This window comes from Tachypleus tridentatus, chromosome 6 (assembly GCF_004210375.1).
Source record: "Tachypleus tridentatus isolate NWPU-2018 chromosome 6, ASM421037v1, whole genome shotgun sequence".
In the NCBI taxonomy this organism is placed as follows: domain Eukaryota; kingdom Metazoa; phylum Arthropoda; class Merostomata; order Xiphosura; family Limulidae; genus Tachypleus; species Tachypleus tridentatus.
The window spans coordinates 93,050,875-93,599,808 of NC_134830.1; the positions used below are offsets into that span (position 1 = coordinate 93,050,875).

The 548,934-nt window shown below is 33.6% G+C and overlaps 3 protein-coding genes across 10 annotated transcripts; 2 read left to right on the plus strand and 1 right to left on the minus strand.

Moving 5' to 3' along the window:
* Positions 1 to 6,700: 6,700 nt before the first annotated feature.
* On the plus strand, positions 6,701 to 105,009 carry LOC143253057 (uncharacterized). Of its 3 annotated transcripts, XM_076506217.1 has the most exons (20): positions 6,701 to 7,051; positions 15,860 to 15,938; positions 26,396 to 27,246; positions 46,645 to 46,760; positions 55,419 to 55,583; positions 56,323 to 56,493; positions 59,022 to 59,091; positions 60,978 to 61,070; positions 61,713 to 61,805; positions 62,558 to 62,722; positions 64,330 to 64,467; positions 65,591 to 65,756; positions 66,491 to 66,768; positions 71,674 to 71,742; positions 78,161 to 78,397; positions 81,973 to 82,144; positions 82,828 to 83,003; positions 87,009 to 87,099; positions 100,631 to 100,809; positions 104,872 to 105,009. In XM_076506217.1, the coding sequence occupies exons 2-13, from the start codon at positions 15,887 to 15,889 to the stop codon at positions 66,679 to 66,681; spliced, it is 2,271 nt and encodes a 756-aa protein (XP_076362332.1). In that variant the 5' UTR covers positions 6,701 to 7,051; positions 15,860 to 15,886; the 3' UTR covers positions 66,682 to 66,768; positions 71,674 to 71,742; positions 78,161 to 78,397; positions 81,973 to 82,144; positions 82,828 to 83,003; positions 87,009 to 87,099; positions 100,631 to 100,809; positions 104,872 to 105,009. The 3 variants fall into 3 exon arrangements, with proteins under 3 accessions (XP_076362332.1, XP_076362330.1, XP_076362331.1); XM_076506215.1 differs by lacking the exons at positions 6,701 to 7,051; positions 15,860 to 15,938; positions 26,396 to 27,246 and adding an exon at positions 34,293 to 37,036 and having other exon boundaries at positions 104,872 to 105,007; XM_076506216.1 differs by lacking the exons at positions 6,701 to 7,051; positions 15,860 to 15,938; positions 26,396 to 27,246; ... (4 more) ...; positions 100,631 to 100,809; positions 104,872 to 105,009 and adding an exon at positions 34,293 to 37,036 and having other exon boundaries at positions 71,629 to 71,742.
* A 1,068-nt stretch (positions 105,010 to 106,077) lies between these two features.
* LOC143253056 (protein Obscurin-like) lies at positions 106,078 to 360,026 on the plus strand. 2 transcript variants are annotated; one of them, XM_076506213.1, is made up of 81 exons: positions 106,078 to 106,246; positions 106,470 to 106,575; positions 118,393 to 118,568; positions 125,367 to 125,472; positions 126,822 to 126,997; positions 127,178 to 127,286; positions 135,655 to 135,833; positions 146,085 to 146,190; positions 146,398 to 146,576; positions 151,006 to 151,111; positions 151,320 to 151,498; positions 155,948 to 156,053; positions 156,261 to 156,439; positions 167,850 to 167,955; positions 172,134 to 172,312; positions 177,824 to 177,929; positions 178,164 to 178,342; positions 179,536 to 179,644; positions 185,945 to 186,123; positions 195,796 to 195,901; positions 200,514 to 200,689; positions 201,621 to 201,726; positions 202,952 to 203,124; positions 203,462 to 203,582; positions 213,364 to 213,542; positions 216,654 to 216,762; positions 217,168 to 217,346; positions 217,792 to 217,900; positions 219,638 to 219,813; positions 219,906 to 220,017; positions 220,634 to 220,809; positions 221,933 to 222,050; positions 222,371 to 222,546; positions 232,367 to 232,484; positions 233,693 to 233,862; positions 237,419 to 237,551; positions 237,675 to 237,844; positions 239,192 to 239,336; positions 248,797 to 248,966; positions 250,259 to 250,403; positions 251,798 to 251,967; positions 252,329 to 252,467; positions 253,591 to 253,766; positions 257,096 to 257,213; positions 259,479 to 259,654; positions 261,377 to 261,482; positions 261,780 to 261,958; positions 263,917 to 264,113; positions 268,725 to 268,877; positions 270,944 to 271,182; positions 271,343 to 271,468; positions 272,065 to 272,240; positions 280,269 to 280,340; positions 280,465 to 280,629; positions 285,468 to 285,668; positions 290,868 to 290,998; positions 291,408 to 291,567; positions 298,964 to 299,245; positions 303,976 to 304,081; positions 304,793 to 304,993; positions 314,021 to 314,159; positions 315,472 to 315,644; positions 316,034 to 316,060; positions 316,433 to 316,585; positions 317,236 to 317,281; positions 317,489 to 317,572; positions 318,132 to 318,349; positions 318,649 to 318,793; positions 319,022 to 319,220; positions 319,362 to 319,513; positions 321,346 to 321,478; positions 322,545 to 322,676; positions 323,480 to 323,644; positions 331,139 to 331,322; positions 331,590 to 331,872; positions 332,266 to 332,446; positions 332,793 to 332,868; positions 350,541 to 350,690; positions 350,909 to 351,096; positions 356,777 to 356,834; positions 359,463 to 360,026. In XM_076506213.1, the coding sequence occupies exons 1-79, from the start codon at positions 106,162 to 106,164 to the stop codon at positions 351,069 to 351,071; spliced, it is 11,793 nt and encodes a 3,930-aa protein (XP_076362328.1). In that variant the 5' UTR covers positions 106,078 to 106,161; the 3' UTR covers positions 351,072 to 351,096; positions 356,777 to 356,834; positions 359,463 to 360,026. The 2 variants fall into 2 exon arrangements, with proteins under 2 accessions (XP_076362328.1, XP_076362329.1); XM_076506214.1 differs by having other exon boundaries at positions 303,982 to 304,081.
* A 30,804-nt stretch (positions 360,027 to 390,830) lies between these two features.
* Positions 390,831 to 479,713, minus strand: LOC143253059 (N-acetylneuraminate (7)9-O-acetyltransferase). 5 transcript variants are annotated; one of them, XM_076506218.1, is made up of 19 exons: positions 479,426 to 479,713; positions 478,868 to 479,017; positions 461,464 to 461,560; positions 458,338 to 458,527; positions 443,031 to 443,356; positions 440,693 to 440,798; positions 440,177 to 440,301; positions 431,313 to 431,401; positions 430,951 to 431,047; positions 420,408 to 420,516; positions 417,935 to 418,024; positions 410,285 to 410,404; positions 403,120 to 403,276; positions 400,862 to 400,941; positions 397,845 to 397,949; positions 393,587 to 393,727; positions 392,736 to 392,813; positions 391,468 to 391,560; positions 390,831 to 391,273 (listed from the first exon to the last, which is right to left on the minus strand). In XM_076506218.1, the coding sequence occupies exons 2-19, from the start codon at positions 479,001 to 479,003 to the stop codon at positions 391,022 to 391,024; spliced, it is 2,391 nt and encodes a 796-aa protein (XP_076362333.1). In that variant the 5' UTR covers positions 479,004 to 479,017; positions 479,426 to 479,713; the 3' UTR covers positions 390,831 to 391,021. The 5 variants fall into 5 exon arrangements, with proteins under 5 accessions (XP_076362333.1, XP_076362334.1, XP_076362336.1 ...); XM_076506219.1 differs by lacking the exon at positions 479,426 to 479,713 and adding an exon at positions 479,163 to 479,401; XM_076506221.1 differs by lacking the exon at positions 479,426 to 479,713 and adding an exon at positions 479,264 to 479,351.
* Between the last annotated feature and the right edge of the window lie 69,221 nt (positions 479,714 to 548,934).

Genomic DNA, 548,934 nt, shown 5'->3' on the forward strand with positions numbered 1-548,934 from the left:
ATGAAAGTAAAAGTAGCACATACTACCAACTTGGCTACTGTCACAGTCACTGCACCTCATCTAAGAATGAATAAACAGTTTCTCAAGCATGTAAGATCTCTACTTTAAGACTATATTTACAATTATAAATAAATATAACACAGGTATTTGTGGGAGCAGATGAACAAATGAGTTGGATAAGAACAACATGTAATTACACAGATACAGATGATGTGTGTTCAATGAATGAGCCACCCTGTTGAATCCTTGAAACGTCAGTGGTATTACAAGAACTGAAAATAGGTAGATGTTCAAAGTCAGGATAACACACCATTTACACAGTATATGGATGTACCAAGTGTTTTTTAACTTAATGAAAGTAGAGCTAAAAAGGAAGAAACTATATGAATCCTGTCTTAAGTTATTTGGTTTGTGATAAACTTACCACTTATTAGAGGCTTACAGAGCTTATACCTAGAAGATTACAATGGGAAAGGTGTCTCATTTATGTGGTCGACATATTGACCTTTGGTTGCACATTTCAGACTGAAGTTGATAAACTAAGAATGTTATTCCAGTACATCAGTGATGCAGATTTGAAACTACAATTTGAATTTTTTTTTAAGGTAAAGCTACACAAAAGACTGTCTGTGCTCTGCCCATTACAGGCATTAAAACCCGCTTTCTAGCATTGCAAGTCCACAGACATAGTGCTGTTCCACTGGGGAGCTTACATACATGGAGTGAAGTAAATTTCTTAGCCACATTGCAAAGGTTAATGAGTATAGCTTTCTAGGCCTTATGTTGTAGTATGACATACTGTACTAGTTTTATTTCTTTTCTAATTTAGCTACTTAAAATACAATTTTTGGCTTCACTTTCATTTTTCCCCCCGCTGGTACAGTGGTAAGTCTACGGATTTACAATGCCGAAATCACGGGTTCGATTCTCCTCGGTGAATACAGCAGATAGAGCGAAGTGGCTTTACTAAAAATAAAAACACACACTCTTTTATTTTGAAACTTTGATGTTTTAGTTTAATATTCAGGAAAGACACAAATCGATAAGAGCTTATGAATAAAACTTTACGTTACACTTCTCAGTTCGACATGCATCATTAAACCTTTGCCCTTTTTTCATATTCATATATCTATCAACACGAGTTATTTTTTATAGACAATCTTAATTAATGGGTGCCATAACCAAGTACATTGGTATTGCAGAGTACTGAATTCTCTCCGAAAGAAATTGACATTCGGATACCTAAACATTAAAGAGAAAGTGCAATCATCTACGTTTAAATGAGGTGTCATTCTCTATAGTTAGATAAGTGTACGGGGGAATGAATATGTTGCTGGGACTTAAAGTCTGCGGGAATGTGGTAAGATCTGGGAAAGGCCTATAATAAATCTTGTACATTTAGTTATTCTTCAAAATTTCCTAATGAGCATCATCCTGAAGGTTAAAACTCAAGATAAATAATACAGATTATTTGTTTTACCAGAAAGCCTTTTGAACGCTCCTTTCCCCCGCAGTTAATCTCAGGTAGCATGGAAACTAAAGTAACTGAGGATTGTCGAGGTAACTTGAGACAGAATAGGGCGCTCGCTCCATGATCCCAACTTTGGTTGAGGATGGCTAGAGAGTAGCATGCAATGTCATTAGTATATAAATACCACCAGCGCTAGTTATTTTGCCACTACTTATGATCAGTAGTAAGAGAAGAATGACTTTCATTCAATATCTCAATAAGCAGCAACTTCAGGATTTAAAGTCAGTGTACATCTGAGAATAGAGGGTTTTTTTTAATGATGATTTTCTCATCATATTGAGGTGAACCATGGGTCTGTGAGGGTGATCTATTGGTCAAAGCAAATGCTACAGAGGTAGTGTCAATGAGATCTATCCCCTAACAAACAAGGTGATAGCCAAGAAAGACCAGGACCACTTTCTTCAAGAGTTCTGGAAAGTGATTACCTGAAACAATTGATTTTGGAACAGACAATGCAATACGTAATCCTGAATCTTGATGATCCAACATGTGCACAGTCGAGTACATAACAGAGGCACAGACGTTTGTGGTAAGGTTTCGCAAAGTTTCAATATTGTGGATAACTTATCTGTATAACAGGCTGAATGTACGGCTCATAAAACGTCAACTTGAAAAATTGGGAAGTATACCTTAAAATTGTGGCTGCAGATTGCAAGGACATGCTAGTCAATAAGTTTATTAAGGGTTTTCCAAGTGAGGCAGTAAAAACATCACCTGAGTATGTGAGAAATTTGACCCCTAATAGAAACAGTATTTGAAACAAAGATGTTAGAGATGGTAATCTTGGATCATTTTCAGGAAATAAAGAGGCTATCACTGCTAGCTATCATGGCCCCAAACTTCATGACTATTCTATCCAATTAGAAGTTATTTGTCATAAGTGAACTCTAACAATATTAGTTACAGCCAATTCATAAAATTCCTGTGATACAACTGAGTTGGAAAAAGCTATTAAGAATGGTATTTGTGGCAAAGCCACTGCCTCCATCCAGTGTTTGTTCTAGGAATGAGGGTCAGAGTCAGTGGTGTGGTTTTGTCTGACAGGATATTTTGGTGTGAACTGTTTAAATCTTACCACGTTTCACTGCTGACAGAACTAGTCATCTTTCTCCAACTGCTTAGCAGGTGTAGGATGGTCAACATTAAACAGTTACTGGTGCTGCTCATTCTCCGGGAAATAAATAGAGCCCAAGTCTGGTCACAGACTTAGAAGTAATAAAGTAATGATTAGCTCAGCTCTGAATGGACTAAATGAAGCTTGGTACGCGACATTTAGAACACAAAACAGGATCTTGGAGTTTTTTTGTTTTGTTTTTCCAGGAGCTGTACAGACCAGGATGGATACACTCCAGACACTAAACAATAACTGTCTTGGCAAAAGGTGAACACTTGTATATAGATGGAAATGCATATCTCCTGCTTTGCTTGGGTCACATAAGCCATAAGACAAAAACAGTGGTTGCTGATATTGTTCCAGTATTATCATACCGGATATGAATATATTGCATAAGCCTTCACTCATCAACTGAATTTGTATTTGAAAAGGCCATTAAGTGTGGACTGCTTGCATATAGTCACTGAGGAGAATTACAGTATCTCCATTCACACAAGCGTCGTGGTGTATACTAAATAAAAAATGAAAAATTTCTTCCATTTTAAGCAGTAGTAGAATCAACATGATACAAACCTACTATTTCGTTATCTATAAAGCAGGCGACAGTCGCATTAATTAACAGAAGCAGTTCCAATACTGCTCTGTAAATAAGGACCATCAGATTTTCAAGTTCAAGTGTTAAGCAATATAAATATAAATGATACTAGCTATACAGTTGGTGTTAAAAATAAAACCCAGTTTGCAGCACATCTGAGCATCTCAGTTAATGATTACAAGATTACACTGAACTATGTGATCGTATCACAATACTTTGCTGGCTAAGTATACTGATGTGTTTGATAGATCAGACAAAACTAATATCATACATCACCATATAGAAACTAGCAACTCAGGTGTGATAAAAAACCATTTGAGCATGCTTCCATAGAGTAGTAGAAACACAGCCAATGATATGTTAACTTAGATGTTGAATGATTGTGTCTCTTAACTTTCAAAGAGCGTATGATTATTTCCAGCTGTGACTGTTAAAAATAGAGATTGCAGTAACAGGTTACAGATTCTAGGTCAATTCATGCAGAAGGATTGTCATAACACATTGATTCTTTTCACTGGCCATAAACAGATGAATGTACTGATGTTTTTAAACATTCCCTGTGGTTTACTATGCTAGAACTGGTCTCCAGGTATTGAGATTAGAACTAGATAATGGAAGCAGTGTGAAAAACTGTTTTTAGCACTTGGGAAGATCTACTTGAATTTACTATTATGTAATTTGACCCGTGTGATGCCAGGCCACTTTTGAGATGCTGATGGATCTTATGCTCTAAAAGCTACAATGGGATATATACCTTTTATATGCGGATGATGTATAGGTATTTGAGTGAACATTTGTGCATGTTGTAATGATCCTATTTACGTAATTACAGTGTAAATGCAATACGGGATAAAAGATAAAATTCAGAAAGTGTATACTATCAGTAGAATTTCTTTGTATCTTATAAGTTGAGTAGGCACCTCAATGGCCCCTGCAGAGATTGTGATATTCTAAGACCGGTCCCAGAGGGTAACAATAAAAGAAGTTAGGAGGATCATTTGATTATCAATGTTTTTTCCAAGATGGCTTCACCTACATCAACTCTTAATAAAGTTTATATATACAGGGAGGAATGTTAGAATGATGGCCTGGAGGTGAAAGAGAAGAAAACGATGTACCACAGGACGGTACTATGTGCCTTAGTTCAGTTTGAATGTTTTCAAAATTATTTTGTTTTTCAAATGTGTCAAATTGAATACAGAGAACCATTTAAGCAAAACTTACTTTTCTAGTCTTAAGAGTACACTAGATTCGCTAATTGGGAATTAGCTGACCATCAGCATATAAAATCCAGATATTATATATAAGCTATCTTTCCTATCGACAAAACGAACAAGGATTAGGAGCAGAACATTAAAAAAAGATTAACTCTCAGCAGACACAGATTTTTAATGTAAATGTTTTATGTGCAAGCATAGCATTTTTAGTGTATTTTGATTTTCTATACAAAATTAGGTTTGCCCCTGTAAGACAAAATATTTAGGATAATTAAAAACGTTTCATTTTAGACGAAGGATTAGACGATTTAATAAACTATGATCTCTGTTTTTGACACACAACAGTAAAATCCGTAAATGTGACGTTTAGAATCTTTTACTAAATGTGTTTTACACTAGTAATTTCAGCATTAGATTTACTCGAGGTAATTAGTGAAATTGAGTTATGTTTAACTGTTATTAAATAAATTTTAGCTTATAATCCTTCAAGCTTACCACTGTGCAACCGGAAGGTTTGCAGTGTTTGGAAGAGACGTTAAAAACAGCTTTCTCTTTAATGTTTATTGATTTCATGTTGATATTTGGCAAACTAGCAATATGTAGTAACAACTTATTACTAAAAACGGATATATGAAATCAAACATATCACACATTACGTAACAATTTTATTATGGACCTTTATATATATATATGTACCTAAAGAAGGAAAAAGAAAGTCACGTGATACAATTGTTCTGGAAGTCCGTCACATATTTTTCTCACTACTTCTCACATCCGTTGAAGTTGAGATACAACTACTCCTCCCTAAGGTGTCTGAAGAATCTATTTATGCTAGCACGGACATTTCAGCTATTTTTGAACGGGCATGTGCAGTATACAATTCGGTGTCAAAATGCAGAAGGGAAGAACCGCCTTGCATGCAAACCTTGCCTTATTCGTACAGGCCTAATGGGCAAAGACGTCTATTCAGAGAGCCTATGAAAAGTAAACATTGTATGAGCAGTTGAGGATAGCAAAAATAACTTAAGTGTCTTGGAGTATGCACCTTGGCACTGTCAAACTCAGCTTTGAAACGAAGATGCACAATGGACAACATATTATTTTTTTAAGTTTACCGCGTAAGAGTAAAACCGATTTCTTCTATTTCCACATATTCTAACAAAAAATTTTTTATCAAATCGGTTTTCATTAAACTATTTAAACGAGAACTCACTTATACCTCGATATCATGTTGGTTTAACTAGTTTCTGGTTGGCTTTGCGTGTGAACAAAATTCAGAGTTTGAGGAATTTGTTTTGATATTCTTAAATTATTTTCGCAGTTACAGCGTATTTAAAGCTAATTTTAAAACATACGAGAAAATGATACATTTAATTAATAAACTATAATTAATTACAAATATATTGAAATGTGAAGCGATTATACAAAGTTTTCGCTGATTTGTATATCCTTTATAACGTTTGGCTACAATGAATTTGCAGTGCTAACTACTGTGATATTTATTTATTGTTATCGCATCCGGCATGCGTTTTCTATACTGAGACGAGGCCCGGCATGGCCAAGTGGTTAAGGTACTCGACTCGTAATCCGAGGGTTGCGGGTTCAAATCCTTATCATATTAAACATGCTAGCCTTTTCAGCCGTGGGAGCATTATAATGGTACGGTCAATCCCACTATTCGTTGGTAAAAGAGTAGCCCAAGAGTTGGTGGTGGGTGATGATGACTAGCTGCCTTCCTTCTAGTCTTACACTGCAAAATCAGGGACGGCTAGCGCAGATAGCCCTCGAGTAGCTTTGCGCGAAATTCAAAACAAACCAAATATTGACACGAGACTACAAGCTTTAATTGTATTCCCTGAATATGTTTTTCTGACTTTAAATGATTACCATTTAGTGTGTAAACAAGAACAGTAAACACCTAACAGAGTTTTTAATTTGTTTATACGAACACAAATATCCTTCACTATTCAGTGTATTATTTTTTTTATCAATTCTCAGTGATGATATGTTTCTATATATGGAATCTATGAAATGTTTAGGCTTAGTCACAACTTTAATGATTAACTTTTCCAATCGTTGAATTACTCACAGAAGAACATCGTGATGTAAGCTTCCTGGAAAAGTAGGCAAATCAGTTTCCTGGCCTGTTCCTAAAGAAATACTCAGCAGAAAGAGATGCTGACATGTCTTTTTTATATTTATACCGTCTTGAAACGATAATTCAGCGTTGAACACTAACATTTGGGGTTTGCTTAAAAATAGCCTATGCGGTGGCGGGTCGCGGTAAACCAGAAAGCTTGCCTATTAAGAGGGGTGACAGAAGACAACACGTCGGATTTTACTGCGTCCGTTAAATATTTGAGCTTTTTCTCCCCCCCTCTAAATTATTTACTTTCATTATAAGCATTTTACGTTTTAATTTAATCGATAATTGAAGAAAATATTTTTATTGTGTACACGTTTTCTCAATTTGTATTAAGTGGGCGAATCAGAGTAGTCCATTATTAATGAAAGTGAGAACCTAACCAGAAGCCTTATAGCCTGCGTAGTTTAGAATTTGTAGTGGATTACATTGCAAGTACTTTTCTTCATAGGTAAGGTCTTTTTAAGAAGGATCCTCAATGCACTTTAGAGATACTTAACTAATATAATTCAGTAATCTTCATTATATATGACTAACATTCTGAACACACACAAATCCTATTTCATATCGATGCCTTGAATGTAAGATAAAGAAAGTTATTTCGCTCGCAGGTTTTAAGTCTGAAACTGGGTACTATCTTGGTTGACTGTACGTTATGTTTAATACGTGATGTTATACATAAGCGTTAGGAAATATATGTATATATTTTAAGTAATATACATGTATCTATTTAAGTATATATATATAGACCTTATAATTTTTATTGTAACATTTACGTGAATGTACAACACTAAAAATACAAGTTTCAGGCACTAAAGAATTTCAATCGAAATATTGAGGTACGAAATATTTGGTAAAACCGACATAATTTAATAATTAGCTTAAAGTGCATTAAGCAAGCACATTTAGATGTTTGACGTTTGCTTAATACTGTAATGAAAAATACTTCTGTTTGGTGAAGAGTGAAATAGTTATTTGTGTGACCTTTTTTATAATTTATGATGTATAACAATTAGGACTTCATTAACCAAATGATAAATACAATGGACCAGTGTTTAAATTATAGGTGACAATAGTAGATAACTAGTATTTGTATATTTTCACTTTGTATGGATACAGGGGCATCACAAGTTACCGGCTTGTTTTAAAACGTGTTCTTTCTGTTACTTGAGTAATTTTGTGATGGAACATTTCTAAGTTTTGAAATCTATATACAGTGGAGCGCCGTTAAGCCGCGGTATTTGGGGGGTCAACCTGCTTAACCACGGCTTAAGTGGTCCGCGGCTTAAACCTTTGTGACTGAAAAGCCGAAGTCGCCAACAGCTCCACCGAGGATCCTCATCCGGGCCATTGCATGATCATTATAATATTAATGTATAAACTATTCAGATACAATTGACAAGTGCCGTTTTAACACAAACGACCAATGCATTGCGATGGTTCGCTTTTCCCTGTAAAATTTCATCTTCCCGTGTTACATGCGAGCCGCCATGTCAATATGATATGCTCACTATTAATTCAGAAACTGAAGTGATTTCTATTGGATTTGTGGCCAATATTTATACAATTCCATAAAAATATCGGATTATCGAATTAAAAATAATGCTTTAATTATTGATCACTTTTTTCACGGATTTACCGCGGATTAACTTTAATGTATGGAGAGGTGTGATTCGGTAACAATGGCGGCCTCCATAAAGCTGACTTAGAGAGCAGATAAGGTAGATTAACGGTCGATTTCTATTGTAATATATTTTATTTATTTCCCAAATTAAAGTAAATCCTTTTTAAATATCCCCTTGAAGTTATAAAGACAAGGAGAGTGTGAGAAACTTTAAAAAGCCAGGTAGTAGATTTAATACATCAAAAATTTTGGGACACGACTTGCTACAGCGGCTTAAGCGATTTCGCGGTTTACTGGTCCGCGGCTTAATGGCGCTCCACTGTATTTAGAATCTTTATTTCTGTTCAAGTCGGTATGCAAATTGTTCTGCTTTTAAGTATGGTTTGATGTCTGTAAGTAACATACTGTGATGTTATTGTAAGATATAGTACAAACTGGTTATAGAATCCAAGTCGGACGAAGTATCATATTTAGGTTGTGCCTCAACTGAAAGACCATTGGCCTGGTTTAAACTACCAACATAGGAGCAGTTAAAAGGCAAATCCCTTTCTCTTCCTATTTAACATAGGGTTCTTCATTATATCCAGATAATGGCGGGGATTATAATGCATATTTGAATTTGATATGTTTCCTTACATATGTGACAATCGGTAGTAAAGTTTACTGCAAGAAACTCGTAGTGTCAAAAACGTGTAAAATCCTTAAAAAGTCTGGAAGATTAGGAAGTTCACAATTTTAAGGTAACCTGTATTTCAGTACATGACATTTGTATATGCTCACTCTATAAGCATGACACATGTTCCGAGTTTTATAATCATCAACCTGTTTTGGAATGTTTCCTCAAGGAATTAACCTCTGATTGGCCTATTTATAACTTTCCCTTATGCAACCAAGTTGTAACAACTTAAACCTAATTTATGAGAAGCCACATATCTATGTATTTCCTATTATTAAGACCGTGTTTTCGAATAGGTTAGTTATCTTAATATTTACAGTTGCTGGCTTGCTGCTTAAGTTTCAAAATAAACCGAATAGAAGATCACTATGTTACAAGTTCAAAAATATTCTAAAACCTCAGGCATAGCATTATGACATATAGAGAAGAAAGTGCTGACAATGGACCTATCAGCTGCTGTTGCAACAGAAACAGCTGTCAAAAAAGTCCGTTATCGGGTAGGGGATTCTATTCTCTTTGTATTAATTATGGAACCAAAAGCTTGAGCAGAAAGTCATCTATGAGAATGGCAACATTCACCAAAACATACATGTGTAGTATTCAAGTGCAGTAATTTCTAACAAAATTGTATCAGTTAGTCACAATACACAACAAATTCTAGGTTAATCAGATAATAAAACGAACATGGACTGCAAAGGAAATAAATTAGTCAGAAGTTAAAAAACAAAAAAATGTTTATCTGTACAAACAAAACGTACGTTGTTGTATCTTTATACAGACTTGCAGACTTCTGTATTCTGTATTCAAAACTGCAGCTGGTTGGTGGAGCAGATCAGAAGCATGTTTAAAAAGAAAGAGAAGACAATAACTATGATGATCACGTAATTTAATTAAAAGGCCTAGTATTCAACAGAATTTCATAATACTAGATTACAAAAATCAATGATCCTTATCTTTATACATTTAAGGAAGATAAACCTACTAATTCTTAGTACGTATAACTTGTACAAGTCTCGGTACCACCTCTCAATGTACCCCGTTGGTACAGCGGTAAGTCTTCAGATTTCAGGGGTTCGATTACCCTTGGTGGACTCAGCAGATAGCTTAATGTGGCTTTGCTATACGAAAACACACACACACACACTTATACCATCTTTCAAAATGAGTACGACTGCATTTCAGGTAAGTGTGACGCAGAAACGAGGTCAAGCAAATATAAGACTTATTGAACGATTGTTATTGTACGTAACAATTACCTCAGGTACAGAATTAGTAGAAGTTTACGACTTTCTCCATTTTCTTTACAGGTATGGCATAAGTAAAGGTAGATCACCTGCATGAAAGTTAAAAAAGCTTGCAAAAATATACCTTCTTAGAAATATATATTATTATTCATAGAAAAGTTAAATATATCAGTTCTGTCAATTATGGTATGTATTCCTCTCCAGCAGGATCGAATCCGTGATCCTCAGATTACGAGTTGAGGGCCATAACCACTGTTTTCCGTGCCACCTATTCATTACGCAGAAAATGCACTTAACAGTTGACGCTTTTTGTGGTTAGAATGTTGAAGTTTTAACGCTGCTGATAGAAATGGAAACAATTCCAAAACGTCCGTGATTAAAACAAAAATAACACTTATAATTCTGTAAAACTGTTCGGAAATGTACAATAGTAGCTCTGTAAAAGTGTATAATCAATAATATTAGAAAGGGATAATATATGTATTTTCACTCCGTATCTATTTACTTTCTATTTATCTGTCCTCGGTGGGACAGCGAAAAATTTTCAAACTTACAACGATGAAATCAGAAGTGAGTTCCCCTTCGCTGGACACAACAGATTGTCCGAACTGTATTTGTTCTCAAACAAACAAGCATTTTATTTGTATTTTATTCTGTACTCATATAAGATGATGGGTGGTATTACCTTTAACAAAACTATTTCTTGTCATCTACTTAAAGAATCTTGATACTCTCTCTCGACTTTCTCACCAAAGAAATGGATACTGAGGAATAAAGTAATGAGATGCGTAATGTGTTGTGTTGGACTTGTTTTGGAGTTTAAGATTGGTCAAGAATGTCCCGAGATAAAAAGGTTATGGACGTGTTAACTAATGTCAACATTAACGAGTTTTCATATTTGACTAATTTGAATATGTCTCTCCCAATATTTACATCCAGAAACATTTTCGAAAGCCTAAAGTTCTTTTCTTTCTGTGCTATTTTGTAAAAGATTTGTGAACTTTATGAACTTTAATCCTATGTTTATGTAATATATAGTGAAGAGGTTACTTATATTTTTCGGCTTCAGTCTGTCTTCTTATTATGTTAAGAGTACATAAAAATAAGGTAAAAATAAAACGTGCAAAGAAAACAAAACCAACTAGTGATATTAATATATTCTGAGTTTGTCTCCTATATAAACAGCCAACTCTTCTGAAGATTGTAAATCGAGTTGCAGATCAAGATTTACAACACAGGCGTTATCCTAAGTATTCCAATACAATTAGCTAGAAAGTCATTCATTTCCTACGGAGAAACGGAAAGGTGTAAGACCAATTTTTAATCACTTAAATTATACTCTACGTATTTAAGAAACAAAACTGAATGATTGAATGCATTAAAAATTCAGCATTTGTTTTCGGATGTTTGATTGCTGGAACTCTCCCACTCTTAAGATTTAAATTTCAGTTAATTTTTCATTCTAATTCTTCAGTTTATTATTGGATGAAAAAGAGTCACTTTCTGGATATACCGGTTTCATTTGACTCTGAATTTTTAATGAATTCAAACTTATACGACTTAAACAGAAATTCCTATCAAATTAAATAAATAAGAAAACACTTTTTGGTGTAAAATTCTTGTACTGCAAGATAAACACCTTTAGCCTTCCACACCTTTGGTATATAAAATCTTATATATCACCAGGCAGACATTTTCAATATATTATTTCGAAAGAATATCCTGATACATAGTATTCATATATCTAAATCTAGTTATAATTAGTCATCCATTTTAAGAATAAATATTTTATGTTGTAGCTTTCTTTATTACAAAGAGAATACAATAAAGCCTATTACTATGCATACAAAATTGTTCTACTGGAACATTTATCAATTCTTAAACCAAGTCAGTATATTTCTTTGGGCTGCCACAAACTCAGTAATAATTTTCTCAAAATTCCATACGTGTGTCTTAAATAATTTTATTTTCTTTAATTTGTAATTTAATTTTAGACAAAAATTCCTTCAAAAATGTTTTTGAAATTTTGAAAATTTCATTACGTTTTTCGTTTTTGGTATTCACATAGCGGCTTAACAACATCATAACAGTAAACAATCAAAAACTAAATTTTTAAAATATACATAATTTAACTAGTTAGAAGAATGCATTATATTACACTATGTAGCACAAATTTTGTTCCTGGATAGTATGCGTTATTTCTTAATTGCTTATGCTGTAAAAGTACAGAAAATGGCCATTATTTCCTTCAAACTTTGCTTTTGTGACATGGATAAAAATATTTAGAAATTAACCTATTTTCTATGTAAAAACGAGCAAATTTGCACATTTTCATTTACATAAGGTCTGGCTAAAACAACATATGAATCAAGATTTACATATATTTGTACTAAAGTTATAGAAAAATGTTTAGAAGTGAGTAGTTTTTTCTTGAGATTTGCGACTCTAATGTAAATCACTTTCACGTATCAGCCCCCAAATATGGTCGCACATCATGTCTTGGTATACGCTTCTTGGTAGCGGCGTTCAAAGTCCAGTATATCTTGGTGGAAGCGCTCGCCTTGCTCCTCTGAGTATGCTCTCATGCTCTCCTACCACATAAAACTGGATTTAATTTAGGGAATACATCTTTCTAGTGAGAACGGGGTAGGGGTCATTTCCACCTGATTCTATTCCTATGTGACTAAAACAAAGGTTAAACAACTGCAGCAAAATTTATAATGAATTAATTTTAAAACATATACCTGACCATGAATGCGTTTAACTTTTTACTATTTCCTGAAGTTAGTAAGTCTTTAAAAGTTTTGAGTGTCTTTATTTGCGAGTATTTCCTTAAAAGCAAGTTAAATCCTAAATATGGTTTTTCTGGTTCGCAAAATTTGCTTTTGCAGGAAGATTCGGTCGAGTGTTGTTCAAATGTGGGTAAAAACATGTCATTAATATAAGACTTTTAACATTCAGTTGCTCCTGTCACAATGCCTTATCCATAAGTCTCTGGAAGGTGGGAGGTGTATTTTTAAGACCAAAAACTACTGGAGAAGCCCAAAAGAAATAGATGGTTTAATTAACCCATGACGGAGTATTTCATCCATTTGAGTATGCAGCACTTCTAATTTAGCGGGAGAATAAAGATAGGGTTTACTGAACACCATATTTTCATCAGTGGTTATAATACCATGTTCAGATAAATCTACGAGTCCAAGTTTATTGTTAAAAATTATATTTATATTTTAATATAAGTTGCTTAAATTATTCACAGTTTTTATTCTTTAAGTGAATATTGTACTTTTTCAATCAGTAATTTTTCAGCCCTGGAATTATGCCAAAGAGATGGCACATTTAATTCAAGAACATTTGTGAAGAAGTTTAGGGTTGCTTAATTTTGCTGAATAAAGTATAATCCAATAAAACAAGATACAACTAACGATAACAGAACATTTGTTTACAATACTGTTTGTGTTTTTTAATTTGTTGGCTTCAAAATACCGCAGCAGTTCACAGTTAGTCATTCCATCTGCAAGATGCATGTTATCTTTACACCAAGTTTTTAATTGAAGTGTTGGATGTTTCTTCTGCTTTGCTGCCATATACTCGTATTTTCATTTATTACTAAATAATTCGACCAATTATCAATATTATCTAATATTTTCACGCCTTTAATTTTTAATGTTAGATGTAGAAAATCCATTTTACTTGTTGTTAAACAGTTAATGGAGGGTTTTACTTTCAATGGACTAAAAACCTCATTTTTGGATCCACGCTCTTGTTTTCCAATAACGGATCTTCGTGTTTTTTAATTACAAGCATTATACCGCACAAATTTATAGTGGTGTTAGTTACGTTAATTACTTCGCTATTAATAGTTTATTGCTTGTTATTCTAGCAATGCTCATATCGTTTTGTAAATTTTAGCACATCAGCAAAGATACAACAAAATGGCATTCCAAGTATTCTCATAAGAAATTTCTCTTTCTGCTGCTTCAGGGTTACATAATTTACAAATTTTCAAAATAAATTTGTCAGCTGATTCTCTTTCATTAGTATAGTAATTTCTACTAAAGAGTTCCTTAGCGAATTTAATATTATCTAACAAATTAATCAAGCTTTATTTAAATTCTTTACAGTGTTCGAAAGCCATTTCTGACACGAAAGTCTTCCACCATTTTAATGGCCCTTCCCTCGGACAAGAAACTGCAGTTTACTCCCATTTATTCTCAGATACTTGACGTATATTAAAAATGGAATGGCTTTCAGAACTAGTAAGAAACTTAAGACATTAAAATTCGATTTACTGTCGAACTTATCAAGAAGCATGGGTGGTGAGTTAACTGCAGGGATATAAATCGATGAATTTTCCTCAGATCTGTAGGTGGGTTAAACTCTTCAAGGTTGAGGTTGATGGATACCGTGACCTCTTTCCTCTCGCTAGTAGATCGGTCACGATCTGTATTAGCATTTCTACTTGTTCTGTCAAAATTGAAATAGACTGCTTCAAACCTGCCACATAAGATTCGCTAATTCCTGTAGTAATACAGTTATTTTCCATCACTTACATTTAGCCAATCTTAAATCATTGCCGAATTTCTCACTCGATAATGACTTAAAAAGTAAACAATCCAAAGTTGCAACTGAACCTTTGTAAAAAAGATCCCTGTTCGGGTGCCAATGTAAGACTGAAATAACGTGCTACTACAACAACGATTTAACAAAAAAAAAAAAGTTTATTAAAATGTAATAATACTTGGAATAACATTTAGCACATGCCAAAAGCACTGTTACTAAACATGTACCTGTCCAGGACTTAATGTTAATGAGCAAGAAAAATAGAAATTTCACTTCAATACTAATTATTTCGAATAATAGAATTAGGGAAAAGAACCCATAGAAGAAAAACCTAATTCCGAAATTACCTTTCAATATTAATAACAAATGATAAACAGCAGCAATTCATTTTCACACAATTTTCTACCACGACATATCCCTTTAATCATCAAATACATCAAGCAGATTGAGCATTTAACTGGTATTTATACTATTACAGATGAAGATGTATCAGTCAGGAAGTAGCACCTACGAATTTTTATATGCTTATACTGTTGAAATATTGAAATAGGTGCTAGAAAACCACCATTTTCGTATACTAGATTCTTATGGAATACAGAGGAACGATGATATGCTTAGGACGTTACAGTACTGCACTGTATCCTTTTCTAATGAAAACTACACCCCGGAGCTATTGTCAGTGTGCACAGTTGTCAGACATTGTGTGACAGGACATAGCGTCATGGACTATGGCGGTATGATGAAGATTCAAAATTGTTTTAAAATAACAATATACCCAGTGCCTGCAACAACTAATCTGTTGTGATAGAAATAAAACAAACTTAATGGTGGGTGCTGGAGTAGAAGCAAGATGTCAGTGATTTCCAACTATGTGCAATTTTAATCCTTATAAATATGGTTATGTCACTTTTGGAATTAAGTGTCCGAAAATACAACAGATGAAATTCAAATGCTGGCAAAATTATCATGGTTTAATATATAAATAAATAAATAAATATATATTATAAATTTTCTGTCATCTGCTAAATTAATATTTTTAATAATTACTACAAAATATTAGTATATGAACCCTATGTAGATAAGGTGAAATATATTTATTTTTTTATTACATTTCATTTTTCTCATGAAAAAATAACTTTTATATTTTTGTAGGTATTTGCAGGCAGTGAAGAAATCGCTATGTCTTATTCTAGATCGTCTTATCGCTCTTCTTCCTACCGGTATAGTGAAGGTAAGTCAGACTAAAAATCAGTAACACAAGTTTTGCGAAGGAAATACGTACATTAACATATTCTAAGCCTGAACTTGCCTTTTACTGTACAATGAATACGACTGTTTATTCACACTTAAAGACAACAAACTTTCAACTAAGATTAATGGTCTGTTTATTCACGCCAAAAATGTATTCTGAGATTGTTCATTTATGTTTAGATTCAAGTTACAATGATGATAAATGAATAAAATATTGAAAGTACCAGGTGGTGAAAAAAAGTTGAGATGTTTGTTTGTTTTTTGAATTTCGCACAAAGCTACTCGAGGGCTATCTGTGCTAGCCGTCCCTAATTTAGCAGTGTAAGACTAGAGGGAAGGCAGCTAGTCATCATACTCTTTTACCAACAAATATAGGGATTGATCGTCACATTATAACTCCCCCACGGCTGAAAGGGCGAGCATGTTTTGGTGTGACCGGGATTCGAACCAGCGACCCTCGGATTACGAGTCGAACGCCTTAACACGCTTGGTCATGCCGGGCCAAAAGTTGATATGACATGCAATGTTTCATCAGTGGCACACTGGCGTCATCAGGATACAAACGTATTAGAAGTTTGTAAAGTGGAGAAAATCTAAAATTTTGAAAATTGTAAGAAGCGTTGGATAAGATATTCAATTAAAAGTACGTATCGGATGAACTGCGACAAGAGTCATATACTTGATGTCAGAGAGAATAACTTTGTCGTTTTAATTAATAACTCGAAGTGTAAAGGAGAAGAATTAAAATTAGTTGGGAAATAAGAGTGCATCACCTGGGTTCGTTTTAACACGTTGTCTCCCACACAACGCACCAGTGGGTCGTGACAGTCTTCCGCTAAGACCCACACAACCCACAGGTGAGTTGTGCTCGATTTTCTTTTCAAACGGACACACTTATTGGATGGGACACAACAACGATTACATATACACTCTTCCTAAACAAAAGTTATTGTAAAATGACTAGTGGGATCCTGGAAAGTATTGTCAAAATTTGCTTGGGAGTCAACGTGTTAAGAGTGATTATTTTCTGATAAATGTATTTTATATTTTTTAATGCATGGCATGTTTCACGGATTACAATTTTTTGGACGATTTGTATTAATTACTTGTTATGCAATAATAGAATGCTAATGAAAGTACGAGGAACTACTTGACGGAACTGACAACGTTTATATTGTAATTAAAAGAGTGATTTTCTTCGAGTTTCTCCTAGTAATTTGCTTGGTAGTCCAAACATGTGATTTTGTGTACGAAATTATATGGCCCTCTTTCGTTCTTTTTTTTAGTGCACAAACTATTGTTTATCTTGATTCCCGTTGGGGTGAGCAACTTCACGTTAATGTTAAGTTTCAACTTGTCAATTATTTCCCAAATGGTGTTGGTATTATTTTTACGGCCCGGCATGGCCTAGTGCGTAAGGCGTGCGACTCGTAATCCGAGGGTCGCGGGTTCGCGCCCGCGTCGCGCTAAACATGCTCGCCCTCCCAGCCGTGGGGGTGTATAATGTGACGGTCAATCCCACTATTCGTTGGTAAAAGAGTAGCCCAAGAGTTGGCGGTGGGTGGTGATGACTAGCTGCCTTCCCTCTAGTCTTACACTGCTAAATTAGGGACGACTAGCACAGATAGCCCTCGAGTAGCTTTGTGCGAAATTCCCAAACAAACAAAAAAATTATTTTTACAGTTTTTTTCAGCAGGTTAAAATGCCGTTAGGTTTTTCTCAGTTCTTTTCTCCAATACAGAATTGTTTGAAAACACGTCGTTAGTTATATAAATTTTGCTTCGTCTACGTAGTATTTCGGATTTTTTCATTAATATTAAAGTTTGTATCAGGTTCTAATTTCAATTATTATTAAAAGAAAGCAACTATTTACAGATTATTGTACTTAAACAGTACTCCGTCTTTGTTTTACCCACAAATACATTAATAACGAGTCAACCTGTCTAATATGTAGCAATCGCAGAACATCACTTACACCACATTTCAATTTCCTGGTGGCTCAGTGACAAGCTTGGGTATTTATACTTCTAAAATTTGGGTTCGATCCTGCAAGGAACACAACATAGCCCATTGTGCAGTTTTGCACAGATACAAATAAGCATTAATATAGCTTAAGAGTTACATTTTTCGAACTGTGTGTGTGTGTTCTTTTAGCAAAATCACGTTGAGCTATCTGCTGAGTTCATCTAGGGGAATCGAACCCCTGATTTTAGCGTCGTAAATCCCTAGACTTACCACTGTACTAGCAGGGGACGTTTTCGAACTAAAATGCATTAGTATCTCAGATATAAAACTTGATACTTACAATAAAGTTTGTGGTCGCGTGGATGTTTAATGAGACAGAAGGAACGGTGTGAAGTTGAACAAAAATTAACGCTATTTACAAGTAGAAAAATATATAAAAAGTTTATCCTCTCTTTAGATTATTGTTACGATAAAGTTAACATAACACTATGTAACACAAACTTTGTTCTTGGATAATATGTGTTATTTCTTAATTGCTTATGTTGTAAAAGTACAGAAAATAGCCATTATTCCCTTCAAACTTTGCTTTTGTGACCTGGATAAAGAAATTTAGAAATTAACCCATTTTCTTTTACATAAGGTCTGAATAAAACAACATATGAATCAAGATTTACAGTTATTTATACTAAAGTTATACAAAAATGTTTAGAAGTGAGTAGTTTTTCGAGATTTGCGACTGTAATGTAAATCACTTTCACGTATCAGCCCCCTAATACTCTGATTAATAACTTAGCATAGACATCCGACCATAGGTCGACATTTCTACTAGTATGTATAAGTTGTCTCTTTATTTGCGAATTTTCCCTACTTATTTAAAGTAATTCATATGTATAAAAGTCGAAACAAAATTATTTAGAAAAAATCATCGTTCTCGATGTTACCTGTTTTAAAAATAACCACGATTTCGATGAAACTTAGATTGAAAAACATTTACTCGTTTGAACTCAATTTGATTTTAAGAGAAATATAAATATTAAACTGGCTTTATTATATTTTGCTCTAAAATTTATAAATCATTAGACAATAGTAAAGAAACTTTTCAAATATTTGCCACATATTATCAAAAAGATAAAAGTAAAGGAATTGAAGGTTCAGTTTTAAAAAGGTTTAAATATAATTAGAATTTATGTAAAAAACAGATATAGTAATCCTCCACAAATTATTTATGATATTCCACGATATGTGCTATCGAACACAATGTTTATAATATGTTTTTATAAGGTAAAATCACGTGAAAATATCATAACATTAGCTGATGACGCTGCTGTAAGGAAGGATACAAATACGAAAGAAAGTAATGATATATTTGTAAGGATATGGAATAATATGCGTTTTATATACGTAAATCAAGCCTTAAAATTGTTTTTATTTTAAAATTTCATTTCCAATTATTTTCAGTCATAACGGAAATTGCCTGCAGTGGCAGTACCCAAAACAAAAACGATGAAGATATCCCATCTATAAGACAAAATCCAAACGCAGATGAAAAACTGATTAATAGTCGTGTAAAATCAAATAAGGGTTCGAAGTTGAGTGCTTATACCCACAACATTTAACCTCCTACTGCAGTTAGCCTTGAACGTTCTTCTAATATTAGAAACAGAAAAAAAAAATCACCCTAAAAATGTCTCTACTAAAAGTTCCTTCCAACTTCCTCTCTTAAAATTTCTAATGGCTCCTAAAGTAGAACAATAAACGTACCTTAAAAATTGTACAATAAATTACAGGCAACTATAAAAGATCTTAAAATGAACGACATACTTTCTTTTTATTTCTTATTCCTGTTATAAAAATATTCAAGTGTAGCGCAGCTACTTGATATAAATCTTTTCTGTCCCTAATATATTGAATAAATTTCAATTTTAGTATTAACTAATTAGATGAAAGTAGCAGCATCTAGTGACAAAAAATTCATTTTCCTTATTGAAAATTTATTTATTAAAATATTTTAATATTTATTATTAAACTGCAAGAAACTTTCTCAGTCGCCAGTATTCATAAATAATTGCCTGGCATGGCCGAGCGCGTAAGGCGTGCGACTCGTAATCCGCGGGTTCGCGCCCACGTCGCGCTAAACATGCTCGCCCTCCAAGTCGTGGGGGTGTATAATGTGACGGTCAATCCCACTATTCGTTGGTAAGAGAGTAGCTTAAGAGTTGGCGGTGGGTGGTGATGGCCTTCCCTCTAGTCTTACACTACTAAATTAGGGACGGCTAGCACAGATAGCCCTCGAGTAGCTTTGTGCGAAATTCCAAAACAACCAACCATAAATAATTATTTTCTAGTTTATTTATGAAAAGTATAACACTATGCATAAAAGAGTTACTATTGTTACAAAGAGTTAATAATATTTTTATTATGATACAATGATGTCCTAAGCATCATACGTGGCAGTATATTTTTTTGAGGGGGGAATAAACTAATAATGTAAAAATTGAATACTCTTATCTTATTATCTTGTTTCAGTTTGATGCATGTGACGTATACTGTTGGATGTGTATTATGTAATTTCATTATCATAAGGTTATTTGTATTAATTGTGTTATAAATTGTCAACACTTTTGAAATTGTATAATTCTTGGCAATGTATTGTGTTTAATGTATCGTTCGCAATTTATGTGTATATGTATGTGGAACATCTTAGTTAGAAATTGTCTGACGCCAATTTTTATTTCTCTAAAGAGAGAGATGTAATTGACCTTTGTACAATTATTGTAACACCTACGTTTGTTTCAGTTTGATACATGTGACTTATATTGTTGGATGTGTATTGCGCAAGTCATGCCTGTTATCAAAATTTGTAAAACGTCCTCTAGAGTAAGAACCAACAATATATATGTGTGTGCGTGCGTGTGTGTGTTACACGAAAACACTAGCGTATCGTTGAATAACGTTGAACGTTCAAGACTCTTGATACAAAAGGTAGCCGCAAGACAGTAATGGAATATATTGTTGGTGCGCTAGAGTCAGTGTACTGCAATGCCTCGGAAGCTATTATTGTGAGTAACGCTTATTAATTGTAAAACCACAGTGACCAGGAATGTTTATAGATGTCGAATATTACTAACTGTATAACCAGAGAGATTCCGCGTTAGAGCAAACAAGAATAGAACTATCTAGCATTCCCGTCAAGTATATCTGTGTATCAACATGAATGGCCCAGCATGGTCAGGGGAAGTAAGGCGTCCGATTCGTAATCTGAGTGTCGCGGGTTCGACTCCCCGTCGCACCAAACATGCTCGCCCTTTCAGCCGTGGGGGCGTTATAAGTGATGGTCAATCCTACTATTCGTTGGTAAAAGAATAGCCCAAGAGTTGGCGGTGGGTAGTAATAACTAGCTGCCTTCCCTCAAGTCTTACAGTGCTAAATTAGGGACGGCTAGCACAGATAGCCTTCGTGTAGCTTTATGCGAACTTCAAAACAAACAAACAAACAAATCAACATTGGAGTAATTTGCTTGAATCGTTGATAAAATAGTCAGTTCTACACCAGATAGAAGACTGAATATTACTTGTGAATTTGTATACTAATTATTTCTAATAACCGTTATTATTAATTGTGTTGTGTTTGTTTTTGTTGTTTTTTATGTTAAAATATATTTATGTTAAGAAATAAAGTTGTGTGCATTAGTGATGACGAGAAAACCCACTTGCAGAGAAAAATATATAAGTAAAAATGGCTGGTTTGGGTTGAGAAAGTTCTCAACCCAAACCAGCCATTTTTACTTATATATTTGTGTGTATCACTCTTCTTGGCAATAATTTTAAATTTAATACATATCAACATTTAATTAACTTCTAAATTCAAATTAAATTTTCCAGTTATTTGAAGTCATAATACTTAACATCTGTCAGTCAGTTAGTACACTTTAAAATGACGTCACATAAATAACGTTTAGCGTTGTAATTTGTAGTATCGTAACATAATGAATCACGAAAAGAATTACGTACTTTATAGGCTATAACACAGCATGACATAACTTCAACAACAACAACAACAACAAAAAATCTGGCACTCTTAATTTTGGTTTTACTTACTCTTGAAATAAAGTACTTACAGTGTGGAACTTGAAAGTGAATCCTTTTTACCACGATTTTTAAAAGAACTTGTGAAACACTTTTCCAACCATAACTTATGCACATATGCAAAAAGTTTTTTACAAATAGTGTATACACACACACACACGCACGCACGCACACACGCACACACACACACTGCTGGTCAAAATCTTAAGGCCAATGAACAATAAGAAAAAATATGCATTTTGCGTTGTTAGACTCAACCACTTATTTGAGTTGAGCTTCTAAAGATGAAAATTAGAAAAGGGAAAATAAAAATAAAACACTTTTTTATCATTTAGTAGAAAAAATGTGAACACTATTAAATTAGCCTAAATATTAGCTGGTCAAAGGTTTAAGATTATACCAAAAAAGAAGTCCGAAACAGAGTAGGAAATGCCCAATAAGAGGTCTCAGTAGTGAGTTGCAAGGCCGTCATTGCGAATAACTTCAAACATTCGCTTTGACATGGTCGATATAAGTGTTTGCAGAAGGCTGGCTGGAATGTTATTCCACGTGGTGGAGATGGCTTCACGAAGATCACGCACTGTTTGTAATTGACGTCCATTTCTATAGACTTCCCTTGCCATCCACCCCCAAACATTTTCAATGGGATTCAGTTTGGATAAACACGCTGGATGGTACAAAAGAATCACGTACCTTTAAAAAGCCCTTTAACCTGAGGGCATTGTGGATTGCAGCGTTGTCCAGCTGAAAGATCCAGTCATTTCCACACAAGTGAGGGCCTTCAGTCAATAAAAGTACTCTCTCCAACACGCCAATGCAGCCAGCTGCTGTTTGACGCCCCTGTATAACTTGAAGCTCCATTGTTCTATGGAAGGAGAAAGCACCCCAGATCATGATGGAACCTCCTCCACTGTGTTGTGTAGAAAATGTCTCCTGGGGATATCCTTATCGTGCCAGTAACGTTGGAAACCATCTGGACCATCCAGGTTAATTTTTTCTCATCAGAGAACAAAACCTTCGTTCACTTTTCTATGTCCCATGTTTGGTGCTTCTCAGCAAAGTTTAACCGAGCTGCTTTGTGGTGTGGCCTTTGAAGACGTTTACGGTTTTTAAAGCCTTTCTCTCGTAGATTCCGTCTTATTGTTCTTGAGTTGCATTCTGCGTCATTAAGGGCCTTTATCTGGTTCGACGATCGGCTGGTATCTTGCCGGACAATCCATCGAATCCTCCTGCTCAACGCCGGTGAAATTGTCGTGGGCTGACCACTTGAAATTCTCGTTCCGTATTCCTCAGGGTCCTTTAAGAAATTTTCAACAGCAGTTTTACTACGCCCAATCTCACCAGAGATGGCACGTTGAGAGAGACCTTGCTTCTTTTCAGCTCGACAATTCTGCCACGTTCAAACTCTGAAAAAAGTTGATAGAGTGTGAACACTCTGAAATTAACCTAAATATTAGCTGGTCAAAACTTTAAGACCATACTGAAACGAAGCGTTAATCGGTAAACACATAACGAAATTCAGTCATTTGTGTTTACCGATTAACGCTTCGTTTCAGTATGGTCTTAAAGTTTTGACCAGCTAATATTTAGGCTAATTTCATAGTGTTCACATTTTCCCTATTAAATGCTAAAAAGTTTTTTATTTTTATTTTCCCTTTCCTTATTTTCATCTTTCGAAACTCTACTCAAATAAGTGGTTATTTCTAACAACGCAAAATGCATATTTTTTTCTTTATGCTCATTGGCCTTAAGATTTTGGCCAGCAGTGTACACACACACACACACACACACACACAATATGTCTATATAAATTACATTTACATGCTGTTATTATTGTAACATCTAAGAGAAGATTTTATTGTATATGTCTAGATTACCACTTTCAGCTCTTTTTCCCTGCTTAAACTTCCAGACTATCTAAGAACAATTTGACAGAAATTTTCAATATGTACTTTTTTATATTAGGCCAAATTCTCAGTTATTTTGGTTTCCAATTTTTCTTTAAATACCTCACTTTTCATTAAGTTAATTACAAGATATGACGGAAGGAACTAGCTTAGAAAACAGTCCTAACGTCGTGTAGCACCTCCCAGATTAATAAACATACTTCTTGCCACATCAGAGTAACAAAAGACGTACCACTCTCTTAGAAATTCCACGGGAAGATACTTTAAGTGAAGGAGGAACCATAACATCTATCAGAACCACAGTATACTAAATTTGAAAAAAAAGTAAAGTGTTCCTCTAACTCAGTGGTTCCCAACTATTTTTATGCCCCGCACACCTAAAAAAAATTAATATGTTCTCGCACCCCTCACAGTAATTATTTATTTAAGGATGAAGGTGAAGGTGGCCAAAACAAATGTTATTTCACACCCCCTGGAACGCTATCTCTCATCCCCAAGGGGTGCGAGCACCCCTGGTTGGGAACCACTGCTCTAACTAAAATACAACAATACACGAAAGAAGCTCTAAGAACATTGGATATCTAACATCAAAGAAGATGATGCTAAAGCATCTACATCAACTTTAGCAAAGTTTCAGGCTTAGTCATCAGTCCTATTAAGATCTTGTCATCATCTAGAGCTTATGAGAGTTTCTACACTTCGATCCTAACTCACACACTTCAATAGATCAATGTGATTAAGAAAACTGTTACCAAGCTTTGGCTGTTAAGTGAACCAGACCTTAGACGTTTACAAGATTAATGGGGATAAATAGAGGGAATTGGAACAAAGATAGCCTGGAAGCTTTCTCTTGTCCGTGCAGACACAGCCAGGACCAAGCTGTACTAGCAGCTCCTAGAAAGGACTACATATATTAATAAGAAGTCCACAGCTATTTGAAAAGCTTGTTGCTGGACATAGAATAGGAAAGTAGTTCTGAGGTCCTTCTTTTCTATATGAATAAGCATGAGAGGTAGAATATTAGTACTATCAGTTTACTTACTCTGTAAAAGATACTCTCATTAAAGTGTAAACGTAACCATATATTTATTTATTCTACTGCAGATGTACAACTGGTTTGAGATTTATAGTTTTGTTGTTAACGTTTCATTGAAATTAAAATTATAGACGCTATAAAGTAAAAGAAAAGATGTATATGGTATATGAAAAATACCGGATATATCATTGCCTTTCACCTTTAAAAGGTTAATATTTACATAATCGCCAAGAAAAAATGCTTTGCACTTAAACGTGCTAGTGCATGCGTTTATTTATGGTATCTAGATATCATCCTTATTATTAGATGGTTTTACTTTTGTGCCACCATGCATCCTCCGTTGAAGTTTCTATATTTTTTCGTTGCTAGTGTTGGACAATTCCTTTGATATGTCCCAATGTTGTTGTTTTTTGGGTCTTAGCAGTCTTCCAGTTTCTTTGTTTTTTTAATAATAACTATCCATGAAAAGAGTGGCAACACACTCCGATATAACTAGTGATATCAGAATTTCAATAAACGTGTCTTCATAATACTGAATAAGATCATTTTGAAGGTTTATTTCGTCTTTGTAAATGTTTATAAAATCAGCATATTTGACTCTCAATAGTATCTAATTTTATAACGTTTTTGTATAGCCAATTTTTATTGATTCGGTTACGTTAAATTGAATTACGCCATCCAAAAAATCTTTTGACGATTTTCTGTTTTTTTTTCTTCTTTATTGGTTGGTTGTTGTTAAAAACAAACCTACACGGTGAGCTATCTGTGCTCTGTTCACCGCTCATATCGAAGGCAAAAGTAGAAGATTGATAAGCTTGGTAAAATATTTGATATCATTCGTAATATCTTAGTTAATATTCTTTTAGGCCCGGCATGGTCAGGTGGGTTAAGGCGTGCGACTCGTAATCTGAGGGTCGCAGGTTCGCATCCCCGTCGCCCCAAACATGCTCGCCTTTTCAGCCGTGGGGGCGTTATAATGTTACGGTCAATCCCACTATTCGTTGGTAAGAGAGTAGCTTAAGAGTTGGCGGTGGGTGGTGATGGCCTTCCCTCTAGTCCACTGCTAAATTAGGGACAGCTAACGTAGATAGCCCTCGAGTAGCTTTGTGCGAAATTCAAAAACAAACAATGTTCTCCTACTAGCAGAATAGAACGACAAACCATCTGGTTTAAATAATATATATTTTTCCTTTGTTCTATCTTTACAGTCAGTATTAAGTTTTTATTATTTTCATTACACTAAAAATACTTTTGTAATCAATAAGTGAATAAATATTCAACGCAATTAAAATTAGTAATCGAGATTTCTTTGGAAATTTCCTCAAACCACCAAATTTCCTTTCGTTGTAAAATCTAAAATAAACCACATTTACAAGTAATGTATATAAAATCATTTATCAGCTTTTTCATACACTAAGAGGATTTTTTTTTACACAATCTTTAGGCTTGTCAGACGAACCTGCTGGTCGTTCTTCACTGTCTTCGTTAAAGGGCACGTCTCCTTTCACATCGTCATCCTTTCAGGACAGTGAGAAAACCCGTTCCCCAATTAGACGGTCAAGCCGTACCAGCGTGGAGGGTGACTATGAAAGAGAACCTTCTGGGTTTCGGAGACCTTCCCGAACACCTGCGACCCTTGCAGATGCTGATATAACAACCAATGTTCGTCGCTCTTACCGGTCATCACTACTAGATAATGATGATGACAACGGTCTGTATACTTATCCGCGCACTTCTCGCACACGTGATGAAGACGATGTTTTGTCACACATCCGTCATTCTTCTCGACTTACCTCTCGTGATGATAAGGATGACTCCTTGTCCTTCAGTCGAACCATCTGCTCTCGATACGAGGATGACGAAGTTTCTGGATCTTTACGTCGCTCCCCAGGTTTTTCTACCAGTAAAGATTATGATAACATTCACTCTTCTTCACGCCGGCGATCCTCCCGTATTTCTGATTTACGTGATGATGAAAGTGACACCATTACTTCTTCACGGATCCGCTCTGATCGATCCAGTACCCTAAAAGATGATAACGATATTTTGCCTTCTTCTCTTCGCCGTTCTTCTAAATCAGCAGCCTTGAACAAAGACAATGAAGACGAAAGCTTGTTATATAAAAAAAAAAGCATTCTGTCCTCATATGATGTAGATGACACAAGCAGACTGATAGTCAAGAAAAATTCGCAAACAACCATTTCATATGATATTGGAGAAATCGATAGTGAAACCTTCCTGAAAACTTCAAAAACCTCGTTTTCTTATAGTGAATCATACCCGACCGAAACACAGGTAAGGAAGATATGGCCTTTAATTTCAATTCTTATATGGGTTTGTTTTCTCCAAGTCGAGCTACAGTGTATACATGTACGCGGGTGCGCATATTGAAATACATCACTTAAACCTCTATTTTTCACAAGGTTGTATTCTTAATATATTTTAGTGAATTAAAGCGCCTCTAAAAGTAGGCAAAAGTACAAATGAAAATATTTTATGTCAAATTAAAACATGCAGAAATTGCAAACATTTCATTAAATTAATTGTTTGTTTGTTTAGGATTAAGCATAAAGCTACACAATAGGCTATCTGTGTTCTGCTCACCACGGGTATTGAAACCCGGTTTCTAGCGGTGCGAGTCCGCAGACATATCGCTGTGCCACTGGGGGAAAGGCGGCATTAGATTAGACCAAAGCATTTAGAAATGGTAAAAGGTTCATTAGATTACATGTAGAGATTTTTAAAAAGTTTCACATGTTAATTAAACTAAATATGAGAACTTCTTAAAACTTTAATAAATTAATCCAAATAACGTAGAAAGCGTAAAAACTTATATGTTAAAGCCAACCAAAGCATTATAGGTAACCACATAGCTACCAATGTAGCTTTAAAAATTCAGAATAAGTTTATATAAAGATAAACAAATTTAATTGTAGTTATTAAACTGTAATAGTAAAAACTGGAGCATATTTTATATATATTTAAAATATTAATATTGGGAAATGAAATTTGTAAATTAAAATTTAAGATTTATTGACAATTTTAAACTTGAGCATTCTGTTGATAACAATGTTTTGTAGTGAAGAAGTATTTGTTGTTTCTCTTTACCAAAGTGAATTGTGCTAATTAGGTAAAGAATATCACTAGCATTTTTACAAGCGCTAGTAAAGTACAGATCTTTGTAATATTATTTCTTTGAAAATCTTTTTATTAAAGAAAACTGAAGTTTGAGTAAATATAAATATACAACTTATAGCCTAGGTACTTCCTATATTTGTTGAAAGACGTTGCCGAAACCGCAAACGTCCGTTGTCAATGAAAATATAAAGACTGTACAAGCCTTGATCTTAAAATTCACAGTAAAATACTTTTATTTTATCAATACAAAAAAAAAAACTAGTGTTAATATTACTAAAACAAGTTTCTGTATTACTTTTGCCTCCAAGTATTACATTTTCTCTGTGCATTTAATGACGTTACTGTGATAATACACGTATTCAAACAAGCTCTGTCTTTCACAATACTAAATTATTTTGCTGTTTATCGACTAGAATACAAAAATCCACAGTAACAGTCATTTTAATACAGTAAATAAATCTAAATTGTTACGATGATTTATGTAGTTCGAAATCCAAAACAATTATTATTTTATAAGATTTTTGGATTGTTTGCTTCTGTATTAATGCAAAGCTACAAAATATGCAATGTGCAATCTGTATACGACTGGGATCGAAACCCAGACTTTAACGTTATTAGTTCTTAGACCTTCCTCTAATCCAATGAAGATTTTCATAATGGACATCAGTATCTGATAAAAAGTGTAATACTCACTTTAGCTGATTTTAATGTGATTTATACCTCATTACCTGAAGGCTTTAGTGTTACACTTTATATGAAGTTGTAGTATGTATAATATATATGTAATAATGCCAAATGAAAATGAAATACTTGATAGCTATATTAGCGGGAATAATAACCTATGTATATTATTTGAAAGACGAAAGGCGAAAGACTTTCGAAACGTCGTACTCTACACTTGTGTCTATACAACAGACGGTTACCGTCCATTCTACAAAGTTTCAGCACTTGTGTATTATTTAAATAATCTAAATATTTAATAATTTCCATTTTATTCATATAACGTTGATATTTATATAACAATATTCAATGTCTACTTTTAAATGGTAACAAACGCATCATCAGCCGAAAACACTTTTACAGGGATTCTCCGAAAACGGACTCCAAATTCGATATTCATTTACATTAGAGCACTTACCCTTCATAACTTGGTTAAAGACATTAACTTTGAATTATAGTGGCAATGGCCATTAAAGTGAAAAAAATGTAAAATAGTAGTTGAAGCATCAAGTTTGCGTTACAGTGCCGCCTAAATGTAGGCCATAGGTACATGAGTTTGATACTTTATTGATAGCGAATGTTTTTTGTTGGGTTTTTTTCAGTAAGATGTAACTGTAATTCCGTTCAATGTTTATGTGGGATGCAACTGAATAAGATGTAGTTATAACTAATATTCTGTTTGATGTAAAATAATCTGTCTTGAATTTGAGCACGGTATAAATGAAAATCTAAAACTTGTCACTCTTGTTCATTTTTTTTGTATAAATTATAAATCTTTTCAACAGATTACTGAAGAATATGAGAACATCCATTGTTTTGTTTTGTTTTCGTATTTGTATGGTATTTGTGTTTTTCTTTATGTTTTGCTTTAATTTCCAAACTGTAGTTCATCAAGTTAATTTTTAATGGATTAAAATAACAATGAAAAACTTGTGAAATTCATTTATTGAGCGAATTTTATGTTTTAAATTATTTTGTCTCAAGTAATCGTTGAAGCCATTCTTATGTAATGCACACTTTTAAAATGCTTTTTCTTTGCACATTTTCCCTGAATAACTTCATAAAATTTCATTATTAGATCAAACTGTTGTTTTATTCGTTTCCAAGCTTGGAAACCATAATTTAATTAGCTGTTGTAAAAATCGATAAGAAAACAAAAACGTAAAAGCATTTATTTATCTCCAGTCTTCATCTTATGTGGGATTACGGAATTTTATCTTTTCATACAGAAGTAGTTTTATATATTTATAAACTTTTTCCAGCCCGAGTAACTATTATAGTTTCCCTGACAAATATTCTTTTCTCTCCTCTGTTTTATACATGATGATTACAAAGAAAACCTCACATTTAAAATGATTAATTTCAAACACATTCGGAATAGTAAATTTAATTCAGTAAAAGTTACATGGTAAAAGGTGTTTCAAACTCCTACTGTACTTCCTACTTAAATCTTTTCCCTTGGTGTGGGTGCTAGTTTATCCTCTCCAGGATATGTACGTCCACTCACGTGTTTGCCGTGCGTAGCGACCTCTGAAGGAGAGGAATGGATCCTGATGAGTGGGGGATCCAAAGTCAGTATACCATTTTAGCCTTTAATTCCTATAGACGAGTGCCCCCCTACAGTTAATCTGCTGGTCCTGTATGGGCTTTCATAACGGGTGTTGTGGATATTGTGTTTGATGGTGGTATTTGGGTATATTGCTTACGAAACCCTGGGATTGTTGCAATGTCTTTGTTTGGCATTGAGGTGCGTTCTCTCATAGGATTCCATTTCTCCTTTCATTATGGATCCCCCAAATCCTTCAAAATCTAAAATCGTAAAAAAACCAGCTAACTGGTAAATGGTCATATCTTTAAGACTGAACAGTAATCTCCACCCCCATACTGCCCCTCTTCTTCATTTTCTTATCCTGCATTCTATGTCAGACAAACTCTTAGGGTAAATGTCTCCTTTTTTTGTCCAGAAGGAATTAGAGGGGTTTGCTGGTTCTCCAGAGTCAGTCAAGAAGCTAGATTCTGGAGACATCTTGTTCGAAACATCTACCCGAAAATATAGTGAACTTCTCTTGAAATTGAAAACCTTTTCAGATATACACATTTAGGCTACTCTCCAAACTGTTCCTTATGAGTAATTATTTTTGAAACAGATTTGAAGAACACCCACGAAACGGAAATTCTCACTGGTGTTTCCAAATAAGGAGTTTTCATGATACAACGTATCTATACTCATAAAGAAGGAATTATGCTACCTAGCAATTTTCTTATTTTAATGTTTACATCGCTACGTCCACCTGCTGCTGTCAAAGCAGGTCATATAAACTTTAAGGTAAGACCATATTCTTCCAACTTTTTCCAGTGTCAGCAGTTCGGTCATTCAAAGACGTCTTGTCGTGGTTCTATGACGTGTGCTCGTTGTGGTGGCAAATCAAAGATCATAATCCTACGAGTGCGAATTGGATCCTTACTGTGTTAATTGTAATGGTTCCTATCCCTCTTACTATCACTCTTGCCCTAAGTTAGTGGAGGAGAAAGAGGTACATTGATAAAAATATTTAACATTTGTTTTCTGGAGGCTCGAAAGTTATTGTCTCCAAGTTTGTCACAATGTATGCAGCTGCACTACGTTCCATTACTACAGTGACTGTACAGACAGTGCTTCCTGTACTTCTGTCAGAGTCTTTTTATTATGATGTGGAGACTCCTTTTGACTTCAATGGATAATCGAGTTAACAAGTCCATGCCTACTCCTATCTCTGTTCCGACCATTCTTTTCATTGACTGGCTGGGTTCACTTCCTTCAGCCCTAGCTTCTGGTGGCTGTTATGTTCCATCTTCTTTAGTCCCGAGATGCAAAATAATTATTCGTTTGCACCCTCAGTAACTGGAACCTATGTTTCCTGACAGACCTGCCTACTCAATCTAGGGCATTATCTCTAGAGAATGACAGACCCCTTTTTAATAAAGAAAAATGGCGTGATCATAAACAGAAGAATTCTTCATTCAGTTACCTTCCACCTAGGTGAAGATTTCTACTTTGATACACTTGAACCGTCGAGGTTCCTGTTCTTATCTGGATGGTATTAAGGCCTTGATTGATTCCTATCAACCCATTTTTCTTTTCTTACAAAAAACATATCGGAAACCTGCCAGTATAATTACCTTTTGGTAGTTTATATCAGAATGACAGGTTGTTTGATGGGCGAGTGCATAAAGGAGTAGTGCTGCTGGTTTACCAGCGTCTGCTAACCTTGTCTGTGTAACTCAATACACCCTTGGAAGCTATAGCCATCCGTGTTTCCATGGGTTGTACCATCACTACTTGTTCCCTCTACCAAAAACTAACCTAGCAACTTAAATCTCTTTTTTTCACTAATTAGTTCTTATTAACCTCTCGTTTAACAATACTAGATTGCAGGAGTAAATGAACACTATCCAGAACAGGTGATTCTTGTAAGAAATTCGTTGATGGGTAAGCTTGATATGCTGATTGAGAATAATAGCAGACACACTGAATACCTTCTGTGATAATTATACAGAGAATTATACCGCATTTAAACTTTCCGGCATAAAAGTTACAATTTTAAATGTGTCTCTGACGAAATTTAATATTCCTAGAAAAAATATTAAAATATAAAGTTGCTTTTTATAAGGACCATGTAAATAAAGCTACGCAGTTTATTTGATCTAAAGTTGAAAGACATGTTGCTATGTTTTGTGTTACACTTTGTGCTTACCATAGGAATCGAAACCAGAATTTTCACGTAATAAGTCATCATATTTATCGCTGAACCACGAGGAGTGAGGGTCAAAGTGGCAAATTTAATTATTGTATTTTCACAAGAAGTGAAACATTACACAGAAAGTAGCTAGTTCACACCATCTACTTCAAACTCTTGAGCTGCTCTTTATCAACGAAAAGTGGGATTAACTGTCTCTTTATAACACTTCCACGGCGGAAATAATGAGCATGATCGGCAAAGTGTTGCAATTACACGAACTGTAGCTTACGAGTCAAGTACCCTAACTACTAAACTGGATTAGGCAAAGTCAAAATGGAGGCTAAATTAAACATTTGTATCTCTTTGAATAAGTTTGAATTTGCCTGAATTTCTTCCTGCATGTATTTACAATGCTGCTAAAGTACATTATTGTATAGCAATATTTTTCTTCTTTTTTTTTTAATTTCGCGCTAGCTGTCCCTAAATTTTCCCAGTGTAAGACTAGAGGGAAGGCAGCTAGTCATCACCCCCATCAGTAACTCTTGCGCTACTCTTTTACCAACGAATAGTGGGATTGACCGTCACATTATAACGCCCACACGGCTAAAAGGGCGAGCATGTTTGATGTGATGGGGATTCGAACCTGTGACCCCATTACCTGTGACCCTTGGCATTACGAACACCAAATATACGACCACGTAAATAGAAGAATAAAACTACACTGAGACTCATGTTCTTCCTAAGTACGTTTTCTCATAAACAACTGTCATGGACTTCTACGTGTCCTTAATTTGTATATGTTTTCAGACATTTAACGTTGGAGATGTATTTATTAACCCATTCATAAAAAAATGAAACAGAAGATGATCGTCTCATAAGGCTCTGTTTAGCTCAAAAACATCATGGCCTTTTTAGTTTCTATGTTTAGAGTGTGACTAGCACCTAACAATTTAAAGTTCTGCGCATCTCCCAAAGAAAATATAACACACAGTATGTAGCTTCCCGCTGGGAAACACCTGCGCACGAGGTACTTAATGGTTTGTGAAGGCGGAAAAATGTGTTATTCTGGTAAGATCGTTTATACTGTTATATATTATATTTTTGTAACTTTTCCTTAAGGACCATCATTAATAAAATCTTCCCACGGGGCCTGTAGTTGTTCAAACTTGGCAGCTAAGCCTTGTTCTATTACAATTTATAACATTAAGCATCATAAGAACAAGAATTCCAGCAGGTTTCTTAAATACCTGGTAAGAACTATGAGTTACACCTGGAGTAGTTTTGTGTGCCCTCTATGCTTGAATCAAAATTTATTGAAATTCCTTATCTGTTTATTGGAAGCAGTCGACAAAATATTGGTCATGTAATTTTCGACTATCACTCACTAAGGAAGCTGACTGTCGTCGAAAAAATATTACCTAGCTGAAGATAAATTTGTCTATTTTTGTATTTTTCATCTGTTAAATAATCTTACATCTTAAATTTGTGCATGATGGATACTTTTATCGACAAGACACAATAAATTAAATGAAACTTCTAATCTCTCATGCGTCATCCGCAACTTATTATAATGAAAAGTGTGAAAGAATTTCCGAAAACTGATTTTAACATGAAATTGCAGAATTTTTTTTTAAAATAACAACAACATCCGAAATGTTGAAAGATTACATAACGGGTAAATGGCTTCTAATTTAAGCGATCTGGTTTTATTGTAACTGTTAGAATTGAAGATATCTGTAAACTTTCGTATGTATTGTATTTCAGAACCATTTTGCATAAAACGTGACATATGATGGTAACAATATGTCATCCGGTACTGACAGAATACCATTGGTTAGTGGCAGAGGATCGTTTTGCCGAATCACTCAAAAAAGCGTTTCCATGGAAGAATATAAATACGTTCCTTACTTTAAATACTTGCGACCCGACCAAACTACTGGCTGTCGAATAACCCAAAAAAGTCTAGGTATGGGTGATTATAAGTACATATATCCTATAATTGATCAAACTGGAAAAACAAAATGATTAGTGAGCATGAATTTCACTGCAGAATAACAGCAAAGTATCATGCTATGGCAGGTCATAAATATATTTACCCAGTGTTAGCTAGGAACCATGAGGAAATAAGTCGTGGGGACCTTATTCCTGTTACTACAGATGATGATATGATTCAAGATGTGTTGGTTCCAGATGAACTGCATATTATAATAAATGGCAGTATTCATGAAGTACTAAAAATTAAAAATGGAACTGACTTGTATATATCTGGTAAAGAAGGCGATATATTTCCAGCAGGTATAAAGACGATAATCATATGTGAAAAAAAGGTGGAAGGTAAAGTAAAAAGAAACAGAACAGCACCGTTGTGTTTGAATAGAAAAAATGACAGTATATGTATAACAGATTTACATTCTTCTGAAAATCCTCGAATAAAAACACTGAAAGATGTTTTAAAGAGAACAAAAGATGAAGGACTTATGCAAACCTCCTGGAAGCCTGAGATAGAAAACGTTGGTAATTTACAAAGAAAGAAAGAACCCAAAAATGTAATTATTTCAAAATTCAAAAATAAATACACAAGTACAAAATCGAATCATAATTTTCAAGGGAATGAAAAAACAGAAAATGAAATGCCTCCAAGTTTTGAAAGTAAAACCACAGAGAAAACACGAATCGAAAACTTACAAAATGTATCTCTTTCTGAAGTTGAAACTGAAGCTAAAGATAATCAATCACTTGACAAGTTTCAAGAAATGGAAAAATCAAAAGACAAGTTGGATTCAAATAGCGAAATTAAACTTTTTAGGCAGAAGTCTGTTGACGATTTAAAATATAAGGAAAAGTCACAAAATGAACTATTTGCAAAATCTCAAACAAAAGAAACGAATAAATTTTCAACTGAAAATGTTCAAGAAAATAAACATATTAAATTAACTTCTTTTGAGTTCAAGAATAAAAAAAGAATTATCCAAGAAGAACAAAATATAATAGATAAAAACGTAATCTCTAAAGTCTCACGGATGACTGTAACAAAACATTTGACTCTTTTTCTTCTACTCGTTATGAAACTAGCCAAAGTAAAGGAAATTTAAACTTATGTGATGGTTTAGAAAGTAAAGTAGATGACATGTGCGATTCTTTTTCATTTACTGGTTATGAAACTAGTCACAGTAAAGGAAACTCGATTTTGTGTGATGATTCAGAAGCAAAATTACTAAATGATTTCAATGAGTTTGAAGTAAGAGGAACTGAATGGTGTTCAGAAAAAGATAAGAGAAGTTCTGTAGTTGGGGCTCAATCATGTTCATTATTTGAAAACAATATGACTATCTCAAGAGTAAATATGTATGATCAATTCGAAGAAACTAATTGCACGAGAAACTGTGAATATATGTCTGAAACAGATATGGAAAATGTCATCCAAAAGAAACAAGATGTCAAAAACGTATCTTTCTTACATTCAAGAGATTTTCGCTCCAACGATTTATTAGAATTAAAAGTGAGAACGAAAAGAACAATTTGTGCCTAAACCAATCGAATCGGAATATTCTATGGAACTCTTACCTATAGTCATTGAATTTGAAAAAGAAGGAAATAATAGTAAAAACTTGGCGGAAGAAAATCAATTTAAGTTAGAATCGGTTCACTCCAAGTATTCTTCTTGCCACGCGTTACTTGAAGGTCATAAAATTGCGAAAGAGAATCATAAAAGTATCAGCTTAACTGCGAAAGATCAAACTAACTCTGAAGTCACTGATTCAAAAGACTCTTTTGTCCAGGCTGTACATGAAGTTAGTGAACTTAACAAAGAAAACTCTCAAGATGTTAGCTCAGCAGAAATAATGCTAGCCAAGGAATCTTCTCGACGTCACGTGACAATGGATGCACACAACATACTTTCCGCTCAGTCAAAAGAAACTTATTTCGCTCCTTTCGTAGGCCTCCTAGTAAATGCTGACTCCAAAGACCAAAACTGTGTTATATGCACAAGTAATGGTCGTTATACTGTATCACATGAAGTAGTTGAGTCTAAATCTAGTTCAGGCACTTTAGTTTCGAGAGCTAGCAGTTTCATTGCCAGAAAAGAACATACTGAAGAACAAAGTGAATTTATTAACGTTGAGAAAGGCAACATATTACATGACTGCGATCATAATACAGTTTTGAAAACTGTTGTTGAACCAAAAGGTGAAAAACGAATTTTTAGCACAAGGAATCACGATAATTCAGGTTTTGAAGATAAATTCAAAGAAGTGATTCAACACAAGCACTCTAAAGATATTGTTCATACGTCAGACTTAACATTTACATCAGGAGAACGTAAACTGCAAGAAAGTGGAAATGCCAAAAGTGATGATTATTACCTGCAAAGAACGAATGTACAAGTAGCACAATGTTTTAAGAGAGGTGAAACAGCCCTAACGAGTACAAAACCTATTGTTGTTGGTTCATCACATGAAGCTATGTCATCTCGCCCCAAAGGAAAGTTTCGTCATGTGCCAAAAAAGGTGAATAGCTCTTAACGTTTGTTTAAAATTTGCTTTAATTTACTTATGCTTGTTTTAACGGAAATCTTTTTATTGTAAGTTTTTACTCCAAATTTGACAACACAAAAAGGACAACACAATTTATATAAAAATGTTTCCTTGTTGGTCTTATATAAAGTCTGACTAGTCCTTTAATGCATATACTACCTAGAGGCGCCATGATTATACTCTCATGTATGTAATTTTATGTCAATAAAGTGTGCTTAGTGTTGATAGCTCATTGTATAGATTTGAGCTTCAGAAATAAACAACATACTTTTATCGTTATTGGTGTTTATTTAACTATTGCAGTATACTATTCGTTGTTATTAAATCTTCTTATTTCATTATGTAAATTTGTATTGTTGTTTTCATGCTGAACGACCAGGATATATCTTTGTCGTTACTGTCAGTTTGTCCTTTAGAGATGTACACTAAGATTTGTTTTCGTTATCATATTATCTTTAGTGGCTACTTTACCTTCTTTGTAATATTTAAGCTTGGTACCATTAAATATAATATTTTCTGTTAACTGTTGATATATTTAATTCCACATTTATTTAAAAATCGTTACTTATTAAGGTAATACGTTTACTTTTTGTGCATTTCTTTCGTTACTGACAATTCCAGGGGTGTCGTTAGATACTACACACGTAGCCCGTGCTCTGAATCCACAGTTGATGCCTTGAAAAATCAAATAGAAAACCATGATCGATATCATACTGAAAAGCCGAATCTTTTAAGCGCCTAGAGACGCTTCTGGGTTGTTCTTATAATCCTTAGTTCCTATTATTGAACTTGTATAGCAATTATTAACGTTAACCTATAAAACTGTGTTTTTAAATTGGTACAGTTACTGATACTCGTGTAGCCACTGCATAAGTTACTGATACTTTGTATCCTCTGTATGTTTATTCTTATCATTTGGCATATCTATATGATGACAAATATTTACATATCTGTCATACTCTCGTTACTCAATTCACTTTATACGCGTAAGAATATAATGTACTGATAAAATATGTAAGATATAACGTACGAATAAATTGCAGAGGAGTAAGAGCCAAATTACAAGTGAGCAAGGAGATTTAAGCTCAGGTTTATTTTATTAAGCAAAGCGAGGGGAATGTGCGGGTCCAAAGCTCACTTCAGAGCCCTAGAGGGTCTCCTTGGATTCTGGGTTAAAGCTTCTTCTGCTTTTCCTGAGAGTAATCTTCCCAATTTTGATGCATTTTTACTGGGACAGGTTGAAAAAGTTGCAGCCCCCTGCTTCCTACGCCACTGATAACATACGTATTGATAAAAGATGTAAAAATAAAACATAGAATATATTATTCTATGATATAACGTATCATAGAACCAATCTGTATTTCAAATCTAAAGACATTTTAAAAAATATGGTTATATATTAAATAAATGGTTAACTTTATAATAATTACAGCATATTAACATAAAATACAAAAAGTTAATATATACTTCTTCTAATGCCATGAATATTTTCAAAAGATAAGATACGTGTCCAATATTAATTATAAATGTACTAATTATTTTCTAGGTAATCACCGGTTGTTCACAACTTATATTTTATGTATAAAGTAAACGAGAAAAGAATTAGCTCGAAAACCTTGTCAATTACCTAAGATAATGATGCATTCTTGCATTAGGTTCATGTTTCACTTATATTTTCTTATAAATGTAAGTAAACTCTCTTGACAATAACTTTTGCATTTAACTGATTGCGCCAAACATCACGTGCTTTTAACATATAATTATTTACATGCATATTATTGTGGTTGCCAGTTCATGTGTATTATATGGAAAGTTTAAAATTTGAAGACTTGGTTCTGCAACTTTTTTTTTCCCAGGATCTTAATGATTTCGTTGAGTGAGGCTCAAATATTCACTTAGCGTATATTTCAATCTTGTTTTTTTTTAAACAAATTCCGATCATATATATTTATCGCATCCCAACGGGCACACGAGCTCTGCTAGTGAGGGAAACGCGTTATCGATGTGATTGAAATATTATTATACATTCTTTTCATTGGAAAGAAAAAAGAATAACTTAATGGACTGAATAAAATATGCCGTGTTTAAAAAACAAAATACAATAAATCTAATACTGTTGTATTATGGCAAATATAACTTGGTCTATGCATGGCTGCTGTATCTCGCTGTAAGTTAACTTTTGATACTTGGCCCAGTGTCTACAAAACCAATACAACGTATTAAGCAAAGTCTGAGAATAGAAACAACAGAAAAAATTCTTTTAATGAAAAGACATTCTAAATCTGTTAGAAAAATCTGCTTGCACGTTGTTGGCTAGATCTTTCGCTGGAACACCTAAATATAGGTGAGGTATATCCTTGAGACGTGGTAGAAAAAGAGTCGTTGAGCTCGTGCTCTATTTTAAACAGCAATATTAAGCTTTATGATACACTTTGATGCAGGATCCCAGTAGATATTTAATTTTCCTTTAAAAGAATCCGTCGTATCTAAAGCACTACTTGACAAAGTAAATGTGCATGCGCACGTGCTTATAACTGGCAATCTCTAAACCAGGCACGAACCCTTGGGACCCCCCCCCCTCCCTCGGCAGAGTAATAAAGGGATCGGCATAGGGATTTAATCCCCGTATGTTATCTCAACAGACCCATATATTTTACTCGTGCGTTAAACGGGTAAAACTGTAAATCAGCCAGAATATAAATGATCGGAGCTTTATAAACTTGCTTGAAATCACTAAATTAAAAGCTAATTCATAATATAAATGTTGGCATTTGTGAAGTGAAACGAAGATTTTAGCGCTTAGTATTGTTTTATGATATATCGGCAATTATAGAGCTAAGAATAATTTAAAAATTTAGGATATTATTTATAAAGACGATCATGGTATAAAGCGAAAAAAAAAAGATATACATGGGCCGCAAATGGAAAAAGAGGGAATTTATCCATCAATATTTGCCTACATAATCTTATAATAAGCTTGATTTATGTATGTTGGTTTAACATGATAAACAATTTCAAATAATGTCTTCTATTACGAAAAAATTCTGGTCAGTCATCTAACACTTTTCAGTTTTTAAAATCAGACGTGGTTGAACAAATTTTATTAGTTATTAAAGCACGTTTATTGCTTTAATCCGTTTTCATAATTTTATTTACTTAGCTGATATATGGAGATGTTTAAAGCAGTGAATATTTCGAAATCCCCAAATTCTAATAAAAATCATTACATTGTTTTTAATTTTGCGCAAAGCTACATGAGGATTATCTGTTCTAGCGGTCCCTAATTTAGCAGCGTAAGACTAGAGGGATGGCAGCTAATCATCACCACCCACCGTCAACTCTTGGGCTACTCTTTTACAAACGAATAGTGGGATTGACCATAATTTTATAATGCCCCTACGGCTGAAAGAGCGAGCATGTTTGGTGTGATGGAGATTCGAACGAGCGACCTTCGGGTTATGGGTCGAGCTCCTTAATCATCTAGCCATCCCGGGTCAAATCACTACATACAAATAATGAGTAAAACGCTCAGATACAATTGTTATGACATGTAAAAAAGTTCTCATTTTCTAAGAAAGCTACTTTATTTTTCAAAACCAGATTATTAATAGATGTTTGAGAAAGTATGCAAGGTTTCACCAGTAACTTGTAATTTAAAAGACAAAAAAAATACATCAGTTACATGGATTGAATATGAACGTATATTACTACCATTCTCATACGTATCTTATTGGTCGCCCTTCAGCCGTGGGGGAGTTATAATGTGACGGTCAGCCCCAGTATTTGTTGGTAAAAGAGTAGCCCAAGTGTTGGCGGTGGGTGGTGATGACTAGCTTGTTTGTTTGTTTGTTTTTAATTTCGCGCAAAGCTACACGCGGGCTATCTGCGCTAGCCGTCCCTAATTTTGCAGTGTATTGTTTGTTGTTTGTTTGCTTTTTAAATTTTGCACAAAGCTACTCAAGGGCTACCTGCGCTAGCCGTCCCTAATTTAGCAGTGTAAGACTAGAGGGTAGGCAGCTAGTCATCACCACCCACCGCCAACTCTTGGGCTACTCTTTTACCAACGAATAGTGGGATTGACTGTAACATTATAACGCCCCCACGGCTGAAAAGGCGAGCATGTTTGGCGCGACGAGGATGCGAACGCGCGACCCTCAGATTACGAGTCGCACGCCTTAACACGCTTGGCCATGCCGGGCCCTTTACAGTGTAAGACTAGAGGAAAGGCAGCTAGGCATCAACACCAACCGCCAACTCTTGGGCTACTCTGTTACCAACGAATAGTGGGACTGATCGTAACATTATAACGTCCCCACGGCTGAAAGGGTGAACATGTTTGGTGCGACGGGGATTCGAACCCGCGACATTCGGATTACGAGTCGAACGCCTTAACCCACCTGTCCAAACGGGGCCGATGACTAGCTGCCTTCCCTCTAGTCTTACACTGCGAAATTAGGGACGGGCTAGCGCAGATAGCCTTCGTGTAGCTTTGAACGAAATTCCAAAATAAACAAACGTATTTTATTTTTTTATTTTTATATTTATAAGATTATCAGTAAATATAAGAGCTTCTTATTTTCATATATGTTAATCTAAAGATGGAAGCTGTGTTTCAGAAGCAAAGCCGTCATTTGCCATTCATCTTTTACGCGAAACAATGATAAAGAAAATGGAAAATTTATAAACATGTTAAGAAATAATTTTTGAACATTTTGAAGATTACTCAGTATCAAAATATAAAAAATACAAATACGTATAGAGTAATATTACATATTTTTTTACAGCTTAACTGTTCTTTTTTTTTATCTTAAGCTTCCATTCGTTTATATCCCGATTTACTGCTATGAAACGTTCTACATATTTACAATGCAAAAGCAAATTAGAGCAGATTTGGCATTTGTTTTTTATGCATACCTCTAGTGGCACAGCAGTAAGTCTGTTGACTCACAATACTAGAAAGCGGGTTTTGAATCCGTGGTGGGCACAGAACAAATTACCCTGTAACGAATTTACTTATGTTTATTTCTTTTAATATTGATGTTTGTCATAGTTTAATATGTTTAGAAATTCATATAACTTATGCTGTTAAATGTGTATCTCGAAAGTCACGCGTATTCTCTAAATGTGTAAAAGATTCTCAAGTGTAAGGATCAACAATATATGTATTAGGAAAGGATTAGCATATATTTGAATATTGTTGCCATCTGAACTTTCGAGACAGTTTAATGTTTTTGTTGGTTTGCTATACTTAGTATACAAAAGACCTCGGAAACTCGTCCGAGATAAATTACAATAGTAGCAGCCCAATTGTGTAGCTATGTGCTTTACTAAAACAAAACAAACAAAAAACAAGCTTTCACGTAAGTTGTTTTTTTCATTTATTGAACACCGTGTGAAATGATTAAAATCTAGCACTGTATCTACGAAAAAAGTTTTAATCATAAGTTAATAGGTATAACGCAGTGGTTCCCAAACTTTTTCAGCTTGTTACCCAATTTAACATGCCACATTAAGCATGTTACCCCTTTCACAAAATGTTTTCAACATTGATATATATGGCTAAATTAAACTAAAGATATATTGCACTTTATTTATTTACAATTTATTTATATAATTTATTTACACTGAATTACACTTTTAATTATTGTATTTGATCATTGTGCATTTCTAATGAATATTGCCAAAGATGTCAAGAACATCAGTGGGATGGATGGAGTTGCATACTTGAAGCTAGTTTAGGAATTCTTGGCTTTGTGGTTGAAAGTGCCAGCCTGGCATCGTTTGCAACATTCAAGCGAGTCCTCTTTTTTGTTTTCATTCCCAGCACGGTTGAGAACCCCTTCTCGCACAGATACGTTGTTGAGAATGATTCCAACAACTTCAAGGCTCTCTTGGACAGAGTTGGCGAGTCAGCTAGTTGTGAAATCAAAAGGAATCTGCATTTTGGTTTTGGAATTTGACTTTCAAGGCTTCAATTGCTCGCATTGTGATCCACTCCCCCTTTGCAGGGAAATCATCATCATGAATGGCCTCATCAGGTACAGAAAATGGATGAATGATCCACTGAAGACTGGCTGTTTTTAGGTCACTCTCTGGAAAGTAGTGCTGCATGCTTGTTTCAAGCCCCTTCAAATGGTCACTCATCTCTTTGTTGATGGTCTGTAAAAGTGATCCAGTATCATAACTATTCTCCTCAACAAACTGGTCTAGGATGGGAAACTGAGCGATCACTCCTTTCTCCAAGCGTCGAATCCAGAGTCTCAGTTTTCCCAGAAATGCAGTCACAGTGTGATGGGCATCAATGACAGTCGTGTTTTGGCCCTGGGTTGCAGATTATCACTGTTCAGCTCCGCAAATATGTCAGCCAAGTAACAAAGTCGAGCAAGCCACTCCTTATCAGTGAACTTGGTAGCAAAAGGAGATTCTTCTTGTTTCAGAAATTCCTGAAGAGCCGTTCGGAGCTCAATGACTCGACGTACAACCTTGCCTCGTGACAACCAGCGAACATCGGTGTGGTAGAGCAGAACTTGATACTGCTCTCCCATTTCCTTGCACAGCTCCCTGAATATGCGCGAATTCACATCCCTGGACTTGATGAAATTGACGATTTTCAACACATCTTCAAACACTAATTTCAGATTACCAGGCAGGCTTTTGATCAAAGAGAGTACCGATGAATGATGCAATGATCTACAGAAATTTCTGGATTCACAACTTGTATGAGGCCCTGTAATCCACGATTATGACCCATCATCGACGGTGCTCCATCGACGGAGACCTAGATTAAAAAGAAAAACTATTATAGATTGCTTCAGTTAGTCATTCTTACTTATCTTTTGCGTTATAATTATATGGTTTTAATTTAATTTAATTTATTTTGGTACTTTAGTATTTCAGTACGACAGGCACGATACTTTTTGTGAATTATGTATAAAATATTAGCTACACTACAGCTACTTGCACAATAAATAAAACTATATGACTATATGTCATGTAATTCATTGTATTTATACTAATCTAGACTTTATATAAACATCTCTCCCTACCTGTTGAACGCTGTTCCAATCCAATCCATTCGTGGTAAAGAAACTGTTGATGATATTGAAGATATCTTTTCCCTTCGTGGTTGTCAGCAGATCTTCGCATAATAGGAACTCTTCTTTGATCTTGTCCTGGTGGACGTAACGAACGAACCCAAGGAGAACAGCACAACTGGCTACGTCACACGATTCATCAAATTGCAAGGAGAATTTGTTATATTAGCTTTCCTTGATCTCTGTTGTAACTTGGGACAGAATATCTGATGCCATGTCATCGACTCGTCGGCGGATTGTGTTGTTTGATAGAGATATGACACTCAGTTTCTTCTCTTGATCCTTCCCACATACCTTGCTTACCATCTCGTATGCACAAGGCTTAATCAGATTCTCTGCAATGGTGTGGCATTTTGTTGTTCGGCAACTTTATATGCAACAAAGTAAAATGCTTCGACCGCAGCTTGAAGCTTTTGGGCTTGAATTCCAGATGAACCGAACTGGATATTCTTCAGTGCTACAGCCCGGCGCTGAAAATGAGCCTGATCCTCATTTTGAAGATTTGGATGGCACTTCTGGAGGTGAGCTGAGAGTTTTGATGGCTTGAGGCTTTCATTTGTCAACACTTTGTGACATACTACACATTGTGGCCGATCCTCTCCACCAGAAGGTAAATTCACAAAGCCATAGCGAAGAAAGGCGTCAGAGTAGGTGCGCTTTTTAGACATTTTATTGTTTAATCTGCAGAAAAAGAAAATAAAAACTGCATAAAAAAGTGTGAACAATGTGAACTTATTATTTATTTTTTCATGGCATTCTAGATAGCATTAAAAGAGCTTATTCAGCATAGGAATGATGTAATAGTAGGTAAATACTAACTATACTACACAGGATACATACATACCAGGTTTTGTCTACCTCGGCTGATGCTCACATAGAAACTGACAGTGTGAAATAGAGGCAACCTCAGGCAGTGAGTGACGCGTACTGGACACGTCGATGAGTCATCAGGGTTACTGAGTGACTTGTGTTCTGAAGCATACTTGTCAAAATACTTTTAGGTTACCACACACTTAGATACATATTTTTTTCTTTTCTACTACTGTATATTAGTTTTTGATGTTTATTGTTATTTGGTTTAACTTTATTACATACTTAAAATAGGTTTAATTTACAACTTTACATACTAAGGCTAAGTTAACATTAATCCTAATACCAGCTACCTCAATGTTTTCTTGATTTTCAGAATTTTAACTTTTTTTCTGTCACCCCTCCATTACCCCCGATAAATTGTTAAATTACCCCCAGTTTGGGAACCACTGGTATAAGGCTAAACCACCAACTATAGTGAATACACGACAAAATTCAAAGAAACTGTAGTGTATTTATGGAGCTTAACAGTCAAGTTAATCTTTATCATTAGATTCTGAATACTTGATTCCTATTATTTTGTATATCATTGTTATAATAAATACAAAACGTTTTTATTTCTAGCTTCTTTTGAGTTTATTTACCTTATTAAGTATTATTTTATTAAAAGTTATAGCTTTTACAATAAGAAAGATTATTTCTTTAGAACAGGTAAGACGTTTCGATAATTGTTGTGATATTTTTCAAGTACACAATTTTTAAAGAAGGCTATTGTATTTAAATCAACATTCAACAATATAACAATTAATTTAATTTGTATTTACTTTTTTGCTCGTTTTTTCTGTTCATCCATAAATAAATATGTCAAGTCACATATTTGTAATATAAGTAACCACTACCAATCCTCAAGTTTAAATACCTTGTTAAATTAAATACCTTAAATACTGGAACTTTGCAGTTAAAACTTACGTATTTCAGAATGATCGCACTAGTTGATCGCACGTTGTACCTGTTTTAAAGAATAATATTCTTTCCAGCGATTCTGTAACTTATAATAAAATAATTCTAAGTAATTCTGTAACTTATAATAAAATAATTCCAAGTGATTCTGTAACTTATAATAAAATAATTCCAAGTAATTCTGTAACTTATAATAAAATAATTCCAAGGTACGATATCGTTACGTCCTTGTTTTTTGAAATTAACACGACTGAAAATTATCTGACTTATTCGTATAAAACTCTTTTGCCTTACCTACTTCAGTGTGCATGAAATCAACTAATCATTCAGCGTTAATTCTATATTCACATTATTAAATTTCATGTGTGTGCACGTCACTAACCAATACTTCATTCACTAAAAGTATATAACAATATTTAGCTTGTTTACTTAATCAATTGAAATTTCTTTTATTACATTTACCTATGAATTCGTGTTTAAGAACATTTAGAAATTTCTTTACTGAGATTTTTGTTAACAACGGAGGTGTTTTTTTTTTCTGGTTAACAAGAATATAAATTTGATGTTATACGTTTAATTACAAATTTGAAACGGGTATGTTATCACAAATGTATTATTTAACGCATTTTTTTAGAAAGTAGCTGGTATTGCCTAAAAGCTACTGTAACCGTTATTAAATGTTTCATCACATTCGTTGTTTTTTGTGTATTTATTCAGACAACGCAAGTTTATGTTGCTCTGTTGAATTATACGCCAGTTGAATGTGATCCTGAAGCTATCCCTCTAAAGGAAGGTCAGGAGGTAGAGGTGCTTGACTCCACAAAGCCCCACAAGTAAGAGTTGAATTAATATTATCTATTACCAAATACAGTATTTCTGTAAAATAGAAATAATATTAATATATTCATTTGAGTATGCACTTAATTTCGTATCGTAAATTACTACGTTGAAATATCAGAAAGATGTTAATACTTACTTGCAATTTAAAAACTAAAATTGTCATATTGATACCAAATTCCTATTATTATAATGTTGTATTTGGTTTATATGCTACTTAAACGTTTAAAACGCACAATATTCTGGATTTACGTTACAAATAACTCATAAATACTTCCATAAGAGCACCATCAGCTATTTAGTAAGTGAAACAACTTTAAATTAAACGTTTCAAGGTGAGATATGAGAACTCAAAACTAAAAATATTTACATGCCTTGTGGTTAGAAGTAAAGAAAAAATTAAAATTGTCAACCTTACTCGCTGATAAATGAAACTTAAATTCATTTTCGTTTTCAACATAATAACACTAATTGTGGATACGAAAATTGTTCTCCTTCACTAAAAATACTTTATTCGTACTATTATACTAGTTACTGATTCAACTACATTGTACCGAATTATATTATTTAGACTTGACAGTAGTTTTGGTTTTAAAGACCTTAGGGGGGCCCTAAGGCAAACCAGGGGCGCTCAGAAACTTTTGTTTCTCTTCAACCCCACGCATGATTGAGGGTTCAAGACCTCTCGATGAGGAACCTGGATCATTGGGTAATTTCTAGAGCCTGTTGGATATGGTAGTGCAGGAGACAAACGAAGTCGGAGGAGAAAGGGAGGGGCGGTACATAAAGTGGAGGAGTGTAGAAAGATACAGGAGAAGTTCTGGATAGGACGACGTACCTCTTTTCAGGGCCTGGGTATAGGCATACCCAAAAATTTTGCTGTGGGGGGAGACGGGAGTGCCCCGAGAAAACCCACTTTCACGGTCAGGGCGCCGAATAGTCTACCCTAATCGTGCCTTAAATAGCAAGGAAATTTGTAACGAAGGTTTAACGAGGGATAGGTAATGTTCTTTGATTAGTAGGCGATGCTTTTCCAGAGCATATCGGAATTTAGACACACTGGGTCGCTACGGTGTAGTCCAAACGGAGACCTTATAAAACTTAACTTGGGGATAGAATCTAGGTCAGTATCTTGGTCGTCATCATCGGTCTGAGTTGGGCTTGATTGCGGTAAACTATGAGTTTGAGCTTTCAAAGATGGGTTTTTAGGAAATTCCTCTATTGTTTGGGAAGATTTATGCTTCCTGGACAATTGGGCTTGGCTGGCTTTCGAGATGGTGGAGATCTTGTCAGTAGAAGTTGATTTATCCTCCAGGGTGACTTGAAGAGGTTTAGACTCAGGCACTGTTTTCAGATTGATTGGACTGGGCACAGTCTGGGTAAATTTGCTACAATATTGTGGTTTGATCGATGCTTGGCCGGCGGAGGTGTCATCAGTTGTCTGAGTGAAGTTGTGGGTCATATTGATGGGGATATGGGTTGAGTGGGAGGGCGGTTGTACGGGTAATGGGCTAACAGTGGGTTCCGGGGGGTGTATGCGTAGTTTAGGTGAAACCATGGGGGGCAAAACAGGTACTGGTTGTTTGGGAAGTCTCGGGTTATATGAGCGTCGATGGGGACGTTCAGCACTGAAATGGAAAATATGGTAATAGCACCCGTTACGCAGGATGGAGTCGGCATACTGTTTGGTGGTTGTAACAATTTTCATGTAGCGGGTCGGATGCTTGGTGGTTTTCGAGAATATTCGGTGCACGGCGTGAATCACAGATTGTGTTTGGCTCTCAATGGCTTGTTTAATTTCACTTGGTAGGATTGACTGGTGAACTCCACTCAGGAAAACGGTGAAAAGGTTCGTAGGGCTCTTGGTGGGTGCACATTTAATATTATACTGTGAATTCCAGGGCTCGCAGAAATAAGATAGATCAGCAGGCGTCGATGGTTGGAGGAGAATTCCCCCGCGGCGAAGAATTCTTGTTTTGGACGGGTCAAGGGAGGCGCCAGGCTTGGCTTGCGCCAGGAACGTGGAGATTTGGAGGGGCGAGAGGTTGGGTGGCAGGCCGTCGACGATTACCGGTGAGACCGTAGGCGGGATCGGCACAGCAGGACCGGGCAATGAGAACGTCATTCTGGTTTAGCAGCCGGAGAAAAACACGTCAGACTAGCTCGGAGTCAAGGCTGGGAGTAAAACACGTCAGGCTAGCTCGGAGTCAAGGCTGGGACGATATAAACTTGGGCATTTATTTATTTATTTAGACTTGACAGTAGTTTTGGTTTTAAAGACCTTAGGGGGGCCCTAAGGCAAACCAGGGGCGCTCAGAAACTTTTGTTTCTCTTCAACCCCACGCATGATTGAGGGTTCAAGACCTCTCGATGAGGAACCTGGATCATTGGGTAATTTCTAGAGCCTGTTGGATATGGTAGTGCAGGAGACAAACGAAGTCGGAGGAGAAAGGGAGGGGCGGTACATAAAGTGGAGGAGTGTAGAAAGATACAGGAGAAGTTCTGGATAGGACGACGTACCTCTTTTCAGGGCCTGGGTATAGGCATACCCAAAAATTTTGCTGTGGGGGAAAACGGGAGTGCCCCGAGAAAACCCACTTTCACGGTCAGGGCGCCAAATAGTCTACCCTAATCGTGCCTTAAATAGCAGGGAAATTTGTAACGAAGGTTTAACGAGGGGATAGGTATTGTTCTTTGATACGTAGGCGATGCTTTTTTCCAGAGCATATCGGAATTTAGACGCACTGGGTCGCTACGGTGTATTCTAAACAGAAAACTTAACTTGGGGATAGAATCTAGGTCAGTATCTTGGTCGTCATCATCGGTCTGAGTTGGGCTTGATTGCGATAAACTATGAGTTTGAACTTTCAATTGTACCTAATGTATCTATGAATTTTTATGTATGTGTATATATATATATAAGCCGGATTATTTACATTAAGTGTATCTGACTTGATGGTGGTACATCCTAAGAATATAAAAAAACAGCACCCAGTCCACTTGTTTTAAAATAATATATTAAAATAGGTCCAACGTATACACAGATACTCTTTACACTCTTGGTTATCACAATTGTATCCAGAACTTTAAATAATTATCTCCTTTTGGAAATGCCGGTTCAGTTCCTATAGAATCCAACTGACAACACAGATTATTTCTTCTTGTTACATATTATAATTTATCTCGGAGGAATTTCCGATTTATTATGTTATCGTGTTATATATACTACATATTAAGATTTCAAGTAGCCCGAAATTTTGATTTTAATTTAGAAATTAATTGAATGTCAATATGTATCAAATTTATAATATTTATTAACAAGGTTGATGTATACAGTTTTATTTCTCAACACAAATATATTTTAATATACAAAAAAGCAATACAATTTATAATAACGGTTATTACAAATAATTATTTATGCACAAAAATCTTCAAAACTTACAAACAATAATCCGTCTTCTACCTCATCTGGAACTGAATATTTTATCGGTTGTCCAGGTCCGTGAAGAGGAAATTAATTTTATGTTGATACATCGATACATTTCACTTAACGGGAATGCTAGCTAGTTCTAGTATTCACACGTGAATTTTTTCTGACGACAATATTTAATGTTCTTTAGAAATACTAACGTCTAAAGTTAATTCATTGAAGTTGAACGGTTTGTAATGTTCGACGTCTGTACACGCTCCTTGTCAAATTCTGTTGTGTTCTGATTAATAAGCATTAATGACAGTTATAGCTTCATAGTCTTGTATTATACTGATTACAGCTGACCAACAATATTCTAATACTGTCTCTCGGCGTCTTTCGATGACTTGCTTATACATACTAGTTAGGCGAGTTCATCAATGCTCGAAGATACGCTGTTGTTTTCGTAAAACACATACTGGTGATCATTACTCTCGAGGATCTTCTACAAAGTTAGAGAATAGGAGGGACTTGCGCTATATACATCCAATAATATACCCTCACATGCATCAAGCTGAAACAAACACTGATATTAAAATAAATGTATAAGAGTAAATTCGTTACATTACATACTCTGTTATTACAATACAATATGTGAGAATTTCACTTTAAAAATCGCAACTATATGCGCTTTATGGCTAATCTGATAACCATGCAGTCTAACTATCTCTCGAACTACATTTTAAACGCGTATTTATACATAATAGAGGCTTAAAACGTTTCACACACTAATATATAGTTTGATGTAACAATACCTAATTAAAATGATGATATGATGCAATAATACGATAGTCGCCAAGTCACAACTGAACTATACAACATAAGATTGGAAAACAGTTATGTGAACAAATATGCGATAAACTATCATTTCTAAAAATATTTTAACACTCGCACTATACTTAAACCTTCTAAATCATAATGAAAGCATAAAACGTAAATTGTCGTGTAAATCTAGCAGCATTCAGTATGCAGGTATCATAAATTCTTCTGTGAGTAACATAGATTGTGAAAATATTTTCATTTATAAACCCTTTCAAAATTTTATATTGTTGAAGTATTCAAGTTTCATTTATGTGACCAGTTTTGAGCTGAGTTGATCTTGCCTTTAGAACTACCACCGTGAATTTAGTTCAAGTCTTATCTGTTTTTATATTTGATGGATAATTCATTATTGGGTCTTGTCGAGTTTTTTATATGTTGGTTATACTGAGGCTTACCTGATAGCATGGCATTCTGTGGAGTCCAAGTGAACTTGTAAAATACATAGCTCTAAGTGTTGTTTCTTTTGTAAAAATCTTTTGGTTTATGTTAAATATAACTCACCATGCTATTGTCTCCTAGTATCCATATAACAGAAAGCAAACGTTGCAAGTCAAAAGTTCCCCAGTGGTACAGCTGTATGTCTTCGGTATTACAGTGCTAGAAAGTGAGTTTCGATACCCGTGGTTGGCAGAGCACAGATAGCCCATTATATAGCTTTGTGCTTAATTACAGGCAAACAAAGCAAGTGGAACATAAACTGTTGATATTCTTTGCCACCAAATTACGTATTTGTTTTACTTGTTTAATAGATTGTTTTCCATCGTGAAAGAAGTATTTTATTGCTTTTATTTTACTTATTATTATTTTATTTACTTATTAAGTAAGTATTGCTTTTATTTTGAGTTCAAGTCATGCTTATTTTGTCTTTGGATTTCATATCTTTGAACCTCATGTTTTTGGTTTTGGTAACGTACCTGTTTAGCCCACTTTACTTGAAAATTTACTGCAAACTAAATAATTAAATATATTTTTATGTTGTTGCTAGAATTTGTTATCATCGATTTTAAATGTGATATCTTTCTCTGTGCACTGTTGCACTCTCTTAAATACAAAGTTTTATATCACTTTATATCAGTGACCAAAATAACAACATCAGGTGATCTGGTGAAACTAGGCCCACATGTGGACATGAAGACACTGGATGTTGCCTCGTTTTCTTTTTCATTTTTCAAACACCAAAATCGAACATAATATGACCAGTTTGTTTTATAAAAATAGCGGACAGGTCTTGATGATTTTAATGAAGTTTTATCCTGACCATATGAAGATTTCGAACCAGAGGAGCTGGATTTATAGATGAATTCTCACCTACATGTATTGAACAGATACAGGATTTTGCTGAGATGGCAGGAATTTATTTTTTATGAAAAAAACAGCTGCTTTCTGTAATATTTTGGCTTTTTTGTCCAAGTAAGTTTGAGGTCGTCACGTGCCCAACAGTTAAACTCCTCAATTAGAAATAATTGTCTCAGTTTGTCGAAACTGTTGTTAATATGTATAGGATTACACCATCGATCAAAATAGACCTTTTTTGTGCACAAATTCCATATAAGTTTGATAATCTATCTTGTAATAACCTCAAAACTTTTGGTACTAACTTGTATGCTTTGAGAATAGGTGTTTTAACCTTATCATAATTCGTAAAATATTCTAGAGAGAGAAAGAACGACATAAGTTTATTGTGCTTTACCAGTTAAAACATTTTGTAATAATAATGACCATTTCTCATTTGGCTATTCTAAAGTTTTGGCAAAATGTTGGAAATATTTATAAATTACATTTTCATTGAATGTACTTTAATATATTGATAAAGTTCAAAGTTGTCATTTTGCCTTGGTCAATTGGAGTTAAGTCTAAGTTCCATTTCTTTCAGCTTAATTTATTTCCTGCTTCAGTGAGAGCTTTTTCGGCCTCAAACGTTCATCTTCTTTCTCAGCTTCGATACGAGCTTGTTCATTCTCGGCTTCGATATGAACTTGTTCGAACTAGATTTGTTTGACTTTTAGCTGGATCTTTAACTTATCGTTATCACTCATACCCGATTGGCCAGTGAGGACACTTAAATGTTCCACTAATACTTCCTCAGGCAATATATATTTCTCTACAAGTGGGTTTTCTCGACATCACTGATTATTATTTCCTCAGGCAACAAATCATCGTCGACTGTTATTTCAATAATACGTTTTTTAGTTCATATTTTCTCATTGATTTCTGAACCTCTGATTCTAATCTTTGGGAATTTTGAGCAATTCACATTTGTTATGTCTTTCTAGTTGTTTGAGGGAGGGTGATTCAAGAAATCTTGATAATCAGACACGATCAAATTAGTTGGCATTGATACATATAAATTGCATTATGATTTGAGTTTTAATTTACATCAATTTTGTTTTTGATTCAGATTCGGGACTAGCCCCTAATTTATTACGTTACGTTCTACAATTTCGAATGGCTTGAAACTGAGTTAAATAAATGTCAATATATATCAAATTTATGATACTTGCCAATCAAAATTGGTATGCAGTTTCCTTTTTTAATACAAATATATTTTAATATGCAAATAATAACACAGTTTACAAAGCGATTATTACAAATAATGATCTATGCACAAAAGTTTTACAACAAACAAAATTGAATTTTCTGTGTGGTTTGGAACTTCCTTGATATCTTATTCGAAGGTTCATAATAAACGAATTAATTTTGAGTTTATGTAAATACAATTCACTTAACAGGGAGCTAGCTAACTCTGTATTCTTCTCTCTTTGGTAGCCACACACCGAGTTATTCCACTGCTGAAGTTATATAATGTGTACATAAGAGTTCTAATGTTTGATATGAATCTGCTGAAGTTAAATGGTTTGTAACGTTCGAAATCTATAAAGTTGCTGGTCAAATATTTGAAGTTCCAGATTAATAAGCATTAATCAAAGTTATATCTTCTGGAGTTTATAACGCCCCAACTATAGCAGACCAAGAATATATACGATTTTTCGGCGTATTCCATTGATTTTATATATAGTTGTGACGAAAGTTTCTCGAAACTTCAGCATGTTCATGTACACACGTAGATTGTTGATTCTTACACTCGAGAATCTTCTACAGTTTTAGTGAATAGGTGGGAATTTTGCGATACAGATTTAATAGTATAACTTTATTTAATTTTAAAAAAAATCGATATTAAAATAGTCATATAATAGTAAAAAGTTCGAGACAATAAAACCATGGTAAACCCGTGTAATCTTTACTTAGCTGAATTATATATGTTTTTACCTTGAATGCTTTTTATTTCTATGAAATTGAATGTGAATACATTTTCATTCATACATTTCTTTTGATTTTCTTTACTGTTTTATAATGTGTTTAAAAATATATTCTGCTTTTACTGATATGACTTATCTGTGAAATGTACAAATCTTACCCACAAAGATTTAGACCAAGACTTCGTTCCTTACGTTGTTTTGAATATACTCTTTTTATAGTGATTATGTGCATTCATAAAAAAATCAAAACCTCATGCCCTCCAGTAGCACAGCGATATGTCTGCGGACTTACAACGCTAGAATCCGAGTTTCGATACTCGTGATGGGCAGAGCACAGATAGCCCATTGTGTAGCTTTGTGTTTAATTTGAACAACTACATCAAAATCTAATTTTCATTTTATATTTAAAGGGGCTCACTTAATGATGTGTATGCCATGACATTCAGGAATCCAGTAGGAGCATTTAAACATTTCTAACCAAAGTTTGTTCAAAATTTTTCTGCTTTTAATAAGTGCAACTTGTCTTGTTTTTGTATTATTTTCTACTATTATAACAGAAGACCAGCTCTGCAAGGTAGAGGGAAGTACTTTATAGCATTGGTCTTCACAAATGAAATTTCATATTTGTTTCATTTGTTCAATAAAGTGTCGTTGTGTTTTTAAATAGCTCTGTAGGTCTCCCTTATTTACTATTCAGATTAATTTAACATTTCATATTTTGAATCCTCGATCCCTCTATTTTTATCTGTTGGGTTCAGTTTAAGGTGTAAGTTACATATCTAATTTATTACATTTAAACAAATATCGATAACAGAAACTGTGTATTTAGTATTAGGAGTGATCACCTAAGATTTAATTATATTCACGTTGTCGCGTCGTAACATCCACGTTAAATCTCTTATATTCATATCTAAGTATTTGAAGCACTAGTCATATCTTTTTAAAATATATGTTTATATTTCATGCTGCTCTAAAGTTTGAAGAATGTTCATTTATTCCCACGCTTGTCCGCAAAACAAGACGGTAGTATGTCACATATATTTATGTTTAATAAATCTTTTTCTTCCCACAGCTATAGTTTCATTCATTTAACTTTCCTCCACTAGATGGCTTGTTCGCTCCAGACCTACTAAGGGAGCGGAAATTATACATGAAGGATGGGTTCCTTCTTGTTATTTAGAAAAGAAAATAGGTGAAAGTTTTACAAAGTCGGAAACAATCACGGAAATAAACCCAGACCCAAAAGAAAAAGAAATAATCGCCAGAAGAGAGTAAGTGTCCATACTGCATGCTACATTATTTAAGTTTATGGTTAATTTCATTATTGTGGTTTTGTTTTAAAAATGCATCTTAATTGTGTTTTCAATGACTTAAATCACAAAAAAGGCCCAAGTTCATACACTTTGGCTCATTTAAACCATAAGTTGTTAAATCAGTAAGGGAAAGCTTAATCTTCTAAATAGAGGAGGTTAGTCACGCTCATGTTAAACACTTCACTGATCACGAGATATTGTCCAGCTGACAGTATAAGACTTTACTTAGAGTTAGTAACGACCTATAGGAAACATGTTAATATATTTATATTCAAAAGGTTCACTTTGAATGGAAAGGATAAGAATGATTTATGTTTAGTTATAAAATAATTATATTTATTAAATGCTCTTTATTTTCAAAATACTTAATTTTATGTTTGCAGACATCATTCTTCCACCGTATATAAATGAAAATGTTCTTGATACTAATGTACTAACAACAGAGCTTCAGTGTCTTGCAGTAAAAGTCATACATCTGTTATCAGCTAACACTGGTGAAATTACTTTAAATTACATAAGCTTTCTAACTGTCCACCTTCTTCAGTATCTAGCTTTTGCCACGAAATATCTTGAATAATGATTTTTTTCTAAAAGTATATTTATAACATTTTAACGAAATTACATGGTTCACCAACCTTAAGTTTTGGCTAATATTACATTGTTTATCTGAAGTAATACACTTTTGTTTTTATTACAGAGCTGTAGTTAAGGAACTCGTTGAAACAGAAGAAGATTTTGCTCGAGATATGCAGTTCGTTGTCAATAACTATATGAAAGAAATGGATAATGTCAAGATGCCATTAGAACTTCGAGACTACAAAGACACAGTGTTTTCTAACTTCAAAGATATTTGCGAATTCCATAACAAGTTAGTAACATATTCGAGTATTTTGTGATTTCAAATAAATTGTTCAATAGCCCTCTGAATATGAAGTACAAAGTGACTCGTAATTTGATTATACAGTTATTATTTAACCTATACTTTATTATAAAGGATCATTCTTACAGAGCGTCCATCATTGTAATCCTTTACTTCCATATGCTTGTAGGCAGTTGTGCTTGTCACCCGTGTATTAACATAACTCAACGTTTAGGGACAATAAAGGACATATTGGCCCATATCGGATGCCCCATCCTCTAAAATAAACTAAAACTATTAAATAAATGAATTAACAAAAAAAATAAAAATCTTAAAACCAGCCCTTATCATTCATATAGTTATCAAGCTTTCTCTTAAACTCATGGCCAAGCGCGTTAAGGCGTGCGACTCGTAATCTGAGGGTCGCGGGTTCGCATTCCCGTCGCGCTAAACATGCTCGCCCTTTCAGCCGTGGGGGGCGTTATAATGTGACGGTCAATCCCACTATTCGTTGGTAAAAGAGTAGTCCAAGAGTTGGCGGTGGGTGGTGATGACTAGCTGCCTTCCCTCTAGTCTTACACTGCTAAATTAGGGACGGCTAGCACAGATAGCCCTCGAGTAGCTTTGTGCGAAATTAAAAAAAAACAAACAAAAAACAAACATTCTCTTAAACTCAAATTTACTGCCTCCACAATATCCGAAGGCAAATTATTCGAAGGATCAACTACCCTGATAGAAAAATAAACTTTTATAAACTAAAGATGACTCCTACCCTGCCAGAATTTATACTTGTTTCCCCTAGTCCGACTATACTCTCGGTTAAGTATGAAAAATTTGGTACGTCAACACAACCACAATCTCAAACAAATCTTCTCTAACTTTTCTTTTTTTCAAGTGAAACAAACTTCAGATATCTTAATTCTCTTCCTATGGCATACCATCCATTCCACGCACTATTCTAGTAACCCTTCTCTGATTCCTTTCCAACAATTCAATGTCTTTCCTAAGTTAAGAAGCCTAAGAATAAACATATTACTCCAAATGTAGCCTAACCAGTGATCTATACAGGGTGGCCCGTAAGTCTCTATCCATCCATATATCTTATGTATCCAGTGTATCTGTGTGCTGCCCCTCATTCTCGCTGCATAATATTATGCGACGCCATGTTCTGTGAGACATTTTCCTCAACATAGCAGGGGTTATTGTTCCAAATGCCGCGGTAACAGCTGCCTTCAACTCATCATTAGTATTATAACGTTATTTAGATACAATGCCCTTTATGTATTCTCAAAGAGAGTTATCACATGTTGTCAAGTCCGGACTTCTTGCAGGCCATTTCATAGGTGCAGGGGATGGTACAGAACCACGACCTATCCATTTGTCTGGAAAAATGTCATTAAAATAATCTCGCACAGAGATGGCATAATGAGCTGGAGCTCCATCTTGTTGATACCAAACCTCCTCTCTAATTCCAATTTCATCGAGTTTCGCTATAAACCATTGTTGTAACATGTTTAGATATGAGCTATGGTTTACTGGCCCGTCAAAGAAGTATGGTCGAATAACATGACGCGCAATAAGTGCTGCCCACATCATGACATGCGGAGTATTGTATTTAATTTCTTCATAATAATGAGGATTCTCCTTTGCCCAGAAGTAAACATTTCGTGCTCGACTCGAACGGTAGATTGCGCACTCGTCCGTAAACATCACCTTTCCTCGAGAAGGGATCGTATTGAAGATTCGCAGTAACTCATCACACGCCAGTTTCCTGTTTTCTCTATCAGCATCACTTAGTTCATTCACAAATGTGGGTCGCCATGCTTTAACTCCAAACAAACAAGGTTATTGCTATCTAAATTATACTTATAATTCAAATTACGATAATCCATATGTATCATCTTAGAAGGTAAGAGACATAGGCAAAATATATATTTTAATGTTTTTTCAAAGTAATTGTTTTTCGAACTTCTAACATTTACATGAACATTTTTATGCATAACAGTTATGACAATTGATAAGAAAAAACAAGTATGATTCATCTTAGGAAAACGTTCCCCCCCTTCCCATCCAGTAATACAACGATAAGTCTGTAGATTTATAAAGCTAGAAGCCGGTTTTCGATATCCGTGATTGAGACAGGTCAGATTGGCCATTGTGTATATTTGTGCTTAGCTACAAAGAAACAAGTTTTAGGAAAACGTTTAACGTTAGGAAACAAGAAGCGAAATTGATGTAAAGACTGTTTTTCCTATAAACATTAAAATATGGAATGGTGAAGTTGTAGTTTCTGTGAAGTAAACAAATTATCGTTTATAAAAAAGGTATCCATTTTTAATTCATCTTGGATTTTTCATGTCAGGTTTTAGGTTATTATGAATATACTTTTAAAGCGTTATAGAGATCCTTACGAAGCAACATTTTTCCGTAAAAATCCAATCAATAAATGGTTTTTATAGTAGTTTAATATGTGGTTAAATATTTTGCATTTTTATCATAAGTGATCTTTTTTTAGTGCTTTTTTATTGTTATTTTAGTGTACTCATTAAAGGCGTTCAGTACTACGCAAGTGAACCACAGAAACTTGGAATTACGTTTCTTCGATTGGTAAGAAGGTTTGATTTTTGTAAATGAAGTTTATGGTGATAACAAAGAGATAAATTTCACGTATTAATTAATCTACTGTACTACAGAGATAACGTTGCAGCTTGGTATTTGCTATAACTTTAGAAAAACAAATGAACATCTATTTGCCACTCGATGTACAAAACGAACATACAATACTGTTCAAAAATATTAGGACAAGAGAATATTTTATCACCCTTCCATTTTTATAGGATTAATACTTCCATGCTATTATAGAATGTAAATTTCAACACTGGTAATACTTCATTGATCCCTGTTGACAGTTGAATGAGCCAGGCTGATAATACTTATTTTTTTTTAGAAATCCCATATACTTGTATCAAGGGCGTGTCATAATTTTTCTGCCTGAATGAGCATTCTGATCAAATTTAGGGTAAGATATAACTGTCATGGTATCTCAGGCAGTGTATTAACTATATAGAAAGAAGCTAGCATGTGGTACCAGTATATGCTAGAATAAATCATTTGAACAGCACTCTACAAATATATCTTGATGAAAACAGAAATTACGTTGCTGAGAAAGAAGCTACTGGAGTCATTCAAATGGTGCAATGGCCCCCACAGAACCCCAGTCTCAACCTAATTGAACAAATCCAGGATTTGATAGATCAAAAATTTGACAAAATCAAAAGTTACTTTCAAAGAAGTTTTATGAGAGTGTATTAGAGACATTTGGAGTAAAATCCCAAAAATGTTGCAGTAATACCTGAAAGAATGTCTGCAGTTATTTAAACAAAACGGAACACACAAAATATTAACTGAAGATAACCTAAAACAGTCGAAACGTTCTTCTCTACTTTATTTTAATTAAAGTTTTAATACCCATACCAGCCGTCTTGAGAATAAATGCTCTAGAAAGTTTTATTTAAAATGTGTTGTCATGAAAAATCTTTAATTATGCTAGAACATTTAAAGTGTTTTGGTTTTACGTGCACGAATAGTTTTAAATAAACTAATTGGTAACATAGGTTTTCAAAGAACTGCGGATTACCCTATGGTAGTGCGCTGTTTTCGAGCTAGCGAGCCGGGTATGAATCCATAAGCTGCTACAAAATATTTCCCGCATTTGTAAGCTGCAGGTGCGTTGTGAGAGTGAGAATTAGTTCTTCCATGTGGATGGTGGGTAGTAGGGATCTGCTGCGTGCTTTCCATGTGGTAAGTAGCTCAAAATTAACGACGACGTCAGATAGCCTTAATAAGTTTTCCATAAATACAAATACATGTATTCGACGCGATACACATTTACATTTAGGCATACGTAGAATATAATTTGGTTGAACTTTAATAAACAGTGAATAGTTCAACCGCATTAGTCGATTTTTATTGTAAACTCAAACATAAAGTTAATTGTAAACGCATTTCAGTATGAAGTTCATTGTTACAGGTTAATTGTAGATTGTGGTACAAGTTGCTCATCTTTTGTTTTATAGCATGTAATGATTTATTTTTGTTATTATATCTATTATGGTAACATAAACAAAGTGAGCTGTGGGATCCTGCATCAAGCTACTTTCCAATTCCCCGTGATTTTATCTGTTAGTGGCACAGCGGCATGTTTGCAGACTTGTACTCCTATAAACCGTGTTTCAAAACCCGTGGTTGGCAAAACATAAGTAACCCTTTGTATAGTTGTTATTGTTGTTTTTAATTAAGCACAAAGCTACACAATGGTCTATCTGTGCTCTGCCCAATACGGGTATCGAAACCCGGATTTTAGCGTTGTAAGTCCGTAGAAATACGCTGAGCCACTTGGGGTCCCTTTGTGTAACTTTGTGTAATAACAAATAACAGCAACAAAGCTGTTATAAAATCGTTTTGATGTCTGACTTTTTGTGTGATGTTCTCAGGAGAGAGATTTCGACAAGCATGTGAAGTACTGCCGGGATGAACCACAAGCTCAAGCAGCGCTGTCGTCTGGCTCCCTGAAGAACTATTTTGATGTAAAATACTTTTATAAAATTTCGTAATTTAGTTGAAATTAAACAATAAAATTTAAATATTTGTAATTCAAACGTATTTTATTGACCTCCAGTTTCACGTATAAAGAAGCGTGGCATAGAAGTTATTTGTTAATATTATACCATATCAACCTTTAAACGGTTGCCATCATCAATAGATGATACAACATTCCCGCTGTTTAAGGGTTAAACAATAATTACCTGAGAGTTTAATGATATAATTTTTTAAAATACTGAGAAAAATAAGTTAGTAAAACGTCACACTCATGTAATTAAAAAAACTATTTTTCCTGTTATCGATTGATTTCCGAGAAATAGTTTTTCATCTAAGAGAGACTAAATGAAGTGACAATTAAGAATATATTTCTTCAAGGTTCAAATAAAGAATGACATATTTTTTATTTTAAAATTTTAGTACTGTCATGGCTGGAATAATGTATCAACATGATATTTATAATAATTTTACACTTATTTTTCCATAGTACACTTTAATATTTCTTTGAGATATATGATAGTAAGTGTCTTTATTTGTTTTAATTCTCTCACAATGATACTAAGAAAAGTTAGTGTTGTTAAAGGTCTTTGAAATCGCAGCCCTACCAGTTTTGCTTTCCTTTTACACAGGACTTCAGCAGGAAAATTGACGACGACAAATCTTTGGCAGAACATTTGAAGCTTCCGATTCAAAGGATAAATGACTATGTATTATTAATAAAGGTAGATCTTCATATATATAAATAAACGGAGATGTGTGTGTACAACAAGTTATCTGAATTGAAAAATATTCTACACGTAAGAAACAAACAAAAAACGACTGCTCTCAATCTTGTTTATTTCTTTTTATTGATACTTCTCTTTACACTTCATAAATAAAACAGCTAGTCTGTTAAGGTACACATGCGTATATAAGGATTATCTTTCCATAATATACTTAGAGCTAATACCATTTATGTGTTTATTAAAATTATTCTTTAATTTCGTGAGTGTTGAATTTACGAAAATGCAATGCTAAAATCCAAGGTTCCTTACCCTTGATGGACAAAATGCAGTTAGCCTATTGTTTAGTTTCATTTTAAAAGCACAAACAAAAATAACAATGCTAATTTTGTACTGAATACTTTTCTAAATATTATCCAAAAGTTTATTTTTATCTTTCATCTTGATTTAAAATATATTGGTAAAATAAAGTTATTTGTTATCAAATATATCAGAACTAAAAATAATTATGTGACATTTTCAGAAATAACTAGTGACTTTTAGGTGAATTTAAATTTGGAATATTTTGTTAAAATTATTGTAGTTAATAAGCATGTATTGAAATATAAGCGATTTTTGTTTTAACATCAAAATTATTTTTAAATTAAAATTTTTAGTAATAAATCGCTTTGGTAAAACTAAGTGTGAAGCCCAGTGTATCATTCGGATCACCATTTGTCACTTTATTTTAAAGCGTTCCTTTTTTCCAATAGGAACTGATTAAATATACTAATCGCTTGAGAGAAGACACCACTGATTTACAGAGGGCTCTAGACTTTATGATGTGTGTTCCACAACGAGCTATTGATCTCACGTATATCAATGCACTGGAAGGTTGCTGTGGTAACGTTCACAAATTGGGTCGTTTGATAAAACATGTAAGTAGTATAATGAAAACAAAATAATACGCAAATACTAATTGAATGAATAGTGTATACAAAATGTTCTTTGAAAAACTTTTATTGAGTGTATGAAAAAATAACTGACGTTTCTTAGTTTATAAATATATTTGTTTCATCAAATTTGACTTTCTTCACATACAAAGAAAAAATGTGATTTTATTCATAATAATAGTTTGTTAACTATAGAGCTTGGAAGTCAAAGCTCCAATCAGACATCATAAATGATATTAAGAAAATGGAATATTTATTGGTGCAATAAAGTGAACTACTTGAAGCTTTATGAAACTGATTAACCAAAGATTTGACCGAGTGCAATTTAACAAATTGTCAGTTCGTGCTAGCAACATTACAAAATTGAATTGTTGGTTATGTGTCGAGGTATAAGAAAGACGATATGGCTTAATATTTATTCTCGCTGTAAATTTAATCATCGTTCTGTTTGTATTGTTGAAACTAATAATTATAAGAGCCACGTATGAACATAACGAAAGTAATAAGTGAGTCGAGAAAGGACATACAGCTGGACAACAATAACAATATGTTATATTAATTTAGTGATAAGTTCGAAGATTATAATGTCTTTAATTGGACACTCAACGTTTCGCTTTACAGCTTTTTTTAGGAGTGTTTTACTATAACACAAACCGTAAATGGCGGTACAAAGCTTTGAGATGTGTCTGAAACACTGTCATACGGATATTTGCTGCGAGATTGATTTCATTCAGTGAATCATATCATACCACAAAAATAAATACAAATTTGTAGCTCGGCGTCTTGATAGAGATTGCTTTGCATTTGAGTGCAATTTTGTGCTACTAGATTCTGTGAGGGTATTGTCTTCTGCAGAACGTCATAGGACTCTCAAAAATTGTATCAGATGCTATATCAATTATATTTTCTGAGAGCGTGTTAGTCAAGTGCTTATCCATTAAATGGGGAACTTGTAACAATGTTTCCTAGGATAAGTAAAAACAGTAAAGTATACGAATGTGTTTTGAATCAAGTTGAAAAAATCACTGTGCTGGTGTAATAGGTAAATTTATCATTCAATATAAGATTTGGAGAGTGTGCATTGTATTATTAATCACTTTGACTACGTGGTCATATTAATGACCTTGTAAATTTTCCCAAGGTCATTTCAATTTCTTTAAACTTTCTCAGAACATTCATTTGTGTATTTTAGCGACACCAATAATATGGTGAGAATAACGCCGTATTTTTCTATACATACCTGTCAGGAGAGTTTTTGCGTCACATGTTCAGTTTTTTGGTTTTATGTATAGAGTGACACTGTTGTCAACTGCATGAAATGCTGCCGTATTGTACTGTTTTTCCTATATTAAAAAATCCAAGAAAGTATGCTCCTGGATATCCAAGGAAAGCTTTGAGTTTTCTGCAATCACATCTGTGACTTTGCGCAGAAAAATATTACCCTATACCAGCTCTCTAACGTGGGTGATCTGCGAACTATATCTGAAATATTTTTTTGGTTCAAAAATAAAGAAAGTTACTGACTCTTAAGAACTTAATGGTCTTCTTAGAATAGGAAATTTAATAAGTTTTTTAAAATTTGTTTTTTTCAGGATTGGTTTGAAGTAATAGAGCTGTCTGGTTTAGTTCGCGAACGATACGTTTTTTTGTTCAAGGGCAGAATGCTCATAACGGAAGTTATCCGAGTTGGCTTAGACAGACAGAAGTATCTGGTCAAGAATATAATTAAGGTAAAGAACTATCGGACTAATAAGCATCTTAACTTTTTACGACACTTTCAAGAAAGGAAGAACATAAAAATAATCGCACAAAAGTTTGTTTCAAAAGCTTTTCAGGCATAGTATCTGTTACTGGTAAATACAATATGGATTCCTGCTCCAAGATAAATAAACATTTGAAATATGTTTCAATTTTCACAAGAAGGATACTATCTAAAACTTTTTAAATACAAGTGTTATACAACAAATTCAGTCAGGAAGCTTAACCAAATTACTCAAAACACGTAGCATATTAAATTACTTATACTTGTCTAATATATAACCGCTCCACTACAAAATTAAGCTTTTCAGAAAAGTGGATATAGTGCTGAACGCTGCACAAGATTGTCAACAGCTAATGTCCTCCGATGGTAACCCAGATGTACTTCGAGGTTACTGTCTTACCTATGTTTGAATGAAAATAATCGGAACATGTGTAGCGTTAGCCACTATGGCAGCCTTCTAACATTTCTGGTTAAGTAGGAAGCATCAGATGTAAACATTCAAGGATCGGATCTTCAGAGAAATGGTTAGAGGAAATAAATCTCGAGGGACTAAAACTAGTTTAATCGATTCACGAGGTAAGTGTAAAGCAACCACGCGCCATACAAAAGCAAATACACACAGGTGCTTTTTGTTTTACTTTAAATACATTTATCATTTTCATTGTGTGTTACTCATCGTGTCCAGTCCATTTATTTCGTTATTCAAACTTAGATAGCTTTAGCTAAATTCGGTATAATTCGTAAACAGCTTGATAATCTTCCACTCATATAGCATAGCTATCTAATTTATTACACTGGGAAATCTGGTTCAGTGAAAACATAGTTTTTTGTGTTTTTTTGTTTTTTTTGCAGATTTGGTTAAAAAGTGTATTTCCTGTAACCAATAGTATTTTTTTAAATTTATTCTTCTCTGTTTTGTTGCTGCAAACAATTTGATTAACTATCTTAATGTGATATACATCCATGTACTGCTTATTTGTTTTTCATATTGTTCATTTTACATTGTACATTAGTTCATTTTCATAATCATATTCTTACCTTATATGAAATGGATTTTGAGGAATTAAAATGTCATTGTTTGTCTCTTACAGTTACAAGACATTGAGATTGTTAATCAAGTGGACGGTGAAGATCGGGCTTTACAACTTATTCCTAAAACACCAGAACAAAAAGGACTTCCCATAAAACTTATAGCGAAATCAGTAGAACAGAAACAAGAATGGAGTGAAGCATTGAATGTTACGGCAGTTCCTCATGGTGCGTTCAAAACAATAATCTTCTTTATGTTGTACACTATAGGTCATAGAGTTAGTGAGTTGGGAAAGAAAAATTGTTATATGTCCATATTTTTAGCTTTATTCACTTATATTGTGTTCATCAGCAGAATAGTTTTTGTAAATAGTTATATGTGTGAATATTTTCCCTTTGCTTGGATGTTTTTATAGAGTTTATCTCTTGAGATCAACAGAAATTTGTAGTAAAATCGAACACATCCTGATAGATTTTAATCATAATTGATAATGAAAACTTAAAACGTTCAAGTTTTTTTTTAAATATTAATGCTTACTTTCTAGGTCTCAACTGATAATTTCTCATTACATTTGGTAAGGGACGTTTTGGGTAATTAAGTTCCATTGAATTATAAATATTTATAGAGTGATCACTTCTTCTTGAGCTCGTAAGTAAATTGAAATCTATTTAACTCTTGTAGACATATTATTTGTCTACATCACAGCCCTCTATTTTGTGACAATTTTAAATGCAAACATGTTATGACAACAGAAAATAACATAAAACATTGTGTACAATTTATCTTATACAAATAAAAGTCTGAGGGCTTATAACGCTAAAAATTCCTTTTCGATATTTTCGGTTGGCGGGACAGAGATAGTCTGTTGTGTAGCTTTGTGCTCAATAATAAGCAAACAAAAATCAATTAAAATAATTGTATTTTTTGCTTGAATGTGTTTTACAATTTAGCTTTGTTTCAGTTATTGAAGACTTGGGGGATGAAGAGCCAGTTCTTGTAAGTCAAGAGCCGCACAAAGCCGTGGAAGTTGAACAAAAAATTAAACGATCAACTACCCAACCGAAGCATGAAGCAGAACCCGAACGAAAAGCGGCAAAATTAGACGAAGAAAACCGAAATCAAAGGAACAGACTGAAACTGACGCGAAAGTAGAAATTTTGGAAGACTTTGACGCTTATGAAGAAATGAATACAGTTATGACAGAGAGTTTACGTTCGGGATCAGTAACTTCATTAGATGGTAAGAAAATCGGTATGGCCTAATCTCACTTTATTGTATTGTTGATAGCAAAAATGTTTTATGAATATCTATTCAACAAATACACTCTTCAAAAAAAGAAACGAAAAAGGCAAAATATGAGACACATTGTTAACAAGTTTATTCCGGGTATTTCTGTATGACATGTGTGAAACTTTGCACATTCACTGCTGAACATCCAAAGTCTGCAAAGGCGAAGTCCACGCTCACTAGGTGAAGTTTAACGTCACTCAACGTCAATAACGAGTATGCCTCCCGTGAGCATCAATAACTGCTTGGCATCTCCTGCCCATGGAAGCGATGAGATGAAGAATCACATCTTGTGGAATGGCTGTCCACTCAGGCTGCAAAGCTGCTGCAAGCTGAGGTAGAGTCTGCGGTTGAGGTTGTCGCCGTCGCAGACGTCGGTCCAACTCGTCCCAAAGATGTTCGATGGGGTTTAAATCTGGTGATCTGGAGGGCCAGGGAAGAACGCTGATGTTGTGGTGTCTCAAGAAGACAGTGGTGAGTCGGGCTGTGTGAGGACGGGCGTTGTCATGTTGAAAAACGTCCTTGACGTTCACCATGATGGGTTGCACGTGGGGCCTAAGAATCTCGTAGACGGTTGCGTACGGTCTGATCGGAAATCCTACGCAGCCCAGGTATGGTTGAGGCAGTATACGTTGCAGTGGTGGTTCTATCCCGAAGGTGACGTAACCGGATGTTGCGATCTTGTGCGGGCGTGGTCACACGAGGTCTGCCAGATCGTGGACGGTCACGAGTTGATCCATGTTGTTGGTGACGATTCCATAGTCTTGGTGCTTGGGTGGACATTCACAGCTCTGGCAACATCTGATCGAGATTCGCCTGCTTCCAAGCGACCAATGGCGTTGTTGCGTTGTGCTTCAGTCAGTCTTGGCGTAACTGTATTGCATGTCGGTGGCTTAACACTGAGCTATGGAAACCGAGAACCCGTCACTTTTATAGGATTTTGCACATGTTGCACTTGCAGAACATGCAGATCTCTCAAACAAATTTATTGGACACGCGTGCGTTTTGGCGAAAAATCCGATATTTTCCTCCGTTTTCAAAGTGCACAACTTTTATTGTCATTTTGGTCTGACAATCAGTGTCTTAACACGTGTAACATCACATACTCTGAGCTTGTAACGTTATTACATATATTTCTCTTTAAAGTAACAAAATATCCCTTTTGCGTTTCTTTTTTTGAAGAGTATATAATTAACTTTTAGTATTACTTCACTGTTCATTGCCAACTTTATTATGTTATTTGAAATTCGTTTATTAATATGTTGCTGTAATAAAGTATTTGGTGAAAATAATAGTAAGTTTAGCCCACCTAACGATTACACATTAGTTTGTTTGTTTCTTAATATTTCTACAAGCTCCTATGCTGTTGTAGCTTGTAGGTCTAATTTGACAAATATCATTCAAACCCGAATGTCTTGCTGAAGTAAAAATAAACTTATTTGTACAATTTCACAGCTAATTGATCGAGTAACTGAATATATACGATAACTAACAGCAATAGATATACTTCACTGAGGCCCGGCATGGCCAGATGGGTTAAGGCGTTCGACTCGTACTCTGAGGGTTGCGGGTTCGAATCCCCGTAGCACCAAACATCCTCGCCCTTTCAGCCGTGGGGGCGTTATAATGTACGGTAAATCACACTATTCATTGGTTAAAGAGTAGCCTAAGAGTTGGCGATGGGTGGTGATGACTAGCTGACTTCCCTTTAGTCTTACACTGCAAAATTAGGGACAGCTAGCTTTGCGCGAAATTTCAAATCAAATGAATGACTGGTACTACCAATCGAAAACTAAACACTGACGTATTCGCTACTAACTTCAAGTGATTAGTTCCCTTGTATTTATATCTGATATCTCACTGCTAAATATTAGCCTTAGTTACTAGACTCTTGACATAAAATTTAAAACTTTTAAAATATTCTAAGCTTACAGTAACGTCACATTCTCTAGCCAATATCCAAACTGAAACTTTGAAAGTATAACTTATAATAAACAAACCCATTTCTTTTTTATTAATAACATTAAAAATTGACTTCCACATATATCTTTATATTTTTTATTCCTTAAACTGTTCGCAAAAGATGTGATAGCTGTTATTATCACCATAGTAAAGAGGCTAGTTTCTTTTACTATTTTAAGCAACAAAGCCGATTTACTTGTTTTCCTCACTTTTTCCAAAAATATATAGTAATGTTTTATTCTTTGGTTTCAACACATGAATATAAACAGTATTAAATTTTTGTAAATTAACACCTTACACAAACAAAACAAATACAAATTTTCACACTTGTAGGTTCTTAAAACTTTCAATGATAGAGATAAAAATTTGATATTTTTTAATTTAATAGATGTTGACGTTTTCCTTTATTATAACAGGTATTCATGTCGTACAAGAAAAACCATGCAGTCTATAGTTTTCAATTAAACATATCTAAATTGATATATATATTTTTAAACTATGATATGTTTTTTTTTTTCTGTACGGTACTCTCAGTATATTCTGTAACTGCCATACATATAATTAACATTGTTACTCTGTTGCATAATACATCTGTTATTAAAGTTACTTAGGGGTATATAAACTAGCCCTTGTTCTTTTTTTTTCTAGGATTTTGATAAATTTTGTCTCGAGTTTTATCTTTGTTACCAGTTGTTTTTTAACTAACAATATACTTTTTTAAAACCATCCTTAACTGAGTACAATATGTTAACAACCATTTTTCTGTGTCATTTTTGTTGGGAAATTTGATGTAGAATCGATATGTTCTAAATATATAATAAGAGCGTAGAATTAACAGAATGTTTATAATGAGTTAAATATATATTTTTAAATAACCAACGCTTCAAGATATGGGTTAAGAATTATTATATTTACAAAAGCATTGTTCAATAAAAGTATAGAGTAATTATTTTATATCAAAACGATTTTGAATATAAAATTCAGTAAGTCACGTGGCAAATAGAAAGTCATGGGGGAAATGGTGTATCAGAACTATGTACTAACATTGCTTGGTATTACGTAGATAATGTGGTGACATAGAAAACTGATCGCTTTTGTGAAGGGTATGTAACAGCCTTTTCCGAGGCAAAACATTCGCATTTTCGGATGATGAATATGTTTTCACATCGAGGATTTAGAATTTCCAAAATTCGGATATTTCTTTTAGTCAATTACATTGGAAAACGAAAGAACATGGGTCAGTTTAGAGCATTAGAACAACCCAGAAAGAAGGCAGCAACAAGTCGTACCTCAGCTGTAATAAGTATATTGTGTTTTCTTGTAACAAAAGCCGTCCACATACCCTAGGCAACAGTACGCAATTTAAGCAAGAATATTTTATTGTTTGTTTGTTCGGAAAAGTGGCAAAAGTCACATGCATATACGATACATGCACTTCCACGACTAAGCCGTTCAACATCACATACCTTTCAGCTATTCCATACAAAGGTCTACTGGTCAAACGGTGAAACGGTCGCTGGGAAGCAATCTCCATCATAGACTTGATAATTTATGGAAAGCTTTTATGAAAGAGCAGTGTACCTGGAATATAACAGTCTTACAACAAAGACTTTTACAATAGAAACTAGATTGTAGGGTTATTCTAAGAACTTATTGGTGACAGTCAAGAAAAATGTTTAATAATATGTTAACCACACTATGCATATGCTCTATCCGGTGCCAACTAGGCCTTTCGCCTAATAACAGGGCTCGTCAGGCCAGTCGGTATACAACAGACATAGCAGTTGTCGAGGCCTCATTCATATTATCAAATTACATATACAAGGATTATTATGGCGTAAAATAGTGAAAGCTAAATTAATGAACTGCAATTGCCTTCCAGTAACACAGCGGTAAGCCTGTAGAGTTATAAAGTTAAAAGCTCGATTTCGATCTACACAACCGACTGTGTAGCTTTGTGCTTAACATGAAAAAGATGTGTAATTTTTAACAATTTTATTTAAAGTCATTTACAAATCAGAAATATTGTAACGAATATTAACACATTATTTATTTTAAGGTCAGTTATTATTTTTTGTTTTACTTTAATTAATTTTACTCGTTATTAAGAAGAATTGGCAAACAAGCAAATTAATCTATCTTTTGTCAAGATGCACAACCATCAGGTATTACATAACTGGACGTAATAACATTCAGATCGTTTGAATATAACGTACTGACGCTTTGTGATAATATATATGAACAATACCTATTACTATCGTTAACAAGAGCATTATTTTACTTTTTATTGCCGTCTTGACTGGATACCGGATAACAAGCCATTAGTTCCGAATCCCACAGATGAAACTTCATCGCTCAAAAATTATCCTTAAAATTATATTCAAATATATAAAACTAATAGATATCTTTACATTTTTGTACAATTTATAGCAAAATCGAAATTGTGTTTCGGTTACAATGAATTAAACTTGAAAATTTTTGCAAAATGATTTTTCAAGATATTATCTTTAAATTAATAAGTATAAAACTTTGTGTATATTTCGCTCATTTGGCTCACATGTATACTTGTATAAAATTAAATGGAAATAAATAGTTTATGAGTTTCATATTTAAAAGGCAATAAATTTTATGTCATACGCTGCTTCCCGTGGTTGTCAAATTGGCATATATATTCAGAATATCATAAAAAGAGAGAGAGCGATGGTTGTTCAAAACTTACTCAGAAGTAATCAATCAATTATGCTTGTTTTCGGGTTTCAATTTTCACTCTACAAATATGGTCAAACTCGATTTCTCATACGGCGGTACGTGGGATGATGGAAGTGGCCTTGTTGTCTGGTCTTTTTACAGACTTCCATTCTGCTCTAGAAGATGATGGTTCTCTGTATTTAACAGCATCCGAAATGGAACCTTCACAGACCAAGCCCCAGTTTAAGAAGACCCTTCGCGGAGTTGTATGTGGACGTAAGTGTAAAGTTTTGTTTTCATCAGCAACGAACTGAGCATAGGTGGCGAACATATATTAACTGGGAGAGAGTGTATTTGCTATATTAATAGTGATCAATGAATTCGAAACAAAAACAGTGAGTTTTCGTGGCGGTTACACACAAGTCTTTATTTCTCATTCAAAAGTGTCAGAACTGGGGAGGGAACGTGCTCCCAAAGCACCACGGTTCAGCCACTTATGCTGAGCATTTATAAAATGATTTGATATTGAAAGTTCTTGTATGGAGTGTAGAGTATTATTATCATTATTAAATTATATATACAGAGTGCTCATGTGTGTTGTATTTAATAAAACAAAAGAAAAAATATTAAAACAAATACAATTTAGCAATTTATATTGTTTATAACAGTTATTTCTAGGAAGGCAACAAGGTTAGACATTTTATGCACATTATAAAACCTCAACAAAATTTTTTATTGAAGTTTTTTATGTTTTTGCACACGTCACTTTTGTAACAAATAAGGACGTTTCGCGTTGTATTCGTATTCCCTATATATATGTGTATGTATATATAATTTGTTATTTTAACTCAAAAATATGCCGAAACAAAGTAAAACAAAATACGCTACATCAACTGAAAAGATCCCAGAGTACAAGCTACAATGTGGGATTAATTTTAACGCAGTCCTTCCTTATTGTTTTTCTATTTAACTTCCTTAAATGGCCCAGCATGGTCAGATGGTTATGGCACTCGACTTGTAATCTGAGGATAGCTCGTTTGAATCACCGTCGTACCAAACATGCTCGCTCTTTCAGCCGTGGGAGTGTTATAATGTAACGGTCAATCCCACTATTCGTTGGTAAAAGAGTAGTCCAAGAGCTAGTGGTGGGCGGTGATGACTATGTGCCTTTCCTCTAGTCTTACACTGCTAAATGAGAGACGGCTAGTGCATAGCCCTCGTGTAGCTTTGCGCGAACTTCAAGAACAAACAAACATCATTAAAATGTAATTATTTTCACTAAAATATATATACATATAAATTGTTTGGTTCAAACGAGACTTGCCTATATCTGTTTTTTGTTTTTGTTTTTGTTTTTATTTATTCGTCTTGATACAAAACATAAATAATTACTGCTTTTTAAACACTGCTCATTCTTTAGTTTTTTAGTTGATATTGTTTTCATTGTATTTATCGTGTTTATTGTCTTACAAGGAATAAAAACGTTTAAGATTTTTATACTGTTACATAGGAACGAGTAATGTTATTTTGCTTAAATAGCAAACAAATTCCATGAGACACATTAAAAGATGATTTAAAATAAAATTGTTGAAATTAACTTTGAAAATTTCATAATATAAAAATTATTATATTTTGAAGCTACTCCTATTATTATTGTTAATCAATCTGTATTGACATTATTTGCCTTCCTTTTGCTTATCTTGTATATATATATATGTGTAAAACTGCCCAACACGTACGTCTTTATTCATTCAATTCTTGAAAATTATTTACTTTTAATGGAATATTCCATTCGCAATAATGTGTTTAAAGCTAGATTTTTTTTAAGATAGAGAATACTTTACAGTAGAATGCTCAAATAAGGAGTATTTACCTAGTGAATTCTAAACCACATGTCGCCTCTTCAATATACCTACAGAAGTTTTAGAAAATAGAAAATTGAAATTCTTTAATCAAATATAGAGGAGAAAATAGCCAATTCATCATAGAATAATACCATTAATAATTTATTACGTTAACAATTTTAAAATTTACTCATCCAGTTAGAGTTTCATAAAAACTTATTTATTTATTTATATTCTTCTAGAGATTTATGTTTAATACCCTGAAGATCAGCACTAACTAGAGAGCTGTAGTTGTAGTCTAAGAGAGAGAATGTATTTCTTCTGATGTGTGATTTGTGATTGCTTTTTTTTAATCACGTTATTTTGTCTAATTTTTATTAATGGGTTTGATTTTATAAACTATCTTTATGAATTCCTTCAAACCCGGATATTTGCTTAAATTATATTGAATCCATAATTCTGGTTGGTTGATTGGTGGTAAATCTCACACTTGAAGATTGGAAGTTTTTTTTCTTTCTGTTGGTTTTTTTTATAAACGGAAATCAAATTGCATCTGCTTTATTTCTGATGAATTCATGGTAGTTTCTTTTCATCTTTTTTGCATGATCAACGATCAGGAGCTCCCCTGTACAACCACATAAACTACTTTACTCAATAACCCTAAAAAACAAAATTGTTCATTTCTTAGAAAAATATCGGGAACAAGAACGTCTTTATTTATGATCATCAAAACATCTTTCAGTTAATAGATCGCTAATGTTGAACGTACGTATTACAGCCGATTTTGTTTTTCTTTGCTGTCAACATTACATGGAAATAAAAGTATGACAAGCCGCGGTATGACGAAACCTCGTGATGCGAGAGACAGCAGGATATCGTGAAACACGACTGAGAAAATCATCATATTTGGGTGGGTGGGAGAGAGTTCAAGAGTGAGATTTCACTGACTTACCTAGACTCGTTGTATGTATAGTTATTGTCATACGGATATTACATCCATTAAGTTCAACTATTACTAATACTGGATTTAGTATGCTTTTAATGTTATTTTTAGCATCAAGTGCGTCCTAATGGATAGCAAGCCCGGACTGAAAATTCAATAGTTATGGCTCGCATCCCCTTGTTGCAATAAACAAGAACAAGAAAACACCATACCTTTCAGAGCCATAGGTAACCTATAAGAGCTAGGATTAAATACAATTATTCAGTCAGACAAAAGTAGAACTAGAGTTGGCGGTGATGCTACTCACCTTCCTTCAGTCACCAAAGAAACGGCCTCGTGTTACCAGGTGGTTAGGGCGCTCAACTCGCAATATAGGGGTCGCGGGTTCGATCGATATTATAATGTACAATCAATCTTACTCTACGTTGGTAACAGAGTAGCCCAAGAGTTGGTGATGAGTAGCTGCCTTCCATGTTTTCAATGATAAATAAAGGAAGGCTAGCGCAGGTAATACTCGTTTAGCTTTAGAGTGAAATTTAAAGCAAATCAAACTAAAACTAGTCAGATAAAAAAAAGGTGATAACTTGGAAACATCCCTTTATATTCAACCATCTGCTGTTGTCATGCCGCAACACCAGGACTCATATAAATATGCAAAAAAATATTTATATTTTATACATATGATTACAGAGCTTTAAAATGTGTTTAAGACAGGAGATTTTAAGTCACGAAACGTTACTAATTAAGCATGTAGCCGTTGAAAGAGGATTTGAACTAAATATAGTAGAGAGAGCATCTAAGAAATTTATCAGATGTTCAGTGTCAGTTAAAAACACTAGGTTAAGATATATTTATCAAATACCAAAAAAGAAGCATTAAGTTAACTTGTATTCTATGATAACAACAACATTTTTATTCCATCTTGATGGTAATCAAAACTTAAATTCTAAGTATAATTTGAATAGGAATAACCTTCACGGTATCATAAAAGAAATGAATCTTGGTGCAATGGTAGATCAGTCTTTTAAGCCATCCAAGCAGTGTGCTGTTGCTGGTAGTAAGGTAAATACGATTTAGGTTGTATTTACAGAAATACTGAATTGAATATAAGTCTAAATAGGTTATAAGTTTATTGTATAGGTCACAGGTTAGACCACATTTGGAGTATTGTATTTAGTTTTGTGGCTCCTTACTTTAGGAAAGACATTCAATTTTCTGGAAAGGATCCAGAAGATAGTTACTAGAATGGTGCTTGAGATAGAGGGATTTTCATTAGGAGAGGTTAAGATCTCTGAACTTATTTTATCTCGAAAAAAAACAACAAAAGGTAGAGGGGATCTTTTTGCGGTGTTTATGATTGTAAAAGAAAGTGTTTGTGTTGATGAATTCGGATGTTGTGGAGGCAGTAAATTTAAATGAGTTTAAAAGAAAACTTGATAATTATGTGAATGACAAGAGCCGACTTTAAGATTTTTATTTATTTATTTAATAGCTTTAGTTTATTTTAGAGGTTGGGACATTGGAGATGGGCTAATATGTTATGTTGGCCTGGCATCGCCAAGCGCGTAAGGCGTGCGACTCGTAATCCGAGGGTCGCGGCTTCGCGTCCGTGTCGCGCCAAACATGCTCGCCCTCCCAGCCGTGGGGGCGTTATAATGTGAAGGTCAATCCCACTATTCGTTTGTACAAGAGTAGCCCAAGAGTTGGCGGTGGGTGGTGATGACTAGCTGCCTTCCCTCTAGTCTTACACTGCTAAATTAGGAACGGCTAGCACAGATAGCCCTCGAGTAGCTTTGTGCGAAATTCCAAAACAAGAATAGAAAAGTTGGCTAGAGCAGAACACGTAAAAAACACAACACGTAATGTTATGGGAAAAAACTATAATTGGAGCTCAACCTCGCAATATTATAGTTTTAAATGTCAAAGAATTACTAGAAATAATAAAAGGTAAAAAAAATAACAATTGAACAGAGATCAAGGACCATCAAATCAGTAGGTTGATATTTGGCGTGATGTATTATAAAGGTTGGCCAAGAAATCATGTAAATAACAATGCTATGTAACATCACACGACAGGAGAAAAAGTATGAATTATTGTGTATGGTAAGTAACTCTTGAAGATAACGTTGAAACAATGTGCAAATAATGTGCTTTTAAAGTGGAAGCCGTTTACAGCTTCAGTAAAGTTTTCAAAATTGTGTAAATATAAAGCGTTTGTTTTAATCATTTATTGAATTTTAAATAATACATAAGTGCCAAGTTCATGGCCTGGCATGGCCGAGCGCGTAAGGCGTGCGACTCGTAATCCGAGGGTCGCGGGTTCGCGCCCGCGTCGCGCTAAACATGCTCGCCCTCCCAGCCGTGGGGGCGTATAATGTGACGGTCAATCCCACTATTCGTTGGTAAAAGAGTAGCCCAAGAGTTGGCGGTGGGTGGTGATGACTAGCTGCCTTCCCTCTAGTCTTACACTGCTAAATTAGGGACGGCTAGCACAGATAGCCCTCGAGTAGCTTTGTGCGAAATTCCAAAACAAACAAACAAGCCAAGTTCACAGTAACAGTTTATTATACATTTCTTTAATTATGTTTAAAGTTACAGTACCGGAGTTCAAAATATTAAGAAGTAGTTACAGATTACAGTGCTGGCTTATTCACTAAACCAACTTTGCTGTCAATAGTTGACGTCCGTGATATATCTTGCAATATTCATTGATCACAATGTTTATTTACGTTTGAATGACAATTATTAGTTTTTCATCTTCGATTTAATTTTCAGAGATCACACGCATACATTATTAAATTTTACACATTTTAATGTAAAACTTATTCTTTACTTAAACTTTATGATTTTCAAAGCCACAGGGTGAAATCATACTCAGGGAAATGGTTTTATGTAATAGCATCATGTTTCCGAGTAGTAGACAGCAAATGTTATGTCGTATTCAGAATGTCTGGACGAGCAGTGACGTCAGCTGTTAATATCATCCTGCCAGTATGTGAAGAGAAAAAGAGTTCCAAAAATATACTAGGTCTTTTTTTTTTTTTCAGCAAAACAACTTGTAAAAACACAATTGGAAATATAAGTGTAGAGTAAAGTACTATCACAGAAATGTAAAAATTCGGAATTAATTAATAAAATATTTATACCAGTTTGAATATGTTTTACATGAGAATTGATTACAAATAAGATTCCGAAATATTACACCATCAGCGTTCTTGGTAATTCAGGTATGTGCTCTAGGTTTTTGAACTTCCATTTCTAAGTTTTTCATCATTTAAATCGAACGCGTTTTGAGAATTATTGGTAAAATAATACAGTGCCTTTGTTTTCTAGTTTTTGCCAGTTTCTATTTCAAAAGCGTGTATGAAATTTTAATCTGACGAAAATTTGTAAATTTCGTAAATAGAATACTATTCAAAACAAAAAATTGTAAACTAAAACCTATAAAAAATATTCAGTAGAATATTCTGGTTTGTGAAATTAATAAATTCAAGAAATGTATTAGCTCTTTATAAAAATAACTTTCCCGTAATCTAAATATTTTTAAGTATTGCTTTTGTGAATTATTTTGTTGACAGTTGTTGCTTAACAAATACAACGATGAAAAGACGTGCATTTGGCGCTTCCTCAAACAGTGAGATTCAGACACTAGTCGTTTGAGTCTATACTCGAAATAGCTAAACTTTTAAACGCGTATAGGAAAGACTGACGTAACGTTCAGTACAGCAAAAGTGTGAGGACAACTCTTTATAATATAAATGTGGGCGTCTTGTTTGTTGATGTTATACTCCTTCTTTAGTTTACTTTGCTAAATTATTAGGTTTAGAGAGAGCACATATAACAGGATGTCGAGTCTGAGAGATCTAGAATGTTTGCCCATTTTGGAGTTATAATTTTTCTATATTAGAGGGTGAGTCGGCAGTCTTTGAGTGTGAGGTGAAATCCCAGTCTTCCCCGTCGATCAAGTGGTTGAAGAACAACCAACCAGTTAGCCCTACCAATCGCCTAGAGGTAATGTCTTTGGGAAGTAAATATAGTTTGGTTATCAAAGATACAACCCAGGACGATGCCGGTCTCTATACAGTCATGGCAACCAACTCCCAGGGAGTTTCATCTTGCAGTGCTCCACTGAACGTCAGACCATGTGAGATACTCAAATTTTTCTTTCTTTTCCTGTCAAAAGATCGATACTTAGTATTTTGCCAATTATCGTACATCCTATTTATTATATTAAATTTTAAAATAATCTCATTGATTGATCCAGAAATAGGAAAATTCTATGGAAATGCATTAAGTATGACAATTCTTATTGATTGAATGAAATACTTAAGATTCTCTTAACTGTACTAAATGCCATGGAATATCGTTGACTATATTAAATATTGGGATCTTGTTAAATGCACTAATTCTCAAGAATCTTATAGATCATAAGAAATATCAAGAGTTCTGTTAGCTGTAATAAATGTAACGAATCCGAGCATTTCTATATTCAAAAGAACTTCTTGAAAATAGAAAAACCTGCAATTATAATTCAAGTGGTATTCCTTTAATTTTTTATAGTTATTATCACGTTTGTATTTTGTGTTCTTTTTCGTCAAACTTTTAGTTGTGTTGTGAGTTTGTTTATGTATGATGCCAGTTCACGCCCAGATACAATTAATTGTAGCATAATTCTCATAATTAGAATTAGGTTAATGTCGTTTCGTCTATTATGACAAGGTATGAATGATTTAACTTTAAGCACACTTTGCCTTACATTCAAAACCTATTTTAGAGGCAATTGTTTTACACCAATCGAAAGGACTGCCACCCGGAAAGGTGGTGGTTATATATATCCATCTACTTTTCAATTTAATACAAGCAATCTTTTTGTGTAATCTTTATGAACTCAAAATGAATTCTGACTTACCATGAAAAGTTTCCATTTTGGCAATAGCCATGGGTCAGTTGTAGTAATTCATGTTTGTGACTATTTTATACATTAGAGCCCCCCCCTTCAGTGGCACAGCGGTATGTCTGCGGACTCACACTGCTATAAACCGGGTTTTGAATTCCCCATGATGGGCAGAGCACAGATGGCCCCTTGTGCAGCTTTATGCTGAATTGCAAAAACAAACAAACAAACCATACGTTATTTGTTGACATTTGTACCACAATGGATATCGTTGGTGCATTATTTGCATGGTTTATCAGTTTCAACTTCTATATAAAATTATAGTAAAATTAAAGAATCTATTTGCATCAACTTACACCAACATTCACTCAACCGATGACACTACTTTGACATCAGAAACCTCAGGACAGACAATTTCACCAGATTATACAAAAATACCTCTTATCACGGTAAATCAAATGACAGATTGTATTTCACGTTTGTTTTGTAGCATTCTTAACATCTTACAGGATGAATAATAATTAGTAGCATTATTTGTAAATTACTGAATAATTAAGTTTGGCGGAGTGCCAGGTATTATTCAAACATTTAGATCGATTTAGATTATAACATGGTGAGTTTCGGAGGATTAAAAAAGGTCAAAGTACATACAGTATTATAACAGACCTTACTAGATTTATTTGGTTTTCTGACCCAAGGAATGTTGATGAGCCTAGAATAGATGAAACTGTAGTCTACAGCAGAGGGTACATTGAATCAAAGATTATATTAGGCTTCTACGTCACGTCATAGAATATGTTCTTAATTTCACCTCTCGGAAAATGAAGTAAATTTGTGATCATTATTAAACAATTTGTTTACTACATAATACCAAATAGCTAAATCTGGTTTTATACCAATTATTATTCAAACACCTAAATTAATTTAAGAAAGAACATGGTGAATGTCAACGACTTTGTTACAGTATACATGCTGTATATTCTTGAAATTCCTGTATAAATGTAGAATCACTGTGAAAGTAAAAGACACCTCGAAATACTATAAGTTATATATACTTTACCACTGCATGAAAGCTATCGTTATTCATTTGAATTGCTCTTGTCCATGGTACTGGTGAATAGTGGAATTGCTCGAAGTCGATATAATACATTGACAAGTAATAAACTGAAGATAAAATGAGACTTAGATTTATTTTTATTTTGTACTTAAAGTTCGCTGAATAATTTATGAAAATAAGTTTGTAGCGCTTCAGATATCTCAACAGTCTTAAAGCTTTCAACGCTAAAAATCGAGTTTTGAGGCACTCGATGGATAGAGCACTGTATAGCATTTGCTTAAAAAAAACAACTTTAGTATAATTAATATTGAATATTCTTGAAATTCCTATATGAATATAGGATCGCAGTGTGAGTAAAGAACACTTCAAGACGTCATACATATAAGGCTTTATTAACCTAAAAGCTTTCAGAGTGTTATATTTTTCGCGATACTTCTTTTTACACCTGTTCAACATAATAACATAGAAAGACAGACTGATTTACATCGAACCATAGTTATAAATGACAAAACCTTTAAGTTTAACGCCATGAAGTGTCAGTCATTTTGTATCAATATGTAATAATTAGTTTTAGTAGGGTGGGACCTGGTGTCATAACATAAAGAAATATTTAGTGACAACAAGAGATCCTGCATCTATGTCATTGATACAACTCGAGAGGAGCAAAGGCCCTAAGATTTAACCCTGAGGTACCCTGATATCCATTTATAATAATTCTCTTCTTTTTTTCCATCCATCCACTTTCTAACCCAATTATCCAACATATCACCCAAACCTCTAAATGTAAGGTTTTTACAAGCCTTTTATATGGCACCTTTTATATAAATATATAAATTTATAAAAATCCAGACATATCAAATCTACGTAATTATCCTCACCAATATAAGCAGTTACCTTTTCAAAGAATGTCGAAATGTTTGTAAGGCAAGATTTTTCATTAATGAAATCATGTTGCCTATTCAATAAAATTTCAAATTTTGTTAAATGACTTTGCAAATAATGTGTTATCAGACTTTCTCAAACTTTTCTCACAAATGATGTAAGGCTAATAGATCTATACTTACTGGGACAATTTTTATCATCTCATTCGAAAAAGAGGAGTAACATTAGTCATCTTTCAATCCCCTGACACATGCATAAACTAACTCAAGATAAAATTAAACTGAACTACAGAGGAAAAGGTTCTTAAATTGTAAACATAATAATAATTAATAGTAAATTAAGGAGTAACAACACACTTAGTGTTCATTTATGTTCTATGTCACATAATGACAAAGGAACAAAGTTGCCTGTTTAAGTAAATAGGCTTTATGAAAAATAGAATTTATCATTGCTGCTTATTATATAAAACCTGACTCTGCAATCGAGATCGTAAAATGTTTGGAACGGCTTTTATAGAAATCTTTACCTTACATATAAAAAACAAACGACTCTATTGAATTATAATGAAAACCAGATTGTTATCTTGAATACAAACTTTAATGACAATAAAGTTTAAATACTAAAGAGTTGAATTTGTTTCTAACATAAATTATGAGTTGTCAGTATTAATAAAGTAGAAATTTTCCAATATTTGAAAATTTATGAAATTGAAAAGGTTTATGTAATTTTACTGCAAATAGCAGTAAACTTTTTGAAGTTCAACGTTTAACTACTTTTCATGGTTTGAACATTTGATCTACATGTTTCTAATTAATAATAAAAATATTTTTAGCAAACTATATTTCAACAGTAAAATATTTAAATTTTAACTTAATGTTGTTTCCAGTGTCAGGGCTGGAGGCAAAGAAGGAAGATTCCCGTCCAACGAGTCCTGGTGGTACTATACTTCCTCATGAACCAGTCTTTAAAGTAAAGTTAAAAGACACAGAACTTTTAGAAGGAACTTGTGTTCGTTTTGAACTTGTCGTGAGAGGCAATCCTGTTCCTGACGTTACGTTGTGAGTAAAAATCATAAGTAGCTTTTGGTATTAAGAAATCCATCTTTGCAGTATTTACTGTGAGTTTTTAAAGCAATGAATGGATTTCTAAAGATCATATTTAATGTTGTAATTTAATTCATTGGTGATTTGATTTTGAAACTGAAAATTCTCAGATATCTTTTGTAATTATTTATTGTCTAAGCGTTAATTCTCAGATTTCATATTGATTTATTAAACAAAATATTGTATACTGTTGTATAACTAATTTTAAAGTAAAATAATTGAAAATTTACTAGTTACAAAACTGTGATTAAGATTTGGTATAATTTAATTCTTTATTCAGATATGTTTCATTTTGTGTGAAATGACTGCAATTTATATCATGACCTGGTGGTTAGGGCATTCGTATCGCTGTCAGGGAATTGCGAGTTGAAATCCCTTCAACAGAAGATGCTCGCTCCCTCGACCCTATGGGTGTTACAGTGTGATAATTAATCCCAGTTAGTTGAATTTAAATATTTAAAATTAAGGATGGTCAGTGCAGATAGCCTTCGTGTAGCTTTGCACGAAACTTAACAAAGACACAAAAAATGATTGTTTCAAAAGTAAATGAAATGTCGTATAAATATATTTTTGGCCGTTTTACGATTTGAGTTGATGTGAATGAAGCTTTTGTAGTTTATAATCATTATTTTCTTCAGTTACAAGGATGGTCAAGAACTGAACGAAGATGATAGAGTACGAGTTGTTTTTGAAAGTAAAGAGGTTTTTGAGCTTATCATCGACCATGTAGCCTCAGAGGATGTGGGTCTTTACTCGTGCGTAGCTGTTAACAGCGAAGGACGAGCAGAGACGACAGGCCATATCAGTATCACAAGTAAGCCTATTTTGGGGTATAAACTAAGAGAAGTTTATTTACAGTAACTGTTGCGGAATGAGAGTTTGTGATTTCGTGAGTTTGTAGGTGACTATTTCGTATCCGAGTCTTTCGTTCAACTTTAGTTATTTCAAGTTTTCTAGGAAACTTTAGAGAATAAATATCAAGTTTTCTCACGCTTTCTTCGGAAGTTTTCAAAGCAAATTAATGATTAAGATGTTTATGTTGTCAATTTAGTATTTTTTCGTTGTATGTAAAGATTTACGTGTTACCCTATCGACTTTCATTGCCCACAACAATTTTTAGATTAAAAAAAGTTCCACATTTGTAGAGTAAAAAACAACATTTTAAGTGTTTAGTGAATATATAAATTCTGTACTGTATTACTTTAAGAGTATTTCTTCATTATATTGTAAATTTATTGTACTGTTTAATTAGAATTTCGTTAAATTATATACATATTTTTAAAAATTTTCTATTGAATTTATACAACTTTTAGTAACATTTTTTACGCTTGTAAAATGTATAAATGGCGACATTTAAGAACTTTATAAGGTTTTAATGATTGATTTTTTAACGTGTGGAGTATGCATGTGTTTTTAAATAGCTTGTTTGTTTTTGTTTTTTGTTTTTTTGGAATTTCGCACAAAGCTACTCGAGGGCTATCTGTGCTAGCCGTCCCTAATTTAGCAGTGTAAGACTAGAGGGAAGGCAGCTAGTCATCACCACCCACCGCCAACTCTTGGGCTACTCTTTTACCAACGAATAGTGGGATTGACCGTCACATTATACGCCCCCACGGCTGGGAGGGCGAGCATGTTTAGCGCGACGCGGGCGCGAACCCGCGAATTACGAGTCGCACGCCTTACGCGCTTGGCCATGCCAGGCCATTTTAATTAGCAATACCACATTAGACTATTTATTGTGTCCGACGAGTGATGAGCCGGCATGGCCAGGTGGTTAAGGCGCTCGAGTCGTAATCTGTGGGTCGCGGATTCGAATCCAAACATGCTCGCCCTTTCAACCGTGGGGGCGTTATAATGTAATGGTCAATCCAACTAATCATTGGTAAAAACAAAAGTAGCCCAAGATTTGGCAGTGGATGGTGATGACTGGCTGCCTTCCCTCTAGTCTTACATTGCTAAATTAGCGACGGCTGGCTCAGATAGCTTTTGTATCTTTTTTAAACTTAGGCAAATGTAGAAGTATATTTGTTTACTGAATGATGATGTTGATAAACATTTAACTTTTATTTCAAATTTTGACAGGACCTTTAAAATAGCATTTAAATATCTGTCATTTGTTTCGTAGTTTTTTTCCCTTTTTCATAGCGGTATTTATATTTCAATTTCATAAGGTACAGTGTGAGAATTATTCATTTTTGCTACCTTAAATTCAAAATTTATCTATATATGTTTTTATAGATTAACAATATGGAAAAAAGTGATTACAAATATAGGATGCCAACAAATGTTTCAAAAGATAAACTATATACACAGTTACCACAAAAAGTGATGGTTTAATCTATACAGATGATATTTTTAAAAATTCACAGTTTTTTTCTCATATAAGCTACTTCTATAAATACAAATTGCTGCTGGAAAGAAAATGACTTTTCTTTGATAAATATCAAGCAAAACATTGATGAAAAACTAAGACTAATTTTGCTTAACATTGTATTTAATCCTAATCTAGACAAGACTAGACTTAAAACTATAAATATGTAAGACAGCTACAAAGGACAAGATTAGTGAGGTCAAAGTTTGAGATATTTTATTTCTCTTTATCAGAACTTGTGATGAAAATGGAAATGTATTATAATTCTCAAAAAAAAATCAGTAATGTATATTCATATATCATAGAATTAGAAAGGTTTACCCTATGATATATACATAGCAAAACTTTTCTGTTTTCCATGTGTCATCTCACCCTCAACTTTAATAACCAAATTGAACTGCAAATCAACTTGGTGCAACAGAATGATAACCCAAAGTCTAAACAGGCAGTGTAAAATATTAAAATTATTTTGAACATCAAAAATTACTTCAAAAGCAGAAAATAAACATTAATACAGCAGAATAAATATTGTATAATGAATATCGAGAATACTTTTACATGTTATAGTATCTTTCACTATAGATTTTACTGCTATGTCTTTGTTTGTAATAGTAACTTATGTTTTGTTTGTCCAGTTTAAAATATCATTGAGCATAACATAGGGATGTGTAAAAAAACTGAAAATTCTGCCATAGCAAAGCATGCACAAAAGACATAAGATATTATGGAAAAAACAAAACAGTAACATTATCTCAACCAATTAGAGCCAATAATATTTGTGAATTTTTAGAAATATTGTTCTTGAATTATAAAATAGAGATGAAGATCTAAAAAATATGAGTATAAGAATATGGTGAGACTTCCTCTGAGATTTAAAGAAATAGTAAACCTATGCACATCACATAACCTAACTAAGAAGGAAAAAAAATTACATTTAGGGCTTTCAAGATCACTTCTGATGAAGCAATAAAAATAATTTAAATAGAGGCATCATTTTAAAGGCCATAGTTTACCTAAATTTTAAAATGTTTTTAATTGTGTAGCTAATTGCAAGTTGTGTGTTGTTTATTTATTGTTTAACATTATTCACAAGTGCTAATAAAATAATATCTATGAGATGAAAACCTGTCTTCCAGTAAATGACTTATCTAAGCCTGTTGTGGGTTTTCCAGTAAGATAATATTCCAGTAATACCGTGTTTCTCCGAAAATAAGACAGGGCTTATATTAATTTTCACTCCAAAATATGACACTAGGGCTTATTTTCGGGGGATGTCTTATTTTGATATATTAAAAAAATGAAGTTACAAAGTAAAACTATTAAACTAACCATTTAAAATAAACTATTATTAAACTATTAAACTAACTGATTAATACTTAAACAAACTAATTAACTAACTATTAAACTAATTAATAAATTAATTTTTTTTTATTTCTTTCCTCTTCCTGCCACTCTTAACTAGGGCTTATTTTAAGGGTAGGGCTTATATTAAAACTATCCCCAAAAATCACACTAGGTCTTATTTTATGGGTAGGTCTTATTATCGGAGAAACAATGTATATGTTCTAAGAAATACAGAAAGCTCATCAGATTTAGTCTCCATAGACAGGACTGTCTTGTGGCATCAGAGCTGTCTTAATAACTGATCTGTATTGTTTTAAAGTATACTTAAATCCAACCTCTAAGCTGCTATACTATAAGTATGAAAGGTTTAGAAAATATGTTTTACAGAGTTATAATTAAATTTGAACAATCATCAGTAAATGAGGCTGACACAGTTTTTCACTGCATTACTTTCACATTGAAATAAAACAATACAAGTTTATAATTTTTGTATGATGTTTGAAATGTAGCATACTGACAGCTCAATATTGTTTAAACAGAAATAACTTCATTACAAATTACAGTTTCTAGAGTAAAGAAGAATATTTTAAAAATAAGTATGATGTTTTGTTCACTGATGTAATCATTATCAGATACACAGTTTGTGAATCACTCATTACAAGTGTTAAACACTACCAGTGGAAACTGTGGTTATAGTAGCTGTATAAGTATGCTGAGGTTTGCTAGTAAATTTTAAGCATCTGCAATGCAGTAGATTCCAAAAAGTATAAGTAGAGATTTATTTAAAACATGGACATTGTATACTTGTTTATTCGAGAATGATTGCACCAGTGATCAAAATGTTGTTACTTTAATAAAAACATTTTTCATTACTGTAAATGTTGTAACTTCTTGTAAAGAACAGAGCTATAATCAATAAGGAAACTCAAAACTATTGAAAACAACTTTGCATTAAATACTATGTTTTCTTATTTATAAAGTTAATTACATTAAATACTAAGGGTTTGATAACAAATTTATTATAAACTGTTTTTGTATTGTGTCATCATGAAATTGATCTAAGCATGCTAGTTAACAAATGTGTAATTTTTCCTGTTTGTATAGAGGATAAAGTTTTGTTTCAAGGGCTTGAAGATGAATTATTGGGAAGTAAAACACCGAGTCCTGAACCAGGAAAACAGCCTGCCTTTAAATGGTAAGGAAAAAGTTTGATATACAGAATGAGCTTTACACAATAAAATGTGAAATGTCACTTGTTAAGAGTGGCATTATGCCACTTTAACTCTATACTTAAAAATTGATTGATATGGAAAAAGTATTTGTAAAATTTGCATGAAATCTTAGTTTCAAGAAAATTATTCTCTTTGTGTGTTAGTTCTATGGGCTTAGCGAAAGACATTCAGATTTGCTGTGTTCTAAACTCAGTACCATATAGTCTCTTACTTAAGCTAGATCAGATCTCTAAATTTCTGTGTAGAAAATTCTCTACACTTTTTAGAACAAATGTTGATGCTAATTCTTCTTTGTTCCCTAATCCTCTGATCTGAATAAGACTAATGAGGCTCATAGATAGTAATAAGAAATAAATATTTAGTTTTATAAAATGTGTCTCTTGTTTAAATGATAATATATTACTATATAAATAAAGTTTCAACTGAAGCATGTAGCTTTAAAATCACTGCCATATACTATTATTATGTTGCTTATCTGGGATACAATAAATGTTTAAAACCAAAATCATTCTTTGTGATCTTCCAAAGTTTTGTCCTTGCATAAACATCTCTATTTTTAGCCAGAAACTTTTCTGAGATACAAGAGTTTTTTTTTTGTTTTTTTTTTTTTTACAATCACGTTAAATGTTATAAAAACAACTTTGGTTTTAAACAAATCTTCCCAGAAATTTGTTTGCCGTCCCTTTTTCCTCCCTAAAATGTTCATTAAAGAAATTTAATAAAAGCTTCATCTTCAAACCTACAATGTTACATTATATTTCAGATTATTTGAACCACAGAAAAAAAAATGTATGATCTAGTATACAGTTTCAATACTTAGTATACCCTAGATAGTATAACCAAAACATTTTATCTTCACATCAATTCTGTTTGAAAAAAACACTCTTGTAATTAATATTATATTTCATATTGATATCAAAGATTAAAAATAAAAAAACAAATTTATTGTTTTCATTTGAGCTACCTATAATAAGAAAGCTTTCTTTAAAATGGCAAAATTGAATAAAATCAAATCTTAAAGGTTTTTCTTTACTAAAAGTAGCATAGCTTCTGCATGATCCAGGACAAGAGAAATGGCATACAATTTGGTAGTGAACACAGAAACTGTAGAACAAATCCTGAGTGCAACCACCAAACCATTACAGAACCCACAGAGTCACATGATTTTGAACCATTCATATAAAGGGAAATGGAAGGATGGTTTGAAAGATATTCAGCAAATAGAAGATGGTACTTCCCATAGGAAGTATCTGACTTCCTCAGATGACTCGAATAAAGGTTGCATTTGGGGCTGACCAGTGGAGAGAGAAACATCATCCAAGGACAAACCCATTTCAGCCAGCAGTACTTGGACATAAAAATCAAAAGGAGTAATGGCAGATTTATTCTAAAGAAGCATAGCCCACTGAGGAAGGAAGATACAACCCCTGGTGAGATGCTGTGGTAAGGATTGAAGTTTTGAAGTGAAAAGTACAGAAAGTTGCAAACAGTGGAGGTGTAGAGGAGGTTCATGAAACTCGGTGTACAAACTTGGGACTGGAGAAGTGTGAAAAGCCCCCATGCAGAGCCAAAGCCCGAGATGGTCAATGGGGTCCAACATCTTCTAGGTTGAGGTCATGGCAGAACTATAGACCCATATTCCAGTTTCAGTCAGCTGAGGGCATGATAGATTTTTAGCATAAAATATTGTTCTGTTCCCCAAGAGGTGAAAGAAAAGACACAGAGGATGCTCAGTCCTTTTGTAAACTTGACACATAGCTGCTTGATGTGTGGAATGAAGGTCATTTTACGGTCAAAGGTAAGTCCTAAAAGCTTTGCCTCAGGGACCACAGGAAGAAAAGCATCACTGACACAAAGGGATCAGAGGTGAATACCTTGTTGGTAGCAAAAAGTGCATGCAAATGGTTTTAGACAAAGAAAAGGTAAAAACTATATTCTATGGCCCACTTAAATAAACAGTTGAGGGCAGTCTGAAGCTGGCACTCAATAAACCTCATGCTTGATGGCTAACACAAGATGTGGATGTTGTCAACATAGAGTCCGTTTGCAATGGTAGGAAGACATTCTCAGTTAATGGTGTCAATCATCACACTGAAAAGTGTGACACCCAGGACACAGCCCTGAGGAACTCCAAGTTTCTGTGGGAAAAAACGGGAAAGCATTGCACCCACACAGACTTGGAATCACTGGTTTGTTAAAGAATTCTGTAGAAAGTAGGTAAATGACCACATAACCCACATGAGTGGAGGTCTCACAAAATGCCATACCTCCATGTAGTATCATAAGCATTCTCAAAGTCAAAGAATACAGACACAATATGTTGTTGCTTGAGAAAGACTTCTCTGATTGATGTTTCAAGTCAAATCAGGTGGCCCATGGTGCAGTGCTGTCATCAGAACCCACACTAAGTTGGCGAGAGGAGGTTGTTTGGTTTGAGGAACCAATCAAGATCTTACAGAAACAGCTCATCAAAGCAACTGAATGATAGTTTGAAGAAAAGGATGGACTATAGCCTAGCACTGTGATGGTGACAGGTGGATTGGTGATGTAAACATCAAGGTCAGAACATTGTTAGGCAGCATTATTCAGTACTTACGGGTTGAGATGTGGCACATTGCAGAAATGACTTAGCTGGAGAAAGCAGCAAGGATCTTCAACTCTGGAATGTTCTATAGATTCCTCTCAACGGTAACTTCTCTTGATGAATTCAAAGTTGCACGAGGAGTAACGTTGATGGGTATATATCCTCAATGGTCTTTGAATTTAGGAGTAGTTTGGTGCATTGTGATGTTCATGCTTCTGCAAAAATGTCTCCAGGGCACAACTTCCTTGCTGACTTGAGAGAACCAGCAAGTCCCTCTAATCCCTTTTGAATGAAAAAGGGAGGCATCTGCCCTAAGGATTTGTCAGATAATGAATGCATAGTGAGAAATCAAGATGTTGAGTCTGACTGTGATGGTGACTATGTAACAGAGTGGTCAGTGTGGAATCATTTACCAATTATAGTTTTATTTCTGTTTTTTTATTTTACAAAGATATTCATAGTTACAAAAATACATTTCTGTGCCCAATGTCCTTGCCTGCCAAGGATTTCTACAAGGGAACACACAACAATGCCAAACAAGGACACTGCAGCAATACCATGGTTTCATAAGCACTATACCCAAACATTAGCATCAGACACAATGTCCACAACACCTGTTGACAACATTCAACACTGGTACTTGGTTGACTCTAGCCCAAGTGGACCAACCAGTGCCAGGCTGATCATGAAGGAGCTGGTGTGAATAAGCAACAAATATTGGACATAAGGTCCTTCAGGGTAATGGGGATCTATAAATCTTATGCCAAGAGAATGGTGTGGGGGAAAACAGGAGTACTCCAAGAAAACCCACTTTCACTGGTAAAGCACCAATCAATTACCAGTGTCCAGTTAGCAAAAGGAAGAAAGTTGGAGAAGTAAAGTGAAGGCTGGTGCTGGGTGTTACTTACTGTTTTGTGAGTCTCTGATTCTTTGGATGATTGTGAGGAATTTACTAGGGTTTGAATTCAGATAAGATTTTGAAAATGTGGAATCCATGGTGTATTTGGTATGTGGGTGGAAAACAGGAAGGATTTGTTGGTTATATCGTGATCAGTGGTGGTGTCAATAACTAGAGCATTGGGTGAATTTAATGAGGAGGGGGAAGAATGAGACTTTGAGCATGAGAAGGGTATAGGTTCAGGGATGTTACTCATTTGTTGTGACGTTTCTATGGTCGTGGGTTGAACTGATGGCTAGGTCTGAGTACCTTTTTCCTTTTTCATTGTAGTTGTTTGAGTGATCTGATCTTGTAGTTTTGTTTTCAGTATGGACTTAGTCTGAGTTTTTATCTTTTGTGTTTGGGTGGTTTGCACTGTGGCTTTTGAAATTCTGGTAGGCAGCAGGTGCTGTTCAAAGGTTGTGAAGAATGGGCTTGATACTGGTAATGGTGAGGTGTGGACAATACTTCTGACATGGTTTTTCTGCTTTGAAATGGGGTCTGATTCTTTCAAGCTTGCTCCAGTCTTTTATGCTCCATTCAATTACAATTGGCAACATTTGTCTTGTGATACTCTCTACCTATGTCAGTGTTTCTTCTATCCTGATACTGTATATAAACACCTCATTCACGTAGTTTTATCACTTTTTCTTGACAAAAGTTATACAGTGTTCAATCATTTGAAGATACTTTAAACATTATTGCATTATGTAGTTGATTTCATAACAACAACAATAATAACAATTCAATTTTTTTCTTTCTTCTGATTGACAAACCACTCTATTATGGTATGAATTCCTGAATTATTATTTTCAACATGGAGGCTAACTGGGTCTCTCCTCTCCCACTTCTGATATCTAACACTGCATAACAGTTGGTGGAGTCACTTTTGGTTGAGAATGTTAGTGATATTATTGACAGTGAAATGGAGATATATATTTGGATCTGTGATGGTCTTACAATGTTCTGAGATTTGAGGGCACTCCTTAAAATTTTGAAGATAATTTAGATTCGTTTTTTCCTGTCCTATTTTTAAGTCTGTTGGACTCATGGCAGATGGCATGAAGTTATTTTGCTTTGTCAAAACAACTTAATTTAACCATGTTCTCTAAATGTCCTATGAAAAACAGAAAGAAGCTAATCTGGGATAACCTGCCTTTGATTTATATTTCGTTTGTTGGTCCTTAGTGTCTGATGTTTTTGGCTTTTTCCTGGTTGACCATACAACTTAATTAATGACTGAAAGGTCTGGAAGTAATTTTGTTTACACGGAAATTATGGTTCATGCTGCAAGGTTTAATTTTTAGTTACATGAAGGGACAGACAGTTGACCTTTATTTGACACATTTTCATAACTTCGTGATTTTGCCTACTATCACCAGATGAAGCCATTTTTTCTGACACACATATAATATCTGCTCCTCAAATTTCATGGCTTTAAGGCACAGTTTGCAGTCTACCTGTATAGGTCTATGTCTTCTGGTGGGACAGAGTAAGTCTATGAACATAAAATTCAACTTCATTATTTTATTATCTTTCACTTCACATTGTTAGAAGCCTTTCAAGATCACAGTTTCATTGAGGACAAGCTGGATCCATTGTAAATGTGCATGTTTGTTCAGTTTTTGGCTTCTACGTTATTCATTTTTGTTGTTGGAATCCCAAATTTCATCAGCTCATACAGAAGGATCATTTCTGCTCCTATTTGTTAGTACTGATCTCTTGACATTAGATCAGGGACTATTGAAACTGAGAATAGATTCTGTCTATATCTGAAGTTTCTACTGCTTAGTTGGATCACCAACAGTGTCAGTGACTATTATATACCTTCAGAAGATGGTGGGACTCAATCCAAAGAATTTCTGGATGTTTGGTAATCTTAAACAATATCTAGCAGCTCTGCAGGTCCTTGGATTACAATTGGTCATTCATTTCTCATCTTCCACAGTATTATCCAATGAACTTGAGTCTGATTGGTTTGGTGCTAGTAGTGGAGTCATGCTAGTTCTTCAAAGCTTTTATTCCTGTTAATTTTTGGACCTATGTGACAATCTTTCTTATCTTTATAAATGCCTAGATTCTCCAATGTTTTCAAGTTAATCATTCCTCAATCTGTGTTGATTTTGTTTATTGGGATTGTAGATACCCAACTTGGTTGTAGTCTGCACTTTACCTTAATAGTGAAGTCTCACCACTGTTGGCTTTTGTGATACAAAAAGATACAACAATTCTAGGTTTTTCCTTCCATCTTGCATAGACTTAACATGGATTCTTCTGTATTGTACAAGTTTTCCCCTCTGTTCGCTCCATCACACTTTGTACACAACATTCCCTGAATAGTCATTCAGGTGAGACTCCACTATTAAGGCAAAGTGCAGACTACAATGAAGATGGGCATCTACAATCCCAATAAAAACCAAAAAAAATCAACTGGCAACATCTGGTCAATTGTTGGACCATCACATCCTGCTTTTACTTTCAGATACAACCCATACAGACTCCTCTTTCAGGATTGTGACACTTATTCTGGTTACACTTCTCCTTTTATTACTGGAATAATGACTATTTCTCTTCTGGTTATATGGGCATCACTCACATACTTTGTGCCTTTGGAACGAGAACACAAGCAATCCTTTTACTGATCTTTATGTGACCAAGGATCATACATGTTTATTTCCTAGTTCCCAGTTTTCTTAGTTGGGATCATTCTTTGATACCAAAGGGTTAACTTTCTTAATGGAGGCTCAGTTAATTTTACCAACCACATGACTTCCTTGTTCTTGTTTTAAAGTTTAATACTTCTAACTTTCAATATAGTTTATTATATATATCTTCACAATATTTGACAGTCTTTAGTTAACATTATAATTATTTCACATACACAAGATTTCTATTTTTTACATTTTAGTTACTTTTGAATAAAGATGATAAATAAGAAATGAATTACTTACGCAATCTTCTTTTATCTTGTTTTTGGTTGTCTAGGACATTTAAGCCTGCATGTTGTATACTAATAAAAGTAGTGCATTAAATAATTTTTATCTAATTAAATAATGTTCCAAAGAACATAGACTAATAACATGCAAAACCAGGCAATTTCCCATAACCCTCAAAAATTTTCTGGCTATCTAATTATGTGACAAGAACTGTTACAATTTCATCCAAGCTAGTCTTTGTGATTCCTATGAGAATGAAAGTTGTATTTTAAGTGAAATTGATGTTTATCTATTCAGAACACAATGTAATACAATAAGTCATTTGATAGGTGAAAACTTTGACTTTCTATTGGTTATAGTTACTATATAATTAAATTTAAAAGAGGCCTATTAACAAAGCCTGAAAGAGAGAATATGACTGGTTGGTGTTGCAGGAGGGGTGTGATTCCTATTTACATCTCTGTAACCAAACAAAATTGATGGATTTTTGGGTCTTGGCAATAGATGATTTTAATTTGGATAGGATAGGATCACCACTGTTAAGTTCCTTTCCACTTCAAATGTTACTCAAGGTACAAAATATTATTTGTTTCAATCCATTGTCAGATCCTGTTAATCACACCAGATTGGTTACTACATTTAGGTTTTTGCTTCTGTGGCCCCTTTCAGTGTGTCCAATTCTTCCACTTCTTTTTAGGCTCTCTCTGTACAGGTAGTCATGATTGAATAATGGTACACCTGACTTTCCAGTAGCTCAAGCTTCTGACAGAAGGATTTTGCTGTTTTTCACACAGTATTGCAGTTTCATATCTAAGGTTGACATGTATCTGGATCAATTTCTGCTTAGTCCAAAACTTGCACTTCTCAAAGGTAATGACATGCATATTATCAATGTTGCATAGCAAGTAGGTTGAACCCTTCTTACTCAGAAGTGTCGACCATAACATATTTTTTTACTTTGTTCTTTGACAGATGTTTTTGCATCTTCAACAATCACCATTGTTTATGATAGTTTTATCAACTACCATTCAATTATAACAACTACATACTTTTGACAAAGCCCCTTGTGCTCTCCAGGCTCTTTAAATGATTTTGAGTAATTGGTCCAAAGGACAATTCTAATTACTTAACAAATAGATTCAGGTTACATGTTATTTTTCTACACCTGTTTGTGACCTGATTCATCTATGCCATGTGTACTCTTTATTAGCAGGTTTATTTTTTTTGGTGACTGCTAACCTATGGACATCTCTAGTCAGAGTGATTTGCACTGCTTGTCCACAGGCCATTTCTCATTCTCTCTATGTTCTCACACCAGTTCTTTCTACCCTACACCCTGTCAGACAGGAAAAGGGTTCAGTCCTTTTCTCTAACTTGTCTGCTCACTTTTTCTGTCTACATATAATCAAATTTCAGTATTAGTCATGTTCAGTGAGAGACTTAAGCTTTGTTGCTGGCAGTATACTTTTATTCTGGGCCCTCTTTGAAGTCAAGTTATCTTCTGTGAGTCACATCTAATCAACTTTCTTTTTTCTATGTCCTTAGCAGTTTGGTCAAATTGCCTGCTGGAGTTCACCATTTGTATTGGTATGTGGACCCCTCCAATATCTTTATCTCACGTTATTTACCTGACCTGGCAGTCTCTTAATGTAAGAAATTTTGTTTACCCTTGTAGTTATCTTAACTATTTATGCTAGATTATCCAGAGGGTTGAATATTTTTATTTCTATCTTTTAGGGTTTGTTACCTTATTTTCACAGGATTCCATTCTATGGAAAGTGTTGCCCAGACAACTGTGCTTTTGTCAAACTAATTCAGCTTTAACAACTACTATTTCACTATAATTACTATTGGCTGCAACAGGCTATGTAAAAATCTGGTGTTCCATAAGACCATCTTGTAGTTTACCAGGTTATGTTACCATACTATGCTGGGTTGCCCCTCATTGACATGTTATGAGTAAAGATAAAGGGGAATCCTACCATCCCTACTGATTATCAGATTGAATTAATCAGGGTCAGTTTGCTTTTAAAAATTTAGGGAACTCTGTTCACCTATTGCACTGTTCCTCAGGACTCAGTAGTACTTTTATTCCCTAAATTATACAAGTGAAACTACAGAGTCCTTACAACATCCAGTTTCTAGCCACTGGGAGATGGACAGAGGATTTTTCTCCTGAAGAGGGCAAAGTTTGGAGCCCTCCTACCTTGGTCCTTGGATGTTTTTCCCAGATGTTGGTAGAAGTGGTGTCAGCCTATCTGATATACTCCTGATAATACAAATTCAGATATGATGCTTGGCTATTAGGATGGAGTGTGCATGGTTCATTTTTATCAATATCAGTTCAGCATATTGTTCATGAAAGAAGGTCTACTGTCTCTTCATAATTTTGAACATGGAGTGGTCCCATCTTATGCCCTTGGTTGAGCACGGTTGTTCCACCTCCTTCTCATAATTCTAGCCTGCTTGGTTTGGGAATGAAGGTGAAACTTTATACTTCCAGAACAGATGAGTTCTGTTCCTTTGTTTGAGTACAGTATACAGGATCCTGTCAATCCAAGTTTGGGGTGTTATCTTTCAGGCTTCTTCAGGTTGAGGAAAAGTTTTGTCCTCTGTCCTCTTAGGTGTTGGTTATCTTATTTTGATTACAGTGGTTTGGAATGCATCGCTCTATGGCCATAGATTGTAATTCATTCAAAAGTATATCTGTATATAGCATTACCGTAGTCACCAATGTGGGATACAGGGACAAAAACCCCTTAATTTTTCCAACCTCAAATAGTGGGACTTTGGTTACCTGGTTTGGATCAGTTTATGATAGAAGAACTAAGTTAAATATTAAGAGTGTACCTGTGCAATTCCCTCACTCAGGTGTCACTTTTATCTTGTTACACTGTGATATATGCAGACACTTTCTCTATGGGTAATGTCCATATTCCCACCTTTTTATTGCCCCCAAGATAACTAGAGACTGGCAGCTGGTAACCAATTCCTTTCATCTCAATCACTTTGTTTCTCTTCCCAGGTTCACCACAGTTTTTTCTTATCTTGAGATGACCATTTTTCACAGGGGTTGTGAATGACTGAAATTGATGTCTCCTATGCTTACTTATACATACCATTACTACCTGAGTCTCATCATTTTCACTTTGTCCATCTCAGAGTGGTTTCTCAGTTTTGCCAGTTAAGTGAAATATGGGAGTCCTTACTACTTTTCAGTTTTAAGCCACTGGTGTGATTGACTATGGAGGCACTCTGCTGAATCAGTTCCTCACAATAACCATTTAGTTACAGAGTAAGGTGGTGATGGTCTGTGGGTGTAGATGACACAGTGTCCTCCTATATTTAATGACCAATAACATTGGAGTGAGAAATCAAAATGCAGTTCACACCCCTTCAACTGGGAGTCCTTATTTTACCCCCACATAGATGTCAGTAGGCTGCAGGCAGGTTTGGGATTTAGTGAATATTATGTATTAAGGTTTATTCCAGATGAATCTCTGATTTATTATGTTACATATTACAATTTCAAATAGCCTGAAATTTGAATTTGAATTTAGAAGTTAATTGAACGTTGTTGTGTATCAAATTTGTGATATTTACTAACAAGATTGATATACACCTTTTTTTCTTAACACAACTATATTTCAATATATGATACAAATAATAATACAATTTATAACAGTTGTTATTACAAATAATGATTTATATACAAAAGCTGTACAAACTTATACAAAATATTGAATCTCTATCTGGTCTGGAACTGAATATTTTATTGGTGGTTTATGATGAGCAAATTGATTTCAAGTTGATGGCAGTACAGTTCATTTAACAGGTAAGCTAGTTAGCTCTTCATATGTGAGTTTTTTTCTGCTGAAATTATACAGTGTCTTCTTGAAGTACTAATGTCTAAAGTTAAACAGTAATATCTGTAATTTCCCAATTAATAAGCATTTAACACAATTATAACTTCCAAGGTTTATAGAACTAATTGTAGGAAACCAACAAAGTGGAACTGTTTCTCCATGTGTTGGTTTATAAATGTTAAGATGAGGTCTTAGAAATTTCAAATGGCAGCAACGTAAAACATATATTGTTGATTCTTAGACTTGGGAATCTTCTACAGATTTAGAGAAGAGGTGGGAATTTTGCAACACATTTAACACTAGATTGCATGCACTTCTAAATATATATTTAATTGAAACAAACATCAATATTAAGATAAATACATAACAATAAATCTGTTATATGAACCAATCAATGTAAATCCTCACACAGGTTTCAGGCTGTCAATCTTTCTCCCCTAGTTTCTTCTGTCTGTGTTGTGGGTCACAATAAAGATTTATGTGATTGTTCCAGTTCTGTCTTTGGCTGCCCCACTCCTCTCTTACAAGAATATTATTGCCATTTGGATGGTCCTGGCCTGTTTCATGATTGAGGGAATTGAATGCATGTGATAGACATTTTTTTTATAGTGGGTATCAAATTCCTGTATTGATAACTTATCTGTCATGCCTGGCAGAGTGAGTTTCAGTCCCTCAGTTCTTGGGTTTGAGGTGAAGATGGTATGAACCTCATCCTACTCTCACCTAGATATCAGTAACCCATGTTGTCTTAGCCAGTACAGTTGGCTTCACCTTAGCATTCATTTTTTACCCACCTTTCTCATTGTGGGATTAAGTTACAGTGTATTTCTATGGTTAGAATCACTTTTCTGAAACATTCTCTCCCACTCAGGTGTGTGCCTCTCATTTTCTGTCCTTATATCTCATACACTTTTCAGTTTGACAAAGAGTATACCTAGCCTCAGAAGTGATGCCATTCCCTTCTTTGGATCTGATTTTCTCATTTCCAGAGGTTATCCTTCAGACACTTTTGGGGAGTACTTCTATTGCTATTGTTCCCTCACACCAGTCCCTCCTCCCAATAAATATGGGATTCTAGTTACTTTTGTGAGAGGAAGTAAGTATAATATCAACAGTTATAATATTCTTATACTGAAAATGCATTTCCAAAAGTTACTTTCCTCCACTTACACTTCCTACATTTCTCTTGTGCTGACATCTTCTTCCAGACTTCAAATTGATAGCTCGGTAGAGGGAGTCAGTTACATCACTTGAGCATGACATGTTTGTATTAGTTAGGAAGTGATGCAAGATGATTTACATGAAAGAACATTGGCATCTTTCAACTCCAATAAGGGGGAGGAGAAGGCTTGTGGCATGTGTATAGAAAACATTCACATATAGAGGGCAGCACTGAAAGAGGATAGCTTATCTTATGAGATAAGGTATATACCTATTGGAAATGCATCTTAAATATAGGAAAATTATAACTTTAATGCTAACATTAAACTTGAATTGAAACTGTCATGTTTGTCTAACACAATGCCTTATCTGAGTCAGATTGATGCCATTAGTTTACAGGCATATACTGAGCACCAATATATTTTTAACACATCTGATTTTTATGTAAAATAGACATTTTACTAAAACTTGTAACATTTTGTGTAGGTACACAGTAAATTTAGAATTATTGTCAACATTTCTTCTATATGGGATTGGTGTAATGGATGAAACCCATACATATTTGGTTAATGATCATTTATTTTGTGCAGTTGTAACGATGATCATATGACAGTTTTATTAAAAAAGTATGTTGATGTACTAGTCCAGGTTTAACATTTTTACTGTATTTAATTATTCAGCAGTTTTAATTAAATATATTAGGTATTAATGTATGTTTTGCCAATTCAAATATAAAATTACAGACCCATAAACTCAAGAGTCAATGCCTGATATATTAATTATAGCTATTCTCACTTATACTAATAAAACATAAGGTTATAGATCAGTTAAGATATGATGGTTCATCATACATGAAGAAGACAGACAAATGTTGTGTTGGAATGTTGTATGCCATTTTTGAAAATAAATTTTGTTATTCTTATAAATGGTTGGGTATCAACTTATTATTATATGATGTTGATAACTGGGAACTGGTAGCTCAAGATTGTAAGTTGTGGCTTAAACTAGTTTACAGTGGAGCATCTGGCTTTGAATTTTGCCACATCAGGAATGCAGAAATCAAGTGTGCCTTTGCAAGTCTTCTAAACAAGATCTACAGTCAGTTGTACCAAACATTGAATTTTACTTGCACAGTGCAAAAGAAGGTTTCATGTAAGAATTAGTCTTATCAGCCACTCACATGTAAGTAAACAATCCTGAGATGTAAAATGGCTGTCATCTTCACATGAAGTGGTTAAACGTGTGAAAATAATGTGCTTTCATGTCCAAATGTATGTTTCAAGCCTCTAGGTTTTTCCTTTTAATGTGGTAAACTGTGTTTAAATGATGTGATAGGAATATTCGTGGTTTGTAACAATGTATAATGATCAGTTTTGAAATAAAAATGAACAAAAATTATTGTCTAGTGTTGCATACTTCTTTCTGAAAGAGGGAAACCAGTACCAAAAGGAAATATGTAGAATAGATATGTAGATCGTTTTAGATATATCACTTTTTACTTGATTTAACCTTTTTAAGCTAATTGGGTCCAATTATTGGAAAGATTAGTATCAAAAATTAAGTTATTATCTTGTTTAACATTTGTAAAAAACTTCATGTTAAATTAATTGTTCTTGATTTATATATTTTTTTAATCTTCTGAAGCAAATAAATGTTTGATATAGCTACTGTTCAGATGAATCTAAAGACATTTCAGAAATATAGAAACTTTTGCATAATTATAAATTTGATATTTCTTTTTATTGCCCTCTTTTATTCATGCAACATAATAAAGTATCCAGTTGATGGATAAAGTAATTACAGCCACCTTTAACTGATATATTATTTTGTTAATACTTAGTTAACCTAATCTTGACATTCTGTAACAGGTTGATGATAACTACAAAAACCAGATTATGTGTCAAAGAAATATACACAATCATGAAAATAATGTTCATTAGAACATTAGTTATAGACAGTAAATGTAAGGAGGTATAATGAGGAATACATGAATATTTTTATCCTTTCTAGGTTTAGAGATGGAAAGGACTTTGAAGTCAGTGATAGATTCAAAGTGTCTTTTAACAATGAAGAAGATACTTTAGCTCTTGTTTTCCAGCATGTTACTCCAGATGATGCTGGCTTATATACCTGTGTTGCCAGTACATCTGGGGGCAAGATTTCATGCAGTGCTGAGTTAACAGTCCAAGGTAGTAAGAAAATTGTTACTTAATCTAATCATGTTTCTCTGTTTGTTTTTGCCTTCTGCATTATGTTTCATTTAATATGTTATACACTTTTGTGCAAATTTTCACACATACTGTACATAAACGTATTATTTTACAAATTTCATTATTTCAAATTTCTGTGTTCAATATGATGATAATTCTATGCATGCAATTTAAGATTTGATTCTGGTTCACGAGTAATCTTGATTAAACAAATAATATTTTTTTTGGAATTGATAAACTCATGTTTTAACTTGCATGAAACTTAAGTGACTGTTCTAAAGTGTAATATTTTAGAATAATCCATTTCAGTTCTTTAGTTTCTACTTAATACTCTTTAAATACCAGTGGTCACTGTAAACTATTTTTCTTTAAAATTAAAAAGTATAGTTAGGACTTCTCTCTTTTATATTTCATAGAAACAAGAACAGTGCTTTAAAACCAAATCTATGGGTGTTATTTTAATTATGTCTTTTTTTGTATATTTTAAATGTTTGGTTTTATAAATCATCTTGTATTAAATAGTGTTAATAGTGTCTAAAATTACATAACCAATTAGAATTCAGTGTTTTTATTAGATCTATGCCTGAGAATATCTGTTTTTAAATATTTTATCATGTTGAATAATAACTGTTTTAAATATATTGAAGTATATAACCATTAGCCAATAGTTTCAACTTGATAAATGTCACAGCAACTTTTTTGAATTTTAAGTATTATACACGTGCAGATGATGATTATGGAATTTCTTGTTTTACACTGCTCTGTATTAACAAGCTATCTACTTTTAAGTGAACTTTTACAAATTAAATGCTTTTCTTTCTATTTTTGTTACAAGGAATGAGAAGTTAATTAATGAATAGGTGCATTTAGTAGCATTTTATTCTAATTTGATATCTTACCTCTCATACAAAAACTTTCTTAACTTCTACTTCCCTCTTTTGGTGCAAATATTCACTCACTCTTAGTCTTACTTCTACCAATTACTGCTTACTGACATGCAAATTATCATGAAGCAACCATCCTCCAATAAAGGTGCAACACTACCCCTATCATAAATTGTGCCTTCTGTAATCATGCACATGTTATTAACTCAACCATTGAGTTAATGTGTTTTCCTCTCAAGGTTTAATTAATCTATCCACATGTTTTTACTTTCATGAATTTCTCCTTAAGTTAATTTGTTACTGTAGGTTTTTCTTACCTGTTTTTAGGAGAGTAATAATTTATCTTCTCTCTTCTTTTAATTTTGGGAGTTATAAAATACAAGGTTATGGGTTGTCCTGACTACGATCGCTTTTACTGTGGTAGCATAATTTCCAATCTTATCTGATGGGTTGATGCTGTGATTCTTGGGCCATATTGCAATAGTTCTGGTTTGTTGAGAGTTTACTACTTTTATTTTACAATTAGAACATGCTGATGATTGTCCGAACAAAGTTTTTGGTGATCATTTACTTTTGGATTTGGACATACTAATATGCCTCTTAGTCATATGTCCATTTGGGAGACTTGTTCAGATATTTTTTCCCTTTGGTTGATTTGTTATTCAGGCAGGTTATGTTCTGTACTTTGTCAGTTCAAGGCTTTCCAAGGGTATATGACATTTAATAGTCCCTTGTGTGTTTCACAAGTCTGTTTATTTCTTCTGTGAAATCCTAACCTCTTCTATGATGTTTTTCCATCACCCTTCTGACTTAAATTCACTAGTCCATTCACCTGGTGTTTTCTTCCCTTTCTTGTAATGATTATCACCTTTTCATGTCTTCTTCCCATCAAATTCATTACCTTACCATGTCCCAAGCTGCAAATTTCCATCTTTCCTTTTTTGGACATTGTCAGTTCTGTAACTGTTTATCTGTGGTGGTAAGTATTCTGCTGATTTTTATTTTTTCTTTCCAGTGGCCTTTATTGCATATTTGGATCCAACTTTGTGGCAAATGTTGCCTGATCAAATATATTTAGACTTAAATCTGCACTGTATGACCTGAATATGCTAAGATGACTTTGAGACTATTTCTACCACAGACCTGATGTGCCATTCCAGATGGTGCCAGGTATTGATTGATCAACTCTGTCCAATATGTTCTCTATGCATGGATATAAAATGTAGAAAATGAAACAAAATAATATGTCAAAAGGTCATTTCCATTGTTGAGATGGTGCATTACCCTATATTGCTCTCAGGTATACATTGTGATGTTATGCTTCATAAATATGTTTGTTTCAGACCATACACTCATGGACTACTATGAGTAAAGCAGACAAAGATTGCTGCCCATTTCTGATGATTCTTCACATTTGATACTCTTCTTATAATGGACCTTCAATGTGCTTCAAGGTGTTGGATGATGTGCTCTCTCAATGTGATAATTTTGCTTTTCAATATTGCAGCCATCATTTGCACTGTCTTTGATGCTGTGATCCTCCAGTTTATTCAGTGCATTATTTCCTTCCTTAGAGTGGAATATGAAAGTCCTTGCCACTTATTTGTTCCTGACTGTTGAAGTGGTGGACCTTGGTGGCCTCTTCTCCTAAGTGTGCACAATACTACTTAGTTTGAGAGTAAGGTGGTGGCATTCTGCAGGTGTGAATAGCATGATTCCTTTCTAACATGGACTTGATGTACATCCTTGTGCAAATTAATTGAAACAAATGGTCATTTTACAATATTTTCAGCATGGCGGCTGGTGCAGGCTTGTTGGATCCGCTGATTTCCTTTAATAGTCATTTTTTCACACAGATGGCGTCATTAACTGTGTTTTGCAATGCGGTCGATCTATTTTTGGGTTATATGACGAAATTTTGAGGAATATTACGTCATTTGAAATTGTGTTAGAAGGGCAAGGAGACCAGTCAAAAAACAACTTCTTTCCAACTCAATGAAGAAAAAACGGTATTAATGGGGTCTGAAATACAAGAACTGGATACAAGAACAATGGAGGAAGGTGTTATTCAGTAACGAGACTTATTCCTTCATACAGGGTCAAAGAAGTCTGCATGTTCGAAGATCTCCAGGTAAGAAACTTCGAAAATCTCACATCAATCAGTTTGTAAAACATCCCTTGAAGAAGATGTTTTGGGGCTTTTTCATCTACTATGGCATCAGAGGCTTACATATCATAGAAAGTATGATGCGAGAACCATAATACATCGAAGTTTTACAGAGAAGAGTCGTTCCAGAATTGAAAAAGAGATTTCCATATGGATCTGGCATTTTTCAGCAAGATTTGGCTCCGTGTCACACATCAAAACTTATGAAGAATTTTATGACTACAACACAAATAAAGGTGCTGGACTAGCCTGGAAACTCTCTGGACTTGTGAATTGGTTTGGTTTGTCATAACCAATCTTGAAGTAATTAACATGTGAATGATTAGAGAGGGTGCTAGTTACAATTGGAATAGTGTCTCACTTCTGTTGGTGGAGGGTTGTTGCATGAACATTTGCATGCTAGTTATGCTGTAATAAGTAACAAGGCTGATAAAGGACAGTACGAGTCAAGAAAGCTTTCTGTAAGAGAGGTAACTATGTACTAGAAATAGTTTTCAATTTAGAAAAATACTTTTATGAAAAGACAAGAATGCTATTGGCTACTTACAAGTTTCATTTTCATTTAACTATTTTATGTTTCTTAGTCACTTTTATATTTTCTTTCACTTTTCAATCTGTATATAAATAACATAATTGAGAAACATGTTAAGAATATAATACATTTTTGACAATGAAACATTTTGCTGATAAATAAATAAGTGTGAGGTTAATATGGTGAAACATGAAGGTTAAGGGGTTTGAAATAAATGGACTGGTAGTTAAAAATGCAATTGCAAATAAATTTTTGACAAAGTAAATTTTTATGTATGGATCTTTGTGAACACATAGTGTTTAATCACCTTTATGCACTTTTTATTACAAACAAAAATAGAACCATTAAATAATGAATTATCTTCCTGTTTCTCATTGTGATAAGCTTAAATCAATATGACTAAACTTATTATTTTCTTAAATCTTGCATTCAAATATGATCTTTATCTTATTTGGTAGGTGTTGTTCATAAGCTTTTGAAGGACCCAGAGCCTCCAACAATTAAGGCAAGCTTGACTGATGTTGATGTCAGTGAAGGAGGCTCAGCAATGTTGGAGTTAAAAGTTACTGGTTACCCAGTTCCCAAGATTACATGGTATATTACTTTGTAGTCATACAGGCTATTAATATGATGCTTATTAGCTCTTAAATATATACCAGTCTTTTGGTTCAATTCAAGACCATGGTTTAAAAAGGGGTGAATGTTGTGTTAAAGGACTGTTTGATAAAAATTGTATTTTTATTTTTAATAACTTTTTAGCATTGCAAAGTTCATATAATTTGAAAGCTTAATTGTAAAAAAAAATTAACTGCAGATTTTTTTTATTTCCCTCATTAATCTCAATTTATCCATTATAGCTGGAAACCAGAGGTATGTGGAAAAGCATACTAGATCTGTCTTTCATCTCTCACAAGTTACTGTTTAATAAACGTTATGTTCTTTACTGGAACTCATTTGCTGAGTTGGACAAAGTGAGACAAAAGATTCTATGAAATGATATTTATATATACAGTATAATACTTTAAAAGTTATGTTCTAAATGCTCAATCAGCCTTAGTTATAACTAATAGCTTGAAGGTCAGGGTATTGACATTTTCTCTGCTAAGCAGACAAATCACTAAATTTAGACCTGTTCAACTTGTGTAACCTATAACACATCTTTGATTATTTCCTGTCAAACATTTCAATTTAAACAACTCAAATTTTAGGGACACTCTCATCCAAGATCTTCACCAGCTGTGGGATCCATTCCTTCAGGCTTAAGTTTCGTATCTTATAAATATGATGTGTAACAATGTTTATTCTTTCTTAAGTATTGCAAAGGTACCAAATGCTGATATTAATTTTGTACTCTTTCTTTCATATCTGTTTATGTAATAAATTTATAGTGTTTCTGGAGTGGATATCTATTTACTTATTGTTAGGCTGTATCTAAGGTAAAGTGTCATACAATATGGTTGTTCTATGAGACAGTAGATATCTTGATACAGAAAATAACAATAGAGCTGAATTTAAAACATTTTCTAGGCCAGATTTAGGATGTTTTAAATTATAACTAAAAATAATTTTTAAAATTTTGTAGAAATTTTAAAAAATACCAACAGAGTGTGAGATGTGTAGTACTTGCTTACTAAACTTTCATTTATTTTTTTTTGTAGGTTTTTGACAGTGAAGAAATAACAGCAGGAGAACGTTATCGTTTTTTGTTTGAAGATGAAGAAAGTTATGCTCTCATTATTAAAAATGTAATGAAAAAAGATGCAGGGAAATACTTTGTAGTGGCAAAAAATGACATTGGAGAAGCACAAACATCATGTCAGTTGAATGTCACTTGTAAGTAGTACCAGGTTAATGATGCTGTGCATTGCATAACTATTGAATATTAAAATGTGCAACCCAAAGTCATAAAATATTTTCTCTTATTCAGAAATAATATGTAATACCAGATTTAAATAATGAGATGTTTTCCAATGTACTTAAAATAACTGCTAATATTAGTGTGATTCCTGAAAATTCATTTACTATTTTCGTGATATTTTATTGATTTCTTATTTAGGTCCTCCATGTTTTCGTAAGCAGATGAAAGACATGGTAGTAATGACAGATGAAACTGTAAAGTTTGAAGTTGAAGCTGAAGGGAAACCTACACCAGAAATCAAATGGTAAGGACTGAAGAGTTGTTGTACATTATACTAAAGCTACTTTGGAGCCTCACCACTTTATTACAGTTTGAAAGTACTTAAAAGTTTTTTTACCACTGTGACCTATTGTTTTGTGTATATTGAGGATTCTATGTATAAGCTATGTTTTTAAATGGCACATTGAAACAGTTTGTAGATCAGTCTCAGTTACATGTGAAAACTTCTAACCATTTCATAGGTGAACAACAATAGCTTCTAGGTTCTGAACATGAAGATATAATTAGTTTCTTTATGTTTATTTCCATTCAGGTAACATTAGATATTGTTGTTTGGTTGACATAGATACTAGTTTATTGTTACTCACTTCTTTAACAGCTTTGAAGTTATGAAAGATAATTTTATTTTGAAGCTACTATTTTATTTTAAGTTGTTTTTATGCATAACTCTGTGGTACTGCTATCTGATCTCCAATTCAAATTTTGGTAGCAAACATTGTTATAGGATGCATTTAAAATGCTCCTATAACCTGTTTTCTAAATTCAGAAAAGTATTGGCAAAGATATATTGATAACATTTTCTGCTATTTGTACATTTAAATGCACAAAATGATTGCTAAATTTACAACAGAGAAGGAAAATGACAATTCTTCTCCTTTCTCTATTTGCACAGAATCTTCAGGAAAAATAAAGAACTATATTTTATTCAAGATATTCTGAAATAAAATAGTTGTTCAAAAGCCTTTCAAAAAATACCCTTTTACTGAGAAAACAAAAAAGTCTTGAAATTCTGAATACTAAGATTATGTTTCTTTATATTCAAGATTTGAATGAAAACACTATCCAGATTTTTTCTTATGTGGGTATTGGTGTTTCTTTTAAGCCATTTTCTTCACTTATAAATGTTTTAGTATGCCATGAGGATCAGAGATTTTTATTAGAAAAGACTGGATACTGTTTATCAAACACTGTAAAGATTATAACATTAAATTCACAGGGAAAACTAGACAATAATGAGATTAGAATGGTGGAAACACAAGTGTGCCACAAAAAAGGGAAATATTTAAATGTCTTCTTCAGCTAAACATGTTTCTTTAATAGATGAAATCATTTGTGGAAGAATTTGAAAATTATGTCTGGAGGGGAGATTTAGAAAGATGGCATATAGCAAGTTTGGGTTCAACTCTTATTAACAAAGATATTTCTTGACACTATTTTGCTTAACTGTACAATTGTTTACTACTATTTAAGGGCCAGCTAATAGATGAAGCTATTTGAAGTTGAGTCAGACACTTGAGAATGACTGCTGGTGGTAATCAGAGTCAGTAAATCAGACAGTTGTTATTCTTTTAGCTGTTGTAATTTTAGATTTATATTCAACTGATATTGTATATGTTAATTTGATTCTTGTTATTTATTGACTTAATTTGTTCAATCAGGAACTTTGGTATTTTATAATCTGAATTATTATATTATAGCTCTGGAAATAAAACAGTCAACTTGTTTAATAAAAAAAGGTTACAATGTATACGAGAAATTTGAATTGTGTTTATTTAAGGCATTAAAAATCAATAGAGTTACGTTGGCAATTAGTTGTTGAAGTTTTCAGAAAATATAAAGTATTGGTTTATAGAGGTGTGGTGACTGAAAATACCTTACATCTACCCTTGCATAACTATTGAAAAACTATTTTTATGTTGGTCATGTGTAAAAAATTTTGTGCAGGTTTTCTGCATATACCTACATATCTTTATAAGCCAGGTTATCTACTTGGACAAATACTTTACCTTAAACAAAGAATATGTACTACAATGATTGTTTTATAGGAATTATACTTTAACTGTCTAACTCTGTGCTGGTTTCGAGTGAGGTACATACTCATTTCAAAAGATATAGAAACTTGTCCATGCTAGTATGAAATAGGGCTTTATTTGCCTTGAATATGTTTAACTGTAATGATAATTAGCATAAAAGAGTTAGAGGAAATCTGATTGAGATGTTTAAGATTGTTCAGATTCAAGAAATTGCTAATGTTGATGCATCATCTTTTTCCTTTAATAGTGAGGATACAAATATATATTTTGGCAGGGTAAGAGTCACTGTTAGCTAAGATTAGTTATATTTTCTAATGGGGTAGTTACCTTTTGGAATTAACTTCTTTCAGATGTGGTAGATGAAGTAAATCTGAAGTTTAACCTCATCAACACAGGTAGCTAGGGGTCAGAAAGCATGTCATTATATTTGCACACTTACTTTCAAAATGTTATTGAACTTGTATTTTATAAATGTGTGCCCGTACACTTGGTATCAAACTGTAAATTTTAATTCAAATTGTAATATTATACACTTAAATTAAAGAGTAAATATATATGTATATATAAAGCTAAATATCGAATTTTGTGTTTGACACTGGTATGTTATTGTCATATTACATTTTATGAAACCCACAATACAACATTTATAGTTTCATATGAATTATAAACTCAAATTTTCAATATTTACAAGTTAGAATATAAAATAAGAACCTCATACCTTTTCTGTTTGGTCAGATATCATAATATTTGTCAAATCTACCATATTGGCTCAGCCCACCACTTCATCATTTGAGCAGACTGGTTTATCTCTTTTACACCCATATGTTTATAAGAAATTGAAAGCTCTACATTTCCTCCACATAATTCTGCTAGTACTTCTAAGTTATTCATGAGAGTAAAGCTCTTATGTTGTTGAAGAGTTTGAAGTATTATAACACTATGTAACACATATTTTGTTATATATATGCTGTTTCTTAATTGCTTATGTTGTAAAAGTACAGAAAATGGCCATTATTCCCTTCAAACTTTGCTTTTGTGACCTAAATAATGAAATTTAAAAATTAACCTATTTTCTATGTAAAAATGGGCAAATTTGCACATTTTCATTTACACAAAGTCTGAACAAAACAACATATGATTCAAGATTTACATGTATTTATACTAAAGTTATACAAAAATGTTTAGAAGTGAATAGTTTCTCAAGATTTGCGACTGTACCATAAATCACTTTCATGTATCAGCCCCCAAATATAGTCTCCCATCATGTTTTTATTATATACTCCTTGGTAGCAGCATTCAAAGTCCCATATATCTAGGTGGAAGTGCTCACCTTGCTCCTCTGAGTATGCTCCCATGTTCTCCTTAAATTTATCAAGATGCGCATCAAGGATATAGACTTTCAGGGACTTCCTGCAGCCCATTTTGCCATAGTTCTTTACCAGAGCCTCAACCAGTTCCACATAACTTTTGGCCTTGTGATTGCCCAAGAAGCCCCAAACCACTGCAACAAAGCTGCTCCAAGCTTTCTTTTTTTTCCTTCCTACTGAGCTTCTTGGGGAATTCTGTGCACTCTTCTTTATTTGTTGTCCAACAAGAACACCAGCTTTGACCTTTGCCTCAGACAGCTCAGGGAAGAAGTCTCGAGGGTACTTGGAGGCTGCAGACTCCTTATCAAGAACTATGACAAATTGTTTCATAAGACCCAATTTTATGTACAAGTGTGGGAACAACACCTCCTGTAGGTCCACTAATGGCTCACACTTGACATTATGCCTCCCCACAGAGAACTCGGTCCACTGTGGCCAGTGCTTCCTGTTGTAGTGCACTGCAGTGTCCCTGCTGCCCCAAAGTCAAAAATAACAGGGAAACTTGGTAAAGCCTCCTTAGAGACTCCGACAACCTACCAGCCATACTCATTGTACTTCAAGGCTTCTAACAGGGTCTTGACGCTGTTATATTCCTCTTTGAGGTGCACTGAATTAGCCAGGAGAAGAAATGGATTCTTATTCCTGTTATGGAGCAGCACAACTTTGAGGCTTCTACAACATTCTGGAAAGTTCGAGAAAATTCTCTATCAGCTACTCAGCATTGAATCTACCAGGAATGTTCTGGAAAATGGGTAAATTTGAAAATTTTATTATCCAGGTCACAAAAGTGAAGTTTGAAGAGAAAAATAGGTCTTTTCCATTTACTTTAGGCATAACCAATTGGGAAGTAACACTTTCTGCCCAGAAACAAGAAAAAGTAAAGCTTTTGTTACATAGTGTAATTGATGCTGTTTTACAAACATAAATTAGAATTTTTTACACCAAAATACAGCATAGCTAGGAAGTCTGGTAAATTACAAAAGATTTTTGTAGTATCAGTGAAGTCATTTATAAATTTTTGGTGTTTAAAAATGCAAATATGAAGTCTACAAAAAAACAGTTTTTTACATTGACATGTGAATCTGGACAAAGCTTACAATGAGGGGTTGGCATGTATGATTCACAAGTGAAAATAAAAGAATCTAGAAACATCTTAAGTAGTGAAGATCATTGTTTTTATTTACTGTCCTATGTTTTAAGAAGAATAAATGAAATAAAAATATTTATTTCTAAATAGGAATTACATATATACTCTTCAAAAAAAGAAACACAAAAGGCAAAATTTGAGACAAATTGTTAACAAGTTTATTCCGGGTAGTTCTGTATGACATGTGTGAAACTTTGCACATTCACTGCTGAACATCCAAAGTCTGCAAAGGCGAAGTCCACGCTCACTAGGTGAAGTTTAACGTCACTCAACGTCAATAACGAGTATGCCCCCCGTGATCATCAATAACTGCTTGGCATCTCCTGCCCATGGAAGCGATGAGATGACGAATCACATCCTGTGGAATGGCTGTCCACTCAGCCTGCAAAGCTGCTGCAAGCTGAGGTAGAGTCTGCAGTTGAGGTTGTTGCCGTCGCAGACGTCGGTCCAACTCGTCCAAAAGATGTTCGATGGGGTTTAAATCTGGTGATCTGGAGGGCCAGGGAAGAACGTTGATGTTGTGGTGTCTCAAGAAGACAGTGGTGAGTCGGGCTGTGTGAGGACGGGCGTTGTCATGTTGAAAAACGTCCTTGACGTTCACCATGATGGGTTGCACATGGGGCCTAAGAATCTCGTCGACGTATCGTTGAGCTGTAAGATTCCCTCGAATGTGCAAAAGGTCTGTTCTGGCATTGTAGGCGATGGAAGCTCACATCATAACGCTGCCACCATCAAATCTGTCAACTTCCTGCACACAGTTTGCTGCAAAATGTTCACCTCGGTGATGATAAACACGGGTTCTTCCATCCTGCCTATGAAGCATAAAACATGATTCATCGCTGAACCAAACATGCCTCCATCGTCGATGAGGCCATACCCGATGTGCCCGAGTCCACTGCAGCCGTGTTTGACGATGTTGCTGGGTGAGGATGACCCCTCTGACTGGACGTCGAGGTCGGATTCCTGCATCTCGTAGATGGTTGTGTACAGTCTGATCGGAAATCCTACGCAGCCCTGGTATAGGTTGAGGCAGTAGACGTCGCAGTGGTGGTCCTATCTCGAAGGTGACGTAACCGGATGTAGCGATCTTGTGTGGATGTGGTCACACGAGGTCTGCCAGATCGTGGACAGTCACGAGTTGATCCATGTTGTTGGTGACAATTCCATAGCCTTGTGATGGTGCTTGGGTGGACATTCACAGCTCTGGCAACATATGATCGAGATTCGCCTGCTTCCAAGCGACCAGTGGCGTTGTTGCATTGTGCTTCAGTCAGTCTTGGCGTAACTGTATTGCATGTCGGTGGCTTAACACTGAGCAATGGAAACCGAGAACCTGTCACTTTTATAGGGATTTTGCACATGTTGCACTTGCAGAACATGCAGATCTCTCAAACAAACTTATTGGACACGAATGCGAAAAATCCAATGTTTTCCTCCGTTTTCAAATTGCACAACGTTTATTGTCATTTTGGTCTGACAGTCAGTGCCTTAACACGTGTAATATTACATACTCTGAGCTTGTAACGTTATTACATATATTTCTCTTTAAAATAAAAAAAATATCCCTTTTGCGTTTCTTGTTTTGAAGAGTATATATATTTATTACAGTGTGGTTTCAGTTACCAAAGATTATGTTCATGTGTGTATGTGTATTTATGTAATCTTTGGTAATCAAAACCTCACTGTACCTTATAAAACTATGCATTTATTGGTTTGTATGTCAGCATAGTAGAATAGGAAACAGGATGTTTATAGGCATTTTGGTTCCTATTTTACCACTAAACCCTGACCATCCATGTTTTTAGATGGGATGAAACTTTGAACAGAACCAGATCATGAGTATTTTCTATCATTTATTTACTACTTTAGACAATTCTTGTTGCAATTACTTTGGGAAAGTTGAAGTATACTTGGGGAATGTAAATAACATATCATTTGTCATTTCTTTTAACAGCTTGTTCCTTTATGTTGTTTTTTTTGAGTAAATGTTTTTTGTAGCTTATTAAATATTCCATGCAAATGAATATTCAATTTATCTGTTGACACTTACACTAACTGGCCACTAGACTATCTAGACAATATTTACCACCTATGTTACAAAGTATGCACAAAATAATTTGATATTGGAAACATGAGCAAATTAGTTCTTAAGTTGCATGAAATCTGTCAACTGTAAAAAAAAAACTTTAAGATAATTAGCAACTTTTTTTTTCATGAGTGATTTTTAGAAACTATAAACATCACCACCTTCCAGATAGTACCATTGTAGCACTCAACATGACCATTATCTTGTGTGCTATACAAAGTGGTATGACTAGTAGCAATTCCTTTTTCATGAAGGAAGTTCATAAGCTCAGATGACATAAAAGATAATCCACAGTCACTATATATATGTATGAAGGCATATCAAAAATCAAGAAGAGCTGACATAAAGATCTGACCACTGAAGCATATGAAATGTTAGGACAAGGATGTTGTTGTTTTTTTTAATTAAGCACAAAGCTAACAATGGGCTATCTGTGCTTTGCCCACCACAGGTATCGAAACCTGATTTTTAGCATTGTAAGTCTGCAGACATACCACTGAGCCACTGGGGTGCTAGGACAAGGAAGTTGTGCAGTCTCATCAATGATTATGAGTAGATATCTGTTTCTAGTTGCAAGTGGTACAGGACCTTCAAAATTTATATTAAGTTCTTCAAAGAGCTGAGTAGCTTTAATCAGCTGAATTTATGGAAGCTTGATCATTCTCCTGATATCACCTACAAAATACAAAAATTCCTGCAGTGGATGAAGTGGGCCATTCTTGTTCTGCCAGGATGAAACAGAAAATCATGAAGTACATACAGTGAGTCATTATTAATAATCTGAGCAACAACTTCATGAATCTGTATCAGCAGCCACATGGTGCTTGCCAGGTCCATAGATGATGATGTATCTGTATGATGATAGTTCAAGATGCCATCTCTTGGTCTTCTCATTCTTTACCTTTCCAACCTCTATATTGCTAAATATGAATGCTACTTATCTTTGGTCTGTGATGAGCTGAAAATGGTATCAAAGTAGGTAATTCTTCCATTTATGTAGTACCTTCACTATATAATAAGCTTCTTTCCCTATTGCAGCAGGGAAGTATTCAGATGCTGACAATGTTCTTGAGAAAAATGCCACTGGACAACCCACTTGATTAAGCATAGCAGTGATTACATGATCAGATGCATCTATTTTAACAGTAAAAGGAAATTTGTGATCTTTAGCTATCACTGCTGCTTTTTCCATGTCTACTTTTTAAGAGATTCAAAAGTCTTTTCAGTCGAAGATGGAAATGGAAATTGACTGCATTGAGTAAGCTGATGACTTTTCCAGAGAATTGGGAGAGTAATAGGAGAGTATCCCAAGTGTATGATGAAATGATGGAAGATCCATTGGAAGTAGTAACTCCAGCAGTGAATGAAGTCATTCAAGATCTGACTTTATCACTCTATCAGTAATGCCACAGTAAAGCCACAAAGGCTTATTGATTTGACTAATAATTGCATTTCTCATTACTGAATGTAAGCTGGTACATATGAGTGTCTTGAAGGAATTTCTTTAAATTTCTCATGTGCTTCTTGAGTGGCATCAAAATTTGTGACATTGTCAACATAGCCAAAAGAGGCTTTAAGGTTTTCCTTAGCGATGATATCATTTATGACATTTTGAAAATTAGCTGGGCCTTTTGACACACTTAAAGGAATCTGTCAGAACTGATATCGTATTTGATTCACCTCAGAAGCAGTGTATACCTTCTCTTCCTCTTTGTAGATCCAAAGTAATACAGATATTATAAGGTAAGATCTCCTTAATTATATCATCTATATGTGATAATGGGTAAGCATCAAGAAGTGTGAAATTATCTATGAGTAGATGACAAACATTTTTTTGTTTTGGTATTTATTGGGTGTAACAAGTACTTGAACTCGCTGCAAAGAATTGCAAGGTTCAATAATATCCTCTTTCAAAGGTCTTCTGACCTCAGAGTCAATAAATTCCATATCTGGTTCAGATTATTACCTAGATTTATCTGCAATAGGTTGGCATTCAGGAGTCACATGAGAATAATAATAATGGTGGTGATATTAAAGAAGTCATTAGTTCACATAATTCAAGTGACATGGCTGCTCTCCATTTGTTCATGCTTGCTCAAGATGTCATGGCCAAGTATCACATCTGCACACAAGTCCATCAAAGTGATGCATTTGACATTCTGAAAACCACAGTTATCATATTCTAGTTGAATATAACAAATTCTGACAACCTTTGCAGAAAAAGATGTAAAGACTATGCAGATCATACTAGAGTGTGGAATATGATTTATATTATTCTGCAAACAGAAATTACCACTGATGATGCTTTCAGAACTATCGGTATCAATAATAGTATTAGTTGTAACACCATTAACATGGACTTATAGAAGAACTCTAGGCAAACTAGTTGTAAGCTGCAGTCAGAAATGATGTGGCAGCTAAGTTGGGTCTAGAGGCATATGATCTACATACTTTAACAAAGTGTCCCTTTTTATCACAGTGATTGCAAACAGCATCTTTAGCTGAGCACTTACACTGAGGTTGTCGAGCTAGTCCACATAAATAGTATTTAGTGATTAATGCAGTGAACACTTTGAGTTTTCTGAAGGGATTGTATCTGTGGTTTGGCTTAAACCTTGTTTGTTTGACAATGGAAAATCCTGTACTATTTTTGGTTTCATAGCAGCAACCACTGGAGATGGATTAAATTGATATAATTTTATCTGTTCTTGTGCAGATTCTCAATTGCCTGATCATATGCAATTTGAAAGTCTAATCTCCTGTTTTTTAATAGTCACAGGCAAATCATTGAAGTCCACTAATAAAAGAATCCCGAATTGAATTCTCACAATATTTTGCAGTTAAATAATCACATAAGTTATAATCCTCACTGAGCTGCTTCAGTGCCTGTATAATAAATATACCAGTAGACTCTCTTGGCTTCTGTAGGTGTGTAACAAAGATAAGTCTGGTGTATATATATATCAGTCTTAGGTTTTATGTATAAGTCTCAAACTGTTGATGTAGCATCCCCATAAGTATCACAATCACCTATGTATTCATATACAGCTGGTGCAACATACTTCAATAAGACTGCTATTTTGTCTGGAGAGAGTTCAGCTGTTGAATGCAAAAAAAAGTTGTAAAATGTCTGCCACCAGTGATTCCAATCTTTAGCAGCTATTGCATCAATATCAAATCTCTCAGACTTCAAATATTTGTCCATGGGAAAGATTAGTCTGGACTGTATAATTTTGTTGAATAAATTAAACTGATTTAGGCCATGAGGATGCTAATAAAATCAGAGCAGAATATGTCTTTATTTAACTCAGTCAAATACATAAGGAAAGATGACATCAAGTAACGTTCATGTGCTTGGTTAATTCAAGCACCATCTGCTGTTTTGGAGTGTGTAAGGCAACAGTATATAATTAACTTAAACATAAAATAATAATTATGAAGCATTTGTAACAGGTCTTCAATAAACCTGATGTTAGTTCTGTAACATGGTAAGGTCACCATAGAAAGAGATTTTACAAGAGGATATCTCAATTTCACACACAGAATAGCTTCATTCTTCATATGTATGCCTATGAAATATCCACGTAACTAGTCTTGAATTAACTACCACTTAAAATTATGTATTGTTAACATGAAGTGTGTTAGTTTATAATAATGTTATCATGCAGTAATAGCCCTCCATCGACAGAAGGGTGATACAACCTCCTTGCATAGTAACTTCCTTTAAGAATTTGAGTTTGAACTAACTTCATTCTTTTTCTTATCACTATCTAGAAGAGATGAGGCATATTTTTAAACTTACTAACCAATTGCTTAAGGTTTGCAGTAGTGTACAGAACATAAAATGTGTTCAAATTTAAATGATTTTGTTTATTACTACTGAAATATGTAATGGAAAAACATTTTCTTCCCTTCTTACCTCTTATTTCTTCTTAAGTGATGATGATTTCTGCTTTGTCCCATGTTGGGAATGTTGTTCCTCACATGAAACCTGTGTCTATAGGAACTAAAGGCTTGTTGTATGTGATGGATGTATTAGCCATTGTTCTATATGCTGTGGATTCTTTCAAGTACACCAAACCTCCTCATATCATCTGTTTGCCATAGTTCCTTTTGCCCAGATTGAACGTAATCATAATGAAGATGATATGACTTGCTATTTCCCACACTACAGCTTTACAGTAGAAAATTCTCATCCTTGAAGTCTCATCCATGATTTCATAGATATGTTCTTTTTTTTTCTCTTTCCCCCTTTGTCTTCTGCTTCTTCCTATATTTTTCTATAGGAGACTACTTTGTTTTCCCTTCTTCAACTGATATGGATTGCCTGTTTCTCCTGTTGCTGATTTTTAGTGAGCTTTACCTCTTACATTTTACCTTTCCTGATACTGCCTGATTTTTCTTCTCCTGACCTCTCCACTTAGTTCCATTCCCACATTCTTCAGTGACCCTCTCATCATACTCCTATGCTTCATTGGGACATTAATGGGGTTTTACATCTTTTTACAAGCTCAGTTCAAGCCATTGACTTCATGTCATTATTCCATTTTTTCTCTGCAAACATTTTCTTCTCCTTTACTGTAGTTGTCATCATTAAAATTTATATGCTATCTTTGCTTTCTTCATTTTCTGTTACTATATTTGCTTTCTCCTCTATTTAGACTTGGTGCTTAACTTGGAATCTGAGTATGGCAGGTTTGAATCGTCATCCCACCAAACATTCTGACCTTTTCAACCATAGCAACATTATTATGTGATGATCAGTCCTACTATTCCTTGGTAAAAGAGTTGCCCAAGAGTTGGTGGTGAATGATTAGCTGCTTTCTCTCTTGTCTTTCATTGCTAATTTAGGGATGGCTAGTGGAAATAGCTCTTGTGTATCTTTGCATGAAATTCAAAACAAAATAGACCTTCATATAGATTCACATTTATGGATAATTAATGAATATTATCCTAGAAATTTAATCATGGTTGTGATAGTCTAACAAGTATGTAGTAACTAAAAATTATATTCAAACTGCATAGCTTAGTTTTGGTAATTAAGATTCTGATAAAATTGTTCAAGTGACAACTAATAGTTAATATGATAATTCAGTTAGTGAAAACACCTATTTAACTTTTACATGGTCTAAAGCCTTGTTCAGTCTTTTTTTCCTTTTATTAACATTGTAATGACATTTTAGTTCCTTATGATCATAATAACAGTGATATAGCTCATTTTGAACTAAATGTCATAAGAAGTTTGAAAAACATTATATGAGTGGAAAGTTGAAGTGTCACTTACTTAATATGTTAGAAATTTTTGTATATTAAGAATCTGCAACACTGTAAACTGTCCTTTTTAATTATTATATTTTCTATTTTGATTTCACTGTACACCATGCCTTTTTTAATTATTATATTTTCTTTATTGATTTATGCTACACAGGTATAAGGATGGGCAGCTAATTGTTGAGGATGAAAGAATTAAATTGATTTGTAAGGATGAAGAAGTCTTTACTCTTGTGATAAAAAAAGCAAAGTATGAGGATTCTGGAAGCTATTCTTGTCACATCAAAAATGAAAGTGGTAGTCAGACTGGATTTGGAACTTTAACTGTTAATGGTTAGTATAATCCAGCATAATGTTTGTTGTCAGTTGCATTATTCCATACTGAAACAGCATTCAATAAATTTTTCATAAGATTAACAAAATGTGTTATTTAAACTTTGATAGTGGATTATGTTGTAACTAATATATGAACTATTTTTCCATATAATTATGTATATATTTTTATATATTATATAAATATATATAATAATATTGTATTACATATAGAGCTGAGTGATTCAATCAGTTAATCAATATAATTAGTAGCCTACAAATAGTAGTTACATCAGTTTGTATATCATAAGCTAATTTATTTATGTCAAGAAAATAATTACCTAATCAAAATTAGTGTTTTCCATTATTACTGTTTTTGATTATTTCAATAACCTTTCAGTTGAAGTTAGGACAAAGTTAGTAAAAGTTATTAATTTAAAAAGGGGAGTAGGAATTGTCAAAACAGTACAGAAACTAATTGAATCAAAAGGCAAATATTATATTTTTAAGCCTACAACTAGAGACTGTAGAAGAAAAAAAATAAACAAACAATGCTGGAAATATTGTTTACATTATTTTTCTAAGCTGCAAATCCCTATTTTGACTACATGTATACAGTGGTTATCAATTTTAGTGGAGTCAAGTGTCAATCTTATAGTATAATATAACAAAATACAAGCAGCAACAAAACAATCTCATCAGAATGTAATAATGTTTTTTCGAAGATAATACAACACAGGATAATACAGTGTAAGCAGATTCTGTAACGTGCTAACCTTGTTAGGGCTACATGGCACATATACTGCTAGCCAAAATCTTAAGACCAATGAACATAAAGAAAAAATATGCATTATGCATTGTTAGACTCAACCACTTATTTGAGTATTAAGCCCATACTGAAACGAAGTGTTAATTGGTAAACACATAATGAAATTTAGTCATTTGTGTTCAAGCATTAGTGTTGTCAACATCTCCCACTGACATCTCCTGTGTTACATTGGTTAGAAACATGGCAAAGGCTAAAAAGTTGATAGAATTTGAACATGGCAGAATTGTCAAGCTGCAAAAAAAGTCTCTCTCAACGTACTATTGCTGGTGAGATTGGGTGCAGTAAAATTGCTGTTACAAATTTCTTAAAAGACCCTGAGGGATATGGAATGAGAATTTCAAGTGGTCGGTCCAAGAAAATTTCGCCGGTGCTGAGCAAGAGAATTTTACAGGTTGTCTGGCAAGACACCAGCTGATCATCAAACATTAATACCCTTACAGAAGCAGAATGCAGCTCAAGAACAATAAGACAGCATCTACGAGAGAAAGGCTTTAAAAACCATAAACTTTTTTCAAAGGCCACACCTTCTTCCAGACCATGAAACAGCTTGGTTAAATTTTGCTGAGTAAAAAAGTGGATGATGGTCCAGATGGCTTCCAACGTTACTGGCATGATAAGGATATCCCACAGGAGACATTTTCTACACGACACAGTGAAGGAGGTTCCATCATGATTTGGGGTGCTTTCTCCTTCCATGGAACAATGGAGCTTCAGGTTATACAGGAGCATCAAACAGCAGCTGGTTACATTGGTATGTTGGAGAGAGTATTTTTATTGACTGAAAGCCCTCACTTATGTGGAAATGACTGGATCTTTCAGTAGGACAACGTTGCAATCCACAATACCCGCAGGACAAAGGACTTTTTCATGGCGAATAACGTGATTCTTTTGTACCATCCAGCGTGTTCGCCTGAACTGAACCCATTGAAAATGTTTGGGGGTGGATGGTAAGGGAAATCTGTAGAAATGGACGTCAATTTCAAACAGTGCATGATCTTCATGAAGCCATCTTCACCACTTGGAATACCATTCCAGCCAGCCTTCTGCAAACGCTTATATCAACCATGCCAAAAGTGAATGTTTGAAGTTATTCGCAATGACAACTGTGCAACTCACTACTGAGGCCTCTTGTTGGGCATTTCCTTCCCTGTTTAGGACTTCTTTTTAGTATGGTCTTAAACTTTTGACCAGCTAATATTTTGGCTAATTTCATGGTATTCACATTTTCCCTATTAAATGCTAAAACGTTTTTTATTTTCCCTTTTCTTATTTTCATCTGTCGAAGCTCTACTCAAATATGTGGTTGAGTCTAGTAATGCAAAATGCATATATTTCTTAAGATTTTGGCCAGCAGTTTCTGTTCTTCAACAGCCTGCTGTGTGTAAGTGTTTGCTAGAATTAGGTGGCACAAATAATGTATGCAAAACAATGGTCTCACACTCAGCATATTCACCAATTATTGACAGTATTTGCAACTGCTATATTAACACCAGCTGTTTAAAAATAGCAGAAACTGTGTGAAATAGTGCTATATGCAGTCATAATAGGTATTGAATATGGACTCACAACATAAGCTAAGTGTAAAAAACAGTAGAAAGAATCACCACCATTTCTGAGAAAGGAAATCTATTATGGTAATTGTCCACTTTTAAAAATTTGCTGAAATATAGTCACACAAATCAGCATACAGACAGCAAACTTGAGTGAGTAATGATATACAATTTCAAAATTGAGAACCTTTCATGTCACACTTAATGTGCTATAAAATGCACAAATTGTAGTTTCCAACTAACATGTATGCTAGGAAAATACCAGACTTTTTGTTGCAAAAAGTGAAGGACTTGTAAAAGTTTCAACACTACAAAATTAAAGCAGTCATATTAAGTTTAAAACTATTTCAGTATTTTGCAAAAATTCTCCACAATATAGTAAATATTATTTTCCTATAAATTTATAGTGCAGTCAAAATACAGATTTATATCTTAAAAGCACTGTCAGTAGTAGACCTTCAGTTTTTTTTAATTATCTTATTTGTTGACTTTTTAATGCATTGTAGTGGGCAAATATATATTTAAATTGAGACACCACTTTTATACATATAAATTTTTTCCAGTAGAAAATTGTTATTTTTAAAGAATATGAATATGTCTAAAACAAAGCTATAAATAACACTTCATGCCTTTTAAAGTAATTATTTACAGTTCCAGGCATTTTTGTGGCTGAGGTTTCATGTAAACATGCATTGAATACAAAAGAACAACCTCACATCTGTTATGTATTTATAATAAATAGATCATGGACAGTTGCAACATTACACTTGACATAGCTGTGTATGATTTGGTGCAAAATACCCAATAAAATGAACAAATGAGCAGAATTTTGGTCTCATATGAAGCAGTTTTGATTCATCAATATTCTAGAACTCTTCCTGGTTTGTTGGGCACGTTCCTATTTCAACTTGCTGGACAATTCTACAGTCACTTCCATATCAGTCATAAGGATAGGACCCACTCTAGGAACTTTAGCTTTTGCACATTGGACTTCCTGTTTAGGTCCCCTCACATTCAGTTCATCCTTCTGTCTGTCATGTTCAGAAGGCTTGGAACCTGGTAGTGGGTCATATATCCAGATGAGACAAGATTCCCCCAATGGAATGGTCGCTCTATCTTCAGGTCTTTCATTGGATTTATTCTCAGTTGGCCATATGAATTATTAAAACTTTCACCACTCCTAACAGTATAAAACTTTCCCTCTTCAGGCTCTCAGGACCTCATCCAGTTGACTGTGGATACCTTTAGTCAGGATTGATCTCATCTCTTTCTGTGTATGTACTCTTTACTTTTTGTTTAACCTTCTTCCGTGTGTCTTGACTTTGATTAGTAACACTTGTGTTGAATCCTGTTGTTAGCCCTTTTTTGGCTGGTTCCGTCTTCGTTTCCTTTTTGTTTTGTCTTGTTACCAGAACACCCCTTTTTTTGCCTCAGTCCTGACTATGAAAATCTATTTCCTTCTTCTTCTTGTTTATGGTCACAACAAGGCTTATGTTTAAGCATTGGATACTTCCCATACCATGTTTCCCAGATATTCCTTGACCACTTATTTCATCCTAAGGCTTTGAAGGAAGAATATTCCTTTTTTTTTTTCATTTCTCTGGAAATATTTTCTGTCCAATTTAACCAGTCAGGTGTTACTTAGCATGCACAGCTCTATTTTGGCTTTTCTGTAATAGTTTATTTTTGCCATGGGACCTCTCTTCTTCCAAGGATCTCTTGCCTACTATAGTTGTCAAATTTATTCATCAACTCATATATGTCATATATTCGTTTCTGGATGGAGGTGGTAATGTCTCATCATACCACCTCTTCCATTTAATTCACTTTTTGTCCTCAGACTTTTGAACTCTTGAATGAAATCCTCTAGGCTGGAATACAGATCACACCCAACATCTTTATCTCCAAATATCTTCCTCAGTGTAGCAGTTTCATCATCCTAAGAATGTTGCCTTCATCCAGTTGCTATTCTCCAGTCTGGTCACTTTCTTTGATGGGAAAAAGCTTTTTTTACCTTCTTACTGATTTCTACTTTATATGATTCACTTATTGGAATCTATCAAATGGCAGATGTTGCCTCACAGGGTATACTTACTTACTAAATCCTCACTAAGTCAGGGTTAATGAAACTACCAAACCCACCTGTTCTGGCTCCAAAGATGCCCACTGTTGAGATGGGGCTTTGTGCAAGACAACAACAGTGTTTTATATGTATATATCTTTTATCGTCTATTTCAAACCATAACTTCTATGGGCTAACATGTACAAAGCCACCACCAAGAGAGTGTGTGCCCACTTTGATTTGTGCACGTTGGCTTTTCAAATTAGGTTTTTGCAGGTACCCATTACATTTTCTCCAATAACAGACTTTTGTGATGATTAGGTCTGATAATTTTTGTGCCCATATTTTGGGCTCCCTCAGTGTGAATTCCTACTCTCTGCTCATTGAGTAGAGCATGGGAGACCCTTGCAACTATTACCAGTTCTAACCTCTGGGGTGATCAACACTGAGAGTTCATCATTGATCACAGGAGAGAGTCTGACTGGATAACACAGTACTGTAATAGGGGTATCCATATCAGAGTATTGCAGGTCACCATCTCTTACATAATATGCCTATTTCCTAGTTGTCTGGGAAGCCACATGGGGCAAAGTGTTCTCTTGTGACAAGAAGGGACATTTACGCCATGACTGCTGGGTCTCTACATTGCAGGGTCCTAATGATCCTAACATTGTATTTCATTTCATAAATACAAATATTGGATGAAATTGTTTGAAATTTGACAAAAACATTTAATTTTGCATTTTTCTATTGTTTCTGATACAACTTTGTTATTCAGTGTAGCTATTTGCACCCAGACAATGAATATATATCATTTACTTGTAAGGTAATTTTTCATTTTCAATATAGAATTACTATTTACTGTCTTAAAGTTTTCACATTTCATGTGCATCATCTCTAGATACTCCTAAATTAATATCAAAAGTTTTTTAAAATTAAATGCTAATTATTATTTTTTTTTCATTTTCTCTGCTATTTTACTAACTTACTTTACATCAATGTACAGTGCAATGAAGTGTTGAAAATGGAAATATGTACTTACCTTCATAGAATAGTCTGAAATTTTTTCTTTTGATCATATCATAATTTCACGTCTTTACTTCTTCACTAACAGTTTAATTTTACTTTCTTGTTCTTTACTATATATCATTTATGTTGGCACACATCATTCAGGTGCCCAAGGGTAATAGAACAGTATGAACAGTAGAGATACTTAAACCTATAATAAAATCTTTTTGTACTTACTTGGTAATGTAAGCCTTATGGAGTGAGGTAAAGCTTTGGGGATTTTATAAAAATGATTAAACCTTTCTATTATTAATTTTAAAACACAAATAACTTATAATTAACTAAAATATAAAGGTAAAATCTAAATACAATACCACTGTTTCTCTAGCTATTATATATTCAGTTAGGAAACAACTGAAGTGCTATCGTGAACAAAGCAGCAAGCAGTAATACAAGTAGTTACAACTACTTAATGAAAAAACATGGCACCAATTTTAAAATAGCCATTGCTGTATTACAATGTAAAATGAGCTTTTTCTAATGACTGTACATGTGTGTGAAGTAACTTTTTGTGAGTTGTCAAACAGGGTAAGTATAGAAGGTGGGCATGACACTTGTCAGGGGGTTGACAAAATTTATTATTTATTCTACTGCATTCAGAGAGAGAATTTTCGAATATATGTACCAGTAGAAAAATTAACTTGCTTACTGTATAGGTATACACCTATAGGACTGGAAAATGTTATGACGACTCAAATATTTATTGAATATTATTTTTCTGTTTATGCTAATCAAGCAATATACAAAACAAATTGTATAATTAGCTACTTAATTATATATAGTTGCAAATACAATTTATTTTAAATAAAACTATTATTACCTTTGTTGTTGATGTTAAAACATACTTTCAATATTTAATTATCAATTTATTTTACTTGTAAAATATCAGTGTGTGATTACTACACACATTTGGAAAGTGAATGTTATGGTATTTAATTAATATTAGGAATTTATTTGTAAAGTAGGAAATGTCCAAATTATTTCAAAAAGTTATAACAAACTATTTTTGCAAAAAGAGTAATACCATAATAGAATAAAGTACTGTTTGAAATATTTTTAATGTAATTAATTAAAAATCTCATTATTTAATCAATTAGCAAATACCACTAATTGGTTAGCTTAAACTTCAGTGAAAACATACTAATTTTTTTAGATTTTACACATTTTTAATGCTATTGAGAATTTAATTTTTTTGTTGCTTAATATCATTAATTTCTCAATACTGGACAAGTAAATTTACATTAATTATGTGCACTTACTTTTTATGAATATTTAATATACTTATATGAATTAACATCAATTTTGCTTAGCTCCTCCAGTGTTTATTCGTAAAATGAAATGTATTGAGTCAGAAGAAGATGAAACTGCTATCTTCAACGTGAAAATCTCTGGAAATCCCAAACCAAAAGCTAAATGGTATGTTTCTTTGTTTTTGGTATTAATTTGTAGAGTTGTCATAAAGGTGTTATAAAAAATGTATTTTTGCAGTAGATAGCATGGATTTGCCCATGACCCACCATTAACATAACACAGCACTGTGTGCAGGTAGAGTGGAAACTGTAAATTTTAGCTAGATCTGTGTGGTATACTTAAGTGAATATAAAAGTAAACTTATAACTTTCAGAACAGATAAAATACAGACCAATTAGAATGCAATAACAATGCTTCATCAAAGAATAATAATTTCAAGTGAATACTTGTAGTTTGCTCTGTCTTATGTCTACAACTGATAATAATATTTTTCTATGTAGAGAAAAGAATTTCATGAACTGTTTATATTGTCCAGACAATATCAGACAGCTCATAAAATTCTTAAAATTAAAAAATTCTAAGTTAGTTACTCTTGACAACTGTTTCATAAGTGTATATTAATATAAAAACAATGTCTTATGTTGAAATTTTGAAATTAATATTATGTTTTTTTTAAAAAAACACTGAGGATTAATTCATTACTAAAATACATTGGAATAACTGATTTAGACTGAAAAATGCAAAGATGAACTGTTACAATTGGTAAACTTGAGAGGCAACTGCTGCTAGCTTTGGCATGATATTGGTGCTAGTACATGCTATCATCTAATAGACATTAAACAACTCATTTCTTACATTTCTTTAGCTAAACTGAGATTTTAAAATTATTTTGGTCTGAACTAATATTCATGCTGTCACTAAAGTAATATTTATCAATTCAGCTTAGAAAGTAAGGGTCACAATTCTCTTTCATCTAATATTTTGAATTCCTAACAATCCTCTTCAGTTGTACAAACTCATTATATGCCATGCATAGTATCTAATAAAACCAGTTATCTTAACTTTATGACAGTGAAACAGCTATTACTAAACATTGTGTAGATATCCCTTCATGAAACTGTTTGTGTTAGTGTGGAGAGTAAGGATCACAATGCCCTTTCTGTCTTGTTAATTTTACAATGAATAGACTATCCTAACTTTGTGACAGTGAAGTGGCTTCACCAGATACTTTATGGACACCTCTATGTGAATATCTTTTATTCAAACTTTGCTCACAAGCTTGTAAATTAAAGGTCACATTATTTTTTTGATACCATTAATCTTGTGATTAACACATCGTCTTGACTTTACAAGTTAAACAGCAGTCACAGAATTTAATGTTTAATTTCATCCTGCAGTATCACTTCATATTTCAGAAAATAAGGAATGGTACTTTCTTTAAGTCACTGATCTTACAGTTAGTGACTACAATATGACAATACACTACAGTTTGCTTGTATATTTTGTTCTTGCAGGTTGAAGGATGAAGTTGAAATAAAAGCAAATGACAAACACTGGAAAGTGGAGGAAGATGGAAACTCTTACACACTTATTATTGATCGGGTTAAAAAGGAAGATGTTGGAAATTATACTTGTTATATTACAAATGAATATGGATCACTTTCTGATAGTGGTTCTTTAACTGTCAAAAGTAGGTGTTCAGTTTTATAAATAATGAATTGAATATAGTTAAGACCTATTTCACTTAAACAGTCTTTCAGGAACATACCACAGTATCTGTATTTTTTTTGCATCTTTTTAATGAACATTTTTATTTATGCAACTATAAAAGAAATTGAATAACAATAATTAAAACTGGAAATTCTCTTAGGTATGCCTAACTTTGAACAAAGATTGACAGATTTAGAAGCTTTGGAAGAAGATACGAATGTTGAGCTTCATGTCAAGGCAGAAGGAACACCCCAGCCAAAGATTACATGGTAAGAGCTACTGAAAGCATTATGACTGATATAAATATAAAATTAGCTTTGACTGTTTTGAGAAAGAATAAAAGTATTTTTGTATTTTTCTAAGATCTTGAAAATGGTTTTATTTCTTTTAGCAGTTACAATATATTCTAAAATGGTAAAAGTATTAGTTTCATTTGAATATATATCACTGAGTTGGTAGATTATATATATAGGGATAGCTAAGGTATTTAATAGGCATAATACAAATACACATGCTAAACATTAACAGTGACAAAGAATTTTATTTTAAAAGATGATGCCACTCACTTTCATTTGTTTCTTTGCCCAACAAGCCTAAAAACAACGTAAGAAACCATCACTAAGGTACCACACCAGGAAATGACCAACCCACCATATTTTTCATCTTCCTTGTTTCAGTCGAGATAACTCTATAACCATTTTATCACTAACATCAGTTTACACCTAAGTCAAGTCTGTGCATTTATTAGGTATTTGATGTTCCTTTAAAATGATTAATTACAGGGTGAAACAGGAAGGAATTACCAGCCAATAATAAATGAATATACAGTCAGTGTCTTTAGGGAGCCAATCCTGTACTGCATATGAAGTGAAGGAGTAAAGAAAAAATTAATACACATAATATTAAATTCTGATAAGGTATATTACCTACATTCACACAAATAGCTATTCTCATTCAGTACTTCCCTCTTTATGCAAATACTTTTTTACTATATGCCACAAGTTTTTTATCTCTCCTTAAATGGAGTTGATTGATTCCAGCGCATCTCTCATGCAAAGTATCATGCAACAACTCTTGCCCAATGAGAGTTCAACATACTCTCATGATTCATGTGATTCCATTTACTCAATTCTACTGAACTGTGACTTCATGTTTAACAGTACTTGTGTTAAAACATTTTTTTTATTTGGCACTCTTCATGTGACTTACATTTGGGACTTTAATTGTTTATTTTTCAAAGTGAGTTTTCTTCATTAAATTTTACATCATTTCCCATTCTTTATTCTCCTTCTCACATTCACATTTTTCATATCAAACAAATTTGTTTCATATATATATTTCTGCAGTAAATTTTGAGGTTAATGTTACATCTTCGAGTATCATACATCTTACTAGCACTGTCTTACATGCTGCAGGAGGTGGAGATCTGTGTTTATCCACCATGAGGTTGATTGTTGTGAGCAAGCTAAATCTGTTTGCAGTAAAGACAATTTTGATAGCCTTTTTCCACCACCAGATTTTGTTGTGTTTTGCTGTGCCTCAACTCTGGGATTAGCTAGACTTAATACTACATTTTTAGACATAATTTGTCAGGTATGTGAAGTTTTATCCATTTCTACAATTTTCTTATGACCCCCATTTTTCTTTGTTGCATGATAGTTCTTCCTCTCCATATTTAGTTTTTCATTCTCCCTGGATATTAAGATTCATATTAATCAATTGCTTCACAATTGGTTGAGGAGGGTGCCAGCATATCTCATCCTCAACAGGCTTCAAATCAGTTTGCATTAGCTTACCATCAGGCTGAATCGACATTTCTTGACTCTCAACAGTTGGCTTGATTTTTACCTTTGTGGGGCAGCCCTTGATTTTCCTGTGCATTTTGACCCATTCTCAGTTTAATGCCTTCTACAGTATTTATCTACAGTCCATCTTCTATATAACAGATCCACTGAAACCCTGAGGGTTTTTGAGGAAACGTGTATCCTTTATTACCTTCACATTAGCTAGATTATCATCTTTAGCTCTTGCTTTACACACATTGTTTCTCTGTTGTTGGGATCTTCTGCATCAAGATGCAGCCTTGTCTCAGTTTCATTTGCTGCTTTATTACCTTAGGAGTTTACATATAGCCCATTTTCTTAGGCAGTATGTTTTTTATCATGCACCTAAGACTTTAGAACAGGGGTTCCCAACCTTTTGGCACTCGCGACCCGTTACCTAAAAGTTTGAAACCCATGTGACCTCCTACTTAAAATTACTATCAGCAGCTTAATTTTTATTTTATTTTCTGTGAAGGAGAGGGAAAGAAACATTTAAAAAAATATTAAACAATTCTGTAATTATTTATTAGCAAATTAAATCACATTGGTCCAACCTGAATTCACAAAAAGAACATATATTTCTTAAAATAATATTAACATAGGTTTGAACAGCTATCCAACCCAGCTAGTGAGATGCCTGATGTTGCATTTCAGCAGCAAGCTTTGAAATTTGTGGCCGAGCGTTTGTTAGAGCCAGTCTCATGTCATCTCCAACATTCAATCTGTTCCTATTCTTTGTTTTTATATTGACAAGAGTGGAAAATCCTGCCTCACACAAGTAGGTAGAAGCAAATGGAACAAGGACACGTAAAGCTATCATGCTGACTTTGGAGTATGACTGATACATAGTGCACCAAAACTGAGTCATGGATTTCCCCTCAAAGAGATCACGAGCTGCAGAGTCGTTCCTTAGATCCAGAAATTCATCTTGGATATCATCTGGGATGCTGGATACATCAAGTTCAGTACAAAGTGGGTTCCTTACCAGGGCCTCCTGTTCCTGTTTCCTAGCTCAGAAAAGTAACACTCGACTTCCTTTTCTAGAGACTAAAGATGTTCGGTAATCTCATCCTTGAGGAACTGATCCAGTTGGATCTGAGACTCATCCATCACTCCACAAAGTTTTTCAAACATAGCGATGTTTCCAAGATTGGTTTTCCGACGCCAGTTCTGCAGTTTGGAAACAAAGGCTCGAAGACTATCTTGAAAAAGGAGAACATGTGTTTCCCTTCCTTGAAGCTTCAAATTGAGCTTGTTCAGCTGGTCAAAAATGTCGGCTAGGTACGCAACCCTTTTATTCCATGCTTCATCTTCGAAGTGAGCTACAAGATCTTTCCTTTCTTGAGTCTCCAGGAATAGCTTTATTTCATCTTTCATTTCAAAGACACGATTAATAACGTTTTCTTTCGACAACCAACGTACTGCTGTGTAGAAGAGAAGGACTTCGTGGTCAGCATTCATGTCTTTGCATAGTTCTTTGAATAAGCGAGTGTTGAGTGCTTGAGTCTTCACATAATTTACAATTTTAATTACAGATTCAAGCACTTCCTGCAGAGAGGCAGGGAGAGTCTTACTGGCGAGAGCATATCGGTGAATCATGCAGTGGATGCCCTATGCTTGAGGTGCTAGCTTCTTCACTCTCGACTGGAATCCTGATTTCGATCCCAGCATAGCCGGTGCCCCATCCATACAAACCCCACACACGTTTTCCCATTGAAGATCTTCGTCTTGAAAAAAAGTTGAAACTTTTTCCATGACATCATCAGCTTTTGTTGTGGTTTCAAGTGCACTGCAGAATAAGAATTTGTCTTTGATGTCACCTGAATTAATGTATCTCACGAAGACAAGCAACTGAGAACATGAACTTACATCTGTTGACTCGTCGAGCTGAAAGGAGAACAAAGGGAAACCCTTGATTTCAGTCAAAACCTGTTCCTTCTCATCCATAGACATTTTAGAAATGCGCCTCTGTATAGTATTATTTGACAGGGATACTTGCTGCATCTTCTTTGCACTGGCTTCTCCAAGAATAAGATTTACTGCTTTCATCATGCAGGGTTTAAGAAGTGTTTCTCCAATCGTTTGAGGCTTTTTTTGTTTAGCAATTTTGAATGCAATCTCATATGAAGCTTCCACTACGGCTGCACTCTGCTGCTGAAACGACCCACTTCTATCTATTCTTTGGCTTTTAAGACACCGTTCATGCCGTTTGAAGAAATCCAAACCCTTCTTTGCGTGTTCTGGATGTTTTGTCTCGAGATGACGCTTGAGTTTTGATGGTTTCATTGACTCTGCACTCAGGACAGCATGGCACAAAACACACTGTGGTTTCTCGATGCCGTCGTTGGCGAGCACAGTGGTGAAGCCAATGTTGAGGTAGCATTCTGAGTATCTGCGCCGTTTAGCCATGGACACAACTCACCTCTACTGCTTACTTATCTCCTTGTTAAAATAAAATAAAAATGTTGAATAATGAACGCTTTGGCAACTGTAGATCTTACACTGACTACTTGTGGGGGGTGCAGGTAGAGTAATGATGGGGCAAGTATTGGGAGGGAAGGGAGCGTGGCCAGTCGCACGATTCGTCATCCACCAATCAGCAACGGACATGTGACTCACGTGTCGACAGCGAGCACACACACACTTAATCACAGCTAAACAGACACACAAGCATACGTACATGCGCGTGCACTCACATACTCGCTACTCACTAGTACACACATACATACAGTTGCAGACACATACACATTCACACAGGCACATTCACTCACAGGCACGCATACATACACCCATAATATCACCTAATGACATTGAACTAACGTAGCACATGTTTTGCTTTGCACCGAAACAAAAAAAATGTAAGAACATGAAAATGTAATTGATGAAATAAAATTAATGTTATCCCAAGCTACTTCTAACAAGGCTACGCGACTCCCCTGCCAAGGCTTTGCGACCCCCCTGCCAAGGCTTCACGACCCCAAGGGGGTTGCGACCCACCGGTTGGGAACCCCTGCTTTAGAATATGGAGTCTGTGAATCATCATGCTACTCTTTTCTCTTTGGTAGCATGTTTCTCACAGTCAGAACCAAGATAAGCCTCTATTCTTGGTTCCCATCCTACTTCTTTACAACATTTACTTGTTTCTTATTTCATAGGTTTCTCATTTTATCATATTATTCAACATGGATGGGCATGTTGTCAGTAGTACTAGTGAGTATCCAGCAGATTCCTTTTTATTGGGAGCTCAACTGCATGAATTTCTTCCTTTTTGGCAGTCTTTCACTGCAGATTCATGGGTTATTTGAATTTTGTCAGACTACAATTTCTCTCATCTTTTCTTAGTCACCCCCAGCAGCACAGGGTTTTCCTGTGGACTCACACCTCCAGAAGACATGTTTCGATACTGGTGAACAGAGCACAAACAGCCCTTTGTGTAGCTTTGTGCTTAATTCCAAAACAATCACTTAATCAACTTCCTTAATCTCAGATATCTATTTACTTCTTCAAGCCTTAGGATTCTGCTGCCAACTAGCATCTGTCAGAGGTGGTACAAGACCTCTGTTTTAACCCTTAAACAGCAAGAATGTTGTTGGTAGCAGCATCAAATGATGATGGCTATCATTAAAGGGTTAACAGGCCATCGAACTTATTCATCATCTTTCTTCAGCCTTTTATTCCAGGTTGTTTGTTGTTGTCAAGAAAATTAGATACTGGCAACATGTAATTGATTTCTCCCACCTCAATCAATTTCTCAGTGGAATTATTTCTCACCTTCAGATGGGATTTTTTTCTAGATTTATGGATGATCATGATAGATGTTGTGATTGCTTATTTGCATATCCTGATACCTCATCACTCACAATCTTATCTTTATTTTGTTCACTAAAGGGTGATTTATCACTTTTTATACTGCCCATGAGACATGCTTTGTCCCTGTATATTTATTGGTGGTCTGTATTTTCGTTATTATATTAATGACTAGCTATTGTTACTTCATTCTGAAAAGAAGACCCCATCAATTGTTACCAGAGTCAGCTCAAGTGGGCAAGTTAATTGAGATTGAGAATTTATTCCTACAGCCTGTCCAAGATTTGTCATTTGGGTGTTGTTTTTTTTGACAGCAGCCTTAGTTTGGCCCAACTTTCTTTTCAGTTTTGTTTTATGGAGCCTTCAGTTCTCCACACTCTTACTGCTTCCTCTGTTACAGCTCATGAGGCTCTATCACTCTTGGAAATAAAATTTTCCATGGCAGCCCTTATTGACTTAGGTCAGGTTCTTCCCAACCAGTGGAATGTCATAAGGGATCCTTTGACTGTTTTTATTAACTTTCCACCTGCCTAAGTCATTGATATGCATTGGTGGTTGGACAAGATCCGCACATCAGCAGGTGTTCTTTTACTTTCTCCTCATCCAGATTTACACATTTTCACAGATGTATAACTTCAGGGATGGGGCATGAGTAAATCACCAGGAAACTTCAAGATATTTGTCTGTGGCTGAGAAATCTTATACAATCAACATCCTGGAGCTTCTCACTATACATTGTATTTAGTTTGTTTCCTTTAACTGGCCAGAAATTATCTGGTAATGACCCAGTCTAACAATGCTACAGTGTTTGCTTATCTCAGTCCCAAGAGGGGCACACATTCTTATTCTCTCTGTCTTTATATATTAAAATTTAATTTTGAAGTTGATATACAAGATATTGATATCATTGCATGTCATGTTCTAGGTGATTTCAATTTTATTAAGGATTCAGTTTTCTGACTGTCCCATTGACTGCTCTCTCAATCCTCTTGTTTTTTCAGGGTCTTTGCTTTCAGTGTGGTACTCCTCAAACTGATACTTTTGACACATTAATCAACCACAAGTTGCCTCTGATTTGGTTTCTGGTCCCACATACTCTTGCTCTGGCTGTCAATGCTTTCAGCAAGGACTAGACCAACAAATATCTACTCTTCTATCCTGCCAGTCAACTTCTTCATTGTATTATTTCAATGATCCATGCCACTCTGTGCCAAGTCCTTCTGACTGCTTCTTATGGGCCAGCTCAGCCATCATTTTCATGGATTCTTAGTTGTGCCAGCTCCAACTTATTCCTTCATTACCTCTTTCTTTGAATCCATCTCTTCTTTTTCAACCTTGGGGATTGGTACTCCATCCAGCCCTTCCTGTCCTCCATCTTCTGAATTTTGTTGAACCACTTTCCACGTGCTTCTTGTTGAACCTTTCCTTTAAAACTTATTTCCTCCTTCTCTTAGTCTGTGGAAGTAGATGGTCTGATTTATTTGCTGTTGATGCTTAATTTACTTTTTATCATTCTACATATCTTCTCCTTTATCTGGATTGTTCTTTTCCTCCCCAATATTTCTGTGGCTCATGAGAGTAATTCCTCCTTTTCTCTGATTTCCCTTCCTTTCTTTTCCCATTTTCATATTTGGTCTGATCCAGATATGCTTCTATGCTTTGTATGTGGTTTTTGCTGTAATGTGGCTCATATGGCTTCCTTCCATCGTGCTGTTCATTCCTCTTTATTCTTTGGTAGCCATCTTCTGTTTGTGATCTTTCTCCTTCCACCCTCACCAGATTGGTTTGGCTTTTAATTTGATTGGCTTATTCTTCTTTATTGTCTTCTTCCTATTATTTGTTGCAGGTATCTTCTCATCATATTTTACACCGTTTATTTTCATTAGTGTCTCATTTGTATCATCCTTTTGAATAAATCTTCAATCAGTCATGTTGACTACTACTAATACATTCACCTCCCACTAGTTTCATAAGTTTGTGGTTTCTTTCTCTTCAGGCTATTGTCTCTTACCTGTATCCATTTTTTATATTTGCTCTTTTGTGAGTGATTCCTGACCTGGTATTTACATTACATATCTTGTTGATACTGAATGTTGTGCTCCATACATCATTTTACATTTGCAAAATTTTTTTTTTTTATTACTTGTTAATTGAAGGAGAATATCAGATTTATCTTATGGAGTCACCCTATATATATATATATATACACACACACACACATCCCAGACCCAACAATATGAAATGTGCAAATTAATATATTAATTTAATATAAATTAAATATGTGAAGTAAGTGTCAAATAAAGATTGGATATACACTTTTACATAGAATTAGTAACTTACGTAGGTGCCAAATGCTACAGACAGTTACATGTGGACATCAGACTTAAACTGTTTGATTGACACTTGTGAGTCTATATTTGAATGTTTTACACAATCTTCCTTAGTTATAAGTTGTGCCAGACTACTAAGAAACAGATCTTTGATATAGTTGTAATACTAAATAATTTAACTAGAGTTTGTACCTTTCCAAAGCTTTAAAAAAAGTAGAATATTCAAAGTACAGAAGAAAACTAAATACTGATGCTCACACACAAATTTCATCTGTTGTTGTAATTGAATTTAACCGTGTTGAAGCAGAAACTTTTTTTTTATGCAGATACAGCACTCTTAAAAACTTTTGCTTTCTAACAACATAATATGTTGGGATATTCCATTACATCAATCATATTGTCTGCAATGTAGATTTTTAAAAATCAACAGCTTTGTATAGGTAGGGAAAAGAGAATTGTTAGTTGTAAATTTAAGTATATACATGTTACAAAAACATCTTGCATTTCTGAGGAACATTATAATATTCAATAGGATTGCAGTTATTTGCTAACTTATTACTTGTGTATAAAATGTGAAACTAATTTTTGTTTAGATTTTTTAAGAATATTTGTTAATGTCATGTTTCTTCTGTGGTATCACTTTCACACATTTTCCGTGTTTTTGTATTGTAATTCAGGTACTTTGAGAATATGGAGATTACAGAAAACGAAAATTATAAAATAACATATGATAAGGAAAACGGGATTTACAAGCTGATTCTCAAGAAAGTTACCTCAGAATTATCTGGCAAATATTCTTGTGAAGCTGTAAATTCCATTGGCAAAGCAAAAACTAGTGGCATTATTTCAGTAAATGGTAAGTGTATATATATATACATATGTATGTATGTGTGTGATTTTGTTATAATGACACAGTCAAGACTGTGACACATATTTGTAGATAAAAAATACCACAAATTTCTTGAAATATTATTGGATATGTGTTGCCACAATGTTCAATCATTTTACCATACAACTTTCTATTTTTGTTTTTCTCACAAGCAAAATGCTACTTCAGAAATAAGAATGGGGGAAAAAAATAAGATTATTATTTTAACCAGAAACCCAATATTCTGTATCAAAAATAAAAAAGATGGAAATGCAAGTTTGTTTTTTTTCAGAAATCAAAATTTTAAAGCGAGTGAAGGATGTAGCAGTTATTGGTCAACAATTTGTGGGTTTCCTCATGTATCCAAATGTTCTCCTTCAGTCTATGTGGATTCATTTCTTTAACAACTATGCATCCATACTCACATGCCAAGTTCTTCTTAGATAATTTACTTTTTTTTTATTTCTGGCTTACAAGCATTCTTCACTTCCAGTCATTGGAATCTCTTTAATCTGCTTGAAGACAGACTTGTTTACTCCTATTTCACTTTTTAGTGACTGATTTTTTTTTTACGACACTGACATTATCTCTTGTCCCTTCACTTTATTTCTGATGGTCATGGACATCACTGAGCTTATTTTCTTCACCAGGAGATCTTTGGTGGTCATTATCCTCTTTGGTTTCTAATCATTTTCAACTCTCACCTTTCTGATCCTGTTCCTAGGCCTGCTCAATCCTTGCCTCCCACTTCATGATCTCAATCATAGTTAATCTAGCCAGTTACAATTCTGTCAAGTCTACTGTCATGGGGGATTCATTTATATTTACTTTGCCAGTCTTTTATCTCCAGTTTTGACTAACAGATAGATTCTTCAGATTCTCTCCCATGGCCTATCATTCCACTTCTCTTTCTCCCTTTTCTCATTTTCCTGTTTCCTTACCTCCCCCATCTGACCCTTTTTATCAGGAATTTCTTGGTTAAGAATGTCATCAAGAAAGTATTAACCTCTATTTTAGGATATTTCTTTTGTGTCTTTATTATCCCTAAGCATAGAAGACTGGTTATCAACCTATTATCTTTCAACCAGTTTCTAGTTGTCCCATGGTTTCAAATTGAGGGTTTCTTTTCTCTCCATTAGTCCTTTTCATCTGGTTTGTGGATGACCAAGGTCAACATGTTATACAATTTTTTTCAAACACCATTTGCCCCATCCTACAGATATTTTTTTTCCATTTTTTCCATTGGAATTTAGTTTTCAAGTTCCATGCTCTTCCCTTTGGCATTACAACTGCTTCTTAAGTCTTCATAGGACAACTGCCAGCCATGTTCACAGTTCCATTATTATGCAGACAGTTGGCTGCTCCTCACTTCTTCTTCTAAGAAAGACTTCTTTCAAACCAGAGGCTGCTTGGTTGGGGTGCTACTTTTCAACTGTCATCTTACATAAGCTCAGCCTTCATCTTTTCACCTTTGAGCAATGAAATGTCTTGTCACCAAGAATTGTACTTCTCATTTACATGTTGTGTATTAGTTTTGAATTTGAGGAATGTGGCTTCACTAGAACCACTCATTCATTTAGGTTGCACACACATATATCTTCTCTGGTAGACATTGTGAGGCCAGTGGAACCTTTCTCATGATCCAGTAGTGTGCCTTCCCTTTCATCCTCTTGATGGCTCAACCATACTAATACCATAGTGGGCATCCTCTTGCTGCTCCATTGACTGGATCTCTATCTTTTCACAGATGTTTAATGTTCAGCTGGAGCACATCTCTTAAATGTGTGGATTATGGAGGAGTGTTCACACCAATGGACTCAAACTTCTCACTATTCATTGGCCATGTTCTCATTTTCTCCCTCTTCTTGTAGACTGGCTGATCATATATACTCCAACTATTACACAGTCATTTTTTATATCAATCATCACAGGGGTATACGTTCGTGAATTCTGCTTTTGTGCTTCAGATCTGCTGTTTTGGACTCATTTACATCAGGTATGTTTTATAGCTTGTCATGTGCCATGGGAACTGAACCTGGTGCCTGATCACTACTTTCAATCAGAGCATATTATATGCACCATCAGGTTTGTCAGTTGGTATTTTATCTGTATTGAGCATGTCCCTCATCAACACATTTGCCATTCCTCTCAATAGCCAGCTTCCACTCTTCTGGTCCTCAGTTCTTCATTCTTTGGTCCTGGTAGTCAGTTCTTTCAGCCAGCACTGGTCTCTTCTTTATCTGTATGCTTATCTTCCTCTTCAAATGCTCCTTCATGTCTTTGCCTTGATGTGCAACACTTATTGTTGATAACATTTTTATGGCCTATACAACACTAGTTTTTTGTTTTTTTTGTCAGATGGTTTCCAGACCCCCTCTTTCTCTGCACCTTTCACCTCTCTCTTGCTCTAACATCACATGTCTCTTTCACAACAAGGGGTTATATCCCTGTATTTCATGTGTGTGATTTATCTGGTCCATGAACACTGTGCTATCTGATTATGTAGCTTTCTTCTCATTCTATTCCTGTCGTCCTTCAATTTTGTCTATCACCAGAAGTGGTAAGTTTTCAATGTTGTCCATGTGCCACTCTCTTCTTGTGGACCCTCATACTGTGGTCTGTCTTAAAGCTTTTTTTACATGGAATGTCATTCTCCACATGGCTGGTTATTAGGCAGATTTGTTAACTACATTTTGCCTTTCCTATTACCACCAACTGTTTTATTTCCATATCTTTTTATTTTGTTTTAATCCTTCTTTTCTTACTGACACCCTCATCCAACTCCCATGTGTTTCTAGGACCTAAATGTGGTTTTTGACATTCTTCTTTTGAGCTGTTGATTTCCTGTTCTTTATCCCATCCTTCATTCAAGACACACTTCCTTCTTCTTCTTCTTGTATGTGGTCACTGTTATTCAGATATATATGCTATTAATGCTTTTCATAAACTCTTTCATTGTGTTTATTTACTTTCTACCTGTATTGGACTTTTTTCTTGAAGACTTCAGCTGCTTGGGAAGTTGACCATCTTTTTTCTCTTACTTCCGTCCTTTTCACCTCTCATCTCTTTGCTCATTCAGTTCTCTATTATGTCCTGTGTCTTGTTTCAGCTATGCAGCATTATGTGACATGAATGTCTTTTTTTCTACAGTTCCCATCATTGTTTCTGCCTTGAGACCCATCTCTATTCAGGGATATGTTATCTCTTATCTATACAGCTGGGTCTGCCAACTCTTTCAGTTTGTATATTGTTACATATATATTGATGCTTACAGAATTTTTTACATTTTGCCTCATCATATTCATCACTGTTTTGCATCTCAGTTTTGCTGATCCTTGGATGATATACTTCAGGCTGGCATGTGTAGAAGTTCACACACATTTATCTCCCATTATTTTCTTCTTCCAGCTGTTGTTTTTTTAGGGGGGAAGATTTCAGTTCTTTCTGGTTATTCCTCTTCTGTCTACACACCATCTTTGAGAAGAGAAAGTACATTTTTTCTTTCCTCTTCCCTTGTATAGAATTCTGCTTGATTGTTGGTGTTGCCTCCCATGATATGCTTATTTCCCAAAATCTGAATTGGACCAGAGGTCATGGAAAACAATCATCCTTTTACCATGTCTCTACTAGTATCCACTGTTGAGATGGGAAGTTCTACAAGATAATAACAAGTATTCTCATATTAAACTTACTATGTTTCTGTATCAAAACCATACTATTCTGTGGACTGTCATGGAGATATGTGGCACTAGGGAAGTGACTATCCACTCGTATGGTTCATACTTGTCATTTTTTTCAAAATGGTGTTTTGTGATCACCATCTGTAATGTCTTCAGTAATAGATCTTTCAGTTAAGGTGTTGGATGGGGTTCTGGGCACATCTCTGAGTCTCTCCATTGTAAATTCTCTTCCCCTTCTTTAAGTGGAGCATGGGATACCCTTGCCATTTAACAGTTCGTAATTCATAGGGTGGTTGAACTTGGAGAGTTTTTTACTGATTAAGTGCAGCACAATTTTGTGAGGAGTAGGGCAGTGATGGCACTGTCTATATAATGCAGGTCACCCCTCAAACAGCAAGTTTGCCTTTCTTCTGCAACAAGATAGGTTCATCATACCCATCTCAATCTATCCAGATGAGTGGAGTTGAGACACACACATCATACCATAACCATGCTACACTTCTTAATTTGCTGACCACTTGTGTGCAAGTGCTCTGTTAGCCATGCAAAAATTTTACCAATTCCCTGCAACACTTAGGGGTTATTGTCTTTTTTTTTATTCCATCCATGTAAAACGTATACCCTCATTGAGATAAGACTCAGTTTCCCATGGATGTACCATATGGGTCCCCTGCCATCAGGTGTCACCTTCTGAGGGTTTTCCCATTGGGTACTTTGTAAAGGGAGCACATTTATATTTAATTTCTACAGCAGCCACTCCACCATTTTAACCTGAGATTCTATATATTTTGGGTTTGTAGATGAGATATCATCTTGGAAGTTAACATTTTCCTTTCCTGAATATGTGTTTCCAATAAATAGTCACTTTTTCACATGTTCCCACCTGTCCTTACCTTTGCCAGTGCACTTTCTTCTTGCCTCATCTAAGAAGGAAGTTATTTTTAGCACAATGAAGCTGTCATCATCCTGTTGGGAGAGGGCTATTGTTGTATGATGATCATGTGTGAAGAAGTGAGTATGTCAGAAATACATTTTCAGGTAAATAAAATGTAACTTCCAGATCTAAAATGAATAACATTTTTATAAAACCTTGTTCATGATTGTAGTTGTAATCATCTTAATTTATCATGGTTGATACACAAAACAGCACCCAAAACAACAAATAAAAATATCAGTGGTATGTAATATTCTTTTATTTCGGATGAGTTTCTGATTTATTACATTATGTATATTACGTGTTACTATCACAAATAACTGGAATTTTAAATTTGAGCTTAATAGTTAATTAAATATTAATATATATTAAATTTATGTTATTTGTCAACAAGATTGAGACATACAATTTCATTTTTTAATACAAATATATTTCAATATATAAACATAAAAACACAATACAATGTAAAATAACAGTTATTACTAATAGTTATTACAACTATTAAGTTTTACAACTTACAAGCAGTACTGGTTCTTGTATTCATCCAGTCTAGAACTAAATATTTTATCAAGGATCCAGGTCCATAATGAACAAATTAATTCTGATTTGATTGACCTCACACTGGGTATATGCTGACTCTTTCCAGCAAAGATATTTAACGTTCTCATAGAAATAATAACGTCTGAAGTTATTCACTGAAGTTGAACAGTTGGTAACGTTTAATATCAATAAATGTTCCTGGTCTAATTCTGTAGTTTTCCAATTAATGCATGTAAATCACAGTTATAGCTTTCTAGGCCTATAGCATACTGATTATAGCAGTCCAACAAATATATTTTCTCTTCTTGTCTTGGAGCATTACTTTTATACAAATCACACGAGTCTCTAAGATTTTCATGAATGTTCCAGCACACAATACTGTCAATCACTAATACTACATACACGTACACAGATAATATATTGTTGATCATAATGCAAGAATTCTCTCCCCGCCTGTTCTCGAAACAGACAGGACTTGTGCAATACATAGTTAACAACACATGACACATACAAAAAAGAAAACTATACAGAAAGAATCATTATAATAAACTTATAATGATAAATCTATTACAGTTAAGAACAATTACTGTTGGAATTTAAATAGCTGTTATTGTTAAAGAAAACACACAAGATCAGAACTTACAATGAAATATAAAAGTTTTATTGACCCAAAACATGCAACATTGGTAATGCAGGCAACAGTACAAGAGTGGTATTATTAACAATATAATTGTGAATCTTTGTCTTGTTGGAATGGTTAAGTGTTTTGATGTATTCTCAGTAACATTCAGCTATTAGGTTGTCCAGAAATAAATGTTGTTTTTGAACTGCAAAGTTTGTAAAAGTATAAACTACTGTTGTAAATCATGCTTTAATCAAAGTAAGCATCATTTACTTCATCACACTTTTGCCAACATGTAACGATGGTGTTTATTTGCCTGCTGTAGAAATCAGAGTTTCTATGGCCAATGAACTTCTTGAAAGCTCTTCTGCAGCTGTCTGGTTTTGAAAGCATTTACGATTTAAAAAGTTGTCAAAATGCTTGAAAAAATTAAAATCTGCGGGGGAAAGGTCTGGAGAATAATGTAGATGAGGCAGAACCTCAACTCCTAATTTGTTCAATTTTTGGAGCGTCATCCATCCTTGATGGGTCTCATAATGCCAATTTTGTTGATCTTCAGTCAGCTCATGCGGAACCCACTTATCCAACATTTCATCTTTCCAATCGCAAGCAGGTGGTTGACAATGCATGGTTTGCTTGTGCCTAGCCTTTCTACAAGCTATTGTTGTGCAAGGGTCTATCTCAACTGCTTTCCTTACTGTGTTTTCATCTAAAGATGGCTTCCTTCCACAACCTTTGTTGTTTCAAGACTTTCATCTCCATGTTGAAACATTTGGACAACCTAATACAAATTGACTTGTTCTATTGATAGTTTGAATTTGGTCACATCCTAAAAAATTGTTTTTGGTCCAGCCAAAGCACAGAACTTGGAAGAAAAATGCAAGACTTAGTCACTTGTTATTAAATTAAAATTGGGAAAGTTTATGTATAATTTCATAAATTTTGCTTTAATTTGGTAAGTATTTTTATTATAGCTCAGATGTTACTGATATTGTTAAATCATTTTGTACGGTTTAATAATATGTTAGTTGTTTAATTTTTTTGGAGTTCATATTCTTTTAAAATCAATGAATTATGTCTTTCATAATGACAATTTAAAATTGGAGAGTCCTGAATTTTTTAATTAGCCTATGCAAACCATACAACCAACACTACAATAAATGTAGAAGCATTGACAACAGAATATATCTGTAGCTACTTTAGTGAGGTGTAATTAGTGGGCCCTGAGTGAAATGTGGTTACTTACTTTGATAAGCAAAGCAGCAGCTTGCACAAAGGTTTGGTGCCTGGTTTAATTAACACTGTGTAAAATGTACCTCAAACTATATATGGATATGAGGTTGATCTTTAAATATAAGAGCAGTTCGGACTTTAAATGATTGCTGTGTATGAAGCATTCCAAGGGAAGCCACCATTTTAACTACTTAACACCATTTGTTTTTTCTCAAAACTGGTGTCCAGTTAAACATGAGTGAAGAGGTTCATCTCAGACTTTAATTTTACTATTTTGTTCACTGAATGTATGAAATTCAATCTTGGTTTTCAGGCATTGGTATCTTAGGAATTTATTTACTACAGATACTGTTTGTTGAATGTACTTATGTAACACTCAGCTGCAGTTTGGGAAAAAAATATCAAATGTATTCCATCCAGATTAGGCTCAAGTAAATCATGCAATGATATATCTAAGTTTGCAAATGCTATTCCACAATTTCCTGTAGATGTATTCCAGTACATTATTGACAGAATATATAGCATAAAGTTTTAGAACAACATGGGACCTGTGGTCCATTTCAGCTTTCCCATCTAAAATAAACTAAAACTATTAGTATCTCAATTTTTAAAAAAAATCTTAAAGTCAGCCCTTATACTTATCAAATTTGATCTTATTCTCACATTTACTGCATCCTCTACATTTGGAGGTAACCCATTCTAAAGACCAGCTGCCATGTTAGCTGAAGATGACCCCTTAATAAAATTCATATTTGTGTTCTCTAGTCCAATTCTTCTTACTGCTAAGTATGAAAAAAGACTGAATCAGCACTCTTAATCCCCTTTACAATCTTAACACCTCAATTAGATCCCCTGTAACCTTTCTTTTTTCAAAAGAAAAGAATTTGAGATATCTCAATCTTTTTACATCTGACAACCCCTCCATTCCAATACCATTCCAGTAAACCTCTTTTAAACTCTTCCCCACAATTTAGTCCTGTATTTGAGGTAAAGAGCCAAAACTGAACACAATACTTCAGATATGATCTAACCACTAACAATAAAATTATAACTTTTCCAGACTCTTATTCATTATTTCTGTAGATGTAACCTAAAATCCTATTTGTTGTACCACTAACAACAGCACACTGCTTGAATGGCTTAAGAGACTGATGAACTACTACACCAAGATCCATTTCTTTCTTGACACTCTTAAAGTTATTTCCATTCAAATTATATTTATAACTCAAAATACGATAACCTATATGCATTATCTTGCTTTTATTATAATTTAAATGCATTTCCCATTTATTTGCTCAACTCAATAAATGATTTAAATCCTTTTGCAAATCAGCATCATGACCTTAGTACCATCAGCAAATTTAAGTAATTTATTGTCCATTCCTTCATCTATGTCATTGATGTAAATCAAAAGAGCAGTGGACCCAAAACTGAGCCTTTAATAATCACTTGCCACATTAATCCAGTTTGACTGAACTGAGTTTGTCACAACCCTCTACTTTTTTCCAACCAGCCACTCTTCTATCCAATTTACTAACTTATTCCCCACACCTATATAGAGACAATTCTCTTACAGGTCTTTTACAATGGTTTACCTTTAAATTATTTTGTAAAACATATTTTATCAGACTCTATAAGACTAATGGATCCCTATTTATTGGGATAATTTTTATAACTTCCCTTGAAAAGAGGAGTTACATTAGTTAACTTCCATCCCTTTGGTACCTGCCTAGGTTTAACAACTTACAACAACTTATATCAAATGATTCACATATCAATTCTTTAACCTTCTTTCAAAACTCTTAATAGTTGACTAGTCATTAAAAGAATCAGGTGATCTGCCATGTACAATCTAATTGCCCAGTCTATAACTCCAAGAAAACCACCTCTCTGTCACTAAAAAAATAATAATTCAACTTAAATTGGGAATTAATACCATATCAGGTGACATAAGAGCATTAGTAATGAAGAAACCTGTTGACCTATCTGTTTGTGAGTGGTATTTTACCATTATGTTTAGTTTTGTGTTAATTTTAGTTACATTTATTTGATTAAATATTATTTTGAATTAATATTGGACATGGATTATTTTATATAATTTTTTTTGTTGTTTCTATGGTGTTTTGACTTTTTACGTAATTATCATCTTTAATTTGACATTATTGGGTTTAAGTGTTGCATTTCTCAGTCTATTTTGTAGTTTGCTCAGTTTTATTCTAATTTTGTGAATAATTTCATTCAGTTGTATACTGTTAGCTTCTAACATCTGATATCAATCACTATATTAAAATATTTATAAGATATTTAAGAAGGTGAAAAGTGAAATATACCTTGTCCTTTAGAATTTTCTCATATTATAAAGGTTCAGTAAGTCAGGATATATTTATTACAAGTCAAAAATGGTTCTCCATTAAGTTTGTATAAATCACTCGTTAGAACTCGTACGTAAAAAGGTAGTGTGTGTAGTTTTTTTGTCTTATCTGAGAAACTATTTTTATGTACTGGAAAGGATTCAAAGGAGGTGTGTTAGGATGATTGTGGAGATGGAAGAATTATCTTGTGGTGGTAGGTTAGTTTATTTATGTAACTTATTTTGTCTTGGAAAGAAAAGAGTGATCTTATTGAAAAACTTACAAGATTACTTGAGAATTGATATGATGAAGGCCTTTGATTTCTTTGTGCATCATTCTGAAAACATGAAAGAAAGGACACCAGTTTAATATCTGAAAATGGCTATGCTACAGTTAAGACGGAAAGTTGGTTAGCTTATGGAATAAGCTTCTGATGACGTAGTGGAAGACAACATCTTATGAGTGCAAGAAAAAAGTAGATGATTTTCTGAAAAGTAGATTTAAATCTTTACATTTTTTCAGAGATGGGTGTGCAGGGCTAGTCCTGAAAGATCAAATCCAAATTTTTTTTATGGTCCCTAATATTAAGTAACCGTCTTAATGTTCATAATGATAAATTAGCTCAATGCCTTGTATGCCTGGATATCAAATATTATATCACATATATATATTCTGAATTCAGCTTAAATTAAGCCATTGGTTATTTGTTGGCTAAAACAGGTATGTGGTAGAATTTAAAGGTTCTTCACTAGGAACTTGAATGTGTAATCTTTGAATATTTTATTAATGGACGTATTTTATGTAGAAATAATATTTCAAATGTGAATTTTTGCTATTTGTCCTTATGTTGGTATTTTTTGATTTTTTAATGTTTGTTAGCCCATCCAAAGTTTGTTCAAGGTTTGAAAGATATAGAAGGTATAGAAGAACAGGAAGTTTTGCTTACAGTGAAGGTAGCAGGTGAACCTAAACCAAACGTTACATGGTAAGAAAAAAAAGTTGCATGGTGCAGTAATAGATAACTTAATGAGACAATATGTTTTATTATTGCATTTTAAAGGTATACTGTCAGTTGTGGCTGTGGAAAATAAGTTTTATGTTATTTTTATTACTTTTTCCTGTCTGTCTGTATTTTTATTTTTCTGTAGATGTCATTATATAGAAATAAGTAAAAGATAACTTTAATATGCAGGATAAAAGATGGCACAGAGCTTACAATTGATGGAAAATGCATGATGGTAAAAGAAGACGCATCAGATTCATTTACCCTGGTATTGAATAGGGTAACTAAAGAAGATGCTGGAGAATATAAGTGTAGGATCACAAACAAATATGGTGAAGAATCTACCGGCTGCAAGCTAACTGTTAAAGGTACATCTTCCATAAGTACTTGTTTATATAAATAAAACACATTTTTTTCAACTTTCAGGATAGAAATGCAAAATACTACTTGTGAAAAAGATTGGTAAAGTTCCCTTTTCTATGATTAAGTGTAATAAATTCTTATCACTGGACAGCAGGTTTTGATGCTTTACTTGTGTGATGCTCTGTAAGAACATTGCTTTTAAAGGTGCCTTTGAGCAGGCAATTCAGAATTCTGATATGATACTTCACCTCCTCTTACATAATGATTTGTGCTGCTCTCTATATGCACAATTTTTTGCTTGCCACTAGCCTTAGAGTTCTCACCTTCCCTTATGGGTTACACATGGAATAGTTGCACTGTAGCATACAAATGAGCTTGCAACAACTATTTACCAGTAGGTGTGTGAAACATCTTTTTAGTGCAGTTCACTCTCTCTGTACTGTATGCTGTACAGTGCTATCATCACTTCAAGGTTAGGCATACACAAGTGCAGTTGTACAAAATTTTTGCTCTGTACGTTGTGTTTTTGTGTTCACTTTAACTTCATGTTACCATTTTTTGGCAATTTCTATTTTGTTATCATTTATTTTCATGTAGAAAGTTTTTCCTTCTTTTTCTAAGAGATTAAATCTAAGTTTCTTATTATGACTATGATTTCTGGTATGGATCCTACCTCATTTAACATTGCTGTGGCTTCAGACTCCATATTTTTGGTGAAAGAAGTCTGAGGATGAAGACTTGGACGGCCTTTGTTCACTTTTTGCTTTTGTGGTTCCTTCCCAGTGTACCCCATTGGATCACTCTTGTCCTTTCTCAACCTTCCTGGACATAATATCTCTGGTTTGTTTTACTTTGTCTCATATCTCTTTTTTATATGATTCTTTCCCCTCCCACATTCATTCAGGGCTAACATATGGTAATTTGTCCCCCCCCTTCTCAGATATTTGTGTCCATGCTGAACAATACTCCTCACCCAACTGCATATTGGTTCCAGCATGCCTAAACCCCATATTTGGCTTTCTCACTTGCTTTTGCTAATCATAACATATAACATTTTGGGACAGCAGGAGAACTATGGGCCCATCTTGGTTGTCCTACACTCTAAATTAAAATAATTAAAAAAAAACAAATTTGAAGCTAGCCATGATAATTCATATACATATCAAGCATTTTCTTAAACTAGTTTAAATTTAATGCCTCTACAACATCTAAAGGCAATTCTTTTCAAAGGATAGCCATCCTGTTAAAAATAAAACGAAGTTGAAGATGATTTTTACCCTGCCAAAGTTTATACTTGTGTCCCCTTGTCCTACTATTATCGCTGTTAAATATGAAAAAAGATGGTGCATCAACATTATAAATTCCTTTTACAACCTTAAATACCTCAACCAGATTGCCCCTAATTCTTTTTTATCAAGATAAAACAGTTTTAATGGTTGTAATCCTCCTCATATGACAGTCCATCTATCCCAGTACCATTCTAGTAACTCTTTTTTTGAACTCTTTCCAACAATTCGTTTGTTCCTAAGGTAAGGACCTTAAGACTAAACACAGTTTTCCAAATGTTGTCTAACCAATGATCTGTACAATGAAATTATAACCTATTTAGACTTGTATTCAATATTTCTGTAGATACAACCTAAAATCCTATTTGTTTTACTGCTAGCAACAGCACATTGCTTGAATGATTAACTACTACACCAAGATCCATTTCTTTCTTGACAATCTTAAAGTTATTTCCATCCAAATTATATTTATAACTCAAATTATGATAACCCACATGCATTGTCTTGCTTTTATTATAATTTAAATACATTTGCCATTTATTTGCTCAACTCAGTGAATGATTTAAATCCTTTTGTAAATCAGCATCATCCTCTTCACAGCATGCAACACTCAAGACCTTAGTACCATCAGCAAATTTAAGTAATTTATTGTCCATTCCTTCATCTATGTCATTGATGTAAATCAAAAGAGCAGTGGTCACAAAACTGAGCCCTTAATAATCACTTGCAACATTAATCCAGTTTGACTGAACTGAGTTTGCCACAACTCTCTACTTTCTTCCATCCAGCCACTCTTCTATCCAATTTACTAATTTATCCCCCTCACCTATATAGAGATAATTTTCTTACAGGTCTTTTACGTGGTACCTTGTCAAATGCTTTCTGAGAATCCATATACGGCAAGTCTACATATTATATAGTTTCGAATAATAGTAGGGTCCTGATTTACAGTACAGGGTGGGAAATTGCAAATTATAATAATAGTACAGTCCTGAATGATGGTACAGAGTGGAAAATGGAGGATTTTGTTTTCCTCCATACTTCTTGTGCATCATTGTTTATGTTCTTTTGTGTGTGGTAACACTGATTGTATTATTGAAACTATTACTTTTATTTGTATATAGTACAAAAGGAAAGAGAAGTGACACTTTTCTTTAAACAATTTTATTTAGAGCATTTTTGACTAAAATTAAATCTTCTGAATCTTTAGTGAGAAGAAAATAAGCATGCTGTAATGTTAATTTTACCAACCACATAAGCAAACTGGCTAGCTATGGATTAACCTGTCAATTTCCCTTACAGTCAATAGAAATGCTTCTACTTTAAATTTTGAATAAGCCAAAGCCAGGGAAGCAAGATGCCCAAGATTTCTCTCAAATAAATGATACTGGCAATTTCTCTGCCTTGTCAGCCAAAATTTAATAACCCTAAATAAGTATTGTACAAAGTGTAAAAGTGATTGAAAATAAATAATCATACATGTATGACTATTTGTAACTTTATAGTAATCAGTAACCTTTAAATGGTTTTGTAAAACATCTTTTATCAGACTCTATAAGTCTAATGGATCCCTAGTTATTGGGATAATTTTTATAACTTCCCTTGAAAAGAGGAGTTACATTAGTTAACTTCCATCCCTTTGGTACCTGCCTAGGTTTAACGACTTACAACGACTTGTAGCAAATGATTCACATATCAATTCTTTAACCTTCTTTCAAAACTCTTAATAGTTGACTAGTCATTAAAAGAATCAGGTGATCTGCCATGTACAATCTAATTGCACAGTCTATAACTCCAAGAAAACCACCTCTCTGTCACTAAAAAAATAATAATTCAACTTAAATTGGGAATTAATACCATATCAGGTGACATAAGAGCATTAGTAATGAAGACACCTGTTGACCTATCTGTTAGTGAGTGGTATTTTACCATTTTGTTTAGTTTTGTGTTAATTTTAGTTACATTTATTTGATTAAATATTATTTTGAATTAATATTGGACATGGATTATTTTATAAAATTTTTTCTGTTGTTTCTGTGGTGTTTTGACTTTTTATGTAATTATCATCTTTAATTTGACATTATTGGGTTTAAGTGTTGCATTTCTCAGTCTATTTTGTAGTTTGCTCAGTTTTATTCTAATTTTGTGAATAATATCATTCAGTTGTATACTGTTAGCTTCTAACATCTGATATCAATCACTATATTAAAATATTTATAAGATATTTAAGGTGAAAAGTGAAATATACCTAGTCCTTTAGAATTTTCTCATATTATAAAGGTTCAGTAAGTCAGGATATATTTATTACAAGTCAAAAATGGTTCTCCATTACGTTTGTATAAATCACTCGTTAGAACTCGTACGTAAAAAGGTAGTGTGTGTAGTTTTTTTGTCTTATCTGAAAAACTATTTTTATGTACTGGAAAGGATTCAAAGGAGGTGTGTTAGGATGATTATGGAGATGGAAGAATTATCTTGTGGTAGTAGGTTAGTTTATTTATGTAACTTATTTTGTCTTGGAAAGAAAAGAGTGGTCTTATTGAAAAACTTACAAGATTACTTGAGAATTGATATGATGAAGGCCTTTGATTTCTTTGTGCATCATTCTGAAAACATGAAAGAAAGGACACCAGTTTAATATCTGAAAATGGCTATGTTACAGTTAAGACGGAAAGTTGGTTAGCTTATGGAATAAGCTTCTGATGACGTAGTGGAAGACAACATCTTATGAGTGCAAGAAAAAAGTAGATGATTTTCTGAAAAGTAGATTTAAATCTTTACATTTTTTCAGAGATGGGTGTGCATGGCTAGTCCTGAAAGATCAAATTCAAATTTTTTTTATGGTCCCTAATATTAAGTAACAGTCTTAATGTTCATAATGATAAATTAGCTCAATGCCTTGTATGCCTGGATATCAAATATTATATCACATATATATATTCTGAATTCAGCTTAAATTAAGCCATTGGTTATTTGTTGGCTAAAACAGGTATGTGGTAGAATTTAAAGGTTCTTCACTAGGAACTTGAATATGTAATCTTTGAATATTTTATTAATGGACGTATTTTATGTAGAAATAATATTTCAAATGTGAATTTTTGCTATTTGACCTTATGTTGGTATTTTTTGATTTTTTAATGTTTGTTAGCCCATCCAAAGTTTGTTCAAGGTTTGAAAGATATAGAAGGTATAGAAGAACAGGAAGTTTTGCTTACAGTGAAGGTAGCAGGTGAACCTAAACCAAACGTTACATGGTAAGAAAAAAAAGTTGCATGGTGCAGTAATAGATAACTTAATGAGACAGTATGTTTTATTATTGCATTTTAAAGGTATACTGTCAGTTGTGGCTGTGGAAAATAAGTTTTATGTTATTTTTATTACTTTTTTCCTGTCTGTCTGTATTTTTATTTTTCTGTAGATGTCATTATATAGAAATAAGTAAAAGATAACTTTAATATGCAGGATAAAAGATGGCACAGAGCTTACAATTGATGGAAAATGCATGACGGTAAAAGAAGACGCATCAGATTCATTTACCCTGGTATTGAATAGGGTAACTAAAGAAGATGCTGGAGAATATAAGTGTAGGATCACAAACAAATATGGTGAAGAATCTACCAGCTGCAAGCTAACTGTTAAAGGTACATCTTCCATAAGTACTTGTTTATATAAATAAAACACATTTTTTTTCAACTTTCAGGATAGAAATGCAAAATACTACTTGTGAAAAAGATTGGTAAAGTTCCCTTTTCTATGTTTATTACAAAGATTAAGTGTAATAAATTCTTATCACTGGACAGCAGGTTTTGATGCTTTACTTGTGTGATGCTCTGTAAGAACATTGCTTTTAAAGGTGCCTTTGAGCAGGCAATTCAGAATTCTGATATGATACTTCACCTCCTCTTACATAATGATTTGTGCTGCTCTCTATATGCACAATTTTTGCTTGCCACTAGCCTTAGAGTTCTCACCTTCCCTTATGGGTTACACGTGGAATAGTTGCACTAAAGCATACAAATGAGCTTGCAACAACTATTTACCAGTAGGTGTGTGAAACATTTTTTAGTGCAGTTGACTCTCTATGTACTGTATGCTGTACAGCGCTATCATCACTTCAAGGTTAGGCATACACAAGTGCAGTTGTACAAAATTTTTGCTCTGTACGTTGTGTTTTTGTGTTCACTTTAACTTCATGTTACCATTTTTTGGCAATTTCTATTTTGTTATCATTTATTTTCTTGTAGAAAGTTTTTCCTTCTTTTTCTAAGAGATTAAATCTAAGTTTCTTATTATGACTATGATTTCTGGTATGGATCCTACCTCATTTAACATTGCTGTGGCTTCAGACTCCATATTTTTTGGTGAAAGAAGTCTGAGGATGAAGACTTGGACTGCCTTTGTTCACTTCTTGCTTTTGTGGTTCCTTCCCAGTGTACCCCATTGGATCACTCTTGTCCTTTCTCAACCTTCCTGGACATAATATCTCTGGTTTGTTTTACTTTGTCTCATATCTCTTTTTTATATGATTCTTTCCCCTCCCACATTCATTCAGGGCTAATATATGGTAATTTGTCCCCCCCTTCTCAGATATTTGTGTCCATGCTGAACAATACTCCTCACCCAACTGCATATTGGTTCCAGCATGCCTAAACCCCATATTTGGCTTTCTCACTTGCTTTTGCTAATCATAACATATAACATTTTGGGACAGCAGGAGAACTATGGGCCCATCTTGGTTGTCCTACACTCTAAATCAAAATAATTAAAAAAAAAACAAATTTGAAGCTAGCCATGATAATTCATATACATATGAAGCATTTTCTTAAACTAGTTTAAATTTAATGCCTCTACAACATCTAAAGGCAATTCTTTTCAAAGGATAGCCATCCTGTTAAAAATAAAACGAAGTTGAAGATGATTTTTACCCTGCCAAAGTTTATACTTGTGTCCCCTTGTTCTACTATTATCGCTGTTAAATATGAAAAAAGATGGTGCACCAACATTATAAATTCCTGTTACAATCTTAAATACCTCAACCAGATTGCCCCTAATTCTTTTTTATCAAGATAAAACATTTTATTTGATGGTTGTAATCCTCCTCATATGACAGTCCATCTATCCCAGTACCATTCTTGTAACTCTTTTTTTGAACTCTTTCCAACAATTCGTTTGTTCCTAAGGTAAGGACCTTAAGACTAAACACAGTTTTCCAAATGTTGTCTAACCAATGATCTGTACAATGAAATTATAACCTATTTAGACTTGTATTCAATATTTCTGTAGATACAACCTAAAATCCTATTTGTTTTACTGCTAGCAACAGCACATTGCTTGAATGATTAACTACTACACCAAGATCCATTTCTTTCTTGACAATCTTAAAGTTATTTCCATCCAAATTATATTTATAACTCAAATTATGATAACCCACATGCATTGTCTTGCTTTTATTATAATTTAAATACATTTGCCATTTATTTGCTCAACTCAGTGAATGATTTAAATCCTTTTGTAAATCAGCATCATCCTCTTCACAGCATGCAACACTCAAGACCTTAGTACCATCAGCAAATTTAAGTAATTTATTGTCCATTCCTTCATCTATGTCATTGATGTAAATCAAAAGAGCAGTGGTCACAAAACTGAGCCCTTAATAATCACTTGCAACATTAATCCAGTTTGACTGAACTGAGTTTGTCACAACTCTCTACTTTCTTCCATCCAGCCACTCTTCTATCCAATTTACTAATTTATCCCCCACACCTATATAGAGATAATTTTCTTACAGGTCTTTTACGTGGTACCTTGTCAAATGCTTTCTGAGAATCCATATACGGCAAGTCTACATATTATATAGTTTCGAATAATAGTAGGGTCCTGATTTACAGTACAGGGTGGGAAATTGCAAATTATAATAATAGTACAGTCCTGAATAATGGTACAGGGTGGAAAATGGAGGATTTTGTTTTCCTCCATACTTCTTGTGCATCATTGTTTATGTTCTTTTGTGTGTGGTAACACTGATTGTATTATTGAAACTATTACTTTTATTTGTATATAGTACAAAAGGAAAGAGAAGTGACACTTTTCTTTAAACAATTTTATTTAGAGCATTTTTGACTAAAATTAAATCTTCTGAATCTTTAGTGAGAAGAAAATAAGCATGCTGTAATGTTAATATTACCAACCACATAAGCAAACTGGCTAGCTATGGATTAACCTGTCAATTTCCCTTACAGTCAATAGAAATGCTTCTACTTTAAATTTTGAATAAGCCAAAGCCAGGGAAGCAAGATGCCCAAGATTTTTTCTCAAATAAATGATACTGGCAATTTCTCTGCCTTGTCAGCCAAAATTTAATAACCCTAAATAAGTATTGTACAAAGTGTAAAAGTGATTGAAAATAAATAATCATACATGTATGACTATTTGTAACTTTATAGTAATCAGTAACCTTTAAATGGTTTTGTAAAACATCTTTTATCAGACTCTATAAGTCTAATGGATCCCTAGTTATTGGGATAATTTTTATAACTTCCCTTGAAAAGAGGAGTTACATTAGTTAACTTCCATCCCTTTGGTACCTGCCTAGGTTTAACGACTTACAACGACTTGTAGCAAATGATTCACATATCAATTCTTTAACCTTCTTTCAAAACTCTTAATAGTTGACTAGTCATTAAAAGAATCAGGTGATCTCCCATGTACAATCTAATTGCACAGTCTATAACTCCAAGAAAACCACCTCTCTGTCACTAAAAAAATAATAATTCAACTTAAATTGGGAATTAATACCATATCAGGTGACATAAGAGCATTAGTAATGAAGACACCTGTTGACCTATCTGTTAGTGAGTGGTATTTTACCATTTTGTTTAGTTTTGTGTTAATTTTAGTTACATTTATTTGATTAAATATTATTTTGAATTAATATTGGACATGGATTATTTTATAAAATTTTTTCTGTTGTTTCTGTGATGTTTTGACTTTTTATGTAATTATCATCTTTAATTTGACATTATTGGGTTTAAGTGTTGCATTTCTCAGTCTATTTTGTAGTTTGCTCAGTTTTATTCTAATTTTGTGAATAATATCATTCAGTTGTATACTGTTAGCTTCTAACATCTGATATCAATCACTATATTAAAATATTTATAAGATATTTAAAAAAGGTGAAAAGTGAAATATACCTAGTCCTTTAGAATTTTCTCATATTATAAAGGTTCAGTAAGTCAGGATATATTTATTACAAGTCAAAAATGGTTCTCCATTACGTTTGTATAAATCACTCGTTAGAACTCGTACGTAAAAAGGTAGTGTGTGTAGTTTTTTGTCTTATCTGAAAAACTATTTTTATGTACTGGAAAGGATTCAAAGGAGGTGTGTTAGGATGATTATGGAGATGGAAGAATTATCTTGTGGTAGTAGGTTAGTTTATTTATGTAACTTATTTTGTCTTGGAAAGAAAAGAGTGGTCTTATTGAAAAACATACAAGATTACTTGAGAATTGATATGATGAAGGCCTTTGATTTCTTTGTGCATCATTCTGAAAACATGAAAGAAAGGACACCAGTTTAATATCTGAAAATGGCTATGTTACAGTTAAGACGGAAAGTTGGTTAGCTTATGGAATAAGCTTCTGATGACGTAGTGGAAGACAACATCTTATGAGTGCAAGAAAAAAGTAGATGATTTTCTGAAAAGTAGATTTAAATCTTTACATTTTTTCAGAGATGGATGTGCAGGGCTAGTCTTGAAAGATCAAATTCAAATTTTTTTTTATGGTCCCTAATATTAAGTAACAGTCTTAATGTTCATAATGATAAATTAGCTCAATGCCTTGTATGCCTGGATATCAAATATTATATCACATATATATATTCTGAATTCAGCTTAAATTAAACCATTGGTTATTTGTTGGCTAAAACAGGTATGTGGTAGAATTTAAAGGTTCTTCACTAGGAACTTGAATATGTAATCTTTGAATATTTTATTAATGGACGTATTTTATGTAGAAATAATATTTCAAATGTGAATTTTTGCTATTTGACCTTATGTTGGTATTTTTTGATTTTTTAATGTTTGTTAGCCCATCCAAAGTTTGTTCAAGGTTTGAAAGATATAGAAGGTATAGAAGAACAGGAAGTTTTGCTTACAGTGAAGGTAGCAAGTGAACCTAAACCAAACGTTACATGGTAAGAAAAAAAAGTTGCATGGTGCAGTAATAGATAACTTAATGAGACAGTATGTTTTATTACTGCATTTTAAAGGTATACTGTCAGTTGTGGCTGTGGAAAATAAGTTTTATGTTATTTTTATTACTTTTTCCTGTCTGTCTGTATTTTTATTTTTCTGTAGATGTCATTATATAGAAATAAGTAAAAGATAACTTTAATATGCAGGATAAAAGATGGCACAGAGCTTACAATTGATGGAAAATGCATGACGGTAAAAGAAGACGCATCAGATTCATTTACCCTGGTATTGAATAGGGTAACTAAAGAAGATGCTGGAGAATATAAGTGTAGGATCACAAACAAATATGGTGAAGAATCTACCAGCTGCAAGCTAACTGTTAAAGGTACATTTTCCATAAGTACTTGTTTATATAAATAAAACACATTTTTTTCAACTTTCAGGATAGAAATGCAAAATACTACTTGTGAAAAAGATTGGTAAAGTTCCTTTTCTATGTTTATTACAAAGATTAAGTGTAATAAATTCTTATCACTGGACAGCAGGTTTTGATGCTTTACTTGTGTGATGCTCTGTAAGAACATTGCTTTTAAAGGTGCCTTTGAGCAGGCAATTCAGAATTCTGATATGATACTTCACCTCCTCTTACATAATGATTTGTTCTGCTCTCTATATGCACAATTTTTGCTTGCCACTAGCCTTAGAGTTCTCACCTTCCCTTATGGGTTACACATGGAATAGTTGCACTAAAGCATACAAATGAGCTTGCAACAACTATTTACCAGTAGGTGTGTGAAACATCTTTTTAGTGCAGTTGACTCTCTATGTACTGTATGCTGTACAGCGCTATCATCACTTCAAGGTTAGGCATACACAAGTGCAGTTGTACAAAATTTTTGCTCTGTACGTTGTGTTTTTGTGTTCACTTTAACTTCATGTTACCATTTTTTGGCAATTTCTATTTTGTTATCATTTATTTTCTTGTAGAAAGTTTTTCCTTCTTTTTCTAAGAGATTAAATCTAAGTTTCTTATTATGACTATGATTTCTGGTATGGATCCTACCTCATTTAACATTGCTGTGGCTTCAGACTCCATATTTTTGGTGAAAGAAGTCTGAGGATGAAGACTTGGACTGCCTTTGTTCACTTCTTGCTTTTGTGGTTCCTTCCCAGTGTACCCCATTGGATCACTCTTGTCCTTTCTCAACCTTCCTGGACATAATATCTCTGGTTTGTTTTACTTTGTCTCATATCTCTTTTTTATATGATTCTTTCCCCTCCCACATTCATTCAGGGCTAACATTTGGTAATTTGTCCCCCCCCTTCTCAGATATTTGTGTCCATGCTGAACAATACTCCTCACCCAACTGCATATTGGTTCCAGCATGCCTAAACCCCATATTTGGCTTCCTCACTTGCTTTTGCTAATCATAACATATAACATTTTGGGACAGCAGGAGAACTATGGGCCCATCTTGGTTGTTCTACACTCTATATTAAAATAATTAAAAAAAAACAAATTTGAAGCTAGCCATGATAATTCATATACATATGAAGCATTTTCTTAAACTTGTGTAAATTTAATGCCTCTACAACATCTAAAGGCAATCCTTTTCAAAGGATAGCCTTCCTGTTAAAAATAAAACGAAGTTGAAGATGATTTTTACCCTGCCAAAGTTTTTCTTGTGTCCCCTTGTCCTACTATTCTCGCTGTTAAATATGAAAAAAGATGGTGCACCAACATTATAAATTCCTTTTACAATCTTAAATACCTCAACCAGATTGCCCCTAATTCTTTTTTATCAAGATAAAACATTTTATTTGATGGTTGTAATCCTCCTCATATGACAGTCCATCTATCCCAGTACCATTCTAGTAACTCTTTTTTTGAACTCTTTCCAACAATTCGTTTGTTCCTAAGGTAAGGACCTTAAGACTAAACACAGTTTTCAAATGTTGTCTAACCAATGATCTGTACAATGAAATTATAACCTATTTAGACTTGTATTCAATATTTCTGTAAATACAACCTAAAATCCTATTTGTTTTACTGCTAGCAACAGCACATTGCTTGAATGATTAACTACTACACCAAGATCCATTTCTTTCTTGACAATCTTAAAGTTATTTCCATCCAAATTATATTTATAACTCAAATTATGATAACCCACATGCATTGTCTTGCTTTTATTATAATTTAAATACATTTGCCATTTATTTGCTCAACTCAGTGAATGATTTAAATCCTTTTGTAAATCAGCATCATCCTCTTCACAGCATGCAACACTCAAGACCTTAGTACCATCAGCAAATTTAAGTAAGTTATTGTCCATTCATTCATCTATGTCATTGATGTAGATCAAAAGAGCAGTTGCCCTAAAACTGAGCCCTGAATAATCTCTTACAACATTAATCCGGTTTGACTGAACTGAGTTTGTCACTGAGTTTGTTTCTTCCATCCAACCTCTCTTATATCCAATTTACTAATTTATCTCCCACACCTATATAAAGATAATTTTCTTGCAGACTTTTTACGTAGTACCTTGTCTAATGCTTTTGAACATTCCTATACACCTTTCCCTCATCTACATAATCAGTGATTTTTTCAAAGAACATCAAAAAGATTTGTAAGGCAAGATTTTCCTTAGTGAAACCAATTTGACTATCCAATAAAATTCTAAATTTCGTTAAATTACTTTGTTAAGCATCTTTTATCAGCCATTGTAAGACTAATGCATCCAGAGTTACTGGGACAATTTTTATCATATCCCTAGTAGAGTGGGATTACATTAACTAACTTCCAGTTCTTTGGTACCTGCCTACTGTTTTAGGACTTGTAACAACTAGTAGCAAATGGCTTGAGCATCTGTAGTGTCCTTTTGCTTCAGATTCTTGCACTCTCTCAAGTGCTAACAGAAGGAATTTTTCTTGTCTTTCTCTCTCTCCTCCATTATATCCATTTCTCATTTCTTTCCCTTCTTATGAAGATCCACTTTCTTTCCAGAGGTGATCCTGGATCTCACGCAGAAAGACTCTTTGAAACAGGTGTTTTTCTTTTTTCAGAGTCCAATTCTCATCTGTTCATTGTTCCTAAGATAACAGGGAATAAGTAGCCTTTTATGAATCTATCAAACTTTAATTGCTTCCTTGGTCTCTTGTGTTTTACCCACTTGAGACAGTTGATCACTCAAGAACTTTTTATGACCAAGGTTGACATTTTAGATGCTTACCTCCATATTTTTATTTCTTTTGCATCCCAGTGTTGCTTTCATTTTGTTCATGTTATATAAGTATTTTATTTCCTTGCTTTCCCATTAGTTTGGTATTTGCTTCTTATGTCTTCTGTTACATAACCAGAGCTTTTGCCCTTCATATTTTGACCTGGGACTGCAGCTTCACTATTACATGGATGACTAGTTCCCAGCGAACCTCTTATACCCAAACCATCTTCGTCCTCTCTCAGTTTCTTAAACTGTTGTTAAACTCCCACCTCAGCAGAGCCCAGCCTTCACTTCTGCATTTGAAGGATATGGAGCACTTGATATCCAAAGCCAGGATTTCTCCTTCTTTTCCTGTGTGTGAGATTTTTCCATGGAATCCTTTATCCCTTGGAGTTGTGCACATGTGTTGTCTTCAATAGGTATTGCACAATCAATGGAACATTGTTTGGGATCCCTTGGACTCCTCCATTTTTCATTTTTTACACCCCCTTTAAGTTGACAATATCTTGGCTGGTTTTACTTATTCTTATCCTCATTTTCATCTTCATGGGGTCATAGTTGGATTCTCAGGAGACAGTTGGTCATTGGTTGATGGTCAAATTTACCCAACACATCAACCTTTTGGAGCTACTGGGTGCTCAATGGATCACTTCTCGCCTGCTTTACAGGGGTTTCTGGTCATGATCCATTCCAGCAATTACACTTCTGTTTCTTATATTAACCATCAAAGGGAGCACTTGGTCTCATTTGTATCATTTTCAAACACTTGATCTCCTTTTATGGGCCTAATCTCAACAAGTCTAACTTCATGCTTTTCACATCCTAAGTGTTCTGAACCTTGAAGTAGATTGGTTCCATCCTCCAGACAAGAGTATACCAATGGAGTGATCTCTTGCTGCTTAGGTGTTCTGGTAGTTATGCTTCCAGCTGGATACTGCGTTTCTGGGTGCATTTGCCACACAATTCAATACCAAACTCCCTCTTTACTTCTGAATCCTTCAGCTCTATCTGTGGTCGCTTTCATTTCAGACTAGTCCATTCTATTTCTATGTCTACCCTCCAATTCATCATCTTTCCTGCATCTTCTCTGTTATTCAAACCATTCAGTGTTGTGTCCTTCTTATTGCTCAATTATGGTTAGCACAGCCATTTTCTTCTCTCTTATATATCCTTCATTCATCTCCTCTTATGCCACTTCAACTTTTCCACAACTTCATTCTTCCATCATTCATTCTGCCTTAGCTACACCCTATTATTATTTATGGGGTTTTTGTCTGGTTCTTTACAAGGTGGCCTGGAATCTCAGTGGAATTAACCTTCCTCATTTTTCATTCTTTCCACTCTTCTTCTCTGCTACTATACCAGCATAAACAATGCATTTTCTATCAAAAGTCTTTGCATCACAGTTTCTCAACTTCCCATCCAAATATTTTCCAACTTTCTGACTTGGCTATTTTTCAGTGGTTTTTTTAATCCATTTCTACCACTGTGAGCTATGGTGTGGAATTATTCAATACATTTCATTTTTCATGTTTTGTCTGTATTTTTTCTTCTCCTGTTTTATTCCTTTTGCCTTCATTATTCTCCACCTTCAAATGCCATACCATGGCCTTATCTTTTCCACCTTTGAGTCTTTAACCTTATTTCTCTTTTACTGTCTCTACCTCAAGACTTATTTTTCACTCCTCTTTCTGTGTGGAAGTTGTAGGTCAAATCTCTTTGCTATTGATACGTCCCTCATTTTCTAATCATTCTTCATATGTTGTTATTAATCCTGATGTAATTTTATTTTTTCTAAAAATGACAGCAGCACATGAAGGGGACAGTATTTTCTTCCATTTATTGCTCAATTTTCTTTATCCTGCAAGTGCTCTTCATTGTTATTTTACCTGTACTGTTTCTCTTCATATTTCCCATTCTAATCTTTTTTTATCCTCATGAACTACTTCTGTACCCAAGATTGATTGACTTCATCAGCTTATTCATCTGGCTTATGAATCAATTGACTGAAGTTTCTATTTACATTTTCTAAGTTTCTTCTCACCAGGTCCTTCAAGTCATCCTTTCTCTATCTCTTCATTTCCCTAATCCTTTATAGGAAATTGTGCAGGCTAGCATATAGAATACACGTCACACATTTGTCTCATATTGCCTGCATACTTTGGCTATATCTTCTAAATCCAACCCCCTCAGTGTGGTTTCCTATACGTGGTGACGGGATCTCCCAGGGAAGGTTCTGTTCTTTCAGTTTACCTCCTCTGAGATCTAAACATCCATCCACGTGTTTGCCATGCATGACAACCCAAGAAGGGGAGGAGAGGATCCTGGTTTTTGAGGTGTGCAACCCTAACACACCACTTTGGCCTTAAATTCCTATAGATGGGCAGCCTTGGGGTGGCCCCTTGGGTCAGTTGGCTGGTCCACTCAAGCTAGGATCAACCAAGTACCAGTGTTGGATGATCTCAACAGGTGTTGTGGACATTGTATCAAATGCTGGTGTTTGGGTATAGTGCTCATGAACCCTGGCATTGCTACAGTGTCCTTATTTGACATTGTAGTGCATTCCTTCATAGGGTTCCATGGTGGGTTGGGTCAATGGGCACCGAAATTTCCCTTTCTTTATTATGGATACTCCAATTAAAAACCTTAATTAAATAATGAAAAATAGTCTATAGGTAAACAACTATGTCTTGAAGATTCTGAGCAGCAATCCTCACTATCTGTACCACCTGTTGTACCTCATTTTCTTATATTGCATTCACTTTCAGACACACCTTTAGAGCAAATGTCTCCATTTTTCATTCAGAAGGGACTTGCTGGTTCTCCAAAGTCAGTAAAGAAGCTTTGATCTGGTGACAACTTGGTGTAAACATTCACATCTCAACACGGTGAACTCTTCTTGCATTCAAAGGCAATTGGGGATATACCTATTGAGGTTACATCTCATGCTTCTTTGAATTCATCACGAGGGGTTATTGTTAAGAGGGATTTGAAGAACATCCTAAAGTCTGAGATTCTTGCTGGTTTATCCACCCAAGGAGTTTCTGCAGTGAGGCGTATATTCACTTGCAAAGATTAAATTATGATGCTGACCATTGCCCTCATTCTCACATTTACGTCACCACATCCATCTGCCACCATCAAGGCAGGTTATCTTAATTGCAGAGAATAGCCATACATTTCAAACCCTCTCCGATGTATCCTGTGTCAGCTGTTCAGTCACTCAAAGATGTCATTTCTTGGTTCTTTGACATGTGCTCATTGCAGTGGCAAGGACCATGATACCTATGAGTGTGAAATGGAATTCTCATTGCATCAGTTGCAATGGCTATTACCCATCCTACTTTCGTTCTTGCCCTAAACGGTTGGAAGAAAAAGAGGTGCAGTGTTTGAAAACGATTCATAACATTACTTATCCTGAGGCTTGAAAATTGCTGTCCACTACCTCATCTCGGACGTATGCTGCTGCACTTTATTCCACAACTGCAGTGGGAGTGCAGACAGATCTCTGTGTGCCTCCAATAGAATTGTTCTCCAAACAAATGAAAAGTCTTTTGACCTCGATGGCTAAAAAAGTTGATGAATCAACTTCAGTACCTTTCTTTGTTCCTTACATACATTCCAATAAACCCCAAGATCCACATCCTTTGGTTCCAGCTACAGGTATTTCCTTGGATACATCTTCTCCCACCCCAAGATGCAAAACAATCATTTGTTCACGTCCTCAATCACTAGAATCCCCTTCCAACAGCATTCGACCTAGGGCAGGATCCATGGAGGTTGGTATACCTCCTTTGAATAAGGAAAGTAAGGAAAAAAAGACGTGATCGTAAACAGAAGGGTTCTCTACCCAATTTGCCAACACGTAGATGAAAATGGCCACCATAATACAATGGAGCTGTCAAGGTTTAGTTCTAATCTGAATGACATCAAAACACTGATTGCTTCATACCATCCTGTTTGTCTTTTCTTGCAGGAAACATTTCTGAAACCTGCCAATACAGTCACTTTTTGGCAGTTTTCTTTGTACAGAAATGACAGGCTGTGTGATGGGCGAGTGCATGGAGGGGTGACGCTGTTGGTTGATCAACATGTGCCCACCCTGTCTTTGCCACTCGACACACCCTTGGAGGCCATAGCCATCCGTGTTTTCTTGGGTCATACCATCACTGTTTGTTCTCTTTATCTGTCACCTGGAGAGACATATGATCAATCAGACCTTCATGCTCTCATTGAACAGTTGCAGTCTCCCTTCTTCATCCTGGGGGATTTTAATGGCCATCATTCCCTCTGGGGAAGTGCTGATATTGATAGGAGGGGTCGCTTCATAGAGCATATGCTCTCTGATCACAACCTTTCTCTTTTCAATACTGGTTCTTCTACATATTTCCATGCACTTAGTCGGTCCTTTACTGATATTGATCTCTCAATTTGCTTCCCTTTATTATTCTCCCATTTTTCATGGAGGGTTGACAATAATCCATGAGGCAGTGGTCATTTTCCTATAATCTTGAGAGAGACTGGCTGTGATCCATGCCACTCGACCCACTTGCCCCGGTGGAAGCTGGATCAGGCAAACTGGCCCTCTTTCACTGCTCTCTCAGAACTTGATTGTGCCATTGTTTGTAAGCTATCAACAGACGACTGTGTTGTTGCAGTAACTGACTGTATTATACAAGCAGCTGTTCAGTGTTTTCCTAAAACCTCAACACATTTACCACTATATTCTCATCCGTGGTGGAATCCTGCCTGCCACATGGCACAGAACGCTCAAAAAATGGGCCTGGGATGCTTTCCATAGATATCCCACACTCTCAAATCACATCGCTTTCCAGCAGGTCCATGCACATGCTCAGTGGGTAAGATGTCAAAGCCAGAAAGAATCTTGGATTAATTTCACAACCAACATATCTTCTACCACCAGTTACAAAGTTATATGGGACAAGATTCGAAAGGTCAGTGGGCTATATAATTCTGTTTCCCTCTCGATTTTTCTCTATCAGGAAGTAGCTTATACCTGGAGCATTGCCGATACTCTAGGTGAAAGCTTTTGCCAGGTATCTAGCACTTCTGCTTCTTCTTCCACCTTCTTAACCATCAAGACTGGAGCAGAGCAATCACCTCTTTCCTTTCGAGCTGATTGTCTCTATGACTATAATCGTCCCTTTACACTAGTGGAACTCAAACTGGCCCTTCATCAGTCTGGCAGTACATCGGTTGGACCTGATGATGTACACTATGACATGTTGTGCCAACTATCTCCTGCTTCTCTTTCTATTTTTCTGATTGTTTTAACCAGATCTGGTAGGAGAATGTTTTTCATGATGCCTGGTGCCAGGCTATTGTCCTAAGTCCAAGATTCCTTCAAACCACCATCCAATTGCTTTGATGAGCTGTCTTTGTAAGACCTCAGAGAGGATGGTTAATGCTCATTTTGTTTGGTTCCTTGAATCAAACAACCTCCTCTCGCTCACCCAGTGTGGGTACCGATGACAGAGCTCCACCATGAAACCTCCTGATTCGACTTGAAATGTCAATCAGAGAAACCTTTCTCAAACATCTTGTATCAATATTCTTTGACATTGAGAAGGCTTATGATACAACATGGAGGTATGGCGTTTTGCAAGACCTTTATATATGTGGGTTACATGGCTATTTGCTCATTTTTATTAAAAAAATTTTAATGGACAGGAGATTCCAAGTTCGTGTGGGTTTGACACTTTTCCGTTCTTTTCTACAAGAACTTGTACTCCTTCAGGGCTGTGTTCTGAGTGTCACCCTTTTCAGTATAAAAATTAATGCCATCACTGAACAACTCCTCCTCACTGTTGCAAGCGGACTCTATGTCGACGACTTTCACATTTCAAGTCAGTTGTCGAATATAAGGTATATTGAGCGACAGCTACAGACTGCTCTCAATCATTTACAGAAGTGGACTACAGCAAACTGCTTTAACTTCTCTCTCTTTAAAACTGTTTGCCTGCATTTTTGCCAACTGGGTATTCACGCTAATCCTGAACTCCGTATTGGTGAAGTTGTGCTGCCTGTGGTCTCTGCAACAAAGTTCTTGGAGTTTAACTTTGACTGTAAGCTGACCTTTATACCACACATCAAGCAGCCACGGGTCACATATACAAAAGCACTAAACATCCTTCATGTTCTCTTTTCCACTACTTTTCTACAACTCTGGATCCCACTTCTTGGTGAATGATGCCTGTTCAGGTATACTTAACAGTCCTGTAACACTGACTGATGAGATAGTGTGCTTTACAAGACCACTAGAGGTTTCCTTGTGACATTTTGCTCCATAAATAATGCTCACAGTAGACTGTATCAACTCATGGACTATCATTAATAAAGCAGTGCCAGGATTACTGCCCAAGTGTTGTGTTCCTCTTGACTTCCCTCCAAGTTATTCTCCCCTTTTCTAATATAAGTATAGGAGTCCTTACCACTTACCAGTTCATAGTTACTGGTGTAGTAGACCATGGAATTTTCTCTTGAGTGTGCCTACTTTCACTTATTCTAGAGTAGGGAAGTTATGTTCTATTAGTGTAGATAATGAGCATTCTTCTCCTCCTGCAAACTAGAAAACAAATTCTCAATGCTACCATGTTTTAGACTGATTGAATCTACCACATGCAATTCACCCCCTCTAGTTGGCTTTCCCTCAACCTGCTGCCACCTGAATGTCAGTTTTCAAGCAGTATGGTGTTGCATCAATGTTGGACAGGTCAACATATATCCTCACACACGTGGTTTTTATGGATCTTCCCTCTACTGTGAACTAGATGAAAAATTCCAGAATGCCTGGCTTTGGTCTGGAATTGACACACGTTTATATTCACCCCTTTCTACTGCTGCCCATATGTCGAGTTTCTGGATAGCCTGGTGTTTATTGTGTCTAGGTTCTGCACATGCACTCTACCTGTATTGTTAGAATGAAAGCAGCTTTTCTCTTCTGTTTTCTGGACTTGAGGTTAAGACAGTTGTGATCCTCCTTCTACTGCAGATTGGACAACAAATACCTGATGCCACCTGGTTTACGACAGGATTTGACCCACTGAATATAATGTGACCACCCTAGAAACTCTCTGGCATGTTGCACACTCAGTTATATATTGGATGAGTATCTTTTCTGCCCAAGTTAGCAAATGTATCTTTACAATGACTAAAGAATATACCTGGTACAGATGGGGTGTGATTTCCCATGAATGTGACCCAGTATATATTAGGATATCAGGGAATCACACTCCATGGATTATCTTGAGGCATCTTCTGATGGTTGTTCATCTATGTAATTTTTTTGCAGCTGTCCATCCACTATTTTAGTTTGTGATTCTAGCTATTACGTAAAAAGAAATAAAGTAATATGTCAAAAGTTAATATTTTCCTACACTGAAAATGTATTTCTAATAAATACTTACCTTATTTCACACTTCCCACCCATTTTTCGCACTTCTGGTGTACAATTTCAAAGTGATAATAGTGCTCAATATTATACAGAAAGTCAGCTGCACTATGAGATATGTTGCACTCCTATTAGTGGAGGGTTATTGCATGGTACAATGTTGCTTATACCATATGTAAACACCTGAGGGTACATGGGAGCATCAAGTGAAAATTGCAAATACAGAAAGCAGCACAAATCAAAAAAGCTGGAGGTAAGTATCTATAGAAAATACATTTTAAGTGTAGTAAAATGTTAACATTTATTTTGTTCTGAGTTGTGTTTTGTTGTAGCATAAATACTCTGATATACACATAAAACTGAGAGATGTGTATGATATGTATGAACTGTAGTGTACCACCTGTATTAGTCATAACATTTTGATTATCTTTTTAAGTAATTTTGTGTCGATGACATTTATTTTAATTTTCACTTTATATCAGAGTTGTATTGCACCAAAGAATTTATTAATAACATTGTTTTTGTTGAAAAAGAATATCTGTTTTACACCATTGTTAGTAGATTATCCATTGCTGAAAACTGTGCATTGTATCTTTGGGCAATGGATACGTTATGAGTGATGGTTAAATTCCAGTCTTATATTAGAGCAGCTCATTAATTGGCAGTGAATGCTGTTGAATAGCTGCCTGAACTCTTGTCTGTCAGTCCCAAATTAGGGATGACTAGTGAAAATATCCACTGTGTAGCCTTGTGCAAATATTTGAACAAACAATTAAAGAAACTCTTACATATCCATATCAGTTTTCTTGAAGATCAATAGAGCCAGTCCTGAGAAGCTCTAAAACCCCTTGTTTGTACCATAAAGATACTCAAATTTGAAAATTTCCAAAATCTGAATTTAGATTATTGTTTTGAATAGCTCCTTTTATATTAATATCAGTTTTTGAAGTAATTGAGTTCAGTGAATTATGAGAACCCAAAAACCTCCTTAACTTCACATCCATATTTTTCTTATTTATATTCTATGACTTGCATGCAAGACTTTGAGTAAACATTAGAAATACATACATGTATAAATAGTCACAATTGAAAATTACAAAACAGATATTGGAGTGTTAGTTAATTGTTGTTGTTTTTTCTTATTTTACATTTTATGTTTCTAGCCAAACCAAAATTTATACGTCAGCTATCAGACAAAGAATCAAAGGAGGGAGATAATGTAGAATTTACTTGTCAGCTCGATTCTGATCCCATTCCAGAAATCAAATGGTATGGTTTTAAAAAAGCTATTAATTATAAAGATTATCATATCAGGGATTTTTTTTTTTAGTTTCTAGGGTTTATGTTACTGTGTGCTACTAATTACTGAAAAGTGAAAATTTAAAGTCAAATCTGTCAATGAAAGTACTAATTTTTGTCATATACATACTGCTATTAGGGCTGAATTCACAATAATTGGATGATGAGGGCCAAGAATAGGTATATGAAAATGTATCTTTTGTTTCTTGTTACATACTGTAGTAATGAATGTTTCATACAGTTTTCAAGTACTTGTTTTTTTTTTTAATGCAAGTAACATCTTAGATTCATACAAAATATGAATTGCAAATGGTTCTTTTGACTGATGTCTGTTTTATATAAAGTCAGCTGTAAGTCACTTATGGTGCTAAAATAAATCAGGTATCAATATTTATGATGGGCAAAACATGGCAAATTTTGTTAGTTTGTGCTTAGCAACAGTCAAACCAAACTATTATGTAAAGAACCATGAAGAAAAATGATTTTCTTTTTCTTAATCTGTCTATCCTGCTTGGCACATGCAAACTGTACCTTGAAGGTCTTAATTTGTAAAACCAGTGAATACGTTTATAGATTGTAAATGGCAATGATCATTTCTAACTACACTTCAGTGACATGTTCATTAGAAATTGGTATGCATCGATGAAAGGACAGCATGATGAGATGTGGCTAGCTTTAGATTGATCTTAGTTAACATATCACCCTTCTTTATGTTGATAAAGGCTATCACAAGAAAGAATAACAACCAACAAAAATATACTGCATCCATTGAAACTAAAATTTCCATTTCTTTCAGTGACTCTTGTTGGTAATGGACTACTTTTTCTTTTTTTTTAACACTGTCTTTGGATATCTTCTTCTTTGAGATCATTCATTGTTCAAGCAAGTCTCTCTCATAAATAAGTGTATGCTGAGATATTTGATCAATCACGAAATAATTTGAGAGCAAATACATGTCTTGAAGGCTGAAAATCTGCTCTTGCTGTGGTTCACTATACAGAGCTTTCAGTAGTATTTATAAGTCTTGTTGCACTTTTCACCAAACTTCTCTTTCTTTTCTAAGCTTTATGATTTGAGATATGACTCTTTTACTCTGTTGAAGAATAGTGTTGATAAAATATCAGCAATGTAATATAGTAAATTGAAGTCGCTACTTTCAGTCAAACAATAAACACAATTTTCCATTTTTTAATGAGGCATTAAATTAATATGAAACATTATCAGTATTGCTTCCAACTAAACATAGAGGCTTGTTAAATAGAAAAGTCCATCAGCTTTAGCAAACAATTGAGAATCAGTATTTGAAACAAGACCTTCCTAAGATAGCATGACAAGTAAGAGCACTTTGTAAAAGATAATAACAGATTTGTTGAAATTTTATTCATCTGGTCTCTCAAAGAGGTTTCAGTTATTTTACCTTTCTTTTCAGTCAAGATTTATCAAGATAATATTTCAAAAAGTGGTCTTGCTTTGCACTCTCATACAAGAGAGAATGCATCAGAAATCATACTAAGCTTATGCATTTTTGTCTTGAAAATAACTAGGTTTGAGGGAAACAAGATTATGTGATTACTTACACAAATGGTTGTGAAATGCAAGATACTGCATTTCTTTAATTAGAACTTAATCTTCATAATATATATTGGCACCTCCATTGTAAATTCATTACGGCAAATTTGAAAGAGCATCAATACTGGCAAAAGATGGAGAGTATATTGTATTGACATCTTATCGTACATTTCAGATTAACTGTTCATATGTCAGATATACTTTTGTTACAACTTTATAAAACTGTAAAATCTTCTATTTTTCACCTTCTACATTTCATTTTATATCGTAATATCTTCACAATACTAAATTATATTGCTTTGGATAACATTCTGTAGAAGTTTTTATAAGTTATTTTCAGACACCTTATCACTAACATCATTATGGTCACTTAGACCTATATTTATAGCAACATTTTGTCACCCTAGTTCTGTCGCAGGTTTATAATGCCTACATGCTGCAGTATTTTGTCAGTCACAAAATAATATGGTTTTCACAATATTAACATTGGGCATTTTGATGAATTGTGTTTTTTACTTTATCATTATTTTAAACTGAAACAATATCATTGTTGCTCTCAGATACTGTTTTAAAACTCTTCTGATTTTCAGTAGTGATCATGATTAGTATCCTATATGATCACCATAATTAAATTAATAAATAATTGTATTATTATCATCAGTTATATGTTATATTCTAATTATAAATTCATTTTATCTGATATTTAACTATTAATCTACTACAATTTCAAGGAAATTTTGAGAAGGAATATTTTTAATATTTTTAGGATTATTAGTAACAGCCAGGATTCAGTCTCCAGCATTATTGATGGAAGTTTTGTATGTTATCTTATCTCATTTTAAGTGACAGTATTTTCTATGATGAATGTCAAACTCTTACACTGTATTCATATTTTTCTTAAATTTTTATGCACAAATGTCATCCACAGTCACATTCTCTTAGGCCTAGGTAATTTCTTCTTGTCAGGTGAAACATTAGTTAGCTGATAAAGTCTGAAGTTGCATATCTTGTTTTGCATTTCTTATCATCTGCTATATGTTGTTGCTTTCACAAACATTTTGTCATCAGATTTTCTAATTATTACACTCTCAATTAAAGTTGAATTTTTAGGCACAGATATCTTCAATATTTTGTTGGTTTTTGTCAGACAAAATCATAAGTATATTCATCTCAGTAATATTATACATGGGTTTTAGAAACAAAAGTAAAGAGTATGTTAAGTCTTGGGCTGGTCTCTTAATTAGATATGACCGTCTTGGACAAAAATCACTAATTATCTTCTTGGCTGCTGCATGGTGTGCTCACTTGCCATGTGTGCCAGTATCTCATATGGGTATATATATACTTTTCATTATTAGTACTCCCACTGACAGGCCTATCCCAAAGTGAAATACATATTTAACAAGCTTATTAACTTTGAATAATTTTGCTTTCACTTGTTAAATTTTAGGACTTTTTGTTTCATTATGTGACAATGTAGTATGCAAGTCATATACGTCTGACTCTTCCATGCTATATTTTTCATCAACATTTCTGGATTGTGACTTGGAATATCTTAAATCAGATCAAGGTGTTACTTTCTATAGCAGCAACCAACTTTGCAAAATGTCTACTGTTTTATAGGATAATTGCACTGCATTCTTCTTTTGGCTCTATGTAGAGCACTATCTTTCAGCTGTTATATGGACCATTCTAGTACCTGCTTTTTGATTGGTCAGAGGGTATGTGAATTATCAATGCAGTTTAGAGGAACATTTTTTTCTGACTTTATAGTGAGCAGATTTGCTTTTTTTGTGTGAAAAAACAAAGACTTGCTCTGGAAGTTTCATTCTTGTTTGAAATTCTTCAGTTTGTTAATCTCATTTGTTTTGATTCTATTTTCATTTATTATTTTTAATCAAAAATGTCTTTATTAATTATATTCAGTTTAATACAATAATTGATTTACTTTATGTAATTCCCACTTTAAAACCTAATAGTTTTACTACTGGATGATTGACTGGCTTTTTATCTTGAGTACTTTAAGATAAAATTGTTTTATTTTCTGTCTCTCTTTATTTCACCACTACAAATCACTAAAGTTGTCTTCAAGATATGAGCTCATTATATCTGTAGTTGTTGTGAATGACAGATAACTGTTTGCTGGGTTTGTTGTTGAAATTGAAAAATGCAAAGGAGAGCACTACTCTTCCAATGTCTTATCCATCAGTGTTGATGATTATTGGAAGATTTATGTCACATTTCAGGGACTATATTTCAATGTCACTGATGTCAATAAGGCAGTTTCTGGTAGGATGTTTATTATAATTTGTTTGCTTATCTGTCCATGTAACATTTAATAAGCTAGTTATTGGAGAGTTGGATCACTAAGCCTGATACATAAAGACTTTGTTGTATTGTTAGGTAAAGCCTGTACAAGCTCTTTCATACTTTTATACAGGTTAAGTTATTTCTGCTCTTGTGAAATTTCAACTGAATAGTTAATTATGGAATAGTAAATAATTTTTTATTTTAAAGTTAAATCAGCCATTTTCTATAGAAATATTAAAGATATTCATCTGATATTTGTTGTTTTCTAGGATGTTCAACGATAAAGGACTTGTAGACTGTGAAAACTACAAAATTGTATCTGATGAGGCCTTACTTATATATACACTGAAAATCAAGAGGGCTACTGCTGAAACAGAAGGAGTATATTCTTGTGAAGCTTCAAACAAATTTGGCAAAGTCAGTAGTTATGGTGTGCTCTCTGTTAATGGTTAGTGAGATTTTTTTATGTTAGATTTACCCTGAAAAACGTTTCTTAAAAGATTTACTTCTGTTATTTGATGATTTGATTAGTATTTATATTCTTGTAGTACATGTTTCATTAATGTTTAATTTTTTATAGTTACAATAAGAGTGAAAGTTTGCGGGTTTGGATTATACTGTGTCGACATTAGTAGGTCATTTTCAAACAGTCTCAAATAGGTGGATGAAGCTTGTTGAACTTTCATAAATAAAATATTAAAAACTATTATTTAGTTAAGTGTATATAAGATTAAGTAAATCAATAAACATTACTGCTCTGTTGCTGTATTTATTAACCCTACAAAATAGTTATCTGTATTGGTGTTGAATAATATTAAAATAGGTTGTTGTAAGTAACAGGTACACTTTTGTCTGTAAGATTCCTGTGAAATAATCTTCATCAGTCTTTGAATAAGTAATGTAAGCTTCTTTAAAACCACAAATGTAAAAGTATTATCACAGAAACATACCTTTTGGTAAAGTGATAAATTATCTTTTATAGTTCAAACATACAAGATTGAATGAAAAGTGTTTAAGTCTCTAAGATACTTCAGATATACCATTTTATTTTTCAAAAACTAAGCTACCCATTTAAACCATATGTGTGTGGCTGGGTCAAAGTAAGCATGTCACAACCATATTTAGAGTTACATTCAAAATTTATTAACCAAGTTCGTTATCAATGTATATGAAGAAACATGGTATCAAAACATAGATTATAATTCAGCTTTTAATCTTATGTAAATTAGATTTTTAATTTGAAACTAAAATATTTAAATAAATTGTCAATTTTCACTTTTCTCTATTATGCAATATTTCTTTACTCTGAATTGTCCATTTTAGTTTTTCTTTATATTTCTATATAATATACAGTTTGCCACCAATGTATATTGTATATGTTGCTAAGTCATAATATAAATTTATAACCCCAATAAAAACAAAAAAATTAAACCAACATACCAAGCCCCTTCTATTCCATCCTGTCATTCAGTAAATGTTAATAATTTTCCCTGAGATTTACTGTTTTAGATTGTGTTTTACATGATTCAGTATAAAGTTAGTTTTTGTAGGTGACAGGTCAGGAAGTTTTTTGTCTCAATTTCTTTGATTAACTTTGAGGTATTTTGCTTGACAGCCTAACAGAATATTTTTAACTTATTTGTTGTTTAGTTAGAAAGTTAGTTAATTTATAGAAGTTTTAAGACATAGTATTTTTAGTTTGTGATAATGTCTTCTGCTCTAAAATATATATTTGAAATAAAAATAATAATGTTTTAACTCACCAAAGTTATTATTGTAAAGTAGGGTTAGAATGCTTCATCTGTCAATAGCAAAAGGCTTGAGTACCAACATGTGGGCCTGGCATGGCCTAGCGCGTTAAGGCGTGCGCATCGTAATCTAAGGGTCGCGTCAAACATGCTCACCCTCCCAGCCATGGGGGTGTTATAATGTGACGGTCAACCCCACTTTTCGTTGGTAAAAGAATAGCCCAAGAGTTGGCGGTGGGTGGTGATGACTAGCTGCCTTCCCTCTAGTCTTACACTGCTAAATTAGGGACGGCTAGCACAGATAGCCCTCGAGTAGCTTTGTGCGAAATTCCAAAACAAACAAAGAGTACCAACATAGGTACTAAATTGTTTATTTTTTCTGCATACGTTTTATTTATTATTATGATATTAATTAAAAGGAAAAATTAGAAACATCTTAGATTAGATTAGGAAACTTTGAAAAATTCCAATAGCCTTATTTTTATGATACTTAGTAACCTGTCACTTCATGTAGCATAATTGTAAGTTGATTGTGAGGTCTTTGTAACTTGATTATTCACACAAAGCTGTCTGCTACAATAGATGGCTTTCAGCGTACTCTGAAAGGATTTTTGTACAGCTGTAAGGTAAAAAAAATTAACCATGAAGTATTTTCTCCAGATCTTTGGACAATAAAGGTCAGCGTATCAGATGCATAACTTCGTATCCCCATTTCCCTTACATCCCACTGGTACTTTTGATTTGTTTATGAATTGTCTCTGTCAATTCAGGACCCTTGTGTTTGGTTTGGCCTTATCTTTTTTCATTTTTTGTTGGGTGATAAGGTTCATCCTTGTCTGCTACACTCTCAAGAGATACATTTCCATTATTATATGGATGATTGGCTCCTTTTGGCATTCTCTCTTCCAGCATTTTTTGTCCACACTCAGTTTCTTCATTTCTTCTCAGAAATGCCTCCCTTGTGGGTTGGCTAATCAAGTTGACATAGTCCATTTTTATCCTGACACAGTACCTTGTCCACTTGCTGTCTTCTTCAACTCGCATCTCAGTAGGACCCAACCTTTCTCCTCTTTGAAGGAGGTCTATGAAGCTCTTGTTTCAGAAGGCTTTATTCTCTTCTTCTCTATCATTGCTGGTGGTTCTAACTCTTTTGGGGAGTTGGCTTCCTTGGAAACTCCAATTTTCCTTAGATTCTCCTGAGGTCCAGATTAAAGCTTTTATGTAAGTTTGACATGATCAGTGGCCTCTCCATCTGCACCTCTTTCCATCTCGTTCCTCATATTTTTGGTATCTTCACTTGACTATTTGAAATTGGTCTTTCTATGTAGATCCTTGCTGTTTTTTTCCTCTCCAGTTTTCTCCCTTGTGCCTTCTTTGTCTTCCCTAAATTACTCCCTTGCTGAATTGTAATGTTCATATTGCCTTACATGTTTTTCTCTCCTGCCACTTCAGCCTATTCCCTTTATCTCATTTCCTTGAAGATCTGTTGCCTCCTTTTCTTAACCTACAGACATCATCAGTCATTGTGTTCACCCTCAATGTAATTTGTATTCTTTACCACATCACTTATGTTATTCATTATTCAAATTCTTCCTTTCTTTCCAAGATATCTGCTGCTTGGAAGGGTAATTCTGTCTTTTTTCACATTTGTATTCCCATTCCCATCGATATCATCTCCTGTTTCCAGTCAGAACTCTTTGATGTAACATTATGCACATGGCTTACTTCCATAGTTTCCATTTCTGTCTTTTTTTTCCATTAGAATCATTCTTTATCCAGAGTTATTTGCCAGTTATTCTTATTGGTTGGATTCACCAAGTTATTCATTTGGCTTATTCTTCTTTATCTCCTTTTCTGAATTTTGTCTTACCAGATACACAATCTCACTCTGTCCCTAACTTTTTGTTTTCATCATGGAGCAGACAACCTAATCTGGCATATGGGCCATTCTTCACATTTGCATTATCTTTACCAGTCAATTCAGAGTGGGTAGGTTTCCATGTCTTATTTGTTTTCCATTACAGTGACCTGTTTTTGCTTCTTGCTAGATCGTGCTCTGTGATGAATGGTGCATGTCCAAGTATATTAATACTTACATCCATACTATACATCCTTAATAGTTTATAGTGCTCACTGTTGAGATATGCTGTTCTACAAAACTGCTTGTAGGTGCATCCTTTAGGTATGTTGCATCATAATATGCCCATCTCAGACTGTACACTGATTGTCTAGCATGAGGAATGCAAAGAAGGGATTGCTACCTATCCCTCCTTTCCTGGCTTGATCCTTCAAGTGTAGCCTGCTTTTAAAAATAAGGTTTAGTAGTCACCCATTGTATTTTCTCCAGTGTTGTGACTTCTACACTATCCAACATCCCCCCTCTTCCAGTGGAGTAAGGGAGTCCTTGCCACGTACAAGCTCCTATTCACTGGTGTAGTGGACCATGGAGGTTTCCTTTTGAGTGTGCTGCATCCCACTTATTTAGGAATAGCAAAGTAGTGTAGATGGTGTGTACTCTCCTCTTACCAAGGGTCTGATTTACAATTGCAGATGCCAGTTTGATTTGTGCTGGATAAATATACCACATGTTTTTGACACTTCTTGCCAGAAACATTTCTTCTTATTGCTGATTGAGTGTGCTTGTGGAGCAGGATCAACTGACATAAGTCTTCACATATATGGTTAGGATGGGTTCCTTATCCTATCATGGAGTAGATGATACATTTCCAATGTCACATGGTTTTGGACTGGAGTCCACTCTCCACATTGCATTACATCTTCCTACTATCATTTGGTTGTCAAGTTCCTGGGTAGCTGATGTTGGTTGTATAACAGGTGTGCACACATTTGCCAGTTTATGTTCTTGCAATGGATGTGTTCTTTCCATTCTATTTCCTGGGTCTGAGGTGAAGCGATTGGGACTCTCCTCGTACTGTGGTCAAGATAATCTATTCCCAGTACCACTGGTTTCAGACTGGAGTTAACCCACCAATTATAGTATAATGTGCCCTAGCCATTTTACACTACTGGCATGTCCTTGTGATTATTGGATGTGCATCCATTTAGCAACAGGATCATTCCTAAAGGGTGAAGACTGTACCTAGTTCAGATGAGGTGCAGTCTCCAATGTCTGTGTGTTCTCTTCATCAAGTTGTCACACTCCATCGGTTTTCTTCAGGCATTTTTTGAAGGCTGCTTTTCTTGATACTTTTGCTGTACTCCCTCTGACAGATCAATGTGGGATCCTAGCTAATATGTGAGAGCAGCTGAGGTATTGTATCAGAAGGTATAATATTTCAACACTCCAAGAGTATTTCCAATAGATACTTAACTCTATTCACAGTTCCCACCCTTTCTTCAAACTTCTTGTGCTTCTTTGGTGCCTGATCTTGAACTGAAAATTGGGTTTTACAGCATAGAGGGATTCACCTGCACTAGGAGGATGTGTCACACTTCTGTTAGTAGAAGGTTGTCTCTTGTATCTATGGGAAGAGCATTTTCAGTGTTGGAAAATTATAACTTTAGAAGGTTCTAGAAATGTGAAATCTGTAAGATGAAAAAACATTTTTTTCTTACATGAAGATCATTTTACACTCAGTATAATCAGAGTCAGACTATCTCATTAAACACTGAAAATCTGTAGGAAAAATAACTTATTAAAAATTCTGGTCTTTTGTGTATTAGTACTAGTAATGTTGATTAAAAGCTTAACAATTTTGTTAAGGTATACTTAGAAAATTTGGAGTTGTAGTAAACATTCCTATATGAATTCAGTATAGCTTCACAAAAACGTGGTTAGCACAGTAAATGTTCCAGAGTTCTGTGTAGTTAAATGCTTTATTAATGTGAAACCACTTTCAATTCATTATGAGAATTGAATAGCAATATATAAAAAACTGTTTAACAGAGCAACTTGAAAGGTTATTAATATGGGGCTAATAAGCCCCATTTAAATTGAAATTTATTTCATTTGATTAATAAATTTGTATTTATATGAAATTTCCATTTCATTTGATTTCATTTCATTAAATTTGTATTTAAATGAAATTTCCATTAAATTTGATTTCATTAGGAGTGTTAAAGGTGCTTCTGAGCATTATATTGGTATGCAGTTTCAAGTTAAGTTGGATATATTGTTTCTTAATATTTTTTAAAGAGTGTATACTTGTTATATATTATACTAAAAGTGAATAATTTATACATTATTGCAGCACCCCCTGTTTTTATTCAGAAGCTTGAAGATGTGCAAATCAATGAAGGAGAAGCTGTATCTTTCAGAGTAAAAGTCATGGGCAAGCCAAAACCTTCCTTGAAATGGTGAGTAGCTCTTAGCTTTCAATCTTAATCTGTGATTCAACTGTTAATCACCCTTACTAATTTAATTCAGTTGAACTACTCTTTGTGGATTTCCAAAGAAAATGGCAAGTTACCCTATTTCAACCATAAGGATATTTTCCAAGTGTTGATTCTGTGAGCATTATTATTTTGGAAATGTACATATTTATGCTTTTTTTTCAACTTGAAACATGATATTTTTTCTGTTCTGTATAGGTTTCATAATGATACTGAAGTTACTATTGATGGAAAGCATTATAAAACAAAAGAAGAAGCTTCTGACACATTCACGTTAATAATTGATAAATCTACAAGAAATGATATTGGACAATTCTCTTGTGAAGCTAGCAATACATATGGGAAAGATACTTCCTGTGGAAAACTGTGCATCAAAAGTTTGTATCTTTCAGTTACAGAAAAATAGTGGAAGACATTACAAACAATATACATAATTTATAAAAATAAAAAAAAACAATAAATATGCATTATATTAAAATGAAAAGCTATTAATAGCTTGTTAGTTACTGTCAGTACGTAGCTGAGGATGAACCACATTATATCAGGTACATAACTTGAAATTACAAAAGATAATAATAACCACTTTTTTGTACTACTCATTTCAGTGGAATTTGTTTATAGATTTTTTTTAAATATATCTCATTGATTACTTGTAAATTTCAATTAAAGCTATGCATTCTACAAAGGCCTAAAAATAAAAGTTTAATGAAAATAAGGAATGGCCTTATTCTGTGACAAATTAATAAAAACTTTTAAATTGTATTCATGGATTTAGAGCATAAAAACAGTATATCATTCATTTTATGTAAGAATAACTTTGTCTTTATGTTCTACAAAGCATCAGAATAAGAAATTACATAAAATAATAAACAATAAGTCCATATGTTTTTAGACCTACAGTGAAACTGTCATTGTTTCTGTATTAGTTTGTAATCTTTTTGAACAAAGTCTTCTGAAATCAAATCAATATAGTAAATGTATTATGGTTGTCAATATGATTACAAAGAAATGTTTTAGGAATATGTTCACAAATGATAAAAAACCCTATATACATACGTTGTTAAATGAAAGTTTTAAATGTACTAGCTCATCTCTATATTACTTTCCAGTCATTTATCATGTGCATAATATTTGATAAAATCATCTTTAGGTATAAATTGTTTATCTGCATGAAAGGAAAGGTAATACATGTAAGAAACTTACTATTAAACGTTAATACCTTGAAGTTTAAAAAATTGGTGAAGTATTTTGAATTATGCTTACATAGCTTATAATAAGTTATAAACAATTGAATTTTTGTTATTGTTAAATATAAGCATCACATATATCACACTGCAGCAAAGTTTGTTTTTTTTTAATTTTTGCACAAAGTCACACAAGGTCTTTCTGTGTACAGCATTCCTCATTTTGAATTGACAGACTATAGAAGATGTCTGACTGCATAATTGATCTGCTTTTGAAAAACCTATCTTTTGTTAACAGTGAATGCAAATATATATTTTGAATTTATGTTTTCAAAAAGTTGGTGCAATATCCTTTTTTTTTTTCATTATATATTTTTTCTGTAAAGGTAAGCCTATATTTCGGAAGAAATTGGAAGATCTGGAAGCTCGAGAGGGTGACACCAATGTTCAGTTTGTGGTTGAAGTAGAAGGAACACCAAAACCAACTTTAAGTTGGTAAGTTTTTACTTTTTTCTCACATACACTAGGAAAAGAATAATCAAATGTTGATTAATTTGAAAGTTTAAAGCATTTATCTGCTAACTATGCAGATCAGAACTGAAATTAATTATATATTAATGTGAACATTATAGTACAATGGTTTTCAAACAATTCAACTCCTGTATTGAAAGTCCTGGTTCTCGTTATTGCAAACAGCAACTCATTTCATAAGTCAGTCACCTGTTAGAAAAATAAAACTCTTAATTTTGTCTTTTCAAAATTTTAAACTTGTGTCTGTCATTCCATTACCCAAGGCCATTTTATTATTGATCCCCAAGATAATTCTGCAAATTTTAATAAGCTTATTTCTTACACTTCTTTTCTCAACTGAAAATAAATTAAATAGATATTAACCTGTCTGTGTAAGATAACCCACTCCAGGAATTATCTCAGTAGCCCATCTCTGAAATAGGTACACATATATTAACTTTTTTTTATTTCTGTTGCCAGCTGCCATTTAGTTGATCAGATCTGATAATTTGAGAAAGTATTGCAAAATGTAAGGTACTTCAATAAGACAATTTCAGTAATACAGATAATAAATTACAGACACGACAGCCCAAAAAAACATTGTAAAAATTTTGTATTATAGCATCAATATATCTAAATTCATATTATATTGACTACTAGGATAAGATACATATTCCTAGTTCTAACCTATGGCTGAAGCAGTGCACATTCATTAGCCATGGGATTTTATACCTTATTAGGGCAGCTAAACCCATTTTCTGTCCTAGATTAACGTTTTCCACATCTGCAGCTATTCCTACCAAGTGTTTTTTGTAATGTTTCATGTTCATACTTGAAAAAAGAGCTTTAAATAGCTTCAATAAATTCTCTGCAGTTCCATTTGAAGCATTTTTCAGAAACAAAATAATTATTTACAAATATAATATACATAAGCTCAGTACTAGTATTAATTCAAAATGAATAAAACTATGCATTATTGATCAGTTCTTTCAAATCTTGGACCACAGTATCATCAGTAAAATGTGATGTTAATTCCTTGTAACTCATTTCATTATAGTATGTTTCCCAAGATCCATACTTTGTTTTTTTTTCCACTGCTACAAGTGTAAGAATCTTTTTGAAAGCTATTTGTTTTATTTTTGATGCCCAGCATGGCCAGTTGGTTAGGGTGCTTGAGTTACAGTCTGAGTTTTAATCCCTGTCCCACCAAACCTACTTGTCCTTTCACCCATGGGGGCATTATAAAGTTATAGTCAATTCCACTGTTTGTTAGTTAAAGAGCAGCCCAAGAGTTGGCATGGGTAGTGATAACAAGCTGCCTTCCTTCTAGTCCACTCGGTGTGGATTCCTGTACGTGGTGAGGGGACCACCAAGAGAAGGCCCTGTTTTTTCATTTTACCTACTCTGGGATCTAAACATCTGCCCGCATGTTTGCTGTGCATGGCAACGTGTGACAGGGAGGAGAGGATCCTGGTGGTTGAGGGTCCAATTGTAATACACTTTGGCCTTGAATTCCTGTAGATGGGCAGCTTAGTACCAATGTTGGATGTTCTCAATGGGTGTTGTGGACAATGTCTCTGATGCTGATGTTTGAGTACAGTGCTCATGAAACACTGGCATTGCTGCAGTGTCCTTGCTTGGCACTGTAGTGCCCCTCGTAGGGATCCATGGTGGGTGGGATCAGTGAGCACCAAAATATTATTTCTTTATTATGGATCTCCCAAATATAAAGTTAAATAAAATAGTGAAAAAACAGTTCATAGGTAAATGACCACCTCTTGAAGATTCTGAGAAGCAATCTTCAACCTCTGTAACACCTATACCTCATTTTCTTATACTACATTCTCTATCAGGCATTTTTTTAACTTTTAGGGCAATTGTCTCCTTTTTTATTCAGAATGGACTTGAGGGACTTGCTAGCTTTCCAAAGTCAGTCAAAAAGCTTTGTTCTGGTGAACTCCTCTTGCATTCAAAGGCCATTGTGGGTATACCCATGTTACTTTGAATTCACCACGAGGAGTTAGTGTTGATAGGGATTTGAAGAATAATCCCTGAATCAGAGATCCTCTTTGGTTTCTGCACCCAGGGAGTTTCTGCAATGAGGCATATCTCCACTTGCAAGGATGGAATTATGATGTCGACCAGTGTCTTAATTTTGACGTTTACATCACCACATCCACTTGCCACAGTCAAGGCAGGTTATTTTGATTGCAAGATATGGCCATAAATTCCAAACCATCTCAGCAGTTTCCAATGTCAGCAGTTCAGTCACTTGAAGACATCATATTGTGGCTACTTCACATGTACTTGTTGTGGTGGTAATTGCCACGATGCCTATCAATGTGAAACAGACCCTTATTGCATTAATTGTAGTGGCTTTCACCCATCCTACTTTCGTTTTTGCCCTTAGTGGATGAGAGAAAAAGAAGTACAGCATTTGAAAACGATTCAAAAATTTTTTTACCCTTAGACCTGAAAGTTACTGTCCACCACTTTACCTCAGATGTATGCTGCTGCACTTTATTCCAGTGAGAGTGCAGATGGATCTCTCTGTGCCTCTGAAAGAATTGTCCTCAAACCATATGGAAATTCTTTTGATCTCCATGGTCAATAAAGTTGATAAATCAACATCAACGCCCATCTCTGTCTCTACCATTCATTCCAACAAACCCTGAGATCCACTTCCTTTGGTTCCAGATATGGACATTTCTTCAGGTACATCCCCTTTGCTGATCTTGAGATGCAAAACAATCATTTGTTCACACCCTCAGTTGCTGGAATCTACTTCTAATGACAGAGACCTAGGCAGAATCCATGGAGGTTGATAGACCTCCCTCAAATGAAGAAATTAAAGAAAAAATATGTGATCAAAAACAGAAGGGCTCTCCACCCAGTTCATCTACATGTAAATAAAAATGGCCACTTTGATACAGTGTAACTGTCGAGGTCTACTTTCTAATGTAGATGACATAAAAGCACTGATTGATTCTTACCATCCCGTATATCTTTCCCTACAAGAAACATTTCAGAAACCTGCCAATACAGACACCTTTCAACAGTTTTCTTTGTACAGAAATGACAGGTTATGTGATGGACAAGTGCATGGAGGGATGGAACTGTTGGTCGGTCAACATGTGCCCACCCTGTCTTTGTCTCTCAACACACCCCTAGAGGCTGTAGCCATCCATGTTTCTTTGGGTTATACCAAACTGTTTTTTTCTCTACCTGTTGCCTGGAGAGACATATGATCAATCAGATCTTGATGCTCCCGTTGAACAATTGCCATTTCCCTTTTTATTCCTGGGGGACTTTAATGGACATAATCTCCTCTGGGGAGGTGCTGATATTGATGGGAGGGGTCGCTCCATAGAGACTGTGCTCTCAGATCACAATTTTATTCCCTTCAGTGCTGGTTCTCATTCTTATTTTCATGCACCTAGTCAGTCTTTTACTACTATTGATCTCTCAGTTTGCTTCTCTTTACTATTCTCACACTTTTCATGGAGGATTGACAGTAACCCGTGAGGCAGTAATCATTTTCCTATAATTTTGAGAGAGACTAGCCGTGGCTTATGCCACCTGACCTACGTGTCCTGGTGGAAGTTAGATCAAGCCAATTAGCCCTCTTTCACTGCTCTTGTGGAACTTGATCTTGCCATCGTCTGTAAGCCATCAATAGATGGCTGCGTGGCAGTAGTGACTGACTGTATTATCCAGTATTCCTAAAAGCTCGACACATTTGATACCAACAGGCATTCACCCCAATCCCATGTAAGTTTGTGCTTCCTGTGGTCCCCAAGGCAAAGTTCTTGAGGCTTATATTTGACCATAAGCTTTTATTTTACACATCAATTTTTACAAGAGCACTGAACATCCTTTGTGTCCTCTCTTCTACCACTTGGAGAGCAGATTGATGTTCTGTGCCCAAGATCTATCATACCCTAATTTGATTGAAACTGGACTATGCGTCTCTGGTCTATGGCTCTGCCAGAGCTTCAACCTTGAAAATGTTGGACCCTGTTCACCATCAGGAGCATCAGCTCTGCACGTGGGCTTTCCGCACTTCTCCGATCCAGAGTTTGTACACTAAGTCTCCTGAACCTCCTCTACACCTCTGCCATTTGCAACTTCTCATACTGTATGCTTCAAAACTTCAATCCTTACCACAGCATCCCACCTGGAGTTATATTTTCATTCCTCAATGGGCCATGCTTTTTCAGAACAGACGATCTGCCATTGTTCCTTTTGGCCTTTGTATCTAGGTGCAGTTGAATGAATTGAGTCTGTCCTTGGATGGCATTGCTGTATCTACAGGTCAGCCCATTCTACCATGCTTATTACCATCCCCAAATGTAACCCTTCTTTGAGCCATCTGAATATCTGCCAAACATCTTTCGAACCATTCTTCCATTCCATTTACGTAGATTGTTCGAAGTCAGGTGACTCTGTGAGCTCTGCAATAGTTGGTTGCATACAGGATCCACTTTACATTTTCCATGTTCACTGCCAAATTATACACCATTTCTCTTGCCCTGGATCATGTAGAAGCTATACAGTATGTGAACTGCACTATTTATACTGACTCACTTAGCTTTCAACTGGCTGTGGAATCGCTTCACATTAGTTATCACCCTATTTTCATCGAGATTGAAAATTGACTGGCACATTTCTCTTTATCTTCTGCTTCTATTCACTTTTTCTGGATACCAGGCCACACTGGTACTCATTGGAAAATGTTTGCTGACACTGCAGCTAAGTCTGTCCACTCTGGTGCTGTCATTGCCATGCCTTTTCCATACATGTACTACAGTCCTATATTCAAGAATTGGCACTGCACCAGTTGGCAGTCAATTTGGAATGAGCAACGTGATAACAAGCTTTTCAAGGTAAATCCTTCTATTGAACTTTGACCATCTTATTTCTGTAAGGATCAGAAGGAAGAAGTTGTCCTAACTATACTGCACATTGGTCACAGTTTTTTAACTCATCATTTTCTTTTATCTAGGACTGATGCACCAATGTGTGGTCAATGTGACACTCAAGACACAATAGCCCCTATGGATTTTTCCCTGACGTTGGACAGTGTCATTGGCGATGGTGACACTGTCCACCTGCAAATGTTTTTAATTTTTTTAAGGACCATTGACCTTTTTAATTTTGGGTTTTTTGTTTGGTGCAGATAGCCCAGTTACTTTATGCCATAAAATGCCAAGTAACAACAACGATGATAACTACTTCTGTTTTGCACAGATGGGAAGTAAGTATCCTTAGTATTGTTTTCTTTGTCTGTGGCATTAATTTGTATCTTTTTTTTTTTTTAGTTATTAGTGATGAGACTGGAAGGATACCCATTCTGTTTAAAACTGTAAGATGAATAGGTATTTGGATTTTATGGAGTATTTGTAGTACATATTTTTTGCTGTGTTATTCAAGCATTTAATAAGAATGTGTTACACAGTAGATTAATGGTAAGACAAGAAATTTTAGTGTCTGTCAATATGAGTAGGTTTCTGGTACACTGTTGTAGTGAATTTCTCATTCTATAGTGGTGATAGGGTAGGTATAAAAAATGTAGCTATGTGATGGCAAGGCGAATTTATTGAACTGATGATTGGTTTGAGAAAGAATGTATGTAAATTTTTATCTCACTCTTAGTTCTCAAAACTGTGCTTTGCTCATTAATCCTATACTACGTTATTATTGTTGTTCTTGTTTCACACAACTTTGAACATTTATGTGCTCAAATTTGTTTGAAATGTTAGTCTCCAAGTCTATTGGGTCAGCCTGGCATGGCCAGGTGGTTAAGGCACTCAACTCATAATTCAAAGGTCGCAGGTTCAAATCCCTATCGCACCAAACATGCTTGCCTTTTCAGCTGTGGAGGCTTTATAATGTGATGGTCAATCCCACCATAAGTTGGTAAAAGAGTAGTTCAAGAGGTGGCAGTGGGTGGTGATGACTAGCTGCCTTCCTTTTAGTCTTACACTGCTAAATTAGGGATGGCTAGCACAGATAGCCCATGAGTAGCTTTGCACGAAATTCAAAACAAACCAAACTAAGTTTATTGGTGACAAAAAGATAATGGTTGAAGCATTGCTTTCGGTATTAAATATTTGCATTTAATAAATGTTAATAATAATTACTCATTTAAAAAAAAGGTGTTTTATTATGATGCATTTTAACTAAGTTAACAAAATAAATAAGCTATTTAAAAAGTTGAAGATGTATTAATTTTGACATACATTTATTATTTTCCTTTTAGTCATGAGTATTATAATTTGTTAGGTTTATTGATGAACTGGACATAACCTCAAGTGAAAATTACAAAACTGTTGCTGATGAGCAGACAGGGGTGTACAAACTTATTATTAGAAATATTTCAACAGACTTTGCAGGGAAATACACTTGTGAGGCTGCTAATTCATGTGGAAAAACAGATTGTACTGCTATTTTCATTGTTTCATGTGAGTATGCCAGTTATTTTGTATTGTCTTTGATAAAATAATAAATGTAAATTTAAGATTTGGTAAAAATAAAAAATAGTATTAATTGGAAGTCCTAATTTTTATTAGCTGATTATTTTTATGTGTTGTGACACTAGTCAATTCAAATGAACAAACTTGAATTTATCAAGATAATGAAATATTGTAATGGCAGTATTTCAATTACTGGATAGTTGGAATAATCAAAAACACTAATTCCTGAGACGATACACACCCTTCACACAAAAAGTATTATTCTCGTGCATCTTTTCTAGAGATTTATATGTCACTGTCTTTTAGACAATTCCCACCTAAATTCATCAGGTTTTTTCTCTGTGTTCTGAGAGAAGTGTGAAGAGGATGATGCCTTTGACCATTTGTTTCCAACTCCTGGTTATTCCTGGCCTGGGATGGCCAGATGGTTAAAGTGCAGTTATCTCTTGTGTAGTGTTGTACAAAATTCAAAACAAACAAGGAAATATCTGGTTATGCCTTAAGAGCCTGTCTTCCTATTGAAGAAAATTTTGAAGTCTCCTCCCATTAGTGGGACTTTATTATTCAGATATGTTTTGTTCTCTTTCTATCTTGTTCCTTTCATATAACATTTCACATCCTTCCCTTCATAACCTTAACAGACATGAGTTTTAAATACCCCCTTATTCCAACATGAGTATTCATACTTCTTTTTTAAACCAGTTTGTTTCCATGATGTTATGCTTCATTCTCCTTTGGGTTTGGTTTCACTCTCCATTGCTAAATTCTCTTCACTTTGTTTAATCCTTCTCTCTCTGTTTCGTTATCTTTCCTCTCTAAACATCACGTTGCCATACTTCACAAAGCACCAGATGGTTTACTGATGCTCCCCATTCCCTTTTTTCTACCATGATATCCATATTACTTTGGCCTCTTCCTTGCTCACATGGATCAGTTATTGTAGAAACTTGTTGGATAGAAATACCATGCTTTCCTGTGTTCAACTGACTTCTTCCTTTTTACAAGATCTACACTTTGACCCTTTTCCTCAGTCATAAGTTTTTTTGTAAGTATTTCACATTTAACTGAATCACAGGCAGAATTTGCTTGTCATCAATTTTCATTAACTTTCATGGTTTCCTGGCTGCCCACACATCCATATCTCACCCCTTTCTCTCGTTCTAGTTATCATGTTTCCTATATTTTGTTCCTTTTTTTAATCCTTCACCTTCTGTTTAACCATATTTGACCCAATATCAGTTTTGACAAGCCTTTCGGTGTCTACTTAATAGATTTGAATCTGGTGGGGGCTTGTCATTTGTGGTATGTCCATCTTTATGAACAACTCTCTGCAGACTGATGGGTTACTGTTATTCTCACTCATGGACTCTACCTCTAATTCTCTGTGTCTCTCTCTCTCTCAGTCTTTACCCAGTTCACTTCCCTCTTCTTTTGGATCCCATTTGTCTTCAACATCTCAAAGATACATTGTTGGAGGTTTGGCACAAACAGGCCATAGAGAGTGTATACATTTCTTCTCCAGGGTTTTGCTCCCACCCCTTTGTAGTTCCCAAAAAGACATAGGACTGGCAGCTGATTCAATTCATGATCATCCTCATTTCTGTATGGAAACCTTCTCTTCCCTAACCCCTCGGTGTGGATTCCTATACGTGGTGAGGGGACCTCCCAGGGAAGGTTCTGTTCTATCTGGTTACCTTCTCTGGGATCTAAACATCCACCCACGTGTTTGCCGTGCGTGGCGACCCGTGAAGGGGAGGAGAGGATCCTCGTGGTTGAGGGGTCCGACCCTAACACACCACTTTGGCCTCGAATTCCTGTAGACGACGGCCTTTGGGTAGCCCCCTTGGGTCAATCGGCTGGTCCACTTGGGCTAGAGTCAACCAAGTACCAGTGTTGGAAGTTCTCAACGGGTGTTGTGGACATTGTGCCTGATGCTGGTGTTTGGGTATAGTACTCACGAAACCCAGGCGTTGCTGCATTGTCCTTGCGTGACTTTGTAGTACGTCCCCTTGTAGGGCTCCATGGTGGGTGGGGTCAGTGGGTACCGAAATTTTTCCTTTTTCCTATGGATCCTCTAAAAAATTTAAATAAAATTGTAAAAAAACAGTCAATGGGTAAGCGACCACGTCTTGAATACTCAGAACAGCAATCTTCAACATCAGTAACACACGTACCTCATTTTCTCATATTACATTCTCTTTTGGAAAAACCTTTAGGGCAAATGTCCCCTTTTTTTATTCAAAAGGGACTAGAGGGACTTGCTGGCTCTCCAAAGTTAGTAAAGAAACTTCAATCTGGAGACAAATTGGTTGAAACATCCACATCCCAACACAGTGAACTCCTCTTGAATTCAAAGGCAATTGGGCATATACCTATTGAGGTTACACCCCATGCTACCTTGAATTCTTCACGAGGAGTTATTGTTGAAAGGGATTTGAAGAACGTTCCCGAGTCAGAGATTCTCGCTGGTCTCTCCACTCAAGGGGTTTCTGCAGTGAGGCGCATCTCCACTCGCAAAGATGGAGTTACACTGCCAACAAATACCCTCGTTTTAACATTTACTTCACCACGTGCACCTGCCACCATCAAGGCAGGTTATCTCATTTGCAGGGTTCGGCCATACATACCAAACCCTCTTCGATGTTTCCAATGTCAGAGATTCGGCCACTCAAAGACATCTCGTTGTGGTTCCCTGACATGTGCTCGTTGTGGAGGCAAGGATCACGATGCCTATGACTGTGACATGAACCCTCATTGCGTAAACTGCAATGGTTCTCACCCCTCTTACTTTCATTCTTGCCCAAAATGGTTGGAGGAAAAAAGAGGTGCAGCGTTTGAAAACGACACATAACATTAGTTATCCTGAGGCTCGGAAATTGTTGTCCACAACTCCATCTCGGACATATGCTGCTGCACTTCATTCCACAACTACAGTGGGAGTGCAGCCAGATCTCTCTGTGCCTCCAAGAGAATCGTTTTCAAAACAAATGAAAAGCCTTTTGACCTCCGTGGTTAAAAAGGTTGATGAATCGACTTCCACACCCATCTCTGTTCCTCCCATACCTTCCAACAAACCTCAAGATCCACGTCCTTCAGTTTCAAATACAGGCATTTCTTCTGATACATCTTTTTCTCCCACCACAAGAGACAAAACAATTATTCGTTCGCGTCCTCAGTCACTGGATTCCCCTTCCAATAACAAAAACCTGCCCACCCGACCCAGAGCATGGAGTTTGATAGACCTCCTCCGACTAAAGACAGTAAAGAAAAAAGACGTGGTCGTAAACCGAAGGGTTCTCCAGCCACTTCACCTACCCGTTCTTAAAAATGGCCACCTTGATACAATGGAACTGTCGAGGTTTACGTTCTAATCTGGATGATATCAAAATGCTGATTGCTTCCTACCATCCTGTTTGTCTTTCTTTACAAGAAACATTTCTCAAAACTGCTGATACTGTCTCCATTCGGCAGTTTTCTCTGTACAGAAATGACAGGTTGTGTGATGGTCGAGTACATGGAGGGGTGGCACTGTTGGTTGATCAACACGTGCCCACCCTGTCTTTGTCTCTCAACACACCCTTGGAGGCTGTAGCCATCTATGTTTCCTTGGGTCATACCATCACTGTTTGTTCTCTGTACCTGTCCCCTGGAGAGACATATGATCAATCAGATCTTGATGCTCTCGTTGAACAATTGCCATCTCCATTTCTAATCCTAGGGGATTTTAATGGACATCATCCCCTCTGGGGAAGTGCTATTATTGATGGGAGGGGCCGATCTGTAGAGCGGATGCTCTCTGATCACAATCTTTCTCTTTTCAATACTGGTTCTTCCACTTACTTTCATGCACCTAGTCAGTCCTTTACCGCTATTGATCTCTCAGTTTGCTCCCCTTCATTATTCTCCCATTTTTCATGGAGGGTTGACAGTAATCCACTAGGCAGTGATCATTTTCCGATCCTTTTGAGAGAGACTGGCCGTGGTCGATGCCACCCTACCAGCGTGCCCCGGTGGAAGCTGGATCAGGCAGACTGGTCCACTTTCACTGCTCTCGCAGAACTTGATCCTGCCATCGTAAATCAGCCATCAATAGACGACCGTGTAGCAGCGGTAACTGACTGTATTACACATGCAGCTGCTCAGTGTATTCCTAAAACCTCGACACATTTTCCACGATATCCTCGTCTGTGGTGGAATACTGCTTGCCACTTAGCACGGAAGACTCAAAAGTGGGCCTGGGATACTTTTCGTAGATATCCCACACTTTCAAACCGGGTTGCTTTACAACGGGCCCGTGCACATGCTAGGTGGGTAAGACATCAAAGCCAGAAGGAATCTTGGATTAAGTTCACAACCAGCATATCTTCTATCACCAGTTCCAAGATCATATGGGACAGGATTCGAAAGGTTAATGGGCACTACAATTCTGTCCCCCCTCACGATCTTACTCTCTGATGGTCAGGAGGTGACTGATGTTCGGAACATCGCTAACACTCTAGGTGAAAGCCTTTGCCGGGTATCTAGCACTTCTGCTTGTTCCTCCACCTTCCTGGCCATCAAGACTCGGGCAGAGCGATCACCTCTTTCCTTTCGAACTGACTGTTTCTTTGACTATAATTGTCCCTTTACCCTGGTGGAACTAAAAATGGCCCTTCATCGGTCTGCCAGTACGTCTGTTGGACCTGATGATATTCATTATGACATGCTGCACCATCTATCTCCTGCTTCTCTTGATGTCCTTCTGATTGTTTTCAACTGGATCTGGCAGGAGAATGTTTTTCCTGATGCCTGGCGCCAGGCTATTCTTCTACCTTTCTCTAAGCCAGGGAAAGATCCCAAGATTCTTTCAAACTACCGTCCAATTGCTTTGACGAGCTGTCTCTGTAAGACATTAGAAAGGATGGTTAATGCTCGTCTTGTTTGGTTCCTTGAATCAAACAACCTCCTCTCGCCCACCCAGTGTGGGTTCCGTCGACAGCACTCCACCACAGACCACCTAATTCGTCTTGAACCATCTATCAGAGAAGCCTTTCTCAACCGCTAACATCTTGTATCAATATTCTTTGACATAGAGAAGGCTAAGGACACAACATGGAGGTATGGAGTTTTGCGAGACCTCCATACATATGGGTTACGTGGCCATCTAACCATGTTTATTAAACATTTTTTAATGGACAGGAGATTCCAAGTTCGTGTGGGTTCGACACTTTCCTGTTCTTTTGTACAGGAACTTGGAGTCCCTCAAGGCTGTGTATTGAGTGTTACACTCTTCAGTATAAAGATAAATGCCATCACTGAACAACTCCCTCTCACTGTTGCGAATGGGCTGTATGTCGACGACTTTCACATCTCATGTCAGTCGTCAAACATGAGATATATTGAGCGGCAACTACAAACTGCCCTCAATTGTGTATAGAAGTGGACTCTGGCGAACGGCTTTAATTTCTCTCTCTCCAAAACTGTATGCATGCACTTTTGCCATCGACGGGGTATTCACCCTGATCCTGAACTTCATATCGGTGAAGTTTTGCTGCCAGTGGTCCCGGAGACCAAGTTCTTGGGGCTTATCTTTGATCGTAAACTGACCTTTATACCACACTTAAAGCAGTTTTGGGTCAAATGCACAAGAGCACTGAACATCCTCCGTGTTCTCTCTTCTACCAGTTGGGGGGCAGATCGCTGTTCAATGTTAAAGGTATATCGTGCTCTTATTAGATCGAAACTCGATTATGGATCAATGGTCTATGACTCTGCCAGACCCTCGGCCTTAAAGATGCTGGACCCCATTCATCACCAAGGACTTTGACTCTGCACTGGGGCTTTCCGTACCTCTCCAGTTCAAAGTATATACATTGAATCTCATGAACCTTCTCTACACCTTCGCTGTTTGCAACTACCTTTACAATATACTTCGAAACTTCATTCCTTACTAAAGCATCTCACCTAGAAATGTGTTTTCCTTCCTCGGTGTGCAGTACTTTTTCAGAACAGACGATCTGTCATTGCTCCGTTTGGCCTTCGCATCCGGGCACAATTAGATGAATTGGGTCTGTCCTTGGATAACATTGCAGATTCCACAGGGTGGCCCATCCCACCATGGCTTATTACAGCCCCCAAATGTGACCTTTCTTTCAGTCACCTAAAAAAGGCAGATACTCCAGATTGGAAGTACCGTCTTTTATTCAATGAATATCTTTCAAACAATCATTCAGTTCCCATTTATACAGATGGTTCCAAATCAGGTAATTCAGTGGGCTCTGCTATGGTTTGCTATGGGTCAGTAGTTGCGTGCAGAATCCCTTCTACAGCTTCTGTGTTCACTGCTGAACTGTATGCCATATTTCTTGCCCTGGATCATATTGCAGCTGAGCAGTACTCCAACTGCACTATTTATACTGATTCGCTTAGTTCTATACTTGCCTTGGAATCGCTACACGTTAGCTCACGTCCTATTCTCGCTGATCTTCGAAACCGACTGGCCCATTTCTCAATAGCAGCTACTTTAATCCAGTTTTTCTGGATACCAGGCCATGTTGGTATTTGCGGGAACGAGCTTGCAGACATGGCAGCTAAATATGTCTGCTTCAGCACCATCACTCCTATGCCTATTCCATACATGGACTATGGTGTTGTGTTCAAGGCTTGGCTCCATGCCAGCTGTAGGAAGTTGTTCTCACTAGGCTACGCATTGGTCACCGTTTTTTAACTCATCATTTTCTTTTATCTGGAACTGATGCACCAATGTGTAGTTTGTGTAACACTCAAATCACTATCAGCCACGTTTTACTTTCTTGCCATCGTTACAATTCTCGACGACGGCAATATTTTAAACATATTTTTTCCCAGGGTCAGTCTGTAACATTGGACAGAGTTATTGGTGATGGTGACTCTGTCCACCTTGATAATGTTTTTAATTTTTTAATGGCCATTAATCTTTTTTAATCTCATTTAAGTGTTGCATATTTATTCATTACACCTTTTTAATTGTGGTTCCTTTTTTACAGTTTTAATCTCTCTCCTTCAATTTGACATTGGACAATGGCCATAACATTAAATAACTTGACACCAGGACTGGAAAGGCCAACTTCAGGTGACTAACGCTACTGTTTGAACTATTCGTTTGAACTACTCGTTAGTCGTCCTGGCGAGTTGTTATTATACTTTTGCTGTATATCATTTCACACTTTTACTACTTAACATTTTAGTACTGGCCATATTGACTCATAACCCGGAACCAGGACTGGAAAGACCAACTTCAGGTGACTGACGGTGGTTTTTATACTTACCTGTTAGTCTTCCTGGCAGGTTATGATCATTACCTTTTTTGCTAGAGTAAGTACCTTACAACTTCTTATACTCTGCCTTCTATCTTAACATTGTAGACTAGGTGTCAACATTGGTTTTATACTTTTTTGTTTTACCTTTATTTCCATTTATGTTTATTACTACATTTATTTATTTATCTTTTTATTTTGTTTTACATTTTTACCGAATGTCTGGCGCAGATAGCCTCGCTGCTTTGTGCCATAAAACACTAAATCAATCAATCAATCAAACTCTTCCCTGAGGTGGGTATTTTTAGTGTGGTTATAGATAATCAAATTTCACATCTTGGATGCATTTCTATGTTCTCATCACAGAGTATTCCTAATGTTTCCTTTAATTCACTCATCGAGATCAACTTTTTCAGTTTTGTGCTTTCCCATTTGACATTACATCAGCCTTCTACATCTTTAACAGAGTGATCTGGGCCTTTTCTCATCACCTGCATGGACAATTGGCTTCTCCTGTTTCACTCACAAGTGGAGTTTTCTCTTTAAACCTCTGTTTTTTTGTGAAAAGCTATCTGTTCAGGTTTACTTGTCAAGATCTCCACACCCTTTCTAACTTCCTCCTAATATTTCATTCATGTGGGAAGGGGGTGTTTTCAGCACCCTTCTTAGGCAGGCCTAATATTCTCCTCTCCACCTGCCTCTGGAGCTTTCTGGGACCAGGATGTAAGCCTCTTCTACTCGTTCTGCATGAGAGATACTATCACTTTTGAGAACCATGGCTTTACTGAAGTTGCTTATTCTTTAGAATTGTGCTCATACTCACTTCCTACAATGGTCCTTGTGTGACCAGTGGGAACGTTTTGACTCATTGGTTTTTCTCCCTGTCTTGTCCTTTTCTCAAAAATCTTTCATGATGGCTGGACTGCTCTAATATCACTATCAGCATACATCTACTTCCACCAAAACCTGGACTTGCACTTTTTCACTAATGCTTTCCTCTTGAACTTTTGGCAGGATGCCAAGCATTCTCCTGTTTTATATTGCTCATGGTGAATGATTTAGTTATGATTCACTCCATCTTTTTGATGTTTGTTTCCTTCATCAGGGTGGCACCAGATCCAGGACACTTTCTTTTCAAACCCTGAACTTTCTTTATTGATTCCACTATTCATGGGTATGCCTCATTGTTTATCATGTTCCAGGTGCTGTGAACCTAATAGCAGACTAGTTCTGTCACCTGGACCATGTACTGCCCATGAAATGGTCTATTCACACACAGATATTTTGCTACAATTTTTCTATTGTGGGGCTTCTCTTATCAGTGTTTTTGCCACATCTTCCAATTCCAAGCTTCCCTTCTTTGGTATTGCATTTTCCATTTTTTAATCTTGGCTGTTGATACTTTCAGCTAGGATTGGTCACAGCTTTTCCTGTATGCTTACCCATGTTTCTGTCTTTTACCTAACTCCTGTCCTAATTCATAATGCTCTATGTTGAGTCCCATTGGTAGCATCTATGTGGTAGACTCAAATCTGGTTCCTGATTCTGTGCCATCTGTTCATCCATCCTCCTCTTCCCCTACTACTCTATCTCTTGCTACAGCCTCACACAGCTGTGTTACATCAAGGAATCTCATTCCCTCACCTTCATGTTTGGGATTTCTCTAATCCATTGCCCATAGAACTGAACTTTTTAGAGAGTAACCTTTCTCTTTTCTAAGACTTCTACAACCAGGGATAGAGACCATTCTTTCTCTCTTATCTCCTTCTATCTCCTTTCTGTATTATTGATCTGATCTGGGCCATCTACTGTGTTCAGTTCAAGCTATCTACTGTTATTTAGCCTGCACAATTTTCTGGCTCTTGTCTTTGCCTTTTTCTTCTCTGGGACTCTTCTTCCAGGGACCTATCCCCATCTACTTTTACAGGCTGAATCAGTCCACAGCTTATGTTGGTTTACATCTTGAGTATCAATAATCACCAACTCTTCTATATTTCTTCACATCAGATCCACCACCTCAACCATTCTCTTGCCTCTTATTTTAAATGGCTGCTCAGTGAGATCATCCAGACTAGCATATGAACTACATCTCACACCTGTGTTCACTATCCTTTAGTTTGTGGCATGTGAAAAAATTTGGAAATAGTTTGGGCATTCTTTCTTACTAAATTGTTGAAGGTTATAATTTTTGGTGCTGGAAATGATTTGGTGAAATTTTACTTCAAGCAGATAAAATTCTCATATAAAAGTGAATTGTATATTTGATGTAGAAAAACATAAACAAGCCTTTCTTTTAAAAAGTAATAGTTTATGTAACTATCAGTGATTTGCAATGATTTTTGTATTTCATATTAAACTTTGTTTTTCATATAATACTATCAAATAGCCAAACCAAAGCTGCTGAAAGGACTGAATGACATTGATGTTCAAGAGGGAGAAACTGTGCACCTCACAGTGAAAATAAATGGATCTCCAACTCCTAATATCAAATGGTACATTATTATTAAAACATCAATGAATTAGTACAAATTGTTTAGATTTAGACTTTTATATATATGTTTTTATAGATATTTTATCATATAAAGTCATTTTTGGTATAACTTTTATGCACAACCTTCTAACTGTTATGAAAAGTTGCTGAAAGGTGTTCAGCAGTTTAGATAATTCTTCTGTTTTATTGTTGTGATATATAACACCTGTATAGTTTTATTTGGCAAAAGACAATTTCATGACCAGCTGATTGTTGCAGTTTTCTCAACTGTCATCCGTTTAGTAAGGTTGGCAGTAGAAAAGTTCATCCAGCAGAACTTTACATTGTTTATGAAATTTAGTGTATGCAGTTAGTGGAATTTGCTATCTGATTAATTATTATGCTTATTAATCAATTATACCCAACTATCCATTATTCTCACTTGAGACTTGAACTAAACTGAACAACCTTGAATTAATTAAAAATCGTAATGGCAATATTTTGATTATCTGACTAACTGGAATAATTTAAATTGATAATTGGAAGCACTAATTTCAATTACAGTAGTCCCTCTTAGATACTACCAACTTATCTACCATGATAAAACTGTTGCATCTGATAGGAAGTCATTATTCAAAGAATCAATAACCAAATAACTAACAACTGCATTCAAACTATGGCAGATGCATTTCCCAAGGGGTTGAGCATAATGGTTTACACATTGCATAGGTAGTCACATAACATAGCAAATTGGTATATCGTATAATAATAGTTATGATGCATAATAATTCAATAAAGATAACTTAAAACTGTTTTGTGTAAAATAATTTATTCATTCATCACATTTATTTTACAAACATCTATGTATCACATTTTTATTACATGTATGTAAAATATTAGAAACTGACACAAGATTTATTTCATAAAAAATCTTCCATCTTTATTTGTCTTGCACATTTAACAGAGTCTTCAGCTCATGATTTTAGTATTAATTCATAAAATAATGTGCAACAAATGTCCAAAATTCTACAATAAAATGCAAAAGTGTTTAGAAAAGAGAATCATTTCTAATTTTTTCAATTTTCTGGGCCTAATTTGTTCATGCTATTACAGAATATAAGTTTCCACACTATAGTAATGCTTCACTGAATGAACCAGGGTGAGGATACTTATCATTATTTTGAATTCTCATATACTTGCATAAAGGGTATTTCACAAGAGTTCTGCTTGAATGAACATAATGGTCAAACTTAGGGTCTGAAATCACTGTCATAGCTCCCATGCAGAGTCTTAACTATATAGGAAGAAGCTAGCAAAGAACTAGCATATGGTACCAGTATTTACTAGAAGAAATCAATTAATATCAGTCCACAAATAAATCTTGATAAAAAAGGGTGTTTAACACTATATATTAAGTTTTTTTTGCATGTCACAGACCAAAAAATAGAGAGAATTGTTAGGAGAGCAGAGAGTTTATATGAAAGCTATAGGTAATGATTGTTGGACTGTTCAGCAGACATTACATTCTCCCCAAACACTGTTAGGTACACCCTAGATTGTGAGACTGAAACAAATAGATTTTAAAATAGGAAAGGAAGAGACTGAACACTTAAGCTCAATTATACTAATGTTAAGTATATTTGCTTATGCAGCCTTCAGGACTGAAGAAAAACTGATCTCAAGCATGAAATAAGTGACCATGTACCAAATAACAGAAAAGTATTCACATCTACAGTATCAAGATAACTCAATGGGAATGGAATATGTGGTCATGATGCAATAGCCCCACAGAACTCCAATCTCAACCCAATTATGCAGATTTAGGATTTGATTGACCAAAAACTTGACAAATCAAAAGTTACTTCCAAAAATACTTTATGAGAATGTATTATAGACATTTAGATTAAACTTTCAAAGAATACTTTGATTAAATATGTTGCAACAATGCCTGAAAGACTTTCTGCAGTTATTAAAGCAAAAAGAGGACACGCAAAATTTTAACTGTTTGTTAAACTCAAGCCTTTCCACTAATTTTCTGTTGTACTAAATATGAATATTAATACAGTTTTGATATTTTAGAAGCTGTGATTTCCCTTCATTGTTCTTTGAAAGTAGTCTCAACTCTTATCTTTGACTTTGTCCTAACACTTGCACAATACTGTACATTAGAGAAACCAGAAGAAAATTAGAAATCAGATTCATGTTACATAATAAAAACCTTTCCATATTTACAGTCATTACAACACAAAATATCCAAAGTATATCTATACAGAATTCTATAATTTTAAACAAAGAACCAAACTTCATAAGCTGTGTATCTTACATGAAAAAAGCAGTCCAGCCCTAAACCAAAATTTCACCTTCAAACTTGGTTTCTTTGATCTCACCTCCAAAAAGGACCATTCCACAAATTTAAATGAACCAGTAAAAAAATGAGAATAAATATCTGAAGGAAATTACTACTAGACCATAGCCAATACCTATTAAGGTAATACTCTCCTAGTTCAAATATTGTATAAAATGTAACATGTTGCATTAAAACAATTTCAAGTCAACTAAAAATTCTGTAATTTCATGTTATGGTTATTTTGTCACTTTTGTCTTAACTTTGGTCCATATCGTTGTTCCCTTCGTGTTTCTATACCAACAGTATGAAACATAATCTTTACAGCAGTTTCCTATTCTAAACTTGAGACATATGTACCTTTTCAAGATGTCTTGAGGCATTTCATTAGTCATGCTTACCACACGCATTAGTTGCATCTGTTGCTCAACAAACCACAATTTTATAATCTTCACACTTCACCAATAAATCCTAATCAAGTTATTTAATACCTAAGCCACTATCTCAAAATCTACTACATTCACTTAAAAGCTTTAAAAAACCTTAGTTATGTGAGCAGGGTGAAGCCAAACAGGAGCTTCTGATGGCCCTTGATTGTCTTTCTGGACCTAAAGGTTTTTAAACCAAAATACCTTTGTGTATCTACTAAGGAGTTTGACTTGAACACCTTGTGGTATGAGTTACATATTCTAAGCTGTGAAGCAATTTCTGGTCATGTAACCTCCTTGTTCCATATTGTATACACTATATTCATGTGTCTCTGTAAATCACATTACTGATATGAAGAAGAGTCATTACAGAGAGGTTTTTATTCAACTTAATATCCAAAACTTATAGCTTGATGTTGCATCTATCAGGAAGTCATTCATGAGAGGTCAGATCAATGTAAAATTGTTCCATGCACAGAAAAAAGTCGTATTTAAAAGGAAGTCGTTAATAGGAGGAATCATATCCTCCAGAGACTACTGTAGTTGATTATTTTTTAACAGTAAAGTATTTTACTATAATTTTGATTAGTCGGTTATTTTGTTATATTTATCAGAGTCATCAATGCTCACAAGTAATTCATAACTGAGTTAATTGTCCAACTCTGGTGAAGTTTCTGTACCTACAGATACATAAAACTTGATAATGACATTAATTAATAAGAGCTGATAAGACCTCGAGTTTCTATAATCAGTTTGTTGACAATGGTTTGGTTGTCTACTGTAATACATATACTAAGAATATGTACCCATTTTTATCAGTATGAATCCTTAGGCTCTCAAGAGTAATGAGGTTTTATTTTAAATAAATTCAAGTAACTTTTATTTTTTTATTTGAAAATATTATTTTTGTTATTTGGTCAGAGCATGTTAATACCTAACTTAGTATATTATACCTAGAGCAGTGGTTCCCAACCTTTTTTATGCCCCACACCCCCTAAAAATTTTAATATGTTCTCACACCCCTTACAGTAATTATTTATTTAAGAATAAAGGTGAAGGTGGCCAAAACAAATGTTACCTCGCACCCCCAATGGTGTGCTAGCACCCCTGGTTGGGAACCACTGACCTAGAGAAAAAAAGACTGGTATTAGAAAAATAAATATGTAATAGCATACTATTTTCAAACTCTACACAGCACACTTATTAATAAGAAAAAAAAAGATAGTATATAATTATCACACATATTATGTAGATAACTATTTTCTGTTTTATTTTAGTTGTTTTTGATCTAGATTATTTCTTAGAGGAATTAGTAATGTATTTTCATAGATATTGTTTCCATTTTCATTAGTTTTTATTCATGGTTGTTACTATGGAAATTTTATTTTGATATCTATCTTTAGTATGAATATGTATTTTTTGCCTTGTAACATTTGATGTCTTTTGTCATGTATTTACATAATTTATATTGAACTGACACTCACTTTTACATAGGTATTGAGCTAAATTTCTTATTAGAAGATTAGATCCATGTTTTAGTAAAGCATTAACGACGTCAGTAACTAAGAACTCTGAGTTTGATAATGATATCATTAAAGACAATTGATCAGATCATAAAATAATTTACTTAGTTTTTTTCTGTATTATAAATGTAAAACAGGCCTTACATTTAGAGATGATGTCACGCACATATGCACACACAGATATCTATATATGAATATATAAGGATTAATGTATTCGTTAAAAAATAACAGAAGCCATCAATACAACATTTTATACAACTATTTAATTTTTTTTATAAAGACGTGTACTTAAAGAAATAATTTTTAGTTGATTAGGCAGATGTTTTTTTAATTGTTAAGGACAAAAGATGGTGAAGAACTAAATGTAGAGGCAGGTATTAAAATTGAAGAGAAACAAGCAAATACATACGTTCTTGAGATTGAAAAGACCACTGTTAACTCCAGTGGAGAGTATACATGTAGAGGTTCTAATAAACTTGGTGAAGTCTCTACCACAGCAAAAGTAAATGTGTTGGGTAAGTTTGTCTTAAATACTTTGCCAATATGTAATTTGATATTCCATATTTATTTAATATATATGTCAGTATGCTTAGAAAGTTACACATAAACACTTTGAATATGTTTTTGTATTTCATTTTAATAGAAAAATAAAATCTTAATAAAAACTAATAGAAACCATAGTAGGTGATTGCATTATGCAGCATCTGGGATGTGACAAGAATAATTTATTATCAATAAAAGGTATTTTATGACGTTTTTAATACTTTTTTGTTTTTTTAACTACTGGTATTTGATATGCAATGTTGTTTTTGTTGATTAAAATATGGAATATAGTGTAAGAACTGTTGCAGATTATTAATGCATGTGAACACTTGGTATTATGTATATAACACTGGTAATCCCAAACTTGTCTATTACAAGATAATATGTAAAGTTTATAACTTACCTAAGTTTTGTTGTATTCATAATTTTTCTTTATTTTTTCAATTTGCTACTTACAGTTTTTAAATATGTATCTTCTGATTTCATGCTTTTTTCACTTTTATTCATAGAATCCTCACTTACCTGTATCTAACCTCACAGTTCTTGCCTTTATACATTTTAACCTCACAACCATTTCTGCAGTTACCTTAGCATTCTTAGTCCGGTTTGTGATAATCTACAAATTATTCTAGCAATAACTCCACTTTTGTCTTGTGATATGGACAAAGCTGTTTTTAGTGCAAGATTAAAAATTCCATTTCTCATTATCAGTGTGAAAGGGTACTTATATAATATTATTTGTATTTATGAATAGTATTCCAATAATAGGGAAGTATGATCAAAGAATGTGATGTAACTTTTAATACTTATATAAGTGTGATCAACATTAGTACCTGTAGTTTAATTAATATCAGTTCTGTCATTTTATATATACATATAAAGCTCTCATTTTCTTCATTATAGCAAAACCCAAATTTGTGAAAGGAATGGAAGACAAAGAAGTGTGGGCTGGTGAAAAGAGCTACTTTGAAGTGAAGGTTCTAGGCCATCCTGAACCAACTGTTAAATGGTAAGAACATTATTGTTTTACTCTAAAACAAATAAATATTATTTTTAACCTTACATTTAATAAGGGGGGCTTTTCTGACATTTATTTTTGGTTAGTTACAGTGTCTTTAATAACATATGACAGGGTTCATCTAGTTATTGAATATCCCAAATAGTTAAAAAAAAATGTGTAAAACCAAATTTCAGTTCTGGAAACTCCTAGACAACTTATGGTTTTTTGATGTTTCTAGTAGATAGAGGTATATAGTTCAAATTCCACTAATGATCAACACTGCCGAGTTGGTGTATTTCTCATGATATAAATTACACTTTCTCGACACTGTTTTTTTATGAAGCTGAGGTAAATACAAAGGCACAGATTGCTGTCTGTACAATTGGCAGATATGGAAGTGATGGGGCTAAACTTTCAATAATTTTTTTCAGAACTTCCTTATAGTTGTTGTGTGATCATTGTCGGAGTGATATTGTTAAAATAAAATAAGCATTAAACATATTTAATGGACATTTAAAATCATAAAAGTTTTATTTTCTCTAGCCAAAGCATAATGTTTTGGAAATACAAGGGCTTAGCACTTGTTATTAAATTTAATTTGGGAAATGTTGGCATAGAAAGGATGCACAAAGAATTTGGTACTTTTGTTCTGTAAGAGAAATGCAACTTTTGATAACTGTAAATTCAACTACAACCCATTTGTTTATTATCCACAATTAATAGTGGGTTAACCCTTTAACTGAACTTATAGAGCACTCACTTGGAATCTGGGAGATCTTGAGTCCAATTCTAAGCCATAGGATATAACCCACTTACATTATATTAAAACAAAATCAACTTGAGAATCTAATATAAATGCTGTTGGAAAGATTATGATTTTTTTTATATATAATTGTATTTGAATATTATTTTAACTTTCCCAAATTAAAGGAAAACGTAAAATTGTATAACAATTAGTGTAGTATAAAAATTTAATTTTTTAATTGATGCTTATTTCAAAACTAAAATATTTTAAATAACCAATTAGAAATAATTAGCATTATTAGATAAGATTTTAGTTGATGTTCATCAACAATATTTGACCTAATTTACAATGTTTAAGTATTGTATTGATAATGACTTACATATTCTTAACTTTTTCAAGTGATTAATTTGTATCTTCCACTTTAATCTCAAAATTCATTTACATTGTACATTTTTTGTTTAAATGCTTATAAAAGCTTACTTTTAACAGGCTGAAAGAAGGAGAAGAACTAAAGGCATCAGATTATATTAAAATAACATCTGAACATGAAACCCATAAGCTAATCATCCAAAATACACACTTGGAAGACAGTGGAGTGTATTCCTGCCATGTCAAGAATAAGGCTGGAGAATGCTGCCAGGATGCCATGTTATCAGTTAAAAGTAAGTTTAAAGTACTCTATATATACTGATTTTTATAACTATTTTCTGTTTTGTGACCCAAATTTATGTTTCTGATTCATTTTTCAATTTTATACAAACCCTTATATTCCCATCTATATCAGGGTTAATATTCTGGAGGCATAAATTAATTAATAGGCTTAATTTTTGGAATGGAAGTAAAGTAATATAACAGTATTAAGAAGTAAATGTTTATGCTTTGGCTGTGACAATAAGTTGTAGGTAGGGAATCTTATGTGTGTCTTTTAACAACAAAGCAATATGTCCTTCCTTGTGTCATATTTTGTCTCCAGGTTTTTTTTATTTTCTTATTATATAGGTGCAGATGATTCTGAAGAACCCATATTCATTCGTTGTATGGTTGACACCTTTGCTGTTATTGGTGATACAACAAGATTCGAAGTTAAAGTCATAGGCAAACCAAAACCAGAAGTTTTGTGGTGGGTCTAACAAATGCATTATATGAAAAAAATAAAATTATGTTTACAGTGCTGTATCTTTTATATTGCATAGATTGAGACTTAGCTAGAAATCAAGTTGTTGGTTACCTATCTTATCTAATAAGATTAGCCACAGTCCACTAGTTCAGTTGTTTTTTTCCAATACTGTTTAGTTCAAGTTTAAAAAAAATCAAATTTTAAAATTTCTATTTATCTCTCTCACCATGGACTCAATTAAATTAACCAAGTTCATGACTCCAAATTGACCTTTATTGTTCTAAAACATGCATACCTTTGCTGCCTGACCTCTGCTGGTACAGCAGTAAGTCTACAGATTTACAATGCTAAAATCAGGGGTTTGATTTCCCTCAGTGGACTCAGCAGATAGTCCAATGTTGCCTTACTATAAGAAAACACACACCTTTGCTGTCATTTATAGCCATTACTCAACTGCCAGTATTTCATCTAAGTATTGGTCTGATTTATTTCTCACTTGCTCCAGTCTTTTATACTCCACTGAGTTTCCCTTGATGAAATTTGTCTCATGATACTTTCCATCTGTGTCAGTTTGCCTTCTGTTATGGTACTGTGTATGAACACCTCATTCAAATAATTTTATCACATTTTCTTGACAAAGAATTTAGACACCAGTTTCTATACAGAAGTTCCTTGATAGTTAACATCCTTGGTTGCAGTTTTTTATTACCTAATTGATTTTTATAGAAATTATATTTAATAATACTATTAGAAAAACTTTTGTTTATGCAACATGCTATTTTCAAGCATAAATTCACAGGTTACTGTTTCCAACATTGAGACAAATCAGCCATTCACAATTCCACTTCTGTTATATAATGTCTCTTAGCTGAGGCTGTTGGTGATCTGATTTGCTGTAACGTGGATCTTTCTTTTCTTTGATGGCTGATAGGTCTGAGGCGACTACTTAATTTCCCTCGTTCACTCAGTATTGCTGTTCATGCTGGGAGGTTTACCTCTCAGTTATATTATGGGGTAGCTATGCATTGTCCCCCACATTTGTCAGAATAGCATGCTTTGGCCTACCCCCACCAAGAGGATGTATTTTTAGATTTCCAAAGACTTGGTCTTCTTTTAGAAATGTGGGGTTCCAGAATAGACATGTAATCACTTTGAACAGATCACAGCTGCTTCAGACTTGTTTGACCCTCGCTACTGTTCTGAGATGTTTATCTTAGAGGGTCCTCTATTCCACCATTGCCAACAGCATTGGCTAACCTATGCTTGTGAGGTCTGAGGGAACTAGATTACAACATTTTCTTGATATCTGGAATTTCTTCACTACAGATCAGTGGGTACTTCAGGTTCTGGCATCAGAGTTGATTATTCATGTCATTTCTCTGCCTCCTTTATCCTCCCAAGGTGTGATTTTTCCTCCCCCAACAGATTTGCAGAATGTGATATTTGTTTCAAGACTATCAGAGAGTTGTTTGTCAAGGAGGCAGTAGAGAGAGTTAATCCCATTCTTTTAGGATTTTATTCCTGTGTATTTGTTGTGTCAAAAAGATGATAGATTAGCATCTGATCATCAGTCTTTCTCATCTCAACCAATCCTTAAATCCTTCCAGGTTCACAATGGAGTCCTTTCTCAGCCTGCATTGGCATTTTTTCACTAGGTCTGTGGATGAACAAGTTTGATGTTGCCAATGCATATTACATTCTCATAGTGAAGTCATCCAGCTGCTATCTATGTTTTGTACAGAAAAGTCAGGTTCTACAATTCAAGGCTCTGCCTTTTAGTTTAGCATCTGCACTATATGTCTTTTGCCATACAAGGTTTTTCTTTTCACCTTCTTTTGTTGGGCCTGTGTACACACTATTGTATGGATATTAGTTACTTCTGGCATCATCTCATCAACTGGCAGAACAACACACCCAAATTGATTGATGCATTTTGCATTTGCCACATATTGGATCTCTCAGCTACAGGCATTTTGATCTTCAGTATCTAATCCTCTGGCTTTGTCAATAGATGCATTCAATGGCAATTGGACAGGATTTCACCTCTATACTTTATCCTTTATTCCTCTGTTATCCAGAGCTCTGAGTATGGTTTAATATTCTCCTTGTCAAGTGCCATTGGTAGCACTTGATTATTTAGCCCAACTATAGTATTTTCACAAACGTCCATCTCTGCCACATCCTCTTTGGCCATCTCTGTTGAAGTGACCTTGATCCAACATTCTACAACCAGACTTTCCCAAGTTCAAAATTCGTGTATTGAAGTTATGCAGTCTTTCACGTGACATTGGGGTTTCACTTCGAAAGTTGTCTTGTATTTGTCTCAATCTATCCGTAGACTCACAATGGCCATTTTATCACTGGAAGTGACACATCTTGTTGCCAATGGTGTCTTATGAGGAAATTGAACCCAGTTTAACCAAATGTGCCTGCAATATCTTGTTGTTTGACCTAGCTTTTTCACAAAGGTCTAGCTTTGTCTACAGTTGTTTATATGGTGTAGCTTTATCAACTAGTTTTCGATATTCTAAACATAAGAAAGTATTTTGAGTCTTCAATGCTAGCTGGACCTTTCAAGTCATTTTGAGTTCTTCATTCCAAAAGGATCTTTCAGTTGCCTGACTGAAATATTAGAGTAGTATTCCATGCTTTGTCTGAACATCAATTTAAATAATTGGCCTCATGTGCCTTTCTCTTAAAATTTGTTTTTTCTTGCTGCTGGCATTTGTACATCATAGAGTTGTTTTTGCTACATGTGTACAGGACTCTATCATTCCACTTTTGTCCTGTTACACTCTTATAGGCCATTTTTTCTAAGACTGTGTCAGGGGATAAATCCTTTTCTATAATTTATTTGTCAGCTATTTCTCACCTGTACAACCACACAGACCCTGACTTTTTATGTCCTAACAGGGCCCTGATGTGTTATGTGGCCCTTCTTTTTGATCATGGAAGTAGGTCCACCATTTCTTCATAATTACAAACATGAATTGGTCCTATCCTGTTCCTTGGTTGAGCACAGGAGCAAGTGGAAGACTCCTCACCTGCTCAGTTGGGGAGTTAGCGAGAGTGAAAGTTTATAATTCCAGACCTGATGAGTTCTGTTCCTTTGTTTGAGTACAACATTCAGAATACTGTCAATCTGAGTTGGTTGTTACCTTTCGGGCTTCTTCAGGTGGAGGAGAAGGTTTGTCTGGTTAATTGTTGTGTACCTTCTCCTCATGGTTCCAGTAGTTTGAAATACATCACTCTATGGCTACAGGTTTGGATCCATTCAAAAGTGTATCTATATATAACATTTCTGCCTGATTACCATAACCACCATTGTGGGAATAGTGATCATGACTCTTTAATTCCAACCTTGAGTAGTGGAACCTTTGCTATCTAGTTGGGGCTGGCCTATAGTGATAATTACTCAGGTACAGGAACTAAGTTAAGGGTGAAAAAAATAACTGTTCTGGATGTAGTGCAGTGCCCCCACTTGGGTGCCACTCTTATCTTGGTACACTCATGATTTATGCATATGCTTTCTGTATGGATATTACTCTTACCAGCCCCTTCACCTTCTCAATGTAGAATTCTAGCTATAAGTGTCAGAGGAGGTAAATATGTTTTTGAAGTTAACATTTTCTTAAATTAAAAATGTATTTCCAGTAATACTTATCTCCACTGACACTCTCCTACCCTGTCTCTGCATTAGGAGTTGGTGTTACAGGTTGGAATAGTATAAGTCTCAAAAATGTGATAAAAGTATCTGAATAAGTGTGCTTTTATGTATTACCAAGATTGAGAGTATAACTGAGTGGGATATAAAAGACTGCAGCAAGAAAGAAAATGATCAGACCTATGTTTAAATGAGCAAAGAGTAAATGATGGTTGAGTAATAGCTACAGGTATAAGTGGAGGTAAGTATCACTGGAAATACATTTTCAGTTTTTGAAAATGTTAACTTTCCATACTATAATTTCTAATATATTTTGTATTTCTTCACATTTTACAAACTTATAGTATTAGTCTTTTATAGATAAAAACTTGAATTTTTAATGAAGTATTTTCATTTTCACTAAACATTTCTCCATGAATACATAGTCAGTGTTGATTGTTCCAAGTGCAAAGTGATTTTCATGTTAAGATTAAAAATACTTCATCTTAAAAAAATCTTAAATTTTTAAATGCATAATCCCTTAAGCCCTCTAAATAAATTTCAGTTTGTTTGTTTTTCAGAAAAACTTTATATTTTATCTATTATAATCTTGCTTAATCCTAATTTTCTATGAAATTGGCCAATTTAGCCAACATATCATGCCCACCAAAAAAATCGAATTAGTTCTAAATTACCCTTTTTTTTTCTATAGTGACTTAAAATGGAAACATGAAACTGCACATGTTTATCCTAGATAGCTTTAAACTCTTAACAGTATACATTTTTTTTCTACTTAAATTATATTGCTTTAATTCTTCTTTGAACCATGTCCAACTATTATTCCTGCCACACGAGCTGTAAATAACTTGGTGAACATGTAGCTCATGTTACATATTGAGTTACAAAACACATGGCTTTTTGGTGAATTTCTTGTAGGTGTACCTTGTGATAATATTTTTTTATTATTATTCTTTACTTTTCCTTATCTAACATTGATTTTTACATTTTACTTACTTTTATAATAATAAGTAAAGAATATGTATGAAAATCTAGAAACATAGTACTTACCTTGGGTCTCCTGTTTTTTTCTTTTACTGTCATCTGTTGATGACACTTAATCTTATATTCTGATACCAATGATACTGCTGCACTAAATAATTTCTTTTTGAATTAGTTAATGCAACAAGAAACACAAAATAATAACATGCAAAAAGCATTTTCATATAACTATCCTATATCATTTTACCTATGCAACAAGTGCTGTTAAAAATTTGGCTAAGCTCATTGATGTGTCTCCTGTGGGTATAAACTTTCAACTGGAAGTGAAACAAACAAATCACTGTACAGAAAATAATATAATGTAATATGTAATTTGATATGTTAAAACCTGAGCAATTTATTGGATATAAATAACATAGTATTAAACCATTAGAGAGAAATATTGGCAACATGTGAAGAAGAGAATGTGACGTGTGGATGTTGAAAGAGAGAGATTATTTTCTAGTTTACAGCTCTGTAATCAAATGAGAATGAATAATATAAAGATTATGCTTTGCCTAAGTGATGACAAGACTATAATAAATAATGTACATTAAAATTTGTACTTCTAAATGAGATATCTAGATAGTAAATGTCATGATTGACATATAAGGGAAAATTGATGTGTTTTTTTTAATATTGCCTAATAAAATTAAGCACTTCAATCTTATAATGAAATTTTGATTATTAGCTATATTTTAATGGCAAGTTTATTTTTATACCATGATAATAAAGTACTTTAATTAAATTTTTATTGTAACTTACTAAAACCTCATAACATGAAGAAAAAGATACCCATAGTGAAACAGTTATTTTATAACTTTAAAAATGATCTGGAGATCACATGCTCTGTTACCTTCTAGCAAAAAAGTGGTAAGAGTGATAATCAAGTTTCAACACCTGAGTGAGCACAGCACAGAATAGCCTATCATGTAGCTCTGCTCTTAACAGCAAACAAATAAATATTGCACTTACTGTATGTGTGGATTGTTATTTGCATGTATTATTATAAAACGTTAAACTAATAAATAAAAATTTAATATAATTTTAATCTTTTTATTCACATTCATTTACTGTGATCTTTTATTTTTCTTGTCATTAAATATGGTCTTTAATGAAGTAATTATTAGATTGTTCAGAAATGTTTTTTTTTAACCGTGAACTTTAGAAAAGTAAAAACAGTGTTGAAAAATATGCTTTATCAAAGTAAGCACCATTTACTTCAACACACTTTTGCCAACATGTAATGATGCTGTTTATGCCCATGATGTAGAAGTCAGAGTTTCTATAATCAATGAACTCCCTGAAAGCTTTTTCTGTAGCTGCCTGGTTTTGAAAGTGTTTATTGTTCAAAAAGTTGTCAAAGTGCTTGAAAAAATAAAAATCTGTAGGGGAAAGGTCTGGGGATATATAAGGTGGATGAGGCAGAACCTCAATCCCCAATTCGTTCAATTTTTGGAGCATCATTCTTGACAGGTCTCATAATGCTGATTTTGTTGATCATCGATCAGCTCATGCAGAACCCACTTATCCAACTTTTTCGTCTTTCCATTCACACTCAGGTGGTTGGTAATGCTTGATTTGCTTTTGCCTAGCTATTCTGCAAGTTCATGTACTGTTGTGCAAGAGTTTGTCTCATCTGCTTCCCTTAATGTGTTTTTATCTAAGGATGGTTTCCTTCCATGACCTTTGTGGTCTTCAAGACTTTCATCGCCATGTTGAAACCTTTGGAACCAATGCTAAACTGTATGTTCAGTAACAGATCCATGACCGAATGCCTGGTTGATGTTTCGTGTAGTTTTGGCAGCTTTTCATCCAAGTTTGAAGTTGTAGAGTAAAGTCAGATGAAAGTCCTTCTTGTTCATGCTGTCTTGAAGGTTGTGAAACTTACTCTGAGTAGAGTTGAAACAGCAGACAATTAAGATCCCTTGTAAGCGACAAACATTCAATTAAACCAACTAACCAATATTAAGTTACTCAATATTCAGCATCTAAATGTCATCCTGAGAATTTCAGCATTTTTTTCTGGACAACCTAATACTTTTATAGTGACCTTCTGATTTTAGTCAAATTAGAAATGCATCAACTTTTACTGGATTTGAGGTATTACTTTATTGGAACTGATATGAGGGTTTTTGTTTAAAATAATATTGAACAAATATGAAGTAAGGCTTCAATGCTTTGTAGATGATACCTCTCCTCCAGAAGAGCTTGAACCCTTGCATATATGCCTATGAGATTTGCATGTCTCTAGCTTTGAACTAACTTTCACAATACAAATCACATGATTAACGTGAAGAGTACTTGTGCATGATGCCATGATCATACAACAGTAGCCTTCCATCAATTAGAAGGTGACACAAATTCCTTGCTCAGTAACTCCTATGAAGCACTTGCTCTCAAATTAACTTTATTCACTTTCTTGGCATTATCTTGATTTGATATGTTTTAAACTTATTAATTAATTATGTGAGATTTTAGATAGTTTATAAAACTTGAATTTAATTGGGGATTATAAAGTGATTCTAATTTTTACTTCATCCTATAATGGTAATGATGCTACAAACATGAGACATGGCTACTGAAGGCTTGTTATTTGTGGAGGACATAAAAGTCATTGTTCAAAGAATCATGAGTTCTCTCATGCTCACAGGGTCTCCTTCTTCAGTTCATTCAATTGATGATTCGTCTCCTCAGTTTAAACTTGACCAAGATGACAATGATTTTGACTGGGTTTTTTTTCCACACCATAATTTGCATTAATTACTACTTTATCAGTAAAGGAAAATCGTCACCCTGTTGTCATAATTTTGCATTTATATGTTCATTTTCTTATCTTGTTTCAATGTCTCTTGATCTCTTCAATTTTTCACTATATGAAACCCATGCTCAAGATCCCTTTGTCTTTCTCTCCTACAGAAATTAGGATCAATGCATACTCATGTGCCTCATTTACTATACTTTTCTTTTAACCTAAAGCTATTCTTAATTTCTATTATTTGATTCCAATTCTTTGGAATTTTTTTCACCTATTTTGGGGGGCAGGACCTATAGCTTCTACTTCACTTTCCAATGTCCATTTGTTACACATCTCTTGTTTATCACCTCCCTGTATTATCTCTCTTCTCTTCACTTTCTTTCTGAGACATTTCATTGTGCTCCTGAAAGGTTTTCTGGAAATGATCATTCTGCTCTTTTCAGCACTTTATCCTGTACTACTTCATCTACTCTATCACTTCTTACTTGTTTCGTTAACTGTTTGGACTTGTTGGGTTGGGATACTCTCCAAACTAATGTTTTGCTGCCTCATTCTTATCTGTGCGTGTTCTTTATCTGGCTCATGCTTTTGCTGTGAAAGTTTTCAGTTGTGTTTTTGACTGTCTGGAGTCTTAGATCATTCTCCGTATTGTCTTCTGTAGTTTCTTTTCTTTCTCAACCACATCTTTCTGTTCTGAGGTCTGCTTAATCCATGTCTCAATTTCCCATAATATTTGTCTTCCCACTTCACAACATCAGGGTTGTCATTCATCTCATTGTTGACTATTCTGACATTTTTGGCCGAATGGTTGCCCATCTGTACCACTTTGCCAGTCTTTTATCTCTATTCTTAGCTAACAAATGGGTTCCTCAAATCCTTTCCTGTATCCCCACTTTACATTTTTTTTCTCCCCTTTCTCCTTTTCTTCTCCTTCCAAACTGCTTATCTTCAGTGCCTCAAGGATGCATTTTGGATCAAGGAAGTATTTACTCCTACTCTGGGGTATTACTCTTGTCTCTCTGTGGTCTTGAAGAAGATCAGGGTCTGTCATCTTTAACCACTTTATAATCATTCAGTGGTACCAAATGGAGGGGTTTATTTTCTTTAGGTATGTGGATCACCAGTATCAAATTATCATATGCATTTTTTATCCTGTTCATTAGACATTTTCTCTTTTTCGTCTTTAGTTGAATCATTAGGGCATTTACTCACCATATTCATGAATTTAGGCTGAGGTTCTATTATTATGTGGAAAATGTACTTGTCTTTTCCCATTTTTTGGAAGACTGTAACTCTCATGTCTACATTCTTCTGCTGCTTGGCTGGGCTTGACTAGCAATCATTCAAAGTCTTTTTTTCACACCTACATCTGAGCATGTTTTTCAATTCTCATCTTGGTTGAGCTCGTCCTTCACCTTTTATCATGTGAATAATGGAATATTTTGTTTAGAACTACTCATTCCCTTGAATCCCATTCGTACTTAAAATCATAATGTAGTTTCACAGACTCTCACATGTGCTCTGTTATAGCTGTTGGCTTCCTGCTTTTTACACCATTTTTGTTTGAAAACATACTTTATTATTATTCTTACCTGTAGTCACTGTCATTTTCATATATGTCATTGATGCTTTCTTCATTCTATTTTATCATACATGTTTACTCTTCTACCATGGCCAAATTTTTCGCTTCCGTTTGTGCAGGTGTTTGGCTGGTCATGCATAGAATTCTGCCCATTTCTGCAACTCTTGGAGCTCTTTTATCTTTCCTCTTCTTCCTTCTGAATGAAGAGTGTAGCCTGGTTGAAACAAAATGAGATATCTCACAAGTGTTACCCCTATGGAGCCCATCAGGTATTTTGGAAGGAAGCTTGTGTATGGTTAATGTTTCCAGTAGCTTCTCCACCATTTCAGTGTGAGGTTTTAGCTGTTCTGTGTGAAGAGATGAGGTATTGCCTCAGAAGTTAACAGTTGCCTTTGTTAATGTGTTTCTGATAGATACCCACCTCCACACACCTTCTAACCTGACCTTCCCATTTCCAGTGGATTTTCTTCTAAGTTTTACTAAGAATGAAGGTATTTTGAGTACATGTACTTAAGGTGAAGAGATATTGCCACATGTTGATGTCATCATTCACTAGCACAGTTAATGTCAAACATATGGTTTTTAAGTGGGTGTCAGCTCAAAGCTTGTGGCATGCAAGTTTCATAGTGAATAGATGAGGAATAAAACTGTCCTTTGTATGGTGGTATATATTTGAAATACATTTTCAGGTAAGGAAAATGTTAACATTTACATTCTTATCAGTATTTTAAAAATATTAATTGGTTGTTATTTTATTTAAAAGGTTTAAAGATGGAGAACAGTTATCATCAGATGGCAGAATAAAGATTTCTAGTGATGTTGAGAATAATTACTATATTCTCACTGTTAACAATTTAGCACTGAAAGACAGTGGAAAATACTCATGCACTGCAACCAATGATAAAGGTTCAGCAAGTGTTAAGGCAACAATCACTGTAATGGGTATGTAGAGAATTACTTTTATAACCAAATATAGTTTAGATCTACTAAAATATTTTTGTTTTTGAAATAATCAGGACAAATGCAGTAAGAAGTAGAATAATTGTATTTCACAGGTTTCACTTAGGAAGATGTTTTTTAAAAATTCAAAACATGTCTAACATTCATAATGAAAATTATACTGTTCAATCCAAGGTACCACATAAAAGGTTTGTTAAAAAATTACCTATGTCAGTGGGGAGATAGTATGGCTCATTGAACAGAAAACTGGCTAGATGGAAGAAAGAAAAATATTATTATAAACATAGTAGAGTAAAAACAACAGTATAGATTTATTCAAATATATTAAGAATAATCAAAATTTTAGGATGAATGTAGGGCCTTTGAAGGATGGCAATAGAAGGCTAATATATGATGATTATGAGATTTTTGAGCTATTAAATTCTAATTCTTCAGCTTATATTAATGAAGATTTAAGAAATATTCTTTGACTTGTACAGTTAGTAGATGGAAACAGGGATAAAAAAGAGGATCACATTAATTCTAAGCTTGTAAGGAAAAAAATTGGGAAGTTTAAAAAATGAAAAAGCACCTGAGCCAGGGCTTTTGAAAAAGGTTAAGGATTGGAAATGTGATCCACTTGCTGTTATATTTTAGAATCCTTGAATAGTGGGCAAGTACCAGATGATAGGAAGTTGGCTAATGTTATCCCTCTTTTCAAGGAAAGTGGTAAAAATTATCTCTGTGATTATAGGCTTATTAATCTCACATCAGTGGTGGAAAATGTTTTTGAAAGTTTAATAAGAGATGCTTTGCAAAGTCATTTAACCCAATTTTGTTGGATTGTCAGAATGGTTTCACAAGGAGAATATCTTGCCTTACTAATCTCATGAAATTTTGTTAAGAGGTTACTGGGGTTACATAGATGAAAGTACAGGCGTAGATGTGGTGAATCTAGATGTTTCCAAAGTATTTGGTAAGGTAGAAGGATTGATAATAAAGTTATCCCTGTAGGTGTGGTGTATAGATTAGTTCATTTGATAGCAACCTGACTAGATGGAATAAAGCAAAGGGTTGTTATAAAAGGATTTTGTCAAACTGGATTGATGTTATCAGTGGAGCACCTTGTGTCTCACATTTGATTTCTTTGACTAACAACAGTGACAGTGATGAAAGAGAAGGAATGAACAGTAGGTTATTTTAAATTGCTGGTGATATTAAAGTTTTGGGTGTTACTGACTGTGAGGATGATGAGACTGCATTACAAACAGATTCAGATTATTTGCTGAGTTGAAGAAATAAATGACAGATGGCTTTTAATTATAATAAATGCAATGTAATATATGTAGAATATCAACATTTGAATAATGAGTATAATATTGATGACAGTAATCTTAACAGTGTTGTCAAAGAAAAGGAATTTGGTATTCTTCTTCTTGTTGATCAATCTCTTAGGCCATTAAAGCAATGAGCTGTTGCTAGTGGTAGGACAAAAAGGATTTTAGATTTTATCTACAGAAATGCTGAATCCAAGTATAAAGAGGTTTTAATAATTCTGTGTATCATTGGTTAGACCACATTTGGAATTTTGTGTTTAGTCTTGGGCTTCTTACCCCAGGAAAAACATTGAATTGTTTGAAAGGGTTAAAATTATGGTTACTAGAATGGTGCCTTGGATAGAGGGATTATCAGATGAGGAGAGATTAAGATCTCCGAATTTGTTTTCTCATGAAAGAAAGAAGAGTTAGAGGTGATACAATTGAAGTGTTTAAGATATCCAAGGAAATTGGTAGTGCTGATGCATAATCTTTTTTCATACTTAATGGTGAGAATAGTAGGGCTAGGAGACATAAATATAAAGTTTGGCAGAGTAGGAATCATCTTTGGCTAAGACAATTTTTTTATTTTCCTAACAAGGTGATTAGCCTGTTGAATGGGTTGTTTTCAGATGTAGCAGAGGCAGTAAATTTAAATGAGTTTAAGAGAAAGTTTGAAAAAATATATGAATGATAAGGGCTGGCTTTAAGATGTCTTGTTTACAAGGGCTTAGTTTAATTTAGTGAATAGGACAAACTAGATGCACTAAAAGATCCCCAGCTGCCTTTTAATTGTATGTTATGTTAATCTATATGACGTTTTTTAAATATTCTCAGCCATAAAGTACAAGTAATATAAGCAGTATTTTCTTATTTTTTCATTGTGCTTGAGTGAAATTCCTAAACTGTTAATTAATTTCTAGGGGTGGAAAGTCAACAAACAGTGATTTTTAAGCGTAAGCTGCTTTTTAAATGTTTCTTTTCGACAATAAATATCACTGTGCTTATACATTTTTTATTTGTTGATTTACTCCTTTATTAGCATAGTGTATGCCTCTCAACAATTGACTGGTTATGGTAGTACAAATTTGGAACCTTGTGGTGTTTGTATCTTAAATTTTTTTAATCTCTGTAATATTTATGAAGTGCAATCTATGAAGCTTAATATGCTGTCCAACTCAATACTGCAGATTAATATACTTACTGTAAGACAGAAATATGATGTTGATTCATTGAATATTTTCTATTGACAGTTTTGTACACCATATTTTCTTCCAGTTTCAACTTTAAATAGAGTAGTGATAGTGGTTTTTGAAATAGTGCTTCTGAAACACTCTTTAAGTAGTTTTATCCAGATGAAAATTTCTTTTTTCTGACAATCTAAGCATTGATATGAATCTTACCATGCTTACTTCATCGTTTATACACCAATGTATTGCCCATAGCAAGTAAAATCTTGTGATTTTTTCCACCTATGTCAATGCAGCCCCTATACAAGATTCGTGTATGTATTCTCCTGTTATTACTCCCTATTTACTTTTCTCTATAGCAGAACATCGTGACTAATATTTTATTAGTAGTTCTGTTCTGATGCTTATCACTTGGATCTTACATTATTTCTAATAATAGTTTATTGATTGATGAATTCTGTTCACATTATTCATCAGATGTACAAATATGGCAAAATAAAGTAATTTACTTAATTGGATATCAGTTTGCAGTTACTGATTAAGAGAAGTTAGCACCATTTCATACAAATATATATTTCTATTTGTTAAAACTATTTTTATTGTACCAGAACCAGTTGCTCCAGAGATAGAGGGAATGGATAACATTGAGGTGAAGAAAGGTATGGTTGCTAAGTTTGAGGTTAAAGCTTCAGGACATCCAGTGCCAGACATAAAATGGTATGGGGTATTTGTTATTTTGTTTTATGTAATATTCATATTCATCTGCAAATTAACAAGGTTTATTTTAAATTGGTTCTTAGTTATAATTTCAGTATTAGTTATACCTATTCAAAAATATTATAGAATATTAATCAAGGTTTACAGATTGCTGTATAATTTGTTCAGTCTTTAAAAACCCAATTGATTTACTGAAAAAATTTTCTAGCTTTATTAATATTTTGTATATTTATTGTAATTTGATCTGCATATATACATATTCTATTGTTTTGTCTTAGTTTATGAACTAGTGTTGTTTTGTGCATATACAAAATTAATAAAATTATTTCTTATAGATATTTTTACATTCATTTCATGAAGCACAGATTTAACTGTATGAGATTTAGAGGATGAATTTTAATCTAGGCTAAAAGCTGGGATGCCAATACAGTTCTCAGACCACATCATGATAAAGAGGGATAATGAGAATAGACTCTACACATTGACAGTACAAAGTGTCATGGAAGATGATGTGGCAGTATACACATGTGTGGCATCAAATAGTGCAGGGAAAATCAGTAAGGATGCAAAAATTTCACTTAAAGGTAATTTACTTGAATATTTGTATTTTAGTAATATTTGATTAATGGCTAATTTTGATCAAAAATCATCTTTTTCAATATTATTATATTGAAACCTATTAAATTTACTCAATTTTAATGTATTTAATACTACATGCACAAGAAATTTTTATTAACTTCAAATATGAAACTTAAAAAATAAGCTGAAGCCCAATGTAAATACCCTTCCTTATTAACATTTTATCTTTAGACAGTACAAACTGCATTTAAGTAAAAACATTAAGTCCTATGAGGTTAAAATGGAATTATTAAATGTATTTTATTTTATTTTACAATGAATCTTACTCTAATTTAATGGATAAATTTTGCCATATTTTACCTTCTCTAATTTTACAGAACATCCAGCTTATTTCCATTTTTGCTTTTACTTTTTCATTTAAATTAAACTTTCAACATAACTTTGTTTTAGCTGAACCTCCAAGATTTTTGAAAGATATGGTTGACATTGAAAGTGAGGAAGGTAAAGAAGTTGAGTTTGAGGTCTGTGTGAGTGGATATCCTCAACCAGAAGTTGTATGGCAAGTATCAAATATTTTGTAATTCCTAACTGCTCAAAAAGTAGATTGTCATGTTTTTTATGTATGTATAGGGGTCTATAAACAGGATTATTTACAGTAAGTGCATGTGACTTGTTGGTGATAACTTTCAATAATAAACATGCATCATGTAGTTAACTTGTTTTCAAATAATATATTCAAAGCAAATAAAATTTATGTGCATTATTGATTGAAATAAGTATTTTGTCTCTTTGGCTGGTTGGCCCTTACTGCCCAGGAATGAGATTTTTCTTTTATTCATGAAAAAGGCATACTGATTCCAGAGTTAGTGAGGAATTTTTTAATACAATTTCTTAATTGTATTTCCAGGCCCATACATATTCTTATATGCACAGGATTCTTCACAGTAGGAGTCTGTAACTTGTTGGTGATAAATTTCAACAATAAACATACATCACATAGTTAACATATTTCAGAATAACATATTCAAAGCAAGTCAAATTTATGTGTATAAATTTGTTACCCTGCTGGTTACCATGGTTATATTCAGAGTTTTAAATAATTGTCTCTTTTTTTGAGTGTCATAGTACACACAGGGCAGTTCAATTACCTTAGAACACCGCTTGATAAAACAGAATATTTGCCTCTACTCTATTGAATTAAAATGATAAAATTATAATTATTAAAGCAGGCAAAGGTGACCAAGTTGTAACATCAGATAAAAGTGTGTATGAAAACAAAATCAGAGACTTGTTAGAGGATGGTTCTTATGAACAAGTAAAGGACCTTTCTTCTGTGGATCATAATAGGTAAAAATATGTCATTTAAAAACTGTTATTTTGATACTACAAGAAAGGAAATACCTTGTCCCCTCAAGGTTAATTTATCAAGATTCTTTGCTCTACATAAAATGTATTATTTTATCCTTTATCAACATTTATTTGTCAAAAATATTCATTTTTTTAATGAACTCTCATGAATATGCATTAGAAAATTAATTTGATTTTGTTAACAAAATGTAAGGGATAAATATATAATTAAGTGATAAATTGTTTTCATTTGGCCATGTTGTTTTTGTTGTTTATGAATGTTACATTTAAGGATACTCTGGATTGCTTGGAAAATATATTACTGGAGTATAAGAAATTTTCTATGCTTGAGGTGAATGAAATTTTAAAGCTTACTTTTGAATGTGTGTCAGACTCATATTTTAAGGTGGGAATTATATTTTTCAAAGAGATTAAAGATTTAGCTTTCAGGTCTCATTTATCCTCTCTTTTATGCTAATTATTTATGTTCAGTTTTGAAATGAAGATGTTTAACACATCTGAGGTAAAACCTCTACTGTGATTAAGGTATGTAGATGACAGGTTTTTGGTGAGTCCGAATAACATTGGGACTTTATTAGAATTTTAAAAAAACACCTTAATTCAATCAGCTCTACCACTAGATTTACATTAGAAGCAGAAAAAGAGGGTTTGCTAAATTGTTTAGATGTGATACTCACTTTTATCAACTGTGTAACTTAATTCAAATGAAAAGAAATTGAAAAATTGAACAGAATTGTTAAAGATAAAACTGTACTTCATAATAAGAAAACCAAATTTGATTTAATGATTGATGTTCTTGTTTAATTAAAAAACATTTACTACTTATCTAAATGAATAACAAAAACGTTCAACCAAATTATCAATACCATTTTGTACACTCAGCTTAAGACTATTTTTGTTCTAATAGATTTTAAAACTGTTTTCATAGGTGTCAAAATATGTCAGTTCTTACTGCTGCTGACAGTCATGTAAATATTTTTCAAAAGAACGATATGTATGGCCTTAACATTTTGAAAGTCACTGAAGAAAATATTGGAACCTATAGCTGCACAGCAAAGAATATAGCTGGTGAAGCAAAGAGTACAGCAGTTCTTCGCTTTCAAGGTACTAAACATATAATTTTAACATATTCTTCAAAATAGTATAATGCATTTAAAAAACATTTTAATAAGCATACTTACACATCTTTGTTTCAGAAAAACTTCCAGTAGTCGAGCAGGCTTTACCGCAAAAGATGTTTATTACAGAAGGGGAAAAACTGAATCTAGAAGGAAAGATTGTAGGATATCCTCTACCTGACATAAGATGGTAAAGTTAGAATTGAATAGTTTAAAGTGAAACTGACATTCATATTTATTTTGATATATTTTGACATTTTCTTCTCAAAGTAAATGTTGTATATTATTCAAAATTTGGTACATGATAAACTAATATAAAATAGGCAAGGGAATTTAATTTGTACAACAGATGGTTGTACAACAAATTATTAACCAAATTATTATTTATAATTTTAATTATTAATTAAAGAGTAGTTATATAGAACAGCTAGAACATATAAAACAAAATAATTAATTATATAAAATTCATGTTCATCAAAGGACTTGTTCTGCTGGATGTTTATTAGCCAAATTCACCTCAACTTATAGAAATATTTAAAAATAAAGTATTATTTAGGTTTATACATATTTGGTATATTAATGTCAAGTTTATATTCTTTAGTAATTGTTATTAGGACTTACAAGCCATGTTTTTTGTTGTGGATTTATTACATTTCATTTTATTTTTACCTGTGGTTTCTGATTTTTACTTAAAAAGAAATTAAATATATGAAATTTACCATGATTCCAGTTGATTTTAAGATATTAACATGAAATTTTTTAAATATCCATTTTTCAGAGTATGATCTGCTTTTGAAATATTACAGGACAAAGAATGGAGAGCCAATCCAACCCAGTGATAAATTTAAGATGGAGCAGACATCCAGTGGTATTGTTACACTTACAGTAGAAGATGCAGAACCAAGTGATTCTGGAAACTATGCTATTATTGCAAATAACAATAAAGGAAAAATCAGCAGTGAAAGCAAGGTGTCAGTAGAGCGTAAGTGTCATTCTGATAATATTCTACTACAGAGTGAGTTAGTTGCATTTGATAATAATGATATTAATCCATTAATGCAGGGACATGTGCTTAGATGTCTTGTATGACAGTTAAGCACATATAGATTTGACAATAAAACCAGTCTATTCAATCTGAGATATGGCCAAAGTAGGCTTACAGTTGGAGGGTTGTGTCATACTTGTTTATGAAAAAAGGACATTTTTATAACAAGACTACTGGTAACCAATGTAACCTGAAAGTTTATATTTTAGTTTTGTGCAAAGCTACACAAGAGTTTTCTGCTCTAGCTGTCCCTAATTTAGCAGTGTAAGACTAGAGGAAAGGTAGCTAGTCATCACCACCCATCCCCAAGTCGTGGGCTATTCTTTCACCAATGAGTAGTAGGTTTGACCATCACATTATAGCACCCCACAACTGAAAAGTTGAACATGTTTGCTGTGATGGAGATTCAAACCCACGACTCTCAGATTAGGAGTTGAGCTTCCTAAGCCAGCAAGGCAAAGGTCACAGTGTTTTCAAAAATAATCCTTTAAACTTCCTGAAGTTCATGGAGATTTACAAGCCAAAACATTCACAACTTTCAAACACACCTCCAAATCAATGGATATACTAATGTGACTGAATAAACCTAGAATCATTGATGCCATTTGATTGCATACCTGTCAAATCTCCCATTGCAGCTCTATTGAAGTTTATGTCCATTTATAGCTGTGGAAGTCAACTTACATGCACAGTGGAAAGATTTTCAAAATGTGTCAGCTAAGGTTGGCTTTGCTATCGTTTAAATAAACCTATTATAATAGAAATAATGATGATATGTAGTGTGTAATCAAACTATTACTTTGAGCATGATGTATGACTGAGAAAGTAATTCCAAGGGTATTATTGCCAGCAAGATGGTGCTCTTATTTATAACTTCTTTCTATAATATTTAGAATAGAAGCTCACTTATCATAAACCAACATATATGTCATTAAAAGGTAATGAGCTGTTACAATCTCCTTGCTTTTATCTTATTATAACAGTTAAAATAATTTGGTTTTATTTTCATGCTGTATTTTATGTAAAGTTGAATAATTTTATTAATTATTTTTATTTGCAGCAAAGCATAAGCTCAAGCCTGAAATTTTACAAGATATGTTACCAGCTGAGGTCACAGTTGGCCAACCAGCTAAACTTAAAGCACAGTTCTGTGGCCAACCTAAACCACTTATCACTTGGTATGAAATATTTGCTCATAGCAGTTAGTCAACTTTCTTATCATTATATCACAGTCATTATAATATCACTCAGGCTAGATATTAGATTTTTTAATGAAATAAAAAATAGAAGATGTCTAATAGATTTAAAAATTAGTTGGTAATAACAATTCTTAAGAAGTGACAAATATGTTTTAAAATATTGTGATTAATCTTGTGAAATGTTTAGATGAGACTAATATTTCTCTTTGGTAAATTTTAGTTAAGATTAATAATGTTTATATGAACAAGGGGTTCTGAGTAGTACAAATTAAGCAAATCACAATATTTTTCACCAACAGGTTAAAGAATGGTGAAGAAGTTTCACCAAATGATCATATAAAAGTAAGTGAAGATGATGATGGTAATGTGGAATTAACCATAGATAGTTCAATCACAGAGGATAGTGGGAAATATACAGTAGTTGCTGTGAATGAAGCTGGAGATGTCAGCACTGGTGCCAAACTTACAGTTAAAAGTGAGGATTTGAAATCTAATTACATAAATTTAAAAATTAAAGGTTAATATAATGATTCAGTTTCGCTTTCTTATTTGAATTAACTCTTTCTACCTAGGTATCATTTACTGCATGACAGAAAGTTTTAATATCTTACATTAAAAGTTTTATTAAATTACTTTTTGTTTACGTTATACCAATTAGTATAGCATAAATTCTTAGCTAATAATCCATATTTTAATAGTATACAAGTTTTAAGTTCCTAATTCTACAAGGGAATATTTTCATTAAATCTTCAATTTCCCTTACTATGACACACCTGATATATTTTCTTTAGACATTTTGTTTTAATTTTTTCCACCACCCCTTGAAAAATTAAGAACTTAAACATCAATTACTTGCTGTAGATCCTCATTGCTTTGACAAAAGATCAATTTTATAGCCTGAAATTTTGTTGAGTTACAGAATTATCAGTAGAACATCAGGCCCCTTCTCTCATGTTTAATTATATATTGCATATAACTGTAAGGAAATCAAGGTTTTCTTCTGTCCATCGACCAATTGCATAACATCGTATTCTGAAAAGATAATAGTCACTTTCACTCATAGTACAAGCAATCTTTCATTGAGGAATTTACTAACTAGCTAGGATAAATTTGTAATGGCTTTTGTCACATAATCAGAAAGTCAGAAAAATTGTGAGAGTTAGGGGAAATTGTCTATTTTTTGTATGTTATTAGTCTATGTTCTTTGGTGCATTACACTGTGTAACACAGATATTGTTCCTGAATAGTATGTGTTATTTCTTAATTACTTATGTTGTAAAAGTACAGAAAATGGCCATAATTCCCCTCAAATTTTGCTTTTGTGGCCTGGATAATGAAATTTAGAAATTAACCTATTTTCTATCTAACAATGGGCAAATTTGCACATTTTCATTTACATAAGGTCTGAATAAAACAACATATGAAGTAAGATTTGCATGTATTTATACTAAAGTTATACAAAAGTGAACAAAAATGTTTAGAAGTGAGTAATTTTTCAATTTTGCAACTGTAATGTAAATCACTTTCACGTATCAGCCCCCAAATATAGATTCCCATCATGATTCGTTATACGCTCCTTGGTAGTAGCATTCAAGGTCCAGTATATCTTGGTGGAAGAGCTTGCCTTGCTCTTCTGAGTATGCTCCCACTTTTCAGGGACATTTTGCCGTAGTTCTTCACCAGACTCTCAACCAGTTCCACATAATTATCAGCCTTGTGATTGCTCAAGAAGCCCTGAACCACTGCGACAAAGCTGCCCTAAGCTTTTTTTCCTCCCTACTGAGCTTCTTGGTGGAATTCTGTGTATTCCAGGATCATCTTTATTTGTGGTCCAGCAAAGACACCAGCTTTGACCTTTGCCTCAGACAGCTTAGGAAAGAAGACTTAAAGGTACTTGAAGGCTGTAAACTCCTTATCAAGTGCTGTGACAAATTGTTTCATAAGATCCAATTTTATGTGAAATGGTGGGAACAACACCTTCTGGAGGTCCACTAGTGGCTTACACTTGACATTGTGTTTCTCCACAGAGAATTCGGTCCTTTGGGGCTAATGCTTCCTGTTGTAGTGCACTGCAGTGTCCCTGCTGTCCCAAAGGCAAAGATAACAGGGAAACATGGTAAAGCCTCCTTGGAGACCCATCCAAGAATGCCACCATTTTGAAGTCTCCAATAACCTACTAGCCATACTCATCATACTTCAAGGCTTCTAGCAAGGTCTTGATGCTGTTGTATTCCTCTTTGAGGTGCACCAAATGAGCCAGAGGAAGAGACAGATACTTATTCCTCTTATGGAGCAGCACAGCTTTGAGGCTTCTGGATGAGCTATCAGTGAAGAGGCACCACTCATTCGGGTTACAGGCAATTCCAGTTGCCTCGCACAGACCTGATACATTGTAGCAGAAACAGAGCCCATCTTGACGAATGAAGAAGCTTGAAAAATGTTGGTGATGCTTCCTCTGTCTTGCGACTTGCACACTTTCATCTAACAAATCCCACTCCTTGAGCATTCAAGTTTGTTAGACCAAGATCTCTGATCAAGTCATTGAGATGTTTTTGGTTGGGATAGTATGGGTTTCTCTCACCAACTGCATCTCTGAAATTGTAATCTGGATCTTCAACATCTACTTCCTCTTCTGGTTTACTGCTCTCTTCTGAGGATGGCTGCTTTCTCTCTGGTGGAGTGGGTACAGGGAGCTCAGGCAGTGTGGCACTGGGGCAATGGATGATGGAAGGTCTTGATATATGATAGCAGATGCATTCTTGCCAGCCCGATGTTTGGAAGGGTCCACCATGCAGAAGTAACAGTTGCTTGAGTTGTCAGGGGATTCACACCAAATTCTTGGAATTGCAAACTTCATGGCTGTCTTTTCCCCTCTATACCATCCTGCAAAAGAACAAAGTAAAATTATTATGAAGAATAAATTAATTTCATTCAGCAAGCAAAAATTGTTCAACTTACCTTCTAGAGTTTTTTTGCAGTTCTCACAGGTAAAATGAGGTGCCCAGGGTTTGTCTTGATCCCTGACAGGCATGCTGATATATGCTTTGTAAGCTTCACACACTTTAACAGATGCTGTCACAGAGTACTTTTTTGCTCTTGTCTTGATAAATTGGCCACATACATGGCAGAATGCATCTGGAGAATGCTTGCAGTTTCTTGATGCCATCTCTGATAAAATCAGATTGGTCTATGTGTTCACTTAGGCAGCTAGAATTAAACTGAAGTGGTGAGTGGTGAGCCCCTTTATATATATTACTATGGAAAGTTCTAAAAAATTCTAAAATGTTCTTGAAAATTCTTGTTAGTTCTACAACATTCTAGAAAGTTCTTGAAAATTCTTGTAAGTTCGAGAAAATTCTCTATCAGCTATTCAACACTGAATCTACTTGGAAAATTGTTCTGTAAAATGGGTAAATTTGAAAATTTCATTACCCAGGTCACAAAAGCAAAGTTTGAAAAGAAAAATAGGTATTTTCCATTTACTTTAGGCATAAGCAATTGGGAAATAACACTTTCTGCCCAGGAACAAGAAAAAGTAAAAATTTTGTTAAAAAGCATAATTTTAGTAACTGAAAATTATTTAGTGCATTAGTACATTTAAAATGAAAAGGTAATGTTCAGTGAGTTATGGATTTTTACTTCATAATTCTTTGCTCTTTCCAATATGATACTTCCATCCACTCACAATATTAGTTATTTTTTATTACACATGCCTTTAACCTCAATTGAAATCAAGTGATTCCTACATGTTTTTCATGCAAATCATCATGCATAACTTTTACCAGTGGAAACATAGTATACTCACAAGATGCTTTTGACTCCATTTATACATCTCTACCAAACTATCACTTCTTATTTGGCAGTGTTTTTCCTCATGTCTTTTTTTTTTGTCTTGATTAGTATTTGAGACTGAATTAGTTCTTGAAGTGGTTTACTTTAACATATTCAAATCTTGAAAGTGTTCTGGTTTAATTATCCTTATTCTTATCACATTTATTGCTTACTAAACATGCTTTTCTTGACTAATACAACATGAATTCCAAAGTTAATGTGATCACTTTGAATGTCTCACATTCAATAGATGCTTTACCATGAGCTTTAAGTTCTGACAATCTCTTGGAAAAGTTATCTATATTTTTTCACCATTTGAACATTATATGGCCCAACTCTATCACTAGACATTGCTCCAAATTTATCCTAAATCTATGGAACCTGGGCAGACTAATGAGGATTTTAATCACCTGTTTCCTCCTTCTTAATATGCCATACCTTACTGTATGTTCCCTTCTTGAAGATTCTGTAGGCCTTCTATAGGTTTTTCAGACTTCTCATGTTTGTGATGTTTTATCTCTTGCTCGTATATCATATGACCAATGTCTTTTATTACTGCATGAACATACTTCCAAACGTTATTTGGTTTTTTTCCCCATTCTCCAACATTCAGGTTCACACTGAACAATTCTCCTCTGAGTTGGGCAATAGTGTTAGTGTGTCTTGTCTTCCACTGGCATTGGATCAACCTGCCCTTCCATATGATAGAGATGACTGTCCATATCCTGACCAATAAATATTGGGTTTAATTTTTTTCATTTGGGGGAACAGACCCTAAATCTCTCATTAGTCTCACTCATACTCAGTTTTCCTGCCTCCATCTTACCCTCATGACTTCTTTTTGTTAACTTTCCACAAACCATCTCTTGTCTGAGGCTATTCTCTGAAATCTTGAGGGATTTTCTGAGAACATTCTCTCTCTTGTTACCTCCATGTTGGCTCATTTGTCATCTTTCACGTTACAAATGTGGTTTATCTGTTGTTGGGACCTTCTAGGTCATGATATTGTTTTATCTAGAACCCATTTAACTGCTCCTTATTGCCAGGTGTGTATGACTTCATTTTTTATGATGTTTCATCTTTGATATGATTCCAGAATCCTTGGAGTCTTGGGTGGCATCTGTCCAGCACCAATCTACCCTTTCCCATCTGGAAGCCTATTTATCTCAGTCAGAACCAAGTGTACTGTGGATTCTGGTTTCCCATCCTTCCCTTTTCCAACTCTTTTCTGTTGCTACTTTTCACAGTGCCACATCTAGTTTTTCTCGACAGCACACATTATGCTACCAACAGTTCCAGTGACTACCTGGAGGATTTGGGACCAGTTGGAGCTCCACTTGTGGCCTTTGCAGGCTAATGGCATCCTTTCGCCACTGATGTTTTGGTTCTTCAGGGTTTGTCAGAGGGTCTCAAGTTCTATTTCTTTCCCCACCTCACTTGTCCCTGGTGCTTGTTTTCTTCTCCCTTCCTAAGGATTTCAAAACTTGCCAGAGTATATCAGATGCAGTACAGGACCTCTTCAACCACCAGACTATTGAACATGTTTGACATCATTTGCCAGAGTTTTACTCCTGTGTGTTTGTTCTTCACAAATGACCCTGTTATCAATCTGTCCCTCCTTAATCAGTTTATTCACCTTCCATGTTTCACTATGGGCATTTTCTCCAAATCTATAGATGACCAAGATGGACTTCTCCATTGCTTATCTGCATATTCTCATCTCAGAATAATCTTGTCTTTTTTTCTTTGGTTTTTCTATCATAGGTTAGTGTGCAAATTTCATGCCCTAACCTTTTGGTTGCTTTTGTTCCATATGTTTTCTGTCAGATGGATGGTAAGTGATTTTGTCCATTTTCATGCCCTGGGGCTGCTTTTCCACTTTTACAAGGATGATTGGCTACATTTGGCCCATTCCAAACAGGAATCATGCAGTCATACTTGTCAGCTTTTTCTCAAAGCTACTTGGATAGGCTGGTTTAATCAAGTTGGAGAAAACCTTCCTACATCCTGTCCAATACCAAGCACATCTGGGTGTGTTTCTAAACACTCACCTCAGTCAGTCCCAACCTTCTCCTCTTCAACTCTGTTCTGTGGAATTATCATTTTGCCACATCCTGTGTGCTCCCTTACACAAGCTTCTATTGTTTTGGGGGATGTAATCTTCTGTGACACTGCTAATCCCCCCCATCTATGCACATGCCCACTCTTTTTTATGGACTTTGCACAGCAGTCAGGGAAATCTTGCTTGAGATCTCTTCAATATATCATAACACTTCCTCCTTCCCTTGTAGATGATCTCCTTTGGTGGTTGGATAAGACTCACTCATTAGTGGGTGTCCCACTTCTTTCTCCTCATCCAGATTTTCATCTGTTTACAGATGCATCCCTTGAGGGCTGGAGTGCATAGATCAATCACCAGGAAGCTTTTCTGTTACTGCAGGATTTCTTTTCACTCATTCTTATTGTGTTAATCTATTCTTTATAAATTCATCAACCTCCTTTACAACCTGCTCTTCCAGACTGGGATATTAATGTGGTCTTCCATTCCCTTAATTTACCTTAATTCAAACCTGTTCTATGTTTCTTCTGTCACTTAAGCCATATTTCCTTCTCCTTTTGGCATGAAGACACCAGTGGTCTGACTTGTACACCATCAGTGTTACATGAATACTTTACCACCGTATCTATCTTCTATCTTATCCAAATTCTTTCTTCTTTCTAACACTTTGGTGATTTATGAGGGTGATTCCTACTCTTTGCCTATCTCCCTTCTCTGTTTCTCATCTCTACCCTATCCTGATATAGATAGACTTCTGTTTTGTTCATGCTCTTTATTAGTATATTGTCTACATGACTTCTTTCCATTCTTCTCATTCCTGTATCTTTACCCCATGACAATTCTCTTTGTCCAAAGATCTTTCCCATATCACTCTTACCAATTGGGTTTGTCATTTGATCCAACTGATTTATTCTTCCTTCTCCCCTTTCTAGCACACATTGTTCTGTGTTACATTTCATAAAATCCAATAACTTACCTTGTCCCATGCTTCTCGTCTTCATTGTCCTGTAGAAACAACCCTACAATCAGACACATGGACCACCCTAACACATTCTCCCATTATTTATATCATATCAAGTTTTGGCTTCCTTGGGTTTTTGTCTTCCACCTGTAGCTGTACGTCAGACTTCAGTGCTACTCTGACATTGGGTAAGACTTTATTGATGCTTTTTTTCTTTCAGGACCCATTATTCATACCTTTATTACATGGATCATACTCTGTGGTGAGTGGTACCTGACCAGGTATTCTTTATATCTCCATTGCATGCCATGTTGGCTAGTTCTTTTCTTTCCATGGCTTCACATGTTCACCTTTGAAATGAGATGTCTCACAAAATTGCTTTAGGTGAATCACAACACAATGTTTGCATCATAAATTGACCCAATTTATGGACTGTACCATCCATGGACTTCATATGTAAAACAGAAGAGAAGAGCTGCTCATCCCTGCCATGCATCAACTGAAGAAAATTGGTATGGTCTTCTTTTCAAAATAGAGTTTTGTGATCACCCATTACACTTTCTTTGGTGTTGACAGTCCTCTGGACTTTCCTATGCATTCTCAGCCCTTTTTTCTTCAAGTAGAGTATAGTAGTCTGTGCTACTCATGGTTCCAAGCAGCTAGGATTGATTACCATGGAAGCACCCTGTTGGATGGGTTCCATATAAAATGGCTATAACCATTCAGTTCAGAGTAGTGTGGTGGTGTCCTGCTGATGTAGATGACCTAATATTCACCTATTTCAAGTTAACCGTACAACAGAGTTATATGTTAAAATATAGTTTATCCCTTTGATTGGGTGTCCTCATCTTTCCCTTACTTGAATGTCAGTTCCCCATGGGCTGATTTTGGATTTTGAGTGAACCAGTCAACCTAAGTCCTTGCACAGATTTCATATTGTCTATCATTCTCCCTCGATTCCTTTTTATATATTGTGGGTCACAGCAGGAAAAAGTAATTGTTCCAGATTTATCCTTCGTTCCCTCTCATTCTCTCTTACTATGTGGATGCTATTGCCCTTTCAATGGCCCTTTCAATGGCCCTGACCTGTTTCATGGTCACAGGAATTGATTACATGAGATAGACTTTCTTTTGATACCAAATGTCAAATTCCCAAATCAGTATCTCAGAGCTGACCATGTGACCACTTTATTTAAAGTCTACAGATTTAAGACTTTTAACTTTCGTTATAGTGTATATGTCTTTAAAAAATTTGACAGTCTTTCAATTAACATTACGTCTTTCACATACAAATCACAAATGTTTTAGCAAAGTATTTTCAATAACCCAAAATAAAGATTTGTTCATGAATATATTAAATATTTGTTTTAAATAAATCCATGTCCAAAGTAATTTTTATGTTAAGAGTGAAAATACTTTTACCCATCTCAAAACTATCAGCCCAGCATGGCCAGATGGTTAAGGCTCTCGACTTGTAATCCAAGGGTTGTGGGTTTGAATCTCTGTCATACCGAACATGCTCACCCTTTCAGCCATGGGGGCATCATAACATCACAGTCAATCTCTTTATTCGTTGGTAAAAGAGTAGCCCAAGAGTTGGCAGTAGGTGGTGATGACTAGCTGCCTTCCCTCTAGTCTTACACTGCTAAATTAGAGACAGCTAGTACAGACAGCCCTCATGTAACTTTGTGTGAAATTCAAAACAAACCAAACCAAAAATTTCAATTTTCCTTTGTGTAATCCCTAAAATCTCCTAAATGCTTTGCAAATTTTTTTTTTTCACTCAAACTTTATATATTATCTGTTATTTTCTCTACCCTATCTCAAAAGAAGTTTCCAAAATTTGACTGACTTCATTAGCACCAAAAATAAAGTTGAAATAAATTTAAACTATTCTTTTTTCTTTCTAGAATGACTTTAAATTGTAACACGAAACTGCATCCATTTATCATAAATAGTATTGAGCTCACAATGGTATAGATCTATATATAATTACATTTTATTATTTTAATGCCCTTTTGATTGCTCTTTCAACCATGTATAACTACTATCGATGCCATTTTAAGTAGTAACTCATTCAGGGCACATTCAGCTCACATTACTTTTATTGAATTACATTACCCATGAGCTACTAAAATCTACTTGCATGCGTGCCCCAAGAAATATTTTTATTTTTTATTACTATTATGTATTTTACCTAATATAATTTACACTTTGATAATAAATAAAGAATAAACATGAAAATAAAGAAATAAAGTACTTACCCAAACTTCTTTTTTTTCTTGGTGTTGATTGTTGGTGAAACTTAAGTCTACTAATGCACTAAATAATTTTCATTTGGTTAAATAATACATCAAAGAACATAAACGAATAATATGCAAAAAGGTAGACAATTTCCTCTAACTCTCACAATTTTTTCTAGCTTTTTAATTATGAGACAAAAGCCATTACAAATTTATCCTAGCTAGTTATTAAGTTTCTCACTGGAACATTGCTTGTACTATGAGTGAAACTGTCTATTATCTTTCCAGAACAAAATGTTATGCAATTCGTAATTTGACAGATGAAAACCTTGACTTCCTTATGTAAATGTATCTAAATGTAAGAGAAAACTATTAACAAATCCTGACAGAGAGGATGTAACAGGTGGGTGTGGCAGGAGACGTTTGAGTTTCTGTTTGAAAGCTTTGTAACTAAACAATTTTGAATGTTATAAAAGTTAAGGTTTTTCTGAGGAATGATGAACTTATCGTGAATAATGTACGTTTAATTTCGTACTTTGTGAAGAATTGGTGGACAAAATAGAGAAAAGAAGATACCTAGAGAAAATGTGTCATGTGTATTCCATTAGGGGAATTCAGGATTTTTTCAAATATTACCTTGTAGAACTAATAACTTAAAAGTTATATACAATTAAAATATGGATATTAACTAAAATCCTATGCTGTACTAATTGGTAAAACATAAACAAAAAGTAATTTAATAAGACACTGAAAGTTTGTGTCATGCAAATAAACGATACTGTTCTCTACCAGAAAGGAATTATAAGAATTTGATTATTAAACTTTTGAATGGCAAACATCTGTAAAGTTAACTTCTGATTGGATCAAAGTTGATTTACTTTTATTATATTTTTAGAAGAACTGGTTAGATAATAATAAAGTGAATTTTTCAATACAATTTTATATTTTTCTATTTAGTGTGGTCTTCTGCAAGGTATTTCTAACAATTTTGAATGTTTTGATTTTTTTAAGTTCATATTGTGACTTTTTTTGCTTGAATGTTCTAAATATTGTTTGGGATTAACTGCTTTGATTAGGTTGTCCAGTTTTGTTTTGTTTGAAAGGTAAATATGGCTTTAACTACCTAACTATTTACCATTTTTAAAATGTGTTTTAACTTAAATGTTTTGAACATAAATCATTACCAACACTGCACATACAGATCCCTCAGTGCATAAACCAGAAATTAAGGATGGACTGAAAGCAACAGAGTTCATAGAAGATCATCCAGGCTATCTAGAAATTAAGATTAGTACTGAACCAAAAGCCAAAGTCAAGTGGTGAGTGAATATTTATTTACTTTCTCGTATGAAACAGACAACACTAATGCTATACAACAAACACATAGTGTTGATTCATTAGTTAACTAATGAATAATATTTTGCTATAGAGCTATTTACAGAGTAGTCAAGCATTTAGAAGGAATATCAGGTAATAAATGTACTACATCTAGACATTAGAAATCTTAATGAAAGCCCAAGAACAATGACTAAATTAGAATATATTTTAAATATTCTTGCACTATATGTCTTTGAAAGGAAGATATGAATGTTTTAAAGAAAAGGATTGGTTTATAGAACTGTGTTGTATATAAATGTTCAAGAATGGTGGTATAAAAATTTTGGGATGAATAGAATGCTATATACAGTTGTGTACAAGTTTATTAGAATACTCCATTGTTCCTGTATTTTGATATCTTGTGCCTATAAAATAAAACCATTATAGTTTTAAGTGTAAAGTGCAACAAATTGACAAATTATTGATTTTCATGACTTTATTATGCCTCACATAAAATTAATTTAGATTTTAAGAGAAATCAAGCAACACATAGCCACAAATAATTGAATGAATTATATTTTTTAAAAGTTCCTCAAAATGTCTAACAGAAATATGAAGTAGTGCGACATTGTCACACTAGATTGTCTTTAATTTCTCTACTAATCACTGATAAAAATTTATATTTTTCACATTCTAGGTTTTTCACGAAGATATATACAGGAAGGTTTATTTATTCAAAAACATCGTCCAATACAGCAAACATAGTGTGGTGCTACAATTAAATTGTCAAAACAAAGATCCTTTTGACAGAGTCAAACTCTGGTTGAAGTTTAACATATAAAAACTGTAACAGACCTTGGATGTGTGGACAGGAATAAAGAGTCTCATTCTTGAAATTTGTGCAGCCATAATGTATAATTAATTCCTCATAAGATATACAATATTCACCTAAATAATAATTTAACCTCTTTTGGTAGTATTTTAAAATTATTTTAAATGTATTTAATAAGAACTAGCTAATAAATGTCAAAGTTGTTCATTGATAATAATACTGATTGAATTTTTTAGTTGAAAAGTAGTTTATATTCTGTTTAGATTAAATATCCTGTCATAATTAAATTGTTATATGTATTTGAGTAAAACAGTTTTAAGGCTTGCAAGTTTATAATTTATGTTTACACTGAAGAATTTTTTTCTCTTCTTGTTTTAGGACAAAAGATGGCCAAGAAATTTTACCCAGTGAACATTTTACCATTGTTGAAAAACCAGATGGGATTGTAGCATTAATCATTGACAATGTGACACCACAAGATGCAGGAAAATATACTGTAATTGTTTACAATGATGAGGGAAGAGCGGAGAGTGAGGCCAGGGTGACAAGTAAGTAGTGTTTTTAGCATTATTAGGTGTGAAATAGTAGTAAATGCTTGATTTTATATTTTAATATTCGTTATCTTATACTATGTGTGGGAAACTTCTAATTGAGTGATGGATACAAAGCCTATATACATAGTAGTGAATATGTTATATTGAACAATTTTATAGTCTTATCACATTGTTACAGTCCATACTGTTGTAAGGTTGCCATGTTCAAAGTACATATTCCTTCCTGCATATCATAGTCCATCTAGCAAACAAATATAGCAGTTTCACAGCACAAATTTCAACAGTCTCGTTGCACAAAAATCCACACTGCACATGGTGACTTGACTTGTATGTCTTCTCATGGAATATGATAAATTCTCTAGCTGTTTGAGGTTTGTGACAGTTAAGTGTGTATGAAAGCCTTATACTGATGAATCCATATACTGTTGACCTCCTTTCTGTAAACATATCTTTCTTTTTTAAGTTACATATTGTTAACTGTGATTGGATTTTTACCACTGATCTTTGTATTTGTGAATCCTCGCTTATTGTGATATGTCTTACCTTGCTTACTACACCTGCAGTACACTTATGAAGGTCTTTTTCTAGATTTTCCTGGTTCCCAGAATTTTTCCATGTTTCTTTCTACAAAAGCAATCAAATTTAGTGGTGAAATAATAATAAAAAAATTTTAATATACACATAAACATTATGCAAAATTTAGAGAAAAAACTACTTAAAGCCATGTTGAACACTAAATACAAAGAACTACATGACTTACAAAAACATCAATTTGCATGCTGCATTAAACCAGAGATTTACGGACTTATACAATGAAACATAAACCAAATAAACACTAAGAATTACAGAGACAAAAAGATCTGCCATTACAAAAAACTAGAAAAACTAAGATGCAAACAACAGAAAAGACATCATGACAAACCATTGACTAACCTCATAATTAACACATCCAACCGACAATTAAACATAGACGAGATGCATCTACTTAACAAAGGACTCAACTTCGCAATAGCACCTGGGTACATTCCAACCTTAGAAATCAAAACATGTTTAGAAGATCTAGCCAAGAGACTTGTGATACTTTCTACAGAAAACAACCAACAGAAAGAAGACAAATTAGACAATTTTATTGTCTAAAACAACATCTTAAACGATTTTATCAAAGAATTTTCTCACAAAACTATTAACATAATTTCACAAAACAGAAAGCTAAAAAACAATCTTACAAAAAGAGACATTAATTCCATTTAAAACCTAAAACAAGACAAAAACATAATAATTCTAAAACCAGATAAAGGTAATGCTATAGTCATAATGAACACGAATGATTACATCCAAACAAATGAAGAACGTCCTATAAGACATGAACAAATTTAAACCAATACACACAAATTTAAGAAAGACACACGAAACGCAACTAAACAAATTACTACTAAAAATGAAAAAAGCCAACACAATTTCACAAACACTTTATTCCTACCTACGTGAAAACCAATGCACACGCACACCACAAATATATAGCATCCCCAAACCTCATGAACCAGATTGTCCATTATGACCAATAATGTCCACATATGAATCATTTAATTAGAATCTTGGTAAATACATAGCATGGGCATTCTCCAAATATGTAACATCAGCCAGCTCATTCATCAAAGACTCTTTTAATTTCAAGTTTAATCTAAATCAACTTAATCATAAAGCCTTAATGGCCAGTTTTGATGTTATATCCCTCTTTACAGAAGTACCAACCACTGCATCCTGCAAGATAGCCTTAGAACTCTATATCGGAGACCCTAACCCATCTATTGACATTCCCAGCAACCAATTAGCAACCCTTATAGAATTCACCACGATAAAGACAAACTTCATGTTCAACAACCAAAACTATATACAAACAAATGGCCTAAGCATGGGCAACCCAGTATCACCAGTTCTAGCCAATATTTTTATGACACAAGTTGAAACACAAGCAATGAACACAGCATTGCATCCACTACTATACTGGTACAAATATGTAGATGACACGGTTGCAGGATTCAAATCTACAGAACACATACTTAATTTTTTCAATCACATTAACTCTATACATCCCAACATTAACTTCACATGTGAACAGGAAGAAAGCAATCAAATATCATTTCTTAACCTCAAAATTACAAGAATCGACACACAATTTAAAACAGAAATCCACCGAAAAATCACCCATACTGGACTATACATTCCTTGGGACTCAGCACAAGAAACAAAACAAAAACTCAACATACTAAGAAACCAAATAAACACAGCCATAAAACTATGCTCACCAGATAAAATTAACGATGAATTAGACAAAATAAAACAATACTTCATCAACATCAATAAGTTTCCTCCACAAATCGTAGAAAACATTATACGCACACACCTAGACAGAAAGCAAAATCAACCAACAAAAGTAAATATATCTCACGAATCAAAAAATTATGAAACCATATACTGCTGCATACCATATATTCCCGACATCAACAGAAAAGTAACTAACATTTGGCAAAAACTAGTGACAAAATATGACATTCCAGTTAATACAAAATTTATTCAAAAGCCAGGCACAAAACAGATGTCTATACTATGTAGAAACTACACTGACAAACATCACACCAACATTATTTATAAAATACAATGTGATAACTGCCACGACTTTGATATTGGAGAAACAAGTAGAAAAATGGAAACAAGATTCAAAGAACATAAAAAGTCACCTTCACACGTTTTCGAACACTGTAAGTCAAATAAACACAACATAACCATAGAAAACACTCAAATACTAAATAAAGAAACATAAACAAATGCAAAATTAAAGAAGCCTTACTTATACAACAACTCAAGCCCAAAATAAACCAATACAAAGGAACACCTTTATATCTATATTAAAAATAATAAAATAAATAATATAAAATTATATATTCAAACATCTAAGACCACCCTCTACATTCCGACACTCAGTTACACAACCCCTTTCAAACATGTGGGCAGCTTCCAATCAGTTACCTCTTTCTTTCTTTGGAACCTGACAATAACCAAAGAAGGTTGAAACGTTGTTTGCTCCTCTACGTAAAATATTTTCTCAACCCAAACGAGCCATTTTTACATATATACAAATTTAGTGGCATCACCTTGTCTATAAAAGGTCAAAACGTAGTGCTAATACCTTCCATTCCACTGCAGTTTAATATTGATTGTGGTTATCATATCATATGACTTACTGATATTTACCAATTCAAAATAGTTTTAATGTAGTTCACCCAAGCTCTGTGTACATAAAAGTCTTGGACTATTTAACTGAAGAATTTTTAAAATATCATAACTTGTTTGTGAATGGTTCTATGTCATTATAATAAGGTAAATTAATAATAATAATGAATCACAGATAATTACAGATTTGTTATATTTATATCAGTAAGATACAGGTTTAGCCTTTCTAATTTTTAAAGAGTGGCACAAAAATCCTTCAACCACAATTTTTAAGGAATAAATATAAATTTATTAATGATGTATTGTTTTTTTGAACTAGCTGTATGTATTGGAGAAAACCTTCTCCAAACACCAGAATGTGTTCACAAATTACAACCTACTCAACTCATAGAAGGAGAACCTGGAAAGCTGGAAACCAAAGTTCTTGGAGTGCCTAAACCTGATATTTCTTGGTATGGTCTGTTTTTTTTTTCTTCAGTTATAAATATTTTTTTCTTTGTTATCACCATATCAATGTTACTGTATCTTTTACAAAAACTTTCAAAATTAAACACAGCCTACAAACAATTGTTTAGGTTGAAAGATGGAGAAGAAATTCAGCCTAGTAACCACATGAAGATGCTTGAGAAACCAGACGGCACAGTTACACTACTTTTAGACAAAGTCACGCCAGAAGATGCTGGAAAGTATACTTTAGTGGCCAGAAATGACAAGGGAGTAGTCAGAGATGATGCTGATGTATCCAGTAAGCTTTTATGATCTTTCATGGAAAAGATCTTTTTTCTACCTTCTTAATTCATTGCTTATACGAGGTCTGATCAAAAAGTTTTAAGACTTCTTTTGTTGCAGGTGCCAGTACAGAGGCAGTGAGCTTTACTGATGTGTATGCAAAGTACAAATAGTGAACTAACCCACGAACAAGCCATTTCTCCAGACCTTATACCCAAGTTGCAAAAGATGTATTCAAAGACAGACGTATCTCTTGCCCCTGTTATATGGACAGAAAAGAAGAGCAACGTGGTTGCATCAAGTTTTATGTGAAAAATGGAAAAGGAGGAACAGAAATCTTTGAAATGTTAAGAACTGCCTTTGGTGATGACTGCTTAAGTAAGGCTGTCGTTTATCAGTGGATAAAATGCTTCCAAGATGGCCAGGAGTTGGTCAAAGATGACCCACGTTCTGAGCGACCATCAACATCGTTCACTGATGAAACAGTTGCAAAGGTGAAAGACAGTTAACCAGGCCTTTAATAAAGAGATCTTAATTCGCTTGAGAGAGAAAATTAGAAGAAACTGCTTCAAGCTGTGGGATATTGGTCATTGGTTTCTTCATCATGACAATGTGCCTTCACATAATGCTGTGTCGGTTAAAAATTTTTGGCAGAAAAAACATTCCTGTGACACGACACACCCCCGTATTTTCCTGATCTTCCCCCCATGTGATTTTTTTTTCTGTTCTAAAAAATCAAAATTAAATTAAAAGGAAAGAGATTTGATGACATTCCAACCATCCATAATAATGTGAAAGCAGAACTTAGTTACATAACAGTTGAAGACTTCCAGAATTGCTTCCAAAAATGGCAGGAACGTTGGAACAAGTGTGTATCAGCTGGGGGAGATTGCTTTGAATGGGATAGCATATAATACTGATGATGTATGTATATTATTCTTCAGAATAAAAGTGAAGTCTTAGAACTTTTTGATCACACCTCATATATATAGCACTCAATTTGCCTTATCATATTTGAAAATATTTAAACAATAAAACATGTATATTGATGCATGGTTGCTAGGTCTTGGTATTTTAATTTATAAAAACAGACAGCTCTTCTTTTTATCTGAAGTTGCTTTAAAGTAAATATTGTGACTGAATGTAATTTAATTAAAGAAGTCATCTGATGCTATGCATCTTTTGAGCATGTTTGTGTTATTTTTAAAATAATTTTTAAGTGTTTGTAACACAACATTTTTTATTATTTGAGAAAATGTACATGTAAAGTATGTATACATTTTACTAAGAAACCAAGATGTACCTATGCAAGGTACTTAACATTATGAAAATACCATATTTAATTTTTTATGTTTTTCCATAGCTGTTCCACCTAGTACAAAAGCTGAGAAATCATTACCTAAGAAACCAGAATTTGAACATCATTTAAAACCAACACTGCTAACTGAAGAAAAACCTGGAAAGTTAGAAGTTGTTGTCACTGGAGAACCTAAACCTGAAGTTCAGTGGTAGGTTTAATATATCGAGTAAAGATCTTATTGCACTATTGCAAACAAGTATTCAATTCAACCTTTTGTGCTTATACCAAAGCTCTAAATTGTAAAGCTCCAAAATGATAACTTACTTCGACATGCAGTTTAGCTGTCTTCCTCATGCTTCTTTCTAAGAGACTTGCATATCACTAGACTTGATGCAACCCCAACCTAATTTCACATGAACTGCACTACTGCAAGATGACAAAATCATGCAACAAAGCCCTCCACTAATATAAAGGCAACACATCTCCATGCACAATAACTCCCCATATCCACTTGCACCTATAGAATGTTCGTCTTTTAATTGGCATTGTATTGTCCAGTTGTGTTTGTTTGTGTTTTTTTTGTTGTTGTTTTTCATAAGTTGTTGAGGTTTGCATCATTGACAAAACTTTGAATTTTTTTTCTTTGGCTCTTGTTTTAAAAGCTTAAATTTTTATCAGGCATACTCAAAGACATAGATTTATATTTAGTCCTGAGTGAGTGACATGTTTCACATTTAGACTTCATTTTAAAAATGGTTCCAAGAGGCTTGTTTGCTCTCAGAGGTTTTTTTTTTGGCAATTGTTCAACATATTGTAGATTATCGCATGCCTAATGAGCCTCTTACTTTTATCTTATTGGCTGAATTTCTTTCTCCTTCACCAATTTGCTTTTATTTTCTATGTTCTGTCCATCGTTTTGCAGTTTGACATTGGTGCATCTCGTATTTTTTGGTGTGATATAGACATGTTTGCCATATTTACAGCCTAATACAAGCATTCTTTTTATTGGACTCTTTTCTTCTGTTTGCCTATGCTCAGTGATTTCTTTTTCTTCCATCTCCTTTTCTTTTTATGGAGTCTGCTCAGTTGTGGTGGAGTAACTTACTCTTGTTTCTAAATCCTTTCTCATGCTAACTCAGTATTTGGGCATTTTCTGCCTTTCTTTTCTGGTCTGAGTTCCACCTTCTCTTCTTTGCTTGTGAATTATGGTATGTCTGGTCACCAAACTTTACATTTTTTGTTCTCTCTCTGTGTTAGAGGTTCTTTTGCTTAAGGAGGCTCTGGCTCCTCTGGAACCCCGCATTCCATTGAATCATGCACTCCTGTGTCTCTTACAGTAGACCTTGTAGACCCAGAGTTTACTTCACTGGTGTCCATTATCCTATTATCATGACATTCCCTCTCCTAGAAAGAATGTCATGATAACTGGACCATGCCTTCACTACTTCCTGCATTTCCTTTACTGCCTCTTACTCTGGATTCCTCATTTCTTTGATACTTCCCTCTCTGATTGAGACAAATTTCTAGTTTTGAGCAGGACCTATGATGTTTGAATGCTGGGAAAGCATCCACTCCATATCAACCTGCTTGACCTTCTCACTGTTCATCTGGCATGTTGCCATTTATGCACTGACTGATGGATTAATTATTCAGTTTCTACTTGGTCTATTCTGTGAATGTTTCTTGTACCATTCATTTATTCCTGGACCTTTAGGCTTACACTTCAGGACCTCTTCTCGTTAGTCTGTTGTTGTTGGTTTTTTTTGTTTGTTTTTTTGCATATCATTCAGTATTAATGGTGGACCACCTCTCTCAACCAGTCTGTTCTATCAGTGGAATCGTCTTTCTTGGGGGTTTGCTTTAAGTTGGTTACACCAGTTCTTGGATACACTCATTACTCTTTTTATTTCTGGGCTTCCTCTTTTATGATCCATTGTTCCTTTTCCTTTGGCTCTGGCTGTCACTTTTCTTAGCCAGGCCTGGTCTCAACTCTTTCTGTGTGCCTATTTCTCTTGTCATCTCCTCACCTTGTTCTCAGTTTTACACACTACTCTATTTATCAGCCCCTATTGTTGGCACCTCTTTAACTGGCTCAACCTTGATCCACTTGAAATTTAGAAACACACCCTACTTCCTCTTCCTACTTTTCTTGCTCTTTCATCACCCTCACAATTCCTTTCCCCATTGAAGGATATCTTTTATCCATCGTCATGCAGGAACTTTGCCTGATATGTTACTCATCAGGCCAGACGTTCAGCCTTAGTGGCATTATTTTGGTCACTCTTCAAACTGTTTTTGTGTATCTACATCTATGGCAAGTTTTTCTCTTCAGATCTTTCTATCAAATCTTTCCTTCTAACATTTGTACTATGTATCACATTTCTGTCTTTTCTCCTCTCTGTTTGTCAGTGGTTTGTCTGTCTCATCCTTTGCTGATTTTAAGGTGACCCTGTCCATGACCTTTCTCCTTTCCTAGTCTCAGGTATTTTTCCTTCTCCTCCATCCTCTTTGCCATACTGACTTTCCTGATTCTCTTTGTAATGAAGCTTCACACAATCTTGAGCATGTCCCATTTATGCTTTTAATATCCTGTCCTTTTTTTCTGCCTTCCTCTTCAGGCCTGTTTTCTTATCCTTCTTACCAAAAATTATTGCTGTTCTGATGTCTATTCTGTTGACTCTTCTGACACTCTTTTTTTTTTTCTGCACATATATATTTATTTTCCCTGATCTTTTTCATTCTTCAGGTTTTATTAATTCAGATTTTTCACAGTGCATTTCTCCTGTCTTCTGTTTCTCACCTCTTAGTGCATCTGTTCTTGTCCTTCAAAGTGGATTCCTGTACATGGTGAGAGGATATCCCAGGGAAGGTTCTGTATCTTCAATTTTTCCCCCTATAGGATCTGAACATCCACCCATGTTTTTGCTATATGTGTTGACCTGTGAAGGGGAGGAGAGGATCTTGGTGCACAACAAAACATCACTTTGGTCTTGAATTCCTGTTGACAGGAGGCCTTTGGGTGACTCCCTCAGGGTAAGTTTGCTGGTCCTGTTAAGGTTGGGTCTACTGAGTACCAATGTTGGACGTTCTCAACAGGTGTTATGGGCATTTTTTCTGATGCCAGTGTTTGAATATAGTGCTTATGAAGCCCTGGCACTGCTGCACTATCCTTATTTGGCATTGTAGTGGGTCTCCTTATAGGACCCCATGATTGGTGGGGGCAGTGAACATGGAATAATTTTTATTTTCTTATGGATCTCCCAAATCCAGATAGAAATAAAGCATTATAAAAAAAACAGTTAATTGGTAAGCAACCATAACTGATGACTCTCTTACACAGTCACCACTCAAATCTGTTCCTGTAACTCAATTTTTAATTATTCATTCTTTGTGTGACAAATTCTTTGGGCAGATGCCTCCCTTTTTCATTCAGAAGGGTTTAGAGGGATGTGTTGGCTCTACAAAGTCAGTAAAGAAGATACATTCTAGAGAAATTTTATAAAAAATATCTACACCTGCAAACTCCTCCTGAATTTGAAGGCCATTGAGGATATACCTATTGAGGTTATTCCCTATTCTTTAAATTCTTCCCAAGGAGTCATTATTGAAAGGGATTTGCAGAACATCCTTAAGTCAGATATCCTCACTAGTTTCTTCAAAAAAGAGGTTTCTGAGGTGAGATGTATCTTCACTTGTAAGAAAGAAATTATGCTGACTACCATTGATCTAATTTTGACGTTTACATCACCACACCCACCCACTGCTGTCATGGCAGGTTATCTGAACTGTAAGGTATGGCTATATATTCCAAACCATCTCAGATGCTTCCAGTTTAAACAGTTTGTACATTCATAGGCATCTTGACATGTGCTCATTGCAGGCCATGATGCCTATGAGAGTCAGTTGTCAGTTTGTCAATTTCTATGGTTGCATTCCTCTTATTTTCATTCTTGTCCTTAGTTGGTGGAAGAAAGAAAAGAAACAATGCTTAGAAATTGTAAATAATATTCCTTATCCAGAAGCTCAGAAGATATTTTTCCCTATTCCATGTCAGGTGTGTGCTGCTGCATTATGTTCCACTGCTTCTGTGGGAATGCAGATACAATGGAGCCCTTCAGTAGAACAATGGTATGTCTGCAGACTCACACCACTAGAAACCAGGTATTGATACCTGTGATGGGCAGAGCACAGTTAACCCATTGTGTTGCATTGTGCTTAATTCCAAACAAAAAAAATGATACACTGGAATTGTTGAGGCTTCCATTCTAATTTGGATGAAATTAAGGCCTTGATCGTTCTTATCATCCCATGTGTCTCTCTTTACAGGAAAAATCATACTACTCACATTCCAGTGGTTTACTTTTTACCAGAATAACAGGTTATGTGGTGATCAAGTCCATGGAGATGTGGCACTGCTGGTTGACCAGCATGTATCTACCTTGTCTGTGCCAGTTAATACACGTTGGAGGCTGTCACTATCTGTATCCCTCAAGACAGATTCCTGTAAGTGATGAGGGGACCTCCTAGAGAAGGTTCTTTTCTTACAGTTTACCTCCTCTGGGATCTAAATATTTACTCATATGTTTGCGGTGTGTGGTAACCCATGAAAGTGGGGAGAGGATCCTGGTGGTTAAGTGGTCCAACTGCAGCATGCCACTTTGGCTTTGAATTTCTGTAGATGGTTGATCCTCTTGGACAAGGGTCAACTAAGTAACAGAGTTGGACATACTCAACAGATGTTATGAACATTGTATCTGATCCTAGAATTTGAGTATAGTGCTCATAAAACCCTGGCATTGCTTCAGGGTCCTTGTTGGCATTGTAATGCATCCCCTCATAGGCCTCCATGGAGGTTGGGATCAGTTGGCACTGAATCATTCTCCTTTTATTATTGACACCCCATTCCATGAAAAAATAAAATAAAACTGAAAAAAAACAACAATGGAATTTTGGAAAATGGCCATGCATGGACAACTCTGTTTCACAGTCAGGTTCCACACCTCATTTTCTCATTTTGCATTAATTGCCTGAGAAAGTCTTAGGGCAGATGTTTTCCTTTTGTTGCCCCCCCCCCAAGTTACACTCTGGAGATATCTTGGTGGAAACATCTACTCCACAACACACCAAACTCCTCTTTAATCCATAGGTCATTGAGGATATGCCCATTGAAGCTTAAAGTTACTCCCATGGTATATTAAATTCCTTAAGAAGTGTTATTGTTGAGAGGGTTTTAAAGAACAATCCTGCTGGTTTCTACCAAGGCATTTCTGTGGTTTGTCATATCTCCATTGATAAGGACAGAATAATGCTCCTACAAATGTTTTTATTTTGATGTTTACATCACCACATCTACCTTCCATTACTAAGGCAGGTTAGTTAAACTGAAAGGTACAGCCATATATTCTAATCCTTCTCTAATGCTTCCAGTGTCAGCAGTTTGGTCATTCAAAGACATTTTATTGTGGTTCTTTGACATGTGCTCATTATAGTGAGAAAGACCATGACACTTATGAATGTGAACTGGAACTCCACTTTGTTAACTGTAGTGGTTCTTATCCATCTTACTTTCGTTCTTGCCCTAAGTAGGTGGAGAAGAAAGAATTGCAACATTTAACAATGATGAATAATATCTCGTATCCAAAGGCTTGGAAGTGACTCGGACATATATTCCACTGCTACAGTGGGAGAACAGACAAATCATTTCATGCCTCTGACAGAGTTTTTCTCCAACCACATGAAATCTTTTGCTCTCTATAGTTAAAACAATTGACAAGTCAAAGTCTACTTCCATCTCTCTTCCCTTCATTCTTTTGAGTGACTCCCTGAATCCACTTCCTTTGGCTCTGACTTGTGGCATTTGTTCAGATCCATTTCCTTCTTCATCTCTGAGATGCAGAACAATTATTCGTTCATGCCCTCAGCTGCTGGAATCTACAAAGTCCTGCCCACTCAACCTAGGGCAGGATACATGGAGGTCAATAAACCTCCCTTTAGTAAACAAAAATGACGTGGTCAAAAACAGAAGGGCTTTACCCCCAATTCTCCTCCACCTAAATAAAAATTGTCATTTATAAACCCACTTTTATAAAGAACTCTTTGAAGGACTGGCAATTCCAAGTCCATGTGGGCTCAATGCTTTCCCATTCTTTTTTACAGGAACTTAGAACCTCTCAGGACTGTGTCTTGAGTATCACACTTTTTAATATGACAATTAATGATATCACTGTATAACTTCCTCCTTCTCTTGCAAACCGACTCTATGTCAATGATTTCTGCATCTCTTGTTGGTCGTTAAACATGAGGTTTATTCAGTGTAGCTTCAGATTGTCCTAATTTGCTTGTTGAAGTTAACCACAGGAAAAGGTTTTATATCTTCTTCCTCCAAAACCATTTATATACATTATAGATGCCACCAATGGAGATTGCATCCTCATCATTGTCTCATTTCATGTTCTTCTTCCTGTGGTTTCTGAGAAATCCTTCTTGGGATCTTTGATCATAAGCCTGCTTTCATTTTCACCATCAATCAGCTTTGTGTCAAGGATACAGGGGTAGTGAGCATCTTCCATGCCCTCTCTTCTACCTCTTAGGGAGCAGATTTATATTCAATGGTGAAAATCTATCATGTCCTCATATGATTCAAGATTGATTATGGATCTATAGTGTATGGGTCTTCCAGACCCTATGCCGTGAAGATGCTAAACCCTGTCCATCATCTGGTGCTTCATTTCTGCACAGAGGCCTTCCAAACGTTGCCAATTCAAGGTTTGTACACCATGTCCCATGAATCTCCTCTTCACTATGATTGTTTGCAATTTTCTTTGCATTATGCTAGAAGCTTTAATTTTTACCACAACATCCCACTGACGTTATGCCTTCCTTCCTCAATGGGCTATGCCATTTTAGAATAGAGTCTTTCATTCTTTCTTTTGGTCTTTATGTCTAGACACAGCTAGCTGAATTGGTTCTGTCATTGGATAACCTTGCTGAGTCTGATGATCAGCCCATTCCACCATAGTTCATTACCACCCTCACCTGTGACATTTTTCTCAAGTCATTTTAAGAAGGTAGATATTTCCGATTGGAAGTACCACCTTTTCTTTGTCGAACATCTTTCGAACTTTTCTGTTCCCACTTTTACTGTTGGTTTGAAATCAAGTGACTCTCTTGGCTCTGCCATGGTTATTCCTGACACTACAGCTAAGTCCATCTTCTTTGATGCTATCACAGCAATGCCTGTCCAGTATATGGACTATGGTCCTATGTTAAAGGCTCAGATTCACTCTAGTTGGCAGTTGATGGGGAATAAGCAACATCATAACAAGCTTTTACAGATTAAACCTACTGTTGCTCTTTGACTGTTTTGTCTTCATAGATCAGAAGGAGGAAAATGTTTTGGTTAGGCTAATCATTCTTTACAGTTTAAGTCATCATTTTCTTTTATCTTGCTTTTATCCACCAATGTGTAACCTTTGTGACATTCAAATCAACCTAGCTCACATTTTACTGTTGTACCTTTGTTAAAACTGTGAATAATAGCACCATTTTAGATATGTAGTTTCTACAGACTTACCCCAACATTGGAAGGTGTCATTGATGATGGTGACACTGTCTAACTTGACTTCATTTTTATTTTCTTCCTACCCTTTGGTCTTTTTACTTCTGTGTAGATTTTTGTCTAATATTTGACTTTGTATAGCTTTCAGCTTTTTTGTTTTTACCTTTTTATAGAGTTTTACTCTTTAATTCTTGAGTTTAAACCAGTTGTTTGGTGTATATAGCCCTATTACTTTGCACCATAAATCACCAAACAAGCAACCAACCATTTATACCAGGATACTATTTTGTATCCTCCTTTTGGACTGTTTGGTGTACCTTTTCATGGATCTTTCCATTTTGTGGTCCTCTTCCACCTTTTTCCATTAGACCTCTTTCTTTCTATCCTTCCTGAATGGATCCATTGACATGTTTGTTTGAGAATATGAATGCTCACAGACCTTTACACATTACTTTGCATTTAGTTTTCTGCCTTCTTCTTGCTCTTCTATCTCTACATCTTCTGTCTTTTTCACCTCCTGATGGTTTTCAGCTTCCACAGATTGTCATTCTCCAATAACCCCACCACATTCTGTAGATTGTGTACTGTTTCTCTTTCATTTTCTAGAATCCAACCAGATGGCTGGTGATGCCTCCCAGATTCTGCATCAACCCAGGATAAAAGAAAGCACTCATACCATGTGCTCTGGCTCTTTCTGTGCTCATTTGAAATAGTGTGTTCTATAATACCACTTGAAGTATCCTCATGGTGTGTATTTATACATCAATATTTATTTAATTATCTAATTTATACCATTCCTATTTCATGCATGGAAAAAGCCACCACTAGAGAAGAGCTCTGACACTTCTCTGGCTTACTCTTGCTGGCTTTTATAAATAGGATTTCATGGTCACTCATTTACTCTCTCCAGTAAAATACCTTTCCAACTGCCAGACCAGGGAGAATCCAGGCACTTTCTTGAAGTCTTCTTTAGTGAATTCATTCCCCCTTCATGAAGTGGAGCATGGAGACCCTTGCTATTTACCAGTTTTTAACTACTGAAGTGGTGAAGCCCATCCATACAACACATATTGCTTCTTTTCCTCTTTTTCGTTTCCTATTTGAACAAAGACTATGCCCTGGATTAGATATGTGGTTTCCCATGCATGTGCTTCTATGGATACCCTGCCATCAGATGTCTCATGGGCTTCCTTTTAGTGATTTTTGAAAGATGCACATCTAGTTTAACTTTACATCAGTATCACCACCAATTCAACATGGAATTCTAGCTAAACTGTGTAAGGAAGTGAGGTATTATTTCAGATGTTAACATTCTTCTTAACCTGAAAATGTCTTGCTAATAGATATCTCTTCACACATTTCTATCCATTCTACCCCTTCTGTTGCACTTTGGTTTTCCTTGTCTTATCAAAAAATGAACTTTCTATGAGTGCAAGTGTATAGGGGAGTTATCGTACATGAAGTGTGTTGCCCTCCTATTCGTGGAAGGCTTTCTCACATAATTACATCATGTAATTGTGGAATTCATGTTATGTCACATGAAATTAGGTAGGAGTTGTCTTAAGGCTAGTGGCATGCATATCTCTTTGATAGAATATAAGAAAGATAGTTAAAATGTATGGAAAAGTGAATACTTATCAGAAATACATTTTCAGGTAAGTAAAAAATTAACATTGAAAATACTTTATTTTAAAGCCACCTTTATATTCATTAATCATTTCAGCTTTTAACTAACTTAGTAAGTTACTTGAGAATATTGTATATACAACTATTACCAAATAAATGCTGTCAGCTAGTGTAAATTTACTGTATGAATTAAAACTTTATAGTAGCTTTATTCATTTTTTTCATTGAGTACGTTTCATTGATATTTCAAGGATTTGGGCAAAACAATTATACAAAATGTTTTATATTTTATAAATATTATTTTTATTTTGAGATAGATTTCTTTCTTAACCATCCTGAATATATGTATAGTTTTTTATTATAAATATTTTTAAACTTGTAATATTATTGACTAAATTAAGTGAAGTCATTACATGGGTTTTAAAAGGATATTTTATAGTTTTGTTTACTTTTTGTTATGTTACAAGCAAAAACTGTTTTCCAGGTTTAAAGACGGAAAAGTAATTCAACCTAGTCGCCATGTGAAGATCGTTGAGAAACCAGATGGCACAGCTGAACTACTGTTAGATAAAGTCTCAGTAGAAGATGCTGGAAGGTATTGCATTGTAGCCAGAAATGAAAAAGGAGAGATAAAAAATGAAGCTGATGTGACAAGTAAGTTCTAAATTTTGTGTGTCATGTTGGGAAAGTCACGTTTGTGTAACTTTTCTTATTCACATTTCCTTCTACGTGTATTGAGGGATAATAATGAACAAATATATACATACATCTGTGTCTTTTACAACCAGAAATTTTATGTTTTGGGCATGTTTACTTCTGTTTGGATGTTGTTATATAACACAGGTGCATTTCTCCATGTTTAAAGTCGATTTAGAGCAACAATGTCAGTATTTTAACATAGCACAATATTTCATACACTGTTAATTTTTCTGTAAAATAAAAAAGGATTATGAAATGTCTTAAAGACATAATCTACTTATCAAGCTGCATAGATTTTTGAAAGGCTGTTGCTTATTGAACAAAATGGTTCAGTGGCAACTGGGTGATAACCAACTCGGCGACAGGACAATTCAGTGACAGTGGATTAGGCAACAGTGAATTATATCAAAAAACAGGTTGTTGCCTGGATGAGCTGTCAAAATACAACTAGTTGAAAAATCAACTTGTCAACAGTTGTGTCATGAGATGGAATACATGCATGTTTACATGTACATGTACCAGGTTTACGATATATATGAGTAATTTGTTGCATTTTAATAGATAAATACAAAATGTAATGATTTGATACAGATGAAACAATAGGTGTTATTCTCCCTTTTCATGTCCTTATTGTAAATAAATCGAGCGTGAGATAGCTTAATTCACAATGGAGACATTGTGAATTAACAAACTCAGTCATAATGAAAATTTGGAAAATAAATTTTTACTGAGAGAATGAAAGTAATTTAAGTTTGCAAAATATTGAATTTATACTCTGAAAATGAAAAAAATAAGAAAAGAATATAAAAATATTAAAATTTAATGTATTATAGATATCTTATAGCAAAAACTAAAATAATGATTTATACAGTAAAAAAAGCTGATGTCTTGCAAAAAAAGTTGAGCTAATTAATTTACTTTTATAGCCATAAGCACTCATCTAGCCTACTATTGGCAGTACTACCAATACATTCAAAATATTGGTTTGTCAACAAGTCTGTCAGCAAGTGATAATATTGGTTTGTCGCCAAGTTGTCTGATGACAAATTAAGTGTTGCCAAGTTGACCCTGAACTGAATATAACTGATAGAAAAACATTATACCAGTTTGATTTACATAGCAAAAAAAAGTGCAGAGATAACATGTACCTACTGATCCTTTATGACTTTTGACTAAAATATACATTTGCTTGTTTCTTGACTACAAAATATAGAGTTTAATACAGCCTTATGTGTCTGTTTTTATAGCTGTTCCACCTAGTAGGAAAACTGAGAAACTAGTAGCTAAGACACCAGAATTTGAACACCGATTAAGACCAGCACTGCTAACTGAGGAAGAACCTGGAAAATTAGAAGCTGTTATCTGTGGAGTACCTAAACCTAAAGTTAATTGGTAACTAACTGTATTGGAAGAAGATTCCTTTCTTGTATTAACCTTCAACAAAACCTTTCTTGTAGTTAGGCAGTGTTGTTTAGTAACATGTAGTCATATGCTACAATTCTGATTTAATTAGTAGTTTTAATAAAATTAAACTTGAGGTTTAATATTGTATTAACATACAATATTAATTGTATAGATTATTAGCTGATTTGTGTTAAACACTTAGTTGTGTGGTATAACATATACAGTATTATTGAAAACAGTTATGGAAATGGTAAGGAAAAAAGGGTTTAAAAGTTAAATGATAACATATAGACATCTTACATTTATCTTATAAATATGTTTTGCATGAGAGTGCAGTCATGTAGATAATTAATGAAATGATTTGTTTTCATGTCTTATCATAAAGTGCCAAATCTTTATAAAGCCTATAAGTACAGGCAAGCATACTATATCATACCCAGTACAGATTGTGTCAATTCAGTCATCTCTCCCAATACTGAAATACCTAATGACAGTTAATTCTGGGTTATCAAGGATCCTCCATGTGAAAAATTGCAGTAAGATTTTGTGTTTTAGTAGTAAGTGTATGAAAGGCTGGAAAGAGTATGTGAAATTGCCACTAAATAAATAGTTAAGATAGAAATTTGATGTATCAAAAGGGTGTATTAAGTTTTACAGGATATGTTCTTTACAGTGTGGACGACGGTTGAGTACAAGTTTTGGTAATGATCTTGTTGTAAATATAGGTGTGCATGTTACCTCAAAAACATTGTGGTTCTCATCCGAGTGGATATGTAGTTGCTTAAAAATCTTTACCATGGAAAGGTAGTTAAATCAAAAGCTTGAAATGGGCAAAGCTAGAAATATATTCTCTTTTTAAATTAATCCAGGTTTAAATTGTTCAGCAACAATCTATGACAGCTATTTCAATGGCAGATATAATAATGCTATTATAGTCAATTAAAAATTACAACTTCTATAGTGAATTATGAATGGGAAGATTAGTACAAGTTGTGACTGCCTTTCAATTAATGGCACTCTGATCACTCTCAAGTAAAGGCAGATTCTGATCTTTGAGATATTCCTTCAAAGGCACATTTCACTGGGCAAGGATTCAATCTTCCAATAAAATAATTATCCCAAGCATAGAAACAATGTGGTGAAATAATATTTTGATGGTTAAAAAAAAATGACAGAATTTTCTCTTGTCTTGCTCAATTTCCTGTTATGAAGATTGTTTTATGTGCTTTTAAAAATTGGCAGATGATAATAAAATTGATCCAGATGTAAGTCAAAGCCACAGAAAAACACAATGCAGTCCAAGTTTAATTAACATATAATTTATATATGCATGTTTGTCACTTGTTCATTTAAACTACAAAGTAATCACAGTTACTTTTCAGGTTTAAAGATGGGAAAGCTATAACTCCAAATGAACATTTTACACCAATTGAAAAACCAGATGGAACTGTGGTTCTTCTCATTGATAAGGTTACCCCAGAAGATGCTGGAAAGTTTGGTGTAGTTGTCACCAGTGATGATGGTGAAATAAAAAGTGAAGCCAATGTTACAAGTTAGTTCTTTCTGCTTTATTTCCAAGTATATTCTTAGCAAAATAGCAAGAATGGAAATATTGTTTTCTCTTTACCATTGCCATTTTGTTTTTAAATTGAAAATATATTTATTTGCTTGTTTCTTTTTATATGTATTGTTACAAGGACATAAGAAAAGTACTTTGGGAAAATTAATTGATAAGCGAAATGGACTGTAAGACTGGCTTAGCAATCTAAGAGCATCTTTTCTGGCATGTTAGGTAAAAAAAATACAATAATAAATAATTTTTATCAATTTTTATCAGTCATTGAAATATTTCTTTTTATGATTATTTCACTGTGTTTTGTATAAGTAAAAATACAGCATTGGGATGTTTCTAGCTGTTCCAAAAATCATTGAAGAACCAATTGGTAAGAGACCAGAATTTATAAGAACTCTGTCACCAGTTGAATTACAAGAAGGACATTCTTTGAAGCTGGAAGCAAAAGTAATAGGAGATCCAGCACCAAACATTAGATGGTATGAGTCAGTTACTAACTAAATTAAAATCTTTGTTTACAACGTATATTTTAAAGACATACTTTCAGCAAAGTGGGTCTGTTCTTCTGTAGTTTTCTAAGAACTAATAAATTGAAAACCATTACCTTTCTTATTGCAGATTATTTTTATCTGATGAAAGTTATTTATCTGTAAAATGGTTTTATAACATTTTAAATTCTTTTATCTTTTATAATTCTAGTTATTGTAAGAGGTTTATGTATGTTTATACGTAATTTGTATAATACTTTTTATATTTTTTTAACAAATTGGTCATGCATGACCTAGTAATTGTTGTACAGGGATGGTGAATCTAATTGTCCATAATTCATGCCCTATCAATTAAAATAAATTGTGCTCTGCATTATAAGAGTGACTGCTGTATCTCACTATTCAATTAGAGTAGCCCAAAAACTGAAAACAGATCTTTTTTACGGGCTATCTACTCTCTATTCTATCAGTTCAAAATTAGGAACAGCTAGTGCAGATATCCAAATATATATATATAGATATGCAAATATCTGAAACAAAATATTTTTGAAATTTTTTTATTATTATTTGCTTGCTGAAAAATCTTATCACTTAATGATGTGCTTCATTAACTATAACATATTTATTCATTATTGAATAAACATTTCATTGGTATGAAATATATTCATAAAACATGTTAATAACTGCTCAAACACACAAAATATTTCAAATTTTATGCATGTGCTAATCTGTGGCACATAAGAATATTTATACCAATAACTTCCTTTGAGTTTAAAATAATGGCTGTATGCTGATGTGTGTCGTCTTGTGTGTATAAAATAAAATTACAATTTAATTATATGACTATTTCTTGATTGCTTAATTGTTTTACATAATTCATAGACCATAGCAATAATAATTTGTCATTGTGTATTAGACTACTGTGGGATACTTTTTTTAATTATAACATTTATAGCTTAAACATTTGGAGTATTTTCTTGTTATCTAGGCTTAAAAACGAAACTTAGAAAGTTTATAGGTAAATTTTTCTTAATGCTTCTGAAACATTTCGTTAGGTGCATGCTTCTTATCTCCTGTATTTTTATGCTTGTTAGAAAATATTTTCGATTTTTAGGTTTAAGGACAACCAAGAAATTTTGTCAAGTGAACATACCATAATGCTAGAAGAACCAAATGGTACCGTAAGCCTCTTGATTGAGAATGTGACTCCAGTAGATGCTGGAAAGTATGCTGTTGTAGCATCTAATTCTGTTGGAAAATCTCGAAGTTTTGCTTTTGTTGACATTACAGGTAATTTGTGTTAGTTGCATTCTTTTAGATTGGAAAAAGGAATAAAAATAGTGCATTGAAATACAGTGATGCTCAGGTACTTATGAAGTACGTAAAGTATATATTTATTAAAACTTGTTAATACTGTGTACTAAACTACATATCTTTGTTTTCTGCATTTAACAAATTTAAGTAGAGTTGCTATTCTATGTTATATCTTATTAGTCTATATATATGTGTGTGTGTGGGTGTGGGTGCCATGAATATCTTTAGAGACACTGAATAAAAGTTCATGACTCATGCATATTATCCAGTTTTATTGAATAAACTTTGAAAAGGTGTGTATGTAGTAAATATTGCTATCTGAACCCACTTTTATGAAAAAATTAACAATATAAAAAACTATATAAGAATTTCAAGCTCATCACCTAAATCTCTTTTTAATTATGAGTTTTGTAGTAATTTGTACTAAATTATGAAGATTTATAAGATGTATTTGTAACAGTACTAGATTTCTTGATGACAAGAAACCCACTTGAAATAAAAGTGTATCTCAGAATGCCTAGTATGAGCATTAACACTTTTATTGATAAGCAGAGAACATCGTTTCAACCTTCCTAGGTCATCTTCAGGTTAACAGAGATGGAGTTTGCAACTGACCATTGCCAGGCATATCTTAGGAACAAGAGTATAAATGGACACGGGATTCTTGGGGCCATTGCAGTGGGATGTTAGGTTATTAATTAGTATAGGAATAAAAGTGTTTCTTTATATTGGTTTAATTTTGGTTTTAGTTGTTGTATAACCACAGAAAACACACAGTGGAGAAACTAAGTAGAGAAACAAATGCAAAATCAAAGAAGCCTTACTGATACAACAACTAAAACCAAAACTAAACTAATATAAAGGAACACTTTTATACCTAAACTAATTAATAAACTAATATCCCATTGCAACGACCCCTACAATTCCGTACCTGTTTATACTCTTGTCCCTAAAGCGTGTCTGGCAACAATCAGATGCAAACTCTCTCTTTGTTAACCTGAAGATGACTTAAAAAGGTTAAAATGTTGTTTGCTGCTTATCAATAAAAGTACTAGATTTATTTTCCTTATTTTAGTACTTAGTACTGCTAAGCACCCAATATCTGTGCCATACTCATTCAACGATGTGAAGGGGCAGTCATTCATTCATGTATATTCAGTTTATATATAAAACAGTATATGTGAATGACCTACTCTTTTGTTGTTTTTCTGTGTATTGGGGACTATTTTGAAGGGTTTGGTTCCCCTCAGTGGACATAGCAGATAGCCCAATGTAGCTTTGCTATAAGAAAACACACACACACTATTTTGAAATCTGTCATTTTATATATTAAAAGTTGCCTAAATTAAATGTTTTTTTGCTGAAATTGGAAGTATTTCATTAAATATAAAATATTTTAATTGGCTAAATCTAGTATATTTAAAATTTAAATAGGTCAGAAAATAACATATCACTACCACTTTTCAATTCAATAAAAGTTAATAACATGTACTCAATTGTTGCAACTTATCTCTTCATATGTGGACTTGGTAATTTTGATTGAACTTTAAACTACAATGTAACCGTAATACTATACTCAATATAAATTTTAATGTATCACCACAAAATTTGGCAAGCTTTTAGTAAATATTAAAATCATTTTATACAGAAAAAATCATATTTTTTAATTATTTTTAACAAACATTTGTGAATTTATTAAGTCAGAGTTTGAGTACAAAATAATTTTCATGTTAAAATCAAATTTCTTCTTTTCATTAGACCAGCCTTGTAACTACTACAAAAAATATGAAGTAAATATAAATTACCCTTTTTACATTCTAGTGTAACTGCATATTGTTACAGACAATTAAACACACTACTTATTCTTACAGCCAAAACTAATACAATTCATATTTCTTGGTCATTTATATTTATTGCTTTACTGTAACTTAGAGAGTAGTACCAGGGTAATTTACTTACACAGTGGGGAAGCTTTGTGTAAGCATAACATTGAGTTACCAGTATGCTAATCGAATTACAACATGCTGTGCATACAAAAATTTATTTTGCTATTGAGTAGTATTTTGTTTATTCAATTTATTACTTAATTTTTTTATTCAGCCTAACAAGATAATACTTTTTACATTTAGTAACTTTTATACCAAGTAATAATGTACATAAAAAACAAGATGTTATATGTAAGTTTTGTTCTTCCTTTCTTTCTAAGCAAAGCCTGCTTTTGTGTTGAAAAGTTGCTAGTACTTAATATTTATATATTTTAGATATGCAGCTTATAACACAGAATATTACATGCAAAAAAACACCAGTATCAAAATTTATTACAGTTTAAATGTTTTTCTTACTAAGGCATATGTGGGTTGAGATATTTCTTTTAGTGGTTGATGCAATCTCATCAACATTCAACTATGAAATTGATGTAAAATAACTCAAAAGGGATCATGAAAATAAAGAAAGCAGTAGGTTAAAATCGTCTTCTACTAATGGTTATGAATAAATAACAAATGTCACAATTTTTCATGACAATATGTCCTGAGAGAGACATAGCATGAGATTTTCAGCTTATGGCATATAAATCATTAAAGCAAAATAACAAATATTATAAGTTTTTATTTCAGCCCAAGTATGTATAATGTATAGATGTATTAAGTCCTGTATGGATGTAAGAAAGTAAATTTTAAATTTGAATTTAAGTTCACAGCAGACAAATAAAAGGAGATACAAAAAAGTGGAGATTGAGAATTTGTTTAAGTGTTTGCTTTTGTAATTAATACTTCTTTAATATTAAGTTTTTATTTACAAGCTACTTTTAATGCCAAGTTTATTGACCTACATTAATCATAAAGTAATTTAACTACACTTTGAATGTAACTCTAAATTACAAAGAATGGGACATGCACATTTTGACCCACCCTTGTCAAGGATTAATGATGTTGTTCACCATGTACTTTCATGTGTGTAAGACTATTTATAATATTTTTATTATTGAACAATTTTTAGTCTAAGATTTCTTAGTAAAATTACTCTAAAACTTCAAGTGCACTGTTCCAAGTTTAAGAAAGAGATTTAATATTATGAAAAATTATGAATTTTCACTTTTCTCAATGTACTTTAAATCAAGGTCATCATCTCCTCATCCTTTTAATTTATTATTTTTATTGCTTATGTCAATTCAACCAATCTATTGATATTTATGAGAATTAGATGCATAGTAATAAAATTTTTAATATTTTATACTGTGTAACAACAAAATAGGTATTTGCTTAATAATTTGTGCTAAATGAAGATTAATGCACTAATTATTGTAGCCCTGCCAAAAAGAGAGCCAGAGTTTTTAGAGTTGTTAAAACCAATGAATCTCACAGAAGGTCAGTCTGGACGTTGGGAAGTTCTTATTAAATCGGATACCAAACCAGAAATCAAATGGTATGGATATGTTGTTTTCATGATATATATGTTAATGAGTAATAGATTGAAAAGAAATGTGCATAACTCATAGTATTTGGCTACAAATTCTGTTTACATGTACTGTTTAGCAAGTTTTTAATTGATATGATTTTTACATATTTCTTAAATTCTTGTTAATTTATTAACATAATGTTTAGGGACAACAACAGACCCATTTGTCCATCTCAGTTATCCCATTCTCTAATCAAAACTAAAATTATTTTTAAAAAATTAAAGGCAGCCCTTATCATCCATATATCTTTTAAGCTTTCCTTTAAACTGACTCAAACCTTACTGCTTTAACAACATTGGAAGGCAACCCATTTTATAGGCCAACCATTCCATTCAAAAAATAAAATTTTCTTAACTAGAGATGGCTTTATACCTTGCCTGAATCTATTTTTTGTGTTCTCTATTTCTATAATTCTCACTGATAACTATGAAAAATGTTGATGCATCAACATTATCAATTTCTTTTGCAATCTTAAACACTTCAATGAGATCCCCTCTAACTCTTCTTATTTTCAAGCAAAAACAGTTTTAAAGATCTTTTTCTCCCCTCATATGACAACCCCTCAATCTCAGGCATCGTTTTGATAACCCTCCTCAGAACTCTTTTGAATAATTCAATATCCTTCTTAGGGTAAGGAGCCAAAGATTAAACACAGTGTTCCAAATGTGATCTAACCAGTGATATCCATTTTCCTTACTTTATTTCTGGACATGTTTTTTTTTATGCTTGACTTCATGACACATTTTCACCATGAACAAAAAGTACACTCTGGTACAGAAAGGGTGTACTCCTATACTTTCAAGGTATATGGTGTCATGCTTCATGACTACCTTCCAAAGGGACTCAGTTTAGTAACTTTTGCATTGGTCCCTCCACCACTTCAATGTAGGATTCTTGTTAATATGTGAGAGGAGGTAAGGTATCATATTGGAAAATGTTAACTTTATTGCCTATCTTATTTCGAGAAGTTTCTAAAGAACATTCTGAATGATGGCCCTGTTAACCTTACAATATAAATGACTGAGATAAAATACATTGAACTTTAAGCCACTCAACCACGCACATGATTTAATATTGCAGCTGTTTTAAAAGAAATTATCAGTAAATGTGTATGTGTGTGTGTGTGTGTGTGTGTGTATATATATAAACACAAAACTATCGAAAACAATAATTAAAATGATATACCTTTTGAATTGCCAAGACAGTTTTGTCTGTAAGAAGACTGGCATGATTGCTTTTTGTAAATAATGTTGCTGTGTCTAATTTCCTTCAAATATAAGAATTATTAGTTCACTTTTACCTATAGATATAGAATCCATGTATCAAAACGATATACATATGATTGCTATATCATGCTTATTTTTGTAACGTATTTCATTTTATACAGAAAAGAAACAATTTTATTGATTTCAAAGAGGTAGAATAAAGTTTTGTCTCACATTCTTATGGCAATCAGAGTGAAATTAAATCCAAATCCCTGGATTTCACATAAATTAAAACTATTAAAACAGTTTAACTTCTAATTGGAAAGTAGATATATTTCTTACCCTAATAAGAGACTTAATTCAGAAAAGAATCAAATTGTACTACAACATATTTGGATTCTACATGGTGGTCGGAAAGTCACTGTGCACTTATATATTTATTAATAGACATGTTTCAATATAGAATACAGGAGGTAAATATGAATGACAATTATAAACAATGTTGAAAGTGACTCCCGTTGGCATCAATACAGGCTTGGATCCTTCTTATTTTGTTTCTAAACACCACTATCAATTGCTGGCTTGAAATAGACTGAATGAATGCTGTTATCGCTGCTTTCAAAACTGAACAGTGACTTTCCGAACATCATGTATATCATAATTTTATCAAAAAATTCAGTTTCTTTAAGTCCTACACATATTTAATTAGTTTAAATCAAGAGTATTTTATGAAATGTATTTAGGGAGTTGTTATCAGATAGTTACCTGAAAAAATAGGAATACTTTTAGTGTTAGTAAAAATATCTATTAAAACTGTAACAGTACTTCAGCTTTGGATAAGAGAAGTTAAATGAAAAGTCTATAATTATCCAAGTTTTTGTAAAATAAAAAGTTTTATAAACTAGATGGAAATATCTAAAATTATGGTGAAATGTTTTATTTAAATATAGTTAAAGCACTTTTTCCTGAAAAGGTATAATTTCAGAATATATTAGCTAATTTTCAATGTTTTTTCTTTACTGTTAGGCTTAAAAATGGCCAGGAAGTAAAACCAGATGATCAAATTCATATTGAGCAAAAGCCAGATGGAACGCAAGCCCTCATTTTTGATAAAGTGAAACCAGAAGATACCGGCATTTATTCTGTTCTGGCAGCTAATCACCATGGTGAATCAAGAAGTAGTGCACCCCTGATTGTTGATCGTAAGTTAGAGTGTACCTTTGTTATCTGTTTTGAACAAAATAATCTGTTCATGTGCATATGTTAAAAAGTCACATACAGGATAATACATGCAGTATGTCACAGACTACCATCACAGCAAAAGCATTAAGGCCTGCTAACAACAAGAGGTCCATGGATTTTAGTTGTATTTCCCTTCCTGTTGAAGCTGTTAAATCATGAAGAAAAAATCAAGACACAAATACATCCAGAAAACAAATGTTTGATAATATACACTCCCAGTATGCTACAAAACAGTGAACAATAGAAGAAGTGAATATGTGTTTAATAGATGCAGGAATAAAGATCTACAATAAAAACATTAATACAAAAACCCTCCTTTTATTCTATGTTCTGACCATTAAATTCAACTAAACAAGAAAACACCAAATGAATATAGCTCCAAATAAACTTATAACAAAACCACTTTAAAATGAACTATACTAAAACTAAGAAATCCAAGTGTTCTCAAGGATTTTACCAAATGTACTTCATTCTAAGGCTCATGTTCCTTTGAGACTGAAAGCCTGCAGATTTCATAACAGTGCATGCTAATCATTGTATTAATTTATGGTGACCATAAACACAAGTGAGAGCTTTAATACCCTCTGTAACAGTAAAAATAAAAAAACTGACACCAAGAGGTCTTTGCTGAATACTCGAGGAAAGTGTAGGATGCTGAGAATCAATATATGAAAGCTATAAAAGCTCCTGCTGAACATTAAAAGAAAAACTACATACAAATCTAATGCAAAAACTTGAAGAGTTCTTACTACTGTAAACTAAGGAAGTATTGACAGAAACCTATTTGGTCCATACTGCATAAATAAATGCAGTAGCAACACAAAATCTGAGATCCTTTTCACAAGCAAGAACTTAAATATACCAATTAGCCTCAACCATTTAATATACCAAAGTAAATATTTTGTGTTAGGTACCTCATATGAGTTGTTGAAGATGTACAAACTAAGCATGTAACTGTTTACAGTTATTATCTGATTCACTGACAAGAGTAGCTTGGCTTACAGATTAGATACTGATTGCTCTTTAAGAAAGTTTCTTGAACATCTTAATACTTCTGAGAAAAGTACTATGATAAACAACATGATTTAAAAAAAAAATACTTTCAGTCTAAAGGGATGGAATACATAGTATATGCTCATACTATATACTTAACTTAATAAAAATCTAATATTCTTGTAATTTGAAAAAAATATTTTGTTCAGTCCATATTTATTTGTATGTGAATGTGTATTTATTTTAACTAAAGCACTGTATTACAACTTTAGGAGAAAAACATTGTTTTTGCTTGCCTTTGATCTCATTTTAAGTTCAAAGGCCTCATACAATTTCTGTCAAGTATGTGTGTTTCATAACTTTTATCGTTTTAAAGTCATTTTTGTGTATTTTCTTTCTGATTCATAGTAAGTTCCAAGCTGTTTACATTTATATTTTGAATCATTTTCCTATTTAATGCTGTGCCATTTTAGAAATAATTTTTGTCTAATAATACTCGCATATTGTTTCAGAGCAAGTTTCTTTTTTTTAAATTTTGGAAAATGATATTTTACTACTTTTTACAGAATTCAACAAAATTCTGTTCTGTTGCAAATTTTATTTTGATTTATACATCTTGGCATTGTAGATTATAACCCCACCCAAGATATTACTTTAGTTGTAGAGATGATCTCATTTTATTATGGCAGAACAGCCACTCTTCAAAAAACCACTTCAAGATGTTGAAGCTGTTGAAGGTTTCCCAGGAAAACTAGAGGCTCAGGTTTTTGGTGTCCCTCAGCCTGAAGTTAAATGGTATTTATTAAACTTACTTTATTATCCAATATTTGGTTTGTTCTTTTTTCAAACAGTACTGTTTCTCTCCTTCTCCAGGTAAAGTTGTAACTGAGATCATAATATTAATTTAATGACTTTAGATTATAGCTTGCATTTAATATCAGAAGTATGAAGCTAGTTTCAGTCTGTTTGTAAATATGAGATTAGTTGCATTAAATAATTAATTTTTATTTGTTTTTGAAACATTTTTAAAATATTTGACAGAGTATCGATGTTTATTGAACATATTATTTCTTACTTATAAAATTATTTTAGGTTTAAAGATGGCAGAGAACTAAATCCTCATAAAGATAATGTGAAAGTGCTACAATTGCCTGATAATGTCATGTCTCTCATCATTTCTTCCTGTCACCCTGAAGATAGTGGAAAATATTCCTGCATTGCTAAAAATCCTCTTGGTGAATGTAGTTCTGATGGAAACTTAACTGTAAAAGGTATTGATTTTTTCAAACAATCTTTTAAATTTGTAGTGTGAATATTCAAGAATATTCACACAGTTACCTGATTTCCATGAAAGTTATAGGCTTGTGGGTTTAGTGTGCAGAAGGAAAAACGTGATTATTTGTTGCATATGGTTTAGATAAGGCAAGGATATTGTTGAATTTTGGATGACATAAAAATGCTTTATTTTCTAAAGAAAACTAAAGGTTAAATGATTGTTAAGATGAATTACTGTGTAGTAATTAAGAAGAAGAAGAAAAGTGTAGTAATTAAGAAGAAGAAGAAAAGTACAAAAACTGTATTTAAACATGAAGTAAAATTGATTCAAGTGCTCAACAGAAGGGATAGATAAAACTGCCAAAACTTATCTAGCAAGTATTGACTTATTTATAGATAAATTACAAATTACTTTTAACACTTTTGCTTAGCACAAGAATTACAATAAGAATTAAATTTTGTTTTTCTGTACTAAGAGGAAAATGGTGTCATTTACTTTTAAATTTATCCAGAAAAATGTCCAGAGTTTAAGGTTAGTTCTTGGGTGACAAATGATAAAATCCATGTAGTTTTTATTGATGTCAATTCATGATTGCACATGCAGATTTTACACTATTAAAACAAGGTACATTCTGCTGTATCAATTCAGAAAAACTTTTAAACTATATCAAAATAAGCCTTGCTACCTCTGTATTCACTGAAACGTAACTGCTCAATACTTTTCTATCTATATGCAAATTGCCTGCTTCTCGGGTATCGTGAAAACAGCATTGTTCTTTATTTATTGCCATGAGAAAAAATAACTAAATAATTATAAAAGAAAAAAACAATTATAGCCCTGTAGCTTATTACCTACAATTGCTTTGTTGCAGCAGAATGTTTTTGCTAAAATTAGCAAGCTGCCTGTGAAATGTATCAGTTAAGTTGTTGTCTGGCTTGTTGGTGACTATGGAAGATACCAACCACTCTCTTGATTCTCATGACATGACATGGATCATTGCTGAAGTTGACTTTCTTTTTTTTACATTTTTTTATGTGTGACTAAATGGGAAAAAGAAAATATTCTAATATATTTTAAAACCTGATTAAGAAGTTAGCACACAGGATTACATACAGAAGTTGTAATGGTTTTCAAATAAGACAAAACTCAAGCACTTTTTAATATTTCATTATTCTTCTTCAGGATAAGAAAAGTGAACCATTCAAAAGTGTTTGAGTTTTAGATTCATTTGAAAATCATATTTTAAAGTCTGATAGATGCATAATATTAATTTTAATACTTCTTTCCACATGACTAAAATTAAGGTAATCTCCTTAAATTTCTATGAAGTGTAAAATATTTCTAAGTTGTTTCTAACTAATATAACCAGAAATGCTTTTAAAAATACCATTAAATTTTTCTTTTAAATATTAAGTACTAACTATTTACTTTAGAGAAAGAATTTTATAAGTATAATGCTTTTGAGGTTTCTTTTACTCAACAAAGTAAACTTGTATTTTTATATATACTACATGAAGCCTAGTCTTGTTCTTTTGAGCTGTATTTGTCTCCAAGATTTTGATGAGAGGTAGAATTCCTAGAAATCATTACAACTTCATGGCAAGTGGTGAATTGAATGGTAGATGAGCGTTATTTTTGACGATTTAAAGTTATTAGTGACATTATGATTTTTATGTCCCTGGTGACTTGAATAAGTTTAAGTGCTTATAATGTTAAAATTAGAGGATTGAACTCCAAGAGAACACAGCTCAGGTAGCTCATTAAGTAGCACTGTACTAAAATAAGCAGTTGTTACTTTAACTTCCTTGATTTTTTTCTGTCAATTAATAATGCATTTTAAGTCTTGTATTAAACAGTTTGAAAATTTTCAGTACCTGAATTTATTTGTTTATCCAAGGAAATATAGATTTAGCTGAATTGTAAAAGTTTATAAACTGTATATTTGTATTCAAGGAAAAGAGAAAATGAAAGAACCTCAAACTGCACCATCCTTTCTAACTTCATTCAGAGATGTATTTGTAAAAGAGGGAGAAATTATAAGCTTTGAAGCAGATGTGGGTGGAAATCCTCTACCTGAAATTAAATGGTATCTTAACAATCTGCCTATTACAGAATCTGACAACATCAGTAAAATGTTTGATGGCAAAAAGGTTTGTTTTTGGGATAAACATAAATGTAGCTGTTTACTGAAAACTTCTGTATTTTTAAAAATTAGTTATATATTTCTTTTATGCAGTGTGGTTTATTAAAATGTAAAAATTAATTTTAGTTCAGTAATGTCTCATAAGTGCTGTTTAGATATGATAAGGGGACATGTTCTACATTAGAAACCGATACTTATATATATACATTGTATGTATTTTGTGCTCTTTCAGTAATCTGTAAATAATCATAGCAAATGCTTCCAAAATAAACCAATTCTTACATTTTAAACTTTAGAACAAAAAGTATGGTGTACATATCCCTCTCTAGTGAAAAATAAATGGCAGTTCTATAAGTAACTGGAACTTTACATAATGTGGTACACTTTATTTGTTCCTTATAAATTTCATAAATAAGTTAGTTCATCTGTCAATGTTTCAGAAACTTCTGCACACTCTGCTATTTAGTGTTGTGACTTAAGTATTAGACACTCACACACATCCTGATTGTCAGCACTGTTAATTAATATGTATCAAATACTAACACACTTTTGTCTAGTCAATGCAATTACTTAAGTACCAGACACTAACAAACACCCTGCTTATCAGTGATGTGATCTATTCATCAGAAATTAATACACACATCCTGCTTATCTTTACTATGACTTAGTAATAAATAGTATGTGTCAGACACAAATAGACACTCTGGTTTTCCATACTGATACTTATCAATAAGAAGTATTGGAAACAAATATGAACCTGGTTGTCAGTCCTGAAACTTTCTGATAATAAGTATCAGAAACCAGCACGTACCCTGGTTTTTTGTACTGTGACTTACATATAGTAACTATCAGAAATTAAAATATACCCTTGTATTCAATACTCTGAATTAATGATAATATGTATTTGGTACTAAAACACCCCTACTTGCCAGTGCTGTAATTTCATAATAATAAATATCAGAAATTAGCAAAGATTTTGGTTGTCAGTGCTGTGATGTAGTATGTATCATAAACTAGCACATGCTGTGGTAACTCAGTAGTAAGTTGTTGATAATATGTATCAGAATCTAACATACATTTTGATTTTAAGTACTTTAACTTTGTGATAAAAAGTATTGAAACCAGCATAAACTCTGGTTGTCTGTACCATAACTTAATAAGTATCAGAGACTAGCACACACAACTATGTAAGAATACTGTGACTTAATGGTAATAAGTATCAGAAACAAAGAAAGATCCTTTTTATCAGTGTTGTAATTAAATAATAAGTATCAGATATTAACATGTACTTTCATCAATGATTCTATTACTTAATGGTAATAAGTATCATAAACTAGCACTCACCCTGGTTGTCAACACAGTGACTTTATGATAACAAATATATTAATAGTTGAATTTTAATTTAATAATTCAGTAAGTATCAACAATTAAAATGCCCTAGTTTCTGGTGTTGTAACTTTCTGAAAATAAGAATCAAACACTAATACACATTCTGGTTGTCAGTACTGTGACTTAACAAATATCAGAAATGAGCACAGATGGTGGTTGTTGGTGCTATAACTTATTGATAATAAATATCAGAATACCCACACAGTTGGTGTGTTAATGCTGTGGCTTAATGATGCTAAGTATCAAGAACTAAGAAACACTTCTTCTTAGTGCTGTGATTTAATCCTTTCACTACAAGCATCTTTTTCTGTGTATGTCGTGAGGTTTTACTGAGTTAACTTCAAAATTTATTCAGAGTACTTAATTTCAATAGTATGTGAATAAACTTATCATCAAAATGTAGTTAATAATTTAATTTTTTAATATTGTGTAAGTTTTAAGCTCTTAATTTTATAAGGCAGTATAAAACAGTCCACAATTTCTCCTAATATGAGAACTGTAATATTCATTCTCTAGGTATCCCCTAAACTTTAATTTATTTACCACCTCTGAGAAATACTAGACTGAACATAAATTTTTCATTATAATTTTATTATCACTAAACCAAAACATTTTTATAGCTTTTGATATTATTTGGTTACACAGCCATTAACTAGAAAATCAGATCTCTCTTGACACACTCATCTTTCACATTCTCTTTTTCACAAGAACTTAGCTAAATTTTAATGGTTCTTATCATATAGTTGAAAAGTAAGAAAAATGTGATGATTTTAGGAAATTGTCTGCTTTTTGTGTATTGTTCTTTGGTGCAATATTTATTTAAGTAAAAAATTATTTAGTGCAATAGTACCATTAGTATAAAAAGTAGGGTTAAGTTTAATTGATAATTGACAGCAAATATGAAATAAAATACAAAATCCAGGTATATATTATATTTCTTGTTTTCCATGTATATTCTTTATTTATTATTATAAAAGCAACTAAAATGTAAAAATTAGAAACTTTTTAAGTTAGATTAGGTAAAATAAAGAGTATTAATAATACATATTTTTTTCACAAAGTATGCTTTCAAGTAGCTCATACTTTACATAACTCAATACAGCAACATAAGCTACATGTTTGCCAAAATATTTGCAATTTGTGTGGAGGGAATATGAGTTAGACATGGTTCAGAAGTCAATAATAATAAGATATAAGTAGAAACAGATGTGTATTTTTATAAATTTAAAGTTATTTATGATAAACAAATGTAATTTCATGTTACAATCTGATGTCATTCTAGAAAGAAAAAAACAGGTCATACATTTTAGTCATACATGAAAAACAAGAAATATAATACCTGGGCCTTTGTTTTGTGTTATCATTGTTAATGACACTGAACCCTACATTTTTATACTAATGGTACTGTTTCACTAAATAATCTTTATTTAATTAACTAATGTGCCAAAGAACATAAAATTATAACATGAAAAAACAGACAATGTCCCATAATCATAACAATTTTTCTTACTTTTTAACTGTACAACAAAGAGCAGTTACAAATTCATCCTTGCTAATCAGTATATTTCCTGTCAGAGCAAAGCTTATACTGAAAGAGAAATTGACAATTCTCTGTAGTGAAAACAATATCATGTAATAGATTATTTAATAGATAAAAATCTTGGGTTTCTCTTTGTTATAAATAATATAGTATTAAAGAATGCCCATTGGAAGAAGGTTAATGAACATCAAAAACTAACACATACCTTTGTCATCAGTTCTGTTAGTTGATAATGGTAAGTATCAGAAATTAGCTCTCCCTGGTTTTCATTATTATGACTTTATGATCAAATGTCAGAAGCTAGTTTAGGCTCTAATTTTCAAAACTGTAAGTTAATGATAATGAGTATCATAAACTATCACAATTGATGTTCAGTGTTGTGTCTTAATGATTACAATTTTCAGAACTAACATGTCCTTTGGTTTTCAGTACTGTGACTTTATGATCATAAGAATCATATACTAACATGCACATCTGATGTACCAGGTACTGGTTCTTTATTATGACAATTTTTACAAACAAACGCGTATAGTTAATGTATCAATGCTGTGTCTTAATAAATATCAGAAATTACATATACCATGGTTAGTGTTTTCTTACTTAACCCTGTGTTAGTCTTCTGTAGAAATTTCCCATAGTCAAACGATCTATTCCCATATTATTCAATAAATGAACACTGAATGTTACAACTTATTTTTATTTTTTACCACCTAAACTAAGTGTAACAGTTTAATCCTAACTAGCCAAATACTGAAGCTACTGAGAACAAGAAACATTTACCTGTTTCCATCTATTGGTGCTGATGTCTACAAATTATTTTGCATTGATGAATATGCCAGAAGATTAATAGAAGGTTAATTTTTCAAGTGACATAGTTAAAACTGATATAAGGTGGGGGGATATACTTTAATAAAAATACTTAATAAACATATTCTTTCTAACTTAGAATGTTAGATTTAAAAATATAGAAAACTATTGTGTGTCCTGACAAGGATAACGTCAAAACTGGAAGTTGAACTCTTCATAATAATTTCAATATTCAATATATGTTGTAATTTATTAATGAGAAAATAAAAAATAGTATAATATAAAGAAGTTATTTTGCATAGAAACTTAAAGTAATGAAAGTTAAATGGTAAATCATTATTTACATTTTGTTGAATTTATTTCATAGTATATAAAAATGGCAAAAACCTTTGTATATGGATTTTTAATTCTGAAGTAAAATGTCTATATTAGTTTTACTTTTATTTAGTTTATATGAAGTTTAATTTATGCATTGAATAGTCTACTTATATTAAAAGAACGTGTTTTTAATTTTCTGTCAATGTATTTTACCATTCATTAGTATTTTAATGGTAAAAGGATCATTGGTATTAAAACAGTGATCTGTATTCATATCCTCAGTTATTACCAGCATGTAAAGAATACCATGTAAATAATGTGTATGATGTAACATGGTTGCTATGAAAAATGAAAATGTAACATAGAACAAGATTCTATTTTGTGTGTAAGTTGTTGCAGGGTAACAGTACATTCTCTTTAGAAAGTTTAATGAAAGGTTATTTAAATTAAGATTATTTTTTGTTTGTATGGAATTAATACAACAGAAGATTAACTCATATTAAAAAATAATATATGTATGTATATATATATATATATATATATCTTTTTTTCTTTACACTTCAGGCTGTGCTTGAAATTAGAAGGTGTAAACCACAACATGGTGGGGTTTATGAATGCCAGTTGACAAATTCATTGGGTGAGGCAAGAATTAAAGGGAAGGCAGATGTTGCTGCACATATACCTCCAAGATTTATCCAACGATTATATAATACAAATGTGAGTTTAAATTCAATATTATATCATACGTCATTGTGATTTTTTACATATTTAAAACATGATATAAACTTTATTTATTGTGAAAACTATTATCTTGTTAACCTTCATTTACCTAAAGAGTGATATCAGAATAGGTATATGGATACACTGTTGTGCTTTATTTTTTATTTTATAATGTACTAATTATCACTTTGATAAATTACAAATTCACATTAACTATAATTTTACTTTTTTTATTTTGGTTGAAAAGGAAAAAAATTGCTTAACAGAAATAAACTACTGTAATTTCTATTTTCCAGGTTTGAGACTCTTAAATAAATAAAACTAGTGCTTTCTAAAATTTTTGAGCAGAATAGAACTTTTTGCTTTTTAACTAAGAAGGCATTGTGCCACAAACAGTATTGTTATTAAAATAATGACACTTCATCTATTGAAACAGAATCATAAACTCTCTAGTGTTGTACTCTATTTACCAGGCTGGAAGTTAACAAGCACCAGCAAACATATGAATTCTTCATTTTAAATTTGTAAAACATATTATATAAAAGCAAGTAAACTCAAAAAGAATCAATAAAATATTTTCTAACAAATGTGCAAGAAACATATAAAACATTGTGAATCTCCAATATGAGTAATAATGTACTAATAAAAACAAACAAGTATTAAAACACAGAAGAGCTTATTTTGCATATTGTACTGTAATGGATGCAACATGTATGTCAGTAACTTTGTATGTTACTGGTTTTGTATGTAACAAAAACTCGTGCTGTCTATCCAATGGAACCACAAACAAAAATTCCTAGATTTTTTATTCCAATCTGTTTGTCATCCTCAAGATGACTGGAAATTGGTACCCTATTCTTGATCAACTGGCTATGAACTTTTTCTTGGTTTTCCATATTTCACCATAAAGTTGTGCATAGCTTTTCTTTGTGTTTCCACTTATGGCCTGTGGTCTTGTTGCTACACATTTTCTTGTGGGAAAAGAGTATACCTGGCTCTGAAGTGGTGCAGTCTTCTACAGGCATGTTGCCTTCAGTTTATTCTCATGCCCTATTTTCTTCATACGCTTGCTTTCTAAAGAGGGATCATCTTTTCACCAATGCATTATGAGATTTTAGCTATTTGTTAAAAGAGATAAGAAACTGCCTTGGAAGTTAACATTTTCCTACACTTAAAATTTATTTGCAATAGATACTTACCTTATCTCAAATTTCCCACATGACCTCCCCACTTCTGTTGTAAGTTTTATATGTACTTCCCAATCTCAAAGTGATTAAGGGCTTCACTGAAGAGAGAGAACTAGTGATGATATAAGTCGTGTCATATTCCTATTGGTGGAGATTTGCTATATGATCATTGCATTATAGCATTCAGATATCTCACATGAGGGTAGGTAGTAATATCAAGGCTAGTGGCAAGTGAAAAATGTGTGTATATATAGAGGGCAGTATGAGTCAAAGAGATATTTATGACAGAAAGTATGTATCTATTGGAAATATGTTTTCAGTGTAAGAAAAATATTAACTTTGTAGATCTCTGACAGGTTATATATGAGATTATTTGAAACCACTGACAAACTGTTCAAACATAGATCTCTGACTATCTATGTACAAGACTGTTTTAAACAATTGACAAACTAGATAAAATATTATTTTATGTATCTTTAACAAACTATCTATGCATGTAATTATTTTAAACTACTGACAAATTGTATAAAACGTTTTATGGATCTTTGACAAACCAAATATGTTTGGAATTACTTTAAAATACTGACAAACTGCATAAAACGTCTTATAGATCTCTGACAAACTATATATAAAATTACTTTCAACTACTAATAAACTGTATAAAACATGATGTAATAGATTTTTGACAAGCAATATCTGGAATTATGTTAAACTACTAACAACTGTAGAAAACATTATTCTCTAGATCTCTGGCAAACTATGTATGACATTACTTTAAACAACATAAAACATTATATTGCTGATCTCTATTGAGCCGTATATAGCATTATTTTAAACTTCCGACAAACTAAATTTTATATTGATATTATTTTATAGATCTGCATTAGTGAACCTTTGAATCTAACCTGTCGAGTAAAAGGTGATCCGGAACCACAGATTGAATGGTACTTTAATGGAAGTCTCATAGAACCTGGTTTGAAGTATAATATGAAAAGACATGATGCTCTTTGCCAACTCACCATCCTGAGGCCTCATATCAATGATTCAGGATTATATGAGTGTCGAGCTACAAACATAGTAGGAAGTGATTCATGTAATGCTGAAGTAAAGGTTAGGTATGTATAAAAACTAAATCTGTGTAGTAAAACTTGACAACAGTAGTCGTTACACAAGTTATATTAGAAGATTTAATAAAAAATATTTTGTTCAAGTGTTTTCTTGTGTGTGTATGAGATTTTAATAGATAGCTATTATTTATGATAATTTTTATTTTAGTGATAAAGTAGAAAAGGAGGAAGCACCAAAGTTCTTGAAGAAGATTGGAGATTGTGAAGTTTCTGAAGGTGCCACAGCCAAGTTTACAGCTTGTATTGTTGGAACTCCACAGCCAGATGTGAAATGGTATATTCTAATTTTATACAGATCTTTAAAAAATATTTAAGACCTACATTGAAATTTTTCAAATACATTTGACTAGTAATGATTTTTAGAAGCAAATCTATTAGACCCTCCTTCTAAATTTTGTGAATTGGACTATATCAGAAATAAAAACATTAAGATTACTAGTTGTCAATTTAAAAAGATTGCATTTTATTTTTATGACCTTTTTGCTTCAGTTATTGCTGTACTCTTTAAAGCTTAATGAAGTGACCTTATTAAAAATTAACTTGATTGTTCTGAGATCAAACCTGAGCTAGTCTTCATAAGTGAACAAAGAAAGGTACCATGAATTCATAATTTTTTAATATTGTTAGGATAAGTATAGTGAATTACTTTAAAGCATTTAAGTTTTTATCAAATCTTTCATATTTGTGCAACAGAAAAGTTATAGAATCTTATTGATTTAAAAAAGTACAAAATATCCAATTGGAATCACCATTATTTTAATGAGGAAAATCTGTAAGAAACATCATTTTTACATATTTTGTAAGTTACTCAAATGTATTAGATTTTTAGGGACTTCTCTACCTGTTTTTTATGACTTTTCCGATTTTTAGGATAAAAGATGGGATGCTAATAGAACCTTCAACACGTTACAAAATGGAGTCTGAGCCAAGTGGAGTCTTGCGGCTGATCATCCATAATGTTCATCCTATGGATGTAGGAGACTACAGTCTTATGATCAGCAATTCCTTAGGAAGTGAATCCTGCACTGCTCACATGCAATTGGAGAGTAAGGCAGCCTCTCGTGTTATTATAACCCACTTATCAGGTTTTTCTACATTCGTTGTAATTGTATCAGTTTTGTGTCTTCTGATTTTTCTGCTGATTTTAATGAGAGCACAAAGACCTCCTGTGTTTTTTTGTGATGAAACTGAATTGTATACTGGAATCAGGCAGTTTGTATTCCGATGTATGGGGTTATATTGTTCTAATGAATGAAATATTATATTTGGCAAGGTAAGGCATACTTGCATATGCAAAACCTGACATATTTTGTCCACACATAAGTTTATTACAGTGCTCTACTGTTTCAAGTTTAAAGAGCAAAATTCATTAATTGGTAAATAAGAATTGTGTCAGTCATTTCATAGCAATAAATCACAGTTTTGATATAATCTCCCATAATTTTTTAAGTGAATTTATTGATCAGCACAGTAAATGTATTTGTAGTTTTTGCTGTATTTATGAAGCATTATATTTAGTATCTACCTTTTTCAAACTTTTTTAGTAGTGCATTTTTGATATACTTTTTCTATTCAGCTGAATGATTATAATTTTTTTATTTGATAAAATACAACAATAAGACTGTTTTAGTCAGTTAGTTGAACCATTACTAGCAGTTAACATGATTTTATTTTGATTTCCAGAGACTCTGGGTTAGTATGACATTGTTTCATTAATTCTGTTTTAAAATAGACAGCAGTTTTTGTTGTTGTTGTTATTTGTTTGTTTGTTTGTTTTTTCTGGCTTTTCAATCAATTTAGAATATAGCAAAAATGCTTTGCTTTTCAGAAAACTTAAGTAACAATAATTTTATAAATTGAAATTTTAGAAATTGCTTATCTAATAAAGAGTCAAATATCACAAATTTTTGATGTTATGTATCCCATAATTTTAGCTTTAGTGAAAACTTAGGCTTAGGATATTTTTATTAATTTTAATAGTTCTAATTTCTTATTTTACAAAATAATTTGACATTTATAAATGACTTAAATGCAAAAGAACTCTGAAGTCATCCATTCAAGATTATTTTGAATTGCTTGTGGGTCTTAGAAAATTGGGAAAATTATAATTTTTCTTCTTTATATAATGTTTTTGTTTTTTTATGTATCAAATAGTTAATATTTTATATATATCAGGTGCTGTACTAATTAAGTATCTCATTTCATATGAAAACTTATTTCATGTCCACTTATTGCAGTAAATGGAAACCCTTTATCTAAAATGTTGTATAAACATTAATTAATTTTTCACGTGTTTTTTTTCAAAGTTTTCATACAGTAAAAAATATAGATATAAGCATATTCATGTTGTAAATAACCAACTATCTCACTTAATGGCATTTAGGTGACTGACTATGAACAATATCAAATGTTGAAATTTTAGTTGAATAAATGTCAAGTGTAGAGGACAATGTTTCAAGCATATTCTGCCTTTTAAAACATCGTTCTCTATACCTGTGTGTCTAATAGAAAGTTTCTATCTATTCATCTAAATTTTATTATGAATACTTTGTCTTCTGTGTTTTACATAAAGTGATGTTCCAAATTCAGAAACTCTACTCACCTCTCTGCACAACTGAGAACTATTACCTTCCATGCAAATGCTGTGAAATTTCCTGTGTATCCCACAAGCATTGTGTCTATATGTATCCATTAACCCATAATTTAATCATCATAATGCTGTAGCCCTTCACTAATAGGAGAGCAGCATGACCTTTGAGCAAAGGAATCACCATAAAAAATTGCATGTGATCACAAGCTCATTTTGTCCTCAGCACTGTCAGTATTGAGATGTATATTTGCCTGTACATTTTCAATTTATAGTCTCCTTAATCAACTGTCTTTCTTTCTTTAGTGCTACATGGCTTTTATCCATTTTGCAGTTTTGTTCATTCTACCTTATTGCAACTTCATTTGTCTAGCCACCACATTTATACTTTGGACTACTTTCAACAGCAAATGTGAAGTAATATACTTACACACACACACACAAATTGCTGAAGTCAAGACATTCCTTTTTGGATATTTTTTCCAACTGACTTAAGGTTGACTGGAGGAATTTCACCTGTTCATTGACCTAATATTCATTTGTTATCTCTTTACCCCACTTAGTAGACCATATACCTGAATGTAACAGACCTTTTGCTATTTCTTCTCATGCTCCTCACATCAGCACATTTCTAGTCTCTTTTTTTTTTTTTTTTTAGCATGCTTTGCCTGTGAAAAACTTTGGCCAACTTTTCTATGCCCAGACATTTTCCCTGCTCTCCTCTCTCTGATGATGAACAAATATTTCCTTCTTTTCTGTTTGCCACACTCCTGAATCAGGTAGATGATATTCTGTTTTTTTAATCCATATATCATATACCTCCATCTCTTCCACCTCTATACTGTCTCACATCTTTCTTGTCTTTGTGACTCCTTTGCTATGACCTCAAGTCATCTCCCAACCTTTTCTTCTTTTCTTGACCTCCAGTCTATGGTGTCTTTCCTTTCTGCTTGAAGTAGAGTATTCATCTGTCTTTAACTTTGTATCTCTTTGTGGCTATCTATTTTCTTTGTTTAGTTTTACCCTACTCCTTTATTCTATCTCCAGACTTCACCTCATCATGTCTTCATTGCAACCCTAATAGTTTGGGTGGAGACACCTATTCTTCTTTGTTTGCCACATTTATTTCTATTTTTTCTTCTCTTGTCCCTATTTTGACCTTGTGTCTTTGTCTTTGGGACCCTCATCTCAACCATTTGCTAACAGGCTTGTTCTCTGGGAGTATTCTGCCTCCTTTTAAACCTTGGGGGTTAAGCTACTCACCTGCAATCTTATATTGTTTTCTTGATTTATTGATCTATATATAAAAATCTCTATCTGCTATCCACCCTCATGAGTCGTCTCAAGTTATCCCTCTACTGTTCTTCATATCTCACTTATTATCATTGTCTTTCCCTTCCCATATGACTAGTCACTCTCAATGGTAAATCTTCTTTAGAAGTGATCCTGGGCTCTGTTCCTGTTTTATGTCCATCACTCCCACTTGATCCTATTTTCTTTCCTCTTTCCCTTTCATCCTCTGTGGCTTCCTCATTGACAAGACGTCCCTTTTGTTGGCAGTGAAGGTTTTAGAACCTTCTCTCACCCAACTGAAAACTTTTATTCGTATTTTTTGTCATCTTCACGAGGTCATGGATTTGGTGCCTTGTCATTGTCTTGTCTCTGAATCACTTTCCAATTGTTACTCAATTCCATTTGTCTGATTTTCTCAGTTCACATTGTGCTCTGTTTTCTGGGCTATGTTTAACCAAGATAGACATTTCAAATGCCTTCCTTCACATTTCCATTTGTCTTGTGTTCTGTAATTCTTACAGTTTGTCTTCAGTGTTTGTCTTTCAAATCTGCATGCTAACATTTAGCTTGTACACAGCAAAAACATGAATTTCATTTCTTAGAGTCTTCTGGACCTTGGTTCCCATTATTATAAGGTTGTAATTGCTTATCTTGTCTTGGCTGGCTGGTCTAACTTTTCCTGTCCATTATGACTCCCACTCAGTTTCTGGGAAGCTTTCTTCAACTTCCATAAGAAGTAAGCTCAAACTCCTCCTTGTGTATTCATACTATGGAAATTTTGATATCCAAGACATTTCTTTCTCACATTTAGGGACTCTTGCTTACTTAAGATCCTTTATTTGTCTTGGTTATTCATACTTACAATACCTTGAATGGCCTTTGTGGGATCACAGGAATATGTCATGTGGAAGAGCCTAACACCCTAGCTACATTGCACATTCTCTTGTTCTGCCCAACTTTGTGACACATTATTATTGGTACCAGATTTATCTAATATTTTTCTCTGTGATATAAGTATAACATGAATACATAAGTAACAACAATCTGAGTGAAGAGTATTCTCTGCCTAAGAAGGATGTAGTCTCCCATGTTGCTTCACTAGACTAACTTAGTGTTTTGTAAGTCACACCCCATATGCTTTTTTTTGCAATTACAGAAATGAGTTCATCTTCGTAATTTATCAGTACTGGCACCTACAGTGTTTTCTGTGTGATATTTTAAAGTTTAGTGGTGCAGAGAGATAAGTAGCACTTTCTAAGTTAACATTATTCTTACTTGAAAATGTATTTTATAAAGATACTTACTTCTCTGCACCGCCTTTCCACCCTTACTTCTCACTTACATTGTATTTTCTTTGTCTCATGAAGAATGATCCTGTGATCATGTGTTAGTGTTCACAAAGATTATTGCACATGGAGGATGTATCATCCTTCTATCAGTGGAGAGCTACAGCATTATGACACTTATGATATAGGATGGCATCCATAGATGAAAGTTTGTTCAAGGTTTGTGGTATGTGCAGGAAATTCCATGGCAGTTCTGTGAAAGGTACTTGCTCTTAATAGTGCAGAGAGGTTAAGAGGCCATCTTAAATACATTTTCAAATAATGAAAATGTAGACATAAAAATAACATGAAACCAAAAGTGTAATTAATTTTTAGCTTCAACCTTAAACATGAATTGATATATTTTGGTTCCTAGTTGAAGTTGTGAACTTTGAATTTGGTTTTTTGTGAGAGATTGTAAATATGTATTTTTGAAAGGTCTACAAAAAGTAATGTTTTTATGCAACAGATTGTAATATTCACATTTTCCTGTTTGTAATTTTTAGAAAGTATGGCATTCAATGGATATGAAGCTATATTTTTTGTTTCTGTCTTTTGAGAAGCTTTCTTAACTGTTTCAGATTGTAAAGATTTGTTTGATTTGAGACATTACTGTGAGGATACATTAAAAACAAGGTTACATAATATTAGATAAAATGTAAATAAAGGTATCAAGGTTGATGTAAAACCTATTATTACATTATCATGTTCAAAAATTTTAATGTATATGTAAAGTTTGTCAAAAATAAGGGAACAGTTGGCTTACACTTTTTTTTAACTGTAGTTAAAAGCTGTGAGTCAACTTCATTTTTCACTTACTTTTTACTTTTTAACATCAGCTTTTACTAAGCAAGAAGTCAAAGTGTCAGTGTATCAGTAGTTCAGTTGTTATAACATGTACACTTTGACTTCAAAAAAGAGCTCACTGGATTATAAGCAACTGACATATCCAACCTACAAATGAGCAGTTTAAAATTATTTGTTTTATGCTTTGCATGAGCCAGTTAGCCTACATTGTAGAAATTACTAATATTTTTTTATTTGAGATGTTTTCGTTGTGTTTTTTTTTTGAAATTTGTTACAAGTTTTAAATTACAGAAATTAGATACTTGAATTCACAAGTGCACATTTTGTGCTTATTCTGTCATCTTTTCATTTTATTTTATAACTATTTTTTGTTTTTATTCTGGCAATTTTCTTTTCTCTCTTTTTCTAGTTTGGTGATGTTATTATTATATTTACCCTAATTATTTTGTTCATGTATTTTCTTTATCTGTTTGTATATAGTATGGTTATATCTATTAAACTGTTTCAAAAATAAAGTGTAAAACTGTTCTTTTTTAATTGCTTTGGGAGCAGTGTTGTTGTACCCAGTATGACACTGTTTCATTAGATTTTTTTGCTTTACATACTGTATAATATTTGCCTGACTAACGTTCTTGACCATGATGATTTTTTGTTTTTTTTGGTGAACAAGTATTTTGCAGTTGGGCTTTGTTTTGAATTCAGTGAGCTCTTTTGAACTTCCATTTTTCTTTGGTGAATGCAATTTCAAAACTTCTTTTGTATATCCTTTGATTTTAGCTTGATCACACCTTTTTTGACATGCAGTGTCTGATTGTGGTATGGCAACACTGCTAGCTCATTTTTTTCATGTTGTCCTTTTTTTTTGTTCTCTTACTTCAAGCATCTTGAACCAGAAACCATAAATTTCTTATAAAAACAGAACCATTTGGAAACATTAAACTTCTCAAGATAACAATCGTCATAAAGACATATAAAAGTGACTCCTCTTTCTGTAAACTAATTGTGGTTAATGTGTGTACTAAATAAGGCTAAGTGTAACTGGTATAGTTGATTTGTATGGAGATTTTTGAAGGAACTTGCTTCTGCATGTATAAATAATGACAAAAATTTTTTCTGAATTAAACAAAATCTTGTCTTCCTTTGTAATATAGACAGCTGAGGGTCATAATGTTGTGAATATTGGATATAAGTTAATATTTCCAAAAAAAAAAATACCTGTTATAAATTGAACATTAAAATCAAATATTTCAGGAAGGGATTTATTTTTCCACAAAGATTATGAACTAAAATTTCTTCCTTAGCTAACTAATGATTAATGGAATACAGAAGTAAAAAATGTTTTAAATACATATTTATGTTTTAAAACATCTTTAGCTGTACATTAACAGTATAAACAAGTAATTAAATTAGCTCAATATATTGTAGCTTAGAAATGTTTTATTTAAATCAAACACTACTTATATTTCTGTTTAAATTGCATCTATCCATATCTCTCTCTTCATAGTCATATTGACTAAAAGAGCTATATTTGAGGTGAGTATTTTTGTTTTACATTTAATTTTATTTTGTACTATCATTGAGAGGTAAAATATTTTCAACAGCAGTTTTCTTTCCTCAAGCTTACTAACAGTTATGGTTTACACATTTGTAAATTTTACTTGTCTTTGTATTAACAGTACAGCATTTTAGTAAAAAATGTTATCTTGATTGCAGAAATATATATTTTTAATGTATGATGATAATCTTTATACTTTTAAATTTTTTTGTAAAATGTTTTCTTTGATAAATTTCTACAAAAAGAGAAAGAAGCTTCTGCATGTAACTGTTTAAAATAATTACAAGGCTCTAGCTAATATAATAATGGGATGAAAATCAACACCATTTACAAAAAGGTAATTTAATATATGTGACGATTTATATTAAGGGAATTTATCTGTTTCAATGGGGAAGTTTTATGACTATTTTTGAAACATTGACAAATTTCAACAAAAATGTTACACTAACATCACAAAGCATGCTTTTTGTTTTAAAAAAAAGTTGAAAACGCAGTCAATGTTTCTAACTTTTGTCTTTGCTGCTTGAGTCTCATATAATAAACGTGACAAATACCTATTTTATTGTCATCATACATATGCATATGGCTTGTTACACATCTTCAAAATTCGTTGCTGTACTTCTGTATATCAGTATATGATTGGATGATTCAAAACATTGCATTTTGCATATATAACTGAATATAAACATGTTTGTATTATAATTGAATGACTTAGTATATACCTTTATAAATTACAAGATTTAGAATATCATAATATGCTCTAACAATTTAAGTCTGTCTGAGAACATACTTGTATTAACTAATACAATAAACATAGTAACACAAAACTATATGTACATCCATGTAAAAAGCAAATCTATTCAACAAACTTTTGCATTATCGTAACACCATGTATGGTGAATCATCAGTGTATTATTAGCTTTTTCATTATATTAGTATGATAGGAATGTGTGTTTATATGAATTAATTAGTACAGATCACCATATGAATCAACTGTCTTTCATTAAAACAGAATGTTAATTAATCTTGATTACTTATTAGTAAACTAGATATGTACTTTGATAGTCCTTACATGAGGTAGACTTCTTTGTATTTTTTTAAGACTGGAAATATATACTAACCAAGCTCATCTCACTTTCTTGGAACTAGTGTAGTGTTTTTTTTTTTTTTTTTTTGTTGTTTTAACGTAAAGAAAGTTTCAGTTAAATATTGGAATTAGTAATCACTCAGATCAGGTGTGACTGGTTTCAGTAATTTATTTTATATTGTAACTTTTCTTCAGGAAAGAGAGAGAATAATTTAATTAAATTGGAAGAATGTGTAGCTTATTGTGTAGATTATTTCTTCATATACTGTCTTTTGGAAGTTATTTGATATATACAGGTGCTTTGCTGATAGTTGTATTAATATATCTTGTAGTTCACTCGTTATGATTTAGAATGTCTTATAACGTTCACGCATCTATTTTGACAATGATTGTAAAATATGACAATTTGACTTCTTTTAGGCTTGGATAGTAAATTTCCACAACGCTCTGTTGGTGAACAGTATCCAGGTTATGATAAATTTCGTAAAACTGGTAAGAACTTTCATTTACTTTTGAAAAGTTGTGGTATTTAGATTATTTCTGAAATTGTATTTGCTTAATAAAAGTTTGTAAATTGTTTACAGTATTATTATCGAAAACTTTCTTAATTTATCAGGTGCTCCTGTGCCTCTACCAGATAAACCTCGCATTCTCCGTATGACAGATCACAACCTCACTTTAGCTTGGAAGCCATCACTACCTGCTTCACCTAGAGTGCCTGTGACCTATAGCATTGAAATGAGTAAATATCCAGATGGAGAATGGAAACCTTACAAGTCCGGTAAATAAAAGTTTTTAAGTATGTGTTAAATAAGATTTTATAAATATATACAAATCTAAGTCTGATACATTAAAATTTGCAATCAGTTGTGATAATTAGGGTGAATGTATTAAAACAGTGTAGAATAATAATGTAAATTCCAAAAATTTGCAGCTATTATTTGACTTCCAAGGTTTCTTCTTTTGCCCAACTACAAAGTGTTCTTATTTTTTCTTGCTTGCTTCTGTGTTTTTTTTACCCCATTTAATTACCCTTGATGATTTTTATCATATGACACTCTCCACCTTCATCAATGTATTCTCTGTTCTGGTACAGTATGGAATCCAATATCTCATTCGTTAATGCTATAATTGTTCAGAAACACCTCAATTGTTATTCATGCTACCTAGTTGATTTTTGGAAAATAAAAAGTAAAAAAATCTGGTTAGCAAGCTAATTTGTAGTATTAATTCCCAGATTACCTAACTAAATGTAGTTCCACACATTCTTTAAGTAAAATAAAAGCAAAAAGGAGACCTCTTTGGGACAATCTGCCTTTGATTTGTTTTCTTCAGTTGTTTGAGTAAGTGTGATGTGGGAGTTCAACTCTGAAAAATTCTGGATTGTGTTAACCTTAACCACAGGTCCTTAAGTAGGGATGAGTCATTCAGATCACATGTTTGCCACTATTATATACCCAAAGTGCAAGGTTTCCATCTACTGTAGATACGTGGGATTTGGAACTTAGTTCTAGGTCTATTAGAGTTTGGTCATTGTGGTGGTAGTGAAAACCTCATTGTAGTTTTTCCAGAATTTTATCCCCATTGGTTGTTGGGTCTAAGAAGATAGGAAACTGGTGTTCAGTCATGGATTTTTCAGTGCCTAAATTCTTCAAGTGAATAAGTTACTCAGCTTTCAATCTCAGTTGACATTTTTTACTGTGGTTGTGGATATCCAAATTTATTGTAGTTGACTCCTAATTGTAAATTGTCATAGTGGTGGTTTTGCATCTACTATCAGTGTTTTTTGTGCACAGTGTTCAGGTACTGCAATTCAAGGTTTTAACCTTTGGATGAGCAGTTACTTCACATGAATTCTACTGAATCTTCTCCCTTCTATTCTATAGCACTGTGCACACACCATTCCACAGATGACTGGTTACTGCTGGCACCATCTATCAATTGTTAGATCATCACACACTGATTCTACTTCTAGAAACAACCAAGGTAGACTTCATTCTCAAAGCTAACACATTTATGCTCCATTTCATTCTGTCTTCAGTCTGAGTATTTTTTTCATCATGTCTTTCAGTCAGACTCATCTGACTCCCATTCCAGCTCCATGCTTTGGAACAGAAAGTCCAACTGTTACTCACAACTTCTCCCATTACATGGATGATTCTTTCCCTTCTAGGAATGTAGAAATTATTCAAATCTCTCATACCTTTGGGATGAGAGAATGAGATATCCTTTTAATGGTCATTATGTGACCAAGAGATCTCAAATATAAATTCACTGGATTCTCCAGTTTCCTTACTTAATATCATTCTTTGATCTTGAGGAGTTGTTAAGTCAGAGCACTACTACATTTTGGGTTCCTCTGCTTTTGCCTCATTCAGAGTTCTATCTCTTCACAAATGCCTTGCTTCAGGGATGGGATGCATATACCAAAAGTCAGGAATTCCAGGGTTTACACACAGATGATAAAGCTTCTCTGTGTAATGTTTTAGTCCTTCTTGCTTTGTATAAGACAGTGCCTCTTGGTCTGAGCTTATTAAAGACAAAATTGTCAGGCTTCATTCTAACAGTTCTGTGGTGCTGTCTTATGTTTCTCATTGAGGAGGAACTTTATCCAGGATTCTTTGTTTTCGAATATTGGACCTACGTTTTTGAGACCACTCCTATCATATCACCCTGCCAGCACCAGATTAGCAGTCACACCCTGATTTATACTTCTGCAGTACCTTCAGGAGTGTCAACTTCTTCCACTTCATCTTAGGCAATCTCTATGGGAGCAGCTATGATCTGACATGGTACCACCTGGCTACACAGAAGCTCAGGTTTCAGACAAAGAGTGCAGTATTTCATACAGCATTTGGGTTTAATTTATAAATTTGCCATTTATTTGTATCAGTCTTTGTTAAATTCTGCAACAGATATTTATCAATGGAAATGACACACGTATTGACTATGTTGTACTGACAAGAGGTTGAACCCATTTTGATCAGAAGTGCTAACCATAACTTCTCATTTATTGACCTGGCTATTTGACAAGGGTTTTTGCATCTTCCACAATTGCCCTGTATGAGGTGGACATATTGACTACCATTTGATAAACATGACAAAATATGCTTTCAGTCCCCAGTACTCCCCAGATTCCTCAAATTGTTTTGGGGTCTTTTCTCCTAAATGACCATTAAAGTTACCCACTTAGTATATTAAAGTTATATTACATGCTCTTTCTCAACACTCATTTGTGACCTAATTCTCATATGCCATGTATCACTTTTACCTGAAGGGTTAATTTTAGCTGCTGCTGGGCTGTATACATTATTGATTGGAGTATTTTGTGCTGTTTGACCACATACTGCTTTATCATTCTATCTACATCCTCAGACCAGTTCTTCTTGGTGAAGATACTGTCAGACAGGGAAGGGAATAAACCCTTTGCACAAATTCATCTGATCACTATTTCTCACTTCTGTGAGTGATCAGATTTCGATAATTGTCATGTTTGGTGAGGGTGTTGAAGATTCTTTTTTGAGAAGCTGTACAATGGTTTTTTTTCTGGGCTCTTACTGAAGGTGAGTAATTTTGTCTGAGTCATGTCTAATCAAATTTGTCACATTTCTGTATGTCCTTCGTAGCATCGTTGAATTGCCTGCTGGAGAACACCTTGTGAACCTCCTCCAATACTTTTATCTTGCATGATCTGGCAGTATCTTCATATAAGGGTTTTTGCTTTCCCCATGTATATGTCTTAACTACTTTTGCTAGGTTACACAGAGGGGTGAGTATTTTCATTGCTAACTTTCAGAATCCCTTTCCTAGTTTTCACAGGATTCCACTTTGTGGTGAGTGTTCCCAGGCATGTGTGCTTTCCTCAAACTAATTCTGAAATAGTAATCATTAATTCAGCATACTTTATCTAGGTTGCAACAGGTTCTATAGAAATGAGGTGTTCCATAAAACCACTGGGTGCTATTATTATACTATGCTGGACTACCACAGACGGACTATCATGAGTAAAGCATGAGGAGATCTTGCTAATCATTAGATTGAATAAATCTGGGCCAGTTTGCTTTTACAAATTTAGAGAACTTGGTTCATTGCACTGTTTCCAGAGCACTGTTCCTCAAGACTAATCAATGCACATTTTATCCCCTCATGTTCTACAAGTGGAGTTAGGGAGTCCATATCACACTCAATTAGGAGTCACTGGGGTAGTGAACAGAGGTTTTTTCCTCCAGAATGATAAAATTCTTCCACTCCTAGAGAAGAGAATAAAGTTGGGGTCTTCCTGCCTGAGTGTCTGGATATTTTCATCCCAGATGTCATTAGGAGAGGCACAAACCTGTGTGGGAGCCTACTTATAATACCAGATCAGGTTTGATACATGGCTATTCATTTGGGTTGAACATGGCCTTTCTTTTTGATCAGTATTGGTTCTGTACATTTTTCATAAAAGAGGGTCCATTATCTCCTCATACTTCTGAACATTCTTGGATTCTTGGCTGAGCACAGTTTGTTCCACATCCTCTCCATAATTCTTGGAGCAAATGGAATTTATCTTGCTCACATGATTGGAGAGTGAAGATGAATGTTCATAACTCCAGACTAGAAGAGTTCTTTTTCTTCAGATTTAGAAAGGCATACATAATCCCATCATTGTGAGCCTGGGTGTTGTCTTTCAGACTTTTCAGGTTAAGGAGAAAGTTTGTCCACTTTATGTTTGGTTATTTTCTCATCATGATTCCAGTGACATGGAATGCATTATGCTATGACTACAGGTTGGGATACACTCATAAGTACCTGTATATATAGATTGCAGTCCAATTGCCCCAGCCACCAACATGGGATATAGTGACTATTGCCCTATAATTGCAACCCTGAATAGTGGAACCTTAACTATCTGTTTGGGGCCTGGCTAATAGTGATGACAAATCATATAAAATTTCGCTCAGAGTATGTAAATTAAGTTCCAGGTGAAGATGTAGTGCAGTTCTCCCCACTAGGGTGCCAATCTTCTATTGACATACCCATGATATATGGTGGGAAGTATTTCTTGGTAGTTAACCTTTTCTTAAATCAAAAATGTATTTTCATTCATACTTACCTTCTGTCACACTCTTCCTCCCTACTAAGAGTTCATGTTAGAGACTGAGATTGAGTCAGTCTCAAAAAAGTGATAACATTATCTGAATGAATGCTTGTATACACTATCAGAATAGATGGCACATTGACACAGGTGGAGTACGTCATGAAGCAGTTATTGCTAAGGGCAGGTAAATGGTGAATAAAAGACTTGATAAAATGAGAAAAAATCAGACCAGTTCTCAGACAAGCAAAGGAAGAAATCCTGGTGGTCGAGTAACAGCTGTAAGTGTAAGAGGAGATAAGTATTATTGGAAATAAAATTTTCAATTTAAGAAAATGTTAATGTTTTTAAGTAAAAGATTAAACTTTTGTTTATGTATTTATTTATATCACGATAAAATTCTAATGAAGTAATATAAATATTTAAATAATTCTAAATGCAATTTGACTATTATTTAAAATGTCTCATCGTGATGTTTCACTGTAGCAACTGACATTTGTTTGATAAAGAAATTATTCTAATGATTCCATTGGTTAATATAGGGATCAAAGATTCAAGTTGTGATATAAGAGGTTTGGTTCCATGCCAGGACTATCGATTTCGTATACGTGTTGAAAATAAATATGGCACAAGTGATCCTTCACCTTATGTAACAGCACATCGTAGCAAACTTGAACTGCTGATGCCTGCTGATTTCAAACCCAAAGACTTTAAAATTGAACATCCTCCTTTGGAAAAGCATGGTGAGTTAGTGGAAGAGATTTAAAAAATAAATTTATGATTATGGAATTTAGCTTAAAGGAAAGATTACGTATACTTGATTTTGTTAAAGATAATTTTATTGAAGTTACTTTTGAAAGCTGAAAGACTTTAAGTAAAACTTTTTATGAAGATTTTGTAGGTCATTCAGTAAAGTGAAAGAGCTGGAGCTGGCATTCCTCAATGCTTCAGTTATTGATAAAGGTTTATTTTCTTGTGACAAAAGGCGTCATGGATAAAAAAGGTGTATAAATTTTAATAGTATAAAACATTAAGCTTTGAGGCCATATCAAAATGTATTCAACCCTTTGTTTTGTTCTAAGCAAATAGAATTTTAGAAAAATGGTAAATAAATATGCTGTTACAAAGGTCTGAAAAAATTCTACAGATATGATACATAGTTTCTTATCAGAAAATTTAGAAAAACTGCACTATTTGTAAAATTCTTACTCAAACTTTTTCTTCTTTCAGTGGGCATTGTAAGTTAGAGAATATCAATGGAGGCATAAACAGTAGTCACATTTTTCATGTGACACGTGTATAATCCTCTTAAATGTGTATTTCAAATCAAGTACTTATATCTGAAATAATGTGAGTTGTTTTCATGTTAAAATGGCCATGTGACTCAGAGTTCTGAATTTTTTTTTATATAATATTGAGCATGAATTATAATGTATGCAGTGAGAGATCTTATATAAGCTCTGCTTTTCCAGCCGTAATTCAAATTTTTTAGCTCATTCACTTTTATATAATTCTGACATCATCATTAACTCCTGCTGCATATGTTTATGTTATCAGAAATTGTATAGCATCTTTGAAGGTCCAAATTTATGTAGTCTGCCTTTAGCATTAAAGAAGATTCTGTGCTGTGATTGTTAATCCTTAATGATCACATGCTTAGCCAGTTATTTCTGAAATGTCTGCTGATGTACATGGTGGGTTTCATATTCATGTATACATTTATTTGTGGAACACCAACCATTTTCTCATGATGATACAAGAGACGAAAATGTAAACATTTTCTGATAATTATTCACTTTCTCTCTTTAGGAACAGAATTTATCAATTAGCTTTAATTCTGTATATGCTTCTGCTGGTCTGATTTTTCTTTTACTTTTTTTCCAGAACTAATTTATCTTAGGCCTAAGAGTGCTAATGGTTCTGTTTTTGAATTTTTATATTATTCACTTTTTTATGGTAATTGTGTTTGATGATAATTTTAGAAATCATCTAATTGTTAACAAAATTATTAAAACTGGTTTGCTTCTTTTTTAGCCAAGTCAGACACATGACTAAGATGTGATATTAGTTGCTAGCAATCATCATATGCAATCTTTGCCTCAGTAAAGAGAATTAGTGCATGCTTATGATATTTGAATATTCAATTAATAAAAATGTCAAACTACATAAAGGCCACTTGCACAAAAATTGCAAAAACAAATTACATAAATGTACCTGACTAAAGATGTTTTCTACTCTGGTTATGGAAGGGTCTTTTAATAAGAAAATGTTTCTTTACTTGCCTTAATTCTCAAGTTCTTCACCTTCAGTTACATGTTGTGAAGGGAATTATCCATGTGTACTTGTGCTTTGACCTGCCATCAATGATTTATTTCATTTTGAAATTTTCTTCTTCAGGTAGAATAATTATTAATTATCATCTTCTTTCATTCTCATGATTGTCTGGTCAAAATTACATGTTTACCTTGCAGTCTTTCTTTATTATGGATGTCACAAATGTAAGTCCTGTTACTTTATGACTGTTATTTTCCTTTGACACTTTAGTCTTTGGTACCACGTTACACAGTACTCACCCATTCTACCCAGCCATTTTTAAGATGATCTCAAGTCAGCATCTCTTCTGCATCACCACTTACTATTACAGGATGTTTCAATCATGCTTCTTTCCTGTTCATTGAGAAAATTATGCCAACAAAAGCTAATTAAGGTTTTAGTATTTAAATTTACTTTTGGGAGTTCTTTCTTTGGAAGAATTCAGGGATTATTTTCCTGCCTTGCCTCACTTTTTTAAAGCTTATTGATGTTAGCCACTTCATCTCATTCCTTCCAATCATACCAAATGGCGAAATATAGTCACAGACAAGATGAGTCTTCTTGACCCATCAAGTGAATCCTTTTCTAACCCAAATGATCTGTTAGATCAGTGTTTCTTCTGTGGAACCCTTTGGTTTCACAAATCTTTCAATCTTGTCCTAATGTCTTTTTCCTCTTCATTTGAAGTTAAATTAGTAATCTCAGTTCTTCAGGTTTTAATATTTTTGTGTGTGGTTCCATATGAAACTGGAATTTAAAAACATATAACCAGTTCTAAATTAATCTTTTTCTAAAGACACCTCATTTTCAATTGGAATAATACATAATGTAGTTACAGAAATTTCTCATTTGTGGTTACTAGATGGTGTGGATGAATGTACATGATGTTTTATACATGTATTTATCCCATCTGTCTATTTCTTCTCCAGTTTAGGCCTTTGTCATTTTGTTTTTTTTTCCTTCTGTTGAACCAACCTCATCTATGAATAAATTTTGACCAACTCTTCCACTGCCAGACTTTTCCTGTTTTCCAAACAGTTTACAAACTGCCAAAGCTGGATTTTCCTTGAAATACTTGGTTCAGGTAGACAGCAACCTGTTCCTACAGTTGAAACAGATAGATGTATCCTTTCTCAGTATTTCTAGTTGAAAAATGTTTCATTTCCCATCTCCTACTGTTGAGCTCAGTGAACATTCTCTTCATAATACCAGTTGTCCTGTTCCACCATTTCAGAAGACATTTTACATCTTCCTTGCAAAGCAGGGTGCATGATGTCTCTTCCCTACTCTTATGATTTAGTTAGAATCATTATTTTTTTCCACTCTTAGTACCATTTACAGGATAACTCCTTGCTCTTACAATTGAGTTTAGGCTTAGACACATCTCCATAAGCCTAGATTCAATTTATTGTACTTCCTGTCTCCTACAGTTGATTTGGAAGTTGTCTAGTGGATGCCATTTATATACTTCCTCATCATAATTCCAGTTGCTTGCAGTATGTCACTCTGTTTACTGACAGTATGGTTGGTGTATATATTACTAACAGTCCACTTGCCCTGGTCACTTTACACTGTTTATTCTTGTTATAATCTTATGTGAAACCCTCCACTTTGTAATAATGAGGATAGGACATGGAGCCTCTTCTGTACAGTTGGAGTTTAGTAGATACCTAACATTGTCTTCTTGAATTCCTCCAACTTCATAATTTTGTGAAAGTTGGAGTGTCTTATCTGTATCCATTTTTTATTTATACTACATGTGACTCATACTACTGAAGTCAGTTTGTTTCCAGTCTTAAATTGCCTAGTTGAAGTGTCAGGTATGGAAAGATCTGAAATTTGTGCCCTTGATGCTTTTCATACTCTTTTTATTTTATTTTGTACTCTGATTATTTGATTATTTACACCCTGATAAAACACTACAAACAATTACATAGCTGTTTTGGATTGAGAAGGCATTTGATGTTTTGAAAAATTCTCATGCTTTAAAACATTCTGTGTAAATTCATTTGATTGAAAACAAATCACTCCTGTTTTAGGCAATTGTGTGTCTATTCCATTTATTACAACTGAGTCCTTTGCAGGTTCTTACCTATCATTGTGTTTGTCTTTACCACATATCATAACTTGCAGTCTCTCAGTTTATTAGAATATTTTGCAATCAACAGGGGATCAAAATATTACATTCCAACATTCCTGAGGAATTTTATCTTTTTAATTAGCATCTCTATTGAGAATGCATGGTCTATCTGTATTTGTTTAGTTATGACCAATGAAAGTGAAAATATTACATGGATAAAATGAAAAAACATTTGATTGGTAAATGCAACTTTACATGATATAATGTAATTTTCCTGATAGCTTTATCTTGAATGAATGTAATTTTATTTCATTATTTTTATTTTTGTCAAATGGATTTGTCCAGTTGGTACTCTCACATGTTATTAAACCCCTCATTTGTCCCAGACTGAATGTGGGCAGTGTATGTCATCTGGTGACTGATGATGCTTTTGCAAATTCCTTTCATGTCTCTGCATGCACATCTGGTGTGATATAAGAGATGTCTGAGACAGAACATCCATTTACAATAGATGTCTCATACCTCTTTCAGTGATGAAAAATATTCATTTTTATTAATGTTTTCAATTATATTTTGTTGCTCCACCAGACTGTTGTCAAGTTGTTGAGCCCCATCCTTGAAGCAGCTTAGGTCTTCCTTCATTACTCTCTGAGCACCCACATATTGACAAATTTTATGACTATAGATATGAATGAAGAGAAGGAGTATGTTCAGTCATAATTTGTAACTAGGCTCCTCCTCCAAGAACTTTCCATTTCAAACATGGAACATAGTATTTCTTCTATCTGTTTATGCAACCATCTATGATACTGTTCTTGACTTCATGGACAAACATATTATTATCCATATTAACTCTTTTTCTTTTTTTTATTACAATCACAGGGTGTCCAGGGTAAAAATAGATTTCTTTATACAAGACTAGTCTGCTTCATACATTCTCCTTTGGATTAAATATTTTCAAATATTTCTTTTGATTCTTCACTGACCTTACTTAACCACATCTTTGCTGTGGTTCAGGGTTATGCCTTTCCTGCCTTGTAATGTATATTTTTCTTGATCTTAACTCTCCTTGGTTATATATCCATTTAGCTGTCAATTAATTTTTATCAGTTATTTATATCTTAACTTTCCTTGGTTCCCATTCCTTTTGATCACAAGTATTCTGGCTATTAGTTTGTCAATGGTAAATCTATCTGATTAGAAATTTACATTTCTAGGACTTAAATTAATTTCAAACAAGTATTTACCTTGAAATATATTCCCACTCAACTCCAAAACTCAAGATTATATGTAATTTTCAGTCATGACTAGTACTATTTCTTTATAATTGTATAGGTCCTGAAACAATTTTGGCTTTTTTTCAAATATTTCTTCAACTCATGAATAGGTTTTTTAATAATGCAAATTATTTAATTTCAGAGATTTTGTGCCATGAACACATGGTATCTTTTGTTGAATGTCTATATATATTGCAATTTGTCTTCCTAATGCATTTATTCTTTTTTTTTAAATGCTTAATTTTTTATATCTGTTGTCTTTGTTTGATCAGCTGCTCCACCAAAATTTCTTCGTAAAGAAGAAGAGATAATGTATGGTATTAGAAGTCATCCTGTCACTATTGAATTTTGGATTTATGGCTACCCTGAACCTAAAATAACTTGGTATTTTAAAAACCAGAAGGTAAATATAGTCTCTGTTATATCATGTAAACATTCTTATGTTAGTTTGTTTACATCCATGTAATCCATTTTTTTCAAATTTTATTTTTACATTGTGTCTTTCTCATTATTGTGACATTTATTGTTGTATTGTTTGTTTTGTTTTTAAATGAGTAGTTATTATTTAATGAAAATATTGTACTGAAAATATTAAATTTGAAGATTTTATATTTAGTTAATTGCAAAATTCTATTTTTGTACCATATTTCTTGGTAAATTTTGTTAAGTTTATACAATTAGTCATTTTAATAATAGATATCTGTGATATTTTAGCATGTTGAAACCAGTTGATGTTTTGTTATTTAGTATCAGTAAAACAATGAGCTTTAGTTCTGAAGGTTAAAACTAAAATGTACATTTTTTTTTTCAAGATTGAGTTTCCTGTAAGTAAATATGACAGCCTGCAAGACAGAAATGGTCAGATATGTTTATTTTTAAAAGAAATGACTGAAGCTGATGAAGGAACATTTATGTGTCATGCTGTTAATGAACATGGTGATACAAGGCAGAAGATAAAACTCATGTTGGCTGGTACCTATTCTTATTTTGTGCCTATACAGAAATAGAATACATGTAGTTAAAATATTTTATTTTAATATGTAAAAATAGTACATGTAAATTCATAAGTTCAATAACACAAGTTGTGGTGTCTTTCATGACATTGTGTACTGCCAAGTTTTGTTTTGTTTTTATTAGAAAATATAAATTTCCCCAGGTACATTATCAGATTATGCTAATAGGTGTCATACAGTCTTTTTTTCATAAATAATGTTTTATTATGCATATATCCTTCGTGGTACACGTATGATACTGTTTATTGTGTACTTAAATCACAAGTGCAGTGCTAGCTCAATTTAACTTAAATATTATAAGTAGATAATGCATCCTGAGAGTTTTATTAGCTGTGTTTGAATTTATTTCAATAAATGTTTTCTTGGTATATTTATCAACACTTTGCATAAATCTAATGACTGAAGGTGAATTATGCTCATAAGGAAAATTAAATGGCTACAGAGGTTGAGTACATTATATTAAAACTTTGGACTCTCACAGTGTTGTTACAATCCATGTCATCATGTCCAATAATGCTTTACATGACAACTGCGCATCCCGCAAATAGCTTTGTAGTGTAATTTTCATTATAGAAAGCTCTAGCATAAGCACACCATTTCTCCCTATATGCTTTTCATGAGCCATTTAATATATGGGGCCAATTTTTACAGCCCAATTACACAGAAAACCAGAAACACTGTATCCAACATGACTGGTATGTCTTATGGAATAACTTGAATACCTTTTCCATTCTCTGGCTACTTAAGATATGCAATAGTTGAATGGGGCATATGACTGGAAGCCTTATCATATTAGCCTCATTTCTCAGATGAAGTTCCTTCTTGATTATGATTCATACTGTTGCCTTGTGCATGTGGACATCTTTTGATACTGACCTTTGTGTTCATAGATTTCTACCTGTTACAAGACATCACACTTTGTTTACCACAGCTGTGGTACTACTTGTTGCAGATATCTTTCTGTACAATCCTTGCCCATGTTGATCCAATCCCTTACTTTTTCAATGCTGATAAAAACAAGGTATATTCCCAACTTTGAGATTCTAAAGCTCAGATCTTAGCATAGCTGTATGATTTAAATGTAAGAATAGTTAATGTCAGAAAGAGCTATTACATCCTTCCCAAAAAGATTAGTTTTCAGTTGCATCAAACTACCTATAAAATAAAATACAGCATAGCTGTATGATTTAAATGTAAGAATAGTTAATGTCAGAAAGAGCTATTACATCCTTCTCAAAAAGATTAGTTTTCAGTTGCATCAAACTACCTATAAAATAAAAAATACGTGTTAAAACGTATTTCCCTTTTGACATTATATTGGCTGTGGTTGTCATGTGACTTGTATATTGGCACATTCAAAAGAGTTTTAATGTAAAGTTCTCAATACTCTGTATAGTAGTGCACAAGAAGGGATATAACTTGTCTGATGTTATGTTTCAGGAAATAATTCTGATACAATACCTTACCTCCACTTACATAATAGCTTTTCTCAACTTATACTTCTATTTATGCAGTTTTTGCTTGCAGTAGCCTTGATGCTTTCATCTATCCTTATGTGATTTCATGTGGATTAGCTGCACTATAGTGTGCAAATGAGTATGCTACAACACTCCACTAATAGGAATGCAATACATTCTACTAATATTATTGTGTTGACAACTTCGATTTCTTGTCATTTCTTCTTTTTTTCTTCTTTTTTTTTTCCAACAATTTTTTTCTCTTCCAACAATAACTACAACTTTTGTGGCTGTGAGTTCCATGCTTTTAGAAGAGGAGGTCTCAGCCTTGATGTGTTGCAAGTTAGAATATATCCTGAAGAATCTAATTCTAAAGAGAAATATTTGGATAGCATTTTTCCAACTCCTGCCTTTGCTATGCTTTCACTGTTCTGCCCCTCTTAATCTTCCTCATCCTTTGTCTGCAATTTTGGAATGGCTTCTCAGGTGTGTTATCTCCTGTCTCTTTCCTATGCATTTTATGATTCCTCCCAATTTTTTGATTTTGCCCCAATGTCAGGTTATAAAGTTTCATTCCTGCTGAACAGTTTCTAACCCAATTACACTGGGGTTCCAGCAATCCTTAGCCCCCATATCTTGCTGATTCCCATGCTTTCACACATCATAGATCCACATTTCTGTTTTTGGATTTTCAGACCTTAAAGCCTATGGTTCAGGCATGGGTCTCCAATCATGCTACTACACTATGATTTTTCCTAACCCGATTCTCTAGTCTCCTTCTCATCCTCACTACAATCTTCTGTTAATTCTAATCCATTCAGCTTCTTTCCAAGGGTATCCACCATTCCCCTAATATGTTTTTGAAGGATATGCATGCCTTTTTTTATGATAGCATGCTTATTTTCCTTGGCATTGTCCCTTAATGCTTTTTTGTTTGGATCTAACTGCTTTCTATATATGTCTGATGACATATATCATGACTACACTGTCATGATAGCATGATGTATGATGCCATGCTATCATACCATGTTATCCATTCAGGTAAAAACATGATACTGTTATTATCAGTATCAGATAATACTTGCATAGTATTACAAACTGAGGATGTAATACCAGTTTCTGCAAAAAAAAGAAACTGCAAAACCATCAAGTTTTGTCTATGATGGTCAAAACATCATAGTCCTCATTATATGGACTGGTCATGATACCTTCCTGGATTTCTGCAGCAAGCTGCCAGATTGTTCACATTTTTCAAAGTCAATTTTATTACTGAATATCCCATGGGTTCTGGCACTGTTTGGATACGTTTGGTCAGGCTTGCTCATCTGTGATGTCCTTTTTGCCATGGAAACTTAGGCCCTTCATGTTGTAGCAGAAGGATTGTCTCTTCATTTTTCTGTTCCCCTTTTATCCTCATACCCCATTTCTTCCCCTCTCCTTTTTTTGTCAGCATTTCTCTGAAGCAGTTTGAGGTTTCTTGACAAGGACACTATCAAAAACGTTTTTACTCCTGGCTATTCATTGTTTCCAAGAATACCAGAGATAGGCATCCAGGTATTGATCTCCCCAGCCTCATTTACTTCATTGATCTCCTCCCATGGAATGCCATTGAGTCTTTCCTAGCCCTCTGACAATTGTTCATTCCAGGTATATGGATGACCAAAGTCAATGTTTAGATGCCTACCTTCATATTCTCAAACATCCAAATTTTACCTTCAGTCTGTTCATGGGGGTTGTTTCACTTCTGCATTCTATCATTTGGTCTGGCCTCAACCCCATATATCTTCTCTCATGTGGTCAGAGTCTTTGCCCATCATATTCACAACTAAGGTTTGTGGTTTCACCATTATATGGATGTCTGGTTCCTTCCCAACAATTTCTCACAAACATACCCATTTTCTCCTAAAGGAGGTAGCTCATGTTGTATAGCTTGTCAAACTGTAGAAGTCCCATCTTGCCCACACACAGTATTTTATTCATCTAAGAATATTTTTCGATACCTATCTCAGCAGAACTGATCCTTCACTGTTTGTTTGAGCATGAGGGAGCTGTTAGTTTCCAGAGCCAAGTATTCTCCTTTTCTTCCTGTACTCAAAATTCTGTCTTTTGGGGACCTGAGCTTCCATGAATCCTTTATCTTTTGAGTTCATGCACATATGCAATGCCTTCAGTGAGTGCTGCACAATAAGTAGAATCTCATTTGGATTCCCATGGACTCTGCCATCCTCCTCCCTCCTACCCTAGAAGTCGACTTTGGATGATGTCGTAAAAAGAGACAACATCTCAACAAATTTTCCTTTGCCTCCTCCATATCCTGACTTGCATCTCTATATGGATGCTTCTCTTATAGGATAGGGAGAGTAATTGGATTCTCAGGAGATACACCCTTGTGCAAATTAATTGAAACAAGACGGAAAATTACGATTTTTTCAGTTTTTTGCATTTTATTTCTGAGAATCCAAACATTATTCACAAATTAATACATGATATGATCACCTTTATTTTTCAGAAGATCATTAATCTGCTTTGGCATCAAGTCCACGAGTTGACTGCAATCTTTACTAATTTTTGGATCGCGGTACCACACCTCAATTATGGGCTCAATTAGCTTATCTTTTGTAGTACAGTCTTTTCCCAAAGTCTTTCTTTACAAATTGCCCAAAGATTTTCAATAGGATTTAAGTTCAGAGAGCTTCCAGGCCAGTCCAGCACCTTTATTTGCATTGTAGTCATAAAATTCTTCACAAGTTTCGATGGGTGGCATGGAGGCAGACCTTGTTGAAAAATGCCAGATCCATCTGGAAATTTCTTTTTCAATTCTGGAACAACTGTTCTCTGCAAAACTTCGATGTACTGTGGTCCTTCATCATACCTTCTACGATATGTAAGTCTCCAATGCCATAGTAGATGAAAAAGCCCCAAAACATCATCTTCAAGGGATGTTTTATGAACTGATTGATGTGAGATTCTCGAAGTTTCTCACCTGGATATCTGTGAACATGCAGACTTCTTTGACCCTGTAAGAAGAAATGAGTCTCGTCACTGAATAACATCTTCATCCATTGTTCTTGCATCTAGTTCTTGTATTTCAGACCCCATTGATACCGTTTTTTTTCTTCATTGAGTTGGTAAGTTGTTTTTTGACTGGTCTCCATGCCCTTTTAACGCAATTTTGAATGACGTAATATTCCTCAAAATTTCATCATATATCCCAAAAATAGATCGACCATACTGCAAAACACAGCTAATGATGCCGTCTGTGTGAAAAAATGACTGTTAAAGGAAATCAGCGAGTCCAGTGAGCCTACACCGGCCGCCATGCTGAAAATATTGTAAAATGACCATTTGTTTCAATTAATTTGCATAAGGGTGTAGCTGTTCATTGGTCAATAATTAAATCTTTCTTATACATCAAACTTTTGAAACTCCTGGCTGGTTATCAGGCTTTGGATCATTTCTTGCCAGTGCTATAGAGCAATCTGGTCATGATCCATTCCAAGAATTCAAACTTTGTCTCATACATCAGTTCTCAAGATGACACCTGATTCTGTTTGCTTTACCTACAAATGCTGGATCTCCTTTTCTCAGTAGGTCTGTCTTCTTGCTTACACATCCCATGTACTGTGAATATTGTGACAGACTGGTGATCTTGCCCCAACAAAATTCTCTCCCACTAGTTATGTTCTCAGCTAGTTGCACTATTTCTGGATGCCTTTGCCACCCCATTCAATACAGAACTTCCCCTCTTCTGGTTTATAATTTTCCATACTTCATTTTTAGTGGTGAATGTCTTCAGTCAAAATTGGATCAATCTTTACCTGTGTGATTATTCTCCTATCCATCTTCTGTGAGTGTTCTCTCTTTTGTACAAACCACTCCATGTTGAGTCCTCCTTATCACCTCATTATGGCCTGCACCATTTTCACTGTTGAAACTCCTTTGATCATTTTCTATGAAAGGATAAGTTCTTATTCATTTACTTCTTCCATACTGTGGCTTTTCCTGGATCCCACTTTATGGTAAGTGGTGCCTGTTCAGGTACCTGTAAATATAATCCTGCACCATAGGGTCATGCAGGTCTATAACACATATTAAACAGATAAAATGCTTCAATAGTTTTGAAGGTTACCTCAAGGTATATTGCTTCATAAATAAGACCCACAACAAACTGTATCAACTTATAAACTATCATGAGTGAAGTAGTGTCAGTATCACTGTCCATCCTTGCAGTCCTAATTGAATAAACTGGGACCAGCTTGCTTTTCAAAATAAGGTTTTTATGATCATCCATCTCATGGACTATCATCAGTAAAGTAATGTAAAGATTGATTCCCATCCCTGCAGTTCCAATAGAATAATTGTGGATGGGCTTGCTTTTCAAAATAGGGTTTTTATAGTCACCCATTACATTGACTTTTGGTGTTGTGTTCCTCTAAACTCCCCACCACATTTTCCCCCTCTCTCAGTGGTGTGCAGGAGTCCTATTCACTCACCAAATCCTAGGTGCTGGGTTGGTGGATCGTGAAGGCTTCATCCTGAATGTGGCCAATTCCACTCAGTTGAGAAAAGAGTAATGGTACTCTTGTACCATGAACTGGAAATCAAATTCCACCTGGTTTTGGATTGAACGAATCCATCATTTGCAGTTTATCCTTCTAGCTGGCTTTCTTCCATCCTGCTGCTGACTGGATGTTGGTTATTGGGCTGTCTGGTATTGGCTCAGAATAGGACCAGCCAACATAAGTCCTAACTTGTGTGGTTGGTAGGGACCCTCTTTCTATTGCTGAACAGATGTAAAATTTTTAATGCCTCCTAGTTTTGGACTGAAACTGATCACTGCTTTGCATTCCCTTTCCATTTACTACCATTAGTTGGTTGTGTACTATGTTTGCACATATGTTCTGCTTCCTAGTTTTGAGGGGAAGACAGTCAGAACCATCCCCCCTTTGTAGGCTGGAAAACAAATTCATGTTGTTGTCTGGTTTTGGACTGGAGTTAACCCAACAGAAACAGTCTGATACACTCTAGCCACTCTACACCATCTGGCACATCCAATTACAGGTTAGATGTACATCTTTTCTACCCAATTTAGTGACATGTATCTTCACAATAGACAAAGAGTAAATCTGGTACAAGTGGGGTGCTGTCTCCCATGAATGTGACCCTGTACATTAGGGTGTCATGTTACATAGGTTCTATTTGGGCACCTTCCAAAAAGTCCTAATCTTGGTAACTTTTGCACTGCCCCTTCTATTTCAGTATGGGATTTTAGCTGTTATGGGATTGGAGGTATCAGAAATTAACATTTTCCTGCACTGAAAATGTAGTTTTCATAGATACCTCTTCTCACATTTTCCATTCATCCTCCCCACTTCTCAATGTCTTTTATGTTTAATATAAGTGGTAATTGAACAATCAGTACAGAGTGAGTCAGTCAGCTGTGCAAGGAAGGTTGTCACACATTCATTTCCATATTACAGCATACCTGTATGTTGTTAAACCTCTTGAGGGTTGGTAGGACCATCAAGACTAGTGGGGAGCTAATACTGCACAAACATGGGGCAGCACAAGTTGGAAAAGCTATCATGTGATCAGAAGTGTCTAACAAAAATACATTTTCAGTGTAAGAAAATGTTAACTTCCATGATTCTTAATACAAACACGATCTGGAGTAATTAATGCTCAACTTAATTAGTTCTTTATAGTTTGTAATGTATATGAAGAAATGTTTGTATGTGTACAAATTGACTGTCATATAGAGAATAACTAAACGTGTGTTATTGTTTTTTTTCAACTCTTTGAATACTTAAATATTTGTGCTTAGTTTTTATAAAATATAAATTTAACTTGAATTTACTTAAATTCAAATAGTATTTTAATAAAAACCACTTTTTATAGAGCCTCCATCCTTCTCCAAACGATTAAATGAAACTACTATTATGTTAAGACGTAGTGGACGCTTAGAGTGTCAGGTTACTGGAATACCCTCCCCAGCAATCAGGTGGTTCAAGGACTGGCATCCTCTTTATGAATCAAGTCGTATAAAAATCTTCACTGAAGAGCCCAACAAATGCATTATGTATCTTAGTGGATCAATTCTGAAAGATTCTGGACTTTATTCTGTTACAGTGTCAAATATTGCTGGATCTGCCTCCTGCTCTGCAGCTTTGTCTGTAGAAGGTGAAGACTGAAATTTTAATTTGTTAGTTGAAAGATAAAATTTTGCTATCAATAAAATATTTGAATGTGAGATTTTATTGTCAAAATGATATAAATTTTTGTATGAATATAGCCATGAAATACTTACATTTAAACCATTTTTTAATAATTTTTTTCTATTAATATTCAAGACTCGCAGTAAGAATTAGTTATTAAATGACATTGTTATTTGAAAGTTCACATGTGAAATTGAAAGATCTCAAACATTTGTGGAATTCATTTCTTGCAATTTACATCTCTGTCTGAAAAAATTTCAAATGTTTAATTAATGATTCTCGGTTTGTTATAATTACACACATATGTTTGACTGGTTTTAAAATACTTAAATCATAAATTTATATGCCCCCCCTCCCCCAGTGGCACAGTGGTAAGTTTGCAGACTTATACTGCTAGAAACCAGGTTTTGATACACATAGTAGGTAGAGCAGATAGCCAAATGTATAGCTTTCTGCTTAATTCAAAATGAACAAATAAATATAAATTTATAATTACACATCACAATTTAATGGTATCAGAATGTATTAACAATTCATTTATTGGTAAGTGTTGGTATGAGAAGCTGTGAGATTCATAAAGGAAATTATTGATCACACAAATAATTATTAATAAGAACTTTTGAGTGAAAATAAAGAAAAGTTAACCATATTATGTTTGCTATATCCAGCACCCAATACCAAGGCCTTTCAAACCAGCTGGAATGAGACACTATTTATATTAGCAAACTGCTTGACATTAGTTGTAATGGTATGAACTAGTTTAGATTGATGAAGTATAATTTTTCATCAGTTTGTATTCATTTCACATGTGAGGAGTTGGTTGGTATTTTCTTAACATACAATAAAATCTCAATATTTTCCTATGTAAGCAAGAGTTAATTTAAAGCACTTAACATGTTATTATTTCTAAGTTTTTATCATTCTGTTGTGACTTAATTCATTGTACTTAGTGATGTGGATAAGCTGTGACATATTATACATAGCTGTTTGTAAGCAATTTTTTACCAGTTTCATGGACTGTTTACCCTCTCTCCAGATCATTATTTCCTTCCAAATTCTTTGGTGGCTAGTGTAAATAAATCCTCCATTTTGCCACTTTCCCTTCCCTCCCCTATGATCCTCACCTTTATCCTTGGTCTGATCAAGATAGACTTCTGTTTCCTGTATGTGCTCTTTTCTATGTTATGTTACCCATATGGCTTCCTTCTGTGGTGTCTGTTTCTGCTTCTTTCTTTCTTGAGAGCCATCCTCTGTTTGTAATCCTTCTCCTTCCACCTTCATCACTTGGGTTCAGCTCTTAATTTGATTTGCTATTCTCTTTATCATCTTACTCCTATACTTTATTCCAGATGTCTTCTCATTCAATTCTGCACCTTACCTTTTCATTGCCATTTCATCTCTGTTGTCTCTTGAAGTTACTCCTTCAATTAATTACTGCCTACCCCTGCATTGCCTTGTATTGAGTAAAGCAATATGGTCTGCTTTGAAAAATAGTATTTTGTGGTCATCCATTTCACTATCTCAGGTGTCGTTGTTCCTCCAGACTCTTCACTGCATTTTTTCCTCCTTTTTATTCTAATGGAATTTGAGAGTCCTTATCACTTTCCAGTTCCAAGCTGATGAGGTGATGGACCATGAAAGCATCCTCTTGAATGGGTTAATGAAATACACTTTACAAACAAAAGACAGAAATAATTGAGTTGAGAGTAGGGAGGTAATATTTTACTGATGTAGATGACATGATATCCTCCATTTTGAAACAAATGTAAATTGGAATGAGCCATCAAAATTGCAGTTCACCCCTTTGATTGAGATTACTCATCCTTCTTCTAAATTGATGTTGGTTTCCAGTGGCCAAGGATGTTACTGTGCTTGGGGTCAGTTTTACTTTTGAAGGTGGTGGTTTACAGTAGGCAGACATATTTTCTATATTTAATATTGGGTTCCCAAATCAAACTGAATTTTTTATATTAACATGTGCCCCATTTATAGGTGTGAGGGTTCTTGATTCTCTCTGAACTCAAGAACCTGAGGTGAAAACAGTATGATCCTCTTTCCTTCCCTCACCAGAGGACTGGGTTTTGGATTGTAGTTGATTTGCTACTGGTATGAACCTCTTTCCTACTTCCACGTGGATTTTGGTTCCCAATGGCATGGGTTTTGGATTGCAGTTGACTTTCCATTAGTATGATTCTCTTTCCTATTTCCACACGAATATCAATATGTGGTGATCAGGTTTTGGATTGTAATTGACTTACCAACATTATAATCCTCATCCTACCCATGCATGGATGTCAGTTCCCAGCAGCATGGGTTTTGAATGTAGTTGGCTTTCTGTGTATCGTCCGTCACACCCTAGCCAGTCTACACCTAAAACACGTCTTTTTAATTTCACCCATTTTTATATTTGCTTGGAAAAAAATACCTAAATATTATATGGTATAAATTACTATCTGCTCTTCTGTTTTTCACCTATATGTGCAACATCTGTATACAATGAGTTAAGAGTATACCTGATTCAGAAGTGGTACACATTAGATCTTAGAATCTGGCTATCTTCTCTTAGGGAGTATCCTTCAGATGCTTTAGAAGGATACTTTTTTCTATCCCTCACACCTGTCACTCCACAATTCACATGTGATTCTAGCTACTTATGTAAGAAAAGTTAATGTATCATATCAAAAGTTATAATTTTCCTGTACTGAAAATGTACTTTTAATGGGTACTTACCTACTTTCATACTTCCCACCCTTCCTCTTCTGCCAAACCTTGAAGTGATAGTTTAATAGAATTGAATAGAGTGAGTCATATGCCCCATTGTATGTTGCACTCTTATTGGTGGAGGATTGATGCATGGAAAATGCATTGGAATTAGTCAGTTTCAAAAGAATGGAGATAAAAGGCTTGAAACATGCATTAAAAATATTGCATATAGAGGGTAGCACTGAATGAGAATAGCTATTTATGTGAGAAGAGGTTAGTGTCTGTTGGAAATAAATTTTCAGTATAGGAAAAGTATAACTTTCCAATGTTTCATGTTAGTTTCTTCTGTAAGTCACTGTTTCCTACAAATTATACAATGTATGTTATATACACAGTGCAATTGTGATAACACAGTAAAATGTAAAATGTCATAGATATGATCGTACTGATAGTAAGAATGGTAAGGACATACAATACATGCAGTACAAACTCTTTTCTCATATATACCTTTAACAACTAAATAATAAGTTTTCAAAAGTATTTCAGAGATATCCTTAGATGATAAATAAATTATGTACAAAATTACAAGTTATAATAATAATAATAATAGAACAACTTGAAAAAGTCAGCAGAACAGATACCAAAAATTCACAAAAATCATAAATTTCTCAGTCTCAGTAACTGACTAACGTTGTTGAAAACTTCTAGCTGTGTAACAATTAGATTCACCATAGTTATAAGTGCACCACATAGAACAATAGCACAAGGACCATGGCTATACTAAATATTGCCAAAAAGAAGAGGTATTTGACATACAGCAAGTAATGCCTTCAACAAGGACACCATTTTAAAATAGGTACATTTGCTTGCTCACTCGCTCCATATACTTAACATGTATGGTCAAATAAAACAATGAATGGTATTTTTGGTATATAGCACTGTGTGACAAAACACAGGTAGTATGGGATTTACCAACATAGGGTGAACCTTGAGAGAAACTTCACTGTTTAGGCTAGAAGACAAGGTACACTCTTTTGTAAAGAAAGAATAATAAGTATTGTAAATTAACACAGGTTTGCCTTTATAAAACATTTAATATGAAGTGTGAGAATCTTCAGCTACTTTAAACTGTCACAACCATTTTCTATGTATATAAACACTGGATGGAAAGTGTTTCCAGTTTCTCATTGTTAAAAATTATTTGAACTGAAAGTTTTACAAACATTTTAAAGATGAACTCTGACTACAAGGCTGAATCAATCAGCTTTTGTGGATGGGCAGTCATACACTACAGGTGAACTATTTGATATATCAATTATTTTGTTGAGCTTAAGGTGATCACTTTTGTTGAACTAGCATTGTATCAATTTCATCTGGATTTGTTAGTATATATACACACACAACAACTCACATTACATCATATACACCTTTAACAACCAAATAATAAGTCTTGAAAAGTATATCAGAAGTGTCCTTAGATGAAAAACAAACCACATACAAAATTGCAAGGCATAGTATAAAATGTGTGCCATCATATGTACAATCACACATGGACAACCACAGTGTGTACACACCATATGTAAAGAGAATGCATACCACATTCACAAACAAACACACACACACCATAATATTGTGATGCACATAAACATTGATGATATACATACAGGATATCAACACAAATGAACAAATGATGCAAATGGAAAAAAATATTTTAAAAAACTGAAAATGTAGTACCATCTAACCTTTATGAGAAGTTTATTCTCAGAAAACTGTGAAGGACTGAGAACAGTACAAAAAGTGCTAAACTATTTTCTTATTCTTTGTGCTAATATTTTGTTCAGAAAGTGAGGTCTATTTTATACTTTTGAAATTGAGTGATTTCAGAATCTTAAGTGATAGTGTTTTGTTTATAATTTCTGTTAATTTAATACTATATTTTAGTTAGTAGGAATATATCTAATTGGAATGAATGTCTTTATGACTGGTTTTCAGAAGCAGAAGCAGACTATAATGCTCTAACATATGCTCATCCTCATAGTGTGAAACCAAAGATTAAGCCATTTGAGGACTATTACGATATTGGAGATGAACTTGGCAGGTAACTATGTTCTTTCTAATTTCTTGCTTCTTTTATATAATGAGCATTCTTGGTTGCTTTGGAAATTAATTTTTGAATAATATATGAATGTGAAGGATCTATATATAACTCAAGTTTTCTGTAATAAGTATACATTATTTACAAGTTTGTTTTGGAGATATAAGACATTCTAAAATATGTTTAAATAATGTATTTATATTAGTTCTTAACATTATTGACTAACAAATAACTGCTTTTATTGTTATTCTTTAACTAACATTTAAAATGTTCATTATTTGAGATTTCAAATATATAAATACATTATTTACAAGTTTGTTTTGGAGATATAAGACATTCTAAAATATATTTAAATAATGTATTTATATATTTGAAAATCTCAAATAATGAACATTTTAAATGTTAGTTACAGAATAACAATAAAAGCAGTTATTTGTTAGTCAATAATGTTAAGAACTAATATTATAAAATCAAGCTTCTGTGGAAAATAAGTAGCAAATTAAATGGTGTCATGATATAAAAGAATAATTTCACTGTATGTGTTTAAATGTAGAATTAATAAATTTGTAATGTTAAGGGAGGTAAAACATATTCATATAAATAATTATGAATATAAAATGGATCAAATAATAATCCATAATCATTATTAGCTGTGGTGAATTCTTCATTTAGTTTGATAAACAAATGAACTCACTATTGTTCTTTATTCTGAAGAGGAACACAAGGTATTGTGTACCATACAGTAGAACGGATTTCAGGAAATAGTTATGCTGCCAAAATGATGCATGGTAAAGGGAAGCTACGAGACTTCATGGATGCTGAACTTGACATAATGAATCAGTTATGTCATCCAAGATTGGTGCAGTTATTTGATGCTTTTGAAACCAAATCCTCACTTACTCTTGTTACTGATCTGTATCCTTTCTTAGTAGTTATAGTGATTGCCATGTATTTAGACTCAAGACAATGTTACCTGTTGTATGAGAATTATTTGAATATTTTCTTTTATCATTACTCAGCAGTTATATATAAGGTTAGTTGTAGATAAGTAACACAACATGTTTGAAATTTAGGAACTGTATGATTCACTATAGATTTCAAAGACTTCTATATCTTAAAGATAAAACAGAAATTGTAGGAACATTTCTATAAGTTGTTGATGGTTTCATTAAGTATAAAAAGTTTCAAACTATTTACATTTTCCTTCAAAATCATTTGGAGACACTTGTGACTTAAAGAATGGAAGTCACTATGGCAGGGGCAAACCAGTTTTAACCTTAATACAAATGAAGATTTGTCTGGCCAAATCAAACAATCAGTGGTCCACTTGTTAATGTTAATTCAGCATTGTAATTCATACAATTACAACATGTGAATTTGTTTTAGCATTGCCACATAGCAGAATGTAGGGTTTAGATATTTCATTTCAGCAAGGACAAAAACTGTTTAAATAATATTTTAATTGACCATAATCACAGTAGTTTCCAATATGCAGTACAAGATATAATTTATGTAAATAAGAATCCTAATTCTGTCCAGTCACAAAATGAGAAGGAAAAGCATAAGTTTAGTATAAAATTATCCATTGTTCAACTGGAAATAAAGATGGACGATAGTGTGAATAAGTGTTATTCTATCATCTATCTGTATTTGTTGAGTACCTGTTCACAAATATAAATTATGCAAAAGTAAACTGACAACTGAAATGTTTTGCCCAATAAGAGACATTAAAAAAACAGATAGCATGACCATATAAATGAGCATTTATGGACATACTAGAAATTGCATTCATATCAAAATCAGATTGAGAAACCTTTTCTTCACCATATACCCTCTTTCCATAATTCTTTAGGACTTAATGTCCTTTCTCAAAATTATCTTATAGAGCAGGATAATCATTTGAACACTGGTATGTATTGTACGTTTTGCATTTTCTCATCCATACAGTAACAAAACATCAGTATCATACAATTTTTACAGCTGTGCAAACCCTGTTGTGACAATAATGATTCCAAATGAAAAAACAAAATATGAAAACTTTCTTCTTTAAAGAGACTATCCTGATTTTCTTATTCATATATTCTGGAACAAACCCTTTACTAAAAATAAAAAAAGAACACACCAATCATATTTTACTTGTGCTAATATGTCATCAGACAAATAATAATACCAAAGCTATTATATAAAACATTTGCACAATATTTACTGAAAACCCAACCTCTAAATCCATTTTCAGGAACTCACCCATTAGTTCTTACAGACATGACAAAACCTTGAAAGAAATCCTGGTACTCAGTAACCAAAACATCAATAATAGACAAAGAATACACATGGAAAACAAGAAATAAAGTACATACCCAGGCCTTCTATTTATTTGCTGTCCACTATCAGTTACCTTACTTTTTATATTAAGGTAAAAGTGCACTTAAATAATCCATCGAAAGAACATGGAATAATAAAATGCATAAAAGCAAACAATGTCCCATAACTAATGCAATTTTTCTGGCTTCATAACTATGCAACAAGTGTGGTTACAAATTTATCCAAGCTATTTGATATGTTTTCCATGGGAAGGAAGCTTGTACTGAAAGAGAAATTAACATTTTTCTGTACAGAAAAAATAATACGTCATTTGATAGATGCAAATTTTGACTTGACAAATCCTGAAAGAAAGGATGTGACAAGCTGGTATGGCAAGAAGGGTCTGATTTTTATCTGATGGTTCGGTAACCAAACAAGATTGGAGGCTATAAAAATTATGGTTTGTCTGAACAATGACAATTTTATAGTGATTAATTTACATTAAGTTTCATACTTATTGGAAGATTTGTGAATAAAAGAGTGAAGAGGGGATGTCTAGAGCAAATATGTCACATTTCTCACTCTAGGGAAATTCAGGATTTTGTAAAATATTGCCTTATAAGATTACAAACATATAATTTATATACTATTAAAATATGAATTATTAGCTATGATTTATTCTATTCTCTTTAGTATAACATAATCATAAGTAGTGTAATTAAATTTTTAATTAAGCCTCTAAAAACCTTATGACTTGCATGGTAGAGAATGCCAGTGCAGAGAGAATTAATATAGTTCACATAGCTAACACTGTGTTTTCTGTTAAAATTAATATAGTTCAATGTTGGAGCATTTTATTGTCATGGTCAATCCTACTATTCATTGGGTAAAGATTAGCCCAAGAGCTGGTGACGGGAGGTGATGACTAACTGCCTTTCCTCTAGCCTTACACTGCTAAATTAGAATTGACTAGCACAGATAGTCCTTGTTTAGCTTTGTGCAAATTTCAAACCAAACCAGTGTAAGATTATGCAATTTATGGATTTCAGTGGGCTATTTCCCAATCAATGGGGTAGTCTAAAACAATTAATCCTCTGTATATAGGCTTCATCATTCTGATAAACCTTGCAATGATTATGTAACCAGGAAACTACATGTAACATTTAATGTAATAAGTTTATCTTCATGAAATTTAGCAGGCTTTTAGAAAATATTACAAGTTTACTGTATGTAAAAAATAAGATATTTCGAAATTAAGCATTTGTAATAAAGATTTGTTTCTAAATTTATGAAGTCATAGTTTGAATCAGTCTTAATAGACTGAGTGTAAGATGATATTAATATTACCATTAAAATTTCTTTTTCGTCTTATATTACAAATTTCATAACCTCTAGGACCTGCCAACTGAATATTAAAAGTTTTTCCTGTTGTTTTCTCTACCCTAGCCCCAGTGGCACAACACTATGTCTGCAGACTTACGATGCTAGAAACCAGGTTTTGATACCACAAGTGGACAGAACACAGACACCCCCTTGTGTAGCTTTATGTTTAACAACTGAAAAAACGAACATTATATATGGGTTCAATACATTTTACTTTCTTTGTAAATACCACAGAAAAATATGAAATAAATTTAAACACCACTTTTTACTTTCTAAAATAACTACATAGTTTACAAACAATTAAGTACACACTATTAGTCTTACACCCGATGCTAATATGATTTAAATCTCCTGGTCTTTCACATTTAGAGCTTTAATGTTACTTAGATTAGCATCAAAAAAATTATCACAGTGGGGAAGGTTTTCATAAACACAGCATTAAGTTACTTACTACCAAGATAATTCAAATTGTAATATGCTGTACCTGTGAGACATGCCTGTATTTTTCTGTGTAAATTTTATTCACTTAGTTTTTACATTTTAATTACTTTCATAACAGAAACATATGAAATGAAATTTAGTTCTCATTTATGGTCGTTCTTGAGATGTCAGTGAAATTTAACCCCATTTTTGTGCAGTTTTTATTTATTTTAAATATACAATTTATAACACAAAATGTGAACATGTAAAACAAATGCCCTAAATAATTGCAATTTAATTTACTTTCTGACTAAGCTATATGTGCATTAAAATAATTTCCTTACCTAGTCAAGGTGATCTTGGGAACAAGAAACTGGTGTTGATGCAAGGTAACTGAAAACCAATTTCAAAAACAAGCTAACCTCATCAAAGTCTTCTCTTTCTATTGGTTATAAATAATACAGTATCAAATATCAGAGAATATGATTCACATTTTTTTAAAAACATCATGTGCTAGGAGGAGTATGGCATGTGAATTTCACAAAAAAAATGCTGTGAGTTTTCATTTTAGTATCAGGATATGTAATGTGTAACTGTGTAAGTCTCTGGAAACATAGAAAATAATATAACCATGGAAAGAAATTCTATTATGGGCAATTACATGAAAAAAATGTCATATGATATTATTCATAAATAAAAGTAAAAACTGAAGATTTATTTAAATATTTACTTTTGAAATTAATGAATTAAAATTTCAAAATATTAAAAATTTGAAATATACACTATCTGTTGATACCAAGTATTTAACATTCATTGATAATAAAGTTGTTTAATTTATATGTAGCTCTGTTAGAAAGGTCATAACATGTGCACTTTGACCTTCCCATAGACAGGGAATATTGGTGATGTTGATCATATTTGAAATGTTTGTAATAGTTGAAGTAAGATACTGTCAAAGATGTATTTCAGTTTTATACATGTTTTATTGAAAATTAAAGGTAAACAACAACTCACTTAAGATATAAATACTGTATTTTCTAAGAATCTTAGGTGAAAAGTCTAATACTGAATAACATGGAACTAGAACATAGGCATTAAAACACAAAATAATTTAAATACTACATTGGAAATCTGCATTACGTGGAGATTTTCAAGTTCTAGGTTGTGGTAACTAAAATTATTTTCAAGTGTCACCAGTGAAAAGATTCTTTTCAGCTTTGTATTTTTGTAAGGTAGAAATGGAGATGTGAAGTGATATAAAGATAAAATTCTCCTGGGATATTGGAAGAAATGCAAGTTGAATAACTTATAGTATGGTGTAAAACTCTATTATTGGTTTTAGCCCACTGAAGGCTTCTTTCTTTATAATGTACTATCTGCCTCATTATATTGAGCTTTGAAACAAGAGTATTGGACTCAAAATGGACAGCTACAATAATCTAAATTAATGGGAAAACGATAGAATTATTAAAACATGAATTAATCTTCCTCTGTCATCCTGTCTAGTACTGGATAATACATGATTTAGCAAACATATTTTAAAACATAATAAACTGATGTTTTGTAACTCTGAGCCACAATGTAGACAGAGGATTAGTTACAAAACTTTTCAAAGTATTGTGAAGCTTTCTCTTTCATCTCTGTTCACTTGCATTTGTATATCCACCTACTGGTTTAATGTTTCTTTGTCATTGAACACTTTCTTAAAATTAGATAACTAATAATTTCTGTACTAAAAGCTAGATGTGCCCATGTACAAGGTGAATTATCTGTGTTTTATATCTACACCAGAATACTGAAATATACTGGACATTGGGTGGTACAGTTTGACTGAATATTTCAGAGAAAGTAACCAAAAGGTAAAATATGGCATTACTGAGCTACTTCTTTTATAAGTCTGCTATACCTCTTCAATTTATGGAAAATACTTCTTAGATCTCAAATTATGAAACTAGTGTTTTGTTGACAGTACTACAAAACCTCTTTCTGAAGTTTCACATTTTACTGAGGAAAATGGCTATTTTCTAGTTGCTTTCTGTGCTTTCAGAAACATTTTTTATAAAACCCATTGATGATTATAAGGGCATCAGTTAAGTGAGTTAAAGAACTTGAAAGCTAATGAGCAGCAGATGAAGAGATTAAGAATTGCATAAAAATAAGCAATTAGCTGCATGTTTTTGTGCATAATTAATATTAAATATAAATTATATATAACTTATCTATAACTACATAAGCACATATGATAACATTTGGAAGGATGATAAGACAGGTAAAACAACTGCTTTTTTTTTGTTGTTGTTGTTATTTTTTGTATTCCTGTACAGTTTATGCTGATCTGGACATGACAGAAACATTATTCACACTGTGACAGATTTAAATTAAAAGCACTTTCAGATTGTTGTAGAGTTGTTACTAAATTTTATTCGTATGAAAAAGTCATCCCGTTTTTTTAGATTTTAATCCTTTGAAATCTAGAAACTTAACACAGGCTGTAGCTATCAATATACTGCACACAAACAGACAAGCTGTGCATCGCCAGATCAGTGCCTCCATCAGCAGTTAACTGTGTAAATTTTGGCATCTCTAGACTCTTTGGAAGTGTTATTGGGAGTTGTGTAAGCTCTAACTTTAGTTACTGCATATTGAGGATCACACCAAGCAAGCAAGATGGGGTATTTCACTTTAAACACTAAATTCTGCTGATTCAGCTTTGGGAAGTATAACCAGTTCTAAAATAAATTTCCTATTATGTCCTCTGATTTCTGCTATGCTTGCCACAGAAAATGTCAATACAAAATAAGGGTTTAAATATTCTGTGTTATTTTGTTGTTGTTTTTTAAGTTTTACATTGTGGCTAGGTTGTCCTTCAGTATACCATTCTTGTTGATCTTGGTTAATGGTGAGAGCAAAATGTTTCTTTCTTCTGTACTCCCAGTTTGCATTGTTGTGTATTTTTTTGTTTGCTTCAACTTGCAGAATCTCATATGTGGAAATCTATTATTTTATATCACTGTGAGAACCAAGTAATGTGCAAGTAAAATGGGACACTACATCCTTGTCTTTGGATTATTCTATGAAACTATGCTTCTGTAAAGTAGTGGATGAAGATCTTTATTTTTTCTCAAAATCATATCTTTCTGATTAGTACATCTTTATTTTTACAGTTAAATTAATATTAACATGAACAGGCTTATGTGACAAAAGACATTGGAAAATGTGAGGACTGATGGTTTCTGTGGTGTGTTTCTCAACTGTATTGTAACAACAGAGAAGAGAAAAATAACTTATTGGTTGGGTTACCCACTCCATGTGGATGCCTGTACATGGTGAGGGGTTCTCCCAGAGAAGGTTTTGTGTTTTACGTTTACCTCCTCTAGGACCTGCACTTCCACCCATATGTTTGCCATGCATGGTGATCTATGAAGAGGATGAGAGGATCCTGTTGGTTGAAGGATTCAACCCCAACACACCACTTTGGTCTTGAATTCTAAGGTTTATAGTGTATGGACTATAGCAAACTAGCAATACATTCTGTCTCCCAGTGTCTTGCAATAACTACATTTTATACTGATTAGGCAGGATTCTAGAGAATTCATGTGACAAAAATATTCAAAGATATGTAAAACATCTATTATTGATTCTTACACTCGAGAATCTTCTACAAATTTAGAGAACAGGCAAGACTTGTACAATATATGTTTGACAATATAAGTTACATACATTTCTAAATATATATTAAACTGAAAGAAACATAGATATTAAAATAAATGTATAACAGTAAATCCATTACAACCTCTTTGGGAGTAGATCAATGTTCTATGTTTAGTATCTTTTGTGCCTTCATTTTCTCCAAACTGGACTAGGTCTGTGGTTCTCCCAGGACCTCCGCCTTGAAGATGCTGGACTCCATTCACCATCTGGGACTTTGGCTCTGCAGGAGGGTTTTCCACACTTCTCAGTTCCAGAATGTTTTCACTGAGACCCTCTACTGTTTGTAGCTTTCAACACTTACCAAAGAATTCTATCTGAGGTTGTGTCTTCCTTCCTTAGTGGGCTATACTCTTTCAGAATAGACAGTCTGCCATTCTTCTCTTTGGTCTTATCCAGGCATAGCTAACTGATTTGGGTGTGTCACTCAATGAAGTTGCTGTTTCCATTGATCAACCCATCCTTCCATGGCTTATTACCATCCCCACATGCAGCCTTTCTTTTAGTCATCTGAGAAAGGCAAATACTCCCAATCAGAAGTACTGAATATCTTTTGAACCATTAATCCAATCTGATTTGTATGGATGGTTTTAAAATCAGGTGACTCTGTGGGATCTGCCACAGTATGTTGTGACATGATGGTTGCTCACAGAATCCCCTCAACATTTTGTGTGTTTGCTGCCAATTTGTATGCCATTCCTCTTGCCCTGCTATGCAGTACAAAGATTGTACTATTTATGCCAACTCTCGTAGCTCTCTACTGGTCTTGGAATTGCTTAGCATTAGTTTTCAGTCTATTCTCATTGGTATTTAAAAGTGACTGGCTCATTTTTCTTTATCTTCTATTTGTATCCAGTTTCCTGGATGCTTGGCCACTTCGGCATTTGCAAGAATGAGCTCACTGACACCACGGCTAAGTCCTTTGGCTCTGGTACCATCAAAGCCATGCTTGTACACAGTATTCTACCTAAGGCCTATAACATATACTTTGTTTAAAGAGATAACTACCTCTTGTCTCTTGTAATCAGTATGTCTAAAAATACTCTATAAAATTCTATCAGCGTTAATACTAGCAACACAGGACAGTTTCAGTAACTTGAGTACAATATCCACAAACATATCAAGATAGTTTTTTCAGTCACACTTTTATGTTAGTTCTGGTCTGTTTTAAATGGTGATCCAAATTATGATAACCTAAATGCAATGCATTGTACTTAATATAATTAAAGATCATATTCCAAATACTTGTCCAGTTTTCCAATTGATTCACCTCCTTCTGTGATATCCTCAATGCAGCTACAACTTGCTAATTATGCCTCTTTTAAACCATTAATGTAAATATAAATGGCACAGTCATGATCATGATATACTCCACGATTAAAAATGGTCCAGTCTGACAAGACTTCATTATTAACAACATTTTTATTTTTCTATCCAATGACCCTATGCTTCAATTAACTAGATTATTCTCATTCTATACCAGTGTGATTTTCTTAGCTAATCTTTTGTGTAATACCTTGTCAAAAGTTTTTAAAATCTTTAACTGTACCAAATCCACATATCTTTTCCTTCACACCAAGAACAAGGAGAACACTAAAAAATTTGGTTATCTCAAAGCTTTTAAAAAAAACCTTGCCATCATTGCCCTTTAAGTCTTACCTCTACTCATTTTGAGGAATAATCTCATAGAAATTTCATCTAATGAACATTCTTCCAAGTATTTTACCTAACAGGCTTGTTGTGCCATTGTGCTCTCAGAAACACTCCTGCTATTATTTGTATTACTTTTATATCATTGTAAATGGAAATTCATTGTTTGAAGTTAGCCAGACAGTTACTCATTACTTAAAATACACACTATTTTAATGTTCTATAAATGACATCATGCAGTAACCGTCAAGAGAAAGAAACAGAAATCTGGAGATGATGAAATACTTGCAGTAAGTACAGATGAAGTAAATTTCTTTAGACCAAACATTGAGAGGCATGCTATGATTACTGGGGCTTCCCTTCTTTACATCACTACATTACCTTGTTATTAAATTAAGGAACAAAATGTTTGTTCTGTAAATGTTATATCATGCTGTCAGTTACTTTGTTATCAAGTTTCCTTCACTTGAAACTTTCCAGTTGTGGAGGTGGTGAATTGTTAGACAACATACTGAAGCGTGGAAAACTCACAGAAAAAGAGGTAGCTCACTACATTCGTCAAGTCTTAGAAGGATTGGAACACATGCATAGCAAGAATATTGCCCATCTTGGCCTTACAGTGAGTGTATTGTTGGTATTTACAGAATTAGTTGACCTTAGTATTTCTTCATTAATATTTTATATCTAATACAATAACTTGACATTTACAGTTAGTAATGGTTGCCAACTCAGCACAAAATTATTATTCATTTTTCTCTCATTCTTGTGTGGTTTTGTTTTCGGTAATACCTGTATTTTAATAATAGTTATGGTATGAACACCTTTAATATTAGGCCTATTATATGTTTAAACACTGCATTTTTTATATAGCCCTTAGGCATTTTCAAGAACTAGAAGAATGTATAAGAATAGTATTCTAACAACAATGTATTCTGTAATACCCCTTGTTGATGAAGCATTTTACTCATTCCAGAGCTCTTCAGACCAGCTGATATACAACAAACACAGTAGCAGTGACAGCATTATTTATATAAAATATTTGTTACAACAACAATTGTAATGGTGTGAATGCCTTTCTTAAACTGGAAAAGCATGATTTTATATAATAGCACTTGTCATAAAACATTACTATTAGGCCTATTGAAGTTTTTAAACAATATTCTTGGACTATTCCCTTAGAGATTTCCAAAAACTGGAAGATTGTATAATAATAGTATTGCAACAACACTCTTTGTCATATCCATTGCTGATGGCATATTACACACAATCTAGTGCTCTTCAGACTGCCTGGAATACAATAAGCACATATGTTACAGATCAAATGAAAGACATGAGACAGTGTGTTGAAAACAAAAATAAAAGTGAAACTGTTTTGGAGATGGTAAACTGTAGGGCACAGGTGATTGTTGGAATGGCAGAACTGTTAAAAATACTAGAGACTGAATAAAATATAACATGAAATAAATTAAATTCATTTAAATAGAACAGAGAAATGACCACATCTTGGTGTTTATAGTTTCCAAACCAAAACTAGTTAAAAAGCAACAAATAATATTCATGTTACACATTTCTATAACTAAGCTATTTGTAAAAGGACACATCAAGATGAAAAAGTATGTTCTATGTGACTGTAATATACTGTCCTCCATGTACAAGGTAAAGTAGGAATAATGCAACCAATCCAACTCATAAAACAGCATTTAAGTTCCTTGACGAGACAAACTAAAAGTAATACCTTGGATTGAATTTAGTACATGACCTCAGCTGGATATGTATATACCAGATTAAAGCTTAGTACTTTATAGAGGTTAATATATGCTACAGGATAGTAAGGTATGTAGTATTTGCCTAGAATAGCAGAAATGTTATTATATTTTAGCATGAAATTTATAAATTGTGTTGGATGTTAAGTATAGTATTTTTTTTCTCAGATAGGGGATATTCTTGTAACACGAGTCAATGGTGATATAATTAAACTTGGGGATTTTGGACTAGCTCAACATCTTCATCGTGAAAAGGAAAACTTTTTGGACTATGGCCATCCAGAGTTTGTTGCTCCTGAGATTGTTAATAAAGAACCAACAACTTTAGCTGCAGACATGTGGTTAGTGTATTTCTGAAGTAATTTTAATTTAATATTTAAGATATAAGTTTCATGAACACAATTGTAGGTGGTCATACTGACTAGGTATGGAGATTCAAGACAAATATCTAATCAGCTATAAAATTCATAACACTTTTCCAGATTATACATTTTATGTGTGTATTGCATTATTAAATTAATGTTTAGAACTAAAATTATATATATGAGAAAAAAACTGAATCATTTGTTTGATAACTATAAAGTTATTTTTATGCAAATTTTACTTTCATACTACATTAAATTATCATTCCAAAATTAATAGTATTGTTTTCTCCATGATAAAAAGATATCTATGCAAGTAAACTAGCTTTCTTTATACACAAGGATATATATATTTATTTCTTTTCCAGGAGTATTGGTGTAATTACATACTTGCTGTAAGTATTGATTTTCATTCAACTGCTTATTATTTTCTACTAAACCATTAATGTTAAACAAATGTCTTCAATATTTTATACCCTTTGAGACTCTTGATGTTGATGAGATATTCTATGAATAGAATATGAACTGGATTTCAATCCACTCCAGACTATATCTAATGCAAAGTTTTCAGATTTTACTGTAGCAGTAGTCAGGATAAACTGGATGCATTTTAATATTTCAATTCTGTTTAACTAGTTATTAGCTACGATGAAAGTTGAATTGGAGTAAAAGCTGTTTATTACCTGCTCACTGAATTATTATAATTTTTTTATAAAACATGAAGAACTGCAAGTACTTTTAAAGTTTAAATTGTATTTGCTATTTAGGCTTAGTGGTATTTCACCATTTCTGGGAGAGAATGATCGGGAAACATTAAAACGAGTACAAACTGGTAAGATTACTTTCTTCGAAGATGCATTTGCTGCAGTGTCTGACGATGCTAGAGATTTCATCTCAAGACTTTTGGTGTTTTCTCCAAGGTTTGATCTTATTTTTGCAGCTTAAGTATATTTAATTCTTTTAATGTGAAAAACTAGCAAGTACAATTTATGATAACCAGAAATGAGTTTTATATTTAAAGTATGTAGCCAACAGTAAATGTTTACCAATACTAGATTTCCACTGTATTCTTATAATACAGTCACTTTACACAATATTAGTATTTTTTGTGAGGTTTGGGATATAACACATTTCTTGGTGTCCTAATACTGATAGTTATTTAAAATACTAGCATTGTTTCTTAGTTTATAATATTCGAGGCATTGGCCTCTGCCAGTATAACACTCATTACTCACATATAAAACAACAAAAGAACCTTTCATATTACTTTCCTTAATTCGTTAGATTTGTAATCATATCTTTAATATATATTTATCAAAATCAAATGGGAAAACAAATTACTAAATCACCATGTAGTTTGTGATTCAGTCATAATATTACCATTATTTGTTTATGTAAGATGGCTTTATTACTCTTGAAATTTTGTGTTACATATCGAAATCAAAAAATTATTGTTTATTTTTTTGTTTTCATATAATACTTTATCAAGTGAAGTTAAATTATATAAGTAATCTGAGGCATAACTTATTATGATACTAAGTTGAAATAACATAATACTTTGTTTCTTCAGTGGACGTATAGATGTAAAAACAGCATTAGAACATCCTTGGTTAAAGGTGAGTTACAGAAATTGAACTAATTTAAAGTTTTTGATTAAAGTTTACCAACAGATGTGTTAAATACAGCATTAGATGTAAGAAGAAGTACAGTGTTTTTATTTTACCATCTTTAAGTTGTGATATTTATCAATTTAAATTAATACAAACATAAAAATCAATCTTGCAGTAAAATTTTGAGCACCATTTACCTAAAGAACTTGTTAGTTTGCAGATACAGTTCAGAGAGAGGAACAACCACTGAATGTAATAGACAGGCTACATGAGTACTACAAAAAGTGGAAAAACTGGGTAAGCATAAGATTTACATAACACAAGAAGAAAGATTTTATGCAATATTATGATGTAATTATGAGGTCTTGATAAATTGAACTTGTAGAGTTACAGTATATGCAATATTTCTAAGCTAGTTTGAAATCATCTTTAATATTACTTGTAATTGTTAATACATTTTCAATTTTCAGAAATATTTAAGAAATAAGACTTTTAAACTTAAAAAATGTTCTTACATTCTGATTGATAGAGTCAAACTGTTTATGTGATGGTGTAGAAAATACTAATAATTAGTGTTTATTTTAAATCAGTTTTCATTGTTAGGACAAACAAACATTGCCACTATATGCCACTAAAATTCAAAGTTGCATTTTTGTAATTTTTGGTGTGTATTTTTTTAGGGGTTAAAATAACTTCAAAACATCAGACCTGTAAATTAATTTTAAATTTGTGTTCCTAAACATTTTCCATATTTAAGATAAATTAAAGAATGGAAAACTAGAATTTTGCTCATCATACTTTAAATTAATCTTTTTTTGTGATTTAAACCATTGTTTTAACTTAATTGAAATTGCAGTATGCAAATGCTTCATGTAAACGATTTTACCGGCGCCGACCTCTGGAGTCTTGTTATACACACCCAAGTAAAATGATCTATCCACCTGATGAGCTATACACACCACCAAGTAGTCCTGAACCAGAACTTAACAGAACTCCTGTTAAACCAGCAGTATTTGATGACACTTTTCAGCAGAAGATCAGCCGAGAACCCATTGATGTGAGATCTGAAAGTCAGTAAGTTACATTTCCTATCCATTTGTTTTTTAACTTTCAAATGTAGATACAAGATTATTCAATTCTGACTGATCAGAATAAAATTTTATATTATTTTCCCCGCTATTGGTAAGTATGCACTATCTTTTCAGTTTTAATATTCAATTAAGAGGTCAGATATAAAGATTTTTGTTATATTCTATTGATATTAAATATATAAAAATAATAAGTGTGTATCAAAACTATTTTAACTTAGCTCACATACCTTGAATAGCTTTATATAAATAAGTGTAAATGTTAATGTTGTTTTATATTTAAAGCTACCAGAATGGTCCAGACACTTACTTGCTCCAGTATCGAGATACTGATTTCCCACTCAGGGTGAGACAATATCTTCGGGTAGGTGCTCATCACAGTCCTAGCTTGGCTGCCAGTCTCAAGGAATCACACTGGGGAGATACTAATGTAAGGGATCAGTAACTTGTATTTTAATTTTATTCTAATTTTGAAAAACATAACGAATATTTTGGATTAAATTTTGAGAATGAATTTTCCAGATTCTACTATTCAAGTAAGCTTCACTTTTAATTTTTTTTTAATACCTATCCTATAAATTACAATAGTGCCAATACTTGTCACATTTTAGATGTTTAGAAGTTAAAAATCGCCACATAACTTTTTTAATATTTTCAGGTTGCTGTAAGAGAACGCCGAAGGTTCCTTGATGTTTGGGATGAAGAAATGGATGATGAAAAGAAAGGAGTAGCCACAAGAACAAAACCAATGCGTCTCCATCATGAGTTAGGCTCACTTGGTTATGCACGTGAACAAATAGAAACTTTGAAGAATGAGGCATGGAAAGACAAAGGCAAAACTCGAGAAACTTTAATTGGTAAGTTTAATATGTTGTGATATTGGAACTTAGATAGTAGAAAATTTATTCCTGTAAATTAATTTGAGAAATCTTAATTGTTTGGTAATATTTTAGTAGTGTGAACTTTCATTGAGATGTTAATGACAAAATTAATTTTAGGTATGGAGCCTTATTTTCGTGAGAAGATCAAAGATGTTGTGATACAAGAGAATGATGAAGTTGTTTTCAGTTGTTATGCTATTGGAGAACCAGCTCCTTCGTACACTTGGTTTAGAAATGATGGCATTTTAATAGAAAGTGGTCGTATAATGGTATGTATTAGGTTAGCAATGAGATTTTTATATTTTTAAAATCAAACTAAGCAAAGTAAGTTCATGAGAACTTCACATTAATTTGCTATTTACTGTTGTTCAGGAGAATCAGATAGAGTCTAAACTTACATACACTAGTGTCAAATGTTTCTAAAAAAAAGTTGCAGAACACTTGTAGAATTCTCCATATAGGCAGCTATTATACATTTGTGTGGGAATTTTAATCGTTTTTGTAATTTTAACACAATTTTCATTCTTGGCTTTGTTTAGTGCAGACTAGAGTTTATTTTGAGACATTTTTATAAATCTAAATAAAATCATGACCTATATCTCCAGAAAATAACTTTATTAGCTCAATATTTCACTAATACAGCTTCACCAGGAGCTATTGTTAACCTACAAATTCACTAATAAAAATAGCTTGTGATTTTATTTAATGCTCATAGAAATGTTATTAAATTTTCATTATTACAAGTACATAAACAATATTTTAAGAATATTCACAGTTTGCTCAACTATTTTCAATGGAACTAATTGATAAATGATTGGTATATTTTTGAGTTTAGAATAAATTTTTAAACCATAAGTACATTTATGTTACATAGTTCATTTTATAGTGTTGGCATAGTTTATAGGTTTAGGACTAATCTAAGTAACTTAAACTGGTTAAATCTTGTGAGATAAAATGAAGATAGACACTAAAAGTATCAATGACAAAATACCCCACTGTTGAGTTAGTGTAGTCTCATCACTATGGGTTTTAATTTTCTTTTGTGTTCACTTATAACTAAGTATTTTTGTCTTTTTTTTAGTAAGTATTTTACAAACTTTTCAGAATATGTTGTATGATGGGCTATGATTTTCAATTTAGCACATATTGTAGAAACTATTTACATAAAATCATATTGTTTTTACACACTGTAAATTTGCTTAAAGCTATTTTCAGTTAGCATGTGTTGAATTTTGTAATTCAAATATTTATAATATAGCCTATAAATTACGAAAAAGGAAAGTTGTATGACAAATAAATAACATCCTAAACTTAAGTTAAATCTGTTATTTTATAAAGAGAAACCTAATATTATTAAATTGGTTGAAAATTCACTGCATTATTTTTGTAACTGTATTTTTAACATTATAGTTTAGATGTTAGTTAGATGGCACATCACATTAGTCACAAAATATTCTGTAATGTTAATGAATAAGATATTTTGTAAAATATATGTAGAATGAAGAAAGATTATAAATATCAGGTCAGTAAAGCATAGAGAGGATAGTTGAGGGACAGATAACAAATAGCAAAGTGAACTTGAAGTGAAACAATGAAGCATCAATAAAATATTTGTTTCTAGTTAGTGGGTGAATTAGTCAGTGTATTTGGATTTGTGTTAGCCATCATGCTTATTGCATTGTTTTGTGCAAGTGAGTTAGTTTTACATTATTTCTAGTATTGTTAGAGAGCTATGAACATCATTTGTAATAAAGCTTACAACACTGTACAAGTGTTCAAGCTTCTAGAAGCATTAAAGTAGGAAATAAACTAATTCTGGTTACAATATTGACTAAGTTTTGAATCACTTTCACTAGATAATTTCTGAAAACCTATACATAACTGAAAGATATCAAGACATTATACAGAACAACCCAAGAACAATTTGGATAAAATCTAAAACTTAAAATCTTCCATGTTAAAGAACCACCTAAGGTAAAGTTTGTTTTTAAAAAATCAGAACATAAACTCTGGCATGTTGTAAAAAGTAACATAAATGTATATTATAAGAATTATTTTTTATCAATTTCATGTAACAGAGTTAATTTATATATTTTTCCAGTCAAAGAAGATGCCTGATGGGCGATGTGAGCTTCACCTGAAGCCGGGGAAAGTTTATGATGTGGGAGTGTACAAATGTATTGCTCGGAACCTCCTTGGATCAGTAACATGTAGAGCTAGGTTAAAAATTGGAGGTAATATTTTTTCAGTGGTAAAAACAACATTACGTTAAAACATAAATGCTATTATGTAAATATATTTTCTTGTCTCATTAAACAAGTGTGTAACTTATTTTTCAAACTGCTGTGTTAGAGTTTTAATGTAGTATAATAGAAACAGAATTTCTTTCTGTTTCCCTTATTCATCTGTATAAAATAAACTTTTAGCTGTTATTCTATCAATTTAGTTTAAGTTTCTTAACGATTGTATGTCATAATTAATTTTCTTAACGCTGAAATTACTAAATTATTTTTATTCAATTCACTGCTGATAAGTCCAAACAACTATTACAAAGAGTTGATAGAGTAGGTGAGTGAAATCACTCATAAGCTTTGTAAAACATACAGGGGAACCTTGCAGTAACTAGTAAGATTAATTGCAGTGTTAATTTTATTTTTGTGTCCTTGTTTCTTTGTGGATCATATGTTATTGGGATCCTATAACCAACAGATTTATATATCTATAAGCAACTTGACACAAATAGTTTAGCATACTATGTTTTCCAGTGGATTCAATAATTAATGTAATCTGTTCACATAGTTAATTACTCATCACAAAGAGCAATATAAATGTAAAAAATCATTAACTTGTGTTCTTTGCTAACTTTCTAAATGCTTTGAAAGCTAGTACAGTGTATTTTAACGTCTTTATATAATAGTGTTGAATCTGATTAACCTTTGTATTACTGTTGACAACAGAATATTCAATTACAAGACCTGAAAAATGAGTGTAAGTTGCAGCTAAAGAAGCAAAAATCTTTAACATTTTTATAACAGCTAATATTAATATGCAATTAAGGTTTTTTAAACAGTGCATTTCATTTCATAAGTTATATCCTAAAACATAACAGACATTTATATAGTAATGTCATTCCACTCCACTTTATTTATTTATGGGTTTGACACTAGTGTGCCTATGAAATACAACCACCTAAAATTAAAACATTTCAATTGTCTTTTATTTTCCATCTTTAAGAAACTGTCATCCAAAGTAGACTTACTGGTTTTCATGATCTAAAGGACATACTTGAACTTACTGCAGGTGTACCTGGTAGACCAGATGCCCCAGATGTGGAGCAGTCATCTGATACAGAGATACTTTTGGTCTGGTATTCTCCAAAGAATGAGGGAAATTCTCCGACTTTGTGTTACTGTCTGGAATACAAGCAGCCTGGTAAGCTTGAAATATTAGTGAAGAAAACATTTATTCTGTTGTGAACATATCTATTGAATATCTTTACAGTATTGTGAAGCACTTGTCTTTAGAAAAATTTGCTTGCTTGTTATGAAGTAGAAATGCTACAAAACTTTTTGAAAGTTGCAAAGTACTGGTGATATGTAAATATTTCATTTGAAACAAGTTTTACAATAAAGTACATTACCTCCTGAGTTTGAGAGTAGGGCAGTGGTGTACTTCTGGTGTGGATAATGTGGTATCTTCCAATATGAAGTACATATAAATGTGAAAGAACCCTCAAAATTGCAGTTCACCCCTTTGACTGGAATTTCTCATCCTACCTCCAAGTGAATGTTGACTCCCAGTGGCTGGATTTTGAATTTCCTGTACTGAAAATATATTTCCAATAGGTTCTTTCCTCCTCTTATACTTCCCATTGAGAACAGGTGCTTTCATTGTCTGTCAAAACATGAAGTGATAATAAGGAAAAATTAGATACAGGGAGTCACACATCATGAGAGTATGTCACACTCTTATTGGTAGAGAGTTTATCATGATGATACATTGAGAAATACATTGGAATGAGCCAATTCCAATGAAGGGAATATAAAAAGCTTATAGCATGTACAAAAACGGTTGTTTTTTTTAATATAGAAGGCAGCACTGAACAAAAACAGATTTTTATGTTAATGGAGGTAAATACCTTTCGGAAATACATTTTCAGTATAGGAAAATTATGACTTACAATAATTATATTTGTTAAATATGCATTAAAATATGTTGTTATTTTTTATACCTAGGTGAAACTACATGGATCAAAGTGTCTGATAGAATAGATCATGAATTTTATGTTGTTCGTGACCTTTCTTGTTCAACCACATACCATTTCCGCATTACTGCTAAGAACAGGTTTGGTTGGAGTGAAAGTAGCTTACCCTCAGAACAAACCAGCACTTTAGCATTAGGTAAGTTCACATTTGTTATTGAATGTAACTTCTTTGACAGACATATTTGTCACCAAAAAACTAACAATAGATAGTTTAATTAATAAATTTGTCATTACACATTGATAGCCACTAAAGGGATTTATATAAAGGTATTTTAACAAGTCTTATAGTTATGTTAATACTTGCTAATAATTCCTTAAATATGGGCATTATTACAACATGATTAGGAAAAAAAAAAGAGTACTATCAGAACAATGTACAGTACACATAAAGAAGCACTGCATAAACATGAAACAGAAAATGTATGCTTCCCATATGACCAGTCCCAAGTGTGCAGAGGAAACATTCATATATTAATTTTTTTTCCACAAGTATGTTAATTACTGATATGACCACATTGAATAATGGAATACTCAATGCCAGTAAGATACAGACTCAATAATGAATAACTTTCCCTACATTCAGGTTCAAAGTGTAATTAAATCATTACTATTGAATGTGTCTGTTGTCATACAATAAACTCAAACAAACAGAAAAAGGGTAGTATATTTTATAATTAGCATATAATAACATTTCCAATAATAGAACATGTTCTGTAGTATTACATTTTCACCTTTGCATATTTTGACATCACTCTTACATATGGAGGCCATTGGGAATATACCCGTTGTGGTTATTTCCCATGCTACTTTGAATTCGACACAAGGAGTTATTGTTGAGAGGGATTAGAAGAACATCCCAAAGTCAGAGATCCTCACTGGTTTCTCCACCCAATGAGTTTCTGTGGTGAGGTGTATTTCCACTCACAAAGATGGAATTATGATGCCAACTAATATTCTAATTTTGATTTTTACATCACCACGTTCACCTACCACCATAAAGGCTGCTTATCAAAATTGCAAGGTGCAGCCACATATTCTGAACCCTCTCAGATGTTTCCAGTGTAAGTGGTTCAGTCACTTGATAACATCATGTCATGGTTCCTTGACATATGCTCATTGTGGTGGCAAGGACCATGATGTCTACAAGTGATCTGTGGGAGTGCAGACAGATCTATCTCTCCATGTCTCCGACAGAGTCATTTTCAAACCACGTGAAGAAGCTTTTGCCCTCCATGGTTAAGAGAATTGACAAGTCAACATTAACACCTATCTCCATCTCCACCATTTCTTCCAGTGGCTCCCTGGATCCACTTCCTTTGGCTCTGACTTCTGGCATTTCCTCAGGTCCATCTTCTTCTTCCACCCAAAGATAGAGAACAATTATTCATTCATGCTGTCAGTCACTGGAATCTTCATCTACTAATAGAGACCTGCCCACTCCACCCAGGACAGGATCCATGGAGGTCAATAGACCTTCTAATAAAGAAAAATGGCGTGGTCAAAAAAAGAAGTGCTCTTCATCCAAATTTCCTTCACGTAAGTAAAAATGTCCATTTTACTACGGTGGAATTGTTGAGGTTTCAGTTCTAATTTGGATGACATCAAAGCACTAATTGATTCTTACCATCCTATGTGTCTTTCTTTACAGGAAACATTTCTGAAACCTGCTGACAAAGTCACCTTTCAACAACTTTCTTTGTATAAAAATGGCATGTTGTGTGATGGACTGATGCATAGAGTGGCACTGCTGGTTGATCAGCATGTGCCCACCCTATCTCTGCCACTCTATACACCTTTGGAGGCTGTAGCTATCCATCTTTCCTTGGGTTGTACCATCACTATTTGTTCTTTCTACCTGTCTCTTGAGGAGACCTATGATCAGTCAGACTTTGATGCTCTCATTGAATAGTTGCTGTCTCCCTATTTAATCCTAGAGGACTTTAATGAACTTAATCCCCTCTGGGATGGTGCTGATATTGTTGGAAGGGGTTGTTCTGTAAAGCATGTACTCTCGGATTATAACCTTTCTCTCATCAATACTGGTTCTTATACTTATTTTCCTGCACCTAGTCAGTCTTCTACTGCTATTCATCTCTCTATCTGCTCCTCTTTACTTACATTTCTTTTGGGGGTTGACAATAATCCATGGGGCAGTGATCATTTTCCTATCATATTGAGGGAGACTGACTGTGGTCGTTGCCACCAGACCCACATGACATGGTGAAAGATGGGTCAGGCCAACTGCCCCTCTTTCACTGCTCTCTTGGAACTTGGTCCTGCATTGTCTGTAAACCATCAGTAGGCAACTGAGTAGAAGCAGTAACTGACTGACTGTATTCTCCAAGCAACTGCTCAATATATTCCTAAAATCTTTTCCACAGTATTCTCGTTTATGTTGGAATCCTGCCTGCTACGTGGCACAGAAGGCTTAGAAACAGGCCTAGGAAACCTTTTGTAGATATTCATATTTTCAAACCACATCACTTTTCAATGGACCAGTGCATATGCTTGGCAGGTAAGACATCAAAGCCAGAAGGAATCTTGGATTAAGTTCACAACTAGCATCTCTTTTACCACCAGTTCCAATGTCATATGAAACAAGATTTGGAAGGTCAGTGGACAGTACACTTCTGCCCCCTTTTTTATCTTGCTCTCCAATGCCAGGAAGTTGCTGATGCCCAGAGCATCGCCTATACTCTCAGTGTAAGCTTTTCTCATGCATCTAACACTTCTGCCTCATCCCCCATCTTCTTAACCATCAAGATTCAGACAGAGCCATCACCTCTTTCCTTTCAGGCTGATCATCTCCATGAACATAATTGCCCCTTTACACTGGTGAAACTCAAGCTTGCTCTTCATTATTGTGGCATTACATCAGTTGGACCTGATGATATTCACTATGAGATGCTGCACCATCTCTCTCCTGCCTCTCTTGCTATTCTTCTGATTTTTTTGACTGGATCTGGCAGAAGAATGTTTTTTCTGATGCTTGGCACCATGCTATTGTCCTCCCTTTTTCTAAGCCTGGGAAGGATCCCAAGATTCCTTCAAACTACCATCTGATTGCTTTGACAAGCTGTCTTTGTAAGATCTTAGAGAGGATGGTTAATTCTTTGATAAATTGTTTAGGCAGAGTAGTCATGATAAATCTTTGTAGAATGGACATCAACTGCCTGTTGTGGAGATACATGTAGAGGATAGCATTTCAAAAGTCTTCCGCCTTTCGTCTTCAGGTCAGTCCCTACTTGTGTCTCCACAACAGGCAGTTGCCATCCATTCTACAAAGTTTCATCAGGATGGTTAATGTTTCTCTTGTTTGGTTCCTCGAATCAAACAACCTTCTCTCACCCACCCAGTGTGGGGTATGATGATAGTGCTCTACTGTGGACCACCTGATTCAACTTGAAACGTAAATGAAGGAAGCCTTTCTCAAGCAATATCTTGTTCCTGTAGTTTTTGACCTTGAGAAGGCTTATGATACTAGGTAGAGGTATGACGTCCTACAAGACCTACACTCATATGGATTGTGTAACCAGTTGCCCATTTTTATTAAACATTTTTTAATGGGCTGGCAATTCCAAGATCATGTAGATTCAACACTTTTCCATTCTTTACCACTGACTTTGAGTCCCTCAGGATAACTCCCCCCTACATTTGCAAATGGTCTCAACTTTGACAACTTCCACATCCTGTGTCAGTCGTTAAGTATGAAGTTTATTGAGCAGCAGCTACAGACTGCCCTCAGTCATTTACTGAAGTAGACCACAGCAAATAGTTTTACCTTTTATCTCTCTAATACTGTTTGCATGCACATTTGGAACCAACGAGTTATTCATTCTGATCCTGAGCTTCATCTTGGTGAGGTTGTGGTTCCTGTGGTCCCTTATGCAAAGTTCTTGTGGCTTATATTCGACTTAACCTGACTTTCATTCCACACGTCAAACAGCTATGTGTCAAGTGTACAACTGGACTGAAAATCCTCCATGTCCTCTCTTCCACCTCTTGGGAAGTGGATTAATGTTCTGTGCTAAAAAGTTATTGTATCCTTATTCAATAGAGACTGGACTATCTTAAAGATGTTGGACCCTATTCACTATCAGGGGCTTTCCACACTTCTCCAGTTCAGAATTTGTACACTGAGTCTTATGAACCTCCTCTACATCTCCATTGTTTGCAACTCTCTTATTGTATGCAGCAAAACTTCAATCCTTATCACAGTATCTCTCCTGGGATTGTGTTTTCCTTCCTCATGGGCCATGCTTTTTCAGAATAGATGGTCTGCCATTGTCCCTTTTGGCCTTCTTATCCAGACGCAGTTGGCTGAATTGGATCTGTTTTAGGATGATGTTGCTGTCTCCACTGGTCAGCCCATTGCACCATGGCTTATTACCATCCCTAAATGTGACCTTTCTTTGAGTCATCGAAAGAAGACAGATACTCCCAATTGGAAGCACCATCTTCAATTTGTTGAACATCTTTTGAACCATTCTTCCATTCCCATTGATATGGATTGTTGAAATTCAGGTGACTCGTGTGCTCTGCCATGGTTTGTTGTGATTTGGTGGTTGCACACAGCATCTCCCCTACAGTTTCTGTGTTCACTGCTGAACTGTATGCCAGTTCTTTTGCCCTGGATTACATAGAAGCTTTGCAGTACATGAAATGTATTATTTATATTTATACTGATTCACTTAGCTCTCTACTGGCCCTGTTCTTGTTGGTATTGAAAACTGACTGGCTTGTTTCTCTTTTATCATCTATTTCTATCCAGTTCTTCTGGATACTGGGCCACATTGGTATTTGCAGGAACAAGCTTGCTGACACCACAGCTAAGTCTGTTTGCTCTGGTGCTATCATTGTGCTGTCTGTACAAAGCAATGTCACCAATTGACATGGGGTGAGCAACGTGATGACAAGTTTTTCTAGATCAAACTCTGTTATTCTTTGGCCATCTTGTTTCTGTAAGAATTAGAAGGAGAAAGTTGTCCTGTCTAGTCTATAAATTGGTCACAGTTTTTTAACTCATCATTTCTTTTATCTGAAACTGATGCTGTGACACTGAATTCACAATAGCCCACATTTTACTCTTGTTACAACCGTGAATGACAGTACCATTTTAAAAATATTTTTACCATGGGTTCACCCTTGATGTTGAACAATGTCATTGGTGATGGTGACATTGTCCACCTCAATTATGTTTTTAAATTTTTAAGAGCCATTGGCCTTCTTAACTTTATTTAAGTGTTTAATTCAAGAATTGGACTTTGTTTTAACATGATTTCTTCTTACATATTTTAATAATTTTACTTTTATGTTTAATTTTTTTTACTGGTTGTATAACACAGATAGCCTAGTTGCTTTGTGCCAATAAATACCAAACAACCAATCAACCAACCTTGAAAAACTTATTAATTGTATTAACAGGTTACATTTATCTTTTATGTTACTATATTATTTTTTTAATATGAAAAAGAATTAACTATTGCATAGAATAATTATTCCTTAAATAAAGATTCAGCATATGAGAGAGAAATACTTAAAAAAAAATACCTGAAATTAATTACCACAAACTTTCATTATGAACTTTATGTTGACACTCTTTAGATGCAAGTGAAAACAAGATTGTCATTTTTGTCTGTACTTAGAGTGAGTTATATAGGAAAACTATATAAACTCCTGAAAAGTGTAACTCTGTGACAGAAAGAAACATTGCCATCTATATGCTGTTATTTGTCCATCCGGCATGTTTAGTCTTAACAACTTATTTGTACATTATTTGTAAATTTAGTTATATTTCAACATATGTGTATGTGTTATTATGTGCATTTTTGTTTTCATTTGTAAAGACAAACAAATAAATGTTTTATTCTAAGTAGATGTAAGTAACCTGAAAGTAACCTGAAAGTGAAAAAAATTTGGATAAAATTCTTTACCACATTTGTATAACATTTACTTTACATTCAGGAACGTTGTACAAGTAGCTGCTCAAAAAAAATCAAAGAATGGAAAATAAAATCTAATTAATATAAGAGAACATCGTTATACAGTTTTGTAGCTTTTATTCCCATCATTATAGAGTTCAAATAATAAGTCAAGACTGCATTTCAGACTCAGTCATGCTTTGTTTTACCATGAAAAAATTAAGAATATAGCTCTAAATATTGTTTTTATAAATACCTCAGAAAATAATTTGTCTTTCTCAATAAGAAAAAAGCATTAATGTAGAGAAGGATTTAATAACAGGTCCAAGATGAATGTACCAGTTTAGTCAGGTTTTAGTTATTCTGAATGTTACATTGGAAAACATGTTGAAACCCAAACTTTTTCGAATTATCCACATCCAAAACAGTGTTGGAGTGCTGTATTAAAACAGACACACAAGTATCCATATTTTTTATGATTATAAAGATGTACATTTACATTTCAAACGTACAATATTTAGAAACTCAAAAGCCAAAGAAACACTTTCAGTTTCTACTACTTTTAATTCTTCTGTTTTAGATTACTTTTGTATTTTTAACGTTTTGTTTTTGTGTTTTAGGATTAATAAGTATGTATTTAGTTCTTCACACATTTTTAAATAACTAATTTTCAAATTTTTATCTTCCTTCATTGTTAGTTTTTCTGTTACTAAATGCTAAACACTTATTTTGTAAAAAAATTAGCATTTACTCTTTTTCAAATATAATAAACTTATTCAAAACCTAAGATTTGCTCTTCTCTTCACATCAAAACATTTAACAGTCAAAACAAATATTTAAAGTAATAGTAGTATTCAAAAATAGTTAAGGAAGTTAGTAAATAAATAATCTTATGAAGTAGAAAATGTAACTATTCAACTATTTAAAAATATTTTTTTAAGCCAGTGGACCTAGTTATATTTTATGTTGTGCATAGGATAAGATAATGAAAAAAGTTATAAAAATTTATGATTTTTAGTGGAACATCACTCCATCTAGAGTTAGTTAATAAAGTTAATGATTCATCTTTGTAACACAACTAATTTCTACTGAAGGTGATATTTATTTGTTTTACTAACCCTTTAAACTTTTACTGTTTATGTTTATTGGGGTATTCATGAGAAGCTATTGCTGATAATTTCTTTGGTCAGCACCTATGACTGAGTAGTTCACCTTGCAGCATGAAGAATTTTTAGTAAAGAGTTTGTGGTTATAATTTAATGTTTTCTATACATAAACCTGTTTATACATGCCAAAGGGAAATGAATTTTGTAACTGTTGGAGGATTTAGTATCTGTAATGAGTTGGAATGAAATTCCATTAACAGTTAAAAAAGTTGCTGTTTGATTGTTCTAGCATTTGTTATTCATCTACTTCATAAAATGTGATAAGTAAGATCTAGTGATAGCTTTAGTAGGACTTGCATACATTTTACAGGACAGTTCTACTTAGAATACAATAGCTTGAAAGTAATTTTACACTTACAAAATCACTTATCACTAAGTCAATTAATGCATTATTTATAGTACTTTTAAGCTATTCAAAGTAAATACTGTCTTAATATCAGTTATAAGATTTATGTTTTAGTCTAAATTCCAATGTCTATTTTAGCAAACATTATTTTATAACATTGCAAAATTGCATCATTCTCTTTTATTTACTTTATTCAGGTGCTCCAAAAGTAAAAATAACTAAAGCTCGTAAATATCGTCAAGAAATGACTGAGAGAGGCCATGAAATTGAAATGAATGAGTTTGATGTTTCTGATTTAGACTACAGTATTGAACAAAATCCAGTTCCTATGATTGAAAGAGATCCTATGGAAATGTACAACTTTGTTTCTGAGATAGCCAGGTATTTATGTGTCACTAGCTTTTAACTGAAGCATTTAATAATGTAACATGAAAATTATTTATGTTTATCACGTATAATATAAAGGGTATTTAATAGTTTATAATAGGTAATTATTAGATTCCTGTTACAGTTTATATTATTTTCCAAATGTTTTACAATATTATAGAAAAAGACTGTTGAATTATAATTATCAGCCTCATGTTCTTTAATATTTTCCTATAACTACTAAGCTTAACTGAAATCAACTAATTTTTAATTTTCCAACAGAGGAAGGTTTTCTGTTGTTGTGAAAATATGGGTAAAGGAAATGGGAAAAACACTTGTAGGCAAAGTTATCCACACTAGTAGTGAGAATGAGTCAGATGTGTTACAAGAATATGATATTTTTAAATCTCTGAGACATGAACGTATTGCATCTTTGGAAGCTGCTAGTCGTAAGAATGAACTTACCATCCTTGTAATGGAAAAACTCTCTGGTATAGACATCCTTACCTATCTTACATCTCATCATGAATATACTGAAGACACAGTTGCAAAAGTTATCACACAAGTAAGAAATTTTAATTTAGAATGGGTATTTTTTGATCTTATATTCCTAAAGAAGAAAAATTTATTCATTTGTTCTAAAATTATAGCAATGATATAAACAACTGGAGTAGGACTGATTTGAAATATTTCCTAAAATGAGCTTTCAAAATTATAGAAGCTGAAAATTTTGAGAAACTTATTGACAAACATAACTTTTTGCTTTATAAAATATTGGAATTTAATACAAAATTAAAAGTGACTTTTTCTGTAGTTAGCTACAACCATTTCAATTACCCTCATAATCATGTGAGTCATTGATAGATTTGTGGCCATAAACAATAAAACATGGGGTTCAACTTCCCATGCTGTGGTGAAAATAACCCTCAGAATATGAAATCACTATCTTATTCTTTAGGTACTGAATGCCATAGAGTATCTCCACTTCCGAGGCATATGTTGTTTAGAAATACAGCCAGATAATGTTGTCATGATTAACCATCGACGACCAGATATTAAACTGGTTGACCTGGGGTCAGCCAGTTATGTTCCCAAAACTGGAAAAAAGATTGATATGAAAGGAAAAGTTGAATACTTGGGTAATCTTTCTTGTTTCAGTCAAAAAAATAATAATAATGTATGTGTTGTATTATATTAATAATCATTTTTTTCATGTATTATGAACTAATAAAAGTACTATATAGCTTTATTTAAGTAATTAACCTGAAAATTAATTGTAATTTTCTAGAGATTTGTAAATCTTTTTTAGATACATAACTTATAGAAAACTGAAATATTTCATCCAGTGTTGCTCTGTGCAGTCTTTAGGTAAACAGTCATGGTCTCATTTATTTTTGAATATTTTATGCTGTACTATGTACATTACTTTCTCAGTTGTTTTATGAGATCTTTATAATTCAAATACTTTGTTTACTCACCAAACAGCTCCTGAAATAGTAAAGAAAGAAGAAGTGAGCACAGCTACTGATGTTTGGGCAGTTGGAGTCCTCACTTATATATTGTAAGTATACTGAGATTTTAACTTATCCAACTCTGTCTACCTCAGGCCTCAATTACTGTAAACTCATTGTTTACTGTACAGATAAAGAGAGCTAAAATACAATATAATAATGTACTAAAACTATGAAACATTGTATTCTAGATTAATGTATTTTGATATTGTGTATAATGACGCATAGTGGTAAATGATAAAAAAGAACACTTTTTAAGCATTATAAGACAATTTTTTAACTTCAAACAGTTTTTCAGCTTTGTTTTGTCAGTAAGATTATTTCTCTTTCAGTTAGTTTGATGACCAATAGCAACTTGTTGCATGGGTGAAATCAGGAAATTTTTAATGCCATCTTAAAAAAATAACTTAGCAAATAAAATAAGATATGCATGTAAAACTATAATACCACACATAACAGCACTAGATTTAATTTGTCTGGGCAAGCTGTAGATAAGAGAAGTGGAAGCAGATACTTTCTTCAATAGTTACATTCCATTCCCTGTTGTAATTTGATGTCACTGTGATATAACCTTACTTTATGAAAAAATCACAAAAGATATAATCTGTTGCCAGTAAACCAGTTAAAATATGTACTTCACTGGTAGGTAGGCAGGCTTGCTTGCTTATCTTTTCTTATCAAGTGTGATTCACAGAAGTTGTGGTGGAATAACTTAAGTTTATATAAACCTGCATAAAGCATTTTAAAGTGTACACAAACTCTTGGGTACCCATAGTTAACAGACTAAAGAAATTTGTGTTATATGTGCTTAAATACAAACACAAATTTATAGTTTTAATAGAAATTATTAAAAATGTTTAGTTTATCTATAATGTTTACATCATAATATGTGCAGCTTTTTGTGTAATGTAGGGCATGGCATAGTGGTGGAGTAGCTAATCAATGATCTATTCCATATATGCCTTTGATGCTCTAAGAATTCTACTAGGTGAAATGACAACAGTCATCCCAATGAACCAGGAATATTCTGCAGGTTGTAGAACCAGTAAAAAGGAGTATATAAGACTTGAACTGGTCTGTATCATAAGTAATAATCGACTAGGCTGCACTTACAATATTTGTTTGAAATATGAAAATGTTGAAGAAGCAAAGTCAAAATGTGTAGTAAAGAACCTAAAGCAGTAACCAGTGAGATAGAAAGCCAGATAAATATACATAAAATTATTGTTTTTTTCAGTAATGTATTTGAATATTTTGAGAAGTTTTTAGGCTTAACTGTAACATCATATAACCTTAGATATGAACAAAAGTGAATCATAGTATGAAATAATAAAAGCTATCAATCATAAAATAATTAGGATTAAAACAGGGCTTGGAGAAACTAATGCTGTTTTAATTTGATTTAATAGATAATTAAAGAACTTTTTTATGAAAACTGTTTGCATTTTGCCTCTATTGTGATAATAGTATTGTACTGTAGCTAACAAAACATTATACTAAGGAGGCGACACTATGTCAGGGAAGTAGACAAAAAAGAAATGCTAGAAATGTAGATCTAAATGATAAAATATTGGTAATTTTAGAGGCATTTTACAATACAGATTTAATGATGAAAAATAATTTAAACACAACTTCAAAGAATAGTATTTTATTTAGAAAATATATTCAAAATGATCTTATTGAAGTTGTGAAGATAATACTTTAGAACAGATATTGGGAAGTTGATAAGCAGAAGATAATACAAATTTCTGATATCATATCTCACCTCCTCTAACAAAAAGATTTCTCAACTTTTACTGACTTCTATAAGCACAAGATTTTGATCCAAGTAGCCTTGATACTTCCACTCACCCTCACAGAAGTTAATGTGAGGTATTTGCATGCTAGCATATAAATGATAAATCTATGTAACAAAGTTTTTACTTTTTCTTGTTCCTGGGCAGAAAGTGTTATTTCCCAATTGCTTTTACCTAAAGTAAATGGAAAAGACCTATTTTTCTCTTCAAACTTTGCTTTTGTGACCTGGGTAATGACATTTTCAAATTTACTCATTTTCCAGAACATTCCAGGTAGATTCAGTGCTGAGTAGCTGATAGAGAATTTTCTCAAACTCACAAGAATTTTCTAGAATGTTGTAGAACTTACAAGAATTTTTAAAAACCTTTTAGAATTTTCTAGAACTTTCCATAGTAATATATATACAGGGGCGAACCACTTACCACTTTAAAGTTCTAGCTGCTAAGTGAATGCATAGACCTATCTGATTTTATCAGAAATGGCATCAAGAAGCTGCAAGCATTCTCCAGATGCATTTTGTTATGTATGTGGCCAGTTTATCAAGACAAGAGCAAAAAAGTACTGTGACAACAACTGCTAAAATATGTGAAGCCTACAAGGCATATTTCATCATGCCTGTCAGAGATCAAGACAAACCCTGGGCCCCTCATTTTACCTGTAAGAACTGCAAAAAAACTCTAGAAGGTAAGACAGACTATTTTTGCTTGCTTGAGTAGTAAGATTTTATATTATACAAATTTTAGACCTTTTAAAATTTAAATATCTTTTTATTTTTTTATTTCCAATGGTATAGAAAAAATATCATATAAAATATTTTGCATGAACCTCTTACACATTAGTTGTGGATGAAATAAATTTTTTCTTCATGAGAATTTTATTTTGCTCTTTTACAGGATGGTACAGAGGGGAAAAGAGAGCTATGAAGTTTCCTATTCCAAGAATGTGGCATGAACCCACTGACCATTCAAGCAATTGATACTTCTGCATGGTGGACCCTTTCAAACATCTGGCTGGCACCAATGTATCTGCTATAGTGTATCCAGACCTTCTACCATCCATTGCCCTGGTACCACACTGCTTTGAGTTCCCTGTACCCACTCCACCAGAAAGAAAGCAGCCATCCTCAGAAGAGAGCAGCAAATCAGAAGAGGAGGTAGACATTGAAGATCCATATTACAATTTCAGAGGTGCAGCTGGAGAGAGAAACCCATACTACCCCAACCAAAGAGATCTCGATGACTTGATCAGAGATCTTTGTCTAACAAAGTCAAATGCCAAGCTTTTGACATCTAGGTTCAAGGAGTGGGAGTTGCTAGATGAAAGTATGCAAGTTGCAAGTCAGAGGAAATACCACCAACATTTTTCAAGCTTCTTCACTCATCAAGATGGGCTCTGCTTCTGCCACAAAGTATACGGTCAGTGCGACACAATTGGATTTGCCTGTAACCTGAACAAGTGGTGCCTCTTCATTGATAGCTCATCCAGAAGCCTCAAAGCTGTGCTGCTCCATAATGGGAATAAGTATCCATCTCTTCCCCTGGCTAATTCAGTGCATCTCAAGAGGAATACAACAGTGTCAAGACCTTGCTAGAAGCCTTGAAGTATGATTAGTATGGCTGGGAGGTTATCAAAGACTTCAAAATGGTAGCATTCCTGATAGGTCTCCAAGGAGGCTTTTCCAAGTTTCTCTGTTATCTTTACTTTTAAGACAGCAGGGACACTGCAGTGCACTACAACAGGAAACACTGGCCACAATGGATCGAGTTCTCTGTGGGGAGGCACAATGTTAAGTGTGAGCCACTAGTGGACCTCCAGAAAGTGTTGTTCCCACCATTGCACATAAAATTAGTTTTTATGAAACAACTTGTCACAGCTCTTGATAAGGAGTCTGCAACCTTCAAGTATCTTCGAGACTTCCTCCCTAAGCTGTCTGAAGCAAAGGTCAAAGCTGGTGTCTCTGCACTGGTCCACAAATAAAGAAGATTATGGAGTGCACAGATTTCCCCAAGAAGCTCAGTAGGAAGGGAAAAAAAAGCTTGGGCAGCTTTGTCACAATGGTTCAGAACTTCTTGAGCAATCACAAGGCCGAAAATTATGTGGAACTGGATAAAGCCGTGGTGAAGAACTACAGAAAAATGAGCTGCAGGATGCCCCTGAAAGTCCATATCCTTGATGCTCATCTTGATAAATTTAAGGAGAACATAGGAGCATACTCAGAGAGCAAGGTGAGCACTTCAACCAAGATATACTGGACTTTGAATACTGCTACCAAGGAGCATATAACAAAAACATGATGGGAGACTATATTTGGGGGCTGATATGTGAAAGTGATTTACATTACAGTCGCAAATCTATAAAAACTACTCACTTCTAAACATTTTTGTATAACTTCAGGATAAATACATGTAAATCTTGATTCATATATTGTTTTATTCAGACCTTATGTAAATGAAAATGTGCAACTTTGCCTGTTTTTACATAGAAAATAGGTTAATTTCTAAATTTCTTTATCCAGGTCACAAAAGTTTGAGGGGAATAATGGCCATTTTCTGTACTTTTACAACATAAGCAATTAAGAAATAACACATACTATCCAGGAACAATATTTCTGTTACATAGTGTTATACGACAAACCTTCACTAATAGGAGTGTGACACCACACCTATCACAATCGCCTGGATCTGCTAATCACTTTTCAATTTGCTCTCTTAGTAATTAGACGTTTTTACTCACAGTTTGATTAACCTTTCCTCACGTTTTTGCTTTTTTAAAATTTCTTTTGTAAATTCAATTACTTTATTTTTTATTTCTGTTTTGGGGAGAGTTATGGATTATTTTATTTATCTTCTCTCCTTTTTCACTTTTGAAACTGCAGTTATAGTCGGTCATGACTACTGTCTCTGTTACTAACCCAGAAGATTTACTATGTACCCCAGATTGCAACCACAATTATCAAACCATGAAATGATGGCTCTGGTTCATCAGAAATTGACTGATTCCCTGCAACATTCAGAATAAACTTATGATTGTCCTATCATACCTGCTTAAAGTGTGAATGAATAGTAAGTTGAGGATTTGGATAGCCTTTGTTCTACTCCTGAATATACTTCTTCGTCACATGTCATTCCAGAGATTTGCACAGGCCTCCAAGCTTCTTCTTTTGTATTATTGACTTATCAAGTATGTTATGTTCTTTGTCTCCTACTTCTTATGGTTCTATGGGAGCAGTCGCATATGGGAGTCAGTATACCTCGACTTTAAACTTCATTGTGCATCAAGGTGTATCTAAGAGTCTTTTAATTTGTTGGAGGCCAGAGTTGAATCAGCCCATTTACATAACTTTTTCCCATCTCTAGCTTCTCTTCTATCCTCCTTACATATTTCTGTCCCAGTTTCTTGCCACTCTTTCAGCTTATTGCCAGGAATTTGTTTGTTTTTTTACTCCAGGTTTATGGATGATGAAGGTCAATGTGTCAGGCAGATACCTACATATTCTCATCTTCCCTGTATCCAGACAGTTTCTGTACTGTGTCCATCACAAGTGTTTTTCAGTTTCAGGACTTGCCTTAGCTTCATACGTGTTTTGTCAAGGTTTCAAGGCAATGGACTATTTCTGAGTCTTCTCTCCTTATCAATAAATTGGAATTTCTTGCTGTTCATCATGCTTTATTTCACTTCCTACAGGCTCTTCAGGGCTGGTTGGTGATGGTCTATTCTGACAATTATACAGTAATATTATACATCACCATGCATGGGTGTACTCAGCAAGAGACATCACTTTGTTAGCATGTTATAATCTAGGTTCCCCATATCTGATAACAAATCAATTATTCTGGCCCAACAAGTTTCTCCCAATGAAGTGGTCTTTGGTTCTTCACATCTTTCAGTACTTATGTGCTCAGTGTTTGAATCTGTCCTGAGTTTGGATGCTTTTACCACTCATCTCAATACACAACTCTCCAGTTTGGTCTCCTTATCCTTATTTTTTGGCAGGAGCAATCAGTACTCTTAGTCAAGATTGGAAAGGTTGGTACATCTAGGTATATTCTCCTATTCATCACTTCACACATGTTCTTGCCATAATTCATACCACTCTATGTTATGTTCTGCTGGTGACTCCATATTGATCAACTCAAACATGGTTTCCACTCCTGTATTGACTTTTGGTGTTATCACTTACCATTCCTCTTCCTTTATCTCCAGCACATCTTTGTCAGTCCCACTCTGACATATATCATTCATTCATACCAACTTTTCATCTTTTTTCCAGTCCCATGCCAGAAGAGCTGGATTTTCCCAGCCTGTAGTTTCCTTAATTTCCTTTCTGGTTCATCATTCCTCCATAGCAGTCAACCAACATAGTTTGTCTTAATGGGTTATCATCATTCCTATCCTATGTTTTCTCCCAGAACAACCTTATTTGCTTGGCTTTTTTAAAGGAACCTGTGAATTTCTTTTGTTCTGGGATATAATTTTAGTGGTGTTATCAGCCACTTTTCAGTTTACCAAATTTGATTCTGTATTCCAGTCACCAATCTTGGCAATTTTATTTCATTCCTTCCAGATTTCCCACCATCCCCAATCTGCCTCCCTCCCTTATTGGAACATCAGTGTGATCCTCCATGTTCTTATCCATCCTACATTTGAACCTCTGTCTTCATGTTCATTATATCACCTTTCCTTGAAGTTCCTCTTCCTGCTGATGTTGGAATATGGTCATCATCACCTGAATGTGTTCACATTTTGTGTTTGCTATGTGTTATTTCGTAGTTCCTGTGTTCTCCCCTTTCCTGCTTGTTCCTTTAAGTCCAAGACTTTAACTGCTTGAAAAGGTAATTCTACCTTTACAGCAATTTCCCTTCCCTTCATATCACACTGTTATAAGTTTCCCAAGTTCCAACTGGTCAGAACTGTCAGATAGTATATGACATGTACTGCTTCATTCCTTGTCCATTTTTTTACTCCATGGAATCCTAACTTTTCTTGTTATCTTATCTTTCTCTCACTATTGTTTTGGGTTGGATCTGCCATTTAATTCACATTGGCACATTCTTTTTATTCCTACAGATGATCATCACCTTTTTCTTGTTTCTTCCTATCATATTTGTCATCTGATCATGTCCCTTGCTGCACATTTCTATCCTTCCTAATGATGATGATGATGAGAATATCATCACATCATCAGTATTAGTGTGCAAACCACTCCATATACCTTTACTTTTACCGTATGACTGTTTCCTACTCTTTGCACTTTTGCTGAGCTCTTATCTCCATTGGTAAGTACTCCATTCTTTTTCATTGCAGAGACATTTCTTATATGTTTGGATTCTGCTATGTGACAATGTATAAATAGTCCTAAACCAACACTGTAAGACTGAACATAAACTTTACTGGATGACTGAGACATTGAGATTCGATGTAATTTCCAGACGCTGCCAGGTGTTGGCTGATCAACTCTGTCCATGTGCATCACAATACACTGTCATAACATGTCACATGATCATGTTATGCACAAAGTTGAGATGGGGTGTTTTGCAGGACCACTCATAGGTGTATCTTGCAGTCTTTTACTTGTTAACTATGTTCATCCCAGACCATAAACTCATGGACTAACATGAGTAAAGCAGACAGAGATTACTTCTCATTTCAGATGATCTGGGACATTTGAGGCTTTTCCTACCATGAATATGATGTGCAATTCTAGACTCCATCATGTGTTGGTTGATGGATTCCATCAATGAGACCACCCTGCTTTTCAAATTAGGATATCACAGTCACCCATTGTACTGTCTCCAGTGCAGCAGTACTCTTGACTGTCCAACAGACTCTTTCTCTCTTTATTCTTTTGGAGTATAGGCATCTTTCCCACTTATCAGTTAGTAGCAGCTAGGGTAATGAACCATGGATACCTGTCCTCCTGAGTCTGTACAATACCACTCTGTTAAGAGTAGGGTGGGCTCTTTCTGCCAGTGTAAATGGAATGATGCACTTCCTACTACTAAAGACCGATGTAGCACTCCAACATATATTGCATTTTGCCCCCTCCAGCTGAGGTATCCTCCTTTTTACTACCCCTCAGTGTGAATTCCTGTACATGGTGAGGGGACCTCCCAGAAAGGTTCTCTTCTTTTAGTTTACCTCCTCTAGTATCTAAATATCCACCCATGTGTTTGTCATGTGTGGCAACCCATGAAGGGGAGAAGAGGATCCTCGTGGTTGAGGGGTCCAATCCTAACACACCACTTTGGCTTTGAATTCCTGTAAACAGGCAGCCATGGAGTAATCCCCCTAGGGTACCAGTGTTGGATGTTCTCAACCGGTGTTGTGGACATTGAATCTGATGCTGCTGTTTAGGTATAGTGCTCACAAAACCCTGGCATTGCTGCAGTGTCCTTGTTTGATATTGTAGAGCATTCTCTCATAGGGTTCCATGGTTGGTGGGGCCAGTGGGCACTGAAATATTCTTTTTCTGCTATAGATCCTCCAAATAAAAATTTAAATAAAAGTAATAAACGACCATAGGTAAATGACCACATCTTAAGATTCTGAGCAGCAATTTTCAACATCTGTAACACCTGTTGTACCTCATTTTCTTATCCTATACTCTCTTTCAGACAAACCTTAAGGGCAAATGTCTTCCTTTTTCATTCAGAAGAGACTAGAGGAACTTGCTGGCTCTCCAAAGTCAGTAAAGAAGCTTCGATCTGGTGACATTGGTGGAAAAATCCACATCTCAACACAGTGAACTCCTCTTGCATTCAAGGGCAATTGGGGATATATCTATTGAGGTTACACCTCATGCTACTTTGAAATCACCACGAGGAGTTATTGTTGAGAGGGATTGGAAGAACATCGCCGAGTCAAGAGTTTCTCCACTCAAGGAGTTTCCGCAGTGAGGTGTATCTCCACTCACAAAGATGGAATTACGATGCTGACCACTATCCTCATTCTGGTATTTACATCACCATGTCCACCTGCCACCATCAAAACAGGTTATCTTAATTGCAGGGTATGGCCATACATTCCAAACCCTCTCAGATGTTTCCAGTGTGAGTGGTTCAGTCACTCAAAGACATCATGTCGTGGTTCCTTGACATGTGCTCATTGTGGTGGCAAGGGCCATGATGCCTATGAGTGTGAAACAGACCCTCATGGCATCAATTGCAATGGCTTTCACCCTTCCTACTTTCGTTCTTGCCCTAAATGGTTGAAAGAAAAAGAGGTGCAGCATTTGAAAATGATTCATGACATTACTTATCCTGAGGCTCGAAAGTTGCTGTCCACCACTTCATCTTGGATGTATGCTGCTGCATTTCATTCCACAACTACAGTGAAAGTGCAGACAGACCTCTCTGTGCCTTCGACTACACATAAGTAAAAATGGCCACCTTAATACAATGGAACTGTCGACGTTTACATTCTAATCTGAATGATATCAAAACACTGATTGCTTCCTACCATTTTGTATCTCTCTTCTTACAAGAAACATCTCTGAAACCTGCTGATACAGTCACCTCTCAGCAGTTTTCTTTGTACAGAAATGACAGGCTGTGTGATGGATGAGTGTGTGGAGGGGTGACACTGTTGATTGATCAGCATGTGCCCACCCTGTCTTTGCCACATGACACATCCTTAGAGGCCGTAGCCATTCATGTTTTCTTGGGTCATACCATCACTGTTTGTTCTCTCAACCTGTTGCCTGGAGAGACATGTGATCAATCAGGCCTTGATGCTCTCATTGAACAGTTGCCATCTCCAATTTTAATCCTGTTGGACTATCATAGACATCATTCACTCTGGGGAAGTGCTGATATTGATAGGAGGGGTTGCTCTGTAGAGCATATGCTCTCTAATCACAATCTTTTTCTTTTCAATAGTGGTTGTTATACTTATTTCATGCACCAAGTCTGTCTTTTACTGCTGTTGATCTCTCAGCATGCTCTCCTTCACTATTCTCCCACTTTTCATGGAGGGTTGACAATAATCCACAAGGCAGTGATCATTTTTCTATAATTTTGAGAGAGACTGACCATGTTTGATACCACCCAACCCATGTGCCCCAGTGGGTGCTGGATCACACAAACTGGTCTCTTTCATTGCTCTTGCAGAACTCAATTCTGCCATCATCTGTAAGCCATCAATAGACAACTGTGTGGCAACAGTAATTGACTGTATTATACAAACAGCTGCTCAATGTATTCCTTAAACCTCGACATGTTTTCCATGATATCCTCATCCATGGTGGAATCCTGCCTATCACATGGCATGGAAGGCTCAAAAACAGGACTGGAATACTTTCTGTAGATATTCCATACTCTTGAACTACATTGCTTTCCAGCAGGCCCTTGCACATGCTCAGTGGGTAAGATGTAAAAGCCAGAAGGAATCTTGGATTAAGTTCACAATCAGCATATCTTCTACCAGTCATATGGGATAAGATTCCAAAGGTCAGTGAGCAGTATAATTCTGTTCTCCTCTTGATCTTACTCTCTGATGGCCAGGAAGTAGCTGATACCCAGAGCATCACCAATACTCTAGGTGAAAGCTTTTGCCAGGTATCTAGCACTTCTTCTTCCTCCACCTTCCTCGCCATCAAGACTCAGGCAAAGCAATCACCTCTTTCTTTTTGAGCTGATTATCACTATTACTATAATCATCCCTTTACACTGATGGAACTCAAACTGACCCTTCATCAATCTGGCAGTTCATCAGTTGGGCCTGATGATATATAGTATAAATGCTGTGCCATCTACCTCCTGCTATTCTGTCTCTTGCTATTCTTCTAATTGTTTTTAACTGGATCTAGCAGGAGAATGTTTTTCCTGATGCCTGGTGCCAGGCTGTTGTTTTACCTTTCTGTAGGCATGGGAAGGATCCCAAGATACCCTCAAACTAACGTCCAGTTGCTTTGATGAGTGTCTCTATAAGACCTTAGGATGGTTAATGCTCATCTTGTTTGATTTCTCGAATCAAACAACCTTCTCTTGTCCACTCAGTTGTCGAACATGAGGTATCCTGAGCAGCAGCTATAGACTTCCCTCAATCGTTTACTGAAGTGGGCCACAGCAAACAGCTTTAACTTCTCTCTCTCTAAAACCGTTTGCATGCACTTTTGCTGCCAACAGGATATCCACCCTGATCCTGAACTCCGTATTTGTGAAGTTGTGCTGTCTGTGGTCCCTGAGACAAAGTTATTGGGGCTTATCTTTAATCATAAGCTGAACTTTATACCACACATCAAGCAGCTAAGAGTCACACGTACAAAAGCACAGAACATCCTCTGTGTCCTCTCTTCCACCACTTTGGAAGGGGATCAATGTCCTATGCTAAACATATATTGTGCTTTTATTCAATCGACACTCAACTATGCATCACTGGTCTACGGCTCTGCCAGAACCTCAGCCTTAAAGATGCTAAACGCCATTCATCATCAAGGACATCTGCACTGGGATTTTCCACACTTCCCCAGTTCAGATCTTATACACAAAGTCTCATGAACCTTCTTTGCACCTCCACCGTTTGCAACTGTCTTTACTATATGCTTCAAAACTTCTTTCGTTACCAAAGCATCCCACTTGGGGTTGTGTTTTCCATCCTCGGTGGGCCATGCTTTTTCAGAACAGACGATCTGCCATTTCTCCTTTTCGCCTTCATATCCAGGCACAGTTGGATGAATTGTGTCTGTCCTTGGATAAAACTGCTGTATCCACTGGTCAGCCCATACTATCATGGCTTCTTACAGTCTCCAAATGATACCTATCTTTAAGTCATCTGAGAAAAGCAGACACTCCCAATTGGAAATACTTTATGTTATTTGCTGAATATCTTTTGAACCATCCTTCCATTCCTATTTATACAGATGATTGGAAATCAGGAGACTGTGTGGGCTCTGCCATGGTTTGTTGTGGTTTGGTGGTTGTGCATAGAATCTCCTCTACAGGTTCTATGTTCACTACTGAACTGTAAGCTGTTTCTCTAGCCCTGGATCACATAGAAGATAAGCAGTACTCAAACTGCACTATTTATACTGACTTGCTTAGTTCTCTACTGGTCCTGTTCTTGCCAATATTCAAAACCAACTGCCCTGTTTCTCTGTAACGTCTACTTCTATTCAATTTTTCTGGATACCAGGCCATATTGGTATTTGTGGGAACAAGCTCACCGACACTGCAGCTAAATCTGTCTGCTCTGGTACTATCACTGCTGTGCCTGTTCAATACATGGAATGTGATCCTGTATTCAGGGCTCAGCTCCATGCCAGCTGGCAGTCGACTTGGAGTGAGCAATGTGAAAACAACCTTTTCCAAATTAAACCCTGTATTGAACTTTGGCCGTCTTGCTTCCGTAAGGATCAGAAAGAGGAAGTTGTTCTATCTAGACTACTCATTGGTCACACAGTTTTTCAACTCATCGTTTTCTTTTATCTGGAATTTATGCACTAAAGAGTAGTCTGTGTAACACTCAGGTCACAATAAGCCACATTTTACTTTCTTGCTGTCGTTACAATTTTCAATGATGGCACCATTTTAAACATTTTTTGTCCAAAGATTTGTCCATAACATTAGACAGTGTTATTGGTGATGGTGACACTGTTCACCCTGGAAATGGTTTTAGTTTTTTAAAGGCCATTAATCTTTTTAATGCCATTTAAGTTTTTTAATTTATACATTACACTTTTTTTAATGTGATACCCTTTTAAGAATCTAAGTCAATCTAGTTCAATTTGAAATTAAAAAATGGCCATAACATTAAATAACTTGAAACCATGACTGGAAAGGCCAACTTCAGGTAACTAATGCTGCTGTTTGAACTACCCATTAGTCATCCTGGTGAGTTATTATTAAAATTTTGCTGCCTTTTAAAACTTTTATTCCTTTACTTTTTTTAAATGGCCATAACGTCAAATAACTCTGAACCAGGACTGGAAAGGCCAACTTCGGGTGACTGATGATGGTTTTTGTATTTGTTGGTCTTTCTGGTGAATTATGATAATTACAATAATGCTACAGAAAGTCCTTTACAACTTGTATTACTGTAGTTTTTCTCTTAATGTTGTAGACTAGATGTAAACATTTGTTTTATGCTACTTATATTTTTTGCTTTTTTAAACTTTGTTTTGTTTTACCTTAATTTCCTTTTATGACTTTTACTAAATTTACTTAAATTTTAACTTTTTACCAGATGTTTGGCGCAGATAGCCTGGGTGCTTTGTGCCATGAAACACCAAATCAACCAACCTTCCTACCATCTGCTAGATGTTGATTCCTCGTAAACTGTGTGTTGGTTGGAGCCAGACCAGTCACACAAATCCTCACAAGTGTTTTGATGGTTGTCCTTCTACTACCACACACTAGATGGTAAATTCCCAGTGCCACCAGGTTTTGAACTAAAGATATATCCCATAAAGCTGTCCCTCTTCCTATCATCTACTGGACGTTAATTCCTGGTTTTAGTTTTAAATGGACAAGACACATGATTTCCTACACAGGTATGGTAGGGTACCCTCCTCCTACTGCAGACTGAATGAAAAATTCTCAGTGCCACCTAGGTTTGGATGGGAGATGAACAAACTCCTGGGCTCTCCATCTTCCCACCACCTGCTGGATGTAGTACATTCATAGTGAATGTGGTATAGATTTAGATGGAGGTGTGCATATGTGGAACTTGGTTCTTGTTGTGGAAGTTCTTCTTCCTTGCCAGTACCCGTTTTTAAGGTGAAAGGTAGAAGACTCTCTCCCTATCATGGACCTGATGTATAATTCCAAATGCCACCAGGTGTTGGTTAAGTTCAAACTCCCATTTATGGTCTGCTACACCCTAGCCACTCTACACCAGGAAGTCTTATTATTCCTTTAATTTTTTTTTTTTTTTTGAGATCCATGCTTTGTTTCCACCCTTTTTGGTTACACATCACTAAAAAGGTGATGAGTACACCTGGCTCATCAAGGTTGCAGTCTCTTATGGATGTGCTGTTTTTAATTCCTTCTCTCATTCCATGGTTTTCCTTTGAGCAATTCCTAAAGGAAATCATCTTTTCATTGGCTCTCAATGTGGGATTCTAACTTTTTGTGAGAGAAGATAAAATATTGTATTGGAAGTTTACATTTACCTAAACTGAAAATGCATATCCAGTGGATACATACCTCTGTTCACATTTCCCACCTGTCTTCCCCACTGCTGATGTAGATTGTGTAATTAGCCAATCTTGAAGTGGTTAAAAGCTGCAAGATTAGAGAGGACACTAGTTACAATAGAGATGGTGTCACACTCCTGTCAGTGTAAGGTTGCTGCATAATTATTTACATGTTAATATGCATGTATCTTAACGTATGTGAAGATGAATGAGAATGTCAAGACTAGTTGTGAATAAAAATGTGCACAGTATAAGTCAAGAAAGTTATTTTTGTAAGAGGGGGTAAATAACTATTGGAAATACATTTTCAGTATAGGAAAATTTTAACTTTTTGACAACTGAACAATTAAACCTGTATCTAAAATATATATACATCCATTACATAGCTCATTCAGTTACAAGGTGCTGATATAAAAACAAAATTATACAGTACTGTGCAAAACTATTAGAGCAAAGTCAAAAATTAGATTTCAGGCTATTTTCATGAAACATCAACTTTTATTAATCTTCATATTTAGTGCAACAGAAACTCAGTGTAAGTTCAGCAAATAGTTAATATTTTGTGTGGCCCCTTTAGCTTTAATAAGTACAGACAGTCTTTCAGGCATTGTTGCAACATATTTAATCAAAGTGTCCTTTGGAATTTTACTTCAAATGTTTCAAGTACACTCCCTTAAAGTTTCTTTGGAAGTAACTTTTGATTTGTCAAGTTTTTGATCTATAAAATCACAGACTAACCCAACTGGGTTGGGATCAGGATTCTGTGAGGACCATTGCATCATTTGAATGACTCCAGCAGCTTCTTTCTTAGTTAAGTAATTTCTACATAGTTTGGATGAGTGTTTGGGGTCATCACCTTCTTTGTGGTAGAATCCTTTAGCAGTAATAGACAAATCACTGGTTATACCATGAAGGATCATGATCTGATGGTACTTGTGTTGGTCCATTATCCCATCTGTTTTGAAAATATCTCCTGTTGCCTCAGTACAGAAACACTCCCAAATCATCGCACTGCCTCCCCCCATGCTTCATGGTAGGTGCTATGCATTGGGGTATGTACCTTTCACCTTTTCTCTGCTGCACATACAATCTACTTTTTTAAACCAGATATTTTAAACTTGGAATCATCCATGCAAAACACCCTTTCCCAACCATAAACAGTCCAGTTTTGTACTTTTTAGCAAATTTCAGTCTTTTGACAACATTTAGAGATCAAAGCATAGGTTTGTTTTAACTACTGCACCACCAAATATTTCGTTTTAAGTCTTCTTGATAGTGTAGATCTATATCATTTAGTACATGGCCATTTATCTCATGCTTGATATCAGTGGTAGTCTTTCCTCTGTCCTGAAGGTTACATAAATGACGATAGTTAACATAATTATCGCTGAGTTTAGATGTTCTGCATCTTCCTTTACTATTTTCAAATTTACCTGTCTTGGTCTCACAATCTGGGGTGTACTTGACTGTGTTTGGAGAGCAATTCAAGTATGTAGTAATTTGTCGGAGAGCCCAACCAGCATTATATAAAGCTGTTATGCAAACTCTTTGCTCTCCTAACAATCCTCTATGCTTTTTTCGCTGTGAAATTACAACAAAATTTAATATGTAGTGTTAAGTGCTGTTTGTATCAAGGTTTATCTGTGCAGAACAATTAAATTGATTTCTTCTAGCAAATACAAGTACCATATGCTAGCTTCTTTTGAATAGTTGAGGTAGTGCTTGGGGTACCATGACAGTTATTTCAGACCCTAAATTTGATTAGTATGTTCATTCAAATAAAAGCCTTATGACATGACCTTGGTACAAGTATAAGGGAATTCTAAAGAATCATAAGTATTATCACCTTGACTTATTCAGTTGTCAACAGGGATCAATGAGGCATTACCACAGTGTAGAATGAATGACAAAATATCCTCTTGTCCTAACACTTTGCACAGTACTATATGCATGAACAAACTAAATAATCAAGCTTATCAGATAATTCAGCTTGATAACACAGAATAATTTTTTTTTCATTAGGAGACATGCAAAGAACTTGTAAGGGTCTTGCAAACATGGTATTTTTTATACATATCTGAAATGTATGTGGTATTTTGATGTGCAATTGTATATGGATATACAGGGTGTTCAGAAAGTCACTGTGCATATATATTTATTAACAGACATGCTTCAATATAGAATACAGGAGGTAAATATGAATGACAATTATAAACAATGTTGAAAGTGACCCCCATTGGCATCAATACAGGCTTGGATCCTTCTTATTTTGTTTCTAAACACCGCTATCAGTTGCTGGCTTGAAATAGACTGAATAAAATATGATAACAAAACTGCATGGTGACTTTCTGAATACCCTGTACTATATGGTTCTATCTTCTGGTATTAGTATAGTATTTGTTCAGAATTTAATATTTGTACTGTTGAAAAGACCATTGAGTTGATTTTGTTTTAACTACTTTTATTCCTTCCTTTTTCTCAAGTAGATAATAACTGTTCTGCCTGTGGATAGTATGTTTTGTAATATGCATGTTATGCAAGGATATCAACAAAAGTGACATTCAGTGAAAGTTCAGGTGATGCTTATGTGTTTCAATGGTATTGACAAACGTTAACATGAATGGTATCTACATCCTCGGTGGAGTCAGCAGATAGCCCAATGTGGCTTTGCTATAAGAAAGCAGACGCCTACATCCTAAGAATATTTTTTATAGAATTTTGTGTATGGTATTATAATCTCTTAGTTAATTCTCTATCTTTCAAGCTGTTTGTTTGCAATTGTTATATTAACCAAGGAAGAAATATTTAAATAAAAATTTTTATCTACATTGCTTTGTATCATTGGACACTTTTTTGATCCAAATCACTCAGTTTAATTATTCTTTTTATCCCTATATGAGCTCCTGAGTTAAACACAAATTACATACTTGAAGTATAAGTATTGCTGAGACATAACCAAAACTCATACCCTTAATCATTTTTGCTTTACTAAGATATAAATCAGAAAGACACACCCAAATGCCATGCCTATCTATCATACCCTATCTTTCAAAAAAATGTCAATAATAATTTTCTCTGATATTTGCTGTTGGATAACTTATAAGAAACATAAAGAAAACATTTTAATTTAATTAATTTCTTATAAGACTAGCTCATTCTCACACACGTTTATGAATTATTCTGCCTAGAGTTTCATTATTTACTATTACCAGGTCACCTCAACCAGCAAACAGAATTATTTAAACCGTTTTATTGTATAATTAGAAAACCATTTAAATCATAATACATTTTTTATCTGTTGTGTGTGTGTTGTTATTAATAATGCTAATAAAAACCTTACCAAGAAACCTGGGTGACATGTACTAAAACTTCAGGAACAAAAAAAAGAACAAGACCTACATGTGATCACAAAATTTTTGTTTTTTGTGTATATTTTTATTTGTTTACAATAAAATATCTGATTTTTTTGTGTACAAAAAACTTATAATCTCTACTAAAAGTGTGCCAAATATGGTGAAGATACACATACTATTTTATGCCAAGCCTGTTGCAAAAAAGTTAATTACATGTCATTACAAATAAATATTGTTTCATTGTATTTTTACACATTTGTATCCAGTCCTGTTCTTTCTTAAACTCAGAGTTAGTTCATAATACATATTTTGTTGAACTTCCTATTATTAAGCAGACATATTTCATTGTTTTAAGGTTAAGTAATTTTAAACTGAATATGCCATAATATAATTGTGTTGTTGACTGCAAGATAATTTAGTTTAAACATTTTACATTTAGATTAAGTGGTGTTTCACCATTTCGGGGTGAAACAGATAAGCAGACAGAAGATAACATCGAATTTATCAGATACCAATTCGAGAATCTCCATGCTGAAGTGACTCAAGAAGTTACACGTTTTCTAATGTATCTCTTCAAACGCACACCTGAGTAAGTTTATCATATTCACTGACAATTACCTATTGTAATGTAAATAATTCTTCTTTATTTTATATTCCATGTTAGTATGTACACACTGTTTTTGAGAGTATAAATTACACAGGCCTTTCATATGACTGACTTATTGAACACTGCAGAACTTATAATATTATATATATATATATATATTTCAGAAAGTTATGTATATCTTAATATGATAATTTGTGCAGGAAACGGGCAACAGTTCAAGAGTGTCTGGAAAATAAATGGCTACTTCCAAGTGAATTTATAATGAAAAAACGAGAAAATGCTATTTTTCTCTCTCATCGACTACATGAATTTTCAGAAAGTTTCCACAATGAAAACAGTCATCCACACCTCAAAAGCTCCTAAATATGTTTGGCATGTCATTTTCAAGGTAAGGAACAAATTATCTATGACCAAAAAAAAATTACTGTTTATACAGCTTTACTTTTGTTCGTATATTGTGTAAGATTTATAAATGGAAAATATGTATCAAAATTTCCTGAAAACTGTATTGTCTAATGTTGTGACTTAGAACTAGAACCTTAGTACACTGTAGAAACACAGAGTACATTCATTAAAACTTTAACAGAACACTATTGTTTGATAGCTCAAAAAGAGAAATGAGGTAAAAGTACTATTCATATGTATATTTATAAATTTAAAAATTCCATTATTAATAGATATTGGTACAGTGTTTAAATGTACACATCTTTATACTGTGTCATTCAAAAAAAATTATTTGGCTCCTGGGGCATATCCTTCCTTTGGCATCCCCCCTGTTAATAACTTTAAAAATTAAACACACAAAAATATATATTATATTTGCAAGTAGATTTTTAAATAGTACAGTGCAGTACTGTCATAAGCAAATTGGAAATAAGAAAAATGGAGACCATTAAAAATTCAGTGAACAGGTAATACTGCATTTTATTTTATACAAAATATACAGTAAATCCAGTCTCAACACTCAATCTGTTCTTCAAAGGTAAATAGAGAGGATTAACAGTCTCTGCTTTCAAGTCTTAATTTCTGCAAATTGATCAATGACCTCATCAAATTTACCTTCTTTGCATATTCATGTTAAACTGAAAGTAAAACCAGATTGTCAATCTTGTCTGACTTATGATCATGCGACAGAAATTGACTGTGATAGTTTACTTAATTAAAACAAAAATGTCTTGCGTTGTGTTATTAATTGCTGCAAACCGTTTTAAGATAGCTCATATAATAGAGAATTTATAAAATGTTATAATTGGGTGAATAATTTATGGACACCCTGTATATTTTGAATATTTATATTTTTTGTATGCTTTAGTAGTTGCTTCTTTCTTTACAAATATTCTGTAGTAATCTGAAACTCTGGATTCATACAATGGACTTTACCTGAGCATGAATAAATATTAGTGGGGGAATCTAATTTTGAACTACACAAGTTACATTTATAAATAAGATATAGGAGGATAAACTACTGTGTATTTGTATTAGATTGTTAGTGCATGATTTCACATGGCCTGTGTTTCTTTTACTGTTAATAAGCATACAACTATATGTTTTCTGGTCAGTGATTAATGACATAGTGTAAAGTTATGTCACAATATATTTTTTCATTATAGAATGTAAATTCACAAAAAAATTAATTTAGGCTCAAAACGTTCAATAGTTATTACATTTTATGTGTGAAGTATCTCTGTTGTGGTGACGTGTACAAGTTATTAATTTTTATGAATGCAAATGTAGAAGTGGCAGCATGCTGCAAAGTACCAATTTGGTGTTTTCCATAATTCTTTCTGTGATTAATACTTTTGTGAAATTTGTGCAAATTTGTTCTGCTTGGATGTTTTTGTGTTTACTGATTTATCAAATAGAATTCTGTGTAACACATTTGTCTCATTCTACTTGAGTCAGCAGTTTTGTTCCTTATCTTGTAGATGTCAAATATCACGAATTGATATCTAACCATACATACCTTCTTGCCAGAAGGGAAAAAAATGTTGCAAACTTAGTTTATAAGTGACATGTCTAAGAATGTATAAAAGTGCCAATTATACATTCCAGAAATAAAGTATAACTATCACTGATTTATAAAACAAGCATTGATAGTGTTGTTGTCTATATCTCTTTGGTAAGCAAAATAATAATGCAGCAACTATTCATCACATATTCTGAAATTATACTGAAAACAGTTGCACCTAAATACAAGCACATGATGTGGCTGTTGTGAATAAAGGGCTTGGAAATGCACTGGATTTCCTTCACAAACTGTGTGAAAACCCAGGTGCCATTTGTTTTTCCAAAAATGGATGTAACTGATCAGCATCATACAGAAAACACAATGTTTCAAGACTCGCCACTGATATGTTTGGATTATAGAAACAATAACTAGTCACATAAAACAGTGTATTTTACTGGACATGGGGTTTTCTGTCTGCAGATTCCTTTTATAGGGACTTGTATGAGAATTGCCAATATTCTTTGCAACTGCTATAAGCTTTGTATCACACAACACACAGAAGCTAATTTTACTATCATAAAACATATGTTTGGACAACCCAACGCTCTCTATCAGATTGTAAAATATAAAGGTTTAAGCATGTATTGTGTCAAATGATTTTGGTTTGGACTTTTTAAAGTTGTCTAACAAGTGACTTTGGTCACTAGCACTTGTATACCAGCTGAAGTTGTTGGTACTATACATGGAAAAACATCTATTTGAGAATCAACTGTATGGATGGTCTTCTTCATACAAATGTGTTTTTTCTTATAGCAAAGCCACATCAGGCTATCTGCTGAGCCCACCAAGGGGACTCGAACCCCTAATTTTAGCGTTGTAAATCCGAAGACATACCGCTGTACTAGCAGGGGGCCCTTCATACAAAGGTTTATGTTTCAAGTAAGGTATGCTTACCTTAGATTGACCACGGAAGTCAGAGTGACATACATACACTATCGTTATATTACTGCTTCATACAGGGGCAATAACAGGAAAGAGGTTTACACACATGGTCTCAGTAATGTGGTTTCTAGGAGTGAAATGACATAAGAAGCTCAGGCTTACATGACAAATTTCCATCCTTAAAGTGGCTTAAAGTGCTGTGAAAACCATTGGTTGGTTATGAACATTTAGTGTACATGGATGTAAAACATGGTGAAGTTATGTTCAAGGTTAAATAGATTTTATAGTCAATGTTACAGTTCTCATAATTTTTGGGATAAGGTATAGTATATGCAGTATTGACATAAATGAAAAAGTCCAGAGTAGAAATCATTCATGCCTTCTAGACCAGTGGTTCTTAACCTGGGTTCAATCGAACCCCAGGGGTTCAGCAGAGGTCAAGACACACACACTTTGTGTGTGTCCATTCCGTTCACCCCACTTGTATGATTCGTAACGTCATGCTCCACTTGGCCATCATTGGCTGCGGCTGATCACGTCACATCACTTGGCCTTAATATCTGTGCTACAGGGAACTTCATGCGCTTAGCAGTCGACTTGTGACTGTGGTAATCATGCATCATTTGTGATTTTTTCCTTATCTTTCAATCCCTTCATACTAACTATGTCAAGCAAAAACAGAAAGTGGTCGAACAAATACGTACAATATGGATTCACGTGTATAATGGAACATGATGGGAGTCAGTGTCCTTGATGCATGATTTGCAATACCAAATTGAGCAATTCTAGTCTAGCACCAGCAAAACTAAGAGAACACACCCTAAAGCTGAATGGAGATGGGAAACACAAGAACACAATGCTTGCTGAATTCAAGGTAAAGAGAGCCAGGTTCAATGAAAAGGCTACTTTGTCTGTTCTTGGCTTTGAACCCATCAACAAACCGATCCTCACAGCATCGTACGAAATTGCGTACTTGATTGCAAAGCAGGGCAAACCACACACCATTGATGAAGCACTTGTAAAACCAGCTGCATTGAAGATGGCAAATATCATGCTGGGAAAAGCTGCTGAAAATAAGTTATCCCAAATTCCTCTTTCAAATGACACCATCAGCAGCAGAATAGATGACATAAGTGATGACATCTTGGCTCAAGTAGTTGCAGATCTGATTTCAAGCCCAGCAAAATTCAGCCTTCAACTCAACGAGACCACCGACGTTTCCAATCTAAGCCAGCTTGTTGTATTTGTGTGCTATGTGAAGAATGAGATAAAAGAAGATTTTTTATTTTGTAAGCCTCTTACAACAACAACTAAGGCAGCCGACATGAAGAAACTTGTGTATGACTTTTTCAGAGACAACGATCTTTCATGGGATATGGTTTCTGCAGTTTATTCGGACGGAGCTCCAGTCATGCTGGGATGAAACTTTGGTTTTGGTGCACTGGTGAAAGCCGATGCACCATACATTATTGTAACGCACTGTGTTCTGCACAGGTATGCATTTGCAACAAAAACCTTGCCTTCAAAACTGGCAGAAGTATTAAAAATTGTAGTGGAATGTGTGAAATTTGTGCAAAATAGTGTCCTGAAGCACCGCATCTTCAAAGAGCTGTGTAATTAAATGGGCTCTGAATTTGAGGTTCTTCTGTTCCATTCTATCGTTCGGTGGTTATCTCGGGGAAAGGTGCTGAATCGTGTTTTTGCCATGAGTGTAAAATTAGCCCTGTTTTTGCGAGAGTACCAACATTGTCATGCAGATTGCTTAGAAAAATCTGAGTTCATTCTCATTTTGGCGTATATGGCCGATATCTTCAATGCTCTCAATCATCTCAATCAACAGATGCAAGGTGGTGAAGTCAATATCATCAAAGCGGAAGAAAACCTGAAGGCTTTTCAAAAAAAGCTACCGTTATGGAAACGACGAACAGAGAATGACAACTTCGCAAACTTTCCCCTGCTGGACGACTGTGTAATTAAGATCGAAGATGTGTCTGAAATTGTAGACATTGCTGTACCCGGGGAACTGAAGCAAGCAATTGCCATGCACTTAGATGAGCTCACAAAGTCTCTCGACAGATACTTCCCCACCAGAGAGTCATATCCAGCATGGATGAGACAGCTGTTCATGTTTAGTGTTGCGACAGCAGATGTCAATAATGAATACCTTGACGAAATTATTGAACTTTAGCAGAGCCAGGTTCAACAGCAACTTTTCAGAACAACAATGCTCTCAACGTTTTGGTGTCACCAAATCGTAGCGTACCCTCTTATTGCTGAGAAAGCCCTTGAGATACTCATATCGTTTGTTACAACGTATCTTTGCAAACAATCCTTTTTGAGGATTGTAGACATACAAACATAGAAAAGGAACAGACTTTTTTGCGAAAATGATATGAGAGTGGCACTTGCCAAGGTGAAGCAGTGCATTTCTGAACTTGTCTCTGAAAGGCAACAGCAAAAGTAACATTAATTTGCAGTAAATATTCATTAAGTTATGTTTTTGTTTTTATGTGAAATTCATGTTTTGTTGCTTTTGTTCTTTGAATACAGTGATATTGTGTGCAACTGATGCATGGTTCATTTTGTGCACTAATAAAATATCTACTTATGTTTTGAATTTGAAAAAAATCATATTTTATTTTTCTAATTACGAAGGGTTCAGTGAATGCAAGTACGAAATTTCCGGGGTTCAGTACCTCCAACAAGGTTAAGAACCACTGTTCTAGACACTTTTCTTTAAAATGGTTTTAAAAATGTTTCAAAATAATGGTCCTTTAATTCACTACTTTCAACCTGGAACTTGTTCTGTTATATAATTTCTTGCTATAATTATATCTGGGTATAAAATATAATGATACTTATCCAAATGATTACATGTGTATATGTCCAAATGTGTTAAAATGAAACATATTTGCTGCTATTCATGTGATGTTGCTTATTTTCATGAGGATATACTTCTGATTATTTGAATTATTGAAGAAAGGCTCAGCTGACAGCATTATTTTATACATATTAACTAATTCTTAGAATAAATAATAAAGCAATGTTCTTGGGAAAATGTCCTCCAAGTTCTTATTTAACTTAGCTATCTTCTAACTATGTCTAACAAACAATAACTATTAAATCATGTTTTATATAAAGAACAAATATTAATACATTTTACTTGTACTTTCAACAGGTCAGTGTCTCTGGAAATGGACACTTATGATGAATTTTAATTACCATCCTCAAGTCAGGTAAAATGCAGTTTTAATTGTGTTATACATAATTGATAAAGTAACATAAAAGCTTGTATTATTGTAAATAATGGTGTAAGTAATATAACTGAATGGTAGTTTTTCTGTATTTCTAAAATTTATGTATACAGAAAATTACATTATATAAATTTGCAAAATCCAGTTTTTGAATTATTTATAACATTGAAGAATGATTGACTCAATTATGAGAGCAATAAATAATCTGTTGCTTGAAATCACCAGTCAATAACTGTTTTATTGTAACGTCCTCCCTCTTCTGTTTTAAGTTTTACTAAAATCTAATTAATTAGTGCTGTTACAAACTACAATTAGCCTACATCCCCAGGACTGCATGTAAGTTTAACATTTCACTAAAGATTTTATCATTTTAAGAATCAATGATAAATACGTTTTACTAATTTTTTACCTTTTGAGATTTTGCATTGCTATATCATCATATTGTAACACGTATAAAGTACACACCTGTCTAACATCAGCATAAAATATGCTCATCGAATATTGTTTGTGGATTAGGCCTAAATGATTTTCAATTTATTTTCACTGTGTTGCAAAAAACTGTTATCTGCAAAGAGTTGCTCTCTAAACAACTCTAAAATCTTATACCATATCTCCATATTCATTTTAAAGGTTTGAGGAAACTGTGTATAATTAAAAATAAATAATTTCATGTGTTTTTCACTGTGTTACAAAATATTGTCATCTGAGATTTTTTAACTAGCTTTTCTATACAACATTTAAAATGTTTCATACCATATACTGTGCTCTTGGACCAATCATGGCAAAGAATTCATTGTAAGAGGTAAAAATAATTTATTTTGTGATTCTGAAACAAGTTAGCTGTTAATGCTTTGGTTATACTAGTGACAGAACTACAAAGTGTGTATCTTTAGAGATATTGAACATTCTATTAATAGGTAAAGTTATAGCAGACTTCATATTGAACAAAGTATATTTTATTCTTTCCATGATTAGCAGTGCTCATATTTATTAGATTTAGATAACATATTCATATTGATTCAGTTTACTTTACCCCTGAAGAAGAAAGGTCCACCTTCTAAAGGTATTCAGGTTATAGGGTTTCATATATTTGTGTGGAATCATTATATTGTATCAGTTAATTAAATATTTAGTTCATTTAAAGCATACGTTACAATCCAAGAAAAAATCTAAGCTGTATATAACTGGAGAGTCATACCCTAATATGCAGAAAGACAGCTGTAATAAATTGTTGTAGGTGTAGTGAAAGAGGTAATACTTTCTGTGAATTTGAAATGTAGGAAAAACACCAGTAACTGAAGATAAATATTACTGATGGTAAAGTGAAACAACTGTATTGTGACATAATTAGAAAAACAATTATGTAAATTACAGAGCATAAGTAAAATAAATTTGTATTTGACAAGGAATGTTAAATTAAAGTACTTTTACTAAAAGTGAAGATAAACTATGCATGATCAGCAAGATCTGGAAGAAACATTGGCAAACCATCACTAGTGATACTTGACTCTTTGAATAAGCCAAAATTGTTTTTACAGTTCACCTTTTTCTGTAGCTGACCAATCAGGAAATTGGTTAGCAAGTATCTGGAAATATTTCTACTCTATGTGATAGTCTTCCTTGGGCAGAAGTACTATCTGCTCAGGAATATCAAAGGCAACTAAAATTAAAAAAGATTTCTTTCAACTACATGTTATGTAGAACTTACACATATACAGAATAATTAATAAATTAAAAATAACAACTGTAATACTACAAGAAGATAGAAATATATAGTATTCTCATATACAACATACCATAACAGATAAGAAATGTATATGTTGTATTTACATACAACATCAACAAATTATTATGTTGACAAGGTAATGTGCCACTACCTTCTATAAATATAAAAAAAAAATTAAACTTTCCACACTTATATGTTTAATTGTTAGTGGAAAACATTTAGTAATCCTTAACACTATATAGACTAGATGTACTTTCACAGGGTCCCTAAAGGTTTTTCTATATCCATAGTAAATAAAACGAAATTTAAGAGTAACAAATATTTTTATTACTTGCTTTTCGAGTTTGTACGTCATGCTGTGTCATAACCTTCCAAATGCATAATTCTTCTCATGATTCTTGGCATGTTCATATTTTACTGACATCACAACAAATTGCAAGGTTAAACATCTCTTATGTGATGTCATTTTAGTATCTTCTGACTGAATGACAGCCAACACACTACATACTGGTGCCAGTGGTTAAAAATAGTTGACTCCTCAAAAGAGCCTTCAGTCCCTTTTGGGGAAAATAATTCTAAGATCAAAGTTTGTTGTCTGTTTTGTTTGTTTTTTTAGGTATTTAAGATTCATTTGAAATGTGTTTTAAAAAAAACAAAGTTATTTTAATGAGTAATCACCCATTCATTAGTGGAACATTGAATAATGTGGCATGCTAAATATTAGGAGATATTTTATACTGTTTCAGCATTTTCTACATTATTATTACTTTTACTTATCTGAAAGAAAAATTAATGTTAATGAACATATTACTTTCACTATGTATAGCATTAGTAAATTTCACAGCTTTAAACATTCTAAACATTTCTTTCTTTTGATTACTTAGTTTTAAAGAAATCTGAAGCATTACATATTTGCCAGCTGAATAGTACAGAAGAAAAAAACAAACTCTGGAGATCATGTTTGTCAACTTTTGCTTTCAACTTGCTCTTACATTTTGATGATTTTTTTTCTGTGAATCCTGTAGATGTTTTCTTGGTTTTTAACTGGAGTGAAAATCAACTCTATATCATTCATGTTTCAAGCATTTGGAGCCCATTGAATGTATTGTTTTTTGAACGTGAAAGTAGAGCTTTGTTGTCCTTAGGATGCACTCCATATTTTAAAAGTGTATTAAGTTGTAAAGTTACATATTATTCTATGTGTAAAATTTATTTCCTGATCAAGGTAACTAAAATTATCTGTACGTATTTTATCTTTAAATTTTGTGATCCCAGAGAAATATGCTGTTAATCATTAATACATTTGGTTAAAGAAATCAGATCCTTTTACTTGTTACCCATGTTTTGTTTTTACACATTTTAGAGCAGTTACTATTCATCTCAAAAAAGTAACATTAGGTCTTTATGTACATGTTAAATGAAATAAACAGCAAATGTTTATGGAAAAATTTTATCATTATTTGTTACTACGTGAAATCTCAAAATTGGATATAGTTTTCATGTTTTTAAAGTTTACCTGGATTTATGAGATTGCTATTTGCCATTGAAAATGATGGTCCTTGTAACAGTGTATTCATTTTATGGTAATCCAAACTTACATTTGCTCATAATTATCTAAACAAGATATTTATATATCTGATTGCACAAAGAAATTTTACAGTCACTTGTGAAATGAAAACATGATTAAAACTCTTTATTTACTGAAATACAAGCAAATAAAAAACAAACAAACCACAAAGTGAAGATGACAAAGCAGATACAAACAGCACTCTGAAGAGACCTGTGTACCAGGGAGAAAACACATCATGAATAAGTCTCTTCTAGAAGTGCCAAAACTACATTCACAAAACTTATTCTCTATGCAGAAATATCTCTGCTTCATATGACAACTGGAAAGTTTCCCCCTCCTAAATACAGTCAAGAACAACACATTACAAGTATGTATCACATGAAAAAGTTGGCAGATAAGCTTCTTCACCAGTCGGCACAAAAAATAACATCTCAGACTGAATGTATGAAGTGAAATCCAGTATCTGTAATATGTTTAAAAATCAGAGCAAAGAGAAATGTAAAAATTTGGTTAATAAAATTTACTATGGGAAAGTAAGATATCTAGTATTTATATGCTATGACATTCCTCCCCATGTTTTACTTACATGAGTTAGATTTTTATGCCATATAAAGGGTAGTCATAGTTGAAAGAAAGCTGTAAATGTTTTCTGCATATATTATAACGGTTACTGAGCAAATAATGAAAAATGTACTTCTCATTAATTTTGTTTATTGCTAGGCTTATTCACTCTTACTGTTTTTTTTCAAGAAGAACACTATATCCACGATATTAGTTCCAATGAAGAGTTTCACTTAAACAGAATTCATCAGGATAGCTGGTTCACAACAAATATTGTAGTAATCACAACACTGTTTTTGTGAGCCATTTGGTAGAATTACAATATTTGTGGTGTGAATACCTTTCTAAAGTGGCAAAACAGGATTATGGTAATTTTAGTTTTACCTTGATTAGTTTTAACAATTTTACTTTTACGCCTCTCCTCCCGGTTCTTTGGCGGAAATAGCCCAGTTGTTGTTTTTCTTTTTTTTTCTAGTAAATTCCTTGGGAAGGTAAGAAATTAATGAGCTCAAAAATTGTACTTCTCTAGACAAAATACTGCTCAGCTACTGAGCCTGATAAAATTATAATGAAGTTCTGTGGTATTTATACAGTAATTTTGTTATTTCAAAATAAACATGCAAAACCTAAAAAAAAATATTTTGTTCCACACTGCTGGCCAAAATTTTAAGGCCAATGAACATAAAGAAAAAATATGCATTTTGCGTTGTTAGACTCAACCACTTATTTGAGTAGATCTTCGAAAGATGAAAATAAGAAAAGGGAAAATAAAAATTAAAAAAACTTTTTAGCATTTAATAGGGAAAATGTGGACACTATAAAATTAGCCTAAATACCAGCTTCTCAAAAGTTTAAGACCATACTGAAATGAAGCGTTAATCGGTAAACACGTAACGAAATTTAGTCATTTGTGTTCAAGCACTAGCGTTGTCGACATCTCCCACTGACATCTGCGTTACATTGGGTAACAGAGTTTGAACGTGGTAGAATTGTCGAGTTGCAAAAGTAAGGTCTCTCTCAATGTGCCATCGCTGGTGAGATTGGGTGTAGTAAAACTGCTGTTGTAAATTTCTTAAAAGACCTTGAGGGATACGGAACGAGAATTTCAAGTGGTCAGCCCCAGAAAATTTCGCCGGCGTTGAGCACAAAGATTCGACGGGTTGTCTGGCAAGACACCAGCTGATCATCAAACTAGATTAAGGCCCTTACGGATGCAGAATGCAGTTCAAGAACAATAAGACGACACCTACGAGAAAAGGCTTTAACAACCGTAAACGTCTTCAAAGCTCATGCCTCCTTCCACACCACGAAACAGCTTGGTTAAACTTTGCTGAGAAGCACCAAACGTGGAACGTAGAAAAATGAAAGTGGTCCAGATGGCTTCCAATGTTACTGGCACGATAAGGATATCCCACCGGAGAAGTTTTCTACACGACACAGTGAAGGAGGTTCCATCATGATTTGGGGTGCTTTCTCCTTCCATGGAACAATGGAGCTTCAGGTTATACAGGGGCATCAAACAGCAGCTGGCTACATTGGCATGTTGGAGAGAGCATCGTTATTGACTGAAGGCCCTCGCTTGTGTGGAAATGACTGGGTCTTTAAGCAGGACAACGCTGCTATCCACAATACCCGCAGGACAAAGGACTTTTTCATGGCGAATATCGTGATTCTTTTGTACCATCCAGCGTGTTCACCCAAACTGAACCACATTGAAAATGTTTGGGAGTGGATGGCAAGGGAAGTCTATAGAAATGGACGTCAGTTCGAAACAGTGCATGATCTTCGTAAAGCCATTTTCACCACTTGGAATAACATTCCAGCCAGCCTTCTGCAAACGCTTATATCGACCATGGCAAAACGAATGTTTGCAGTTATTCGCAATGACGGCCATGCAACTCACTACTGTGACCTCTTGTTGGGCACTTCCTACCCTGTTTAGGACTTCTTTTTGGTATGGTCTTAAACTTTTGACCAGCTAGTATTTAGGCTAATTTCATAGTGTTCACATTTTCCCTATTAAATGCTAAAAAAAGGTTTTTATTTTAATTTTCCCTTTTCTTATTTTCATCTTTCGAAGCTCTACTCAAATAAGTGGTTGAGTCTAACAACGCAAAATGCATATTCTTTCTTTATGTTCATTGGCCTTAAGATTTTGGTCAGCAGCGTACATTCTTCACATGATAAAGCTTAGCACATTACGACAAGCCACAGAGTAAAAAGTTCGTAACTAGAAAAGACAGTTTTATATTATTGGAGAGGTAACCTACTGCACGTACCCCCACGTAATTCAACGTTTTTCAGATACTGCTGAAAGGTCAATAAAATAAAAATAGTTATGTGATTTAAGCTATTTAGACTAACATATGTTGCTTTATGTAATAAGCTGTTGTAATTTTACAACGAAGAAAAGCTTAATTTAAATCTATTTTCTATTTTTTATGATACTTACAAAGTTGGTAGAATCAACGCATACAAAAATACAACAGTGAAAAATAAATGATAAAATATAAAGTGCATAAAATGATGATATTATGAGGTTATGGAGATTTCGCGTATGAAATTTGACAGTTTTCTTATGCATAAAAGTATTATGAATCTTAAAATTACGAATATTAATCACGAATGCCCTGAAATATTCACTGATAGTATGCACAATTTTGTGGAAATACATGTACTTTTTTAAAAGTTACAATATAACTTTTTCCGGTTACTTTCAGGATTACAGGATAGACGGAATCTAATCACCAGTATTAGAAGGGATAGTGGTGCACATGACAGTTTGTCGATTATTTTTAAGAAAGTTTGAACTTTTTTTTTTTAGTAAAGGGAAGAAAATCACCATTCTAAGGATCCCCTTCATCTCATCATGTATTTTTCTTCCTTTTCCTTGATCTTTCGACCTTCTTTATATATCTTGCATCCTGACAGTTGTTTTCTTTTTAATGTTTGGGAATTAAACCTTGTAATTCGTGAATGAATATCTTGAGAAATTTTAGCAGATGAGAAGCTGTACCGATATCAATTTGGAATTTGTTGTGAAACTTCTCCAGAATAATACTTGTTTCTGGTTCTTCCAGTTGTAGCGTAAAGCTTTTTGGTTTTAAGTACGAACTTGAGAATTTTGAGAGTCATCATCTGTAACGAAAGCGAGGACTTGCGTTATGGCTTTGTACTCCATTTGCAAGACTCGCATTGTGTCTAATTCGTCACTTAATCTTGTCTCATATGGCCAAGCGCGTAAGGCGCGCGACTCGTAATCCGAGGGTCGCAGATTCGCGCCCGCGTCGCGCTAAACATACTCGCCCTCCCAGCCGTGGGGGCGTTATAATGTGACGGTCAATCCCACTTTTCGTTGGTAAAAGAGTAGCCCAATAGTTGGCGGTGGGTGGTGATGACTAGCTGCCTTCCCTCTAGTCTTACACTGCTAAATTAGGGACGGCTAGCACAGATAGCCCTCGAGTAGCTTTGTGCGAAATTCCAAAACAAACAAACAATCTTGTCTGATAATCTTTTTATTATCAGGAATTCTTGTTCTTCAAGCACATCGCGAAAGTGCCTTCACAGGTGGATTGAAGCTGGGAAAAGCACACAAACTTCCACAAAAAATAAACAAGCTTCCGTACAGCAGTCCACAACACATTGTTCAACCAACTTTAGAGAATGAGCAGAGCAGAGAACATAGTATGCTAGGAGGTTCTATTCTCTTTTCAAAGCTTGCGTACCAACATATGTGCTGTTCGTATTTAATGTATTGTTGCAAGACTGCTTATAACAATCTTGAATTCTTATATCATTCTTTTCAAGGAAGTTATTGAGAACCATTACCAGTTATGCTCCTGTGTGATTGCTTATCTTTAAGAATGTGATAATTCTCTCTTCATTGCCATAATCTACAATTTATGTAAAATATTATTTTCAATAGATCCGTGTAGGATATGTCTGAAGTTGAATCAACAGATTTTGAGTAATACTTGGATGTTTTGCACGTTTTCGAATGGATTCATAAAGAAATGTATCATACTCAGCCAGTAGCTTCATTATTCCTAAGTAATTGCCATTATACACTGAACCAACTACTTTGTTTCATCATCTGAATGCTAGCCTTCGGGATGAATGCGAGAATACAACTTCTTGTAGTATTTAATATAAATTGTTACTATAAAGTCCTGGCAGAGTGCGGGCACAAGAAAATTCATCATACAATTCCACAATTACAAGAATAAATAAATAGCATAATAAAATAGAAATAAAGAGTGAATAAAGTAAATATTATTTATACAAAGAAATAAGAGAGTAGTGCTATTAATGTATTATAAAGACGACTGGTGTGGGTATTAAAATTTTAATTAAAATAAAGTACAGAACAACGTTTCGACCTTCTTTGGTCATCTTCAGGTTAACGAAGAGAGTTTGCAACGGTCAGTTATTAACCTTAAGATGACCTAAGAAGGTCGAAATGTTGTTCTGCACTTTAAGTAAAGTTTTAATACCCATACCAGCCGTCTGTAGAACAAATATTCACTTCAAGTGGGTTTCTCGTAATCATAAGTAATGCAATAATCTGTAAAAGAAAAGAAAAAAGTTAATACAGGGTGTAATGAAAGAGAAATGAAGGGATGTTGTAATTAGTTGAAAGAGAAACATTGATTAATTACATTAGGTGTCAAAAACTTTATTTAAATATATGTTTGTGTTCTATACATTCGCGATCACATTTATTGTAACGGCGTGTTGTAAAACAAGTACATTCATGGCATTAATTCTCTTGTGTTCTGAGGAATTAAAAAGTGTTTAGAGATTGGGTGGTCGATTGCACCATTGTATAAAAGTTGAAGATATTGGCGAAATTTATCACCTGATGTGCATCTAATTTCTTCAGTATAGATTTTATTGTACCTATTATAGTAAATGCAATAAACAATGTACTCTGACATACAGGGCCTTTAACGTGAGAGATGAATATACTACTGTATAGAGTGGACAAGTGAATGATATAATCATTTGTGAAGCAAATGGCTCATTAACTCACTCATGTTTCATTGGTTTGAGTGGAAGAAGTCAATTCCGTGTGTAATTTTGAATACATTAAGTAGGCTTTAAAATTTCTCTCGCGTTTGAAAAATATTAAAGATGGGGAAGTAAACATGTCGTTAAATGTGTCGTCTTTTGTTTGTAAAGTGAAGTTGTGTTAGACAGTTCTGATAATCTTTCTGAGTAAATGATGGTGTGTAAGAATTAAAGGAACTCTGTCAGTTATCAGAGTGGATACAATCAACTTATGATAGACTGGGTTTATGGAATTTAGTCTTTTCGATTATGTTAACAGGATTGTTCTGTTGTTTAAAAAAATTAATGTCATTTGATTTACATCTGAAGTCAACATTGTCAGAGCATAGATGTTTTAGATGTAGGATTTTTTTGGTGAACAGTGTGTTTGGTTTCAGTGGTATGGAAGCAACTGAGATTTAAATCAAAATGATGGTCAGTAGGTTTGTAATGTGTGTTACTGTGAGTATTGATATTGGAATTTCAAAGTTGATTTCCAAAAAGTGGGCATTGTCAGTTATAAGCTTAAGTGGTGGATGGTATATTTTGATATAGAGAAAGAAAGGTTCCAGTTTTCCTTTTGGTCCAATGAGAAGGCTTAAATAGCATTGATCTATCTGATTTAAAAAAAGGACAGGAATTTTGTGTTACATAACTGACCAAATGTTTAGATAGGATGGACCCATTTGTTTTCCATGGCAATTACTTGTAGCTGTTGATATGTTTGTCTGAAAAAGTCAAAAGCAGTCAGAGTGAGTAGTAAATTTTTCAGCTGAAGTACGATGCATATTGAGGGATACAAGTTGCTTCTTTTGTCAAGAAACGCTTTAAGTGAAGTCACTTTGTCATTCTATGATATAATTGTTTGTAGATTCTACGTCCATGGTAGAGGAATAATTAATGAAGATAACAGCGCTAACATCTTTTAAAAGATTAAAAACACGAATTCTATCTTTAACATATGTTGAGGGTGCCGACCAGTTTAATCAGATAGATACAAGCAGAGACTACTGATCATTCTGGGTACCATAGTTTATGACTTTTGGGTAGCATAGAAGAGGACAAATTCCGTGGTGTTTAAGTATAAGATTTTTGGCAAAGAGGGGGAAGTTGGTTACATTTATTTCTTTTATATTGTATTTGAAAAGTCTGAAACTGTTGGATGGGAATGTCAGGCAGAGATTTGTATAAGGTTGAATTATTTAGTTGTTTACGCCAAGCAACAACAGCCCTTTGTTAGTTGGTTTGATGAAAATGTCTTTGTGGGTTTTTCAAGATAGATTGAACAAGTCACTCGTATTTGGAAAGAATAGACCTCGTACAGGAATTATTGAATCTAATAATATTGATTTACCATGACAGTAGTTGATGAAAGCGTAAAGAATCGGGAGTTCTTCTTCTGGTGGGGACTAATTTCGATTCCAAACAAGCGAAATAAGTAGATGTAATAAGTGTGATGTATGCTGAAGAGTGTCACTAAAGGTAGACTGATGCATGGTTGGAGTTTATTATTCATTTTGGTCAATGTTCACAGTGTTGTTAGTATTATTATTTTCAAATGAACCTGTTACATTGTCTGTAAAATTTCTCCATCTTAGCTTTTGTAAAATATTCTTCAGGTTGTTTGCAAGTGGATACACTTTACAAAACAGAATGTTCAACCTTTGCCAAATGGAGATCATCTGGTATTGTTACAACTCTTAGGTTTATTAGTCTGTAGAATTTGAGAATATTTTAGGTATTAAAATATTCAATGTTAAGATTGTGTATATGTTTTCAAATAACGGAAGCTATGGATTTTTCACATGATAGACACAGCTGTGTGCGTAAATGATCCATGTCTTTTGACATTAAATTCCTTTCCTTATATGAAACTGTTAGAGTGAATCAAATTAGATTTGTAAAACTGTAGAGATTGTTGGTTATTTAACAATTATAAGAAATGTTGTTGCGATTTGGATAATGGAAATTGAATTGAAATCCGAAGAATAAATACTATTACGGAGACACTGTGATAATAAAAATGGTTAAACTACTTTGTTTTAAATAATGTAGGTGAAAATAGTTTGAAGTCAGTCTTGAAAATATCTAGAAACTATCATAACTAGTTATGGAGGTACAAAAAAGTGTGACATCATGTGTAATTAATATGGAAATAATATACCAATTACTAATTAAGCAAATATTAATTAACTGAAAATTAATAAATAATTACCTACCTGTAATTAATACTCAATTAATTACTTAGATGTAGGGAAGTTAATTATCTATTAATTACAGTCTGATTAATTTATTAAATGAATTATTATTAAAATTAATAAATATATAGCTACTTAATATGCAAAATGAATGCCACTTACTTATCTCATTTACTTATCAAACATTCATCATTATACTTAACTTACTTTTCCATAATAATCAGTACGTAGGAAGTTAATTCCTATGAACTTTATAATCTGGAATACTCGTAATTTATGGAATTCGTCTCTAAAATAGTGTAATTCTACAAAGATCATTTAAAATTTTTCTGTCCTTTCAATACCTCGAAATTCTACTTTACTTTTAAAATTATAATTTCATATTTTTAAACTTTGCCTATCACCCTTGTTCTGTTTTGTGTGTTAAGTGTAATAATCAGAAAGAGAACCTGCTTTCTGTATTGTTTCAACATCCTTTTTATTCAAGTAAACTCAAGTGGTCCTAAAGTAGTATAAATGTACTACTTTCAATAAACAGAACATATATTTAACAAGTAGCAGTCCCCAATTTACCAGTGTAAGACTAGAGGGAAGGCAGACAGTCATCACCACCCACCGCCAACTCTTTGGCTACTCTTTTACCAACGAATAGTGGGATTTACCGTCACATTATAACGCCCCCACGGATAAAAGGGCGAGCATATTTGGTGTGATGGGGATTCGAACCAGCGACCCTCACATTACGAGTCGAACGCCTTAACCCACCTGGCCACGTCGGGCCTATGGTAGTGTATTAGAGACGGAGTAGATTTCCAAAGAACACTTTTGTTAAATATTTTACAACAATGCCTGAAAACTGTCTGCAGTTATTAAACTAAAGGGGGCCTCAACAAATATTAACTATATGCTGAACTCAAGCACTTACACTGAGTTTTTGTTGCACCAAATACAATATTAGATATTTTACCTGTGATTCATATTCAACTACACTTTGAAAGCAGCCTGAAGTCTATTTTTGACATTGTCCTCACACTTTTGCAGACTACTATAATTCACTTCTGTGCGAACAAAGATATCTGTAAGAGTTCTACTTTATCGGAAGGAGACAACGGGAATTTTAGGAATTATCTATTTGAGGCGATTATTAAGTTGTGAGAGTTGAAAATGTTTTTTTCAAAATTCATGAAACGTTTCTGATTTTAAATTTATAGGTAATAAAAAGAGGAATTCTATTTAAAACTTTAGTATTGCTCTGATTTCGGATGTTTTTTCGCTGAGTGTTGTTAAGTCTTTTCAATTTGTTTGTCGATTTCTGCATCTTTATTTCCTCTTTGTAACATGGTCTGTTTTAGACTCTTGGTGTGTTTTCTATAGTCTGTTTTATCTAAGCATACTTTCTTTATTCTAAGAGCTTGACTGTAGGTAATGTTCCATTTAGTATGAGTGCGGTGGTAGCTTTTATAGTGAAAGTACTGTGGTCTGTCTATAGGTTTTTTGTATGAATCGATGCATAAAATTCGTGATTTACGTAGATGGAGACGTGAAGAAAGGTAAGTTAGGTAGGCGAATGAAAGGTAAACTTGACTGTTTTGTGAAAGGAATTCGCATATGGGATAAATTCTTACAACCCGTTACTGTAGGAGGGTACGATATACAATAATTGCACACTGCAAACTTCTTTATATTATGTTTGACTTCAAGCAGACTTTAACAAAAAGATTGTTTTTTGTTTTTTTTAATTTCGCACAAAGCTACTCGAGAGCTATCTGTGCTAGCAGTCTCTAATTTAGCAGTGTAAGACTAGAGGTAAGGCAGCTAGTCATCACCACCCACCGCCAACTCTTGGGCTACTCTTTTATCAACGAATAGTGAGATTGACCGTCACATTATAACGCGCCCACAGCTGAAAGGGCGAGCATGTTTAGCGCGACGGGGATGCGAACCCTCATATTACGAGTCGCACGCCTTAACACGCTTGGCCATGGTGGGCCTTAACAAAAAGAGATGAACCATGCATAAAGAAGACTTATATTCTAAAAACATCGAATATCGTCACTTATTACACACGAGTAGCTAAACAAAATAGAGAAACGGAAGAAAAAAACATTTATCATATAAAATTATACTTAAAGTATATTTGAATGAAAAACAAGTATAAAATCCAATAACAACAAATTTAAATGTGCCTTTTATACAATAAGAAAAGCAAATACAACACAAAAATGTGTTTATTTTATTTTATAGCAAAGCCATAGTGGGTTATCTGCTGTGTCCACCAAAGAGTTTAGTCATGATGGGTGATTTCTAAGAAAATAAAAGTAAGTTAGTGAAAGTGAAGTTAGATTCCGTGATCGTTAGTTTAGTCATAACGAACAATACTTAAAGCGAGTTTCACAGTTGTATTTTAACAACGGAGATAAAGTAGAATTTGTCTTGTTAAAGAGTGTTTTAACGTAAATGAAGCCACCTGCATGGATTTTGACGAAAAGGAAACAGTTATTTAAAGCTATGGATTTCAACTGTGATAACCAAGAGTGTAATGAAATTTTGTAGATACTTTCGACTTGTTTTGTTTGTTTGTTTTGAATTTCGCGTAAAGCTACACGAGAGCTATCTGCGCTAGTTGTCCCTAATTTAGCAGTGTAAGCCTAGAGGGAAGGCAGCTAGTCATCACCACACACCAACTCTTTTACCAACGAATAGTAAGATTGACCGTCACATTATAACGAATCCACAGCTGAAAGAGCTAGTGTGACAGGAATTCGAACTCGAGACCCTCAGATTACGGATCGAGCGCCCTAACCATTTAGCCATGCCGGGCCAACTTGTTTTGAATATTTAAACATAGATTGTGTGCTGTCCATTTATTGCAAAAAAGTCACAGACACCTACTGTAGGTAATCTTGCTCTTATAAAAACCTGAGACGATGCTTCTTTCACCGAAAGTTCAACCTCTGGTATAGGGAATTCCTCGTCGTAGACTGTAAAATTATTTGAAACTAATCAAACCTACTATTAATGTTGCCGTATGAAATCAATATCCAACATGCACTCTTGCCCTCCAGTAGCACAGCAGTTCGTATGCGGACTTGCAATACTAAAATACGATTTTAAATATCCTTTATGGGCAGACTGTAGATAGCCCATTGGGTAGCTTTGTGCCCAAGTACAAAAAACAGACATGCACTCTTTCTTTATATTCACCATGCACACATTTTTTTTTATCCCTATGGTAAGTCTGATGGTTTATAACACTATAAACAAGATTTCAATAGTCATAATTGGTACAGCAGAGACATCTCACTGTGTAGATTTGCGCTTAACAACAAATCATTAAAAATTCTTTTTACTAGAACTTAATGCCCACTTGCTGTTCACATCAATCAATCTTCTTTCATTACGAAATAGTTCAACCTATTGTAACTATAGAATTAATGTTTATCAATATACCACAAAGCTTCCCATCTATAAACTTACTGACTTGGTAAATTTTTCTCCATATAAGTCTAGGATCGATTTCAAATTGATGATGAGTTAAGGCGGATTTTTCAAAATCCCCCAATGCATATAGCTTTGGTGTTCTTTCAGTCAATTTTCGACACAATGGGAATTAGTCCAATATATTTTTTACCACATTCAGATTCTATGCTATATCTACCTCATTTTTGTTTGTTCTTTAGAGCTTGTTTGAAGGTGGGTAATAAGGAATGTGTGTTATATACAATTTTTCCTCAAATTTTATTAAATAAACGGATTATTTCAGTAGCCATTTCAATATCAAAAAAGAAACGCGATGAACTTAGTATGGCTTACATTACTAATAAATGAAAGACTGGAATAAATACGGAATGTTTGCAGTTTTTAACTTTGATAATAGCTTCGTCTATGGTATCAATGGTGAAACCCCTAGATACAGCAACATTCTTTAAGTGGTTAAGTTCAATGTACAAGTCCGTTTTATGAGTACAGAATTCTACTGCACAACTTAAAAATAGTATGCAGAAATATTTTGTGGCAGGTAGTGATTAGATATTTGGTGTGGTGGTATTGATACAGCAAAGTTTTTCCTTTTACACTGGTGATCATATTACCTTCTCTCATAATTTTAATATATAAAAAGGGAAGCAGCTTCAGATTCAATTTCTTATGAAAGGTTATAATATTTAATCTTATCTGCTCTGGAGTTGACATTCTCTTACAGAAGGTTCGCCACTATATCTTCCTTTCCTCTACCACTTTGACACTTGTACCCATTCACATACTTTTTTCATCAAATTCCTTCTTAATCTCCTCCTTTTTCTCTTTCCATTGGTCTTGCCCTCCAGTAATGTTCTTTGCATTGCCTGCTCTCGTTTTACTGTATTAAGTAACGTTTCATAGCTAAGCTATGATCTAAGCACTTTTTCTTTGGTGACTGTCTTTGTAAGATATTCTCAGCGTTTTACTGAATATCTACATTTCAAATGCGTTGATCTTCTCTTCTGCATCCTTGTTGATTGTCCATGTTTCACCTGCATACATAAAAGTAGACAGCACATAGCATCTAATTAATATCTTCTGCATTTTAATGTTAAAGATTTTTGCTGCCAAAGACATCTCTTATTTTGCAAAAGGTATTTTTTACAATTTCTATTTGTCTTCTTATCTCTGTGCCACATTTACCATCTGCCGTAATGATTTGACCTGGTTATGCAAATCTTATCACATGTTCCAGATAGATCCTGTTGACTATAGTTTTAATCCCTTCCATGTCAATATGGTTCCCTACTTACTATCCTCATCTTTGTCTTTTCGGTGTTCAAATTCTAAACTCTAACTCCAGTTTACATGACTAATATTATTACCCAACTCATACTGTAAGTCTGTTGACGCCCCCCGCTTGTACAGCGGTATGTCTCCGGATTCACAACGCTGAAATAAGGGATTCGATTCCTCTCGGTGGGCTGAGCAGATAGCCCGATGTGGCTTTGCTATAAGAAAACACAAGTCTGTTGATATTAGTACACATTGAAAAAATATTTTTTTCAATGATAAGCAATCTTTTTCCTTTCACACAAAACGGTGCTATCTTTGTATTTGATACAACTATCATCTGCTTTCCTTCCTCTCTTTGCGAATTCTTTTATTTTCACGTGCATTTCTTTCATCTTGAAATTTTTAGCTCTTTTATCAGACCATTTAGTGTACTACGTTTGTCTCTTTGCAAGCTGTTATTTCCTGTAAGTTCATACCTTTAGTATGTTTTTCTTCTCCCTTCTCTTGTCCATCATTTCAAATATAGCATCTGCCATCTATCTTTTCTTCTGTTTAGGTAATAATGCTTTAGCACTTATCTTTATGTTTTTCTTTAAATTGTTCCAATGCTAATATACTCTTTCTGCTTCACCTGGGAACTGTTCTACTTGCTCATTCTGTAGTGATGCACATCTATTTTAACTGAAACTGCTCTTTGATGTTCTCTTAACTTGCATGTATCTAACTGATCACCGATTTCTTTTTTTGGAATTTTTAATTTGATGTTGACTTTAGCTACTAGGATATGGTCTGAATTAATGTCCGCACCAGAGTATATTTTACATCTTGTACACCGTTTCGGAATCTATTCTTTATTATTACATAATAAAAGTGGTTATGATTATATTCTCAGGACTTCTCCATGCACAGTCTTCTTTAATCTTTCTTAAACAAATTGTTTGAAATGCACGTTTTTTTATAGTGTTTTTACCCAGTCATAATTTCATATGCAATTTCCACTCCTTTCATTACCCACTTTGGAACCGAGATCCCCATAACGATCACATTCGCCGTCTTCGCTTGTTTCATAGAATGCCCAAATTTCTTCTTTAGAGTGATCCATCGTTGGTGCATATAGGTGAACTACCGTAATGTCAGACTGTTTGCCACGTATCTTCAACATAATTACTTTGCCACACATAGGCCAGTAGCCTTATACTTTCGCATTTCTTCATTAAAATAATTATAACTATTCTATTATCTTGTTGTTTGTTTTTTGAATTTCGCGCAAAGTTACTCGAGGGCTATATGAGCTAGCCATCCCTAATTTAAAGTGTAAGACAAGAGAGAAGGCAGGTTGTCATCATCACCCACCCCCAACTCTTAGGCCACTCTTTTACCAGCTAATAGTGGGATTGACTGCACATAATATCGTTCCCACGGCTGAAAGGGCGAGCATGTTTGGTCTGATGTGGGATTCGAACCCGCGACCCTAGGATTACGAGTCGAGTGCCTCAACCACCACGAGTGCCTATTATGTTCTTTTCCACCAAAACGCATGGCGTTTCTGTGTTGATTTTCGATCTAACGTTATTCTGAAATTCCCATTGTATTGGTCTTGATATTGCCCATTTCTTTAATAAGGTTATCTATCTTCCCAGCTTTGTAAAGAGTTCCGACACCCAATGTGTCAAGCTTTAAGATGTAAACTCTGGCATTCTTCAATGTTGATAATATCATACCGTGACTTTTCTGACGAATTGAAAACAATATCGTCATTCCTCGGATCATTTAATTGGCGGAGAGCCTTTTCTTCCCTGTTACTTTGTACAGCAGAATAGAGTAAAAGGGTCCTGCTTTTAACTCAGTATTACACTGCTTACAAATTCAACAGTTATTTATTATCTCTGCCACGTCGCCATACACTAAAGATATCGTAAACGTAAAGTAGCCAAATTACAGTCTTGAAGGAATGTTCATAAAGCATAAAAATGGGTGAGTGAGAGTAGTTAGGAATAAGAGGTTTTTTTTGGTTAACTGTAAGAATGGTGACATGCTTTAATAAAAAGTTATTTATAATGGTAAGATCATTTCTTAGTAAAGTATACGAGCCATCATTTAGTTAGTTTTTGAATTCCGCGCAAAGCTACACGAGAGCTATCCGAGTTAGCCATCCCTAATTTTGTAGTGTAAAATTGAAAAGAAGGCAGCTAGACATCAACATCCACCGGTAACTCTTGGGATATTCTTTTACCAATACCAACGGTGGGATTGACTGCCACTTATAACATTCCCACGGTTGAAAAGTCGAGCATGTTTGTTGCGACGGGGATTCGAACCCGTGTCCCTCATATAACGAGTAGAGCGCCTTAACCACCTGGCCATGTCAGGCCTCTATCACTTAGTAGTGTTTAAACCTTGTCTGTAACGTGAATTATCTGAGACTACCGTACAGCAACCTTTGTCTGCTCTAGGTATTTATATTTTACTGATAGGCCATAATTCATGTACAGTGTTCATTTCTTTGTTAGTTAGATTAGTTTTTAAGTTTATTCTCCTTACACATTGAAAGGTTACAAACGATGTTGAATCTAAATTTTTCAGCTGGACTATACCTTACGGTTGTTAGCGTTACTTTCAGAAGCAGAAAATCTTTGTTCAGTTGGTTTGTTTGTTTGAAGCTAAGCACAAACCTACACAATGGGCTATCTGTAATTTGCCCATCACAAACATAGAAATTCTAGCAATGGAAGTTTGTAGATATACTGCTATGTCACTGAGGGGATATTCAGTTGGTACAGAACTATGTTCAACAGCAAAATGTAAATTATTTACTTCTCCTTTTTTTTTTTTCTTTTTCTTTCTGAAGCTTCTTTTTCTCGTTAATCCTCTTCTTCTTTCCAGTCTTTGTACATCTAAATTAGCTTGAGGAGTTGGTACGTTGCAATATTCCAGGGATACATTGTGAGTAAGTTAAAGATGTTTTCTGTGTAGTTGGACGTCTTGGTGGTTCTTGGCTTTTCCAATTATTGCTCCAATATAAGTTTTTGGAGCACTTAATTTATTTAAAGCTGGGAATGGCTTTATAGGGCCATTCGAATGAAATATTATTGAAAGCGTTGAAATTATGAAAACGGCTGTTCTATCTTTAAACCGTGACATGACCCCTCTTCCATTTCTGACCCACTTTGACCTTCCTTAAGGTAATAACTCTGTAATAGTATATTTTTGTCACATGATAATACCTCATTGTTACGTCCTGTTGCCTTCTGTATATAAAAAGCTTTGTATGGATTTGCATCATACCTCAAAAGACAGTTCTCTATAGTATGCATTAAAATATTTCATTATGCTTCAAAATCATTATATCTTATATATAGAACAAGATATTTATACTCATAACTACTGTTGTTGAGTATACGTTGTATTTTCATAAATGTTTTGTTGTGTTATGAGTCACTGTTTACTCAAATGCGAAGAAAAAATTTATTAGGTGTAATATTGTTTTCCCTTACAACTACTATAAAAGCAGGCAATAACTAATGCATTCTTGGAATACAAACATTTAGTATGTGCATATGCGAAGGTTTTCAATACTGACATTTTTATAACACATTCAGAGAAAGCAGATACCAAAAATGTTAACAATGAACCACAATACCAAATAAAGAAGATAGAGACTTAAAGGCCATTGTATGAGTATCTAGAAATACATTCGAAGTCTTGATTTAAGAGGTGCAGAAAACCACAGCTATGAATTCTTGGGCAGAACAGACGTGGTACATTGAGATAACCATAACTGTTCATATAAAACCCATGAAAAATTGAATCAATGTCACCAAATACAGTTATAAGCACTAGTACGAAAAATACATTTTTATAACTGTTTATAACTTTATAAACTAGCAATGTATACATGTTATGCAAAGTCACAATTATTATGATACCGTTACTAAAACCTTTTGGTTAAAGGTAATCTATTCATATTGGTCAGAACAAAAAAGAAAAATCAGACATATGTACATGAACTAAGACAATAAATGTAAATAGCATATTAATCAAGACTGGTTGTTCAGACAACCAAATTTGCTTGGTATTAAGTATTTATTAACAAACTGTATCAAATATTGTTTTCTGGAGATATTCAGTAACTAAACTGAAAGTATACTTTGAAAACTTAATGGCCAGTGTGTATGTATGTGCATCTACTGTGTTGAAAAGATGTTTCATACCACGTCTGTATACACTTGTTGACAGTCAAAGATTCCTCTTACACTATTACTGATATTCTCTCTGTAAACCTTTAAGAAAAATATTTCTTAAGTGTCTTGGAACTACTTCAAACAGGTTGACAGGTAAAAGACAAATAGCAGTAGTTATGTAAAAAGTTAGTTAGAGTTGTGAATCATTAAAAGCATTTCTAAAGTTAACAGTAAGTGATATATTTTGTTTTAAATTATTAAAGGTTACAGAAATAAATTGCTTTTCTATACTAACAAAAGGGCCCAGCATGTCCAAGCGTGTTAAGGCGTGTGACTCGTAATCCGAGGGTCGCGGGTTCGCTTCCCTGTCGCTAAACATGCTCGCCCTTTCAGCCGTGGGGGCGTTATAATGTGACGGTCAATCCCACTATTCGTTGGTAAAAGAGTAGCCCAAGAGTTGGCAGTGGGTGGTGATGACTAGCTGCCTTCCCTCTAGTCTTACACTGCTAAATTAGGGACGGCTAGCACAGATAGCCCTCGAGCAGCTTTGTGCAAAATTAAAAAAAAACAAAGAAATACTAACAAAAGTATAATTCAACTAAAATTCTAATCAAAATAAAAAATGGAATAGAAAATAAAGTATACAAGTTTTAACCAATTTATTTTCAATTATATTATAACCTACTTAATTTATACAAGGACTGTATTTTATGTTGGCACATTGAATGGGTACTTAAACTTTAGGTTACTTATGTTCAGTTGAAAAATGGTATCTCAATGTTTTTATCATAGACTCTCAGTAAAGTTACACCTTGAAGAGTGACTTTTGAATATATTTTAAATAGATATATATATTTTATCATATATTTTCATATTAATGAGTTTTACAATCTATAAATATTAATTTGTTTTATTTTTTCTCCATTACTACAACACAACAGTCTAGCATCTTTCAAAAAGTGCTTCAAATGTAAGTGTTTTTATTTTTTATTCATACTGTCATAATAGTATTCCCTGAAAAGTGGACAAATTCACAAAACTTATTTTATTGTACTTCAGCATTTTAAAATCACATAACAGAACTACAGATGATAAATCATAAGCTAAGGCTATTGTAATGCTGCTGCATTTCAGCTACTTACTTTTGTAAATATTGTCTGTTTTACATGGTATTGTAAAGTATTTCTAAACTTCATGTATTACCACTAAAAAAAAACATAGGAAAATGTTATATTTACCAAACCATATTTTGCTTATTCTTTTTCTAACCAAACTTAAGACCATTCATTCAAGAACTACAATTTTACTTGCCATCATCAAAAAATAATATATTAAAATTATAATACTTTGATTATTTCTTGTATATAACCATTCTAGACAGCTTCTATGTTATGGGATCATTTTAACACGGTTGCCTGAATTTTCACCTTCAGAACTTTTGGAATGTATTTCAGGGAGATTGAAGCACTATTTGAAGCTCCTAAATAAATGTATCACCAGTACAAAGTTTACATAAACACTATCTCCTTTGTATACCATTCAGTAGTTGAAGTTGTTAATATACCATTAAGAAACTGAAATATGAGATTAAAGCATCATGAAAGAAATGAAGTATCAAAATTTACATAATTCATTATATCTTAAAAAGACATTAAAATACTGTTTTTAACATGCACTAAGTAGATATTTTACAGGTAGTGATAATAACATCTCTGCTGTATACAAATAGATACAAAATTTTCAGTAGTTTTATGTTTAACTAAAACAGCAACTGACTCCATTTCAAACACAATTTACAAATATTAAGTTGAAATATAATAAACAAATTTAAGGTGTGAAATTCAATACAAAGAATACTAATTTACAGAGCCATTACAATGAGGTTATTCCTACAATTTGTCCGACATTTTATGCAAATTAATATACCAGTTTATCCACAATAACAGACAAGCACTCTGTTAACATGTATAGAATTGATTTTTAGGGATATGCTACTATTGAAGAAATGCAGTCATTAAAAAATTGTGTTTATATTTTATAGGAAATATCCTCAAACAAAGTTAATACAGTGGACTAAAGAACTTACAATTACATAAGACCTCAAGTGCTTTGAGCACAGCTATATGCTATTCAATAAATAACAGGTAATAGAATATAGAATACTGTGTACAATTGTTTTTATGTATAACAAAAACAAAACTAGGATTTTGTTTGGCAATTGTTTGCAAAGACAACTGGCAAAAATTTTCAAAAAACTCAAGTGAAAATGTTTTCAAGACCAACATGAAAATTAAGGTTTAGTTGAAAATATGTTCCTAATCATTAACTTTGGAGCAAATCTAAATGAACTACCCATCTTGCATATTGATCTTGTATTGGTCAAACTTTGAACATTTGTAACAATTTTACTGGCTTCCTCTTGTATTTACACTCTGGAATAAGCAATAAACATGGTCATTACAACAGAACATACTTGTGCTCATTTTCATGAAAGAAAAATGGCACACTCATTTCTGTTAACATTACTTCAAATGTGCTACTTTAATTATTTTTGCATATTAATTTTAAGGTTGAGTCTACGATATTACATGCGTAATTGGTTTTGGATTGAAAAGAAAAAACTGAAAGATGGAACAAAAATCTTTCAAAAAATATTCTTGTAATATATATAAAAGTGTTGGTCACACTTCTTGTTTTGTATGTTCAACAACATACATTGTCACTTAGCAACAAAACTTTCACTTGATATTGTTGTTAGGCTAATTATGGTGTTTATGTTCAATGCTTGATATACATATTGATTTGTTAAAAAGGGTTGTTTTTATTTTATTTTTATAATTTCAGTGATATAACAGCAAAACAGCTTAATTAAGTTGTAAACAAAAGCAAAGTTACCAAGGATTTTAATGAAATATTGTTTCAGCTAAGGCTTTAAGTTACATTTATGTATTAGGCCTAATGCTTAAATTAGACTGCAAATAGTCCTACTATTATTAATGTTAAAGTCAGATAATATTTAGTTATCAATATATATAAAAGCCAAGCATCAGTCACACTCACTTTTATTTTAATTTCTTGAGGTACACGAGCCCATTTCTACTTTTTCTCCTATTAAACTTTCTCTTTTGATTACTTGTTCTCACTTTAATTTAATCACTAACACAGGTATAATAGAACTTAAATTTCAGTATGTTTTTCTGTTATGTAAAAGCCTGTATAAAACTGTAACAGAACCTTACAACCCTGACTTACTGTAACTTATGATAGTAGCTGAAGTAACTAGGTTACACATCTTTTCTTTATGGTACATGTACACACACACACACACAAACTCTCAAAGCTATTTATTTCTGTTCAATATCAATAAGTAGATGTAGATATGTTTCTATCTTTCTGTTTATCTCTGCATTTTTACACCTATCAATCTTTATGTACATCTCATAATCTCTGTAAGTGTTGAACTGAGATAACAGATTTGTTAAGATATATAGTTTTGGTTTCCTGAAACTATGTAGTTCTTTGTTATTATTTTTACATCTAATTATCTATACTGGAAAGTTCAAAGTTGTTAGGCTTTTGTTTCTAGTAATTTTTGATGGGCTTTTATACTAATTAATGATTAAAAAAGTAAAAAAATAAATTAATTAACCTTTCTTGCAAGGATGTCCATTTGTAGAAAGAGATCGAAAAAGATGGGAAAATTCAAAGATCAAAAGGGGACTGGTGAAGCAAAAGGATGATATGGAAAGACAATTTTAGGCAACGTTACTGTTTCCTCAGGACAGAAAAAAATGCTAACAATTGTCCTCAGCAAAAATAACCAGCAACAACAACAAGAAAAAGCAAACACTGTACCTGAAGGACAGTGACTTTGACATTGAAGTAATTCGTGATGATGAGAAACCCACTTGAAGTAAAAATGTATTCTCAAAACGGCTGGGCATAGGTATTAGCACTTTAATTACAACCAAGTACAGAACAACATTTCAACCTTCTTAGGACATCTTCAGGTTAACATCTTTGTTATGTACTTTACTTTAATTAAATTAAAGTCCTAATACCCATACTAGCCTTCTTGAGAATACATTTCGATTCTAACATTAATGATCCAAGTACACTATCTGCATCAGAAACAGAAAGTGATGTTCCTAGTGAATCCAGAGCTGTTGAACAAAATGATGATATTGTTATGGACATAATACCAGAAGCTTCCCCATCAGGTGCAACTGATTTTGAAAGATCCCAAAGTCTTACTACCGATCAATCCATTTGTTCAACAATTCTTTCAGAGCCTCTAGAGACTGTGAACAAAACAACCAGTAATCTGGATGACAAGTAATATGAAAAATAAGCTCAGTTAGGCTCTAAATTTCTATGGTTAGTAGAAAACCTTGCACTTGGTGGATATTTATGTGCAATTTGTTTAGCTAATGACAATCTTTGTCAAGGTCTTTATTCAGAGAATTACATTAACAAGTTATTAACATTAACATCACATTTACCCAAAAGACATGAGTGGAAAGGAATACGATGTTTGAAAGAAACTTCTGAAAAAAACCACTGATGATATAAAGGCAAAATCTAAGTTGTTAAAGAAAGATGAGATAGAAAGAGATATCAAGACATTGCCAAAATTAGTTATTATAATGGCTGAGCACCACCTACTTTCAAGAGATCTATGAATATTTAACTTCAAAAGTATAAGAGTTGCTGTCATGCAAATTCTACAATTCTAAACAAAGCTGTGGCATGGAAAATACAAGCCACCCATCAGTGTACAGCCTATGCTTACAGCTTGTGCAGGAGCTATTCAGAATAAGGTGTTAAATGATGTGCATTTGATTTTAAATTTTTTTGCTTATGGATAAATGTACTGATACTGACAGTCACAGAGAGATGTCTCTTTCTATGCTAGATCTATTGATAAGAAAAGGTAATATTCAAGTATAGTTCTTGAAGAAGACTCGCTAAACCATACTGTTGACTGGTGTGACATTTATGATACTGAACTCAGAGAGTACTTCTCTGCATGCCTAGACACTGTAACAGTTATGTCTAAACTAAGGGAGGGCTTTCAAAAACTAGTGAAGATACTGAACCTACACACGATCTACTCTTATTGTAAAAATCAACTCATTGCATTGTTATTTATGCATTTGGGTAAAATAAAAAATAAGGATGAGATTTTCAGGCATTTTCATCAATTGTGACTAGATTCATAAAGACGGTTTCATTATGTTCAGCCTGTTTAAATATAGCTTTTGGAGAAATATTTACTTGTATGTTTTGAATGATCTATTGCTGTTAGCAAGGCAGTATGCATGCATTGGCTGTCCATACTGTTCAGAGAAAATAATTCAGTTTATTACAAAACATTCATGGATTCATATATAGAAATTTTTCAAAAGAAACCCAATATGCAAGTGAAGAGAATGATTATAAAAGCAGTTCACCCAGAATTGATTGCAACTACTGATCAATTAACTCATCTTTAGTCAAGTCCAGAAATTTCTACAAAAGGGTGGTGTTCTTTATTCACAATTACCTTATTGTAAGGAAAAGATATTTGACTTGATTGATCAGTTGAATAATCCATGTTTTGAATGTGCACATGGTCAAAAGTTAACAAGTACACTTTTCAAAATAATGTGAAGACTATTAGATTTTTTTCACAGAAATTATTGTACTGCCTAAGCCAGACATGTCACTATATATAACTTAACTTGATCCTGCATCTAAATTGGAATTTGATATCCTTTTTCAAAAATGTTGCAAAACCAATGATAAAAGCATTGTGAAAAGAGACAGACTATACTCTTGAAAGTGAGGAAGAATTTGTTGGACTCTCTTTACTGGATCTGACTAATTTCCCAAGTAACAGTGATGAACTAAGTGATTATGGAACTAGTGAGATTAAAAAGACAATTGCATTTTAATCTGCTGTCAAAACTGAAACTTACAAAGGAAAGTCAGAAACTTCTTTCCCAAAAGTAACAAGTACCTCTAATGTTGCAGAATTTGTTGGACTCTCTTTACTGGATCTGACTAATTTCCCAAGTAACAGTGATGAACTAAGTGATTATGGAACTAGTGAGATTAAAAAGACAATTGCATTTTAATCTGCTGTCAAAACTGAAACTTACAAAGGAAAGTCAGAAACTTCTTTCCCAAAAGTAACAAGTACCTCTAATGTTGTAGAATTTGTTGGACTCTCTTTACTGGATCTGACTAATTTCCCAAGTAACAGTGATGAACTAAGTGATTATGGAACTAGTGAGATTAAAAAGACAATTGCATTTTAATCTGCTGTTAAAACTGAAACTTACAAAGGAAAGTCAGAAACTTCTTTCCCAAAAGTAACAAGTACCTCTAATGTTGTAGAAGAATCTGAAGCTGCTAAGTCCAGAATTGCTGGTTCCAAAGTTGATTGTACTTTCCAGACTAAGAAAATGTTAAAAGAATTTACTGCTAAAAAGAGAAAGCTGGAAAAAATGTTTAAACTTAAACACTGGCCAAAGGAAGGAGAGATAATACAAAAACGTCAAGGCTCTGGGTAGGCAAACTAAAGAGGAAGAAAGTTCAAAATTTGTTCTGGGAAAACTCTTGAAGAAGTGGTTGTCATCAAAATTATCCAGACAGGAGTTTTTACGTTGAAACTTGTAAGAAGTCTACCTACATGGTCTTTTGTGGCCGAACGTGACTGGTCAGTACTGAATCTGATATCTGTAGATAGAGAACTCATCTAACCTTTTAGCAGTTGAATTGCTTGATGCTTTTAAGAAACTTATGGAAGAAAGAAAAAGAATAATTCCCATTTCAAATGAAACAGTCTCAACTGAAGTTGTCCAGTGAAATCAGTGAGAATCTAGAACACTCAGATGTTTTCACTGCTAATGATTTTGTCAGAGTTCTACATTAAAGCTATGAAAATATATTTGATATGAATGTTAACAAAGAAGCACAGTAAATTATTTTGTTTGATTTGTAAAAGAACTAAAAAGAAAACCAGCAATGTTTTAAAACTAAGTCTATTAAATTTCTTTGAAACCTTTTTCTAAGTACTTAAAACTTCACCCAAAACTTTTTTTTTTAAAACTAAAAAAATTCCCAGAAAACTTGAAAATGATTTTTGAGAACATTGAGTAAAATTTGAAAAAAACTCAATTTCGAAATATTTTTTACCTAGAAACTCCTAAAAAAAAGAGTCTGAAAACAATGAACCTGATGGAAATTACATGCAAGTACCATTTTGTTATACATACATAAGAATCTATAGCTATTAACAACTAAGACAATATCCCATCTGTCTATATAGAAATTTAACAATCTATAAAATGCTATTATTTCTGAGAAGTGCATATTTTCAAAATTCAAGTATCCTGTAAATTAAAAATCATTACTCTAAAATACAACAAACTTTGATACTAAAAGTTGTTTACTTTCTCCTAGAGTAATATCATGTGACACAAACTTGTTTTTTCTAAGAAACTTTGAAAAGGCACACCTTCTTGAACATCTAAAAACAGAAACATTATGCAATTCCTTTTATTGTTTAAGTTTATTTTTTATAAATGTTACAAAACAGCCCAAACCATTCCTTTACACAAAAATTACAAGGATACTATAGATAAGTAATTACAGTATCTTCAAAAATCATAACTGAATCATTTTGAAAACTACATTCAGTGTAATGAACTGTTATATATCCTCTGCAAATATACAGTTAATAACAATCTAAGATAATGAAGAACATATGTCCAGAATCATTGATATACCTCACTACCTAAGTATCCTGTAATTTTTGCTTATTGCTAATGCTTCATAGTACTAGCAGTACCATGTATAACAGTTATATCATCATCACTGGAAATGCCATTAAACAATGTTTTCTTTAAATAATAATAACTAGAAATGACAAAACTATTTTTTTATCAGACTCCAGTACTGAAGTCAGAAACCTGGTCATGGATAGAAATGGGGTCAAGTTCTCAAGCAATTGTGTACTTAAGTACATCAAGTACTGTTCTTGTACTTTAGTTGATGTTTAAAAACTCCAAGTACTTGTGCTTTACTTGGCTATCAAAGTACTTGGACTCAACAAATATTTTTAGAAGTACTTCCTAAATATTATGATCTGGAAAATTTAATAGTGTGTAATCAGTAGTCAAGTTTCAATGTTGATTTTGCTTGGGATAGATAAAAAGCATCAAACTACTCTTCCTCTTACCAGATTATTCTAACAACACTCTGCAGTGTTAGGTACAGACAATACTGCTATACTGGTAACCAAACAATAGACTTTGGACAATTAGACACCTAAAAAAATTATGAAATAGGATATTTAGACACCTTATACATTTAGTGGTGTATTAAAACTTTATAAAATACTTAAAGGAAAATAATTTGGTTACTTGCAACTTATCTGCCATAATGGAATAAATTAAACAATATAATAATATAACCAAAACTTGCTGGTTTTCAATACATTTGAAAGATAGAGCCTCCTACAGACTAAGCCCTGAAATAATAAAAAAAAAAGATCTTAAATTGAAGTTTTATGTAAATTAAAGTTTATTTTTCTTTTTGTATGAAATACAAGGCAAAGCTGCCAATCATTTCTCTGAATACCACAAAATTCACAGAAGTCAGCAGGTGTCTTGAAGCTATTAAAAACTGGTCTTCCACAAATGCTGACCACCCAAATATAATATACAATTAACAACTTTCAAAAATATCAAACACACAATTAGATGAAACCATGCCAACAAATTCACAGAACCAACTACCTCTCAGAACTTAAGATCTAACATCCTTGGATCCACATTGCAGGCCTTAATCATCAAATCTTCATGTTTTATGACAATGAATCAAATGACATAAGGATAATTGCATTTGTTTCAGGTGACAACCTGTGTTTACTATCTGTGAATGACACATGGTTCATGAATGGGAATTATTCAATGGCACTTCCACACTTCAATCAATTGTATGTGATGCATGTACCTCTAGGTGACACCACTTTACTATTAGCCTATGTATTCCTGCAGTGGAAACACAGGACATTTACATGTAGCTGTTTCAAGCTATAGTCAACAGATGTACTGCTGTAGATGCTGATGCTGACACAACATACATCTGCACTAACTTTGAGCTGTCCATGAAAAATGCTCTGATCAGTGTGCTTGGAGCAGAGCTCAACATTCTCTTTTCCTTCTGTCATTTAACCCAAAGCAGCTGGTGTAAAACACAAGACTTGAGTCTCGTAGGACTTTACTGTGATGAAGATGGCCAGTTTTGACATTTCTGTGGAATATTAGATGAGCTTGCCTTCCTCCCAACAGACTGACCTGCCAAACATATGAAACACTGGAGGACTGTTGTACCTGATGAAGCTGCTTCACACTTGGAATACTTTGATTCCATTTACATTAATGGATGCTATCAACAGATGAATGCACTAAAAATACTGTCCATATCAGATGCAAGCTCTTGTTTTTCCATCTTCATCCTGAAATGTTCAAAACATCATACTGTAATCACTGCACAAATTTTTGAGAGGGATGGAACAACAATTATTTCCACTTAGTTGGACATCAACATCCTTCCATACTGAAGTATACGGACTTTGGTGATGCAGTATCTTTCAAGACAATTACCATGCAAGCAACCATACCAAAAATCTCAAGCTTTGCAGGAATGACTATTTACTCTCAGTGAGGACTTGGTCAGTGAAAGCTGGGCCATATTATCTGTGATTTTGATATTTTGAAAGCTTCATTTTTTGTGTATAACTAGTGCTGCATACACAATTTTAAATTGTCTGATATATCATAATTGTTTTTCTAAATTTTTTGACAACTAAACATTTGTAATTCATGATGTCTTTTATATGCTTATGCTTATATAGTGTTCTATATAGAACATATCTGTTGTAATTATTTTATTTTATAATAAACAAGTGGTATCTAAATGTCCCACTTCATTTTTTTCAGTGTCTAGTTGTCCAGAATTCCCTATACTACTGCTCTCTGTTTTGTTCACTAATTAGTGTTACATAATAATCAGGAGCAGGGTATGCTCTATATGGTAGAAAGTAGCACATGGCCATCTGAATACTTAAGTAAAGGGTATTTAACAACAAAAATTCCTACTGGTAGGAAGCATATTACACATTATAATCAACCCAATCTACCACAACAACGATGTTATATGAAGGATCTACTGTGTCATATCTATACAATATCTCAGTATCCCACTGCTTCAAGTCTTTTATCATAGGCAATATGCTATCTGAAACACACTGCTTCAAGTCTTGCCAATTTCTCAGAGTGACACCATTCTGGTAGAAGTAAAGAGAATCATTCAATCAGGTCATAGCAGCAAATTCATTAGTCAGGACATTGCCATCTGAAATTCCTATGAAGCTTGATATTGTGGAGATATATTACCATAACTCCAGTTCCCACACAAATAAGAAGTTCACTCTACAATCATGATAACAAAAAAATCTTTAGTGTTCAACCATTTATTCACACTAGAAAATACAAAGGGGAAATATGTGGCTTAATGTAAACATTGTATTAGTGATTCCAAAGCCAGCATCGGAGCAAATATCAATTTGTAGAGGCATGTTAAAATAGTGTACATTTATGTGATCAAAACAAGTTTTTTTCATGGTTAATCTTTTATGTTTTTCAATTCACCATTCAGTTAATGAAAAAGAAATGTATACCATATTGCAAATGCATATATGTTCAATAGTAGTCAAGTATCATAAGGTTACAGGATAGATGCTCAACTGTTCACATAACTTAACAATAGACTAAACTCAGACTATAAAAAAAAATGTGATTCAATGCATAATTATGGGTACCATTTGATGAAAGTGTGCAATTTTCTTTCATATGTTTACTGCATAAGACACAAGAGGAAATTCTGCAACTAGCAAATTCATAGTGAAGTTAAAGGCATCATATTTTGAGAATACTTCTATTCAATATTAATGTCAAATATTTATTGAACTACTAATAATCACTACTTCCTACTTCAAGAAGAACCACTCTGATGTTGAAGTATACAGCTTGCCAGCAAAGCCATGGTCACAGACTCAGACAGACACTGACATTTTTTTTCACATAACCTGTGAAATGTATGACAACCAATCCATAACAGCATCATTCAACAATGTCATTGGGTCATTTAGTGCCAGCAATATCATACCATTCTCTGTGGCAGAAAACCCACACTTCAAGAAGTCCATCTTGATCATGGAATCTCACTTCGGGACATCTAGCACAAAACATGTCTTTGGTCCTTCTCTAAGCTACAAGTAAATAAATTTGCAATCATGTCAAGTGTTCCCTTCAAGCAGCAATAACTGAAAATGTTATAACTGTTCTATGGACTAACAAAGAAATTCACAGATACATCAGGATAACTGGATATTGCATTACTGACTGAAGCATAGTGTCATTCATATCATGATAAAATAGACTCATTGGGCAACACACAGAGGAAGTCATTTTAAAGCAAACAATACACCAAATTGATGGACTCTTTTGGAATTTCAGATAACGTTTCTGCAACTATCACCAACATGAAGCAGGCACTCTCTTGTTACCAATAATGCCTGCAACATGAAGCAGGCATTCCCTTTTCCAAGAATCATGGAAGCCAATTCTGCCCAGGTTTAAGATAGTGACTCTGTGACAATGATGATAAGAACATTATACTTTGCACTGTCTACAACTTGTTGTGAGGGACAGGTTCAAAGTGGCTATACAGAAAAACCAAAATCATCTCTAAGGCCTCTACTATGGTTAATAATGTTTAGAAGTCAATAGTAGCCACAGAAAGGAGAACACAAGCATCAAGTTGCAAATGTAACATTAAGGAATCCAAAGTTAACAATCACTGCTGCCCATCCCCACAAACAGGCTCCAGGCTCTCAACACAGTATAACTCAGTGCTTATGAAAGAATATCAAATATCCTGCAAGGCATGGTTAATATCTTTACATAAGCAGATAAAGATATAGACTTCATTCAGTTTGTTTGTTTGTTTTTGAGTTTCATACAAAGCTACAGAAGCTAGCCATCCCTAATTTCACAGGGAAAGACTACAGGGAAGGCAGCTAGTCATCACCACTCACTGCCAACTCTTGAGTTACCATTTAACAACAAATAGTGGGATTGACTCTCACCTTATAATGCTCCAGCAGCTAAAAGGGTGAACATTTTTGGTGGGACAGAAAATCAAACCTATGGCTCTCAGCTTGCAAGTTGAGAACTTGAATCACCCGGCCATGCCAGGCTACTTTGTTCAGTGGGAGATTGTTTTGGTAGTCTAATTATCTCCACATCTTGGGGTTATCTATACAATTCCAGGATTTTTGCTCTCAATATCATGGGAATCTTGTCAGAGCACTGAAACAATCCTTGGACTCTCAGTTAGGAATCTTTGAAGACTAGGGTCTTTTCAGTATAGCAACAACCCTCAATTTTCAACTGAAACTTCTCTGGGCAATGCCTGATGAAGACAAAGATTGTGGATAAGATGAATCATCTACAACCTGTTTCTCTGTATACTATGAACCCATGTGAAGCAACCTCTCCACTAATCTAGAGGACTCACGTGTTTAGCTTCATGCCAAGCAGAATTCTGACTTAGGAAGACAGACAAGGTACTGTATCAAGTTCATCATAGTTGAATGAGTATTTAGCTCTCTCAACACTACCATAAAATTCAGATCAAGTAGGGAACAGTTCCCTACACTTGTTAGAATTGCTCCGAAATATGTAACAGTAGAAACCAGTTCAGCAACAGCAAAACGACTGTTCAGTGTTACAGGGAAGGTGTTCACCCAGATAGATGGTGCATGGCAGACAAACAAATCTGAAATGGTCATGTTTGTACATTCCAATCAAAAGTAAATGACATGTTCTTCAATGTACATAATTATTTACTAAATTCTCTATCCATTCACTGATTACCAGGTGAATGATATGTTATGCAGTAATTCCATTATTCATTATACTGGTTCATGGAATTGTATTCATTAATTCATTATGAAACCATACAGTAAAGTTATTTCACTGGAGTTTTGCTTTTAGCTATTACACTTTCTAAGCTTGCATAATTAATACTCTTAAGACATAACAATCAGAAGTATTATATCTGTGTAGCATATGATATATTATGCTGACTGATAAAGTGTGTTATTACATTTTAAAGTATACTTACTGTCAAAAAAAAAAACTCAAATTAAATTACCTAATTAAATGAACCATGCTGCACATGCAAGAAATACTGCTTGTAGCTCAAGCTCAGTTAGGCCAAGCTACATAAGGAAGTGACGTTTAATGAGAAACTGATTGTACATGTATAATCAATAATATACAAGTTCCTTTACTTGTGATGAAAGATCTCATACTCACTTTCTAGGACATGGACTTTTACTTTATAAAAGATATGCCACATATTTGTACTTGCACTTAAGCATATTTCCAAAGTACTTGATCCATCCCTGGTCATGGATTCTTCCTTTTAAAAACCAAAGGAATCTTGATAAGTTTGAGCACGTAGATCTTTTAAAAATTTTCACAAGATAACTAATGTATTTATTTTGGTTATGGGTGTTTTTTCGATTCCTCTTGGGTTACTGACTTAAAGATTTCAACATTTAGGACCACAAAATCTTGACATATGTAACTAAAACTCTAGAGACAATTACTGAGAGATATTTTTCAATAAACATCCCTCCATTATCTATAAATACTCAGGGAATTAAAAGTATAATTCATAACATTTATATTTAAAGGGTTCAAGCATGAAAAAAAAGAGTCAAGTAATTTAATAAGCATCTTTAGTTAAGCACCAGTAGATATTAAAAAACAAAGATTATAAGGTAATAATGGGAACTTTCAGTGTTTTAAAGCATTTTGATAAAACCATCTTTATTGTGATATTGCAAACAAAATATGAGAATTCACATATTTACATGTTTTGCTCAAAGTGTTTAGCATTAATATTATTAAAGAAACCTCAATTTCACAATGTGAGCAGCAGTTCTAACACACACACACATAATAAAGATAGGGCACTCTTTTTTATCTTTTTTTTTTTAACCCTTAAAACATTCCATCATGAAATCCAATAGGTACTAAAATTAAAAAGAATACCACTACATTTCTCACAAGGTAACGCCAGTCATTTGGAATGGCATATTTTACAAGGATACGAGTGATATGGTGCACCTCATGAGCAATACATACAAATATGAAGGTCGTGATGATCACATTCAGTACTGGATAACTAGGCACAAGAACTAATACACCATGAGTGTCTGCTGCTAACCAAATGTGATACTGTGCTATAAATAGCTGAAAACAAAATAAGAAATTGTCATGTTTTGCTTTTCCAAACGTAAGAAGTAACAGATATCAAAAGAATAAACATGTTACATAACTTCAACTTACAAACAACTTAGTTTAAATCACACTGTTTCATACATCAGTTAAAATTAAACAGACATGTGATGGTGCAATATCAGAGTTTTTCTTTTATGAAAACTTACCTCTAGAGAGATTTTACCGAACCAAGCAAAGAATGTGCTATATCGAGTTCGTAAAAGTCCACTAATGTTGTGAAGAACAATAAAGGATAATATCTGTTCATGTAATAACACATGAATTAATAAAAAGAAATAAGCAAAATTATATTCAATATTCAAATTTCATTTGTATAATTTCTAAAATTCCTAAATAATAATGTTATCTGTTATTTTTTAGAAAAACTTGAAAGTTTATTTTTTTCCCTAACTCTATATAAAGTTTAACATAGCTCTTGTATATTTTTTATTATTATTATTCTTTATTTTACCTAATATAACCTACAAGAGTTTCTGATTCATACAATTTAGTTACTTACATAATAATGAATAAAGAATACAAGTGAAAAACGAGAAATACAGTACATAACTGGATCTTGTTTTTTTGGTGTCATCAACACTTAACCATACTTTTGTATATTAATGGTACTACTGCACTAAATAATGTTTCATTTGTTAATAATGTACCAAAGAACATAGAATAATAATCTTCAAAAATCACACAATGTTCCATAATTATCACAATTTTTCTGGCTTTATAACTATGCCACACAAGGCATTAAAAAGTCATCTAAGCTCACTGATTGTTTCCCATAGGAATAATGCTTTAGATGGTAATATTATGATGAACAATTTATGTTAAATTTTGTATTTCTTGGGGTGGTGGTAAACAAATTAGAGAAGAGAGAATACCTATAAAGCAAATGTCACAATTCTCATATTAAGGGAAATTGAGGATTCTTTCTTAACATTGCTTTATAAAATTAAGAACTTAAATGTTTAATAATGTTACAATTTGAATTATCAGCTATGATTCTTTGCAAGTGTATTTATACACCATAATAAAGAAGCAGTTTAATTAATTCTTTAACATAACTCACTGAAACCTTCTGATATGAGTACAAAATGATGCTTGCTCTGAGAGTTAACAAGGTACATTCCAGAAATTGCTACAAAATGATTGTTAAAAATAAAATATTATATGCAGAAATGGAATAAAAGCCTGTAAAATTGGAACTATTATATATAGTTTGAAATGTTTGTACAGTACTACTTTCTTAGTTAAAAGTATATTATTTTCAAACAAGTTTACTAATGTTGTTATAATAGCAGAATTAGACAATACAATTTGTTCCAGATATTAAATTTACAAAAGCTGCACTTTATCAAACCAGGTTTATTTGAGAAAGTTACACTTATTTTATAGTAGCAAACTGAACAAATTTTAAACTCACTGGCACAAAAGAAATATATGGATGAATCTCATTGCATTCTGGTTTGTTTCGACACAGGAAGGCGAATGTTGCATAAATCTAAAGGTAATAAATGATCAATATTATTAATTTGTGCATTAGGCTTTAAACACATAAATAAAAGAGAATAAAATGAACAGCTATAAATACATTTTTTTCATATAAATCAGAAACAAATCTTACTTTATAATCTAGATGGAAGTATTAGCACAAAATGCAATAATAAATACATCACTGTAACACCAATTTTATTCTTGTGATACAAGCAGTTTTCAACACCTACCAGTGACATTTTAAATGAACTAAAATGTTAGTTTAATGCCTTATATGTAAAAAATTGATATTTTTCTATTTTGGAAGGCTAGAAGTAGTCATGTTTGTTTTTTACCTCATATTGACATATTTAACACTGTACACCAATTGAAAATGAACTAATTTGTTTGCAGTAAAAACAACACTTAAGAAATTGGCAAAACTACTCAGGAAGTGTAAAATTAACCAATAATTTAACATCTTGTTTATACCAGTCCAAAAATTCACAAACTATAATATTAAATTGTATTTTATTTGTCTGTACTTCAACCATTTCATCATTCAATGGGTAAACTTACTGGTTTTAAAGATATCTATATGATTCAGTATTACATAAATTACTGTCTCTCGTTATTTATATTTATTGTTGGTCACCCTTATAACTGATGAATCTACAAACTTTTATGTAAATTTTGGTTTATTTAAATAAAAAAATGACTCACTGTTTCATATTATTTAATCTTTTCAGATACAGTTTTGAAACTAAACTATAAAGAAAAGGAAAAGAAGCAGAAACCTACTCCTAATCCAATGAACGAGACTAATGTTGCCGTTAATGAAAGGCCTCGGGAAAACAAGTTGCTGTGATTATTGTCATCTATAATCCGATACTGTCGAAGGAGATGATAGGCAAAAGCAAGCAGCATTCCTGAAGCAACACTCTAAGAAAATAATACAATACATAAATTGTAACTTATACTGCAGAGAAATAATATGCTACTGAACCTTTTCACGACTGGATTATTCTCTTATTTTTCATATATTTAAAAGATATGACACCCTTCAATTTTAAACACCAAAGTTGGTTAGTCATTTGATGGGCAGTTGTTTGTTCTTTTTTAGTCATTCTGTCTTAAAATTATTTATTAACCCTATGAACCATTTTTTATAAGATTGTTGCATATTGTGCATAAAACTTATTCTGGTAAATTAACCATTGTAATGAACTCTTCTGCTTCTGAGTTCACCACTTGTATTTTATTTACTCATAACAGTAAACAATATTTCTTGTTTTTCATTTTGTCATGACGTAACACAGTTTATGCCATTTTATTAAAATGTGTCCAATTTTTTAATTAACTTTAACATACCTGGATGAGTGCATCTTCACTCCAGGAAAAAAAACTGCATCACTGAATTAAAATTAATTTAATAAAAAAAGTGTTATTTAATTTACTTTATACTTAATAAAGATTAACTTGCTTAACTTGATTTTAGGTCACTTTTAGTTCACTATGAATGAAAACATTAGTTTTGTGAATATGCTTATTTTTTCAGACCATTACACTGCTACTCAATAAAACATATCTATTAAAAAGTACAAACACTATACTTTTAAACACACAACAAAACACCAACAAGATACTTTTATTAAACCTTAACCAACATCCAGTCATAATGCTTCTTTCCTTTATGTATACATGTGTATCTCAGCACCCTAAACTTTACCTAATGATCATAAAACCTTCTCCAATCATTTACATTTGTTACTGTATTAAGTCGTAATAGTTTTCTTTGTTACCCATTCAACATGTTCCTAAACTGTATAAGTGCACCTACCTTATCTCACGTTATATGACCTTTTCTAACTGGAGACAATTTCTGTAGTTAAACATAAACTAAGACACTTAAACAGATTGCAAATTTACAACAATTAATGAATATTTACAGAAATTATCTAAAAACAACTCTTTAACCTTACATATTTACTCCATCAATATATGACATTTTAATTCTTGCTTTATTCAATTATATCTAGAATTTTTTATAGCTGTTTTTAGTAAATAATCAAACTCCTTGATGTAACTAAACATCCTAGGTCTCTTCCCTAGACTACTCTGCTTATATAAAATTAAAGAACATAGTCAGGCAATTATAAATTTAATTATAGCACTGACTGTGTAAAAAAAATGACAAATTTACACTTTATTTACTACTTTATTTACTACTTAACTTATCAGAGTTGGTGGTGATCACTAATGGTTAGTGACAGTAACAAACAGCTTTATTAGCTTTGCAATAAGAAAGATCAAATAAATTTAGTGATAAAAGTAATCAAACCCAAGAGCATCAAATCATGAAAAATACACTATGTAGCTTTGTGCTTAATAGTAAACAAATGTAACAGCAATATTTTGTTTAATTTCATGGCAATCAATTTGTGAGATAGCAAAATGGTTTTTTTTTATGGTTATGGTTGTGTCTAATGTTCACTTATTATTTCATTGCATCAATTATTTACCTATGAATTTCTAATTGCATTAAAACACTAACTCATCTTCCATCTAATCATTTGTATTTTGATTAAATAGGTACATATGATAAAACTCACACCAGCTTCCCTAGCAGTGATGTACAGATACTAATAATGTTGCAGAATATTTTGTAAGTTTGTGAACATGAGGTGTACGCTTGTGACCTACTCAATGAATAAATACCCTGCCAGAAGCTTCACTGTAAATTAAAGTAATGAGATAGTTAATAATACAGTGAATTCATTACCATTAGCATTAAGCCTTGGCCAGGCATGTGTTTAGTAACTGTGTTTTGGTAAGTGATGGATTTATTTCTAAAGGTTGTGTCATGGTTGAATAAATTGCTTTTTTGGGTTGTTGAACTCTAACTGTATTGATAAATTTATTTTAAACCATTACAAATTTAATCATAACTTTGATTAACTGATGAATAACAGAACAGCAGCTGCAACAATGAACATTTGACAATTGTATGTTCAGTTACAAACAAATAATTTCTGGATATTTTGGAATATGCATATTCCATCTTTAGCAAGCTATACTGAAGATGGTACATCACTATGTACATGTATATAAAGTTTAAACACTCCATAAAAGTAATTACAATATAGCACAAAAATATAAAAATAGTTAAGAGACAATCAAATACACAAAGAATAGAATAATTCAACAACATTGTATAATTAATTTATAACAGATTTAATTGTAGTGAAGTTGTGTTATAATTTAAATTTGGGAGTTCATTTAAAATAGATAAACTTTCCTTAATTAAAAGTTCAGTATCTGATGATCCAGATGACTATGAAATTTGTAATCAAGATGGGGTAGTTAAGTGTTTTCACTATGTGAGCAAATTGTAGTCTGGTAAATTTGATCAATTTTTACCAGTCCTGCTTGATACTCCCATATGTTTGCAGGCTCATAAGTGTAATACTCATATATAGTTTTACCAATGTAAGTGACATTACAGCTACCATGTTTATTTATATACGATCCTGGAACTGGTGAGGTTAGGTCATTGGTCCTTAGATTGGAATAGATTTTGTACTTTGAATGGTGATTTAAACATCATTTGTAGCTGAACTTGTGAATAAAACATTTTAATTATTCATAAAATTTGTGATTAATTGTTCCTTGTTTTTTTAGATAAGCAATTTTACTGGATATTTATCAATGGTGTTTTTTTGTTTTGTTTTTTTGGGAGGGGAGGTCATATTTGTGAGAAAGGAACTTGCATGTTATAGTTCGAATAAAATCCATGGGAATATTGTTCATTAACTTGATCCTGGTTATAAACAATATACTATTAAACCTAAGAAAAAACTATATAAATAATGAGAGAGAGGATCTGACGAGTGGGCATGGCAAAAAGGGTCTGATTTTCTACTTGATGGCTCTGTAATCAAACAAGATTAAAGGTTATAAAAATTATGTTCTGCCAGAGAAATGACAATGTAATAGGGATTAATTTACCTAAATTTCGATTTGGTGAATAAGTTAGAGAAGAGGAGATGCCTAGAGAAAAGTGTCTCATTCTTGGAATTCAGAATTTATTTTAATATTGCCTTATAAAATCAACAATTTAAAACTTGTGTACTATTAAAATATGGATTTTTAGCCATGAATTTATGCTACACTAGTTGGTAGAACATAAACAAATAGCATTTTAATTAAATATCAAATGTAACTTACTAAAACCTTATGACATGCACACAGTAAAGGATGCCCCTGGCAAGAGGGCTGAAGAAATGAGAAATGTCTTCTGCTGCTGCACAAATTTCAACCAAGTTCCAAAATAAAGAGCTCAAACCAAATACTTGAAAAGTAATTCTCAGTTGATAAGTTTTTTAATAATTTCATACAGTTTATGGTGATGTTTTTGCCACTGATACTAAAGTTACATTTTTGTCAATTTAAATACTGCAGAAATATCAGGTAGAGATAGTTAGAATATTAAGTACAGTAGCCACATGCTGGTTTAATTTGTTGTATAATGTTTTATAACCATAAACAATTTATAATATACAATATTTATATAGCAAAGAGAAATGCACTGATATATATAAGAAATGTTAAAACTGATTATATTAAATTATTTTAATTGAGTACATGTACAGACATGTACATTACTGTATACTGACATTGAGAAAATGTTTAATTTTACAAAAAAAATATTGAATATATTTAAACAACAAAAATAGGAAGTTTAATGAGGTATTGTTTTTAACAGTATGGCATTATTCAATTTCAGAAAGTAAGTGTTTTGTTTTTTCTCCACACATAAACCTGATAATTTCATGAAATCCAAGTTTGTAAAATGAAATACCAGATGTAGTGAACTGATATGCCCTTGAATGAAGTTTTGTGATGTTTTTTTTTACAAGTTCATTCTATTATCTTTTCCTGTCTGAATATCTCTACATTAAATTATTGGTTTTTATTCTAACTAAAACTTTAACATATTTAGCTTTATTGGTTAAAATTCTGGTTTCAATTTAACACATTCCTAATCAAATTAACTCACATATCGGTCAATTTTCCATCTAAACCACCATTCCTTAATTGAATCATCAGTTGTTACAAACAGTGCTTTCCATGGCCGTGTAACAAAAATCTTTTCAAAGAACACCTGGAAATATAAAAGTTTTTAATTAGTATTTAGGTTCTTTTCAACTTTAAATTTATTAAAAAATTAACATTCACATTAAAAAATATACATTAACTGAGGCAAAACTAATTATGAGTGCCAAAGAAAAACATCTGGTTGTCAGTATTGTTATTACATAGCTTAACATATGTAACCTTATGCGTGTAACATCATCACAGACTTCCAAACTGAGATATGTGACACCATACTTGATGGAGATAGAAGATCAACATATGTTAAGTGTACTGATGATTTAAAAAGATGGTAAGTCCCTGTTGTGTATTTAATAATAATGGAACATCAGATCTGTTGTTTTGAAGAATATCTTCAGCCCCTGCTGACCCAAACCCACTGAGTGGACTGCAGCTATACCAAAACAACTGTAAGACTCTGTTTATTACTATGCAATACCTGAATCTCAAATACATCTTTTTCTTAGACAAATGAACAATGATTTATCAATGTGTTTCTTTTGTTGTAAAGAAAGTTACACAAGCTACATGTGCTGTACCCACCACAATGTATTGAAACCCAGTTATCACTGAGCCACCAGGAAAATTGCAAATATCATACTACTTATATTATATACAATGTCATCTCTGTTATAATGAAGCACAATGAATAGAAGAAATGTACTTTTTATTCCTTATAAAAACTGTTCTTAAGTATGTATTCTAAATTCTTAAATTTCCATAATTTATATATGTAATGCATTGCTTGATGTAATAACATAAAAATGCACAATTTTTATTTCTTCCTGTAGCATATACTTCAGATGTGATACATTTTCAAGTAGAAGACAAAGAATAGTGATATCTGAATGAAAGGCCATGAAATGTGTATATCATATTATACACAACGTTTATGTAAAACATTTTTCAAAATTTCACATTGCATGAATATAACAAATAATTACCAATTTACTGAAAATGTTTTGTATATCATAAGTGTACTAAAAGTATCAAATAATATCAAAATTAAACATCACAAAACTTTGGTTTTTCTTTTTTTTCAACAGCACACTTAACTTGTATACAAGTTTATTTCTTTTGGAGAAGGAATTATGCTCAAAGAACATCCTTTTTTTTTCTGAAAATTTTGAGTTCTCTGTATTCATAATGAAAATATTTTAAGGAATAAGCACCACAATGTCAATGAAAATTCTTGCTTGATCATAGTGTTAGCAGTAGCATATGACAGCATACTACTTAAAATTAAGTATGGTAGAAGAACATATGGTAGCTGTAGTATCAATAATGATATGTAAAGATTAGCAGTGATCCTACTAAACATTACAACTAGGCCTAATGAGCTACGACGTGATTGTACTTATTTTTGTTTTTTAATAATGAAATACTTTCATGTAAAATTTGTATGTATGGGCACCTTGGAAAATAGTTATAAACTATATATATATACATCTAGTCCTTTATAGAAGCTTTAAAAGTATTTTACATGTAAAATAATGTTAAATATTTAGACAACTGTAAATTGTGAATTTATTGTATTTTTCACCTGTAACTGTATTTGTTGAAAGGCCATTATTAACAATGTACATCCTTGTGCAAATTAATTGAAACAAATGGTCATTTTACAATATTTTCAGCATGGCGGCCAGTGTAGGCTCACTGGATCCGCTGATTTCCTTTAATAGTCATTTTTCACACAGATGGCATCATTAGCTATGTTTTGCAGTACGGTCGATCTATTTTTGGGATATATGACGAAATTTTGAGGAATATTACGTCATTCAAAATTGCGTTAGAAGGGCAAGGAAACCAGTCAAAAAACAACTTCTTACCAACTCAATGAAGAAAAAACGGTATCAATGAGGTCTGAAATACAAGAACTGGACACAAGAACAATGGAGGAAGGTGTTATTCAGTGATGAGACTCATTTCTTCCTACAGGGTCAAAGAAGTCTGCATGTTTGCAGTTCTCCAGGTGAGAAACTGCGAGAATCTCACATCAATCAGTTCGTAAAACATCCTTTGAAGAACATGTTTTGGGGATTTTTCAGCTACTATGCCATCGGAAGATTACATATCATAGAAGGTATGATGCGAGGACCACAATACATCAAAGTTTTGCAGAGAAGAGTCGTTCCAGAATTGAAAAAGAGATTTCCAGATGGATCTGGCATTTTTCAGCAAGATCTGGCTCAGTGCCACCCATCGAAACTTGTGAAGAATTTTATGACTACAATGCGAATAAAGGTGCTGGACTGGCCTGGAAACTCTCTGGACTTAAATCCTATTGAAAATCTTTGGGCAATTTGTAAAGAAAGACTTCAGCGAAAAGACTGTACTACGAAAGATAAATTAATTGAGGCCATAATTGACTCTATGCCAAAGCGATTAATGATCTTGTGAAAAATAAAGGCAGTCATATCATGTATTAATTTGCGAGTAATCTTTCGATTCTCAGAAATAAAACGCAAAAAATTGAAAAAATCGTAATTTTCCGTCTTGTTTCAATTAATTTGCACAAGGGTGTAATTATGCTTTTTATTATCATCAAACAAGGCACCATAAACACTTATTTTGTGACAAAAATCACTTGCTTGCATAAGGTATATTATACTCTTTAAGGTTATTAACCAATGCTCAGACATATGAAAAATAATGTACAACCAAAATGTAAAAATTGTTAAAAGAAAAATCCTAACATATTTAATCAACTACACAAACTCACTGAGCACTACATGCACAGTCAAAAAATCAAAATACTCAAGTGTCACATTTTATAGAAAATTCCAAAATGATTTAAATAAATATATCAATGGATTATAAAACAGTTCACAATAAATCAAGAATACTTACACTACAAATCATGAAAAGTTTAAATAAGTACAGTTTGAAGTCTTTTAATCTAAAGCCTGAAATAAATTTTACCTCAGACATGTAAAGAACTGTAACAATGCTGAAAAGAACAACAAATTTCAAGACCATATACAGGTACTGGAGTGGATTTGCTGAAAAGATTAAAAAGAAAAAAAAGACATAAAAACATGGAAGTTACAAAATGAAACTTTCAAACTCTGTTAAAACATTGTGACTTCCAAAACTTAGATATAAAACCATAAACAAGAATAAACCTAAAGACGAGTGTAAATCATTATAAGATCAAATGGAATCATCTGTAAAATATCATTGGTTAGAAATATAATTCATTTTAATTATACATAACATGTTTAATGTTACTACCTATTAAATCAGTTTTCTTTAACATTTTTGTATTATATCACTGATACAAAATTTATTTTTGTGGAAAATAAATTTTTCTAGCAGTCTGAAATTACCAATAAATTGACCACATGTGATCTGTGGAGCTTCTACATATTTTTAACCCTACAGATTCAGATTCATGTATTTTACAAAACCTTTTTTCACTATCATGAATCCATGAAAGTACAAATATTATAACTAAGAATGTACTTAAATTATCCTTACAATATACATTAAGTTTTTACTAAAGATTACAAGCCTTTCATATATAAATAATCAGATTTTTCAATTAAGTATTTTGTACTAAAGATTGTTCTACAAATATATAGAGTTAGAATATCGACTGCTACAAGTGCAAAGTAATTTTCATGTTAAGACGAAAAATACTTTTTTTAATCCAACAATTTTCATGTCATTTGGATAACCTCTAAAAACTTCTTAAATAAACATTATACTTTTTTAAAAATAAAACTTTATATTTTAGCTGTTACTTTCTCTATCCCAATTCTATATCCATCTGATCAATTTGACTGACCTTTTCACCATCATCAAAAAATACATCTAAGTTACCCTTATTTTCTTTATTTACAATCTACAGATTGTACTATGAAACAACAATTGATTATCCTTGATGATGAGAAACCCACTTTAAATAAAAATATATTTGAGAACAGATGGTATGGGTATTAACACTTTTATTGATAAGGAGAGAAAAACATTAGTTACCCTATAAAAGTTATAGCTTTAACAGTATATATCTATTCATACTTAACTTTTATTGCTCTTTGGCCCATGACTAACTAATAATTTTGTCAAACAAACTGTAAATCACTTGGCAATTGTATTGCTAAAGTTACTACACTGAGTTATGTGATGTACAAGCTACTTCATACTACAAGCATATTTCATGAAGAATTTTTGTAATTATTTTTTATTATCTTATCTAATCTAGCATAATAAGTTTTTTTCATTTTAATACTCTTATGACAATGAATACATAATATACATGAAAAACAAAAAATATAATACCTTTGACCTTTTATTTTTTGCTGTCAGTTGCCAATGAAATTTAAGCCAATGTTTTTAGAATGATGGTATCATTATGCTAAATAAATTTTATTTGCTTAAATCACAAATCTTAAAATACAGAATAATAACATGCACATAGCAAACATTGTATTATAAATATTACAATTTAACTGGTTCACAGAAGGACAAGAGGGGCTGAAATTAACTTTTTGTTTCTCAGTCCTAACAAAATTAGATAAACTATCAAACTGAAGATGAAATATACATTACCATATACTGAAAATAATGTAGCATTATATGTCATTTAATAATTATAACTCTGCCTTACTATTGAGTATAAGTAATATAGTAGACAACATCAGAGAGAACTGTCAGCAATTTCTGAAAGAGAAAATGTGCCAGGCAAGTTTAATTTGATAAGTGGGTCTGATTTTCTAATTTATAACTGTAAACAACTAAGATTGCAGGGCTATGGAAATTAGACTTTGTCTTAGTAATATCTATACTGTAATGAGAAATTTATATTATGTACTTCAGTAAAGAGTAGTAAATAAGTTAGAAAAGGGAAAAAATCTAGAGAACAAATGTCAAGATTCCCATACCAAGAGAGGATGGAGAACTTCTAAAAATTATTTCTTTATATAAAATTAAGAATTTAAAACTTCTATATTACAGTTTGTTTTATTAATTACATTTTGACAAAAGTCATGACATGCACTGTGACAAACCTGTTACAAGATGGTCAGTCAACAAGTTCACAAATAAATACATTTAACTATGATGTCTGTATAACTTTTTAGTATTCTACAGTTAGCATAAACAGTAAATAAAATATCTGTACATTCAATTAACCATAGTATCATACATTTAACAGTCAAGACAAATAAATTTCTTACCTTCAGCAGAGCTGTTAGTGACTTGTGGAATTATTACCATAGTAACATAGCTTACAGCATACCAGAAGGATACCAAAGGTACAAAGTAGTAAAACTGGTATGGACGGTTCATTGAAAGGCATAGGACTACGACAAGAAGGTTCATACGAAACAAAACCTGAAATTAAAAAGATAAAATACTTCACATTAAGAACACCTCCTATTTCACAAAATAACTTTTAAAAATGGCTCTGATAACAAAATATAATGAAAATTAAAGCTATACTGTAAAAAAATTATACTTACACATTAATAAAGGAGAATCTTCGTTAGTAAATTAAGCATCTCGTGATGCTTAATGAGCCTCAACAAACACAAGACTAATTAATCAGGTTTGACTCTACCAACCTGTTTAAGTATTTGATAGATTTTAATATACAATAAAAAAGGCTAAATACTAATACTACTACAGGGCAATTGATCTAGTTTGATTTTACTTTATTTTTAGTGGTGGCATAGTAGCCCATACAATGGCTCCAAGTTGTTTTTTTGTCAAGTACAAATCCTTAGCTCATAGTTCCATTGTCTCTTGATTTATTTGAGATCTAACTACATGGTATTTGGAAAGTCACTGTGCACTTGTATATTTATTAACAAACGTGTTTCAATACAGAATACAGAAGGTAAATATGAATGACAATTATAAACAGTGTTGAAAGTGACCCCCATTGGCATCACTACAGGCTTGGATCCTTCTTATTTTGTTTTTAAACACTGCTATCTGTTGCTGGCTTAAAATAGACTGAATGAATGCTGTTATCACTGCTTTCAAAACTGCACAGTGACTTTCCAAACACCCTGTACAATTTTGGGCTAATGGAGTCCTTTTTGTTGATGTATTTGACCATCCCCAATGTCTCATAGATTAATATACTCTAATCCTGCCTTAAATAATTTCAATTTGAGGGTAAGCTAGTAGAGATTCTGAAAAGTAATAAAACTGAATTGGATATATGCTTGCCCCCACACTTTATATTATTGGTATATAAAAATAAAGTTAACAAAAAGAAAAAGAGCTTTGATTACTGAAGATTCCCTCTTATTAAATCATGAAACTAGATTACTCTCAAAGCATACCAATTCTGTTATCAAACTTACACAGCTTATCTTACCAGTTCTAGTTAACCCTATGCATACCAATCAATCAACCTGATTAACTATGAAATTATAAATGTATTTTCAGGAAATTTAGCAAACTTTTGGAAAAAATTACAAATTTATTATACATAAAACAACAAATTTTGTAATGAAGTACTTTTACAAAAGATTCATAATGTCAGAAAAACACATAGGTTCAAGAAGACTTAATACAAAACAATAAAAACACTAAGCTGACTGCTTTCAACATGTGGACCTTTCTTCTTCAAGGGTAGACCGAAGAGTGTTTGTGTGTATTTTTCTTATAGCAAAGCCACATTGGGCTATTTACTGAGTCCACCAAGAGGACTCAAACCCCTGCTGTTAGCATTGTAAATCTTAGACTTACAGCTGTACCAGTGGGGGATGTAGACTGAAGAAAAGCCACCTTACAGGGCTTTTACAACTTTTTCTGCCTTAACTGAGTTAGGTTGAATCATACGTAACTTTTATGCTAAGAACAAAATTATTTACCTTACAGTTTTTGTACTTCACTAATATAAGCTAAAATCCCCCTAAATGAATAAATATCAAGCTTTTTCCTGGTACAACTTGTACCTTATGTCTCATTTGTACTACCCTAACACTAAGTGTAGCAAAATATTCAATGTGCAATGGAATGACAAGTTGAAAAATATGAAATGAAATCAAAATTACCTTTTTTCTCTCTGGAATGACTGCAAATTGCAGCAAATAATTACTATTATTTATCCTAACAACCCCAACTTTTAACATTTTTATATCTGTTTTAATTTAGTTTTATTGTTTTACAGTATATTTTAGTTCCTTTCACATTGCATAAAAACTAATATATCATGGTGGGATAGCTTGGTGTAAACAATCATGTTACCCTATGTTTACATGGATTCCTTGAGCTATGTCTAGTTTTTAAAGTTTAGTTACTTATATCAAAAAAAAAACATAGAATAAGTAAAAAGAAATTTGGCACTTACATTAACCTGAAGCCTTTTGCACTCAGAAGTATGTTTTAGTAAGCCTCTTTTTTTCTCAATATGTTTATTGTTAAAAAATAATTTACTTAGGTTTCAAATATGCACTTTAGAACACAAAAAACATACCAGGCACGATAATTATTATTATTTATCTAGCTTTCTAATTAAGTTATTGAAATGTTAAAAATAATCCTTTACTGCTTGGAGCAACACTTTTATTAAACACATGTCAAACTTTTCTTGTAAATTAATAATTTTGATCACCATAACCAAACAAACAAATGTAAGAAAGAGTTATACTGAATTTTACTCATTCTATTATAATTTATTCTTTCTAATGTTTAGAGACATGCATATTTATTGATTACTGCATGGGTTATAAATTACACTAGATATATCAAAAGAGAGGGATCTTGGTTTATGTGTTTGACAAATACATTTATATCTCAGAAAATCAAAATAAGCTTTTTTTTTTCACCCTCTGAGTATCTACAGTTTGTATTTCTAATTGGCTGAACACACTGAAAGCAATAAAAGGGCTAAAATAAACCTAAAAAGGAAGAATCAGAGAACCACATGCCTAACATGACACAGAGTAAAGACTGAGAAGTTATTTAAATGTTTCCTTTTGAAACCATGAAATTAAAATTTAGACAATATAAAAACTTGAATTAAGTTTTGTTAATAGCATTAATTAAAGTTTGAATGTAACTCTGTTAAAAGGTTGTGACATAATCAATTTGACCAAATTGTATAAATAAGCTAAAATTTTATCTCTTGAATAATTAGCTATTTAACTTGTGATTTCCAGTGTCCATCACAAAATTATAGTTAAAACATTTTATATGCATATATTCACATTTGAAGGGGAAAATATAATCAAATAAAAACTGCAAAAATATTCTTGAACTTTAAGTACTAATTTTTTCAATCCTCTCTACAGTTTGTATTTATACTCTTAGCATGAATATCAAGTGATTAATATATCTTTATACACTTAAATTGTAATAAACTTGTAACATACAACTTTGTACACAGTTTGAAAGCTATTCATGTATAAAAAATATACAAAAGAAAATCTGAGAACTCCAATGCAATTTAAATATATAGTAAGGCATGTTCCATAAAGCTGGCTTTTCCTAATAACAATATTTCTTGTTTTTCTATCCTAACTGCATTACTCAACAGCAAAATAGTCTAACTACATCACTACAATTATTAATTATAGATGCAATGTAACACAAAATTTTCCTAATTTAACTAGTAAACCTCATTAAAATTTTACATAACACCCTCAATGTTTTTTAAAAATCCTCATAGGAAGTAGACATGTTTAAACAACTTACTTCTAGTAATCTTCTAATTCAATTACCATGAGAACGCCAATAAATCGGGAAATGACGCATTCGACTCTGAAAAGATTAGAATGAGTTGCTGTTCAAAAAATAAATATGACAGAGACTTTAGAAAGGATTATGGACTGGACTGAATAAACAAGCCCACCTGATTGATCACTACTATTACGAAACATACTTGCATACATTTAAGCATAATTACTATAAAAAAACGTAGCTTTAGTAAATTAATACAAGTTTCACTCTTACAGTTAAGATTGTGTTCAAAGGTGTATTCACTAGCTGTGAATTTCAAGATCTAAACATCTGAAAGTCCATCTTTTTCTCTTGTGAAAAGAAACTAGTTGACAACATCTCAAGAGTAATGACACATTATATATCGCTCACATGGAAAATTTGATTTTTTATTTGCATAATGTTCATTACTTATACAAAAGTTGTTACATTAAAAAAGTAAATCGCAAACACCACTAAAATCATATACGCAGCAATAGCTTCTGTGCAAATGAGTAAACCATTATTGCGCAGTGTGGAGGTATGTTCAGTGGCTGCATGAATTCAACAAAAATGCACTGAATGCCTAATGCATAAGACATAAAAAAATTCACATAGTAGAATATATATGAAACATTAACACTATTAATATGAATGTTAAAAAAGGAGCATCTGTGTAACTCTGAATCCTCCCCCCAGAGCAAATGTTTAACTTACCAACAAGGATGTAAAAAACAAACTTGACTGATAATAATGACTTTTATTGTAGTTGAAGGTCCATATTTATTTTTTTAATTGAACTGTTAGTGTTATTCTCTTCTTTCTTAACACTCCTACGAAAAGTGGGGCCTAATAGGCCCCAGAGCAACTTGAGAGGTTATTAATATTAAGCTAATAATTTTGTATTTAAATGAAATTGCCATTTAAATCCATTAATGAATGGATTAACGAGATTCCCACTGTCCCTATCTACTATCTAGTGAAACCACAGCCAGGGGAACGGGCTTGGAGAAATCAGGACTAGAAACGTCTTTCCGTAGGAGTGTTAATATTTGTTTATTATAATGTTCATTAGGTATGTTTAATTAATTAACAATTTTATGTTAAAAATAATGTGACTATAAACTTGCTTAAAATGATAGTTCTTAAATAAAGATTTGTTTTGCTTAAGTAAGCTGTGTTTATTCTAATGCAACAGGGTGTTCTTGCAGTGCAAGCTTACTATGGGCAGCTACACAAGTATTCCAAGTAGCATCAAACATATATATATGAACAGTGTGCATTTTTAATTTTCTATATTTATTTGAAACATAAAAACATGATTATTGTTCTATAGAACACATTTTTAAATTACATATGAATGCTTTATTTCATTCACATGAATTATCTGTAAAAATAAAAGGTGTTTTTTTCAAGAGAAAACAATATGAAAGATTTCAACCTCTCTTCATTTGACAACCTCCATCCCAGACACCATTTTAATAAACCTTCTCTGAACCATTTCCAACATTTTAGTCTTTCCTAATATAAGGAACCCAAGGCCAAACACAATATTCCAAATGTGGCCTAACAAGTTACCTATACAATAAAATTATAACCTCTTCAGACTAGTATTCAATATTTCTGAAGATTCAACATAAAACCCTATATGCCATACCACCAGTACACTGCTTGGATGGGTTTACACAAAGTATAAACTTGGTTCTTGTTAAGTCATAATAGCTACCTTCTCAAAACAATTTCATAGAAATTGAAAGAGAATGATTTTCAAAACTTTAAATCTGACTGATTGGCTAAATACTTGCTCAGCACAAGTAATAAAATTAACAAGTTAACTCCATTATTTTGCTGAACAATTAATTTACTTGATAATACGAAGCAAAAATGTGAACCATGATTCATTCTTTTATCATTTTATTTCTTTTATTTTTCTCTAATGTCTGAAGTTCAATTGAACTCATCACAAATGGATTAAAAAGGCCATCTCTCTCTTTCTTAGTAATCCCATTAACCCTCTGTATATAGGTTTGGTTACTTTGACCTACTTTTTAGCTACTGTGTAACCATGAAACTATATATACTATAACTTTTAATGTAGAAAGTGTATCTTCACAAACTTTGAGTAAACATCACAAGTCTGTTGTTCATAAAATATCGTATTTCTACTAAAAGGTTTGTCTTTAATTTACAAAGTCAGTTTCACTCAGACTCTGAATAGTCTGAATGCGAGTTGATTTTTTCATGTTAAGAAAAAACTTTTTCATCTTACAGTTTTCATATTTTTCATTCACATTAACACTAAAACTGTCAAATTAAAATAAAAAGTGTTTAAGTAAAGCTTAGTATTTTATCTGTTATTTAGCACTATATAAACTTGGTGTTTGACTGACTTTGTAGTAACTTCTAAAAATATGAAATAAACGTGAATTATCCTTTCCTCTTTCTAATATGCTGCAAACTGTAAAAGGAAATTGCAATACTTATGTTAAACAACCTCGGGCTGGTAACAGGCTATATCTAAATACTAAACCTGGGTAACAAAGTTATAAACTAACCAGTGAGCAGGTAGCTCAAATTATGGTAAATAAAGTACTGAATGAAGCAACACAATAAATATTTCCATTACCAGCCTGAGACAATCTTGAAGATAATAACAATGAATCTGTACACCAAATAATTCAAAAACTATTGTAAAAATAGCATAGCCTTATACAGAAATCATTTAACTGAAATTTCATATTAATTAGTAAAAAAATACTTCAGTAGCAAATGTCAGAGAGAATGACCAACATTTTTCAAAAGACAGGATGTGATAGGAGAGCATGACATGTGAGTTTCACACACACTGGTTTATATCTCCACAAAGTAAGATAAGTGTAAACTGTATTTGTAATATATAAACTATAGACATGTAACTTATGTTCAACTTACAAGACCACATAGGGGTAATAAGGATATCTAAAATTGACAATTTGGAGTGGACAAGTGTCACATGATACAGTGAATGCTGAGAAGCCTTTCCTTTTTAAACTAAGGAATCAAATTTACATAATATTAAAATTTGATTTATTAACTATATTTTGATGTCACTTTTATTAATAAACATGATAATAACTAGACTAATTAAATTTTAAATGTAACTCTGTAAAAATGGTTGTTACAGAGTTGCACTTCGAGTTACACCTAGAGGGCTAACCTCAACACACTAGTTATTTCCAGCAATTGAATTAATCTAAGACTATCGATTATAAAAGCACTACTAAGCTGTATTTGCTGAACACTGTATTACTAATATTACTGTAAGAGTTACTAGAAAAAGTTTTATTCTAAAGAAAAAAGTAATACAACATTCAAAAACTATAATTACAAAGATAAGATTCCACTTGGGCAAACCTTTATCAAAACAAACACACATCTTTATGAAATGAACACTGGTCATACTAATGCATCATTTCCCAATCTATTGTGTTTCATAAAGACCAATACCAACTGTAAGACAAGTTGTAATACTTAATTTAATAAATTATCTTTTTTTTTAATGAAAGAAAAAACAATACATAAATTCATAATTTACCCACTTTCATTTAATCACCATACGTATTTATCAAAAGTTATCCAAGAACAACCAATGTTTCAAAAAACTTTGAACTTACACAGTGGACAGGGAATACTAGTGACTCTACTTACATGCCAAAGCCTATATAAGCCATAATCTCCAGTATGCCAAAAATATGTGAAATGACCATATCCCGAAAGAAATAAGTAAGCTGTGACCAGTACTCGTACATGCATGTATATAGGAAGGACCTGTATGTATAAAGTAATTAATAAAATACATTTTCATACTCAAAACAACTTTTACTAATTTAATTTTACAATGCACTGTAGATTATCAATCTTGGAATTTGGAAGCCATACATATTACAGCTATAAACTTACAATGTGTACCTTTACAAAATTTGAAAAGTTTTCAATAAAGACTAAGTCTTTTGTGGATAAAAAAAAACAAAGCTGAGTTTGTAATATTCTTACTTCTGATTTGTCTACAAATTTTTGAAGCCCCTACACAACCAATTTAACTGAAAGGTGGTTTTCAAATAGAGGATAAAAATACTTTTTTCATCTTATGTAATTTTTAGAGCCTCTTGAATAAATATCAAATACTTGTTTTCAATAAAACTTAAATTTTCTCTCTTATTTTATCTAATCTAACACTAAAAGAATATTTGATTCTTGGGCCTGTAGAGAAATCATCAATGTTTAGTTGAAGAACAGAAAATGACTAATACCATTCTTTCACTTACATACATTTTAGTAATATTAAAAAAAAAAAAGTTTCCAAGTATTTATCTTTCCATTTTCAACTCATTTGTTAACCTTTTCATACTTGTTTTTGTTTAAAATTTTACTACAGTACTTTGTGTCCACTGGAGCAGTTATACAGTAATCTTCAAAGAAATAACTGGCAATGTGAGCCATTAGCTGTTTCTGGTACTGATATTAAATATAAACAAGTGCATGAAATATGACACTGCACACTGGTTAACTCAAGTTAGGGGAATTCTAAACATTTTATTTTACAGAAGTTTTGTTAGGTTTGCTGAGAACTTGATAATTTTTATAATTACTTACCATTGATAATAAATATATAACAATAAATAAAAAAGGTACATAAAAAACAAAAAATGGTAATACTAAATGTATACTCAAGCCATTTGCACTGAAGTAAAAATCTAAAATATTATTCCCTAACCCTAACAAACTTAGATGTTAAAAAGGAATAAACAGTTTGTTTTCAAATACGCTTTTTGAAAACAAAATTATCATTTTCTTATAGTGAAAATAGATTTCTGATAGATATCCTCCACTCACATAACAGCTTTTCTTGATTTTCTACTGCCCTCTAATGCATTGAAAATAATTTTTTCTCATTTGATGCACTAGCCTTTCTACCCCTAAAGTTCAAGCTGCTAACTTAGCATGCAACAACCCTCCACCAGTAGGAGCATAACACACCCTCCTAAAACAGTTGGCTCCCCCTGTATTATTTGACATACATATCACTTTCAAGATTAGGCACAAAAGAAACATATTTACACCAGAAGTGGGAAGGAAAGGTGTGACATATGCCAGAAAAAGTAAGTATCTATCAAAAACATATTAAATGATAAAAGCCCCATAACCGGAGTGGTTTCGAAATGTGGACTTCCTTCTCTAGGTGCAAAATGGGAACTGGAAGTTCTCAGGTTACAAAATTTTTATCATTTTGTAAAAAGGATTTTCAAATATCTGTGTTTTCCTAACATCATAAATGTCAAAAGTATATTTTCAGTGAAAGAAAATAATAAATTCTAACATGATGTATACTTCTGCTCACATGATAACTTGAATCTCACAATTAGTGTAATATACAAAACAAGAAACCTCATGTGGAATGCATCAGTAGATAATCAAACATTAGTGCTTCATAATAAATGTGAACTATACTTGTAAGGAACTGCACTACATATGGAAAATGTATGCTGTATGAAAAAGTAGAATGTTATGGCACTGAGAGGAAAATGCCTCAGAAAACAAACAACCAGCATATATCCAAACCCAACCAAACAGACAAGGTTCCATGTCTCATCCTTGGTATTATGAGGAGAAGTACTGTTCAAAATAACACAGTATTGTGACTAAGGCAAGTGGACTATGAATAATATATATATACGAACCCCAACCATTAATGAACTGGTATTACAAAGAGCAAGTGAGCAAACAGGAAACTCAGGACAAATTTCCAAATAAACCACTGAAGACAGGAAGAACAACAAATCAAACTCTAACTTACAGGGCCACATCTAAACTTCAACTGAACCATAAGAACAGACAGTTATCCTTAACCCATTATTACGAGCAGGAAAAGAATTAACTCAACAGCAAGAGCAGGGAAGAAAACCTTTGCACCTGGTAGCACAAGAAGAATAGCCATCAGAACAGGGCATTGTACATCCCACAACTGGTATTACAAGGCAGATGAGCTCCCATGCTCTAAGGTAGAAGCATCTAAATGAAAACATACTGCAACAAGAGTTACCAAGAATACAAGCATCTACAGGTCTCAACCACAAGAATAGGGTGTTATCTAAGTGAACCCTGTATTACTAGGAGGATCCAGCACTGGCTGATCCAGCTCCCACCTAAATCAGCACCTGTGGGAACAAAACTCCAGGAGAGAGAAGGATAGAGAGTCCACAGCTCTGTAATCTTATCAACTGATGTAATGGCATGTGGTTGACATTTAAGAGGAAGCTTCCACTGTCCACCTCTCCTGTAGCTAGGAAATGGAAAGTGACAAGGACTCCCAAGCTCAACTTGACAAAATGTTAGGTAAAATGTGGTAACGAGCCTGGAGGAACATTACACTTGAGAAAGTGCAATGGGTTACCAAGAAACATTATTTTGAAGAGTGCTCCTGATTCATTCAATTGAAGGAGTAGCAGGGATAAGCCATAATAAAGGAACAGGAAATGTGTTACCTAAATCATTCTTGTCCTGAATATGTTAAGCAGCTGGAAGTGGTGCTAAATCATATGGGAAAGAAGATTGCCTGTGTTCCAAGTAAGAAGCTAATTTCCAATGAACCAAAGCTAGCATCTTTTGCAGACAACATATATTCCAAGGCCTGGGTAACCAAACTGTGCAAGTCTGAGTCTACAGAAGCATTAGGAGTTGTAGTGGTAGTCACTGTAAATTTAAATTTGTAATTTGCAAAAAAAGAAAATGACAGATCCAGTTTTAAAAAATTTGTTTTAATTGTATATTTTTGAATAATATAATTTTTGGCAATGCACAATTTCCTCCTGTATGCAAGAATTATCCAGAAAATGTAAAATTAATTTGACTGTAGCAAAATACAAATCATATGATGTACTGAAAACCAAAAGCAAGCAAGAAACATGCCAACAGAGAAAGTGAGGTACATGTAGAATAACAACAGAGAAGACAGATGCTCTGCAAAAGTGTGTCGTGCTCCTACTGGTAGAGGATTGTCACTCTATGCATGTTAAATAAGCAGCTTGAGCTTATGAGGTAGAAAGGCTAGAGTATCATGTGAGAAAAATTTATTTTCAATACATTAGAAGGCAGTGGAATATCAAGAAAAACAAGTGTATAATACAGAATCTTACCTAAAAATACACCTCACTGAAGACCAAAAACATTTTGAGCTCAGCCAAGAAAGCCCTGGCTGAAAGAAGAGGTTAAAAAGTGGTATAGTGTTAGAGACAATACAAGTGTACACCTTAAAACAGTTCACAGTGAACTGTGTTCCCATTTTCACCCAGTGAAATTTGATGTATTAGACAAAGACATGTGTGAAGCAAAAAACTGGATAATCTGACTAAACATTAAAATAGTTCAAATCTAGTAGAAGATTACCATTTAAAACTCTATGCTAAGTTAGTGAACCTTTCAAAATCCAAGCTCACAAAAACTGAGCCTAATCTACTAAGTAAAGGTTTAAAATATTGCCCCAAAACTAGTTTAAGTGCAAATAAACTTTGAAGATTTTGCAACAGATATAAAAGTAGCACTTATGTTAAAACTGCATCTGTAGCAAAGAATATATGCTCTTAAACAATTAATATTTCTTCCAAGAACTATGCTAAAAATGGAGACGAGGAATCCAAGTAGATATGTATAAAATGTAAAATTAAAAATAGTTGAGTAACCACAACAGCAAGCAAAGTTAAAAATGACAGCGGTACTTGAAAAACTAGCTTATCATAGTAAAAATCAACAATTTTCATGATTCTAACAGTTTTACCTCCTAAACATAGATTCCACCAAAACCTTCAAGAACAACATTAAATCTTTGTTGAACAGCAGCAAAACCTACTTTACAAACTCCAAGTTGCTAAGTACTATGAATCCTTTCCCACTACATTTGAATGAACTTCCTAAACTACACAAAACAGATATTACCATCAGACCTGTTGTTTCCTATATCAATGCTCCAGCTAACAAACTACCACAAAAAGACCAAAATATTTTCAAAAAGCTAATTAGTTTTAAACCAAAATTTGGTATAAAAACTGCTCTGGAGCTTGTAGAAGAAATAAAAAATGCAGAGATACCAAATAATACCTAAACTGTTTAATGTCTGTAATCAGTTCATCAGTATACCTATAACTGAATGCAAATAAACTGTTAATGATTTAATAGATACAGAAAACGTAAACCCTTCAAGCTCAGGAATTAGAAACAACAATAGCCACTAATCTAGATCAGAACTATTTCAAATGTAATGACTAAACATGTAAACAAAGCAACAGGTTAGCTACTGTTCACCCCTCTCTCATTTGATTGCAGAAGTTGTCATGGATAATTTAGAAAAGAAAGCTTTTGATGATGAAAATAATACAAAACATGATAAATACTGGAAAAGATATGTTGATGATGTGATTTGTCTCTGGACAGGATCCACATGTTAACAATTTTGTAACTTTTCTAAATTCACAAAAATTTATTAAACTTACTGTGGAATTTGGTAAAAATGGAAATGTTAATATTTTGAACTTAAACAATTGCATAAGAAACAGCATATATTCCTTCAAAATCTTGTCTCTAGGTGTATGTAAAGGTCACTTCTGGTTCTTTATTTTAACATCTGTATAAACCCTGTTACAAAACTTCAATCTGTACCTGATAATCCCTTTACTGGTAAAATAATTGTCACAAGTAAATGATGTATTTGTAAAATGTACACCTGTCTTGTTTTCCTCAATTCTGCAATTATAGAATTGCACCAAGTACTGATGATTTCAATTATCCATTATACTTTATGTTGGATGTGCACTACTAACTGCACATACACCAATGCTTAGAAATATATTCAGGCTATTGTTCTTGTATGCTCTATAAATCAGTAAAATACTATTTACATATTTTCTAAGCAGCAAGTTAGTTTTATTAACTCTTTTTTACAGGTTTGTTTGATTAAACGTAAAACCTGATCTCAAACTAACCATTAGACTTACCTTACTATAACTTCTATGTTTTACATGTATCTTCATAAAATTTTGAAAGTCTCCAGTAATTCTTAAGAGCAATTTACATACAAAAATATCATATGTTTAATAAAGTATTTTCACTAAACACTTTCTCATAAATATAGGGAGTGAAAATGTTGACTACTCCGAGTGCAAAGTGATTTTCATATTAAAATTAAAACTACTTTTCTTCATATGAAAAATCTCTAACTTTTTGCGATCTCTTAAACTTCATTAATAAATTGCAAATTTTTTTTCAGTAAAACTTTATAATTCACATCTTATTTTTGTCTACCCTAACACTAAGAGGTTGGTCAACTGGACTGATCTAGTAAACACCAAAAAATTTAAAAGATATCAAAACTATTCCTTCTTTCTCTCTAGAATGATTTCAAATTCTAACATGAAACATTTATTTATCCTAAATAACATTAAACTTGTAGAAGTATACATCTGTTTCTACATAAATGTTATTGTATTATTGCTCTTTGAACTGTGTCTAACTAATATCTACATCATATAAGTTGTATATAAATTGGTAAACATATAGTTCACAATTACTCTCTGAATTACAAAAAGCACTGACTACTGGCAAGTTGCTCACAAGCAAACCTCCTGAAAAACTTTTATTTTATTATTACTCTCTGTTTTATCTATCCTAAAAAAAATTATAACTTTTACACCTGAATTACTTTTATAACAATAAATATGAAAAACAAGAACTACAGTATTTACCTGAATCATTTTTTCATGCTTTTGATTATTGATGAAACTTAACCTTACTTTTTTTCATACTAATTCTACTACTGCACTAAATAATTTTTACTTACTCAAATAATTCATCAAAAACCATAATATAACAACATGCAAAAAGTAGACAATGACTTGCAACTATCACAATTTTCCTGGCTAACTGTGCAACAAGTGCTATTTAAGATTCAGCTAAGGTTGTCAAGGTGTTTCCCATATTAATAAAGTTTAAACTTGAAGTGAAATAGACAATTCTCTGTACAGCATAACAGGCAGTATAATACATCATTTGACAGACTATATCCTTGGCTTTTTATTGGATACAAATAATTTAGTATTAATCTTCAGAGTACTAATGGCAATTTCTGAAAGACAGAATGTGACAGGTGGGCATGGCAAGAGGGATACGATTTTCTATTTTATGGCTCTGTAACCAAATACGATTGAAAGTTATAAAACTATGCTTTGTCTGAATTATGACAACATATTAATGAATAACTTACATTTAATTTTGTACTTCTTGAAGAGTTGGTATATAAATTAGAGAAGGAGGGTTACCCAAACAGCAAATGTGACAATTCTCATCATATTAAGGGAAATTTGGGATTATTTTTGTATGTTGCGTTATAAAATTAAAACTTGTATAATATTAAAATTTGGATTAATAGATATATTTGTGTATCACAATAAGAAAAATAGTTAAAATAAATTTTAAATGTAACTTAGTAAAACCTCACAACATGCATAGAAGAACATGGCTATAACAATAAGGTTAGTATTGTGACTTTTTAAGTTTGAAATCATTTTGAAGGAGAGTCAAGGACTCAGGGGTAACCTGAACCTTATATGCTGGTTCAACACACAACACCAATATCAAAACCAAAAGCATTGTTAATAGTAAGGGTACCCAGAAACTACTCAATAAACTTTAATCATTACAGTCTTCATTATTAATGGTGTATTGATTTTTAACATATTACTTGTCACTCTGTTGTACAGAATTGTTTCATTATTTCAGAAGCTAATTTTTAGTTTTAATCTATACAATTAACTTACTTTTGATCACAAATAGCTAAATACTACTTTATTATTTGAATTCTATACATTTTAATTTCTAAGCTTCTTGTTTCAAAATTATATTTTAGCATGAATTGCTAATTAACTGCTTAATGATGTATTTACTGAAACACAAAAATATCAGTAAAAATAGATTCTTAAAGTAAAAGTCTTGTGTAAAAGTTACAAAATCTAAAACATACTCAGCACATCAGTTAAGTTATGAGGAGCAAACACTTGAAAATGAAATTAACAGATAATATATACCAGCTTGTGCAAAAAACTGACATTCACAAGCCCAAATACTGGTTTATCTGGGTAAAGTAAATGAAGAACAAAGACATAAACTATTAACAAAAAAGTTTTTAAAGAAAACATTAAACAATGAAAAGCATTAAAAAACTAATGTCCTTCCTCTTGGGTATGAAACAAAAACAGCAGTATATTCCCCTAAAAACTAGGAGTATAAGATCTGGCACATAAGAGCTATCCAAACCTGGCTTGCTCCAGTCATATGATATATTAAGATAATCAGCTGCATCCAACCTTTAGTTTCATCTGTCTGGTCTCTATGAAGGACTTGAGTCTGAAAGAATAAAGATTCTTTCATCCATAGTTTCTGTTATGCAAAAACATGTTTATACTTCTATTATGTTACAATATTTTTTCTATGCCTATTTTTCATTCTGGTTTTTCAAAACCTACAAACAACACTATGTAAGTAACTCAAGAGTTAATCACAACAAAAACTGAGCTTAAGATTAATCCCAAAATAAAACTGTAATAAAAAAATCAATCTTTCAAAACCAGATCTGTCATTTATATATGTAAAAACGGCTCGTTTGAGTTAAGAAAATATTTTACGTAGAGAAGCGAATAATGTTTCTACCTTCTTCAGTCATCGTCAGGTTCACAAATAAAGAAAGAGGTAACTGACCGGAAGCTGACCACATGTTTGTAACTGAATGTCGGAATGTAGAGGGCGGTGTTAGATGTTTGAATATATAATTTTATATCATTTATTTTATTATTTTTAATAAAGCCTTACTTATACAACAACTTAAACCCAAAATAAACCAATACAAAGGAACACCTTTATACCTATATTAAAAATAATAAAATAAATAACAAAATTATATATTCAAACATCTAACACCTCCCTCTACATTCTGACACTCAGTTACACAACCCCTTTAAAATATGTGGTCAGCTTCCGGTCAGTTACTTCTTTCTTTCTTCGTGAACCTGACGATGACCAAAGAAGGTCGAAACGTTGTTCGCTCCTCTACGTGAAATATTTTCTCAACCCAAACAAGCTGTTTTTACATGTATATTTCTCTACAAGTGGGTTTTCTCAACATCACAGATCTGTCATTTATTTTTCAAATTCTGATAATGAATTATAAAAAAAAATTTACCTAGAACTGAAACACAGTAAAAGTAAATTTTAAAAATTACAGCTCTATTTCACAATTTTGAGAAAAAAATATGTAAAACTGAAAGTTGTCCCACTCAGTTCAGACTACATTTATCAGCCTTATATAATGATAAGTATTTAGAAATTTACTGATCAAATTGAAACTATCCAGATATACTTTCAAGCATTTCAGTTTTGGAATGATAAGTTTTAGAATAAAAATCATAGTTAAAACGCATAAATGAAATCACTTAATTACAGAAAAATTTGTTCAAATTAAATTAAACAGACAATAAATATCACATTACTAGCATAAAACTTTATAGTGTGAATGATTATTGAAACCTTAGTTGCAAAAAATGAATATGTCGCTAACACCACAAAGGCCAATACATTCTCAAGTAGTGGTCTAAATCATATAACTGTATTTATTGCAGTCAAAATAGAACAAGAAACTTGAAATGTGTAAAATAAGAGTACAATATACCCCACAATTGTTGTCAAATCACACCTTAAATAATGTAATATTTGCAGTATTTAACATAAGCATTGCTAAAGCTTTTTGTTTAAACTTACTTACATATGTCTACTTACCCCACCATTAAAAGCACTTTCTATATTATTCAAACCTGTCAGGCCTATTTTGTGAAAACTTAAAATCATCATCACTGTGTTTAGCAGAATGCAATAGGAGGAGGCAGATGCATTAATAGAGTATGTTGCACTCTCATTTGTAATGAGTTGTTGCATAATGATTTACATAAGAGATGCATTGGAATCAGTCAATTTCAATTGAGATGAGGTAAAAGACTTGTGACATGCATAACTGTTTATTTGCATATAGAGGGCAGCACTGAATGAGAATAGCTATTTATGTGAGTGGAAGTAATGTACAGTATCAATATTATAGTGTTTAATCTTTTTACAAAATTATCTGTTTAGGCATGTCAGTTCTCACAGTTAACCAATTTATAAATGTTTTTGCTAGAAATAACAATATTTTAAACAATGTTTCTGTTAAAAGTTTGTTAAAGAATTGTTACTTAATTTCTTTTTGGTTACAACTTGCTTGGAAACTGATGCTAAAGTATGAGCTTTACCAATGTGTATTACATTTCAAAATACACAACATGCTAAAGTTCGATCTTAACTAATACATGTTACACAAAATAATTATACACAATAGTTTAAACTTAACCAGAATGGAATAAACTTTAAAACTGATATACTAAAACATGAACTTAAGTAACATATGTTACACATCCAAATAAGTATGCAAATGTTTAAATTTCACAAAAATGACTTCATTTATACGCTCAAGTATAAACCTCACCAATACACATTAGATTTTAAAATAAGCCAACTACAGTTTGAACTTCACTAACATGCAAAAGAATTCAAAATACACATGAAATACGAGTAGCATAATAAACAATGCATACACACTAAAGTGTAACATCCCAATAGATGCTGTACACTGAAACATATAAATTATGCTACATATTTCAAAAATACAATTCATTTTATAGGAAAAACAAAAAAAAATACTTACATGCTGACTTTCCTCACTGAAAAACAGACCAAGAGCAAATACATATGCAAATGGAATGAAGAAAGTTAGGTGAGTGTAGTACTTATTTTCTTTCATAAAAAAATTTGTTCTGAAAATAAAGAACATAAAATACCTACAGTAGGTGCATAAAAGTATGTGTATGAAATGCTTTTATATGAAATATTCTTTACTTTTAAAGTTATCACACACATTATCAGTATTTGCTTTATATGGAAGTAAAAGCCTAAGCAGTATAACATGGGTAAAGTGCCTACAACTGGACTTCTGCAATTTTAACCGAATATCTTCAATACACTTAGAATGTAAATGAAATAAGCACATTCATAATACTGAATTTGACAGAAATAAGGTTTCAAAACTTATAAATTCATTAAAGTTACACATGTTCCATCAACTTAATTTTCCCATGCCATGTACATAGGCCTGCATTAATGGATGGTGGTCTTATGAGGTCATGTGGAACACACTTTATTATATTTATACCTTAATTTTTTGCATTTCAAAAAATATACTTTTCTTTGCTGACCTAAATATGATACAGTCCATTTTCTGAAACATGTTCATTAGCATATGATTTATGCTTACTTAAATGTTAAACATCCTAAGTATGGGAATGAAAGTCACCTTAGACAGTTTTTGAACATTAAAGCTACACCACTGTGACTTTTTGAAAGAAAGTCCTTAGGAAATAATCAACAAAAAAGGAATATTTTGCCTAATGTCTCAAACACCAATTACACTTAGGTAAACCAATCTTTATCAGTTGGATTCTTCAACTGTGTTGCTTGTGTCCTTGAGAAAAGAATCAATTTAGTTGCTTTTCTAATCCAAGGTCATAAGTAAGTTTAGGCCTATTTCTAAGAGAACAGTCTACAACAGCAACACCATGTGGTTCAGCACAATTTTAATGGCTGTAACATTCTATTCAGATATATGACAAATTATTGTAGCATCATTACTTCTTCCATTAGCAAAATAAGAGCCCATAACAGATACTACATATCAATCTGTTGCTCCAATCATCATCTGCTGTAACTACTTTGAAGTAAATAGACATTAAGAGCCACATGGGACATGAACTGTTATTAGTTATCACTTTCCTTAACAATGAATGAACACAGGTGTCACTAATTACTTTATGCCTATTATGTCCAAATGCAAAATAAAATAGAACAAGCTCAATGGTCAAAAATATACAAACTGATTTGAATGCTTTGTGTATGACAAAAAAATATTTTAAACCCAAAACAGTCAACAGAGCCCTATTTGACGTGTCAGTACAAAGCTAAAAACTAACAAGATAACTAAGCATCCTACTTAACAAGCTAATACAAAGTTTAAGTAACAGAACAGTTAGGCATGTTTGCACAGATCTCACAAGTATTTCTCAAAGATAAAAGTTTCGACATTAAATCACATACTGAAATATCTGAAATACTGTAAAAAGTGAAATATTCCTCATCTGTGAATGTGTGTGTGTCTCATCAAAGTCTATTTCTGCCACTGTACAACTATTCAAGAGTTTCTATGCATGGTTCTTCAGCTGAGGGTCAATCAGATGATTATGATGTTAGGTATTTGTGGTGACACATCATCACCTTACTCCTGCAGGATTATCTCTTTGTTAACACTTTAGTATAGGGATTAGTGAATATGTTAGTCCACTGCATTAATGTCAATACTAAAGTGTTAATATTTAATATACTACCATTTTTACTAGGAATATCTTAATACAATTTGGCAGGCTTTTAGCAAACATGAAAAGTCTGCTGCACACTTAATATTAAACTTTTTAATAAAGTATTTTCATTGGAAATTTGGGTGTGAGTTTGTAAAACCTTTACTGAATTAGTATGAGTGAAATGCTAACAATAAGAAATACTTCTTTTCATCTTTTAGTTGTCATGTTTCATTTGCTTAGTTTTTTGAACCATCTAAGTGAATATTACACATTTTGGTATATTTTATTTATCTTTTTTTTTTCTTCTTCTTCCACCCAAACAGTAACTGTGGTGAAATAAGTAATATGGGATAAAATAAAAACTTGAAAAATACAAAATAAATCTAAATTACTCCTTTTTTCTCTCTCTAGAATGATTGAATATTATAACAATCAATTTACACACTATTTATTCTTACAGACAAAGCTAAAAGACTTTCCAATCTGGAATCATTTAATTGTATTGTTTTGCAATTGCAATAAGACCCTTTGATAGAACACCAAAAGTTATTTATCACAGTGAAACAACTTAGTGGAATAAAATGATTGAGTTACAAGCATAACACAAAAGAAATTAAAAACTGCCTTGCACTCATAGAATGTTAAAATATCAACTACAATAAGAACTTTTATTAATTTTTTTTTTTATCCAACCCAAGTTTCTAATTTTTGTATTTCAGATGTTTTTATAACAACAAAATATTTACAAAAAACAAGAAATTCAGTACTTATATCTAACACTTGTCTTTTTACCAAAGCACTGTTAATGTTTTTCTTTTTGTTATCATAGTGGTGTTTCACAATACAATTATTTTTCATTTCAAATATGCTACTTACATCACAAAATACTGTCCTGCAGAAAAATAAAATGTTCTAAATTTGTTAACTGAGCTACACTCCTTGACAGTAAACAATGAAAATGAGGAAAAGTATTTCTAAATCTGTTACCTGAGGAAACTAGCATTTTAACAAGTTCAGTGAAACAGAATCTTCTTTTTAAACTGGTTATGAAAAATCCAAATGTAAATTTCAGAGATTTAGCAAAATGTTTTTGAAAAAAGAAAGAAAAAAAGTATGTGGTAAGATGGATGGCACATGGGTGTGACTGACATGTTTATATCTCAGTGAAACAAGAGTTTGGAAGTACCAATTTACATTAAGGCTTACCAATATCCAATAAGTCTGTAATCTGTAGCAAACTCAGATAATAGAGGGTAGAGGAGAAAAAAAAATCTAAAATGGGAAATTCTGAGCAAAGTGAAGACTGAGAATTTATTTAAACATTTCCTTTTCATATGAAAAATTAAAATTTATGTTTAATTTAAATTATAAAACTACATTTTGGTGCTTTTTTTTACTGACATACACTGATGGTAATATTGTTCAACTAAACTTGGAATGTAACTCTGTAATTTAAAAAAAAAAAAAAGCTCACTTTTACCTCCCCATGCACGTAAGATCAATAATATACTGATATATAACCATCTCCATTCTGACTTCAACTCACATAACAGTTAAGTTATATATTCAGGCAATACAACATACATAGTGTGTCTAATGCCTGTTGATCCAGTTCTTAGTTTCACGTGTTTTGGATTTGAAAAAGTCAGGTATATTGCTCAATGATTATAAAATGGACTCATAAGCAGGGTCAATTATACTGATACAATCATCAAATGTAGTGATTGGGTCATATCAGCAACAGATTATTTATAATAGAAATACTGCTGGTGGCATTTATTATCAATTACATCATTTTAATTTTTTTCACTAAGAAGATAAGTTTTCAATTTTACATTATGAAGTCAATAAACAGAACCTGTCTGCTCAGCTTTTGTCTTTTTTATTCAGATGATAAACAGCACACCTAAATTTTTAAAATCATGAACTAGGTGGGTATGCAGTGGTTGCAAGAAGAATGATATATTCTTTCAAAGTCAGAATTGTGGCACAAACTAACTAGACAAAAATTATCACAATGTGCAACTATATAATTACTAATATAAACACTACTATGAGTTCTCTTGCCTGATTTGTTGCTTTTAATGAATACGTTAAATATCTGATAATTATCCTAGCTTGCATACTGAAATATCAAATATCAATAAAAAAATGTTTTAGAAACATTACTAAATCAAAACCAATATCAAAATGTTTAATATTTTGGCTTCAGAAATGTTAAGTGTGCAGTACAAGTAAAATAATTTTTCAATATGTCATGCAATTTGTGATGGTGAACAACACATTAGCTCTCTCACAACAGGCTTGGTCAAGTCATCCAAATTTATTCCCCCAACTTCACAAAATTGCACAAGCTTTTTTTGTGTTAATTTGCAATTTACAGGAACCTGACTGGAAAAGGACATATCTACAATTATATGTACAGTAACTCTCAGCCTTTTCAACAAATTCTCACAAAAACTGGTAAGGTTTTGTTAAATATTATAAGTACCTTGTACACAACCATCGTACATTACAATATGTTAAATATTAAAAGTAAGTTCAATCCAGAAATATCCAAATGTGGTTGCAAATGGTTTCTGGATACCTTTGTGTGTCATCTGGAGACTTCAATGCTTCTTGTGCTTGGCCATTAAGTTTATGACGTGCTAATGGACTTCAGTCACTTTATGCACTAAAAGTGTGCACAAAATTTCAGATCAAATTAAAAAAATTGGATTGGTTTACTTGTTTATTTTCCAACAAAAATGTTCCCCACTGACTTCTGAGAAGCCTGTTAATTATGTCTTTCTACTAAATATATGGTATTTTTCTATTTTAGTTATCTGCATACAAACTCTGAATAGTTTGAGTGCAAGGGGATTTTCATTTTAAGATTTCTGAGTTTTACTTGCATAACCTCTAGAGCCTCCTAAATGAATATTAAATGTTTTTAAAGTAAATGCACATATAACATATATTTTGTTTTCCATTTTCTTTACCACATAATGGTAGATATTATCATAAACACAGTGTAATGAAATTCTTAAATTTAAAAATTGGAAAAATGTACATATCTTTTAATTTTTTGTAGAATATCACACGAGATCTCTTTTGGTTATATTCATGATTTCAGGTCTTCTGGCTTCATAAACTTAATTTTTAATATTTTCTTTAATGTTTATTGCTCATCTTGACACAACACATTAATGATGTTCATGGAGCATATTACAGTATCTATGGGAGAGATGCACAAATTTTAAACAAAATTATCTTGCACTTGTGCAAGACTAAGCTTTCAGAAGTGAGGCAAAGATTGAGATTTATTTTTAAAATGTTTAAACCTTTCAGTTTTGCAATTTAAAACATAAATAACTCATAAGAAACTGAGATATGAAAGTAAAACCTAAATGCAATTTAACTGTCTCTCTAACTATAACATATTTTGGTAAGAAACAATCTTAATTGCTATCACAGACAAACTAGTCACAACTAACAGTTATGTCTACCAACTGATGGCAACTGAGTGCAAACTTCAAAATAACTACTCTTAGATTATAATTCAAAAATGATCTCTTTCTAGAAATTATAAACCCTTAGTTAAAATAATACATACAGCTTGTAAATCTAAAGGCTAAGTGCAGAAGGTGGGCATAGCACCCATCAGGAGTAGAAAAAAATGTATCCCTTTTTTTCAACAGAAACTCGGCCAAAGAACTTTGGAATGTGTGTAAACACTGCAATAAATGTAGTTTTTTTTTTGTAGACATACACCTAGAGGACTGGAGTTAAATGACCCAAGACAGACTGCAAAAGTTGAAATGTTTCATAGCTCATAAATTGAAATGTTAAGTGTTTTTTTAAGGTTTCTTTTGAAAGAAAGGAATTAAAACATATCATGTGTTACAATGAAAGTTTCACTGATGTACAATAATATTGAAGTTGTTTAATTATATTTTGAATGTTACTCAATGAGTTACACAGAAAGGTGTTTAACTCTCTCAACAAAAGCACAGTCAGTTTGACTAGCCATGCAACCTCTTTGTACTCACTTCAGAGTCTTTGTAGATTTAATACTTCTAACTTTCAATATAACATGTACATCTTCACAACATTTGGCAGACTATAGGTTAATATTATAAAACTTTTGGAAACTAAAAAAATCTTTTTGTAATGTATTTTTAATAAACTAAAATAAAGATTTGTCCATGATTATATTGAATATTTGTTCTGAATATTCCTTATGCAAAGTGATTTTCATGTTAAGATTAAAAAAACTTTTCCTTATCTCAAATACCTCAAATTTCCTTTGTGTAATCCCTAAAACATCCTAAATACATTTCAGAGATTTCATTTCCAGCAAAACTTTGTACTTCCATCTGTTATTTTCACTACCTTAACTCAAACTTTACATTTCAGTTACATTCATGCAGTAAATGAAGAATAAACAGGAAAAAAACAAGAGATAAATTACTTAATCAATATTCTTCATTTATTGCTGCAATCTGTCAATTATATCTAAGCCTACATATTTTATACTAATGACAGCAGCACATTAAATGATTTTTATTTAATTAACTAATATACCAAAGAATATAAACAAATAACATGTAAAATGCTGACAATTTCACCTAACTCTCAAATTTTCTTCTGGTTTCCTAACTACATTACAAGCTACTTGTTAATTTTCCCAAGGGAATGAAGCTTGTACTCTGAGTAACATTGACACTTATTTGTTCAGAACATAACATTATACAACACAGCATTTAATAGATGAATACCTTGATTTCCTATTGGTTATAAGTAATACATAATTAAATGTAAAAGATAACTGTTAACAAACCCTGAAAGAGAAGATGTGACAGGAGGGGTGTGGTTTTCTATCTGTAGCTGTGTAACCAAATAAAATTGAAGGCTATAAATATTTTTGTAGAAATTAATCTAATTTTATATGTTTTGAAGGGATGGTGGTTAAAATAGACAAGATGCCTGGAGAAAATGTATTACTGTGCAACACTTAGGGAAGTTTAGGATTTTTAAAATATTTCCTTAAAAAAGTAAGAATTTAAAACTTGTTTAATATTAATTATATATTTATATCAATTAATAAACAACTGTTTATGCCATATTAATTTGTATAACATAAATAAAAAGTAGTTTAATAAAATTTTGAATCTTAGATGCTGAAACTCTGTCATATGTAGTAGAGTTAAAGGGTACTGAGAACTAAAGTGATACAAACATTGTCTCACCCAAATATTTTAATATATATAGATCATCTTTTTATTTATTTTTTAATTATTTTTTTGAAGACATCTTGAAAGTTTGTTTGTTTGCAATTTTAGTTTTGTTTATTTCAAAGTAAAAATTTAATTATATCAGGAATAGTACTTCGAATGAGTATTTGTTCCCAAGTAAGAATCTAATTAGGTAGGTAATTTGCTAATTCTAGCTTGTATTTACTAATGGTATTATGGACCAAATCATTTTTATTTAACCAAATCCACTGAGTATTTTTGCTACAGAAACAAAATTTTATTAAACTAGTTTTTCCTTATGTTATTCCAATTAGTATAGAATAAAATCTTAGCTAATAATGCACATTTTAATAGCATATAAGTTTTAAGTTCTTAATTCTACAAAACAATATTTTAAAAAATATTTCTCTAGTGTGATGAAAATGACATTTTCTCTTAGCATGTCATCATCCCTATTATAACCAGCACTTTTTGAAAAGTATAAAATTAAACAAATTACTCTACATAAAACCATCATTGCTCAGATATCCACATTTATTACAGTCTTCAAGTTTGTTTGGTTACACAGCTATTGAATAGAAAATCAAACCTCTCTTGCCACACCCACTTGTAACATCCTCTCTTTCATAATTTAACAGTTCAATTTTTTGTTTAATTATATATTACCTATAGCTAATAGAAACACAAGGCTTTCATATATCAAATGATGTGTTGTATAACATTACATTCTGAACAAATAAATGTTAATTTCATTCAGAGTATAAACAGTATTCCTTTGAAAAAGTTAACAGCTAGCTAATTGCTAACTGTTCTTGCAGAGTTAGAAAGCCAGAAGATTTTTGAGAGGTAAAGAAATTTGTCTACTTTTTACATGTGATTAGTCTATATTGCTTAGAGCATTATTTAATTAAATAAAAATTATTAATTACAATGCCACAAATAGTATAACAATTAGGCTTAACTCTCTTCAACAACAGAGAAAGAAAAAAGATTTGATAAGTATTCTATTTCTTGTCTTTCATATTTATCCATTATGTACAATTATAAAATCAACTAAAATTAAAAAATATATATTTTTTAGGTTAGTTAATATTAATTTAAGTAAAATAAATAAAAATGTTTCACAAGATATACATGCAACATGCTCGTACCAGTTGTAGTAGCTCGTGGGTAATGTACTTCAATAGCATAACATGAGCTGTACATTCCCAGAGTGATTTAGAACTTAAGCGATAATTACAATAAACGAATGTGCTTATGTTCCAATATGATGTCATTATAGAATGAAAAAGAGAGTTTTTTAGATTTCAAGTGTGTGTGTGTGTGCGCGTGCGCGTATGTGTGTGGTTACAAGGTTAATCAGATTTATAATTTCCATTTTGAGTTAGGTTAGAGAAAATAAGAATCTCTCAAGTTCTACTAAAAAAAACTTTTAATATGTATTTAAGGAGGTCTTGGGGATCACACAAAGGAAGTTTGAGGTTTTTGAGAAAAAGAAAAGTATTTTTAAATTTAACATGAAAATTACTTTGCACATGGACTATTCCAAAAAAATAGTCAATATATTTAATGACAAATCTTTACTTTATTAGAAATACTTCACTAAAAAATATAATTTTTTGTATGTTAAAGACTTATAATATTAAGTGAAATACTGTCAAATTTTGAAAAGATATACACACAATATTGAATGTTAAAATTGTTAAATCTACAAAGACTTCAAATAAATACAAAGAGGTCATGTAGTTGTCATATAGACCAACCCCATGTTGAAAGAACTGATTAATAAGGTTCCGAGAAACATAAAATAACAACATGCAAAAGGTAGATAAAACCCATAACTATAACAATTTATCTGGATTTTCAATTATGTAATAAGACCCATTCATCCAATCTGGTCAAAGCTAAAATTAGAAAACCCTTCACTGGGAACTCAAGTGAGACTACATGTGGGCCACGTGGAACAGAGTGATGACTTTCCAATAACCTCCTAAGCATTTTGAAAACAACAGACAAATGTGAGAAAAATCCCAGAGTGGGGTTAAATAATTGTCCCATGGCATTTGAAACAAATGAAGAAGAAAAAACCTGAGATTCAGTAAAATTTTAAAAGGAAATGCATAAATGTAGAAATGAGAGATAAAAGTTTCCACATGACTACCTCTGAAAGCCGCAATGGTTAGTCCTCAAAGAGTAAGGGGACTGTGAGTAGAAGACAGGAAAACAAACAGGAGAATGGTGACCTCTTAAGGCATGTAGTATGAGAAAACTGGTGGGGTCCCCTGGTCATAAAGGCAAAAAAGTAGAGTAAGAAGAGATTACTAACAAAGCATATCATATATCCTACAAATAAATAAACCAAATTAACTAGGACAAAATGAAAAAAAAAAAATTAAAGCAATGTTAAAAACAGGAAAGCACAAATTACTCTTGTAAAGGCAATACTGCTGCAACGTAAAACCTCCAAAGAAATGAGAATATAAGAATGAACAGAGAAACTGAATAAGTGATGAAGACCAGCAGAACAACATAGAAAAAGTGACAAAAAATAAGTGGAGATATCTATACTGAAAAAAAAAGATACAAATGAAGATGGCTCATGCAAAAAAGAGCCTTAGACTCAGCAAAAAAATAGGTAGAGAAAGAAACAAAAGACACATACTTGTGAAACACAAGCTGTGAAGGAAGGAGGAATTATCTGATCCCTCATTAGGAAAAGGTGAATAAGAAGCAAAGGTAGATGTGGAAACAACAAATAGGTATCACATACAGTTACAGTAACAGAACCATGAGGATAGAAATCATAAAGATCTGAAATCTAAATGTAACTAACCACACAGTGCACAATGGCAGTACTATCATTGACTATTAGAGTTCCTCCAGTTACCACTGGAATACTGAATTACTCTTATGAATGAATAACAAAAATCTCAGATGTTGGAAACTTGGGAATATGGATGCATAATTCAGTTAACTGCAAGAAACTAGTAATGTGATGGTCATTTATTGTTAACTATGCATAAGATGGAAGTTTGTTTTTTTTCCATTTAGAAATAAAATGGGCAAGAATATCAAAGATGTACAGGCCTAGCAATGACCATGAAAACCACTGAATGAAATCCACAAGTTGACTTGTACAACAAGAACAGCAAAACAGGAAGTGTGCCACAAAAATATAAATTTAATGAAAATTAAATAATATTAAAGAAATAAAGTGTTAGATCTCAAGTTTAAATGGTCATATTCTTCCAGTTAACAAGAAAATTAAAGAAAGATGAATAAGAATAAAAGTTTAAGATAACAAGCACAAAGTTCCAGTGATTCTTATTATATATATAAAGGAGAAGACAAGCTGTACTAAGAAAAGAATAAACTTTAGTTTAAATGCTAGTGCTCATGAGGATTACTGCTTATAGGTTATGGAGAATGTTTTGTGAAGAACAAAAGTAATGATTACACCACAGGCTGGCAAAATACACATGAAGGTTTAAGGCACTGCAGAGCTTTACAGTATTGCACACAATAACAGCTATTTCTTTTTCAAAGAAACTAATAGTATTCCTGAAATGCATTTGTAACATGAAGAACAATTTATAAAACTTACCTATCACAAAGATAAAAATATGCCATTATGAGTCCAAGTCTGGCAAGAGATGTGACTAGTTCATGATAGGAATTCTGGTTGGGATCCTGTGCTTTACCTTGACAAAAAACATTTGAACACAACTCCTTTTTATAGCAAAAGTGACATTAAGAAACTATATACATTTTATCTATCTAAATAAAAATTATATATTGCTTGAAACTAGCATTTTTTAGCATTATTAGAACTATTCTAAACTCCTAAGTATTTTTATTTTACCATAAAAATCATGAATGCTTCACATTATTTTCTTATACTCAGTAATATAAAAATAATACATAAAACAAAAAGTAAGAGAAATGTGTAATTATAGGCCATCATACATGATAGAGCTCCATCCAGCATACCAAGCTTCTGAATTTTTCTTGGTTTACACTTTCTGTGAATCATCACAGCTATGGCTAAAATAATACTGCAAAAAAAGTTAAAAAGTATAAATTACACATACGAATAATTGTTTCTAACTCCAACCTGACCAAACATAACAAGACTGGGGTTGAGTGAGTAACTCAATCAGTAACTTACATACAGTACTGTGCAAAAGTGTTTAGACAATAAAATATTCTGTCATTATTTCCATTTTATGAAGCTAATTCTTCCATACCATAAAATAATGTAAATTTCAATACTATGGTAATGCTTCACTGATCACTGTTGATAACTGAATGAGCCAGGGTGAGTATACTTATTGCTCTTTAGAAATCCCATATACTTGTATCAACAGTATGTCATAATTGTTCTGCTTGAATTAAAATATTTATCAAATTTAAGGCCCGTAGTGACTGTCAAGGTATCTCACGCAGTGTCTTAACTATATAAAAAGGAACTAGCAATGAACTAACATATGGTACCAGTATATGCTAGAAGAAATCAATTTAATACCACCCTACAAATAAACCTTGATAAAAACAGTGTTTAACACCATATACTAAATTTTGTTGTCATACCAAGACCCAAAAAGCACAGGGAATTGTCAATACAGCAGAGCATGCAGAAAAGCTTTAATGCTGGTTTGAATCTCTGACAAAATGCTGCAGATTTGAAATGCTCCTTGATTACAGTTAAGTTTTCCCTAGATCATCAGACTAAGAAAAATTTGAAAAAAAGAAAGGTAGAGGCAGAACACCAAAATTCAATGATACTGATGTTAAGTATCTTTGTTTGTGCAACCTATTGAACAGAAAAAAGATTGTCACTGATCTCAAACTTGAAATAAACTACCACGTACCAAGTGACAGAAAAATCCAGATCTACAGTAATGAGATGACTTAACAAGAATGGAATATTTGGTTGTCTAGAAGTTAAAAAAAAACCTTTACTTCAATCACCAAATATTGTCAAAAGACTGAAATTTGCTAAAATGTATAAAACTGGACTGTTGATTATTTGAAAAGGTGTTATGAATAGATGAGTCCAAGTATGAAATATCTGGTTCAAAGAGTAATTTGTACACCCAGTGGAAGAAAGGTGAAATATACATACATCAATGCATACCACCTACCTGGAGGCAACACAACAACAGATATTTGCAAAACAGATGAAATAAAGAACCAGTGCAAATACCATCAGATACTGATCCATCATGATGTACCTACCTGCTAGTTTCTGTATTAATGGTAAAGGATTCTACTCCCAAAAAGATAATGACCCCAAACACTCATCCAACCTATGTATAAATTACTTTCTTAAAAAAGAAGCTGCTGAAGTCATTCAAATGATGCAATGGGCCCCCACAGAGCTCTGATCTCAACCCAATGTGGGATATGGTAAACTAAAAATTTGATAAATCAAAAGTCACTTCCACAGAGGTTTTATGGGAGAATATTACACATACGTAGTAAAATCCCAAAGAACACTTTGATTAAACACATTCTGACAATGCATGAAAGATTATCTGCAATTATTAAAGCAAAATTAGGACCCAAAATATTAAATGTTTGCTGAACTCAAACACTTCCATTGAGTTTCTGTTGTATTAAATATAAAAATTAATAAAATTTTGACATTTCACCTCTGAATTACTATTGATTGTTGTTTGAAAATAGTCTGAAATAAATTCTTTTATTTTGTCCTAGCACTTTTGCACACTACTGTACACCAAATAATCACTAAAATCAATATTTTCAATTACTACTGTTTTTGGTTATACCATATTCCAACAATCCCAGTAATTAAAATACTGCCATTATGATTTTTATCAATATTTTTTTTATTAATACAAATTCAAAAGATGACAATCTAACTTGTTAATAATACATCACTTAAAGATGGCCCATTCCTATGGGTTGAAACACAGCAGTTTTATTCCTTTTAATCCTGGTATTTCAAATTTTTATAAGGCAAAATAACAAGACCAAGTTCTGAAAAATTATTCTGAGGTCAATTTCACAAAATCATCTCCAAAATATAATCATAATTAAAATGTTGAAAGTTTAAAATTTCTTTTGATATTTTATCAATATTTGTTTCAGATGAAGTAATTAAAAAACATCAAAACTGTTAACCCTAATTTTCTTTCTTACTTATTTTTTTCTTTAACTACTTGCACATTTCTGAAATTGACAAAATTGTAGGCATATAATCTGAACATACAAATTTTTTCAGCAGAAACTCTGAAGAAAATAGCTGAACTGTGAAGAGGTGAGGTATTGCCTCAGATTTACCATTTTACATTGTTTTACACATAGTTCATAATTTGAATAACTGTGTTCTTTAGTGTTAAATAAACTAGTAAACTCTTTTGAATATTGTGTATGTGTTACTCTTATAACATCACACCTTAACTTTTTTGAGGTTTTGTCTGGTGGAAGGTATGACAGACACTGTCATATCTTGAACTCATAACACTCTGATAAAAGCAAATGACTGCAAAGTGGTAACATTTATCAGATATGTTAACCTCTTAAAAATGTAATAAATTGTAAGTATAAACATACTAATCAACTTTAAGTAAATAATAACAAAATCAAAAATGAATATAACATTAAAAGTTCCAAATATCAATCATTTTATTTAAAGCAAAAAACAAAAACAAATATAAAACTTCTTTTACACTGTACTTTGTATATAATAATACAAATAAATTCTTGATGACATATTACATAAAAACTGGCTGTAATTGGCTTCATACTGTTCAATGAAAAACAAACATGTAATACTGAAGTGTTTCAAATCAGCTAATAAAAACAACAAACTTTTGGCTTACTTCACACTAGAATATTACAGATATATTTGTAACAGCCTTGATATAGTTGTGTTCATATAAAATCAAAAACATGATCTTTGGAACTAAGTATAAATATTCTTGTTTATCTGTATCCAATAGATAAATTGGGAATATAAGTCTTTAGTTACTGTTGTATTTGATATCTTTCTGCTTTATAATTAATGTCATGCAGATTTTTTTTTTGTCAGCATCAGTAGTTTTAGGGAACTATTGTAGTGAAAATTTGTACAGAGATATCCATGGAATAGTATTAACCCTTTCACAACAGGCTTGGTATAATATACGAGTTCATCTACACATTTGCATGTTATGTATTTGCACTATAACTTCTGATACAGCACATGTATCTTCACAAAATTTGGTAGACTTTTAGTAAAGATTACAAGTATTTTTGATACAAAAAAATCAAATTTTTTATTAAATTTTTTTACTCCAGATTTGTTTGTGAAAATAGAATCTGTTTCATTACTAGTCTAAGTGCAAAGTGGTTTCTTGTTATTCTTCATCCCAAAAATTCTCAAATATTATTTGTATAATCTCTAAAACCTCCTAAATACATTTCAAACATTTATTACCAGTAAAATTTTATATTTTATGTTATTTTCCATACTCGATGTGGGGTCTATCACTTGACCAACCTTGTAAACATCTTAAAAAAAATTAGGAAATAGATAAAAATTATGTTTTTTTCATACTAGAATGACTACATATTATAACAGGAAAATACAAATTTTAGTCTAAGTAGTTTAAGTCTCATAATGCTATATATTTATAAAATTGACTTCCAGTCATGCCTAGCTAACATTACATAACTTTCATTGACGTAGTGCACGAGCACTCATATTACATATCCAGTAATATAAAACTGACCTTTAGTCTTCCCTGTCTTGGCTGTGTTTTAATGGACTAGCATTTTGTAATATACAGTCACGTTTCAATGATTATACATTATATACACATATAAATTATTACTATTTAGAAACGAATTATTAAACTTATTTTTCTTAAAATATAGAGCAATAAATCAAGAAGTAAAGCAAACAACTATCTCTTCTCACACATGAAGGATATCAAACAAAAATTTGTTTAGGTTTTATAAATATACAGTTGAATAACTAAAAAATCATAAATAACTACACTGATACCACAGAATTCCACTATAATTTATTAAGCTTAGTAACTAAGATGTATTTAGATCTTAAAAATTATGAAACTGAGCAAACTAAACACATAACCTACCTCACAGAAATCTTGGACTGAAAGAAAATGGTTGAGAAATTCACTCTGGGGATATTCTGAAGTATGCGTGTATAAAGGACTGTTTCCAAAAATGGAAGTAGGTGAATGGGGCCCACTGTGTTTGATTCACTACATAAGCAATATCTCAGCAAAATAAAAACATACAAGGTTCTTATTTTATATTCTAGCTTGTTAATATTAGTAATTTGAGTTCTTAATTTGTACAAAACTATAGACTTAGTATTTTGTAATGACAAACATATAATTTTAAACAGTGCTGCATTTAACATACCATTTAACTCACTAAAATCTATATTTGGATGTGTTGTTTTAATATTTACTTTTAAATTACATAATTAATATGATATTAAAGTTTGCATTATAATTTATAAATTGATTCCAAACTTATTGAAATAAAATTAAAAAATAGTAGTTCAATAAAATTTTGAATGCAAGTCAACAAATGTGATGACATAGCCTTTGACCTGTCATGAAAGGGTTAATTCTATTTCATGCTTGTTACAGGGTTCATACTCTATTGTGAATATATACAACAGTTTAAAATTAAAAGAGTAACCTAATTACAAAATCTTGTAACTGAAGATGTCTATCATCTATATGTATAAAAGATGAAAGATGTGTTTATTTGTACCCTAATTCCTCTTAGCCTACTAGGTCCATCTCAACCAAAATTTGTATGTAAACACTATGAACTATGGAGAATGTCCTGTTGATTTAATCACAAAAATCTTGTCAGATTGACAATTTAGACAAATTGTACATTCTAATGGATTGCAAGATAAAAGTATGAAAGGTGCTGAGCTACTTTTCAAAGAACCATATTTTTTCATGGTAAATTAGTTGTAGGATGTTCAAATTTACGATCACCTCAATATCTTTATTTGTTAGTAGATGAAAAGTAAACTGCAAATTCTGTTAATGAAGCTTTGTCATAATTTAAGATTATAAAATAAGTTCACGTTCAAGTTACTACTTTGAAATATATGATGGCTATAAACTTACACTGTTTTAATTAAGTTTAAACATTCCCTGTCAGTTGACAGATATTTCAGCTTGTATAAAATAAAGTAGTAGTATGAATTGATTGATTGATTGATTTAGTGTTTTATGGCACAAAGCAGCGAGGCTATCTGCGCCAAACATCCAGTAAAAATGTAAAAATAAAGTAAATGTAGCAAAAGACTACAAAGGAAATGAAGGTAAAACAAAAAAGTATAAAACCAATGTTGACACCTAGTCTACAACATTAAGAGAGAAAGCAGAGTAAAAGTTGTAAAGTACTTACTCTAGCAAAATGGTAATGATCATAACCCACCAGGAAGACTAACAGGTAAGTTCAAGAACCACCGTCAGTCACCTGAAGTTGGCCTTTCCAGTCCTGGTTCCGGGTTATGTGTCATAGCAGCTATTATCAAAATGTAAAAGAATAGAAGTTTTAAAAGACACATAGCAAAATCGTAATAATGAGTAGCCAAATGTCCAGTACAAAGATAAAAGTCAATTAAATGGAGTAAAATTTGTAAAAGTTAGTAGTTTGAAAACATCTTTAAATGGATATCCAAGGGTAAAGAGACCACACTGTCAGTTGGATGTGGTCCTATTTTGAAAGATGGTTTGCAACAATGTCTAGAGTGCACAGGATATTGCAAGCAATTAAGCTTATCCAAGGGTAAAGAGACCACACTGTCAGTTGGATGTGGTCCTATTTTGAAAGATGGTTTGCAACAATGTCTAGAGTGCACAGGATATTGCAAGCAATTAAGCTTATCCAAGGGTAAAGAGACCACACTGTCAGTTGGATGTGGTCCTATTTTGAAAGATGGTTTGCAACAATGTCTAGAGTGCACAGGATATTGCAAGCAATTAAGCTTATCCAAGAGAAATGGGCCCAATAAAGGAAATCCAAAGTCTGGAATCAAAGGGTGTTTTGACAGTGGTTATGAGATATCACTATGGAATTACCCATATGGACAATGACCAAATGATCTACTAGAGGAGAGATATATTGGGAGCAATTCAAGGATATTAATTTGGAGTGAATGCTCTTTTATTCTCTGGATTCATAAAGTTAAAGAGTCAATTTGGGATGTTCCTCAATTGTTGAGGGGTTAGTCACTGAACAAGAGGAAGCCAAGCTGAGAAGATAAAATGTCCACCAGTGGTAGTGTTTCAACATTACAGCCACCAGGTAAGATCCTCCATGGTCATGTTCCATTAATGGTGAATGAAAGGTTCTAAGAAGCTATACTTTCAAAGGAAGATAGAGGTTTTGCACATGGAGATGATAAGGTTAGACCTGACTGAGGTGAGAGCTGAAGAGTATCCTGAGATGAATAAAATATAAGGTCAAGGGTTAGGAAAATCCTGACAAACCATCCTGAGCAAGTAGCATCCTAAAGAAGAAAAATAATTTGACTCGAGGATTCCTCCTGGGGACAGGATATGAAGAACTAATCATCCATGCTGAAGTGGAACCCAAATCTACAATTAAGTAGATGATAAGAAAACACCCACCTAATGTGGCTGAAAACATACAAGACTACTACTACCCAAATGGAATGGTATGGAACTGAAAGTTACAGTTGTTGCAAGTGAATCTGAGGTAACATTTTGAGGCAGAAGCTATCAAAACATGGAGAAACACATCCAACATATCTACCTTTGTCATCCATACACCTGGTTGGAAAAACCAGCAGATAGAGAGATGAAATTCTTCATATCAGAGTGAGGGATGACCATAAAATGACCAATTGATGGAAATTAGGCCAATGATGAAGCACCAGCAACTGGTCTTTTTTGGAAAAGTGAAGAAGTTATTGTTTGGGAGAAGAGAAGTAGGCTAGGTCTGATGAGTGATGAAAAAGGCTGCAGGGAAGGAGAGAAGAAGACAGGGAAAGAAATGTAGAGAGCAAGACTGTAAATCAGGGTTTGAATGACTCAACTGGCTGAAAGGAAATTAGTTCACAAATAAACAAACTGAGACAGACAGACTGCCACAGGTCCTGAACCAATTTCATGGTCTCTTATAGTTAGGATGAAAGAAACAAAATTGAGCAAAAGGACATGGGAGGCTAGGATACTGAAACAGGTTGGAGAAGAGAGGAGAGGTTGAGGGACATATTAGATGAAGTGAGAATGTGACTAATACAAGACAAATGAAGAAAAGGAAAACAGATAGTGGACGGTTTCACTACATGGTTCAAGGGAATCAGAAACACTACTAAATACCCTCTGATGGAGAAAGAGGGCAAAACAAAGGTCACAGAGGAAGGTAAATGGACACTGAAAAAAATGGTAGCTCCACCCAATATGTCTCAATGATTAAGAAACTAAGTGAGAAAAGAAAAGGCATTGAAATAGAAGAAGTGGTAGGAAGATTAAAGTGTCTCCCTTTATTTATCAGGAGTAAGGTTGAGCATTTCTGTAAGGAGGTGAAAAGAGGTAATGATAAAGGATAGTAGAGAATGTATGAAGTCAAGAAATTGACAAAAGATAGGGACATGGCAAATAAAAGAGTCCAACCTCCAGAGTAGCAAAACACATTCCAATAACAGGGTGCCCAAGAAAGGAAAGGGAAATGACTACAGGGAAGTAGTTAGGAACTAGTCAAGCATGGAAGACGTGGCATAAATGTGTGTGAATGAAGCTGTTCAAGAAAGAAGTTTTCATGGACTGAAATATCAAGGAAAGAGGAGAAACAAAGAAACAGCAAATGAATGTTGTCTAATATATATTGGGAAGTATCATAAGTTATAGGAGATACAGAAAGAATGGTACATACCTAGGTAATGAGATTTTGTAAACCTGAATGGAACTAAACATATTTTTCAGATAGCAGAAGTACCAAAATCAAAGTCAAAAGATATTCAAGTGACTTTTTCTCCTCCTTAAATTCAGTTTCAAAGTTAGATGAATAGAACTGTGTAGTAGAGATGAAAGAAGAGAGCCCTGGTGGCAACATGAATCCCACCACATAGAAAAAAAAACTTCCAGGATTGTTAGTAAATTGTTCATAGTGATCATAATGAATGTTATTTTCTTCTTCTCTTTTTTTTTTCTTCAAAAGAATTCATGCTAAATTGTGAATTCATACTGATACATTGAACACGCAAAGTGAATTAGTTGTAAACTTAAACAATTTTCAGCAAAATTGAACACACCTTTCTAAGACTATACCAAGATTTTTACATGCAAATGTAAAGGAAGCATTTGTGCAAAGAACTGTGTCATTCTGCAAAATTGTAAGTTCATGTATTTCACATGAATTTTAAGTTGGAGTTTTCACAAGACTGTTGGCATACAAGCCTCTCAAGCAAAAAGTGCAACTTCAAGAGGAAAACAGCTATATATGTATGGAATTGAGCAACTGTAAATGAATGCAAGATTAGTCTTGTGTGAGATTAATCAATTAGTAAATTTCACTAATCAACCAGCTATAAACAAGGTATGCATAAATATTTGTGTAATTTATATTTTCCTTTCTAATAAGCATAAGAAAACACTACATACATTAAAGTATTATGAAATAGCAGAAATTAATCTTGAAGCAACACCACAAGGTTAAAAGAAGTGGTACAGATGTTTCTCACTAAAATTAATTGGATCTATTAATAAGCTTCAGTTACTTTTTTCCCTCTAAAAGGTTTTAGTTCCAAAAATGTTTGGAAAAGAGTTTTACATTGTTTTAATTAAAAATCTTACCAGACACCAAATGCCAAAAAGGTAATGATCTGAAGCGTTGTCACTGACTCAGGACTACTGCAACAGGTCCCATCATTGTAGTTCATATGATCATTACAGTACATGTTTAATAAAATTTGGACATACTGAAACAAAGTAATATTAATACATTTACTAATCTCTTCAAAATTTAACTAAGCAAAGAAAATAACAAATAAATTATTACAATGTAATATATAAAAGATAAGAGCAGCATTTCTGCATAGCTATTAAAGTTCTTATAATACAGGGTGTTTGGAAAGTCACTGTGCATTTATATATTTATTAACAGACAAAACTACATAGTGACTTTCCAAACACCCTGTATAACAATTAGAAAAATACAAAACTGACTTCTTAAAATTATGCAACTTTTCCATTACAGGCACTACTTATATTTTCTTTTATAAACAAACTGTTGAGCATCTTTCTTAAATAAGAAAATTTTCTACAGTTACAAGAAATCAACTTCTTCCTAATTATTATAAGACTGCTCACATAATTAAGGGCTACATTTCCAGCATGCAGACCATCTTCCATTTCATCAATTACTCCAAGACATATCATTCTCGCAGAACTCCACATTTGAACACTACTGTATTGTCTGAGAATAAGAATAAAAAAAACATATATGGTTATATATTGAAAAAATATAGAATTTTTTTATTAAAAATCTATAAATATTTACACAAAAGTTCTTAAAGAAGTTAGAAAAAACATTTATGGTAGCATATAAAACATTTTAATTTATGTTCTAGTACAAAATCAATAAAAAGGCACACACACACACACATGAAAAATCACAAGAGAATATTTCATGTAACAGAAACAAAACTTAATTAAATGTGGTAAAAACTATAATTTTCCTATACTGAAAAGCTATTTCCAATAGATACATCCCCCTTCTCACAAGGTTAACTCTTCCCATTTTGTGCTGCCCTCTGTATCTGAATCTTTTTTTCATAACATTTTTCACAAACCTTCTGCACTCCCCAATTAGAATCGGAGATTCCCACGTCTTTCATGCAAATCAGCACACATCATTTCTCCATCAACAGGAGAGCCTTATCATCATGAGACTTTATGCACCACTACCAAACCATCACTTTGAAGTTTGGCAGAAGATGTAAGCACTGAAAGATTGTGGGGAGGAGATGCAGCAGATGAAGGGAGTACATCTGAGTGGAAGAGGATAAGTTAATAAAGTAATCCCACATGGTACAAAATAGCTAAGACATGATACACTGTACTCAAGTAAACTACATCCAAAACCTCATCACTGGGTATCAACAACCATATGAAGGTAGGATAAGAATATCTTCTTCACCTCAAGCTTTAAAATCAGGGATGTGAAGAAACAACTGACTCCAAGGCATGAAGAAGGAGTAGCATTGAGTCAGGGATTTAAGAATATATCATCTGGTGCGTGAGGGAAGTCCATTACATGCAGTCAACCTTTGTGACTGTGAGATAGGCCCAAAATGTCTAAAGGTCAATAATATTACTGTCACAAGAGAAAATGAAGGAATGCCCAGAACAGAAATGGAAACAATCCAATAATACTCCTTGTGATCCATGACATAGAGGGAAGAATTGAGGGAGGAAGATGGACAACACCAAATCTGAGTGAGGACTTACATTTATTAGTTCACTCGATATCCAAAACCAGCCAGCAGGATACTGACATCCATGTGAGGGTAGGACCAAAGAGGCAAGCTGCACTGAGATGCCAGTAAGACAAAGTTGGGAATACTAGGCACCTTTTAGATGAAAAGGAGATCTGGGACCTGCCCCTCAAAGAGGCAAACCAAACCAAATAGTTGTTGCTCCAAAGAAGGACAAGTCCATCCAGTGATAAGAAAGATGGATTGATCCAAAACCCAATGAGGATAAGGCATACTAATACCATCACCCAACTGGGAGGTGAAACACTCAGCTTGAATCCAAATATTAGGAGACGTGGAAAAAATAAATAAGATTAGGAGACAGAATCATGTAAAAGAGTGATAAAAAAGAAAAACAACAGACAAAATATTATGTCTGAGAAATAAAAGCTGACAAGTACCAAACAGAAACCTTAAGCATTGTGTGGGAAGACACAGTGAACTGTTGGGTGTAGGGTAGTGAATAAACAATTGAAATCCTCATCAGCATAGCCAAGATTGAAAGGCTCAGTAGGAAGTAGCACAATGGGAGATGACAGGGGCTGTTCCCTGAAATGTTCAGTCTTCATGCAAATAAGTGCCAATAAATCCCCCCAATAGGTTGCCCACACCTGTGGCCTGAAGTTATATAGCATCAAATGAACGAGACAGACCTGAAATGCAATGTTAACTTCAGAATTCGTGCTTGACATCAAATGAATAAGTAAAAGTTTGGCAGCAAAATACAGATAAAGAAATAATATGCAAGTTAAACTAACTTAAACCACTCTGTAGCAGATCTGGAACAAAAGAATGTCATCTGAACTTGAACATTAGTAAAGAGAAGTGATGTTTTGGTAGGGGCAGACAGAGGGAGTCATTTGGGTCACGAGATGGTGGTGCTCTCCTATAAATAGAGAGATGATGCATGTTGTTTTGCATATGATACATGCTGGAATATTTCATTCCAATAGAGGGAGTGCTTGTGGCATGTATTATAAAAAGTATGCATATAGAGGGCAGCACAAAATGAGAAAAGCTAATCTTGTGAGATAAGGGAAGTACCATACAGGAAAATTTCTTGTGAAATAGAACACAACTGTAAAGAAGCTTTTCACTTTGATTTTAGAATAATACATTTTCATACATAAAATTAAAGATATTGTGGTAATTATTATTAAACCATTACTTACAAGACTTCAATGGCAATACTGTTATAAAGTTTAATCTGGTCATTAGTGATCATCTTACGGTTCCGACTCAGCTTGTCTTCATTGACAGGTTCTTGCAACATCCATAGGACCTTGCTCTTCTTTCCCAATTGGTCAAGATAAGGCATTAATCTTGTCATGTTTGTACGGTAGTTCTCAACAGCTTCCATACTACCATTAAAAACTTTAATGCTCCATGTACCGCTCCCAACTATTATTACTTTAGGTCGTTTCTTTGGTTCTTCATGTAACCATTTTTCAAAAACTTCATACATAGAAGTGTTCACCATAGGGTGCCATAAGAAATCCTGTTAAACAAAATGGTTCTTTTATTCCTTATTCAAAGGCAAATAATATATCACTTATTGAGAAACTCTATTCACCAAATACGTTATTCATTAAAATATGTATACTTTAATCAGTTGCTTGTTCAAAACAAAGTTCAACTATTGGAAATAAGAGCTGTAGAAAACTTCTTTCAAAATTTTAATTTTAAAAAAATTGAAAATATGTTCTAGTTAAAAGAGAAACTAGGGATAGTCAGCCACACATTACAAGTGATTAAAAATTACTAAATTTGTATGTGGAGAAGTTGAAAACATATTAGTTAAGAAAAAAGATTTGTGGGGACACTTTTTTGTTTAGTATCTGTAATTATATCTAGTTGTTTAAGGTAAACTAAATAGAATACATGGATAAAAAATTTTGATTGCCAAGTAAAATGTTTTAAATAATTGCATATTTCTAATGTTCTTTTGACAATACATATCTCTATGTGTCCTACGACATTAGTATTTAGCCTATAATATTTTAGCTCTACATGTTTTTTACTTTGTAACCACCATGTAAGCATGACAGTAAACATGACAACTCTCAAAGTACTCAAAGTATCTTCATGAAATATGACAAGCTTTCAGTAAATTTAAAAAAAATATTTTGCCTACAAATATCTGAAATTTTATTTTCATATTTTTACTAAAGCTTTGTAATTTTATTGTGTCAGAGGTTTGCTTGCTCCAAGTGCAAAGGGCTTTTTATGTTAAGATTACAAAAACTTTTCATCTGAAAATTTTTTAATTTCATTTTCATAATTCATGCAACCACCTAAATAAATATCAGTTGTTTTTTTTTAATTTTTTTATTATATTTTATCTCTTATTTTCCACACCATAGCAATAGAGGATTTGTCAATTTCACCAACTTCATAAGCAAATTGTACCAGGAAAACACACTTATCTTAAATGTATTAGAACTTGTAACAATATATATGTCTACTTTTAATTAATTTTATTGATTTTTGGACTGTGTATAACTAATAATCTCCCTAATACCAGCAGTAAACATGTATTCAACTATGTAACACATGTCTACTTGTAAGCTGCTAACAAGCATACATTATGAAACATTTTCAATACTACTATTATATTATTTTGTTTTACCTAATCTATCTGTATATAAACTAATAAGTTCCTAATTTTTACAGTTTAGTAACTTTTATAATAACAAAGAATGTACATGAAAAACAAGAACTACTAACCTGTGTTTTGTTTTTTGCTGTAGACTGTTGATGAATTGTAACTCTACTTGCTTATACTAATAGCATTTATTTAAATATTGCACCTAATAATGAAATTATAAGATGTAAAAACCAGACACTGTCCTACAACTATTACAATTTTTCTAACTTTCTAACTTAGTAATAAGAGGCATTATCACTTTAGCTAAACTCATTGATGTATCTCCTATGGGATAAAATTTTGACCTTGAACCATATAGATAATTCTCTGTACAGGGAACAATGTAATATCATATGCTATTCAAAATATTAAACTTTCTCTTTCAGTTAGTCATAAATAATCTAATGTTAAACAACAGAAAAAGCTATTAGCAAGTTGTGAAAGTTTGGGGAAAGAAAGAGGAGTCTGGTTTTTGTTTTTCTTTTAGTTCATGGCTTTGTAACCAAATAATATAGAAGTCTATATTTGGTATTTTTTTTTTTGCCTGAATAACAGTTATATTACAATGAGTAACTTAAGTTAAATTCTATATTTCTTGGAAGTCTATATTTGGTATATTATTTTCTTTTTGCCTGAATTACAGTTATATTACAATGAATAATTTATATTAAATTCTGTATTTCTTGGAAAGATGATAAATAAATTACACAGAATTTGGTTTATTATCTACATTTTAATGCCACGTTTACTGGTATACATTGATAAGAAAGTAGTTTAATTAAATTTTGAATACAATTCTTTAAAGCATTGTGGCATGAACACTTTGACCTATCAAGTGCAAAATGATTAATCGGTTAAGATTTTTTGTGCATACAAAAATATTTCTACCATACTATGTCTCACATATCTATTACCAAGGGTATGTTTCAGTCAGTATAGAGATCACCAGGTCAGTGGGGATGAACAATGACAGTAATGGTCTGAACATTATTGACATAATCCATGTGTTACAACAAAAAAATTATACTTTTATGATATGTTCCTTTTTCAGAAATCGGTTATGCACCTTTATAATCAAAAGTTATTACCAAATCTTATTAAGAAAAAAAGAAGACTAGAGTGATAGAAATGACAATTTTTTGTATCATATACATTTTAAATACTTTTGAAAATGTGTTTCTTATGTAACTTGAATTCATAACAAATACTACAATCACTTAACTAACACCATACATAATACACAAAATCTGACTGTACATTTGTATCCAACAAACCTTATCCAAGGTCAGGATACACACATCACAGTATATACACATTATCTATAGATATAGCTAGACTAAATATAAAAGATCAAATATATAATATTATTTGCAATGTCATTACAATAATACTGTTAATAGTGTTAAAAAGTTATTTGGTTGGTTTGGTGTTTCATGGCACAAAGTAACTAGGCTATCTGTGCCAAACAACCAGTAAAAAGTTAAAATTAAAGTAAAATTAGTGAAATTCATGAAAAGAAATTAAGGTAATTTAAAAAAACATAAGTTGAATTAAAAGCAATTTTTACAGCTGGTCTACAGCTGTAAGAGAAAAACTACAGTAATACAAGTTGTAAAGTAGTTTCTGTAGCATAATTGTAATTATCATAACTTGCCACGAAAACTAACAGGTGAGTTCAAAAACCACCTTTGGTCACCTAATGTTGGGCTTTTCAATCCAGGTTTCGAGTTATTTGACATTACGGCCATTTTCAGAAAGTAAAGTAATAAAAGTTTTAAAAGACTTGTAGCAAAATTTTAATTATAACTCTCGAGGATAACTAATGGATAGTTCAAACAGCAGCGTTAGTCACCTGATCAGTCCTGGTTTCAAGTAATTTGACATTACGGCCATTTTCTAATTTCAAATCGAACTAAATGTACTTTGACTTTTAAAACGGAATCAAATTAAAAATGGTCTAATGCATAAATTAAAAAACTTAAATAGCATGAAAAAGGTCAATGGCCTTTAAAAAACTAAAAACATTTTCAAGGCAAACAGTGTCACCGTCACCAATAACACTGTGTAATGTTACAGATAAACTTTGGAACAGAACATGTTTAAAATGGTGCCATCATTGAGGGTCATAACGATGCCAAGACAATAAAATATGGCTTATTGTGACCTGAGTATTACACATACAACACATTGGTGCATCAGTCCCAGATAATCGAAAATGATGAGTTAAAAATTCTTTGATTGATTGTTTTTGCAGAGTATTAATGATCTAACTCAGTAGAATGGATGGCAACTGCCCATTGTGGAGACACAAGTGTAGAGGACACGCTTCCACAATGGGCAGTTACCATCCATTCTGCTAAGTTTCATGATCAATTAAAAAACTGTGACCAATGCATAGTCTACTTAGAACAACTTCCTCTTTTCAATCATTACAGAAGCAAAATAGCCAAAGTCCAAAAGAGGGTTTTATTTGGAAAAGCTTGTTTTCATGCTGCTCACTCCAAATCGACTGCCAAATGGCACAGAGTCAAGCCTTGAATACAGGACCACAGTCCATGTATGGAACAAGCACAGCAGTGATAGTGCCAGAGCAGATAGATTTAGTTGCAGTGTTGGTGAGGTCGTTCCCATGAATACCAACATGGCCCAGTGTCCAGAAAAACTGGATAAAAGTAGATGTTAAAGAGAAATGAGCCAGTCAGTTGTGAATATTATTGAGAACAGGGTATGAACTAATATGAAGCAATTCCAGGACTGGTAGAGAACTAAGCAAGTCAGTATAAAGAGTGCAATTTGAGTACTGCTTAGCTCCTATGTGATCCAGGGCAAGAGAAATAGCATACAGTTCAGCAGTGAACACAGAAGTTGTAGAGGGGAATCTCCCCGCAACCACCAAACCACAATAAACCATGGCAGAGCCCACACAGTCACCTGGTTTCAAACCATCTGTATAAATAGGAATGGAAGGATGGTTAAAAAGATGTTCATCAAATGTCAGGCAGTATTCCCAACTGGGAGTGTCTGCTCTTCTAAGATGACTTAAAGATAGGTTACATTTGAGGACTGTACGAAGCCATGATGGGAAGGGCTGAACAATGGGTACAGCAGTGTTATCCAAGGACAGACCCAATTCATCCAACTGAGCCTGGATATGAAGGCCAAAAGGAGAAATGGCAGATCGTCTGTTCTGAAAAAGCATGGCACACCAAAAATGGAAAACAACCCCAGGTAAAATGCTTTGGTAAAGAACAAAGTTTTGAAGCATATAGTAAAGACAGTTTTAAAGAGCAGAGGTGCAAAGAAGGTTCATGAGACTCTATGTATAAGCTCTGAACTGGAGAAGAGTGGAAAGTCCCAGTGCAGAGCTGAAGTCCTTGATGATGAATGGGGTCCAGCATCTTTAAGGCCGAGGGGTATGGCACAACCACAGACCAGTGATCGATCTATAGTCAAGTTTCTATCAAATAAGAGCACGATATATCTTCAGCATAGGACATTGATCCGCTCCTCAAGTGGTGGAAAAGAGGACACAGAGGATGTTCAGTAGTGCTCTTGCACATTTGACCCATAGCTCCTTGATATGTGATATAAAAGTCAGCTTACGGTCAAAGATAAGCCCCAATAACTTTGTCTCAGGGACCAAAGGCAGCAGAACTTCACCGATACAGAGTTCAGGATCAGGATGAATACCCCATTGGCAGCAAAAGTGCATGCAAATGGTTTTAGAGAAAGAGAAGTCAAAGCCGTTTGGTACACTTCAGTAAACGATAGAGAGCAGTCTGCAGCTGCCGTTCAATATACCTCATGTTCAACGACTGATATGAAATGTGAAAGTCGACATAGAGCCCATTTGCAACAGTAAGAGAGAGTTGTCCAGTGATGGCATTAATCTTTATACTGAAAAGTGTGATACTCAAAACACAGCCCTGTTGGACTCCAAGTTCCTGTAAGAAAGAACGGGAATGTGTCCAACCCACACAAACTTGTAATCTCCTGTCCATTAAAAAATTTTAAATAAAAATGAGCAAATGACCATGTAACCTAAATATATGGAGGTCTCACAAAATGCTATACCTCCATGTTGTATCATAAGCCTTCTCAACGTCAAAGAATATTGATGCAAGATGTTACCATTTGAAAAAGGCTTCTCTGACTGACCTCACATATCAAATCAGGTGGTCCATGGTAGAGCGCTGTCATAAGAACCCATACTGGGTGGGCGTGAGGAAGTTGTTTGATTCAAGGAACCAAACAAGATGAGCATTAACCATCCTCTCTGAGGTCTTACAGAGACAGCTCATCAAAGCAACTGGATGGTAGTTTGAAGGAATCTTGGGATCCTTTCCATGCTTAAAGAAAGGCAGGACAATAGCCTGGCACCAGGCATCAGGAAAAATATTCTCCTGCCAGATCTAGTTAAAAACAATCAGAAAAATAGCAAGAGAAACAGGAGATAGATGGTGCAGCATGTCATAGTGTACATCATCAGGTCCAACCAATATACTGCCAAACCAATGAAGGGCCAGTTTGAGTTCCACCAGTGTAAAGAGATGATTATAGTCATACAGACAATCAGCTCAAAAGAAAGGAGGTGAGTGCTCTGCCCGAGTCTTGATGGATAAGAAGGTGGAGGATGAAGCAGAAGTGCTAGATACCTGGCAAAAGCTTTAACCTAGAGTATCGGCAATGCTCCATGTATTAGCTACTTCCTAGCCATCAGAGAGCAAGATTGAGAGGGGGACAGAATTATATTGCCCACTGACTTTTCGAATCTTGTCCCATATGACTTCGGAACTGGTGGTAGAAGATATGCTAGTTGTGAACTTAATCCAAAAGTCCTTCTGGCTTTGATGTCTTACTCACTGATCATGTGTACAGGCCTGCTGGAAAGCAACGAGGTGCGAGAGTGAGGGAAACTGCTGCCACACAGTTGTCTACTGATGGCAGGACTACGTTTTTAAGGAGTAGTGACAGAGGGCCAGTTTGCTTCATCCAGCTTCCATCAGGACATGCTGGTTAGGTGGCATCAACCACAGCCAGCCTCTCTCAAAATTATAGGAAAATGATCACTGCCTTGTGGATTATTGTCAACCCTCCATGAAAAGTGGGAGAATAGTGAAGGGGAGCATACTGAGAGATCAACAGCAGTAAAGGACAGACTTGGTGCATGAAAATAAGTATAAGAACCACTATTGAAAAGAGAAAGGTTGTGATCGGAGAGCATATGCTCTACAGAGAAACCCCTCCTATCAATATTAGCACTTCTCCAGAGTGAATAATGTCCATGATAGTCCCCCAGGATTAAAATATGAGATGGCAACTGTTCAATGAGAGCATCATGGCCTGATTGATCATGTATCTCCAGGTGACAAGCTGAGAAAACAAACAGTGATGGTATGACCCAAGGAAACACGGATGGCAATGGCCTCCAAGGATGTGTCATGTGGCAAATACAGAGTGGGCACATGCTGATCAATCAACAGTGTCATCCCTCCACACACTTGTCCATTACACAGCCTGTCATTTCTGTACAAAGAAAACTGCCGAAAGGTGACTGTATTAGCAGGTTTCAGAAATGTTTCTTGTAAGGAAAAACATACAGGATAAAAGGAACCAATCAGTGCTTTGATTGCATCCAGATTAGAACGTAAACCTCAACAGTTCCATTGTATTAAGGTGGTCATTTTTATTTACGTGTAGACAAATTGGGTGGAGAGCTCTTCTGTTTTTGACCATGTTTTTTTCTTTATTGTCTTTAATTGAGGGAAGTCTTTAAACCTCCATGGATCCTGCCCTGGGTCGAATGGACAGGTCTTTATTGTTCGAAGATGATTCCAGCAACTGAGGATATGAACGAATGATTGTTTTGCATCTTGGAGAGGGAGAAGAAGATGTTCCCAAGGAAATGCCAGTGCCCAGAACCAAAGGAAGTGGATCTTCGGGTTTGCTGGAATGTATGTTAGAGACAGAGATGGGTGTTGATGTTGATTCATCAACTTTTTTAACCATGGAGGTGAAAAGGTTTTTCATTTGGTTTGAGAATGATTCTTTTGGAGGCACAGAGAGATCTGTCTACACTCCCACGGTAGTAGTGGAATGAAGTGCAGCAGCATCATATGTCCAAGATGAAGTGGTGGACAGAAACTTTCAAGCCTCAGGGTAAGTAACATTTTGAAACATTTTCAAATGCTGCACCTCTTTTTCTTCCAACCATTTAAGGAAAGAACAAAAGTAAGATGGGTGAGAGCCATTGCAATTGACACAATGGTCTGTTTCATACTCGTAGGCATCGTGGTCCTTGCCACCACAAGAAACACAAATCAAGGAACCACAACATAATGTCTTTGAGTGACCCAACTGCTGACAATGGAAACATGTCTTGGCTATATCTTGCAATCTAGATAACCTGCCATTATGGTGGCAGGTGCATGTGGTGATGTAAACATCAAAATTAGGGCATTGTTCAGCATCATAATTCCATGATAAATGTTTGTAAACAATCTACCACTGCAGAACCTCCTTGGGTGGAAAAACCTGTGAAGATCTCTGACTCAAAGATGTTCTTCAAATCCCTCTCAACAATAACTCCTCATTATGAATTCAAAGTAGCATAAGGAGTAGTTTCAACAGGTTTTTCCCCAATGGCCTATAAATGCAAGAGGAGTTCAGTGTTTGAGTGGATGTTTCCACTAATATGTCACCATAATGAAGCTTTCTGATTTAGGAGAGCCAGCAAGGCCCTCCAGTCCATTCTGAATATAAGAAAAAGGGAGACATTTGCCCTAAAGATTTGTCTGAATATGAGGTACAAGTGTTGAAAAGGTTGAAGGTAGGTTGCTTCTCTGAATCTTCAAGACATAGTCATACACCTATGCTATGGTTTTCACTATATTATTTTATATAGGGGGATCCATAATAAAGAAAGAATATTTCAATGCCCCAACCCACCATGAAGCCTTATGAGGGAATGCACTACAATGCCAAACAATGATATTGGAGCAATTTCAGGGTTTCATGAGCACTATACCCGAACACCAGCATCAGACAATGTTCACAACATCCACTGAGAAGAGAGGTGGAAGAGAGGACATGGAGAAGGATCAGTGCTCTTATACATTTGACATGAAGTTGTTTGATATGGGAAATAAAGATTAATTTACAGTCAAATATAAGACCTAAGAACTTTGCCTCAAGGAGGACAGTAAGTACTTCATCATCAATACAAAGTTCTGGATCTGGATGAATACCCCATTGTTGGCAGAAAAGTACACAAACAGTTTTAGGGAGAGAAAGTTGAAAACCATTTGCTGTGGTCCACTTAAGTATATCATTAATTGCAGTTTGTAGCTGCCGCTCAATAAACCTCATGTTTGATGACTGACATGAGATGTGAAAGTCATCAACGTAAAGACCATTTGCAACTGTAGGGGGTAGCTGTACACTGATGGCATTAATCTTTATAATGAAAAGTGTGACACTCAGAACACAGCCCTGAGGGACTCCAAGTTCCTATGGGAAAAAAAGGAAAAAGTGTTGAGCTCACATGGACCTGGAATCGACAGTTCATTAAAAATGCTTCATGAAGTGGCAAATTGCCACAAAGTCCACATAATTGAAGGTCTCGCAAGATAACGTATCTCCATGTTGTATCATAAGCTTTCTATAAATGAAAAAATATAAAAACAAGATGTCACTTCAAAAAGGCTTCTCTGACTGATGTTTCAAGGCAAATTACGTGGTCTATCATGGAGCATTGTCTTCAGAACCCACACTGAGTGGGTGAGAGAAGGTTGTTTGATTCAAGGAACCCTACGTGAAGAGCATTAATCATGCTCTCTAAGGTCTCACTGAGACAACTCATCAAAGGAATTGGACAGTAATTTAAAGGAATTGTTGGATCCTTCCCAGGTTTAAGAATAGGGAGTGCAATAGCTTGGCTCTAGACATCAGGAAAGATATTCTCCTGCCATATCTGGTTGAAGACAGCCAGGAGAATAGTGAGAGATGCAGGAGAAAGGTGGTGTAGCATCTCATAATGTATATCATCAGGTACAACTGATGTAGTGTCAAACCAATGAAGCGTAAATGTAAGAGGGCGATTGTAGTCACAGGGATGATCAGTCAAAAAGAAAAGAGGCAGATGTTCAACTCATATTTTAATAGCTAAGAAGGAAGGGGATGGGTTTGAAGAAATATATACATGAGAGAAACATCCACTAAAAGTACTGGCAATGCTCTGGACATCAGCAACTTCATGGCCATTGAATATTAAGATAGAGAGGAGGGCAGAAGTATACTGTCCACTCGCCATCTGGATCTTGTCCCATATCACTTTTGAACTGGTGGTTGAAGAAATGCTGGAGGTGTATTTAATCCAAGATTCCTTCTGGCTTTGACGTCTAACTTGCCGAGCCTGTGCATGGGCTCGCTGAAATGTGATGTGGTTTGAAAGCATGGGATATCTACAAAAAAAATCCCAAGCACATTTCTGAGCTTTTCGTGTTATAGAACAAGCAGAATTCCACCAAGGTCAGGGATGCACTGAGAAGCTGCTTGGACAATACCTAGGCTTCCGCTAGCCATTAGCCACATCGCCATTGGCGAAAAGAAGCAGCCTGTGGCTAAAAAATCTAGTGGTGGTTTGGCCATGGTGGCAAAAAATAATAATGTTTCAGTCTTGGATGGTTTTCCTTTATTTATTCTGCTCAAGTTTCGGTCTTAACAGCTTTCGTGGTTTTTATCGCTAGCCACGCCATTAATGATGACAAATGACCAGAGGCTCCCCAGCAAGTTGAAGAAACAAGAAACGTCTTTAAAAACTACCACTGATTGCAATCTATATTTTCTTTATATATGTATTTTTATAATTTCAGGGATATGACAACTAACAAATTATATTTTTAAAAAAATTATTACTCAGCTGTGCTAATGATTTCTTTTATTTTCATTTATTATGCTACATGTTTGATTCTGCCCTTGGTACACAAACAGTAATCAGAGAAAACTTAACTTTCGTCAAACCAACATATGGTCTGTATCAAAGTGGAAATCCCAAGTTTCGTTCGACATGTGTTTGAATTGAGATCATGACAACTCCTAGATCAGATAAAAAGACGTCTAAACAGTTAGATATATAAAGTTTTTTTCCAAAGAAGGTTGAAGCAACAACATCAACTGATGGTGGGAAATCCACTTCCAAAAGAAAAGACAGCTCTGAAGAAACTGAAGCTTGCAGCAGTGATCAGACTGTTGGTGTAAAAAATATATACCCGCAATTTTCACAGAGTTATTAAAGAAATTTGGTTTTCACAGTTTCCTTGGCTGGAACATGTTTCCCAACAAAATACATTTCATTGCATATTATGCAGGGACAACAAGAAGACAAATATTTATGCTACCACTGGGAAAACTGCTACTAAGCCTAAAAAAGACAATTTGGTGAAGCATGCATGGTCAGAAGATCATTGCAGTGCAGTAGCATCAAAATTTGTGATGCTACAATATTCGTATATTGAATACTTGTAGTGAAAGGAAGGAATGAAACTTCACCATCGGGATGGCTTCCTTTGCTTGCACAAGTAATGTGGCCATCTGTGCCTGAATGCCACCTTTGCACCCCACATACACATTCACAGCAGCAGTTGGCCACATTACTTGTGCAAGCAAAGGAAGCCATCCCAACTGTGAAGTTTCATTCCTTCCTTTCACTACAAGTATTCAATATACGAATATTCTTCATTCTAGTATTAATAAAATACTGTTTTCTACAGTATTTTCTTAAAACAAAAGGCAATTTGTCAATTTTCTAAGAATGAAACATTTTGAAAATATCTGTCAAAAATTAAGTAGCTAGCCAACTCTTCCAAATATCTTTGTTTATTACTTTAATTAGTGGTCTTATTTCAAAACACAAATTCTTATATATTTTTTAACAGGGAGTGACCTCTCTAAAGAAACTACAGACTCAGTCACAAAGTGGAACAGAGAGCTTCATATACACCCACAGCCAGTCTCTGAATGATATGTACAGTGCCCTAAATCATGTAGTTCAGGATGAAATGCAGGCAGCTTTTGGGCATCGCCTTTTCCATTTTTTGCTCTTGAAGCAGATGAAGCAACTGATGCAGGATACACCTCCATACTGATAATTTATATCAGGTATCTTTCATCATTAGGTGAGGTTACAAGTCGTTTCCTAGCTGTGCGTGAACTGACAACACTGGAGCTGATTCTATCTGCAACACAATGTGCTCAGTCATGGCAGATCGAGGATTGTTTGATGTTGACTTGGTTGGACTTGCAACTGATGGTGCAAATGTCATGGTGGGAATAAAAACAGGTGTTGCTACAAAATGTAAGGTGAAATGCCCCTGGATAATAACAAGTCATTGTTTGGCACACAATTTACAGTTGGCAGCTGAAAAGGCAGCAAACCAGGTGCCATACCTTGTGAAGTACATTTCAGTTTTGAACCAGTTTGCAAAAAAGCCTGAAATATTTTCTCAAGTTGTGTCAGGTTCTGAAAGAGAGCAAAGCATTGCATGGAGAGAAAAGCAACAACATCAAGCAAGTGTTCTTCACACTATGGCTCTCTTTTAATGATTCCGTCCAAGCACTATTCAACTGTATTGCATCTGTGATAAGCTGCCTGCAGGTCGTAGCAATGAAACGTTGTATTCCAGGCTGAGTCTAGTCCAGTAAATGTCATGTTACAGCTTTGTCATGATGACACATTTTTTAGCTGATGCTGTTGGCATTGTTGGACTTTTGTCAAGATCTCTACAGAGAACTGATTTATCTTATGATCAGGCTAAAGCAATTATTGATGGGTCAATTCTGACAATTCAGTCGCTGGTACAAATCCCTGGTCCTTACACATAGACTGCACTGAAGGAACTCCCACAAGCTCCTGATGCCAGTGGTTACAATTCTTTCAGAGGCCATAACATCAAAGATATTGATAAACAACGTGAAAAGTACAGATCAGCTGCTGAGTCATTTGTTGAAGAGGTGGTCACAAGACTACAAGTAGCATTCCCAGACACTAACCATCATGTCCTTTTTTCAATATTTAGTCCATGTCACAGCAGAGCAGTATCTGATGAAGATGACCTGAAGAAACTCATCCAGCACTTCTCTCCTTTCGTCAATGAGGATAAGGCACTGACTGAATGGCTGCTACTAAGGAACATAATGGAACAGGATGCTCACAAAAACAGAAACATGAAGAGCTTCTACAAGGAATACATCCATCAGACCCGTCAAACTTTTCCAAATTTGTCTCAGCTTGCAGCAATTGGATTAATAATTCCAGTTACACCTGTTGACTGTGAGCAGGGAATTAGCAGGTGCAACAGCATCAAAACAGATGCCACGAGCAGTCCGTCTGTGGCCAAGACAGAAATGTTACTGAACTTATCCATGGAGTCCAAACCATTAGATCATTTTAACTTCAACTCTGCATTCAGATACTGGGTCACTTACAAAGACAGACGTTGGTACCATTCTCTGTTGAAGAAATGTGCTTCGGAACCTCAGGTGTCAACTTCTACCACATCTTCTGTTGAGAATGATTTGGCTGAAGAGCTGCCATTGGATTTATCTACTTACTAGTCATGCTACCGTATTCTAATTTTAAATCATTTTTTTTTGTTTCTGTGTTATTTTGAGAAATGTATCTCTTTATTTTCCTCTTTATCATGTTTATTTTGTTTTTTTGTTTTTTTTTGGCGGGAAGATTGCTGAGGAATAAAAAATAGTACAAAACTTAATGTCTTGTAGATTTTCACATAATAACAACTATTTTTTACTGGATGGAATTGATACATATTAAAAGTCATGCACCACAAAGTTTTTGGCGACCTTAAATTGTGGCTAAACAACTGTCACTGTGGCTAAAAGAAAATTACTTTGTTTAGCCACAGTGGCTAAGAGAGTTATTTTTCTAGTGAAAGCCAAGAATACAGTTAGTTACTGCTGCTGCACAATCATCTATCAATGATTTATATAAGATGGCAGGATCAAGTTCCTAGAAAGCAGTGAAAGAGGACCAGTTGGCCTGGTCCAACTTCCACTGAAGCACACAGATCAGGTGGCATTGACCACATCCAATATCTCTTAATACGAGAGAAAAATGATCACTACCCCTTGGATTGATGTCAACCTCCCAAGAAAAGCAAGTGAAAAGTAAAGGGGAGCAGATAGAAAGATCTATAGCAGTAAATGACTAACTCGATGCATGAAAATAAGTGTAAGAGCCAGTATTGAACAGAGACAGGTTGTGATTCAGGAGCATGGCACGATCCCTCGCATCAATACTAGAACTACCCCAGAGGGGATTATGCTCATTAAGATCCCCTGACAAAATAGGGGATGCACTTGCTAACTTTATGGAAACTGGCTGAGCAAAGAAAATCATGGAATAAATTTTAAAAATAATTTATCATTTCAAACTTTATTTTTGAAACAGACATACTACATAATTAACTAAAGTATAAAAGTAAATCCTAAATGCAATTTAATTATATATATATCAAACAAATATGTATGAGGCAAGAAAAACAGCCAAGCACTAGGGACACCAATGTTCAACAATACACAGAGGAATTTTATACCTATATCGCCAACATTAATATTATTCTTCAAAATCAGCTCTTTCTATTAGTTTAAGTATGCTATTCAATTTAAAACTGTCACTTTTACTTCACAAGTGGATGTGGTTTATTTTAAACTAATGAACTTTCACAAGGTTTGCTTTGGCACAAAAGTTCTTGGAATGTACTCATTAAAATACTTGAATAGGTAGGTGGTTTAATTAAATTGTGAATATAACATGCACAGCAAAGGTTGGCACCAATATCGCCAACATTAATATTATTCTTCAAAATCAGCTCTTTCTATTAGTTTAAGTATGCTATTCAATTTAAAACTGTCACTTTTACTTCACAAGTGGATGTGGTTTATTTTAAACTAATGAACTTTCACAAGGTTTGCTTTGGCACAAAAGTTCTTGGAATGTACTCATTAAAATACTTGAATAGGTAGGTGGTTTAATTAAATTGTGAATATAACATGCACAGCAAAGGTTTTAAAAATGGCATTATCATTATAGGGTTAAGGAAAATCAGTGCAGTTGAGAATATCACTTTATAAAAACCTCCTTAAATTTGTTTAAATTTTTTAATTAGGCAATTACATCTTTTTTTCTTGGAATGGGAAATTGTACATGTTTTCATGTTCTTGACAATTTTTATATAGCTTGTGAATGAATATTTAATTTATTCACAGTATATCTAATATTCAATTTAAGGCACACTATCAGCAACAGAAACATTACTATTCTTAAAAGGTACAAAATCCAAATTAAATAATACACACACTAGGTTCCACCCATAATGAATTTCATATTGTTTGTTGACAATCAATTTCAAGGTGATTAGCTACAGAAAACCTAATACAAGTACCTCTACAGTTATTTTACAACAGTTTTCACATATAGAAAAAATTCTTCAAATTGTTGTAGTTCTTAACTCACTTGTATTCCAGCAACACAACACAAATCATAAAATGTTAAGTAACACATTTCAAAAGATATAATAAAGCACAGAAATTTTAAGCTAAAAATGATTGAACATTCAATATAAACCTCCATATTTTTATATTACTTCTACTGTCCAAAGCTTCAGATGTTAACTATTTTAAATAGTTTATTGGAGAAACAAAACAGAAGTTGAAAAAACATTAAGACTGCTGTATCCTATGCATGTCCATCAAACAAAAATTATACTAAATGGTACATCCAAACAAAACAAAAATTAATGCATTATACACACCAAATTCCATCTGATATCAGGATCTGAGAAATGAAGGTCTTTATGTGCAGGCTCATCTTCTTTTTCTTCCTTTGATCTGATAGTGTTGACAAGTTTGTAGTAAATATAACGCAATCTTGAGTCACCAATAAATACTATGTGATTTTTTGCTCCCCAGTAGGCTATGTATCTCATACACATTCTTGTATCACTACAAAACAAAAAATTACACAATAACTTGTAATGAAACTTCAATACTTTTGTCTATCCCGGATTCTAAATACTTTAAATATGTTTTCTTGTACTTTAAATATAAATAGAAAAGCAACAGCAAAAGGAATATTTGCTTTATTTAAATCACATATATGTGTAATACATAAATATACTATGCATTTCTATCTTCATGTATTTTAAGTGTTTATTTTGGATTTAGTCTTTGTCCTAATAAATGTGCAGGCTTCACATAACACATCAATGAGAAAGTATTAAATTTCTCATTTTAGCTGCCTTTTTTCATGAATATCAACAATGTCCTTCAGTGGTAGAACAGGCAATGCCTCAGGGTTAGAACATCACATATGTTTGAATGATGATGATCAGACATATGAATAGCTCTACTCTTTCTAGATAAATGCAAAATTTCTTACAAAGCAAGGAACATTCTATTTACTGTCTTGCACAAAATTATGATGATGAGTAAGTGATTTGAAAAAAGATCCACTGAAAATCATAATCCAACTTCCAAAGCAAACACACACTAAGTTTATGACTAGTGCTTTAACAAAAACTATTCATTTCAAATCTTAATCTGTGCTAATCTCATTCTTTCATTCTCACAATCCAGTTATTCAGCTTCGGTATTATTCTTTAATACATATCCTGATCAAACCTCCTGTTATTCTACAAACCTATCCTACTGCTCTTGCATAAAGCAAGTTTACTTTAATAAATCAGACAGTGGATAGAAATGAAAATGTTAGTGTCATAACCACGGGTTATTTTACTGAGGAGTTAGCTATTTCTGCTAAAGTGTGAACTGCCATTTATCTGGACTCTATATGTTTAACTTTCAAGGGGCATTGTACTGAAGAAAATGGCATCTTTACACAGCTTAAAGGACTTATAACAAAGAGTGAGAGTCACTCACTGCAAGGAGATGATTATGAAAGAATTATTCAGTGACAGAAAAATCCTCTACTGAATGTCAGACTTCAATACCAATAAAATCAATAACTCAGAATGGAGAATTACTAATGTCTGGTGCATCCAGAAAAAATATTTACATTTTTCCCGTGTACTTTGTTTATTTACTGTTGAAATTTATCACCAGTGAGTAATAGACACCTCTTGTAAAGAATCAGACTCATCAAGACAAAAACTGATGTCTCAAAACAATTTTTTTATAAATTCAAATATGCAATTCAGAACATAAAATAATGCTATACACAAAAATCAGAATGTTCTTAAGCTACTGTTGGCTTTCTGAGTAAACATTAGATCGGTAAATAATTTTGATAGCTAGTACAGCAAAGCTCCAGCACTGGTAAACAATTAGTGTAACGGACAATTTCAACGTGTATAATACATTTGATTCTTGTCTTAATTTTTGTTAAAAGATAATGTGTACAACATTAAGGACTGTTCCTATTCTTTTTCATAAATGTTGATGATTTTGTTTTTGTATTTTCTGTCACATATTTTGGTTAAAGGGTTTTGTGTTGCATGATTGCATTTGTGTTAAATAAGTTTTCTTTATGTATTATATTTGTAGAGATGCTATTTCAAATGACTGAGCATAATGATTGTAGACAGAGCCCTTTCACAGTTTCAGTCCTTTTAGATTTGCCAGAAACAAGACAATCTGGTGAACGAGGCCTCTTTTTTTCCATCTTGTGAATGACTGCATTAGTGTTTCTATGCTGCTTAGAAAACTAGAAATACCCATCCACGTGAGTGCTGATTGGCTGAGAAGCACTGATGATGTAACTATGGATTCCCCCATGTACCCAGTATGGAGAAGCACTGCACTCAAACTATTGGTAGACATCGAAGATACAAATATTTTTTATTATTTCAGCACAAACATGATTATTGTAAGTAGCCATTTGGACCGTGTCTTTTATTTATTATCAAAATTTATTTGTATCTCACTAGAAATTTTCTTTTCACCCCTTTCAAGCCCTGGGGGAACACTTTATCACTTTATTGTACAGGCCTATATAATATACAATAATTTGGGAGTTGCAACAAGTCGTAATGTACACACCAAAATTGTAATGGTTGGCATCTCTGTATTTGTATGTTAAATGGTAATTCTATCAGTTTCAATTAGTTATTATGACTTACACCAATAAAAACATGACTATGTATTGTATTTTCTTTGTTAACTCTCTAGTTACAGACAGGTCAAACAGCAGATGTTGTGATGCTTTAGTTATTTTCAAATTTAATTAAAGAACTTTGTTATCACTGAATATCAGTAAAATGACCATCATAACATAGTTGGTAATTCACATTTTAGTCTCTATTTTAAGTGTTTACAGGAGCAAAACGTAATGCACTCGTTGGACAGAACGTGAGATTGAAGTTTGTAAGTCTTATGAAGAAATCAGTGGTTTGAGAATTAGCCTGAAGCAAGGAAGAAAAGAAAATACAGCATACAGATAACATATAACATGTTTCTACTTTCCTGTATTATAAATAACAACAGTGCTTACTGAGAGTTTATCCCTCATGTGCAGGTTTCATCACACATGGTTAAAAACAAAACATTATATTTATCTTGCTTGAATAGCTTTTGTTCTATTTTATTCTTTGGGAGATATCTGTTCTGTTCAGGGTGTTACTGGTTAAAACTTTAAATGTGCAAGCATGCCCTTCAATGGTAGAACAGGCTGTGTCTCAAAATTATGGCTTCACCTATGTTTAAATGAGAGTGACAAGTCACTCTAGATAAATATGAAATTTCTTGCAAAACACAAGGACTGTTATAATGAATGATATACATTCATGAAAGAAACATAAAACTTAATATTATCAGTTATAAAATTTGCAATTATGATCACCTGCATGCTTATTCAATACATTTATAGAGACAATTATATACAGTAAAGGACGTGTGTATTAAAGCACATTGTAACTACCTACATTTTGGTATAGGAGTGCATCATACAACCATAAGGCTGCCACACCTGATACCCTTGGAACCGTCCATCACTTAGTAACCACTTGCATGAATCAATTCCTAAAACACAAATTAAATGTTGAAATAGTAAAATTTATTTTTGAAACTAAAAATGCACATGTAGAGATGAAGCAATGCAATGATAATATGTGAAAAAAATCACTCTAGAAGAAAATATTTCTATAACATGTTCTTACACAAGTATAATGCATACATAATGAATGAAATCTTTATATTTTCAAATTACACTTATATACACCACAAATTTCACATATGCAGTTACTAACTTTTCAATAACAACAAAAAAAGGAAATAAACATAATAAAATTAAGATGTGAGAAAAACCAATAAACTTGTTTTCAGGCTCCTATCATTATAAAAACAAAGTTGTTTCAGGTTAAATATAATCATTCCCATTCATTGACTTATCCAACAAACTCTTGAAAAAAAAAAAACACAACAAAAATACATTAGTACACAAACAATTCCACAAGGTTTTAACTCACACTGATTTTTTTTTTCTCAAATAACAAGTTTGAATTCAGGCTTTCACAGCTTCAAATTATTACTTTGTTATCCAAGTTTATACTTGAACCTTTTTAAAAGTATTACTTACACTGAAGAGTGATTAGACCTGAACATATTCGAAATATTTGAAAAAATCTCATATAATGTTTTTTATACCTAAGGAAATGAATTAAATATCCTAAGCCTTCCTTTGTAACCTTAATGATGCAAGATTAAATATCTTGATTAGAGCTGGCTAATTAACCAAATAGATAAAGAATGTTGACTATAATTCCAAGTCTGCAATGTATATCTACATGAAATGTTGCAAGTTTTGATAAAATTTACAAGTATGTTGTACATAAAAAATACAATGCATTATAAGCTCCTTTGTTTTTCAAGAAATATCTGTAAATTATTAACATCAACCAAGACAGACATTTGTGTAAAGAATAAAAATACTTTGTCCATCATACAATACGAATATTGCATTTGCACAGCCTCTATCTATAGTTTTTATTCCTTTATATTGTATCCTTTATCTACTTTCCTCTATTACAAATTGTTACTTGATCAAAATTGTAAGGTGAAATCAACAGACGATAACTCTGATATCAAATATGTAATAACATTTTGAATTTCACTCTGTAAAAGAGTATTATGTGTAAACTTCAACACCCATCAATTCACTTAGGGTTAAATTGACCACACGTGAGCAACAAATACACCAATTAATGTCACACAAAAAAAGCATTTTACCAAAATTATGATTCAGTCAATGGCTATCCAATTAATTTTGTTTTTGATTATTCCAACAAATGCTTAACTGAAGTACTCAACTAAACAAAAGTTAGTGTTTCTGATTATTCTAACTAAACAGTAATTAAAATATCCCCACTACAATTCTTATTCATTTTCAATTAATACAAGTTTTTAGCTAAATCAATTAGTCACAGCTCATGAAAATAATAAACTAATCAAAATTAGGATTTCAGATCATTACTATTTGCAGTTATTCAAATACCCAAGTATGCAAATTATTGACAATATGTTTGTTTGTTGTGCTAAACAATGTTCTGTCCACTGCAGATATCAAAACCTGACTTTTCATGTCCTTTTCTACTTTGCTTCATGATTAAAGAGTCTCAGGTTTTGTTTTCCATTACCATCCAACTTGTTTACCCTATCAGCCACAGGATACTTGTATTTGTTTCTATTTTACTGGAAAGCTACTAAAGTTATATACCACAGTTAATAATTTTAAACTGCTGGCGAGAAGAAGCCAACTGTTTGGTAGCACCATCTACCAACTTTTTAGATATTTTTCTTTTTCCTTTTGATCACTAATCAGATAAGATTGATCAATAGGCCCATTGAATAACCTTGGACCTGTAATTAGCAGAGTCCTGAGAGCCAATGGCTCCCAAGAATGCTGGCAGGCCTATAAAAAGTGTCTGCCAGATAGCTTGCATGGTCCCTTAAAATAAAACAAACCATTAAAAGTTCAACTCCATATAAACTGATCTAACTGTTTCTTAATTCAGCAGAAGTTGTGACAAACCATGAGCAGACATTCCAAAATTTATGAACACTTTTCAGTAACATACAATCCACAAACATCACTATTAATGCCTGTATATTCAAGGTAAAAGCACTTTCATTAATAAAAATGACATTAATTTGCCCAATGATCACTCTTTTGTAATATTGTAATGGAACTGATATACAAAATTTGAAATATAGAATAATTATTTGAACTTTCATAAAGATGACTACCATTTTCAATCAGAATGCTACTTAACTTTTTATACATGACACCAAGGCTGCATCAAGGCTCTCACATTTGAAAGATGTACATACGAGTTTTTTGTCAATACTTGCAAAAAACAGACAAATAAAAATTACAAACTCGTAATGTGTTTGGATTGATTGATTTAGTGTTTTATGGCACAAAGCAGCTGGGCTATCTGTGCCAAAACGTCCAGTAAAAATAAATTAAATGTAGTAAAATTCAAAAAAGAAAATGATGATAAAACAAAACATCATTGAAAAACAGAAAAAGCATAAAACCAATGTTGATACCTAATCTACAATGTTAAGAGAGAGAGCAGAGTAAGAGAAGTTGTAAAGGGCTGTCTCTAGCAAAATGGTAATGATCATAACCTGCCAGGAAGACTAACAGGTAAGTACAAGAACCATCGTCAGTAACCTGAAGCTGGCCTTTCCAGTCCTGGTTTCGGGTTATGTGTCATTACAGCCATTATCAAAAGGTAAAATAATAAAAGTTTTAAAAGACATATTGCAAAATCGTAATAACAATTAGCCAAATGTCCTGTAAAAAGGTAAAAATAAAGTAAATGGCGTAAAATTCGTAAAAGGAAACGAAGGTAAAAACAAAACAGCAATTAAAAACAGAAAATGGCATAAAACCAATGTTGACATCCAGTCTACAAAGTTGTAAAGGACTTCCTGTAGCAGAATGGTAATGATCATAACCTGCAAGGAAGACTAACAGGTAAATACAAGAACCACCATCAGTCACCTGAAGTTGGTCTTTTTAGTCCTGGTTCTGGGTAATGTGTCATTATGGCCAGTACCAAAAGGTAAAGTAATAAAATTGTTAAAAGACATGCAGCAAAATTGTAATAACAAATCGCCAGGACGACTAATGGGTAGTTCAAACAGCAGCATTAGTCACCTGAAGTTGGCCTTTCCAGTCCTGGTGTCAAGTTATTTAATATTCTGGCAATTTTCCAATTTCAAACTGAACAAAAGAAATTGAGACTCTGAAAAGGGAACCACAATTAAAAAGGTGTAATGAATAAATATCCAACACTTAAATGAGATTAAAAAGATTAATGGCCATTAAAAAACTAAAAATTTCATCAATGTGGACAGTATTACCATCACCAATAACACTGTCCAATGTTACAGGTAAACTCTGGGACAAAACATATTTAAAATAGTGCCATCGTTGAGAGTCGTAACGATGGCAAGAAAGTAAAATGCGGCTTAAAGTGAGTTGAGCGTTACAAAAACTACACACTGGTGCAACAGTTCCAGATAAAAGAAAATGATGAGTTAAAAAACTGTGACCAATGCATAGTCTTGTCAGAACAACTTCCTCCTTCCGAACTTTACGGAAGCTAGATGGCCAAAGTCCAATTTTGGGTTTGATTTGTAAAAGTTTGTTGTTGCGTTGCTCACTCCAAGTGGACTGCCAGCTGGCACGGAGCCAAGCCTTGAATACAGGACCATAGTCCATATACGGAATAGGCACAGTGGTGATAGTGCCAAGCAGACAGATTTAGCTGCTCGTTCCTGCAAATACCAACATGGCCTGATATCTAGAAAAACTGGATAGAAGTAGATGTTAATGAAAAATAGGCCAGTCGGTTTTGAATATCAGTGAGAACAGGGTGTGAGCCAACGTGAAGCGATTCCAGGGCCAGTAGAGAACTAAGCGAGTCAGTATAAATAGTGCAGTTGGAGTACTGCTCAGCTTCAATATGATCCAGAGCAAGAGATATGATGTACAGTTCAGCAGTGAACACAGAAGCTGAAGAGGGGATTCTGCACGCAACCACTGAATAGCAACAAACCATGGCAGAGCCCACAGAATTACTTGATTTGGAACCATCCATATAAATTGGAATGGAATGATTGTTCGAAAGATGTTCAGTAAATAAAAGACGGTACTTCCAATCGGGAGAATCTGCCTTTCTCAGATGGCTTAAAGAAAGGTCACATTTGGGGACTGTAATAAGCCATGGTGGGATGGACTGACCAGTGGATTCTGCAATGTTATCCAAGGACAGACCCAATTCATCCAATTGCGCCTGGATGCGAAGGCCAAAAGGACCAATGGCAGATCGTCTGTTCTGAAAAAGTAGGGCCCACTGAGAAAGGAAAACACAACCCCAGGTGGGAGGCTTTGGTAAGGAATGAAGTTTCAAAGAATATAGTAAAGACAGTTGCAAAGACTGGCATTCCACACCTCCCCAGTTCAGAGCTTATACGTATAATCTGATGAACCTTCTCTGCACAGGTGTGGAATGCCCCAGTGCAGAGTCGAAGTCCTTGATAATGAGTGGGGTTCAGCATCTTTAAGGCCGAGGGTCTCGCAGAGCCATAGGCCATTGATCCATAGTCGAAGTTTTGATCAAATAAGAGCATGATATATCTTTAACATAGAACATCGATCCGCTCCCCAACTGGCAGTAGAGAGGGCATGGAGGATGTTCAGTGCTATTGTGCATTTGACCCATAGCTGCTTTACGGTGGTATAAAGGTCAGCTTATGGTCTCAGGGACCACTGGTAGCAAAACGTCACCAATATAGAGTTCAGGATCAGGGTGAATACCCGTTGGCGGCAAAACTGCATGCAAATGGTTTTAGAGAGAGAAAAATTAAAGCCGTTTGCTGTAGTCCACTTCAGTACACGATTGAGGGCAGTTTGTAGTTTTCGTTCAATATATCTCATGTTCGACGATTGACACCAGATGTGAAAGTCGTTGATATAGAACCCATTTGCAACAGTGAGAGGGAGTTGTTCAGTGATAGCATTTATCTTTCTACTGAAAAGTGTGATACTCAAAACACAGCCCTGAGGGACCCCAAGTTCCTGTACAAAAGAACGGGAAAGTGTCGAATACATGAGAACTTGGAATCTCCTGTCCATTAAAATTTTTTTAATAAACATGGGTAGATGGCCACGTAACCCATATGTATGGAGGTCTCGCAAAACGCCATACGCCCATGTTGTGTCATAAGCCTCCTCAATACCAAAGAATATTGATACAAGATGTTGGCGTTTGAGAAAGGCTTCTCTGATGTTTCAAGTCGAATTAGGTGGTCCATGGTGGAGTGCTGTCGTCGGCACCCACACTGGGTGGGCAAAAAAAGGTTGTTTGATTCAAGGAACCAAACAAAACGAGCATTAACCATCCTCTCTAAGGTCTTACAGAGACAGCTTCAAAGCAATTGGACGGTAGTTTGAAGGAATCTTGGGATCTTTACCCCGCTTAGAGAAAGGTAAGATAATATCCTGGCACCATGCATAAAAAAAAAACATTCTCCTACCAGATTCAGTTAAAACAATGAGAAGAATATCAAGAGAAGCAGGAGAGAGATAGCACAGCATGTCATAGTGTATATCATCATGTCCAACAGATGTACTGCCAGACTGATGAAGGACCAGTTTCAGTTCCATCAGTGTAAAGGGACAATTATAATCAAAGAGACAGTTCGAAGGAAAGAGGTGAACACTCTGCCCGAGTCTTGATGGCCAAGAAGGTGGAGGAACAAGCAGAAGTGCTAGATTCCTGGCAAAAGCTTTCACCTAGAGTATCGGCGATGCTTCGGCCATCAGCTACTTCTTAGCCGTCAGAGAGTAAGATGGAGAGGGGAACAGAATTGTAGTGCCCACTGACCTTTCAAATCCTGTCCCATATGACCTTGAAACTGGTGGTAAAAGATATGCTTGTTGTGAACTTAATCCAAGATTCCTTCTGGGTTTGACGTCTTACCCACCTAGGATGTGCACAAGCTTGTTGGAAAGCGATGCGGTTCGAAAGTGTGGGATACCTACGGAAAGTATCCCAGGCCCATTTTTGAGCCTTCCGTGCCAAGTGGCAAGCAGGATTCCACCACGGATGAGGATACCGTGGAAAACGTGTCGAGGTTTTAGGAATACACTGAGAAGCTGCTTATATATTACAGTCAGTTACCGCTGCCACACAGTCATCTATTGATGGCTGATTCACAATGGCAGGATCAAGTTCTGTGAGAGCAGTGAAAGTGGACTAGTCTATCTGATCCAGAGGAGCATGCAGGTAGGGTGGCATCGATCACGGCCAGTCTCTCTCAAAAGTATAGGAAAATGATCACTGCCTAGTGGAGTATTGTCAACCCTCCATGAAAAATGGGAGAATAATGAAGGGGAGCAAACCAAGAAATCAATAGCGGTAAAAAACTGACTAGGTGCATGAAAATACGTGGAAGAACCAGTATTGAAAAGAGAAAGATTGTGATCAGAGAGCATATGCTCCATAGAGGAACCCCTCCTATCAATAACAGCACTTCCCCAGAGGGGATGATGTCCATTAAAGTCCCCCAGGATTAGAAAGGGAGACGGCAACTGTTCAATGAGAGTATCAAGGTCTGATTGATCATATGCCTCTCCAGGGGACAGGTAGAGAGAACAAACAGTGATGGTATGACCCAAGGAAACACGGATGGCTACAGCCTCCAAGGGAGTGTTTAGTGACAAAGACAGGGCAGGCATATGCTGATCAACCAATAGTGCCACCCCTCCATGTACTCAACCATCACACAGCCTGTCATTTCTGTACAGAGAAAACTGCCAAATGGTGACTGTATCAGCCGGTTTTAGAAATGTTTCTTGTAAGGAAAGACATACAGGATGGTAGGAAGCAATCAGTTTTGATATCATCCAGATTAGAACGTAAACCTCGACAGTTCCATTGTATCAAGGTGGCCATTTTTAATGACGGATAGGCGAAATGGTTGGAGAACCCTTCTGTTTTCAACCACTTCTTTTTTTCTTACTGTCCTTAATCAGAGGAGATCTATCGACCTCCATGGATCCTGCCCTGGGTTGACTGGGCAGGTCTTTGTTGTTGGAAGGGGATTCCAGTGACTGAGGATGTGAACAAATGATTGTTTTGCATCTTGGAGTGGGAGAAAAAGATGTATCAGAAGAAATGCCTGTATCTGAAACCTAAGGATGTGGATCTTGAGATTTGTTGTAATGTATGGGAGGAACAGAGATGGGTGTAAAAGTCGATTCATCAACCTTTTTATCCACGGAGGTCAAGAGGCTTTTCATTTGTTTTGAAAACAATTCTCTTGGAGGCACAGAGAGATCTGTCTGCACTCCCACTGTAGTTGTAGAACAAAGTGCAGCAGCATATGTCCAAGATGGAGTGGCGGACAGCAATTTCCGAGCCTCAGGATAACTAATGTTACGAGTCATTTACAAACGCTGCACCTCTTTTTCTCCAACCATTTTGGGCAAGAATGAAAGTAGGAAGGGTGAGAACCATTGCAGTTGACACAATGTGGGTCCGTGTAACATTCATAGGCATCGTGGTCCTTGCCACCACAATGAGCACATGTCAGGGAACCACGACATGATGTCTTTGAGTGGCCAAATCTCTGACATTGGAAACATCAGAGAGGGTTTGGAATGTACGACCGTACCTTGCAAATTAGATAACCTGCCTTGATGGTGGCAGGTGCACCTGGTGAACTAAATGTCGAAACGAGGGTATTTGTTGGCAGTGTAACTCCATCTTTGCGAGTGGAGATGCGCCTCACTGCAGAAACTCCTTGAGTGGAGAGACCAGAGAAAATCTCTGACTAGGGGACGCCCTCTCAACAATAACTCCTCGTGAAGAATTCAAAGTAGCATGAGGTGTAACCTCAATAGGTATATCCGCGATTGCCTTTGAATTCAAGAGGAGTTCACTGTGTTGGGATGTAGATATTTCAACCAATATGTCTCCAGATCGAAGTTTCTTTACTGACTTCGGAGAGCCAGCAAGTCCTTCTAGTCCCTACTGAATAAAAAAGGGGGACAATTGCCTTAAAGGTTTTTCTGAAAGAAATGTAATATAAGAAAATGAGGTTCGTGTGTTACAGATGTTGAAGATTGCTGTTCAGAGTCTTCAAGAAGTGGTCGCTTACCCATTGACTGTTTTTTCACTATTTTATTTAAATTTTTTGAAGGAGGATCCATAGGAAAAAGAAAAATTTTGGTATGCACTGACTCCACCCACCATGGAGCCTTACAAGGGGATGCACTACAAAGTCATGCAAGGACAATGCAGCAATGCCAGGGTTTCGTGAGCACTATACCCAAACACCAGCATCAGGCACAATGTCTACAACACCCACTGAGAACTTCCAACACTGGTACTTGGTTGACTCTATCCCAAGTAGACCAGCCAACTGACCCAAGGAGGGCCACCCAAAGGCCGCCTGTCTACAGGAATTCAAGGCCAAAGTGGTGTGTTAGGGTTGGACCCCTCAACCACCAGGATCCTCTCATCCCCTTCACGGGTCACCACGCACGGCAAACACATGAGTGGATGTTTAGATCCCAGAGGAGGTAAACTGAAAGAACAGAACCTTCCCCTCACCACGTACAGGAATCCACACTGAGGGGAACGTGTTTGGAGAATCTATCTTACAGCATATACAATGATTGCAGGTTAGGGCAAACATTTTTTAATCCAGCTATGCAGACTGCACTTGCCAAAAATGAAAATAAAAAAACAACACTGTTTAAATCATTCATGTCACAATTAGAAATCAGAAATTTGCAAATATTATATTACACTATCAACATAATTATGAATAACTACAGTAAAGTTAATGACGTCACTGTGTAGTAAGTATCGTCAACAATTTAAATTTAAAAATTATGTCTACAGAGAAACAACTTTGAACTGGTTAAGTTATCAATAAATGTGCTATAAAAATAATATCTTTTATGGGTTTTTTTCGAATGAAAATAAAAAAAAAAAGGGAACTTACCCTGTGAGTAGCACATAACAGATACATAATATTACGTGACCATTATGAGAGACAAACAAATTATTGAGGTTCATTGCCTAAATTCATCATTTACTTTAGTCATAATATTGAACACTTCTGATATCACTCTATAAATTTTGAAATAAACTACTTACTAAACCAAATGAAGTATTTCAAAAGATCAAATAAAAGGAAAGCTTTTGGAAGTTCTCATTCCTAAAGAGAGGAATTTTCAAATTGCTTGCCAGAAGTTTTTTTTAATTGATTTTATTTAAAATGCTCCCAACTGTATACTTATTGCAAATGTAATAATCAACTTTCCAATTATAAAAGAAAAAGACGTTACAACTTTAAATGCATAATATTAAGATAAAAAAAGACACACATCGTGCTCACTGATTTGCTTAAAATTTATTGCTTATTGGCTCGACACATAAACTTTCATTGATTGTATTTCAAATCTCAATATTTTTACTGTGTCACTTTTGGCATTTGTCTAAAATCACAAAATAAAAATGTATACAAACACCTGTTAGTTATGGGTGCAATGGGCAGTCATTTAAGACAACTACCTACCTCAGTGATTACTGTTTTCCAACCCATTTGCCTTCTTCTCAAAACCCATAATACCTTGTTTTTATCACTCCAAAAATCAGTACTCACATTTGCAAAGCCACAACTAGCTTTAAGGTAACTTCTTGGAACAATGCATATTCATAAATAATGGGACTCTCAAATGATGAAATAAAATGTTCTGTAGCTGTATTATATGCCAATTACTTTAAAAATATTGATATATGCTTGTTTACCACTTTCAACTTGAAGAATAACTGAAACAACTGACAATCCCCTTATTGGAAAGTAATGTGGCATTTCAAATTTCCAATTGTTCTCTTATAAGTTCCTCAAATTATGAGCTAATATACAATTTGGTATGAGCAAGAAGCCACGTGAAGTATAATCTCAAAATCTCCAATGGATAAGCCCGTATTGATCTCGTACAAGAACACAGCATGTTTTATCTTTGTAACAGTTCATTACTCTTAGTGTATTACTCTTTGCACAGAATGTTGTTACTGTCCCTTTACTGGTGTATTGTCTGGAAAAAAAATTTTTAACCTTTCTTTTTTTATCAGTGTCTTAATACATGTAAAAATATAAAGAAAAAAAAAACTGTATAAGTGTTGATATTTTATTCTGTGCTGAATAATTTTGCATGTCAAAAGAAAAAGAAAAAATACAGATTTGTGATTATAATAATACTTAAAAATCAGTTGTTTGTTGGTTGGTTTGGCATTTGTTCATGTAAAGCAATTAAGCTATATATGCTAAATAACTAGTAAAAATCTCAAAAGTAAAAAACTAAGATGTACATGGATATCAAGTTCAAACTAAACAAGGATTGAAAATCAAATAAAAAATGAAATGTACACCCATGTAATAAAGTCTATGGTTCATAAAAAGCAAAAAAAAATCAATTTGAACAGCATTGCCATTGCCTATGACACTGTACAACACAAAGGATAAACACATAAAAAACATGTCTAAAATGGTTCCGCCATTCTCACTCATAGTGATGATGTGGCAGCAAAACTTGCACAATTGTGACTTGGGTGTCACAAAAAACCATCCATTTGTGTGGTGGAATCAGATAAATCTTTCAACACAGAGTCAGTCTATATGACCAACTGTGTAACCGCTTTGCATTTGTTTAAAGCCTTTGTAGATTTAATACTTCTAACTTTCAATATAGTGTGTATATCTTCACAAAATTTGGCAGTATTTCACCTAATATTAGAAGTCTTTAACATAATAAAACATTTTTATAGTGAAATACTCCTAACAAAATAAAGATTTGTCCATAAATATATTGAGTATTTGTTTTGAATACTCCATGTACAAAGTAACTTTCATGTCAAAATTAAAAAAACTTTTCCTTATCTTAAAAATCTCAACTTTCCTTTGTGTAATCCCTAAGACCTCCTAAATACATTTCAAATGTTTTTTTCCAGTAAAACTTCATAGTTTACATGTTATTTTCTCTCACTCAAAATGGAAATTGTAAATTTGACTAACTTCATATCCACCAGAAAAATTTTGAAATAAATCTAAATTATCCTTTTTCTTTCAAAAATGATTTTGTGTTGTTACATAAAACCACATTCACCTATCCTAATTAACTATGAGTTCATAACAGTATACATCTATCTATAATTAAATTCTGTTTTACTGCCCTTTTAACCATGATTAACTACTGTCTTATAAGTTGTAAATCACTCATGGGGCATGCACATCACGTTACGCTGTTAAATAAGATTACCCATGAGCTACTATAACTGGAACATGTAGCTTGTGTGCATGCCTCATACAACATTTTTATTTTATTATTATTCATTTTATTTAATCTAATGTTATTTTCACATTAGTTGTTTTTATAATTATACATAAAGAATAAACATGAAAACAAAATATAAAATAAAAAGCTGTTCGTACTCTGAAAGACATGGACATAATATTCAGAACATAACGTTATACAACACGTCACTTGACAGATGAAAATCAAGTTTCTATTAGCCTTGAGAAACTCCAAGTTCCTACATAAAAGAACAAGAAATGGTGAAACTGACATTAACTTGGAATCACCTGTCATTTAGAAAATTATGTGCAATTGGCCATGCAACCCATATCTATGGATGTCCTGCAAAATGCCATACCTCCAAGTAGTGTCATAAGCCTTCTCAAGCTCAAAGTAGATAGAAATAAGATATTCTCTATTGGGAAAAGCTTCCCTGGTGAAGGTTTCATGTCAGATTAGGTCATCCATGATGTAGCACTGTTATCAGAACCAAATTGAGTGAGTAAGAGCAAGTTGTTTGATTCAAGGAACAAAAAAATATGAGCATTAACTATCTTCTCTAAGACCTTGCAAAGTTTCTTACTGATTGACAAATAAATGGTAGGCAAATTGTAATTACAACAAATTAATGAAATTACAATATAAATTTGGTTAGAATAGTCTGAATAATATTAAGGAGGAAAAAATATTAAGTGTTTGGCTGATCAGTCTCTTACACCATCAAATAGTGTACTTTTGTTGGCCTTTGGGTTGTAATAACAGAAATACTGATGTCTAAAAGGTTATCATATCACTGTAACACTTCATGGTAGGCCTCCTGTGGAGTATAGTGTTTAGTCTTAATTTCCTAAACTTAAAAAGAATACTTCAGTGAACTGTTGGAAAGAGTACAGAGGAGAGATACTAAAATAATACCTGGAGTAAAAAGGTTATCACACAAAATAGGTTATGAGCCTTGAAATTGCTTTCCTTTGGAAAAAGAAGAGTTGGAGAAAATATGCTTCAGAGTTCATGATCATCAAGGCAACCATAAATAAATATTGTCCCAGTAATTATAGGCCTGTCACTCTTACATCAGTTATGAGAAAAGTTCTGGAAAATCTTGTAAAAGATGCTTTGCAAAATCATTTTGCAAAGTTTACTAATTTATTGGACTGTCAATGTGGTTTCACTAATGGAAATTCTTTCATTACAAATCTTTGTCATTCTTTGAAAAAGTTGCTGCTTGTGTAGGTGAAGGTAATGGTGTACATTTGGTGTATTTGAATTTTCAGAAAGCCTTTGACAAAGAGCTAGATAAAATGCTTATTTAAAAAAAAAAAAGTCTCCACAGATGTGAGGATAAGTTAGCTAACTGAAAAGAACATAGAGACCACATCTGAAACATTGTGTTCGGTCTTGGGTTCCTTACCTTAGGAAAAACACTGAACTGTTGGAAGGGGTTCAAAGGAGGTTTACCAGAATGGTGCCTGGAATGGAGAAACTGTCACATGAAAAAAAAATTAAGATTTTTAAAATTGGTTTCTCTGAAAAAAATAAGAGAGGGGATCTCACTGAGGCATTTAAAATTGTAAATGACAGTGTTGATGAATCATCTTTTTTTCATACTTAATGGCAAGAATAGTAGGCAGGGAACACAAATATAAATTTTGGCAAAGTAGGAGTCATCTTCAACTAAGACAGGTCACAGGTCAAATGCCATGTCATTGTGGATGTTGACTTGCATTAAAAATTTATTGAACTACTATTTCATGAATTTATGTCAACAAGTTTGGTATCAAACTGAAGATTATAATCAGATTTTAGTATTAAAAAATAGGTAATTTCATTATTTATATGTAAATATTAAGAAAACATACGTAAATATCAATTTTGTGAGATATGTGGTTTCATGAATGCAGCAATTATTCAAATTAGATGTTTGTGATGTCAAAATACAAAGCATGTACTTACATACAATTTAGGAACTCAAGCTACCAATATTGGCAAGGTAGGATATAAAATAAGGACCTCATACATTTTCTGTTTGTTGCAATATGGCTTATTTTCTAAATCAAACACAATGGCCCCATTCATCTTTTTCTATTTTCAAAAAAAGTCTCATATACATTTACTTTAATGCATGACATCTAAATAACTAACTGAAATCTCTGACTGTTCACCTCGTCACTTTCTCAATCATTTTATTAAAGTGCTTGGAAGCCATCTTGTTCTTTTGAACTAAAATTTCTATGCAGGTAAGTTATGGATTTAGCCTACTTGAAAAAAAATATTTTTTTAAAGACAAAATGCAGCTTAAATAATAGGCTAGATAAATTATAGTAGAATTCTATGGTATTGATATAGTTATTTATGTTTTGGTTATTTCAACATGTATATGTAAAAACTGAAAAAATTATTTTGTTTCACATCCTCAACATGTGAAATTTGAAAAGGCTTAGCAGCCTAAAGCAGGCAGAAAAGGAGTACAACGGCTGTTACAGCTAGAAGAGAATTGTTTATTTACCTTTTTTTTATTGTTCTGTCTTTCAAAAAAAACGTTTTGGAACTTATACATAAATAGTAATAATCTGCATAATATATAGATAATATATAAAATAATTGAAAAGTGATGATACTTTACCAAATGTTAGTCCACCAAAGCAGATACAAAATATGTTTTTGTAACAACTAGAGGTCAGTTTTAGTGTTGGATACAGAAACATGAGGGCACATGTACCTCGTCAATACAAGTTCTGTAATGTTAGCGAGGCATGACTGAAAGGTCAATATAATGAAAACAATATATAACATTATGAGATTTAAGCTACTTAGACTAAACAACTGTATTTCCGAGTTATAATTTGTAATTGTTCAGGGATGGAAAAAGCTTAATTTATACCTATTTCCTAACTTTTCATGGTAGTTTTGAGGTCAGTCAAATTTAAAGATCCAATATAGTTTGGGTAAAGAAAATAAAAGACAAAATAAAAAGTTCCAAAAACAAACATTTGAAATGTATTTAGGAGGTTTCAAAGATTATACAAACAACAGAGATTTCTTGCATGAAGAATAGTTTTTAATCATAACATGAAAATCACATAGCACTCGGGCAAGTAACAAAACGGATTAAGTATTTTCACAAACAAATCTTTAGTAAAAAAACTAAATTAAAGTATTTTAATTTTCGTGTACAAAAAACTTACAACATTTACTTAAAGTTACCAAATTTTGTGAAGGTACACATATTGCACCAAAGGTTATAGTACAAACTTGTGAAAAGGTTAAAAAACCAAACAAGATGTTTCAGAATGTCCAAGCCATTTAACAATGAAATATCATAGAGTCTGGAATATGTAGCCAAACTCTGTATTTCAAATAACCTGCCTTTACATTAACGTACAGGTATGTGGATGTAAATATCAAAATTGAGATCAGATATTCCATGTGGAGATTTGCTCGACAACATATACTCCTTTACTGGATAATTAAGCCACTATCTCCAACTCAGGAGTGTTAAGAAAATCCCTCTTGGGTATAATAATTCTTGTTTAATTCGTAGAACTATATGAGGTGACCTCAATGAATAGCCTTCAAATTCAAGAGTTCGCTATAATCTTGTCATGATACTTTAATCAGCAGGATGTCCATTTTTAATTTCTTTATCAATATGGCAGAGCTAATAAGCTTTTATCAGCCCTTATGAATGAAAAAAGGACACAATAAGAAGCTGAGGTACAGATGCTTCAGAAAATAGTGTTAAAACAGTCATTTTCCCAAAAGTGGCCAAAGACCATCTGGAAAGTTAACCTGCTTTAACCGCTGTCAACCAATAGGCACAAAAAAACATAACATAACGGATTCTTAATGTTGCAATTTATACTGTTAAAATGCGAGTAATATGCAACACACATAAATGTCAAAAGCAAGGAATAAAAATAATTGTTACTCTTAATTTTGGTTTGCAGGGGCACTGAGGAACTGCTTCTAGTCTGCACTATACTGATTGTTGTATGGTTCATTAATATTTATAAAAAATGAATAATGTTCAGTTCCCAATTCCACCATTCATCACGTAGTCACACAAAATGTGCTACACCATCAAAAACAAGACAGAGCAGCTATGTCAAGGGCTATGAGTACAAAACTGTGTCCACAACTGAGGATGTCTCATACTCATTCAACTTAAGGAAGCTGATTTGGGCTTGAATAGAATAATCCCAAAGTCTCTTATTCAAAGGAACTTGAGATCAAAATAGTATTTTACAATGACCTAGGCACCACTCAACTACTAAGATATTTTCCTTCCTTTCATAGCTCACTACACACCACAACTATTTGGATATATATTTGAATTCTAGAAAAGGTAAGTTGAAAATGCAAGCCTTCAATAGGATGTTCCCTAACCATGAGCATTACTTCATGTCAAAAGAACATATCAAATTAAAGATATTCAAGCTACATTCTTCTTCCAATACTCTAAAGACCAACTAACTATTACAAATTTAAAACACATAAAACCAGGAAAGTCTCACGAGAAACAATAAAAATTAAAAACTGCAGAAAATAAAAAAGCAGGAATGTTATATCAATATTTAATAACTGCTCAACTTGTACAAAAAAGAACAGATGACAGAATTAATGTCATTTGATGAAAAAAACAAATAGCCATTCTATGCTTCATAAGTTAAAACTGCAATTATGTTCACAGCAAACACTATAAAAATAAAGCAAGCAATGAATACCTCCCTTTAACCACATTTTGAAAGTCTTCCATTTTTTATCATCACATGAAAACAGAAGGCTCTCAAAATGTCATCCTCTGTACCTTTTATACAATAGGCTGCTACCATTTCAGTTCACTCATCATAAATACCATACCAAAACAATAAAAAAATTTACTATTCTACTAAATAAATAAAACTATCTCAATTAGAGATGTTTTAATCAATTAAAACAGTTGATTCCAGATATTAAATAAATTTATAATTTTGCCTAGTATAGTAGTCACTATAGAGAAATGACAAATTTGTACGAAATTTTAATAACTGTATATGGCAGAATAACTGATGACTAAGTTTAACATTTCAATAAAAACAGCAACTTAAGTAATACCTAATGATATATGAATTTTATACTGCAGCCTTTTCAAGGGAAACATACATTAAATACTTATTATAAACATATTTTCAATGGCATTAATGCCATTACTTGGCATAAATTATTTCCCTTTGCTTAAGAAACATTATTAAATTTAATAAAGAAAACAATAGCTACATGAACTGGGAAGCTAATCAGTAGTGCTGGAACAATGTATTACTGTAATACACTTTTATCAGTAATGTAATAATATAATGCACTGAATTTTTAAATTTTATTATTATGAACACTTTAAATATAGATGTGATGCATTATTTTTATTTTTCAAATGTAATTTTATTTAATACTCATAAATGCTATTATGCTTTTGCAAGGTTGTATTAAACAATAAACAGCATTTCATACTCTGTTTCCTGTTACAGTTTACCACTTTGCTTAAAGTTGGAAATTAAAAGCAACAACAAAAATCTCACTTTATGGTAGGAAAAATCACAATTTAACATTTTATAGGATAATGTCAAAAAACATGATGTGTACAAAAGAAAAAGTGCATTTGGACATGCTGATATTAGTTTTAATTGGGAATATTTTCACAACCTTAATTAAGTCACAACTTGTTAAATGATAAAAAAGATATTTTGCTTGTGTTAGTGATAAGCAGTAAACTATGTATTGTTATCATACTCAGATAATATAAAATAATTTGAAGTCACTGAAATCATTTTTTGACAAATGCAAGTTGCAACAAAAGAGCACAGAGTAATTTAACTACACTTTTATTTTGTAATTAATATATAATACTAACTTTAATTAGTGAGTAAAAACTAAAATACTACTAAGCTAGTATTGCCCAACTTGCTCACCATAAGTCACATGGATTAAGCCATGGTAAACAAGAAATCCTACAACAATAATCAATGCAATAAGTTTAGCATTTTTAGCATTGAAATGATGAGTGACTTCAACAGCATTACTTCCATGTCTGGCGTCATCCGCCATCGTACTTCTTTAGCCTACGATAAAGAAATTTTACAACAGCAAATTACTAACTTTTAAGTAAGTGATCATTGAAAAACTTTACTTTATACTATAACGTTACTAAGAATTACACTTTACTGTGAAACATCAATGGTATTAGACTTTTAAAGAAATTATTACTTCCAATTTTCTTTGCAAAAACTTTAATACTCTTCACTTTTAACATTTGAGAGCTGATGTGGCGAAGTGAGTTTGTACAAATGTTTATCTTGTAATATTACCAGTTAGGCTTAACGACAAAACACGAACAATTCCGAAATATCAATTAAACCTTGTAATATTGAAATTTAACAGACATTTGTACAATCTCGCCACGGCACATCAATGCTTCAAACTTTGCGAAAATCACAAATAATAATTTTAAAAAAGAGATAGCCAATTACAAATGAAAATTCCCAATACAATTTTTCTTTCTGTAACGACAGCGTCATCTAAAAAATTAATAAATAATAGAAAAACCAAATTATTGTCACAAAGATGATTCTGCAATATAAATGAAGGAAAAAAAACAATTTTAAAGATTATCGGTTTACTATTAAACACTAATATCAAAATATAATCATAAAGCCTAAAATGTGGTAACTATGGAAAGCATCCAGCTGGAGAACAAATGCACTCTAGTTTTCAATCGTTTTTAAAACCAGAAATGTATATTTGTTATGTCACTATTTAATTCTAATTTGGTCCACGGGAAGAACAGCGGTAAATCTACAGACTGACTCACAATGTTAAAATCCGGAGTTCCATTTCCTGTGGTAGACATATAAGATAGCCTTATGTGGCTTTTTCCAGAAACAAACAAAAATTTCTAATCTGTGCTTTGAAAATAGATACCTTGCATTTAGTTATCCTGATTCTAATATTGACGTAAACTTGATCGGTCGTTCAATGTGTGCTCATTGAGAGAAAACTAAGGAAGAAGCGAATCTTTATTGTTCCCTGAGCAAGAACACACATAGCTGTGCTTTTATCTTCAGTGTGTAATAAACATTGTTTTCGTTGGGTTTACTCTAGCCATTCCTTAACTTAAAAATAGTTATTACAAGCTCAACATTGTTTCATAATTTCCTATCTTGAATGAACGTTCTGTTTGGCGGACTTATCCGATATAGTTCAAAAGTACTTTCAGTTTAACAGAAAGTGTGCCCGGCATGGCCGAGCGCGTTAGGCGTGCGACTCGTAATCTGCGGGTCGCGGTTTCGCATCCCAGTCGCGCTAAACATGCTCGCCCTTTCAGCCGTGGGGGCGTTATAATGTCACGATCAATGCCATTATTCGTTGGTACAAGAGTAGCCCAAGAGTTGGCGGTGGGTGGTGATGACTAACTGCCTTCCCTCTAGTCTTACACTGCAAAATTAGGGACGGCTCAGGTTTCTCCTCCTGGTGGGGGGATGTGCAGTAGGCTAACAATCTGCGCACTTAAAAATCCAGCCTGTTAATGAATCCGCAAGCGATTGCGGCCCTACTATGTTCCTTCATGGAATCGAGTGGCATAATAATAACAGAAAGTATAAGAGAGTGGATAAGGAACAAGTAATTTTGGTAACATTACTACAGAATATTAATTATTATAAAGTTTGTCTTTGCTGATACTTCCTGATGTTTGTACTTTAATTAGCTTAAACTTTTCAGATGCTATCGATTGAAAGTCGATTTTCTGTCATGAGATGGCCAAGTGGGTTAAGGCGTTCGACTCATAATCTGAGGGTCGCGAGTTCGAATTCCCGTTGCACCAGACATGCTCGCCCTTTCAGTTGTGAGAGCGTTATAATGTACGGTCAATCCCAATGTTCGTTGGTAAAAGAGTAGCCCAAGAATTGACGGTGGGTGGTAATGACTAGTTGCCTTTCTAGTGTTACTGTAAAATTCGGGACTGTTAGCGTAGATAGCTCTCGTGTAGCTTTGCGTAAAATTCCAAAACAAACAGACAATCTATCATGAAGAAATTTGAAATAACAACTTGTATTCACTTGCAGAAATGTAAGAAACTAATATCAACTGGTGATCCCCAGAGCTGTAATGCACGAGACTCTATAGGTGTTGTACAACTCAATGATTGGAAGGTATCAAGGTGTAACATGAACTTGAGTTTATGTTCAGTAGTCCTTCTGACTACATTAAAGTTATAATAGCTTAGTGTCAATACTATATGGTATACTACCTGTTGAAATGTCGAATTAAACAGAGAATTACCCTGGATGTTGTTGGTCTTCTACTGAAACCTTATCTACAGATTAGTATTTTTCATTCAGTCCGTAGCTGATGCACTAATGGAACCTTAAATGGCTAATTTCAGAGTATTGAAGAGAAACACTCATATTACGGAGCAAATTTTAACAGCTAACTTTTCATAGGGTCGTGTAAAGTGTTGGTTGTTGTGAAAACACATACTTTATCTTATCTCCAGTCTCAATGATTAGTGGAAAGAGTGGTATAAGCTGTGACGCACATATTTATTAGTGTGTTAACCTATACTGAACTAACTGGAATGAACACTTTTGCACTACTTTTGAGGCACAACAAATGAATAAACAGAAATCAACAGATTGCATATCAAATATGCTAAAGCACAGTCAAGAAGTTTTGATTAAAGTACAATTCTCTGTGTAGAGTGGACGTCCAAGAGTGTTCACACAAACATGTTGTAGAACTGAAGTCGTAGACAGCGAAGAAATGGATTAACCAAAGTGAAGACTATATGTGGATTTAACATCTGTCAATTGTGTGGCTGCCTCTTGATTGTGGATAAACCAGATTTCATTTTGTAATATGATAAGTCATTCCTTTAATGCGTGAGATACATTCATATTCATCAGTAAGATGAAGAGTTATTCAAGTTTGATGGCGATAAGAATTCTGTCTTATCCCACTTTAACAATAAGAAAAGGGGGTAAGAGCTTAGAGCACCCACTTGGCTAGACTGATTATGATGAACTACATGAAGAAATACTAGATCCAGAAGAGACTGTTAGCTCTGATAGTCCATGTAGCTGTTAATGTCGACCGCCCAACAAATACTACTCGGCCTGAATCCAAATATTAGCTACAATGGTCAGGTAGTCAAAAAATTGCGAACTGAAAGGAAACGGTGATCCTGGTTTTCAGAGTTTCATGTGATGTATGCAGTAAACTGTGTGATGTTTACATGAATAACCAGCTCGGATGATCATTATATCGAGCACCTGAGGATTGAAAGGAAGTAACATTCTTTGCTCTCTGATCTACCGTATTGACTACTTTTCAATTACCAAAGCTGCTTTCCTAAAAATATCTTTTAAGGTTGTTTCATTCACTACCAGAGGCAGCAATGATGCAAAAATTGCATGCTATGAGAGTACTAAGGAAGTGCAAAAAAGTGGCACACCAGAAGCGAAACTAGAAATCGCAATATTGCTATATGATTTGTGTGTGTATGCTATATTAGTACAGCCTAAGTGAGTTATTTTAAATTTGTTTTCATCTGCTAATTTAAAGCTATGTTTATTTTCTACTTCTGCATTATGACCTCCATTACATCAGTTTTATGCTGACAATGCAAAAATGCATAAACTCTTTTGAGAAATTAGTAATCATGATAAGAAAAATAACAAAATTGTAAATCAGTAAAAAAATAAAGAAAGAAAGAAGATTTTCATGAAAAAATCAGGATTCGTGATGTTAGTGTTATAGCGAGAATTATGCTAAAACGAGTTACGTTTTATCAAAGCAGAGGTATAGTATTAGACTAATACTATAGAGCTTTCTGTAATTCTAATGATCATATCTAAGAATTAATTGTACTTGATGCAGGTGACTGTATGTGTGTGCAAGACCAACTTAATATAGAGTGTGCGATCTTGTGATCTATTTTGTAGAAGTACATGTAAGCACTGTAAAAGTTCCACTTAACCAAGGAGTCTCAAGACTCAGACTCTGAAGGGTTAAGTAATGGTTGTGACAATCAGGTGATGGATCCCAATTACTAAACAGACTTTGTGGTGCAAAGCGATAGATCACAAATCCTAGGATATTTGAGATTGCCTTGATTTTTCACCTGGTGGAGACCATTTAGGAAAATGCGTTGTTGGCAAAATCACCTGACGTATTGGATCTTGTAGGATCCAAGTCAAGCTCAACAGGGTCTTCTTTCCCCGCTGATTTCTCCAAGCCCGTTCCCTTGGCTGTGGTTTCGCTAGATAGTAGATAGGGACAGTGGGAATCTCGTTAATCCATTCATGCGCGTCACTAATTAGATGACGAGGCATTTGGCTACCTTAAGAGAGTCATAGTTACTCCCGCCGTTTACCCGCGCTTGGTTGAATTTCTTCACTTTGACATTCAGAGCACTGGGCAACAAGCAAAGGTGGTTGGGCTTGCTCAGAAGATGAATCACCTGGGACCCTGCAGCTCAGTCCTCACTGGAAATCTCAGTGAAGATGTTTTAGATGTTCTCACCTCAGCCAGTGACTGTCTCAACATTTGAATAAGGCATTTTATGATTATCATCAAGGAAGAGTGAATGTCGTCTGAGTACAGAGAGCCCCACTTTTGATACCCTCTGACGATGCTTAATCACTCAACGTCACTAAATGTACACTCATCCATAGCAATATTTTCTTGGAGCTGAGACCTCTTTGAATGGTTGCCAAACAACAGAGAAGTAAAAAAAGAAAACCTCAGCCACTGCACCATTGAAGGCAACCATTACAGGGATGATAGTGACAACACCATCAACTCTACATGCAGTGGCAAAAGCAATTCAATACGGTCAACTAGGCCTCTACCTCCAGTCTGCAGTGACTGAGAAACATGGGACCCTAGTATATTCAGCGGTCAAGCTATCATCAAAGAAGCATTGAAAATCAGCCAATAGCCGCCGTTCATGAAACTACTTCCCACTTAAACAACCACCATTACATAATGGTTAACCCGTCAACAGATCCCATTCTCAGGGACCATTATTTGTAGCTAAATGTATTAAAGCCTTGGAACTTTTAACGAAGACAAGGATTAGCTACAGCAGATTTCAACATCTAACTCTTAGCTTAACAAAGAAAGTGGTACATGAGAGCCAAACTGGTCACAACGAAGAAACCCCTTGCCAGGGTACAGGAGATGATTTGAGTAACATCACCAACCAACAAAAAGGCAACTGCTTCCATTAAGGAACTGATGGCTGGGCTACAACAAATGTTGCTGCAGTAAATGAGGACGTATATAGTTTTGTTTATTGTTGAATATCTGCATTTTGTTTCTACTTTTAAATTATCTGAGGTGTAGTATACTAGAGATATCTCTACATTTGTCGTTCTTTATGTTTATGCTTGTATTCTTCCACTTAAACATTTTCTTTTTTAAAAATGACTTTGCGATTATTTCCTTTATTAAATGGTTTGTTTTAATTATGTACTTATTCTTAGTTAAAAACCATTGTGATTTTCTTTATTGTAATTGTGTGCTATTTTTAGTTCATTGTAATAATGAAGTGCTCAGAATTATAAATGGAATACATAGATTTGATTCATGAAGAAAAAGTTGAAGTCAAATGCAGATTATGCAGTTTTATTTATACAACAGGGTAGTCAACATTTTAAATAAATTGTCCATTATGGCATGGCTTATGTGGAATGAAAATAACAATTTATGTACTACTTTATGTAATATTGGGTAAATGTGATGTTGCTTTGAAGAAAAAAAAATCCATTTTAAAAGCCATTTTAAATAAAATGGCCTTTGACCATAAATTTTGACTTCTGAATCAGGATTCCTGAATCAATGGAATTTTTCTCCATTTTAGACATTTTGGTGTAAAGGAGAGGGTATGGGTAATATATTTACCATCAGAATGTGACTAAGCTGAGACATTCAAGACCATATATAACAATGTATCTTTACAGCTTTCCTCCTGTCAGCATAAAATGCACTTTATCACGTTTTTTGTTGGGTGTTTTTATGTTCAAGCATGTATAGGAAGTATGGCCAGTGAATAAGCTCTACCATTTAAAACTGTTCTCCCACAACATGAACAGATGTATTGGAGTCAGAAATGCAATTGAACCAGAATTAAAATCACCAATTTTTTTTTTCCAAGTACAATAGCTATCTAGTAATGGCAATGGCTCACTAAAACCTTTGAATCCAACATAACAAACATGCAATGTATTTATTATAATGGCAGATTATTCTGTTAACAGTTGATTGTACAACACTGCAATAGAGCTATACACATGTTACAGCTGCTCTGACTAGACTCCTGAGACATTTATAGACAGGTATCCATGCTTCTGCAGACATAAACTAGTGTAATGAAGCATTTAATCATTGTTCTAAGGGGTGTAACCAACAAAAACCTGGAAAATTTTCTGAAGTTCTTCTAACAGTTTATTCTGTGGAATAGTTAAAGCAGAAACATACAATTCAACATTTGCTAGTATACTTGAATGGTCCAATTCTTGATACTGTTGAAGATTTCATAGAGTTTGAGCTTTCATAAATAGAACTATCATAAGGGGAATGAAAGAATAAATTCTACCTTCTGGAAAATGAGCATATGCATGAGGTTAAATTTAAAAGTTGACATTGTGGTTTCAGCAAAAAAGTTTTCTTCCTAGACAGATGATATGCACTGCTTTTAGGGAAAGATGTAACCTTGGATGGCTCTGGCAGGATGCAACTATTTATAATGAATACAGTTGTGGCATCAGGGATGCCATGCATTTTCTACCTACTTGTTTTAATACATAACTCCTCCTCTAACAGTTTTCGTTTTTTCTTGGCATGTGCAATTTTCATGTAAAATGTGATCGGCAAAGTCTTCAGATTGTTTTGTTCTAGCAACCCATTGTTCACCTGGAATAGCACCTCATCTTCTCGTGGGACAAATAACTATAAAGTTGCATGTTGTATATGTAAATGACCATATACATAAGTTATGCTATTCACTGTGAAAAAGCGTAATGAAATTTTAAGTAGAAAAGACAATGCTTTCTTAGACTGGAACAGATTACCTATAGAACTAATCAATGTTATACAGATATTGAAGGTGATATTGCTTTTATTTTACTGAATAAAGAATGCTTTCACCATGTGTCTACACCCAAGTCCACTTTCTTTCTTTGTACAAACCCAATGAGGTTTAGAGAAATTCAGAAATACTTTGTAATATTTCCAGGTTGACTCTTTTTTTTTATATATATAGAACAGTTACATTATTTAGTTTGAGGAGAAATCAGCTTCATCTAAAAATTACTTTGTTTCTTAAACATATTAGCTGTATTGCCAGTGAGGTATAATATGTAAGAATAGCCTCACAAGTTAGTTAATATAGGACTTATTGAATGTGCTTTTCATATATCACATATCAGTTGATTTTTACCTATTAAACTTTGCCATTCCTAGCTTGTTTTTTTGATGGACAACAAGGTGACAAGTTGGGATGAATGTTAGGCAACAATTTGTTAACATGGGAAGTGAAATGGATGAGATGTAACTATGCGAAATGACTACATATTACCAATAATAATAACTAATACTAAAAAAGCAGTGCACTGCATTAGTTCACTTATAAGTGGCTGACACAATTCCCTTTAATGCACAATAGATATATTTGAGGTTTTGTGAAGTCAATAATATTGTTTGATAATGTAGTAGTGAACTTATACTAAAAGAAGAACTAATCTGTAAGCTAATGTTAGATTCAATTACATATTAACAGTTAAATTATGAACAGAAAGCTGCAAAGTTATCAGCTGGAAAGATTGTTTAATGGTGTAAAAAGGAGAGAGAAGTTAAAGTACTAAGATAACATACACTGGCTTAGTAACACCACCAATACACATAAACACATAAATTTAAAACTTTTGAGGTTACTGATCAAAGATTAAATTGACAGTTTGATAAAGTACTACATACAGGCTACAATTAAAGTTCTAAAAAATATTGTTAAAGTACCACATATTTACAAGTGATACATAATAAACCACTTTGTGGGCTTCTTTAAGCTACTGTGGATATATACTAGATAGTAAAAGATTGAGTCACTCAATCTACAAAGAGTATTTGCTTGTTTTTAGAAGTAATTACACAATGTAACACAAATTTTGTTCCTGGATAGTATGTGTTATTTCTTATGTTGTAAAAGCACAGAAAATGGCCATTATACCCTTCAAACTTTGCTTTTGTGACCTGGATAATGAAATTTAGATATTAACCTATTTTCTATGTAAAAACAGATACATTTGCACATTTTCATTTATATAAGGTCTGAATAAAACAATATATGAATCAAGATTTACATGTATCTATACTAAAGTTATACAAAAATGTTTAGAAGTGAGTAGTTTTTTGAGATTTGCGACTGAAATGTAAATTACTTTCACCTATCAGCCCCCAAATATAGTCTCCCATCATGTTTTTTCATATGCAAAGTTTGAAGAGAAAAATAAGTCTTTTTCCATTTACTTTAGGCGTAAGCAATTGGGAAATAACACTTTCTGCCCAGGAACAAGAAAAGGTAAAAATTTTGTTACATAGTGTTATAAAGAAAAAGGATGAAACAAAGGTTCTGCTTTAATTTTAAGGAGATAAAATTAGTGAAATGTGTAACTGCTTTTATGTGCTCTTGGACAAATGAATATCTGAATGTTTTAAAGAGATTCCTTTGGTTCATCATTTTAAATCTGATAGACTACAGATAAGTAGTGCTAGATGATGAAATCAGTACACATTTACCAGTAGTTGAAATGTGATGTTGAATCTAAATTTTAATTATTAGAGGTAATACAGCCATGTTTAATGTTTTATTAATTTATTTTACATCTTAATAGCTTTAGTGTTCATTTAGATTATTTTTAAATACTGAGATATGTCTTTTTTGTTTGTGATGCCTATATTTTGTGATGTATATTTAGTTATAAGTAAAATAAATTACAATATGTTCTTGTATCCCATGGGTATACCTAGTCTAAGCTTGCTCTTATTAACCCAAGTCAGATATTGTTTAATATCAAGGTTATTTCAAGCCCTTTGCCTGTTATGATCTTGCCTGGCTTATTAAATTCTTGTATTCCTTAGAAATTGGGGAATATCATATTTTTCTGGACAAATTAGTTGTGGATTTTGTGAGAACTTAGATATTAGTTTGATACACTGAACATGCACTCAATTCCACAGCACACTTAATTTATACTAATGTTATCTCATTTAAGTTCCCGTAAGACAGTGGAACGACAGTACTAATAACTTTTCCTTATAGATTTGTTTGGAACAATAGACAATTCTGCCCCTCGGTGTGGATTCCTGTACGTGGTGAGGGGACCTCCCAGGGAAGGTTCTGTTGTATCTGGTTACCTTCTCTGGGATCTAAACATCCACCCACGTGTTTGCCGTGCGTGGCGACCCGTGAAGGGGAGGAGAGGATCCTGGTGGTTGAGGGGTCCAACCCTAACACACCACTTTGGCCTCGAATTCCTGTAGACGGGCGGCATTTGGGTGGCCCCCCTTGGATCAATCGGCTGGTCCACTTGGGCTAGAGTCAACCAAGTACCAGTGTTGGAAGTTCTCAACAGGTGTTGTGGACATTGTGCCTGATGCTGGTGTTTGAGTATAGTGCTCACGAAACCCTGGCGTTGCTGCATTGTCCTTGCATGACTTTGTAGTGTGTCCCCTTGTAGGGCTCCATGGTGGGTGGGGTCAGTGGGTACCGAAATTTTTTCTTTCTCCTATGGATCCTCCAAAAAATTTAAATAAAATTGTAAAAAAACAGTCAATAGGTAAGCGACCACGTCTTGAATACTCAGAACAGCAATCTTCAACATCAGTAACACACGTACCTCATTTTCTTATATTACATTCTCTTTCGGAAAAACCTTTAGGGCAATTGTCCCCTTTTTTATTCAAAAGGGACTAGAGGGACTTGCTGGCTCTCCAAAGTCAGTAAAGAAACTTTGATCTGGTGAAATATTGGTTGAAACATCCACATCCCAACACAGTGAACTCCTCTTGAATTCAAAGGCAATCGGGGATATACCTATTGAGGTTACACCTCATGCTACCTTGAATTCTTCACGAGGAGTTATTGTTGAAAGGGATTTGAAGAACGTTTCCGAGTCAGAGATTCTTGCTGGTCTCTCCACTCTGGAACAAGGAGTTTCTGCAGTGAGGCGCATCTCCACTCGCAAAGATGGAGTTACACTGCCAACAAATACCCTTGTTTTAACATTTACTTCACCACGTGCACCTGCCACCATCAAGGCAGGTTATCTCATTTGCAGGGTTCGGCCATACATACCAAACCCTCTTCGATGTTTCCAATGTCAGAGATTCGGCCACTCAAAGACATCTTGTCGTGGTTCCCTGACATGTGCTCGTTGTGGAGGCAAGGACCACGATGCCTATGACTGTGACATGAACCCACGTTGCGTAAACTGCAATGGTTCTCACCCCTCTTACTTTCATTCTTGCCCAAAATAGTTGGAGGAAAAAGAGGTGCAGCGTTTGAAAACCACACATAACATTAGTTATCCTGAGGCTCGGAAATTGCTGTCTACAACTCCATCTCGGACATATGCTGCTGCACTTCATTCCACAACTACAGTGGGAGTGCAGACAGATCTCTCTGTGCCTCCAAGAGAATCGTTTTCAAAACAAATGAAAAGCCTTTTCACCTCCGTGGTTAGAAAGGTTGATGAATCGACTTCCACACCCATCTCTGTTCCTCCCATACCTTCCAACAAACCTCAAGACCCACGTCCTTCAGTTTCAAATACAGGCATTTCTTCTGATACATCTTTTTCTCCCACCACAAGAGACAAAACAATTACTGGATTTCCCTTCCAATAACAAAAACCTGCCCACCTGACCCATAGCAGGATCCATGGAGGTTGATAGACCTCCTCCGACTAAAGACAGTAAAGAAAAAAGACGTGGTCGTAAACAGAAGGGTTCTCCAGCCATTTCACCTACCCGTTCTTAAAAATGGCCACCTTGATCCAATGGAACTGTCGAGGTTTACGTTTTAATCTGGATGATATCAAAACGCTGATTGCTTCCTACCATCCTGTTTGTCTTTCTTTACAAGAAACATTTCTCAAAACTGCTGATACTGTCTCCATTCGGCAGTTTTCTCTGTACAGAAGTGACAGGTTGTGTGATGGTTGAGTACATGGAGGGGTGGCACTGTTGGTTGATCAACATGTGCCCACCCTGTCTTTGTCACTCAACACACCCTTGGAGGCTGTAGCCATCCTTGTTTCCTTGGGTCATACCATCACTGTTTGTTCTCTGTACCTGACCCCTGGAGAGACATATGATCAATCAGATCTTGATGCTATCGTTGAACAGTTGCCATCTCCATTTCTAATCCTAGGGGATTTTAATGGACATCATCCCCTCTGGGGAAGTGCTATTATTGATGGGAGAGGCCGATCTGTAGAGCGGATGCTTTCTGATCACAATCTTTCTCTTTTCAATACTGGTTCTTCCACTTACTTTCATGCACCTAGTCAGTCCTTTACTGCTATTGATCTCTCAGTTTGCTCCCCTTCATTATTCTTCCATTTTTCATGGAGGGTTCACAGTAATCCACTAGGCAGTGATCATTTTCCGATCCTTTTGAGAGAGACTGGCCGTGGTCGATGCCACCCTACCCTTGTGCCCCAGTGGAATTTGGATCAGGCAGACTGGTCCACTTTCACTGCTCTCGCAGAACTTGATCCTGCCATCGTAAATCAGCCATTAATAGACGACTGTGTAGCAGCAGTAACTGACTGTATTACACATTTCAGCTGCTCAGTGTATTCCTAAAACCTCGACACGTTTTCCACGATATCCTCGTCCGTGGTGGAATCCTGCTTGCCACTTAGCACGGAAGGCTCAAAAGCGGGCCTGGGATACGTTTCGTAGATATCCCACACTTTCAAACCGGGTTGCTTTCCAACGGGCCCGTGCACGTGCTAGGTGGGTAAGACGTCAAAGCCAGAAGGAATCTTGGATTAAGTTCACAACCAGCATATCTTCTACCACCAGTTCCAAGATCATATGGGACAGGATTCGAAAGGTTCATGGGCACTACAATTCTGTACCGTCTCGATCTTACTCTCTGATGGTCAGGAGGTGACTGATGTTCGGAACATCGCTAACACTCTAGGTGAAAGCTTTTGCCGGGTATCTAGCACTTCTGCTTGTTCCTCCACCTTCCTGGCCATCAAGACTCGGGCAGAGCGATCACCTCTTTCCTTTCGAACTGACTGTTTCTTTGACTATAATTGTCCCTTTACCCTGGTGGAACTAAAAATGGCCCTTCATCGGTCTGCCAGTACGTCTGTTGGACCTGATGATATTCATTATGATATGCTGCACCATCTATCTCCTGCTTCTCTTGATGTCCTTCTGATTGTTTTCAACCGGATCTGGCAGGAGAATGTTCTTCCTGATGCCTGGTGCCAGGCTATTATTTTACCTTTCTCTAAGCCAGGGAAAGATCCCAAGATTCCTTCAAACTACCGTCCAATTGCTTTGATGAGCTGTCTCTGTAAGACATTAGAAAGGATGGTTAATGCTTGTCTTGTTTGGTTCCTTGAATCAAACAACCTCCTCTCGCCCACCCAGTGTGAGTTCCGTCGACAGCACTCCACCACAGACCACCTAATTCGTCTTGAAACATCTATCAGAGAAGCCTTTCTCAACCGCCAACATCTTGTATCAATATTCTTTGACATAGAGAAGGCTTACGACACAACATGGAGGTATGGCGTTTTGCGAGACCTCCATACATATGGGTTACGTGGCCATCTATCCATGTTTATTAAAAAAATTTTAATGGACAGGAGATTCCAAGTTCGTGTGGGTTCGACACTTTCCCGTTCTTTTGTACAGGAACTTGGAGTCCCTCAAGGCTGTGTATTGAGTGTTACACTCTTCAGTATAAAGATAAATGCCATCACTGAACAACTCCCTCTCACTGTTGCGAATGGGCTGTCTGTCGACGACTTTCACATCTCATGTCAGTCATCAAACACGAGATATATTGAGCGGCAACTACAAACTGCCCTCAATTGTGTACGGAAGTGGACTCTGGCAAACGGCTTTAATTTCTCTCTCTCCAAAACTCTATGCATGCACTTTTGCCGTCGACGGGATATTCACCCTGATCCTGAACTTCATATTGGTGAAGTTTTGCTGCCAGTGATCCCGGAGACCAAGTTCTTGGGGCTTATCTTTGATCGTAAACTGACCTTTATACCACACTTAAAGCAGCTTCGGGTCAAATGCACAAGAGCACTGAACTTCCTCCGTGTTCTCTCATCTACCAGTTGGGGGGCAGATCGCTGTTCAATGTTAAAGGTATATCGTGCTCTTATTAGATCGAAACTTGATTATGGATCAATGGTCTATGACTCTGCCAGACCCTCGGCCTTAAAGATGCTGGACCCCATTCATCACCAAGGACTTCGACTCTGCACTGGGGCTTTCCGTACCTCTCCAGTTCAAAGTATATACATTGAATCTCATGAACCTTCTCTACACCTTCGCCGTTTGCAACTACCTTTACAATATACTTCGAAACTTCATTCCTTACCAAAGCATCCCACCTGGAAATGTGTTTTCCTTCCTCGGTGGGCAGTACTTTTTCAGAACAGACGATCTGTCATTGCTCCGTTTGGCCTTCGCATCCGGGAGCAATTGGATGAATTGGGTCTGTCCTTGGATAACATTGCAGATTCCACAGGTCGGCCCATCCCACCATGGCTTATTACAGCCCCCAAATGTGACCTTTCTTTCAGTTGCCTAAAAAAGGCAGATACTCCAGATTGGAAGTACCGTGTTTTATTCAATGAATATCTTTCAAACAATCATTCAGTTCCCATTTATACAGATGGTTCCAAATCAGGTAATTCAGTAGGCTCTGCTATGGTTTGCTATGGGTCAGTAGTTGCGTGCAGAATCCCTTCTACAGCTTCTGTGTTCACTGCTGAACTGTATGCCATATCTCTTGCCCTGGATCATATTGCAGCTGAGCAGTACTCCAACTGCACTATTTATACTTATTCGCTTAGTTCTATACTTGCCTTGGAATCGCTACATGTTAGCTCACATCCTATTCTCGCTGATATTCGAAACCGACTGGCCCATTTCTCATTAGCAGCTACTTCAATCCAGTTTTTCTGGATACCAGGCCATGTTGGTATTCGCGGGAACGAGCTTGGAGACATGGCAGCTAAATATGTCTGCTTCAGCACCATCACTCCTATGCCTATTCCGTACATGGACTATGGTGTTGTCTTCAAGGCTCGGCTCCGTGCCAGCTGGCAGTCCACTTGGAGTGAGCAACGTGACAACAAACTTTTTCAAATCAAACCCAAAATTTGTCTTTGGCCATCTAGCTTCCGTAAAGTTCGGAAGGAGGAAGTTGTTCTCACTAGGCTACGCATTGGTCAGTTTTTTAACTCATCATTTTCTTTTATCTGGAACTGATGCACCAATGTGTAGTTTGTGTAACACTCAAATCACTATCAGCCACGTTTTACTTTCTTGCCATCGTTACAATTCTCAACGACGGCAATATTTTAAACATATTTTTTCCCAGGGTCAGTCTGTAACATTTGACAGAATTATTGGTGATGGTGACTCTGTCCACCTTGATAATGTTTTTAATTTTTTAATGGCCATTAATCTTTTTAATCTCATTTAAGTATTGCATATTTATTCATTACACCTTTTTAATTGTGGTTCCTTTTTTACAGTTTTAATCTCTCTCATTCAGTATGACATTGGACAATGGCCAGAACATTAAATAACTCGACACCAGGACTGGAAAGGCCAACTTCAGGTGACTAACGCTACTGTTTGAACAATCCGTTTGAACTACTCGTTAGTCGTCCCGGCGAGTTGTTGTTATACTTTTGCTGCATATCATTTCACACTTTTACTACTTAACTTTTTAGTACTGGCCATATTGACTCATAACCAGGACTGGAAAGACCAACTTCAGGTGACTGACGGTGGTTTTTATACTTGCCTGTTAGTCTTCCTGGCGGGTTATGATCATTACCATTCTGCTACAGGTAGTCCTTTACAACTTTGTTGACTGGATGTCAACATTGGTTTTTACGCCATTTTCTGTTTTAATTGCCGTTTTGCTTTTATCTTCAATTTCTTTTACAAATTTTACTCCATTTACTTGACATTTATCTTTTTACTGGACATTTGGCTACTCATTATTACGATTTTGCGGAGTGTCGTTTAAAACTTTTATTCTTTTACATTTTGATAATAGCTGCTATGACACATAACCCGGAACCAGGACTGGAAAGGCCAAGTTCAGGTGATTGACGGTGGTTCTTGAACTTACCTGTTAGTCTTCCTGGCGTGTTATGATCATTACCATTTTGCTAGAGTAAATATTTTACAACTTTGAAGACTGGATGTCACCATTGGTTTTTAAACCATTTTCTGTTTTAATTGCTGTTTTGTTTTTACCTTCATTTACTTTTACAAATTTTACCCCATTTACTTGACTTTATCTTTTTACTGGACATTTGGCTACTCATTGTTACAATTTTGCTGTGTATCTTTTAAAACTTCTATTCTTTTACATTTTGATAATAGCTGCTATGACACATAACCCGGAACCAGGACTGGAAAGACCAACTTCAGGTGACTGACGGTGGTTCTTGAACTTACCTGTTAGTCTTCCTGGCGGGTTATGATCATTACCTTTTTGCTAGAGTAAATACCTTACAACTTCTTATACTCTGCCTTCTATCTTAACATTGTAGACTAGGTGTTAACTTTGGTTTTATACTTTTTTGTTTTACCTTCATTTCCATTTATGTCTATTACTACATTTATTTTTTTACATTTTTACCGAATGTCTGGCGCAGATTGCCTCGCTGCTTTGTGCCATAAAACACTAAATCAATCAATCAATCAATAGACAATTCTGAATACTGTTTAAAACACATTGCTTTCCTTATCTCATTATGAAGATTTTATTGTGAAATTTTACTAAGTAGAAAACGTTTTTCTGCAGGCATAATGAAAGAACCCAGCTGATGGTTCAAAGTGTTCTGATTTAAATTCCACTTTTCTAGTGTTTTGATGTATAATGTTGTATTACTTTTGCTATTTTGTTTTTATAATTGGCTTGTTTATAGGTTACAACTGCTATTAAGCATCATTGTTCTAATTATTAGTTTTGATTTATATATTTAACTTATTTTGAAACAAATACTTATTAATTATTGCATTATATTAACTATAAACTTAATATCCTCTTGCAAGTTTAACTCTATAAATTGTGTTATTATACAATATATCACATACTTTTAATTCTACCCATGCATCTTTCAAATTAAATCATAAAACTCATACATACATATTTATAATATTACTACTAGTAATAAGATTTATGTGTGTTTTGTCATAATGAAACAGATAACTGCTGAGATTTAATTAATTCAGTTTTGCTTTTCCCATTTTTTGCAATACTGAAGATACCAGTAATATCAAGAATCTTTTAGTGATGTTAAATAGCTTAACTCTTAAATAATATGAGAAACAACCTTACTGAAGATACTAGTAGTATCAAAAGTTTGTTTTAGTGATGTTAAACACCTTAACTGGTTAAATAATACGAGAAACAAACTTACTGTATTAACTGAAAAACTGAGATTATGTAATTCATAATGAAAACACTGTTATTATTGTAAGGATTAAACCAAGGTGAAAACTGTATTGATTTTTACCGCTTTTGAAAATATTCGTTAACACTATTAAATTGGCCAATATTGTTTATGTGGTATTGAGTTTGCATTGATCTCTTTCAGGTAGCTGCAAGCAATGACAATATGCATGATCAGGAAATATTACACAGAGAAGAAATTTAAGTTCATACAGCAAAGGAAGTAAAAATGAACAAAAATGAAAAAAAAAAAAAAAAGACCTTTAATTTATACAACGTGAGTTATCACCAACTGGATGGCTTCTACAATTGGTATTTAAGACTGCAACTGGTTGCTGAAATAGGAAACAGTATAAATTAATGTCTGCACAAGACAAAGGTTAAAGTATGAATAATGAATAAACCATACTTTCAAGTCAGATCAAGCTCTTTAGTGTATATATACCACCGATCATTCTCATTGAATATATTCGTGTGAAATAAACTATTACTCATAGCAACCTTTATAACTCCCAGTATCATCCCTCATGAGACTCTAGAGTCTAAAAAATGCTGCCTAAGTATGGAGTTGACAGGTGGGAGGAGACCAAAGTATGGTGCCTGAAGGTTATATAACTATTATGCAATAGGCATGAGAAGGCACAACAGTCTCATAAATACTTGTCATCATAGCTCGATACCAAAGGTGCTGTTGCTTTAAATTAATATCGTTATGAAGGTTCTATAGGTAGATGATATCACTAAAGTTCTGTAGATGGGTAGCAATATTGATGTTCTATAGACAGATAATATTACTAAGGTTCTGTAGATGAATTGTGCTACTAAAGTTCTACAGGCAGATAGTCATACTAACATTCTATAGGCGGATGGTCATACTAGGTGTATTGTTTGTGTGTTACAAAGGCACTTGGCACTTTTATAAAAAAGAAATAGAACTGCACACAGATTACAACACATTTCAACATTTGGTAAAGTTTTTATTTATATATATCCAGTTTCTTGTGTTTTACAGAGGTGGATGATGTTTCTTTAAATTTATAGCTTAATAAAATAATGACCCAATTCTAGGCTGTCTCAACATGTTATAACATCATCAACATTGTCCCACAGGGACTCAGAATCCGTGGCTAACATACTGCATCTATGACCCTCCATTGTACAAATTCCACTATCAGGACTTAATCTCAGGGAAATAACTTTGTTAGACCTTTCCGTTGTCCAAGATACCTTTTGTTCCTCAGTCCCCCAAATTGTCACCTGAAGGGAGATGGTCTGTAGAGACTTTTGTATTGAAGAGAAAGCTTCATCTGGATCCAGTCACTGTACCTGATAACTCAGCCACCTTAACCAGCAGCATGTCAAACTCCAGGTTATGCACCTTTTATGTTGAAGAAATTGGGTTTTCTGCATTGCATTGTGCTTTGTGTACTCGTTGAGTTCTAACTCACTCATACTTTTTTTTTCCCTTTCTACAGCGTTTATGCATTTGAAACCACAAGATCCTGGTCACAGCATTAACATGTATTTTTCTTTTTTAATTCTTGCTATCTTATGGAATGTGATCAGAGTAGAGAAATTACACTCACTAAAAATAGGAGATTCTTGGACCTTGGCCTTTAGCATGTATATCCATTGGAACATCAATTTAAAGAAAATGCTGACATTCATCATAAAACTAGCACTGAGTGCTCATATGACAAGTCTAACAAAGATCTTTCAGTATTTTGATTTGTATGAATATCTGTTCAATGTCAAGAGTTAAGACAACCTATTAACTTCTTTATGACGTATTTTGACAACATCATTTATTCTAGCTGTTGATGTAGGGAGATTTACACATTCTGCTCCATGTAAATATTGTTACATTTCGTCTTGAAAGATTGAATTATTATTATATTGTATCAGAGCAATGTCTTGCTGCAAAATATCACCCAGTAGATTAGAAAAGTATGGTTGCAAAGCTCTTTCAGTTGTTGATCTTTCAATCAGCCATCTGTTTTAACTGTATAATAAACGAAAAGTTATCATAAGACTTCAAATGTTTTACCATGAAACTGTGCTTAAATCCTTTCTTACAGTCACCCTTTTCTGCACAAGGTTTCCTTAGATACATTTTAAAATGCAATTAAGCTGTTTTATTATCAATGTTTGCCAGTGATATTAGTCTTAAACTTTACAATACAGTCCAAAGTATTATATGATATAAGTTTTAATTGCTTAAGTCTGCAGACACACAGATGTGCCACTGGGAGCTCCACATATAGAAATAATCTACGTTAACTATTCTGTTTACGCATTCTTCTTTCAAGTTCCAAAGGCATCTTCAGAAGAATAAATAAATTTTTCATCAAATTATACTTAGTTGAGCTCGATGATTATAACCAATGGAAAAAAGCACTTCTTTGAAGTAAGTTTCAGTATCCGTTATTTTAAAATTGGCCCTAAGAATTATACAGAGAACTAGTTAAATCACCCTTAGCATTGCTGCTGCGTTGATCCTGGTATTTTAGCGTTAGACCCTTCATTAGGGCACTCAACTCATAATCTGAGGGTCGCGGGTTCGAATCCTCGTGACACCAAACATGCTGGCCCTTTCAGCCGTGGGGGCGTTATAAGGTGAAGGTCAATCCTACTGTTCGTTGGTAAAAGAGTAGCCCAAGAGCTGGCGGTGGGTGGTGATTACTAGCTGCGTTCCCTCTCGTCTTACACTGCCTAATTAGAGATGGGTAGCGCAGATACTCCTCGTGTAGCTTTGCGCGAAATTAAAAACAAACCAAACAAACTTTAGCATTATTTCTAACCGGGGAATATGTTAGTTATATAGACATAACCTGCATCACATTTAGATTTTTGATGATGATGTTTATTATTAAGAACAAAGCTACACAAAGAGCTTTCTGTGCTCTGCGCACCACAGTACAAGTTCATAGACATACCGCTGTGCCACTGGGGAGAAGCATGTTTATGTTTTAGTTTTATATTTTACTTATGTGCTATTTATGTTTCAAGAAGCCTTTTTAGCCATTTAATATTTAAAATAAACTAATCCTTGTTCGATTTACAAGAAAGTATGTACTACAAGAAGGCCACCACGTTATGCCGAGGACTAAAGTTTCTCTGCCCACAATAAGGGAATACTGGTCAAGGACACCTATTGACGTGTGTTGCGATAAATAATAGCACCGACAGATAGGAAATAATAATAAATTATTAAAATAAATTATATGTAAAAATGTAAAGACATTTAAAGAAGGTGTTTTAAACATTTAAACATTTAATTGTAATGTACCATATAGTATAAGTTGATTATAACAGTAAAACCTACAGTTAGTAATGTCAGAGAGGAAAATTAAAATATATGTATGTAGTACTGTACAAAAGTGTTAGAAGAAGAGAATATTCTATAATTATTTCCATTTAATGGGCTAATTCTTCCATATCATAAAATAATGTAAATTTCAACACTTTGGTAATGCTTCACTAATCCCTGTTGACAGCTGAATGTTGGTTATGTAAGATGTAACGTAGGTACACTCTTGTAAACGTAATGTCAATAACTTTAGAATTCCCATATATTTCTACTAAGGACGTGTCGTAAGGGTTCTGCTTGAATGAACATAACTGATCACATTTAAAGTCTGAAGCTAGCATATGGTAACAGTATATACTAGAAGAAATCAATTTAATAGCAATTCACAAATAAACTTTGATATAAAAAAACAGCATTTAACTCTACATATTAAGTTGTTGTAATTTCACGGCCAAAAAAAAAAAGAAAGAAAAGAGGACTGTCAGTAATGCAGAGAGTTCACATAAAAACTATATGATGCTGGTTGGTCTCTCCAACAAATTACTGCACACTTGAAATGCTCCCCAAACACTGTTAGTATTAGATCCTGAGGCCGAGGCAGGTAAATGTGAAAAAAAGGAAAGGAAGAGGCAGGACATCTGAACTCAATGTTAGTATCTTCGTTTATACAGCTTTCTGGATAGAAGGAAGACTGCTACTAATCTGAAACATGAGATATACAACCATGTACTAAATGACAGAAAAGTGTCAAGAAAACTTAAAACGAAATATTTTGTGGTGTAACAGTTAAAACACCTTTACTTCGATCTCTAAATGTTGTCAAGAGACTGAAATTTGCTAAAAAGTACAAAACTGGACTGTTGAAAATTGGGAAAATGAAAGATGATTCCAAGTTTAAAATAGTTTGTTCAAAAAGCAAGTTGTATGTCCGGTGGAAGAAGGGTGAAAGATGCTCACCTCAACCCACCATGAAGCATAGGTGAGGCAGTGTGATGATTTTTCTGCTGAATGATATGTTTCTGCTGAAGCGACAGAAAATTTGCAAAACAGATGGAATAATGAACGTGCGAAAGTAATATAAGATACTGATCTGTCATGGTATACCCAGTGGTTTGTATATTGTTGGTAAAGGATTCTACAACTAAGAAAATAATAATACAAAACAGGCGTCTAACCCATATAGAAATTACTTAGCTAATGCAGCTGCTGGAGTCATTTAAATTATACAATAGTCCAGATGGAGCCCCGATCTTAACTTATTTGAGCAGATCTAGGATTTGATAGATAGAAACTTGACAAATCAAAAGTTACTTTCAGAGAAACTTTATGGGAGTGTGCTAGAGACGTGGAGCAAAATCAAATGAAAGACTCTGAAATTATTAAAACCAAAAGGCACACAAAATATTAAATGTTTGTTGAATTCAAGCACTTCATATGAAGGTTAATAAAGTTTTGATGTTTCACCTGTGATTTACCTTCCATTGTTATTTGAATGCAGCCTGAAATCTAAGTTTTGACTTTGTCATAACAGTTTTGCACAATACTATATATATTTAATTTACATTAACAATAACTTTTGATAATTAGTTTAGAGGTTCTAGGCGTTACGCAAATTAAAGTTGTAGAAAAAGTATTTTTCTTACACTCGTTTGTTGGTTATGTAAGATGTTACGTTGGTACACTCTTGTAAACGTAATGTTAATAACTTAGAAAACAGTAAAACTTTTTTTTTTTTTAGTCATTGATATTTCAGTCAAATGAATATTTTAACCTGTGGTGACGAGATTACTCTCAGCCACAATAACAGAGGCTATTGCTAGCACCTTAACCAATCATAATAACAGACAGACTGCTCAACTTTTTATTATTCCTTAAGTATCTCCTCGTAAACAACAATATATGTCTTGCCAGTTTCTTCTTCTTTTTCACTTGATTTATTGTGTCAGCTGGAAATGAAACACAGTCTTGATCAGAACATTGTAACAATCACAAATATTAAATCAGTTGCTAAAGTATTAAACTTTAGATGTTATATTTCCAGTCAACCCACGAGTGCTGATATTGGATGAAGATCACATAAGTAACAGCATACGTCACAAAGTGCATTCAGTCCAGATTTTTCTCTTTGGAAACCTGTAGTAAAACGTCTGCAAAGAAAGACTTGTAAAGAAGGATTTAGTTTTGCTGTGTGATCATTCTCGCAACTCAAGAAAGTCGTCGTACATTTAGAGTAGATTAAATATAATTTTTTTTTTTTTTTTTTTTTTACGAATCTGTGTACTATACAAGGGAACTTCCATCATTGCAGTGCTTACATAAGTATTATGGATCATTTACCACGTGCACTGTCTCAGCATGAGACCTAAAGGCTACCATTAAACACGGGTCTCTGATTTTTCTCTTTTCGCTGACGATATTATGTTATACAGGTAGGAATAACACTAACTCAGTTATAATAACCATGGTATTTGAACAACGGTTTTTAGAGACAGGTGTATGCCTGGTACGGTTTTTATATGGATTTATAGGAATACTATAAACAGATTTTATGTAAAATATAAATATGTATTTTATTGTAGACCATACCTTTTATCGTGTGATCACATCGTTTTGAAAAAAAAAAAATGTCCACTTTAATATTCATTGTACTTATTGTTCCATTGCTTTACATGTTTGAAATAATTACGCCTTTAAGAAGTAAAGCTATGGATAAGTCTTGATGAGTTACCTTTTTAAAGTTATATATTAACCGACAAATATGCGTGTTCTAGATCAAAAAGTAAAGTAACAACTTGGAAACAAAAAATTTCTTCATGTATCATCAAATATTGAGAAATTCTTTGATATATCTCTATGGAAAATGCAAGAACGGTTTATTTTTATTGACTGTTAAGTTGAGTGACATAAAAATCCGTTTTTTATTATCAGAGTTAAAGTGCAGTGAACAAATTTCTTGTTTCTCATTGTAAAGTATATTATATAATGATAGATATTGTACAATAAACATAATAGATTTATAAAATGTGAAATATAATATACATATTTTCTTTTAGAAGATATTATTTATCGTAAGAAACGACAAACTGAAATATTTTGTCAATAACTTTTTATGGTTATCACAGTTATTTTACACATTGTTTTGTTCTTAAAAATCGGCAAAGGTAGGATATATCCACATTATTCTTGATAACTCTTGAATAAAGTCGTCTTTCTCTACAGTTACCCAGAAAGTCTCACTGAAAGGGCCTGGTAAACATATCTCTTTCATTAAACATAAACTGAACAATAAATTTATTCAGTCTTGTCAAAGTAGATTTCTTATATAACTATACACATTTATTATGATTTAACGTGTAACAAGAATGGTGGGTTTGACTAAGATCGTCGATTTCATGTTTCACACTGTGTTTTCTTCACTACTTGTAAAATAGGGTATAATTCTTCAGTGCATGTATTAATACGAATTGATTTAATCTGATTATTCAATTTCTTTTCATAAGGAAGTATAGTGTTTAAATGAGTATCAAAATGAGAAATGTGTGCACATAAGTTTTGATATTCTGAATTTCATATAAGAAAGAGAACTTTATCAGATGTTACATTAATATCGTGATAATCGAATTGATACGTAAACGAAATAAAGTGGACATTATTACTACACACAACACGAACTACACGATTCCATAATTCTAGAAAAACTTATTTAGTTATTCTCTGTGCAGCTACACTAATGGTTGTGGTCCACTGTTTAAATTCCTCCCATTTTCTTTAAGAAAAGTTCATACCGTCCTTAGTTCGATATAGTTTTCTTTTTCCAAAGTCCTTTAACTGCTGAGTATACATACTCAAATTATTCTAGTTAGTTGATAAAATGATGTAACAGTCGTTGTCAATAGGATAGGCTTGAGATGAATCAGGTACTCTTTCACGTTGTATAATTGCATTTTTTTTTCCTTTTTACCAGTTCTTTTTTATTACAGGATTTATTTTTTCACAGCTTTATCCATTTCTTTTCTTTCCAATAGACTAAAACATAATACAGTATATAATTATTAATAGACAGAAACTTTCTTTATTAATATAATGAATATGACTGAAAACATACCTGACCATGCAAAAAATAAAACACACACACACGCACGTAGAAATTAGATCCATAATAAAAGAAATAGATGTTACAAGATACTTTCGATGAAAGAGACAGGATATTTATATTCAGATTTGACTGAACTTTAGACTGTTTGTTGCAGACAAATATAAAAATGAAGATGTGTCTGAACCTGTGATCGAAGTTATCAACAATACTTAGAAATAAGTATCTCCATTACCATTTGAATACGCATAAATATAATTCCTTGCATAATAAAATTGTAAATGTCATACATTTCACATGTAGTTGTAGTTGTTAAGTATAAGCAGAAATTATAAATATTAAATGTAGAATTCAACTGATCAGAGTCAAATTATCCTTCACTTTTAAAAATATTATAAGCTATATTTTCCAACTGACACTGTATGAAGTTTCATCCGATTGCTGTATGTGTGTTACAATATTTAATTGAGAGTACAAAATGCTTTTTTTTTGTAAAATGCTGTAAAAATACTTGAATATTTCAACTCAGTATGTAAGATTATTTGTAGTTTATAATAAATAACAGAGTTCAGTTCTTGTATTTTAACAGCATTTTTCAAAAAACTGACACATTTATTAACAAAGCTAATCCAGTATTTCATAAACGAAGGCACTTACGTAAACAGTAGTGTGTGAAGTAGTTTTGTTAATAAATGTGTCAATACACGTGACATCAGTCTTGTTTACAGCTTGTCATTTTACTTACATTCACTGATGATAACATATCTGCACACAATCGTGTATTAGTTTGGTAAACACGTTTTTCTTTAATACACACGAAATGGCCCGGCATGGCCAAGCGTGTTAAGGCGTGCGATTCGTAATCTGAGGGTCGCGGGTTCGCATCCCCGTCGCGCCAAACATGCTCGCCCTTTCAGCCGTGAGGGCGTTATAATGTTACGGTCAATCCCACTATTCGTTGGTAAAAGAGTAGCCCAAGAGTTGGTGGTAATGACTAGCTTCCTTCCCTCTAGTCTTACACTGCTAAATTAGGGACGGCTAGCACAGACAGCCCTCGAGTAGCTTTGTGCGAAATTCAAAAAACAAATAAACAAACACAAGTAACACTGCACAACAATTTTTTTGAAAAGTCTTGCTTCCTGAAAAGTGTTTGCTAATTGTGACAGGTACCTGGTGGGTATGCACAAATATAGTTTTGGTTTTGCTTCATCACGTAGGAACTCTGAAAAATAGACAGTTAACTGTCCACCGGCAATAACGTATTTAATTGCGTTTATGTTTCTGATACGCTATTAAGTTCAACATAGTTAAAAGTGTTTCGCTCCAGATTTTCGTTTGCATTCAATGTTCGGTGCATCACGTTGCAGTGTCCAACAGTAGTCAGCAAGCATTGATGGATTTCAGATGCCCTATTATCATTTTTCCATTGTAGCAATGTCCTGGTGAAACTAAAGATTTCGATGAAATGGTACGTAATGGGGAAATTTGGACGTGCTTTTCGTGATCAGCAGCCAAAAATCTGTAAGGAACACCCAACAGTGATCAGGAAGCAAAACCTATTTAAACTGTGAAAACTGTAAAGTAATACGTGTGGAATGAAATATATGTCAAAATGAATAAAAATCATAATTATATGGGTAGATAAATAGCATATTTAAACCATATAGTCAAATTAGTGAAACGGTCATGAAAGATCCATCCTATTCAGAAACTGCAAAAAAGTATGATTATATATAGAAGCAAAAACTATAATCAGTACCTAATTGTAAAAGTAGCACTATCCAGCTTTGGAAACATGCAAATTAAATATAGAAGCAAAAAAATTTAGAAGTAATACATTAGTGAATTGCTTTATTCAGAAAGGGACGGAAAATTGTAATAGCATATAAAATAAATTATTGGCTATGATATTTGTCTCGTTCAAATGATGCATAATGTGTATAATAAAATTGACGTTATAATATTTTGTTTATTTAATACTAGTTTTAATTATAACTTTTAGAACATATTGAAATCCAGAAATTGATGAAGTAATCGCATGTTGAAATCATAATTGCACTCTAGCAACGTGCCCTTTTGTTCAAATTTATGACCTTTCTAACACACCTTTGATGAAATGACAACATTCGTCAGTCATGGCAGCCCAACAACGTGCCTTCTGGTAAACTAGATTTCTTTTGCGTATTGCATAAAACTTATGTAATCCTTATGCGGCATTCTTCGACCTCTAGTCACTTGGCGATCCCCCTGCTGGAGCAGAATCCTTTGATTGTCCAAGCTTTTTCCGTTAACAGTAAAATATCTTTATTATTTCATAGAAGTTGTTTTACCTTATTCATCAGCCTAAATGTAGGGTAAGTTTTTAAAACAAATTGAATAAAGTAGTAGTTAAAACTGGTACATATAACAAAACTAAACACAACATTTCTTTTTAATCTGTTCCTAACTGGGTTTCAAGATTATACTTTGACACATTAGTATCACATCAGTGAATCTTTAACTGTTCTACACATAACAGTTCGGCTAAATCTTCTTTCAAATGCTATACATTATTATTTATTAGTAATAAGTCATTTTTAAATTATTAATATTATTTTTTCAAACATTAATGGAACTAAAGCTTTCTTTGATTTCAAAATTACAATATTAACTTAATTTTAAAAATCAGTCTGTTGATTTTTTGTCGTTTTTGTACATTTCCATTGAAAACTTGAGAATATGAAATGAGTTGAAAGTGCATTTTCACCTATTAAAATAGTTTACCAGTCCGATAACTGGAAATATCATATTTTGTATTTTCCTAATTAGTGAATAATATAACTATTCCAATATATTCAAGTATTTTGTTTCTAGATTTTCGTTCATTCTTTCCAGCATAAAATTAAAGATATTTACAGACTAGAGATAGGAGAACATAAACATTCACCAGCTCTATACAACTTATACCGTATTATATTATGCTTGTTATGTAGGCTTTTACTTGACTCGCCTTGTTTCTGCGTCGTACCCTCCAGAAATGATGGCCATACTTTTTCCAAGAGATAATACAAACATGAGTACAACTTAGAATGAATCTGGGTTTATTTTTTCTTGAATGAGTTTATTTGAAATGATCTTTGAGACAGTTAGTTTAAGAACTGTACAATCCCTCACTGGTAGTTTAATTTGATTTTAACCCTCTTCATCTGGTATAGACATGTTTGGGTCCTGCTTTCTACACAAACATCCAGATGCAATATTCTATACTGAATACAAAGACTAGCCACTTAATTGAAGACTCGCTCATTGAGAATAAAGATTCTGTTAATGTTTACTTTCATGTTTGTAACATTTCTCTTTTCCATTCAACTTCATTTTAACTCTTCATAAAAGTTATGTATCTTGTACTTTCTGGTTGCATGGAACATATCTACTGGATATCAGCGTACTTGAAACATCAGTTACACTGTTTATAAAAGTTGAGCATGTTATGTGAAAACAATTTTGGTATCATGATGTATCTGCAGAGTAGTTCCTATTGTAAAATACTTCATCCTAAAACTTTAATGTCCAAACCATACCTCTCCTCTCTGATTCTTCTATAATATACATAGCATAAGAAGACAATGGTTTCAAGAACTTGTTTCGAGAATCAGGTCACACAGAAATCCATAAGTGGTATGCTCTGCAACTTGACTGTATGTTTTCTTGTAGAATAACATACTTGCACGTTTCATCCTCTAAATTCTTCAGGTATGCAAAGTTGAATGGATTGATTGTGGCAGCAGATTATGTACACTCAACGTTTGTCACTTTTCCAGATAGAGATCTTTCTTATTTATGTTAACTAAGAAATTTATGTTGCCTTGGATTATTAAATACATTACTGAACCACTTATTTGTTAAAATAGAACAAAATACAGGTGACTGTTTGAAGCTACGCACAAAGCTCCACCACGGCCTATCTATGCTCTGCTTACCACTGGTATTGAAAGCCAGTTTTAAGTGTCATAAGTCCGCAAACGTGCCACTGTGCCACTTGGAGCAACAAAATCTGAATAATAAACATACGTTTTGGATGATTAGAAATAACAAACCTATTTTAAAAACCACAGAAAATATAAATGAAATACAATTAACACATACAATTCAAACCAATGATTTCACTACATTATTCGCTACTATACCCTTGATGACTTGATAGAGAAAGTACGTTTTTTTTTTGTTTTTGTAATTACGCATAAAGCTACACAATAGACTATCTGTGTTCTGCCAAGAATGGGTATCGAAAACCGGTTTCTAGCGTTGTAAGTCCAAAGATGTGCAGCTGTGCCACTGGAGAGCATTGGTAATAAATTTGTTAATAGATCAATTTTTTTTTATCTACCTATATAAAAAGTAGAAATCGATTTTTTTGCGCTGATAATATTAAAAACATATTTAGTTTTGTTTAGGGATTAATTATACTTATTTTGATATACAAATTTTCAAACATGGAATTAAAGTTTGAAGATAATTATACAAGTTGAATCTCTAACTTATAATTAAGAATATAGATTTCTATATAAATTTACACACCCGCATTTATTTTCCTTAATATATAAAGATATTGAAAATCTAATCAGTATTAATAACTTGAAAATTAGTAATTATGTTAGGCCCGGCATGGCCAAGCGCGTAAGGCGCGCGACTCGTAATCCGAGGGTCGCGGGTTCGCGCTAAACATGCTCGCCCTCCCAGCCGTGGGGGCGTTATAATGTGACATTCAATCCCACTTTTCCTTGGTAAAAGAGTAGCCCAAGAGTTGGCGGTGGGTGGTGATGACTAGCTGCCTTCCCTCTAGTCTTACACTGCTAAATTAGGGACGGCTAGCACAGATAGCCCTCGAGTAGCTTTGTGCGAAATTCCAAACAAACAAATGTAATTATGTTAATAAGACGCACCCAGAAGTTATACAAATGAAAACATTTCCATACTACTTTGTTTAGAATTAAGCATAAAGCTACACAATATTCTATCTGTGCTCTGCCTACCACGAGTATCAGATATACTGCTGTGCCACAATGAGGCTTCCATATCAGACAATGAAGTACGTTGTTTAGATATGGGTATTAAGATGATTGATATCCAAAAAGAAGAAAGACCAACCTTTCGAAAGTGCGTAGTTGATAGGGTTGTTGTCGTTTCTTATTAAGACGTCTTGAACCTGCATGTTTTCTAACATCACGAATATAATTAATAATTATAGCAATATTAATATTTTCGATAAAAAATGTTTCGCATTTCAAAAATATGGACTACCCTTAGCAAATACTAATGTTCCATTACATACTATGCGACATGGCCAGGTGGTTAAGGCACTCGACTCGTAATCCGAGGATCGCGGGTTCGAATCCCCGTCACACCAAACATGCCCGCCCATTCAGCCATGGATGCATTATAATGTGACGGTCAGTCCCACTATTCGTTGGTAAAAGAGCAATCCAAGAGCTGGCGGTAAGTGGTGATGGCTAGCTGCCTTCCATCTAGTTTCACACTGCTAAATTAGAGTCGGCTAGCACAGATAGCCCTCGAGTAGTTTTGTGCGAAATTCAAAAACAAACAAGCAAACAAAGCCCTCGTGTAGCTTTGCGCGAAATTCAAACCAAACAAACAATACATTCATAATGTTTTACATATTGTAAAATTTGTACTAATATGCAACTCGTAATATCGAATATAAATATATTAGTACAGAACTTAATTTTAAATTGTCTTGATCAAAAACCTTAATTAAATGTTCTAGTTTATTTTATAAAAACTGTAAAAAAATGTTTCAAATATTTTTGCACAATAAAATAATTTCTAAATTTTAGTGGCTGGAAATGAAATAATTAGACTTACTTATTTGAATATTTTTATATCTTATATAGATGGGCAAAGATAGTGATATCACAATGGTTCCTTCTGAATGTAAGGATTTGCTACTGTAAATCTTTTCAGAACTATTCAAGAGAAATTAGTGGAGACGTTCAGTTAATAGCATGGAAGGATGGAATTATGCTAAAACAAAAGGTTGGGTTTAGTATAATAGTATTATAATATCTGAGTGTTATGTCCAAACATCTTACTATGGAATGGAAGGCAATTTGAAGAACAGTTTTGTCTTTAGTATTCTAATAATCATTTTTTTACTATTTTTTAAATTTCAGTATAAGAAGAGAACGATCACCTTCCCACTTTTGACTACAGACAGTAACAGGAGGTAAATATTTGGGATATTATGCACTTGAGCATCCTGCTTCCCTCTCTCTTTTTTTTTTTAAGTGCTTGAGGCTGATGAAGTTGAAGTTAAACCGAATAGATGGGGCGCCCCAATGCATCTTAGATGTTACTTTACTGGTACCTCACAAACCAGTACCAATTACATAATTACCCATCTTAAGGTGTGTTCCCCAGCGTTAGGTGCTTGTTTTATGACTGAGTTTTTATTTCCGGAAATAATAGTGATTGATTTGATGAAGAAATTAACTTATAATTAGTACCAATTAAAGTCTTTGAGAAGTTATTACAAAACTAGTCTACAAATAATCTTTAAGTTTCTTTCATACTAATATTTAATGTGACTATACCATAAATAACAGCTTGGAATCTTTGTGGCGTTGTATCTACTTTTCCAAAATCTCTGGTGTAATATAGTTTCACTTCTAAGATGTGCCCAGAGACTTCATGTGACACAGCTAGTAGTTTTGTTATGTCTAGTTAAGCAAATCTCGGATATGTTCTGAGGTGTGGTTAAAATCTGGACTTTAGGCAGACAGTCTATTTGCTATGAGATCTACTAAGCTTTCTTCAGTTTGGTACTGGACTAGCTGGTGTAAGTTTTTCGTTTCTAGAATTGTTTAGTAACTTTGATTAATATCTTCATTCATGTTTGTTTCTTGCTTTAAAAATCTCATGTTTTGAATCTCTAACTATATATTTCAATAAAATATGTAAGTTATGTACATTATACGTAATTGTGCATCACTGGTTTTCTCCAAATAATTGACATAGTTACAATGTGTTTATACGTGAATTTTAACAAATCATGTACAAATCAAGCTTGTTTGTTTGTTTGTTTTTGAATTTCGCGCAGTGCTACACGAGGGCTATCTATGCTAGCCGTCCCTAATTTTGTGCCCTTGGGCTATTTTTTCCCAATAAATAATAGGATTGACCGTAAATATGTAACGTCCTCACGGCTGAAAGGCCAAGCGTGTTTGATGCGACGGGGATTCGAACCCGCGACTCTCGGATTATGAGTCGAACGCCTTAACGCACTTGGCCATGCTGGGTTTTAAGCCTACATTAACGTAGTTTGAGGCCCTGACACTTATTTTTTGAATAGGGTACAAGCAAATTTAAAATTAATTGTAATTAATACATACTGAGTTAATTACAGTATATGAACTAATTATTCGAAGTGAATTAGAATATGATGCATCTAACTTTTAAAAATGATAGATTAAAATTAAACGAGAAAACTTGGATAAGAAACTTTTTCGAAAGCATTTTTTTTAGTTTTTTTTTTTTGTATGAAAACCATTTTCATATTTTCTTTCCATGTTTCAGAACGCCGATTGCTGAGATAATTAAAATAAAAGTTAATTCAAAGAATTATTCTCTAATACAATATAAGACATATACTCGTGTAATGCACGTGTTCATGAATGCAAGTAATTTAACAAATACATTTAAAAAGATATGCCAAAATAAAATATCATCCAATCGTTGCATTAGGGCTATTTTCAATATAAAGTTAAGGGTAATAACTTAATTTTAAATCACTTTAATTACATAAAAAGTAATGGTCATACCATGCCCCATAATATATTAATTGCTTTATGCTTTCGATATTTAAGGCATATATTTTAATATAAAGCTATTCATACTTAAAATTTTAAACAAAATTAATACTCACTTCTTTTTCAAGTTTTAAACTTTTGTAATTTAAGGCTTTCTTATGCACAAAGCACTTTTATTAGTCAAAAGGAACGGATGAATAATTATTTAAATTCAAACGAATATATAGTTTTGACCCACTCTCCCCGCCTATCTCTATCTTGCTGTAAATTTAAATTTGTTAATATATTTTTTCTAAGGCCGCCTCCCAGTTAATTTATAACCAATACATAGCATAGATTTAAGTTGATTGACTGCAATATGTTTCATACCACGTGATGGTAGAGGTATGTGATAATTCTGCCGAGGAAAAACAAAATTACCATAAGAATGTAGTTGGAGCTGAAGTTAATCTTAACTCCTCAAGATATTTGATGAGAGAATAAGAAAATTTCTCACAGAACGATCGTTGGAAAGCGCTGGTTTTCGTCGTTGAGTGTATAAATTACCTAAAAAGTTGTCTTCCGTCGATCGAGAACTTTGCGAAACTCCCATTTCATCGGAGGAAGTATTAAATGCATTGAAAGGAATGAAGAGTGGTAAATCTCCCGGTCTCGATGGCTTCACCACAGAATTTTTCCAGATTTTTATGCCTCTTATAGTGGACGATTATGTTAAGTTGTTAAATCAGATGTACTCGCAAAACCAGCTGCTACCAGTTATGAGAAAAGGGTTAATAGTTTTGCTCCCTAAGGGAGGCGACAATACTGGATTATAAAACTGGAGATTCGTAACTTTGTTATATTTGTCGTACAAAATTCTATCCCGTGTTCTGGCCTTGCTTTTGTCAAGTGTTATTGCTGATGTCGCGTCTATAGATCAAACATGCTGTGTTCTTGGTAGGGATATCATTACCACTCCACTAACGTTACGTTCTATAATGGAATATTTGGATTCAGAGTGTGGGATTCTAATCTTTGTTGATCAAATGCAAGCATTTGATAGACTTGATCATTCATAATTGTTTGCAGTTCTTTCTCGAATGGGCTCCGGTTCCAACTATTGCAATTGGATAAGATTATGTTATACCAACATCACTGGTCTCGTTAAATGTAACGAATATCTGACAAATGAATTTACTATTTCTAGAGGGATAAGACAGGGATGCCCTTTATATGCATTACTATGTTCTCTGTGCGGAACCTTTCAGAGAAGCCTTAGTACATAACCCACAAATTCGAGATATTTCTCTTAAATACAATAATCTGTTCGACTTCACTGGTATACATGCATGCTGACGATACTCAGATAAAGGTGTCTAACGCTGACTCTTATTGCCATACAAGAAAATGTGTAACAATTATGAATGTGCATCTGGTAGCAAAGTAATCTAGGAAAAAAGTAAAGGTATGTGGTTGGGCTCATAAACTGATAACCAGGAATTTAAAATGGGTAAATTGCCAATTGGAAATGGCTCTTTAAAACTTTTGGGTATTCAGTTCCATACAAATGCGGCAGAAATGCATGATCTGAACTAAGAAGTATTGTGTTAGAGAATAACAATCATATTGGTTGCTTAGAGATATCGGAGTCTGTCAATGAAAGGCAAAGTTACGGTTGTGAACTCGTTAGCTTCCAGTACTATTTGGTATTATCCGATGGTCTTGCCGATGGAAAATAGGATTTATCTGACAATTAAACATGATATTTTACGGTTTATATGGGATGGTGGAGTACATAAAGTGCGTTATGAAATTTTGGTATCTTCGAAAGACAAAGGTGGTCTCAATTTAACAGACGTAAAGACGAAAAAGGCTGCGTTTAGGTTAAAATGGTTTTTCAGATCAGCAGATTATAACACATTTCCATCTCTGTTTATCTTCTTTCCCCATCTTTTAGGCAAGTATGGTGATTATATCTTGGGCACGATGTGTGGTATTGTGACATTCTCCCACGACACATGATGAATGTTCCTACATTTTATTGTGAAGTATTAGTCATATAAAACGCTCGTTGGGTGTCGTCGAATCTTCTCAAATAACAGAAATTGTTTTCCGGCAACCACTGTTTCTCAATGCTTTTGTTCCCACTGTGGGATTAAGCACATTCGCTAATAAATTTTATTAGCGCAGGACTAATTCGCTTAATGGACTTCTTACGAATTTGTCCTTTGTTGGCTTCCCTTAAAAACTATTATCGAGTTATGTCAGGATGTATCTGAAAGTATGATACCTGTTCAAGTCAGACAGTATTACAAAAAGTTATATGACGCTATTCCAGAAAAATGGAAAGACTTTGTTGAAAGAGAGATTCCGCCAATTACAGGTACGACAAAAATTATTTTTGAGATGTGTGATTCAGATGGTGAAAATGTTATCCACTTAAATAATCTTCCTGTTAAAAAACTGATTAAGTTAATATACCAGAATCCATCCCTGCTACTGAAGAAATTACTGCATGGTAAGATATTTTAAGAGATACTAATTGGAAAAAAAATGGATAAATGTACTTATCACCCATTTAAAGGTTTTGTCTTTGCTGATGTGGATTATTTATTTTATCACAATGCTTTAATGACGAACAATAAACTTGTTCATACGCAAAAACGATACTGGTTTATGTACACTTTGTGGTAAAGACTGAAACAGTGAGACATTTATATTGCCTGTGTCCAATGGTTCAACCCTTGTGGACGTTAGTTTTCGGCACTATTTCCTTCATCATTCAGTACCAATGAATCGGGAACGGCGAATTCTTGTACAGGGCTTCATAGAAGGATTAAGAAAAGATGATAGTCTCCAGTGTATGTTTTTGATTACATTAGCTTAATATTTTAGTATGACTGTTAAGAAAATTTATTTAGCCAAAAATATCCATTGAAATCTGTTGTCATTTCATAAGGGTCAGTTAAGAAAAGTTTTTATTATTCCAGGTATGTTATTCGTAATGATGTCAATTCTTTCAATTTTATTCTAAACTTGTTCGTCCTTGTTCACAACGTTACATTGCGTGTCCTTTAATATGAACAATTACAGATAGTATTCGGTGCATTCAATTGTATATAATCGTGTATTTGATTTTTGTACTTATTTTGTATGTAATATATGTGATTATGAGACCTCGTGAAAAGGTTTGTAAATAAAATAACCTGTTTCTCAGCTGTTTGTATTAAATTTTTTGTTATTCCTTGCGTTTTTTCTTTAAAAATTTTGTGAACTAATTGCATTGATGTATAAAGTAGTAGGATAGTCGACAACAATAAGCTACACAGGTGAGGGATGTATTTCTTGTTTTTCTTATTCTTTATTTATTATTATAAAAGCAACCAAAATGTAAAACTTAAACTTTTATGCTAGATAAGGTGAAGTTATTTATGTAAATAAATATAATAATAAAATTTCTATACGAAGTACACTTGTTAGGACAAACAGCTCACTAGTAGTACGAGCTTTATGTAACTTGTTTTGTGTAGTATTTACCTTATTTTGTCTCATATTTTGACATTTCTTATGGCGGGAATTTTAAACATCACAGCCCATGAAGACAATAAAACAATGGAGGAAGAGGTCAAAGAGAACCTGACCCTCCAGGGTATGCATATCATACCTAAACATCGAGAAAGAGAGAGTATAAAACAATAAAATTTAAGTATATATAATTGTGTAATAATGATAAGAATTTTAATTATAGGAAAAATGGCAATTTGATTTATTTTGTATTTTTGTCATAGTTACGAGGTCGATCAGACTGATCTGGTGTATACTGAGTAAAAATAGAACAAATAAAACCCGAAGATTTATCGAAAAAGATAGTTAAACTGATGGTCCAGATCGTCAGTAGTTGACTGTTAACTGGCCATGCTTAATGCGGCCCTGCAAGAGGTTTACCCATATGATACAGACCGAAGAAAGCCTGTTTTAGATCTCGTTCATCTGTGATACTATCGGATCACTTTTTACAGAAAAAAAAATAACCAAAATGAACTTGCGTAACTAATACCATAAATTATTAATTAACATTTTTATGATCTCTGATCATGTCCTTTAAGTTTTTTAGGATTTGTCATTTTTGTTTTGAATTTCGCGCAAAGCTTCACGAGGGTTATCTGCGCTAGCCGTCCCTAATTTAGAAGTGTAAGACTAGAGGGAAGACAGCTAGTCATCACCACCCACTAACAACTCTTTTACTAACGAATAGTGGGATTGATCGTAACATTATTAAGCCCTCACGGCTGAAAGGGCGAGCATGTTTTTCATGATGGGGATTTGAATCCGCAACCCTCGGATTACGAGTCCAGTGCCTTAACCACCCGACCATGCCGCGCCGTTGAGGATTTGATCGGGGAAACATGGAGGAGTTTGTATCCAATATCTCGGAAGATATTTTAGATCCTGGAAAAGATCTGTTTAAACCGCGGTTAGGATTTTAAAATTTTCCTGGCGAGATCTTAGAAATTTTGTCTGTTTGTTAAAATTTGCAATGCTGGTTACATCGGCCTCAATTTGTTGTCTCTGAGGCCCTGGCCACACAGCCCGTGTTACTATACGCGTTAATGTTGTATCTGTACCCTGAGGTTGGAGCTTTAAAGATGTGGCCGTGCTTAAATAACAAACCAAGAGAGATTCGAGTCTATTTAAATAGATTTTAATTTTCTTCTAGTTTAATCAGTTTTGATCTTATATTAAGGAGAGAGGTACTTAAGGCTTAGGTCATCATGTATAACGTATCTTCTAGTTTGCTCATCAGCTCATATTAATTAATATCTTTCTTATAATATTAAAGCGAGGTGAATTAATGATTAACTCAGTTTGACAAAGAGAAACTGACTATGGTTTCTAAATCTACATGTCACACAGAATACATGAATGAGATTCTCTATGAAAAATGCATAGTAAAATATTTCTCTATTAAGTTACGGTAAAAATACTGGCAGCCGAGCTGCAAGACTTTTTGTTATCGTCAAATGAAATAACAAACTAATTCACAGTGCCTTCTTTTAAACTCAGTAATTCATTGTTAAATGTTACTAGAATTTATCTTATTCTTTACAGTAGATAATGTATATTCTGCTCAAGGGGATGTTACAATACTGTTACACATTCATATGAAAAGGGCGAGCTCAGACTTTACTGGCTGAGTGGATGATGTCTGTATGTTGAAGACAAAACATGGTATGAGAGAATACTCACTCATATGGTAATGTTGTCATAAAAGAAATACAGATGTTATTGCATGATCCGAACCTTTATTCTCTGTTTGTTCTGATTTTCATGATGAGTAAATTACCTTATAAGACACGGCGCCATTTTGAAATTCAAGTCCTATTAACCCCAGCTACATACATTGGGTGTAGGTAACGTCGCTCTCGTAATATTTCGTTCCAAAAATAAAACTAGTGGACGAAACTGTTTGAAATTTGCCGAGAACTTTTCCAAAATATAAATAATTGTTGTTATTAAGCATAAAGCTACACAAAGGGGTATTTGTTCTCTTCTCTCTGTTTTCTATCAGTGTAACTCCGCAAACATAGCGTTGTGCAACTGGAAGGAAGCAGTATTTAATTTTCATATTATTTCTGATAAAAATTCGTTATTTGTTCTCAGACTCTAAATAGCTCTCTTGAACACCCTAAATGAATAACAAGTTTATACGATTAATGTTTATATTTTATTTCTATGTTATCTACAATATCATTAACTGCACCGAATATAGCATCTGGACTGATGAGAAATATGAATATGGAGATTGGAATTTGAGACAAATACTTTAGTCGTCTTCAGTCTTGGACAAAAAAATCTTGCGTGTGATCAAGGACTCCATAGAAAATTGGGGAAAAAACAGAAATTAGTTGAGGAAGAACAGATGGAACATAGGACAAAGAACTGGAGTAAAATCCTGGAGAAGGTTGCTTGACAGACTTAACAGCAAAACCTTAGATGAACTCAGTCGGATTGCTGAATCCCAAATTAATTGGTGGATGGGAATGAAAAAGATGAAATATCTGACAAAAATTAGATGACCCAAGAATCAGTAGAGAATAACTGCACTAAAAAACAAAATTAGCCAAACGTACTCTAACTGGACTAGAAAATCTGAAAGTTATTGGAACTGCTTGAACACTTAATGGTAGGGACTGCTGTTGTTGTTTGGTATTTTATTGCGCAAAGTGACCAGAATTTGAAATTCCAATGGCCCTTAAAACACAAGTAAGGTGGACAGTGTCACTATTGCCAATGACACTGTCCAACATCAGGGTTAAATCCATGGTAAAAACATGTCTAAAATAGTGCCTTCACTCACGTTCGTAATCGACAGCATAAGTGTAAAATGTGGAATATTGTGACTCGAGTGTCACTTAGACCACACATTGGTGCATCAGTTCCAGATAAAAGAAAACGATGAGTTAATAAACTGTGACCAATGCATAGCCTAGTTAGGACAACTTTCTTCTTCCAATCCTAAAGGAAACAAGATGGCCAAAGTCCAATAGAAAGTTTTATCTGGAAAAGCTTGTTATCACGTTTTTCACTTCAAGTCAGCTGCCAATTGGCACAGAGCCGAGCCTTGAATACAGAGCCAGAGTCCATGTATGGAATATGCAAATCAGTAATAAGCACCAGAACAGACAAAGCTGCAATGTCAGCGACAATAAAAGACAATATTTCCAAAAGGGAATATCTGCCTTCTTCAGATGGCTCAAAGAAAGGTCACAATTAAGGGTTGGTAATAATCCACGATGGAATGGGCTGACCTGTAGAGACAGGAACAATGGCAGACTCTGTTCTGAGCCTGATGAGGAAGGATAGCATAATCCCAGGTGGGATGCTGTTTGTAAGGATTAAAGTTTTGAAGCATACAGTAAAGACAGTTGCAAACAGCAGAGATGAAAAGGTGGTTCCTGAGACTCAGTGTATAAACTGGGCTGCAGAAGTGCAGAAAGGCCACATGCAGAGACAAAACCTCAGATGGTGAATGGGGTTTCAACTGAATGAGGACATGATAGTTCTTTAGCACAAAACATCAATCCACTCCCCAAGAGGTGGAAGAGAGAACCCAGAGGATGTTCTGTGTCCTTGTATAGCTATTTGATGTGTGGAATGAACATCAGCTTACAGTAAAATATAAGCCTCACGAACTTTGTGTCAGGGAACACAGGAAGCATAACTTCACAGAAATTGAGCTCGGGATCAGGATGAATACTCTGTTGGTGACAAAAATGCATGCATACGGTTTTAAAGAGAGAGAAAAGGTAAAACCGATTGTAGTGGTCCACTTGAGTAAATAATTGAAAGCAGTCAGTTGCTGCTGTTCAATAGACCTCATACTCGACGACTGACATGAGAAAGTCATCGACGTAGAGCCCATTTGAAACAGTAAGAGGGAGTTGTTCAGTAATGGCATTAATCTTTATAATGAAAAGTGTGACACTCAAGGCACAGCCCTGAGGGACTCCAAGTTCCTGTTGGAAAGAATAGGAAAGTATCGAATCCACACAAACTTGGAATCACCAGTTCATTAAAAATTTTGGACGAAAATAAGCAAATGGCTGTGCAACACGTGATTGGAGGTCCACATAATGCCATACATCTACGTATTATCATAAGCTTTCTCAAGGTAAAAGAAAACAGAAACAAGACGTTGTTGCTTGAGGAAAGGCTTCCCTGATTGATGTTCAAGTCGAATCAGGTAGTCCATGGTGAGTCACTGTAGTCAAAACTCACACTGGGTGGGTGAGAGGAGGTTGTATGATTTGAGGAACCAAACAAGATGAGCATTAACCATCCTCTTTAAAATCTTACAGAGACAGCTTGTTAAAATACTTGAATGGGAATTTGAAAGAATCTTAAATTTTTGAGCCATTCGTGCCATGTGGCAAGCAGGATTCCACCATGGACGAGGATACCGTGAAAAACATATCAAGGTTTTAGGAATACAATGAGCAGCTGCCTAGACATTACAGTCAGTCACTGCTTTCACACAATTGTATATCAATGGCTTACAGACGACAGCAGGATCAAGTTCTGAGAAAGCAGTGAAAGAGCCAGTTGGCCTGGTCCAGCTTCCATCGAGGCACACTGGTTGGGTGGCATCAACCATGGCCAGACTCTCACAAAATGATCACTGCCCAGTGGGTCACTGTCAACCCTCCAAGAAAAGTTAAGAGAAAAGTAAAGGGAAGCAGAGAAAGAGATTAATAGCAGTAAAAGATTGTCGAGGTGCATAAAAATAAGTATAAGAACCAGTATTGAAAAGAGAAAGGCTGTGATCCAAGGATATATGCTCTATGTAACGACCCCTCCCAACAATATCAACACCACCCCAGATGGGATTATGTCCATTACAATTCCCCGGATTAAAAGAGAGATGGTAACTGTTCAAGGAGATAATTAAGGTCTGATTGATCATAGGTCTCTCCAGGCAACAGGCAGAGAGAACAAATAGTTATGGTACCCAAGGAAACATGGATGGCTATAGCCTCCGAGGATGTATGAAGTGATAAAGATAGGGTGGGCACATGCTAATTGACCAGTAGTGCCACCCTTCCATGTACTTGTCCATCACACAACCTGCCATTTCTGTACAAAAACTGCCAAAAGGTAATTGCATTGGCACGTTTTAGGAATGTTTCTTGAAAGGAGAGAGACAGAATGATAATCATCTATCAAATCTTAATATCATCTATATTCAGACGAGAACCCCAACAGTTCCACTGTATTAAAGTGGCCATTTTTATTTATGAGGAAAATAATGAGGTGGAGATCCCCTCCATTTTCAACTAGGTTTTTTCTTTATTGAAAGGAGGTCTATTGATCTCCATGGATCCTGTCCTGAGTTGAGTAGGCAGGTCTCTGTTTGTGGATGAAGATTACAGGGACTAAGGGCATGAATGAATAATTGTTTTGCAGTGAAGAAGATGGATCCAAAGAAATGCCTGAACCTGGAGTGAAAGGAAGTGGATCTAGGCAACCACTGGAAGGAGTGGCAAGGGCAGAGATGTGAGTAGACATTTACTTGTCAATTCTTTTAACCATGTAGGGAAAAAAGACTTTTCAGATGTTTTGAAAATGACTGTTAGATGCATAGAGATAGCTATCTACACTCCCTCTGTAGCAGAGGAACAGAGTGCATCAGCATATGTCTGGTATGGAGTGGGAGACAATAACTTCTGAGCCTCTGGATAGGAGATATTGTTCACAATCTTTCTCCTCCACTCACTTGGGGCAAGAACTAGAGCAAGACCCATTGACTTGCTTAAATCACAAGAATACTAATGCAGTAAGAACATCTGAGAGAGTAAACACCAAAAGTGTGAAGTTATTCACAATTGCACCCCACCACTAGCTTGAGATGTATCTGTGAATTGGTGTAAGCCCAGGCACAGCTGAGAAAGTTGGATGTTCAGAGTTATGTGGAAACTTTTCATCTACAGTAACAAGGGCAAGAAAAGAAATAGAGGTAGAGAAACAAGGAAAGACAATGAATCATGGGAAATATTGAACTGACCTGACAGAATCCACTGCAGATGAGACAAAAGAAATGAGAGAACATGAAAAAGACAGAACCTCATATGTAAACGAGACAACCTTGGAAACCATAAACTCCATATATGGAAGGAGTTGGTTTTGACTGTTGTAACATTACTCACAGTTCGAGTAATTTCAGTTAATGCTGAATGAAAATGAGATAATTCCCATGAAGGAGAATCTAGACCTTGGTAGATTATAAAAAATATAGTTATGAGAAATCATATGCAGTAAGATCTGCAAAAGTGAATTCATGGATAATTTTTATGCAGGACTGATATATCCACAGTATATAGGCCTTGATCACTGTCATAATGATAAAAATTGTAATTAAGCATTAAAACCTGAACACTGGGTGGTGAAATAATGTTGGGAAATGAAATCATATTACAAACCAAGGAACATATGTCACAAAATTTTGTAATTTGATTAAGAGACAAAATCAAAATAATGCAAGAAAAAATAATAATTCACATCAGAAACACTAACTAAAAGTTGAAATCTTTCTTTCTTGAAATCATGAAAAGTTAAAAAAGATAACACATACAATAACAATATTAAAAGATTAAATAATCAGCACAAATATTATGTAACTTGCAATTATAACAAAATGTCTGAATTATTGCAGTATCGAAGAAGAAATCAGCCTTTGATGTACACAATATACTCAAAGGAAGCACTAAATTAATGGTGTATCTCCACACACTCTTGGAAGGCTACAGTCTTGTGCTGATTGCACAATAGATTAACACACTACACATCACTGTGTTGGATTATGTATTTCAGAATTGCTAGTAGGGGTATTAACACTTTTATTGATAAGCAGAAAACAATGTTTTGACTTTCCTAGATCATCTTCAGGTTACTAATGAGAGAGTTTGCAACTGATCATTGCCAAGCACGTCTTAGGGACGAGAGAATAAATGGGCACAGGATTGTAGGGGGCAATGCACTTGAATGTTAGGTTATTAAATAGTTTAGGTTTAAATGTGTTCCTGTATATTGGTTTTAGTCGTTGTATAAGTAGAGCTTTCTTGATTTTGCATTTCTTTAAATCTGTTTCCATACTTAGTATCTGAGCATTTTCTATGGTTATGTTGTGTTCAGAAAATGTGTGAAGGTGTTTTCTTGTGTTGTTTGAGTCTAGTTTCATTTTTCTGTTTGTTTCTCCAATATAGAAGCTGTGGCAGTTGTTGCATCTTATCTTATAAATTATATTGGATTATGAGTTTGTTTTAAACACTTGGTACATGCCCAATACCTTTTCTGAAAGCAACATGATGTAATACTTCTCAGTTCTGAGGAAAAGTGATTAGCATTTCTGAATTGACTAATGTTTGTCACTTTCATAAAACACTGCACTAAGAATTTTCCTTTTTCTTCTCCCAAAGCTAATTATAGAAGACATATATATATGAACTGGAGTTCTGTTGGTTTGCAGAAGTTGTTCCATAAAAGAGCTGTCACACAGAACATTCACAGGCACTTGGGAGATGTGTGTATACAAGTTTGTAAAAATTATGCTTCATTAGAATGGCAGGTTTCACAACTGGTATCTAATATCTTCTCCTACAATACCTTTTTATTGTAACTGTTCAGTCACTGAACTAAAATTTACATTACTAGTTGAGATTCCTATCTATCAGAAACTAAGATGACCAAGTATCTATAAACCCTTACTACAGGTATATAAAGAACATATTCTTTATCCTTCTGAATATATTGTTTCACATTTTAAGCCCAGTAACCTCTCAGAAATGGATATTATGCATTTTTTAGGTATTAATGGCTTGGAGAATTATCCTAAGATATCCAAAAATCCAAGGTCAATTATCATTCTGTCAAACAGAAGTGACAAATGATTTCCTATTAACAGTAACCTTTGACATGTACTTTCTTTCAGAGGCTGCTGCTGATCATACCTGGAATTGAGACTAAGCAGATTAGCTAAAGACATTGACTGAATGTCCGGTCTTAGAGCCTGCCAGCACCATACTGGAGCTTAGCCTGTCCATTGCACAGTCCATCCTACCAGCTGTAACTGCTGAAAAGCAAAGAAAAGAAAAGAAAAGGATAGGTGGACAGTGAAGTATCCTGTCAAAGAAAGTTCCAAATCTTGGAACCACAAGAAAACCATTTACAGTAACCTTCAGTAAAGCATGATTCCAAGACCCCAGAATACCTTAGAGGGCTTAAACAATTTAAATTCCTGCAAAATCTTCAAGTAACCTCAGTAAAAGTAAAAATACCAATTCTAAAGGAGATTATAGAATGATAAGATTGCTTTGATTTAACTCCCTATCTCAAGATAACCCATTAACCAACATCACAATTCTAACATGTACATCAGTCCTTCTCCACTTCTATAAATCCAAAAGCTGAAATACAACTGCCAAGCTCAGGGACAAAGTGAGTGTAAGCACGAGCTGTGTGTCAGGGAGAAGATTAGAAATTATCAGGCAAAGGCCAAATTAACCAGTTCAAAGTAGTCCAAGGACTACAATAGGTTTGGCAAGACAGCAAAGATTCGGTGAAACCTGCTTAAACTATGGAAATTATAGTATAAAACAGATTTTTTTTCACACTTCTTCACTGTAACTGTCTCATTATGTAAAAGTTGTTTTAAAGGTCCTTACACCTGATTACCTTACTTTTGTAAAACTAAATTATTTGTATGGAAAAAACTCAGATTAAACTCCAAATTAAGTACACTTTTTGTTGGCCATGAAAAAATATGAGAGAGTGAGTTTAAAAACTTAAATCACATAAAATGTATCTGTAGTGCATTTTCTAAAGTACATTATAAAAATGTATTGAAACTCTACATATTATACTTTTACAAAAAATCAACAACAAACAACAGCTATTAAGATATTTCAAGAAATAAACTCATTATGTGGGTTGTTCCTAACAAACAAATATTCTTTGACAGATTTTTTAGGCAGAATGTTCACATGATGGGTACACTGCCTGTTGAAGAAAAACATAAGTGTAGACAATGATCTTTTGAAAGCCTTCCATCTCTTGCTTTCAAGTGAGTGTGTATGTAGGTCTTTTATAGTGTTTTGGTGGATTATGGAGGATGTGTTGTGATTGGTTGTTTATCCTTGGTTTTTATTAGTGGAATGGCTGCATCTTTCTACATCATTGCAATATAGCTTTAATGAAACAAAGATTTGGGATTAGAGGTGAGCAATCTATGACTACCATTGGTTGAAGCCATATGCAACTATTCCACCAATTAAACCCAAAGATAAACAACCAATCACAACACATCCTCCACAATCCACCAGGATAATATAAAAAAAACAACCTACACACACAGGAATACTCTTGTTCAACACCACAGCATATTCTGAGGCACTTGGATCTCAGCCTTGGCATGGGATTTACTAATCCCAGCCACTCCATGACCCTGATTGTGTGATGTTTGTTGTCTTGCTTCTTTTCGTTCTTCCCGCCAAGTCATTGACAGTACGTGGACAATGTTATGACACCAGCCCTGATTGCCTTCTCTTGGTTACTTTGATCTGACTGGACACCTCTATTTGCACTTCTCTGAAACAACTACAACCTTAAATATCAACTGAGCCAGGCCTAAAATGAAATCCAAATTCTCAAAAATCTTCTACTGCGAGTGGGATATTAATATCTCTGAACACCCCAGTTGGGAAAGTTTTCCTTCCTTTAAAATGAATTTACTGTCATGGAATTTTCATTTGTTTTTTCTCCCTACACACACTGACCTACCTCTCATTAAAGATCATATTAATATGTTAGCTCAATAATTCTATAACAAAGCCCAGACAAAGAATCAGCTAAACAAGCACCTCACCTAACCTTACAATCATATCATCTTCCTTTATCAAGCAGTTCAGAAAGACAGAAGTTAGTATCGAGTGTTACCATAATTGCCTCTCCATTAGTAAGCACACCAAAATTAGTGACAGTGCCAAATAGTCTTAGTAGTTTTGAAAAAACAAAAAAGATAAAATAGGGACAAGCAAGTATAATGGCAATGAGGATTGAATTCAAGATTATAATATGTTTCATGTGCTTTGCAAGTAAGTTGTATAGAACCATTATCACTAATGAAGTTACCATTATTGAGTTACTACTGCTGATATGTCTCAGAATGGCCAAAAACAAATGAGCTCTTATTTTTCCCAACAGACTAAAGGTGAAGTTTTAGAGAATTAACAAGTATAACCTAAGCAACTGGCATTGGATGTCAAAAGTTAAATGTGGATCACAAGTTTAAAATTTAGAAGTGCAAAATGTTTACATCAACTTAAATGACATATATGGAATTCATATTGCTAACAAAGTTCTACAACATTAACCCATTGCCTGTACACATTTCTAAAGTGGACTCTTGTGAATGTTCCTCGTTTTATTACCAAACTATCTCCTAACTCTTCAATTGCATTTGGTAAGTGTGCAATCTATTTCTGACGCACTACCAGCTTTGTTCATTTGAAAGAAAGTTTTGAGAAAAAAATTGGCTAGTTAATTTTCTCAATAATTTCTTGTTCAATGAATGCAATTACAATACATGCAAGAAGAGACAAACATATCTATCACCAAAATTAAATTAGGGTCAATGGAACCAATCAAAGACTCAACACTGGTTGCTAAAAATTTTCTCCTTATAATTTTTAAAATTCAAAATTTAATTCCAACACATTAGTAATTCACTATTGCAGATGCCTCATCACATCATCAGAGGCATATCTAAACCTGTATTACTATTAATTAATTATATATCCAGCCATCACAAAAGTAAAATTACAATCATGGCATTGTTGCACATAATTCCTTACTAGAAATGTGGCATATTACAATTAGAAGGTCATTACAAAACAGAGAAAAAGTGAACACTAAATAATTAAACTGATGAAATACTGTATTTAACTTGGGATTATTTCAGATTTCACTTAATAGTTTATGAATTTAATGAAACAAGTTACACAATCTAAATGCAAATTTTAAGCACACTTTGCAAAACTTAGACATCCCATACACTACTTGTAATTCTACTGAAATCTGTAAAACTGTATATTCTTATTTGTTGATGCTACGAATATGACTACTAAATTGCATCAGATCTTTTAAGTATATTAAATAAAAAATAAAAAGAGCTGCAAATTTGTAGCTAAAAGATTCACCTAAGTGAAACTGTTTACATTTTACTAGGTACATGTTAAGATCCTAAAAAGTTAAAATTTAATGTATATAACACGCATTTAACATTATCAAAAAATAAATAACAGTTTCAAGAAAGTTATATTACACATGATTTTTACCCTTTCTTGAAATCAAAAGCAATATTTCATAAACTAACAGCACTTTACATCATACCTCAGAGCTCTTTATATTTCAGAGAAACATAATGTCATTTTATCTACAGCTAAATTTTCACTATGCTGCCATATTCCATCCTTTCCAAATCTAATCCTTTTGGCAGTAATGTACATGCATCATATAACAAGACAACTGTCCAAATTATTTATACTTATCACCTGATATTAGTATTAAGCTTGGTTTGAATTTTGCTAGTTGTCCCTAACTTAGTGTAAAACTTGAGGTAAAACTAGCTAGTCATCATCACCCACTGCTAACTCTTGGGCTACTCTTTTACCAACGAATAGTGGGATTAACTATCACTGGTGTGATGGAGAATCAAACCAGCAACTATCCCTAGGCAACAGATATAACTTGATCAATCAAGTAAATTTAAAAGTATCATGTCTTATGACAAGTATCTATATACATAAGAGAGTAATGTGTGTGTGCCTGCATGGGATGTTTTTAAACTTAAACTGTGCAAAAACAAAATAAGAGTAGGGTAACTGGAATGATGTCACCATATGTATAAAGGAAAGATAAGTATAAGTAGAACTATGCACTTCACAGCCCCATCTCAGACAGCAGTGCTTATGTATTAATTTCTTCATATAGTTTAGAGCAGTGGATTTTGAAACATGCTCCCAACACTCCTGTTTTGAAAGCACTGCTAGATCTGATGTATCCTGCGAGATATGTTGATCAGTTTGCCATTTTTTATCAGACCTTTCAGTTCAAAGTGTCTTTTGTACTAAAAATGTTTGATGGATATTGTGTATTGTGTAATAGATTTAACTAACCAACTTATATTTAATCTAACTGCCATCAGATTCATTCAGAACTCTAACCACCTAACCACATACATGAACAGTTTAAGCAGACCCATAACTGTTTTAATTACTTTAAATATGCAGCCTTGCTTTCAGATTTTATAAACTTTGTGCATTCAAATACAAAATATGAAAAAAGTGTTTTACTCGATCAAAATAACAAGAAAAACTTAGAAAATTCTACAAACTTGACACCATATTACAGCAAGCATTAATTCACAACTGAACTACTAAATATATGATTCGTATACAATAACATAAATAACTTTCACTTCTGAAAATAAATAAATTTACCACTCACACTGTACTTAAACCATCTAAATCATAAACTTGCATTAACTTAAACAGTCGTGTATATCTAACACTATTACTGCTAGTACTGACTACTACTTTGCTTAATTTACCTACAATCATTTCAGCACCCCTCTGGATAACTAACTGTTCAGTTGCAAAGAAACACTAAGAATTTACATCTTGATGGTCATATGAATCAATGTTGCCTGTGTTGTGGACAGGAAACAGTTCACTGCATGCATGACTATGTTACCTAGCACATTAAATTTCATCTTGTGTTTATAGAGGTACAATTCCTCTCTCTGCTCCATAAACTCATGCAGTTCACTACTCACTCCCTTCAGATCGGTGTGGTTACATTACAGTGTCAAAATATATAGGTAGCTAGTTGCTAGCCTTTTAATTGGTCTACCCTTATGCAGTCGTGTAGCTGGGTAGTGTCACCTATTCATGTAATTACTACTACATCTGCTGTTGCTTCAGGTTTCTTTCTAGTCCCTGACAGTTTGAAGTTACCACTTAAAGTGTGCAACGATGGACAATTCTTCCATGAGTGAGAGGATGTTCTACACTCCTCAGAGCTGTCACATAAGCTCATTTAGGATTCTCTCATTAATCTTATTAAGCAAAATCTAATCAGCAGATGCCACAGCTGGGTATAATTTTCCATGTAATTAGTGAAGTTTATTCCACACACGTGGCAAGTTCTTCAGTGCTGATCCTTTTCTGTGGAAAAGGTAAGCTATATCTCTATGGGAAAGTTATCATATACCAACCAAGTAAAGCTTAGGAACAGCAGACTGTAAGAACGAACTTAGAAGATGGTATAATTATTCCAAAGAAGATGTTAGAAAGCCACATATGTTCTAAAGGTCTTGATGGAAATGAACAAAAACCCTATAACCCAAGCACTTTCGAGAGATGGACCTTTCTTCTTCAAGGGCAATGTGGGAAACTTTTTCTGCTGAAAAAGAAAGGTCTTACTTTCAAAAGCAATTGGATTATAGGGTTTTTATTCATCATTATATTATTGAATTCAGAATAGTATTTTGTGATTAATTACAAAAACAATCACATTACTGTCCAAAAATGCATTAACAGAGGTCATAATTGAAACAGCTGTCAGTTTAAGTACTAAACTGCACTTACGTGGATGGTAATATATCAAAGACAAAAGTGTGTTCCAGTTATAATGTGTAATTATGGACAGATGACTGAAGTTACTAGTTGGTGGAACTAGAAACAATATGTGAAGGAGAAGTAAAAAGTAATTGAGATTGGCAGAACAGCTCATGTTACTTCAGCCACACTACATGCATGAGGAAAACTTGGTTTCTAGAGTATCCATGCTGCTCTGGCAACAATCTAAATATACATCTGCAAAGTGAACTTAGTAGGCTGCTGTCTGAATACGAAATTTGTTTGTATTGGAAACCTGATGGAAACCTAGGACATAAAAACATAACCTATAAAGACAATGGTAATACGCATCCTGTCAAAAAGATGTTTCCCTGCAGTATAAAAATATAGCCAATTCTTTGATAAAGTGACAAAAAAAATCATAAGTATCCTCAAAAGTAGTTTCACTTTATGTATCTATATCTCATTTACTAAATGATATCATAACCAAAAATTCTATAGCCCAATGTGTGTTACACTGATTAAGAAGGTCATTTACAACTAAAACTGAACAATTAATAAACTATGTGTATTATATACCTAATTTTAGTTTAGTGATAAAAGATTACATTGGAAAATAAATATTATAACAGCATACACAATATTATTATTTTTTGGGTCAAAATCTTATATATGTGTATTTTTGTTGTCAACCAATATCTTTGATCCTACAAGAGGCATGTGTCAATAAATCAGTGAAAATTAGCAAACACTATTAGCTATAACAACTTTGTCAAAGATGTTCAAATACACATAATAAAGGTTTCCGAGTGTGGCATACCTATATGAATGAAATGGCAGAGGAAAGGATGCTCTCACTGTGAAATTAGAACAAGAACAAGGTGAAGTACACTTAGCTGGCACTGAGAATAAAAAAGCAAGCACCTTGCTTGCTCACGAGAAGATCTGAAAAACATTTAGAAAAGAATAGTCATTAGTGTGATAGTGATAAAATGACGATGCTACTTTTTTTAGTAAAAAAAAGGGTTTCAGGAAAGCTTATGTTAAAAGCAATAACTAGGACTTTTACGCAAGATAGATTATGAGAGTAGTATGCAGCACTACAAGTGAGATGATGGTCAACTTATTCATTATGATAACAATCAATCAATAAGTTTTATTATCAGAAAGTATGATAAGTTGCAGAAATAATCCAATGAAGTTTCAGAACTACTTGTGGGTAACTGTACACACTATTTGGAAAGCTGCAAAAGTACAGAGAAAATATCATATAAAAATTCGTGTCTGGAAGCTAGAAAAGGAGTTCTTCAGGCTGGAAGAGGTTTCTCTGAGTGTAAAACTGTGCTTGAAGATGTTTAAGGTATAAAACTTGCAACAAGGCTAAAACACCTCTTTAACTTTGATATAATTTAAACCACTATTTCTCTCAATCTACTAATTTAGTTAAAGGATGAAGAATTAAAGTGAATTATACAACAGAAACTAGTAACAACAGTATGTCTGAGTGTTACATAAGTGATATATGGTTGGAGAAATTAATGAACATTATAAAAGAATTATTAAAGGAAATAACCAAATACTTAATGTGAAACATTATATAAAATTGACGTGTTTTTGTGAAATTTCAGTCTCAGATTTGTTTCTACAGTCTAACTGTTAATTACCTCTGGTTAGTGACTTGTGTGCTCCTTTTAATATAAATTTGATGCAACTGGCAGTAAAGCCAAAACTCCAACAACTAACCTGAATGCCTGCCTGTTATACTCGGAAAGTTTGCATTTTTCTACACTGAAAATGTATTTCTAAAGATACTTACCTCCTCTCACATATAGTTTTTCTTGACTTATACTGCCATAGGTGCAACTTTTTACTTACTGCTAGCCTTTATATTACCACCTACCATCATGTGACACATCTACATGCTATCATGCATGCAACCCTCCACCAATAGGAATGCAACACAACTCCTATTACAACAAGATTACTCTCTTCTGTGGTAATCACTTTGAGAGTAGATACTACATTCAAAACCTACATTGGAAGTGATGAGGTTGGTAGGAAATGTAAGGAAAAGTACGTATTGATTGGAAATAGATTTCCAGTATAGGAAAATGTAAACTCCTGATACAGTAGCACAGAGATGGCAACACAACTATATGGGGACTGCACCACTTGTGAGCCAGGTTTACTCTTCACCCATGTAAAAATATGTCACAGGAATGATGGAATCTAAGGAGGAACTCCAGTAAAGTAAATTATGGAAATGAAATAAATGGACCAATGGTGTAGATTAGCTGGGATATATTAGGCCATAAGTGGGAGATCTATCTCAATCAACACCATTTAAACCATGATAGAGATATCCAGCCAACTTTAGAAAGAGGGTTCTCCATCTTTCACTTCAGTTACTGTTCACTCAGTCTCTGCATCAATGATCGACATCATCATGTGAGTACATCAACATCCAACATAACCATTATCATATCTTCCAAGCACCAACATCCAGGAAATAGTAAAAAGGTGAACAACAAAGTGGGATTTATTTCCAGTCCAGCACCAAGAAGCATGGGGAATTTACTGTCCAGTCCCTAGTTGGAGGAGGGTACCTGGCCAAACACATTTGAGAACTTATGTGGCTAATCCAGCTCCAACCATCACCATAGCCACAGAGAACTGACATCTGGGAGACAGAAGGATGGAGGGGCAAACTGCATGTTGGTGGAATGCATTGTCTGTTAACTGGTGGCATCTGGAATTGTACATCAGCATTGTGGTAGTATAGGGGTCAACAACATCACACTACTCTCAACTGAGTGGGAGTAAGCACACTCAGGAGGAAGCCTCCATGGTCTACCATACCAGTGACTAGGAACTGGCAAATGGCATTGACTCCCATACTTCACTAGAAGATATGAGAGACAGAATATTGGAAAGTCTGAAGGAATACTGCACCAGGGAATATGAAACAGGTGACCACTACACTTTATGTTGAAAAGCTGACCAAGCCAGTGACTTACAATACACGGATCAGCAAGGATGGGTCACAATCCCTGTCTACTTTACTCATGTTACTCCTCAAGGTTACAGTCTGAGACAAACATCTTTATGGTGCAGAACATCATGAGAAGAAACCTACAAGCAGGTCTTGTGGAACACACCTAGAAAAAGTGACAACAGACAGGGAAAATCAGCCAGGTGTTCAAGCTGGCAAATCCAAACAATAAGTGTAACGTGAAATATCCTAGGTGAGGGAAGGATTCTAGAGAAGGAACAAATGGGGCAGGAACCACAGAAAGGAGTCATGCCAACCAAGTAACAGAGAAAAGCAAATACAGGACCCACAAAATGACCTGGACCAAAAAGAGGTTAAAGATGGGAGATGAAATGAAGGGAAATGAGGGAGAAGACAAAACAGCAAACATGAGCAATTGATGTTGTGGGCAGGAATGACCAATCTGGGAAAAGAACACACATATGGCGATACAAGGTATGAGGGACATTAAGAGCAAACACATCTGAATATCAAATGTCACAAACCACAAAGAGGAGAAAAAGGGGCTTGAAGGAGGAAGTTTAATAGCATGAAGGACAAGGGAACTGGTGATGGCAAAAACAATGCAAATAGTTTATGTAACAGTCTAAAATAAACATGCTGTTACAATTAGGTTTTAACAAAAAGTAATTTATTCATCTGTAACAAAACTTAGAAATAAATTCAACACTTACAATAATAACTATATATACTGAGTGATAGAAAGTAATTACCTACTAACCATATCATTCATTAACTATATCATGACACTCTTTCAGTGGAGCTTCTGAATAGAAATAAGAGTATACCTCATGTGATTATAAATTTACATAATCTTCTAATATATTAATAGTATCCATATGTCACCATTAATGAAGCTGGTGTCAGCTTGGATTATTCAGTACACAATGAAAATATATGGCAACAGATCATTAACACTAATGGCCTAAAAACTTGGAATAAAGGTAATATATGTATGTTGAAGATGTAATATAGAACTTTCAACAATTAGAATATTTTTGAAGCAAAACTACTAGTAACAAATAACACTGTCGACCAATATTTTGTTGCCATTAAAGATTTGGCTGCATCTTGACTTACTGAAATACAAATCATTTAGCAAAATGATGTATTCCAAAACTTCTTCACAAATGTTCCATCTGTTAGGCATGAAAGTGAGACTAAAAAGATAGTGACTGAAGAAGCACAATGTTCACATTTAAAGAGCAAAAACTGTGAGCAATACAAACAATTTGTGTTAATATACACCAATGCTTTTAACAAAAAACCTGGCCTCACATATTTTTTCTGAACATAGTCTTGTAACCACAAAAGAAAAGCCAGTGTTTTAAAATCCTTCCATGAAATTACAATTGATACATGATCAAATGAAATAAATAGAGTTAAGTGAACCCTCCATTTCTTCTTGGGCTTCTCCAGTAGTTATTGTCAAGGCAACTAATCACTAGATTTTGTGTGGACTAAAAGAAGTGAAATCAAATCTCATAATCTTTCCATCAGCTGCCTTATATAAGTGATATTTTGAATGTTTTGTGAGAGCAACATGTCTCAGTACATCAGACTTATAAAGTGAATATTGGCAAATACTTGTTAAGATGGAGGATTGACATGGAACTACCTTCATAATTTATAATAAACTTTATCAATTTAGAGTGATGCCTTTTAGTCTTAAAAATGCACTTGCCATCTTTCAAAGACTTGTGGATAAAGTTTTAGCAGAAGCAACTAAATGTTCCAAGGCTTATACTGTTTTCACCCACATTTGGATAACACTTCAAAGACCTTGAACTGGTTTTATACAAGATCCTTAGAGCTAACCTTACTATAAAAGTTTCAAAAAGCAAATTTAGCCAATTAGAAGTAACTTATTTCAGAACTTAAACCCTTCTGAAGAAAGAAGACACATAAATGATAACAAAGTAAAAACTGTTACACACTTCTCAACTCTTAAGAAATTGCAAAGAGTTAAGTACATTCATGGATATGTGCTTGGTACAATCATTTTCTTCCAAACTTTGATATAACTGTTGAACCTTTATGTTAATTACAAAGGAAGTGTATCAAGTGGAAATGGACTCCCAGTGTGAGGATACATTCCAGAAATTAAAGCAGGCTTTATGTAAATCATGCAACTTCCAAGAAAAGGCATTTTTTTGTTTTGCATAATGTTTAAAATGTTGTATTTGAAAATATCCTGTGTCAAAATGGTGTCATAGCATATGCTAGTAGAACGCTCAGCTCTATAGAAACTATACTACTACAGATTTAGAATATCCATCTAGTCATAATCTGAGCTGTAGTTAAAGTTAAGACATACCTAGATAGAGAAAAATTTACATACATTAACATTACAAAAACATACAGGTACTATTAATATGGCAGAGGATTATGTACATTTATGATCACAAGATGTGTACTCACAAGAAGGAAGGAATCCCAATTATGATGTTAAACCAACATAGAAGAGGGATAAACAGAATGGAAAATTATAAAAGCAAGCATTTAGGAGAATTTAGATTGTCTGACAAGGAATCAGACAAAAACTATGCATGAAGCCAAAACGTGGAAATGGAAGGATGTAGCCTGCCAGGATGAGGTTGACAGAAGAGAGAACAGATGTGACAGGTGAAGGAAAAACAGTAACAAGTACCATGGTGGAGTTGGCTAAAGTAGTGCCCTCAAAAGAGCTCAACATAGAGTAGGTGTGATACTGGATAGGATACGAGGAAAGAGACAAATGAAGGGATAGGCAGAAAGGGATAGCTTTGTACAATACTGACTGATAACAATGACAGCCACAGCCAAAGGATGTAGAACTGGGAACCAAAACCTGGAAAGTTGCTGATAAATTGTTAAATAATAAAAGTAAGCTCAGTTTCAAATCTCCAAAAGTGGGTGGTTTTGGATGCATCTTTTGGAGACAAGTATTTGTTTGTTAATTTTTATGTGAAATATGGCAACCTCAAGTCTCCATACTAGCTAGTACTAATATCTACCTGCTGGGAGTAAATTCAATATATATAAAAACAGCCACATTTTCAGATTCATTAATTGAGAAACTCAAAAACTTTTATGTTCTCATATCACCCTTTTTATGTTTAGCTTTCAACTGAGATACAAAGACTATACCTACAACTTAAAGTAACACAATATTCAGCAGTAGGATGAACAAACAGGAACACTTTAAAGGCAACTACAGGCATAATACTGTACTTGGCTTGCTGCACAATATCTATCAAGTGGTTCTGAATGATTTCTGAATACCTCTGCATGTCATCTGGAGACTTCCATACTTTTTGTGCTTGGCCATTAAGCCTGTGATGTGCTGACAGATTTCAGTCACCATACCACTTCAAATGATTGTTTTCCAGCCCCAACACTTAAACAGTGTGGGAAATACTTTCTTTTTTGCCAATAAATATGTCTAAAAACTTTCAGTCCAAATAAAAAAACAAAACAAATTGGTAGTTGTTATTTTCTTAACAAAATGAGAAACCTGTTAATATTTTAATGATTTTTTTCACAAGAGCTGAAGAAAGTTTGAATTATATTTGTCATTTATTTCACATATAATGTAAGTTGTCAACTATGCTGTTTAAATTTCAAAGATTAATAGAATCAGAGTTACAATATAATCTGTGTATATAATAAAAATATATAAACCACATAAAAATTTTCACATCTTACTGCTACCACAGAATAACCCAAATGTGCCCAAAGAATTTCCCTCTCTTAAAACATTTCAGACACTTGGGTATTATGAGAGGATATGTAGTAAATACAAAAGCAGAGCAGAGGACTCACAAAATTTGTAATAATGCATTTACTTTGAGAAAAATACATATTTCTGGACATTAATACATGATATTTAAGAAAAGAATATCTCACATCAACTACAAATTAAATATAAGTTGAACATTTGGTCACTTACTGTTCCCAATGTTAACATTTTATTATAAATTGGATCAGAACAGGTCAGACAAATATATAACTTGTTTTATAAAAAAAATGCAGTTTTTTTATGGTGAGATTTGGCCCCAGACTTTTACTTACATTTAGATTTTGTATAGTGCAAAAAGCATATGCTTAAGATATTTGTAATCCTGTACATTGAATTACATATTTACACAAAACATAACCTCTTACTCTTCACGTGCAATGAAATTAATTTTCATCATAATTTAAAATCTAAAACATTAAACTTAACACATTAATAAGGATAAATAAAAATTATGAAACTTGAAGTGGTTTAGAAATCAGAATTCTAAAACAAAATATATTTAGCTTTGTTTTATTAAATCTGTAAAAAAATACAAGTTTACTGACAGTACTATAAAACTTACTACGTGAGATTGTTTAGTTAGTAATAATTTGAAGAAACTTGTAAACAGCAATTCAGCTTTAGAAAGTTTTCAAGATATTTGTTTAACTACTAGTATAGAAATATTTGATACACTGCATAAACTGTTAACATAGTAATAAATATTTCACAAAAAGAAATAAATACTAAAAGATTCTGTTTGTTACTAATTACAGAATAAATGTGAAATGCCATCATAATATTAAAAACACTGAGATAAGGAAGTTAAGTTATATATTTAATATCCCCAAATGTTTTTTATCTTTCTTTACTTACAAGTTTTGCAGTTAAAACAGACTTACGAAGGGCAAAAACAGTGCTTCATGCAAAAATTCTGTTAACAGTCAGACTGAACACAGTGTGCTAAACAAATAAAATACACAGAAACAATTTCTATCACTTAAAGTTCTTGATCTTCACTTCAGAATATCATATTTATGTTACCAACATAACTTATACTTAAGGGAGTACCAGTGATAAATTTATGATCACTGCATACATGGTGGCAGAAGCTTGCAGATGTTTGAAACAGTTTATAAAAAAACCATTAAGTGTATCACCTATTGTTGCTTGCTGTAAATGTTATACAATGTTTTATTTTTCTGTGTTATAAAAGAAAAGCCTTAAAAAAATAACTAAGAGCAATAAGAATAAGTTTTCTTTTCAATTTAACTTGGTAGCCTATTAAACAGTTTTAACCAATACACACCAAACCACATGTTGCAAATGTTAACATTAAAGCAAAAATTTCAAATAAATCTGCTAAACTGTGGAAATGCAGTCACTAATCCACATATATTTCGTAAGTCAAACTTTGTGTTGTGCAACTTTTACTCTTATTAAAATGAGCAGTTTAAAGTGTATTACTTTATGTTAATAGTCAAGCAAAACATTTATATTTAAAAACATTTCTGTGAAAATCTAATAAATGAATATGTGATTTTAAAAGAAAATAATTTTAGTCGGATGAAGCATGTAAATAGTGTTGTTTCATCAATAATAACATGCTAATTTACTGATATATGTATTAGTTTATGGTTCATGTGTTTTAAAGAAGACAATAATATCACAGAGTTTTCAGATATCAAACAGAGAAACAGTATAAAAATACAGAATATTTTTCAGTCAAGGATATTTAAACTAACACTTTGGTTCTTATTAACTATTAGAAGAAAGCAAATATTTGGCAAAAGATTTTATTCTTAATTCACCAACTCAAGACAACTTTTTTTTTTTTCATGCAGAAATGCTGTTTAGTGGTAAAATCTTTCAATACTTCATTTCATTTACAGATACAGAATGATGACAAAATTAACATGAAACAGAAAATAAAACTCAAGTTGCAAAAGTAATAATATTCCTTTTTTTCCAACTTTTTGCAAATACTATAAAAAAAAATCAGTTACAAATGGAAAAACTACATAACTATATTAGCTATGATTATCAATGTTGTAATATATTTCTAAAGAAAAGTTTGGGGAGAAAAGTTTTGTTAAAAGTTTGCAAAATGAATTAAACAGTTCAAAGAAAATTCAAGGATCTCCAACCTAAAATAAAAATATTTGAATTTCACTAATTCAATCCGATAAACTTATTAGCAAGAAGTTAACCACTCAGAAAGATTGTAGGCATCAGTAAAAACTAAGCAATATATTTGTTGTTATTCTATAAATTTATATATGTTTTGTTTTCAAGCACAAAGGTACAAACAGACTCCCCTGCTGTGCCCATCAAGGATAGTTTACATTTTCCTATACTAAAATATATTTGTGAGGCACCTTATCTCAACTCATACTTTAGCTTTATCCCAATAAAAGGTTCTCTTTGCCTGTCTAAGCAATGGTATGAATTGTCTTGCTTGCTTCAGCTAGTAATTTTAATTCTACCAATATGGGTAGGAAGAAGTCAAAGGGCATGTCATCACATTTGTAGACTGTTATACAAAATTTTATTGATTTTGTACTTTATGAATTTATTTCCATAGCTTGATACCAAACTATAAATTTTAACTCAAATTTTAGTATTATACTCCAGTTAATTTCTTAATTTCAAATAACTTAAAAACAAGAAGTTAAATATAGACTTTTATGTGTCACATAGGTATATTACATTTTATGTTACTCACGATACAACTTCTGTAGTTTTATATGAATTATAAAATTTGTTTATCTACACCTTCGTTTTTATACCTATAAGTTTATAACCAGTCAAAAGCTCTGCATTTCCTTTACAAAATTCTGTTAATCTGAGTTACTTATGAGAGAAAAACTCTTATATATTTGGAGAGTTTGAAGTATTATGATCAATGCTATTTTCCAAACAGAAATAAGATATTTTTAGACTAAATACAGCATAGTCAGGAAGCCTGGTAAACTACAACAGATTTTTTGTGCTATCAGTACAGTCATTTATAACTTTTTATATTAAAAAATGTATATATAAGGTATACAAGAATTACAACAATGGTTATCAAGTGACTCATGACCAATAGAAAGAACATCAAAACATCATAAGTAGTGTAAATCAATATTTTCCAAGTATTTTTATTTACTATTCTGTGTTTTAAGAAAAATAACTGAAATTTAAATATTTATTTGTAAATAGTACTAATACTATACACACACACAAATCTCTATATGTTACAAAATATTGGAAATTAAGTATTTATTTACTACTGTGCAAGCATGGTAAAATAGGAAACAGAATGTTCATAAGCAATTTCATACCTATATTACCATTAACTCCCAACCAACCAAATTTATTGAATTGGATACAACATTGAACAGAGCCATATCACTTCTCTCACTTTTATACAGTACTTTAGATAATTCTGGTTTCAATTCCTGTATTGTGTAAACAAGCTGATAAATCTTACTCCACTGTGTTTTCAAAACCAAAATTCAAATAAACACTGTAGAAAATGCCCACTTAACAAACAAAATTCAAATACTTACCAAGTTTATTGCCCAGACTTTCTACAAAGCAGTTACATAAGCATTTTATATTTTAGACACCTCTCATTGTGACCATTATCCTGTCAATAAACTGATGAATTCTACCCTGTGTTTTCAAAGGAGGAAAAGTTCTTCAAATTGTGCCTCAAAAGTTTACTTGATATTGATGGTGTCAAAGTACAATAACATCTAAACAGGAACAGTGATTCATTGCTTTATATTTGGCAAGTTTCTACTTCAGCTGCTAACAGTATGATAAATATATGAAATAGGTGTAAAAAGATTAGAAGAAACTCTCAGGAGATTTACTTTGGAACTTCATTATCTGTGCTGAAAAGGAAAGACAGTACTAGTCATTTTGTTTCTTCTAGTTATTAAGCCATCTGCTAGCAATAGACTAACTAAAGAAATCAAGTGTTTAAAAGTGAGAAGTGTAAACGTTGACAATAAATACTTTAATATTTTGCGATCAATAATAACAATAATATACATTTTATTTTGTATTTGCAACCTTTATTATTTGTTATACTTAGATTGCAAATGTACTATATTGAGAATCATGCATCATGATACAGTAAAGAAAATAACAGATAAAACAAAGCAATACTGAACTTAAAACTAAAAATATTTTATATTTAATTATAACTTTCTAGTTTTAATTTGTTTTCACTATTTTTTATTATTATAAAAGTAACTTAAACTAAAATGTAAAAAACAGAAACTTATTAGGTAAGATGATGAATGAAAAATAAGAAAAATCTTTAAGAAGTATAAATGCCACCAGCTTGTGCATTATGTTCAGCACTGGAATTCCCAATAGGCCTTATAAGTATGAGTCTAGGGAGGCAGCAATTTTTCAGAATAACAACAACAAACATAATAAACTTCAAACAAAAAAAACCAACCACAAACAAACTGCATACATATTATTGTTTTTTTCATTTATACCCTATAAAACATGAGCGTAGGAAAAGAAAGTTAACAATGTCACTACTGCTTATATTAATTGTGGAGACACTGTGCAAGTTCACTTCTGGACTGACACAGTCTCATACACCTAAAATTGCACTCTGTGCAAAAATCACCTAATTGATCCATTTGTTGTCCAGTACATGTAGTATTGCAGCAGTCAGTGTGTGTTTTCACAAACTCTTTTTGTTTTGACAATTATTTACACTTCTCATTTATTATAAAATAACGAATAAGAGAAAAAAGGTAGAGTACAGCACAACATAAATATCAGCTTAAGAAAAAAGAGAGAGAGAGAAATATGATAGAAAACCTGTAATATGAAAAAAAAATAATCAAAGTTCCCATATGGACATGAAATCAGGGAAAAGTTGGGAAAATGATAAACCTCTTTTCAAGGTCTTTAAAGTCCTTGAACTAAGACATCGTCTAGAAAATTGAAAATATTGCTTCCGTTTTGCACAATAAATCATGTCAGTAGATTTTTCATGACTTCTCATTCCATATGCCATTACTTTTAAGTTCTGTTTGGATGGAAGAAAAAATAATTATTTTCTTTGTTTTTGTTTTCTTTCACTGTTCAACTTTCATATACTTCCATATTGTACATGGAATATGGAATGGCACACTACTGGAAATTGCACTATGTCAGGTCATGAATGCAATGCTCAAGGAGTACAAATGTATGTACAGTAATTTTGGTGTTTACATGGTGCATATATGATTGCTTGTTAATGTTAATTAGATGCCTCCAGTTTTGTAAACTATTAGCTTGCAGTACAGTTTGCTGTTCAGCTTTACATCCAAGGTGAGTGTTGTTTTTAATTAATTAAAGTCTGTTTCTAGACATTGCAAGAATTAAATGTTATCATAAGGCTCCACAGTATCTGTACTGTAGCATAGGCCTAGCATAAGCCTCTTTAAGTTAGCCTATATAAGGGCCAGGCTACCTAGCTTAGGGCATTTTTCTACATATAAAAATGAAAAAAGGCTTGGCTTAACATAAAACATATACTGGATGTTAAGATCAATGTTAAGCCTTGTATTAAGAGAAAGAAATAGAAAACATGATGAAATATGCAGAGAAATAGCATCAGAACACAGTCTTCAGAAAATACTACCTTTGTTGCAACTACCAACAGTTTGAGGAGACTAAGCAGGATGGAGAGGAGAAAATGGTCAATGAACAGTTAGATAAAACACTTTAACAACTGAAAAACTTTTAAGGATTATAGTTGCAATATGGTATGTATGTTTGTAGAAATAAATACATGTAAGAAACATCAAAATGTTTTAACTTAAACTATTGTTCTTCATTAGTGGATCTTTAAAAAAATCTGTCTTGGTCTTGAATTTCATTCCTTAAAAAGTTTGAGAACCTTGGATAATAGTAATGCTAATGCATTAGCTGATAATCAAACTGTGAAAAGATTAACAAATGATATAGAAGTGATACACTCAAGTTCTGTGCAAGAAGAAAAAAAGTACCAAGAAAGTGAAACAATCAACAACAAATAACATTTCAAGCATAAACAAGGACCTGCCTAATGGATTATAAATTATGTATGTCAAGATTATTTTCAAATGCTTAGGCTTCAGTGAAATGAAGATGATGATTTAATTAAGATGAAATGAGAATATAAGTATAAAACATGTTATATGTTGCACAAACTCCTTTGTTTTTAAAGTTAAATGGAGAAATTTCACAACATTCACTTAAGCAAGGAAGGTTTTAATGACTCGACATTTAATGCAAATGTGTAAACAACTGAATGAAAATATGAGTGCCCAAAAACCTTCTGTGCTAACCTTGAAAACAAGAGAAAAAATTAGGAAGAGTTCATAACACATTAACAATTCAATCAGATGAAGAAATTTGTTATAAGGAGATTTAAGATGAGTGGTAGATGTTACAAAGGAAATTACACCCTGTCAATTTCCACTGAAAGGTCATGAGGAAAGTCTGGGTCCTCCAGAATGGAACTATTTCGTGGCACTAGAACTGATTTGGCAATCCAACCTATTTTTGAAAAGTCATGACAATCCAGGTATTGAAAAAACAAGTTACTTATGTTCAACAATATATATATGATGAATTTGCTCAGCTAATGGGCAACAAGGTGAAGGACATAATTATGTCCAAAATAAAAACAGCTAACTATTATTATGCTATTATTTATTCAACATTCAGTATATCACAGTATATACAAGAATGCAGCTTACCACTAGAACATTTTATGTTTATTCCAAAACCTGGAGACAAATCATATGAACTGGCAGAACCAATCACTATGACACTCAAATGTCATAGAACTGACATATCTAAGTGTCAAAATCAATTCTTAGATAATGTCAATAATATGTCTGCTGCCTATTTGGGATTTCAGACATGAGAATCTTTTGGTTAAATACATTCCAAGTGCTGCCCATTCTTTATCAAAAATCCTATAGCCAGTAAGAGATGACACTTGCTAAAGTATGAATGAATTTTATTCCGAGATTATTGATATTGTAACTTTAATTGAAGACAAAGTAACAGAAAAGGATATTGCCCAGAGTGAAGCAACAGGGCTATGATTTCATCTAGAATTATTGGAAACTGCTTTTATGAGTTTTTTGGATTTTCTTGCAATAAACGAAAAATTACAAAGTACTTATATTGACATATCCATTATTTTGGAATTATATCATTATCTGATTTTAGCTTATAAAAATAACAAGAAATTATTTTGATGACTACAAAACAAAATCTAAATTAATACCAGACATAAAAGGTTATGAAACTATGGCATCACAAATACAGAAAAGAAAAATTCAATTTGCTAAGTCTCAAGACAGTTATGCTAATCAGGCAATAAGAAGCAGATATAAATTTTGATTTGGAACATTTTTTTGTCTATGTATAAAATAATAAAGGAAAAATTTACTGTGCTCATTAAAACTACAGAATTATATCTAGCATATATAAGAGAATGCACTATCTGTCTGTACAATTGCTATCTAAAAAGATATTGAAAACAATTTAGTTGATGAATGCTTGCATTTTTGGAACACCTACCACTGAAAGAATAAATGCCAGTACCGATTTGATCACATGGATGTATAAGGATAAGTTCGATGTTCTAAATCTCAACACAGACACTGCAGTGAGAATGTACATAAATATACCAGCCATAAATAACATGGCAGAATGTTCTTTTTTGTGCCTTCAGTTGATTAAGAATTATCTGAATTATCTAAGATAAACAAAATCAATGGATGGCAGATTAAATGATTTGACAATTCTTGCATTCAAATCAAAATTATTGTCATTGATATATTTTGCTGACATCACAAATTCTTTTGCTGAAAGGAAGGCAAAGCATTGAAAATTTTAAAGTTAATAAGATTATTGTAAGGTTATATTATATATCTATATATAAATAATAAAACTTATAGTTAATAACAATTCTCTCAATATGAGCTTGATTGTTTTGATCAACCATGTACTCATTTAGTCTTTTCAGATTTAATACTTCTAATTTTGAATTGTGTATATATCTTCATACATAAAAATTTTTTTCTTTAGTGAAGTATATTTACTAAAACAAAATAAAGATTTGTCCATGAATATGTTGAGTATTTGTTTTGAATACCCCATGTGCAAAGTAATTTTCATATTAAAATTAAAAATACCTTTATTAATCTCAAATTTCCTTTGTGTAATCACTGAAACCTTTAACAATCCTTTTTAATAAAACTTTATAGTTTATCAGTTATTTTCTATATCTCAAAACAGAATCAGTCAATTCAACTGCCCTCCTAACAACAGAAAAATATGAAAAAACTTAAATCACCCTTTTTCTTTGCAGAATGAGCTAAAATTGTAACATGAAATTACATTTGTCTTAAATGGCTAAGTTTATAAAAGCATACATCTATTTATAATTGAATTTTATTGTTTCATTGCCCCTTGAATCATGTCTAAGTTCTATCCATGCTATTATATATTGTAAAACACTTGAAAAACATACAGTTCACTTTACACTAATGAATTACATTACCCACAAAGTACTGAGCTGCTAGGTTGTGCCTCATTAAACATTTGTATAATATAATAATTATTATTTATTTTACCTAATCTAATTTTAACTAACCTAAAATGATCCCTATTTATACATTTTAGTTACTTTTATAATTACTAATTAAGAATTAACTTGTAAAACAAGAAATAAAATACTTGAACTTTCTTTTTTTCTTGCTGTCGATTGTCAAAGAAAGTTAACCCTATTTTTTTTTTATACAAATGATGATAATGCATTTAATTTTTTATTTAATTAAATGATACACCAATCAATATAGACTAACAACATACAAAAAGCCGAAATCCCTAACTTCTTAAAATTTTTTCAAATTTCTAACTACGTGACAAGTGCCATTACAAATTCATTCAAGCTAATCATTAACTTTCTCACAGAAGTGACACTGGTATTTTGAATGAAATTGACATTTAACAATTCCGAACATAACATTATACAATACATCACTTGATAGATGAAAACCCCAACTTCAATTCATTATAGGTAATATATAATTAAACATATAAGAGGACTGTTAATGAAATATAAAAAAAGAGGATGTGAGAGGTAGCAGTGGTAAAAGAAATCTGATTTTCTATCTAATTGATTGTTCTATACCCAAACTCAAAAACTATAAAAAATATGGTTTGACTGAGAGACGATCTTATAGAGCAATTTGGATTGAATTTCATACTTTCTGAAGGGGTGATGGATAAAATAGGGAAGATGATATGCTAAGAAAAATTGTGTCATGTGGATCACACTAGGGGAAATTCAGGATTATTTTTTAATATTGCAACATAGAATTAAGAACTTAAAACTTATATACTATTAAAATATGGATTATTAGCTACGATTTTATGATATTCTAATTTGTATAATAAAATTTTGAATGTAAAACATTAAAACCTTGTGTAATGTGAAATAAAGGATACTTGTGGTGTTATGTTTTGTGCCTAAAGGGCTGCGAAATTATAAATCCATCTGTGGTTACACTATAATGTGACCTACATGTGTCCCATGTAATTTTCAACTTGTGTTAGAGTATTTTTGGTCAGACATAACAAACAGATCAATAAAAGAAAAATTAATAAATACATAAATGTACAACCTTATGAGATTAAAGCTATTTTGGCATAAACATTTGTGGTTTCCTGTTAAAATATGCAGTTATTCTAAAACAAAAAAAATTAATTTAGATTTATTTTCTAATTTTTATGATGGTTACAAGGTCAGCAAAATTAACCAACACCATACAGAGTTCACATTGATACAATAACAATCTGTGAGGATGAAAAAACTCAAATGTAGAGAAAAATACATGTAAAAACGATTGATATGGGTAGAGAAAACTCTATGTGGAGAAGTGAACAACGTTTCAACCTTCTTCGGTCATGGTCAGGTTTACAAAAAGATGACTAAAGAAGGTCAAAATGTTGTTTGCTCCTCTACGTAGTTTTCTCTACCTATACCACCCATTTTTACATATATATTGATACAATAACAGTTTAAATATGAAGTTTCTCTTCAAAATAAACATCTGATTATTACTTAAAAGAATGTAAAGATCACACAAGTAAAACTTAACAATTTTCAAATAAAAAAGTATTTCAATCCTTAATTCAAAATTACTTGCATGTTGTATATTCAAAATTCTGAAAGAAGAAAAACTCCTAAGCATATCTTTAGTAAGAAAATCTAAATACTTTAAAAATATATTTTGTGTATGAAAGCCTCATAACACTTACTAATAACCTTCAAAATTTTGCAAAGATATGTGTACATTATCAAAAACTATTTTGTATTTGTAAGATTACTCTAATTACTTTAACCACCTACATCAATGTGCTCTGTATGCCTGAACCCAAACACAAGCTCCATATTATTCTTATCACTTTTTTGTGACTGACAGGATTACCAAAACCAGAAATCATCATCGTGAGGAAAGTTTTCAAAACATGAAAATGTGAACTTTCAAAACACACTTATCTCCTCTCGCACTTTAGCTGGAATCCCAAATTGACCAGATGAAGATGCCTGTAAGGGCAAGATTCACACATGTGTGCAAAATTGAGATATAAACACACAATTGGGGATCCCACTACTCACTAATTTTCACCTAGATAAAGTGAAATCTAAACATGGGAAGTAAAGGCCAACTGGCTACAGTGTCAGCATTGTTATCATGAGATTTGTTTAGGCCTCCACCACACATTTAAGGTTCTGTCTTATTGTTGAAATTATAGTGCTGTGAACCCAAAGCTAGATCCAAGATGAAATGGCTAAGACATGAGTACCACAGCATGAGGTTAATTATATAACAGAAATATACTATGATAGGAACCCAGCATGAAAGTTAACTCTATGTTGCATGTCAAACCACCATAATACCAAAAAGGAGATAACACCCTGAAGACTTGGCAACTGGGATATGAACATAGGCATCTGCAATGTTGAATTTTGCCACCCATAGATGGGTGAAAAGATCCATTGAATGGCAAGCAGTTACTCCAATGTAAACTGAGGATGCTAGAAGAAGAGACTGGGAGATGAAAAACATTGATGACCTGATGTTTCTGATAATATAAGCAAATCTCAGCAACAAATCAACCAAGATATCAAGGAGAGAGAAGCTTATAACTTAACCAAAGTGGAAGCCAATAAATGATTCAGATCCTCCAAAATTTGAGAACAGGTTCTATGATAAGCCTCAGAGAGCAATTACAAATATTCTAAAAAAATAGAAAACTGTTGTAAGTCACAAATTCTCGAAAATTGAGATTATCCGAGATGAAAAGTGGCATCTTGACTAGAGTCTCATATAAGCAGGGTTCAGCCTCTGAGAGCCCAAATAAGAGCTCACCAGGTGATGGAAAGTCAAAATACACTGAGCTAATAAACAAGAAGGACAAGGTATGGCAACACCTCCCTCAAATGATCTGGAAATCTTTTTGTTTACACTGCAATGTATGACAAAGGTGGAAGGACTAGGCAAGTTGATGAACAAGTTCTCCCAATAAAGAAGGTGAAGATTTATGAGACAAAAAGTGCTCAAAACATGACATACTAGTTTTAAACAAAAATTGCAAGAGGAAGGATGTCTGTCAGAAGTTCATGAGCAGCTTTCTTAGAAAAGTCTACCCATGATTTTCCAAGACTCTGCCTCAGAGCCAACAGAAGAAAAACAGACCGTTACGACTCTACATCTCACTCAGCATATAAGGTGAGATGGTAGAAGAGGGATACTAATTCTCTCAACACAGGCTTGGTCTGTATGCCCAATAACCATTTGTATTCATTATAGTTTACATACTACTAACTTTTAATGTATTATGTGTATCTTAACAAAATTTGCTAGACTATTAGTAAACATTACAAGTCTTTTGCACATGATAAATCAGATTTTTAAGGAATTATTTTTACTAATATTTGTTCATGAAATTGTAAGTTTTTTTTATCTAGTATGAGTGCAAAGTGATTTTCAAGTTTAAGAACACTTTTCTTTGTTTCAAGAAACTCTCATTTCATCTACGTAACCTCTTTAATAAAATATAACTTTTTTTCAGTAAAGTTTTGTATTTCATCTGTTATTACATTTATTAGTTGATTCTTCACCTTGTGGAAAACTCAAATATAATGAAAAGAAAAATTGTAAAATCAGAAATAAAATGAACAGTTGTGTCCTTTTTTTTTCATTATTAATCATGAAGTGTCAAGGTAAAAATCCTGAAAATTTCAACTGCTAAACATATCCCATATATTTTTGTCTTTATTTTCCTGTCAACATCTGAAGTTGAAATACTGTAAATAAAGCCTAATTCACTGCTCATATTATTAGACTGTTTACATATAACTGCGATATGATACCTTTGAGAGCAACAATTCAAGAGCAAGCAAAGCAGTACATACACGTCCATGCTCAGAGAACACAATATCGGACTAAGTGGCTTATGTTTCCTGCAACACTTCCAAATGCAATTTCCCAGGGTAATAAAATTACAATTAGAATGTGTGAAAATATTTATTGTATAGTTCAGAGTTGGGCTGGTTCAGTAAACATTGTACATTACAAACCAGGTGGATCCAATCACACTGCAGGTGTTTCAGTACTAGTGGTCATCTATTTCATGTATATGGAATTTTGCAGCATATATGTACAAAGGTGTTATTTGGGCACATTCTTATAAAATTTACCATCCTCTTTCACTTACACCACACTTATTTGCCAGCCAATAGAAACTACCATCTACTGCAACCTTTCCAGTTTTGTTTTCATTCTTCATTTAGAAAGTCTTTGAAACAGAGTTATCTGCAACTGACAAGCATTCTGCCTTCTTTCAGCTAGTAATTGTAAATTGTAAAACACTTTCTTTGAGAGTTACTTTAAAGTAAGTGATCACCATTTTTAGTACATATACAGAATATCTGTTCAATAATTTCAATATATATCTGTTGACCAAAATCCAGTGTAGTTGTTTGTGTACTTTAGCACATTATGTATTCCATCTGAAATACAGGATACACATCTCAGAATATATTGTAACATACGTTTTTTTTTTTCTTTTTCAGTAACACCTCTATTCAGTGCTTGCTTTCTTTATTCTTGTAAAACATCTTCTTGGATGAGTATTTCAAAGTAAGTGATACTCAATTTTAGTAAACATACAAAATATCTCTTCAAATAATAACAATACATACATGTGTTGATCAAAATCCAGTGTCGTTGTTTGTGTATTTTAGCACATCGTGTATTCCTTCTGAAATGTGCAATACATATCACACTTACGGATTTTATATATATACATGTATACATCAGGGAATAAACGATTTATATATGTAATAATACTTAACAGAGGAAACATGTAATAAAAATTTAAATTTTTATTCTCCTAGAAATGTAATCCCAAAAATTGAAAACCAAAGAGAGTTGAGGGAAGGGGGGACCAAAAAAAAAAAAAACTTGGTAAAGAAGAGATAGTTTCTTCTGACGACGTCATTCTCAGCTGATGAAATCTTGTATTGAAAACGTTGCAGTTTATGTTTCAATATCTCTGACACAATAGCTCTACAAAACTAAATGGCAACAAAATCTACAGCCAGGTCTTCTTGATTCTGTCTTATGAACAGATCAAGAAATAATCAATGAAAGATCATCAAATAAGGATATTATGGAATCACACACAACCTCCTCCACCACCACAGAAAAGAGGCAAGACAAAGAGGAGCAGGGGAAGGGGTAGAGCTATAGTGTCTACTAGTACTGGTCCTTCCCAGAAGGAGAGATCTCTCAATTATACGTAAAAATGGCTGGTATGAATAGACAGAGCACTATGTAAAGGAGGGAACAACGTTTCGACCTTCTTCAGTCATCGTTGTTAGCTCCTCTACATAGTGTACCCTTACCAGTTATTTTTACATATATAATTTTCTCTACAAGTGGGTTTTCTCGTCATCATGGAG

Coding starts and splice junctions, on each gene's coding strand:
- LOC143253059 (XM_076506218.1), bottom strand. CDS start 479,003: ATGGCGGATGACGCCAGACATGGAAGTAATGCTGTTGAAGTCACTCAT. Junction 440,799..443,030: donor AGTATTGCCATTGAAGTCTT/GTAAGTAATGGT, acceptor TCTTATTCTCAG/ACAATACAGTAGTGTTCAAA. Junction 391,274..391,467: donor TCGGTAAAATCTCTCTAGAG/GTAAGTTTTCAT, acceptor TTTTGTTTTCAG/CTATTTATAGCACAGTATCA.
- LOC143253056 (XM_076506213.1), top strand. CDS start 106,162: ATGAAAAAAGATGCAGGGAAATACTTTGTAGTGGCAAAAAATGACATT. Junction 316,586..317,235: donor CTTTTGGTGTTTTCTCCAAG/GTTTGATCTTAT, acceptor TTGTTTCTTCAG/TGGACGTATAGATGTAAAAA. Junction 331,323..331,589: donor TTTGTTTCTGAGATAGCCAG/GTATTTATGTGT, acceptor ATTTTCCAACAG/AGGAAGGTTTTCTGTTGTTG.
- LOC143253057 (XM_076506215.1), top strand. CDS start 36,080: ATGGAACTCTTACCTATAGTCATTGAATTTGAAAAAGAAGGAAATAAT. Junction 56,494..59,021: donor ATTTGCGAATTCCATAACAA/GTTAGTAACATA, acceptor TTGTTATTTTAG/TGTACTCATTAAAGGCGTTC. Junction 61,806..62,557: donor ACTATGTATTATTAATAAAG/GTAGATCTTCAT, acceptor TTTTTCCAATAG/GAACTGATTAAATATACTAA.